Source organism: Agelaius tricolor, unplaced genomic scaffold, assembly GCF_023055355.1.
Source record: "Agelaius tricolor isolate 1412-34295 unplaced genomic scaffold, bAgeTri1.0.p SCAF_22, whole genome shotgun sequence".
NCBI classification, from domain to species: domain Eukaryota; kingdom Metazoa; phylum Chordata; class Aves; order Passeriformes; family Icteridae; genus Agelaius; species Agelaius tricolor.
In genome coordinates this window covers 3,674,657-4,251,372 of record NW_027269282.1, presented here as the reverse complement: position 1 = coordinate 4,251,372, position 576,716 = coordinate 3,674,657, and the positions used below count along the sequence as shown (strand labels likewise).

The following is a 576,716-nucleotide window of genomic DNA, read 5'->3' as shown; positions in this document are numbered from 1 at the left end:
CAGAGTTTTGTTTTCAGACAGATAATCAAAGGGGAACTTGGAGAGAAAGTCAATTGCAAAGAGACCTGGTGGTTTGAACGGTGTCCCAGTACAGTGTGCCTCTGCTGCAGCTGGAGGCACGTGGAATTGGAAAGTGCTGGTGGAGAGGAGGGAAACTTCTTGGGGATCCTGGTTGTGGTGGCATCTGTCAACCCCTCTGCTCCCATCCAGCCACAGGCCACAGCATCTGCTGGCAGGGCTTGGTGGAGTGAGGAGGAGAGGAGGGGATGTGCAGGGGATCCACCAGCCCTGGGTGCTTTTCCTTCTCCACATTCCTCTACTCATGCTGAGGGACCCTGGTCCTGCTGCAGCGTTTTCTGAGTGTGTCACAGAAACCCTTAAAGCTGCATGAAGTGACAGAGATGTCTCCAGCCTGATACATGGGTATCAGATGAAAGTGCCCAGGGGTACAATTAGATGCCAGCAGTGGCAGGGTGCTGCACAGCAGCTGATGTAGACATCTCACCTGGAAATCTATTACTGCTGAGGCTCAGTGTGTTGTTTTTACAGAGAGGTGGCATTTACTCGAAGGAAATGAAGAACAAAAGCAGGAATCTCAAGGTTTTTCATCTGCTGATGTTCATGCACCTGAAGGAAGGAGGCTGTGGCAACTGCTACCTGATTTCCTACCCAGCTTGGGAAGAATAGTCGAGGTGATTACCAAAGAAATGGTTCTCCTCAAGTCTCTTATGGACTCCTGCAAACAGTAGGGAAAGAGTGTTTCCCAGGCCAAACTCAGGGACAAACTCACTCTTGGGGACACCTCACTACTGGCTTCAGCTGCCTGACAGGAGTAGGGAAGGCAGAGACAGACTTTTCTCAGCAGTGAGAGAAGAGACTGGGAATAAAAGTTGCAGAAAGAGAGATACTCAGATTTTTTCCCCCCAGTGATAGTGGTCAAACATGGGAACAAGGGTCCAAGGAAGCTGTGAATTCTCCATGCTCAGAGGTACCCAGACCTTGACTAGACACAGCCCTGATCAACCAGGGCTGAGCTGGCCCCATCCTCTGCAGTGCTTTGGACTGGAGACCTCACAGCTGTCCTGCCATCGTGGAGAACAACATTAGGCTCCTAAATGTCTCAATTCAGGTGAAGTTTTGCAGTAAACAAGAATGACAACAGGATGGTTTTCCCTCCTCCAAACTACCTAGAGCCTGAAAAGGCCAGGCTCTACATGTAACCTTTTGGTTTTGATTCTGCAGAAGTCATAATTCTCCTTCGTTGCCTGTATACCATTGGTTTAATCTGTAGCTCCCTGGTGACCCTAACCCAAGTATGACCAGGTCAATCCTTGCTAAATTAACCAAAACAGATTCCATGACAAAATCATCACCAGAGCCTCCCTCCTCCAGGAGTTTTTCTGGTTGTTACCAGAGGGCTGATGCTCACCCACAGTCTGCAGAATCACCATGTTACTTAGTTACATTAAAGTAATCTTCTTAGAAAGGACTTACTGATGACTTATATTCAAATGTGCAAATAATATGCTTGTAGAACATTAAAATGGCTGTAATAGTGTGGTAATAAATTTCTTTTTTCAATATAGATGATTAGAAATTTCAGTAGTTAGAAGCTATTAATGGACTCACCATAAAGCATGAAAGTCCATCCTCATGAAACCCTAAATGACAGTACTGCCTATAAATTTTACTGGAGGTGGAAAGAGCAGTAATTATATGGCTGGCATTAGATGTATCTCTTTCTGCAGAGTGGCAGATCTTTTGCTCCTGTTGTTAAGCAATATTTTTGGTCATAGCCAGTAGCCAGGGTATACTGTAAATAATATTCTTTTCTGTGATGTATTTCTGTACAAACAGAAAGAAAGACACTTTTTATTAAAAGAAAAATTGGCAAACAGTCAAGTGTAGATGGCTTTGAGAGTGGCAATGCAATAAAGAGCACTGAGCATCTGGTTCAATGTTGTTTGACTGACCTATGTGAATGGTGATGACTGAAAAACCCATTAGCTGCTGGCAGAGAAATGTGTCTGGTACTATTACACAGGCACTAACATGAGTGTGTTACAAAATCACCAACTCCATTGGCATTCTCACTGGCAGGAGTCCTGGAGCAGTCAGGGAGGGGGTAGTCTTGTATGGAGACCAGTTTGTCCCCAAATAATTGTCTGAAACACCAGATAAATGGAAAAATATTTATTATTTTTTTCCCCTGCTTCTCCAGCTTGGGCAGTGAAATGAGAGGTAGGTAGAGCCAGGGTGGCTCCCTGCCTCCCATGCAGCAATTATTTGAGGTACCAATAGCACACACTTTCCTTCCCTACCAGCCCACTTTTGAGCCTCTCATCCAAACCAAATATTCAGTATCCAACCTTGTACTCAGTAAAACACTTCACAGAAGTATTTGTGTCCTTCCCCAGTTTTATGACTGCAGTGTACTTCTTTGACAAAACACCTTTTAACATTCAGTTCTTGAAAGAAGTTCATTGTGGCAGGACAAACTATTTTACTTAGCAGGATTCTTCAAGTAGCAGGATCTAATTCTCAGGCTGGCAAACTCAAGTGTTTGCAGCACAGATCATAATGGAAAGCATCTGGCTGGCAGTGCCTTCTGATTTCTCATTAAATAAATGAAAAATATTCAACGCAATGTCATATATTTCTGCTGGAGCTAAAAATACTTATGAAGATATGCCTCTTCTACCCCCAAGCTATCTCTCTGATAGCCTTTGATCATGTAAATGGAGAAAAACAAACAGAAAACAATCATTATCAGAAATACAAATAGTTGACCAATATGATATACAAAATAATTTGGTTTTTCTTATCAATCTTATAAACAGCAAGAGTACAAATCAGTCAGTTGGAAAATAGGTTTTAGGATAAATTTAACATGTGAAGATCATGGCAGGCTGGATTGAACTGTCTCTGCATATAATGTTGCTTAGTCTATATTATTTTTTTTTCATTAAATGTTGATCTCTAATTCAGCACAGAAGTCAGAGGAGCTGTTCTTGGGCATAGAAATTTTTGAGGAAAATGGAACAACATCTGCTAATGTTCAGAGCCTCTTGAAATCTTGCACTCCAAAACTTTCCCTGTGACATCATTATACCATCCAACCCCAGCAGTGAAACATTTGGAAGGACTGAGGTCTTTTGACAAAATGGAATGACACAAGGGAAACCTCAGTAATTTACACTTGAGAGGGTTTTTTTGCAGAAAGCATAGATGTGGGCATGGTTCATTAACCCAGTATATCTTTTCCTCTGTCTTCTACATCATCACTTCAATGGTCAAGTTATATGGTGCAGACCTCAGCAATAAAATTCTTCAAGCATTTAACAGAGGGAACGTGCAAAAAGTCAGCTCAAAGAAATTTGATTTAAGATTTTGATTTTCTGACTCTAGAAGTAAACCTCCTAGTAAGAACTGGGCAGATTTAGACAACAGATGAACTGACAGAGGTTTGGGGGATAAAACCTAAAGTCTTGAGATTTGATCAGAATTTAGAAACGTGTGAGGACCTGCTCAGTGTGAAGGAGGGGGTACTGATGCCTAAAGAGCCACAGGCTAGACACCTATTTGTGATTTATGATTTACATCTTCCTGGAAGTGTGGCTTGTGTGTTGCCCTACCCCTCAACAGCAAAAAGGCTCCTGTGAGGCTGCACATTTCTGTAAACTGGGGTGATAAGTGGTGGCACTGCATGACCCTTTCCTTCTGATAACCACTTTCCCTTATGATGAAAGGCCCTTCTCTCGGGCTGCTTCTGATGTGAAAAATACCACTCACATCAATTTCCAAGCTGAAAGTATCTTTTCTCTTCTTCTGGACCACTTTGTCCTTGCATGTCAGACACAGCCAAGACCAGATGCCTTTAAGAACATCTCAGAATATTTGGTGGACAAATGAGCAGCTGCTGCCAGTGACGTGAAGCTGCACAATCTCTGTGAACTCAGAGCCCTTTTCTCACCATATGTCACAAGAGTGCAACATTATTAAACACATTAGGCATTAGGCAACACACAGTGGTCTTAATTAAGGTAAAAAGAAAGCAACCACTCTTTTCAGAAAATTGATGCCTCTGAATATGTCACTTAGGGTCATGTTCAAAAGATCTGGTGCATCATCAGCCTTTGCAAGTACATTGATTTCATCCTGGCCAAAATTTAATAACATGGAAAGTGTCCTCTTACCACTTCACTGGGGATATCACAAGCTGTAATTAGTTAATGATCCTCATGTTTTGAGTCTCTTTGGATGAATAATTTTCTTGTTGAAAACTGAAACTTGATGTAAACCAAATTATTTCTATTTGGTTGAGGATTGTTTTGGGGAAAAAAGGAACAAAAACATTTGTATTGTTATGCACAGAAGGTATCAAATTTTCAATTTGATGGAAACAACCCTGACTGTGTTTAACTTAAAACCTAATAAAAATAAAACAAATAACATGAAACAAATTATTCATTATCTTGGTAAACAAAATATTGTACTTCACTAGACAGCTTGTGAAAAAAAACAATGTCTGGGATCAACCAAAGGAATATTCTGATTTTATTTTTCATTTTTAATGAAAAAAATTGCTCAGAAAGCTGTGGGTGCTGGGTCTTTAGAGAGTGCTTCTGACAGAGAAGAGAAGAACAGAGAAGAGCAGAACTTATTCCTCGTCTCCTTAGCTGGAATGCTGTGCAGGCTCCCTGACTGAGATCACTAGGAATGTTGAATGAAACACTCTCTCATAATGGAGCTGAGCATTTGCAGCTTTGCAGGTCTTTAGCAAATGTGAGGAACAGTGATGGGATTGATGTCAATTTTGTCTTCTATCCTTAACTATTAAAAAAGATTTCCTTTACAGTCAATAGAAATATTTCCAGTGAAGATTTATCTCATCCCAGGACAGACACCTAAAGGGGATTGGATTCCTCATGGACATCCCTTTCTGTATCTACTGTGTAAGGTGATGGAACACATCCTCTGGATGGGTTGAAATGCTTGAGATTAATCTCATTGTTATGCATTATTCCTTATGCCAGGGAAATTCTGTGCCAGGTATTTCTCCTCATTATTTCTAAGTAAAAATGAACACCATTAGCAACCTGACATTTTCACTGAGAGGATCTGGTTCTCTTTTTACTTACACAGATATAAAAAAAGGAGCATCTTCATTAAAGCCAACGGATTTTATCTAGTGTGCAGCTGGTGGAAGATAGTGAAGGTCTTTTATGTTCACTGTACATATGGTATGAAGAATGTCTCAGCACAGCCCTGGAAGGTGTTAAACATAAAAAGCAGTTCATCCAGATACCTTTGCAAGCTAGAGCAAGTAATTGTTTCCAGTCAATGCTTGAGTTAATTTTGCAAGTAGAAAGATTTAGTGAGTTGTGGGTTTGTTCTCATCTCTTACCATACATTGTGTGGTATATGCAGGGCAACTGCATCATTTTCTGACACCATAAGAATTAGAATTTTTTCCCAACAAAAAACTGAAGTTCTTGCTTTGAGAGATGGTTGAGAAGAAAGCAAGATGACACTGCACACTCCCTAAAGTTTTGAACATCTTAACATGATCTGGAGAAAAATTCCAAGATGTTTTCTACTGCACCTTGTCCTTAAAAAGTCATGATGGTGAATATGCAGCCACAAAAGTCATGGCACTTCAAGCACTCTGTTCCCTAACCATGAAGATCATAGAGCAATGTGTGAGTGATCCAGCTGTGTCTTTGTGAGGGAATAGTCTGTCTGCAGAGCCAAGAAAACACCAGTGTCAAGGTGAAGGGATCCACCAAGTCAGTCCCCCAAGTCAGGATGGGTAAGGCATATCTTTCCTTGCTTTTCTCTCCCCCCTCATCACTTCTGCTCCTTGGGAACAGGAGCTGTTCCAGGCGATTTGATTGTTACAACAAACAAATCTCAAATAATAATAATAATAATAATAATAATAATAATAATAATAATAATAATAATTCAGGGCAGAAATGGAAAATTAAAGCAATTGAGGACTGCATCACTGAAGGTTCATTTTTTGAGGGCCAGCCTTGCAGTCCTGCCCCCCAGATGGCTGGTCCCCACCTGTGTGTCACAGAGTCTTTGTGCAGTGATAAAAAGCTGAGGTGCACACTGAGATAATTATACTGTTGGTTGTGGTCCAGTGATGGCTTAAATTTGCAACTTGTTAGAGAGTTTATTGGATTGCCAACCCAAGCATTTCTTAGAATAAACAGTTTTCCCTTAGTTTTGCTGAAACTTCACATGCTTTTAATATGCTGGTTAAAGGCAATAAAATTTCAGCATGTTAAATATAATAAATTTTGGATGCTCAGTAAAGCAGAACTAATCTGGTTTTAAAGTAGAAGGCTTTCCTCTAACACACGGGGTTTGCTGAGGAAACCAGCCCTTAGTCCAGCTGGAGGCAGAAAGAGCAGGGTGGGTTTGGTTTTTGTGCAATTCCCAGATTGTGCTGGGGACCTTGGCACCTGGGCTGTGCCTGAGGACAACCCCTCTTCCTGCAGCAGCTCCTCTGCACTGACATTTGCAAGAGGAAAAAAAGCCAAGAAATGTGGAAACTTCTGCTCCTCCTGCATCTGAGACCTAGTTTGAACCTGGATTGGGTTCAAGCTTTGTTGGAAAGGAGGAGTCTGGAAATTGCCTGGAAATCTGTGAAGTTTTTTGCGTTTGCAGTGAGATTTCTAGCTGAGCAACAAGAATGAATTCTGATCCCATCTACATATCTACAGCTTTCTGTGGATGAGCAAGAAAAGTTTGGTCTGATTCTTGAAGGAGATTGAAAAATTGAGTTTCCCTTGAGGAATTTGATATTTAGACACTTGTTTTAATCACAAATTGAGATGAAAAATTAAAAGACCAAAACTTTTGGAAAACAAACATCTATTGATCTATAAATCAAGTTGCATTGTTTCCATACATTTTATTCTACGATGTTTTGACTGTCACTGACAGAATTTGTTTGAGTGCATTGCCACATTGGGATTTAGTTATTGGTACTCTCTGTGCCTGTGCTGGCACCATATTTTGTACTGTCAGCCCATGCTTACAGTACAAAAAAATTGTGCAAATCTTCATCTCAGTGCCTCATGGGTCTTGCAGTCCAATAAGGGCAAATACTCGGAAATGAATGATGAAAAAGTGATGGGGCTCACTCTGATCGCTCAGACAGATACAGAGTGTTAGAGTGACTTGGTGCAACCAAAAATTTTCCTTGTCTTTAAATATAATTATATAAAAATTATTTTTCTCCCAAAAATTTTGACTATGATGGGACTGGGTTTTCTGGTGTTAAAAGTTCAACAGGTTTTTCTTCAACAGTTCAACAGTGTTTACTGTTGAAGATTCTTATAGCTTTGCTCTGCAGTTACTCAGTTTTCAATGCAGCTTCACCTATCTATTTATTCTGTGTTTGTAAAAGTGAAATAATGCAGTCACTGTGCTGCTAAGATTGTTTTCTAGCTGGGATACAGTGAACTCATCTTTCATATTTTGCAGCAGATGTGGGTATAGCTTTTGCTTTAAACCCACTTTAGTCCTGTGACTTGCCTCCCTTTTAATCTATGTCAGGTTTACAGGATATATCAATGTACTGATATTGATATTTGTAACAGACTTGTAGAGGTACTGTGACCATGACAAGGATTGCAAGGGCAGGCCTTAACTTTTGGTATCCTAGATGATATGACTGGAGGAGCAGAGGAGGTTTTGACCTTCTCCCCCACAAGGCATGTTTGGTGTTTTTCAGCTCAATAAGTGGGTCAAATAAAAAGCCAATTTCTCTCCCTGTTCTCCCTGTACAAGGAATATGTATAAGGAAAGCAAGTCTTGTTTGTAGCCCCTTCAGTGTAACAGCAGATGCCATCCTGACTCATTGCAGGCTCTACAGCAAACATCATTATGGAAGTGTGAGATTTAGGTTATCCCCTTCTGTTGTCCCAGAATAAAAATGTCATCAACAAAATAAAATCCTTCTCTGAAGGAGACTGTGCTCTCATTTAGTTCCTACACCATTTTTGTCTTGTTTCCAAAAGCAGATCTGCCCTGATTGCTTAAGTTTGTCTCAGCCAGATTTCAGAGGCAATGAGGATATCAAGGTTTCACATTCTCAGCGAGGCACGTAGCTGAGCAGAGGGTCTGAAGAGCTCACCCATGGTAAGGAACTGTGCAGGAGAAAGGCAGCTCAAGAGCTGTGAGGTCCCTGCTCCCTGGCAGGCATTCCCAGTGCCCCCGGGGCTGGCTGGAAGCAGGGAGCTCTCAGCCCTGGGGATGGCCACCTTTGACTGTTCTGCAGCTCACACGAGTTGGCCTCTGGTGCTTGCAGTGCCCCTGGGGTCAGCTGGGCTGAGATATGTAAATATCAGGCAGATAACACGCAGAGAGAGAAAGCTTGCCCTTGTCAACAAAAATCAAGTCAGGCTTGAGCTTTCTGAAGAAGGAAACATTGGTCCCTTGTGTCTTTCACAGAACAGGGGATTTGCCCTCACCCTGGTGGTACTTGTTTGACCCCTCTCCAGGCCATCAGAATTTGGGCACTGTGCTGTGGCCAAGGCTGAATCATCACTCCTGGCTCTGCTCCTGCATCTTGATGCTCTGCACTTACTGTCACATTCTAGGGTACATTTCTTATTCAGAGTTAAAACTCTTGAGTATAAGTGATCAGTTCTTATTGATTTGAAAAGGCTGAACTTTAAATAGCTGTTGTTTAATATCCTGGAACATTAATATTAGATTAGAAAGATGTCCCTGACTTGGTGCCCTGAACATTAGGAAATGTATACATCGAACAATTCTGCTCTTTCAGGACCATTTGTGACAGTTTTTCCTGTAATAATGAGTTAACACTTGGGTCAGGGCTCCTTTTGCTGGGCTAGACAGAACTAGGGAGAACAATCTGACCATTCATGTCAGTTCTCTTCAATCTCAGGAAACTGTAGCAAAGACTGAAGCACCCACAAGAGCAAACATCCTGAGTCTTCAGCCTAACATACTCAGAAAATGTTTGTCAGCATCCCATGACAGGCTTAAGACCTTTCGGAAATATTAGACCAAAACCCTCAAAAACTCCTTTGCGTTGCAGAAGAGGGTAGTAAACATCATAAACTGTTGCTACAATTTGTTATTTTCCTTCTCTTAGCAGTTTTCTTAAATAAATCTGAACTACATGTTTATTATTATTACTATTTTTCTGGTCCAGGAAGTGCATATGTATGTACAATATATCTATAATCCATGCATGCACACTACCTCTGAGTGGCTCTGTATATGTGATTTATGTGGATGCATACTCCTATACCTTTTAGGTGCTCTCACTTTTCTGTTAAGACAAGTAATTTTTTTGTCAGTAAACTTTCAGATAGAAGGAGTGTGGCTTTTAGGTTTTATTGTCAAATGTTTTTAAATGGTTCCAAATCTCCATTTTCCACAGTCTCCCTGTTCAGATACTCTCTTCTGGCTTGTTTGGCAGGTTACCATTTTCAGAGCAATTTATTATACTACCTTTTAAAGCGGCAGGTAGTTGGAACCCTGGTTTGAGTTGTGTGTTGTCTTTGCACATGGCAAATTTGATGAAATTAGAGTTACTTCACTGTGTCTGTAGTTAACTTCCAGGTGCTTGAGGGCTTTAACGGTTCCAAATAAAGGTTATATTCATGTCTCATAGATGCAACCCCTTTTGAATTTTTCTTTTTCCATGGCATATTATTCCACTCACTAGATAGTAACTCTTCCTGTAGTCACCATATCTTACACAAATTATTTCTTTCTAAATGTCATAGGTGGCTGTAATGATAGAGTGAAAGAAAATTGTGCTACCGAAGGACTTTGTAATTAAAAAAGCATGACAACAAACACCTTCCAGCCAAGCAGAACAGCAAACAACTCATTATAATTATCAGCCTGTTTGAACCTGCCTTCCACTCATGCACCCAGGCAGAGCTGCAAGGCACTTCTTCTCCATCAGGTCTGAATCAGTCTTTTGCTCATTTCTCATAGCACAGTGTAGATAAGAGCTCTTCAGTGGTAATTTGCTGGAGTTCCTAATAAGTAGAGATTTCAGAAAGCAGAGACCAGTTCAGGCAATAAGCTGAATGTATCCATATCTGTAAGTAGGCAGATCAGTGCTGCTTCTCTCTCCCCTTTTCTTCCTTGTGCATTAGAAACTGAAGCAATTAAAGGGCTTGGGTGTGTTTTGTTTTGCTCTTGGCTCTTTAAGCTGTGTGTTCCTACAGTTAGCAAGATGCTCTTTTCATAGCTGTTCTCCTGGGCTGGTGGCTGTGAACCAGGTGGCACTGCAGGAGCTCGAGGCTGCATGGTGTGTGACACTGGGAGCTGTGCTGCTCTGAGGGACCTCAGTGCCTGACCCAGACAGAGCCCCCAAGAGCTTTTGAGGTATCACAGGAGGCTTGGCATGCAATCTGTGTTTGGAGGGTACAGATAGATTGTTTCATTGCACTGGAGTGCTATCCTCAACCTGAGCATGAGCTTTCCAGGGTGACCAGCAGGAGCTGCTCCAGTGGGGAGTTCCAGAATGAGCTCAAGGCTGGGTTAGAGAAAGAGATACTTTGAGGTGAAGATGATGAGTGATACCATGGTCAGCACTACCTCTTGTGGGTTAGGAGAGAGTTTAGGTATCAAGGAACTCACAAACAAATGAAAGGGGCAGTTTGAGGACAGCATCTTGACTACATTGCTGTGTTCACAAAAAGTCAGAAATCTGTGGTGTTACATCATGATAACGAAATGGGAAGGTGAGCCCAGTGTTGCTGAGGTGTGGTGGAGAGAGGTCTGCAGGATGCTTTGAGAACAGCACAAGAGGCAGTTTGACACTGACCTTTATGACAAGTCATAGCTAGGAATGAAAATATTTGGGGTAGACCTTCTTAAATGGAGGTTACCAAATTGTGGCAGTCAGGACACGCTGAGCAGCAGCTGAGCTGTTCTTGAAGTGGTGCCCATTTTACCAGGGAAGAATGGTCTGGGGGGCACATTCATGGCTGGGCTGAGAGGGCCAAGGGGGGAGATGGGTTTGTTTTGCAATGAGCTGTGCAGTGGGTAATGTGCATCCCTTTACTTGGAGACTCAGGTGAAACTAATCAAAAGGCCAGATAGGATCTATGCACCAATTGCATTCCACTCAAACCTTTGTGAACAGGAATGAATTTCACCTTGCCTGACCCACAAAGATGGGTGAATACTTATCTTCCTTTCTTTAAGCACTTATTTTTATAGTTTCAATTAGCTAATTTTTCCTTTTTCAAAAGTAACTTTCCTTGATGTACATCTGTCTCCAGTTTAATACTTACCAGTAACTTGACATGAATGGCAGAGATGTCTTTTGTTTGCAGTTTAATATGGAATCAACTGAAACATTTTAATTTATAAAGTGAAATCTATTTCTCCTCAAGTCTTTTGCAACAGAGGTAATGTTTGCAAAATGCTTTGAAGATGAAAGCACTACAGTATAAAAATATTAGGTATTATTTTTATATCTTCATCATCTATGCTTTTAAAATTAATACCAAAAAAACCTATTAATACCCAAATGCCCAGTAAAGTGCATATCCTTCTTCTAATCTTAATGCTTTATTTTCGTCTATGAATCCTCTTAATCTTTGAAATTAATTACCATGATTAAAAATGGGAGATGTTTTCCCAGAACAATCAAATTGTTCTGTAGCGAATTTTCAATTAGTTTTGCATCATTATTTTAATTTCTTTTTGGTATTAAAACACAGACACGCACACTCACATTCCTGGATACAGCATCTGCACTTTCACACGATTAGAGCAAGAGGAAGTCTTATTTTACTTGTTGCTGACCACAGCCAAAGGTGACCCCGTGCAGTGGTGACATGAGAAGGAGAAGGGGCGCTGCCTTTGCCATCCACCATCCAAGAGAATCAGCTTCCAAAACTGAGACCTTCAACAGACAGGGCATATTCACACTGCTGATGAGAACCTTCCACTGCCAGTGGAGGGGAATCAGTGCAGTCAGAGTTACCTATAAAAATGGCAATTTGAGTTGAGCAAGAAGCCGTGTTTCTTTTAGTCCTCATGAGCCATCTGATTTCTACACTGGTAAGAGAGAACCAAATGCAAGAGTAATTTATTGTGTTGGAGAAGCAAAATGGAACAATGATGGATACTTCAGTGCCTGAAGTGGTGAACAGGGCCAAAACTCATGTGTTTCCTGGCAATCAGAGCAAGAGAAAATTCTCCTTGCAGTTGAGTTCTGTCCCAGTCCTCTCCAGATATTGGTGATATTTGAATTCAGGCTTGTGTCTTGTTTTTGTTGAATGCTTAATGCAGGTTTGCACACCTGAGCCCTGTTCCCTATTAATTGTTTATAAGAAGAAGAGGGAAAATATCAAAGACCTTACATTGTCCAGATTCCCTGATCAGAACCAGTGGGAGAGAAGGGGAGAGGAAAATCTTTTAAAATATTAGTGTCAGTATATTTCAAAGGACCTCTATGTGCAGCACTCACAACCTGAGTCCTTAAGTAAGTCAATTGAATGGTTCCCTAGGAAGATCTTTCTTTGATATAACACAGAGAGTTCCTTTTGTTGCAAAAATGGCAAAAAAGAAAGGGGACAAAATCTGTGAGCTGAACAGGAAGAGGAACTGAAATAGAGTCACATCACAAGTGCTGAAAATAGATTTTTTTGTAGATCACAACAATACAGAATTTCTAATGCGGAAAGCACTTGAGAATAGAAAAGAATGCATCCAGTGTGCAAGAAAGGCACAAGAAGATATGTCTTTTATTGCCTTTTTATTTTTTTCTGCCCCTCTCATCAGAACAATGAGAAAGGTCAGGTATGAGCTGTGGAGATTATGGTGGCAATACAGACACAGTTGTGGTGATATGTGACAGACAAAGCAGGGAGATCATCCACATGGAGACCTCACTGAAGTAACTGTTGGTCCAGAAAATGGTGAGCTGGCTGTGAAAGAGCTGCATGTGTGTGGGGGAGAGAAAGGGAGACAGGGAGCAATCTGATCTTGCCACATTTTCCAAAGCAGGAAGTTCCAGGTTATCACTCAAATTGAAGTGACAAAGCAAGTGACTACAAAACTGCATCTTGACCTCCTTCCTCCCCTCCTCTCGGTGCAGAGAGGATTAGCTGTGAGCTCCATTCCATGGTCAGTGCCTGGGCTCCCTGCATTGCTTCCTCTGTTTCTTTCTGTGGTATGAAAAGTACAGAAAAGCTTTTATGTAATGAAAGCTAGACCAGGAAAAGGATCTGCTCTGATGAGATTCCCCAGAAGACAATACTGACTCTAATTCCTCCAGTTTAACTTTCTACTTCCGGAGGATTTGCTCAGGAAGGAATTTAATTTTTGCCCTAGACAAATGTATTTAATACTTAATAAAAAGTAAAGCCAGATGACGCTCCTAGAGAAAATAACGAATTTATGTAAATCTTTTGCTGTATTTGAACAGAACAAGATAAATTGAAGGGACTTAACTCAGATATTTTTTTCTTTTCTCAAAAAAGAATAACTACAAAATACCCAAAGGCTTCAACTTCAGAAAATGGGTTTCTATGTTACTCCATATCAACACATTGGTCTTAAAGAATGCATTACATCCTCTTTCCCAATGATGTGTTCTCCTGAATCTGACTTGCCTTCCTAGCCTGTTTTTGCACCCAGCACCAGGCACTGGCAGATGGCTTACCAAGAAGAAAATATTGAGCCAAAGGAGGTTTTTCCACCTCAGGTCATCTCCTCATACTCTGCCTAAGTTACTTAGCCATTCCTCAGCAATTTCACTCATGAATGTTTATTGTTTATTGCTTGAGTCCTTTTACAAGAGGGCCTATACAACTGTAGGCACACAGTGTGTGGTGATTGGGAGTGGGGCTGTGGCTGATCCCCATCCCCAGTGGACACAGCTGTGAGCAGCAGGTGAGCAGTATCAAAGATAATGAGCCACAGAGTGCCCAGGGGCGCTGACCAACCACCAAAGGGAGCAGAGGGCACACAGGTGCAGTGCATCAACACGAGGGTATAAAAGGTTGGGCTAAAGAACAAGAAGGGCAGATTCTTGCAGCCTTCTGGAGTGCTCTGGCGTTGCTCTGTGTGGGTTGAAGCCTTCTGGGCTTGCATGATGATACTCTGTGTATTGTGGCCATCTCAGCTACCACATACAACCTGTGTTATTTTTTTAAGTTGTCTGGAGTCTATAAGTTTGGTTGGCCTACAAAGAAAACCAGGAGTTCACCCCAAGAGAAGCAAAAATGAACTGTAACTCTTTCTGTGGGTGGGTAGTTCTGCCTGATTCCAATCAGTCCTTTAATTTTCCTTCAATAGCCAGTCAAGTATGAACTCCCTCTGGATGCTGGGGAGACACAGATGTCACTTTGACAATTGACAGGGATTGCAAAAGTCAAGGATGCCGTCCATGATTGCAACACCTCCTGCTTGGCACACTGAAGAAAGATTCAACTTTAGAGGGCTCTCACACCAACCTGTTTCACAGCTTTTCCCTTCCCTCTGCTTGCATGTACCCCATAGTGGTGACAGCACCAGTAAAAGACTGTTCAGAAAAAGAACATTTCCCTCCTTCCTCTCCATTTTGTTTGAAAGACTGCACAGGGACATTTACTAACTCTATTTTAGAAGGATATGTCAAGTCTCCTACCAGAACCCTGCACAGACTTTTTCAGTATCAATTCACTCTCCATTGCCAAGCTTTTAAACAAAAATAAACCAAGATAATGTCAATAAATCATCTTCCCTCCTTTCCAGAACAGCACCAGTGGAAGACTGTGGTAAGTTATCATATTTTTAACTATGAACCTGTCTGGCTCTTTGTCATTTATCTTGTGTCTCCCACTCTGGCCTGGCTCAAGGCTGAACATTAGCAAATGATGAATGCAGGGCTGTCTCTCCTGGTTTGTACTGGCATTATTAACCCATATTCTCCTGAATATTTCATACCACATACATTAATCATGAGTTGCTGGAGTCATGGCAATTGACTCTCAGGTTAGTTACTCTGTCTGTGAGGGCAGGACAGAAATGTTTGGTACTGAGTAATCCCTGTTTGGCATTATCAAGGATTTTCTTTAACCCTATGATGCTCATCATTGTAAAGCAAATTGGCTGGTGTGAATTGGCCATTCCATGTGTATGTATACCAGTATCTGTCCTAATGATGTTTTTTCAGGCTATAGCATCATGTTTTGATTTATTGTGAATCTAAGAATGCCAAGAATCAATTGTGTAATGTTGATTCAATAATGATCCATTGACTATTGTCCTTGTTTTCCTTTCTTCCTTATATATCTATTATTTTATTTTTTTTCACTTACTGTTCTTTTCTTTTTCACCTTGATTCATTGTCTCAGAAAACAGTTGATATACAGAGACAGGAGCAATAGAATAAGACAGATCTTGTGTTCCCCTCTGGACATGGCTAAGCTTGCATGATACAAAGCTCTGGAGGCCCAGAGTTCAGTAATTTGGTGGGGAGAATTGGACTGGGAAGGTGTGCTGGTTTCTTGTTGTGTATGCAGGAGACAAGGTCCTCAAATTCAGTCTGGAAGTAAAGAACCATCTTTGTGTCATACTCTGTTTTACTGTCTGTTTAGGTGTACATGACACAGAGAAATGGCTTTATGCCTGACTTTTCTCCAGGGAGCTCCTCCCTGAAAACAGTTCACAGTGAGTGTCAATTATATAAATATATATATATAGGCCTGGGTTTTCCTGGGAAACTGAGGCATCTCCCTGCTGATCTGACCATGAAGCAGTCTTCACTTTCAGATTGCCATACATGTGAGGTGGTAAGCAAACAGCTGGCACAGATTTCAGGATGTTTGGTTTGAGAACTACAACCTGACTTTTGCTTTTTTTAAAATTAAGTGGTGAACACTTTTGACCCCTTTAGCCAAAGAAATTCTCCACAGCTTGTCCTATTTCCTCCCCAGGCTTCTGTTCCAATCGTCCATATCACCCCTGTCTTCAGCCTGCAGAACTACTCAATTCCATGCTCCTGAAGGACAATTTTTAAATGCTCTAGTAGTAACTAAGGGAAGGACCATGAAACTGATATAAATAGATGAGGCAAAATTGGGAAACATGATTTCTGAGAAATGAAAAGATGGTCCAGCAACCCCAGCCACAGACTCCTTCCTCTTGCAAAACAGGTGGCTGCACTTCTGTTATCAAGGAAATACAACCATAAATGGATTATGTTGCCTGTGGCTGTTTGAAAATGTACAAAATTGTAACAAAGAGATAATCTCCAGGAGAGCTCAGGGTGATGGCTGGAGGAGCTGGGTTTTTCTGCAGAACATCTGCAGATACCCCTGCGGTGATGATTACCAAGCTATGTGTCATGTAATGAGGGGCTAAATATGGCTGAGACTACAGGCACTGTGGGGAGATGGTTAATGAGGTGCTGATTGGGTAAGAAAAATAAAAAACAGAGGAAATGAGTAGGGGGTTAGTGCATCTGATACAGAAGAGCTCTGGATGGGGTGTTATGCAGGATATTTTTGGTTCCAGCTCTTATTCCTTCGTTCTCACCTGTGTAGGAGATGAATTTTTCCCCTGACTCAGCTGAAGCCCTCCTTGTTCAGCATGGCCACTCTGCTGGTGCCCAGACACGGAGCTCATGCACCATTTCATCTGGTGGCAGCTCAGCTCTGCCAGCCCTGCCCACGCGGAGGGAGCAGGTGCTGGGGTGAAGGAGCTCCTGAGAGCTCCTCACTGATTCTGTGCTTGGAGTTCACTGCTGTGACTGACGCTCTTACAGCTGCCCAGAGGTCTTGGTGTCCTCCTGACTGTGGGCTTCAGTGCAGTCTGACATGATGTGAGGGTAGGGCTGGAGTGATGCAGGACCAGGGCTGTCAGAGCGGGAGCACTTGGAGCTGCAATCATGTGCATAAAAGGCTTCAGAGGTGAGCTAAAATTCGTCATTCCATCTTCCCTATTATCCAGCAGCCAACTGAGCATTGATTCTTGTCCATCACCATTTTGAGGACTACTGCAGAGAAGTCTCAGGCTCCCAGGGGAGGCACTGGAGGTGGCTTGAGCTGATGTGCAGCTCTGTTTGCTGCCACCTTTTCTCTCTGCCCAAGGCTCGTGCTGGTTTTTACCTATGCCCACTGCAGGAAAAGCCACAGACATTGTTTCTTTCTTCTGACCAAACATGGTCTCCCAAGGTCTAAATTGCCCAGTGATTCAATTATTGAGGGTCCCCCTGACCATCCCATTGCTTTCAGATAAGCATCTTCCCTTTTCCAGCTCTTGATGTGAAACATTCATCTTGCTTCTCTGTCTTCAGTACACCAGGGAATTGCACACATTTGGAAATACCCACTCATTTCCTCCTTTCTTCTCTGCTATGTTGTCATTTGATACTGATCTTTATGAAAACATTTCACTTGAACATCATACATTTTTATATTAAGACTTTAGAAACTGTATACTAGCAGCCTCAGTTTCTCAATATCATTAAATTAACTTTGAAATGTTTAATTTTTAAAAATATAACTGAGGAAAAACCCCTAAAAATTTAGATTTCATTCACAGCGCTGATTTAGACTTTTTATGTGCAATGAAACAGTTCCTGTGGTTTAGCTCTTTGTAGCAGAGTGTGTTATACCCTTGGTTGTTGCAGGGTAGGCAGTAAGATTATAGTAATCAATGATCATTCTTTCATTGAAGGAGCATGCCAGTTCACATGCAAAATGCTAGTGTTCCATGTATTCCTGGTGCCTATAATTTTTACCTGCCTTTCAGGCTGAATTGCACTGCATTGCTCAAAGCACATTTTGATCCTCAGGGTACAGCAGGATTTTCAAGGTCCACAGCCATGTGCAGTGAAAGATGTGATAAATGCTGAAGTGGTTTCCTAAGTGAAATGAAGAAAACTAAAATGATACCGGGTGCTGATGAAGGTGAGCAGCAAGCCTGAGATTTAAAGAGGGAAAATGACAGTATTATCAGTCAGGTATCATGGCAACAAAGGAGCCTAGATTTTGGTGTCAACTTTCCATTCATATTGTCTCTTTACTTGGCATGCCAAGGAACATTTTCCTTCAGAAAATTTAATCACCTCCACTGGAGGTCATTCAAATGTTTAAGGACCTGGCCTTGCTTGGGAATTTGAGGAATTTCAAATGGATACTTATGGATACTTGCATCCACCTATTTGTATAGGGAAAAATGGTCAGACAACCCTCCAGAAAAATCTGTGAAATCCAGGCAGAAAAACCACAGTTGTGTAAGACACTCTGTTTATTATTGCAACATCTTAGTTTATAGGAATTTTATGCTCAGTGTTATTCAGTGGCTGGCGTTAAAATTCTGTAAATCCAGGCCTTCTCTAGCGACAGCACAGCTCACTTTTTGCTCAGTGAGCTGAACCAAGCATGATAGCAAGGCCAGAGGTCTACCATGGAAACTTTGAGTGATGCACTTGTTGCAGACACACATATATATATTTATACATATGCTTATGTCTATGTTGCAGTCTGGAACAGGGAAACTGCAGAAGGCTTTAGAAGAACTGCAGTTTTAGAAGAACAGATTTAGTCAGGAAAATCTTGTCTTTGAGGCACAGAAATGAGATTGTGATGTAAAATAAATCAATGGCAGAATTAGAATGCAGAAAGTCTGAGGTCTGGAATGCTTAATCCTTGACCTGTTGCTCAAATGATGCCAAGAGCAATCAGGTTACGCAGGAATCCTCTTACTGGGGGTAATGTATTACTAAGTTATGAACACATAATGTATTCCTAAGTTATGAACTGCAGGGGATTTATTCAGACCTGATTTTCTTTGCTGTCTGAGGTAGGACCTGAGAACAACACCTGCAAGATATAAATGTAAGAAAATGGTTGATGCAGGTGAGGGTAGGACCCCTTCCTAGCACTGTTTCCTTCAAATCATGAAGGCATGCAGATTTTTTTATCCAATAAATATCAGTAACAGACCACACTATGATAAAAATGGCAATCTAGTGCTGTATAAAACAGGGATGTGATACTGTGCTCCTGCTTTTATGCAAAGCTTTTAAGCTTAACTGTATGGGCTAAGCACAACCTTCACTCTTTCATTTCTGAATTGAAATTTAATCAGATTGGAAGGCCTCAGCGTTTTATTCAGTTACTTGCTTGCTTTTAAAACCACCTAGAGGGTGGGTTAAACACTATTTAAAAACAAAACAAAAAACCCAAACAAAACTAAACATGTTTGAGGTATTGTTATTCAGAAAATCACATCAGTGTTTAAAGCCATATTGATAGTGGACACATTACTAGTCCAGTGGGAATCAATGAAATTTCTCACCCTGACACTAGAATTCACTGAATATGAGAGTCAGCAAGTGTCATTCAACCAGTACCATGCTGGGCTCCTTGTTTTTCCAGCAAGGTGGAGGCCTGGGACAGGACTTCAGAGCAAATCGTATGTCACCATGAGTGGTGTCTTATGGAAGCTCCCCAAAAGCCAAGCTCTGATGAGCAAAGTTGTAGGACACCTGGAGCAGTGGCTCTGTTAAGATTGCTGCAGTGTGACTAGGACTTGGAAATGCTCATCACAGCATCATCTTCTCTTTCCAAAGCCCCTCAGGGCTATAGTTATGGGACACAGGATTCCAGCTCCAGTTCAAGCAGAGAGGTTTTACTGCTGTTGAATTTCAGTGTCAGGGACCTGTGTGTAACCTGTGCTCAGCTGGGTTTGGAAGTCACCCAACATCACTGCATCTCTCCAGCACAGTGCTTCAGGTGCCTCTGAGTCTGGTTCTGGAGGTGCCTAGATGTGCTTTGTATTTAATCCTTCTAAACATGTCTCTGCACAGTATGATCTGAGACTTTAAAGATGGTTTGTGGTCCAAGGGCAGGAAGGCAAAAGCTGGAGGAGCTTGTTTATGCTGTGTATGTGACAGAAAGGGCTGGGAGTGGAGCTGTTTGGGAAGGAGAGAGGCATTATTGGCATGAGTGGCTGCAGACATAATAGTGCCTCAGGGCTATTTTAATTAGTGCAGAGGGTCTCAGAACCTTGCATCTGTTTAAGTGCCACTTCTTCCTCCACAGCTGTACTGTGGAGAGGGGTGTGTTTAGGGAAGAGGAAATTGGGAGCTTTGGTTGGTTGGTTTTCTTCCCATGAGGGAAATGCAAGCCTACTATTTATCAGCATTTAGAAGTCTCCTTAGAGCTGCTACAGTGACACAAACAGGACTTATGGAGATGAGCACACTTTGGCTCTTTTGGTCCCACAGAGATTGTGTAAATCTGGCCTCTGGGTGTTATATCCTTCCAGAAAAATAGTTGTCCCTTAGTCTGCATTTGACTTTTTGTACTCATCTTTATTCCAGGTTCTTTTGTTATAAGTTTATTGCTAGAAGTTATATGAAGGTCGATAAACACCTTTACGCATTAAACATAATTACCTCAAAGTCAAAAGTAAGAAAAAGCACTCTGCCTCCTATAAATGTGTTGTGAATTGTGCTAAAAGTTGGAATTAAATAGGGAGTATTGCACAACAATGTGTCATGTAAATTTGCTGTTTCACATGCACATTTTCTCTCCAAAATCTGAAAGCAAAGTACCTCTTCTCCCTGCCATCTCCTTGCTTCAAAACCCTCCCCAACCTGCAGTCTGTTCAATGCCACAACACTTGCTGGGGGATTAGTCAGGTCCATGCCTCAGTGAAACAAATTAAGAGCAGAGGAGACTTCTTGCAGGTATGAGAAATGCTGGGCTGAAATAATGTAACAGCAGACATTATGGAAGTAATTCTGCATCTCCCATTTTTTTTGGCTGGTAGAAAGCTGGAAGCTGCCAGACATAGAAAATGATTTTCTAATGTGATTGCTCTGAACCACCCTGCAGTTAAGAGGGCTTCCTTATTTTATTATTTATTTTTCCAAACATAGAGGCACTTTGCTACACTGGAAAATTAGAAGTATAGGAAAGTCTTTGCCCCAAGTTTGTGGCTGCTTTCTCTTGTGACTGATATTAACTGCATTAGTGAGGGATCATGTTTATGCAGTTCAGGAAATTAGGCTGTATCTCTTGGTGAGGGAGATGGGGGATGGATACTCCTTAGTTAAATATTTGACTGTGCTGTAGCCTTCACAGACTGGTGAACAGGGAATGAAGGAATGTGTCAGAAAGCCTCTGCATTTCTTGCAGAGAGGTTAGCAGAAGGTATTTTACTAGAAATTGATGCCATCAACTGCATTTTTCCTTGGAGCTCTTCAGAACCTCACACCAGAATTTTTGTACTGTACTGTTACTACTGCTGCTGGCACATGGTAATTTCTACTCATGGATGGCAACCTTAACATGCCAGGTGCTGTGCCAACACCAGCCATCACTAGATAGGGTTATAATTAAATATATTCCCACAGATCAGAAAACAAAACCTGAAGGGTTTTAAACCAGGCCTTCCATCCTGAAATATGAGTCTGACTCAGCACAAGAACTAACATGTCAAAAAGGAGCTGAAAGCAGGTGCTGCAGAGTGAGTTGTGCAGCTGAAGGAATGGCAGCTAAGCTGCAGCTGCACGCATCCCCCACAGAGATGTGTCCAACTCCATCACACTGGGGGAAATGGAATCACATCAGTTTGAAGATAAGGAGGCTGGTGTGCCTATTGCTGCCTCTATCCAGCTTCAGTTTCCATTTTGACTTCAGTGTTGCTGTCTGCACTAAGTAGAAGGCTGTAATTTATCTCCCTTGTGACTAGAAATTCACCTGCAGAATTGTTCTCACACTTGTTCTCCATCTCCTTTCCATTCTCCTTCTATTACTGCAGTCCTCCTTCCTTCATCCCACCCTGATGCATCCCATGATTGCTGTTGAAAGAAGAAAAATGATGTTATATTGTATAGATGGGCTCTGAGAACTACTGCCAACACAGTGTGTGTTTCCCTGCTTGGGACAGTCCTCTCCCTCTCCTCCTCCTGCCCTGGGGAGGTTGTAGCAAACAGAAAATGTTGTTTTGAGCTGTAGTGGTCTGAAAACACTTGGCATGTCCAGCCAGCAGTGACTGCAGGAGTGTGGTATGGGGTGCCAGGTGACAGCCAGTGAAGTCCTGCTGAAACCATGGAGGTTTCTGTCCTGGAGATCACCTCAAATAGGGATACCCCAGCTCCTGGGGCTGGGTAGCCCTGGAGCCTCTCTCCTCCTCTCACAGCATTTTTGCTGTGCTGGGGTCCCAGCAGGAGAGGTGTGGGGATTTTGCTGCTGTCATTTTAATCAGGGCTTGGTGGGCACTGACTGTCACCACTGCTACAAAGGCTGGTGTTTATCTCTATCTATAATCAGGTTGGATAGAGGCAGTTTCTGCTGCCTCTGCAGTCTGATGTCCTCTTTCAGGATGGGATGAGGATGAGTCAGCCTCTTTCTCTGCTGAATTTCTAAGAAGTCTGTAAACTAGCTTGAAAAGGGTTCCCAAATTCAGAGTTCATATAAGCTGAGCAGCATCCCCCTTTGGGAAGAACCTCACTGATGTACAGGCTGCTAATTTCCATAGAAGTGTCGGTGAACAAAATCTCCCCCAAGGTCCCTGCTTCTTTGTCAGCAAGCATCAGAAGCCTGTAGTCAAACCTTGTATTACTGAGATTTCATTACTTATACTAAATACACTCCAGAGCATTTATTAATGTACTGTAAAGCAAAAGGAAAAATTAAAAATAAACTATGCTTGTCAAAGAAATAAAGTGCCTCTTACACTGCATGATCCTAACTTTTTTTCTTGATAATTGCCCAGGTTCATTTGCCATTAATTCAGTGCATGAAAGAATTGCAGTAAGGTCTTCAAGATGTTAGAAGAGTTTAATGATGCTTTTCTTTAAAGAAAAGAGAACAGCACCTTCATTTACTGTAAATGGAGAGCCAAGGACAGAAGCCCTCAAGCCTTTTACATCAGGATTTCAATAGCTTAGGTGATTTCAAGAAAAGATTGTAAATGCTCTGTCCACTGCACACTCATCCAACTATTTGAATTAGAAGCAGGCTTCAAAAAATGTAGTGACCTCTCTCCAGGTCAACAGATGTTTTCTCTCATTGGTTAATCTTTTTTTGCTTCTGAAATGGAAGCTTCCAAAATTGTAACTTGTAGCCCAATTTTCAGATTCCTTCTTGGTAAAAAAATCTCTCATTCTGTCAAGAAAGAAACCAGAAGAAAATAAGGATAAGTTCAAACCTAACAGCTGGAGACTGTATTCAGAGATGGCTGTCTGCTTCCCTAACATAATGTCTTTAGATTTGAGCCTGTACAGAAACAAGAAATGCATTTTAAATTTAATCAAGCTATTATTGTCTCAAACTGTGGAACAGAGCTGCACTTGCTTATCTTTCCCTCAGTATCTCTATCTGATAGGAATGTAGGAAGAATTGCCTCCAATCTCATTAATGCACTAAGGCCCATTCAGGTGTATTGTTTTCCCAAAGGAAAATTGGGGAAATTAAAAAAAAAGTTATTATAGGAATGCTGCCAATACATGCAGATAGAATTCAAAAAAAAAAAAGCATCATCCTTACATAGTAGCTGTTGGGGTATTTTTGCTTTTGTTCAAAACAGACTTGCTTCTCTGTTCTGTACTCCAGGGAAAGAAGCATTTGCAACTAACGATGTTTGCAAGTAAAGAATAATTAGGAAGAACAACAGCATGTATGTCAGAACTAGCATTACATTTTGAGCTTTTTCTCTGTGGTTTTGGGTTCTTTTGTCCTGACCTAATGAGATGTGTTTCTCAGATGTAAATTATATGAAACAGAGGTTGTTTGTGGAGCAATTGCTTTCCAGAAGATGTTTGCATGCTAAAATGCTGCTCCACTGGCTGGCTTTAAACCATTAAGGAAAATAATAACTTATCCTATTCATAAAGATAAGCCTGAATGAAAATCTGTGAATCAAATAAACTGTCAACTCTATTTTTTTCTTCTGCCAGCTGAACTTGTATTGAAGTGAAAATGGTGTTTTATCCTGATTTTACATGGGTATCACTGGATAAACGTGGGGAAATCCTCATCCCTAATTTCTCCACCTGCATGATCATCCTCCATTTTTCAACCCTTTTCAGTACATTAAAATCACAGAATCACAGTATTACAAAACCATGTTTTCAAGAACAATGTTACCTCTATTTCTTATGGAAAAAATTTTCATCAGTGGTCATGAAAGTACTTAAATAACAGGGGAAAAATTATGTGGGAAAACTGATGTGGAGAAGGCATCCCCAGGTGATGCCAAGGCCAGAGACAGAAAATGAGCACATTTTAACACTGGAGACAGCCTTGGCCCTGTGAACCACCCTGTTGAGGTACAGCTTGATGTCAAGGAGAAAGTCACCCCTGTGGAGGCCCCTTCAGCCTCCCCCCCAAGGAGCAGGGCTGTTATTCCCAGTGGTCTGGTATCCCTGGATTGACAGAGAACACAATGGACAAACAGATGTTGTGGAGAAGGGAAATCAGTCACAGGGCTTCTCACCCTTGCCTTGACCGACTGACAGAGGAAGAATGCTCTCATCTTTTGGTCCTCAGGGGCCTTGGAGTCAGGGCTGAAAATTCCTGTTTTGACATCTAACTGCCCTTCCCCATGCCTCACCTTCCCTCTTATTTATTTTCCTCCTTCAACACGTTGCCTTTTGGAGACTCCTTTAACATAATTTGTTCTAGCAGAAACCTGCTCCATGTTTTTTGCACAGTACTCACATGGGGAGATCCTGAGGCAACTGCAGCTGATAAAAATAATAAAAGCCTTTGAGAAAGTGTAGAAAATTTGTTTCCATGCTACCAAGATGATTCTTGTTAAACCCTGAAATCTTTTTACCTATGGGTATGAATGAGATTTGGGATTTCTAGTCACAGCTTTTTTGGGAGAAATATGGGCAATAGCTATTGTAAAATACTGGCACCTCAACAACAGAGTAAGTTCAGTCCCTTTCCAGCCTTCTGTATTTTAAAAAAGAGTTCTGAGAGGTTAAAAGAGACTTATTTTCCTTCACAGAATTTCTTATGCATTTATTCTGTGATCTGACACTCCAGATGGGAACAGAGAGAATAGAAGGTCGGATAATCATGCTTGTATATTTAAGACAAAGTAATAGAATTTTAAAATGTTTTCTTTTCTGGTAAATCAAATACATTCATTTTATTTTGTTTTTCTAATTATGTTTGCTAGTTCAGCTGGAGAAAGTGGTCAGCGCTGGGTTACAATACAGGCAAAATAAACAGCTTTCCTACAGTGTGTATCCAAATATGATACTCCTGTTCCAAAGAGGGAAATTACTCTAAACCAAGGGGGAAATATGAACAATTAGACCTGATTAAGAAGAAACAGAATTTTCCTTGTCTTGATTTGAATCTGGGACCTGATTAAAACCAGATTAATTTTGGGAAGAGTTAAAAAGTTCCCACTGCCACATGCCAGGGTGCCACTGGAATGAGGTAATTTGGTTTCCAGGGAATTGGCTTTTTTCTCTGTGTTATGGATGCAGAACTGAGCCAGTCCACACAGGGGGTGTTGGAACCAAGCATGCACATGGTATGGTTCAACTCTTCACCTTAAGTGATTGATGGCCCCAGCTTGCTCACCTGTCTCCACTTCAGAAAGGAAAGGTTCTTTTTTTTTCTCCATTTGCAAAATTTTCCACAATTGTTTTTTGTTCAGGAAACAATCCTAAACTCACCCCTCAGTTTCTGGGGTAGGTGCAAGACAGGACACAGCAAGAAAGGAGCAGTGCAGTTTGTAGGCTGGTCCTGGTGGTTTGTGTCCCTCTTCAGAAGTAAATTGGTACTGATACAAGTTTCATACAACACTCACAGCTGTGTTGTGCACCTTTTCTGCCTCATTTAGCATGGATGTGATCTCATAGATGGAAACACCTGAACAGTTGCCACTCCCATTCCCAGATGTCTCAAGGGGCAGAGTGTTTCCAATCACGAGGCTGCACACAGGGACCTGGCTTTCCACAGGACCAGTGTCCCTCTCCCTGAGGGGTGTCTGGGTGTGGTGGTGTTATCTGGGGCTGGGGGTGTTGGGAAGCTGTGAAGGGCAGGAGGGAAGCTCTGGTTGCACATGGAGCACTGTGAGGAGGACACGGTGACTGTTTTCTACCCGAGGCGTGGGTCAGAACAGTGCTGAAGCTGCCTGGCTGATGTGCCACTGCCCTCTGGCAGCACTGAAAGCTGTGTCCCATGCTCTAGACAAGGAAAGGCTTTGCTTGTCAAATTTACCCTAATCCCATGTTACCACAGCCTGTATAAAATCTTGCTTCACATGAGTCTTTCTGGAAGAGCTTTATGATTTGCAAAGTTAATTTGTGGTTGGCAATTTAATAGTCTCACATGACTGCAAGCATATTCTTGATTTTCCTGCCTTAGAGTCAGGTTATGATTTTCACTACCTAAAGCAGAGCCAAAATTGTATGTCTTATGCTTTTTTGGGGTTGGATGCTGCCAAGATGCATATTTCCAAACTGATCTAGATCAGATTTTTTTCTTTTCAAACCAAAAAATTTCTCCCCACGTCCTTGCAAGGAGCTAGCACTAATAAACCCAAAACAAAAAAAAAAAAAAAGACTGAAACCAACAACACCATTTGCATTATGCCAATAAATCAGGCAGGCTGAAGCCATTTGTCAAAAAGATATTTGCTTGAATCCAATTCACTTTGTGTGCAGGGGATGGTTGGGAGTTTAGTACTTCCTAAATGATTAATCAGCCCATGATTTTTTAAAAATACAATGCAAAAACAACAAGCACAAAACGAGACTTTAAGCTAATGTGGCTTGAGCATTTGAAGAACATTTAATTATGTTATCCTTTGATCAACACAGTCAGCCTTTAAATATAGACAGAGAAAAAGAGTTTCAGTAGGGTGGTTAATAAACTCCTTATCTACTGATACACATTATTAAAAGAGGAAAAACCATACCAATTTCTGGCTTATTCTTTTCAGAATGGAAAGCATTGTCATTTCTTTGCCTCTTAAATCCCTTGATGGATCCAAATAATTCTTGTGGGCTTGGAAAGCCACGAGAAAACCAAAAGTGAGTGCAGTTTTGGCCTCTTCAGGGCCACTAACACCTGCCATCCTGCTGAGTGGCAGAAGCAGCCTCTGGGAGACCTGGTAGAGAGCACTTGGCATAACCATATCTTCCTTCTGGGAAGCTTAGGGTGTTTCATGGTCCCCTGGCTTATCTAGTTTGTCTAATGGTACAGTTTCCACAGAGCAAACTGGATCACTGGGAAGCTCGATGTTATTTCCAGTTTCAAATTACTGCTCCCAAGACAGACTCTCCTCTCAAAACAGCAGTTATTCTTTAAGGAAATAGCAGGGAATCCATCTTTGTAGCACCCATGGAGAACCCACTTGTGCCCATCTTTCTAGGTAAAAAGCAACATCTCCTGGCTAATACCAATTTGAGACACAATTATGAGTAAGGTGATACTTGTATTTATCGTTTAAATCAGATTTGAAGCAGATCTGTACATTCCCCCAGGCTTGTGGAGCTAGGGGATGAGTCCCTGTAGGAATGCCATTTGTTACCCCCATGAATGACTCAGTAGGTGAGGTGCTTCTTAAGCATATGGGCCTTGTCAGTACCCCAATAATTCTGCATCCCAGTAGTCTTGCTTCTTGTAGGATCTCTTTGCTTACCCTATGTGTCACATTCAGTACCCTGACAGAATTGACAACGAGAAGATTGCAACACTTTAAATTCAGTCCATAAGTATTTGGAGACTGGAGGCTGACAATGTTACAGGAAAGATTCATGGTTTTCTAGAAAGTGCTCACCTGAGAAATGAGAATGGTTGTATTTCACCTTGTCATCAGCAGGAACAGAATGCCTCTGCTGTTATGCTCAAGATGTCATGTCTAAGACTTACAGCCTGTGGTCTGATTGTATTTTCAGCTTTTTTGGTTTGTTTGTTTTTTATTTTATTTCAGGAGATTTTTCAATCTGAACCTATTTGGTAGGGTTACAAGCAAAATTTAGATTATTACTCTTTATGGACTGTTCCCAGGTGGTGTTGAGTATGGCACAAGATCTTTCACTACTTAAGAACACAGAACAGGGAGGTCCCCATGGGAACAAGGGTGGCATCTGAAACAGCCTCATATTTCAATATTTGCCATTTTTATGGTACTAAGTTCACAGAGAACATGATAAACACTTGCCACAGCCAGAGTCAATTCAGGACTTAGATGAAAAAATTCCTATGTCCATTTTATAGGAAGATAAAGTGAGTTTGAAAGAGGTTAAATAATCTGCCCAGAGCTTGAGAATAAATCAAGGGCAGAACCTGAGAGGAGGCCCTGGGGTGCTGACACCTATTCTCAAAAGACAAACATGCATTAAAAATAAGGAGCAGTAAATCAGGCAGTGCTTCCTGGTTCTCTTGATTAAGGAAACGATTTGTACAAGCCATCTTCTAGGAATTTATGGCTGATTCCTGCTTCCCCTAATGTGCATGGAAAAGTGAGTTCCACACTTAGTAGCAATTAAATGGCATGAAATATCAAAGTGTAAAAAGTCAGAGAGAATGCTTGATTTGATAAAAACCCCATGACTTCTTGGTATAATTAAGAATGTCATGAGGAGTATTCACTTGTGTATTGATTTTATTTTTTTAATTTTCAGAAGTATATTTTCATAAGCCCTTTGAGCTGCTCAGCATGCTGCGATTTTGGTTAATTTCCTCTTTACCAGGTTTATCAGCCTTAATTATAGCTGAAAGCGATCTTTGTCTCAAGAAGATGAAAACCCTTTGTGAAAATGCACTGATGCAGTTTGTTTCCAAACCTAGATATATTTCCTAATTAGTTCCTTGTTGTAATAGGTTGCATAATTAATGAAAACACAGGGAAATATTCAAAGTAGTAATTTTCTTTGAACAAATGTATATGAAAAGCAGAAAACTAAACTATTACTTTAATTAACCTGCTTTGAAAGGCACTGTCAATATCAAGCTGAGTGTTAGCCCTCTTGGGCTGTGTGGTATTTTATATCTTACCTGGCTGTTAATCTGTTTAGCCTAAAGACCTGACACCTCCCTCTTCTTTCATGAAGTTAAGCAGGGTCAAGCTTAATTAACACTACTTGGGTGGAAAATCTTCATGGGAAGTCCCACATTTCTGTTTGTTCTGATACCTCTGTGATGCCTGTTTCATGACTGGCTGTGATGACATGGGCCTGTGCCAGCAGGGATCCACAGGCTCCAGTGGCACCTTTCCACTCTTCCCTTGCAGCTGTCCTGGGTGCCACCAGCTCAGCAATCTGGCAGTGGAGAAACCTGAGAAATAAATGCATCACCTGGGTGATGGGGGTGACTTTGCAGTGACAGGGCTGGTCTCTTGCCATGTCACCCCTGGGACCACCTCTGCTGATCCTGGGCCACCCTCCAGGTGGGAGATGGCATCCACTGTTTGTCCCCTCAGACTGATTGATGTTCTGTGGGACAGAACAGGGATGTGTGCTGGTGGGATGACTGATCTTTTCTTGGTCAAGCTTCAATTCAGTTCCAAGGTCTCCCCTTGTTTGGAGTTTTCCTGGATGACATCGTTCCATCTCTCTCCGTTTTTTCAGATCTGCTGAGGCAGACTCCTGTACTTCAGGATTTGCTGCTGTCCATGGAGCACATGTTGTTTCAGGAGACAGATTGAGAGGGTGGTTAAAGCAAGCTCAGGGCTTTCAACCCTTTTGTCTGCCGGGGATGTGCTTGAACTGAGACCCCCCACCCCATTTCTAAGGTAGTCCCTTTTCTAGCATGTGCTCTAAAAACATCAGCCTGCTTCTCAGGGTTCCTTCAAGGCACTGCTTTTCTTATTGCAAAATGTCACAAGACTGATAAAAACAATGTCCAGCAAAAGCAGCTGAGTGACTTTAAGAGCTAAAACACAACAGCTGGAGACTCCTTCCTCCCTTTTGCAGCAAGGACAAACTTCTCCCTACTCAAGGGGGCAACTGGGCTGGTCCTTGGGAGAGGGGTGCTCTTGCCCCACATTGAGGGAGATCCTGAAGCTTCCTTGAGATCCAGCAAGGTTAAGCCATTCTAACCCCATGGTGTGCAAACATACTGGAAGTATCATGAGCTTTTCTTGAACATGGTATAGGGAATCTGGAGGGGAAAAAACCATCTGTGACTCCCTGCTCTTGATTCTTCGACCTCCAAAGGTCAGGGTTGACATTTGATTTAATGCCATGCCTTTGTGCTGCCTCTATTACATTTATATCTCTGAGGCACCATTCATGGGACAGCAGCTACACACATTAGCCAAGGTCTGCGAGTGACTGATAAATCTGTTCTGCTTTCAGGTAATGTAGCACCCCCCTGGTTTTGCACAAATGAGAAAAGGGAAAGGGATAGCACTGCTTATTTTGTCCTGGCCTGTGGTATAAAGCAGGCCTGCTCTCTGCCACACAAACATAAAGGACATTTGAAACAAAATAGAAAGGAAAATCTGGCCAGCAGCCTCCTTCCTTCCTCCACTACAAAAGACTTTTCCCTTCCCCAAAAACCAGGACACAGTTCTTGACTGATGACTAAATAAAGGAAGACTTGATAAGAAGTGACTTAAAGGTAGTCAACTTACTTGGAAGGTTTTGTATTGTAAGAATTTATGAGGAGTGGAAGGGAAATGAATGCATGGCTGCATTTAGATTCTGAATTCCCCGTTGTTATACTGACATTAAATTTTCAGGATGCTTTTGCGTACATAAAACACAACAGCTGTCCTATGGGAGGTATAATTACAATTAAAAAAAAGGAAAGAAAATAAGCTGTGAGCATACAATCAACTCTTGAGGGAGGGAGCCAATATCTCAGGCAAATTACAGAATCAAAGCTGCCTGAAATCTTTTAAGGCACAGCTCAGCAAGCTGTGTTAGGGAGGAAAGGCCAGAGCAGAAGTTTCCAAAACTAAAATGCTAGGAAGAAAAAGTAGTAGCACAAGTGGGTATAAATATCCAGAAAGGGCAGAGAGGGCTCTGGTGTTCACCCTCTACTTTCAAAGGGGCCAAAGACTGGAAGCCCAATCTCCCCACAGCAGGTGCAGCCAGATTTAAAATGAGCAGGAGGAGATGGTTCTTCACAGAATTTGTACTAGACCTGTTAAATTCATATCCTGGGGATAGTCTGGGTGCAGACATACAGAGGTTTAAAGGAAGACTAGAGAAATACTTGCAAAAGGGAAATCTTTGGACTTATTAAACAGACAGGCCATAGGAGGCTTAGAGAAAGCATCATATATAATTGTGCAGTTTTACTTTTCCCTAAGGACTTGTGTGTTCAGTAGTGTCAGATAGTGTGGCCATTCCTGTGTTTTTTTTGCTAAAGTTGATTGACCTTTAGCAGGATAAGAATCTGGAATTTGTGTTCATTGCCATTGTAGAGAAAAGAGCAAACACCTTTTCAAATATCAGCCCTTCCCATCATCCCAACGTTCCCAGTGCTAATAACATGGTACATACTATCTCCATTTGTGAAACTTCTGAAATTGATAGAATCAGTTAAAAAAAAAAAAACAAAACAAAACATTTTTCTCTTCCCCCTCTTTTTTCCTCTTTCAGTAAAATTGTTACCTCCTCTGAAAGGTCACTGCTTAGATGTGATAGCACAGCAGACAATAGATAATGTGCTTTTGCTAGGTGGTAGGACTGAAACAAAGCAGAGAAGGGCTGCAGGCAAGGCTGCAGGACAGGAGACAGGTATAATGGCTCTCAGTTCTCCATCCCCACATGGGATTAGGGACATACACCTTGAATGAGCATCTGAAATCCCCAAATTAGGAGTCTGGCAGTGTTTGGATCTCATTTTTGTGTCCTTCACAATCCTAAACAGACTCAAACATAGATGTAGAAAAAATGACTCAACCCACTTGGCAGCATCCCAAATTCATCAGGAAGAGCTAGACAGCACACATTAAAGCCCCAGTAAAGGCTGCTCTGCTGTCTGAGCAGCATTCACTTGCTTTGAGATTGTCTGATTTATGTCTCTGTTCCTGAGCAGGGATCATCCCCTCTGCGCTGTGCTCCCTGCTCTCTAGCCAGCCCTACAAGACAGCAGGATGGCTGCATCCTGACCTCTGGAAATCCAGAGAAGAGGATGGGTGGCCTTTGGCCAGTAGGTCCCTGAGCAGCAGAGATTCCTGGTTGGCTCTGCAGAGACCAACTTCTGTCCATCCAACTTTGTCACTGTTTTGGGTCCCTTCCTCCCAAAGTCCAAGTGTAGCCCCCTGGGGCCCTGGCCAGCCATCCTGTGTCTGTTGAAAAGTGAACTGTCTGGTGAATAGCTGCATCATCAGGGAAAGAGCTTTTGTGAAGCAGGATCCAGGCATGTCACACTGGCTGGCACCAGAGAGGACATCCCCTGGACCTGTCCCTCCCCTCTGGCCTGCTTCTCTCACTCTAAGCTGCAAACATTTCTCAGCAGAGACCATGGCTGGGCTGCGTGTTTGTAGATTGTCTGACTCAACGGGGCCCTCCCCTTGATGCATTCTTGCAAAGCAAGAAACAATAGTGGTGGCTTTGTTCTGGTATTTAATTAGATGGTGTCTTCCAATCCTTATTGTGACCTCCAGCTGTGTAGTGTGTAGGGCCAGGAGAGTTTATTAGATTATCTGGTTTAACCACCCATAAAACACAGGATGCAGAATTTCATTCTCCATCACAGCACAAATAATAAATAGAATAGTCCAAGACAAATTCTAATATCCAATTTTTAATATCAACTACAATATGCATGTAGAGGGAGACATTAAACAAACCCCTGTGTCTACCAATCTACAACCCCCTGGCAGTACTTACATATTTCTTATTGCTCACTGGCTTATTTACTGCCAAGGAACAAAGTTAATGCTGAGCTCTGAAGCATTTCTAATGTGAACCAATTTTGCCCTGCGGTTTCATAATGAGCTCCACCCTTCATCCACCTCTGCTCCCCCTTCTTTCTACTTTCCCTTATTTAATTTTAAAAAAAGTGAAAATATGCCCCTTCTAGGAAGCAAAATTCAGATTAATTTCCTTTAAGTGCTGTTTCATGCCCAGGGTAGGAGCTTGACGCCAGCCCTGTGAATCACAGGTTTGATTACTCTGATAGGGCAGGAAAGTGTCTTACTTAAGAGATAGCAACAAAAAAATATGTTAGCAGGATTTTTTTTTTTTTCTAGGAGGAAGAAGAAAGACAGAGCTTTATGGGGAAACTCTATTAAAGTCATCAACTTTCCTTTGCTTAAGGTCAAAAATTGTACAGTACCACTGGAATAATATAATTTTAGAAAATTTCTCTGTAGCCTTTTTGTTTTTCATTTTTTTTCTTCTTCTCTTTTTTCCCTTGTCATGTTTATGCCTGGGGGCTTTTTATTCGATCACTGTTCTAATAATGCCTTGAATCAATGAATGAGCAACTATCTACAAAGTAAAACAACAAGTAAAAAGGTGGGGAGGAGGAGCAAATAGATGATGTGGACAAGCCACATGCTGTGGGGAGCCACACTGACTCATGTGTGAGCCCTGGAGAGAGCTGGGCCAGGGACATGTGGTGAAATTACTGGGAATGGAGTAAGGCACGTGGGGAGATGGCATGTGGAGTTGTGTGGAGTTGTCAAATCAAAATCAAATCTGCCCTTCCCTTTTCCCAACATATTTTATTGCTTCAGTGTGTCATTTGCTGCCTGCAGATAATATATGCAAAGTGCTTTACCCTAAGGTTGGGATTTGCTGACAAGTGTCATGTTTTGCCAATCTGAAGAAACCTGGGTGTGATCAGGGCCTGAAAGAGCCCACCATGGGCACTGTGAGGTATCTGAGCTCGTTAGCTCTAGGACTAATGAGCCAGAGAGAATAAATTCAAATGCAAAGGAATTAAGTTAGTCATTACACTTACTACAGTGAGTTTAAAAATTTGTCCCTGGTCTGTCATTCACAGCAGCCCCCTAATTCTTGCATTCACATTGCTTTTCAGCAATGTCTCCTTCTGTATCTCAGGGAAACTCATTTCACATCCATTTCTCAGCTTTTCAATCTGTAAAATGGGAGGCAATGCTTATCTTGTTGCAGCTTAAATTCATAATTAGCACCTTAAAAGCCCTATGGAGGGTCTATGTATGATTTATTTTCAATAAAGGGTAATATAAAATGAGTTAGGGCTTGGTCTGAAATAGCCTCCCATTTTAAGCAATTTCATATGGAATGTAGCATTCTACACCAGCAGAACTGGATACTTCACATTCTACATGTGTAGATTTATATTTGCTTAAAAATGAAATTTTTTTTTTAAACAGCAAATCTTAGGGGATTAAGCAGGATTAGGCTTCCCTTTTGGTAGGTGTTATACAAGCAAATGACAGCGACCTCTTTTTGCTGGAGTTTACAATTTTGAACTTTGATCCCAGCAATTTTAGAAGTGCAGAGATAAGCATTAGTTTGAATACTTTCAATGCCATCATATTCAGGGGAATAACCATGGACCTAGCTTCCCATTGGTTATATAATCATAGGCTAATTTTTGCTGTTGCAAAAAACAGTTTCAGAGTCTCCTTCAGGGTATAAGGGTAGAAAGACTTCAAAACCTTGCTCATAACATGAAATTTGGAGTGAAAAACAAACTTCCAGCTGACCTGTGCTGATGGAGCTGATGAGAGGTAACCTTTTGACTTCTGTGTTTGGATGGTCAAGTCCCTACTTGCATGACCTTGAGGCCAGTTTGCATGTACTAAGTCCCTCAATCTGTTTCAGGATGCTTCACCTCTTGCTTCATTATAGAGAGAGCTTAAAAGTCACAGTTTCTGCCTTTGCTGTGAGGGGGAACAGGAGAAAAAGGATTTCCCCAAACTGAGAGCTGAATTTGCTGCAAGTGAATTTAATGCTTTGAGTAGTTCAGTGGTAGGAGGCAAGGAATGGAGGAGAAGAAAGGGAAAAATTGGTTAATATAATTTTTAAGCTCTTTGGCTGTAAAACAAATACTTGCAGAGCCTGAATGAGGGAAAAACCCCCACATAACTTGTTAATACAGAAAAAAACCCCAACATTTCTTTCCAATCACTTGCATACAATGTAGTACTTTCCACTACAGCTCCAGGATTAGCATCGATTACAAAGTGGCCAAGGCAGGACAATCAAGTCATTTAGGACTCTGTCCTCAGGGGTACTCAGATCTGTGTGATTGAACTTCTGACCTTTGCCTTTTCCCCCAGTATTCTGTTTCATTTTAAAGCTGTTTTCTTTTTTTTTATATTAAATTCAACAACACGAAAGTGTAACACAGAGGAACCACAGGCTCTGCACCCTTGGGGGCTGTGGGCTGCTGGGTGTTCATGCCTGGCCTCTGGGATCCTGGATGCTGACACCTGCTTGCTTAACTGGAAAGAGGAACTTTTCCAGGCTGGAGTGCACTAAATGCTGCTCTTCCACGGGGACAGATTATCCACTTTTTCTGGGAATAAAATGAATGCAAGATGCTACTTTTATGGGTACAATGCTCTCACTTTTCATGGGGAGAAAAGTGATTAAGGACAAAAATGATTAAGAAAAGGACAAAAATGATAAAAGTTTAATTTGGGGTAGAAAAGCGAAAGAAACCTTTTAGCTACAGGAGGTTACATTGTAGTGGGCTGGAGACTACCTCCATCAACTGTCAGGAAAAGTTTCTGGGTTTGGGTATTAGTAGAAAGAAAGGTTATCTGTGGAAATTCCTAACACGCTCCCTTGCCAGTCCCCTTTGCTCTTTTCCCAGCAGCACAGTGCAAGGTTCTCTCCCACCTCTCTCTCACAGTGCTAATCCCTGCCTGCCTTCAACACCCTGAACTCAACGCAATCTCAACCTTTGGGACCGGCATTCTTAGAAAGAACAGACGGGAAACTCAGGGACGACAGTCTCCCAGAGTCCCCTGTCAAGGTCTGTGCAAAGTCCTTGTGGCTCCTTCTTTAAATAGATGCTGGCAAATTACAGCAGTGTCATTTGGTCTCCTTAACAAGCTGCATTCACCGTTTCCTACTGTCAGCTCTATTTTCCCAGGGTTTGTCACTTGTCAGATATCTGCCAAAAGGAGCAGATGAAATCTCAGCCCTCAGGGGAGACGTTGCTCCCTCACTTCCCTTGAAATCCTTTCCCCCACTCAATTCTCTTTTTGGCCACTCTTTATTTATAAATCAAATTCAACTGAAATTGGGTTTGAGGAATTGGCCTTTTTCTTTGCTCGGGTTACGAATAAAGCAGAGCGCGGCCCTTTTGGTTTTGGATGCCTGTCATTTTTTTCTGCCGCATAAAAAATGGCTTCAAACTGGATTTAAAAGAAAAGAATCACTGATAAATCAGTGCTGGATAAGCAGCAGTAGTTATGGCTCTATTGATAAATGGTAATACACCAGCAGGTTGGCAAACACATGGTTAAAACACATCAGCTTGCTTGAGCATCATTATTATTTCATAAGAAGCTCTGGTTATTGAGACTGAGGTAATTAATAGGCCAAGCAGAGCCTGCAGAGTCAAGTCTGATGGATGGAACATGCAGGATACCTCTGAAAGCTTCTTCAGCCCCTAAATCCCTCTCAGGATTAGGGCAATTCCAAGCAGTAACTTTTCAATCTAGAATTTCTATAAATACTGGTTAATAAGATCTTCTGTGCCCCTGGAGGAGAGATTTTGAATCTTAAATAAATTAAAAGAAGGATATTTAATATCTAAAACTATTCTTAAGCATCAAAATTTGTAAGTGCCAGAAAATTAAGTATTATTAATTTAGATGAATTTGGACTGGTTTAGCTCATATTCACAGTTTGATTAAAAACTGTACATTATTTTCTTACATTATTTTCTTTGGAATCTGATCCTGTTTTCTGAGATTAGAGCAAAATATATTCTTGTAAATAAAGAGACAATATATTATTGTAAATAAAGAGCAAGGATTGAGGACATAGGCTATGACACAATGGTGAGTGAGTTAGAGTTAACTGGGATAAGGCCTGAAGTATAGTCACTGTTTTGACATAAGTCTTTGAAAGATGGAAAATATGGAGGCAAGGTTATCATTCCTGTGGAGAATGAGCAAATAGGAAATGGAAATCATTACATCTGTGGTGGTAGCAAGAATTCAGAACTCAATATGATTGAGCTTTGGGACATCTGGCACCCTCTCTCTTGGAGAAAAGAGGTTTTGGCACAGGAAATGCACTCATGGACTTGCAAAGGAAGAGAGGGTTCCAGTGCCAAGCAGGGAGCTACTGACACATGTGGTGCCCAAAAGAGGGTGGGCAGGGACAGGGAAGGGAGCAGGCAGCAGGGAGTAACTGACCTTGAAGATATGGAAAGCATTAGGGCAAATTTGAAGGAAGGAATAATTAAAAGATGTGGCCATGAATGTGAAAATATTACAAAAAGGTAACAGGTTTGCTGGAGGTGAATGTTGCAGAGTAGTGGGATCTATCTGTCCAGCCTGCTTTGGTTCCAAACCAGAGGAATTCAGTGGAACTAATCTACCTAAATTGCAGGAAAATGATGGGTTTGAGGCTGTGTGGGGCATGAGAAGGTAGGCCAGAGAGGATGAACAGGTGAATTACAGGTGGATAAAGTAACTGATGAGGCAAATCATGCTGGAAGAGGAGCTAATTGAGTTGGAATTAAGTTTTTTAAAGGATCATTCTGGGGACTGAACACATTTGATATTTTCCATAATGACCTTGGCATGAAGAGTGGGTCTTTGCTGGTGAAACACAGCTGAAAAGCTTTGCCAGTGTGGAGGAAGCCTGAATTGGTACTTTGGAACAATCAGACTAGAATAATATAATGGGATGAAATGCAATTGCCCAGATTGCCAGGTCATGTGTACAGGGACTAATGAAAGGTATTTCTTTCGATGGACCCATTGGGGAGGACACCAGCTGGAAATGAGAGGGAAAGAGAAAGGCATGGCTGTCTTAATTGCAGGACCTCTACGAGCCAGCAATGAGATGTGCCTATAAAAATGCAAATACAACCCTATCAGGCAAGATTTTCCCAAAACCTTTTCCAAATTATGTTTTGAGACAATTAGCAAACAACCCAATGAGGACCCTTATCTAGAGCATCCCAGGTGCTAAGGAGGAGAGAAGAACTCAAACAGATGAGTCTGCACAGGTGACCACAGGAACACAAACTGTTTCACAAAAGGAAAAGGAAGATTGTTGTGGTCTTAGCCTCAGAAAGTGAAAGATGTAAGATCAGACTCACTGCAGCTGTGATTTAAAAATATCCCACTCACATGAGCACTCCGAGTAATGGTCTATAAAATAAAATCACTGCTGTGAAAAGAATTGTCATATAACAGACATTGTTGTCCAAATCAAGTGAACGATGAGGTCTGTGTGTGTCAGACTAACACAGAGCAGTGCCCAGAACTGAACTGTGAGGAAATGTTAATGACCATGGGAGGTACCTGCTGGCTTTCCTTCAGGTAACTCAATCACAGTGATGAGAATAACCCCCTTGGTTGTTTCTGTTAAAAATGCAGCTGAATAAAGTAGCTGTGTATATGGTTTGAGATCTGCAGGGGAGATGCTTGCTGGGATTCTGGATCTATCGCTTCTCCCAGGAGTCTGACTCTTGGAAAAAATTCAAAACAAGGCAGTGAAAAGCTCCAGAATCAATACATTCTTGGCCTCAGAGGACTGTGTTCAATCTCTGGTTAAATATTATTAAAAAAAATACATCTACTCCTTTTTTAATGCACAAATCACAACCTAACCATGATTCTGGATCTGCAGCTGATGCCACCACTTATTGGGGAAGCCCCATACAATTTTCATGTCAGATCTAGCAAATCATAACTCCAAACCAGACCTAATTCCTTGCTTGTTCCCAGGCCTGTTTGTGAGGCAGCCAGGTGTCCAGGGTCTCATTGGCCACTGCCAATGTGCCAGCAAACTCTGTCTCCTGGGAAGGTGAATTGGAGTGGGAGACAGATTTATCCTTCTCAAGGGAACCTCCTCTGGTATTTTGTGGGCCCTCCCACAATTTTGTCCCATAGTAATTCCCAAACCAGTACAAAGCAAAAAGAAAATAATGGATCACTTGGGCCCAAACCAAGTGGAACCAAAAGGGATCATTTGGGCCCAAAAAGTAGTATGAGAAAAACCTTCCAGTATATATGCATATGAAAAAAGATATTATGACTACATTAATATTAATGTGAATTATTTGGTAGAGGTAAGATGAGCTAATTGAAAGGAATGTTCTGTTTAAACCAGAGGAAACTTCTTGCCACTGTCTCATTTCACATCTAATGATGTATTTTCTTTTGAATGTGCAAACCAAGTAGATTTTTAGGGAGTTCAGAATCTTTTTCCATGAAAAAAACACCTAGTCCTGTACCCAAACCTTGCCATCACTGTAGAAATACTAATGTGTCTCTGTGCATCCCCAGGGACAAATCTGTTTCTAGTTCCCCCCAAGGACACTCAGCTACGGATATTAAAAGTGTTTTTGTTAACCTTTCAAAGTGTATGAGAGAAAATTAATGAAAAAAAACATCTGAAGTTGTTTCCACTCAGAGCACATCTTCCATCTCCCCTCCCTTCTTACTCACAGGATTTTACGCCTCCTGCAGAAATTGGTTTCAGGTCTGTCTTGTACCTTGTATCTCATGCTGGGGTCCTGGTAGAGAGCAAAGAATTGGAACCCAAGATTGCCTTTCACGTAATTTAATCAGTCCAAATCATGTGTGTGAACAAGGACCCAAAGAGGGATCCACCAAACCCTTATTCTCAGCCTCTGCTATTATAAATCTGTCCTCCTATTTTGCTTTCCCATCATTCTTATGGATTAGTGCACTAGACACAAGGATTTTTTTTCTCTAACAACACATTTATTACTTCAAGTTAATTCATATTCTCCCCGTCTTTACTTTTACTGTTTGGCATTACATTTTAAACTAAGCACCTACCTTACTCATTTACAGCAGCAGAGACACAGCCAGCATTACTTTAGGTGCAATATTTTCAGTGCATCCCAGTGCAAGGGTGTTTATGAAGTCCCCATTTAATACTTCAACTCTCCTACTGTCCTTCCTCATCACTTAATTTCCATTTTTTTCCACCCAGTCTTTCTCCTTGAAACGCTTCTAGGTTTTGCAATGCTGGATACATGTACACATACACACATATATATATATACATATATAAACCCAGCCCAGTTACAAAAGTGAAAGATACTATTTAATTTCTTTCTTCAACTTATTTCACATCAGCTTTTCCAACTGCCTGAGAACTAGCACTGAAGATCTATTCTTGACATTTCTGGGTTTTAAACTTTTATCAGAGGTGTGTTTTGTATCTGTTACTATTTACTCCTGAAAGCCTTTTCAGTCTTTGTTGGGTATGCACAGGATAAAGGTGTTTCCCAACACAACTTAGGAAGTACAGTACATGATAAATTACCTGTTGGACACCTAAATTGGATGTTTAGGTAAAGATCTACAGAATATAAGATCCTGGTGCTCCTGAGAGCAGAGATCTTCTGCTCACTGCTGGATTGCATCATGCTCATCCAACATGCTTTCATCTACTAGCCACTGTTTCAATTCTCTTTTTAATTAGCTTATAATGTAGTCTCCCTCTCTATTCTTGGGTGTGGTTCCTGGGTATTTCCAGTCCTCAGATTGATGTTTGCATGTTGGAATAATTTTATTGGTGTGGGAGATTTCCCTGAAGAATCTTGGGAAGACAGAGATAAAGGGTATGGTGGAAATCAAAGTAGCACAATCCACAGACATGGTTGCTTCCACCAGCTGCAGTGGTGGGGGCTCCCCCCCAGTTCAGTCAGTATATCCCCACAATACACATTTGCTGTGATTTTCTCCAGCATCATTCTAAAAAGTGCCAAACAGTGTGTCAGCCTCTAATTGAAATTCTACAGTAATTTCCTTTGCAAGGTTGATGGACAGGGTGAAAAACGGATCAGTCCTCAAGTCCCAGAACTAAAGAATAATGGTTCATTTGATTAAATTAATGACTTGCAGGTTTCAAAGAATTAAAAAGTACTCAAGCTGAGAAATTCACTTCCCTAAGAGAGTCACTGAGTCAAATGCTGTTAGTAGGTTTTAGAAGGGATAGAGATAGTGTTACTCCCATTAGAAACAATCTGCTAAGGTTTACTTGGTGAGAATGATCAAATCTATTTTTTTTTTAAATGGTGAAATTCTGTTTTGCTGGAAGGGTTATTTTCCCCTCACCTCACGCCTTCAATGTCATTTACTGTGGGATTTGCTGGTCAAAATCTTACACTTTTTACACACTGGACTTTGCATAGGTCTCATAACGTGGCTCTCACTTGTGCCCTGACCCAGCCACTTCAAGCAGAACAGACCTGTGGCCATGATACCATGGCAGCAACCCTTGGGTTGTTTAAACATCTGGTAAGGGCTGGGCTACTCCACTGGATACCTCCAACAAATACCTCAGTGTCCTCTTGGCACAGGCAATAATGGCAGTTCTTGTCCTCTTCTTTTGCGTTCATCCTCCAGATAATCAAAGCTGTCCTGGTGAGGCAAGGTGGGCCCCCTACATCTTTTACCATCCCAAATGCTCCTTATGGACAGATTAGTCTATTTTCTTCTTCCCATGACTGCTTAGGGACATTATGACTGTTCTCCCTGATTTCAGCATCAGCTGTCCTCCTGAGAATCAGGGCAAGAGCCAATCCTAGTCAAGAAGCTGTTCTGACACCTTGCACATTCCTATCTTTGTGCCAGTTCCCAACTCCAATGGACATTTTGTGTGCACTTAGCCCCACTGCAGAGGACATCTCCTTGGCAGGATCTCCCCAGCCCCTCTGGAACACACTTGCACAAGGTGGAAAGGCTTCCACAACCCATGGAGTTCTGGCCCCATTTTTTCCTGACCATATTCCTGCCAGCAAATAACCTCATGTCCCATAGAAATGTCTTGCAGCTTGGATGAAAATCTATGAAATGATGTCACCTTAAACCATTTCAATACTAAATCTGTGTCATCCTCTGTTTATCCTTTGAGATTTGACTTTTTCTTATATAACAGATAGGGTTTTTTGATATATGGCCTTCAGATTAACTCAAAGGCAAAATAAATAATCTTTAGGCCAGAGAGAAAATAAGCATCTGCTTCATTGCAGCAAATGCATTCAGTGAGCTCAATAGAAATATCCCATGGAGATGTTTGAAATGACAGGGAAATCAGCTCTGTGAATCAATATGTTTGGTGAAAAAAAAGGCTCAGTCACATCTTGTTGGGCATAATGGAAATTGATTGTCAGTTATCTATTAGCAATAATTTCTGTTTGATGACTTGCCATATGTTATCAAGCTCGAAATCAGAAGGGACTGAATTAAATGAATAGATTCTGTCACAAAAAAAGCACAAGGCACCAGCAGCACAGCAGAAGATGTGTAGCATGCACAGCATCTTTCTAAGAGAAATAAATTCTTTAATCCACCCTAATTTTAAATATTCAGGGTCTGTGTAGACTGTCAGATTTACAGATTAGGGACTCGAAGGGACCCTTTCACTCAAATATTTTACTTGCTGCCTTTCAGTGACAGGCAATCAGTGAAATGTCTGTAGACCTTTCAAATCATCTTTCCTTTAAGATTCAATAGGACTTTACATCTACTGAGGCGAACCCATTAAAGGAGACTTTGTGATACAGTCCAGAGCTCTGCCTAAATGCTGCAAACTACACTGAGCTCAGTTCTATTTGTGGGAATGTCACTTGGGGAGGAGGGTCATCTGTAAAGCAGTTCCCACTGCCAATTATAATTACAGTGAGTTGAAGAACAGACCCTGAAACTCAGTGTAAAGAAATTATGAACCTCCAGTCAAGTAAAATACTGACATTCTGTTGAAGCCCCATTAATCCAATGTACCAATCTGGGCATGGAACATGAATTCAGTAGTGTGAAAGCTGCCTTATTTCATCTTCAGAAACTACCTCTGATACTGTTAAATTTTTGGTTCATTCTTCAGAGAAAAATACTGTCATGATTGCACAAAAGATGCTGTGCAATGCTTGTGAGCAAACACATCTTAAAGGAGCTCATTTCAGTGAGTGCTGACAGAAGTTTTAATGCCACTTGGGAAAATCTAAGTACCTGAATTATCCAGCTACCTGAATTACTCAGCCACCTGATTCCTTCTTATGGAAGGAAAAAGAGGAGATTGAAGATGCTGAGAGAGATATATCTCTTAACTGAGTCTCTCCCTCTGATAATTCTAACTGTGGCTTTATAACAATGCTGTGTGTGACACCAGTGCTTTGTCATGTAGAGGACCTTGTGAACACAAAGAGTAAAACACTACTTCCCTGCCATGTAGGATTATGTGGAGGTCTCTTCATTTATCACACGGTGCCTTTCTAGACTCTTAAATTTTCCTCTTTGGTTTTCTGTGTATTATTCTTGTAGAATTACTAATTTACTGCAAATTAGTGAAATTTAGCCCTGAATGGTTTCAGATTCAAATTTAAACCCGAGAGCCATAGGATTTTAGGGAAAGCTCTCCCTGCCCCCTTAGTCTCCAGTCCCTCTCTGGTGTGTCTAGGAGAGCTCTCTTCACCACTTCTCTGCTGACTCACCCAGCCTGACAGAAGCAGAAGCTCTAATGTGAAGGCTTGTGTTTTACCTCTGAGACAAAAAAATAAAAAGCACTTTCCATTTTAATTTGAAAACACAAGCCAAAAAAGAAAATGCTTCCATAATTTATTAAAAAAAAGAAAAAAAGCACAGCACCAGTCCAATGCTATATGCTATATTCCCAAATTTAATAAAAGAGGTTGTTAACTAAAACTACAATGTCTGGAATGACTATTGATTTACAAACGATTTCTCCCTGGTGGGAGGAGGAGAGAAAGGGCTTGACAGTTTCCACTGAACAGGGAGCTATGTAGCAAAAATTCAGATGAACCTGAGGGTGCTTTTCCTTCTTGCATTATTTGGGGCCTCATGCCGCAGTACAGTTTAGATATCCAAGGTTGTTCTGCCTGTCTGTGGCTGAAAGGCAATGATTAGCACAGTGTAGAAGAAAAATAGCCTCACTTAATCAGCATTACACCTTTTTGGAGATAACGATTTGCTAATTTTTTCAAAGAGTTGAGCTATATCTTGGCAAGGGGAGAGGAGTTTTTTAATCACTTAACACCAAATAGCTAATGACCAATAAATGCATGCCTAATGCTGCCTTCTGCCTTGATTCTGCAGAGAATCTCTGCAAAACTTCTGCTTATTCACTGCCAAAAGAAAGGTGTTATTTTAGCTCAAGGAAAATGTCACAGTTTGCAGTCTAAATGGGTGTGCATAAATGTGGGGCCAGAATTAGAGCCAAGCTACTATCCAGCAGAGCAATTTGCTTCTGGAAAAGCTTTCTGAGCAACACAAAGCATCCTTCCCTGTAGCCTGTTTCGAGAAACCCGTTATGCACCAGTAGGAATGCAGACACACCTGTGTGGAGGTGGGCAGCAAACCAGCTGTAATTGTGTTTGTGAAACAGTCATCTCTGTGCATGAAGCGCTTTGTGGTTCCAGCAGGAGTTCTCAGAGACAGCCACGCTGGTAGAGACTGAAGCTTTCAGGATTTAAATAGTTTTGGGTTAACTGCTTCCCACTCCTATTCATTTTCAGGCTGGAGTTGCCAACAGGAGGATTAGAAAATCCCATGTGAGATAACTCTCCAGAGACTGGCAATCCAATTTTGCATACTATAGAAACCTAGATAAGACTCCAGGCTTCTGGATGCTTTTGCTGCCCAAACCCTTTGACATTTATCAGGCTCACACCTTTGCAAGGTACTAAACACGGCAGAGAAAACTGATAGAATAAATCTTTGTGGTGTTTGATGCTCTTCTGATCTACTCCCAGTTGTTTAAAGACTTTAAAACGGAGGGGAGAGAAAACATGGCAGTGAAATAAAGAAAGAAAAGCTTGTTTAAGGCTAGTTACTGGGCAATTCAGGCTAAACACATCAGCTGACCTGCAGAACCAAAGAGCTGTAATCTCTTCACTGTGGGTTTTAAGGACTGCCTCTCATTGCTGTTACTGGTGAGTCTGCTGTCAGCTCAGCTTCCCTGAAGGTCGGTGCAGTGGATGTAAACTCAGGATGGGAGGGAACTCAGCACACTGCACCACTGTGGGAGGCAAGGGGGCTGCCACTGAGAGAGCTGCAGTCCTGAAAGTAACTCAGATCTGAAAAAACCCAGGAACAACTGATTTATTGCCCTAGATTCAGAAGGGACTTTCAGAAAAAATAATGAAGTTTGCACTTTGAGGCAGCTGTGTTAATAGGAAGAAAAATAGTCTGATGGCAGCTTTTTGTGCAGCTGGATTGTTTGCTCCTTTGGGCTCACATCTGCACCTGCAAACCATCAGCAATCTGCCAGCCTTTGCTTTGCCTCTCTGCATCTCCCCAGATGAAGCCACGGTCCCATCCAGGCCCCTTGGGAGTGAAGGATACCCTCTTCATGAAGGCTTCCCTTTGCACAGGATCCTGGCTCAAAAAGCCAAGTGCTTCCTTTACCTCTTAATGCTGCGTTTAGAAGTAAAAGATTTTTAATTATTCTGATGCTTTCTCTGGGCTTTTTACTTTTGCCTTTACACAACAGAGGGGACTGTCTGTGGAGCATGCTGCTGTGTGCACAGCTCCAGCAGAGGCTCTGAAAAGGCAGCTCTGGGGAAACCCTTGGAGCACAAGGGCTGTCAGGCCTGCCCTGGTGAGAACAGCACTCTGTGCCCCTGCTGGAGTATCTGGGGATAATCCAGGTGATACACGGAGTAAGATTTTGTTGTGCCTCAAGTTTTGCTAATGTTTCATTTAATAAAGCCCAAATTCTTTCCTACTGGTTAAACAGTAAATTCTGTATGGATAGAAAGCAGCAGACCACAGGCTGAGCTGTGTGCCCTCCTTTGCACAGAGACCCTGTTTGTTTGGCCTATAAAGAATAAACCAGCAAGCAGATCTCACCTGAGTAACCAAATTGACTGAGTCTGTAGATATGGACACTAAAATGACCCCACAGTCACTCCTGTACAAAACACCATTGCTGGATGTGAGCTTTCCTGAATTCTGTGAAAAACCAGAGCCAGCCAGGATTTAGGGTGTCAAGGAAGAGTGGGCCAGGGCATCAGAGCCCCAGCACTCTGCACTGCACCTGCCCACTGCATCCCTGACTCTCCCACGCCATCAACAGTGCTGAGCTAGTGCTACACAAGAAATAGGGCCAAATTCCATCTTTTAGATTCCACACAGGATAAGTGTTTGACAGAAGGATGTCATAATAGAAATCTTAACATTGTATTAAAAGCAGGGTAATTCATCTCGCTATGAAGACTTAAAGGGTTAGCATTCAATCTCTTCGTTTAATCCTCTAGATATTTTCAATGTAAGGTACTGGATTTGGAGGGAATTTGTTTTGGGGTTCAAAACAGTTAGGTAGAAACTATGTCAGTAATGTTTTGTCAGTACCAGAATCAGAGAAAATACTTTTCCACAGCATAAAAGGTCTTGGTACTGTGCCACTAGGAAGTTTAATTACTAGATGACTTTAAAACATGGTAATTTAGTCCCAATTAGTGTTATAATAATTTATTTATAAAATTCTACTATGAGTTGTTATGTTCCACAATCCATTTATTCTTGTAAGATGTGTGCCCCATTAGACAGTGAAGTAGAAGGTCATTAACCTGCATTTCTATTTCAGATTATGTTATTAGATTGAATTTAGTCTCTTCACTGATGGGTGCTGACATTTTAGAGTGCTTTCAGGATAATTTATCTATTGTCATTCTGTTCTTTTCAGCCATTCAGAAACATTGTAGATCTACAATAATGCAGGCCCGATGAAGATAGATTTCTTGATTAAATTTCAGCTGTGGCTTCTCTTTGTGCTTCTGATATTTTTCATGTTTGTTCTATGAAAGTGAGTTTATGGCACCACTGATGCAAAATATTAAAAAAATTATGAGTCATGTCCCATCAAAATCAGCAGCTATAACTTAAACTGATGAGTTTTAAATATAATCAATTCCAGCTCTTTTGTTCTGATGTTTTCTGTATTTATAGATTTAAGGATTCCCTTCAAGGCAGCATTTTTTTTGGTGGGTTTCTTCTCTCCACATCCACCTCTTCTCCATCCTTTGAATAAGCAGATGGAGAGGGCTGTCCTGTGACCCCAAGAATGAGGTGTGACCCAAGCACAAGCTTGGGCAAGTGAGACCTGGGAAGGGAAAAGCTCCAGATTTACAAGTGCCACTGCAAACAAACAATGACACCAAGTGAGGTTGTGCCTCCCTTGGTGCTTGCAAGCCCTTGGACCTTGCACAGGGCACAGGAGCTGCCAAAGGCTCTCCCAGCTGTAGAGAGGCACTTCAAGGATGGTCCAAAGTTGTGTCCCCTCTCTTCCCTTCACTGTTGGCTTGGCCACATTATGAATCCAGAAGAGGATGCAGCATTCCTGGTCCACAGCAGAGCTGCCATGTCTCCTCTGGTGTCCACAGTCCCTCTGGGCCTTGCTTTTGGTGGCCAGGCTTCAAGGAACAGGTGGTGTGAAAATGAGAAGTCCACTCTGGTTAAAAACAAACTAAAGAAAGGGACAGTGGAGGGGAAGGGTTTAAATATGTGGTGCTCCTTTTGGGTCTGTTGAGTAAATGTGCATTATTCAATTCCCAAACAAAACACAGGAAAAGCATTCAAAGGAGAATACCCTACTCTTGAGAGCTTGCAAAATCCCATTTCTTCCCATTGCTTTGCTCTGGCAGAACTTGCAGAGGCCTGTCTGCTCACAATGAGGATTTTTTCCCCAGCTACAAATCCTACCTAAGCTTTCAAGCTCTTCCTTTCCCAAGAAAACCTTTTGGGCAGCCATTTCAATTTCTTTTTAATAAATGGTCTTCTCTCAAATTGTCTCTGCTACAAGAGCAGTTCTGGGAAAACAGATGACTCTGCACACTCTTAAAAATCCCAGGCTCTCAAATGGCATGTGCAGATACCATACAACGATGCTAAAAGGGGTTTTGCAAATTGCTGAAAGGCAGAACCAGCAGCCACCTGGTTTGCAAGGAAAGCCTTGTCTTTGAGAAGATTAAAGAGAAGATTAAAAAGAATATATTCCTGTCTTGGTCAGAATTTTTTTTTGTTTGGTTGTTTTTTTTTTTTTTTTGTTTTTTAAACAGCTTTCAGTCTTACACCTCATGCCCTCCCCCCCCGCCCAAAAAAAAAACAAACAAAAGGAAACAAATAAAAACCAAAAAAACCACCCCACAACCAGAAAAAAACAAAAACCCCAAAAAATCCCCAAAAAACCAAACCACAAACAAACCATGATATGGCTGTGAGGGGAAAAATAGTCTCACCACCCATACCTGCTTTTAATGATCCTTTTACTGAAAAGACACCATTTCTTGTTTTATTTCTTTTGCAGCTCATAGATTTCCCTCCAGTATCCTGAGCACCAGGAAAGCAGTAGGGACCAAATAGAAACTTTTTGAAGGGTATAAGGGCTCCTCCCTAGCTCAGAAAAGAGCAGTGTGGGTCCCAGTGTTCATGGGATTGTGAGGTATGTACAGTACTTCCCATCCCACCACACTCTCCTGTTTGGCTGGGGCCTGATATCATCTCTTTCAGGCTTAGAGCTCCCTGAAACAGTGCTCTCCTGCCTGACTGATGTTGAATGCTTCAAAATCCCTTGTATCAGGAGCTCAGGCTAGGAAAAAGCTGTTCATCTCAGGAGAGGAATCTTGCAATCCCTTAAGCTGCTTTTAGGAAAGATGCTGGGAAACCTATTTCTCACTTTGCTTGCTTTTGCTACCTGCCCAAAGGCTGAGAGGGGGTGAAAGTGTCTCTGAGCCCCAGACACCCATTTGACTGTTTGTATACTTAAACTGTTCAGTTTAAGGTCAGTTCAGCACTTCAGGACTTGGAAATGCAACTTCTCAATTCAGTTTTCTCAGAAGAGCTGCTGGCAGGGATATTGTGGTGACTTGACCAGCAGATCTGCTTGCAAGAATATTGTGGAGATTTGAGCCTGGCTGGATGTATTCCAGTACTCCTTTTGTATAATTAACAATTTCAGCTTTGATTGTGAACCAAAAATAACAATAAAACACATGGGTGAGGTGAATAAATCTCAGCTAATCAACTGGACAGCACTGCACACAGAGGTGGGAAAGAGAGGATTACTAAGCAGTCCTATAGTTTCTATATAATTAGAAGCATAAATAAACCATGACATTTTATACTCATGCATTCATGTCCATTACAGGAAATAATGCAATTTTCACTGTTAACTACAGCTTTCCTGTCTGTTTGGGACAATACAAATTATTTTTGAACCGTTGACAGCAGAAGCACTATCAAACTTGTCAAAATCTTGTTCTGTGTTTCCTGCTAGGTGTTTGATCAATAACTGCTCTGATGGAAGTGGATTACACAGGCCCAGCCACACTGTAGGTGTCACACCCATCACTTTGTTCCACTGCCTTGCTGTTTGGATGCATTTATGGGCACAACAGGATGGCTGTGGATCATTTTGTCTCTTGATCCCTTGCTAAATTATAAACAGCTTCTTTGCTGTGCTAAGATGATAAGAAAAAATAATTGCTCAGGGGGTTTGCAAAAGAATCCATGCAGCAGTTGTGCTGTAGATGCTCATTAGCACTGCCTGGTGTGGCCTGTGCACTCAGACATGGGGAATCAGGCTGTCTTTTCTTCATAACATAGCCTGCCTAGATCCAGCCTCACACTGTACATCTAAAACTCATGGGGTAATCCAAATGCCACTAAATACCTCTGCAGGATTCCAATGGCTTGTCATTTTTTCAGACACGCTAATCTGATAGTGAGTGAATAATGTGGGTTATCATTGAATGGAAAAGAGTGGGATAGCCTTAACCCATCAGTTTAAGCCATGAGGGTAACTCTGAAAACTCCTCTGGAGAAATTCAGAAAAACTTCTCATATTGGAAACTCCTCATATTGGCCTGTGGTGAATGCCAGGTGAAGGCAGTGCTGAAACGATGGTGGAAAATGTGCTAAAGATGGAGAATGTGAGATTTGTTTTACCAGTGGGGAAATCCACAGAAGGAATATTTACAGGGTATGATAAATACTTCTGGAGTTCAGTTCATCATTAATTCATCATAGTCTTGAAGCAAATTCCAGCTCAGAAAGTCATGAAACTGAGGATTGCCAGAAGTTGGAAAAGGTTCTAAGGAAACAAAACCTTTTAACTTGTTTGATGCATGAGTTGCTGGATGTCTGCTGCTGGCTGGCACCCAGGGCAGGTCACTGGGCTGGGACACAGCCCTGGGGTCTCTGTGAGGCACCAGTGCCCACTGGACACACAAATCCCACAATCCCACACCCCACAAATGAGGCAGGGATTAGAATGCAATTGGGTTCCCTGGATCCTGACACTGCAATTAGCACTTCTGGCTGACTGAAGCAGGTGAAAAGGAGATTCACACAGTCACCCACAGCTTCCCTGACAAAAATCAGGCCAGCAGCTCCAGGCTCTGTCGAGTGTTCTGCTGGTGCCATAGATGCCTTCCCAGCAGGAGAAGCTCTCCAGCTGGCAGCATTCTGCAAGAGACACACAGAGCTTCAATGTGTCCAGGTGTAAGTATAGAAATAAAATTATTCAATTCCTCTTCTTCCCTTTACACTTTTCTGTTTCAACTCAGCATTGTCTCTGCTCAACAGCAAGAAAGTTTTTTTGCAGATTTTAAAGCACTAATCATAGGCAATTATTTCTAAAAAGATTTGCTTGCAGCAGGCAGAATTTTCTCTTAACTTGAAAGCCTTGCTTTTCTATTCTTCCTTCTGTTAAAAATTATAATCATTTTCTGCCTTGTGTTCTCTACCAGCTGAAATACCTCATCTTCTGACATAGTTTGAATCTAAGTAATCTTCAATTGGAAGTTTTTTTTTTAGAAAAAGAATCTACAGCAATAAAAGCTTTTCCAGCAAACACAGCAAAGCAAGCAGCTGAAGCTGTTTATGTGTATATCTTAAAATATAATTTTGGCCTTTACAAGTCAGCAGTCTTTATTTTCTAAGGTGGTCTTATAAAATGAAATTAATTTTCCACTCTTAGAATTTCAGAACAAACCAGAGAATGCAGATTTCATGGCACAGACACAAAGGACAAATTTATGTTGCTTTCCCACAGCTGTTTATGATTAGATAAAAACCCCAAGAATCCTAAAACCCATTTAAATCAATAGTTTCTTTCCAACACTTTTACATGAAATATTTCAAAATTTTGGTACAGGACTTATTTATTTTCCTATTTTCCTTTAAATTGTCAACACTGAAATTCAATATTTATTGGCTCAGGATGAACAGTTTAATTATGCCTTCAATAAAATGATTATACAGCTTTCAAAATTGTTCATTGATTTAAAATTCAATTCTTGGCCCATTTCTAAACAGAATATCAAAGTTCATTTCCCACCCTAACACTGTTTTTATATGAGCCCTGACCCTAGTTTCTCTGTGTTTCACCTACTGTCTCTTCATCACTTTCCTGTAGTTGTTCCCTGCTTTCCTTTCTAGGTATTTTTCATAATATATCATGATTTTAGATTATAATATTTTGGAGGCTGGCACTGATTCTTTTAATGAGCATGGATAACATCTCTTTTTAGAGGATCACAGCATCCAGCCATGATATATCCTATGGGATACATAAAGTGATGGGATCAGGATGCATTCTTTTCTGCAGCTTGGTGACCAGGGATGCATTTAGTTTTGTGGTGATTAAATGAAGGATAGAACTGTGGCTTCTCTATACAGGGAAGTTCAATAGAGATGAGGTACATATGTAAAAAGGGTCTCTTTGTACCCCCTTTTTAGCTCTTTTTATATTCTTTCATTAGCAGCACATTCCCTTTTCTGAGCATGGAATAAAGTCCCAACTTCTGCATATATTAAATTGCAGCTTCTACTTTTAACATCTCTCAATGCAAACCAAATTCATAATGAGGCCTGTGGTTTTTTCTTTCTTTTTTTTTTTTTTTTTTTTTCTCACGATAAACTTCCAGTGAAACAATTACTGCTGTCATGAACTGAAAATTCATCTGTAGAATCTGCTTCTGGGGATGCTTTTGGGGAACTCTTTCCTTCAATGTTCTCAGCTTTCCAATGAAGATAAGTACCCACATCTTGCAGCTGCAGTTTTTGACTGAGTGACAGGTTAAAAGAAGTTCTCTGTCAGCATTCATAACAGAAGAAGAAATTGTTCCAACAATTCTTAGCAAAATGGACAAGCCCTTTTTATACAAAACTATTTTGCTGTCCTACTGCTAAGTTGCAGCTCACTGAGGCCCTGCAGGTTCGTGTCTTATCACAAAAGAAAAGGAGTGACCTGAAGCCAGGGCTTCACACATGAAGTGTCTGCTTCCCCTGTTTTATCTGGATTAATTTTTAAGTCACAAATCCAAGTTGAGCATCCAAAAAGCTGGCAGGTGTAATCTCTCTTCTGGAGATCTCAGTTCCTCAGTTTCTGTACCTGAGGAAACTCCTTTACACCATGCACAAAACTGTACTTAGAGAAAGGAAGTTAAAGAGCAAATGGTTGCTGATCTCAACAGCCACTATCCAAAATCTGTGCACCAAAGAAGGCACTGAAACTGCAAGCTGTCCTGTGGAGACTACTGAGATGAAAAGCAAAGGTTTCCTGCTGAGTGTTCAGCTGTTTCTGGGGTGAGCTGTGTCTCAGCTGTTACCTGAGAAGGGCTCCAAAAGCTCCAGAATCAGGTGAGAAGCTCTGCCCCCATTTCAGAGCCATGCAGCCAAGATGGGAATGGAGAGCTTCTCATACTCTTCCATCAGAAGAAGGTTTGTGCAGATTGGATCCCTCTGATGGTAATCATGACACAACATTCAGAGGGTGGCACAGGCACCATGGTGAGAACTGACCCCAGAGAACACAGAGGTTTTGGGAGGGAGGGGCTGACCCAAACCAAACTCAATTTACCTTAGCCTTTCCCGAGTTTGGCTGGTGGTGAATTGTACCCCCAAACTGCCCTGAATTGCTCCCAAGTGCCCATGTCCTGTGACAGTCCTGCGTAGTGAGCACTGCAGGAAATAGAGGAGCATAATGTCTTGTGGGACTGGTTATAGGGAATGGTAAAGTTCTGCATGAATAAGAACAAGCAGAACTGGGGCTTGAATGAGGGTTGTGGGGTTTGTTTCTCTAAACAATGCTGATGAATACTGCTTCTGTAAGTATCAGTGGTTTACATCAAAAGGAAACTGCTCAACAAAATGTTTGTCCTGGAACTTTCACTGTTCAGGCTTGATTTTCTACCTTGAAGACAAGAGATTGCAAGGGGAGAAAAATGACAACCGAAAGTGTGCTTTGTGTGTGATACAAGCATGATCAGCAAAACATGCTGAGACACTTCTGGTTTTGCTGGTTCTAATAACACTGATAAAATTACTGCTGGTGGCTGTTCATGCTCAAGAAAGCTCAGGATGTGGCCAGAATAAGAGATGGCATTGGTGATTACAGCAGGAAGAGACCTGACACTTTTTGTACCTGGTTTAGCTACAAAACCTTTTTTCAAGTGCTGTCTGCTGCTTCAAAGGTGGTGGGGATCAAATACTCTGCTCTGCTAGCACTGCCCTGCTTCACAAGGGAGGTTCAGCACCTGAAAGGAAGGCAGCTTGGAAATGCAGCAGTACCTGGAAAAGAGGTCATGGAGGTATTTTCTTTGGGGATCCAGAAAACTTTTAGACACAGAGCTGCTCTCTGGACCATCACCTGTAATAGACTCTTGGGAGGGAAATTAAATTGGTGAGCAGTTGTGCAGATGAGAGAGCAGGATGAAGTGATGGGGAGAGGCAGTGGCTGCTATGGTCCAGTTACAGAGATAAGGGACTTGGAAATTGGATGCCAGGTCCTCGTAAAGGTGTTCAGAAAGTGGAGATGGAACAAAGCTGGGTCTGAATTCTTCCAGGGATCCAAGTTTCTTAACTTTGCTGCTTTACTCCCAGAGGAGTGCAACTGAAAACCAAAGAAATCCCAGAGAAGCCAGCTGCAGAGCTAGGCTTGACCAGCAGCCTGCCAGAGAGGGGAATCAAGGCAGGTCCACAGAGGCAGAAGATCGTCACTACTGCCTTTTTTTGGAGCTTTGAGAGTCTCCCAGGCTAATTATTTTCCCACTGTGGTAATGTCCCATGGGTGTTCTCAGTTCTGGGAGGAATGATGCCATCCTTCAGAGTGAAGATGCCAGTCAATGCTGAGAGATGATAATTATAGTTATGATTAGCTTTGAATTTCTCATTGAATGCCTGGAGACATACTGCTAATGAAAAGCTAAAGCAGTGCTTTTTTTTCCCTAAGGTAGTAGATCTTTTTCTTCCTGAAATTTGTAGGCATTTAAGTGTGTGGGAGATACTGCTTACAAATGAATCACTGACACCCTTTTTTGCCTCCATAGATGCAGGCATGTCCATCCTTACATCCATTCATTATCTCCAAAAAATACTCAGAGATGTATTCAATTAAAGAACATAGTTAAACACAAAAACGAAAAAAAAAAAGAAAAAAACAAAAAAAAAAGAAAAGAAAAGAGAGAGAGAGAGAGAAATGGAGACACTAAACACAGCTACTCTTACAGAATGATAGAATGATTGCATGATGAATTTTCCAAATGAGTTACCTGCCCTCTCTGTCCTGCTGAGCACCAGCCATGGTGCTAAGAAAAGTATATATTCATTCCTGCCAGCATGAAGATAACAGGTTGGAATTGGCAACAAAGCTTATTTTGGCAGTACTCTGAGTTCTATTGTCCATCCCAAAATGAGGCTGCTCAGATTTTACCAGGCAAAAAGAAAGTGAAAACAAAAGCACCGAAACCTGAAGTGGCATGGATCCAGACTGAAGTCCTGTTCCTTGTTTCTTGCTTCTGCTCACAATCCTGTTTCTGTGCCTATAGTCAGGGGAGGGAGGGCAATGTCCAGGCACTTTCATGCTGCTTCAGGAACATCTTTCTTTATGCTGAGAGGACATTTGGTGGGTTAAACTGGAGAAGACTCTGTTTGGCAGTGGTAATAGGCTAAGGCACCTGGTTCTCAAAGAATGTGGGTCACCAGGTTTCAGAAATCACCCAGTCCTGATCTGTATTACTTGTAGCAATAAGTGCTGCGAGTATTACTTGAGCTTAGACTCAAGACCTTATGAGACAAGACAGGAAGAAATGGGATGGGAGATTTTTCTACTTAGGGTTTGTTTCACTATTTGAAGATGGTAGCCAACCTGGATACCCAAGACCTCCTCTTTGAAGAACAAAAGTTCTGCTTTATTTTTACCAGACAGGGAACTTGCAGAAGTCAATGCTTATCCATGCAACCGAGGAGGACAGCTCAGATCAATCAATCCATTATGATGGGATTCAAGAAAGCACACAATCCCTATCTCATCCCAGGCAGCAACAGGCCCTGACATCTTAGAAACAAAATTTAGACATAATATAAAAGGAAAAAAGTCACAGACTGATGTTCAGGCTTCTCCAGCCTTTTTTCCTTTGTATTGCCAGTGTTAAGTTTCTTTCATATAAGTTTGTCTTTGATGTGAGGAAGTTTTATCAAAGGTTGTAAGGGTGGATGTTGTCCAAACTTTGCGTTGGTAGTTGGATGTTCCTCTTGTCTACTAGCAAGAGAAGTTGTAGAAAGTTATTTGCCATGCAGAAAATAAGGGAACTTACAGACTGAAATAGATTGAGATATCCCTAAATCCAGTTTGTATAAAGAGTATTTTTGATTTTGATATCCATAACTGAAGAATAGCCGCTGCTATAAATGTCAATGTCTCAAAACACAACCTGCCAACCAACCAAATTCCAAATTTCTCAAGCCCTTGGATGTTCATTCAATTGCTTAAGTTATCTATAAAAATTAAAATAACATAGAATATATCTTTATTCTTCAGGTAGTCCTTGGAGCAGTTCTAGGGTGGAGCAAACTAATGTTACTCATAGTGTTTGCTTTTCTGAAAGGTTATGTAAACAGATTTTTTTTTTAAATCACCAAAGTCACCTGGAAATATTTAGGCTCCAGGCTTATTTCTGAACACAACTTTATTGGTTTTTGCTGTAGTGTGAATCAGTAGAGCAAAATTCTCATGTTATCTGTCTCCAACAGATTTACAATATTGCAAGATTAATTATATTAGCTGCATTTCACGACTCAGTGCATTTGTATTACCATTTCAAAAGCACAATCATTTATCAACAGCAAACTTCGGGGCATTTACTTTCCATGCCCTGGCATTGCAAACTTCAAAATATGTGAGCTTACCTATGAGATGCATGTGAATGTGTGCTCCCTTTCCCAAAGCAGCTTCAATGGCTTCAGCCTCCTTTGTGAGTTGGACACGATTTCCCTAATTTAGGTATGATTGGTTGGGTCAGATTCTGATGCCCCTTTTCCACTCAGCTTTTGATACTGTATATTTTAAGTGATTACAATAAATAAATATAAAATAAAAAATAAAGAATGGCTGGCTAGATGTGATCTCTGGCTTCTTGTGGAGGTTGTCCTGAGTCACTTTATCTACCCCCCTCACACTACAAGATTGTTTTCTGCAGTCTGTTCTCTACATCTTAGCTCTAATCAGTTCCCAAACAATCCTTTCTGAAATGAGCATCACCTAAACTTAAGCCTGTTTGAAATGTATTACCTGCACTTCAACATATTGTATATTCCTCTTTCAAATTCAGATTTTTTTTTTCTTTCAGACTTGATCTCTTTCTGCACTCTGGACATACCAGCATTAGTTTTCAAGGTGCCAGAAGCATCCACACAGATACTGCTCTGATTTTACAGTAAGCTGCAGCTGAGCTCTGGACTGTCACTGTTACAGATGGCTGGTGATTTAAAGCTACCTCAGGTATGTCCATATTACAAGGATTCTTACCATGGCTGCAGCTAACCATGCCCTGAATTTTATCCAGTTTTCTCCTTAGCTGCTCCCACTTAAAAGCCTTTAAACATTTCCAGTCCTTTCTTTGGGACAGGGGGATGAGGCTGCTGTGTGTGCAATGCCACAGTGCTGGCTGACTGCTGGGAATGAGAGCTGGTGGGAGGCTGACAAATTGCACGTTGTGTTTCTGTGTGATTGGGTCTGGCAGGGTTTGCTGTGTCAATGGCAGTGCTGTGTAAATAACAACCTGGCTCTTCAACACCTGTGTGGGAATAAGAAACCTCAAAATGGAGATCTGCTATGGGAAATGCCAGAAACCCCAATTCACTTCCCCGGTTCCTCTGATCTCTTTGAGTCCTGTGGGAGTTAAAGTTGCCTTGTGGCTCTTTTTAGAAAGTTATGATTTCCTTTCACTTGTCACCTCCTTTTCTGGAGAAGGATTCATTCAAAGAGCAGACAGACATACACTGCCTTCGGATACAAACACATGGATTGCCCATCTGCCCACCAAGCAGTCACATGCCCAGCAATTCAAATAAAAGCCACCTGGTACTGCATAAAGTGACAATCCTATTCAACTGATAGTAGGCAGAAAAAGTACTGCCTTCCCTTCTATTTGCTACAACATTACGGTTTGCAAATTCCCATCATTCTGAACAATTCAACAACAAAAAGAAAGATCTGAAGCCGAAGTGGGCTGAATGCTTCAAAAACCACATAAATTAGTTCATGTTCATTTTGACAAAGAAAGTGGTTTGGGACTGCAGCGACTCATTTCTGTTGATGAAATTGGCTCACGAGAACCTCAGGCGTGTCATTTTACCTTGTAGAGCATCAGATTTCAATGTAAATAATCACAGTTTCATAGCACTTAACTCCTGAGGATAATGATACTAATTTAATGCTAAATCATTTTGAAACCCTGGGGAGGGACATGTGCTCTATAAATAAATACATATTGAAGGAAGAGGAAAGCTCAGGCCTGATCTCCTTTAATAGGTGTGACACCACAAATTCAATTTTTCTTCAATTTACATGGATGTTGACTATTTTATGAATACGGTTGTTCATATGTAATTTTCCCACACAAAGATTAAGAGACATGTATTTTGCCTATGAATGTCATCTTGGTGTCCTTGGGACAAAAGACATGACAGCTTCACAGCTGTGAGTGGTGCTACATCTCTAAGACCAGGCTCACCTCAGAACACAAATGTTTACTTGTAACAACTCATTAGGGTGTGGTGGTCAAGAGAGGTCCTGACCTGCCCATTGGTGCACTCTGTTTCTTATACAGAAATTCAGTTCAGACTCTGGGAAAAGCAACAAGATGCCGGTAAATGTTATCATCATGCAGGGTCCAAGGAACTAGTGATATGAGATTCCAGCTGTTCACCACCCTTGTTATTATTGCAGGAAAAACAGCTTGGATGACACACTTGAACAGTACAGAATAAAAAAAAAGTGTATATAAGGTTAACAACTTGTTCTGTTCAGTAAATCTCTCCTTGCAACTTTATATAAAGGAGGCATTTGAAATACCACTGAAATGTTTTCTAGTTTAGTCTTCTCTTCCTATTAATCTGTCTTTTTTTTCTTTTTTTTTTTTTGCCTATGATATGTGAGTGTCAACATAAGGGAGCACTATAAATCACAGTAAGAAATAAATAGTCCCATTTAATCTTGAGGGGATATTAAACTTTCACTAGCCCTAACTTCCTATTATTCCTTCACAGACCCATTCAATACTTCAGTAGCTTAATGCTGTGCAGGTCTAAAACTGGGACTAAGATGAGGCTTAGAAAAGCAGACCCAGATGTCTATTTTCTGTGTGCCCACTTTCAGTAACTCTCCCATCTGACTTTTACCAAGTCTTTCTAACACTAATGAAAAATTGTGTTACAGTTCAAGCGCGATGTGTTTCACTTCTGAGATCATCTCATAAAAGAGTGTATGTGCCATTCACTTGAGCTTGGAGGCAGCACACAGGAGCCTGTGCCACAGGTTGGGCAAGGGCAACCACAGAAGACTTCAAATGCACCTGCCACTCTTCCCTCTTACAGACCTTTCCAACTCTCCTGTTTTCATACTACATTTCCTGTTGGGCAGAGGTTAAAAACAAAGTCTGTCTCTGTGCTTTCAAGAAGCTCAAAACATGAATTTTTTGGACAGTGTAATAGCAGGAGAGAGCACCCCAGACTTCCTGCAGTCCCCAAGGTCAGCTGGAAGAGCATGCTACCTCCTTCAGGCTTCCTTTTAAGGAGTCAGGCTGGGGATGTCGGGAAAACAGTGAATGAAATTCTTTTTATCTTCCTTTTCTCCTTTTTTTCTCCCCCAAAATAGTGATCAGCTGAACACTGAAAGTACAAGTGTTATTACTGCTGGGTTTTGCAAAAGCAGAACAACTTCATAAACTGTACCTGAATTTGGACGCATGACCATACCTTGCACCCATGAAGCTGTGCTGAATCAAGTCAGGTTTTAGAAAAAAAAACCAAATTATTTTCCACTGTCTTTATTCTCTTGCAGGACCCATTACTGTGAGTGATTAATAAATTGTTGTTTATTAACAACAGTTAATAAAGAGGTTCTCTGGTGTCCTTGCTGTTGTCTTTAGATAACATCTAGGAGAACGAATCAAGCAATTAGCCAGTTAATGTGCTGTGTGTCAGTACTTCAGATGGAAGGTTGTTGTGCTCTTTCTTGCCCTGAATCACACTGGAGCCATTTCACTTATCAAGGGAGCAGAATTGCTCCCAGGAACAGCATCCTCATTCATTATTTATATACAGAGCATGCTCTTATATTACAGCAGGATTTGTCTGGATCCACTGTGTGTTGTAGATCTCCTCCTTGCTGGGAGGACAGAACAGTTTGATAGGGCAGTGGTTCTTTGATAGAGCAGTGAGAACTTCAAACACTAGGAAGAGAGAGGCTTTGGTCCCCTCATCAATGCAGAAGCTCCCACTGAGTGGGAAAAATTTAATAGACTACCCAGTTTGCATAGAAATCACAGTTTGTCTGTAGTTTGGATATACAAAGTTCACATCCATGGAAGCTCAGGGGCACGCAGGAGGTGCATTAGGTACAGGATTAAAACTCTGTATTGTAACTGGAGGTTGGAAGAAGAGAGTAGGGCTTTGGAGGGGAAGGGAGACGAGAGGAGGTAACCAGTGAAGCTCAGGCACCTTCTTGGAGCCCCTGGCCTTCTCCAGAATCCTGGCAGTTCAGCTAACACAATCCCTTCATTTCATGCTCTGGGCCTGTCCCCATTAGAGCCTTCCAGCAGAAGGGCACAAAGGGCAGCATTATGTCTGGGAAGTAAGGACAAAGGAAAGCACTTCCCAGGGACAAGGAGAGGCTTTGTGTCTCAGGAAGCTTCCCAGTCCACTAGCATCTGTGGAGGACAATGGCCTTGTGTGGAGGAGAACGTGGCCTTGCTGGTGGCCCTGTCCATCACTGGCTGGGGCACTGCTCTGACAGGACAGAGCCTGAACGGGCTGATTCATGGACAGACAGCCCCAGGACAAACAGCCCCAGGGTCCTGCTGGCAAGGACAGACCGTGGCAGGGGCTGGCAGCGCTGGGCTGATCCGGGATATCGAGCACCTTTCTGAGCCCCCCTAAAGTCTGTCCTTTCTGCTGGCAGGCAAACGAGGAAAGGCTTGTCCAAGGGAAGCACGAGAATGGTGGGAGTTCCCTCTGCAGCCTCTATCCTGGATAATGTCATGCTCAGTCAGGACAGGCACAACTGAGGTATCATCTTCATGGGCAGCTCCTGGGGAGGGTCAACAGGCACCTTTCTCCTGCACAACTTTATACACAGCCTCCAACAGACCTGAGTGAAAATAGGGTTTTCTTTTTTGAAAAAAAAGTGCCAGCATTTGCTGAACAAGAGTGGCACACACTTTGAAAGCATTGATAGTTTTCCTCCATTTGTGACAGTTTCAGTTAATTTGCTCATTCTGAAAGGCTTGGTTATGCTTTTAACAAAAACAGATGTTTGGTCCATTTTAAGACACACTGGAGTTTTCCCTTTTGAAGCAAATTTAATGCACTTTACCCTAAAATAGTTCATAGATTCCTCAAAATTCCACATTGCAATACAGTGTACAGTTTGTTTTTTCATCCATGAACCAGTTCCTCTGATCAAAAAGTTTGTTTCCCCTTTTGAAATGGTCAATTTATTTTGTGAAATCGTCACCACCACTGCACAAGACCAAAAGCTTTCAGCTTCTCTCTGGAGAGAGCTTTCTTTTGTGGAGCTCATGTTCTGTGGCCTTTTCTAAGCAGAACCCATGAAATAGGCTTTGATGTTGAAGAGGTTTTGTGGAGCAATACAAAATCCTTGTCAGAAACATGGAACAGATTTACCCAAGACCTGAAACAGAAAGTTTGTCTTTAGTTCTCCTTTTCAAGCACTTGAAAATGGGATGGACTTTAGTTTTATCAGGAAAATCTCCCTTTGAGAGATAAATGGATTTGTGATCTCAAATGGCCTTTACCATTTACAGGAGGTGAAAAGAAGTGTACTTTGTTAAGAAAGCATGAAGTCATGTTTACATTGCATCAGTAGGGGATCCACTGAGTGTTTGACATTAAGGAGCTGAAACACACACTAGCCCAGCCTCAGGTTCTGTGCAGGGAGAGCCCATTTGAGATTGGGGTACAGTAGGTGCCCCTTCCAGTTCTGCTTTCATGGAAGAAGCCCAGGGAAGCACAACAAATAGGTTCAGTTTACCTTCATACATCAGTTCTGATCTGACCCAATGCACTAGTTTAGCTGTGTCTGATCATAAAACACATCCATGTCCATATGCACACTGTCTTGGATTGTAAGGTGTTTTGTGGGGAAATAGAAATATTTTGTTCTTGGAGCCAGAGGGAGCAAAACTGTCTAGTCTCACCATCAACATGTTTTCTTAACTTTAAATAAGGTTAAGAAAGGGAGTAATTCAACCGTGGCAACTCTAATTGGCTACAAGTATAATCCAATAACCTAATTTCACCCATATTGTTAGTTGAGTTAATTGGACCTGCACAGCCACCAGCTAAATATATTGGTGTATGCAAATGGTGAAACTAATTTCCTTCATAAACCTTTCTACTGCCAAAGTAGCAATTAGGTAGAAGGGGTGGTGGGAAAGAAGGCTGTGCTGACGTTGTTGCTTCAAAAGATCAATTCTTTTCCAATTATTTGCTCTCTTTAGATAGGCAGGACAGAAAACATCATTAATTCCCTTAAATAGAGAGGGGGAAGGGAAGTAATTTCATTTCCACTTGAAGAGACTGCAGAGCAGAGGTGATTGAGCCTTTACCTTCTCAAATCCAAATGAAGCCTCACAGCCCTGGGTCAGGCTGCCCTGTTTTCAGGGTATTTTTATATATATATAATCAGGCAATATTTGGAATGAGGGAACCTGCACCCAAATGAGTTCCTGGGTACTACAAGGACTCGCATTTCCTGGAGGGAGAAGGGCAAGCTGATCTTCACTCTAACATTGCTTTCAGTAGGGTCTGTTGCAGTGGAGGCTTTGTAGTTTGTGCCATGCTGTGTATCAGCCAAATCTGTTTCCAGTGCTAGTTAAAGAGCTGTCCAAAACATCTCTTGGAGATGATGAGGAGGATGGACAGTCAGGCTGTGTGTCCAAGTGTCCATACACAGGGTAATGAGCCACATGATCTGGCTGAAGATGTCCCTGCTTGTTGCTGGGGATTGGACTAGATGACCTCAAAAGGTCCCTTCCAGCCCAAACCATTCTAGGATTCTATGATAATTTCTTTTTTGCCATCAAAATAGGGGACAGTGTTAGAAAGTGAAGGACTGATGTGAAGCCCAGTTACTCCAGCAGGCAAGGACCTGATGGCAGCAAGGTTCAGTAGCTCTAGAGCAAAGCTGACAGTGTGGAGGTGAGGACCAGCATCCACATCTGTAAATTTTGGCTTAAAAATGTTGGCTTAAATCTTCAGGATTCCCTAATTATTCAGCTGATGCTTTGCATTTTCTTTCTGCTGCTTTTCAGGATTCATGACTGTGTCTTTGCAGAACATCAGGTCCATGTACCCTCTCCATTACACTTGGCTATTAAATATTTTCTCTTGCAGATTGGAAGAGTTGTGGGTGGATCACCTCTGATGCTTCTGTACTTGCCTCATGCATGCCCCCACAAAGTTGGCTGCAGCCATGAGCATGATAGCAGCAGCAGCACATATTAATCTCAGCTTCCATCTCCCATAGGCAGTCCCAAATGAGAGGATGTGCACATCCTTGGGTGTCTTTCAACTGACTTTGGAGCAGGCCTGCTGTGAATTGGGACTTGCATTGTGTGGGGGAAGGAAGAGATGCTGCTTGTGATTACTATTTGAACCTGATAAGGGGATGAGAAGGAAAAGGAAAAAGGAGTTTTGAGGCAGTTAATGCTTTCCAATGTTACACTTGAATTTCAGCCCATGCTAATATTCCCAGGGAAATCACAACTCACATGCATACACACACACAGAGGTTTAATTTCAGCAGTAAATGAAGTCATAATGCAAACAGAAAGCTAACAGCAGGGAAGGCTATGCTTGGCCAGGTCTGCTCGTACTACAAGTAATACATATGCACCAGTGCAAAAAACTGGCCCCAGAGAGCAGTTAAGTCTTTCTAGCAGAAACACTCACTGAGAAGGCAAGCGTTACTTTTAACTACAGCTTCCTACAATAGAAAGTGCTGTGTTCTTCTCTGGGATCAGAAAGGGAAGTTATGAGGGAGGGCAAGATGTACAGAAATCAGGTTGCAAACCTCTCTGTTTTTAGGGAGCAGAGGCACTGGGGCAAGAAGACATTTGCAACAAAAATGTTAGATTTAACTAGTCTGAATTATGCACATGTTCGTTACCTGAATGTTGAAAACGGGGAAAATACTGCAGAGTGTTCAGCAGAGGGCTGGGTGGGGAAAGTGACAGGTGAGGAGGTCATAGCATCACCTCTGCCCATGAAAGCTGATGTTGAGCTGACACCTGGGAGCCACCAGCTGAAGCAAAGTGTTTATGGATTGGCATGGTCCAGCATGGGCTGGGCCAGGTCTTGCTCTGGAGAAGACAGCAGAGTTCCTGTGCTGCACACAACAAGGTTAGGCTTGTTTTTGTTTTGTGAACTTGGGAGCTGTGTGATTCAGGCATGACCTACATGAGAACAATGTGTGGCTGGAAATATGAGGGCTGGGCAGAGTGTGAGGGAGGCATCACCTGTTCCCTGTGGAGCAGCAGGGTTGCCCTGAGGTGTACTCAGCTGTGCCCTGTGTGCTGCAGGGCTGCCACAGTGCCCCAGCCAGGGAGGAGCAGATGGCACAGCCACCCCTTCCTGTAGCACGTGGCCCAGTGTCTTGCAGAAACTGATGCTGGATTGGGCTGTGGATCTGAAACCTGAGGTCTTTTTTTCCGAGCAATCCAGGCTGTGCCACGCTGTCAGATGTGGTGGGGCTGGTGACAGGATCTGAGAACACCTGGGCACATGTCCTGTGAGTTAAGTATGGTGTTGTGCTGGGTTTGGCTGGAGCAGAGTTAATTTTCTTCAGTGGTTGGCATGGGGATGTGTTTTGGATTTGTGCTGAACACAGGGTTGATAATATAGAGATGTTTTTGTTATTGCTGAATGGTGCTTACACAGACCCAAAGCCTTTTTTGCTTTTTGTATTGGCATGCAACTGACACTTCTTTAAAAATAAGGCTGAATTAAGAAAATAAAGATTATATGAAGTCGGGGTCTATGAAAAATTCTGATTTTATGGAAGAGTTTACTTTTTCCCCCACAAAAACCTAATACTTAACATGCATCATACCAGGATTGTAAACACTCAGAAAATGTTCCAGCAGCAAATCATTATCCATTAACAACAATGACATGTCAGGACAGCTTTGAATTTTTTTTCTTTTTTTCCACTTTTCTTACTCCAGTAGGAGAGCAAGCTCTCTTGTTGCAGTCTTAAGCAAATATTGGGAGACCCAAATGAGTAGATTAGCAGTGATGCCATCATTAACAGCAGCGACAAGAAAGTGTCAGGGTTGCAATTTTTATGTTTTTTAATTGGCCCTACATTTCTATTGTCAAAACATTTACCCAAGGGTGTGATTAATAATAATAGGTGACAGCTCCAATTATCCTCCAGCTTATTAGAAGATATCAGCAATCAGATATAATCTATAAAAGCACAGCTTAAGCTGCTTTTACAAGTTTACTGTGACAAGAATAAATACAGAGATAAAAATTTGAATTAAAACTCCTGCTTATTTTAATCAGAGTTTGTTTGTTTTTTACTTTAAGCATCATGGAATGTTTATGTATACACCAATACTTATCTGAGGATCACCAAACATTTTGCCTGCAGTTTTACTGAGCTCTTTAAATCAGTCCCTGACATGACCATGACATTGAGAAGCAAAGTCATCTGCTGCTGTGTTAGTCATATGCAGCCCATCAGAGTTTTTGAAGGATAAAAATAAAACTGCACAACCCCTAAATAAAATTGAGTGAAAACATGAGCTGTCTTACACATCTGAGTCAGAGATTTTCCTTTGCAACCAAATAAAAGCAAGCTTTGTGTCTCCATATGTTTCATTTCTTTCCATCTTTTCTCACGAGGTGCATGGTAGTACATTTATCTTTTTCCTGTTTGTTGTTTGCAGTGAGTTCATGGACCACCTTCTCTTCTCCAAAGGAAACGTAGCTGTTCTTGGCCCCAGGAAGAGGTGAGTTTAGTGGTTGTGGGATTGGCTTAGGAACGGATTTAGGAGAATGTTTGTCTCATCATTGACAAACCTTGTAGCACTGTGCAATGCAGGACATGTAGTGCAGGTACCAATGGCTACAAGACACCTTCCAGAGCCAATTGCTGCTCTTTATCCAGGACATTTTCCTAGTTCTTTACAGATGAAAAATCCATATCTCCACCCATCTTCCCTTGAAAACTTTTGAAGACTTTAATGATGTTATGAAAACAACCTTAATGTTAAACTTTTGAAACTTTTAAAAAATCTTGGTCTCAATCCTATCATTTAAACTAGAGAGCGACATGCATTTTGAAGGGATAATGACTAAATCAGGAAAAAAAAAAACCCTCCATAGTTTCTGGGCCCTAAAAAGTTAAAAAAACAGTTCTGAGACACCTAGAGTATTGCTGTGACAGGTGTGCTGTTGGCAAAGACAGGGGCTTTGTTTGATCCATAAATTATTGAAAGGATCCCAGATCCAAGTGCTCCATCTGTGTTATTTTTAATTGGGATATCTCACAGGAATAGTGACCATGCAAAAGTCATGAGCTTCCTTGAAAAAAGACAGCTGAAATCTCCTTACTTTAAGGGACCTTGGGCAGCACTTTGCTTAAGCATGTATTTGTCATTCACTGAGTGACAAGTTGTGCTGACATACAGGAGATTCCTAAGATACTGAGGGCTGGGGCAGTGTGCAAGTACTTTTGCCAGTTAAAGAGTTGGGTCATTAAAAATATCTTATCAATGAGCTGTGATTCAGGTTGGTTCTATTGGGCATTTATTTTGTGTGTGTGTTGGATATTTTGTCTCTGTGTATGTGGGTTTTCTTTTTTTTTTAAGAACCAGGTAAAGCTTCTCTAGAGGGAGGGAGGGAGCAGGGAAGGGAGAGAGGGAGGGGGAGATGTGTACGGTGGTGAGGTGTGTGAAAGGACTCTGAGCCCTAAAGTACTGCATCTAGCATCCCCCTGCTGCTTATTCTGCACTTTGATTATGTGAACATCCTGTTCCCCTTTCTAATCCCACTAAACTGTGCATCCCATTGATTTCCCATGCAGTAAAGTCAATATATGCTGCTTAAAGACTTACTACCTTTTATATATTGTTTTAATTTTGCTGCCAGTCATTTTCATTGACCATTGCTTTTGTACATGAGGCTGAAAGATGCAAAGCATGCAGTCTTCTGGGTTGTAAATCACTTATATATTTACTAATCCTTCTCTTTTCTGTCGTTTCTTAATTTTATTTTCATTTTGGAGGTTTTTTGTTTGCTTGTTTGTTTGTTTTTGGTTTTGTTTTTGGTGTTTTTTTTTTTTTTAATGTGCTCACAAGGGAAGGCTAATGGGACTTTGGCCATCCCCCTCTGCTGGGACAACACAGCTGACACTGCAGTGGCACTGCAGCCCACAGAGCTCCTCAGGGTGAGCTCCTCCACTTGCTCCACCAGCTTCCCATGGGTGGGAGGCAGTGACCTGGCTGCAGCAGAACAGGCAGCGTATCACACCCCACCCATAAAAATCCATTGGGTAAATGTTGTTACCTTCAAGACACTGTTTTGGGAGATGAATAGCTGAAAGATGAAAAAAAGCATCAAGATGCAAAAGGTGAAAATGAACTTTTGGATATTACAGAAATTAGGGAGAAAGAATAAGAATCTCTCTAGCTGAGAATCCTGGATGAGAATCTATCAGGCAGCTGCATTATCAATCTTATTATATTAAGCATAAGTGTAAACACTGAAAAATTCATGAAGCAGAATGAAACAGTAAAGCCTAGTTAAAACCCAGAGCTCTAGTTTGATATATGCTGTGCTGACAGGATAAAGTGAAAGGAAAGAAGGAGAAAGAGCAAGGGCAGTTTTACATGCTCTTTCCTTCACGGATTTCTTGAGATGATTTGCATTCATGGAGTTCAAGTGCTGTAAAGTCAATCTGTGCATACTGCACAGGGCACATCTCACTGATTCACCCTGGAAGTTCCTCTCCTCCCCTCTTGGCTGCAGGGAGTGTTTGCTTTGGTCAGACTGCTCAAAGTACAGTCTTGGATAGTGTAGACGAAGGCTGGGCTTACCAAAAGCTAGGAGTATGAGGAGAGAATTTAGACATTGGATGAGGGAGTCCGACTTGTCTGGGAACTCTTGGGAAAGAGGCCAGGAAAGTGTCAGAGTAGTGCCAGTGCTGGGAATTGAACTCCTCTGTCGCAATGGGCTCTACTGGACACGTGAAGGCATTTCCAACTCAGTATCTGCAGCAATTCCATGCTTTGTATCTTAATGTATATATTGTACCTACCTGTGATGGGCATCCTATGGATATTGCAGTGTCAGGGGTATTCCAGTGGATGGGATCTTGGATGGGCCATGGAGGATGACACCTCTGCAGGTCTAGGGGTGTGTGTTTGTGTGCGTGGGCACATCTACGTGCAAGAAGATTCATCTCCAGTTTCACTGAGTGCATTTGCTACTGGGATTCTGTAACAAAGGCTGATAAAAACTTCCCCCTCTCTGTGGCTGTGCAGAAAATACCAATTAGAAGGAGAGGGATCTGAGCTTTGACTCCATATGCACAAAGAAAGCATAGAGCTTTTTAATACTGAGGCTTTAAAGAAAGACCCTGCATATGAAAAGGAGGGGGAAGTAAAAAGAGAGAACCAGCAAGAGGTTGTGTGGAATGAGACAACACACTGATGAAAATTTATGGAAACCCCAGTGAATAAACCAGCTGGATATTATATATACAGGGAAGGAGAACAAATGCAAGTTACTGGTGCCAAAGAAGAGCTGAGTGTTCTGCTTATGAAGATACATGTGAGGTAAAAGGAATACCTCCTTGTAGTACAGGGGCAATTTCCTTGAGTTTGGGGTGTCCAAAGAACTAGATCTTTTTTTATGTCTCATTTTCCTTCATCTAATGTGGGCTGTTCTCTGATATTGCCCTTGAGGCCCCAATGGGCACAGCTCAGCAATCAGTTCTCTTTACTTTAGGTGGAGAGAAGGAAACCTCTGGAGGACTTTTGCCAGCCCTCCCCTCCTATCCCATCAGACAGGGCTCAATCTAGGCTGCATGAATATGGACAGAGAAATGTCCTCATGCCAGGGCTTTCTTTAGGCCACAAAATATTGGAACGAAGAGATTTGGGGAAATCTAGTCCCCAGGAATCTACTGAGGCATTGCCCTCCCATTGTCCAAATCCTCCATAAATACATAGTACTGGAGCAGTTTTCCTCCTCAAGCACTATGATGTTCTTCCTTCATCCCCAACTCTGCTGGCCAAAACAAACCTTGTGCACTCAAATCAATATGCCTTTCTTCTCTTAACTGCAGGACTAGGAAATGGGGCACAGAACATTGTCCTGCATATGGAGAAACACAACATAATTTTTTGCCTGGAGATGAAGAATACTTTTTCTTTCTTCCCGGTAAAAATAGAGTGCAAGGGTTTGGAGTCTGTATTTAAGTTATTTAGTGGTGTGGGTGTTGACATGGGATTTGTGGCATTCAGTTTCTAATTGCTGGGTCCTACCGATGTAAGACACTGAGGCCTGAGAAGTCATCTTTCTCATCTATCTTAAACCAAAATTTTTGGACTGCAAAGTGGAGGAGACTTGTTGAGGCAGGCAGTCTGTCAATCAATCAATCAATCAATCAACCAATCAGTCAAAGTACCTGTTGTGTGTAAGGATGTTTCTTTTGATCTACACAGAACTGGAATTGATCCAAACCCAGAGGCAACCATATATCAAGGCTCAAGAACAAAGTGAAAACCAGCAAAGGTTCTAAAACCTGAGCAAAGAATCAAACCAGTAGCTATCTTCTGATGACAGAATTTTAATGGGTGTGTATGTGTGATAAACACTGACATACACAGACACAGACACACAGTTATGCACAGTTTGTTTGAATAAACTCATTTATTCCTCTTATCTCAAAGACAATGTGAAAGCAAAAGCTGACTAAGTCCCTGGCAGATACCCCCTAGTTTAAGACTGATATTGATGCATTTTGATAATTTTTCTTTATAAGTGGCATGATAAAGTAATGGAACTATCAGAGGTTTCATCTGTTTTCTACCAGATGGACTTTTGCTGCATGGCTAAGCCCTAAATTCATCTACATAGTGAGAAGTAGCTATAACCTGTAGAGACTAAATAAGCAGGAGTTAAGCTTCATAACCTGAATTTAATCTGGAATAAAAAAGTTAGCAATACTGGTACCATTTTATTATAAAGAAGAGGACTTCTACTGTACATGTAGCTCTGCTTAGAAGTCTATACTAGCTCTGAAAATTCTGTGCATGTTTTTCAAGTAAAACATGAAATCTATTTGCATGCTATGACATCTTCATTTGCAACTCATCAAGAAATCCACTGATTTCAAGGCTGCAAATGTGAAATAATTGTCTCCTTAGCACCACTGACATTTGTAGACCTGTTTCAGCTTTCATTTGGCTGAGGCATAAGGCCATTTTGTAGGGTTAAAAACCTAATTAGATCCCTTTTGAAGTTCTTTCAAGTAGTAGGACCTGCTTTGATGAAATCTTTTAGTTATTACATTGACTACATTATGAACATACAGTCTCCAGTGACACTGTAGGCAGGAGCATCTCTGTTTTTCTCTTTTTTTTTTTTTTGTCCTTTGTCTAGAATTTTACACCTCATGTCAATTGTTTGAGTTGTTCAAAGGGACAGCCACTGACTTTATATAAAGGCATTTTGATAGTTTCACCATGGGAGCTTTCATCTTTACTCACATTCTTTAAAAATAACTCATTGTGGAGGAAGCCCCATGGTGAGAAAATTGTGCTATTTAATACTGAATAATTGCCACACATTTTTCTGTCCACATTTTTACACACTGACCTAGTCCTTGCACACACACGTGCTCTCATAGGTAAAGACATTTACTAAGTATTTTCAGACATCTGAACAAATAAATCAGAGACAAAATTCCAGCCTCCTTGATACTCATGAGAGACAGTGGAAATGTGTTCAGCCATCTCTCAGGCTGCAAAGATGAGGGAATCAAGACTCTGACCTGAGCTCCATCAGGCTATGGGGAGAGGCAGCGCATCCCTGACCTGCTTCAAGGAAGAAGGATATTTGCCAATGAACTATGCTCTTTATGAGAGACATTCAACATTCTTGTACTGTCTTCAAATGAGATTCAGAAAGGGGAGAACCCATAATTTTAGTAATCTCCAGTTTTTTTTTCATTTAATAGTCCTCTGGAATTCTTTCATTTTGGCTAGCATGAATAATTTTTAACTAACCTTTCCCTAAGAAATTGCCTTACAGTTCCAAAATCCTTGAGAAGATGTATGTTCTGGAAGTAGTGCCATGCTCTGTCTCCAGGCTCAGGAGTGTTGCAGTATGCACATCAATATGTGGGGTAATTGATATCTTTCCCAAGTGATGTGATGAGTCACTGCCCTCCCAGGGATTTCTGCATCCAGGCTTGGCACAGCAAGCAATTAAATTGAAGTTACCAACAAGAAAACATGCTGCACAATTTTGGTGCGTATTCCCTTACTTTTATACAATCTCAGGAGAAAAAACCCCAGCATTTTATTTGCCCTGTTATGACCTATTAAACCTTTGAAAGTTGCAAACTCTCCTTTTCCCAAAAATAGATGTAAAAGATGACTTATATATTATAAAATGTTTGGGATAAGGAATTTTGATGCTGCTATAAACAGAAACAAAGCAAATCCTTCAGTCCTGCCAAATTCCAAGTCATTGTATCAGTTCTGGTTTTACTCAGGCTAGTTCACCAATTATGGGGAGATAATGTGAAAGAAATTACATTGCTACTAGCCCTGGTTTTCCATTAGTCTGAAAATTGCAAACATTCTGATTTAGTAGCAGTTTGTATTCACTTTGTAGGAGTGTAACATTGCAGTCTCACTAGCTGGAAAGGAGATGAATTCATACCAGCCAAGAATCTGGCCCTTAATGTACTTAGATGTACTTTTGGTAATGAGCAAATTGATTCTGATAATAGCAGAATCAACCCAAATAGCACAGGAAGCTCTTAAGGCCAAGTCCTTGGTAAGATTCAGAAAGAAAGATTGGACATTTACGTGGATAATAAGTTTATATGGAGTCAGTCTGTCTCTTAACCTCTACCATGTCAAACTGACCCTTCTGTAGACTTTAGAGAGCTTTTCCCAACTCTGTTTTCCATTGAAAGCACCTGCTGGTATGAGATATTAAGAAATATGATTTGGAGTCCTTACGATTTGAGCACCATTCCAAGTGGATAAGGTGCACTGTGATGTCTTTGAACGTGACAAAGTCACCAAGCACAGCCCATGTATCAGAGACCAGCAGCTCAGGTGCTGAGTAGCCACCTCTGTGCCCCAGGCCTCTCTCAGTTTGGGTAAGTACATTTTTCCCACTGGATCTGAGAGATATTTCTCACTCTGGCAAGGACTTTGTTCCAAGGTGTTGCTGTTTCAAGAAGAGCTCAGTACTTTCCTCAGTACTCTTCCTGGAGACACTCTAGCTACCATAGGACTGGGTTCAAAGTCACTCAGGTGTGACTGCACTGAGTCAAAGCTCCATGAGAGAAAGCCAGAAAAAGGCAATTCTTGTATGTAGTATGGAGACAGTACAAAATGTGGTGCAGTAGAGGTTAACATATACTCTGTGAGGTGCCCATGAAATCTGATTTTATACTGGACTACATTCCAGTCTGTTACTACCTTGTTTGAGCAGGCATAAATCCCTTGTAAAGCCATTTTGATTTTTGCATCTGACAAGTTACTCTTGTATATCTGCTATTTTTCTGTTTCCATCCATATTTTCCTTACAATGATACCCATCATTTTATGATCATGCTGACAACTGCCAGTGCTTAAGTTGGGACGGAAATTACAACTGAACACAGCAATCCACCCTTCCATTTCAACCACGACTGGGAGTATGAGATTGCAGCATGACCTTCATTTCCCTTGTTAGAGCTGCAGCATTTGGGGCTGCTGAAGTTTGCAGTAAACCCGTCACAAAGGAACCTTCCCCAGCATATTACCCATCAAGGCACCATAATGAACATCTGGTGGGGATTGTGATCTGTATGCAGTGGGGCAGCAGCTGTTACACTGCTGGGCTGATGTGCACTGGGGTTCACTGTGCTTGGTGAGGGCAGCCATGAGAAGGCAGAATCAGGGTTTTGCTGAGCTTTTCCTCACACTCCTCCAGGACAGAGAGCCAGGCTGCTTGTGGGCCCAAAGGGCTCTGCAGGGTGCACTGAGAAAACACCACCTCAGCCTGCCAAGCTGCCCAGCAGTTGTACACCCTCTGCTGAATGTCTTGGAAAATAAGGGTCTAGGATGAAATAAGATCACAAACAGGACTCACTTTTACACTCTGCCATGGCAACCAATGCCAGCTGACTAGAGAAAAGCTGTTTCCTTCTGACTCCAAAACATGTAGCACAATTGACAGGTGAGCCTGGACTCAGAGATGCGTGGTGTTTTGTCACCCATTGCTACACTGACAATGACAGAGGATCTGCAGGGCACATAATGCCATAAGTTGGAGATGCACAGCTGCTCTGGCTTCCTGACAGCTTGAAAACACATAGATAATTTATGAACAACTTCAGAATATAGAAATGTCTGCACTGGGTAAAAAGAGAGTATGTGCTTTCAGGGTAAAATGTAAGAATAGTGAAATCTTTGCATGAGGGATTGGTCATTGTCATCTCTTTCTGAAGGATCTTCAAGAAAGGAGCAGAGTGAACATCTTTCAAAGCAGTCATGGAGTAATTAGTCTCTCTCTTAAGTGACTGAAGGAATGGAAAGCAATCTGTGATCAGCAGCCCATAGCTGTGGTCTGTACAGATTGAGGTAGTGAAAAGAAATGCTTCCTGCTACAATGAATAAAGAATACAAACAGACAGGGCAGCTACTCTAAATTCAAATAGACAACCAGACTCAAACTGTGTGTGTGGGTTGTTTGTTTGTCTGTCTGTTTTCAATTCATGATAGCAATGACCCAGACCTCAGCATTACCCAGACATCATGCAATACAAGCAATGTTGTAATATGGATAGACAGGGTCTCTTGGCTTTTTATTTCCTTGGCTGTAAAGCATCTGAATAGCAGCATAAGCAACTTGCCTGATATACTCAGAGGGAAGAAAAAGTTCATGCACTTGATGAACAAGTTCATGAGGTATCAATCCCTCTGTCCCCTTGCCAGGGATCTTGTTTCTCTTTAGTATTCAGTCTAATCGTACACAGATTCCTGCATTTCCTTTCCAAGACACATCCACACACCTTTCTGTCAAAGATCAGACATGTGGAGCTTTAAAACCTGGATTTTAAGGACTTTGTTTTCTTGAACTGTATAGGTTTAGGGATTTTCATAAGAACTGGAGAACTGAAACTGCCTCTGTAATGGAGATCATGGAGTCCAAAGAACTGTCAGTGCCAGACCTGGAAATATGATCTGTTCTTGATTAACAGCAGGGTGGAGGGAGCTGATTTTCAGTTTTTCTCCTTTGTAATGCATCTTACTGCTGTCATTTTAGGGTGTGAGGCACATTGCCAAATATCTGGGGTTTGAAAGGAAGGAGTCTGAGTTTCTTTTTATTTGCTAAAGTCTGTCTACTCCTAATCTAATAGAACACAGATATGTGATGGGATTTATACAGCTCCAATTTGTCTGATTTGCAGACAAAGCAGGAAACAGCTGGGATGAAAATGAGCTACAGGGAATTGTGAATTCCTCAGGGAAGATGCCTGGAGAAGAGTTTATCTTCAGGTGGAGGTAGGTTATCAGAAAGAGACTTTTTCATCAAAGATGGGGCAGGAAAGACTTCCCCTCTTACCCCAGGGCCTGGGGTTAGCTTCTAGATCAGAAACAATTTGCTGGGTTAAGGAAGGCTAACAGTGCTTGTTAGAGCATTTCACAAACCCTCAGAAAATGGGAACATTACCTTCAGTGCCACCCATAGGCAACACTGCTCAAACGACCTTTCCCACACAGTTTTCCCTGCTGAAAGGCCACTTCCCAGCAATTGCTGAATCATCAGCTCCAGTTTACTAGAAAAGCTGTTTGCTTAGCAGAAAATTCCCCGTGGCAATTTAAGTTCATGTCCTGAAAGGAGTTTTTATTCCCCCCTTTTCTCAGTTTTTTAAATAGACAGTGTTATGTCTCACATTCAAATTCTGGTAAACTGAGAGGTGGAATGGGTTTAAATGTGGGTTTATGCACGAATCTGGATGAGGCAGAACAATCCTCTCCATTATGCCAAGCATATGTGTGACCAAACTCTATCTCACCCAAAGACATTTCCTAGATGGGGAAATTCCAGAGGCTGACTCACAACAGCCCTTCACAAGAAAGATTTCTCCCTGGACCATGCCTCCATTCAACCCATGGCTGCATAAATGCACACCCTATTCTGAGTGCAGCCTCTATTTCCTTATGACACAAAGGAATTTATCCTCTTTATAGTCAGGCAAATAAAGGGGAAAATAAAACTTAATTGTTCCTCAGTGAATATCTGCCTCTGGTATTCAGTTGCAAGATCAGAGATAATATAATTAATGTAGGTAATGGATGGATCTGGAAAACAGACAGCTCTACAGACTCATTGTGTTGGTGGTCGCTAATCAGTACTGTAGATTATTTGTCTCCAAAGTGTCTCTCTCTTAATGAATGGCTCACTGAGGACCACTCTTCACTACAAAGTCAGGTTAGTTATTTACAGTGGCAAAGTTCTGGTAGTGGAGATAGAAATTGTGCAGCCAAAATTATTCTTTTCCTGGAAGTAAAACCGCTTCCCTAATTGACATAAGATCTACTGACAAAAGGGCTCTTTTGTGATAATGAGTTGCATCTGCACAGGGAGTTCAGACATTCAGACTGTACAAAGTTGAGTCATCCTGTTTTGACTATGAATGAACAGGGCATCTCTCAATGTCAGTGCAGGGGAATCCCAGTGGTACTTGTAATGCAGGAAATTTCAACTGTGAAGTTAAAGTGTCATTTTAAAACTCTCCTTTATCTGAGTGGAAATGTAATGATTCCTCCCTTCATGCTTTTCCCTTCCCCTTAAGGTATTTTTAGGGACCAGTGTGAAATGAGTTTCATTATCTCAACTGCTTTCTCCTTTTTGTCTGAACCAAAGCACCACTACAGAGGTGGCAGTGTCCTTTGGCCCACGGCTGTCATCATCTGCTGATTGTCTCTGGTCTGCTCTGTGCTGCCTGTGCAAGTTCCCTCATGACTGTGAAAGGGAAATTCTGCTCCTGAATTTGAGGGAATTAAGGAACAATACAGTTTGGTGGATCCCATTGATATGGTTCACTATTTCCATTGAGATGCTCGATTCTGTTTTCACAGAATCATAAAAGATTCTGAGAATTCAGGTCTTGGAATTTTTCTGGCCATACAGAAGTTTGAAGAAATTCTCCCTAATTTATATCTCTATGAGTCCTACCAGTGTAGAGTTCACAGGTGCATGGTGTCAGAATGGCTGAAGTAGATCTTAAACAGAGTTCATGCCTTAAAGTAAACTTGAACCAAACCCTACTCTAATTGCCAAGTTCTAAGTAGAGCATGATCTTTTGGCTGGTGGGACCAAAGGTGGACAGCTGGGATGCTCCTGTCACTGATTCAAGATGTGGCTGTTTCTTATCATTGTGTAGGAACAAAAGTCATGTAAACTTGGCTCTGAGGCAGCCACAGAGACAGCACTTACTGACCTGGTAGGATTGCCAAGATGCTGGAGTGGCTGGGAACAGGTCCAAGCTCTGCTGAGCCAAAGCCCAAAACATGCTCCTTTCCACCAGCCTTAACACTTGTAAATATCACAACATCTGCTGGATGAGGCACCTTGTACAGAAAACTAGTTAATTGTATGTAACCAATGAAGAGGTGTTACTGGCGAAATTGGTCCTTCATGTTTTATAATATCCACACCAAAGTTAATTTGGGTTATTATTTCTGTGTCAAAACCTTTCTTAGTTTTGTAGCTGTGTTCCACCAGCACTGTGCTTTCTGCAGGTGTAGCACAAGGACTCCAGGATATTTATACCTACAGTACTTGGAGGCAGTGGAGTATATTAAATTCCAACTCAGTGGAGATTTATTGTGTTCGAATGAACATTGCCTACAGTACAATAACTCCCAGAGATATGAGGAAACATGCTACAGGTACAAGAATTTGCATTTCATAGTTTAGGATTGTAACTGATATAGAAGGTGGTAGAAACCAGAGGCTCAGCTGTGGGACTCTGCTGAAGGTCATTTCTGCTTAGGATAGACACTGCCTGGATTGTGGAATAGCAGATCCAAGCTGGTGATGTCTGACTCAAAAGAAATGCAAACAGTTCAACTGTTTTCACAGTAAATATTTGCTAGAATACAAACCCTGAAATTTTGTCTTGTTCATGCTTATTTTTATTTGCTTTCTAGTAAATGACTGTGAGATGAGAACATGTATTAAATTAATGAATTTTAAACAGAGACCAAATAATACATGTCTTACGTGTAGTATAATGCATTACTTTAATACAAATAAACACAATACTTTAAAATATGAGGAATGGAAGCCTAGGAGGGATATTTGTAGACCCAGAGAATGGTGACAAATCCATGCAATTTGTCACAAAGCATACAAAGCAAGTCTCTGTGTGTCAAATGATGCATCCTATTAAGATAGCAAAGCAAATATCTCTTCCTCTTCAGTCAAAGGTTACATAAAGACAACCTCCCTCTCTGTGTCAAGGCATTACTCTCTTCTTGAGTCTTTAAGTTTGTAAAACACAAAGTAAGGAAAGATAGGCCTCTGAGAGCCAAGAAAGTCCATGACTTCTAGATAAAGATTATGTAAGTTTTCTTTTTCTGTTGGGAAACAAGAGTCACCGACCATTTCTGTGCCTTGGTCATCTCTCTGGATCCCCAACATCAGGCAAAAGCTGCCCTTCATTTTTCTAGTACTAATGTCAGTAGAGAAGCTCTCAAGGACTTGAAGCAGGATTTGGGCCTTTGCAAATGATCAATATATAGGTTTAGAAGGGACTATGCTGCATTCTAACTAGCATAGTATTTGTATTTATAAATATTGGTTATATGGGAAGATCTCATGCAAAGCAGGTCATTGGAAGTGGCAGGTGCTCACCTCACTGCAAACCCTCCTATGACTCTTACCCATACAGAAACACAGCAAAAAGCACCAATTTATTGGGAAAACCTCACCCCCCACCTCCTTGCCAGCCTCCTCTGCTAAGAGTAAAATAAAGAGTGGGAGACTTTGAGTAAGATTGAAAAAGAAGAAAAAATATGCTCCCAGCAGGCAAAATACTGCTGACATTCTTAATAATAATGAAACATAAGATCACAGTGGGGCAAAACTGAAATTCATTTTGCATGTCAAAGAATTGGTTGCATTTAATTTGTTTGGGATATTTTACTAGGCTTTGATTTCTTACCAGAATAAGTTCAAGGTTATGTAAAGTTTTGCTAGGACTAAACACTCATAAGGCTTTGAGACAAAGAGAATAAAGCAGAGGAAGGTCTTCCAATTCAGTTTTGATTGATGAAGTCTTTTGTGAAAAATCCTCTTTCTCCTTCTCAGTTTTGCTTTGAATTCATCCTTCAGAAACTAAGAAGGGGCAGTACAAAAAACGATACTGTGACAGCTATATTTTCTTTTCAGAGTCTTTATTCCAAACATCTTGAATGTCTCTAAATGGTTCCCAAATGCCATGGCAGGACATAATATCTGCAGTCTTGAGCAGAATTTGACTTTGCTTCTTGCTTAATTATTGCCTTGTAAGCTTTAAACAACCCGATTTTGGTCAAATCATTAAAAGAGCAGCTTCATTAGACTCTTGATATGAAAAATCAGTAACAGGGGAACTTCAAAAGCTTCAGAAAGGCCATGATAAACCTCTGAATGACGGGAGGGATTTCATGCAGGTTCTCACATTATGTCCATAGTTTGGAAAGAGAGGAATAAAGCAGCTCTGGGAAATGGGGCACAGAAATGTCTCCAGGCATGGGAGTGATTTTCCCTGTGCAGTCAGAGGTCTTGATATGCCTTGGGCTGGCTCTCAGCCCCACGGCAGTGAGGGTGTGGGGTGGCTGGGGGGAACCAAGCTGCATCAAGGGAAATATAGGTTGGATATTAGGAAAAAGTTTTTTACAGAAAGAGTGATAAAGTTCTGGAATGGCCGGCCCTGGGAGGTGGTGGAGTCACCATCCCTGGATGTGTTTAAAAAAGGATTGGATGTGGCACTCAGTGCCATGGTTTAGTTGAGGTGTTGGGGCATGGGTTGGACTCAATGATCTTTGAGATCTCTTGCAGCCCAGTGGTTCTGTGAATTCTGTGAATTCTGTGAACCACCATGGGTCCGTGTATGACGTGTCCTGGATGTGGCCCTCTGGATCTCCTGGATCTCCTGCAGTTTCTCCACTAAATGTCTGTGTGTCCTCTCCAGAGCTTCCAGCTGCAGCTGACAAAGTCTTGCCAAGCAACCCTTTCCCCTCAGTTTTGAAGGAAAAAAGTTCAAAACACTGTTCCCTTTCTTGGTGCAATTCTGGACTGACAACTGCTTTAGTTTTTGCTCAGAAAAAAACCAAAACCAAATAATTTCAGTTTCCCAAATTGTGAAGAGAGTGTTTCATGATGGGAACTTTCAACCTAAATGGTTTACATGACCCAGTTATTTCTCCACCCCCTTTTCTTTACCTAATTTATTTTTAAATTAGGAATTTAAAAATAAAACAGAACAATCAACCAACTGCTTTTCTGAAGATAAACAAGCAGCACAATAAACAAGAACCAAAGCCATAAGAGTTTGTGAGGAAACAGCCATGTTGAAATGCATGTTTCCCCTCAGACAGGACCCACAGGACTCTCTGGCAGTAAATACAGCCCTGGCTGGGCAGGACAGGATGGTGTGCAGGTTGCCATGAGGACCCTGTGCTTCCCTTTGCCTGCTGTCTGTGGTCCCATGGAAAACCAGAGGTTAATCACAGCTCATGGAAGTGGGATCATCCTCAGGCTGCCCCAGAGCTGTGTGGCTGGGCCTGTACAGCATCCTCACAGACTAAAGAAATTCAAATGACAAGTTTAGACTATTTTAGGTTCTCTAACTCATGCTTAGTCAGTGTACATTCAGCAGAAATTTATGAAGTTTTTATTTTCAAATGAGATGGGAGTGCAAAATTTACACTGGTATAACTCCAGGAGCATTAATCAAGGAAGAAATTAATCTTCTGATTCTTTTTTATATTTCTAATCGCGAAAGAAAATGAATGCAGGTAGATTTGATGATTTGCAAACATCTGTCTTTTCATTTAAATTGCATTCACACAACAGATACTAAAATGTTTAGATGTTTGTTTGTTTTTTTTTTGCTTTATTTAAAAAGCCTTACTGCATTGTGGATGATTTTTTAAAAAGCAGAAATAACAAATTTCATGAAAACTGTAAGTGTGAAAAACCAATGAACTGCCAAGTGCAATAAATCATTTCTCCAAAGAAGTTCACCTATTTCAATTTTGCTCTCTCTTATGCTGGCTGCAATGCTGAGTGTAACTACTGAGGAACAAAGTTTTTTCATAGGGTCTTTTATTAATAAGAACAGAATATGACCCACTAGCTAAACAGAAAAATATTGACATTTCTTTTATGATCTAAAGGAAATAATTTGGAAAATATAGTACATGACAGAGGTAATGTTTATATAAAGGTCAGAAATGCAGTTAATGAAATTCTCAGCTACTAAAACTTCTGAAGTAATACAACTATAATATTGTCTTTTTGAAAATAGAAACTGTGATTAAAGAGGAAATATTTTGGAAAATTAATTCCTAGAGTGTGAGGGATGGTGGAAGAGATTTCCTGGTTTTACCAAAGAGCTCAGTGAATAATGAAACAAAATTAATCTCTTGTTAATCAGTGTGAGAACTAAAAAGGGAGTGCCCAGATTAACTCACAACTCATTTTAAGTGTTGAAGACCTGAAGAGATGCTAGTCTGAGAGCAGGTATTTAGAGAAGAGAATTAATCTCTGCTCAAATCAATGAAAGTTTTGTCTTATCAAAGGCAGGAAGGACATTTTAATGTTAAGTGAGTAAAGAAGACATACACCCCCCACAAGTTCCAGAGGTGGAATTACATGCAGAAAATACGTAGCAAGTGGTTTTGAATAATGAATGCATTCAAGAAACTAATGATCCTTAATGGAACTAAGATTTCAACCATGGCATTCATGGGCATATTGGTGACATCAACATGTGGAGATCAATTGATGTCATTTGAATTTATTCGCCACTGTGTTCGTCACATCTTTTCTTTTAGGAAAGATGCTAAAAAAACCAATGACTGAAGATTTTAGTAAAAGAGGAAAAGAAAACCAAATCCAAAAGCATTGGTAATTCTCACTTAAGCATTTTTATTTTTTTGGAATTTGATCAAAATACATCAAAATTAAAGTGGTCGAAGGAAATTATTCAAATTAATAAAACTGAGCAGATAATAAGGTGCAGCTTAGTTTTGTCTATTAGAAATGGCAGTGAAATATTCATATCAAACAATGCTGTATGTCACTGAGCAGAGTAGGACCAGCGTGTATCTTCTGATGTTCATTTTTTTTGTTCGACGCATAATTCTTTTCACTGAATCTTTAGTAATCATCTCTTGCTACAGCCTGGAGACTCAAACACTTCCCAGATGATTTCTGCCCCCATATCCAAAATCTGATATGAGGAGAATACAGGTTAGTGCCAGAGTAAGTAAAATCCATGGGATCCACTCAGCAGGCAGACACAATTCTGTGCTTGGGTGGAGAGAAGCTCTGTGACTTCACCTGGGGATGCACAGGGCAGCCCTCACACCATGCCAGGACATCATTTGACAAAAAAAGCCAGAACCATTTTCTAATATCACAACTTTTTCAAGGATTCAAATGATTTTACTCTGGGTTTAGCAGCACTGGATGGAGGTGACCCATTGGACTGGAAGCTGGGGTTGGTCACAGAGCAGAGCTCTTGGCCGCTCACACCCACAGGAACAAACAGGAGGTGGAAGCAACAATTACACTTGCAAAGTGTAAACTTACACAGATAGGAGGCTGCAAAGAAAGCCCAGCTTCACCAGGTGAAAGGAAAATCATTAGCTGAAGCATTTGAAGAGGAAGGAATAGAAAGAAGAATGAGAAGGAAAATTGAAAGCTTTTTTAATTTTAGGAACCGACAAATCAGGAAAAACAATGACTTCGGCTAAAATCTCATTCTAGTTTAATGGGCAAGGGAGGCAGTTAATTTTTTTTTTCCAAAGCAATTTATAGTTAACATTGAAAAAGGGAAACAGATGGCAATCAATAACCCTGGGAAATTGTGATGTGCAAAAAAAGGTAACCGGAGGCTGCAAATATTAGAGAAAAATCTATGCTTGTAAGTCATACAGAATATTTCCTTGTCAGTTATATTAGGTATGAAAATCTCTGCAAAAGATATTACTCTTGTTGGTAGAGAGAGATAATGAAATGTTTTTTGGTGCAGAGAAAGCCAAATTTTTTCAAAGATAACTTTTGTCTGGTAGCTGGGAAAATGCAAGTGATGAGTTTATCACACAAAGATGAAGAACTTTCTAATCCATGAATAAAATGAAAATGTTAGGCAATTTCTTTTAGAGAATATTTTCTATCTGATAACAGAGTCTAGGAGTTGAAAAAAAAGAAAAAAAAATTATAACAGAGGAGCATCTGTCTACCTGATCTCAGTGTGTAATTAACTTCAGCTGGCTAGGGAAACTGCAGAAGGGAAAGACAGTGCTAGTGTTGGACTGATATTAAAAACACAACAAAACAACCCAAATATGATAAGCTGGGGGCTGAAATGAAATAGCAGCTCAAGATATTGGTCTGCTTAGCTAACCCCAGATGCCTCACAGGTGCACTGGTGGAAGGGCTATACTACATTTTCAGGCAATAAATACTGAAAAACCAGGGATATAATTGCCCACAATTAAAGTAGATTTTTGCTAAACTTTAGGGAGTTCATGATGGCATGACAAGAAATAATTTTGAAGTGAAAGAATCACGGAATAAAATCTAGCATTCTCTTTTTGAGTGTCATGAATAGAAATGCTTGCAAATGGGTGAGAAGTCTGACAACAAAGATGCCCCTTCATCACCCCAGACAAAGGTTAAGCAAGAACCAACATTGGAAAGTTTGAAGAAAACTTTAGAGAATGTAAAGCATATTTTATTTAGACACGAATATTGATGGTTTCAAATACTGAAAGTTGTGATTGGTATATCAGCAACTCTACTTGGAAAAGTGCAGTGAATTGTTTTGTAAAAAAAGAACAGAAAAGCTTGTGTGCTGCATGGATTTCAGCAAGGTGGATACAAGCTCCTGCTTATTAAAAGCTTTATCTGCTCACTTCCCTGTGCTCCTGAGTAGGTGGAAATTTGTTTGTGCTTTTTATAAACTGCATTTACATAGAGAAAAAAAATAGGAGATATCAAGAACCTCTTTTGCCTGAAGGAGAGATGCACCACAAGAAGCAAAGGCTGAACTTGAATTAAGACTCAAAAGAAGCTTTTCAGAATACATGGTAATGGTGATTAACTGCTGGAACAAAGTACAAGGAAAGGGATAGAGACAAAGTCTCTTCAGATTTTACAGCAAAGTCTGAGAGCTTTTATAGTAGACAAGCTTTAATCTGAGACAAAGAATGCTTTAGTTAAATACAAGTTATTGGACTCAGGGCTGGATAATTGGGTGGCCTGAGATATTTCAATAAGAAAACAGAGATGTCTTTGATCTTTTTCTTGTGAATCTGTAAGTTGGATTCTATGTGATTCCTATTGCAGAATGTCACCAATTTATTGCTATACCGAAACCAGTAAGACATTTTTTTTAAAATAAATTTTCAGTCAAGGGCTGTCTTTATTCAGAAAAACTTCATAAAATACAAACTAGTTAGGAGCTTGCTTTTTCTAGAATTTATCAGCTTATCATAAACTTCTTGTCATCAGTCCTTGTTAGACTGTCCTCTGGCTGGTAAAAAATGTCTTTATTATCCAGAAATACTCTTTGTGCTTCTCTGGAAGTATTTTGTCACTTTTACACTTCCCTTTTTCACAATTTTGGTGCATATTCATGGACATTCAAGTTACAAAATAGAACTTCTCAATGGGAGCAGGCATTTTGTCAGAGTATAGGTAACAAAAATAATTTCAGGGGGTGCAGACTGGGACTGAAGACAAGGTGAAGGATATAGGCTTATTCCTGTATTGAAAACTTTGCATCATGGGAAACTTTCCTATTGTTTAGCAAAAAAGCAAGAGGAAAGCTTTGAAATGTGTTAATTCCATCCCCACTGAGAGATGCAGCAGGGCTCCCATGGAAATGAAAGGAAGAGCTGGAGCAGGACACATCACAGCTTTATATTCCAAACTAAAACATTATCCTCCTTTTTTCACTTGCTTGGTGTCTTGTGTTCTCATTTGCATCAGTGCAGAGTGTAGTGTAGAAACAAAACAACATTAGGTCAGATTTTTCTACTCTTTTATATCAGCTTTAGCATCTGGCAACCTATTTATATTAGCTTTACATAGCACAAATGAGTGTGTTTATGCAACAGAAACTGCAGAGGGGCTCCCAATAAGCTTCTATTTCTTAAAAATATTCATAGAGTTCTCCTTAATATTATCCAGGTATGTTGAATTACCCCCTTAATGTTTTGCTGTAGAAAATATACAATGTAGTGGTTTCTATTATCTGTTGATGTAAAACAAAGTGATTGACTTTGCATCCTACACTCAATACTGTGAACATTCAGGTAGAGCTCATCTTCATCTCTTGTGACTTCACATCACCTCTATGGACTTTAGTGGATCCAGCAGTAGCATGATCTTGGAACTAGGTTCCTTATGGCCTCAGATATTTGGTATATTTACAACTGTAAATATACTGTTTCTACAGTACATGTTAACAGTACAATACAACTGTTTCTATGTTCCAGACATTTAGTATATATTTAAAAGATAATGAGGCAAAACAATTGTGCGATGTGCTATAATGAAGTACCCCCTCACTCTCATAGCCCACCCATCAGCTTGCTGTAAGCTTGATCAGTTCCTTAAGAATGATGAATAGTGATAAAATGTGCCATATTCCTTTCTGCCAGATGCTCTGAAAAGCCTGTTAAAAGTCTATAAAACAAGCAAAATAAGTTCAGTTACGCTCTGCACTTTTCGAGCACTGCTGCTAGCACAAAAATTGATTGATTGTGCTTTGTGCTGGTCTAAATCTAGCCTGTTCACCTGCAAAACACTGCTCTCTTGTACTTTTTTTTTTGTTACCCTCAGCAACATTTACGCAAAAAGCAGGGAAAGCTTTTCCTGGTACAGGGATTTCTCTGTAAGTCTGGTACTTTCCTGCCTCTTTTCTCCTCTTGTGCTAATCCCATTAAAAGATTCCCTCCTTGCCTTAGCGGCGTGTCCCCCAGCTGCCAGCCACGTCCTGCTGCTCCTCTGCCACCTTCCTGCACAAAGCTGGAACTTGTCACATCCCTCCTGGCCCAGGGGGTGCATGTACAGGGCCAGGGCTTTGATGGCTCCCTCCGAATTCAGCAGGAGCTCTCGCTGGCTGCATCAATGCACGGTGCTCAGGGCAGTGATGTCGGGAAATACAAGGGAAAAGCTTGGAGCAGAGGAGCAGCCTCATCTGGGGAGATCAAAGTCTTGCCCTGGTGGTTGGTAGAAAAATGAAGCAGCTGTGACTTTTTTTTTTTTTTTGGCAGGAAGGAATGTAAAGAATGCATTTGTCTCAGCTATAATTGCTACAAGGAGTAAGGCTTGTAAGCGTGTTGGAAATTTTGAGGACAAACAATTTTCAGGAAACATGTAATAGAGAAACATTAAACCCAAGAGTGGTTTGGGCTAATGTGAAACTAATGGGAAACCAAAGGTGGATCCTGCCATGGATGTGTCGACATTATGGAAACAACACTTTTGCATCACTGCTGAAAGATGAGTGAATATTCTAGATATCTGGAGGAAAAGGGAAAGAGAGATTATGGTTCAGTTGGAGTTCTGGACACCAGCCACAATGAGAAAATCAAGGTGAAGGACAACAGTCTAACTTCTGGTGAATGAGAGGAGTGGAAGCTGGGGGATAAGGAAAGGAGGAATCTAGTAGTCTGATAACAGGCAATTGAACAAAGTAAAGAGAGAGGAGAGGATTGAGTTAAGGTAAGAAATGTAAGGCATTAGAAGAACACAAAAATAAATTTAAATTAGTCTCTGCAAGAGAGCTGGTGGGGAGTGTTCAAGTTTAAGGTGTTGAGAGTGAAAAAGTGCAGGCAAACAGCTGAGCCCCAGTAAGCAAAGCTGCAGGTTTGATGACAGAAATGTGGTTCTGAAGAGCTTGTGGGGGCCTGAATGGTCCTGGGGAAGCAGAGGAGAGAAGTGTACCAGGTGCAAGAGAATAAACTTTAAAATTTAAAAGGTAATAAACAGCCTTTGGAAAAGAGGAAGGGTAATAGAGATTACAAAAGAGCCATGGAGATTTTGCAAGCAGACTGTGAGCATATGGTAAAGGCATAAACAAGGTGCTGAGCAAGATTAACCAACGTGAGCAAGTATTGCTTCCAAGAGACATGTCACATTCCTTGGAGCAGAAAACCCTGGAGGTGTTTTGCATGTCTGGGAAAATGTCTTGTGTGTGCCTGGCTGTGCAAACAGTAATTCAGCACAATCATAGAATACTTTGGGTTAGGAGGGACCTTTAAAGGCCATCTGGTCCAAGCCCCTTCCAATGAGCAGGAACATCAGTTATGTCAGGCTGCTCATCACAGCCTGATGTAACTGATGTCCAGCCTGACCTTGAGTGTTTCCTGCTGTTTTCCCAGAGAATTGTTCCCAGTGTGGGCTGAGGGGCAGTTTGGCACTGCCCTGCTCTCTCTTGGCCTCTGTACTGCAGCATGCAGCTGCTGGAGGATGGTTTGGTGTTTCCACCTCAGTTTCCACAGCCAAACCCATTTCTCTCGGCACCCCTGCCCCTGCAGGCTGCTGGTTACAGTTGTTTTTTCACAGCCTAATCCCAAGGGTTTTTGGTGGTGTCTGAGGAGGCTGAGGGTTGGCCTCAGGCAGAGAGCTGGTGTAGGTTCTCTTAAATGCTGTGAATAAAAGTAACACAGATGCCTCTCAAACAAGTGAGAGGCATTTGCCAACAATTAAAATGCCAGACAGGCGCTGCTGAGAACAATCTCAGTCACTCCCAGACCTCACAAAATGCCTGTGCACACCTGTAACAGTGCCAGGGTTGCCCCTACTATCAAATAGTCCATGGAGAATTACTCTTTCCAGCAAGGGAGTGTTACAGCTCAGTTTAATTTCCCTTCTCTAGCCTGAGTGAGGCTGAAGGGTGGTGAAATGCTTCCCAAGGGGGTCAGCAGCTTTCTGAAGACCGGAGGTAAAATGCTGCATCTTCAGCATGTGTTTTAACAAACAATGGAAGTTGAAATACCTTACCTTGTCAGTAAGGTATGGGAACCTTTTTGGCTGCTTGAATGTATTTGGTTATAGGCAGAATTCAGTCAGCCTTCCCTTTTTCTTCATCTGTCTCTCTCACTTGCACAAAAATGCAAAACCCACAAGACTGAAAATTATTTTGGCTGTAAAAATGCGTTTACATTTCTGTACCCTCACTTTCATTAGTTTTCCCAAGAATTCAAGAATTTTCACGTTACGTGCAGCAGTCACTGGGGACGTTTCAAGCTGTTAGTTAAGCAGAGGCTTGAGTTCTGTCAAGAGCAATCTATATGTTAAGCCTCTGGCATCATTTCTGCTCCAAATGAGAAATGCCCTTGAAGACCAAGGTTTGAGGTCAAAACTGCTGCTGCTTATACCTGATCTCACTCCTCCAGTGGTTTTGTCCTGTTGAGAAGCGGGGTATGAGAGAAGCCATGTGAGTTCTTCAGTGCTCCCTTGTCTTTCAGTGTCACCCCTTGGTGGGTGGGTGGTGCCTCTGGGGGCTTTGCCAGGTGGTTGCTCCCAGCAGTCCCAGGTCACTCTGCCAAGAACAGTTTTATGTGATAGCCTTGTCCCAAATACCCAGTGAGACTCAGTTATTTTTTTTGCTAAGCAGTCTTTTTGTCAGAAAGTTTCTGTCTGCATCCGAAGTTGAGCTTAACTTGTACTTAATAAAGAAATTATAGCAAGCATACTGATAATGGAAAGGTAATAATAAACACATTATTACAGTGTATTGTATGTATACTATAGAGATATAATTAAAAATTACAATAATAAATAGTGGTAGCATTCCCTGTTCCCCCTCAGACACTCCATTTACCACAGAGCTGCATTCTGCTCCCAAAAAATAGAGCCAGCTCTTCATCTCTCAACAATGGATACATGCTGACAGGTAAAAGAGGATTTTGGTTTTATCTAGATAGTGTGAGGTGTACAGCACAGAAAAGGAATCAGAGATTGATATCTGTACAAAGGCATTTTAAAAGGAAGAAAAGCAGGGCAATTATCCAGGATAAATATTTCACACACCCATGCCAAAGAAAGGGAATGTAAGCACACCATGAAAGACCCATCTAATGAGAACTTCTAACTCTCAGCTCTGGTGCAAAAATTACCTTGAATAAGAATCAAATGGATAAAGGAGTGGATCATTGATGCTTGTGATGAGAGACTGTTGTTGCAGAAAGCCTCCATCTAGATCAAAATGACATTATGATTTGTGCTGTCTTTCTGATGGTGTTCTCAGTAAATTTCAACTAAATACAGGGAAACAAACCCTTCCATCTGTCCCAGGCCATGAACTTGTCCCCATGGCTGCGAGGTTGGCAGAATTATTTTCAGTGCAAATTTTTTGGGGGGACATGGGTTGGGCAATTTATTTGTATATTTTTGTGGTTAAGGAATCCTAAACAGGGAAGGATTGCTTTGCTTTTCTCAGGGAATTGGATATGGAGTTAATGCCTAATCACACTTAGCAATTTGATACTCCTCAGTAATCAGTCTCCTGCTAATTTATGGAGACCTAATCCATCAGTCATTTTAAATCACTTTGCCTTCACATTAAAAGATAATATTAAAAAAATTAAATAGTTTTTACCTAATAGAAGACATTTCTCAGTGCCACAAGCAGATACTTATCAAATAAAATGCTAGACAATTATCACTTCTAGGTTTTTTTTCTATATGTAGCAACAAATTCTGGCCATGCTCTTATCTTATACGTCTGTCTTTTTTTCTAAGGCTGGATGATCAGACAGACCATGCAAAGCTGGAGGTTGGATCTGAGGAGGAATGGACCTTTGGAGGAATGTTAGAACTGATATTCTGCTTCCAGCCTTAATCAACATCCTCAAAGATTCAGCAGATAGTACAAAACCAGGGTTTGTATCTGCATCTTTCAGGAGCCTGTCCCAGTTCTGGCCTCTATGCTGTGAGCATCCTTAAAAGATACATCAAACAGCACAACATGAGTTCAAAGAACTTTGCTTGTAACTGCAATGAATCTGAAATGTACTGATGAAAGATTTATTAATGTCATGCAAGGTAGAGTGTCCTCCTGTTAGCAGAGACCTTCTGAATGGCTGAGTGAACAGGTCATCAGAGAGAAATCAGCAGGGTAATTGGAGCAGCATTCTTGAGCCTAATTGCAGCAGAGGTTAAGTCTGTGTGTGAGCAGAATGTTGGATAATGACAAGGACACAAATGAAGCAGTGGCAGTGGAGGCCACACCTCCCTTTCTGCTGCTGCAGGGAACGGGGATGTGTGGCTCAGGCTGAGGCATTGGCACCTCCCTGGAATTTTCATCCGCAGTGACTCCACTGGGCTCCAGCCAAGATGTGGGAACAAAACAATTTTCTCTGGGGAGATACAAACCGTGTATTTTTTGTGCTTTTGGAGGTGCTGGGACAGAAACAGTGAAAATTACGACTCAGAAAATGTATTGGGATACTTTTCTAGTGTGCAGAAACACCCAGCTGAACCTATAGGGTTCTGTAGACCTTGATCATGCTGTCCCTTGTGACATTAGAAGATATTTGGGGGTTGAGAGGGTGGGGATACCCACTAAAAATAATGAAAGCCACATACAGAACAATCCATTGCTTCTGGGGCACTCAGAAATATCCTGGGCTTTGACCCGCCACTACAGAATTTCTACAGCCTCAACTACTCAAAAGGTGATTTTTGCATTGCTATAGTACATGGACATAATTTCATTTAGCAGTTTGAAATTAATTTCTACTCTTATTTCTAAGTCTGAAAAGCAAGCTAATTGTATTGCCTAGCATTCAGGAGGGTGAAATACTTTGAAGTTTCTAACAATATTTTCTTCTGGCTGAAATTGTTCTGACCTTGCACCTCAGGTTTTGAAGCCTTTTTTTCTCAGGCTTTTGAAAAGTGTAATTTCATTCCACAAATTTTGTTTAGAGTAGCTAACTCATGTATTGTAACTGTACCACCTTTCCCAGGCATCATTTGTTTTCTGGCTTTTATCCCAAAGGCATGAGTCATGTCCATGGCCCAGCATCTGACCCTTGTCCATCTGATCCTGCCTCCACTCTGATCCATTGTTACATTTTCAAGAGCATATCTTCTCACTGTCTCCCAAGTTCTCACTTTCTCCTGAGTTCTCCTGGGTTTCTCCTCCCATTTTGGAGGATCATTGTGGTCACCCATGGGGCTTATTGAGGAGCTGGTGGAAAAGTCATTTTGTTGGACTTCAAATTTTTTATCCAATCTCATCTGTCACAATGGCCAAAACACTTAATATGAGGCCATTGATGGATTGATTTTACCACCTTTGGTAAAAGAGCAAGCTGACCTTGCACGTATTTTCTTTGTCTTTACTACACCCAACTCTGACAGGCTAATATTGAGGCACTTCTGCCTGCTACTATCAGCCACTGAAAATGCTTCATTGATTTGTAGAGCACGGGTTCTTGGTTCTGAATGTAAGCTTCAGCTGATAAAGGCTCTGGAAGTAGAGTGCTATTAGGCTATAAATGAAAGCTCATCACATGCTGACATTCATCCCTCTCTGTAGCTCAGATTGGCATGGTAACACAGCAGGTGTTCTTGTTTTGGATTCAAAGAAATCTAAAAACACAAAAGTAAAAATTAAAAACTCATGTATAAGAAATTAACAACAAAAACAAAAAAACACAGCAGTCAGGCATGATTTTTTCAGAGCACTGTTTGGTTAACCTCAGCTTTAAAAAATCATCAGTTTTTTTTACATGATAGAAAAATTCTCTGTGATGAATATTTTTACCAAAGGAAGTTGCAGACACTCACTATCCAAAGTCTCCTACCCTGTTGCTCCAGCAAAGTCTGTTAAGGGTAAAAGAAATACAAAATTGATAGATATTTTCTTACACTAGAAGGAATAAGTAAATTCAGCCTTCCTCCTTGATGGCATGGAGAGTTAAATGGCTCAAAGATCCTTACCCAGACACTATGGCTTGGGATAGTGCCCACAAGCGTGCATCAACCTTACTCCAGAATCCTACGAATTATAATTATTGTTGCCACCAAAGCTCTTGGTATAAAGAATTTGCAAGGTCCTTGTTTAATTCCTGTTTAACACTTTGTCCTTGTGTTTTTCCAGTTTTGCCCCAGGTGCCTTGTGGCTCACCCAGCTCACCATGCAGACACTTCCATGTGCAGGGGTGCCAGGCCATGGATAAAACAAGGGAGGGATGAGATGGCTGGAGAGGGGCTGTGCAGAAAGATGTGACATGATGTGAGTGCACCTGTCCCTGTTTACTCCAGTGGGGGAGAATGGGCCTGACAGCCACGTCCATCATCTGGAAAAACACTAATTAAGTTCAGCAATGCTATCTGTGTATGATGGGATATAGTGTAAGAAAATAAAGATAGTGCAGGAGGCAGTCTCACACCTGAGGAGTTGCAGCTGTAGTGATCACCAAAGATTAGGAACAGGCCTGCCCTTACCAGGCCACGGCTGTGTCCAATAAGAGGACAAGTGCTACAAAAGAGTGGGTTAGTGGAGTGAGGAGTGTGTTGGAGTTTGTTGGTTTGTGCTGTGGAGAGAGCTGGAGTTTTGTTGGTTGTGCTGTGAAGAAGAAGGAGTCAGTGCTGTGAGGAGCTGCACATGAGAAATCACCCAGAAGGTATGGAACTTTTGAAATAAGTTGACAACATCTGTGAACTTGGCATACTGCTTAAACTGCCACCAAATGGGGTATTGCAACTACCAAAAGCTCTCTCTAATCCATGTGGATTTAGATACAGCCACAGCAGCTGTAAATACCACGCAATGCTTCTTGCTCTCAGGGACTGCTTTGTTCTCCTTTTTGCTTCATTTGAATAAGCCAGTTTGTTTGCCTGCTGCAACATGGCTGAATCTTGGTTGCTGAATTTCTCTGGCGTGGCTTCATTACTTGCTTCTTTAGGAAGGTTTTCCAACAGCCCTAAGAATTCTGACTTAATAGGGCTGCCTCTCAAGCTACTTAAACATTTTTCTATCTATTTGCTGATCTCTTTTTTTCAGCAGTAACAGTGATATATCTAGAAAATATGATTTTGCTTAGAGGCTGTATTGCATAGCCTCTAAACAAAATTATACCTAGACATGATACTACTGAAACCAAAAGGAAGCTGGTAAAAAAAATCTGGACTGTCATAGCTCATATAATAGACAGTGAGACTTTGTTTTGAGACTAAACAGTATTCATAACACAAAAAAAAGCTATAATATTATTAAAATATAAAGATTCTATTCAATACAGAAAGAAAAACTCTAAATCATCAGCGGTGGTTTTGTCTAATTTCTACATCTGGCTGAAAATAACCCTCTTCATTTTCACCATTGAAGAAATATCTTCACTCCTTGTAATGCCTGACTTTTCTTCCTCTTTTTTGTCCTTTTGGGTGTGTGTGAAAGATTTGTCAATAGCAATTTAATTATGGAGAGAAGTTGTTTCTCCCTTTCCACGTGGATGCTCTCTTGACGGACTCCTGCACACTTTTCTCTGGACTCTCCTCATTGTGAGGCTGGGTGAGATCAGCCACAAGCAGGGAGAACATTTAGCCCATTCTACCACACCTCATGGAGCAGGGCTTCACTAGTAGAGCAGACTCTTCCCAGTGGCACTCGGATGGTATCCAAAATATGGTGATTTATACAGCTGGTGAAGCTCCCTGTGTTTCAGTCAATGTCTCAGAGTGAGAATACATCATTCAGAACATGCATGAAATATTAAGTTCTGAATTCTTGCAGATGTTAAAGACTTCAAAATATCTGCACACAGAAGTTAATGTTGCAGATTAAGTTTTGCTCTGTGAGCAGGATTCAGGATATGATAGAGTGTTTTCTCAGATTCTTCCCTCGCAGCTAAATATATAGTGCAAAATTCTTCTCCCTGTCCTAAAATGTTACTGCATCTGCTCAGAACAATTAAAGCAGCTATAATGTCCCTGCCCTTGATATAGATGCATTTAATGAGTGGAAGACTAATGCTACATATGCCCATTATTTTATATTTTTGGATAACAAGATTGATCAGTATTGATTATATGAGTGGCAACATGGAGATTTGTTATGCTGCAGAAGTGTTGTGGAAAAACCCAAGTTTTCCTTTAAGTGAGAAACAAGGAGGTGATGGATGCCTCAGCATGACCACAGTTAGAGGAAGTCATGATGACAGTGTTTCAAAGATTTCAAAAGCAGAACTGTCAGTCAGCATCCAATATTCATTCCTGACCTATGTGAAACCAAAAAAAAAAACAACCTAAATTACAATATGAATCTTTATTGAGCCTATGGAAAGATATCAGTGAGGAATAAAACTGGAGACCATGAGAACCAAGATACATCTGCAGCCAAAACCAGGTATTGGAGGATGATAAAAATCTTCCCAGAGTGGTGTTAGCTAATTACTGTCAGATTGTTCCAGAGAACTGTGCTAAGCTGGCAGAGCTTTTCTGAAGCAAGACATCTTGTCTTGAGAAAGATGAACTTATTGGCCTAACACAGTTAAAGGACTAATTGCACTGGGTTGCCCCTTATAAATGCAGTTTTCACCTTGCAGCAGACTGGAAAACAGTCTTGAATGGCCATAATTGGTCAAAAACAAGTAAAGTGCAGGGAGGAAATGGCTTTTCTTCCTCTAACTTGTGACATGTTTTGTCTTCCTGAGATCTGATGTGCTATTAATAAAAGGTGTTTTTCTGTGCTAGTTTCTAGCTGAGAAATCCTCCAAGAAAAACAGCTAGAAGAAAATATCTACAAATGAAGGATCCATCAGATTCCCCCCTGGGACAATTCTGTAGCTGCCTCTGCAATTACACCAGAGGTGAATTTGTTTAGGAGAGTCTGCAACTTGCTAACCCCAAAGTAAAACTCTTCAGGAATTATGGGTTCTTAGTGCAGCTGGTGAAATGATGGATGTAGAACGAAAACTGAGATATCCCCTCCATTATTTTTGATAAAAATGTTCCACTAAGTTGCTACCAGTACCCATATTCCTTTTTCTTTTCCAGAAAGTAGCATAATATGTATTATTCAGATTTTCTGTCTCATCCTGAGTGCTGTTTTATTATTGCACCCTTTGGAATAATAATAGGAAATGGACTAAATGGAAAATAGAGCGAAATCCCATAATAGCACTAACTAGCAATAACCTCTATAACCAGCCACCACAGGCACTGAAACCTTTTTAATTTCTAACTAGAAAAAGTAGCTTTGCCCTTGTGAATCAATGACATACTCATGCAGGGTGCCTGCAGTAGGGTACTTCATGTACTCTGAGAGAGGAGAATGAAAATTGAAAGTAGATGGAAAATCTGTTGACTGGTTTTGAAATATAGCTGCTCAACCATCTTCTTTTATTTAGGCAAAGCAACTTGTAAGTAGAATTCCCCTCACTGAGGTGTTATTGCTGCCAGCTAAAGCACTGCTCACTGCAGATGCACCTTCTGTGTGTTGCACTTCAAACCCTTTCAGCAAGGGCTGAACATTCTGTTGTCTTCTTTGTCTGAGAGATTTTCTGAAGGATTTTCTGCCAAAAAAGCATCCAAACAGCCCACCAAGGAGAAAAGCCCCAACTTCAAAATATTCCATGCTTTCCACTGTGTAACTTTCTGCTGTATAGAAGGATATAATCTGCCAGAAGGCACAAAGATGTTACAGAAAACAGGGGGAACACATTTTAAAAGAGTCCATTTAATATAACAGGCAACATTAGTTTTTTTTTGCCTGTAGAAGGTGTGAGGTGAAGGCGTTTGAAAGTTGGAGGCAGAAATGTGCATGGTTCAAAAAAGCTCATTTATGTTGGCAGATATCTGTGCAATTTTAATGAATCCTAACTAACTGTGGGTTATTTTCAACTCTAAACTTTAGAGCTAATATTGAGAAAGGTAGAATTGACCGTATGCCAAATAAATGATACACAATTTGTCTAAAAAGTGATTGGAGTAAATTTTACCTGCAAATATATTCATGTATTCATTCTTTTAATTATGTGATTTAAATTATTTCTACATTATTATATTGTGTTATTATGCTCACGATAAATGTTTATGTAATTTGGATGTTTTCAATAATGGCAGGAGGACTAAAGTATTAATGTAGTTTTCAATGTTGTTAGGTTGAAATACCCAAAAAAATTTGGATATAGAAGAAAGTTTGCACCCAATTTGGTGTTCAGACATCCTAGGTTACATTTATGGCTCAGCTAGTGGAAAAACCCACTGTCCTGTTAAATATTCTTTGCTATTTAATCTTTTGTAATCAACAGCTACTACAGAAACATTTAAGGCTGGATTTTCTAAGAGATAGAATCCCAAAGTTTCAAGACTTTAATCTTCTGCACCAGATATGACTTCTTTACACTTAGGTTAAAAATAGAAAGGAATTTCCAAACCAGCTTTTTTACATCATTGTACCTCTTTTTCTTAGTCAGCTCCTAAACTAATATTGCAGTAATTCCAGATTTAATGTACAGTCTAAAGAATGAAGAGACTTGATGGCAATTACTTAACTTGTCACTGATCAATTAAGGTTCCCCAAAGCAATGGCACTGTTCCCTGATGAGTCTAACATTGGGCAAGGACATGACAGAAATTCATGTTCTCTTTGCATCAAGTCTGGATCTGGCTGTGCATCAGTTTTTGTCTCCTACCTTGTTTATGTAAATGCAAGTATTTGCCTCTATAAATTTATACACATTTGAGAAAGGAAATATTTCTTGTATAAGGTCTGTTATCCCAAACAATTCACCTTTGTTGGAATTTTCAGCTGATATTATTCCAATTTTTTGGACAGTGTCAGAGTTGTGTATTCTGGAGCTGCTGCTCTTGGAAAGGAGATGAAGCCTTCTTTCCCAGCCTAATGGATTGAACTGTCTCTCAACCTTTTATATGATGTATCATTGCTAGCACTGTCTCCAAGACACTAGTAAAGAGAAGAGTCAATAGTATTGGCATGATAAAGTGAAAACTATTAATAAAGAAAAGCAAGTCCATCATACTCATTAAATTTAAGTGTAAGGGAAAGACTACAGTGCATGTGTGAGTGTGATGTGGCTGGGGAATTATATTACAAGGCAAATCAATTTCCTTGCAGAGTTTTTGTTGTTGCTGTTGTTAGTGAGTAATTAATATAAATAATGCTGACTGTTTTTAAATATTGAGGATACCAGGGAAAAAAGTGTAGAAGGTGGCAAGCAGATGGATCATTTAATTTATTCCCCAATTACAGCTGACATGTTGGGTATAGAAATCTGTGAGTCATCTATTATTTTTTATGGTCCATTTTACAGCTGTGTTTATTGTTATAATAAATAAACACATTATCTCATTAGACTGGTATTGTAGAAAGCTTGCACTATAACAAAGATCCTCCTCTTTTCAGCATTTCCCCCCTGTATCGGGGTCTTGCAGTCAAAGAGGAAGGATGTATTTATACCTTATTAAGAACTAGGTAGATCTCACACAGCTTGTAAAAGTACAGAGACATCCTGTGAAAACAGCTCTCTCAAGTCAAGGTAAATAAATCTGATTCTTTTTAGTGGAGGTAATGGGGAGAGTCCTGCTGTATCTTTTCCTTGTTTGACAGAGCAGAAAACACACCATGCGCCCTCGCTCTCCAGGCAGTAAATATACATTGCAGATAAATGTCAGATTGGCAATAAAGTTCATTGTATTTAAGTTTCAGACTATCCCATAAAATGGCAATTTGATGGGGAAAACCAACTGAGTCTTACAGTACTTAAAATTCAGAAGCTGTCTTTCTGAGACTGGCAATGGGAAGGGCTTGTGGCATTTAGCTGGATCTAGCAGGGGGTGGCACAGCCCCAGTGTGGGGCAGCTCTTTGGGGTGGCAGAGCAGCAGGACCTGGTGTCTTGTTCCTCTCTCTGACAGAGACTTGGGAGTTTGGTAATTGCTTTGGGGGAAGGGAGGGCAGTGGAAGCAAATGGATGCTGCCACTGTGCCCCAGCCTAATACAGAAATGCAAGTCTGACTCCCCAGGCCCAGTGACATGAGCCTTCCTCAATGCAAACCATCCCCAAGTCTGCCATCCTGTGGCAGGAGGAATTAGTCCTTGTTCAGCACTTGTGTTTTCAGGGGCCAGGATTCAGTTTTGTGCATCCTGCTGAGAGGGTTTTGTGCAAGTTCAGGATTTGGAGTGACCTGGGGCTCATAGGTGTCTTCTCCCTGTGCATGGCAGGAATCGCAGTATCCAAGCTGGAAAGTCATCAGTACAGATGTCAGAGCCCATGGAAGCCACTGCTGTTGCTGTGTGACTGTCCTCTCACTCTCTTAAAATCTATGGACAAGTTGTTCCCAGGCAGGCTGGCATCTTCTGCTGATGAGGTCCTCAGTGTTTAGGCAGGGAGGTGGCACAGCAAGCCTTCCAGCTGCTGCCAAAAACCCAGGATCAATAGTTCTAAGGGAGATGCCAACTGTCCTCGATCCAGCGCAACAGATCTGGCAACTTTATTAACTATTTCACTGACTTCAAGCTCTGAAAATGAGTAAACGTTAGCTCAAGCAACATTGGCATTTCAAATGGGCTGATCTTGCTTTCTGTGTGGAGTTAGGATCATTTTTACCACTAGGAAATGTAATCTATCAACACAATTTCTCACTGTTTATGCCAATGTATTTGTCACTTTGCTTTATCTACTGCCTTCCTTGGAACAATTGCCAAAAGAAAGTAATTCCTACCTTTCACTGTTTTAACAGAGGATGACTAGGTCCCTGCTCTTCCCTCCAGAACAAAGCATTCAGATATCCACTCAATGGTTATTTTCATTCTTTTGAGCCAGGTTAGGAAGTGTTTCTCTTAACTAATTCAAAGCTCCTTCTGCTGTAGAACCATAATTATACCAAATGCTCTATGCAGCACATTTGAAAGAGTGGGGATCTTTTCTTCTGCATGAGAAGCAGTTGTTCCAGAACACAAAGTTTTTGTTTTACAAGCTCATGAAAGTTCAGTGCTACAAGTTTTAAAAGCAACTGTGCTCATTGGTTGCACAGCAGAGCAGATAAGGCTGAGCTCTGTCTCTTGTGGCTGTGGTGAAAATCCAGCCTTCAATTGAATGGTTTTATGTGGGTGACCAAATCAAAAGCTGTATTATCAGCTGATATCCTGGGAATGTGCATCTGAGGACAGCAGTTTAGTCATCTGAAGAGAATGAGTGAGAGCACTGTTCTCCAAGAGCTGTATTTGTTTAACTGAGGGCTGGGGGAAGATGGCTCTGAGCAGTCCTGACACAGGAGAAATGACCCACCCAAGGCCACCAAGGAACAGGAGCTCTGGGTCTGAGACCCACATCAGTGCTCCTGCTCTGCTGAGGCAGGATGCCAGTCTCCAAGGATAATGAAAAACGGGCAGTAAGACAGATTTGTCAGCAGCTGTATTTCAGCCTAGAAATAAGCAGCTTCCCCCTCATCACTTCTCCCATTCTCTACAGACACAACTCTCCATGATGAAGCTGATACATGTGCTATTTGTGTTTGCACGTTCCATTTAGAGAGACAACAAGAGCTTGAACTTTGGATGAGAGGTCACCAGTCTGGGGAGAAAAAAAAAAAAACATGGAAAAAAGTTTCAGAAAGGCTCTTTTAAGCAGCATTAGTTCCTGGTTGCATAGCACACTCATCAGCTTAATCCCCTGAAGTGTCACAAGAACAGAGCTTTTCCAGCAAGCAGAAGAACAGCATGTACAAGCAATTTCACATTATGTTCCTTCCTGATGGCTCCACGGTCTCAGCCTCTTAGGTCTGCTGCTGATATACATCAAGCTTCCCATCTGATGTATTGCAGCTACCACTGAACTCCCCTCCAAAGGAGATTTCTTGTGGAAGAAGGACTGTATCTGTAGGAAATAAAAAGGAGGGTTATAATTTAAAATATACTTTCTAGAGTTCAGTCAGTGGAACACTGGGGCAGAGAACACAGGACAAATTTTCAGCCCCTGATCTTTGACATGATCATGTTTGTAATGCATATACAACCTCATCAGTTGAGGTGAGACCCTTCTCTAAAGAAGAGTAGGAAGAATGTATATCCACCAAAAATATGTTCTGCTAGTTATGTTCACACCATGCTATTCAAAGGAAGGATGCAGGAATACTGAATTATACCCACCTAGTGTGATCTGGGTAAAGAAAACAGACCTGTGGGCCACAAAGTAAATCAAATCTGGATTTCTGTTACTGTAGAAGCAAATATCTCAACTTTACTGTGTTCCCTACAGTCTGCTGAGGAGCTATTACCCATTCAGTTATCTATGGCTTCCTCCTGCTTGCTCCTATTGCTACTCACAGCTTAATAATTCTCCACATAGCCATTTGCCCTTAGTTGTTTCCAGCTATAATTAGACTACAGATTTAGCAATGCTTTTCCCCCTATTTACTTGTAAGATATGGATGAGGACTTGGTGTCTCTCTTAATCAATACCTCTACTCACAGCTGCTTTCACAGGCTTTTAAAGAACTGCCAGCTCAGGACAATGCTGATGTCTCCAGTGATGTGCAAACAGGGTGAGGAGTAAACAGAGAGCTGCTGCAGCAGTGCAGGTGCTTCTGCAGCAGGAACCTGGAGTAAACAGCCTTGCTTTCAGTGGACACCAGCACAGTAAGGCAGCCTTTTAGCCTGTGCAAGAATTTCTGAGGCAGCAGGAACCTGCACCCAGGTGCCTCCCTGTCCTTCATGCTGTGCTGAGCATCAGCATGCCTGGACCAACAGGCCACGTTTCTCCTGGAAAAGGCCATCAATATTTGTTTTTGTTTTAAATAGTGTTAAATGCTGTGGGTCAGAGTAGCAAAATAAAATCTGTTTTCCCTGTGCAGTCAAATGTCTTTAATAAGCTTTGGAGAAGTATGTATGTAATATATTTATAGATATGTAGAGTTTTAGTGTGGAATTATGTATTGCTCATTATTCTGTCTTCCTTGTGGGAACATTTGGCCTTTTACTTACATATAGGGTTTTATTAAATGAATTTACATATTTTTGGGTGTTGAAAATGAGATTAAGGAACATGCAAAAGTGAAATGTTGTCATACTATTAACAAGGATTCAAGAGGCTGTTCTAACAGAGACTCCTTTATGTTTGTTCAGGTCCTCAAAGGGGTCTTCAGACCCCAGGACAAAGCTTGTGAACGAGAAGGATTTCAGTTTGCAGGACTGGAACCAAACTTTGGTTTATTATCAATAGCAATTCATTCCCACAACTCCATTTCAGTTGGAGAGTGGCAGGTGTGGACCCTGTTTTGTCTCAGAATGCTGAGGAGCTGGGGAAGAGCTGGGTTTGCATTTTATCATGCCTCCTGCAGAAAGCTACATGGATAAAAGGGGGAAAAAAGCATCAGTCCCTGCCTTACTCTTCTCTCCCCAGAGATGGAATAGATTCAGAAGTTCAGCTTTCCTACTGCTACACCTTCGTTTAAGAGGAGTAGACCTTTGTCCCTCCCACCCTGGGAGCTGCCACTTGCTGTGTCATATTTGGTACCGACCTTTACACAAGGCATCTCTGCATTCAGCCAAATTGTTCTCCTGCTCCTCTTCCAGACTCCAGAGGCAAAGGCCATGTGGGGCAGGGGCTGCTGATCTCTGTTACTGGTGTCAGGAGGGAGCAGATCTGTTTTGCTCAGCCATGTTCTGCAACGTTTTGTTGCCAGGCTCAAACTCTGTGAACCTTTCAGGGATTAAAATTGATGAGATTCTCTGCTGCCACCAGGCTCTTCAGAATACATGATTTTCCTGAACTGCAGTCACTCAGAGTGGGAATTGCAGTCAGAAGGTCAGAAATCTGTTAAGAAAAGAAAGTCTATATTGCTGTTTTCTATTGTTTGAGGTATAGAACTGATACTAAACATTTTTTGGTTTGATAAAGACTTCCTCTACTCCAGCAGCTATGCGGACCATAGAATTTATCCAACAAATTTTTGTTATTGATATGTAAGAGAAGAAAAGGCTCTTCCAGTGATTGACTTTTTTAATGTTTATTGTAGAGAACTATACATTTAAGAAGCTTATGTTAAGATCCAGCATGTGATGTTTCTCACAGGCTTAAGCTGCACTGTGCTGATCAGTCAAGATGGAGATGCAGGATGAAACTCTGGTCTCAATAAACTTGTCTGATTAATTTCCCCTACTGGCATTAATATATCAGCTGCCTTATCTCTCTTTGAGAGGGATTTGCATCACAAAGGAATTATTTTATCTGGCCTGTAAAATTTGAAGTGCTGGTGGCTCACAAACATTTCCTGTCCGAGTTGTCGTCCTGGACTGTAACTTCACAGAAGAACAAGCTCCTGTCTCATTGTATCACTGTTATCTGCCTTAGTATTTCTATTTTTATTTATTTTTGTTCATGCAGCCCAGATTTGTTTCAAATCTGTAGTGAATACGATACTGATCTTTATCCTGCTGAGTTTACAGCCAAGAAAAGAAGTGAATTCCCCTGATATAATTTAGGAAGAGGAGGGAAAACAGAGCTTGCCTGCAGAGCCACCTTAACCCCTGCTTGTGATGAGATTCTACTTGTTTCCAATAAAGGTCTAAAAACCCAACCATGATGCAACAGAAAATTATGCAGAAAAATCAACAGCATATAAGAACTTTAACCAGTGAATTTATCAGCAACTGCTGCTCTTCACCTGGAAGCCCCAAACATTCCAATCTTTTCTTGTTTTTGCTACATACAATATGTATGTTTTGTCCTTTTGTGATCTGGGGCCTCAGGGGTGTTTTGTACAAGTAATTTGTGCTGTAAGTGAAGGAATTGGTGTTTCCTTTTAGTTTACTGTGAGAGAAGAAAGGGAAAGACATGTAGAGAAGATGCTCAGATATTGACTGCTCTGGGCAAAGTGTGAGAAAGAAGCAGAGAGGCAGCTCAGATGGGAAGAAAATTTAGGGTTGAAAAGCAGGTGGGGAAAAGGAAAAAGACAGCCTAGTCTGTATTATCTGAGTGTTCCTCTCTCCTGACATTTTTTACACTTAGAAAATCGAGCAAATTGGAGCATTTTTCCAGCCTGAACTCAGTCCGGCTGCCCTCCCTTTGGTGCTTTCAGTCTCACTTCTCCCTGGATGTGAGGTTACCCAAAGTAGACTGTGGATTTCCAAAAAGGCATTTTCAACACTTTCTCTCTTCATGCATAAAACATTCATTGCATATTTAATTTCCACTGAAATAAGGGTCACATGAGCAAGAGCTCATATAATGCCTTGCATCCCCTTCTCCTAATTTATTTCAGAGACCAAATACAGCTGCATTCTTTCATCTTGCCCTCTTCCTGGCCTCCAGGCCTGTTTTCTTTGTCAGCTCTCACTGGGCCCTGACTCTAGGCAATTTTTGTAAATATTTTTCCAATATAACTGCACTAATTTTACATGCTTCACAGCCCATTTGCAAGTAATTTAGCCACATACCTATTTTTTCTAACCAGGGATTTTCATGTCCTTTCTTTGGTTAAATGATACCCAGAATGTTGCAAAATGTGGCTGAGCAGAACATTTTGATATGTTTGTTTCTTCTAGTTAGTAGTTTCTGAGAAATATTTGTTTCTACTAGTTAATAATTTCTGTCCTTCTGAGAGTAAGTCTTTCATTTAAGAGCATCAGCAGAGGGAGACAGAATATGAAGGAGAAAACATTTTCCCATAGCATGGGGCAGTGAGCTCTTTGGAAAGAGTGAGGTATCATTCTCTATTCAGCCACTGAATAGAGTTGTGCTGAGATGCCCAAGTGTCAGCTAAGCTGAGGTGGATGAGAACAAACTAATTTCACACAGGTAGAGCATGAAAATAACCATTACACAATAGCCAGGTCAATAGGAACTGATGACCAATGTCCCTGAGGAGAATTTCTTTGGGCAGAGGAACCTTGGCCATGGTGGGGAGAGGGTTTGTCTGAGCTTTGCAGAAATGCATTTCCTATTTCTGCTTGCAATTTCTCAGCCATCTCTGCTCTAAATAAACACTGTTGCTTTTAGTGTTCTTATACAAGTCACACTAAACAGAAGTACCCTTTGGTTCATTGTTATGAGTGTTTTATAAGTGTTACAATGTTATTTTTATTCATTAATTGGGGGATTAAATGTCAGAATTTTTCACCAGTATTCAGTCTTTCACTCTGACAACAGCACAACATTTATTCCCTCCCCACTCCCTGTATAAAACACAAAACCTGCCATTTTTTATTGTTCACAGGAGAAAACCCAGGGAAGGGGCAGTGTTTGTGGGCCTGCTTTGTTTTGCTTTTTTTACTGCTAAATAGCTTTCTGTCTACACAAGTCCATTTTCTGTGTGTTAACAGAAAGGGTTTTCTTTCTCTGATATCTAAATAACTTGGCACTTGAAGATCAGCATTGCATAGCCCTCATTGTCAAAAAAGTTATTGAAATGAGAGGTGCAGTACAATGGTCATGGGGACATCAGGGCATAACTACCAGCATTACAGCAAGAATTCTGATTAACTTCAGACATTTGGTCAAATTTAATACTTGCATACCACAAGCTACTGAGATTCCAGTGAAATTTTTGATACATGTTTTCTCCCCTTCTGCTTTAAAGCCTGTGGTGAGAAGCTGCTTTGTATTATTTGCATTTTCATCTAGACTGGAAGAGTGCCTGTTGGATAGCATAGAAACAGCAGTGATTAAAAAGACCCAGCAACTGAACCCAAATCTAAGCTCTGACAGGCACAAGTCTCCCTTCAAAGACTGCCAACAACCCAGAACTAAAGTATTGTCTGAATAACTTGTGCTCAGAGCATTTGAGAACCTAATCTCAGCATACATTTTGTGGAAAGAACCAAGCACAAAAGAAAGAAAAAGACTTTTACATTTGAAGCTCACACAAATAGAGTAACAAAGAGAGTTTCTGTAAATAAAATTTTCATTGTGAAATCACAGGAATTTCTCACAGTCTAGACAGCCCCTAACAGAAACCCCCTGAGCTTCCCAGCCAGTCTTTCTGGGTGCTCTGAAATGTGCCTTCATGCTTAGCTCAACCTGCCCAAGAAAACAAGCTGATTTCACTTTTCTCCTATTTATAGGCTTTCTGCCTGTATTAACACCCTTCACTGAGTAATGTATTTCTTTTCCTCCTCTGGCTGCTGTATTAAAAAGAATAGCTGCTTGGTTTTGTGAGCCTGGGTAACAATGTTTTTGCCACACTGTTGCATGCACAGCGCCTCAGAAATAGCATGTATGACTTGGGGTGGCTTCCTGTGTTTGTGTTATTGCCATTCCCTAGATTTTGGCAGAAAAGCTTGGGCAAGTTGCAAAAAGATCTCCCCAGTGGCTGTTCCTGCACAAGGAGCTCACTGCAGAATTGGGAGCAAGTGATGCTGCTGGGGTTGTGAAGGAGATGGGGCAGTGCTGGGAGGGCACCCCTGGGTTTTGGTTATACCTGAGTGCTGTGAGGAGAGAGTCTGAAAACACTCTATATGTGAGTATGGCAGTAGGAACAAGAACTTAGAGTGGACTTAAATATCTGGTCATACAACATTCATTCCTCCACAGGCAAAGCAAACCTCGTCCTGCTGCTGGGGAGAATTATTGAGTGCCTTGGCAACCCCTTGCTCTCTCTGGTCTCATTTTCACTGTGGTTCCTGCCTCAGCAGCCACCTTTGCTATGCTAATAGCAGCAGGGACCCGTGACACACATGATTAGAAGGAGCATTTTGGTGTGTGCAGCTCCGCCGGCCGCCGCCTCAGCCCGAGCTCGGAGCATCGCGCGCCAGGCTGGGGCTGCTGCTCACTGAACGTGGAAAAGTTTAGCTGCAAGCCACTGGGAGGTTTATAATTGCTTATTGCATTAAGTCAGATGCCACCACAGAGCACGCTGTGTGTTACTCTGATTTTATTAAAATAGAAAAGATGAAATGACAAATTAAAGAAAAATGAAGGGGATTATCATGACTCCAGGTTAAACATAAACAGCAGGATTCAGAAAGCTCCTGGAGAACAGAGCTCCTCTTTCAATAAAATCTCTCCATTTATAAAACATTTAAAAAGAAAAGGGGGAAATATCTATATGCCATATTGGGAAAATTGCCTTTAAATGGTATGTTTCTCAAGAGTTTCTAGAAGGCATTAGTAGCTCCCTAAGAAAGAGCCATTATTTTCATGCTATTGGTAACTGAAATAAAAAGGGATGGAGGGAAAATGTAAAAATTTGGCTCTGCCATACAATCTGGGTTGGTTTGGAATAAGCATCTATTCTTTATTGAAAATTTTCCATTGGTTAGTGCCAACTCTTAAAAGGAAATATTTGTTTTTCTTTGTTACTTGATGAAAATTATTGCCAAATGCAGGAGCACTGTGAAAGGTGAAAGAATTGGTTTATTTCATTTTCCTCCTTTGATTTTTGTTGCTCTCTCTGTTCTCTCTCTAGGAACTTAAATAATTATAATAAACATAGGAAAACCCCCTCAGGTAGCCCAAATGAAATGTAGGACATGTGTTTTTATAAATGAGAGTGCAAATGTCACACTAGTAAAACTAGGAAGAAGATATGTCCTTAGCTCCCCTGAGCTGGAGGGGGAGGCTCAGAGGATTTGATTTCTGAGTACTGCCCAGAAAAAGAGCTACAATGGAAACCTCTTTTTTCTTTAAGAACACAAGCAAAACCCCCACCCCACTGAAACATTTCTCAAAACCTGGTTAGAAGCCTTAACTTTGACCCCTTTTTCATTTTTAATGCTCTTAGGAAAAGAATAAATAAAATGTATTTCAACTGAAAATCTCTGACATGGCCATGGCGGGCTACACTCTGCAAGCAAATGTCAGGTGAAATTGTTTGGTGGGAGCCAGCCCACTAGAACCAGGGAGCAAGAGAAATGGAGAGAAAGGAAATAAAATTATTCCTACAGATGCATAACAGTCTGGGGAAATGTTCAATGTTTAAATTTGTTCCCACTGAAGCACTTTCACCAAAGGCAGCCAAACTAGAAGGCTGATGTGATCTTCTCTCCTGTATAATCCCATGTTGCATGCAAGTTCATTTGGGGTCTGAGTCCATATCTAAAATGTGTTTTTATTACAGGAATTCCCCCTTTTTTATTGTAAAGGAAGATCCCAGTGCTCACTGGGATCTTTATCTGTTGAGTTATCTGTTCCAATAACTCATGTGTTCTCTGTGCTGTACCAGCTCTGGCTGGGGGTTAATAGACAGCTGCCTGGTGCAGAAGACTGCAGCACATGAGCCAGGCTCATATGCTGGAAAAGAGTATAAAATAAGAGCACTGGTCAAATATGTTTGTGCTTGAGGAAAAAAAAAATAGGAGAAAAAAGTGTATTTTGTTTGAGCCTATGCTCAAAACCTTGGGGAGCTTGGCAAGGAGTGTCCTTGGCAAAGTGTGATGCTGGTGGACTGAGGTATAGGGTGAGAGCTGTATCCACTGGTGTTTTTAACCACTACATTGCCCAAAATTTCACTTTGGTATCTTTCACTACAAGTTAATGAAGCATTTCTATGAGTTCTCTAAGATTTGTCATAGGATCATTTCCAGGAGTGGTTCCAGCTGCAAATTTAATAGTCTGCTCCTGTATCCTAATGCAAATGCTGAAAGCCTGTGGAGAAGGTGAGCTCATCATTTATCTGCAGAAAAGTTCACTTGCAGTCAATGTGCTTATAAATCTTCACCTCCTGAGCAGCTTTACAAGTGTTTCTGAAATATTCAAAACATTTTTATCCAGTATGTTTTTCTGCTGTGTTATTTAGATACCAGACTCATAGCAGTGGACCTGTCTCAGGTGACTATTTGTATTTTGCTTTCTATGCCTAGTATAAAACATTCACAGAGTTCATTAGAAGAAAATGCCAGATAATTTTCTTAAGATGGATATGCCAGGGTCTGGTAATAATTTCTCTGGATATGATCTGAATATTTGGAATCTGGGATTGACTTGGATAGATAAACAGCATTTTGAGCACCTTTCTGAACCATCTGAATTTTTAAGGCCCATTTTTAAACTGGAATGAGGTTCTTAAAATCCCTCATGAAACATCAGAGCAACCGCTGGATTTGAGAAACACAGGAGCACACAACAGCATGACAAGGGAATACCTCCCAATCCTGGTGAGCAGCTTGGCTCTCTCCCCACTTCTGTCAGAAAAGCTCTAAATAAGAGTGTTTGTCCAAAAAGCATTGAAAAATGTGCAAAGGAAGGCTCTTTTCTGAAGCCTGCTGTAACTAGGAAGGACTCTTGGGTGAGTCCTTGGAGAGGAAGGGGTTATGTTGAATTACTCAGAGCCAAGAGCTGTTGCTCACTTTGCAGTTCCAACACCTAGTTCTGAAGATGTAAATTCTTTGTGTCTGTCGTCAGCAGCTTTTGTTTGAACCCAGATGAAATATTGTAAAGTTTTCAAAACAAGTTTTGTATTTTATCTTGATAAAAGACATTCTCCCATCTTCACAAGTTCAGAAATAACCTCCCTTTTCCTGCTCAAAGCCATATGTTACTGACAGCCCTACCTGATTACGTGATTCTCCTTCTAGATTTTCTTCTTTTTGGAAATAAAAAGAAATTCCTTGACTGAAGTAAAAAATAGGTTATTTTTCCCATTAACAAAGAGAATACTTTGTCTGTAATACCAAAATAAACAGAAACCAATGTCAGATCTACACTCAGCATGCATTTCTACTCTCAACACACTAAAGATGGCTTTGCATTGAATTCTGATGAAGTTGACAGTAGAATAATTTCAACATTTGTAATTTTTCCAGGGCTTTTCAATGTGTTAGCAGTAATACTTCTTAGACTTCCTGGGAGTAATGATTTCTTATAAATGACCTCATTGAAGTAAGTATCTGTCCTGTCCTTTTAGCAAAGAGAAGATAAAATCCTGATGTCTGGATATGAATCAAAGCCCTTATGTAGACAGTGCAGGCTGCATATACATTTTTGGAGAGGTTTACTCTCCCTCTGTCTTTCTATCACCTGAAGATGTGAGCTTTGCATGTCTGTTCAAAGATGCAGTAAATCTCTTCTGTCCTTTTTCTCTACTTCTCTGCACTTCTGTGGACTTAAAAGATAAAATACCCCAAAACAATGGAGAAGTCTTTTGCCAGTATTTCTGATTTGGGTGGAATCAGAAACTACCTGCTGTTGTTGCAGTAAAACCTGGACTCCTTAGTTTTTCAGATTGCCAGGACTTTGCCTTGTCAGACTTCCAGATTAATTTCTATTACATTACAGCCAAACAAATGAGGAGAGTCTGCTTAGTAGGACAGCCAGAGAGTTAAAAGTATGGTTCCTTTCTGCACTGAAGAGAAGCACAAACTAGGTTTTTTTGTGAAATGGGAGCATTCCTCCAAGTGTTGGGGTTTTTTATTTGATGGGAAATGTAATTTGCCTTTATTATATTGCATTCGAAAAAAGCAATTTGTCTTACTGATACAAAATATTTTGACTGCCTCAGAATTGAATGCTTCAATAGCCTTTTGATTTTTTTGTTTTCCCCAAAAGTTTCAATGAAATGAACTTGTTCCTGACAGCCCCTCATGCTGAGTAGGCATTTTTTCCAGGGAAGCTCTTCTGTCAGGGTGATTCTGCTCAGCACTAAATTCCTTGTCAGATTTATTCCTGGTTGCTCCCAAAACAACTATACTCAGTCCAGGTCAGAGACTGCTTCCTCTTGATGCTTAAAATGCCTTTGGATACAGGATAACTTCTGACCTGCAGCTCCAGGGTGGGAGGAAGAAATGACAGTGAAAGAATAAGAAATTATTTTGTCAATACTTCATCTGGAATTTTGGACTATGAGTAATCTCACTGGAAAATCAGTGACCTGTGGGTCAATATCCATGGTTTTGGAGGTGCTCCCATGAAGTCATTAACTACCTTGACTGCAATGTCTTAATCATTGTGGCCAAATCCCTTTTCTCTAAGGTTTTTTGCCCATGGTTGTAATACACTATTTTCTGCCAGACAGATAATGATTTGTTTTCAGATAAACCCAGTACCAGCTGTATTTTTGCTGGAACAGTTCAAACCAGTTCTACCTTCTCCCTGTATATGTTTTGGAGCTACTCTTACATTGCCATAGCTTAGGTATAGTATTCAAATGATGGCTATTTAAGTGAAAAGTATTTTTCTAGCATTTTTCTATGCTCCAGACAGTGCTAAGTTCAGTGGAGCAGCAATAAAGGAATAAGAACAGGAAACTAAAATAATAGTGAAACTAAAATTGCAAATATGAAAATCCATATAACTTTAAAAATTCAGAAGGTCACCAATAAGTGAAAGATTATCCTAGTTTTGTAGTCAGTCATGAGTGAAGTGAGAAAATATGGTGAACATCAAAAAAGTTTAAAAAATTCTCAAACCAAACAAAATCCCAGCCTTCTCTGCCTGTTTATTTTCATGATGGGTTCTATCACAGGTAAATAAAAATTCCCATTTTCTATATCAATAATATGTTTTCCACCTCTGCAAGATGCCTTTAATATAAAAAAAAAATCTTTAACATTCTCCAAGAGAGAAAAAAATCTGCAAAAAGTACAGAAATTGCTCATGATGTCTTGTTCATTGTGAATTAAGTCCATGAATGAATAAAACAGACGGGACTTTGCTCAAGAATATCCATTAGTATCTATTTTGATGAGATGGTTTATGCCAGAAATATGAAGCTTTTCTTTCTTTAGGTCCTTCCAGAATGTTTGCTTTACAAAACTGTTGCATGAAAGATCTACTTTCTAACTGTTTTGAGTAAGTAATAACTCCATTGTGAAAAGAGATGGGGAAAAGTGTCTAAACCTTCCCAGGTGGAAATAATTCTAAATTGAATTTTAGTAGTCACTGCAGTTTTATTAACACAGATAAAATAAAATAAAATAAAATAAAATAAAATAAAATAAAATAAAATAAAATAAAATAATAAGTGAGCGAGAGAAGGAGGGAAAAAGAGAAAAAAATTCCAAATCCTATTTTTGTGAAGACTGTTTTGTGACTTGCATAAAACAAAATTAATCTTGTTTGGGAAAACAGGAAGTACATAATAGAAAATAAGGGTAAGATTGATCCTGAAGTTATCTTTGTTGCCAAGCTGTTTATACACAAAGGAGGGGAAAAATATTCAGCTCATCTCTGATAAATTATTAATCTTTCCTCTTTTCCTTTTTTTTTCTTTTTTTTACAGTATTGTTAATATTTGTGGCACAAAATAAAAAGATCAAAGCAAGTATGTGTTCAGCAGCACATGGTTGATAAAAAAGTCATCTGCCACTGGAATAAACATGCTTTTTTCTTTGAATTAGTAGTATATAATAGTATTCTATTATAAATGTTGTAAAAAGTTAGATTTATCCCTGATTTCCAGCTGAAGATTTCTGCACAAAATGTGTCAAAATATATTCTTAGCACAATCAAAAAGTCATCAGTTTGTTTTCAAGCTGATTGGAAAGAAGCTCTGTGTAATCAAGAGGAATTACAGCCTGGAACACAAAAATAATCGTTCTGGCACCAAGTGAAGATCCGAGTCTGGAGTCAGACGTGCAGCCTGAGGATCCCTTGTGTCCCTCAGAAGAGCAGCTATATAATTACTCACTTCAATGCAAGCACTAATGGTATTTTTCATGTTGGATGCAGCTGAATCCCGTGTCAGCTGCAAGGCCCAGTTTCCTATTTGGCATGGGCAGTTGTTTCATTAAGCTGTTTTGCTCCCCAGGAGCTTTGTTGACAGCTACTCCTCTCCTCCCATACTGACTCTGACAAGGAGTTCATCTTTCTCCTTCTCTCCTATTCAATATTTTCCCTGCTTGATGGACAGCTTGGCTTTCGAGGTCTGTAATGAGCAGTGGCACCCTTCAGCTGCAGGGGACTGGTATTGAACCTGCCCTGGGCTGGGAATATCTTAAGAGGCTCCATGCACTCTTTACCCTCTGAGGGCTCCTGGGTGACATCTCAGGTGTGAGTCCTACTCTTAATCACCACATCTTGGAACCTGACCTTACAGCTGATAGTAATCTCTATTGAAATGCTCAGCCAGAGGCTGGGAATTGGATGTGGAGGCTGAATTACCCTTTGCCTTGGCAGGAGGTGACTCAAAGCCTGTAGAGCTGCAGGGACATGGGGAGTGCAATGGGGGAACTTTGCAGCCTGCCTGGTCTTGCCTGGTGTACTGGGAGCTGCTATGGTCAGTATGTAAAAATGAAATGTTAAAGAAATGTTTAATTTTGCTTCCTTGCAGCTTACTTCATTCAGAAAGTGCGGTTATTCTCTGCTTTTGGCTGGGGTAAATTCAGTTTTTTGTAGGGTAGCTTGCATGGAGCAATGTTTTGGATTGTGACCAAAAGAGTGTTGATAACAAAGAGATAGTTTTGTTATGCTGAGCAGGGCTTGCACAGGCAACCCAGCCTTCTCTGCTTCTCACATCCCCCACAGGCGAGGAGGCTGGGGGTGCACAGGTAGCTGGGAGGGGTAGCTGGGACAGCAGGCTGCAAGGCACCAAAGGGATGTCCCACAACATGCACATCATGCTCAGAATAGAAAGACAGGGGGGAAAGGAGAAAGGTGGGGGAAAGTTTAGAATTATGGCATTTGTCTTCCCAAGTAACCACCGTGTGCCATGGAACCCTGCTGTCCTGGGGGTGGCTGAATGCTGGCCTGCTGATGGAAAGTAGGGATTGAATTCCTTATTTTGCTTTGCTTTGCCTATTAAACCATCTTTATTTCAATCTATAAGTTTTCTCACTTTTGCTCTTCAGATTCTCTCCCCAGTCCATTCTGGTGATGTTCTGTTTAACAATCTTGGTGGCTTGCCTTTGAAATATCATGTACCAGAAGTGACACAGAGACACAAAGACTCGTAAGGCATGAACCATAGCAGGTCATCTATGCCTCTTCAAGTTTTTTTGGAATGTAAGAATGGAGGAAACTTGGCTAATTCCAGAAAGGTAATGAGTGGAAGTTACAGAAAAAAGCCTTACAGACCATCAGAATCCCAGATATCCTTCTTCCAAACTGCTGTACACAATTTTTGTGCCTTTGGAAGCCATTCTGGCTTAAGGAGAAATCAGTCTTTCAGATGTACATGACTTTTGAGTGTTCTTTTGTTTAGCTGTCATAAAGAGGCTGTGTAGCTCTTTGAAATGATATTAGAAATCATTTTGCCTAAGTGACAATGACATCACTTTCTGTCTCTTTTATCTTGCAGTTCTCTGAAAGGTCACAGTGCAATTTATGAAAATCATGATTTTGTCCTTTTTTCTGATTGATTTTCCTACTGTAGATTTTTTCTCTATTAAATTATGTCACTTCTTTTATCTTTTGATTAATTTTCCTCCTTTTCACACCAAGTCTATTGTGGGAATTTAATTACAGCAGACTTGTAATTGCTGATTTGTTTTTAACTAGAAGTGTGTAATTGCTGCATTATCAAATAATTCAGTCACACTGTGTAAAACTCAACATATCAGATGCTAATCTGGCTTTGTTGGAGATGCCATTTTCCTTGTTTTGAAAGTGATTATTCCCTACCTCTTGAATGGTTTCCTTTTAATTCTTTCTTTATACAAGCTGTTGTTTTATCTATTTCTTTCTTTAGACTCAGATGATTTAAAGCTCTTTCTCTTTCCATGGCCAGACCATTTGGGAATCATCTTTTTGTTCCATTGCTTGTATCAAATGGAGTTCTTGCCCACCAGATTGTGCTGATATATATTGTTAAAATTTCAGAGGATGCCAAAAATTCTTTAAGGTCTTAACTAAGATTTCCAAAGCAGCAATGATCGTTCAGCTTATTTTATAATAAAAATCAAGCAGGCTAAACCAATGTCATGTGTTTAACTTCTTGAAATCAGTTTTATACAGTTTTTCTAGTTTATAATGTAAAAACCTTGTCCTTACAACCACCAGATACTTTAAAGTCTTCAGAAATGTTTTTTAGTTCTCCTGTGATGCTCTAACTATCCTTCCAGTCTACCATTCTTATCAACACTATTCAATATGTTCTGTGCCTGTGGACAGACCATAAATAGAACTGTGGCTAATCTCCAAACCAGAATTATATATTTTGTGCAGTCTTTCAGCAACTGCAATATAGGTTGTACACACCTGTCACTTAAGAGAAGATACATTGGAGCAGAAGTGATGCACGAGCAAAACCTACTTAAGAAGACAGCACAGAAGCAAATGCCACGTGGTGAGGTTGTGGTTCAATGAAAAACCCTTTTAAATCAATCTCTGCTTCACTTTTGCCAGTTTCTAATCTCAACATTACTGCTGGATTGCAACTTTATCATGTTAAATGGACATACCTTGATGCTATAAACTATGTGTAAATATGCATTAAGTAGTTACACATTTCCAAGTGCCTGAACCAAATGAGAGTTAATATAGATTTTTGTTTTCCATTCTGAATAGGTTTGAACCTTCATTAGTTTCAAATGTAAGATTGGGGTAAAACCTATAACAATTACTAAGTGAAAAGCAGTTGTCGAGACTTGCTCTCGTGTGGAGGTGGACACAGCTGGCAGAGCAGAGAGAGAGGAATATGGGAATAAAGGGAGTGTGGGTGACCCTGGGGAATGGCCCTGCTGTGGCTGCTGGAAGGAGCAGACCTGGGCAGTGCTCAGGGCTGGCAGGGTGATCCCTCTCAGCTTGAGGTGATAAACCACAGGAAGTAGGTGAGGCACTGAGAGAGGGGAGGGCTGGATGCAGGTGCCTGCTGAGCCTCAATTCTTCCTCCTTGACAAATTCTTTACTCTTTCTGGGTGGGATTCATCTCATCTAACTCTAGTGATCAAAAACAACTGCTTAGCTACTCATAGATTTACTGTTATGTGTGTGCTGAAGGGAAATGGGCACCAAAAGAGGACAAGGGTGGCTAGGAGAAAGTTGTTCTGTCAGGCTACACTGCTGGAGATAGAAGCAATAGCTGAATTGAAGATCTCTGGCACCAGCAGGGGTGCTTTTCATTTATTTTCATATATTTGCTGGGCTAAGACTGGAGGTCTTCAGCCCTGGGCACTTTCCTGTGCTTGGGAAATGGATTTTTATCTATGGGGCAAATCTGTCCAGGCAGCCCTTTCTTTTAGTTACCTAAAATAGATTCTTAGGGATAATTCCTGGAATGGCTTGCCTATCCTCTGCACTGCCTTGGAGGCTCAAAAAGAAGAGCTGTACCTGAAGGTTTCTTTTTCTCAGGAAGAGACTGCTTTGGCAGTCAGCAAAGAATTTTCCCAGCCATCCTTTTGGGAAATTAGTTTGCTTTCATTCCTGCCCAGCCCAGCAGGAGAGGTAGGGTGAACCACTGCCCAAAAGCATGATAGATATGGGTCAGGCCAGACCTGAGAAGCATCTCTCTAGACAAAGAGGTCCTTGGCTTGGTGACAGGTAGTGAAGAAAGCTGCCAAATTCAGCCACACTTTGGACTGTGATAATTAGTACTGTGATACATTTGTCAAGTCCTATAGAAACCAATATTGATGTCAGAAATTAATCCCAACTGAAAGCCAGTGGCCAGGTATTGCTTTGTGTTACTGAAGATGTAGATGCATGTTCATATGTGCCTCTGTGGTTATTTTAATGTATATTTATAGACACACATCTGGGAAATGACCTTTTACTAATGCAGTTTTGGCCCTGAGAATTAGGAGAAAATTTCCAAATAAGAGTATGAATTACTAAGCCTTTTTTTTTTTCTATTAAATAATTTGTTGTATTTCTAAAGGCATGTGAAACATTTTGTTCAATTTTATGGGAAAAAAGACCCACTGTATTTGTCAAGGCTGAAAAATTGCTTGGAAACCTTTTATCCAGGAGGGGATCTGCGTGTTGAGGGAAGTGTGGAAGCAGTAAGAGAGAGCAAAATAAAACAGATGGAATTGCAATCTGAAGAGAAATGTTTTGACAAAGACCTTTGAAAGGTTTTACCTTCACTTCGGTGCAGGATTAGAAAAGCTCTTAAACATGAAAAAAATACTTCAAAATGGACTAGTTATCCTGTAAGGATGATAAAGATTTTGGTGGATTTTCAGGTAAAGCATTTTATTGCAAAATGCTCTGATAATCTTAATTGCTAGTCAGCAGTTCAAGTTGGTGGCAGGTTAAATTTGCATGACACGAGATGGTGCTGGAAGATATGCATGTTTTGCACCAAGTGGAAAGATCATTGCCATGCCCAGCAATACTGTAGAAGCAGTTTGAGTTTACATGATTAATCTGGTCTTAGTGTTGGTTCTCACTTTTACAGCTACCTCAGGTTTCAGTTCACTGAATGGCATTTTGAGATCTGACATACCTTCAGACCTGGAACAAGCATATTGTTAATTGCTCTGTGGTTTGGGTTTGTGCCTTGTTTTTGTTTGGTGGGTTTTTTTTTTTTTTTTTGTTTTTTGATGTTGTTGTTTTGAGGTGGAGTGGGTTTTTTTGTGCTTTTTTGTTGTTTTATGGTTGTTGTGGCTGTTGATTTTGTGAACCAATATAAATCAGAGTATGTGGAGTGCTGCAGTACCAGGAGCTCCTGTTGTTCTGCATTCATGAGAACACAAGGTGGTTGCCCCACATGGAGGGGTCTGAGGGTTAAAAGCCCATCAGTGGTTATGGGGCCACTGGATGTGGGGTGGGACATCTGGGAGACCTGGGACAGCATTAGGAGTGTGGTGAACCATTTGAAAAGCAAACAAAAGGCAATGCTAAACTGGCAACTTGCCTCACAGAATGGATGTGGCCTTATCTTTCTCATCCCTGCAGCGTTTCAGCAAAAGCTAAATTGAAAAAATTTACCTTCCGTGTTTATGACTTTCACCAAGGTTTCCTAAATATTAGTGTGGGAGGTAGAAAAGCTAATTTTTTACCAACATTTTGTAATGATAGTTATTCCCTCCAGTACTTCTAAGGGAAGAAACAATTTTTCATCTCTATGCCCTTCTCCAAATTATCATACCAGGGATGAGTATTAAAAAACCACCTCTCTTATTCATGAAAAACAAATAAGACATTTTTCTAGTTCAATATTTAAAAAAGCAAAAGAAAGTGTTGTAGTGAACTGAAATAACAAATGAGAAATTTATCAGAAAGGCAATAATGTTGGGCAAAAATATTGTGTTTATGACCTATGTGGATGGATTTGTCTTACTAATAATGCAGCTGACATACTGAGTAGACCTTTTGGAAAAGGAATAATATTGGTTGCCACTGACAAATGCTTTGAACTTACTTGGAAGGGAAATGGAGAAGTATTCCAATTGCACACTGAAAGTATGTGGCCCCCTTCTGCCTTTGCTTGCAATTCCATCAAAGCTCTGGAAGTCAGGCAGAATGGAGCTGGTTCTCCACTTGGCTGGAGATCCTCTCTAGCATCAGATACTCACAAACTAATATAATGGAGGACTCAAATTAGTGAACTTCTAAATGTGACACATAAATGGGCCAACAGGCTGGACCCCTTCACAGGATTCTTTGGGATGGTGGTGGTTTGCTGGTGGTTTCAAAAGATGCTTGTTCTTTAACATAAATGACTCATGAGCATTTACCACAGATTCCATGTACCCCCAATTAGACTCTGGTTTGGTTTTGGATTTTTTTCTTGATGTTTTTGGGAACAGGCTGTTGTATCTACATCTTAATTCTTTGGAAATGGTGGGGGGTACGGGATGGCAATACCCACCTAAACTACTAAATGTATTTAAATAGAGTTTCTTTTACCTTGTGACATGGGAAATTTGTTGTACTTAGAAGGTGCCAAAGCCAGAGAGCTTTTGTGAAGAAATGTCCAGCCCCTGGGAACTTCAGGCTGAGTAGGAAGGTCAGCTCTTGGGCACTTAAGCTCAGAGAAATGGTCTAGAAAGCCTCCAATTCAGTGTATGTATGATGTTATGGCCTGGTTTGTCAGAGGCCTTAAGGGAAATAGCCTTGTCCCTCATCCCACTTTTCTCATCCCCTTTTCTTGTTCCCACTGAGACACTGCCAAAACACAGTACAGCAGTGAACACAGCTGCAGGTGAAGAATGCAGAGAGCTGCCTGTGCCACTTCCCCCACACTCATATGCTAAAATTAACAGTATTGACTCTGTTATACCTCATTTTAGGAAAAACATCCCACAATTATGGGCCTAATTTTGACTTGATACCAATCACAATAAGGGCAGCCAAGGTCAGGTCTTAATTTAGGCCAAGACTGGATATTCACCTGCAAAGTGTAGCAAAAGAAAGCCTGCTTGTCCTGGGGCAGAGGCTGATGTGGGGGGTAAGATCTGCTCTTGGGGAGAGCAGGCCATTCCCTGCAGGTTTTGTGCTCTTTTTTATCCTGTGGTGTCAACAGGTGCATGCAAGCCCAACTCTGAATTTCTCCTTTACACTTTTCATGGGAGCTGTGCCCTTCTCATGGCAGCTACAGCTCATCCATAGAGTGGTAAATTGAATTTTCATATGTTTCTGAGAAGTGTTGAGCCAGCTCTTGGGTGCATTAAGAGAGCTGGCCAAAATCCTATTGACATTACTGGGGATGCTTGATAACTTGTGCTGTGGTAAGTGCTTAAGCCCTGATGCTCTATAGATCTAGGCTTAAACTGATACCATTGCAAGACATTAATAACAAGGTTCTGTCTATTAAATCATTGATCAGCTCTTGGGCTGTCAAAGCCCACAGTATGGGAAAATTGCTGTCTGACAAATGAAAAAAAGTAGAGAAAGAAGTTGAGCAACTCAACAGCTCTTGAAATCATGAGATACATGGCTCAGCTGATACCTGGTGAAGATACAGCTTTTTTTTTTTTTTTTAAGGACAAGAAAAGGTTTTGTTAAAAATCTGTCTTTCAGGTAGAGTTTTATGGAATGACTGGATGGAAAATAAAACCCTCATCCTAATAAAAGGAAGTGTTAGTCGGCAACATAGTTATTATCTCCACCACAGATTACAGCTGTGGCTGAATTGCTGGAAGCCCACACCAGCTGTGTTTTCAGGCAGCTCTATCTCAATTGTTTGTCCCACCTCACAGTTCTGTCAATGACTTCTTGGAATGTTTTTTTCATGTTTTGCTTGCGAGGACTCTGCATCTAGAGCCAAGGGCACAGGTGTGGGTTAGAGGGTTCCTGTGGCTAACAAGCCCTCTGCTACTCCAACCAGTGTCTGGTGTGGCTTCCATCAAAGGTGACAGGACAATTCTTCCTTGCTGGCAGGCCAGCAGCCCTGGTACTGTCAAAGGCCAGCAATCTGTCTGTGAAAGACAGAGCAGGGGTGGCACCTGTTCTCTCTGCCTTTAAATTGCTACCTTCACAACTAGCCTGGACTGTGGAAATACTGGCCTTAAGTTTAACTTCAAAATCAGCAAAACCCAGCCCTTTTCTGTTTGCTGGGATGCACAATGAGGGATTTGAATACGTACAGAAATCACTCGTTGCTTTATGATGTGTGGATTAATGAACGTATTAAGCCATTCTAAATGATAGATAAGGAAATTATTTCCACTGTAGCTTGAAAGAAATAAAACTGACCAGTCTAAAATTTAGGAGGTTTAAAACTTTGCAAGCTCATCAAAAGTACATGGGCAACAAAGAGGGACAAGTTTACAACCACCTACGGCTCACCCTAAAGTTTTAACATTCATCATTTTTCTGCTTCATTACTGTTAGTGTTTCCCATAAGCTTTGAGAAACAAGCTAATTCTTCCAGAAAAGAAGAGTAAATACAGGTCAGGCTAATATGCTTTTATGGGCAGTGCTGGGATTTTCCCATTTTATTGCCATTTTGCACTATTAATTTTATATCATTGACATTGTTGTCTTCATTGCTCATGTCTCACAGCCTTGAAAAGGATTTACTGTGCTGAGAAATTCAAGCGTGAACTGAAATGGGATGAAATTCAAGTGTGGTTCAGTTGGACAGTACAAGTCCTATGATGTGACTATTTCTGGCTTTGTAAAAGGAGCAGAGTGTAGCTTTTTTGGTGTTTTCATGTGCAGCTGTGACTGCTTTTGACCATGGCTTGTGTGTGAAAATGTTTGCATCATAATATGTGCAGCCAGGTGTGTAGCTGCAGGTGAGTGTGACTCTCTTGTGCAGCTGTCTGTAGTCACAGGCAAATATTGTCTTGTGAATGTATGATCCTGACTCTTTCTGTATGCTTGCACCAGTGCTTTCATGGAAGTATGGTTTTATGTATTTTGACATAAAGAAGTGTGGATTCAAAAGAGGGAATGATGCTCTGTGCAGAGTGCCTGCAGAACTATTCATGCACACCCCGTGCAATAAAGGGTTTGCTTGAGCATGGTAATTGCCAATAGAGGTTCACACAATATTAAGTAGAACCAGATCATTAATCATTTGATTCAATCTTGAACACCTGGAAAATGAAAGACACGGGTCTGCTTATTGGTACCTGGAGTTTTTCTTGTGGCCTTGAAAATCAGTCATAAATAGGTAATAGGCTGCCCTTAACCCGATGTGCTGGATAATGGCTAGTAGAATATGCTCATTTATGGCATTTATGTAGAAAATAGAGAGCAGCTGGTTTAAAAAGAGGCTGTCAGGTCACATATGAGGAAAGAAGTCATGGCTTCTGTGGACAAATACAGGAATAGAACTTCAGGGCAAGGGAAGAGGAGCAAGAAGTCAAGGTTCTTTGTGTGAAAGCGATGAATACCTACCTCTGGTTTCCCAAGAAACAGTTTGTTCCCTCCTCAGCTACTTCCTGCCTTTCACAAAACCCTTGTGTAGTTTTCTGATGCTCTAATGAATCACTCCATCCTTTTCAAGCACCAGAAGCCTCTTGACCTCATAAATCCAAACTCAGAATTATAACTTTCTACTCTTCAAAGTACTAGTTATGTAAAGCTGAAGAGTTCTCTTCTGGACTGTGCAACCTCCTCATGTTGCCTGCTCTTGTGAATTTTTGTAATTCAAGACACGACTAAAATCAAAGCAGAAAAAAAAATAACTTCAGTTTTCAATTTCCATGCCCTTCAGAACACACACCACAGAATTCCACTCAGCAAACCTGCAGTCATGTCAGCATAATTGGCAATTATGAGTGGAGCTGCAGTGGCATCTTTCATACAACTAGAGTGACAAAAGGATTTCAAGTTGTGGCAAATCAAAGAATGGTCTGGGTTGGGAAGGACCTTACAGATCTTGTTCCAACCCCCCTGCCAAGGGCAGGGACACCTTCCACTAGACCAGGTTTCTCAGAGCCCTGTTCGACCTGGCCTTGGACACTTCTACATTATCTCTGAGCAACCAGCTCCAGTTGCTCACCACCCTCACAGTAAAGAATTTCTTCCTAATATCCAGTCTAAACATACCCTCTTTCACCTCAAAGCCATCCCCCTGTGTCCTATCCCTACATGCTCCTGCAAAAAGTCTCTCCCCAGACTTCCTTTAGGCCCCTTTTAGGTACTGGAAGGTGCCATAAAATCATTACAAAACCTTCTCTTCTCCAGGCTGAGCAGCCCCAACTCTCTGCTGTATCTCAGGGTATCAAGGATAGAGAAGATAAAAAAAAGAGGAATTAGACCTTTACAAACTGTGGTCAAGAAGAAAACTCTCCAGCTGTCTACTCCTTCCTGTAATATAAGGATTTATTGCTGTCACAGAGGTAGAATCCTCACTACCCAGCAGCAGTAGCATTACCAGGCCTTGACATTCAGGTGCATCAGAACTACATCAGTTTAAATTAATATTATTAATTAATATTAAAATTAATACACTCAGATCATTTTTAGCTGATTGATAATATTCTATTTCTGATCAATAGTTCAATTACCTTAATAGAATTTAATGTTTCTTGTTCTTTGCTGCATCTGTCTTAACCCTACCTAGCACAGGGTAAAACCATTAGAATATTACATAATACTGATGTCTGCAAAATGCTGCAGTTATCACAATGGTAGAGTCCCAAATCATGACATGCATGCTCTCCTGCCCCTCATTAACCACAACTCACCAGCTGATCTGACCTCTCCATATGCTGGGTCCTGTCCTTCACCTTCTGCTTCCCATTGTGGAGATTTCAGTTGATTTTCGTTTTAATTAATTTTATCTAAGGCTTTTCAGAGTCTTATCAGTAATTAATTAATAGGGGTGCTCTGCTCAGATTGTCTATCACAAGGCAGGCAGATTCTTAGTCTGGCCTGCTCACCCAGTTATATCAGCCTTCATTATTTTAGTGATCAGAGATCTCTTGAAGAAACCACATAGAGCTCATTAAGCAGATTGTAGCATCCAGTCTGCAGTGCCTGTTGAATGCCAGGGAAATAACTGAACGTGGTGTTGTCTTGATTAAATGATTATACATGAGATACTTCTTGAATGTTTTAAAAAATATTTATTTTCTTTTTAATAATTTAGATTCTCAAATTACTTATGGCTCTATCTTTGAAACCTGGTATGTTTAAAACTTTTCACAGGCAAATCTGATGTTAATTTACAGGATCCACTACTTATATGAAACGTGAACTGAAGTGGGAAATGGGTGTGGTGTGAATTTCTGCAGGGTAATCTGTGTGGAACACGGCATCTCTGAGAGGGGCACAGCTGTGAGGCAGCAGCAAAGCAGAGGTAGAAGCAACAAGTGTCATATTAAACTGTGCAGAGCAGTCATTGAGGAGCCATGATGAAGCTGCAGTTGCTTTTGGACTAAGAAAAAATACCTGCACTAAACCTCCTGCAAGAAAGGAAATATCAGTGACTTTATGGTAAAGCCCCTGTTGCAAAAAGATCTGAATACAAAACACCTTCTGTTCCATGCCAAATTCAAAATTAGGTAAAGTTGTTGTGGTTTTTTTTTTTTGTAAAAACAAGTTTCAATGGATGTGGTAAAGTCATGAATATAAATGTCGCTTATAACCAAAATACTTCAGTTCTAACAAAACTGAAGTACTCCAGCTATCTCTTCAGCTTTTAGAAATAAAATGAAAAGAAATTTTAAAAAATGCCGCTTAGAATAAGAGAAAAAAAGTGGTGTCTAAAAAAGTCAAACCATAGAAAATACAATTCGGAGTAATTCAGCAGGTACTTAGGGTGTTAACTAGATCATCACACACACTGTTTGGTTTTGTCAAACCTGGCATTGTGACCAAAAATAGTTTCAGTGTGATAACAACTTTGTCATCTCCAGTTTTCAGCAAAGCAAATATTTTTAGAAGCATAAGATCAGCTGGTTTAGAGGCAGAAGACAGCCTGTGTTCCTTCACCTCATCCTAATTTGTAACTAAGGCTGAGAGAGCTGCAGCCATGGACATAAAGTAAATTCTTTTACCATCAAGCTGGGCTCAAATGGGCAGAAGTTTGTTTCCTGCTCACATCACACCAGAGAGTGGTGGGGAACTTTTTAAGTGCTGCAACAATCCCTGGTCTCTCTACTTAATGCAGAAAGCAATTTTATGTCCCTTTACATGATATCATGTGCTCAGAATCAGCCCAACCTAGCTATATTTTATGAAGATGCTCTTTCCTGCACATTGGTCAGTAATTTTTTCTCCTTGGCTTGCCATTTCTGACTGGTCATTTGTTATGGGTCTTGAGCAAAATTCCTTCTCTGCCTGGAACAGAGAGTGAGGTATATATCTGCAATCTGGCTGGGAAATGATGTAGTGTGAAAATGAACCTATTATAAGGGGTATGCTGAGCCCAGGCTAAAATTATTTATGTGGCTGTGCTAGGTTCTTCCAAGTGCATTTGTTCTCTGACAGGGGTGTTCATATTTCCCAGCTGTGGGTACACAGTGAGAGTTTTCCAGGCATCTTCAGGTTACAGGGGTTATTGAGAAATAAGATCTGAAAGCAGCCAGCTTGTTTACTGAACCTGTGAGATGCCCCACAGGCAATGTCAGTTCTTGGTGTGTTTAGGAGTCCATGGGAGAACCTCCAGGTCATACAAACTACACTCACAGTGCCTCAATGGGCCCGATTTCCAAAATAAATGTCTTTGATGGATTTCTGGATACCAGTGGCTCACTATGGAGATCAAGGAAAACTAGAAAGAAACTAATGACATGTGTCTCAAGTTAACCATGCTCCAAGTCCCCAGGAGTGGTGCTTCCTAAGAGTACAAGACACCCCTAAGACTTTTAGTTTGGATCAGGACTAAGCTCTGAAAAACACCAAATCATCTCTCTTAGATCAAGCTTCTAACCTTATCCTCTATAATGTGGTGCTGTCTGCTCCTCACATTCTTTCTCCTCCATTGTCCATTCAGTAGCAGTACTCACATTTGACAAAGGGAAAGAATTCCATTTGGGATTCACTGGTTACTGCCACAGATCAGTGGCATTTACCCAGGGACATGTCAAGTGGTGTCATGGAGGTGGAAGAAGTGATTCTTAATTCATTGAGGTTAACTTGGGAAATTAGCTTAATTTGCAATTTATGGCCCTTGACCATCATGTATTGGCCTGTGTAAAAAAATTCTTGCTGCCAGCACGATAATTATAACTCTTCAATAATGTAAGAAGATTTTTTTCTGCTTATTCCAGCATGCTATGGCTTTCTTCCCATGCCAAGTGAAATTTAACCCTTTTTAGAGCATTCTTTATTAAGAATGGCTTTCCTCAAATCCTCCAAGGATATTAACTCAGATTTAATATTGTCATGCTAGGACTTGATCTTACATGCCTAGGATAGACACCTTTGCAACTCTGTACTGCAGATGCGGCTTAACAGCAAGCCTAGACAATTTCTGTAAGCTAAAATGAAACTAGGAGAAGTGCAGGTGCTAACTGGGGCTGTTGTTATGAGGGGGGAATTTAATTTCCAAACTAGATTCTTTGACACTTTGACAGGTCACTTAGTCACAGATGCAGATGAATGTAATTATACCCAGGAAGTGATTGCTGAAGTTCTTTTATTGATATGCATGCAGGAGCACCATTAAGATGGGTTCCTTTTTTCTTTTCCCTTAAAAAAATATTCCCTTAGGGATTTATATGCCTTGAGTCAACTTGTCAACGATTATAACAGGGATGCCATGGAATAACTAATGTGGAGGAGGTTTAGTTGACTGCAGGGAGATGTGGAGAATAATTTTGCTTATGAAAATAAGTCAGACAATGTTTCTTCTCTCTCTTTCATTCACGCCCTGAATGCCACCTTTGTGCAGAGTGGAGGTCCCACGTGCTGTCCCATTGCTACAAGCAGCAGGCCAAGGTCAGCTGAGGTGCTGATGGGATCTGGCAGTAAATATGTGACAGCTCTTATCCTCAGCTCCTCCTACACCAGACCCACAGGCAGTGTGACTCAGAACAGGCACAGCTAGAGATCTGTGTGTGACTAAGTATAGCAGCTCATCCCTTTGGCTCTGGGGCACTTTGCTGTCGTGTCCTGGCCGAAATAATTAAAGGCCACACAAGCCTTACTGGAATGGGGCATGGCTGCCTCTTTTAGAAGCATCACCAGATGTGTAGGAAGAGGAATGCATTAGAAGCATGAGACTGATGACCTGTAGGTCCAGAATGGGTGGGTGGCAGCTCAGAGAAGCCATAAGGAGGCTGGGAAAAGCACAGCTGAAATGGCAGGCAGTAAGCTGGGTCTGGGGAAACACATAGGTGTGAAAATGGATTACTACAGCATTGCTGATTGGTGTCCCACAGCTGAATTTAGCCTCCCTTCATTAACCCTAAAGGAGGTTCTGTGGTACAGCACCATCTGCCTATTCCTTATCCTTCAAAATCACTGCTGAGCCTAAAACACATGGTATTATCAAGGAAGCAAATTATAATAGTGCAGTTTGTTTATGGATGTCTGTAATTGAATTCAGCATTACCAAAGATAATAGACTGGAGTAAATGGCCCATCTGCCAAGGACAATGGAATAAAAATCATTCTAATCCAAACTGAAATAGCCTTCGTATCTTCATTGGCTGATATGAAGATGGCTGGTACATCTGCAATGCTATAAGGTGTTAATAATATCTATTTTGTTATCACTGGAAAATGAATTCACATAATTTGGTCTTGAGTCTTATAATGAGGTGATTCCAGGTAAAAATAATAAATAAAAAGAAAATGTCTTCCCTTGTTCTAAGTCAGGGCTCTTTTAAAGTCTTGTAAGAGCAAATCAAGCAAAGTACTTGGTAGCTCTCATTAATGGTGCTAACCACTTCTTACTAAATCAGAAATTCAATTGGGCTTTTCCAGCAGTTGAGGTTGTTCTCTGCTTCTCTGCTTGTAATTGCTTTTATAAAGAAGAATCAGCATATTGAAATGTGTTCAAGCCCACTTGTCAGCCTGTGAAGCAAAATGCCAAGGCAGTAAATCTTGATTGAAACTCTGACTTGATGCTCAGCCCTGACCTCCTTAATGCTGATGAAAAGATTGATTGTTGTGGCAGGACATGGTGCTCACTTTGCAGTGTGAGCACTGCAGGGTGACCCAGTTACTCTCAGCCCAAGCCCCACTCTGATGTGACATGGTCAGATAACCTCAGCTGTGGACAGGTTTAATTCTTTGCAAGTATAGAATTAAAAACAAAACAAAACAAAAAATCCTCCAAAAATAACCCCAACAAATAAAAATAAATGAATATACTTTGCATGAGGATGAGACCATGGTCAGTAATAGCTCTCAGAGGATGCTGACAACAGAAGAGAAGCTTGGTTGCATGGTCTGAAGGAAGATGTAGAGGCTAAATGTGCAGTTTTTCAAAGAAATTATTTTGGAGCTTTGCCTCATCCTCTGTGCACTGAAGCTAAATGTGACTTTCCCTGCTCCCTGTGCTTGAAGGGTGTCCACTGGCACTTTTTTACTCACCTCTGTAGCTTCAATTCATTTATTTCCATTACCCTCTGGCTTCATTCTTTTCCCTTCTGGAAACCAGGGACTGGAAGGGAGGCAGTCACATGCATCCTTCATCCTAAAGCTCAGGCCAAGTAAAGATGTCAGAGGGGAATCAGGGGTAAGCCAAGGCCATGATATAAAATGTGTTGACCTCTGGCAGTGCTGTCATTTAATTGGGACTGGAAAAACCCAATATAACATCTCAGGTAAATGGCTTTTTCATGTGCCTCCCCTTTGTGTCTACAGCTTATGTACTTGGCCTATAAAAATTATAAGCTTTGTGGAGATTTTCATGTGAATATTCATGGGTGAACACAACGGTTCTGTACAGTCCTTGCCTGATGTATGATGCTATTTGAAATGAGATAGAGCAAACTTTTTAATAGAAATGAAAGACAGTATGTCAAAGACTGTTGTGATTCATAATAATGGTGTGATTAATAGCAAAAGTGATAGCAATATCAATGACAGTAGTAGTGGAAAAAGATGAGGAATAAAGAGAAACCTCTCCCAGGATTCAAGTCCTCTCTGCTGTAATGCATAAATAATAGGAAGAGTCACACCAAGAGAAGCCAGTGCCTGCTTAGACCTTTATGTTGCTTTTGGCAGTAGTTACTAGCATATCTATCTCCATATATATATATATATATATATATATATATATATATATATATATAAAATAAGACCTTAAGAGAAGAAAAAATTATGCTGTGCTTTTCTTGTAGATGTTCCCAGACCCAGAGACTTGTGGTTTGGGAATTTCCTGAGATAGAGATGGCATCTGTGTTTAATAATTCTTTAAAGATTTTTTTTTTTCCCTCCAAATGTGAAGCAGTGTAACATTTTGGTGTGATCCATAGCCTGCAGAAAGGAGTTCCAAAGTTTAACTCAGAGTTATGTGATGAAGTTCTGGCTGCTCTGAACTCATTGCCTGGAAATTTCATGATTCCCTCTAACTCTTGCATTAGGAGAGGCAGAAACCAGGCATTCCTTATTTTGCTCTTTGGGTTTTTTGAAAGAATTTCCTTCACTCTGGCAATTCCAGAGCATCCATTTTTGAGGACTAACTGATGTTGTCAAGTAATCACTAGGGGAATTATAGTTAGAATAATATATATTTGCCATATCAACCAAGTAAGGCTCCTTCCTTCAAATGTTCAGTCTCAGAATCGGTGAATTATAACTAGGTCATGGTAACAAAAGTAAAAACAAATAAATAGATAAATAGATCAATAGCAATAAATCCTCCTACACCATCACCTTCCCCTCCTGTGCAGCACATCTAATGTTCCACAGCTGCTATTTTCTTTTGCTCTCTGGAATGAAATTGATGCATTCTGCTGTAATGTTGTACATTTCTTGCTCTGGGTATTTTTGTCTATTAGGTTATTGGTGATTTGGTAAAATTAAAAAATTAAAAAAACCAAAAAAGTGCTTTTAAGATCAACTTCTATTAAAGGATAGGTCCATTAAGTAAATCAGCAGTGCAGTCTTGGTGATGCATAAGGTACTGATCATTCCTTTTTGGAAAGGATAAGGATGACTTAAGAGGGCATTCAGAAAAGCAAAAGATTAAGCATGGGAAAAGACCTCCATGAAGCACTGTGAGAAGAATGTGATAGTTTAGAAAAGAAATGAGTAAAGGCAGCCAATATAAAAGATCAAATACTGAAACATTGTGGTGTGTTGACCCTGGCTGGACAGCCGTGCCCACCAAAGCTGGTGTGTGACTCCGCTGCTCAGCTGGACGGAGAACTAAAGATATAATGAAAGGCTCATGGGCTGGGGCAGAGATGGGAGGGATCACACACCAGTGACTCTCATGGGCAAAACAGATTCAATTCATGGCTGTCACATGGGAGACACGGAGCAGGAGATCTGATCTGGCCATCCAATCTACCATTTCAGGCTTGTTTCTATTGCAATGCCTGGGTTTCCAGTACAGAAAAGCTCTCAAATATGTTTAATAATGAGCCTGTGAGAAGTCTATGCAAATGAAGAAAATATTAAAGGATTAGCTTCATTTTTAGTGTATCTAAATCTAGTCCACTTCAGAATTGACAAATTTGTATTAAGCAAGCACTGATATAGGTCTCCAGCTTTAAGTACATGTTTATAATCCATTGAAGTGGATTGAGATCAATAGGTTTGAGGAATGTGCTTAAAATGAAGAGTATACTTGAGAGCTTGTAGAGTCAAGGCCCTGGTAAAGAGCTCATCAAAGGTTTTCCTAGATGCAAAGTTGCACTGATATAAATTTGAAAGTGATTTGGAATTGATTGGATTAAACTCGTCTGAAAGTTTGTTGAATGCATTTGAGAAGAGGGAAAGTATGAAGGTTGAGAGTCAAATATTATTAAATCTTGTCAGTTAACGGCACTGCCACTCTCCCACCTCTCTTTGCTCCTATCCTGAAGACCACTGCCCCCAGGACAGTACAGCAAACAGCCAGGGAGTCAGAGCATCTTCCTCTGCTCCCACTGTTTGGATCAGTGTGTTAAGGATGGAAATGAATCACTCAGTCTTGAATGTCTTAATGCAAAAGTGTTGACACTTTTGTATCTAATCAATTTAACAGGATTAGAAGTCTGCAATGACCCAAACCTCCCAAAGTTTCACCTGCAAGGCTGTTCTGGGGATGGGAAGTCACTCCTTTAATATTCTTTATTGAATTAATATTTGTCAGCCAAACTGCAAAAATAGTGTGTGTGTTTACAGCTCATAGCAAGGACAGTGTAAATCATGTTAAATTCACAGTTCATTGGAGAGCCATGTCTTTGAAGCATGCTCCCAGAGTTTAATAAAAACTCATAAAGCCTTTAACTCTTGTCCTTGCCTGCACATAGAGTATTAGCATACTTTATCATAGTTCTGAATAGGCATTGTAAGACATGGTGGATGTCAAAAGAGACCTCAGAAATTAGGATATGGTTCCAGAAATCCATGCCTGGGATGTTTGTGATTTCAGTGGCTTTCTATTCTTTTTCATGTGTTAGTATTTATCAGTCACTGAATTTCAGTCCTTATTCCCATTCTCATGCATTTTGTTCTCTTGAAACTTTTTTGTAAATGAAAATAGTACCTTAGAAATCTCTCTGTGTTCATTTCCTCCCTCTGTAGCTCCTGGCAACACAGTCTAGCTCAAATTGAGTTATTTTTATTAAGCCTTTGATTCTGGGGGAAAATAAGAACTTTTTTTCCCCCAATATTACCGGTATGAGATCCTCACATGTTCGAGTTCAATTCATTTCCCAGGAAACTCTTACACAGATGGTCAATAGTTCATGCAAGGAGGCAGCAGACCATGTAAACGAGCCTCTGGATTCAGGCATTTTTATTACCAGAGTAGCTTAGTATAAGGCCAAACCCTCTGAGAAATTGCTCATTGCTATTGCTAGCATTCAAGCCCAGTCTAATTTAGGATTTTCACAAAATCTAGAATAAACTGGATTGCTGGAAATATTATTTCTGCTGAAGTTTATATATGTATGTTGTAAAAGACAATCAGAATTAGTCTGATCTGAGTATATTTTAGTAATTTTCTAAATATTTTTTATGTCTCAGCTATTTTCAATAAGTTTTGAAGTAGGTGGGTTTTATTACTCCTAAAATATATGCATGCTATAAAGTGCAAGCAATAGGAGATAAATATGTAGTATGTAGACTCTAGGAGGAAAGACCAGACACAAGTAATAGACCCCCAGTTAATCATAAGGCAACTGCCCTTTCAGAAGAGGGATTATTTTATTTTTATTTTTGGCTCTGCCCACTTTTGATCCAGGATTTGAGCACAAGTTTCACTACTGGATTTTAAATCTCTCGGAATGTTGTGCACTGCTCTTTAGTCCAGCACTGACAGCTTCACAGCTCTGCAGTCTCATTTCTCTAAAAACTTTCCTCTAGTGAGATCTCCCTGGAGTCCTAAGGAACAACAGCACTGCTCTTACCTTATACCAGCATCTGGCAGTCAAAGCTTCCTATTCATCATGATTTAGTTTATTGCCTCTACAGAGAAATGCAGCCACACTGCCTGCACAAGCCATTGAGGTTCAGAGTGGGAAGAAGACCATCAAACTTTGTCAAAAGAGAAGGCAGAAAAAATGCAATGGTGCTGGAAACCAACTTCATTCACTCTAAGTGGGTTTTGGTAATGGTCTTTGACAAGATAAGGAGTCAGCTGGGTGAGTGAGTGGAAGTCACCTCAAGGCACATGTTGCTGCTCAGGCCTCTCAGAGAAGGTGCAGGGGTGAAGGGCTAATCCTGGTCCTTGGGGCAGAATCACTCTGTGAGGCAGAAAGTGGGGTGAAAAATGTGGCTCCAGTGCAGAGGACTTCTGCTCCCTTTTCCACTCTCCAGCTTGAGTTATCAAGAAAACAAAATAAGCCAAACTAATATCACTCTCAGAGAGAAATGTGGTTTTCTGCTCTGCTCTCTACTTAAAATTCTCTATGTCGCTGATAAACTTGAGATGCCCTGCTGTACCTCTTTCTTTTATTGAGTTGTGATGTGAAGTAATGGGAAAAATGCTCAACTGCAAACACTCTTGGGCTCTCTAATGGTTTAGGAGATATACTAGAAACTGTGGAGTTCCCCAAAAATGACATTGCACACTGTCTGAGGAGAGACCAACCACCAGACTGCACAAATGCATCTCTTAACAGACCTCAGCTTATGCACTGCCCACTGCAAGAGCACTGGAGGCAAGCTGTGAGCAGGTGAAGTTGGCTGACACATTCCCAGCAAACCAGAAATGGTCCTTCTGTGTATGCTGTGATATCCATCCAAACCCATTTCAGGAGTTTACAAATATAATCTCTCTTCCAAGAGATTCAGAAATGCAAGGGGCTATTTATAAAACAAGAATCCATTATGGGAGATTAACCCCAAAGACCTCAATTCTTGCTCTGGGAAGCTCTGATCCACAGATTTCTGGATCTGGAGGGCCATTTCTTGAGGATATAAATTCTGCTTGCCTTCTCACTTATGCATCTGCTGTGGGATGGAGCTAGGCACAGAACACCAAACTAAAAAGTCTCTTTTTTGATCCATCATGATTTTCTTAGAAACTAGCACTGATAAAAAGCAGGAGGGCTGTCTGTGATCCTGGTGATCCACAGTTAGCATTGAGTAAATACTAAGCAGCCCCAGGTGAGAGCAAGTGTTGGTATGGATTAAATGTCCTACAGCTAAGGAATAGGTTGGAAGGTTTGTATTTCTTGTGCAAACAAAGGACAACCTCTGTCCTAAACCACTCTTTGTGTCTGCTGTGACATTTTGGCTCTGTGTTATTTGTGTGTGTCATGGTTCTGAAAGATGATGGGCTATAGGGATTGAGTAGGAAGGGGAGAAGTTGCATCTTTACCTTATCAATGATGATCAAATCAATAGTTATTTCTGTGCCTGAAAACACAGTTGTCTCATTAAAATTTGAGTCATGGCTTGCATGTTCTTCTTCTTCCGTTCCTTCCCTGGTTTTAGGGCAATGTTCCCAAACTGTGTGCAGGAGGTTACTCCTTTCATTCAGGCAAAATATGCACTCCCCCCCCCCCCCCCCCCCCCGCCCCCATTTTCCACCTGCAATGTCTCCTTAAACACATAAGGATTTATATCTGTTAAAAATCTGTGTTTGGAAAGAAAAGAGAGAGCACTAACATTTAGAAAAGTGGGAGGATGAATCTTCACTGGAGATACACAGTCTATAAAGAGACTTGCAGTGACCTGAACGTAGGTCAAGTTAACCTATGTGAGAATAGAGAGACAAGAATGAAAGTAAAATAAGTTAGAGGAAAAGGCAGCAATAAAAATATGAGCTACAACCATTAGTTGTGGTGCTCTCAGTTCCTAAAAGTCCTGGGCAATCCTTTCCTTGTGTCCTGTGCCAGGGTGTGAAAGCACAGGACAGATTCATCCTGTGCACTTGTCTTGCAGCAAACAGAATAGGTCTGTTTTCCTGAGCAGGGAAACTGAGTTGTGAATCAGGAAAATGTGCTCCGCTGGGACATGAGCTAGAACATGTCTGGGGGTAGAACAAAGATCTCAGGAGCCTGGGGCTCTGTTTGGTTGCTGACCATTATGATGCCATTTCTCTCAGTGACCATAACACTTTGGATGGAGACCCTGATTCATTGTTTTATCTCATTACAGAAGCTCTGCATACAGATTGGTAAGGTAAGAGGCAGGGTTATAAAATAATCCAACTCTTTATGTCCTTCATTACCCATCAGCCTTTGTAATTCTTGGCTTATGTATTCCAGGCTGGCACACTTCTTACTAGGAACCATACAAGAGAATTTGGATGAACTGCAAAGTAGATGCAAGAATATTATACTTCCTTAGTTTTTACATCTGTCATGTCCAAGATGTCAGGAGGTGGTGGAAGAAATTGCTTTGCATGTGATATGGGGATGCTCATGGGGATTTTTCTTGCTCTGCAGAGGTGGCAAGGTATCAGCGGTTAGGGATACATAGGAATGTAATACTCAATTAATTTTGTGAAATTGCACTCTGAGGTTGTGTTTAGAAAATGAATTAATATTGGTGAAAAGCACTGATATCCTTGGATAAAGGGCAACAGAAAAGAACACATTGTTATTATTAAATTGTTGTAGAAATCCTCTCTTTTGCTTTGACTGAATTATTGCAGTGAGTTTCCTTGGTGATGTGACGTAGAATTTACTGGAGTGTTTGTGTTGTATAATTGAAAATGACACTACCTTTATTAAACTGTCTGTGGGACCCTTAACTCTTCTCTGTGCTGTAAACCAGCTTTGCCAGTGATTTTTATCAAGGGTCTTGAGCCAGTAAAGGGGAGGCTGTTCAGACAACCACAACAGAACATCTGAATTATGAGAAGGCTGAGTGAAAAAACACATGCCTTACTTGAGGCAAGTGAAATAATAGTAGATGGATAATGAATGAGGTGGAAGTCTCAATTAATCACTCTTTAAATTGTTGCCCACTGATAACAAAGAGAAGACTGCAATTGTTTGTCATCTCATTCTTTTCTCCCTCAAACTAAGAATGTTATGTTCAGGATGTAGAGACATCCTCTTCAGTCACTGGTTTGGAACCAGGTTTGTTGGCATTACCAACACTGGGTGTCACAAATGGCTGCTCATTTACTGAATAAATACAGTTAATGCTTCTAGTTCAGTTTTTCTTACATAGATGTCTGCATAGCAAATTTCATCTCAATCAACCCTAATTGCTGCTTCTAGCAGCAGCCTCCCAAGAGGGTGTTTAGGGAGTGAGCATGCTGTGGAGGTTAGATCTGGTCACATCACACACCTAGGGATCAGTGACAGGGCTTGCCTTTCAAAAGCTTGCATTAAACATGAGTATTGGAGACTAATACAGTGGTTTGAATTTTCCTCATGCCTGAGATGTTAGTGTGCTCAGAATAAAGGTGTCCAGCTTGTTAACTGTTAGTGCAAATCATTAAGCTCTCTTTTCAGCAGTGCTCTCTGTTCCTATGCAGCAGGGTGGCAATGTGCTTCACAGCTGAACTCCATCCTGCAGCAGCACTGATTTTATCACCCAGGGTGTAGTAGGACCCTTACATTTGAAGTGACTGCAATGCAGCAGTTTTTCTCTTTGGTAGTGGGGTTTACTGGTGTTGCACCACTGGTACACTGTGGGGTTTGTCAAAGGACTGAAAACCTAACTGTGTTTTCCAAGCATGCACTGATCTCAAAAAAAGAGATTACATCTTCATAAGAATATAATCACTCCCTTGTCAAATTAAATTGAGTAAATTTTCTCCTCTTAAATTAAGTTTGATTTTTGTAATGACTGCTTAGTCCTACCCATGTTGGTGTAAAGGAAATATAGATATACTTTGATTGAATATGGATCCCCTCCTGAATACACCAACTTGATTATATATCTCAGTGAATCCTAACTAGGAAGCTCTTGTTTCCTTGAATCAAAATGGTTGCTTCATTGCCACATCATTAAAAAAAATCCAGGAGCCTGATTAATAGCTGGGCTTCAGGCTTCTTTCACAAAGACAAGAGAAACTCTGCAGAGGAATCAACAGGAGCATTAAATATTGATATCTGTATGGCTCTGATGATTTGTAGGTTCTCATTCTGAGATGGGATAGAATAATAGATAATGGAAAGAATGAAAAATTATTGTACAATAAAAATATATATTTAATTAAAGAAATTTAAATTATTCCCCCATAAGAATCAGGAAATTGTGTTGCTATCAATCAGAGATGATCTCGGGTATTGGAAGTCTTAATTGTTTGATTAAACAAGAAGCAAATTTGTTCTGGATGTTCTTTCTGTGAGGTCTTAAAATGTGGCAGTTTTTTGTTTTATATTTCTCCATAAACTTCCCTTTGACACCCTGAAAATTAACAGCTTACTAGAATGCTTAACTTTACACATGTACAGAGCAGGCCAAATGAAGCAATTCATTGAACCCCACATCTATAAACCCAACTGCATTTATTGTCAGTCTGTCTGCCGTGGGTGAGTCCCTCTGCCTTTGAGCTTCAGTTTGTGAAGTTACTGAGGTGTCAGATTCAAACTGGCACAATCCACACCAGCACAGATGAGGGCAGAGTGGGAGCCAAAACATGATATTTTGTTAGTGATTTGTTTATCATTTGCATCTTCCCAGCCTCTCAGGGAATGCAGGCCTTGTAGAATGGAAGGAAGAGCAGCTGGATGAGTTGAGGTCAAGGGAGAAACCAAGACACCTTAGATCAAATTCTACAAATCTTTTGTCACTGGAATGTGATATATCTGCAAAATTAGGCCTTGTTGCTCAATCCAAGGAATTAAATTGTTTTATCTGCATAGCTGGAAGACTCAGGAGGGGACAAATCTGAGTTAAATTACTCACCACTGGGCCTATTCCCTTTGTGTCATCCAAGAGAGAAATAATGTGAAAGGACAATAGGGAAAACAACTGAATAATAAAATAACTGGGAGGGGGGGAGGGCAGTGGTCCCATTAAACTCTTGCCTTGGATTATTTGGAGTTTTACCCTGCAATCAGTGCTTGGGAAGATTACAAATGCCAAGAACTGCACACACCTTGTGTATCTACTCCATCTAATTGCAAGCCATGTACAGTTTGAGAGTGGAGGTATAACTGCTAATCCCTTCTGACTTCCAGATGAATTGAAATGTTCAATTGATACATAACAGGTCACAGGTTCCTCTCATTCACTGGGAAAAGTGAGTGCTTTCTGCAAACAGACCTGCTGCACAGTTGAGCCAGGACAGATTTGTTATTCCTTTTCTTCCATTGAGTTGTGGTGAATTGTTTCAGAGCCCAGTGGACTCCATCCAAAGCCTGCCTTTAGTTTCTGAGGTCCAGGATCATTATGGGAATTATCCATGGTTGCACCCAGGTAGCAGCTAAATGTCTTCTAGGAGCTGGATGAAAAATATGTCAAGACTCATTGAAAATCTTTTGGTTTAATTTGGGTTAACCCTCGGTGTTAATTACACTTTCAGGTCAGACTCTGTCTCCTGTTAGCTCATGAAATTGGCTTTGTGACACCAGCATTGCAGGAGACATTACATCAGTTCAATGTGGCTGGACTGCACTGACTTGCTCCTTCACATCTGCATATTTGTGCATAATCCTGGAGTGTGTTAAACATTTCTTTCCTCCTGGAAATGGCTCCAAAGCAATTCACCACGTTCTATCACCCCCACCATCTATGGATGTGCACAGCCTGCTTACCATTGCTTGGAACTAATGATTTCACATCCCAGTGTACAGTGCATTTAAACTGTGAACGTGTCTAAGAAGCTCTATTCCTTTTTGATGACTTATGCCCACAGGAAAGAATGAAAGGAAACATATGTGCATTTTTGAGAAGGAGCAAAAAAAAGGATTGCTCTCAGGAGACTTTCTCCTCAGATGCTGCGATGAGTAATGCTCCTGTCAATTATTGGGTTTTTCAGAAACAAGCTAAAAAAAATGCCTAATTTTAGCTTAATTTGCTTTCTTGGATTGATGTCATTCTTACTCCTGCAAAAATAGGTATTCCCTGTGGAAATGAACAGCTCTCAGCTGGACGAGAAATCAATGCCAATCAAGATCACAGACAAAATTAAGGACTTCCCATCCTATGCCTTCAACTTGAAATTTTATTAAGAATTGTGGAGAGACATATTGAAGCAGTTGTGAAGTTTTCCCCCACAATATTAGCTTTGGCACATTTTGTATAAGTCACAAAGTACTAAAATAATTAATTTTCTTCCTTTTAGCTGTGGTTTCTTAGCACAGTACTAGGGACTATAATGACTTGATGGATTGATATCCATGATTAAGCATTTTTTCTTGGGAAAGGGAGAGTATAGCATGCTTGTTGAGTGTTTATTCCTTTTAAAATTTATTTTAATTACTTGATAGTAATATGACTCTCTTTTTTTCAGTAAAATCCCTCTCACAGAATAAGAAGTCAGTGCAAGATGTAAAAAAATTGACAGTAATGCAGATTTATGTCTGTAACTTAAACAAACAAAAATATACGTCTCTAGAGCACGTTCATTAGCTAGGACCCTTTACTGCCCTATGAAAATTACATGCCTGTTCCATCCACCTATTTTATGTCCCTGTTTTAGAAGGGAATTTTGATGCCAGGTTAGAGATGTTGGATGCATAATTTTTATATGGTTTTATAGAGCTTCAGTGACGCATGAATCCTACCTTTGGTGTATTTAAGAAACCCATGTCTCTTCTCTAAAGAGCTGCAAGGGCTAGGAGTTAGCTACTCTGCTTTGGAGAACTTTGTCTTTTTGTCCTGAATTCCACTGCTTGACCCAATACTGTTGGGTGGACTTTGCAGTGATTCACCACAGAGGCATCTGCATTATTATTGTGGAGCAACTTGTTTAGGTCAGGTATTTAACAGACAGGTGGTCACAGGACATGGGGCTATTCCATGTAAGAGGATGGAATGCTACAAGTCTGCAGAAATTCATGCATGGCTATTATTTGCTCCTTTATTTGGTTTAAATTGCTGTTTTAATGAAAAGGCTCTGCTCCTGCAGCTGTACCTGGGTACAGCACAATGTCTTTCTTTGGGAGTAGGTGAAGCTTGCAAAAGTTACAACAGACAGCTAATTTCCTTCCATAGTTGATGGGGCTTATGCCCTTAAATCACCACAGACTTAGAGCAGATTCTCTTCTGTCAGTAAGGAGCTGTAGAGTCAAACAAAAACATTGCATTAAAGATACTTGCTGTTTCTAGTAGCTAAAAAATATCTTGTGGGCAGATGTAATATGGATAACTAAAAAAAAAAAACCTGAAAAAATTGGAAATTCTTCACAGAAGTACTGTAAGATTTTTTACCAACATGTCTTTACATCTCTGTTTTCTGAACCCTTGATAAAACTCAGTCACAGCACAAACAGGAAAATGTTGGTGAGATTTAAGAAAAAAAAGAAATTGAAAAAAATAATTTACCTAGAGGGAAGGTTTGAGAAAATGAAAAATAGGAAGGGAAAAAACAACCAAACAACTCACTAAGCTAATTTCACCCTCTGATGTGTTTGGTATTCACATTATCCAGCGCAATCTGGTACGCAGGCTAAGGACATAATTCTACATTGTAAACTTATTTAAAATTAATGAGACTGCCAGTTTACATTCCTCTGACAATACTTTATATGCTTAATTTTATGGGTTGATCTTGTGTACTTTTTGGGTTTTTTAGTCCAAGTATCCTTGTGATCATAAAAGGAGGAAAAGAAACCTAAGTGTCAAAGTTTACAGTTGACCCCTTCTTGCCTTGTGTGGCCTGCACTTTTACTCTCCCTTCACATAATTTCCAAAGTCTGTTTTCTTTCAGCTAATGCAGTAGGGCAATGGCTGGCCAAGAGATGTGAGAGCTAAGGCATGGATCTTCCTGTGCAGGCTAAAAGGTTTTTTTAACCTGAGCACAGAAAAGTTGTTTCAACAAGTTAAGTGTTGGGGAAAATAAAACAGAGAAGGTGGTTTCAGCCCTTGCCTGTATTGCAGATCTCTGAACAGCCACCATTTCTGCACTTATTGCAGAACCCCCAAGAGAGCCCTGCATTGTCAGAGAGAATAAATTACTTCCTCCCTTGTAGAAGTGGCCCCTAAAGTTCAGCATTAAGGAGCGAATGGGGAGGCATCACAGGAGAGATTTTGCTGCCTCTGTCTATAATAAGGTTAAAAGGTAACCTCATCACATTCTTTAACTATCTCCAGTGGGGATATCTAGTATAAGTGCAGGGATGGAAAAGTGCTCATTAATTTTAGACAAAATCATAACAAGAAACAGTAGCTGGAAACAGACACTACATGAATTAAAAATGAAAATAAGATTTTTTTCCTTAAATTTTGGATCCATTTATTTTCTTAACAGCAGAAGTAATTAACAACATTGGCTGACTGCTCAGAGGAAGAAGGTCTTCCATTGCCTGCAGTGTTTAAATTGCAAGGAGATTTCTTTCTAATTTCTTTCTTTTTAACCACTCCACAATTTACTGAGCTGAGTAGAGGAATTCCTAGGTGAAGTGTTGCCATTAATAATATCAAGACTTTGAGGCTGCAGGATCACCCTGGCTTTTTGACTTCCAGACTTTCCTTGCATTGTCCTCTCCCTGTAAATCTACTATCTATTTCAATGGCTTTTTCCCCTCTCCACAGGCTCCTATCTCTGGCCTCAGTGCAATGAAGATGTAAGTTATCTTCTTCCACACAAATCAGCTATCTTTACTCCACAGTATCTGCCAGTGAAGGTTCTGATGTGTAGAGCCTGGAGCTCTCTAGGGCAGGCAAAGGAGATGAGGTAGAACAAGGGATCTATTTAGCACCCATATCAGGAATAAACACTCATTTTCATCATGAATTTGCCTGTGTTTGTCATCACTGCAGCCTTTCATTAGGAGGATGACAGCTGAGATTCCTGCATCTGCCATTTCCATGGTACCCCCTGCAGTAGGTTGCTCAAGGAACGCTCTCTCACTTTAATCACTGCTGTGAAGGATTGGGCTGTGGGTGGAACTGGGGCTGTTTGTGGCGAGAGAAGGAAAGGGAGAGAATTAAAAGCAAGTTTTCTGTGCTAATGCTTGTCAGCTTAGCACTAATATATGTGTTCCTGAACTCTTGACTCACTTCTATATTGATTTGTTTGTATATGTGGAAGTTTGTGACGAAGGAATATCTTCCACCCTTCCTCCTGAAATATGGCTGCCTGCGTGGAGAGCGTGACTGGTATTTAATACCAACCTGACAACTTGCATTCCAGAAACAGAGAAGGGAAAAAGGACAGCTTTACCTGAACTAGAGGGGAAACTAAGGAAGCAAAATAATTCCTACACCATTTGGGAGCCCATCTAAACTGCATATCAGCGTGGTTCCTTCATGTGGCCCAGCAGGTTGTTTTATACCTCTCTCTAGCTTGCAGAAGTAGCAATCTGGGCTTTTTAGCCACACACTTGAAGATTTTGATTTACAAGGAAGAATTCCTTCAGAAAGGTGATGGGAGAGCCCACTAGACAAGGCTGTATTGGCAACCAGCTTGCCTGCCAGTGCTGTCCCTTGGCAGCAATGTGAAGGGACACAGAAGTGCAGCTGTATTCCATTTTGAGGAGATTTTTCTGATGAGTCTTCTATCATCTGTTTTGTAGCACAAGGTGTTAAGAGTTGAAAAAAGTGTTGGTTAAATGTAGATAGAAGCCTCTAGCAGTGGCTTGCACACAGTGTGGCTTGACTCGAGATAAAGAAGCACTGAGGCTCTGCTTTGCACATTTCAATTTTTCCTGCCTTTGCTGGCATAAGTACCAGGGGAGATCTCACATACGTTTGAGTCAGAGAAATGATTATCTGTTTATCTTGCTTTCCTTTCAGAGCAGCACAATGAAACCAGCAGAACTCTTGTCCCTTCCCCTCCTCCTCTCTTCCTACCAGATAAAGACTTGTTTGAGGAAAATTAGAACGCATTGTGGATAAAGGAAGGTGACCCTAGGTCTTGGATCTGTTTCCTTCATTAGCAGTGAATCGGCATGTAGTGATTGCTGCTGCTGGTGTCAATGCTGGACCGTTTAACCAGGCAGAAGAGTTTACAGATGCCAGAAGAGAAAGCCAGTGATGCACATAATATATCCATGGAATCATAAACAGCTCAGACAAGGGCTGGTTATTGCTTAGTTCAATATTGTTGTTTAATGGCAACTCTAAATATACTGTGCTGGGTTAAATATTGTACCATTAACTCCGGAGAGAATGATCTTCCCAGACTGAATGAGAGAAAATCATATTATTATGTGTTATGTTTCTTGGAGCTCCCCATATGTGAGCAGGGTAATTGAGGGGACTGGCAATTCTGTAAGCCATTTTGAGGGTCGGATCCTCTCATTGTACCTCCCTGCCCTTTCCTAGAGAGGGCAGAAGAACTTACTCTATGAATACAAAACATTAGATGAACCTGCTTTTTGCATATTTGTAAAGCACACATCAAACCATCATCTCAGCCTGTGGATATTATCAATCTCATAATTATAAGATATCCATTCCACAGCAGTAGCTTCAAAGCTAACAATTCATCCAGGCCTTTCCCTCACCCTTTCTAATAAGTAACTGAAGGAAAAAATGAGTTTTCTTCATGTTGATCTTTTTCTGTTCTGGCTCTCTGCACTAGAAGAAAAATGAAAAAGGACTCAGCAAAGAAAGGAACCCTGTTTCTGAAAGAACAGTAATGTCCCTGGAAAATGTCCCACCCTTAAACCCAGCTGAATAGTTCAATGAGAGCATAGATCACATAGACAGTTGGAGTGGAAGTTTTTATGATATTTTAAGAATACATCTTTAGCTGGCCAAACAAAAGCGAGATCTGGAGGATGAAAGAAATGCCTGCAGTTTACCTTAGCTTGCAGTGGCCTATTCACTTTACTTATATTGTGCTTTTGGTATCAGTGTCCCTCCTTTTCTATTTCTCATGTTCTCAGCTGCTATTTTGTCCAGTGCTGTATTTAAATGTTTCATTTAAAGGATTCAAAGTTATTGAGCAGAGGAAACAACACATTTATCTGTGTAAATATATACATCTATACATGTGCATGTGTGTATGTATATACACATATGAAGTTTTAGTATCATAGCCAAATTTTAGGTAAACTTTTCTGTTCCCTTCTGAGATTACTTTTTAAATTCAAAACCTTTAGAGAACAGGCTGGCATTGTCTAAATTCACAAAGTCTAGCAAAGGCTGGCATCAGCAAACAGGAGGCACTTGCACATCAGTTCTATTATATCTCTTCAAATGGCCATTTTAATTTGCATGACAGACGCTTCAGCTGTACAGAAACTCCACACAGGCATATTACAAGAGCACTGTGCTGATAAGTTACATGAACATTTTACAACATTCTGTTTTAAACCCTAGAGCTTTATGAATCTCTCCACATAAGCTGTTTGGTGCTTTCCGGGGAAAAAATGGTAAATCAGGAACTATCCAGCAAGGACTATAAACAGTTGTTTAAAGCTTAATTTATACTAATCTATCTGCAGAATTACCTCTGCAAGTCTTGCTTACTGGGGACATTCAGCACTTGCACTTATTCTCAGGTTTGGTTTCTTTTCACCCTTTGAAGGTCATCTTCAAGGCAGGTTATCTTTTAGGCCTCTTCCTTTGTGGAGATGAGGATTTATTTTTATTGCTTTTAGAAACAGGTTAGATGTCTCTGATTTGCTTGCTGGTATCTTTTTAATTTCATCATGGGAGCCTTGCCACTGGATTCACTGTGGTTTTGAGTCCTAATTTTATTTTCTAGGTAAAACAAAGGACAAATCTGAGATGTTCTCTACTTGAAGTGCCAGGATACTTTCTATTCACAAGCCTGTTGCTACCAGTGAAACTACTTGAAAAATAATTTCTACAAATTTCTATTGAGCATATGCAGATGTAGCTGTTTCGTCTGGAAATCTTCACATGATCATAAGCCATGGAATAATTCATGATACATTAGCAGAGACACACTAAAAGTGTAGGCTTGTTTTATCTGAATGAGAAGAGATTCCCTGTCCAAAATAAGTTGCTTCTTTGTTACCTTTGCAACGACTTATCGATTTTTATTGAGCTCCCATTGTTCCTGTAATATAGTTTGTATATATTGTAGTTTTTTGATTTGTCTTAATTCTCAGATTGAAAAATATCCATTGATTTGGGATTTTTGTTTATTCTATTGGATAAATATTCCATTGAATATAAATATGCTTTTTTCCCCTATGGAAGCTCTAATGTAGAATAATAGAACATAAAATAATGGAAATAAAGCATGAACAAAAATCTGCACTATTTTTTGATTACAATGTTTTTGAGAAAAAATTAAAGTACTCAGATCATTGCAGATTATATTCATTTGCACTAATTCAAGACTTTGTTATCTTTGTGTCTTCTTTGTTTTGATTTTTTTTTTCATTAGCAAATCTATCCTATTCTCCCAAAAGTAGAAAGAGATGAAAGTTCCACATGGCACTGTATTCCATTGCAGAAATCAGGGAGATATACTCCAAACCACTTCAATCCTCTTTCAAAATAAACAAGCAAACAAAAACCCCCAAACAACCAAACCCACCTTACTCTTTGTTGAATTACTATAATGTAGTGTAAATACAAGATCATAACATGAAGAGGCATCAAACGTCCTCATAATGGATAAAATAGAAATTATCAGAAGTTACTGAAATTTGTGTGGAATAGATATTCCTTTTTATGAATGGCATAGCCATTGACACTGAAAGAAATGTCTGGCTACCTGAACTGATCCACATTGTGTATAGAAGCTTGGAATATATTTAGAAGAAAAAACAAACAAATAAAGACCTGAATTTAAATAGCAATTGGGAAAACACAAAACCTGGGTTTGCTAAAATTTGGTTCATACTATGCAAATGTAATTTTTTTTTATATAAACATGCCTCTATACAAACAAAAAGTAGATCTAATTTTTCTTCTTCATTAAAGCATTTGGTGTAGGACTACATGAGGACTTACGTGTTAAAAAGAAGATAGTGTTGAAAAATGAAATAACTGGATAAAAGAGAATATTAAATGGAGAAGGTTTGGACTGGAAATAGGCTCCTAGCCAAGTTACCTAAAGACTGGTTTTACACTCAGCTTTGTGTAATATTTACATCAGGTGCTTTGGTGCTGTAGGAATTTGATGATGGTACAATATTTGGAGACAGCAGTAGAGAGAAGCATTGGGATATTTTTCAAATGAACCCAGTGACCTCCAGGGAGGTAACAGAAATGGAATGGAATTCAAGATGACAAACAGCAAGTTTTTACATTGTGGGACTAATCATAAGATTTTTCTCATTTATGTGGGAACCCTGCAGAGGAGATGAAAGAGGAGGAAAAGCAAACGGGTTAGTTGGGCATAGGATGACTCTGAGCCCTCACCTTGCAGAATTTCAGACAACACAAATAGGTTCCTTGAGCCTGTCAAGATACGTAATTTCCAATGAAGACAGAAAAAACTGAATTCTATGGCAGAAGGTAGTGACAAAAAGCAAACCACTGCAGTGTACAATGTTATGGTGAGATGTTATTTGGAATCCCATGGTGGAACCTAGTGGCTCCTTGAGGAGAAACACAGGGGCTTAAACAGCTGCAGGTAAGGTCTACCAGGAGGATAAGATAGGGCAAACTGACAGAGACAGGTTTGGCAGCCACAGTGAGGGCTGAGGAAGGAGGTCAGGGAAACTCATTTATGCAGAGAATTTTAGTATTCAGACCAATTAAAAAATTTGGAAGACATGACGAATAAACTGAGACTGGTGTATTCACTAAAAATTACATACAGCCCTGGCAAACTGGAATGATTGCACTGCTTTTCAAATGCAATGGGATTCCCAAAGCCTGGCAGGGAGTTTGATCATGAGGGATTCTGTATTTTTTCTTCTCCTGAAAAACTTGTGTGTCCTTTCTGTTGTTCTTAGTGAACAGCTTGGTGGTCTAATGCATGAAACAAATATGCGGACAGAGATCAAGCGTAAAAATCTATTTCGAAATCTGGGGTGTATCTCACTGACTATCATGCACCATGTGATAGCTAAATTAGGATGAAATACAGCTGAAAATATTTCAGGAAGGATAATTCTCTGATGAAATGAACAGATGTTCCCACTGTAGGTAACTCTCTTTCCAATAACTTGGTCTTTCAGAGAGCAGTAAATCCTTGGCGAGAGTCAAGGAAATGAAAACGCTGTGCACAAGCAGTGTATGCCTTAGTAGTTCACTGAATCAAGCCTTAAAGCTACCACAAAAGAATCCATAATGTAAGGAAAATGCCACTGTTATGATTGCTTGCTTTATTCTTGGAAAGCTTGTCTTCCCTAGAAATCTGTCACAATTTCATCATATCTGACTGCATATGGACAAAGATACAAACAAAGCATTTTTCTTCTACCAGGTGAAATTCCTTTTTAGCTTGGGAAAGACAAGTTAGCAGGTATGACAACTAACTGTGGACAAGGAATTCTGATGATGGTGTCTTCCTTATTGCAGAGCTTTTTTCTAATGGGCCTAGAAGATTTCTCATGATTAACTTGAGACAGTGACTAACTCCCGCAGGCTGCTTCCAATACATCCATCTGTTTTTCTAGGTGAGGATGCAAAGAATTTTTCTTCTTCCTGTTGCCTTTCTTCTGTATGGATGTATATTTGATATCTACAATGCTAAGTTCACTTGGGAAATTTGTAGAGTTACTCCAATCACATCCCAGCTTACAAATGGGTAGCTTGGCTCTGGCAGAGCCAGATACACACACAGTGTCTGCTCCTCTGTGTACTGCAGCATGCAGTGGCACACAGAGCCAGAGGGTTTGACCACCTACAAATTAGGTTTTTTTCCATTTTTCTGTAAGGAATGAGATGAAAGTGCCTGCCAGTGCTCGCACAAATGTTCAGAGAGGGTTGATATCAGCCTGTCAGGACACGTGGAGCAGAGCAGGAGGGCAAAGGTGGTGCCTTGTGGAATGACTCCCAAACAAAACAACTGGGCATCCAGACCAGCTGGAAAATGCTGACAAATCCTGAAGTCAACCTGATGATTTTGGTTCAGAAAAGGGGCTGATGAATGATGGATTTGAATCTGGACCTTCCCTTTGTTTCCCAATTCATCTTTACTGAAGCTAAAGAATGGTAATGAGCAACCAGGCAAAAGCTTCCTCCAGCTGTCTGGGGATTGTGTCATTAAGTCAGATGGCAGTAATTTAACTTTTCCCTCGCATAAGGCCAGTGTATACTGGCACAAATTTATTGTTTCTTCATTACTAAGGGTTTACTAGATGTTTTGTTGTTCTTGGGGGGAAAGGCAGTATTTCTTGCTTCCTAAATGTGACCTTTTATTTCTGGGTATCTTTCAACCATCTATATTTTACTTGAAGAAGATAAATGTGTGGAACATTACAGGGCAAAGTCTCAGTGGATGATTAAAAAGGATTGTCCAGCATGGTGAGGAATACTTAGCTGTATTATTACCTAAATCTTCACATAGAATACATTCACAGAGCTGTGATGCAGCACCATATGGCTGCGGAATATCACCAAATTCAGCCGGGGGGAGGGATGGTTAGAAAACAATGAATTTTTAGGAAAATATATACCAAATCCTTAATTATGCAATTAGTGATGCTTGCTTAGAGATAATGACACTTATATCCACAGAAGTTCTCACCACAGGCTCTGCATTCAGGGAGCCAGGGCTGTGAGAACACAGACCCCAGGATAACATGGAGCATGTACCAAGACCAGTTTGTTTGCAAGTGATGTGAGCACTTCTTGTTTTGCAAAAGGGAAAATCTGCTCTAGATTTGCTCTAATTAGTCTCCTGTCTCTATGGTTGCAACGGAATGATGTGGAGCTTTTTGTGCTGTAAATCTCTTTTTAGTCTGTGAAAAGTCTGTAATTTATTTTCAGAGCAGCTGTGTTTTTCTGATAGATAGAGAAACATCTGTTCTAGTTACTGTATCAGTACAACACATTCCTGATGGCTTTTCCACCACCTCACTATGCTCTGCTATCACATCTTTTCCTTGTGAGAGGAAGCAGGAGGGAAGGCACCTTTGATCTTTGGAACCTGTTAAGGTTAAGGATGCTACATGCATGGTGCCTATCTAATTAGGTGAAAACACAAATCACTCTTTTAAGAAACACTTTGAAATAATAGCTCTGCTCCCTGCAAACAAGCAGGCTCCTGATATATTTAAAAGAAGCAGGCTAGGAAAAATATTCCAAATGAAACTTATGCAAAGTGAATAAGTTACTTATTGGAAAATTGCTCTCATAGAGTACCTGCTAGTGGTACTCTGGTACTCTTCAAATTGGAAGAATGTGTTACACTGGGTGCACAGGGAGCTACCTTAGGACTGGTAGTGCTCATTACTTATCAGTAATTTATTAATAAATTAAAATAAATCATTATTTTATTAGTGTCTCTGTGACTTAGGCAGTATAGCTCACTTATACCAAACACAGAAAGTCTGCAGATGCCACAGACACTGAGAAGAATTCAAAATGAACTTCATGAATCATAGGAATTGTGTGCAAGAAAAAAGCCTGTGATTCAGCAAGAGCGAATGTAGCTATGACATAGGAGATGAAGATTATGGTCTGTGGTGTTACCAAACAACAGGAAGGAGTAATAAAGCAGTTCAGAAACCACAGAGATCTTTTTCCTAAATGCAGAGAAACTAATGTAGTGTATTAAAAACTCTCAGCTCCAATGCTTCCTTTGCTTGTAGTCTTCACATGTTGAGAAATATTAGGGAAAACTGAAAACAGTGTTAAGGGTGACCAAAGAAGTGATCCCAGCATCTAAAGAGACACAGACATATGAATTGTGGAAACTTCACTGGAGTTTGCAAGGACAGGGTTAGATTAAGTCCAGTAATTTTCCAATATGACTGGGGAATAGACCAACTGATACCTCAAAGTCATGTCCAGTCACAATGATTCCCTAATTTTGTTTCTTTTGTAAGCTGAATTCCCACCCCCCTAAGTGAGAATCAGGATAAGTTTTTCATGCCTGAATTTAGAGTAACATTGTGACTTCCTGAAAATGAATATTAGGGAACAACCCTGAAAGCTATTTTGATCCAAAAACTGGAGGAGATCCTCAGAGTATTTTTGGAAGTAATAGATAGAATTACACAGGATGAGAGTAATAGATAGAATTACAAAGGATGAGAGTGCCTGATATCCAAACTTAAGGAGTTAAAAAGTTAAAGTCAAACCACGTCCAATTTGCCCAATGATATTTGTAGCCCAGTAATACCAAGAAAATGAAGAAGATTCATGTCACTAAAACAGAAGGTACTGTATGAAGTTTTGAGTGAAGCCTCTTAGTTGGAGGATGAGGGAAGTGCAGAGTGAAGGAAGATGAGCCCTGATCCTTAGACCAGCAAGCTCAGCAGTGCAGAATGTTGTTGGGTGGGCTGGCCTCCCATTGCTGGAGCTTTCATTTTTATTTTGTATTTAGAGCAACATCTGCAGGTGAAGCTGCAGTGGCACTGACTGCCAGTCACACCCCAAAGCTGCTGCAAGTGCTCAGCACTGTCTCAGCTTCTGGGCTTTCCTAACATCTTACTGTGCTCTTGGAAAATGATGACAGGAGAAATTAAATTCCAGCCTATTCCTTGAACATCCATATTTTCTTAAATAACCTTTTTTTTCTGTCTGCAGCTGCTCTGCCTGCATCTACCTTTGGAAGCTTGTTATGGTTGTGATGCTGAGGCAATTTTGTGCCAGTCATCCCAGGAACTGCTTCACTCCTCTCATTACCAACTAAGCAGCATCTATTTTTCAGACATGAAGCCAAAAGAGAAATATATTCCTCTGCTTAGGTATCCTACAGCACCAAGATCAATTATACAAAATCCATGCTCTTGGGCTTTAACGACTGTAGATAGTGGGGATTTTGGAAATTAGATTGAAGTAGTTAAGTGTTGCAAATTTCCCCTCTTGAGCAGCTGTGGCTTGATATGGCTGCTTAAAGGATTCTTTGGCAAATAGATTGCATCTCCTAGTGGGATTTGTGCTGTGAATAAATAAATTTCTATAATCAACTACTGATACCTCTGCAGTCTTCGTAGCCTGCCTTTCAACTAAATAGACACATGTATAAAAATTTCTGTTCATTTGAAATTAAGTAAGGCATCAAATCGGAATGAAAACCCCATATCTAGCAAAAAAAATCATACGGCTTTTACTTTGCTTTGTAAATTCATGAATTTTGTCAGTGCCTTGGCCTATTTAATGCTAGCTAGGTGTCAATCAAATGCAAAGCTTGCTTGCCAGTGGGAGTGCCCTGGAAGTAAGAGGTAGCATCTTGGAACATCTTGCATTTAAAGAGTGATATGCCCTCAGCTTTCCAAAGATGTCTAATTTCCTTTTAAAGTGGTTCTGTCACAAGACCAATAGCTCTCTTGTTTCAAACAGAAGCAGAATTAGGCAATGTTAGTTGGGAGAAAAGGGAGCCTGAGGGGAGAAATTCCCCAGGCTAGACAATGAGAGATCTTTAGTCATTATATTTATGTTTAAGTTGATAGTTGAGCTTCCAGAATACTGATAGATTTGGCTGCAGTTTTGGCAGGTCTCACAGGGTTGGTTTTCGTTTGGTTTTGTTTCTTTTTGTGTGTGTCTGTTTTACTTTCTCTGACCTTTGGAAGGCCTTGACTCTTTATATGCACCCAAATAAAAAGGTATTAAAATCTGGCCACTTATTTCCTGAAATAGAAAGAAAGCTCTTCTGAAAATATTGTTTTCATAGTAGCAGCTGGTATCAGGCACAGGGCCGGGGAACCTCTGCAGTTACAATTTTGAGTCTTAATAGCTTCTGACATAAATAGGACTGGCTGTGAGAAATACTTCCATGGTTTGCATGTTGAATGCTGTTGATGATGCACAACATTGTGACTGCACCACTGTTTTTCCTTAAATAACTTCCTCACTTCTGTTTGAGTCTTGGTGTAGTGATGCCAGTGCTTCTGTCAACTTGGGGAGCTCAGTGCCAGCCAGTGTGAGATTATCTGTGAACTCATTAGTGCTAGCTCCTGAAACATCTTGCTCTTCATCTGCCAGCTGTTATAGCATCTGATCTATTTTCTTGACATAGCTAGACTAAATAAATAAATACCTCATGCTCACACTTGATATCCACTATTTCCCACAGAAACTTTTGTTCTTTGATTGCTCGTTTTTCTTCTTCTATATCCTCTCCCCAGTCCCTCCAAGTATTAACCTAACCTAGAAATGGAGCTTTCTAGAAATGTTTTCCCAGGCTTGTCTCCACCTTGGAGAAGTGAATGGTATTCTCTTCTCCCTTCAGAAAACAAAGCATCTCTTTTCAGTTGTGCCGCTGTGATGCTGAAACATCCAAGCTCGAAAGAAAACAAAGTAAGGGACACAGATGGGTCTGCCAGCTCAGAGCCCAGGAACAAGGCTGAAATTCAGTCCTAGTTCTGGCAAATAGACTGTTGCCATTTCTGATGGAAAAGAAAGCGTTTTAGTTTCATAGGAAAGCCATGTAATGGTGCAAAGAATAGAACTAAATTATCCTAAGTCATGTCTCCAGTGAATCTGGATTAGTAGAGTAGCTTTGTCTTGCTCTTTGGGTTGTTTTGGCAGCAAGGATCTCATTCTAAGTCCCTCAATATAATCACAATACTTCTGTTTCCCCAAATGATCTATTACATTAGCTGAAGATAACTACTCCTTTTTCATTAACTCCCTTAATATTGTACTTGATTAAACACGAAGGGCCTGGAGCTTACACACCCATAAATGTATATATAATCAGTCTGAGAAATCAGATCTTCACACATTTTCTACTTGTTTGCCTTTCATTGACTAGGACTGAGGCATTTTAAAAGGCAGGGAATTGTCAGCTGTCACTACTCTGTCACAGTAATTTGGAAGCCAGGCAGCAGAACTCAGGATTCCAATTGTGGTGATATGAAAGCTGTGTTACCAATTCCCAAGGTAAAATTTCAGTGGGGAAATGGTAGGAGAAGAGCCTCCTCTGCAGACAGGTTGCAACTAAGACAGAAGACTTTGAACAAGAAAGGAATATCTCAGTTCACTGTCTGAATCTGCTGACAAAGGGAATTACTGCCTTCCTTTTACAAGCCTTCTATTAATACAACTCCTTAATATCTCTTCTCTATGGCTTTCCATGGTAAAGCTCAAAGCTTCTTCCTGCTTTTATTCGAGTTCTTGCTTACATCTTGGGATGGTTGTCATCTTTAATGGATCCAGCTCTCATGATACTATCACAAGCCTGTAAAATTTGGAGCTCGTCTTAAATCCTCAGCTGGAGTCTGAGGCTGTGGAATCGATTTAAATTGTATAAAATGAGTGTTTCTAGCCCTACTCACAGTCTGGAGTTTGTGCAAAGTGTGCTGAGCAAAGAACACATTACTTTCCAGTGTTCCAACAACCTGGCAGTGACATCCTTTGAAAGATGGGTATAAGGTAGCTTGTCAAAGACAAATTCAAAAGTAGATATCTGTCTTCAAAAGATAACTGAGGGGTCTGAGTCCCATGGAGTATGATGGAAGCTTTCTCTGTCCTGCATCTGCTTATGAGAATCTCCCATCAAGTGCCTGCAGCAGATGAATGGTGCTCCCCAGTAAGTAGCAGTGATCTGAAAGGTGAGTTTCACACACCTGAGACACCCTGTGCCCTGGTGTGTACCCTGAGGAGTCACCAGCTCACCTTTCCTTTGCATAACAAGAGGGTTTGGGGTGGGTGTTCAGCTAATGCTGCCTGCAGATGGATCCCTGAACCCCACTTTGCAAGCAAGGTGTGATTAACTTGAGTCTCTGCTGGCACACCCAGCCAGCACACCTGTTTAAATCCAGCGTGCTTTGGCAGCAGCTGCTGGTGCCAGTGAGGTGCTGAAAGAAGCCTTGAGACTCAAAGATTAGTGGTGGAGGAAGAGCAGCAGGTGCCAGGAAAAATGAAAAAGAAAAAAGAAGAAAGAAACAATAGCATCCATGAATTTTTGATGGAAGTACTTTGTGTTCAGCAACTAATGCAGCAAGTACTGCCCAGCTGGCATGGACAGGAAGAAAGTCACAAATAACTCCCTTGACAAATTAAACTCAATTTTCTCTAGATATCTTTCCCCATTTACAGCCTCAGAAATTGTTCCCATGTGCGAGTAACATTTGTTTTTTAACAGTGTGGATTTGATCAGCATGTCTGCTCTTGAAGGATTGTTATTAGGGTTGGCTTTCCCATCCCAGCGAACCTGCAATTTCACAAATAACACCTATTGCAGCTTCATCTTCAGAGAGAAAAGAGAGAGAAAAAGCTGGAAAAGAGCAAGGGAGTAATTTCTATCAAACAAAGTTTGGGGCCAAATTTGTAGCTACTGAAGAACAGAGAAGCAGCCAAGGAATGGCACAATTCCCAGCTGTTTCTGTGTCTTTTTCCTCTACTCAGGCAACAGGTGCTATGATTTATCCAAACTGTAGACAATGACTCCAAAGTGGGGCTCAAGTGTTGGTCAGGAGTGCTTGAATTTGTCAGAAGAGATAATTCTTCATCCTTGGCTCATTTTGAGTTATTTAGCTATTTCTTCAGATAGAAAATTGAACTGCATTGTATATAATGAAGCATGTATTAATGCAAAGCTCTGTCTAGATGGTCATGAGGTGGAAAAAATGAATGTCTAACAAATGAATTCTCCCCAGCTTCATCTAACTGGAAGGGGGATCTGCTCAGAAAGGCCTTGGAGTGAAAGATTTTTCCTTTCTTTTGTTCACAATGCTGTCAGAGGATCAGCAGCATCCAGCTGCCACAGACACAGGAGGAGCATCTCTGAACCCAATCTTGTCTGTACAAGCCAAGCTGGGATGAAACAGTACAGGCACTCTCTGCAGTGTTACATTTGCTCTTCACACCTGTTTTTACAGTAGTTTTTGATGAAATTGACTTTACACCCTCAGGTAGTAGGATTAACTAATGCATAGTTGGGGTGGTTTTCTTTCTTTCCTTCCTCTTTATTGCCTCTGGGGTCTTACATACAGTATACACTCTATTTCTCAGTCATAATTTGAGCCTGTGTGTTGTTGTGACACTTCCCAGATGACTAAAGCTCATTAGAGTTGTAATATATGTTTATAATCACCTTAACTGGGTAAGAGGGATCTCAATATATCAATATATGTAATATATCCAGGCCCATTCCCTTGATATTTCTCTCAGCCTGATGGGCATATCCTGACCTCTTAGACAAATTCTTCTGAATCCCACTAAGTTTATAGAGAACAAGGTATTTCCATAGGAAGGTGTAAAACTAGGACCAGAAGAGACTTTTGGATTTCACAGGGATTCCACTTCCCTGGAATAACAAGCAGGCATATTGTTTAAATTCTTTCATAAACTTCTCAACATTTTTCATCTTGAAAGTAGCTTGGCCTTTCTGGGGAACCCAAAAGGGATTTGAAAGGGCAAAATATATCCAGAGCATTTGATGATGGTGACTGCACAGCCTTAGAATAGAAAGCTACATGCTGTATGATGTTTGGCTGTGCTCCTGCCTTGAATGCAGCTGGAAATCTTATAATTGGAAATTATAAAATAAGGACTCTACGGGGAAAACCCCCAACTTTTCAAAGGCATCATATCACTCCTTCCCTCTCCCAATGAATAGGGTTTTTCTTCCCAATGAAAGGTAACTTTTGATCTCTAGGAAAGGATCTCCAAAGTAGGATTTCTTTTTCTTTTCCATCCCCCACAAAGTTAAAATGTTATTTGTCAAAGAACAGTGAGTCCCAGATGTTGCTCCATCTTTTATTCTATTTTTGCTTGAAAGAAAGAGAGTGGAAAATGTTTACAAATTGTAATTCTGATTTTAAATATCTTGGAAGCCTGGGCTTTGCCTATGAGGGTGGGATGGAAGGGGAAGTTGTATGTGGTATATAAGAGTTTAAGAACACACAATCATCACTTAACAATCAGCGTCCACCTCCCATGCAGTCAGTCTAGCCATGGTTTTGTACGGAGACGAATTTGTGCTGAAGTCAGGCATGAACATTAAAAGAGGTCCCTCAGCTTGTTCTGTGAATGGGAGAGGTTTAGGTGGGTTAAAGGGATGCTTTCAGCTATTCCCTCTCCACTCTGTGCCTGCAGGAAGCAGCATATGGAAGATGTCTGCTGCGTCAGTGTTCAGCTGTTAGTGCACTTAGGAATTTTTGGTACCTTTTGCCTTTTTAGTTCCCCAGATGACTATAGTGCCTAACTCTTTAATTTCTATAAGGAATCAAATCCCAGGAATCCTAAAGAGGGGATGACAGGGAAAAGGGACTCGGTCCTTTCATTTGCTGCCATACAATTTTGAGAGAGTAGCCAGAGAAAACTAAATTCTGGCTTACCTGAGGGGAGCCCTTGAACTACTCTGCATGAGAATTTCCTGCTATAGTCAAAAAAAATTATCCTAAATGTTAGAATAGTAAAAAAAAAAAAAAAAAAAAAAAAAAAAAAAAAAAAAAAAAAAAAAGGCAAAAAAAGGCAAAAAAAAAAAAAAAAGCAGGTGTTTATGAGAATAATTGGTTACATTCTGGTCACATCTGCTCCCTTGGCAGACCTCATGAGATACCCTCTGGCTGGGAAACTTTGCAATTCAGATCTCCTTTGGACAATGTGTAGTCGTAGCAGTGAGAAATCTAACTCTGAAGAAGTTGAGGCTATTAAAGATACTACTGTGATTGAAAGTATTTACAAGCAAGCTTTTGATATGGTGGTTCACAACACAATGGGTTATAAATGTCTCTCTCTTTTTCCTCTGTCCTCTTCTACCCACGAGCTGGCATCTGCTGCCAAGTCCCAGACAGTATAGTCCCAACAGTATATTTTAGACTTTCTTTCTTTGTGAAAGGGAGTTTGCTTTTTTGTTGTTAGTATTTTTTTTTTCCAAGTGGAAAGACAACAAGCACTGGAACCTCTTCTGATAATAAGATCTTGGGAGCCAGTCCATCTGTTTCTGTTAATATGCTACCCCAAAAATGGTCAATTTTAACAACACTAACTGCCAGCAAGGTCCAGAAGTCCTTTTCAGTAATTACATACTTTTGGTCTTTAGAAAACACATTTGATAGCCTGCTGACCCTAGAGAAATACCATTTTATAGAGGGGATCTTTACTAGCAGTAATTGGCCAGCTGGAAATTTCCCTTAGGCAAGTTTAAAACACATCTTCTTTATCTACAATGGAAAAGAAGTTTATCCTATTATCCTCCCAGACATAAAGATGTACTTTAGCCTCACAGATAACTTTAAAAACATTCCCATTATCGAGAGCTCTGCTTATGGATGGGAGGGCTCAATATGTTTAATAATTATCACACAGGGTGCATTTGCAGAAAAATGAGAATTTTGTGGCTTGGCAGTTCATGTATTTCTCAGCCAGATCTGCCATTTGCTGTCACATCTCTAGACTCTTTGCAGCATTTTAGTAAATAATTAAAATACCAGGTCTGACTCTCCACTCCATTACCAGCTTTTATAGCAATGGAACTTCTTTGAGCATCTCACTTATGGATATTATCTGTCAGCTCCTGGAGGAAGATGTAAAGCACAGAAAGGCCCTGACTGGCAAATCAAACACTGTTAAAGAAACTTTCAGATAGGAATAATAATTTGAAGAGAAATACAGAGAAGAAGAAGGAAAAAATAATTTCCTCATCAGCTACAAGTCATCTCAAGGATAAATGATAATATCAGAAGAGAAACCAAGTTACTTGAATTTCAGCATAAGATTTTAATGAAAAGTGCATTCTTTCCCCTGGTATTATCACAATTAGTTTCTAGGAGGGTAATTGGAATCAAGCATGATTGATTTCATGCAGGAAAGCAAGCAGCAGGGATACATGAACTTCTGAGCCACAAAGCTCTTTTTTTTTCTTCTTTCTATTGTCATCAAGAATAGTAATTAAAAGGAGGAACACCTCACCTGCCTTCAAGATATGATATTTCAGCAGAAGTGTCGCTAAAATTAATGTTGTACAAGTTTTCTACCAAGTCTCAGCATCTATTTAACTTTTGATGTCTCTCTTTTGTGCTGGCAACCAAATGCACATTCCCTCCATTAACAGTAAGACCATTCATAAGAGAGATTGTCCACTGCCTGTGCTGAGGGGTGTGGGGAAGTCTGCTAGGACAGGGAGCATCCCTGCTGAGCTGCAGGTTCACTCATGGTGCTCATCCAAACACAGGTTTGGGGTCTGCCCTGATGCAGGGCTGGGATGGAGACACAGGTTTAACACGGAGAACCTGCCCCATAGGCTTTTCTCATGTCCCTTGGCAGACATAACACAATATTTTAGTCAGGAAGCCATTGACCACTTAAACACCCATGGGATGAAGGCTGCTCTTCCACTTTTTCAAGAAGGAGTTTTCATCAGCCACCATAATTCCAGCATTTTCACCCAAACACCTGCAAGAAACCCAACCTGATGTGTGCTTAGCTGCTGTGTGTTCAGAGCTGTTCTCTAGGCAGCTGAAACAAGGGTGGATCTGTAGAGTGAAATGTTGCTGAGGAGGTATGTAGAATTTGCAGGAATTTCAGGGAGCTTTACTTTGGATCAATTTAATGTTATCCCATAAGCTGAAAGCCTATTAGGAGCTGTAGTGGCTTGGTTTCATGCTAAAGGAATTGAATTCACATGTTCCAGGGCAATGCTGTGATGTAAATTAAAACTCTGGAAATGGGGTTGATCAAGCAATTAACTCTGTTTTAACAAGATGTTTTACTGCAGATGCAGTCTTAGATACTGCCTTCTAGCAGCAGACTTTTAATGTGGACACCTAGTCCTCTCTTCTCCTGTCTTAAAATACTCTACGTTGAAAATTCTGACCTTCCAGTTATACAGATCTTAGCAATAAAGGGTGTACTATCATGCTTTTATCATGGTCTTGCATTTGCCACATGGAAAGAAAAAATCCTCCCCTATTTAATGTTAATAGCAACTGTTGTTAGTGCAATGGCAATTGCTATGTGAACTACTACGAAAGAAGGAATATTCATTATTGTAATTGTTTAGAAAACTGCAACTTTTGTTAAATAAGTATGAAGGCAAGTTTGGAGAGTTTCATCTTGCTATTTTTTTATCTAAATAAGTGTAATTTTAAAATCCAAGAGACCAAAACCCCTATTATTAACTTCCAGAAACATAAATTGTTTTGTCAAGTTATTAGTGGAACTGACAATTTGACAGGTTTTTGTAAACGCTGACATGATGTATCCATACTTAAGTGGTTTTGCTCTGCAGGAAGTCGATTAATTCAGACTCCTTATTGCCCCACAAACTGTCATCTTAGGGAGATGGTTTATTAAATTTACCTGAACGTGAAATTAAAATGTGAGTAATGTCTTCTTATTTGATATGTATAATTTGTGATAATAGTGAGAGGTGTGTGTTTTGAACATTATGTACAATGAGAATTTGGCTGCAATTAAGGTAAATAGAGGAAGAGGAAGCAGTGGGTATGGAAGGCATTTCATGACAAATTAGCCCTTGTAGTCTCAGAAATGGTGAATAACCTGGGAGGATCTGAGATTTCTCTGGCTGTTGAGATTGAACTGTCCTTAGGGGAAGTAAGGAGGAGATTGTCCTTCAAGAGCAGTTTCTGAAGACATTGACTTTCTGCCATTTCTTCAGTGAAATCTCTTCCCATTTACAGTACTGACTTATGCTTTTATTGTCCTAAACATGTACTAGAAGAAAATTTTGATTGGAGCCCACCAGATCCTTCTAATATTATGGAGGTATTAGCAGTACTAGCCTGGTAATGTCCAGAAGCAGGGCCAATGACAGGGTAGTAAAATTCAGCTCTTCTGAACTAAAACTGATGATGCAGATTCATATCAGAATGAATCCTTGTACCAGTGCTTAAACACTTTAAGCACTGATGTCCCTTTCTTCTTGTATATAATGAAGCATGTCATTATGTCCCTTTCTTCTCCTTGATGGCTCAGAAGAGATTGTAAGTTACTACTCTGTTGTATGGAAGACATTTAAAATCTTCTAGACAGAGCTTTAAGGAAAAGGATTTAAATTTTGATATAAATGATAGAAATGAATTAATGATTTGGAAAACTTCTTAAAAGAGTTAATGCAAAAAACTTCCTGTAATGCAGTGTTCTGGCTAAAAATTAACGTGCAGAAATCCAAGACAATTTAAAATTATAGTTCCCATAGCTACTGTAACTCATCTAGAACCTGGTTAGGCAGTCCTTGATAAAAGTGCATCTGTCTGTGTCTAATTTGGAGTTTTGGAGATGGACATGTTAACTCCTTAGTGGGAAAAAGGCAGATAAGAACTTGGGATTTTAGTTGTCCTCATACTCCTTCAGTAAGCATGACATGACTCAGCTAAATTTTACTTTAAAGGTTAAACTCTATCATCACCTGGACACATTATTGCAGGAAGAAAAGGCTTCTCAATTCAAATGAAGGAATCAAATTGCCTGCAGGTGTCTTGTGGGGGGACAGCCCAGAGATGCCATGGGGATTTTCATGCTGCAAGTGGATGCATATTGTGAAGGAATTCTTGTCTGTCTGCTGCAAACCACAAACATCCTTTCTCTTGGGCAAGGTGATAACACAAGAATGAATAAACACCAGTTAACATTTCCCTGCCTATGATCAGAGGGCCATCAATCAAAACCTAACCAGCTGCACCAAAAAAAAAAAAAAAATTAACTGTTAGATGTGTGTTTTAAGCAAAAGCATCTTCTGTGCCTTTGGAGACAAAATAAATCTTAGTGTCCTGATGATAGTCTCTGAAAGTTGGTGGTCTAGATAGATCAGGGAAAATGGAATCTTCTATATTTGACAGCATAATTATTATGCTCTGTCAGATTTATACAGCTCTTTCATAAGGAACACTTAATACTTCATACGGATATTACTTTTCCCATCAAATATCACTTTAGAAAAAGTTAATAATTTAGGACCCTTTATATTAAAAAATGGCTAATTCAACAGATGCATATGATATCATAATCAGACATTGCATGAAGCCTCTAAAACTTTTCCCTTTTGCCTTGAAGCAAATCTGGTGTTTATACCAGACTCTCTCAAGCTTGCTGATCCTGAATTTAAGAATTTAAAGCTATCATACAGAGGATGGGTGGTTTCTCCCTTCAGTATCATTTTGTCCTGAGATGGCCAGCTTACTCTCTTTACACTTTCTTTGCTCTGACGTATCCCTGCCCTCATTAGAAAAAATCCCAAACTATTATTCTCTTTAAGCCTTGATTTTCAGGTTTATCCAAATTTCATTGGCACAAAAAAATCTCCTGTAATATGTACTATCAATATTACTTGGAATATTACTTTGAATATTACTACCCAATATTACTATAATATAGTTCTTAAAAGCAGTGTTGGTGCCATGTGAACATAAGAACGTTTTTTAACTAGTTCAAGCAGTGAGTGTTTTCCTGTTTTGGAAAACAAATAATTCAGGATATCTAATAGAAGATTTGTGGGAGGGGAAAAAATTAAAATCCATTAAGGTATAATTAATTCAATTTTTAAAAAATTCATAAATGCATGCTGAATAGAAGCCTGGATGGGACTCCACTGTTAGAAGCAAATATAAATTGAGATGCTTTTTTTTTAAACTCAGCATACATAAACACACATGTAATTACTTAATATTTATATAGATGTAAAAAGTATGTAAATGAGCTTCTTCTCTCCTAATTTGTCACTCTGAAGAAAACAAAGTGCTGTGAAGCCCTGTTGTTGGTAGAACCGGATTTGGAAGGAATAAATATCCAATGAGAAGTGTTTTAGGACATCACTTAGGCTCAAATCTCAGTCTGGGAAGTCAGAGGGAAATCTGGATAAGATTGAGTAAATAGAAGATTGTTTTTGAAGTGCCTTCCATGGGAGCTTAAATATTTCATCCTTGACATTACAAATGTTCTTGCTCCATCGGGGACACCATTGCCAAGTATCCTCATTGATTCTCAAGTAAGAGAGCTGTAGCATCACTTCATTTTTCACTAATCTGTGGAAGAGTACAGCACATTAAGTGGAATTAAGGGATGCATGTCTCATCTCCCCACAGCAACTCCTGAGACACCCATCAGTCTGTGCCTCCTGCTCTGCACAGCCCATGACAGATGATGCAATCCAGAGGCTGTGCTGTTGTCTAGCTCAAGCTGAATGTCACCAAGAGCCAAATGGACACATCTGATCAGCCTGGGATGAGGGTTGTTGTTAATTGTTGTTGCTTTTGAAAAGCTAATTTGCTTTGTATCTCAGGAGGAGGTGAAGTAAATCACACACCACACAAAAGGTGGGTAGGTAAAGCAGTGGAAAGTAGGAGATTTTGGTAGACAAGACTTGCTCCAAGAGACTTTTGAAAGTGTTTCTCTCCATTTACCAGGCTGGGAGCTTAGGCACTTACTTTCACAGCATTACCTTGCTCAGTACTTAAATTATGAATGACTTGAATTTTGTTGTGCTTTTTTAGGATCTATGAGTTGTATCAATAATGGAGTACAATACCTGAAATTTGTAGGGTTATGAATCATCTCTCTGGAGATGGCTCACTTGATTTGATTCAGAACTAAGGAATAACTTAAAATAAGGATCATGACTGCCTGTGGTAAGTGAAGTGACTTTCCCACTTCTGTCCTGTTTGCTGCTAGGCCATAAACCAGCCTGGAAATTTGAATTATGGTAGAAGCTGATAGGCAAGCAGAGATCTACATTCTTGGGAAATCTGGTTCCAGGTGAAGGGAAACTCCAGGAAAGAGGCAGGTAGTCAGCTCATGGGGGCAGCATTTGCCATTACTGTGGGCACACTCTCTGCTCTAACTTCCCATCCCACCCCACAATCACCACTGCTAATTTATGCCCTTCCAGCCACGTGCTGGGTCTTTCAGCATATTTCACTGCATTTTTCATTGCATTGCTTCACTCCAATCAGAGAAATGACAGTAGCTGTGTACAATCAGAAGCAGCTGCAAACATGAAGTTCAACCCCCAAGAGAAAATTGCTCACTGGAGTTGCAGTTGAGGGAGATGGCACTGACCTTGGTCTGTGTCCCTTCAAAGATGTGGAGTCATCAGATCTATTGGTTCACTTCAGATACCAGCAGCAAAAAAAAAAAAAGAGGCATTCTTCCAGAGCTATGAAACACATTTACTCAGAGACTAAGCAGCATATCAAGCCTTGAAATATGTGGTCTAGTGAGTTTCTTAAGGATATTTGGCCAGCACAGAAAACATTCAGTCATCCTAATCTTTAAGGATTGAGGAAAATGACTGTCAACATGTGGAGGAAAACTGCAGGGTGAATTGAGCCCATCCTTCCACCTCGTGCCTTAGCTGGACAGAAAACTGCTATTAAGAAGAGTCAGAGAGGCAACTGCTGATGCCAATAAGGGACCTTTGCCACTAAATCCATGCCTGGGATACATCTCTGCTAGGTGGTATTTTGCTTCACCAGGCCAAGGGTTAAATCCAAATCACTGATAATGAAAATATTTCTGTAAATATGCAGTGGTTATTGCTATGCTGACAACTTTTTTAATATCCTGCTATGATTAATTGACGTGCTTATCTCACACTTGCTATATTCTCATCTAAACATGTCAGGCCTTCACTTTATGTCTTTTTCTTGATCCTGTTATGCATGTGAGACAAATATGAAGAAAATTCGGTTATTCTGGAAATCAAAATCTTTCCCCTCTTCTTTTCCCCCTCTCTACCAAACCACAGCCGCATATGTAAAGGTTCTGAATGTGGGTGAGGAGGACTGGAAACCTTTGTGTGTTACTCCATGGTTGAAGAGTCTGTGTATCTATCTTCTATATGGAAAAAGCATATGTTGTGCCAAAAAAAGAGAGCTCCTTGGGAGCATGGCTGAATCATCAGTGAGTTTCAGGAGAGGAACAGCAGTTCCCACAGCCAGCAGTACCACGTGTGTCACAGAGACAACATGCCATGGGAGTGCTTCTGTGGCCCACCCTGACTGCCTGGGATTGCACTTCCCAGCAGGAAGAAAGGACAAAAGAAGTTACAGACAACAGTAGAAATGGAAAATTCGGGTTACAGGATTGACATTTTTGGAAATGAAGGGTGTAATGTACCTTTTTGCTATCAAGAAAGCAGCTTTTTATTGGATGGAAATTCACTAGAATTCAGCTACACCAGTTCAAATAAAAAAGAAATATTTATAACTTCTAGGAGAGGAAGAATAAGTGAGCTTTTGAGAAGTCGCAGTAAAATATTTTTTCTCCATCTTGATTGGTATACCATTTCGAATTTATGCTACAACTTTTTTATATTTTCATATTTTTATTATGATTTTCTTTATTGGGAGTATAAAAGGAGACTCATAAGGGTTTGGATGTCTTTGAACATAGGATTCATACTATTAGAGAAGGGGAGCTGGTATTTTTGTTTGTCTTTTTCTAGCTTCTGAACATACAGAATACACTGTTGTATTTCAATACATTGCAGTGTTATCTTGATATAAGACAGGCTGTGGTTGTGTTGACCTGCTTACACATTGCCTTCAAGCAATGGAGCAAACTCAGTGTGTTATACTTTTGTCAGGAAAAAAAAAAAAATCATAGTTGCATTTAGAATAATACCATGCTCTTTTCTAATAGACATGCTCTTTTCTGCTGTGTATTGGATCTGTATCCAAAAGCCTTCACTGTTTTTTGAATGTGGAGTACCATGTTGCACAGATAGTCCCAATTAAATGCAGGGATCAGATAGTTTTCCCTTGAGATGTGGTTCTGGCTCCTGCCATGGGATTGTTTGCTAAGGCTTCTGTGGCACTGTCCATTGAGTGGGTTTGTGCATTTAAGGGTTGTTTCCTTTAGGCTAAAGCAAATGTTTCAACAAAAGATGCCAGAGTGGTGGTGCAGTCTGAGCTGGAGCTGGTTTTCCTATAATTGCAAGTTACCAATTTGCTGCATCTGTGGATGTGAGCAGAGGCACAGTAACAGCCCCCAAGGATGCTCTCAGCACAGCCCAACTCAGCAAGTCAGTTCAAGCTCAGCTGCAGCAGACCTGTTTCCTCTCATAGCCAGGGTGAACCAGAACTCAGCATCCCAATTACTGGGTGCCAGTGGGAGGTGGGAACTCAAAGTGCAATAGGTCACTTACAAAAGTGTGAATAGGTTCTGTGGCTCCTTGAATCAGCTCGCTGAGAGCTGATGCCATGGCACAAAGGAAAGCAATGTCAGTCTGATACTGGCTTAACCTTTTCCTGGCTGCAGAACCAGGGGGTGGTATGAAAACATCAAGCAAATAACCATGCATAGCTATTGATTTCCTCTTTCTGATGTTCACTTTTCTTCCCCCCCTCTGTTCGATAGCTTCTTTGAATCTTCTTGGGGGCAGTATGACTTCATGGAGAAAGGGAACATGCCAAAAGAAAAGAAAACATGAAATGCTGCAGAGATCAGCGCAGACCTCCCTGGGGTTTTATTGACTGAGTAAATGACTTGAATGTCAGCAGCTAAAAGGTAAATCCTCAAGTCACAGATGATGAAAAAAAGAAAATAACAAACAAAAACCCTACCTCACATAGGAATGAATAATTGAAATCTTGCAACAGGCATATGAAAAACTGAATTCTAGATTAACTCCAATGGCTGCAGTTTGGAAAGCAGCTTAATATAGATAACAGCAGAATAAGAAGATGCAGCAATATGAAGGGAAAAACCAGGTACATTTCAGAAGAAAGGATGTTGAAAGCTGCATACTGAAAAGGGGAAGACTTGGGAGTTTAACTTAAGGGAAAAAGTAAAGTAAAAAAATAAAAATGCACCATGTATTCAGGTGCATTTCAGGATACCATAAGTATTCTAAGCAATCTTGTAAGAGAAATGTTGTATAAATCAAAGAAGGTAGTGTTATTACTAGAAGGCTTGGGGAACGAGGGCCATGCTCACAGCAGTGTTCAGGTTTGAGGAATAAAATTGAGAAAACATGTAATCACTGTTGAAGGGAAAGCAGTGCTGAGCAATCACAGATTAGTCCTGATTTCCAAGATTCAACTACACTAAAAAGAGTAAGAAAAGTCAGACTTATTTCTCCCTGATAAAGATAAGAGCTCCATGGGGACCTACACATTTCTGATAGAATCACCAAAGAAGCCTGAGAAAATGTGATCCAATTATATTATTTAAATAACCAGCAAGTGGGAATGTTTGGCTGGATGTGTGTCGAAAGGGAATTTCAAGTGAAGCCTTGGATTTCAGAATTAAATTGGCAAAATCAGAATATTACTTTTTGATGGGGAGGGTCAGAGAGAGAAAGAGAACTATGGAGCTGAAGAGTCAGAATGAATGAGTCTTCCTCAATCTAACAAAATTGTCCTTGTTGATCATAACATTAAACAACAGTGACCAGATGGTGACTCACAGGAAGTGTGAGTGTGGTTCATTGCACCTCTCCATTCACATCTTACTTTGCAATGTACTTTTTTTCCTTGGTGTGCCCAAATTCACCATCTACCTAAATGCTTCCTAAGAATCACAGTGTCCTTTATGGTGGAAACGTAGAGAAATCAATGTTTTATTTTGCACATAACTTCAAAGATGTGTGCAAAAAACATAATTGCTCTCTTTTGTTATTCCCTTTTGTTTTCCCCCTTTGTGTGTGTGAGAACCACTGCAGCTTGGTACAGGTGCAGAGGGAAAAGAGGATGGAAATGTACTCTGGAAGAAGCTGTGAGGGCATGAAGGACCTGGTGAGAAGTGCCTGGTATCATCTGTTGTTGTTGTTCCAAGCAGCCATAGCATAAGTGACATGTGTTTCTTTTAAAAAAGTTTCTCCTATCCCATCTGTTGGCCATATGGGTGAAAAACGTGGTTTTCAGCATGCCCACACCTACTCACTGGCCAACAATCTGTCCTGGCCTAAACATGGCTGCTGACTGTGCCATAGCAAATTGTTCTTCTTAGAAACAACCGAGGGAATCTCTGCCTGTGAGATGGGCTTCAGGAAAAATTTCAGAAAAATGAACATATGCAGCAATCTATTTTGAGCCAGTGGGATTCTTTAGCTTGCCTCGCTGCTCTTTCAAGGGATAGAGAGAGAAATTTTTCTGGATTTTCAGTCAACTGGATTAATTGAGATAGTTTTTTGAAAAGGGCCTGTGCAGAGAGTTGGTGTAAAGCCGGTTGGCCCCATTCCTGATTAGAAGAAACGAAAAATGGTTCATATCTTTAAGTCCATCTCAGATTTTATGCGGGATATGCGTTGATTTGTTGCACTGGAAAGGCTGCCCCAGTGGGAATTTGCCTTGCATTTTTATGCCTTTAATACACACTGGAGAGCAGTACTGGAGAGAGTGTTCCCAGAGCAGTATTCTTCTTGGTGGAGCCAGAGCGTGTGAAAAACACACTTGAGCACTGCCACAAGTCCCCACATTCCCGATGGATCCATGCTCTCCATCAGGCAGTTCTCTCCATATGCATGAGGTACATCTGGGAAAAGCAGCTGGCAGGAAATATCCCTGCAATGAGCACAATGCAGACTGCAGACCTAGCTCCACAACTATAATGGATTTTGTCAAATTAAACACTCCTCCTTCCCTCTTTCTGCTCCACCAGGTCATGGCATTTCTGCTGAGGCTGGGGCTTTCTGGAAGGGGGTGCAGCCATTCACATGGCACAGAGACAACCAAAAAACCCCTAATTGTGTGCCTAGCCAACGAATCTGGAGACCTGATCCAAAGACGATTAATATACTGGAAAAAAGCATTTAAAAATTCTACTGTTATGGTGGGGTTTTTTCTCTTGAGGTTTGAACCTTGACCTAATTTAGCAACTAATTTTGATACTCCTAAGTATCAAATAGTGCTTTTCACAGTTAATATTCTTTATGTGTTCCTTTCAGTCTGGAGAAAGTATATTCCCATTTGCAGGGTAAAGGTTTGTGTTAATCTAATAGTGACTTTTTGTAATTGTTATCTGTGGATGTAATGTCTTTAGATAAGTTGTTCTCCCAGTATGAAAATGTTATTGTGGTTTTCAAAAACATTACAATTTCAAATTTGTGGCTCAATAAATTATTTCAGTCTTTACATGCTGCAAGTCACTGGGCAAGAGATCTCTAATGTCTTGTGCATTCAAAAGCAAAGAGAACTGAGAACAGAGTCTAAAATCTACAACTTGATTAGGTTTGGAACATGGACAGCACTGCTTAAGGGTCCAGCAAACCTTGACCATAACGCTCTGAAGCTTATCTTGCTTCAAAAGCTGTAGCAATCAGGAAAGACTTGCACAATGAAAAGCAGTTAACAAGGGAGAAGCTTCTTCAGCTGATGCCCAATTTGAGAGTCTGAATCTACTAATCCTCTGCCTGACTACCTTCAGCTGTTTCACGCTGTATTTCAGAGGGTGGTTTCTGGCTGCATCCATCAGGTGTGCCCCTGCTTTTTTTCAAGAGAAGGAGAGTATCAGTCAGCCTTTGCAGAATGTTATGCTGTGAAGCTGTGCATTTCCATATGCAGGATTGTGAAGCCTCTGGATAGTAAGTAGTCTGAATTGCTCATTATTCTCTTAATCATAGATGCAAAGTACAGGCGCCTGAATTCAGCAAAAGATGCAATTGTGTGTGCTCAAAATACAGCTCTAAGTGGCTAGAAATTGTCAGTATTCCCTATCAAAGAAGCATGGAATAATATATGAAATGAAATAACACTTTGGTGTTTCTACTTATTTCTGGTCTTCAAGTGATAATTTTTTTTTCCAGGGTTACATGAAAATTATTGTGTGGTTAGGAATATATTATTGCTGTTGGAAGCAATAATTGCAGTTGGAAGCAAATTATCTCTCTCTACAGAGCCTGTACAAATGAAGTTGTTTTCCTCTCTGTTTTAAGGTGTGAAGAAGTCTGTTTTCCCAGAACAAAGGGAATGCTGGTTCTCTGCATTATTCCAAATAAATCCAGAGTCCCTGTTTTCTACCAGTCATCTTCCAGCACTATAGAGGTGTTATGATTCAGTTATTAAAATTATTAGAAATGCCTCTGCCCAATTCAAGGTGCAAATAAGACCATATGCCAAAGTTAATAGTATGGATTTTGTATAAAAGTAAATATGAGATGGAGAAAAAATTAGAAAAAGAGGTGGATGGAAAGAAAGAGAGTGACGGAGACAGATTAAATAGAAAATATCACCACTCTGTGAATCCCAGTGGTGTCCCATTGATCCTCTCCATCTGGTCTTGGTGGTGAGGGTCCCCAAAAGCACAGAGTCAAAGGGTTAATATACATTTGGGTCAGGTGGGAACACACAGGTACCTGTCCTGGTGGGGGACAAGTTTGGCACCATCTCTTGCAGCAGACTCTGCATCTGTTGCATCCCTTTGCATCATGTGCAGTGCTCTGCTGTGAGCCTCAGCAATGGGTCTGGGAGTACTTTGGGCTCTTTGATGGATTATGGCACCTCCTCAGCTGCCCCTGGTGGGAATGTCCTGTGGATGTGGCCTTCCCAGGGTGGGGGGGTGACAGCTGAGCCAGTTTGTGTGAGGGAGGATGGGTGCTCACTCCTCTGACCAGAGGTTATGCCATGCAACCAAAATTCTCCTCCTCCATTCTTGGCTGGTGAGGGGAAGTCTGTGCAAACCTGACCCCAGCAGAAAAACCTTTGGGCTATGGCCTCTCTGACCTCAAACCCAGTCAGGGATGATTTTCAGCACAGCTGCTGAGTCTGGATTTCATTTGGATGCATTCTTCTCCCTGAGCCTTATTTGCTTTTTTCTAGACCTGAGGTTTGAACAATAGCGTCACCTTTGCCTTCTCTCGAGTTCCCTTAGGCAGCTGAACTCACAGTCCAAGGTTCCACTCTGGCTATTCAGGGTGGGGTGGCTTTTGGTGTCACAACTTCTTTATACAGTTTTGCCATAATGAGCAAAAATCCTTCATAAAAACGTTTAAGCCAGGAATGGTAACATTGACAAGAGGTAGGCTGGTGCTTTGGATGTGCCTGATCCTTCCTTTTAGACAACAAGATATCTTGAAAATCCTAACTATCTAAAGTGGCTGAAAGAGGAGTGTTCTCAGGTAGCAGATGTAATATTCCCCTGCTAATGACTTTTGGGAGCTGTATCTTGGGAGTGTTGCATTGACCTTTTGTTATCTCCCCATAGAAGAGCAAATAAATTGCCCTTAAAGGTAAGCTTAGGAGGAAGCAAGGGAAGGGGTGAAATGGGCAGCACCACATCCTGTGTTCCTTCTTGGTCTGGATTTTTATATTCAAAACCAACAGGATACATTTTCTAAGAGAAAAAGCTATCAATGTCAGAATCCTAATGACCAAGAGGTCATAGCAAAAACTGGAATACAGATTTCAGTTTTGAAAAGGGATGAAACCAAAGGAAGGTTTGAAACAGATTAAACCTGTCAGGAAGCACAGGAGTTATTGCCAAAGGTCTCTTTCTTTTTTTTCCCCCCTGCCTCTGGTTACCTTGCAGACTGGGGCACCCTTCACAACATGGGAAACGTTTTTCCAGGTTGTTAACTAACATTATGAACATATTTCCTTCTGGTGGAATGTGAGATTTTATTGCTGTTACTCCCTGATGCACAAACAAGACTGTGAAGGAAAAAGAAATCCCATCATAATAAAACAGATTTATTAAATTGGGGCTATTTGCTTACAGACTGAAGCTGAAATTAGAAAAGGCCTCATTCCCTTGGATAACCTGGTTCTGGGACATGACTTTTATTAAAAACACTTACACAGTCCCCTCTTGCAGTACAGTTAGTAAAAAATAAAAACAAACAAAAAAAATCACCCAAAACAAAAAACCAAACAAGAAAAAAAAAAAAGCCAACCAAAGAAACTGTTCAGTGTGACAGGAACCATGCCTTGCACCCTAGCTAATCATACTGAGAGAAGGACTTTCATGGTTGAATAATCACTGATTCATCATCTTTGCTTACCTGTTCTTGTTGGTTCTTTGCAGTCCTGTTTCCTTGGGTGCTCTAATGTGTTTGTGATGTTCTGTGTGGTCATACTGAGATATATCCACTTAGGAAATATGTAGTCCTCAATTAAGAAAATACTAAAAGTCTGTAAGTTCTGTTCAAACACCTGGAAACCAGAGTTTTGGTATTGATACCCCTGCCAGTAATGGCTGTTAAATAATAGGAAGACTACTAAATACTGTGAGACCTCCTCAGTTCTCTCCTTAGTCCTGCTACTTCTGCATGATCCTCAGCAAAGGTGTCTGCATTTAAAAAGGTTTTGCAAAGCACTTTTCTTGCTTTATTTATCTCTTAGCTTATTTCATGCAATTTTTTTTCCTGGTGGTTACTTACCAAATTAGATATTAGATATTATATAAAATAAATACAATTTATTTTGATTTAGAAAGCTTTTGCACAATGAAAGCTTGAGACTTGTGTTGTGGGTGCTTCCCTGTGGCAGAGATGCCCTATGGGTGTGTTTGGAGAAAGATTTGGGATTTGTGAGTCCACTTTCATTCTTTATAACTGAACAAGGTGGCATTTAAAATGGGCTGCACAGGTGACAGCTGATGTGGCCTTGGTCCAAAGGAAATTTGTGTCCTTCTTATGCCTTTCTGCCCCTAAAATTCCATCAAAGCTGGAGGCAACTGTTGTAATATACTTTGGAGGCTTTTCAAATCTCTACCCAAACCACCTAATGGAAACACAGGTTATTGTATGCTCTTGTCTTCCCAAATCCAGATGCTTTCTGCTTGGGTTGCATGTGATTAACTATTTGGGTTATTTCTTGAGTGAATGAGATGTTGCAGAGCCCTATAGGATGGCAAAGGTGTCACCCAGGGGTGTTAAAGTGGCGTCTGCAGAGTAAGAGGCTGAGGCTCAAAGCTGTTGTCTTGTTTGGGGAATGTCAGGAATAAAGAGTACTTTGATTTAGGAGGGGGTAATGACCACAGGATTTGGAAAGGTTTGTGGTGCAGGTCAGTGATGAGAGTCAGCCCAAATTTGTCCTCTGTGAGTGTGAAGAATACCCTCTGTATGACACTGAATTGCCATTCAGAGAGGCACAAATTTACCTGTAGTTTCCCTTTGCCCTCCTGTTCCTCAAGAGCTGCATCCTCATCCTCCAATCTTAGCTGCATTTCATTTCTTCAGCTAGCTAAATGCTTTGGGTAACATATGTCTGAGTCAATGAAGGCTAACAGGATCAGATCCTCAGCTGGTGTCAAGAAGCATTGCTCCATTATCATTGAAGAAATGGCACCAATTTAGGTTTATTCTATTGTATTGCTCCTGAGGATTAGTATCAGTAATGGGTCTGTGCTCATTAAATGGTGTCTTCCTGACTCTGCTTTTCTCTGCTCCTGTGGAAATACATTTGTTTAAAAGTTCAGTTCCTGTAAAATAGAATGTGCAAGGCAGCTCTTTGAATGGAAAATGATCTGGTTTGTTACAGGAATGTATATGTAAATCACTGTTGGGGAACACTATGTTAAAACTTATTGTTACCAAATCCTCCACAGTCTGAATGGGAAACTTTGTTAACTGAGAAACTATTTTCCCTTGGCATTTTGGAAGAGGGTCCTAAAGACGTCAAGAGGAGGGAAGTGGGTGTTGATGAATTTTATAACAATGAGTCATTTTAGCTCTGGGATAATTTTTGATAGGCATGGATGGTTCTCTGCCATTCCAAGAGGAATTCAGACTTCATCTGAATCGGTTTTACCAGTGGCCAGGACAGACAGTTCCCTGCTTGGAGATCTCAGGCTCTGGGTCCCTGTGGTGGGAGGTGATGGCAGCCAGTGTGGTACAGACTGGATGTGGGAGGTGAGAGCTCAGCAAAGGAAAATGCAGGAAGAGCCAGGATGGTTTGCTGCTGCTGCTGCCATCTCACTCTGAGTAGCCAAGTGGCCTGGGTTTGGCTCAGCTCACACAGGAGTGTATGTTTTCTCTTAAAGCCCCTTACAAAGAGTCCCCTCCTGTCCTGAATGGCTCAGTGTTGCCCAGGGCATGAGCCACTCAGGAAGAGGTGTCCTCTCCTAGGTCTCTCCTGGAGATCACATGGTATTAATCTATGTTGGTGCCATGGGGAAACATAAGTTTCTCTTAAGGGCTCTGTTAAAATTCAAGAATCCTTGATTTAAGAGAAGTTAGTGGGTTAACCACCAGCTCAGCCAATGCTGCTACATGATCAAAGTAGGATTTAAATAGCACTTTGGTGTACCAAAACTAGGCCAAGATCAATGTATGGCATATATTAAACTCAGGGCAGAAATCACATTTTCTTTTCCTGCCCTTATCTTTGCACTTCTGACCACACTTTTCCCAGGCCTGGTAAAAGAAAGTTGTCTGCCCAGAAGATGAGAGCTCTCTCCAGGAGTAAATCTGAATTGTGCTGAGTGCCCTGCAGTGCTCTTGCACATATGTATCAACTCTGTGCCTCTCTTGTGCATAACAGAAAACTCTGGAGTTTAAATTAGGTGAACTATTTTTACTTTGCCATTTTAAATGTTTGATGGCATAGTGCTGCTTATTATATTTGTATCCTTTGCATTGTTGGGTTCCTGTGGCATTCAGATTTGTTTTTTAGTTTTCTAGGTTAATTTTTGGTTTGTGTTTTTCTCATGTGACTTCATCTCTCTTCCTGTGATGACATTTCAATTATTCACAATCACTGCTCTAACACAGGACATCTAATCAACCTGGATTCTTTTGACATTGTTTACACTATATATGCCTAAGTCTTTCTAGATGTTAATGTGAACAAGATCTGATATCACAGATTTTTCAGAGGCACAGAGCCTTCCTTGTTCCCATGATCTATTCTAAATTCAGATAATTTTAGGAAATTATATTTCACCTATTTTCACACTTAGTCACTGTGAACTCCTAAAATCTATTCTGGCTCACTTTCAAATTAAGAACTAAACACAATCATGATCTTCTAGGTGAAATCTCCTACTTGCCTTAAAGCAAAACCATGACAAACTTTGTCTTACTTTGAAGATGGGAACTGTCTCATAGTGCTCTTGACAGGTATTCACTCTCCACCTAAGAAAACAGACAGCAAGCTTCTTCATATATTCATGTGCTTTGCAATTCTAGTAGCACTTATCAGAAAACACTACACAGAAACCAGAAACAGGTGATGACAGCAGAAAAATCTCCCTGCTGACTTCAATACCTCCCCACCATCTGGAAAGGCACAGCAATAGCATGCCAATATTGAGTATGTGCTCCTGTGTGTTGTGCCATGGACACGGACATCAGGTCTCTTCCAAGGTGAGATTCTCTGCAGAAGTTCCCTAAATTTGAGGGAATTGTGCTCAGGTGAAAAAAGTCTGAGTACAGCACTGATGCAGGAATGTGCCAGCAGGCAGGATTTGTACTAAAAGGCTAACCCCAGAGCTGCTCCTCCTACCTGGATGGCCCTTTTTAATGACAGTGACTGACTTCTGCTGGTTTACACAGCAAGCAGCACCCATTATATTTATTTCTCTCCACTTGCATACTGTTGTACATCTGAGAAATAACAGTGACTGGGTGGATGCACCTCAGGGGAATGAAACATTGCCCCATCCTGCAGGAGCAGCTGAAAGGTGATCCCAGACTTCATGACAGGTTAGGAAGAAGAGACTTCCCCCTTAAACATCTGCAGAGGCAGGAGCACTGCTCAGCAGTGGGGACAGCTGGGCTTGGACACCCAGACAGAAGGGGAAATGTCCCAGGAAACAGGCAGGACTTCTATGAATTTATTGTGCCCCAAAGGGCCTCTGAGCTGACAGCAGCCAAACTGACAACAGGCTTTGTCCTTGTCCTCCACATCTGAAATGCTCCAGGCTGTAAAACTTCCTACCACTCCTTTCTTATCAAATCACTGTAAGTTTTCCCTTCTTTATAAAATTATTTTATCTAGTAAACCTTGGCTTTTTGCTTTAAAGGCATGCACAAGAACTTGCGAAGGAAACAATGAGGCTGATGGATGGGATGTTCTGTGGCTCTGCTTGGTACTGAGGGGGATTTGGGTAAGGGCAGTGAGCAGGAAGGAGAACTCAACATTTCACTGGGGGCTGCAGCTCTGCGTGGGCAAACCTCGGGATGCTGCTGCAGTCACGCGGAACCACAAGAGTTATTCAAAAACTTTCTCACATGGATGACTCCTGGCTGCTTTTCTTAAAGTGTGACTCATAAAGCCTTTCTTGAGATAGGTACCAGTCATCATAAACATTGTCAAGAGGGAGCAGGGAAATATTGAGATCACTAGAAAGTGGAAAAGCTTGGCTGTGTAAATCATACAGTCCTGCCTGTTCTCAGATCCAGGTGATTTTTATACAGTTAGAGGCAGGGGACGTGGGGAGAGAGCACTAAGAAGATTTTGGCATGAATTTCCATCATCTGTCTCTAGTTTCCAGCAGTGTGTTGTCACAGATGTAACTTTATAACACCTTTATAAGATGACACAAGGGCAGGTCTCCTTTCCTCCCTCTGTTCCCTTAAATTTCAGCGACAGTTGCTGTACTTAAATCCTGCTCCCATTTTTATAACAGTGAAACCTCCTTCCTCCTTCTGGCTAATTGGTGCTCTAGCAGCAGGAGATCGTGTGCCAAGGCAGCAGAATTCCCTGCCTGCTCAGCATCTGCAGGCTGCTCACACATGTAATGTCAATATCAAGTTTAAACATTATGAAAGTGAGCCTAGATAGTAATTGGTTGAAACACATACAGTGATATCAAAGCTTTTAGAGTTTCATGGTTTTGCTGAAAGTTGTCATCCTCTTAGAAACAATCACAAGATTATATTAAAACAATAGATTATATATTAAAATTTCAGAATTGGTAATTGTTGATACATTTCTGAGACAAACACAATGTTCTGAGAGGATATTTTTCCAAATGAAGTATCCTGTATTCCCACTTAAAAAAATGCATGTATGTATTCACATTGTCCAGAAGCTTTGTTTTAGTGTAGGTTCAAGATTTATTTTTTGTCATCTTTTCTGGATGATGTGCTCTCAGAATCCTCTAGACATTTTGGACTAACTAGGCAGGCCATCATAGCAGCCAAGGAATCTCTCTGCATTCTTCAGGCAACTGCTTCTCCCTGAGCCCCAGACTGTGAGTTGGATCCATGAGAAATCAGAGAATCCAGGGATTCAATCTCAAACCATAGCTCACCTCTGATCTGTAACCCCTTAGCTACATCCCCAGTGCACTGAAATCCATCAGGAACATCCTGCAGTCCCCTGTCACCTTTCATCCTGTTTATGGGGAGGGAGCCATGACAGGGGACAAAGTGAATTTGAAAGCTTTGCTTGTGGGAATGGTTTATAGACAAGAAGATGGATGTCATCTAATCAACCCACAATAAGTCCCCGCCTGCTTCACGCTGTGTTGTTCTTTTGCTGTCCTCTCTCGTTCATTCCATTATCACCCAGGGCATCCCTTTCCTCTTCTGCACTCCCAGCTCCTGAAAACCCAATCTGCATTTAGTAAATAAGGGACAAAATGAGTTCTCATTCACATGACTGACACTTTGGGTTTGAAATGAGAAAGCCTTTGTTGTTGATGCAGTGCCCAATTTAAAGCAATATCACCTGTCAGTTTGATAAAAGGCATGGAGAAAATATCCTGTCTCGGCCAAGGGGGGAAAAAGTGTCATCTAAAATAAATTCAAGCCTCAGAAAAAAAAAAAATATACACAAATAAATGGCTGGGGATTGTTTTTATGGTTCTGTTTGCTGGGGTGAGTCGTCAAAACATAAATTACTGCTTATTTGTGACAAACAGAATGGCCAGGGATGAAGGTTTCAGGACAGAAAAGATACAAACTTGCTTGTGGAGTTTTTTTTTCCCATATCCATTGAAATGTGCTGTGTGAAAAGTCTGCTTTCAGAACTTTGGGCTTGGCTTTCTTGGTGCTCTGATCTTTATTTCTGTTAAAAAATAAGTCAGTGTATTTATCTTTCACCTTTGTCCTCCTGAGCTTTTGCTCATGTTTCAGCTTATAGAAATGCAGTGTCCTGTCTGTTTGTTTTTTAAATAAGCATCTTGGTTAATGCTTTGGCTCTTTGTGTCACTGAATGTCAGTGCTGCAGAGAGCTGCTGCACAGAGAAGGGAGATGGCTCTGGAGCTGGTGCTGTTGGCTTATGAACACCCTTTTCACCTTCAGTTGCACACTATGACACAAAAGGCTTTACTACTTCAAGACCCCATTTGAAATGCATTCAGTCACCACCATCCAGCAGTGATTGCTGCCCTATGCCTAAAGTTTGGAGAGTTTTTTACCCAGATGAAATGCAGCACTTTCTCTGGGCAGCAAGCTGCAAGAAACTTGTCTATAGGTGGCAGAAGGGGGGTAAATGGTGGGGAATTTGATGTTGTGTAGCAGAATGCTCATCACAGAGGTGAATCCCCTCGTCTGGGCCCAACTGATCTGTCCATTTAGCCAGAGTAATTGGCCAAGGCAGAAGAAGCACAAAACCCACAAAAAGCTGGAGTTGACAGATGGCTCAGCCAGTTCTCCACTACTTGGCCAGGCTGTAATGCAATGGAAGACAAAATATCAGTTAGATATAGACACAGGTATGTGGTGTTCTGCAGTGTATGAAATCATCATCCAGGAAATCATCTCCCTTCATCTGGATACTAAGGAGGGGGGAAAATTTTCCTGTTAAAGAGATGTGGCAGCCTGAACACCTAAGAAACTTTGCAGGAAAACACTGTAAAGACATCTGTGAGATGCTAGGCAGTATATCAAGCAGCAGTAAAGCCCATATTAAGCTCAGTAACACCTGTGAAGACAGTCTGAAAGCCATGCAGCTCATGGGAATAACTCACATCAGGAGTTGCCAGATGTGGGGAGGAACATGTGGAACCTGTGAATCAAAGGGAGGTGTTAAATATAATCATGGCTCTCTCACCCTCAGGGTTTAAGTTTTGTTTCAAAGCCAGTTTGAATCTGATTTCAGAGGAAGGCTTTTACTCACTCTGTAATGCATTGCAATATCCAGCAGGTAGAACTCATTGAGGAAAATTGCTTCCCACAATGATATATAGGATCATTCAGTCACATCTCTGTGCTATTTAGGGGAAATTATCCATGGGATTGTGTCATTAGTTTAAAAGCTGCCTCGATTGTTTTTCTGTCAGGATAATTTTAAGCTGCGCAAGAGTATTAGTTGGAAAAACAAAAGGAGTCTATCTCCTTCCACATTGCTTAAATCTGGTTTTCAGTTAATATTTTCCTCTTCATTCCTAACAGCTCTGTTGAGGAGTGAAGAGTGAGTTGGCCAGTGCCTTTGTGAATACAGCTACCCTCTGTTAGTCAGGTGCTCAGCTTTCATGGGCTCGTACTTCAGCCACTGGCCTTGTCTGCCCTTGCTACATCAAAAGGAACACAGATTTGAAAATTTCCAACCACAGTTCTAACTAATGGCAAAATCCATGAAATGACAAAGTGTTGGCAAAGCAGAGACCCTATTCACATTAATCAGTAATGTGAGCTGTTTCCAGGGGAATTTGTTTAATCTAAAGTCTCTAGAGAGGGTCAGAAAGGAAATGTAGAATAAATGATGGAACTATTCAAAACTAGAGGTACTTAATTACAAATAGAATTGTTGGAGCATTGATGAGTTGAGAGCTGGTGGAAATCAACTTTCTCTTAGGGAAAAGTTCTGTACATCAAAGAGAAAAACTGAATTGATAATAATGGTAAATAGCAATGTAAGCTAAAGACTAAAAGAAGGACAATGAAGGCAGATATAAAGGCATGAAGGGAATTCCTGGGTGACCTTTGGCAAGTCACTTTAGCCTCTACTTACAGAATGAGGTATCACAGCCATGATGCTCAAATTTGGTGTAAGGGGAAAATCTGTGATGAGCTTGAAGGGTGTGAGTACTCTGACAGTAAGTGCTCTCTGCTGCACCTCAGAATGCAGCCTCTGTCTTCAGCTCAAGCCTGCTTACTGAGCTTTTCATAACTGGTTTCTCCCTTGAAATTTGGATGCATGTTACAATAACACAGCCAAGCATTCTGCCCCAGGATGGGTGACCTGGACTGGCAGCTGCTGTAAGAGCAGGCAGGCTGGGATGACAAAATCTTTGTGCTTTATTAGTCACAGTGATCTTGAGGCACATGGCAGGACCAACAGCCTTAGCAAAAATGCAATGTACTAAGTGCTGTAAGGGCAGATTTTGCAGAGGGATACCTCTATTTCAACCACAACAAAGCAGAATTGAACTTTACTTGTGATAGACCAGCTGCACTTGTTTGTTCTTTTATGAACAATGGTTCTTGACAAGCCTGAATGTCTCCAGATAAATAGACATAATTTAAACATTTCTAGTCCCAAAATTGCTTTCCCAGTTCAATTGTAAATTAGATTTTTCTGTTTGCAACCATAAAAATTATCCAAAGCGGGTTGATGCATGTTCAGTTAGCAAAAAGATGTAGCTAGAGGTATCATAGCCCACATGTGTCACTAAGAAAGGAGCAGAGCTTCTGAAGTTGCCTTGGGCTCACTTGCTTTCCACCTGATGGAAAATGTGACACTGTCATGCACTACCAGCATATGAATGCTTCTTGAATTAAGTCTGGGATAGAACAGCAGCACCAATGTATGGAGTTTGAAACACACACTAAGAGCAAGGAACTCTGATGGGAGGAGCATTTTCTTGTGTCTTTTTAATTTTTCAGCAAAAGATATTCAGTAGTTAGCAGAAAGGCTCCTCCTTTCTGTCCTCTAATGTAATCCCTCAGCATTCAGGAGGATCAAAAAGGCCCTAAAGGAAATGTCTCTCTGAAATGGATGTCATAAATCAGAGAAATATCCAATGACAAAACATTGAAAAGCATTAAATTTATATGACCAGAACAACACATTTATAGAACCACAGACAGAGTCAAATTTTCAGAGCTAACTCCAAGGTGTGCCTCAAACCACTGTGAGGTGCCAAACAAGTATTTGGATGTAAGTAGTGCTGAGGAATAGTTGGAACCTGAAAAGATTCTGGCACCAGAGACTGTGACATCTATTTCATTAAAGGACTTCTCCAAACTTTGGATTTTTTTGGATTTGGGTTAAATACAATTTTTGCAATGTAAAATGTTCTATTATTAGAAAAGATGGGATGTAAATTTTGTCTATTCAGAGTTTGGATTTTATGCAGCTGGAAATAAGGCAATCCAGGACTCTGTCTTCCCTAGACTTCACTCTCTGCTGTTGCCAGTTACCATTACAGTAACCTTAAAAAGGATTAATTGCTCAAACAAGTGTACTGTGCTTTTTGAGATGTCCTAGAAAATTCTCTATCCATAAGAACATGTCTAACAGGTGAGAAACTCATACCTGGCAGCCCTGTGCATGCTCCACTCACCAGCATTTGTGTACCTGACTTGACTTATCCTCTCTCTATGCACCGTTGAAATTAAATCCTGTTCCCCCATATTCTAAACCCACAGATCCTGACAAAAGCATGAATCCCTGTCCCCACAGCTGGTGGTGGCAATCAGTAAATAGCAAGCTCTTACAAGGAAAGAAGTTCTGCCCAAGGACAGAGGCATTACATACACTAAATCCAAATGTCCCCTAAACAGAAGCTCTGAGTGAAAATAGCAAAAATTGTCAAGACATACCCAGTTCTGTGTAAGCTGGATGTTACCAATTACATCAGAGTTCAGTTCAGCTCATCTAGGCTTTTTGGCAGACATGGGAAATTTCAACAGAATAGGAAAGCCCACAGAGAAGGCATCAAAGCAGAAAGCATATTTAGTGGAGCACACTTAAAAAAGAAATAGATGAACTTTATGCCTAGATAAGGGAAAAAAGAAAAGTCTTTGGAACAACAAAATTTTATCACGCGGATCAGAAATCATGCCTTATATTCCAGGATTTCATTGTATTCCCTGCAAATCAATCCTAGCTGTTTGTGTATGTGCTCCATCCTGGTCATGGTTATTGTAAAAAATTTCAATAGCAAATATCTATAGGAAGAACTATCCATGAGATAGCCATTTTTCAAGCCCCTTATTGGGAGAGACTGGGAAAGGCTGACTTTAATGAATATACTGTCTGTGAGCTCATCAAAGAATAGATATTGGGACCCTGAATAATGTATATTTCATGCACTGCAGATAGCCATCCACTGTAGATTTTACCACAAAACCTAAAACCCCACCATATATTATTTCTGTGTTAATCTAAAAAAGCTCTTTTTCTGTCTAAGCACCACTAAGTAGTGAATTGCCTAGTGATCTTGAATAGAAGGACATTTGGCATCTGGTTTTGATGGAAAACAAACCCCATCATCTGTCCATGCCTTGTAATTATCCTTTTTCAATGATTTTCCTGACTGCGTGACTGAAGAATTATCCACCTGCAGCTCAAAAAGACAATCTCCATTTCATCCTCCAGAGGTAAAACATTCCACAAAAGATCAGGACTGCATCCCAGGCAGGGTGCCTCTGCATTAGCAAAAGGTGTGTGTTTTACACGTCTGCCTGCTTTGCTGTATCTCAAAAGACACAAACATAAACTGTAATTACATGTATTCAGAGAGAAACAATATCCAGCATGAACGTGTTTATGAGAAAAGAAGACTCTCTGATTCAGAATTCACTCTCTGATTCAGAATATGAGCCTGACTAATTGAAATCCACGTGTTTCTAATGATCATGCATTCCCACTTCATGAAATCAGCATAGGAGTCTTTCATTCTTATTGTAAATCTAATTTGGCTCTTGTAAATAATGAAAGAATTCACGTGATGCTTTTTAAGTGACACTTGCTCAATGATCAGTCATGGGGGCCCCTTGGAATGAGAGGACAGCTTCTAAAATATGGGGTAGCTCACATGGAAGGCATTACCATAGGAAAAGCACCTCTGAGGAGGGCTTGACAGAGTGCATGTGACTTATCTATTTGGAAGATGCAAGATGTATAGCAGCTGACTCGGCGGGACCCAAGGAGAAATGTGATAAGTGAACACCAAATACCCAGAGATGCTACAAGTGCTGAGTGATAGCAACATTTCAGCATAATCCTTCTCGGGAATGGTGTCATATCCCCTGATATATACTGAGCTGGTGTCTGGCTTTGCTCTATAGCACAGAAAATATGCAGACAATAAGAGAAAATATTAGTGTGTGTGCATGCATGTGTGAGACAGAGCGAGCGGGGGAATACAAACCAGTGACCTTTAATGGAGGAGTCAGAAGCAATCAACTTCACATCATAAGATCAACTGAATGTCAGAAGCTTTTCAGAGTGGCAACACTGTTGGATATTCCCATTTAGCTTAAATTTTTGAGCTTTGTAAGTAGGGTGGTTCCACCAATATATTTTGCAAGTTCCTGTTGAAACAATGGCAAAGTTCCTAGACAATCGTGTCTTTTTAAAGATGCCTGCATCTGGTAAATTTACAAGTATCACCCTCATTTTAACAAAATGCTGATAGATTACTTTTTTTTTTTGGGGGGGGGGTTGCCTGGGGGGCATCACAATTCAAAGATCTTCTCCTCCCACCTTTGAGGAACAAGTTGTTCATATGTCACACTTACTTACCTTGTATTACAGCTAGCCTTGAGCAAATGTAGGGTGTTTTGTGTTATACACAACAGCAGTCTGTAAAACAAATGAAGATTTGTCTAGTCCTCTTTGTTTCATTTCAGTTTCTCCTGGGTTTTGAGGCTCTTGTGTTTCCAATTCTTCCAAGATATTTGCTCTGCAATGCATTTGCTTTTAAAGTCTCACTTTGTTTTTGTTAGTTTGTTTGGGGTTATTTTTCTCCATAGAAGTTGAACAAACTATTTGAAATTCTGGAGTAGGCAGTACCAAAGCAGAACAAAATGGTATCATCAGCTTTTCTCGCTCCAGGTTTTACAGGACTAAATATGCCTTTTTACCCTTTTCTCATCAAAATCATCTTCAGTTCCAGAAAAACTGCTGCTGTGGGACCAACCAGGTACTACTGAAATATTTTTCTAATGGAAAAGTTTTCTGTGAGGAAATGGGGATCTTACTAAGCTGCTGTATTTCACAGACAAGTCTTGATTACACAGCACAGGACTTTTCTGTGCTTCATTTCTGAGAAGATCAGGAGCAGTGCTTCAGTTTCACAATACAGTAATGTGCAATTCAGTTGGCTCAGTCTAATCCAATCCATTGCAAATGCTTTTACAAAGCATTTTGGCATTATCAAGAAATTTGTAACCTCTGGTTTCTGGAAAACCTCAAATCTTGAACCTTTTAGTCAACTCAGTTTGAAATTCTGAGTTTTAGTCAGTTGTAACATGGGTGGATAGATACTATGCTGAAGTTAAGTGAAATTGTGGTGCCTTTCCAGAAATTTTGAGTTTATTCGCAATCTGTTACTAATCCAGCACTGAATTTTAGAATCATAGAAATTGCCACTTAGATTGAAGGGAGCTATGCCCAGGTTTATGAGGAAAGCTTAAAAATTCTGAAAGAAAATAATGAAAAACCACGGTTAAGCTATAATGCACCACAGTCCATACAAACCTCTCCTATTTTGGTTGTCAGTTGCTTAGGTAATTTGCAGTTGAAGGAACCTGGGAGCTGTATCAATGTCTAATAAATACTTAAGGAATCCCAGCAGCACTCTAAGCTCTCTTGCTACTTTCTTGCATTTGCCTCAATTGCTGCTAACAATTATTGCTTGCAATTGCTCCATGGAGGGAGGAGGAATCAGTGCAAAAAGAGGTCAGAGAGCTGAGAACAGAGCTAATGTGCAAACAGGCTTGCGCTGTTGTACATGATGGTGTTGTGATCCTGTTAATATTTGTCAGCGCTGCAGTTCCTGTGCGTTGGTTTTGGTGATGCTATTGAAGCTGTAGAACAGTTTTAGAGGGAAAAAAAGGGCTTTTCCCTGTGTTAGTGTCTGCTCAGTGAATATCTTCTGGGGAACATAAAACCCCAGATGTCTGGAAGGTTTGTTCCTCATTTGAGCTGCAGATTTAAGATAGATGAAGATATTCTGTGAGTTTTCCAAGAGCATGATTCTGATCTTCCAATATACCTTGTTCATCTGTGTTTTTGGACTCAAGAAAGGTCTTGATTTCAATTGCTTCTATCCAAGCTGGGGTGTGCCCTGAACATGCACTGTCTCTCCAGACATGCTTGTGCATGGCATGCCAGTTTCTATGGGAAAGAAGCTGGCACAAGGGACCGGAATTATCTTCCATCACCTCCCCATCCCGAAGCATCAGGAAGCTACACTCCCAGTTTGTACCCAAGTTTACTTTTTATTTAGACACAGCTAGGATTTCTCAAAATTAATCCTTGAAAGTTTTGTTATAAACCATTAATTTTGAACAGAATCCTGTCATGATCACATGCACCAGTTTAATCATGCAATGGCTACATCTAAAATCTACAAAGACCTCAGCCTTCAAGTCTAAGTCTTCTATAAAGACATCAAAGTTGAGCACTATTTACATTGTACAACTTGCTCTTTCTCCACATTAGAGCTGGACTACTCCCTCCAGAAGTGTGCTAAATGCTCTTTGCAATAAAAAGCAGCTTCTGGCCAGAACATGTTCCTTTTTAACACTCAGGTCATAAAGTGCCTATTAAAATGACATTAAAGCCAAAGAAAATCTATCCAAAGCACTGGATAAGGCCCACGCTGGAGAATATGCTATATAAGCATGTTCATAAATCATTAAAATTAAGATTGGATCTATCATTAATAAGTAAAGTTCAAGGACAGCCTTTATCTTGTTAAATTATCCAAATTTTGCTGTCTATTAGCATACCATTTAGAATGTAAGAATGGCTGTAGGGTTTTTTCACCCTTCTTGGTAATGACACATTATGCAGAATAAAAAGCCTTAGCAACTGTTCTAAGATGCAATAATAATGCTGGAATTATTCTTTGGGGGAGGTTGTTGTATTAAGCAGCAAGTAATTAATGGTAAATTGCACTGGAAATTCTTGGAGAAAAGACAAATTACACATGCTTTTGTACTCATACCCAGCGAGTCCCATGTAATTAACAATATTAAGATAAATACGAGCAGAATTATTAATGATGAGATTAACTTCACATTGTAGTGCAAACAGATGTATTTCATCTATGTATGTGGTAGGAATTGAGATTTAGTTGTAATTACTAAAAATATCTGACATTATTTCTTGGTGGAAATTCACCACAGAGCTATCGATTATTATTCAGCCCCTGACATTTGTGCTGTGACTTCCGTCCCCACAGATCAGCTTTGCTGAGTGGATTGAGGGGTATTTTGTTGGAGCTGAAACTGCCTGAGAATATGAAACACTCACTCTAGATGATGGGGGTCAGACCCTCAGTAAGCACCAAGCTGCAGGGACCAGGCAATATATCATAAATTACTGTCAGAGAAGGGGCTGACCCACTTAGCACTCTATTCATTTCAGGTTCATGAGTTAACTCACCATTAAAAAATAAGAACAAGCAGGGAATTGCCAGAAATGAAAAGGCAGCACATAACAACAGAAGGCAACTATTTCAGCCAGGAAGGGAAGGTTGGTGTACCCAGACAAAATTACAAAGGCAAGAGGTGTAATTAGCTGAATAATTTCTCCATTGGAATTACTCTTCAATAGTGGAAATAACTGTTCTGTGCATCCTGGATATTCTAGACATAGGAGGAAATCTAAAGACTACTTTGGGATTCAGAAAAAAGTTTTCCATTTCTTGCTTTAGTTCAGTGTCTTTGCACCTCAGTTTCCCCACCTATACCAACTTGCAATGGGTTCTCAGGCATTCCAAAGTATCTTGACTGTATGAACTAAGTGAGGGCAGTTTTACTCCCATTTCCAGAGAGAATCATGTCTGCTAATATCAGCTGAAGGGTCACTGCCTTGAGGGAAGGTCCACACATCTCAAACCACTAAGACCATTTCTTCTATGACTTCCCCAACCACTGATTTTTCTGCCTCCTTAAGGAGCTCCTTGAATTCTGTTTAATTCTGGGATGTGACCAGCTATTACAATGGACTTTGCCAATGTTCACCTTGATGCAGGCCCTTCACATAGTTGCTTTGAATTTGGGGATGAACAGAACATCACTTTGGTGCCAACTGTGAGCATTTTGCTTAATGAAACCACAACCAGGAAGAAAGAGAGTTGTGTTTACATGAGCACAAAGGCATAGGGACAACTTATAAACCCTGCCTCATTCAACATCACTGGCACAGAAGAGCAAACACTGGACCTTTGAAGTTAATTAATCAAGGCTCTCAGAAATGCACATCCTTGTGGCTTCAGGTGCCTTTTACCTTTCTTGTAGCTCCTGGTCTGAACCCACCTCAAACTGGCAGGGTGGAGGGAAGTGAGTGACTTCTACCTGTTTTGTTCAGCAGTGGCAAGACCTGGGGACCTCAGCTGAGCCTCTGTGTCATTGGACACCGACAGGAGTCCTGTCAGAGCAGTAATTGGCCATCCCAGTGGGCAGGCTCAGGCTGAATGTGTGTTGGAGCACAAATAGGGGCTGGAGTCTGGTCAGGGCATGCTGCCCCATGCTCAGCTGGACACTGCAGTGTCACAATGTGCTTGGTACCTGCTCTCATCCTCACAAATTCCCTTTTTGAGAGAAAGGCGAATTAAAGGATTTCGTTTTCCCTGCCAATCAAGTAGAGTGGTGGCTCTCATGAGTATCACTCAAAGTCATTCAGCTTTTTGCTAGCCATAGGAATAATAGAAAAATTTTCTGCTCTTGAATTATGTTCCATTTATTTATTTATTTATAATATAAAGACACTTCTGTGGCTTTTTCAAGGTAAAATAATTATCTCCTGAATGTAGAGGTGGCAGACTGTGTGTCTCTTCAGGGACTTTTAAAGCTTTTCTGTGGAGTCTGTATTTTCTGATATATCTGTGCAGTGTCTGGCACAAAAGGATTCTACTTTTGGTTAGGGTCTGCAAATTGGTCCTTGAAGGGAACATGAGGGTACTGTATCATTATTAATACAATTTTATGTATTTTCATATGAGTGCACTGCAATTCTGACAAACTACATCCCTTTATTAGGATTTAAAAAATCTTTCTTCAGCCTGAGCCAAGGCAGACATAGAGCTAGGGGACTGTTAGAAGAAACAGTGAAGGCCACTGGAGACAGGAGGAAGCAAAACTATTGCAGAAGAGAGGACCTCTGGGATACATTTTCTGTTATTCTTCTTTTACAGTACTGAATTAAGTTGTTTAAACCTATAATTTGAAGGGTGTGTTGAGGAAAGCATGCTTCCTGAGATTGTTTAATGCACTTTTTAACCTGTTTTTTGTGGTAACAAGATGATTTTTTAGCTGTCTCTGGTGGTTACATCTCACATTTCTTTTCTGCCAAGATGGTGCTTCATTTTTTGTTAAACTGTGGGATTTCCACAGGTCTTTTTGGTTTCTAATGTGCCTGACAACACAAAAATGAAAGTACTTGGGAACCTACTCATAAATAATCTACCCTTTGCATTTTTTGAGGAACACAAAAGGTTTACACTTAAAAGCCCTCAGGAAAGGAAACATTACTCATGTATGACCTCCACGGTATGCTGCACTCTTGACTGAGCACATCCCTCAAGCCTGGCCTCATGTCCTCAGCAGTAATAATGACTAAGAAGACACCAAGACTAATGATTTTTTACTGTGTTCACAAAAGTGCTGCTTTAGCAACTGTAACTTCTGTTTTAAATGAGGATGTCATCAATGCAAAGGGCAGCTCTGTATTTTTCTGTGACTACAGCAGTACCATTACTGTTCAGAAAAATGACAGAGAAATGGATTTACTGTTTTAAGGGCTCCTCAATCAGTCACTGGATTCAGTGGAGAAGTGTTTGCCTAATTTATTGAGGAAGCAATCAGTCACCAGAAAATACATCCCATCCATTAAAGTAGGTCTTTGGGCCTCTGCCCAGTTCAACCAACTGACCTGACAGGTCTCTGTGAGGGTAGCCCAGACTGCTAGGCCCTGACATTTGGTGGTTTGGTTTTTTGTTTTTTTTTGGCTAGTGGCCTTGGAAGCAGTGTGGAAATGATAGCATGGGGAAGACACAAATCTTGAGAGCCATCTGGGAGATGCACAGAGAAAGGGGTCTGATCTTTCTCTGCTGTGGAGAGGATGAGGACTTGTGGGCTTACATTCCTGAGACAGAGATCCAAGTGAGGCTTTAGAAAAGAAATGCCTAACAGGAAGGATCCCTACAGGTTTTAAAGGTATTATCTAAGCATACTAAATACAGTTGAGTCAGTCAGCTTTCAGACCAGGCAGGATGTGGTATTCCTCTAGGCCATTATGGTAGCTTGAGATGGATTTCACTGTGCCAAGATTTTTATGCACCTTGAAAGAAACATTCAGAAAGCAGGAGGATGTTGAGGTTTACAAGTCTCATAATCAGCTCATGCTGGAGCCATCCCAGCTTTTGTGGCTTCAGGCCACTTGCCCAGCTGGGGGATAGAAGAGAAGGCAGCCCACAGCCAGAACCCCACATCCCTGGTCTCTACCAGTTGTCATCCCTCACAATTAAGGCCACACAGGGCATCCTGTGATCCCTGCAGGACTTGTTACTGAGGTTTAATTGCCTCTCACAACCACTTTGCAGATCCCTCTTCTGAGTGTCAGCATCTCTCCATCCTTCATTTGCCATTAGGGGTCAGTTCCAGGAACCAGAAATGCTCTGTGCCATTTCCAATCTCTTCTGGAGGCCAGGATTTGGCTATAGGTAATAGACAGTGAATTCAACCACAGGAAATGGAAAAAGCCAATGCACACTGACCTGATCCTCCTCTGCTGTTCTTTCCCAGTGATACATCAGACCATCATAGAAATTTTCTCCTTGCCCATGACTTGAGGGGAGAAAACCCAACAGCTCTTAGCAGTGTCTGGTGAAAAGCACTGACCTGCAATCCCACAGCATCTTCAGGAATAAATATATTTTACTGCAAAGTGATCTGCTCTACAGTGATCATTTTGTAGGTGACTGCTTTGCTTTGGAGAGTCATTTACTTCTCCTTCAGAAAAGGGCTAACAGCAGCAGAATAAATAATAGGTTAATAGCCATATAAGCTATAATAACAGTCTAATGAAAACAATTTCCAAGGTTGAACACTACTGTTTCATATGTGCCTTTTTGATTGAATGTCCTGAATTCGTACTCTCATGGACAATAGTAAAAGAGGAAAGAATAGAGTAATAGATATTTGGTATTGCAAACCTAACGTATTTCACTTCACTGATTTTGTTATTTTTCTTAAGTCATCCCTGAAATATTGTTATGACTAACATCAACTTTCATTAGAAAGAGAAGTTGGTTTTGACCCCTCATAGTCATATAAAAAAGTGAACTTGTGAGATGTGAGCAAAGAGCTACAAGGCACATTCTTCTTAAAAAAAAACCCAAAAAGAAACAAAACAAAAACCACCAATACCCAAAATGCGCCTGAAATGCCGAAGTGCAAAACAGATTTCTCTTCAACTTTTCTCCTTTTAAACTCATGTCATGATTTTGAGGCACATGACTCTTGGTAGCTGAAATCATTAGATTAAAAATACCGTGGATGTCAGCAGGCAAAGAGATATCACTTCTAACAGGCAGGTCCGTTCTGCAGCGCTGTTGTCATACTATTGATTTCTTTTGAAGTCTGCATCTTTACTATTGACTTTCCCAGCAGTGGAGATATTTCCTGTATTTTTTTGTATCAGTCCTGATGGGATCTAGAGCTGAAGCATAGTCCTTGCCCTTTTTATTTGTATTTCAAGTGTTCTATGGGACCCATATAGTTGATCAAAGGATTCCTGTAAAAACTGAAGAGAAAGGTCATTTTTAAACTAAATCCTCAGTTTTGAGTTAAATTCTACATTTGTGTCAGAAAATGTGTCTGTTGAGATTTTTTTTTTTCCAAAACATTTCAAGTTCAAAATCTTACATAGTTACACCAGGAAACTTTTGCCCTGAGTGAAGACCCTCCAGGCTTTTTCCTCTGGGGTACATCTCCAACACTTACTGCATCTCCAGAGATGGTTTCTAGTCTCATAAGCCCCAAACATATAATTTTCTTTTCCCAGAAGCACTGGAGGTGCATCCTATAATGTGTTATTCTCAAGATGCTGCTTTTACAAAGGCATTTGAGGCATTTCAGCTACAGGTCCCATGAGGTACAGTGAAAGAGCTCAATATCCTCCCCAGTACTTTCTGTCATGGTTCCACTGTGTACACTAATCCTTCCAAGTAGGTGACTTCAGTCCTGGGATTTTATTTCTCATTCTATTGATCTGACAAAAGTTATTTTTTAAGCTCCTTGACATATTGTAAACCTTATCTACTCATTCAGGCTTTTGCTGGAGGCCAGGAGTTGGAGAGGGTTGAATTTGATTTTGCAGGTGTGAGGGAATTCATTCGAGCTGGTTCTTAGTCAAATTTGTGTCTTTTTAATTGATGCTTTATCAGTCTTATACATGAATCCAGAAGGAATCTGCACTGGGTCATTTTTTATGGTGTGAAAAATAAATAAAATTACATAGTTTCCCTTCATCCCATGCATGCCTTTCACCTATGGAGTCTTTTGTAGAAAATAGTGTGGATTCTTCTGGGGTCACTAATTGTCCCAGAGGTGGAGATCCCAGAAGAGAGTTCACCTCCTTAGCTACATCAGGTGTTAGCCTGCCCCTGGGCACATCCCCTATGTATAGAGATGAACTTGCCATATTTGACATTTTCTGATGCCCTCTCTGGTGTGCAGATGCAGAACTGTGAGGGAGAGTCCAAAAACATTTTCCTTGAAAATGGAACGGTGTCATTTCACATGATGGATTCTGTGGGACCTCTCTAAAGAAACTTATTGTTTTCCTTTAAAAAAAACAAACTAGTGAAAGAGAGCATAAAGTTGGTTAAAGAGCATATGCTTAGCCATATTTGAAATTTCTGTTCATGAATGGTGGCAGTAGTGCTGCAAAGCTATGGGTTTGCTATAGCCAGATAGTTTAATTAGCAGGACTTTATTGTGAGCTGAATCTAGCAATCATAAAAGAGACAGGGCTCCATAAAAATGGTTTAAAAAACTAACCAACTTCCTGATAGAAGCAAGTGTCTGCCAGACACAATCTCCATCCTCCGTTCAGCTCATATCATGTAGGTAACTGTTGAGATACCTCTTGAGGATTTTAAGGGCAAAGAGACCATTACAATCAATGATTTATTGTGTCAGCAAGCGTATGTATTTCAGTAGGCTCACCACATCCTTTCAGAAACATTTCAGATAATTGCTCCTTATTATGGGTTATTTTTTGCTGTTACTGAACCAGTTATAATGTGGGGGTGAGTAGGAACTTAGTACAGACCTTTTCCTTGAAAGCTTTTCTTAAGGTATCATTCTCAGCGTGTGCATATGGAATCATTTGGCCAAGGATCAGTTAAAGTTGATGTTAAACTCCAGGACTCTTTCTAAGTAGCTGGCTGAGAAAGAAGTTTTACATGAATTTTGCAGGTGTCTGGGATTTTTATTTCTGCTGAATGTTTTCTCCATTTTCAACTTTTTTTCTGGTTTATTTACCAAAACATATTGGTCTAGACAAATCCCAGACTGAGAATGGAAGGCTCTTGCTGAATTTCCAAAGAGCTGATGGGTGTGAGGATGATGTTGTTTGAATAAGCACTATATGTAAAATCAAAAGTACAAAATTTGTACTTTTTCCTTTGTGATTCCAGTTCATATGACCAGCACAGCCTCATATTGTGCACATTGTGAATATTTCTGAGAATTTTTGCAAAAATACTCCGAATGTATCCAGGGCTCATCATTTTTTGATCTATTTCTCATTTTCCTCTAACTTGTTTCTGTCTTCTTATTTCATTCTCCAAGTTCTGTGCTTTCTCTTCCATGTTGATAAAGGCTCTTTATGAATTTCTATTTCTTTTACATTCCTTCCTTTCCCCTGAGTTCCTTTTTTCCTCTTTAGTTCTTTGATTGCTGCTGGGGGCTAAGGTTATAATTTAGTCAGCCTGTTCTGCTCTGCTGCATAAAAAAATCCTCTCTTTTCCTGGACAGTAAACAATCCTTGAGCCTGCCTGCCTGTCTTTTAGCCTACTCTTTTTAAAAAGTATTATTATTCTGGAGTCTTGTTCAGCTGCTTCAGTGTCCTCTCATCATGCAGTGGAAGTGTCCTCCTTTCTCTGACCTCCCTGCCTTCCCTGCTTCATGCCTTACACTGGTGGGCTGCATGTGACACAATAGAGTGGAAAGTGTATTGTTAGAGATTGTGAAGAGATGATCAACCCCAGGGCCATCTCTCCAACAGCTATACAGACAGGGATACCTTCTCCTCTTTCACTGTGCCTCTAGCTGGAATTTGAAAGTCTGAATTCTCAGTTGAAAACTCCAGCCCTTGCAGAAGGATAGCTGCAGTGGAGCAGATGTCAGTTTGTTTCAGTGAAATCTGAATGAGAACCAGCAAACACAGGAGACAGAATGAGCATCAGCAGTGAAGGACCATCTGAGCAGGGGGCCTGGGCCACCTAAAACACTTTTGCAGTTACAGGTTGATTAAGCCTTCAGTCATGCACCTTAATGAACATTTTTATGGTGAATCACCACTCATTAAGTTTGTTTCCAGGATGGCCATTAAAGAGACATTTTGCACTTTTGCAACCAAGGGTAACAGATCAGTGATCAAATCCTGACTTGCTGATGCTCAGGAACTCATTTAAAATCTTTGGAACCTTAGTTCTGTAAAGTGGCAATGGCAATAACCTTTTAGCAGTCCTTGCTAATTTAAGATTATGAAGTTTAGGACCTGTCTGACTGAACAGCACCCAGACAGGCACTAGAGCTCATGATGCAGAAACCACACAAAAACTTGAATTCGCAGTCCAATGATTCTCTAGGTTTGTGACCTCGTAGGGTAATGTATCAAAGCCTCTAGTTCTACATTAGAGGTCTTCAAACTCTGTAGTTTAGCAGGAACTCAGATTAGGATTTTAGTCTTGAAATTGAGACTCATCTGAAGTCCTTATGGCACAAGTAACTTCACTGATATATACAAGAAAAAGTTGTGGAACAAGTACTTTAGAGCAAATGTGAAAAATTAGTCCAGGATATGAAAACCAGGAAGCAATTTTGTATACTTACAATTCAAAGACACACTTTCTATCCCCATTTGTGCCTCTATGCCTTTGCTTACTGTCCTAAGCAGAGACACTGCTCCTACATTAATAAAAGTACCTTAGCCTGGAAGAAATAAGGAAACTAAAATGGAAAGAAAATATCAATGCACATCACAGGGAGCACATTAAGATTCAGCAACTCGGAAGTTACACGATTTGCAGAAAGAGCAGATATTAATTAGGAGGGGGCAGTGTTTCCCTCTTAGAAACAAGTTTGGGGGTCTCAGGAGCACTTTTAATATCAAGAGACTCATTTTTGCAGAAGGGTGCCTGGCACTAGATGGATGGCTGGTTGCCACAACTGTAAGAGCAAACTCCAAAAGTGTGAAGCACAAACACAGGCGTAGCCTGGGGAAACAGATTGACTTGAACAATGTAGACAGTCTGGTCCTCTCTCACATTTTACTTTATTTGACCTAATTACAGCTGCATTTCATTCAACAACGTGCAGCAGAAGTGCAAAGGGTTTTTTTCAACCAAGCTTACAGCAAAAAATCTGTACCCTCTCCAACTTCAGGGAATAAAAAACATTGTATAATTCCCAATTTTTAGTGAGGGTAAGTACTACCTCTAGCTATCAGTCCTTATTCTTTATGCAGCTAAAAATTACCAATTCACTGTAGTTATCCCAACCTTATTAGGACATCACCCTGACTCCTTGTCTACTGATATTTAGGAAAAACAATCTTACTCTTGCAAATCTCTGGGACAGAATTCTAGTATTTCCTAACTAACCTTCAAGCCTTTGTATGAGGAAATCTCAACTCATACAGAAATAAAATATATTTCCCACATTTATGTAACCCACTGACAATGTATATGAGATTTATCCTGGTATTACCTGTTTTTATAGTACTGAGTCCAGTGTCTGGTTTTTGCTATTGAGTACTGTGCTTCTGGACCTTGAAGGTGTTTGATTTTTTTTTATCTGCATCAGATGGAGCCATCACAGATTTATGCACACACATTTCTATTTGCATGCATGTACATAACTTTTTCTCTTGCATAAGGTACACCAGTGAATAAAGAATATATTAAGGTGTACGCCCTCCTTTTGCATACATACTCAGTCACAGCCTCTCACATGTACACTCTCCTATTGTTAATGTGTGTAAGAAAGCATCTTTGTGCTATTCATTATTATTTAGTATCTCTTGATAGTTTTTAGTCTTTAGAAAGATCCTCAGATCCTCAAATACAAAAAAGATCTCACATGAAAAAGTGTAGAGATAAAAGTTTTTCTTTTAAGATGATAATAAAAAGCAGAAGGGACTGGAAAATTGTACCATTACTATTTCTCATTTCTTCATCTCATTTTATTTGCAAGATTCATTCAAAACTGAATAGTTGATGGGTAAGTTAACATGGGTAGAAATAGATTTTAAAATGGATTAAATACCAATTTGAAGTTAACAACCTAAGAATAGGCCAAATCCACAGAGAATACTGAAACAAACATCAAAAGACACATTTCAGGGCAGACAGTGCTAGGAATTAAAAAGGAAATTTGCTATTGATTCTGGGCTGCCTTCTGTGGCAGTCCCATTATGGCTCAAGTCCAAGCATCTTGAAATTTTCCTCCCACTACTTTTCTTCTGTGTTGTGTCTTCATGGTCCCCTTACTGCTCCTGCCTACCTTTAAAAAAAAAAAAAAAACTATTGCTGTTTTCCAGTGCTAGACTTGAGTGGAGAATTTCTATGAACCCTTCAACATAAATAGCCTAAATTTACCTGCAAAAAATATAAATCCAAGTCAACAGTGTCTAGGAATTTTTCCTAGATGAGATAGGAAAGACTTCCACTTGATGGAGTATGGAAACCAAGGTGTTCATGATCTTGTCTTCAATGCAGACAGAATAAATTCAAAATAATTTGTATTTTTACCTCATGCTTTAAAAAGGTCAGATTTTCAGAGACAGAAAAAATTATGAGCTAAATTTGCAAAGATAAAACATTATAAATTGGAAAATGCAAAGGATATTTGTGACTTGTTTACGAACATCTCACTAATTGTGCCAAAATGTCACAATCACATACTTAAAGGAAAACACTATTCTGCTTAAAAAAAATCCAAATCTACTCTGAATGAAAGAGAAAGCATCCAAATTTGAACTTATATATATATAAATGCATATGCAAGTTAAATGGAAGCCAAGAGACACATGCAGAAATTTGTAGTCAGCAGACATACAGTTAACAGCAAAATTATTTTTTAAAAATATGTCAAAATCATGAGAAACATAATAGCATATTAAATTACTGGGAATTCTGAAAATTACTGAAATAAAATTTTCTCCATATTACTAAAGTAAAGTTTTCTGTCCCAGATTTCAGAGTCCATGAATATTAACATCAGATGTGTGCTGGTTTTGGTCAGGGCTGAATAAATTTTCTTCATAGTGGCTGCTATGGGGCTGGGTTTAGGCTGGGGTTAAACCATGATCATGATGAAGAAATCATTGCAAGTACAGCCTGGGATAGTGTCAAAGAGAACCTTTAAAATCAGCAGATTTTAAGAGAGCTTACAGCTAAGGAAAAGAAAAGTGACGATCAACGACAATCAATACTGATTGATTCTAGGAAGGCAGGGAATATCCCAGAGAACTTGAATAAAATCACAACAGTACCAATACTTCAAAAAAGACAACAGGCTGATTTAGGTAATTACAAGTTTGTCAGTCCACCATCAGTTCTGGAAGTAACAGCATGTTTGATATATAACTATAGAAATAAGAGTTAATGAGGGGGCAATAACAAATGCCAATCAACACATTTTTATGAAAAGGGTATTGTTTAATTGAATTTATGCTATTATTTAAAATGAAATTTTATATCTGTTTCATCACTGTAATATTGTTGCTGTAATAGACTTTCAGACATTTGGAATGATACATGGTGTATTTGTAAGCCAGAGTGATATAAAATCAATGGGGCACATATTGAATGCATTGAGACCTAGTTCTCAAAATCTAATTACAAAAAGAGAATTTTTTCAAATGTCTGTGTTTCCCACAAGAATCTGCTCAGAGAAACACTATTCAACAAATATATCCACAACTTGGAAATAAAAACCAGAATGTAATTATGGATTAAGTCTATAAATAACATGAGCTTGGGGGAGCATGGAAGGGAACAGATTGCAGAGTGATCTGGCTGTTTGAAGATATCAAGCAAATAGCATGTGCTTCAGCTGAGCCAAATCGAAGTTTATATGTCTGAAAAATAATAATATAGGTTATACACAGAGCATGGATGACTTTTGAAGGCAGTGTCAGGAAAGAAGTCATGGGGACCATAGTCTTCATGGTTACTGAGCATGGTTCAAAAAGCTCGTGTAACCTTTGAGCATTTAAATGTGAGAGAACTCAGCAGGGATAGTGAGGTTAAATTAAGTCTACATTTGGCACTGGTGAGATTGCTACTGGAATACTATTTGGTTCTGGTGTCTACACTTCAGATGGATATTGATGAATTGGAAGGCATTCAGAGAAGGACCGCATGAATGCTTACAGGCTTGGGAAATGTGCCTTGTTGTGAAATACTCAAGCAACTCTATTAGTTATCAAAGAAGGCTTAGAGAATGGCCTGATTGCAGTCTAAATATATCCACAAGGGGAAGGGAAGGGGCAGAAGGAATAAATTTGATAAGGCCCCGCAGTGTAACAAACTAAGGTGAAACAATGACTGGTAGTTCAAACAAAATAAATTCCGACTAAAAACAAAGTGTGAATTTGCATAGTGAGCAAACTAACCTCTGGAACAACTTGCTAAAGGCTGCAGTAGATTTCCTACCATTGGAAGTTTTAAATTCAACATTGGATTTATCTCTTCTGAAAGGAAAAAAAAAAAAGACAGGAAAAAACATTATGGTTCTTGGATATGGAATCAAAATGAGTAGTGTGAATGCCTTGTGTTAGACATGTCATGCTAGACAATCACTGGGGTCCTTTCTGCCCTTAAAAAACCCATGAATCTTTTTCTCCACACTGACTTCAGGGAATGAAATTGAGCCAAGAGAAATAGAGCCAGAATAGAAAGTAACACCCTCTAGCAGTGACTTCCATTTATTTCTGGGATGATGTCCCAAGATGAGAAGGGGGGAGGCCTTACTAGGTTATTTAAAAGAAAGGTATCAACTATAAAGGCAGAAATATCTCAACACTGAGATGGCAACCAGGGAAAAAAAATCTCAGACACCTTTTGTGATCCTGGTTTTTCATACTGATGATTTAATGGAGCCACAGTTGGAAGTCAAACAACACATCTTCAAAATATGGTTTATTCCCCAAAGCTGTCAGTCCCAGATATTTGCCTGCAAGGAAAAAGTTAATCCACCTTGCCAGTGGTGACCACTGTTCCCATCACTGCTTTATAGATTAAACTGAGAACTGAAAGGTGGAGTTGGCCAAATACCTCCCCAGCAGATACATGGAAGAGACATGAGGGTACTAAGAGTGTTTCTCTGCCCTGTGTTGACTGTAGGTTTGTTTGAAACCTGTCCCTCTCATTATTCTCCCAGTAATTATTCATCTCCCACCCTGCTCCAGCCTGTTTCTTTAGCATCCTTTCACCATGAGCTGATATCTGAGGGCACTCTGTCTTTTAGTGGGACATGAAAGCAATGTATCAAAAATCAAGGTTTACCCTTGATGAACGTCTGGAATGCATTGCTGTCAGTTTACATCTCAATGTGTAAACGTGGAGGAAGACAGGCTATTTCAGCTGAAAGTAAATATTCCCACAAAAAGAAATGGGTATAAATTTTCTACAGCCAGCTTTCTGCAGTGTTCTAGGGAAAAGCCTAAATAGCTTAAAGACAGATTCTGATATTCTTACTGTGATTACCTGCAGCATCAAAGAACTGATGTGGCTGAGGTTCTTTCAGGTTGTGTTTCTGTGAGACAGACTTCCATTTCTAACTTTACATTACATATTCCTCTACTTTGGGAGGTCTCTGGTGGCTGTGTAGTTCTTATGCAGTATAGACCCATATGCCTAATGCAGTCTGTCGTATTTAGAAACTCACTGCTCCTGTATTCATGACATGCAAGCATCTGTCACTTAAACCTGCTCATAAATCTAAATTCACTAATAGGACTTCTACATGTCCCTATTTATCAAAGAGTAGAGTGGTGACCCTGAATAAATGGCAGCAATGATGTAGTTGCAGCTTATAAAGTGGCAAAAATTCTGTTGCACCAGAAAGCTGAAAAACCAAATTAATATAAAACTCCCCAAACTCTGCATGTTAGCAGTGAGAGGAAAATTAATTGAAAAAGGAAAAAAAAATAAGAAAATATATCACTTTTTCCAAACCCAGATTGTGACCATCAAGCCTGAAAACATGTTCAGTTTTTATGTTTCCCACAATATAAATTGCCAGACCTTTCAGATTCTGTCTGCTTGATTTTCTCTTGGAGGAGAAAGAAAAAATAGAACAAAATTATGTGCGAGACTAAAATGTTATTTTTCTCTAAAAAACATAAAGTAAAAAATAGTGTTGCCATAATCCATATTAAGGCTGTGACAGGTGTCTGAATTTTAGGCATTCTGAGTGTTGGTGGCTCCCTTCAAAAGCAATGGGACACTGGTGAGCAGGGACTTGGGATTTTACCTGGGACTGAGATTTCCTAAAGGAGAGTATTTAAGGAAGTGCTGAGCAATATTCACAGATACTGGTATCCTTTAACCCTGCTCTCTTGAGCTCACTAAGCTCTGCTGGCTTGTGCTCCAGGCAAAGTTACAGAGGTTTTGGTGGTGCAGATAATTAACTGAGGCTACAGCATTAACTTGCTGTTGATGAGGTCTAATTGCAAGTGCAGAGTTTGCTGCATTAACATCATTTTCTGAGCGTAAGCTGAGTGCTCCCCACAGCTGACTGCACCGTGGGCTAATGCCAGCTCCTCTTCATCCCAAGCTAAAATAACATGAAACTGCAAGAAAACTTTTGTCTTTGTGTGTGTGAATGATTTTTGTTGCTTTCAGAGCATGTTGAAGACACTTCAGTGTGGCAGTTTGGTGGGTCACTTTGTCCAGTAGATCCCAGCATTAGGACTGAGTTTAACTCAGCTGGATCTAACTCCAGCTGAGCATCAGTGTAACCCAATACCCATCTGACACTGGTGGCACTTAGATGTGGTCTTGAATATTTTCTCATATCTTTTCTGGGCAAGAGTGAGGATTTAGATGCCAACAAGTCTGTAACCATCAGCTCAGGTGCAGACACTCTGGTGTCAAGCTCCCTGTGCAGGAATTCTGTTCTGTGGGCATGGCCTGGGTTTCCTGCATGGTAGCTCAGGAGCTTTTTCCCATGCACTTAAAATGTATGTGGTTTATATCATCTCACCAAGGGCTGGGGCTCCTCAGGGAGTAGGATGTTGCAATGTGAAGTGCAGCAATGCCAAAATATTTTAGAAGTCTGAGCTTTAGCCAATTAATTTTCAAGGACAGGGTATTCTCAACTCGATCCCAGTGTCTCTGCAGCAAGCACATCTCTGACTCATCAAAATCTTCCCAAAGCCAAATTGATTTCTTCTTTCTTGCTTTTTTTTTTCCTTTCACTTTGGCTACCAAAGTCAACAGAACAACCATGATTTCCCATCTCAGTAGAGAGTTTATGCTGTGGCAGCACTATTGTTTGGGAGGGGAGCTTTCCTCTAAGGTGGATTTCTCCAAATGCCAGGGAGCAGCTTTGCAGAGCTTCCCCAGGGCACCAGGACAGGTAGAGCAGAACCAGGAAGGATTCCCCTTAATCACTCAGCTCAGGTGAGTGTTGCTAGGGTTGCACCACAAGAGTGTTGCTAAATTTTTTGTGCAATGCAAAATCCTCCTGAGTCTTGGCCCTTGTGTCCTGGCATCCCCGGTGATGTTTTGGGTGTGGATTTAAATGTTGCCCTCTCAGCCTTAATCCTCATGTTTTCTGGAGTGATACAGTGAAAAACTGACAGCTGCTGGTAAGCTGTACTCTATTTTTTCACTCTTCTTTACTGCAAAGAACAGGAAATTAAGGAGTTGTCACATCAGAATTCCCCAAAACTTGGGGAGAAATAGAGAGATATCCCTGAAGATAAGCAATGCTTGCAAAAAGTGTAGAAAACATTTGCTATTAGACTTGATATTTTGGAAGCTATTCTATGGCTCTGACTGAACCTTGAGCATGGTGAGAGCAGGATCCTATCACAAGCCTTAGAGCTGGAGTCTAAAGCTTGTACGTAAGAAAATTATGTCCCTGTATGAGCCCAGTTCCAAGGATGCAGGACACTTTCAAAGCCTGCACTACATTTTGATTCATATTTAACATACCCCAAAAGGTTAGTTTACTAAATATTTTCCTTTATACTTAGTCTCTATGCACTAAAAATAGTAAAAAGACTGATTAATATTTTACAATTCTATTTTTAGCTCAGGAAACCTTATGCTTCTATTTTCCCTGATTATGCCAGCACTGATCACAAATCTGCTTAAAGTGAAACTGTGCTCCAGTTTCTGGCCAGTAAGAAAATGCTTACAGCTTTAATGCTTCAGAGAGCAGAACATGGGAAGGATTGTGAAGACAAAGATGGGAAAATAAGGACAAGGATAGGTAGAGTATAAAGTAAACATTTTTATGGTAGTCCTAAAGAGTATGTCCTTCTAAACAAGAGGGAAGGAACCTGGTGGAACCTGTTCTCCCTTCTTCTGTTTGCCAGACAGACGATTGATAGAGATTTGCATTCTCCAGATGCAAATCTGAAGTCATGTCCTAGTGCATGCTCAGACAAAAATCACTTAAAAAGAAAATAATAATCCTATTTGCTGGATAATTAACAGTGAGCAATATCATTCTGTGCTTTATATTTTCATTGAAATTCTTTATCTCATAGAAATATGGACAAAATATATTTCAATTATACAGCTATGCATGTCTTTATATTAGGTGGAAATGTTTTAATAGATGTTTCAGTTATCCATTTATTGATCTTAATGTATTTTTAATATGCAGGCACCAGTCTCTGCTAACTGAGCTATATCTGCTTCTCCCTAGTTGAGTTTCACAAATTAAAAATAATTCTTTCTGTCTTTCAATAAATAGTATATAGTGGGCTTCTGTCTTGTGGGCAATACGTGCTGTGAGCTGCCTTTCAATTTATGAGATTAATCTGTGCTCACAAGAGGGGATCTGAATGTGAGCAGCAAAAGTTGGCTACAGACTGCAAGAGAAACAAGATCAGAGAGATATGTTGACCTAGGACTTTTTTTTCTCTTTCACACAACATTTGAGCCCTTCTTTTGGCAGAAAGAAGTCCAAAGCTGTAAACCATCTGTTTAAATAACTGTTTAAATAACAGTGTTGTTCCTTACTTCTGCCTCAAAAAGAGATTTCCCAGAAAATTTTAAGAATTAACAAACTAAAAAATACTAAATTCAGCTTTGAGGATCTGGGTGCAAGAGAATCTCCTCTTTTGTGACCTATATAGGAGGTCACTATTCTCTACAGGATCTCTAAGGCTGTACCTGAAGATTGTCACTTGGGAATTGTGACATCCTATGCTTAGGCTATTGTGCATAAAATAACATTTTGCAGTGTTTGCAATTACACATATTTAGTTTAGGCAGATGAATGTGGGAGGATTTGTTTTCATCCATTCCAGCTGTGTTTTTGCCAGCCACGGGGCTCACTGGTTCCTGATTACAAGTGTTTTGCATCCCAGTAATTACACAGGGATGACCTCTGTACCAAATTACACTTGCTACAAAGCTGAGCAGGCTACAAGCATTTCTTGCTCCCTGTTTGATTCAAAAGTTGAGTGAATTTCTAGTCCCTTGATTCAAAATCAGTGAGGAACTTTCTCTTAGCCTTTTGATGTGGGTGAAGGGTGACAAGCACTACATTCCAAATTATTTTTCAATGCAGTTGTTCTGGTCATTTGAAGACAGGGATAACTGTGAACCTTTTTCCTGTGGTGATCTGGCTTACTCCAGCAGTGCCTTTGCATGTTGTGTCTCATTCTTTGTTGGTCAAAGGGAGTAATAATTCCTATTTTGTAGAAAAGGCTATGGATTGATTGTGGTTATTTCCAATGCTAGGGGTCTCAAAGGAAATATCCCTTGTCTTTGTGAAGCTGGGATCTGATTGTGTTGAAATATCTTTGAAAATATAATCTCTTATAGTAAGGGTAAGGACATATTGCCAAGAGTCCCAACACAGGACATCAGCAATGAAAACAAAAATGTTATGAGATTTGATGTACAAAGGCAAAACACAACAAAAAAAGCACCCAAAAAAGGTATTAACTTATACATAAGGCAGGAATCCAAGGAAAAGTAGCAGTAGAGAAAAGTGAAAGGAAAATGGCTGTGTGTCTTCCAACTTGGCCGACAGTGAACAATGAGGAGAAAAAAGGAAGAAATTAAACTTGTAAGTGTAAATGACAAAGTCAGTGTAGAAAAAATATTGGATATACTAGAAGTGCTGAGCATGAAGCTGGGGGTGATAAAACCTGACCCTGAGATTAGCTCAGCTGGTTAAAACATGGTGTTAATAGCACCAACACTGTGGGTTCAATGCCTGGATGGGCCATTTACTTAAGAATTGGACTCAATGATCCTTGCAGGTGCCTTCCAACTCAGAATGATGTGTGGCTCTGTGAAAAGACATGAAAAGTTAGTAGCAACCAGCTCAGTAGTAAATGTGACAGATTTTTTAGTGCAGTGAATTTGATTAGGTAGATGAAGATGCCATTTCTTGTTATTACTTTTCGACCCCTTCTCTTCACTTTCCAGAATAACGAGGAGAAAAAATTGGGAAGAAAAAAAAACTTTTTGTCATGGAGAAAAGAATGTCCCTCGTGCAACATCTTTTACCTGCTCAGCTGTAGCCTGGAGGTTATGTCAAGTATTTTTGGTTTCTACTCATGCATCTTTAAACAGGTGATTCATCAGGGGAGCAGGGTGGCTGCACACCCTGTATCAGCCCAGTGGATTGCCACCCTGCCCCTGTCCATCATTAGGGGCAGCTGCCTCCCCAGAGGGGCTCCAGGGAAGTGAGGAACATCTTCCACCTGCAACCCAAAGCAGAACTGCATGTTTTTCTCTCCCACCAACTCCGTTCTGTTGAGTTGATACACCTGTCATCTATCCTAGCAGGAATGTGCTGCAGCCAGCTTTTTCCTAAGCCTGTCCTGCTTTATTGCAGTTGTATGCTGAGAATTATGTAGGGCAAAGTTTATTCTTCCCCATGCTGAGGGAGCTCACAGAGCATTGCTGCCCACAAGACAGAAGCCCACCCTCTGCTATTTATTGTAAGGAGAGTATTTTATCATATATTACAGAGCATTGATTTCCACCTCCGTGCAAGACTGGCTCATGAGGCAGGGAGCTAATATTTTCATTCATACTTGCATGAAGTTGAGGATACATTTCTCTTCACAGAAATATGCCAGCAGGCTGTAAAAAAGGTAGTTTTCCTACAGAATATAAAAATCATCTTTCATTGGTCTGTGAACCCAGGATATTCCATGCAGAATGCATGAGTGTGTTCCTGAAAATTGAAAAAAACCCCAAACCCGGGCTCTCATCTCAAACTAGGAAGAATTAAGAGCCTGTGCCCTTTTTATAATTAGTTGACCCATGCATGGAAGACAAAAGGTGGGAGACCAGAACATGCATCTATAAAATATCCTGTTTTATTAGTGAACTTTCATAGGACGGGTCATAAAGATGCTTAAAGAAGGGAAACAGGATATTTCACTTGGTACTACACTAAATGAAAAACTGTGAAACATGAAATCCATTCCCAGCTTTTTCAATTTGTGTGTCTTTGGCAAATTTGCTTCCTTTTTTTTAACCTGTGTCCTTCTGCCTTGGCAAGTTCCTTTATAATCTCCAGGTTCACTAAACACATCACAAAAAAGATGCAATTCCATGGATGAACTCTACATTATGCTATGCTATATGTAAAAATGCAACTGAAAGGATAATTGTGCCTTTGTGTTAATCCACTTGTAAGAAAAACCTGTAATCTGCCAGAACAGAATGTATAGGTTATTAACTTGTGTCTACACCAGACTTTTGACAGCAGGCCATGAAGCATTAATAAATAGATATATTTCTCATGGGTTTGTAATTCATTTTCCCAAACTTATTAAAAAAACATGTGTCTGCAGGAGCAGAGGTGAAAGTTTGAAAACAATAAAACTTTCAGATCTATAAAAATGACATACTTATAATAGAATATTTCTAGGGCACTTCTCCTTTATTATGTAGGTATTATAAAGATGACATGACATAATGTCTGTAGATAGTGGGAGAAGCATTTGTGTGTGTGTCTGTGTGAGGGTGGCAACACTGGGCCATTAGCTCTCCAGCAATTAGCAAGGGAAGGAGCCCCTAAGATTATGGCAGTGATTCACACAGAGAAGCAAAATCAGGAGAATTTAGAATTTTTGTCATTTTTTATGAGCTGTTCAGGGAGAAAAGAAATAAATACAAGTGAGAACACTTCACCTTCTGCAAAGTTATGGACTTGCTTTGTATTTTGACAAAACTATTAATGTCACTCTCTGTGTTTTGACTATCAGCCATTCACTGTGAGTTCATCTTAACATCATTTCCACTTCTGCCAGCACCTCCTCACCATTGGGAGAGTTCTGGGAACCAAATTGCTACTGTTAGCACTTCTTTCAGAAGACTAGACTCTTTCCCTTGAATAGGAAATAAGTGTCTGTATATCCCCTTCCAAGACAGATGTACGTCACACTGCAACCTAAGAAAGAAATCCATCAGATTCTTACCTAAACCCATGCCTTTGCAGCTAATGATGTTTGGGGGAATGTCACCTTGCTAGAATTGGTGCTGTGTTGACTTTTTCCTTTCTTTCAGGAATGGGCTGTATTCTAATATAAATCTCTATAATTTCCTAAGCTGTCTTCTCAAATGGTCTCTTTTAAATGCTACAATCAATGTGACCCTCCTATTTTCAATAAAGGATGCTCTGAGCTCAGGTATGCTGGCTGGAATGGATGAGGAGAAAATCATAAAGCACTGGAAAAAACCCCAAACAAGTACACAAAGCAAAAAGCAAAGGTAAAGCCCATGTTGTTATACAGCTGCAGTAATCCATGGCATGTGTGGTCTCTTCTAATTACTGAGAAGCTGGTTTATGGATGGACTGAAGGCAGCAATTGCTTGCTGTCAATGCCTTAGCAATTGTAAAACTAATTATAGCCCGCCTTAAATGCAAATAATTAACAACAAGTGTCTTTTCAGCCTTTTATTCTTCTGTTTATCATTTTGGAAATGCTTTATCTGGGAATGGGCACATCTGAGCAGGAAAACCAGGCAATAATTACAGAAATCACAGATGTTCCAGACAGTCTGCACCAGTGGAATTTCTCTCCAGAAGTCTGCAGAGGTTTTGCCCCTGTTTTTCACAGCATCTGTTAGAACAGTTGGATTAATGATGCCTATTTACAGGCATAATGCCCGTTGTAACATCTCTGGAAGCATTATGCTCCTGGAACAGGATTCAGTCAGAAATTCACTTATGTGTCTGCATTCAGTGTCACTGGGTGCCTCTGCAGCTGGGAGATGTGGTCACAGCAGTGAGTGGAGTCCAGAGAACCTCTCAGTTCTGTGGACACAGGGAGCTGAGCAGCTTTCCATTTCCATTCCAGCTCACAGGAATTCACAGCTGCATATTCCTAGGGCAGGGGGAGGTTTGGGTGGTTGCAGATGAGCAGTTTGCCACAGTGGGCAAAGTCCTTCAGTGATCTCAGCAATGTTTGAGCCACTAACCATTAACACCTCAGTCTCTGAGTACCAATTTCAACACTAGTCTGGAACTGAGCATCTCATCTAGGGTTTTACCACCCTGGCCTTGGTGATGGTCCTTAGCTCAAAACACTTTAAATAGTCATCCTAAATATGTACACTGTAGGTATATAGGCAGCCTTCTAAAGTGGGTGTCCTCTGCTCCTTCTGGAGTCCAGGGACACAACACTTTGTGAACATGTGTTATACATCATATGGTGAAGAAATATTTTAAAATTAAATAGATCATAATCTGTAAGTACCTGCTTCACTCTAGGCATTATAAACAGCTTCAGTTTGAAACCCAAGATGATTTTCATTGCACCAGCTTAATGAAGCATTGATAACTGCACCCAGTCTAGGCTGCCATTAAAGCAGAGTCACTCCTCTAAGACCAGTCAGTCATGTGTGATCCATCAATTCATCCACAAATTTAGAGAGGTAAGCACTCAGGATACAGCAAATAATTTCCCAAACTCCAGGGGTGATAGGTTTCATTGGTTACAAAAGAAGGAGAAGGTTTCCCCTATTGTACAAATTGTGCTGAGTCTTACGAATTTTGTTATACAACATCCTCTTGAGCAATTAATTTAGTTTCAGGTAATAAGAAGCTTTAATGCTCTGAAGCAGGTGTTAGGGGCCTAAAATACTCTGTACTGTGGAGAGTTGAAGGTTGCTTCTCCAGTCTCTGTCCTTAATCAACCCTTAATCTCAAGCCTTAAAATGCTAAGGCTTAGAGAATGAACCCCATAACTTAAATAAAACACTGGGGCTTATATTTGGTATGAGGAAAATGTTCAGGTCCCTATCTATCCAGTAAAAAATATATATGTTATCTTTCCTTCTTCTTTGTTTAGATTTTTACTTTTGGGTTTTCTGTTTGTTTGTGGGTTTTGCTTGTTTGTTTTCATTGTGGGGGTTTTTTGTGAGTTTGTTTGTTTGGTCTTTGGAGGAGTTTTGAATTTTTCAGATCAAATACTCTTTGGAATCAGAGGTTTCAGACAGGCACCAAATTGAAAAACCACAGTTCATTAACCTTTTACTCAAGTCACCTAGATTGCAAGAGATTTCCACCGTGCATTTTCTTGTGGAGGAACAAACAAACAAACATTTGTGGAAGCATTTTTTGTGCTTCATCAGGCTGAGCACTGTTAGATGATTAGGTTTGCATTTCAAGGAGTAATGCCTGCCTGAGTGGGTCATTACAAGCAGCTCATACAGGAGCATAGGGAGGATTTTTTAAAGAGGGAGGGCTGTCTATGATTCTTATGAAGAAAAAGGGAAGGGTTGGATGAGAAGGTTCTGCTGGATCTCTCCTGTAGTTTTTGGATTGCATGGATGATTTTCCAGTTTGTTGAGAGGCAGCCCACACCTGACTGGGATCACCAAAGACAGAATCCTGCAGTGAGAAACTGCATAGGATGTCTCTGGAGTGGCTCTAAGGTGCTTGCAGCTGCAGGAGCTCGTGGAGAATCCTCTGAAGTCAGAGAGTTTCTCTCCCTTTCTGTCCCCACACTGCTTTTGCCTACTGGAAACAAACAAGCCCAGCAGTATGGGCCAGGGAGCAGCAGGAATGTCACCATCTGCCTCTGGGAAAGGGAGCAAGAATGGCTTGGAAATCTTTTCTAACAGGACACTGGGGACAGAGACAGCACAGTAAAAACCACTGGGTTTTAGGGGGAGTTTTGGGAGGGGAATGGAAAAATAACTGGTTTTTTTTTTTTTTTTTTTTTTTTTTTTTTTTTTTTTTTTTTTTTTTTTCTCATGAGCTGACCATTTGTCCCATGAAAAGATCTGATCTTCATCTTCTAAACACATGCTCCAGTTGGTGACATGTGCTTGGACAATTTGTTCTGAAAAGCAGGAAGTATCATGTGCAATAGTAAATTGCAATCATGATCCTTGCAAATTAAAGTGACTCAGAATTCATCAGGTGGCCCTCAGTGATAGGTACCAATTCCATCCAGTCCTGGAGACAGTGTTGTGTCATTTTTTTCTTGTCCTGTTAATTTAGATTAATGGCTTTTATTGTTGGTTGTCATATTTGACTGATTGAACAGTAAAGTTACATTTCATTTCCTCTCTTTCATTATGACACTTGATGAGGAAAAATACAAATGAATTCACATTTAATTGTAGCATAGAAATTTTTTTTCCTCTGGTTTCAAGAACAAGCACAAAGAGCTGTGCAAAAGCAATGTCTAGGTTGGTGATTGCATTAGTGTAAATTCTCTAAATGTTTGTTCGTTCTGTCTGTGGTGAGTACTTGAGACAGAAGTTGTTTTTCATTGCCAGTTAATCACTTTCTGTGATTCTGAAAATATCTACAGAAAGAACTGTCATAGCCCTGCAAAGAGATTTTTTTCACTGCTTCACTTCTCTCTGTGGTTTAATTTCCTCCTTCTGTATAATCTTAATCTCACTTTCTCTGACCTACCCACAGAGAAGGGAAGAAAACCTTAGAAAGAGGGCAGGTGTTAGAAGTCAGTGCATGTACCAATTTAATTGGATACACAGAAAAATGTCAGTCCTAGAAGCTGATCAATCAATCAGTGCTAGTAAGTACCCTCATGGACGACTCTTACAAAAGATGAAAAATGGAAAGAACAGAAATGTCCTTACTGGGCTTTTTCTGAGCAGCAAAATGGTTTCATTCTTCTCTCTTGTATCTCAAAAATGTTGGCCAATGTTCCAGTGCTGGAGGACACCAGTGGTGTGGCTTTGAGCTGGTCAGTCACAGGCTCCTGGATGTTATGGGGAGCTGAGTTCTGTGGAAAAGCCACTTAAACTGCTTGAAGCAGAGAAGGAGCTTCCAACCCTGAAACCACCACCCATGGCACTGGGCTGTAGGTAAAGCAGAATAAGTTAATTGAAGTGTATGTTCTGCAGAGAAAGTGGAGGAGATATTTCAGATCTGCAGGCTGTAGGGCTTGGGAAAAGAGGGAAGCTAAGAGGAGGTCTAGTAAGGGGACAATAATAAGAAACTTGTGGGGTGAAATAAAACCATGAAGTGACAGAATTTCTGATTCCTGTCAGTGATTTTTGTCCAAGGACACTACTTATTTTGATTTATTGCTGCACTGCTCAGGAAAAACAGGGCCTGGGTATGTGAGTTTTAAACATAGAGGAGTATACACTGAAGGGATTACCAGTCTCATATCACTGGTGATTTTATTTTTCTCACAGCGTACATGAACTTCCAGGACACTAGATAATGGATCACAGTCCAAAACACAAGGAAAATAGATCTTCTAAGTTAAGTAGATTCTTTAAAAATAAAGCTATTTTTTCAAGATGTCAAACACTTTCAAAAGGAGCCAATTCCCTGATCTTCTTGTGCTACTTAAGGCCAGGTTTTATATCTCTGCTGAACTAACCTAAGCAATCCTAAATCACATTTGTAAAAGTCTTTTTTGTTTAAAGAAAAATATATTTTGTGTATATATAATTTTCAGAAAAACTCACTGGACATTGTGTCCAACTTGTGTCCAACAAGTGTGTCCATTGTGCCTGACCATTTTTGGACACACTTCTGATCACTGCCTACTCTACACTCCTTGAAAGCCCTCAGGTTAGCAGCCACTACCCCTGCCTGAAATGCTAAGTGATCAGACTCTCTCATTTCATGGTAATCTGCTTTCTCTTAAGTCCTTACATTTGTTTCATTTTTCCCTGGAATAAATTCAGTGCTGGTAAACATGGCTGTAACAGACCAAAAGACAAAATGCAGATGTTTTGTTGTGCCTATCCCCATGAGAGGTTCTGCTGTGCAGTGATTGTAGAAACAGGTGTAAGGGCAGGCTTAGAGGTTGTTGAGTGTGGAAACAAGGGAAGTGATGAGCCTGTGAGTGCTGTCCAACAGGGCAGGTAACAGGACATGTCATGGTGTGGGATATGCTCCTTCCTCTTCCAGGGTCTGAAGAGCTAAGGGTGATTCCAAAGAATTAAAATTTCTTCTTTCCTTGCTCTAAAAGTGCAGAAAAATCTATGGCAGCCCTTAAAGGAAAAGCAACATACTTGCATCTACTTCAACCAATGGATGAGGAGTAAGCAGGACAGAGAGGGATATGTCCAGGAGGAGTTAATAGTCCCAACTACTTTCTCCACTGCATTTTTAGAATGTCTTTAGAAGAAAGTTTCTTAGTTGCTCCGGAATGTTTTTCTGTGCAATCAGGTCATTTTTGTCCCTGGTCAATGAGTTTTGTCACTGGAATGTAAGCCATCAGACCTGTCTGGTCTCTTTTTTTCCATAAAAATTGAGCCTGTGGTTTTCAAAGTGCAAACCATCAGCCTTAAATCAGTACTTTGCTAAAAAGCCACTGGCAAGAGCATTCTGGAAAGTTTAGGGGTGAAAATAGCACTTACCTGTAAAGTTATTTTGTGAGCTCAAGTTGATATAAGGCAAATAATTCAGGAAAGGATTAGGCACTTACATGAATATGAATAACACCAGCAGTTGCACAGGGAAAGAGAAAATTTACAAGGGTTATCAATCCTTACACTTCAGAGCATGGGACCATTTCTGGGAAGAAATATTTTTCTGCATATACAGCCCTTAATCCTCAGAGGCCTCAGTGTTGGATATCAGCCTTCAAAGCATCTCTGAATGACTTGGAATGAGGGTCACAACAAAACTCAGGGCAAGGTGTATGAGTTTCTTTAGGAGGTTAGAAAGGCAGAAGGGCTGGCAAATCCCATGGATCCCTGCTAGTCCTGATGTAGGGGCTTAACAATTCAGATGTTTTTCTAGGAAACTATTTTTGTTGCCTACTGGAGGGCAATAATGCTTTAAGTATGTTGAGGGTCACTGACATGTTTCCCTCAGAGTTAAATGCAGTGCGATCTTCCCCACCTTTGGCCTGGCAAGAATTTTACTGAGTTACCACTAAATCATAAAGCATTGGGAGAAAAGATCTTCCTTGACCCCACAGTACACACTGCCACCTAAATTATGAGTTCCACATCCAGATGTGGAAAGCTCATGCTGTCCTCACTTTCCCCCTCAAATTTACACTCCCTGGGGACACAGAGAGTCACTAACAGTTTGCACAGCTGCGGTGTTAAATTGCTACAGCAAAATGTATGGAAAGACCAAGAGAAGTAAGTTTGTGCTGTAATGACACTCTAAATAGTCATTTTCTGTTGCCTTTCTCAGAAGGCAGAGAAGAGAGATTTATCATGAGTGCAACTCTGCCAAACTATGTAGAACTGCACGGGGAGAGTTGTCCCTTGTGACGTTGTCTTGACTGAGGGGAGAGGGTCTTACCTTGAATTGCTTCAAGTGCTTGTTCCCCAGCCCAGATGATAAAATGGAGCTTAAGGCTCTGGATGTCCTCCAGGGTTTCCAGTAGGAGTATTTCATTGCCAAAAATACACCACGACCTCATGCTTGCCAGCCCTCATTTGCCTTGATGTCTGGAAGGCAATATCCTGGATTTCATCAGGAGATACCGATCCGATATAGGGAGACAGTGAAGCCAAGGGAATTATTTTGAATTCAAACCCTCTTAAGCACAGCATCATGTCATGGTGAAACCACCAGCTGAAATGAAGACTGACAGTTTAATTTCTTGAAGTACTGGAAAAGAAAAGACATCTGCCATGATGGCTACTGGCTTCCACAAGTGGATGGTAATAGACTGTGAGGTCCTTTTCAGCTGAAGAAATTAATCCTTTTTTCCCCCTAATATACCTGTCATTTTCTATATGAGTAAGTATGTTTTTTAGAATCTACAGCATGGCTATTTTGTCTCCCTATTTCTTCTCTGTCTGCCTGTAACCTCTGCTCTGCTTGGACTTAACAAATTCACCAATGTAGACTACCTTGTCATGAGACAGAAGTGAGTTTTGTTCTGGTTTGGTTTGGTTTTGTTTTAAATAACCATGTCTTAGTTGAAAATGAACAGGAGGCTTAAAAATAATAAAATATTAGTACTACTAGTAATATTAGTAAAACCCAAACAGTAATAGTCCTTCTCCACGTGGCGTGGCATTGCATTTAGTAAATGTCTATCTTCTTCCTTGAATCAACGAAAATTTCCAGTATCTTGAATCTATGAAAATTTCTTCAAAGGAAAAAAATAAAATAAAATTTGAGATCAGGAAAATGAACTGTGAAATTCACAAGCAGCAGAGCCAGAGCAGGCAGGCCGTGTGTGCACTTGTAGCTGTTGCCTCTCCCAGCAGAACAGCAGCAGCTCCCTCTACTCTCCCCAGTCCTCTGTGTGCCTGTGGCTTCCTTGGAGCCCTGCCCGTGCTGGTGTGCAGCAGCTGAGGCTCTGTGCCCCTCACTGATGGATCCAGCCCCTCCTGGCTCACTCCTTTATCCTGGCAGTTCAGTGAGACTTGCAAGACGTCACTGTTCCTGGGACTTATCTCCCTTTCAAATGTGTTTGAAATTGGCAAGTGTGTTCAAAAGTAATTAAGGGAGGAATGACAGACAGTTTGACAAAGTATCCTATTTCCTTAGGAAATCAGGCTAAATAAAGGGGATTGTCATGCAAAATCATAAATTTTCCCCAAACAAAAACTTCTTTTGTTCCCTTGGGCATCAAAGATTAGCAAAACCCGGAAGAATTTGAAACTGCAATTTAAACTTCAGAGCTTGCACTAGCAGTTTACTATTGGATTGTCAATTATCTTGGTCTTTTTAATTAACTCTGCTTTTAGGCTCTGGTACAATATTTATTTATTCTGTTTTTAAAGCAAAAAAATGGAACATCAGACTTAATGGAAATAAAACTAGCTTTCCATGGAGGGAAAAAACCCATAAACATAATTTCATCCAACATTTGAAGTTTTTCTTTAAGGTTTTCCATTAGTGTGGTCTGGCAAATGGTGAGAAAGTGATTATTTTCTAATATATGCTCTGGTTCCTTCCTGATCAATGCTTTGTTTGTAGGCTTTTCTACTGGGCTCATTTATATGGAGTTTTTAATTTTGGTGGAGAACTGAAGGTGCTGTGAGACAGCCCATGGTGTGTGTGTGTGTGTAATTCCTCAGAGAGATGTAGCATTTGAAAGCAAAGTCACAATTGATGTCAAACAAAGGAAAATAAAAAGGACTTTTCTGCCTAAAGTTGTGACCACAGTCCAGAAGATGTCAGGATCACAGTGCATCAAGTGTAACAAACACAGAGGAATTCCCACATACCCTGTCCAAGTAAATGCAGAAGTTGGAGGCTGCAATTTGGTCGTGAAGATCAATTGAGAGCAAGAGAAACGGGATAAAGGAGATCTCTCCTTTGGCTTGAGCCTCAGTTTTCAGGATCATCCTTCCTGCAGCACTTCTGTACCTCAGACTGTGCTGGCACTTGCCTCCCATGCTGGGAATTGGCTGGAGAGCTCCAGGTCCACAGTCTGAGCTGAGGCAGAGCAGCCACGTATTGAGGCTGTAACCTCTCGTGTTCTTTATGGCTCGAGAGATGAGAATTTTCATGAAGGCTTTTACTGCAGAATGCTTAAGCAGAGGCAGACTGAGACCAGTACTGCCTGCAATTTGCACAGATAAAATTGGACTTTATGTAGGAGCCTAAGTGTCTGAGATTTTTTTCCCCCATGCCAAAACAAGTGAAGGCTTGCCTGGAGAAAGAAGATGTCTCTCAGGAATTCCTCGTGATCTTTCTGACATACTAAGACAGAATTTCCTAAAAACTAAAAACTAGTGGTGATATGAGATCTTTTCAGAATCAGAGCCAGCAAAACCAACCTTTTTTTTTTTTTGGTGTGTGTGGCACAGGACCTTTGAGATGTTTTATTTAATAATTCAGTGAAACTGGATGTCTAAGATATATTTATTTTTCTCTCTCTTTGTATGAGTTTCAAAACTTTTGACCACTTCTTCATTTTAGGACTATTTTTTGAATATTGTTCATTTTAAAGTTCCCAGGGATGAAAAAAGAGCAAACAATAGCTTGAACTATTTTAATAATGTCTGACTGATGACTAGACACATAGATCATTTTGTAGCTCTTTAATAGAATTTTTTTTTAATTAGACCATGTCTTCGAACAAGATCCCAAATTACAGTTTTAATCTTTACCAAGAGACAATTTCCTCTCCTTGCACTGTGTTGGTGCCTCACTGTTACTAGCAATAAAGGAATAAATAGCAGCAACCTGATTTTTTATTATGTTGCAGTGGTACTCTGAAATCAGAACATTCTAGGAGCATGAAAATAACTGAGTTAATCAATGGGCATTTGCAGAGGGCTGTCAGGTTCCAGCATTTTCTTCTGTGCTTCTTTCCCTCCATATGGAAATTTACTTATAATCAAGCTGACTCCAACATAGTTTTGTGAGGAAACAGGTAAATCAAACCCATGTGTGCAGGATAGAAAATATGATGTGCCTGCTGGGACTCCTGTTTCAAAGAAGGAGAAAGGAGAAACTCTTATCTTTTTCTTTCATAATGAATCCTTATTGGATCAGAAGCAAAATTGAATTAATGTTCTTCAACTACAGAATTAGAGGAGTCATTATTAAAGTGCAAACAACTGTACATTCACACATATGTCTTGTATAGAGTAATGTTTGGGAAGGTGAAATGCCTTATATTCAAAAATACCCATTTTCACAACTCCTGAGTGCTGTTACCAGAAAAAATAGAGGTAACATTGAAAAATCAGAGAAGCAGGGGAGCCAATAACATATACTTTATATATCAACATGCACAGTTGATATGCATGTTGTACTTCCATCTATACATATCCTAAATGTGTGGGGTTTATATGCATATATATATATCCATATATATATGCACACACAATGCTCAAAAAAGTAATGTAGATATTCTGCTATGGAAATGTTGGATGCTGGGAGTGATTTATAACTTCACATGAACTTAAAGTATTTTCCTGTTCATTCTACATCTGTAGAACTGGGCTGCTGCTGGATTGCATCAAAATGTGTTTTCTTATGAGCTGGTGAAAAATTGTGGCCTATGTGGAAATGCTAACAGCACACATGTGATGCACAGCACTGGAGATAAAATCAGGGCAGAGAGGACCTTAAAAGCCAGGGTGGAATAGGGTGAGGGAGAGGAAGCACAATAGATTTCAGAGTTGAAATATCTTTGAAAGGTGAAACAGGGAGAGAGAACAGGGTCACCAGAGTGAACCATGAAAGGATCTGTGCTTTTCATTGCATCCACAGATGCTCCTTCAGTTTATATCTGAAATCTTCACCCACTCTGAACTGAGTGGTAAAACAAAGTTAATTGCTCAAGCCTCCTTGTAGAACAGTAAAAAGCCTGAGAGTGTTTCTGTCCTCAGAAAGCAAAGAGTAGAAATGTCTTAGAGTAAGAATTGCTTGCAGTCAGTAGAGTTTGATGTTGAGCTGCAATAATTGCAAAAGCTTTCATGGGAACAGCTGGGTGTTAAATATTTGTCTGTGCTGCTTTCAGAGGCTCTTTTGACCATCTTTGGAACTAAATGCCTACATATTGGGTTCAAGTGCTTTGGTAGCCATTTGGGACTGGATCCAGCTACCCTGCTTCAGGATGTCCAAACTCATCTTTTAGATAGAAAGAACATTTATTACAGTGATCTTCAACATTTTCCTTGAGAAAACTATTTTCTTGTCCATACTCGGAATTGCTGAGCTTCCAAGTCCCCCCATGTTCACCCCATCAAGCTGGGAGCAATATGAGATTGCTGCAGCTGTTCCTGGCCACTGTCAATGAACCAAAGACCAAGCAAACTTCATCTTCCTTACAGCTGCTTTTACTGTCTCCATTTTCAGATAAATAGCAGTGATGGAAGGGACTGCAGTGGCAGGAGAAGGATGGTTTTGAGAAGCAGTTGACTAAGGGTTTAAATATTTGCCTGCTCCATGTCCCAGGATATGATCTGTACACTTTCTCCCTGTCCTTACTCAGATTTGCAATGTTCTTGTAGCAGGTGAAGTGCTGCTTTGTGGGCTGCCAGTCCCTGAAACGGCTAAATCAAAGTGCTCTGCTGCATTGAATTCTGGCATTATTATTCAGTAAATTGTGTCTCTTCTCCTCATCTGCTCCCTCTTGATACTTCTTGTTATTTACCAGCCGCTGCCTCTAACTCCAGAGGAACGCAGCCCCGATATCCAAGCGGAGAGAAGCACGCTGGGGGACAGAGGTGACCCCTGAGGCATCTCTCACCCAGCACATCTCCAGACACATTAACAATGCTGCATCCAGAGCTGTTTAGCAAGTGCCACAAGCAGCTCCTCAAGTGCTGTTGGATGTACTTCTAACTCTGCTAGACTGTAAAGTAGAGACGGAGCCAAATCCCAGCAGCTGTAGTGGGCTGGGAGAGCAAAGGCAGCACAGGCTAGAGATTAAATCCAGTAGCTATAAACCCAGCCAAAAATCCCCTTAGCTTTCCAGTGAATAATCCTCTGGTCTGCAATATTAATTCACCAGTTTGGAGATATTTCCCCAACCAACAAAGTTCATTCAATCTACTTACATGTTTCTCCAAAGCTTGGATCTGATTTGGGGTTGGGGCATTGCTAGCTTCCTGTAACAAATCCATGGTATTTATAGAATTATTCCATTTCAACTGGGTCAACCTCTGCTATGCCCTGAGAGGTCCTCTTACCTGGCAGAAGAAATACTTCATTCTTTAATATTTTTCAGAAAGGAAGGACCTAGTCTGAACCCAAAGGCTGGTCAGTCAGTTTGGGCTGTTTTACTCTATTTCTTTTGATAGTTAACTCAGTTCTGCAATGTCTTTTTGATCTGCAACCCAAAGGATTATTAGCTTAGGAGCTGTGGCTGTATTACCCTTTCAGGGCAAGCTATGATGCTTGTGAAAGCTTTTCAATCATGCTCCAAAGTCCTCTAGGACAGGTAACATGCATTTATTTAACACTTTCCTGAGAATTACTTGATTTTTACACATTTGTGACTAGGAACACACTTTGATGAGACTGATATTGGCGTTACTAGGGAAAGGCCCGTACTCAGTGGCTGCATTCAGTGATTATCTGACAACACAGCTCTTGGAGAGCTATTAATTCTCTGTCAATATTTTTGACATTGCAACCTTCTGGCTGCCTTCCCTTTTAGCCTGGTCAGTCACCTCAGCCTAGCTGAGGTGGATTTGGAAAACCCTTCCCCAGACAGAATAAAAGACTTAAATAAGGGAGGAGGGGAAAAAAGGGAGGAGGGGGAAAGAATGCAGACAAAAATGGACAAATATTTAACCTGAACTCAGGATTTTAAAATCACCTCCTTACTTTCCATCTTGGGATGCTGAGCACCAAGTGGACACCTTCTGGCATATCCCTGTGAAGGGCTGAGGGTTAAGTGTCTGTATGGTTTGTTCCAGAGCTCAGAGAAAAGCCTGTGCAGAAACTCCCATTGACTTTTCTAAGCTAAGAATTATGCCTCTGCTGGGATAACTGTATTACAGCAATTTGCCTGTTGGCACTTGGGGAACGTGGAGCCAGGACAATTTGGCCAATTTTAAAAATAAAAAGTCTGTTTGTTGTTTTGCAATTGCTTCTGGCAAATGTGGACTAGTTGATGGGATTAGTGGGATGGTTTTGGCAAGGTAGCTTGTTTCTTCAGGTTCTCCCACCCCTCATCTGTCCATTTTAGCAAGTTTTGCTAAATTGGCAGCATCTAAAAAATAATTAAAATGGGGGGGAATCACATATTTAGAGGCAGAGAAGCCAAAGGCTGAAATGCAGTGGCTTTTACTTTTTTTGTCAAATATAATATCTACTATCAAGAGTAAAAACTGCAAAAATGACTGCAACAAAAAAGGGAAGAAAAATAAATAGAAGTTTTCCTCATCTTAAGTGTGTCTGTGTCAGTCTTCTAACCTGCAAAACCAAAGGTTAAACTGTGACTTGGGAATAGAAAAACAGGCCATTGAAAGATAAATTATTTGGAAAACGTTTTGCATTGATTCAGAAGGATAAGGCATTGATTTGGAAAGATACAGGGGTATGGGAGATGCTGCTTTAAGGCATATGGGCAATTTCCTGGTCAGTGTCTCCAGGTGCTGTAAGGCTGAGTGGTCTATGGCCTCCCTTTGCCTCTCCAGTGTCTCTTGGAATAAAAGCAGGAAGCTTTTGCTCAGAAGCCTCGTGCTGTTTAACTGGTGTACAACCCTAAAAGGGATTTTGTGAGGTCTGCAGCCCACCCTCCCCTCCTGCAGGTGCAGCAGGCTGTGTTTGACACAGGTGCTGCTCTGGAGCAGTGAGATCTGATGGAACTGGTGCTGAAATAAGTGGTGGATCCTATATCAAGTCCTGTAGTCAAAGCCAGTAATGCACAGTATGAGTATAACCCTAGCCCAAAAGTGGCTTTGGGTTCATATTCAGAAGAACCAACTTGCAGATAAACAGATGAGGGACGTCATTCAGCCTGATGGTGCAGGTTCACAGGGGGAACTGGGCACCACCAGTATAAAACCTGGGCTTTAGTGTAAAACTCCAGCCTGATTTCACTGCCTCGCTTCTCGTTCCATCCTGATACCTGGCATATATTCAATTTCTTTACAATAATAGACAGTTTCTTCATCTGCTGCCCTTTCAGTGTGTGACGGCTATAAACCACTGGTTACAAAGCTTGAGTGTTTCAGAATCTACTGACATTTAAGGAAAAAGATTACCAAGCCCTTGAAAGGAGCACAGCACTGAAATACACAAAGAAGCAAGTGCAACTTCCTTGCTGTTAAAGCGATAAAGAAATTAATGGCACACCAGGTTCCAAAATCCCACTGCTGTTTGGAGATATCGCCTTTTTCCTCTCTTTTTTTTTTAAAAAAAACCCTCTTTTCTCCCTCCACAATGTATGAAGGCAGCTGCAGTTAAAGGGATGGCAAGGCACAGAAAAGATATTGCTTCCCGTGAGTTTTATGAAGCTGATATCAATCTTTTTTTTTTTTTTTTCATAAACTTCAGTCCTGTTATTACCCTAAAAGCGTGTTCCACAGCATTTAATGTGACACTGATGAGAATACAAATAAGGGGAGGTGAGGGAGATGGAGGACAGAGAGAGAAGAATCAAATGATGTTAAATGCAAGGACCTGAACAGCACTTCCACACCCGTTGCCATTGAGGAGAGTTTAAAGGGACCAGGAAAGCGTGGAGCATCTGAATTGTGTTTGGGGCAGTAAATCAATTTGAGCTTCAACAGTGAGGTAAGAAATATCATCTGAGGAAGGTGAGAAAAGAAATTTAGGTTATGGAGGCATGAAGGCTTGCATGTGAGCTAATGAAGCATGCTTTAGCTAAGTGTTGTGTAGAAAGACAGGGTACAGATGTCCTTGAAATTGGGATGATATGGGGTGGAAAACAAATGCTGTGGATTTTTCTAAACTTCCACCTGGAAGTGTATGAAATGCTGATTAATTTGATGTCACATTTAGCCAGTGCTTGGCTAGATTCTAGTAGATGTGAATAACTTTTCATAGAGAAATGTTCTTGTTCCTGAATAGTAAGACAAGGTTGGGCCACTTGTTCTGTCCCTTATATGTGAATAGTCAGAAACTGGCATGTCCAAGAGAAGAGGTAATTTTTCATACAGGATGTAGTTATGAAATTCCTTGCTTCATGACACTGGGGATATGTAGTTTGCTGATTCAAGCAGTGGCTGGACAAATTAATGGAGTAAAATCTACTCAGAATTACTTTACATCTATGAATAATCCAATAATGTTTGGTTTGGGCAGTCTGACTGTCCAAGGCTTATCTTCCTTCCTTGGCATCTGCAGTGCCACAGGGTAACTAACAAGGTCAGCATTCATCCAGCTCATCAAGTCCCTTCTTTGCCCAGCCCACATCCTCAAACTTTATTGCTGTGAGGAAGTGGACAGGACAGTAGAAAACAGAAGAAAGTAACAAATTCGATCTTGGAAATGAACCTGGAGGGGAAGTGGTGGAGTGTGAGCTGGACATGAACTTGAGTGCAGTCAGAGCAATGACACCTTTCTGTTCCTCACCTTTCTCCAGTGTGGTGCACTGTCGGCCCTTGAGACAGCAGCTGAGGAATCCAAGAAGGCAGACAGCAGAGTTTTTGAGAATTCTGTGTTAGCACTTTCAAGGAGCATTGCTGTGAACAGGATGTAAATGAAATGGTGACAAATTACCTGATATGGTCATAGCAACAGGGCAGGCATTCTCTTGACAGCTTTTTCAGGCTCTCTAAACTCTCCATAAATATATTAATATTTTGAATGACTTCTACCATATGAGATATATATTGTCAGTTCATAATTTCAGTTCAGGTGCTCTGTGCCTAATTTGCATACATGAGCAAATGAGGGAAATTTATCTCATTTTCAGGTTATTATTCCAACTGAGGATTCAGAGTGTGCACATGAAGACTGTATATAATTTTCTAAAAGCATGAAACTTTTCCTATAACTCAATATGCATTTTGAGTAAAGAAAAAAACTATTTTAACATCTCAATGTTTGTCAAAACCACTATAATACTGTTAAGAAATAATAAAATAGTGAGACAGATTGCAGCAGTCAGAGTATCTGTCCTTTGAGTTTTGATGAGATGTAAAATCGGTTGAAGTTATTTCAGATTTCTGCAAAAGAAGTCTGCTTTGAAATGTCACTATTTCATGAGAGTTTTCAATGGCTCTTCAAGTGACACAAAGTACTCTCATGTCACTGTTAGAAACCCTAACCTATGCAGCTGTTCTTACATAAGAAATTTACTTTGCAAAGGTAATTCATAGCTGAGGACCAAAACAGTTCTTCAGGGCTCATGGAAAGAGAACCAAGCTCCAGGAGAGAGTGCAAATCTTCAAAGCAACACCTTTCTCAGGTGTTTTACTGTCTAAATGCTCAGTGGAGGAAGAGGGGATATCTGTTGACATGTTTTGAAGGCAACCAACACGAACAGTGTAATCTGTAGGCTTAATCCTGCAATTTTTTGGTGTGAAGCTTTGTTCCAGCCATGTAATTTGCACTGATTTAGTGTTGGACAGCTTTCAACTCCTCTGTGTACAAGCTAAATTCTCTTAAAACTTGGATAACTTGGACTGTAACTTTTTATAGGAAGAGACTGTGGTCTTTGTTCAATATTCTGTTTGGGGTTCCTTAAGAATTTCAAGAAGCATGATAATAAATTGAAAAAAAATGGTACTTTGTGATGCTCAGGCACACTGTTAGTTTTATGGGGATCTATCCCTGAGAAGTGGAATAGTTGGTGCCAAAGTTCTATGTGGGCAGCAAAGGAGTTTCTTACAGATGTGTGATTATTTGTGGCTTTGGTATAGCACACACAGAAGAAAAATCTTCCTATATATCTATGCACTCATATTTAATTCTGTTCTTAAAGTGTAATGATTTTGACAGCAAAAACCATCAATTCGTGAATAAAAAGAACCACCCCAACACCATCAAATTGTTTCCCAAATACCTCAGTTTTTTTGGGGTATTTTTTGGTTTGGTTTTTTGGTTCTTTGGATTTTTGCTTTGTTTTTGTTTGTTTGGTTGGTTGGTTGGTTTGGTTTTGGGGTTTTTTTGTGTTTGTTTTTTTTTTGTTTGTTTGTTTGCTTTGGTTTTTGTTTTTTTTTTTTTTCCTCCAGAAAAAGCACTCCAACACTGGAAAAGCACCAAAGAATTCCTTCTTTTTTTCCTCTTCAAAGTCAGGAAGAAATCATCCTGAAATCCTCTACAAAAGCAGGGTTTTTGTCCATTTCAAGCGAGGCAGGAGGATCACAGAGGTGTCCTGGCTGTATAAAGAGAAGCTCTGATGCTGGTGTCACCAGGTCACTGCCTGTCTTTCTGCAATGGCCCCATGGGACCCTGGTGCCATGAAACCCCCCCAGCCTTTGTCACAAGTCTTTTTTCCCAAGCTTCTTATGACTATTTTCAGCACTTTATGAACAGAGGGAGTCTGTGCTCTGCTTCTCTCTCCTCTTGTGGATGATGTTTCCATTTGCCTGATGAATTTCCCCCTTTCCTTATCTAGACTTTGTCCCCTTGTGTGGTAATGAGGACCAGACCTATTTTCCTTAGAGCTGATGATGAACTGCAAGCAGGACAGGAGGAAACAGACCAGGTCATGATGTGATTACACCTGTCCTCATAAGAGCAGGGGTTGATTATGCCTTCAAAGCTAATTAAAAAACCCCTACTTACTTGTGGGATGATTCTGCTGGCACCCAAGAGGTGGAAAAGCAATTTCCACCCAATTGAAACTTTATGTTTAAAAAAGGTTTTTCAGGAAACAGAAACTACATTTTATTTTATTTTATTTTATTTTATTTTATTTTATTTTATTTTATTTTATTTATTTTTTTTTATCTCTTAAAACTTGATTCTGCTGAATATTAAGAGACCTATCTAATAGCAACACATTTTTAAAGTAATGAAATATTTACAGCTGGAGCCTTCAACAGAGAAACAGTAGAGTGTGTTTATTTTGCAGCTCAGTAAATTATATATATACACCAAGAATCAAATGGATGTTTTCAGTTGATCATGCTAATCCAAACAAGCTTTCTTTATGGTTTTTAATCTGGAGAATTTGTTTTCCACTCCCATGCAAGTAATTATCAAAGCATCTATTAAACACTATAAATAAATCCAGGCCCTAAAATTTGTCTCCAGACTCTAAACACACAGTATGGCTGCGGGGCAAATCATCCCTCAGCAAAAGCTGGTGGTTTTGTCGCTCTCCCTGGGCCCTTCCTACACCCTTAAAGGAAAACTACAGTGATAGCTAAACAAACATTTGCTAAATAAGACCATATATATTGAAATTTATGCAAAACTGTTCAGAAATATCTGGCAAAATTTCTGTCTCACTATAGTAGTAATGCATGCTTGTAGTTTTTCCAAATGCTTTGCCAAGTCCAAGCTGAATTCTGTTTTAGCACTTTTTTCCACAACCAGGTAAAGTCCCAGTATGAACTGTCTGCAGCCAGATTCCCTGGAGCATTTGGGAAAAAAGGAACAAATTACATGGAAATACAGCATATGCTGTTGGCCAGACGACCTCTGCTGTTGCTTAAACTCAGTAGAATTCACCCCTGCAAAAGTTAATAATTTGAAAAGGGCAACCTGCAAGAGAGCAAGATAAAAATTCAGGAAGCATAGAAAACTTGAAAACTCAGATAGAACCTCAGAAACCTGTTTAAAAAGCAAGGATCTCAATTTATGCAGATGCCTGTTGACCCGTGTTTGCACGTGTTTACACAGAAAGTGGTAATTTCCCTGCTTCCAGTCTGCTTCCCTGTTATCAGTGCTCCTTGCTTTGGGTGCATAACTTGAGTTACAGCTTCCAGTGGAGAGCCAGTGGTGTGGCCCTGAGCTGCTGTTGGGTTTGTGGTGGAGGCTGCTCCTGGTCACAGCATTCAGCTGCACTCAGTGGCCACTAAAGGGGACTTAAGGGGCTGGATGTGATAATGTCATTTTTACTCATTGTTTACTATTGAATCTGGTGAGCCTTGAGTAGGCCAAGCCATGCACACTATACCAGACAGAATAAAACAGAGAAGTGGAAATAAAAGGGTGACTCAGCCAAAATCAGATTAGAACTCATCACCAGTCTCACCAGAAACCCAGATCTGCTCTGAGTTTCATAGAAAAGCTTCCTTATCATGAATACTGCATTCAGATGGTTTGTCTCACACGTTTCTCCAGTACTGGAGCAGGGTCAGCCTTTATTAGATGGGCATGCCTTCTGATTCAGCAGGAACAGTTGGATTTGTACCATAGTTATTCCATAGCCACGCCACTGGAGCCCACAAAAAGTTAATCCCCATTAGCCAAAGAAGTGGCCTAAATTGTTATTAGGGTCTTTCTTTTTTAAGAAGTTAAATGAGAAAAATATCACTAGAAAAAGTGCAAAAAGCAAAAAGCTTGGAATTGCTTAGCTGGTTCTTTCCAGCTGGATTGTTCTCTAATGATGAACGTTAATTGGAAAATAACAGCATTCCTGCCTGCTTTTAGAAAATCAATATGCGTGGTTTTTTGTCCCCCCTCCCCCTGTTCAGGTTAATTCATTACCAGGATATTTTTAGATTACTGAATAAATAAAAAACAGCCCTTTTCCAGTCAAAAGCTAATAACCATAACCAGCCAGAAAGATCTCCTGAGTGGAGTCCTCTCCCTTCCTTCAGTGCTGCTCACTGATGTCCGTGCCAGCCGCCTGCCCCAAATCACTTGTCAGCCCTTCCACAAAGCTGGATATGCATGCTATGCTCCTTTGAACTGGCACAAGCTGGAGGATCAATGGCTCTGTTTGGCAGGGGCTGAGCTGCTGGACATTTTCTAGCAGCAGCAGCTTGGCAGGGTTGGCTCAGTGTAAGGATGTTAATGCCAGTTCACCACTCCCTGTGAACCAAGGGAAAGAGCAAGGCAGGAGAAGAGAGGGCAGAACTGGAAATGCAAAGAGGCAACATCATATTTTACAGAGGATGCCTCACAACATAAAAAACAATAATTCTAGCAACGTTGTTTTGCATTTTTTTTAATACATAGTCCTGCTTAAATCCCCCTGGATCTAATTAAAACTTTGTTGGCCACCCACCAATCACGATAATTATGTTGTCTGGCAAAAACAACAACAAAGACTCAATAAGATTGTGCAGAATGATGCACCTACCTGACAAAACAAAACAAAAAAACAATCCAGGGCCCATGTCTTGTTTTTTTAATTTTTTACCTCTTTTGGAATGTGAAAAAAGAACCAAACTATAAAAGATGCAGTTTGAACCTCAAAGAGTCAACAGATGCTGAAAACACTAAAACACCCAGTGTGTCAATGAGTATTTGAAATCATGGGAAGGAAATCTTGCAGAAGACAGAGGCTTCATAAAAAATACTAAAATGAGCTGACTACTGGGAGAGCCTGAGTGAGAAAAGAAGCTTTTATTGCAGTTAAAGGGCAGACACTCAAGATGTGTTATTTAGGGCAGTCACCACTAATAAAGCAGGACTTGCTTAGGTTCCTCCCAAGCAAGATCAGAGACTCTGAATTTATTCCTTGTTCTCTCAAGTTCCCTGGATGCTGCTGCCCTGAGATCTGGCTTATTCCATGACAGCAAACATATCTGTTATTCTGCAAATGAACTTGATCCCAATTCCATGGAAATCAATGATGAGACTCCCACTGATTGCAATCAGGCATAAGGGAACCAAAATGCACACGGAGACTTGGTCAGACTGGAAAATTGAAGCCATTTTAAAACAGAATATCCAGGAGTCTGGATAAAAATGTTCAAATCTAGTCTGGATTGAATGAAGACAAAAGAGAAGCACACTTCATATCTTTTGAACAAACATTGTTTCAAACAGAGGGGAAAATCAGAGTGATTCAGACTTGGACTAATACATGCTGCAAACACTGGCAAGCACGGTTTTGGCATAAGAAAGGCACAAACCCTGAATTATTATTAATTACATGAAAGTAAATGCAAATGGAGATTTTCCCCTAAGCTTTCTCGATGTGAGAATAGATATTAAACACACAGAGCTTTCCAAGCAACAAGACTCACAAAAATAAATATAATCTCAGGGAATGCTTGCAATGAAATCAGCAGAAGCATTGCTTATGAGTTCCTTCCATTACTTGGGCTATTTATTGACCTTTGTGTGTGTATACATGTATTAAACTGACAGAGTTATTGTTTTTTCATCATCCTTATTTAATAAATCTCATTTTTCTAGATGAAAGGGTTTTTTACTGATGAGGAGGGGATTTCTTTCTCTTTTTTGTTCAAGGTTTTGATAAAAATCTGACATAATTTTTAACTATTTTGAAATTATTTTATAGAGTTCATTTATACCTAATATCAAGTTTAACCCTAAAATTACATTATCAGTGCCCTGTTTACCAGAAGCAAATATTTGTATATGAGCTTTAATCTTTCAGGTGCTGCACCCACAGATGTCACAGATAAATTGCTAAGAGCTGTGAGCAAAAAAGAATCTAGTACCAAAAATATGGAAATAAATTATTTTTACATTGCAAGGTGTCCTGGAAAACATCTCGATTAATTTAAATCACACAAATAACTGATTTTTTTTTAATTCCATGCCAAATGGAGTTTAAGAAGGGGACCAAAGAGATTCAGAAAACTAATATTAATTTCAAGGTGATTGTAACAGATTGTCCAGATTAAAAAAAAAAAATTGTTTCCCTTTTATGTATCTACAGATAAACTTGTTTTAAATATTTTTAAAAAATATACTTTGTGGCTGGCAAAAATAGCTCCAGGGACTATTTTTAAAGGGAAAAAAAAAAAGAAAGAGAAACCCTTTTTTAAATGCTCAAATGGAATATTTTCATTTTACTGCTTTGGCTTTGTTTTTTGTGTTGGAACACTTCAGATTAGATTTAGAGCAAATAGGAGCTTTGTCTTCATACCGTTCTCCACAGTTAAGAAGACTAGTTATTTTTTCTTACTTTTAAAAAGAAATGAAAGAAAACAAAGGAAGAATATTTATAATCTACATAAACCCATGACATCAGGAGCCTGAAATTCACTACACGATTCTTGATGAAAAGATTGACAAGAAAGAAATACATATTTTCTTTGCATTTTCTCCTGATATTCCCCTACCCATTCCAACTCCTTCCTTCTGGAAATTTCTCACCAAAGGTAGGACTGACAGGCTGTCTCAGGACTGTTTCCTCTTCCCTCCTTAGAGGTGTATCTCTCCCTGTCCCACCAAGCTACAAAATCAGAGCTGGATGCCACAGATCTGAGAAGCTGCTGACGGAGCTGCCAGGCTGGAGGGAGACAAGGTGAGAGGAAGATTCCCTTTCTTCATCTGCCTTGGATTCTGGCCAGACAGATCCTCTTAACACTAACTCTCCAAACAGATGCCCCAGTTGGGAAGGTGTCTCTGACTGTGCACTGTGCTGCTCAGATGTGGATGTCTGCCCTGGTTATCACCTAGCAGCAAAATTCATGTGAATATCCTCCACCTTGTTCTAGGCAGAAATGGCTGAATTAATGAGAGCAGGTTTAACTGATGGCCCGATCCTTCTCTCCTGATTGTGTACCATGTGTATGGAAAGCTCTGCTGGTTGACCTGTGAGTGATGTAACTGTCTCCAGAAAAGGATTTCTGACCATGACTTAAGAAACAATGCATCAGTGAAGCAGGACAGAGTTGCCTCACAGAAATTTTTTTCTGGTCGTTTTTTCAGTTCTGAAATAAAGTACTGTCAATGGGCAAGCTCACATCTTCCATCAGCCTCAAGGGTTCTCATTTTTTTCTTATATTTTTTACTTTTCTTGCAGTAAAAAGGTAGTTTAAAGTAAAAAGGTTTCTTTCTTCTATTAGGAATTTTATCTTTAGTTGTACTTTGAACTTCTACTTCATCAACACTTGTGGCTAAGAGAAATCAAGCAAGGTGCACAAGCAAGAAAACACCATCTGTAATGATGACAAACTATAAACACCATTCACAGGCCATTAAGTTTGTAATATTTTTCTCTTCATCATTATTCTCTTACCTCCATTAAATTCTTCCACAACCAAGTGCAGAAGCCAAGGGTGATGGCAGTAGAGTGATAGACAAGAATTTTTATTGTCCTGTCAATGCAGATAAACCCAGAGTTGAGAGAATGTCAGGTGAACTTCCCCAGTGACAACGGAAGTTCAGTATTCTCTGAAAAAGAAAGAACATACAAATGATTTTTATGCCTTTTAGGCTTTTAAGATTTATGTTACAGAAGTATCCTGACTCTGTGGAAGGCTAGTCAGGCTCTGACTGATATTTATTGTTCACAGGAAACTATTATCTGCACTTGATCAGTCTGCTTCAAATTGCAGATTTGCAAGGTTGCAAAGACAATCAGAGGCATCCAGCAGCCATGAGTCTCCTGAGGAACTGGAAAGGAATAGAAGATGATGGAATGAAAATGACTCAGTGGACACAGGTAAGCCACTTGCAAATGATTGTGAATAGCTGCAAAGATCCTCTGTTGGTCAGGGAAAGAAAAGTTTGCAGTTTTGTATCTCCACACAGCAAAAAGAAGAGAAAGGAACTTGCTGAGAGTCAGATATAGAATAGATACACTCCCACAGGAACAACAGAGAGAGTCAGGTAATGGCCAGTTTTTCTAGTATGGCCAAATTTAGGATGGTATAGCACAACAGTCTCCAATTTTTGTTTGGAAGTGTGTGCCATCACTGGTAGTAGCATTACATTAGAATATGCAGTTTGCCTTATTTGCAAAGAGAAACCCCAATGAAAACCCCAGATGTTTTCTAGCCAGTTGATTCTCAGTTGCTGGCACTTGCAATGCAACCAAATTCCACAGCTCTGTCAATTGCTAAAACCTGCCATAAGCCTCAGTTTACCATGAGACTGTGCTGGAGCCAGTGTTAAAATAGCCAGTGTTAAAATAGTCAGCTGTTTAGTAGCTGAAGACCTTCAGGTTGGTCAAGCATGACTTTCTAAATTCATTCTCATTTTTCCTGGTTGCATTCTTGCCTTTCATGTGGTTGGAAGTGTTCACACCATACATTTTAGTTATTGATGGCAAAAACCTTCTGGGTATTATGGGGTTGCTTTAAAACAGTCAGGATGAAATGCGACAATTGCTGGGTCATCCCTGTGGTTATCATTCATATTGGCAGTGGTGAATGAGTTGACTACAAGATACACCTCAGGCTTCCTCCTTTTGCCAATGTTTACTAGTTTCAAAGTTGTTATAATACAGCTCATTCTATCTGTGAGCTCCAGCTCAGTTTTCTCCTCAGCTGCAAGCTCAGAGCACCAGCTGAGTATGTGCAGTCCTGATGTAAGTGCAGTTCTTGCAATTCTACTTTACACTCGACCAACTATGAAACCCAGCAGAATCTAAGACCAGCTCTTCAGGGCAGCTTTCCAGGTTTCTTAGGCTGCAAAAGCTGATCAAGAGAGAATGTCAGCTGGGAATTTCAAGCAGCAGATTTTCTCATCCACTGTCTTCTGCGGCCTGTGGGGTTTTTTCGCTCCTAAATCCATGGTAATTCTTGACAGGGGAGTAAAACTCAGGAGCACAGGGTGGCAATGGATTGATGCTTCCAGCTCACAAGGGGAGAGGATCACTGCAACAGTGAAATTCAAGACCAGCACAGAGGAGCAGATGTCACACAAGAAGAAACAGGATTCAGTCCCAGGATTCTGGCAAAGAGTGCTGGATTCAGCACCAGCACAGATATGGCAGTTGTGCAGCCACATGAGTATTGCTTCAGCACCTGACTGGGAGCAGGAGCTTCTCTGGAGAGGGTAACTCCCTTCCAATGCTCCCTTCCTCCTATGGCAAATCCACCCTTGGTTTATCACCCAGGCACAGCTGGCCCAGGGAATGTCTGCAGCTGTAAAAGCAGGAAGGAGGTCTGAACCCAGAGAGTAAAAACAGACCCTGCACCATGAGCGTGGGGCTTGCTGTCCCATTTGTGGTTGGTTGGATGGTGTAAAAACACTCAGGATCCAGAAATGGAAGCGAAACAGGAATTACACAACACAACTTCCAGAGGAGAAAATACAGACAAGTCCTACTGTCCTCAGAGGGACCTGCTGGCTAATAAGCATGACTAGATATTTCAACATAAACAGGATTTGAGGAAAACTGCAACCAGGTATTGGTGCTGAGCACCTTCCTGTACTTGGAGGCAATCCCACTGACTGAATCTGCTCAGCCCCCAACCTCATTGCCAGATACATGAATGTATGAACTCCCCATCTGAGGATTTAGCAAAGCAAAATGGCTCGAAGTTATAAAATATCAAATTCTTGCACTTTTCTTGAGATAACTTTAAACCTCAGTCTTTGCAACAGGCTGCAGCAAGAGGGAGTACAAGAACAAAAAGCCCTTGCTGTTAATATTTATGGCAACTAAAGCAAAATTGCAACACATTTGCAGATGAATAGGAGCCCTTGTTAAAGGCTGCACCAGCCTGATTTTAGGACAGCACTGGTTTGGCATTTGATTGTGTGGAATAAAAAAGGATAGATTTCATGTTAATTAATTTAGAGGAATTATTAGTGTCAAAAATAAATAGTTCAATCACCTTTCCAAAAATAGCCTGAGGAAGGGAAATGAAACTCAGCAGAAAGAAGATAGAGGTTTTCTTTCAGTAACAGATTTTTTTCAAATATTTTGGTCACTTTTTGTCAAATGCATTGCCCCAGTATAAGTAACAGGATTGATTTATAATAACACCTATGTAACAATTGTTATTGCTATAAACGTATTGCTGCAAAATAAGCCATATGGCTAAATAATTTCCATTTGTTCAGTAAAACAAGAAGCACTAGGAAGTAGTTGGTTTGATATATATATATATATATATATATATATACACATATAATTACTCCCTATTTTATTTAAAGAATGAAGCATCCAAACCCTATTTAGAAAACAAAACAAAACAAACACTCAACTTTTTGTGATATTTACAGCTGAAAGTACTTTTTTCCCCCCCAAGGGAAACTGCAACAAGACCTGTTGTATCCTGATTTGTTTGTTTGTTTGTTTTTTAACAGAGATTCTGTTTGGGGGAATTATGTGTAATGTCAAACTACAGTATTCATCACTCACCATGGCTTGATAGGAATCAATGGAGCAGTGTTCTTCTTGGTCTCCCTTCATTACACAGTCTTCTCTGAGAAAAGTCATTATTTAAAATGAGTGTAGATTAAAAAAATCCTGATTATACAAATATTTACTAGGGAAAGATTATACTCCTTTGCCTAAAAGACATTCAGATTCACAAAAGGCCAGGCTATATTATCCCCCTGCTTTATACTAGAAACTCAGCTGGTTAAGCCCACCCAATTCTGTTTCCTTCTCTGTATCCTCTTTCATTCCTTTTTCTCCCTTCCTTCCATCACAGTACAGGCAGTGTTGGCATAGTCCCTGAGGTGTTTCCATCACACAGGGTGCATCGTCTAGCATGTTTCAGGAGACAGGAATGCTGTGGAGCCAGGAAGTCTCTCAGGAGCACATTTTTCACAAAAGTAGTCTCTGATTGCGAGTATGAAACACTCCAGGGGAAAGGATTCCTGCAGATGGCAGATTATTGCAATCACTGTCATAAGGATTTATGTCCTTGACCAAGCCCATCTTTCCACCTGTCTCAGAACCTGCCCAGTCCCAAGTGAAGATTTGTGTACTCATCCATGTTTCAAGCTGTTCCTGGTTCTCTTCTCAAGGCTATATAAATCCTCAGGAAAATGCTTGCTTCCACTGCAACATATACCTAGAAATGGCATCTGCTCCCTTCCCTAGATACCAGTTTATTCTTCCTGAACCCAGAAGCAAGAAACTCCCCCAGATGTGCAGATATCTGGCTTTGAGGTAGTTCCTCCAGGTGCAGATGAAAACCCACAGCCACTGCTCATCCTGGCAAAGGCAGAGGCTGAAGAGGCCAGCTAAAACCTGCAATTTTAATTTGCTCTCATGGTATCATGTTTTATACCTGCCTCCTGTTCCATGGCTCCCCTGGCTTGCTCATATCCCCTCTCCTCAGGCAATACTGGACATGTGAAACAGAACAGTCTCCTGACCAGGTAGTGTGGCAGCTCTCATGGAAAATATCACCAGATGCTGGAGCTGCACGGGTGGTACTGAAATATCAGATCAGGTGGGGCCTCGGGTCTGGGTACCAATGAAAGCAGCTTTTCCTTTCTCTGGGCACAGCCGTGGAGTTCAGTCACATCACACCAGCTTCTTTTTGCCTGAGTACAGGAACTCGGTGCCTGCTCCCAACTGAGAAAGCTATCCCTTACATCAAAGGACAGCAGATTATTCTTTTGTGCCAAAGACTCCGCTTTCTTATCTCTGATGGCTCAATCATCACATCATCTGTGGCAAAAGATGGCTGGCAGCAAGATTAGATTACAGCGATTTAAAATGTCTCTCTCAGATAAGAGCAGACCACGAGTATTCAAAAGTACACATAATCAGATTGTAAGATTGACTATCACAGCTTGTCTCAGACACCAACAGTATAAATACAGATTAGACAAATTTTGGGAAGACAGGTCCATTAAAAGTCCCACTACATTATTACCTATTAAAAGTAAGGGATCAAGTGCAGTTTCTGCTGTTGTTACAATCTCCCAAACTGATAATTCCTGAAAACAGGGCTCAGGGGAAGGCTCATATTGTAGGTGTCTGTCCTGTGTCCACCCACAACAAGGTCTATGCTGGAAAACCTGTCTGTGGTCCTTAGGATGGATCCAGTATTTTCTCTCCATGACTGATTGTTGTGCATTTGCTGAAGAGCTCTGTGGTGTAGTGTGTTCACAGTGCAGAAGGTGTGCTCCTTCCCTATCACTCGATGGCCACTCATCACAATGCAGAGATAATCACCTGCCTAAATGAGACAGCTATATTGTTTCTCTCCTTAGCCTTAGCCACTCATTGACATGCAAACCTCTATAACAATCCCAAGAGAAATTTCCTCTGACCTCTTAGTAATTTCCTTCTTCCAAGTTCTTTTTCTGTCTCACCTACTCATCCCTGAATTTCATTCCTTTAGATTAAAGCCTCCTTAAGAGACTTGTGCTGGGAAGGTGACACTTTTTAGTTGATCCTCTGGGATAGATCCACCTGCTCAATCTGTTGAACAGAAGATAAAGGATTGGGCTGACAACAAGGTAGCTCCACCTCCAATCATTACTACTGTGCTGATCATGCTTTGACTCAGTTTCCTCCAAAAGTGGCCTTTGTGAGGAGTTTGGGGCTTAGTAAAGGAAAGGAGCTGTTTAAGCGTGAGTGTTAATTATTGTTATTACCCGACAGGCTGTAGCTAATAGTAACCATTTAGCTGGGAGATGTGGAAACAGGTATGCAGTTAATTGCAAGATTTAGCTGAGGTCAGGTGGTTACACTGCAGACAATCCATCATTGTTGTAAGCAGCATGAAGTTATGCCCAGCCTGAATTACTGCGAGTCTCCCTTCACCTCTGGTCCTGTGCTAATATCCCAAGACGTGTCACTAGTGAGCATTTGAGTGAAATCTCTAGAAGAATGTGGAACAAATCTGTAAATCGTTTTCTGAAATGCCCTGCCAAAAAAAAAAAAAAGAAAAGAAAATCAATAAGGTCTTCTGTGTCAGGAAGGAAATGTTAAAAATATTAATTAAAAAATAAACTCGCGCGTAAATCAAATGGGAATGAGTGGGAGCAGGCAGACGGGGATGGAATAAAATTCCAGTGGAACAGCTTTCAATTCCCTCCAGTTTTCATGGCTGTGGGCATTGGGAAGTGCCTGTCACAGCTCAGAGCCCTGTCCTGCTCTGCAGGCAGTGACCAGCAGTGCTGTCTGTGGTCAGGACCAGCAGCTCCCGGGGCCAGCAGGCACCAGGCTCTGCAGGCAGCCCCTGGTGATCTCCTCCGGCCACCGCTGTCACTGCTCCCCCTGCGGGGAGGACATCTATGAGAGAGGAGCACAGCTCCTGCGGGGGAAATTGCTGGTCCTAAAAGCCTGAGAGACAGCTAAAGCCACCAGGGTTGTTTGTTTTTTTATTTTCTGCTGATAAACCACTGGAGGGGAATCTCCCTCTCCACCAAGTGCTGTCATTTCATTTCCAAAAGCTTGTCCCTGTCTCCATCAGCATTTATGTGGGTACATCTCTGCCGTGCATGAGTGATTTATTTAAGCATCGGCAGCTACTGTGCACGACAGTACAGTGAAGCACAGGCGGGGGAGGGAACAGAGGGCAGAAATGCGACTTTCCCTCTGTAAAAGCAAGCACAGGTGCCTATTCTGAGCAACTCCAGTGCACTTACACCAATCACGGGAGGAGGGAGAAAGAAAGGGTTATTTCAGAGCCTGCTCAGACCTTTAAGGCCACTTAATTATTCGAATTAAAACATTTCCTCTGGGCAGACTGTACACACACGCATGTACTGTTCCATCACTTTGCACATCTGCTTCCAGTCGCTGTGCGGAGGTTTCAGCATGCTGCGGAGCAGGCTTTAGGGGTTGGAGCTGACGGGAAGCACAAGGGAGGAAGGGATCGGATGATACGAGTTTGAAAGTTGGGGTAAGTCCGTCGTCGGAGTGTGTGCGAGAGAGGGGGAGTGAGCAACCAGCCACTGACGGCACACGGGGCGGCCTGGCTGCGGGAGGAGTGTGATGCACAAGCGGCGAAGTGAGAGGGAGCGCAGAGAGAGCGAGCGGGAGAGGAGCGAGCTGAGACTTCCACAGAGGCAGCCGGGAGAAATCACCAGCCAGGATTCGCTCCTCTCACTCTCCCTCTCTCTCTGATTTCAAATCAGCTCCTCCCCCGTGTGGTTGTGGCTTTGCCTTCCATCACAAGCCTCATCAGCAACACCAGTCTTGGGAAAAAAAAAAAAAAAAAAAAAGAAAAAGAAAAAGAAAAGGAAAGAAGAGAGGGGAAAAAGACACGAAAGGAAAAAGTGCAAAAGAAGATAAAGGATACAAGAGGGGGAAGAAAGAGGTGGGAAGAAAGTAATCTCCTCTACCCCTCGGCTACATCTAGCACGGAAGAGTCTGAAACTTTACGTGGAGTTCTCGCCGTGTTTACCCCGCGGCGGCTGAATCGGCAGCGCCGGCTCCCTCGCTCCTGCGCTCTCCTTCTTGCTCTTTCACCCTCGCACTCATCAGCAGTCGGCAGCGATGGAAAAAGTTGCTGGCTGGTACCCAGCCTGGCACGTTGCTCTCCTGTACTGGACATGGCTTTTCCTCTTCACTTATGGCTTTACCGGTGCAGAAATAACTTGCAGATCCTGCCGTTCCCAGGTGCAGCCGCAGCAGCAGCCGCAGCAGGGATTACTGATGCACTTGAGGACCGACAGAGGAGAAGAGGAGCAAAGGAGGTTCCTCGGGGAGAAGGGAGGTGAGAGAGGGCAAGAGGCCGGCACGGAGGATGCCGGGCTGCAGGCGACCCTCGCCCCTGCTCCCGCGGGGATGCAATCCAGCGGCTGGGAGACACGGCGAGTGCCGAGGGAGCCAGAGAAAGTGGCCGGGGAGCGCCGTCCCCGAGCGGCAGCGGCGGCTCCGGCCGAGGACCGACCGCTCCAGGGCCCCCCCAGGCCGGGCGGCCCCGGGCCGGGCTCGGTGCGGCGGCGCTGGGGCCGCAGCCCGCGGGGCTCGGCGGGGCCGGGGCCGGGGCCGGGCGGCGCCGCGGGGCGGGAGCCGGGGGACGGCGGCGCCGCCCGCTTCGGGCTGGAGGAGCTGCGGCTGGCCAGCACCACCTTCGCCCTGGCCGGAGACTCGGCGCACAACCAGGCCATGGTGCACTGGTCCGGCCACAACAGCAGCGTGAGTACCGCGGGCGGGGGCGGCTCCTCCGTGCTTCCCTTATTTCTCCCCCTCTCCCCTTCTTTTTCTTCCCCCCCCCGCTCCCCCGTGTGTGTGTAATCGGGGGTGGGGGGTGCTGGGTTTTTCTTCTTCGAAGGGGATTTTGCGCCTCCGGGCGCCGGGGATTGGCTTCGCTTAGCAGTGTGCAGTGGGGCAGAAGGGCTTCAAAAGGGCCATTCTTGTGGAGTAGAAAAAGTTTCCGCTCCCCGCCCGCCCGCTGAGCGCATCCCCCTCCCGGCCCCCGTGTCCCCCGGCCCGGAGCAGAGCGGCATCCAGCGCTGCCCCCGCCCGCGGCGGACGGGAAGGGTCTCCTTAGGGGGATGCTCCTGGATGCATCCAGCCTTCTCCCCAGGATAACCCACACGGGCAGCCTGGCAGGCCCAGCTGGAAGGATGCCCAGGGAAAGCCCCTCTGCTGCTGCTTCTCCTCCTGCCAGCTGTGGGGGCCCACATCAGCCCAAGGGCTCATCCCCAGGCCCTGCTGATGCAGAGATGCTGGAGGGCTTCAGGACTTTGCCTCCGAGGTGTCTCTGTGTAGGGGATAAAGCTGCTTTTTGCCTCTTGCCACCAAGGTGTTAAACAGGGGAGTTTTGTTTCTTCCTCATAACCTGCATGTGTCTCAGGAATAGCATCAGAACAGCTCTGACTTGAGCCAAGCAGAACAAAACTGGCCAGAGAAGTAGGGAACTGATTTCCAGGCTGGAGCCATAGTCATGACATCAAAGTTACCAGGTTAACTTGGGCACTGTATCCCTCCAGCCTCTGCTGCTGTCATACCTGGAGCTGAGGGCTGAGGCTCAGGGAAGGCAAGGGTAAATAGCTTGGAGGGCTCTGTGCCTGCCCTTAACTCTGCTTGTGGACCAGCAGAAGTGGAGGGATCTGTCTGTCGGGATTCTCCAACTTTGCCTCTTAGAGACACCGAGCAGAATGCTAATGAGGGAGAAAGGGATGCCACCACTCCGTGACTGTTGCCCATGCAAGTTCCCAGGAGAAACAGGGACTCAGGCTCTCCTCTAAGGTGTCTGCAGCTGTAATGCCAGGAGGTTTCTGGCTGCTTGGCAGAAATCTTTGGCCTCCCTCTCAGCTTTCAGTACTAGGAGACTGATAACATTTTGAAATTATAGTCTAGTCATTATGAATTCCTTTTGGTATAGATCGTACTGAGCTACTCAATTTAAATTGCAGCGGATGTCGTAAGGACTTCACTGTGGGGTTCAGCCCTAGTTAATTGGGACATGGTTTTATGGTCTCATCAGGAAGTTTTTAATCAATTAATTGACAAGGGAATAGTTGTCATTCCCATTTTGAAGGACTTTCCCCTTTCTTCACAACTCAGCTAGACTATTCTTAAATAGTTGTGTGAACAGAAGCTGCCTTGTAGGAACTCAGGTCTGTTCATACAAATTGAATTGAGACTGACACTGGTTTCAAGTGACCCATTTGCTAAAGAAAAAAGATTCTGATATAAAAAGCCATCCAGCAGGCAGCAGTTTCTCTGCTCTATCACTGACATTATGTTTCACCTGAATATTTTTCAAGACACATCTATTGTTACCTATGTGTTTAGGTACACATATATTTGTTTATGTATTTCTGCCCACTGTGGTAGTAGTGTGGACTGCTGTTGTCAGAGACTGATTTACTTTCTGCGTGTGTTGGTGTACAAATGTTTTCAGGGGGAAACATTTTGTGACTGTCCTTCCCAAAGAGCTGCAGGTTGCATCATGTACAGGGATATTATGCTCCCCCTTCACTGTGGGGGCTCTGGCAGTGCTGTTCTGTTTTGTGTTCTGCTTGCAGCCCCCTCTCAACACAGAGTGAAGCTGGGTCCCAGCAGGACTTGGATGCACAACAGGCTTGTCCAGGCTCAGCTGAAGCAATGGTGTGTTCAGAGGGAGCCCAAAGTGGCACCGACCCATTGTCACTGTGTGGAGGTTCTGGGTTCCCATCAGTGCTGGAGCTGGGGGTGGGATGGGCTTGGGGTGAAATGCTTCCTTTAGGGTACAGAATATGTAGTTTTGCCTGCATGGAAGTTGCAGAGGATCCCAGTGTGCTGCTTGTGAGGATGCTGTGTAACCCCAGTGCCCTGCACTCCAACAGCTGCAGCTGCTGGCTTCCTGCTGGAGTTTCCATGCTGTGGCACAGGGATGCAACACACCTCTGCTCGTTTTCATTCTTGTGTGCTCTGGAAGTGCTGCTGTCAAACAACTTTTGCCTTTGCCCAGGCAGAGGGACAGTGTGAAGATCATAGTTTGCAGTATCTGTGTGAGGACAGGAAAAACAAAAATAAAGCTCAAAATATTTGAAATCCTGTTAAGTGGAAAAACTGGAAAATTAAAGCATTGTCATCATCAAGTTTTTTGTATTGCAGTGTACATTATCCTGTCGGCCTCACTGTGGTTTCTTGTATCCTTATTTTGGTAGTGGTGTGGATATAATTGCAATACTGCTGTGGAAGAGAAAGGACTCCTGAATTCTGTATGGGATTCTTCTGGGCATTTGCAGCTTCTCTCAGGCTAGGCTGTGATTTTATATTAAGTGTGTGCACCACTGAACTGATGGCATTTTGCTCTGAATTTGCTGTATGCTAAGCCACAAGTACAGTAAGAATAAGAAATAATAGTACAAGTTGTCCAAGTCTAACTCCATCAACATAAATTTTTTTAGATCAGTGCTTATTTTGGCTCATCAGTGATTTTAGGTATTCCCTGGACAGCTTGCTCTCCAGATCCACATTTACATCCAGACACTTGGAGCATGCTCTGCTCATCTTTAGTGACACATTTCACATATTCTCTAATCTCTCCTCTGTACCTTGTTTCACTGATGGAGTCAGCAGGAGTTGCCCAGAGGAGAGCATAGGTGTAGCAAGACTGGCTTCTCAAATGATTGATGTGGATGAAATCAGGAGCGTATCCAGTGTTATGTTAAAATACAGGTGGGCCTCAGGCTTTTTCTGACTCCAGTGCAGGTGAGTGAGGCCACACAAAGCTGTCCTGCATCTCCACAATCCTGAGCTCTTTCAGTCTGCAAGACAAAGAAGAGCAGCTGCAGCAAAAGTGGGTGAAAAGGGTCCCTGGTTGCATTGAGTGCTGGACTGGCTGGGATCATCCAAGGAGGTGTCAACTGGCCCAAGCCAGCACCTTGCCTGAAATCATTCTGACAATATAATAAGAGCCTAGACTATTGAGTCTGTAAATGGGTCCTGGCAGCACTTACCTGCATTGATGCATCCTGAGCATCTTTCCATTGGCCCCTATAAAACTGGAGTAAAAGTTCATATGACCTGAAATCTTTCTCAAATCTCTGCTGCAAGATACACAAGTGACATCTCCTCCTTATTGCACCACTGAGAAATGTCATCAGTGGTGTTGAAGTTGGCAGGTTCCCTAGCTCATGGAGATCCCAAGTGTGTTGCTGATGCAGTGTGTCCTGACACTGTAGGTTTGGAGTCTCTATAGCTCCTTTAATGCCATGCTATAGACTAGGGAAAAAGAGCTAGCAGAGATTTATGTGTGGAGCTAAAGGAGAGACCTGGCTTTAATGGAGAGAAGCAAGACTCTAGGTGATGTCCATAATGAGCTTTTGGGATAGAGATGCTTTGCAGGGCTTACAAAAAATGAAGATTGCTTCTATCCTAAGCTGGCTTGGAGCAAGATCAGTGCCTTCTTTGTTAATTTGAAAGTATTCTGGAGAAAGAAAAAAAAAATTGCAGGAGGTTGAAAGGTAAAGGAGATTGAGTGAGTGCCTTGGTGCTAGAGCTGGTGCTATAATGAGGTGCTGTGAAAGAAAGCAACATGGGTTTCACAGTGTCAGTTATTATCATAGCAGTTTGCTGTTGCCTTGCACTGGACAAAGTGCTTTCCTGGGCTGGATGTTGGTGTAGATCTCAAATTGTGTGGCAGAGAATTTGAGCATGTACTTGGCCTTGTACCTGGGGATTGGCTTTTATGTGAGCACGATACCTTTAAACAGCTGGTTCGAGCTTCTGTGATTTACATGGTGGGAAAGACAAAGCTGAGCTTCTCAGAGGTCCTCTACAGCAGCAGATGCTCATCAGACTCATGGAGACACAGAGGGGTCTCAAAACAACCATGGCCAGACAGGTTTTATATTCCATCCACAGCAGAAATTGATACAGCTGAAGGGTCCAGTGCAGGATGAAGCCTGCAAGGTCATCATTGCTCTTGTCAGGTTATTACAACAGGGGAAGAGTTAGGTCTCATATGGGAGAGCTTTTAGGCAAGATGAAACTCTGCATTAGGTATTGCTTGCAGGATGTTACTTAATGTTACTGACAGGACAAAGTGGGCACAGGTAAGGCAGAATAATAGTGCACCTATGTATTTCCAATGCACTGTATTTCATCCTGGACAAAGCAATTGTGAAGAAACTCTTGTTGGATTTTCAGCTGAAGTGTTCAGACCTACTTTGTAAAAATGAGGAATTTCAAGAATGGCACATAGTACTGCATCCAACAGCTATGACTGATCAAACTAAAACATGTACAAACAACCATGACTGATCAAACATGTACATGTACATCCTTCCATTCTTCACCCTTCTATTTCCTTCTTCCTTTTTAGGTAGCTGTTCCAAGCCTTTTTTCTGACTGTTGGAAACTACTCTGATTTCTGTTCTAATGTTGCCATTGGGCAATTTAGATTAATTTTTTTTTCATTTGTGTGTGTTCCTTTTAATTGAAGTTATTTTCCCTCCCTGGCACTTACATTCCCTGGAATTATTTTACAGGCAGTGATGATACTCCCTTTCAGCCTCTGGTTTGCTAAATCAAGCAAGCACTCTTCTTTCTGTATCAGCTTGTACAACAGGTTTTGGACAGTGAACTCTGAATTTCTAGAGTCAGGTTCCCAAGAACTCGAATTTGAATCTGATTTTTTTTTTGATGAATGAAGATGATAACAAATATATTGTTTTTTTACAAGTAAGGCAATAAAGGCATGGCCCTAAAGTACCTTAAATTGCCAGTGTTCTGTTCAGTCTAGAATGGGGGACCATAATCAAAATGTTTTTTTTCACATCTCACTTGGAGACTTTGCCCAAATGTCATATTCATGCAAGAGGACATAGTTGATAGCCTCTGCCTTTCTCTTGTTGGCAGAGCTGTGGCTCCAAAGTAAAACTAACAGGGGGCCAGCATCATCCCAGGAGTGACCAGCATTTTATTGCCTGATGCTGTGATACCCTGTGACAATTGAATCATTATAAAGGAGGAATTTTAAGGTAATGAGTGTGGATGTGGAGCCCAGAGCCAGATGCTCAGTGAGACCCACGGTGAGGAATGACCCCAGTGTCAGTTTCTTCATATTGGGATTGATTCCTAGGGTGCTGAAAAGAGCTGCCAGAAAAGATTCATGCAAGGAGGATGTTGGCATTAATATAATTCAGTGAGACGGAGTCTGTATTATGTGCAAATTACAAGAATATATAATAGTATTAAGAGTATAATGCACTGGATGCTGTGACTGTTTCAGGCTAATCTCTTGCTAGAGCTACCAAGAATATATTTTGGAAGGGCTGAATAAAACGTGAGGAAACAAAAATGGGAATTTAAACCAGAGGAAAAAATCAAATCAAATTAAAATATTGCTAAAAGTCCCTTGTTTCAAATTTTTGTCTTGATTATATTGAGTACTGTTGGATAATAAAATACTTCATATCCAATCTAGATATAAAACTTCCTCTAAATTTCCTGTAACTGTGTAGGACTTTATTCCTTTAACCAGAGGTCTTGAGGATTTTTTGTATTTATTTTCTTGTGTGTGTGTGTGTGTGTTTGAATTTTCAAAAAAATGACTCAACAGGCATAGTATTTCTTTCTTCTGTGTTGCAATCCATCTCTAGATATATTTCTTGACTGGATAAAACACAGGCTTTTCATATACAGAATATGAAATAGGATACATGGGAAATTGTTAATAAGAAGAGCCGTGCTCTGAGAGAAAGCAGTAAGTGAAAGAGAATCTGTGAGGACTGGAAGAAAGGCTTGTCATTGTGTGATGCTGGTCTCTGTGAAAGAGTTTGGGAGATGGTGAGGAGCTTCTGCCACTGACAGGTGGGATATGCAAATCCCATCACAAGGGGAGATTAAGGAGAATAATGGAAGAGCTCTGACACTTGCAACTGGCATTCATGCAATATAGAGAGGCTATAAACTGTGTAAAGCAATCGGGTTATAGCTTTCAATCTTCTTAATACACTACTTTATAATAGAAAATGGGTTTCTCCCTTTCCTCCTGGCTTCAGATAAGATGTTTGTATTTCCCTAACCTGGCGGCCACGGCGAAGTCAGTCCAGAGGGGGAAGCCAGGAGGTCAGAAGTCCTTAATTCATTCTGGAGGGGTTAGAGACCCAGTCAGCTGTGACACAGCTTTACATGTGAAGGGCTGCAAGGTCAGCATTGGCCTTGGACAATCTCACATCCCCTGGGCCTTTCATACCACGTCAGAGTGAATACAGCCCTCACGTTGTGCAGAGCTCCAGCCAGGGGAACGAAACTGCCCCATTAAAGACTGCTTTCTCTGGAAAGTGCTCTTGTAGCTTGGCCAGAGCATCTGGTAGGTTCACATTGATTTTCCTTTGATTCCAAGGCTCCTGAGAAATAGCCCTCAACAAGCCCAAGTTGTGAAAGTTTAAATGCAACATTTTCTTGTTTTGAATCAGGCAGCATTTTTGGAATGGATTTCCAGTTCTTATATTCTACATTTTAAAATGATCCAGTGATACAAAAACCTTGACTCAGTGTGCTGGACACCTGAGATGGCATTACCCCTGACTGCTGCTTCACAGAGTGAGGGCATCCTGTGGGAACTGTGTCCCACCTGATGTCCAGGTATGGGAATGCACAGCATCTCAAACTGGTTTTGCCTATATTTAGGTAACTGCTGTTATCTTAAAAGCTGTGTGTACTAGATCCTGTTCATCCAGATGCAAAGCTGCATTCAGGTTTACATTTCCAAGGAGGAAAAAAAAATTAAGACTGACACAAGGTGCTTTTTTTCGTCAATTATTTTTTTATACCTGGCCAGCAAACCAAAAAATCAATGACTCCCAGAGCTCTAATTGACATTTCTGTGTTAAATGAAAATGGACCTTGATTCCAATTCAAATAGCAGCACTGGGTGATAAAGTAATTATTTTGGAATTTTAAATGCATATGAAAGTTGATGCAGTAAAATGATTTTTGTGCCACTTGGAGTTTTTTTTGGCTGTATCTTAAATCAAACAACAGTTAATGTAAGAGCCCTTAATCCCTAATTCTCAGTGCTGGTAACACAATAACACTTTTACTTAGTCCTGTACTTTCTCTCCTTGGGGAACATAAAAGTACTTTCAGAAGGAACAGGATATTTTAGGATATGCCCTAAAACGTAATTCCTTCCTTTTAAAGGGCCTGTAAGAACTTAATTTAACCTCCCATCGTGTCCCTCAGTGCTGGAGTGTTCTCTTGTGACTGCACGCCGGCTGCTGGAGCTGCCTATGGCAGGCACAAGCCCAGGGCAGCTGTGCTGGGGTGCCCCTGATGTGGGGTGAGTGGGGAGCAGGAGATGGAGGAAACAGGTGGAGATTTAGGTGGAAGAAGGAGGGAAGTTGCAGCTCTCCAGCAGCTCTGGGGGATGTCAATGCCAAGCATCTCCAACAGGAGCAGCCCAAGCCAGGACAGAGCCTCCCATGTGCTCTCCCTATGCTGTATTTGGGACAGAACTGCTTCTGCAGGGGCAGGAAGGTCAAGAGAGTCAAGGACCTCAGGATTTTTCTTTTCCTGTTGGGAAAATTCCAGAGATAACCCCCTCATCTCATCTGGGCTTTTGGGGTGGAAGCTGTTTACCTACAAATGGGAAGCTTTTGATGACTTACACCACCAGATCCCAGCCCAGTGTCAATATTCACATCCCAAGTGTATGAGGTTGAGGTCACCTTTGCTGGTGATTGTGTAAAGACAGCAGTGCCATGAGCTCCTGCAGATAATTTTCATGCACTTCTTCAGGAGGAAGTGAAAAGCTCCTTGGAAAAGTCTCAGGCTATATAGGTAACCCAACAGAGATACCCCATGTCATTTCTCAAATGTTTCTCTTCTTCCCCCCATTCTCACCTCCCCCACTAAATTTAAGGTGGGGGAAAAATAATTCAAGGGAAATATTTTATATAACAAATGTAGGCATGTTTTTATCTCCATAAATTTTCCCTGCTCAATATGTGATTTTCTCAGGTGCACTTTTTTTATAGAAGGGGTGAAGTAATCATAATGTTCCTAATTCAGAGAACACTGAGAAATTCCTCAATAATGTGGAAATGGACACAGTTTAATCATTTGGACTTTGCCTGGAAAACTTTTCTTTTAACTGCAAAGTATAATTTCAGTAGATGAAAGAGGTCATATGCTCCCTTTCTGTGTGTGTCACTGGGTCAGTTTAAATTCTTAGAAACAGCTTAATGTGCCCTGTCTTGGTCAAAAATGGTGCCAGTATCTTTCACTGAATATTCTCTGAAAACAAACGTAGGAAAAGTGAATTCCATTGACTATTCAAATGAGTATTTGAGGACCTTATTAAGTATTTACTTATAGGTAAGTGTAAATATATTTTTCTGATGTAAAAAGAATACTTGTGCTGAAAATCAAGCTCTGTAAGCCAAAGAGCATTATATAGAAAATTAGTTTGCTTTCCGTTGCTTTCAATTCAGTTTTCCAGGAAAAAAATACATTCCTGTAGATGAAAGATAAAATCTTTAAATGAATCATTATTGGAATCATATCAAATCAAATTTTGGAAATGGGTATCTGCAAATAAAAGTGAAATCTTACTTTGATTGAAACTTTAGAGTAGTTTGGTTTTGTTTTTTATAGGGCAGTCTAAACAGCTTATTAAGAGACACAGAAGCAAAGCAGGAGATACATTAAACTTAATTTCAAAATGCATACATCCTTGGTGAAATGCCACCATGTTAGAGAATGCTGGGGAGTGATTATTCCCTGAGATGTTACTCTGGCTGAGGATTGAACCATGGGGAGGGACTGCACTGCACCTTCTCCACTTCATTTGTGTTCATGTTTCCACACATCCCCTCAATATATTGAGAGTGACAGAGCCTGGGCTAGAGATGAGATGAGAAGAGAATAGATCTGGCCTACATAGATCTGGACTTAGCCTGGATCCAGTGACCTCGTGTCACTACAGATGAGCTGATGAAGTTTAGTAGTAAATATTTAGGCTATTGTAACTGAAGGATGCTTTGATGCAGATCTGTGTGTTTGTTTCAATAACAAATGACTGTTTAGTTGTGTATCCTTGAAAACAACAAAAAAAAATAAACAAAAATAAATGAAAATATTCTCCAGCTCATCTTTTGGACAAAAAGCTTCCAGTTTGGTGTTGCCTTCCATTTTATTCTCAACTTTTGTAAGATGACACGTGATCTTTCTTTTTTCTCCAGAAACTTGTCATCCACTCCAAAAGAACTCATTTTAAAGTTGTTAAAGGAGTGAATGTGGTTGATTCCAGCTGTCTGATACCCCAGTCTGTGCCCATGGCCATGGCCAGGGCATGATGGCAGTGCCCTGCTATCCTGCCTGTGATGGAGGGAGTTGGACCATGGACCCCTACGAGAGCTGAGAACACCCAGCTCTGCACTCCTGTGCCATGCACCAGGCTCCTGGCATCTTTTTTCCCCTCCCAAACACTGGGTTCAGCAAAGGCTGAAATCCCTGTTACTTTCATGATGCTGCAGGCTGGGATCCCATCAGATAGAGACTCAGCAGCTCCCATAGCTCCCTCTCCCATGGGAACGTGAGTTCTTCCTCCCTGCCAATGTGTGCTGCATCCTCCTCCTCCTCCTCATCAGCCACCCACAGCCCTGTCTGTTGATGCTGTTGCCTGGCGACCGCCCTGTGATGGACAGCTTGGAGGGGAGCGATGATTAAACAACCTGAACTGGCTTCTGAAAGCAGAGATCTCATTGTAATGTGACAGGCAGTGACAGCTCAGACAGCAACACATTCTGAGTGTGATTCCTGAAAAAAAAAAAAAAGGATAAACAGTAAACACACGAGGAGAGAGCCACACACACCGGTGTGTAGGTGTGCGAGCGCTGATGCTTTCCCTTGATGCAGAAGGGCTGGGAAGGCAAGTGTTTCTGTATTAATGGAGGGTGAACATAACCCTAATAAGTGTCACAATGAGCAGGTCAGCCCAGGGGCCAGGGCAGCCTGCACTGATGCTGTCAAACATGAGCTCCTTGGGCAGCAATTAAATGGGATCCTGCAGGTGCTGGAAGCAGGGGCTGCACAGCCAGCAGGAATAATGCTCCTTCCAGAGGGGAGCACCTGGAGGCTTCAGCATGAAGGTGGGGCTCCTGCTATGGCCACCTGCCACATCCCTTCCTGCCTGCCAGCTGGACAGGACAAGTACAGGCACAAGGATAGAGGCTGTCATTGCAGTGTAAAAGTTTGTCTGTACACAAGGTATAGATACACACAGAATGCAGTGAAGCAATTAACGTTCATAGTGATGGTTTGTGTGATCTGTGCATGGATTCAGAGAGAGAAAATGAATGTTTCTGTTGCTTCTCACTTGCTTCTCAAGCTCTCCTTTTAGTTTTGTCCCACGTAGAATTGCTTTGTGCTGCTGTTCTGTCCTGTTTTGGTGTTGGTCCCTTCCAGCCCTCCTCGGGAAGCAGCTCTGTCTTGGCAGTTCTATTGCACCTGTGTTTTCACCATGGCAAACAGGGGAGGTGAAATACTGCTGTAGTGCAAATGAACATCACATTGCTCTTAAAGCAGAGTTAACCAAAGACATTCTGATGTTTCCTAGAACTTCTAAGGTGACGTTAAGTGTAACAAGTATTTCCAGGAAATGTTTGTGCTCTGGATTATCTGCCTGTGTTTTGAAGGCTGTGCATGTCCTTTTTAAATTGCTGTCAGTGTCTGTCCTGGGTACAGCAGCACCAATTTTCTTCAGTGCTATTCAGTTCTTAAGGCAGGCTTATCAGTGAGGCATCTGAGGGATGGCTTTGAAGTGAAATAAGAAAACAAACCCCAAACTACTTTCCAAAGGTCCTTCCAAAAAGAGTTGAGAGATCACCAGTGTTCCTGTCAGACTGAAAGAGAAATGCATACACAAAGAGAAGAAAATTTCATTGCCTGCCTTTCTCTATCCTTCCATATCTCCTATCTCCATTGCATCTGGCACCCTCTCAGGATGAAGTAGTTGAGGAGAAATGTGGAGTCTGTGCCTTTTCCACTCACATAAATCAGTATCCATCTAAGCCAAGAACTGCTTTGAGGCAAGCAGAAGAAGAATCCATCTCTATTCCTTTCTGACACTGAGGTATTGAAAGGCCAGGCAGAAAGAGTAATTTCTGAGAAATCTTACATTTGGCAAGGTGAATTTTGGTGTGAACAAACCTTTATGAGCAAGTAGGGGGAAAGAAATACTTTGAGAAATTTTATGAGGAGCAGAGAATATTGTACAAAAGAATCAGCATCTCATTAAAAAATGTTACTCAGGAAACCTGCACTTAATCCTTCATATAGAAATCGTTTTGTTTAAATAAGGACATATGTGGAGATGGTTGCTGGAGAGAGTTCAAAGAAGAGAAAAGATGTCTGTAATTTTGGGCTTCTGCTTAAATATATGGCATTGTGTGGTTGATGTCTGAACTGGGATGACACAAGACAAATTAAATTTTAACTCATTAGTAAATTTTCCTCCTAACAAGCTACTCAGATGATCCAGAAATACATTATGCAGTAGCAGCTGCTAGGAGATGAAAATATTTCATTGTAGCAATACATGGTATAATGAAGGATGGGGAATGAATGCAGTAGTGCAATAAGGACAGAAGAAGAAGGATGACACATAGTCTTAAATATTCACCCTCTGTGTTGAGTTTACATAGGACAGATGACGTCAGTAAATTGACAACACCACTGAGACACATAAGTCATTAAATATTAATATTAGAGCCACTTGGGGAAAGAAAGTTGTCAGGGGGAAGAACGTTGTCAGAAGAATTTTCAGTTAGAAAATACAGTTAGTCAAAATCAGAAAATTTCTTGGAGGTATGTCATTTTCAGTGACATTTTCTACACTAAAATATCAACCAAAATTGTCTGCATTCTGAAAGTGTCAAAGGCTGTGATGAGAACCTTGCCAACTGACTTGCTCTGGCACCAAGACAATGACAACATGGTGGACACATATTCTACACCAAATATAAAAGAATAAGTGGAAAAGTTCCTTGTTCCTCTGTCCTCCTTGACCCTCACTTCTGGTAATGGGCCCTGTGCATTCTTGGGCCCTGTGTGTTCAAAACTGTATTTTTCTGTCCTGGAGAGATTGAGGTTCCATCTTTCTCCTCTTTGCTAAGTCTCCTCAGATGCATGGAGGGCATCACCATAGGATTTCTGCTGAAGTTCTTTGGGCATTGAAGGTGCTGCAGGGAGGCAAGTCAGAGGGTAGTCTCAAAGGCTCAAATATTTTCCTTTCAGAGCCAGTTATGCGGATTTTATCACTGATAATCATTGAAGTGTCCAGAGCCACATTTCTATATGTGTTTGAAATTAATCTTTGATGTTCTGACATTATAGAGAGGAAACGCTTTGGGGTTATTGATTAGCAGGTGAAAAATATTTACTGATACTCATGGGAAATTTAATGATCTTGCCTTTCCCTTTTGGGACTGAAACTAAGCATTAGCCTGTCTGAATTCCTCAGAACAGAAATGCTGGCTTCTGACACATTCAGATGGAGAATGTAGCTAGGAAGGTGGTTTTAAAATTAATCTTGGCAATATTTTGCCATGAGATGATCTTTATTGGCTGCTATAAAGTTATGGTGTAGGGAACTTGAATATCAGATATTGCTTTTTGTTCCTGAAACTGTCTTAGCTTTTACTGAGGACAGCTCTGTGGAAAATCAGAAGCGTGGCAGCTTCACCACTTGTTAAGTAGAACGGAAACTCAAGGGGAGAATGAATTGCAAGAGAAACATTTCTGAAAGCCCAAATAGCTGTTTTTTCACCGTTCTGACCCCTTCCCCTGCTGAGCAGATTGACAGCCGAGATCCCAAGGTGCGCAATTTCCACTCAAGCAGGAGCCTCCTGAAGGTGTTAATCGCTGACAGCGTTTGTGTGGAACAAGGAGGTGTCTCCTCCCCGTTAATTGCCATTGATGTACGACGTTTCTCTTTCAAGCACTGAAATGCTTTAAAGACAAATGTTTGATTCTTGGTTTAAAGAGCTGTTCCAGCCATGATCCAGGAGGCAGATGCAGATGCCTCAGTGCAGAAGGTGTCCCAAGGAATGCTCTGGAGTGCTTTAGGTAGGAGTAGGTAACTCCATTGCAGTGGTCCCACTCAGGGATAAGGTAGGGTGGATGTTTGCTGCTGCTTTAAGTGTTTGAACAGGCAATAAGGAGCAGCAGAAACCAGGGGGTTTACAGGTCCATTGATTATGCCATCACTCCATTCAGCCAAGTTTTTTGTGATTTAGACAATTAACTTCGGAAAGGGAAGAAAAAAAAACGATGAAGAAGATACAGATGGGCACAAACACAGGAGATGAGCATTGATTTTAGGGTATGGGGAGAAGCAGAAGAAGGTAATTTGAAGGAAGATGAGGGAAGCTCTCAGGGTGTCAACAGGCCCTTGAAAGGGACCCATCTGTCTGTAATTTCCCGCCTTCTCAGGTGGAAGGAATGATTAATGACCAGGAAGAGATATGAGGGATAAATGTAGAAAGTTGAGGGTCTTTTGTAGAAGTTTGTGAAGCTATAAGTAGCCTGTTGAGGAAGAGTTTCTTCTAGCACAGAAATTGAGCCATGGTTGTTGGTAAGCTTTGAAAAGCTGATGTTATTGCAATTGAAAGAAAACCCACTGTGGTTTGAAATGTTTTCTACCACTGAAGAACCAGTGCTGGGGGAGAAATGTGTTCTGACCAGGTAGGAAACCTTTCTGTTTGTGAAGTGGAGAATGACAGAAGACCAAGTAAAACTGGGGGAGGGTAAGGCTGGAAAATTGTGTGCTGAGATGTTGCTTGGAAAATACAGGGATGGGGCAACAAATGGAAGATGCTGTTGGAGCAGAATAATGTGATTGTGTTAGAAAGCTAAGTTTTTGGGACATGGCCTAGAGAAATGAAAGAGCAGGCAGGGGGAAATTAGGGAGATGGCAAGGTTTGTGCATTGAGATAATGCAATTAGAATAATAAGTTTTAACAGTGGTTTAAGCTCCAGAATTGGCTAAAAAGACACTCTAGAAGAAAAAGAACATTTCACTGTTTTAGATGCAGATTGCTGGATTGATTTCATGCAAAGAGAAAAGCATGAGCTTTTTGAGAAAGAATAAAGGTTTTTTTTCTATTGGGGATTTTGGACTTTGGTGATGTAGAAGCACTGGCTGGTAACAAAAGACACAGACAGAGGATCCTAAGAGCCATGATAAAAGTAAAAAAGCCTGATTATGTCTTGGTAAAAGAGCTTGGTGGAGGTGATAAGGGAACACACTGTCAGATATTAACATTGTTAGACAAAATTTTGTACTCCATGGGTAGAGATGCTGCTGGAGGGTGAGGTATAGATGAAAGCATTTACCTTTAGTTTTCCATGCTGTGACTTTCCCTGCATACACTGTACTATTTTTTCTCAGCGTGTCTGAATGAGAGTCACCTTTCTTAGCCACCGCCTGTGGAGGTTTGACAGGAACCAGCCAGTCAGTTGTGTCTGATGCATCTGGTTTAATTGTATTTCAAGGCTTAGAGTCAGAGCTGTATGCACACGAGGCCCTCTTCAGAGATGTGGGCAATTACACAAATTGGTGTGGAGACATTTTGCCAGAAGAGATGTATTTTGTTTACCTTCTTGAATTTGGCAGGAAATTGCCTTGCTACTTGGAGAGGTACAAGCTCTTACAGCAAGAGAGATGCTGTCTCTGGGCTCAGAAAGAAGTGAAATACTTGAGGACAACAAAAGTCTGTAGACGTAGCTTTTGTTTTCAGAAGGATGATGTAGGGAAAACCAAAAGCCTTAAGGCCCTCCTGTATCTTTGTGATAAAAGTTAATATGGGTAAGGGATCACCCTGTGCAGAGTGGGGAAATCCAGTGGTGCATTTTTTTCCTTTTGAGCATGGAGACTTGGGAAGAGCTCTCCTGTGGCTGACAATGCAATCAGAGCAGAATGTTTGCAGCCTGGCTTGGGTTTGAGACTCAGAGGTGCACTGGGCTGTCACTGCTGAGCTAAGGAGGAGCAATGTCATAGCTACTCTTGGTTTGCAGAAGGTTACCTGAAGTACTTGTGGTTACCTTACCTTAGCTTATGCATTTCAAGTGTATTTTCTACTTCAGGATGAAGAGCACTCAAGTGGACAGTTACTATAGGTGGGCTAATGTTTGCTACTCTTTAAATTGGGTTAGTGTGAGATGTTTCACTTAAACTCTTCAGATTTTTTTTTCCAGAAGAAGCTTTTGCATGCCTGCCCTGCAGAATCTTGCACAATGGCATTTGCTTCTTTGTCGGTTTTTTTTTTTTTTTTCTTTTTAAGCTGGTGTTGGCAGCTGGTGGCAAAGGGATGATTTTAAATGGGCTGATGTGTTATAAAAGGCATAAAGAGGCAGCCTCTAGCATCTCATATCGTGCACTTACTATCTCAAGGGAGCTGGGAGTCTCTGGGATGACCAAGAATTACAACAGCACTTATCAGTGGCTGACTCTTGGCTTCTTTCAGAGGTGATTTCTCCCATTCCAATTGATTGATTTTTTTTTTTTTATGTTCCTCCCCCTCCTTTCCCCCATTCATTCCAACTTCTTTAACTTGTGAAAGTGAAACACAGCTTGGCTTGCTTCTTGTGAAGATCTGCCAACACCCACATTAACCCACAAGTACCTTCTTTCTAGCCAGTATTTTGGCAGGAGACCTTCTGTCTTCATAGTGCATGGTTCCCTCTGTAGAGTAGAACTTGCACTGCTGTTCACAGTTCTACTTGAAAGGTTTTCAAATGTGTGCCTTGAGGTCAAAAGGGCTTTTTGGATTTTCTGCATGATTGGCTGTGAGATGTGAAAGGAAACCTGCCCTCAGAGCCACCACTCTTTCTGGCAGTTTCACTGAGGATGTGTTTGACTCACCCTGGTTATGAGTGAGATCCAGTCCTGGTGTGTGAGCAGTGCAGCAGTGAGGGTGGTCCTGCTGTTGGTGAGGGATGGGAGAGCATCCCAGCTGCCCCTTGCCCTCCTGTAGGTGCCACAGGACAAAGGATAACACCAACCTTTGTGTAAGGAAAGGCCAGACAGAGCCTTCCCAGAAGGTGAAGGTGCTGGAGCTGTCACTCTAGCAAGGTTGAAGCATAGCAGCTGCATGGGATGGCATCTTCTGCTGCATTCCTGCTGGGATACCAGCTTTCCTTGTGATTCTCCCCAGGTTGGTGCTGTCTTGTTCAAGACAGGGCTTGGAACTTGTCCTGCCTTTTAATCCACTTCAGCATCCCCCTAACTTTCTAAATTAATTTGAAGTGTTCACTTTGGAATAGAAAAACAATATTTTAAGGTATGTGGGAGAACTGCTTATTCTCAGCTCAGCCTTATCAGAAACAAAATGTTCCATCATTCCCATCCATTATGTAAAGGGGAAACATGAGGGGAGCTATGTGGAAATCTTGACAAGAATTTTCCAGTTGATGGTATCCATTGCCCCTGAACAGTGTTTGCCTTGGTGTGTCCTTAAGCAGAATGTGGGTCTGTCCACACAGCCACAGCTACCTGCAACCTGCTTTTGACACCACTCCTGTTCCCTCACACAGAAGGTAAATTGTAGCCAGGATGAAATATTTTTGCTAATTATAAAACATTAAATGATCCTCATCTGCCTTCTCCCCAATGAACAATGCAATTGAATTATCATTAGAGCTTGTACAGAACCTTTGATAACAATGGAGCCATTTGTATTAAATTCAGGCTTAGTTTTCTTATTCCATGAAGTCCCATCATTGTGCTGATTGTACTTTGAAGTCATAGCAGGCTTCCCTCTCCTGCTATTCACCTAATTTATTTCAGCCCCAACACACAGCTCCTAAATTCTTGTTAAATTTGTTTCTGAACAAAAGGACTAAAACTCAGCGTGTCTTAAATGAAAGACATGAGGCAGTTATGGTTCCATTCATTTCCTCATATCTGTTTGCTGTATCTAGAGAGCTATTGTCATGTGTGCTCTACTGGGAAATAATAATACTAATAAAAATAATAATTCTCCTAGGATTTGCTGTCAATAGAAACAGTCCATAGAGAACGTAAACCTAGAGAGTGAGTGATTAAAGTTTAACAGCGGAACTGAGAAATACTTTTTGAATGCAGAAAGAAGCTAAAGAAGACAGGAGCTGGAGTTATCTGCTTGGTGTCTGAAGCCAGTGTGAGTTCAAAAGCTGCTCTGAAGGGATGGGAGCTTATGTGAGAACTCTGCCTCCTCATGGCTCTCCCGTCTTTCTCCTCCTACCCCAGGAAACCTTTTCTGGCTTGGGGACATGCAACAGTTGAAATTTTGTCTCTTCCTTAAGCAGGGCTGGAGGAGCAATTTAAGAGCTTAGAGAGAAGCTTGGGTGAACTCATGTGTGTGAAAGGATTTATAAAGCTGCTTGCCTGTGACTCTGGGCACTGTGTGTGGATGATACTGAATGTACAGCAGGTTGTTACTGCTGCCTTTATTCTTCCCAGATATCACAGATTTAACTGGCTTCTGAGAACTGACCTTCCCCAAAGAAAAAAAATTAAAAGTCTTGTAGGCACCCAATTTGAGACAGATCAGGGTAAGCACTGTACTTGGCCTTGTAGGAATTGTGCTTGTCTGGGTGAAGTGAGAAAATTTTTTTCAACACAGATGAGTGAAAACCTACAGGTTCACCACCGAAGCCTGGTTATTTAAATAGTTCTGTCTTTGTTGGTCTCCTCTCAGAGTGCAAAAGAGCTGGTAAAGTGGGATTAGTTTCCTTTCTCTGATAAAAGCAGATTAATTTTAACACTGGCTAAAATTGCACCCATTTTCTCTTGGTAAATGAACCATAAGACACACTGTCAAAAGAGAGCCTTCCATAATGACTGTGATTAATATTTCAGAGCTTAAACTCAAGCATGAGAGAATCAGCAATATATGCTGTACATTAGCTTGATTTCTATTCACTTGCAGCTCAAGAGTATTCTTCTCTTCCCTCATGCTAATTTCAGAGTTCTATAGAGGAAGGCATTTGCATCTGATTTTTTACTCAGGTATGTATGTATTTCTTATTGGGAAAGCTGCACTGTAGGCAGAAGTGAGGCAGGATAGTTTATGTGCTTGTGGTTCTAAGTGGGTGCTCAGGAAACCTCAGTTACCTGCTCTCCTGCAGAGTTCCTGTGCTTAGCAGAGAATCCCTGAGCCACGCGGCAATTCAGTTCCTTGAATCTTAGAGTGAACATGAAAATCCTTTCCTTGCTTCTCATGGAATCCATCAGTTCTTGGGTCCTGCAGAGGTTGTGGTGCACTAAAATACCCTCTTAAGATCCAAAGTTAGATTGGGAATATCTGGGACTCACAGGTTGAGCTGTGCAAATCCAGATTCCTGTGTTATGAGGAGTACCACATGTACCGAGGCACGTGCCCTGTCTGGGTCTGCTGGTCTTCCTTTTTTCCCCTTACTGTATTTGTGCTCAGCACATTCATGTGGGGCAGTGAAGATCTGCTGCCTGTGAATCTCAAGACTGCTCCTTCGTGAGGTTTCAGGCAAAGGGGTGACTGTAGTGTCACCCTTTGCTCCCTTGCTGTCTGTTTTGTGCAGAGGCTCTCTGGCCAGGTTCTCGGGTGCTGTCTGGGAGCGCTGCTTCCTCTGCAGGGAACGTGCTGGGCTGGATGCAGCTTTCATTTGCTCTGTGTTCCACAGGGATGTTTTCTGCCTGATTCCTACTCTCACTTTCCTGGAAGAAAACATTAAATTTCAGACCATGGCACCTCTGCTGTTAAAACCACATCCATGCCCAACTGCCTGAGTCTCCCATTACTTTCTAGTCCTAATGCATAAACCAGTGCAGCCAAGTAAACTACATAGTGCTTAAAAATTACTTGACCTTGTCTTTCTTCCTTATCATCTGCTTTCAGCACTGCTTGGGATCTGGAATATCTGAGTGGCCCTTTTGGCTGACAAAGCCAGAAGTGAGAAAATACGGCAGGACTGTTACAGTTTTAGGCACTTGGGAATGTAGATTGAGGCAAATTATACAGAGCATGTAGGATAATGGTCTAGCCTAGGATGAGAAGTTGTAGGACAAAATGCAACAGCTCTGGTGTGCTAATAACAAAAATAAGATGGTTGTATGCAGCCAAGGTGATAGTTTTCCTAAGAGCTCTTGAAACAACTGAAATTGTTAACATTGCAATTATTCTCAATAGTTTTATATAATGATAATTTTAATTATTCGCAGTAATTTTATTCTACTTAAAAATTCTGTTTTCTTGCTTTTTATATTTTTTGTGCCAATTACAGAAGTGAATTTCTTTCTCAGTTACCCAGTTCTCAAGCCCTGATGTAGATTTCTAACACTTTGAGGCATATTTAAGCAGATCTTTGTTTATGCATTTGGAGGAAAAACAAACAAGGAAATTTGGAAAGTGATTTTAACATCAACAGTCCTTTGTGAAAACATGCTGTTGATTGATAACTGTAATTCTGAGCAACTGTTGTTTCTAGAACTTCGGTGTTGTATTCATTCCAGAGGAGTGACAGAAGATGGAAGCTGCTATTCCTATTCCCAGTGTTTTGCCTTGATAAGCCAAGTTCACTTTTCCTCAAAAGCCTTTACCAGTTTCACACTTTTCATCCTTACTCACACGAGGAAAAGGGTGCTGCAAAGACTCAGGAAAGGTTTCAGGAACTTAACACTTACAGGAAAGAGATTAGAAAGCAGGAGTAGCACGGCTGGGGTGAGCCAGGATTCGCATTTCACATCTTTATTATGGGAATCCCTAGGGGTCCTTCTGGGACTCTGTGCTTTGCTTTCTCTGCCCCATTTCACAGCTCTCACTGCAGCATTGCCGTGAAAGAAACTCACCTTTTTATTTATGAATATCTGAGAGAGAAATTATTAGCACCATCTATTGGAGAAATAGAGATACTGGTTTCTTCCCAGGTCTGAATATGCAGTGAGAATGTGCCTAGGCAACCTGCTTGTCTTTTAACTTACAGCAGCCTGGAGTCTCTGCTTGCGAGACTGTGCCTCGTATCAAAATGTACCTTAAAGAAATGCAGTGAACCATTTAAAAGAGGGCAAGCAGACAAAGATTCAAATGTCAAAATGGTACCTTGGCTGTGGCAGGTTCTGTCACATTGATAGGACAAGGGCATTAGCTGAGAAACAATTTGCAGCTGAGGAGGTAGGCCTGTCTAGAGCCTAGAGTCAATCTGGGCTAGCATGTCTGAGAAATTTGGGTGAAGAATGGGATATTTGACCTTCTTGATCTTTATAGGACGAGGAAGACTCGTATCACGTGAAGAAAAAGCAGAGGAAGTACTGTTATTAACAGAAGACTGGCTTCAAGGCACGTCTCCAAGTTGGAGAGTATTCATGATCTGGAGTAGTTTCAGGACAAACATGGTTTGATGACTGTGACTCCTGACCAGAGTAGTGTCCTCTGTCACATGTTTCAGGTCATTTGCACGTGTAGAGCCTATTGAACTCACTATGGACCTCTCTCTGTTTCTCGAGTGCTCTTCCCTGTTGAATTTTTGTGCTGTTCCTGTAGCTTTGGTCTTCCCTGGCTCCTCTTTCAGTAACAACTGATGTCTTGATGGGAGCACCATGCTGGCAGGCCAAGGCTCAAATCCCACTGTTGATAAGCAATGACACTGCAAGAACAGAACAGGTAATGTTCTCTTAAGTCAGAAAGGTCTGATGTGTGCTGCTGTGGGAAACATGTAGCCCTGCACTGATAGACCAAGACCTGGCATACTGCTGCTTCTAAATTGTTTGCGCTACCATGTTTGTTGGAGAGTACTTGAAGTCTCTGATGTCTCTGTTGAAGAATGTTTCCTTAATACTCAGTGTAATTATATTAAGATCTTGTTTATCCATTTGCTGTTCTCACAGCACAATCTTTTAATTTTCACTCTGTGGTATTTGCACAGTAGAAACAAAAGCCCTATTGTTTTGTATCTGCACAGTAGAAACAAAAGCCCTATTGTTTTGTATCCTCTGTTCTGCTTGGTAAACAAGCAAAGGTCTTTTATGTCATGTTCACATGATAACAGCTAATAATTTTGATGTTTTTAAGAAGCTGTGGTCTAGCAGGTAACTCAGTAAAATTTAGCTTTCAAAGACTTGGACAATTATTATTTCTGACTCTCTGAATAGCTGTTGGAGGAGACCTCAGTACTTTCTATCAAAAATTCGTATTTCACTAGCTCGCTCTATCAGTGCTAGCTGATAAGGTAGCTAGATTTCAGATAATTAAGACCCTAAAATTCAATGACTTAGCTAGATGAATGCTATTCTGAGAGTATGGGAGGATTAAATACAAGAGAAGGGGAGAGAGAGCTCTGAAAGGGTTGTTCCATCTTGGGAGGTGGTGTAAGCTGGGCAGTTTCAGCCTTGATCCCATTGGCTACAGGGAATTGCAGTGCTCCTGAAATGCATACTGCAGAATTGCTTATGCAGGGACAACCTCAGAGCTCCTTCACTCCAGTTTTAAGTGATCCTAGTGACAGGTTTCCCTGCATGCTTCCCTTGAGAGCTGTGTGCTTGGTCTAATTGATTGACCCATTAGCAAAGCAAATTTCTCTTGCTATTCAGCCAGAATTTTCCTTCTGCCTAATTTCAGCCCATCACTCCTAGTTATGCCCTTGCAAAACTTGCCTGAACTGCCTTTGCCACACTATAGCTTTATTGATCCTGGTTCTATGTAAGTAATTCTTAACTGACTGAACTTATTATTGGCAGTACCAGGGCAGTGAAGGCACTGATGAGAGCCTGTTTTCTTATCTGTGAGGCTGGAAGAGAGGAATGCAGGGAAGGAGTTTGGTGGTGTTCACTGAACTTTCTGAATGGCTGCTTGGAGTGGTGAGAAGTGGTTTCTGAGTTTTCCCCAAGTTTGCAAATATTTGAGTTTGCACTCTGTGGGTGTGTGATGTGTGTGGATATCCAGGCCACTGCGTGTCACAGCAGGCAGTCTTGAAATGAGGAGTTAACTCATGGGTGTTTGGCCTCTGGGAGGTTTTTCAAGGGTGATTTTGGATTACTGGATTCCTGTCAAGCAATGTGTGAATGTGTGTTGTGGGGACAGGAGACAGATAATCTCTGAGGGAAATTCTTTCCTGAACGTGTTTGACTGAGGAAACCTGTTGTGTGATAGGCGTCATGAGAGCTGACTCCCAAACTTCATATCCTGTGATTGATTTCAATGTCTGTTCTAGGTTATATACTCCAGAAGCATTGAGCATGCTAAAATACCCACAAATTGAGGGGGATAATCACCCTGTGACTTACTCAAACAATGTTTAGAACTGCCTAGATAGACCTGCATCTCATTGTGAGGTTTGTGCTGTTGGGTTTATTCTGTCTCTAGGGTGTTGCTCATCTGAGTGGCCCATCAGGAAAATTCTCCTTGATTCTCAAATTTCCGTGCCCTTACCTCTTCTGTGCCCCAGTTTACTCCTGGATGCAGCAAGATCTCTTTCCCAAGCGTACTGAGTGGGAAGGGGAAGAATGGTATCTCTTCTGTTGGGATTTAACATGAAGACCATTTGCAAGACATTTTGGGCAGCCTGCTCGTGCTATTGTGGAAGCTATTGGTATGTGTTTCTCTGAGCTTCCAGATCAACAGGATAGTTAGAGGGGCACTATTAATAAGAATTTTAAAGCCACTGATTGTTTCCTGTATAGGGGAAAGTAGAGAGGCATGTGTGGGGCAGCAGGTGGTGGGAACACAGGCTGTGGATAAAACAGCAAGTGCTCAACTGTACTGCTCCTGCTCCCGTAGAGTTCAACACAAGCACAAAATTGTAGTTATCAAGCTTTAGGCACTACACAGTATTTACAAGCTGAGGTATCAAACTCCTTGTTTTAGGCTACTGGGCCCCTATTAGCGCAAGAAGAGCTAAGCACAGGAAATTGCTGCAGCCTGCTGCTGGGATGCCAGCGGACACTGAGCCTCCCACGTTCTGCTGTGTGTTCCTGGAGGCTGGTTCTGCAAAAGTGATTAATAAATGGGAGCTGTGCACCTTTCTGCTGTGGCTGCAGAAGCAAAGCCAAGCCAATTATTTGCCCATCAGAGCTGGGTTACGGTGTTCCTCCTCCCATCTTCTCTATCCACTCTCTTGTTTTTGTATTGTTTTGCTGAGAGTGTAAATGCAGAGATGATTAATTGCCTTGCTGACCTGATTCTGTCGCTACATGGGATCTGCTTATATCAAAATGTTTCAGCCCAAATGACTAGAGTATGCCAAAGTTAGGTGATTAAAGAATTATAAAATACTTTCTGAATGCCCCATTCTCAACTCATTGGGACTTTGGACAGAAGCCCAGACAAGAGGGAGAGAGAAGGGTGAAAAGTAAATAATAAAAATAGTAAATTCAGTGAGAGAGACTTCTGCAATATTTTGCTCTCATTTTATTGAGAAGATTGATAACAAACATTAGCGAGGCAAAATTACAGTGATTTGTATAGATTCCCAGGTGAACAAGTTTAACATTAATAAAATATTATAGCCTTCTCTATCATAGAACTATTGTACTGATCATAAAATGAAAGGGCTTTATATATATATATATATATATGTAGGCAGGGGAGTGTGTGTGTGCTCTTACAGCATGGATGGAGGCATCTCATTTTCAACTAATAGACTAAAATCTGTGCTGGGCTGGAATAGTGAAGTGTTTAACTCTGCTAATGCTATGGGTGATTACTGCTCTGGGAGAGGATGCACCTGGCAAACTCCTACTTCAGATGGCAAAGCAAACCCAGTGGATCTTGCTGAAATGCCCCTTAAGCCACCAGTGCCTAAAAGCCCAGCTCAGGTGCCCTGTTAGTTTCTGTTGGGGTTGGCAGCAAGCTGAGCACCCCGTGGCTCTCGTAGGTGTGAGTGTGGCACAGCACATCAGGGTTGACAGTTAAAGTGCTTTCTCCCTGCTGCTCTAGAGTTTGTGGCAGGAGCTGAGCAAATCTGAAAGACATCTCAATAGAAATAAACACTTCAGGATGAGAATTTTTTATGTGGTGTTTTTGAGATAAGTGGTTTTGGAGTTTCTCTGTTGCTTGGTTTTATTTTATTACAGAGGATGCTGAGGGATAGGTGGGGTAGCCCTGCCTTGTGCTGGCTTCTCACCAGCAGTCACTGATTTCAGCTGTGTTCCCTCCCAGTCCTGGGGCTGGTGTTCCCTCCCAGTCCTGGGGCATTTTTCTGGTGATTGCTCTGGCTTACAACAAATACCTTCTGGTTTTGTGGCCCTAAAATGGTAGGGAAATAGATGAATTTCACCATGATGCAACACCATCACCTGCCATTCTGAAGTGAATCTACTTCCATGCCCTCCTGTGTGCTCCTTAAATATACTAAGTTGAGGAGATTAACTTACTACCAAGGTAAAAGAGGACACAAATTTGTGGTGATAATACTTATACAATAAATTCCTATTTGCTTCATTGGAGCAGTGGCCGGTGAAAAGTGAAACGCCCAGGCTAGATAAGTGTCCAGCCAACCTCCAGCCAGTAAGGCACTTCCCCAACCCGGAGTCAGGGCTTTGTGCCCAAGGCGATGTCAGGCCTTGCGGACGTGTGGCCGCAGTAAAGAGCTCCGAAGTCGCAGGATGAAATGAAGAGGCGACCCTCAGTTTCTTCGGGGGGGTGGTTTTATTGGTAGGGAAACGTGCAGGTTCGGTGGAAGAAGCTGAGAGCCCCGAGGCAGGGAAAAAGCCTCGGTTTTACAGAGGGTGGGAGGGGTGAAAGATAGCAAATCAGAGAGGGATACATTAAGGATTGGCATGATCGGAGAACCCATCAAACACAGTTGCGGGAGGGACCCTGGCCCCTAACCCAATCACTCGACACCCTGGCCCGAACTCTCTAGAAAAAGAGGCAGGGGTGTCGAGTGACAGGCAGGCTGCCAGGGGTGGGGAACAAGAAAGATACATTTGGTATCCAAGACAACTGGGGAGGGGTTTGGGGATTGACACAAACTGGTAACAGGACAGGACTTTCTGAGAGAACAATGGAGGGAAAACTGAACAAGCATAAAACACACCACAACACTTCATGTTTCACTTTTCAATGTGATAAACTAATGTGGCATAGTGGACATCTGCTTTCCTTTAAACCATGCAGAACTGATGAATTGTTGTTTTAATTATTTCTAGGGTTTTAAAGAAGATGGAATTATTTTTTTCTTCAGTATAAAATATTTCAAATATTTCAATATAATATTCTTTGGCAGTGAAGATAACATGTACTGCAAAAATGTGTTTGCTTTTTCAGCATTGTTTGTTATAGCCAAATAAAATGAAGGAAATAGTGTTTAACTGTTTTTTTCATTTCACATGACTAAAACTCCTGGTTCCAATAGGCTCCAAGGTCAAAGCAAAACTCAGTCTCAAAAGCAAATCAAAATTCAATCCAGAAATTTCACTGTTTTCAGAGAGGATTCTTTTTCTCTGATGTGTTTTCTTGCAAAAGAAAACCATAGGTTTTCTGAACAACTCTTTTTACTAATAACAAAGGAATTATCAGAAAGATAACTTGTCCCTTAAACTAGACTTTACAGATGACTGTGTTCTCTTTTGCTTTAATATATGGGTGTCTTTTGCCATGTAACAAAGAAGGTCAGCTGAGAAAGGACATTGGAGGATTGTGTGTATTTGTACACTTGCAGCTTTTCCTGAGTGTGAGCTGGGGGTTGCAGTGTTTGCAGAGTGGAAAGGGATGTTCTGTCCTGCCCATGCCCAGGGTTGGACAGGGTCTAAGAAACTACTGAAGAAAACCTCAGTAGCAGGAGAAAATCTGCATGACATTCGGATTGAAAAAAATCTGAATTACACCTTTCAGTTTTTTTACCTACCAGGTAATTTATATTCTATCAGATGAAGTGATTGTGGATTTCAGATGCCTGTATGCTGGGGAGCTGATCCATCTTGAATGGAAGCCAACCCCATCTTGAATTGGGGTACCTGCTTGGGTTCATAGTTTGTTAACCCTGATGGGCAGCCTTCATCAAATTGTTCCACTGGTGTCTATTTGCAATGCCAGTTCTTTGAGGCAGCAACTGTCCATGGGATGAGGTTTCTGTCAGAGTCTCTGAGTCAGTGTTCTGCATGCCCTGCTGATCAGTAGGCAAAAATGCAGAGCATGTAATACTCTGATTGGGTGAGTCTTTTCCTTCCTCCCAAGGAAGGCATGACAGCTTCATACACCCTTAGTCTAGTGTACCAGTCTCCAGGAACCAGAAGCTGGGTACCACTGCTTTAGATGCTGCTGTTAGACACCTGTCATCCCCAGTTTTAGGACGACTATCCATGTACTTCCTTTAAGAAGAGGGGCTGTGGGGGGAGATGAGCTCTGTAAAATTATTATTTCCCCCTGGAAGTAAAGATGATTTTTTCTGCATAGCCTGTGTTATTATTTAGAAAGTTTTAGAACAGCTGTGCTAAAAGTGAAGCAATGGGTTGTCATTTCTAAACTGCTGGTGCTGTAAAGACAAGGACAGAAAGGAATGGCAGATGTTTATCTCCATGTTTATACCAAGTTTTAGTGCATCAATCACTCAGTGCTATCTAAGACTTGTTGAGGAGAGATAATAAGATTTATTGGTGGCTGTTGGGATAACCCACGCAGTGCATAAATATGTTAGTAAAACTCCAGGGAGTCTTGGTCTATCAAAAGGAAATAGGCAGGGAGGAGCACGGGCCTCCCAGCTATGGAGCAGCTGAGCTCTTGGTGGGAGGTCAGTTCTTCACAATCAACATGAATTGCACAAAGCTTCTGATGGCTTTTTGTGCTTTGTTTTGGTTGTTTATTTATTTATTACCCCTTGCAACATTCAGTGGAAGACTGAGAAATGGGAATCAGGAAAGCAGACACTTGCAGTGGAGAAGGAGTAAGAGGCAAGGAAAAAGATAGTTTTCCATCCTCCTGCATGAAGTCATCAGTGTGACCATGATGGCTGGACTTGCCACAGATTGCTTGGTTGTGACACAGAAAAGACTCAAATGAAGAACTGTGTTAATTAATGAGCAGTTAAGTTGCAAGGAAAAAATGTGACTCTGATTATTTATTACTCTAATGCTTACTCCTGCCCTCTAGTATGCATGGGATACCTGCCCTAGTGCCAGCTACACTGAAATGGGAAAAAGCCATAAATGGAATTACTTCCCCTCCTGCTGTGTGGGTACAAATGCACGCATGACACATGTTCAGGCAAAGGAAGCTGCATCCCAGAAATCCATGAGTTAAGCCACCAGTCTGCATGTACAGTCCTCAGAGAAACCCCTGGGGTTTTGTATTTGTGCTCACACATCTGAACATGGACACCCTGAATGGGAGAGAACTCAGGGCATCTCTATTACAATCTCCTGCTCAAAGCAGGATAGTTTGAGGTCCAGTCAGGTGGATAAGAGCTGCTTGAGCTATTCCCTCGTGGATCTCCCAAGCTTGCTCAGGTGGAGGCTGTGTGACCTCTCCTTGCATCCACGCTGAGGCTCTTGTGTTTCAACTTGCACCTGTTCTCTCATTCCCCACTGTGACAAGCCTGCCTCTTCTTGATGGGCTTGTTGGCAGCTCTGGAGCCCCTCAAAGCCATCTCCTCTTGAGGCTGAGCAGAGCCTGCTGGTGCTGGCTTTCTGCAGAGGTGTTCCCCACTGTGCAGACACTGCTGCCCCGAGCAAGCTCCACTTTATTCAAGGCTCTCTGCACTGGGAGTGCAGGAAACTGTAGATGATGTCCAACAAGTGCTGAGGAGAGGGAGTAATCCCTTCCCTTGGTCGCTGGTTGGGCTCATGTTCCTGCTGCCTGCAAGGCTGCCAGCGCCTTTGTTGCCAGGGTGCAGGGCTGGCTTGTGCTCTGCTCGCTGCCTGCCAGGAGCCCTGTGCCCCTCAGAGAGCTGCTCCCAGCCTGGCAGACCCCTGCCCCTGATGAGAGTTTTGGCTCTTGTTACAAGGAGCAGAACATAAGCAGGGAATAGCTCCTGCACTTGCCTGTGTTACACTTGTTGGAAGATGAGTTTGCCTTCAGGCATCCTGATGAAGATGATTATTTTCTCTGAGCACTTAGCAGCTTGCCATTGTTTTGAAGTATAAGCATGGTTTAATAAAAGACAAAAAACACCCTTAAAACATTTTACTCAGGGCTGTTATGCTCAGAGTAAGTTCCAGTCTAGGGAGTTTTCTGTTTACCCCTTTTCCTTCCCTTGAACAGGATGCCTTTTAGAACATGTTTGATAATCCAGGAGATGTCTTAGAGTTCTAAACAGCAGCTGCACAATGTGGTTGTGTCTTTCCTTCAGCATAATAAGAAATTCTCCTTTGCATCCACCAGTTACTGACATTGCTTGGAAGTAACACAGTGTGTGCTTCCTTCCTTTTATCTGTTAGACTTTTACAGTCTTGGAGAAGTTACAAAACAATCTTCCATTTAACTTCTGAATGACTGAGCTAGATAAGGATTAGCTGCAGAGAAATCAGCATTCCTTCAGTTTAATTGAACTGGTGTGTCAGACTGAACAAATTCCACTTCAGTAATGTTAAAGTGTCATAGGTGTGTTAACTAGTGCTTATCCAACTGGGGGTTTATTACTTTGCAATTAAATATTAGTAATGCTTTAATTAAAATAAATTACCATACAAAGCTGAGAATAGATTTAATGTGTTTTGGGTTTTTTTAAACACTGGCACACTGCAGTTGCCCTGCTGCATCATTAGTGATGGGCTTTTCCCATCAGAAGAGTCCTGCAGACTGTCACAGGACCAGATAATGAATCTGTTGTGCTGTATCTTTGGGTGAGTGGGCACATCTCTAGCTCCAGGCCTGTGTGCAGGGTGGGAGCCCAGCAGTTAATTTCTCTGTGGGGTGTAGGGGCTGTATGGCCTCACAGAGCACAAATATGTAAATAGCTCAACAAGAGCCTGTTTTCTGATGTCAGTCATCCCATAGTTTGCCTGGTCCAACTGTAGATGATTGTTTTTAGTGACAAATTTATGCGGTCTAATAGAATCAAAATATATTTTTCCACTTATCTTTTTTGTTCTGTTTAATCTTTATAATTTGTCATACTCAAATATTTTACTCCATTCACACAGACTCTTTCTTTTCTTTGATTTAATCCCTCTGCTATTTGTATCCCATGCTGTTTTATTTGCTAAAACCATATTTAGCAATAATGATATTACAATGGTAGTGTTTTAATGAATGATAGATTTCATAGCTGGAGTTTGTCATTCCATGGCTCTGATTTCTCACAGGAACTGAAATTATTCCATGCAAGATACTTCTGATGTCTTTAGTCACCAAAATACAGCTCTCCAGCTGCTGGAAGAAGCAGATTGTGATGAACATTTAATATGTTTTATAGCAATAAGAGATGTAAAGTTAGGAATGTGAGGATCTGTTTTATTTTTTCATAGCCTTATATTTTAATATGTGGTCTCAGAGGGGCTATCTGCCTACCTCTGAGCTGGGAAGCAGTGCTCTGGCTTTGGCTAAATCTCAGCTTTGAGTCCTTTGGCCCTCAAGAAAATCCCAAGGTTAAAAGCTGGGGGAAAAAACCAGCCCCCAGATTGGCAATAAATACACCTGATATGATGGAATTACTTAAAGCAAAAATTAAATCTTAATTATTATGGACAGCTGATGGAAACATGGACAAGGTTTTATTACCACTGTCCTGGGCATCTGCAGGAGGAGCTCCATCTGCTCTGAGTTTTGGGAGTGCATCCAAGGCCAGGCTGGCTGCCCATGGGCACAGGGAGTGGAGAGGGCTGGGCCTGCAGGGAGGTTTCCAGAGCCTGTGCCCAGGATGGCTGGGGGATAGAACATAAGAAAATAAAGGTAGTGTAGAAAGTAATTGGCCCAGCTGGAACTCCTTAGGGGTAAGATTATCGAAGATCAGGAACAGTCCTGACTTTACCAGGCTATAGCTGTAACCAATGAGAAGAAGAGTGCTATAAAAGAGTGGGGGTGGCTGGTTGAGAGGGAACTGGAGTCAGTTGGCTGCTTTGTGAAGAAGAGAGAGTCAGTGCTCTGAGGAGCTGCCCATGAGAAACACCAAGCAGGTATGGAACTCCTGTGATAAGGAGATAATAGTATGGAACCCCTGCAATAAGATAACAATGCCAGGCAAAGGTTTCACAGGCTCAGGTAGGAGCTGCTTGTTGCTGAGCATTCACAGCTGCTCTTGCACCAGCTCTGAGGCCTCTCCTAGACATGGCTGTGGTTCTTGGTGCAAATCAGAGCAGAGGTACAGCTGAGCAAATCTGCTGAGAGCTGTGGCAGTGTTTAGGCTGGGCTGAGTGGGAAGAGGCTCAGGAGAAGTCAGGATTTGCAGTTCATGGCAGCGTTCTGGCCTCCTGTGCAGGAGGGGCTGCCTGGGTCTTGTGTTGTGGGGCTGCTGCAAAGACCTGCAAATGTGAATCATGGTGAGTGCCTTTATTAGTTCGAGAAAAAGACCAGAAAGGCAGGACTCGTGGGTTCCTGTGTGGTCAGGGGGAACTCAATTAACTGCTCTGTGCTTCAGTGCAAGCCATTGGTAACATAAGCATCATGACACTTACCTGCCTCTGAGGGCCATTTACTTAATTAAATTGCTGAGATCTTCAAATAAGAGATGCTTTAAATAAGTAGTTCTGTGTGGGGTAGAAGTAATGGAGCTTGGTTTCCAATGGCTTTGTCTTGTGGTTCATTGCCAGCTCTGATTGAAACTTTCCCCTGGGCCAAGGCTTCATCAGGTTGGGTTTTTTCTTTTTTTTTTTTTTCCCTAATTCACTCTCCAGGCTTCACAGGTGTTCAGTGAGATGTAATCTTGGCCTTTCCTGTAGAATGAGCATTCCCAGGGGATGTTTCTTGGATGTCTCTTTTCTGCCCAGCTGCCTGGCTTGTTTCTAGGTTTTTCTGTGTCACAGCAGCTGTAAACATTGGTCCAGGTCAGCCAGGAGTTTCAGGGAGTGCAGCTGGAGGTGAGACCTGCAGGCACATCCTCCTGCAGCACACAGGGCAGCTTGCAAAAGCCTGGCTTGCTCTGGAAATCGTGTGGAAGCCAGAGCATGACAGTGTGAACCTGAGAAATGATGGAGGAACTGAAGGAGGAAGTGGGGTTCAAGTGTTTCACATGGGCACTGTAGGAGGAGGAGTTATGGTCAAGGCTCCTAAATCACTTGGACACTTGGCTTACCTGCTCTAGTGTGATGCTATCCTAAAGATGTCCACATCCCTTTCTTCTTTTTGCTTGTTTCTTTTGCATCTGGGCATGTAAGGAAAGTGTGGTTTATGGATTTTCCTCTGTGCTTAAGGCCAAGGAGAGCCTGTCAAAACCAGTTAGCTGATCCCCAATCTCCTGTGTTGATAGCTCTGTGGCAGCTCCCCTTGCTGTAATTCATTCCTGCTGACAGGCTGTCCAGTTGGGAAGAGTTTTGTAGGATTTTTCAGCTGTTCCAGTTTTTGTGCACCCTGCCTTCTGTGTCTCCCACAAACAGACCAGAGAAAGGGCAGGTACCCCTTGGCACCCCACTTTGAATTAGACTGGTGACTATATTGCAAGTTTAGGAGAGCAGATGTGGAATTGCTCATGACAAAGAAGGGTGCCAAAGAAATTGTTGATTTTGGGGTTCAGGGAATGGGGCATGCAGCTGGTGACCTCTGTTGGAATGTGAGTGTGTGTGAATAAATGCAATACATCTGCACCTCCTGGGCAGTGCTCCTGCTGGGGTTGTAACCAACTCAGCTCAGGAGTTCACACTTTCTCCCTGTTATTCTGGGTGAAGTACAGAGAGAAACTCTCTCCTCTGAGCTGCTTTTCTGCTTCCTTGTGTTCTGCTTGGCTGGAGCTGGGAATGAACTGGCTGAATAAAGGGTGTAAATGCAGAGAAACATCACTCACTGGTGGAGGAATCTGTGGGTGCAGGAATTGCACTGCAGACAAAGTCAGGCTCTTGGGCCTGCAGCTGCAGAGAACATGAGCAGTGAATAGGCACTGAATTGAAAGCTAAAGTAGCTGTTTACTGGCAGTATAGTCTTGCCTTTTCTCCTCTGTTTAATTTGTGTGAGATCACTCAAAATCAGTGTCTTTGACCCAACTTGTTTCCAGTATTTATTTTTTTTCCCTTTTCCAGCTGAATTTATATGCCAAGCTTTTTATCCTTTCTTCCTCTTTTTCTTTCTTTTTTTTTTTCTGTGTTGCCAGCCTGTTGTATTTTTGATCCTCACTGTTAAACTGCTGCTATGCATCAGTTGGAAAACTGATTCTCTCACTGAGCCAGTTAAATTCTGCTGATCTTCACTCAGCAAGTAATTGGAACTTTGGAGAATAGGGATGCAAGAAGGACTCCTTGGATAAAGAAGGGTTTACGGGTCTGGGAAAAAGGAGTTTTAAGATTCTTTTGGGATACATAGAGTAAACGTTGAGTCAGGAAAAGAGGTAAATATTTGTGGGTTCTCATTGATTGAATGAGGCTGTTTAAGTCTGGCTTAAATTCTTTGCAGGGCTGAGGGATTCATTCCTTGCAAGAATAATGTGGTTAATAATAATGCTCCTACTGGGTGAGTTGCTGGCTGGTAGTTTGTACCTGCTCAGCTTTTTTCTGTTTAAATACACTGTCTTATGAATATGTAGTGTCAATACTTTAATTTAGAAAATCACATTGGTCAAAAGTGTAGCACAGTAAAGCATTTTACTGAGAAGATTAGGTTTTCTCATGTGGGAGATTATAGAAAATAGCATAATAACCCTTCTGTATTCTGATGTTATAGCTGCTGATGGTCTCTGACTCTAAGAGCTCCCTACAAGCTAATGTAAAATGTGGTTACCAAGCACAATCCCTGGCAATTGGTTGGTTTGTGGATATAGTAGTGACAATATTCTAAACAAAGACAAGATAGGAACTGCTTGGAATTAGTTGTCATTAGAGCTGGCTGGCATTGTTTCATTAATATTAAAATAATTAGGAGTATGTGAAAACATTTGGGTTTTTGTTTTTTTCCAAAGGGTTTAAAAAACTTGTGGAGAACTGGAATGAAATACAACTCTCTTGCTGCTTACTTAGATGCTTCATGCCCCATTCCCAATCTGTTCACAGACAGAAATGTGAGGCCAGGAAGAGCTTTCCAGCCCAGTTGCCAGAAATGGAGGCAGTCAGGGCCATCTCCACAGAGATCTATGAGTACACTTAAAAGTAAAGGAGGTTGTATAGCTGAGAAGGAGAAATTGGGGCATTCTACTTCCATCAGTCTGCTTGGATGTCACTTGTCAGATTCAGTAGGCAGGTATTAGTTTGATTTTTTTTTTTTTCCCCCTCCCCTCTCCACTGGTTCAAAATCCCTTTTAGATGCAGAAGGGAGAGAAGAAAGAGGATCTGAAAATAATCTATAGAAAATTCATTTTAAGAGTCTTTCTACCTGCAAATTATTCTGACAAAAATTTCCCACTTAGTCATTTTCTTCAAATATTTGAAGAGCAGTCAATCACAAAAAAGTGTCTTATGAAAGGATTTGGCTTTATTATATTTAATGAAGCTGAAAGTACACTACTTAATATCTGGGCACCATGCTAATGAACACTTAGAGATACCAAAAGCACAGCACAGACAGGCATTGGTATTTATATTGAAGAAGTGTCCAGGAGTTAGCCCAAAGGACCCAGTGTGGGAGGTGCTGGACGAGGGATTTTACTTGGGAGGTGCACCTGAGTAAAGCCATGCAGGATGTGAAGGGAAGTGAGCTGGGGGCTGGTGTGGGCAGGATGATCAAGATGTGCTGGGAGCATGGACCTGGCTGGTGAGCCTCAGGAATCCTGAGTGATGCAGGGTAAAATCCCAAGGTAAGTGGAGAGGTGAGGCAGTGTTAAAATGCTCAAAATCAGTGGAAACCTGACAGCAAACCAAGACAGAGATGGGCTATTTAGAGTAGTTCTAAAAGTGGATCCAGAGATTTTTATGGCATCAATTTCCTTGCTTGGAAACACTGGTTTTTAATACCTTAGCTTTGTGTAATATATGCAGTTACGTCTCCAGGGAATTAAAGCAGCAAGAATTATTTGAATTGTCTGCATATATTTGTATTGTTGCTCAGAAGCTGAATCTCCTTTTGTTTGTGTTTTCATTAGTTTCCTGGATTGAAGCTGCACATGGAAAAATGCTTCAAACCATTTAAGGGGCAGGATTTTATTTGGTTATGAGTATTTTGCAAGTGGTTATTAAATCCCTTTGCAGTCTTAGAACTGAGCCTCCCTTTGGCTCTGCAGGCTGAGCAGCTGGATTGGAGGGTGCCAGATTGCCCATGAGTGTGGCCCATCAGATGTTCAACCACAGAGATGGTCCTTGCAAGGAGGGCAAAAGGAAAAGGAGTTTCAGGAAGCATTGTTTTGGACCATGAGGGCAGGAGCCAGAGACCTGACCCTGTGCAGAGCTCTGCTGGGAGGTGGCTGTGGGAACCATCACTGAGTGGGAAATGCTGCATCATCTGTGCCTCTCTCTGGGAAGCCATGCAAGGTTAATAGCAGTGCTGACCAGCTCTAGCCTAAAGAACTACAATTTGGGGGTTTGGCTTGAAAATCTGCCCATATCTTCTTCAGTTCCAGTTCTTCCAAATCAAAACCTTGCTTGTTCAAACTAAACCTTCCAATTGTAGATTGTCAGCTGCTACAAATTCCCCCTTTACTAGTGGGGGATCTGGCTCAGCTCTGGCAGGTTTGGCCTTAGTTTTGGATTGTGTTCACACATGTGCAGCATTAACAGCTCCAATCAATGGAGTAGCTGAGAGCAAAGATTACCATTTCAGCTGCCTTGCAAATCCCATATCCAAAGCATGAAATGTGGTGTTACAGCAGCTTTTGTGCATGGTTGGATTTTTCACCTGGAAAGCGCAGCCTACTTCACAAAATGTTACCAACAAAACAGCTGCTTAGAAAATTGGCCTTTAAGTTCCACCTACTGAGTGTGACAAGGGACATCTGGGTCCTGTCTGCCATATCTGCACTTCTCCTGCAAAGAATGCGACCTCAGCTGGCTGCAGGTGAGCTACTGAAGTCCTTTAAGAGGGGGTCATGGCTGTGTTCCCACTGTACAGACAATTCCTGCTCTATTAACAATCTCCACTGGTACAGCTGCTCACAGAGAGCCCCCAGAATAAAGTTTGGAGCTGAAGGGAGGAGACAAAGGGATTGCCAAGGGGACATGTCCAGAGGGCAGTCAGAAGAGAGAAGAGGATATTTGGGCAGAGGTCTGGAAAAATGAGAAAAATGGGTGAAAGCTCAAATAAAATCAGGGATCCAAACCATGGAATTTCTATGGATTAATGAAAGATAGTTTGTGCTATACTTCAAGGATTTGCTTTGAACTCCTTGGGGGGAGCCAGAGCAGACAACTGGAACAATTCCTTTAGGTGATAAAAATCCACAGACCAGACAATGTGTCCCAGAGGGGTTATATCCAGCTGAGATCAAGAGCAGTGCAGTGTGGGGTGAGTGATGCACCCAGCTTACCAGCAGAGCTGGGAACAGTCCCTTCCTCCCTGGCTCTCTCATTCTGCACACAGTCCAGACAATTGTTTGAATTCACCACTTCACTGAATGCTCTTCCTGAACTTTGGCAAAACAAAGCTAAAAAAAAAAGTTGTCTATTTTGCCATTTAAAAAGAAAATAACAATCATGCTTCTGAGTGTCTTCACATTTATTTTCCAAAATACCAGGGGCCTGTTTGAAAACAGAATGACCCCCCCACCTCCCCCATTTTCTTCTTTTTTAAAGGTAAACCAAATAGCAGTGCAATACAAATCCAGGAGCAGTTCACAGTAAGGAAAGGCAGCTCAGCATGAGGTGCTGAATAACACTAAAGCTGCAAATAAGTGAACTGATAACAGTAAACCCAGAGAATGCATTGCATGTTGGACTCTCATACTGGAGAAGGAATGATTATGTGGGGAAATGTGCAAAAAAGATATTTGTGCCTATTTCAGAAGTGCCCCTCAGGTCTGCTCAATATTGGAACTGGAGGGAACTAAGTACAGTGATGAAGGGACCCTGAATGGATGTTTGACAAAGCAATTTTAAATGACGTTTTGTTCTTCTAGTATGTGTGAAAAGCACTAACTTTCCAAAGGAAAAATGTAGTGCTTAATGAAAGAATCCAAGAAAACAAAGGAGGGGGAAAGCCCCAAAACATAACTATGGATAAATGTTATCAGCATTCTAATTTTTTAAAATTTTCTTTCAATTATATAGACCACCAATGTCTTGTGATATTTGTTCTTGTGCCTTAATGTCTCTTTATTTTGCCATCCCCCGTGAGCTGGGCTGTGTCCATGTTGAATTCTACATAACTCCACCACCTTCCATCCACCACTGTAACATGCCACTCCTCTCTATGGCACTTGACTACTCCACCCTATGGAGGGACCAGCATTTTTAAAGTCAGTTATTTCTTTTGCCACAATACTTACGTCAAGCATTACATGCAGTTGTTTTTCCACAAGGTATCTGAAGCTGGACTGAGTAACAAACACCCTTTGAAATCCAGTACTCACTGAAGACCATGAGCCTTACTGTTGATGCTAATGGGGAGATGTTTTCCCCTTGCTAGTCTGAAAGTATGGCACAAAAAGAACTTACTGCTTTCTCAACGAGCCTGATGCAAAGCTCTCAGACATTTTGGAACCGTTCTTGTCTCCTAATGATCCTGTAGATTGGGCCTTCATTAGTTTAAGAGGGTGAAGGAAACATTGCTGAGTCTTCTTTTCAATTGAAACTCTGTTTTGAAATACAACAGAAAGTTCCTCAAATTCTATTTGTTGAAAAGATAGACCCAATGCAGGCAACTTCCTGAAATTTATCACTGGCATTGCATGCTAAGTTCTTGGTGGAATGGCTAAATTACCTTTGGTTACAGTAAAGTTTTTTTCAGATTTAATCAAATATAAATGGAAGGTCTTTCTTTGTAATTATTCCTGGGGAAAACTATTTTAGAGTAGATACATGTAGTAAAAAATTTTTCTAAGGAGTTCAGTCTTGGCAGAGACAGGAGGTATGGGAGCAAAGTGGGACAAAAAGTAATTTTATCACTTGATAATAAAAAATTGTGTGTAATTTTTAGAGTTAAGCTTACATTGTTACTATCTGCTGCTGAACTCAGTGTTGCTGAATGAAATATTCAAACAAAGGTCTTGGGTTTTGGAAGCTTCTTTGTAAATTCTGCTACACAACTTTCTAGTTGGTATCACTGTGCAGTTATGTGCTGAAGTAAAAGTTTACCTTGTAAGAGAAGTTTTGTGCTAAAGTCAGTGGGAATTGGGAATTTTTCTTTAACTTAGCTTCTGTATGTTGACATTTCATTGGCACTACGCTTGCTGCAGTGTTGATATTGCTGACTTGTCCATGAGAAAGGCGAGAATCAAATCTAGCAGAGTTTGTTTTCTTGTCTTGTGCTGGTATCTTGCTCTTTCATGGGCTAAAAAAGTTTTATTGATCTTCAGGTTCTGTACTAGGCCAAGTTGTATATTTAAGCTGCTACATTTCTACAATACAGAAACCTGTCAAGCATTAACTATTAAGTTACATATCCAGCAATGGCTCTGCAATGCAAGAGAGCTAATGTTTTTTGGTCAGAAGTATTTCATTCCAGTCTGTGTTTAACTGTGGATGTCAGTTTTGGCTAGCAGCAGGTTGGACCTGGAGCCTGTTCCCAATCCTATGCCAGCAGACATGCAAGGTCCCCCTCTGGAGCTGCTCATCTTAAACCAGGAATAACGAGGGTCTGTGAGCTCAGTCTGGACAATGAGTATTAGAAAACTAGAATGATCTCCAATTCTGTCTTAAGTAACAAGTAGCATCTACTGTGGACAATGAACAATGATTTCTATGCTCCAAGTGACCCAAGATTCCTTGGAGACTGTATCCACACAGATCTTCCTGAACTGCCAACACGGCCCTTGGTGACAGACCATCATGAGCGACTCTGTTAACCCTGAGTTTTTATATGCTCCTTTTTTAAACTTGTTCCTGAATTTAAAGGGTCAGGAAGGCTTCTTTCTTCAGATCTGCAGGTACAATTTCCCTCATGCAGATAGTATTTTTCTGTGCAGCAGTTTGATCTGGAAGCCGATGATAATGTTTTCATGCTTGCACAAAGAGCTCATGAACACTTAAAAGCCAGTGCAGTCTGCAGACCTATTCTTGCCACATCTTTCTTGACAGGTGAGATGTACTTCCTTTTGGACCAACTGTTTCAAAGGCTTTTATTCATGTGGTGGATAGCTGAGGAACATCAACTGCTTAAAAGACAGAGTTTGACTTCCCTCTTTGATCAGGAAGAGAAAGGGCCATTCCATCACCATCTTATCCGGATCTTAGGAGATCTTTCTGTATTACAGTCCAACTTAAATCACTCACTTGTGAGCATAGTTGGAGAGAGGGGTCATCAAAGATCTACCACATTACTGGGGTTTTCTGCTCTGACTCTCATTATTGAGGTTGAGAGCAGTCCAGAAGCAGGCTATACATCTTCAGGGTAAGGATGCTACTTTTCTATCATGTCACAATACTACCACATAAAGGTAATTATTAGGATGTTTAAACTAGATCTGGTACTTGTTATGACTAAGCAGTTCAGCTATTTTTTTAAAAGCAAATCCGTGTTTGACCAGACCTCTGAAAGACTTATTTGATATTGCATAAAAAAAATTCTCCCCCCGATAAGCTAAAACTGTCCTGAACCTTCCCACAAGTGTCAAAGACTTAGAAGTCACAAACTTGCTGCAATAACCTTGCTGATTACGCTGATAATTGCTATCTGAAACATGTAAATGTATACTTGTAAAAATGAACTTATCAATGCCATCTTCTCTTTAAATACCTTTTTATTTAAATCAACCCTGCAGTTGCTGCCTGAAATAAAAATACTGTATCTGCTAATTAAGACTTACATGGTAAATTAAAACTGGCATTGAGTAAGAAACACCATCCTGGACTGGTAAATATTTCAAATTAAGTTTCTTTATTTCTAAATAGAATAATAAGAAGGCATCTGTTCTAGAGTAGCATAGAGTAGAATGAGTTATACAAGTAAAATATATCATTATGCTGAGTTGTAATGACATCCATGGGGAGTTTTGCTTTTGGGTTTATTGATATACAAGCAGAATTATAATGAAATAAGATGTGTAGAGGAGACTATGGAGTTGTTTCTGTAGCTCTGGACACATACCACAGGACACACCTGTCCAGTCAAAACAACTCTGGCTGATTATTTTATATAAATCACATGGCTGCAATTTTCAGATGAAGGACATGTGCCCACTTGGTGAATGCATTGCAAACTCTCTGAAAAGCTAGTCAGCTGAAATTGTGGGTGGAGGTCACCTTGGGGAAGGCACATGGCAAGTGTTTTGCCTGGAAATACTTGATGTGCCAACTGGGTGCTCTTGTCTCCAGCATTGCTCTTTCTCCTCATCTCCAAAGCAGAGAGATAAGTACCCTGGAAGAGCTTTCAGCACTGGCAGGGGAACTGTTTTAAGCAAAGCAGTATCTTTTTCCCTGCATGTCAGCCTCAATTCAGTTTGAGTACTTTGAAGAACAAATTAAATTCCCCCTCGCTAAATTCTCCTGTAGTAAGGGTCAGTAAGAGTTTGGGGGCTTCATGTGTTTGTGTTCATTGCCACAATGTATTTTGTGCAAGTCTGGCTGTGGGAGGTAGGGAAAAAGCGGAACAGGTGGTAATGTCTGTGTCAATTGAAGCCCACAGTGTCACTTGTACTGTCACAGCCAAAAGTTAAATGAAAAACTCATCATCACCTATGTGCTATTTCAACTTATTTTCTGAACCTTCAGATTTTCTCTGATACATGGAACACTACCTCCCTTTCCCTGCTCCAGTGAAAACATAATTGTGGCAAAACCAGACGTCTTTGCATTGTGCTCACAAATGTGTTTCTTTTCATATGACTGTTGAGAACTGATAGTTTTCCTGCTCTCCTTGGACCAGGAATAGCACAACTTTTCCTCCTCTATTGACCTCAGAGTAATTGCTTTGATTAAGAAATTCTCTTGAATGTGCAGAAGAGGGCTTGGAAAAAGGGGACATTGTTTTGAGAAATTGTAGCTGTTCTTTTTCAAGGTATCACCAAAACAGGGAAGTTGATGTTTGTAATTCCTACTGAAAATTTTGCCTTCAGTTGCTAAGGGTTTTTTTTTCATATATGTTTTTAACAGACCTCTCTGAACCCTCTGCTGCTGGTTTAACCCCTGCTCCAAAGCCTTGTTTGCTGAGGTGGCAGGCCAATAGGAAATCACATGGATTATGGGAGGAGCGTTTCAGGGCATTCTCAGTTGGAGATAAGGAGGAAATATATCTGGAGTATGCTTCACATTTTCATTGATTAGTTTTGTTGGTTTCAGAGGCAGGTAGGAACAGCAAAGAATTGCTGTATATGAAAATGCCTGTGGCACTGTTGGACTTTTTGTCAGTAGTGAGGCGCAGCCTTTGTTTTGTAGGCTGGTTTAGAATGTCTCTTTTGCAAAATGCCTCGTGCCAACAAAATGTTTACCAGCCACAGAAATGCTGGGGGAAAATACTTTTCCATTGTGATTTAAAATGTTTTAGCTGTAATTTAAATTTTTAAAGGCCAAGACTGGAAGCAGAGTAGCAATATCTTGAAGCCATGTGACTTTGAGGGAGTAAGGGCATCTGCCCTATGCAGGCCTAGCTCTTCTCAGGACTTAATGAGGTGGGTAACCAGAATCACTGAAGAATCCTAAATCTGTGAGTCTTGAATTATGCTAATGTGGATCCTGTGGTACTGAGGAGCTTAGGTGACCACTCCAGCACCTGGGTTGTTGTTTTTTTGTTTTTTAGTAAAAGTTAAAAGGTTAAATCAGTTCTGTTCGTCTGAAATGAGGCAATGGTGCTGAAGACATTTAAGAGGGTGTTCTCTTCTTGGAGTACAGGGTCTGAATTCATACCAGATAGCAGCAGTATCTTTTTGATTACATGAAGCTAGACCCTGGAGCTCTTGAGATTCCAAAGGTTTGACCAGAAGAGTTGAAGGGAGGAGGGATAATGTGTCTGATATACAAGGATTTGAATCAAAGTTCTTTATAATTAGAATTTCCAGTGTGAAACATAAAAAGGTTTTCATAAAAGTAATAGATCCCAATGTATTTGTTATGAGAGGCAAGCTACAATATATCACTCTTTTTGTGAGATCCTGTTAGTCTGATCTTAGTGTGTCTGTGTCTTTTTTCCCAATCATCTTTGTCTCTCCCTGTTTTTTTTCTCAGCTGACAGTTCTGTCCACCAATTCAGTAATTACTGTCTATCATTTTAAGTGATGTGCTAAGGGCCAGTATTTAAGGTCAGGGCCATGAACATCTGACTTCCCTTGAGAGTAGAACTGGTTGAGTAGGAAGAATATTGATTCACTGAATAGATCAACCGAAAAGAAGGAAATTTTTCAAATGCTTTTGACCTAATAGCATTCAACCTTCTCTACTTGAGGCAAGTTAATGAAGGGGTAAATCAAATATTGTATGAATCATGTATCAAAATACAAAATGAGAAACAGTGAAAAAAAGCAGCCCAGAGGCTTGCTGCTGATAGCTGGGAATGTGTAATAGGCAGGGTTTGGAACAGAGTCCTAAATTTCTAGGTTTATAGAAAATGCAGAAATGGGTCAATCTGACCCCTAACTGAGGGTGCAAACTAATTTACCTCTGTGGCTACTTCAGTGGATTTGCATCTTAAATAGGAACATGGAAGCAATAGCAGATTTCACTGTTTTACCTAAAAATGTATGAGGTAATTCACAGAGGGGGTGAACCCATAACTTACTGTTCCCTCAAATGGTGTCTTTTAATTTAGGAAGAAAGTTGTCCTAGTTCAATTCCATTTCTTTCTTTCCCCCATATGTGTAACCCTGAGCGATTATACTTTTTAATATTGGGTAATGGCATCAATTACAGAGCATTAAGAACTTCCCAGGCTACTCAATGAGCACTGCAGATGATGAAAGAACACTCCTAAAACACAAACCCAAAGACAGTTCCATCATGGCTTGTATGACTGGCATTGAAAGAAGGTTCTGAGTTCAGGTGCCCATTTCCCATTTGGTGCAAGTCATAGTTTGGAATCTGTGGTGGTTGATAATCTGAAACCCCTGAATTCTGTATTTTGTGCTTCTGGTCTGAATTAATGATGTGGAAATATCAAAGAAGCTTTTTGTATGATGCACAGTAATAGGGAGAGAAGCAAAATAGTGATCCAAAAAGACCTTTAGATGTCTTGGCTGAGTTTAACTTTCTTGGCAAAATTGAGCTACAAATAACAGAAACAGCTTGTCCTGCAGAAGGAGAAAAGTGCCATGCAAGAAATGTCCTAATCTTCTGGGTTATCCACTCCAATACTTTTATCCTTGAACATGAATAATTTATGCTCAGGAAGTTGGTTTCACTGTGACAGACAAGCATTTGTTGAGAAATCTCAGTGTTGGTCTTTCAGAGCTATCCGTGTGCTTCCTGTTGCCCTTTTAGAGAAGGCATAGATGGAAAATGGAGAAAAGATCAGGCTTTTCTTGGAAGGGAGTCTAACAGAAGTGCTCCTACTTTCTTTGTTTTTATTTTAAACTCTGTTAGGAAGCACATGAAATGCTGCTGAGTAGCAGAATGTTATTGCTGTCCATGATTAACCATTGCAAGACCAGTGAGCAAAAAAGTGTTAATCCTGGAAGGGTTAGAAATACACATTGGTCTTGTTAATTGCATAAACTGAGTGTTTTTATCACTTTCAGTTTTATCTCTTAGCAGCTCTTTATCTGTTTCTTACATTCACAGAACACCAACTTTTTAATGAGCTCATGTGGAGCAGGCAGAGGGGCCCAAGGCCAAACCTTAGACTTCATCTTGGTTGGAAAAGGGAATAATTAAATCCTGAAAGGGTGAAGCAGTCAGGTACACTGTAAATAAGGGCAAACGGCTAATGAATCAAAGTGAGGGCACTTTTGACAAACCTCCTCAGAAGCTTGTGACAGTCCAAACCACTTTTCAATGTGGCACAGCCTGGCTGTGCTTTTACCCACCACAAACTGAGGGGAATGCTCAAAAAAATCTTGAGTGAGGCTACATCCAGTTTTCTTTGTCAGCTCAGGTTGGATGGTGCATGGAGAGAAAGGGACTCTTAAAGGCAATGTATAAAATGCTGTTTTTCTGCCTCATGAAGGCAGAAGTGTTAATGAATTTTGTAGTTTATTTCACTCATGATCCTGGAGGATGTGAGTGACATATAATATTTGTACAGTGAATGGCTTCTTTTATATGGCCATACAGTGCAGTAAACCATGAGCAGGTGGAGTTTTCAGCAGCTGTGTGTAGGGGAAAACAGAAGTAGGATGTGACAAAAAAACTGTTGGAGATAACACTTCCCAAATGATACCAGATTTGGGGTCCTAGTCAGTAAACAGCACAAGGGCAGGGCTGCCATTCAGAAGGACCTAAACAGTTCTGGGCCTGGGGTGAAATAAGCCCCAGGGAACAGCCTGAGTGGGGAGCAGGTCTGCAGAGGGAGCACCTTGGTGGGCTGCAGGTAAGCCAAGCATGTGCATGGCAGTGAGGATGGCTCACAGTATCCTGGGCTGTATTAACAGGAGCAGATCCAGGGAATTGGGTACCCTCCTCTATTCAGAAATCAGATACTGAAGTCAGATGGGCTTCTTGGAGGGAAGGACCCAGAGGAAGAGCTCACAAGTGATACATTTTAAATATTCAGCCTTGATCTTCATGAAGAGCTATCTCAAAGTACTTTGGTAGTGGAAATGGAGATAAAGAATAGGTGTAAGATTGGATGCAGCTGGCAAAGAGCATCCTAGATCCTCAGGATGAAGGATAAACTGCTGGCTGTGATGTGAGCCATCAAGGGGAAGAGGAGCTGTAACAGGAGGGATCAGGCACTTGAATTAAGAGAATCAATCAGTGGTTGGTAACTGGCCATGGTAGACACCTGGCAGTGTGACTGTACCAGCTGTGACCTTTGCATCTGGATATGCAGAGATGGACCCCTGCAGCATCCACACTGGAGACACTTACATGGGTCTGTGTCCAAAGCAGGAGTTCCAGCAGAAATCTGAATTCAAGTGCAAAGTCATTCCTCTCTGATTATGTGTGCACAGGGAGTCCAGGGTGCACTAGAGCAGAGCTACCCCCTTGCTGTCTGTTCTGGCACTTTTGGGACCACACTGGCCAAGGGAGCAAGCCTGGGGATGCCATCAGGCTGGGGATGCATCTGGCATGGTGGAGGTGGATTTGACTCTAGACCTGACACCTGTCCCCACTCCTTGGTGATGAGCAGTGACAAAGCCATGGCTTTGCCTGTGGACATAAGATTTGTGGCTTTCCAACCTTCCTTTGCCTGCCTTTAGAAGAAAGACATGAGATGATTCTTGTTCTAAAATTAAATAGCTTTGTTCCATTGCCAGTGAAGAAAAAAGAGAAAAAAGCAAGACTTCATTTTTTTTCATCTCCCTTAAAGGATGCCAAACATGGACTGAATTCCTCAGGGCATCTCTAGCATTGCCACTCTGTCTTCTTGTTACTTTGACCATCTTCATCACCACATTTGATGTGCAAATGTGGAGAGCAAGGCTTGGTTTGTAATGACTGTTTGCTGACTCTTTTTAACTGCTCTGCTCTATTGGAAAGGGGAAAACATGTTGGCGAGTTGGTTTTTTTCCTTCCTGAGCTTCTCACAAAGTGGAGTCAGACACCTCCTGGTCATACACCTCACAGAGATGATTGAGCAAATGTCAAAAGAGCTGTACATACTGACTAGGGCAAAGAAAATCAGCTTGAGCTGCTTCTTGGGCCTGTCCTTATTTGAGGGCTGTCTGTACTCCAGTATTAATGATGCACAATGTTTTGGGCAGCAGAGGGATGCTGAGAAGAAAGGACACAATCATACACATGCTTGAAGGAGCTTGTATCTCTAGGGGAATTCAGGAGAGATGTTGAAGGGAGATGCCCAACTTCTGAAAAAGTGGAAGAGTTTAGACCAGCTGGATTAAGACACATCAGTGTTCCCAACCAACCAAAGGACCCCAGTCTTGCAGGCACTTGCTAATCAGTTATTTCTGATTCAGTGAGATGAAAAAAATCAGGTTATAGGGAAATGTATTGGTTAGCTTTTGTCATAACTAGTATTAAGTAAAATTAACCTCCTTTGATCAAAATAAAGATGCTATAACAACCCATTTTGCATCATAGTATACCCATTAACAACCATTTTGTGTCATCCATGTGAATGTAAGTGCTAAAAATGAAACTAGCCAAAGCCCCAGTCACATAGGTCTTAAAAAAATTAATCTTTAACAACAAAATGGAGAAGGAGTAGCAATAAGCATGGAAAATAATTTTTTGAGGAGGATTTACAATTTGCCAGCATCAGTATGTTCTAGACATGACTCTGGTAGAGGCACAGCTGTCCAGCTTCCAAGGTCTGCCCACTGCAGCACCAGGCAGAGGGACCTGCAGGTAATGTGCCCTTTGTAGCAAGGGGCTCAAATTACACTAATTATTCCTGTTTCTTGAAAGGCTAATTAGCTGAAGAGCAGAGTCCTGCAGAAGGGCCACCTGCCTTCCAGGGGCCTCCTCAGTGACCTTGGCTTCACCTGAGGCCATTTGGACATAATGGCTAATTCAAGCAGAGTGGATTCAGTATCATCGTGCTTTGCCCTTAGCAATTGTCAACTTTCAGAAAAAGAACAAACAACAAGTAATTGGCTTTACTTTTTTACAGATTTATTTTGCTGGCTGTTACTGGCTGTTGTTCTAAGGGACATAAGCAGAATGATTTCTTTAAATTCAGGATGGACAGCTGCATCTGCTGGTTAATTCTCACCTAGAAGTGTCCAGCAAGCACCTGTCTTTGCTCATATTGCATATTTCTTAGTAATTAATTTTGCATTAATTTTTTTGGTGGTTGTATTCTGCAAACTGGTATATGTTTTCTTGGGAAAAGCAAAAAACATATTGCCCATTTAGGTGGTTAAATCAGAAAGTTTAACAGTATGGCTGAGGAAGAATTGCTGTGGTGGACTCCTCCTCATGGATAACTCTTCTTGAGCCTACTGCTGTTGCTGTCTACATCATTGTCATGATATTGCAGTTTGATAACGTGTGTGATTGTGGAAGTGGAAAAGTGTGACCTTGAGAAGGATACAGTAAGATAGGGAAAGAAATATGGAGTTGAGGGGACGATAAAGAATTGTGAGTAAATCTGAATCTTCAAAATGATACATTTTCTGCCTTCAGATTCTATATGTACTTGCACTGTACATCTAGCTGGTCTTTATTTGTTTGTTTTTTTGCTTGTTTGGGTTTTTTTTTGCTGTCTTATGGGCATCAGATAGTGATTCTCAAGAGAAATAACTGGTTGGAGCCAAATTGCTGGTCTTTGAGCTTCAGGACTGATAAATAGTGAATAGTTATTTCATTCCATATTTTTGTTACGTGGTTTTTAATCTCTTAAAACCTTACTTTGTGCTTTAAATGACGGGGGGAAAAATCAGTTATTTGGGCTGATGTTTTCCTGTAGCTTCTGATTTGGTGTATTAACCAGAGGCAAAAATGTTATGTTGTGCAAAACACTAAAAAAATCAAAAAAGAGGAACCTATTTGTTATGTATAGTTGAACTAGGACAAGTACAAATATTTTCATGAATGGAAACAGTGAAGAGCTCAGTCCTTTGAAAAAGATATGCTAATTTGAAACTTTTAAATTTCTGATATTAAAATTATTATTAAAATTTTTTAAAAGTGCAGTTGTAGAAAAGTAGAGCTGGAAGACATGAGAGCTCATATAGCTCATTCCTTCCCTGTGGCAAGAGCAACTCAACCTGAACTATTTTGGACAGAAATGTATCCAGCCTGTGCTTCAGAAGGTCTGGGCTACTGAGAATAGAAAATTTCACTAACCTGTTCTCATACACATCATTGCTGTCAGGAAATTTTCTCTTAATACCCAGTTTGCATTTTCTTTGTAGGTATTGCAGGTTTTGATGCCTCTCCTGCCCACAACAAACCTGAAAAGAAATTTGTTCTCTTTTTGAAACAGCCCTGTTCAAACCTGTCCCAAATTAGGATAATATATTAGGATGATTTTAAGCATTTGAAACAATTTTAAATTTTTTTTTTTTTTTGGTAATCTTTTTTTGAGGGCTGAATTCTCTTTAAGAAGCCTTCAGAAGAATCAGTGTGGGAAAGGAAAGAGAAACACCAAGAACTGAGCAGGCTTATATAGCTCAACAAAGCCAAAAGCAGAGAAAAGCCTTCTTAACTCCAGATTTGATTCCTGGTTTCTTACACAGACCATCTTCCTTACCTAAAAAGTACTGAGATTCACACAAGGGACGTCTGTCATTGAAAGCAGCATATTTTAGGGACATTGGTCAGTTTTGAATCCAGCTGCTAGTGATTCTGTGTGAGCTGGGTTCCGTGAGATTGGATCAAGGCTCTTTGCAGTGTCTCTGGTAGATGGGATATGCAAAGGGGCACATGGTTGATATATGGTGAAGAGAAGTACTGAAAAGAGATGCTGCTAAAACCCTAAAAGCTGTCTCTGAAATTCCATCTTTTTTTACTGCATAATTAAGCACTATTGCTGACACATCCTCCCTTATGATTCCCTTTAAGTTGGAGCATCTGGCCGGGTGTTGCACAAGAGCCCTGTTTTCTTCTCCCTATACAACGGAGTTTTGATTAATTAATCATTGCTTCTGTTTGAATAATACATTAAAGATGCACTTGAATGTTCTAGGAAAAAAGTAAAATAAAAAAAAAAGCACACAAAGGGAAATACTGCTCTGGCTTGTGAAATGACATGTTGTCTTCAAATGGCAGGACTGTTCTAAATGTGTTACTGGACTGTCTGTATTTCTTTTCCTGCTTGTTTATTTTCATGTCCATTTCACATGGTGATAGTCACTTGGCTTAGCAGACTTTTAAGTCACAAAAATGTTGAATTTTAACATGATATGGAAGAATGATACAGTTATGATGAATATGCTTTTTTGAGCCAATGTTTTGCTATATTAAAAACCAAGGAATTATGAAGCTTTCATATTGTTGGCTGCTGTCCATTTTTATTTGTGACTTCACCGTAGCAGCTTCGTGCTCAAATGACCAGAGTAAGTTGAGTAGCTGTATTTCTACACATTTTGCTATGGTTCCAAAAGTGCAGGGTATGTGTTTGTCAGCGCTGAACCTGCCACTTCACAGGAGCTATTGCTGCTCCTGGGTTTGTGTAAGGACCTTAATTCTACTTTGTGCATGTCCTCCACAGTCTGGAAGCAGTGAGACAAGATCCAAAACCACAGAGAACAACCTGTTTTGTATCCAAAGGCTGTCCTGGTGCTGTGGTTTTCCTCAGTATCTCACTGTTGTCAGGATTTCCAAAGGAGGACATCACCCTGCACTTGCTCTCATTCTGAGTGCAGTCTTGAACATTGTGAATACTTATTTCCTGAAAACTGGATGCCAGCTTTTGGTCTGAGATTAAAGCAAAAATACTGAGGGTTGGACTAAGCTTGCCTTCATATAATTTGAGCTTTTTGGAGTTGCTCAGTGTTTCCTGTGCATGCTGATGAATTGACATGCTGATGTTGGATCATGCATGTTCAGTGTGTCTGGTAAAAGGAACTCTTTGCAATCCTGTTCTATTGAAACTTTTAAAAAAGGTCTTATTAGCACTGACAGAAGAGATAACATAGTGCTGTGTGCTGAAATGAGAGTGAGTGCCTGGGTAATTTTTACTGCTGAAGAGCTGGGGTGTGAGAGGAGCTCACTGCTGAAATCCTGGCTATGCAAAGCTAAGGCAGCTTCTGTCCCTGGCCTGAAGATACAAAGTGCTGCCTTTTCCCTAAATAAACCATGGGGAAATCAAGATTTGATGCAAACTATTAATGCAATTGTTTCTGTGTCTCTCAATGGTGACAGCAGTAAGGTACAGGGTGCACCTGCAGCCTCCTTTGGGTCTGCCTTCCTAGGTGACTGAGCAGGAGAACTTTCTGCTCTTTGTAGGGACCCACTCCTGCTGTCACATGTGACACTTGGCCAAAAGCCCCTACTCTGAAAACTTAACAAAGTGAAGCCCAAATGACTGCTGAGATCTCACTAGATGGAGCAGGGAGGCACTGCTGCATTTTATCCATGGAGCCTCTTGTAAGAGAGCTTTTCTCCCCCTCTGCCCCCTTTAATCCATTTTCAAGCCTAGCAATGCCTCATGTTTACCCAGCAGGCCCACATGAAAAGGTCAGTTCTATTTCTTTGACCTTTTTCAGCTCAGTAAACATTGGCAGCTGGAAATCCTTTCTGTAGACATGTCAGCTGCAGTGAAATGGTGTTGCAGGTAATGACATGCATACAGAGCATCTCTGACCTCTGATGATGTTTTCCCATCAACACAGAAGTCACAGAGTCTAAAATTCCCAAAATCTTAGTCCTTGTGACACCATTTGCTCTCAGGGAACTTGGGGATGGATTTTCTTTCCCATTTCCCTTGGCATTGTTTGGGTGCTCCCCTTATTTTGAATTGAGATAATAAATATTTGCAATCTTAAATTTATAAATGTGCTGGTTATCACTAACGTGCGGTCTAGGGGTTTTATATCCCTCAGGTGTTAGTACCAGTTTGTTGGGATAGGAGGAAATTTTTTTCTTGACAGTTTCTTTCCTAAATTTTTCTCTGAACTGGGAGACCATGTCCAAGACCTGGATGAACTAGTTTTGGTGAGGATGAAGGGGATGATGGGCTGAATCTTGGATTGTGACCTTATACCAGCCATCCACCACAACCAACTACTGAAATTAATGCTCCTGCTGTGGAAGTACAGCCACAGTGTGAGCAGCATCAGTATGTAGAGCTTTTTCCTGTTTTGGTTTAAGAAGTTAGGTTCTAGAATCTCTAGTCCAGCTTTGGACATTCTTTCTAAGACAGGAGTTAAACTATGATGTGTCTCTCCAATACCAACCTTAAGCCATGGCCAGGTGTTACCATCAGCCCCTGCTGCAAATCCTGTAGTTTCATCAGCCTCATGGGAAGTGATGAAAAGCAAGTTGTCATGTTGTGTTCAAATTGTAAGTGCTTTTAGGGGAGTGATAGCTACACAATTCCCATTAGACAGGTGATGTTTTTCTGCACATCCTGTGCAAAGCTGAACCTCATTTCATACCTTTTATTTCTGATGAACATGACTGTCTTTACTGACTGAATTATACCCAGCATTCCATCTGCAGAGTGTTTTTCATCTTCTGGAATATAGTAAAGAATTTGTCTTCATAAATTTTGATAAAATTTTGACAAATTTTATAGCTAGATTAGTGCCACTCAAAAACTAGGACTGTTTTTGGGTGGAAGTTTCTGCTCTGTGTCAAATTAATGATCTGTTACAAAACCTTCAAAAAGCACAATAACCATAAAAATAATTTCTGGGTAATGATAGGAACATCACTGGGGACTCTGTTAGTCCTTTTGTCCCTTGCTAATACCTCATTTTGATGGTTGCATTTTTAATACTTGGATTAAGACAGTGACATGTTCTGATCATTTCTGTTGAATGCATGAACATCTGGTTTTTGTTGTGTTTTAGTGTTGTTTGCTGTTGGCTAGGGATGAAAGGAGAGATCAGATGGTTTGAAGTTGACTTTTTTGTTTTTCAAAGTTGCCTTTGTTCATAAGCAGCAATCCAGGAGCTGAGCAACGATTCTAATTGTGACTGACAAGCAATGATGGGAAGGAGCAAAATGGGAGTGATGATATATTGGCTGTGCTAGCTCAGCAGTGAGAGAAAAAAATCTGAGAATTGCTCCTTAAAATTGTCCATGCTTTGCCTGAAGGAGAGATGAGGTTGCAAAATGAAGGTACTTTATTATGCATTGAGGAGTCTTGAGTATGCCATGTGCAGATTCAAGACCTGCTGCTTGCCCAGAAAATAAAAAGTATTTGGCACCTGCAGCCTTGTGACCCAAGAAGGGAGGGCATGGGCTCTCTGACCTGTGCCAGCTTAAAGGGGTAAGAAGTGAACCCCCAGTGCCTATGGATTATTGGAACCTGAACAGAAGCCAACACCCCATTAACAGGTCACAGTTTATAGGTTTACCCCCTTGTCCCTTCCCTCTATTTTGAATATTTTGGGATTTCATGCAGTAACTTGATGGCTATTACCTTGTGCCATTAAACAATAATGTCAAAGAAAGGATGTTCCATGATGTGTATTTAATGATGTATAATTCATGATAGGAATGATGTATAATGACGGTAGGAATATTGTTTCATGCAGTGTGCTGCATGCAGCTGGCTACGGGTTTCTTTAAATAGTTCCCACATCTCTCATGTTTGTTGGAGGGACTGTGCTGTCAGCTCTGAAGAATGGAGAGATTAATTTCTGCTACGCTTGCTCAGGACAAATACCTTTTTAAATTAAAACACCTCTTCTGTGTTTAAAGTTAGGCAAGAAAAGAACTGCTCTACTGTAAAAACTAGTGCCTGAGCTCCTGCTAGGAGATGATGCAACTTGCAAAGGATGAGCCAGAAAATGTCTTTAATGTTTCTTTAAAGACTTTTCCCTCTAGGAGTGCCTCACCATTGTCCTGGTCATGTCAACATGACCAGGTTTAATCCCTGAAGTTTAACTTAATTTCCAAGAGGTGAAATCTACCTTAGTGAATAACAATCTTCCTGAACATGAAATAATTTCAATTAAAAATGAGGCTGCAGGAGGGGAGGTGTAAGTGTACCATCTCCCTGAATCTTGAAGCTGGGGTTTGGTGCCAGAGTCCTGGATGCTGCAGTGTGGTGTCTGCACACTCCAGTGCCACTCACTCCTCAGCAAGGATTTGTCTTCTGTGCTCTCTCTGGTAAAAGTCTCATTGGTCTCAGGGTTGGGTTTTTTTCCTTCTTGTGCTTGGGGAGATTCTGACTTAACGTTGCATAATGTGTGTTTGCTTCGGCTTACTTAGGAGATTCTTAGCACTTGGAGGATATTCAGTCTAGTGTTGACAAAACCCCTCTTTCCACTCTGCATGTGGCATTACACCATCCCCTGCTGAAATGACACAGGATAGTGCTGCTGCTAAAAGAGACATGAGCACACCACGTTCCCAATAGAGCAAGCACAGAACCTGGGGGAAGAACAGGATAAACATGCTGCTGGTGTTACATAGGGGTGATTTTTGTCTGCTTGGGCCCTATTGAAACAAAAGGAGGAATTTGCAGAGGCAAGTAGCAATTATCTCTGTGGGAATATGGCCAGGGCATCAGGATTAACATTAATGAAAAAATGCAGTAGGAGTGATCTTTAATGATTCTTGGGATTAGGGCATTGGCTTGACTTTACAGCTGATCTGAAAGGGAACAATTCCCGAAGCATAGCACAAGATGGCTTGGTTCAGTATTGGATGAAAAAAATGATGTTCTGTTATTTTGTAAATAAAAATTAAAAAAATTCAGCTGACTGTCCTTACACTGCAGAGTACTGGAAAGAAACACCAAGTGAAGTACTGGTGTGCCTTTTTTGATGTGTTCCATCCCAGCTGGCAGCTGGACATGCACAGTGCCTTTGCTCTGTCCTGCTCTTGCAGTTGCACTGTGTTCTTATGGACATGTTTCTAAATACCACAACATGTCTGAAGCTGGTCACACTTGTCCTTGCAGGTGTGCCCAGTGGCTGTAGTGGTGACTTTCCTGTCATCTTTGTAAATACAAATTTGCTCCTCCCATCTGTGGGTTAGAGATGTACCTGTTATGTGACACTGGAGTATACTGGAATCACGCTACTCAAAGTTTGCAGCCCTCTCTGGGGAAAACCAAACTTGCTGAGCAGCTTATTTTCACACAGGGAAGTTCCCAGTTAACATCCTTAAGGTAATGTTTAGAAGAGCCTCAGCATCTCTAAGTATTGGGCTGCAAAACCTCAAACCTCATCCATTGAGAGCTTCCTTGGACTCGATCAATTCATTTGTAACCACTCTAAGCATGAATATAAATGTTGCTCACCTGATTAGCCTGTTTTATAGCACTTCAAAAGCCTTGATAAAACTGGTCAATATAATAAATACCTAATGAGTGCTGAGCCTCCTTCCTTGCAAATAAATAAATAAAGTATAGCACAAACTCTAGGTAATGCTTTCAATCAATCAGCATAAATCCGTCTTTGGCTGCAAAGATGAAGCCTGGGATGATAAAATGTAGTTGCTTTGGATGTGCTACATTGATTATATTATTTTTTTCTCCCTCACAGTAATAAGGACAAACACAAGTCTCTTTTCTCTTCCAGATTAAATGCAGTTTGCTGGTAGTTTCACATCCTCTTCTAGTCTTGTAGTACTTGCAGCATTGCTATTTTAATATCTTGAAGGAGTGTGGCCTGCTGGTACTGAGTTTACTGGTGTGTATTGCTTTTACAAGGTACAGTCAGTAGTGGGTATGTTGGGACTCCAGAATGGAAAGCTTTTCTTTCCAGGTGATCCTGTTGCCATTCTTTAACCCTCACACCCCCACAGCCTCTCACTCACAGGAATATCCTGTTGGTACTAGCAGGTTTGTTTCTGGAATGCATATTTAGAGCTGTGATAAAACATGACAGCAGAGGATGCTGTCTTGATAATTGCTGTAGGAAAATACTTGGGAGAGTGCTGGAGTCATACACGACACTTTAATGTTCATCCCTCTGATCTCTTCTTATTATGGCTAAGAAAGACCATCAGGGTGCAGGTACTCTAAAAGCCAAAAAAGTGTTCTCAGCAGGGCTCATGATGGCTGATGGTCCCCACTGCCTTTGGCTCCTCGTTTTGACCTTTCTTGGGCACTACACTGTGCATTGACACATTTTGTTCTTTCTTGGCAGCTCGGGTTTGCAGATTATCTACTGAAATCCTGTGCATGTTCCAATTAAACCACACAAAAAGTGTCTGTGACCATTCCTGCTGGGGGTCTGAAAGATTTGCTGAATTGATCTAGGACTCTAACAGTGAGGATAAAATAAAAGCACTTGTTTTTAAGCAGAGTGATTTATATCCATGCTTGATTTGATTCTGTTTCTCTAAACTTTTATTTTGGTAGCACTGTAACACGCTGGCTCGCTCCAGTTGTACCAATAACAAAATGGGGAAGATTTTGAACAAATCTCAGGTCAGAGTGCAGGCTCAGCCCGTTCCTCTATAGCCACCTGTACACCCAGAGTGGCACAAGCAGCACTAAAAACACTGCACTTGTACTGAATGTGATTGAATCAGATCTTTGTGAAATACCTGGATTTTTTGATGCCTAATGATGACTGTGAACTGCTAGTTTTTCATAAGCACAGAGTTTGGCCCTTTTCTCTCATCTTCAGATCTTACTGAAAATTTGCTTCCAACATCCTTCTTCCCTTGGCTAGATTTAGCATAAATTAACAATATTTTTTCTCCTTTTTCAGGTATAGGAGCCTGTTAAAGATAGCAGGTATTGTCTTGAGTTTTACTCAGCTTCATAATATACGGGATATGAATGTCAGATTCTTCAAATCTTAGTACCTATGTGTAATTTCAGTAGTAAAATTGCAAGTCTTTTTATGACAGCTTTTAGGTGATTCCATGAGTAATCCAACCTTCTGCAATATGAGTAATTAAAAAATGAAGCAGCAGACTTCCAAGCTGGAAGGAAGTATTCATTTTTTCCTGGCTTTTTCTACCAAGAATAGTTTTTGTCTGGCAACTCCCATGGTTTCTCAAGTTAATTAAGGTTTCAACAAATTGTTATAAATCTCTCCACACCAGCAAAACAAAAAAGTTTTATCTTTAAAACTCCAAAAAAGAATTATCACTGCAATGCTGGCAGGGAAGTGAATTGTTTCAGATGGGCAAATTAATTTTTTTTTCCATGAACATTCTGCCTCAGTAAAATAGATTAAAAACATAGGAGGAATGTTAGCGGGGTTTGCATTGATTTAACAAGTCTTTTTTTCACACACAACTATAGATTTATATAAATGTTTTTGCATGCATGCACACATGTGCACAAGTGTCTAGAAAAGTTAGCAATTTTGCAGGTCAAGAGTCAAGCATATTTGTCTCTAAGGAAATGATTTTTGCATGGGTTGGCTTGGGTTATTCATTGCACTGAAACTAGTAGTAGGAAACGTGTTCTTTTTTTAAAGAAAAAAGTGTTTGTTTGTGTGTGTGCTTTGCCCTTTTCCTGGGAAACCATCCTGGTTAATAGCCTGCCTTTAGGTGGGATGAAACCTAAGCACAGAAATGTTCTTTGGCTAAGGGAGAATGTAAAGGGAAAATAAAACCCTGTCACATTGGTTGTGATCTAATGCTGAAGTTGATTCTATTTACAGTGCAACAGCTGCTCTCTCTTCTGGCAGAAGCTGTACCTTTAGGCAACCTTTCCTGTAACTGGGACAATCTGCTTGTCTGGGTGCAAAGACTGTCACTGTTTGTCCTGACTGTTCTCATGCTATCCTTAAAATGCTTTGAAATTACCATCCTGATCTTTAAGACAGCAGTAGAGACAGAAAACTTAGTTTTTAAAGAATTTCTTTTTATGCATTGGTGTCTTTTTGTTTAGTTTTTGTCCTGAAATGGTATTTCTGAATCCTCTGGCATGGGTTCAGGGATGTTTACAGATACTTATTTCTAGTAAACAAGCAGGTCACCAGAAGATGTTGTGGTCTGCCCTTGCCAGCTGATACCCAGCAGCCCAGCATCAGCAAAGCAGGGCTGCTCCTACAGTAGTTAGGAACTAAAATGTTAGTATACACATAGGGATAATTTGCATCAAAGGTTTGAAGAATTGAACATCTTGGGGGCAGAGTAAATAAGGAAAAAGCCAACCTGATGGAAGCCTCCCTGCTGGGGCTCAGTCTGATGTCTGACAGAAGGCATGAGGGTGTCTGCACTGTGACACCCACTGAAAGGGTTAATGAACTGCAGGATCTCTTGCTGGAGGATAACTTAAGGACTGGTGTACCTGTGATGTCCACACTAATAAATCAGGTTTGAGCTGCCATTGCAGTTGTCTGTGCTGTCCTTGGAAGAGGCTGCCATACAGATGCTTAGGAGGGAGTGTGATGTTTTGTGACTTCAACACCTGCAGTTCTCTCATGGAAGGAGTCCCCAGGAGATCCTAATCATACAAAGCTAGTATTGCTTAGCCACTGATAATAGCAAGCTGCCAAGCTGAGTTACGTGGATGGCTGTGGCAAGTGCCTGGCTGAATAATTTTCATTTAATGTAAATAGAAATGGTGTCAAGGATATATTGTGTAAACAAGAGATGTCTTTACACATGAAGGCATTAGTGGTGGCCTGATGAGCTGAGATGGCGTGACCACCACATCCCTTGGTCACATCTGACACAATTGCTGAGGTAAGGAAATGGAAAGCAGTGACAAAAGGGTGTGAGGTGGGGTTCCTGAGGCTGGTGGAAAAAGCTTGGTGGCAGAGTCAGCACTGCAGGCTCTGATTTCTAGTGATTCTGGAAAGCACTGTGGGCAGTTTTTATGCCATCCAACCCTATAAAAGAAAATTTTATGCCATCCAACCCTACTTTAACCCATGAGGGAGTTGAGACAAGCTGAAGGGAAGATGAGACTGTGAAGGGAGAAGGGTGGGAAGCATGGTATGGAACAACTTTAAGGTCCCTTCCAAACCAACAATTCTTTGTGTTTATGGGAGTTAATTCTCCTACTGAATTAACCCATCAGCTAACTTACTTCCTTTAAGCCCAGGGTGCAGAGAGAAACAATTAGGTGCAGGTTAATATTGCTGATAAAATCAGCTAACAAAGTGCTCCTATTGCTGTGGCAGGGAAACTGGGCTTATTTATGATGTACCCTCCCCCTGCCCCCCTGAAGAGCAAAAAAATCCAAATATAAATGTAAATTAGGTGAATCTCTTAATCTCCTGTCAGGTTGCCAGTTCAAACCTACTTACTGCAGGCAGATCTCTCTTTATCATCAGAACCTGGTTGCTCTCTTTGGACCCAGTCCACAAACTTTGCTTTTTGCCTTTTAGGCTATGCATGCACAGTTAATCACCTTACAGCCAATAAATGACTCCAAGCTGCAGTAGGTCATTAGATATATTTTTTTAAGTAGGTCGTTACTCTTTTCTTCTTTCTTCAGAGCATTCTGAGGGAAACGCTGGTGTGAATATTCATGAGAATACTAAAAGTAGGCAAGTGAGGAGATGGACATGTTATTTATGTTTGAGAGCCTTGCTTTCATCATATTGACTTCTGATAATTTGCATACTGAACTGAAAGAATTTAATTAGGTGGGTTATAGGAAGCAAAGGATGGCTTGCTGGCTAGAGTTATGAGTGCTCTGTTCTGTGCCATACACCTTGTTTGACCTGGGCAAATCAGTCTCCTTTAGTTTTCCCACTTGTGCTAAATGGGGGTGGTAATTACCCACTTCACTGAGGAGGGCATGTGGCTGAAATTAATTAATGTTTATAATGTACTTGGTTTTCCTGATGAGGTTTGTAGCTGTGTTGCTGAGTACAGTCATTTCTGGGTTTTGGCTTGTGTGTGTGCATGTGTGGCTCCAGCAGAAAGGGTAGTAAAATACAGTCTTGAGAATAAAATTTCTTGGCACTTATATAAATGCAATTAATTCCTAAAGATTTTAAAGCATGAATGCAGCTGGTACTGGCTTTCCTACTGAAGTGTGGAAAGCAAGAAGGTAAATAACAAGGCAGAAAGCTTATGGTGTTTTTTAATGGGAGCCATAAAAATACCGGACCTCAAGGATAGCCCTTGGAGAAAACAATTCTTCAGGACACTGAACATAGCTCACCTGAGTTCTTGTGGGCTTGTGAAAAATCCAATCACTGCAACTTCCTGGGAAGAAACTGAAATCCTGATTGAGCCTGAAATGCTTATTTTACAGTATGGTAGTAAGTGGAAGATGTTATCAATCATATCAATAGATAGACAACAAATACTTAACACATATGTAATGGTCCCAGGATTTTTTTTTGTTTGATGGATTTCTGTATGATCTGTAATCTCTACCATGATAGTTTCTATTGATTATATAAATCCAGTGGTACCAAATAAAATCTCCAGCCTTCCAAATGTTTGCTAGAAAGCAAATGTATGCAAATCTGTTCAAGTGAGAGATCTTGGTGAAGAACATATTGCAGTGAATGAGCTGCTCCATGATGTTAACAAAAATTCTCAGTTTGAGGTGCCCACTGACAAGCTGCAGATGCAGTTGGGCATTGAAACTAGCAATACTGAGATTTAGCAGCAGGTCAGGTTAAGCAGAGGCATAATGCAAGGGAAATCATCCTTGGAATTAAGAATATTTTTATGCAGTTCTTTGGATTGGGATGATATCAAGGAGATGTTCATTGTAAAGGATGTGCTTAAGTGCTTTTCTGAATCCAGGCCATAATGGCCAAGCTCTTCACCTTTCTTTGATATGATGGGTAGCATCTAATGGGTGAATCACTCCTCTGCTTGAAACACAGCTTTTGAGCCAGCCTTAACTGTAGCAGAGATTTTCAGATGGATGCTGCAGCCCTTTCCAGAGTCCCTTTGATGCTGTCAGTGAATCCTGAGTAATTCATCAACCCAAGGAGGGCTCCACAGAACCCTTGTTTTGTCATCCTGGAGTGGGTCTTTATTTTGTAATAACTTCTCTCTGCATTTTGACTCTGATTAGCAGTGTGCCTGCATTTTAATAAATTATCTCCAAGAGCTCCCTTCCGTCTTCCCCCAGCACTTAATTAGGATGTGTAAATATGCACACAGCCCCATTACTGGTGTTAATCCCAGCGCTGATAAAGCGAGTAGGAGCCAATAGAAATGAATTGGAATAGGGATAAGCACAGGTCTTTCATTAGCCCAACTAAAAGTAATCACAGATCTCTTGCTGGTAATATACATCTTCCAGATAGAGTACTAATTACTTCTGGCAGTGCTGTGCTCTATCTCAGAGATAGCTTTATTGTAATCCTGCAGTGATCTATGCTTTCACATACCAGTTACTGCCTTTCCCCTCTTTCTCTCCTTGATAAAGTGACCTTAGAGATTTTGAACATTCAAACTACACCTTGTAGTGTCAAGGCTGAATAAATCTGATGATTTTTTAAATTTTTTTTGGGGGGGGGGGGGGAGTGTTTGATTTGTCTCTTTTTTTCTTTTTCCTTTCAAAGTTTTCCTCTAGTGCTTGCCATAAAGTACAGTTGTACAGAATTCAGGGAAATAAACTTGTACATTACATGTGCCCAGGGTAATGTTTTATGCAGCCTCCAGTGTGGTTGCAAATGTGTCACTGATAGATAAATCAGCTGCTTCTTTCTGCTCCAGCAACCTGAAGTGCTTCCACATACGTTTTGTGTTATCTGTATATTATGGGCAGTCTTTCCAAACCTAAAACTAAGTTGTTCATTGTTAGGGTCAGACTTGCATCCTCTGAGTTCTTTTTAACAGATACTAAATTCCATAAATAAAACTTATTTATGTACTTCTAATTAGTACATTAAGTTTCTGCTTGAAATGATTGAGAAGGTTTCTGGGACATGGCCCATAGGAACATATGGAAGTTGTCTGGGTTTTTTGGTGCATTGGTGTTGTTTCGGTGTTTCTTTGTTGTTTGTTTGTTTTGTATGTGTGTTTGTTTTTTTATGTTGTTTTTTTTAAATCAGTGGGAGCTCTACTTAGAAGTGCAGCTCCATGGAGAACTGATGTTTTTGTTCAGTCACTTCAAAGGCAAACAGCAGGGAGAAGAGGTTTGTATGGGTTGACTGAAAAAGACTTTTAGGGACATTAAAAGTCTGTAATGTCCTTCCCTCAAAATGATTGCTATCCAGTCCAATTCTTTTGCTTGAATTGGACCACCAGATTCAGCATGAAATAATCATTATTAACATGTTGATTAGCAAAACTAAAAGAGCTTTCAAGCCAAAGCAGTAGTTTTTATTGCAAAACACCATTCAATTTATACCATTTACATGGAATCCCACCTGTGTTTTTGGTCCTTTCTTGAATCCAAAATGAGCAAACAGTTCCACTGACAATGGATAAATTACATAACTTCTTGCCACTCCATGTTTAGTCAGAAAACATTGCCAATGACAAGTTTACCAGCTTGTACTCATCCAGCTCAGAGTTCTTTAAAATGCATCTCTTGGGCAGCACTAGTTTAGAGATGCCAGAGGTGACCAGGTGAACAAGTGGAGCTGTGTGATGCTCTCATCCTGGCACTGTGTTGTGGTTGTCTCCATCCCCTTTTCCCCAGCTGCTCACCTTCACACCACACCAGTTTCTGACTAAGTGAGGAAGTATTTTGGAATTGGAGAGTCTGAATGGTCCTTTTGGCTTTGAGCATGTTGTACTGTGTGATGTGCCAAATCCCGTCAGCTCAGTTTTACCGCTTTCCTCCTGGGGAATACTTGAGATCATATCACTTATCCCTCTCAAGATGTTCGTTCCCACCTCTGCTGCTGCTGTGCTGTTGCTGAGGAATGCTGTCATTTGGAGGAACATATTTTTGCCTGCAGACTCAAGTCCTTTCTGTGAATTTGCGTGAATGATTTCTGTGCGTGTGCAGATGAAGAAGGTTGCCAGAACAGGAGGCTGAAGAATCTGTGCTGAGACGTTGTGTATGAAAAATCTCCCAGAGATTGACAAGTCTGGAGATATGGCCCCTCCATATTGACATACTTAGATGTTATTAAAAGACATTGAAATAAATGCTGATTGTGATTTGATGCCCCAGCTTGATGCTGTATTGGGAGAAAAACAATTTTATTTATAAACCGATTCATTTGTTTTTAAACAATTTTTTTGAATGTCCATGACCTGTTTTGTATTTCTTCCCGGATGTTGTCTCATGTGCTTGCTTTTAGACTCCTACTGTTTTGTGGACCTGTCTTCCTTTCCTGGCTGCAACAAAAAAATCTTTCTTGGGATTTCCTGAAAGCACAGCAGGGCTTGGTTGTATGGCTGCTCCTTCAGCACAGCATCACACTGAGACTTGGCTGTTTGCTTTAAATAAAATAGTGCCAGATATTTCATTCTTGCTCCAAATAAATATTTTGAAGGAATTTGTGTTTAGTTTGTAAACAGTTTACTTCAATTACAGTTTATAACATGATTTACAAAACACGCACACTGGAATGCAATTTGCTGAATTATTAAAGACATCAGTCTTACTCTTTGATAAATTGAACCTGTAAGTATCAAGAATTGTAAATAAAATAAAAGAGGATGATTTGTGTTTTAAATAATACCAGAAATTTTGTCCATGCACTTGGGTTTGGTAGAGTGGTTGTAGACTCAGTCCAGAGGAAACATTTCTGAAATTGTATGAGATTTTGAACTAGCTTATTTACATAGCACTATATTAAAATTTCTGGAAATTGTCCATTTCAATTCTTATGCAATGCTTCTGGACTTTTTGGCTATATCACTTGAAAACTGTTGCTTCTTTTTGGCAAGGGCAGCAATAATAACATCAGTAGGGAAGGTGTGAGGTTGTGAAGAAACAGATGCGCAGAGAATAAAAACCTGGTTACTAAGATACACCTGTTCAACAGAGCTGTGCAATTACAGAAGTGTTTCTGCTGTGAGACCTGTGGATGATTTGTCTGTGATGCAGTGGGGGTTGGAACATCTGGTCTGAGATTTGCAGTTCACAGTGAAGCTTCTGATCTCCTTGTTATGGGCACGTCAGTTGTGCCCAGTGACTCAGGGTAGTTTGATGCTGGGCTGCCTTGCACTGTGGGGTTTGAAACAAACCCAGGAGCAGATGGCAGATGCACATCTGTCTGGCAAGCACTGGGCTGGTTATGCAGCTCTGTGACATCCCATCCTGCATTTTTTCACGGCAGGCAGCACCCCAAACCAGCACAGCTTCCACACCCCTTTTACGTGAAATAGCTCAAGGTTGTAGGTTTCCTGCTGCTTAGTGGGGGTAAAACCACAGCTCAGGAAGCAGAGCCCAAGCTAAAGCATGTGAAAATGTCTGTATCAATGGTACAGACATGTCTGTCTGTCTTCAAGGCTGTTTAAGTACAAGGCCTCTTCTGAGAGCCATAGGCTTGGTTCTTAACCACTGCTGCATTTGAAACTAAGGATTCAGCAGAATCTCCCCCGTGAGACTTGTAATGCTTTCCTGGCTAATGGAAATAATTCATCTTATCCAACTTAATGTGCAAATGATGGGGCTCAGGTAATGACAACATCCTATTAAGGGAGGATGATAGAAACTGGGGATTTGAAATGCACGCTTATGGTGCTGGCAATTGATTTTGTATTGCTGATTTTTATTTCCATTGCTTGGATTTTCAGACTATATGGCTGGCTAAATTTGGCATTCTTGTGTTAATCTAATGATGAATGATTCTGCAAATTTGGAGATAACTTGCTTCCTACTGCATTCAGCTCCATTCTCAAAACTTGCCTTTGGGAAAAGAGGGGTTCTGGCACTGCTATATAGATTCTGAGGTGATTTCAGTCTAAACCACAGAGAAAAATTACTTTTGATATCTGATTTTAGAGCAGTGGTAAGTCTTGTGTTCGTTTTACAAGCCAAGAGCTAATAAATGTCAGTGTTCTAGCCAGTGAAAATATCATGGCATGAAACACAAAGAAACAGTCCACAAATACAGTTTAATTTTCTGTTTGATCTTGCTGCCCCCTGTTTTCCTTGAACACCAGCATTCAGAAGCTCCTCGTCTTGCCTTATCTTTTGCATGAAGCTTGAAGAATTTGAAGTTACCTAGGGATTGTGATATGCTGAGTTCTTTATATTTTTACATGGGCATCTCCATCCTTTTCTTTACAGGTACCTAAACTATATTCCTTCAAAAAAGGGAGAGAGGAAAGACTGCTTGGCTAGATTATTTTTTTTCAAAAGAGATTTCTGGGATATCATTTTTTCATTCCCTGGGAAAGACAGAGAACAGCTGCCAATAGAAGGTGACTCATAAGTACAAATGGCAAGCTTGCAGAAGCTAGATTTGGACAGAAAAAAAATTACACCATGTTATAGTCAGAATGAAAGGTGAATCTATTTTTTTTTTTTCACGTAGCTCCCTTTATTTCTTTAGCACCCTGAGTAAAATGAGATGATTTGTTCCCTAAGTGGAAAGCAAAGGAGAATTGTGTCATTTCTGATTTAAAGTGTTAGGGAGGGGTGGAAAGCCTCAGTTCTTCAGTCACGAATGTTTTTAGTTGCCTAATTCACTCGTGAGAATGAGGGACTGAAATCCTGCCGAGGGACTGGATCTGTGTTGCTCTGGTGTCTGGAATAACTGGCACCACCTTGGAACAGATGACTGTTTGAAATGCTAAGAATTAGACATCTCACAGTAGAACTGATTGTGAGCCCCTTGCTGCAGGGGATTTTGCTGTGTGTTTTCATGTTTTGTTGGTTTGGGGTTTTATCTGGAGGCAGGGGAGGGAAGGATATAATAGTTCTAAAGAAAACAGCTAAGTGGAGAAAACAGCTGTTTGGAGATTTTTTTTTTAATCTATTGAATAATTCAATTTGATTTTCTTTGGGAATAGTGAACGAGACTGTGCTTTTAAAATATAAATATAGACAAGTTCAGTTGAGAATGAACAGTGCACTTGTAGGGTGTTTAGATTGCTTTTTTCTATTCTAGCTAAATCACCAGCATTTAAAAGCAATTTAAGAACCTGAAGTCATAATAGTCTATTTACATAAGAAGAAGAAAAATAAAAAAAAGAAACAAAATATGACATTTTGTTTGGTAAGTAGAAAGTATTTTATTTAACTGCAGAGCAGTTGCCCTCAATCTAGAGACTACTGATAATGCACTCACATAACTGAGGCTGTAAGTCTGTGCTAAAAGTGCTTTGCATACGTGGAGATGTTTATGTATTGTGCTGGTAAGGTGCTCTCTAAACACATTTGGCTGTGTTGAGGTAACAGGGATTTGTACTGCTGTGCTGGAAGCAGCCTTGCTGTCCTTTGACCAGGTTTGACCACCACAAGCAGTGTAGCTGTTCAGTGCTTCCCTGGGGACACCTGTCCATGCAGGGTCACATCCCAGGTTAGTATGGGCAGCCAAGCAGAAAGATAAACATACCTGACACCCTGGGTTGGATCTTAAAATAAATGGAGAAAAATAATGTGGGTTTTTTTACTACTGTTTTTTCTATCAAAATTCAAAAATATAAGGCTTGATTTTTGAAAGCTTTTCTTCTGTCTTTTGTAGGCACTGGGCGGTATGTGATTTTTTATTCCATTTTATTCTGTCTTCTTTTCTACCAAGTAAGACAGGAAAGGGTTTTAGAATTACAAAGCATTGTGCATAGCATTTTTCTGTTACCTGTAAATGGTGAGATTCGTTTGATACCAAATACAGATTTTGTTTCATTTCATCTTGACCTTCCCAACCCATCCCTTCCAAGAGGAAAAAAAAAACCCAAGACCCAAACAATCTTTACTGCGAATAGTTGGTTGTATATTATGGAAGGAGGGACTGAATTAGTCAGCTTTGCTACTCATCTAGAATTGAAGCAGTAATTTGCTCCTGTACTAATGCAAAGTGCTTGTCACCATAATGCTGTATCCCCTTTATCCCCTTGCTATATATACACTATTTTTTTTTTCCCAAATACTTAAAGGCATAAAACATTATTTTGTTCCTCAGGAAGTGAAAAAGAAGAAAGTGAATTTGTTATTCAGCAAAACAGAAGTGTCTCTATGAAATGAATATACATCTCTAGAAAAAAAAAATGTTGTCTACTACTCTTCCTGCTTACTAGTGTCTCAATATCAGCCACTAAAAGCTTTAGGGTCAATTTAGAAAAACAGTAATAATTGGAAATGCAGATTACTGCATAAACAATGTGTTCATGCAGTGCTGTGTCTAATTTGTGCAGGGAATTAGTGTAATTGCCAGTGCAAGCTGGGTAATTGGGTGTGGAAATGATGACCATGATTTCCGCATCCGCACAAGCTGCAGTTGTGCTTTATTTACCGAGTGGCCTTTTCCAAATTAGCTCATCTTTTGGTGAGGATGAACTTGGTGGAATGGATCACTCTTCCCTGTGGTAGTGTGCAATTTCAGAAATTTAAGATAGTGAGCACAGTGGGTCTGGAAAAGACAACTGAGTAGGAGAGTTTTGTCCTAAACAGTCAGTGCTGTTTGACCAGGAGCTGCTCTATTCCCTCCTGAGTTTTGGCACACATCCTCACAATTGAGAGAAAGTAGCCCCAGCTTGTGTAACTTCTCACTTGTGAATGATGTTGGAATTTAAATCACAGAATCTGCTGAGTTGGAAGGGACCCACAGGGATCATTGAGTCCAACTCCTGGCCCTGCACTGGAGTTGGACTCACACCCTGTGCCTGAGAGCATTGTCCAAACACTTCCTGAACTCTGTCAGGCTTGGTGATGTGGCCATTGCCCTGGGGAGCCTGTTCCAGTGCCCAGCCACCCTCTGGGGGACAAACCTTTTTCTCATGTCCAACCTGAACCTCCCCTGACACAAATTCCTTCTTATTCCTTCAGGTCCTGTCACTGCCACCACAGAGCAGAGATCAGTGTCTGTCCCTGCTCTTCCCCTCACAAGGAGGTTGTAACTGCAGTGAGGTCTCCCCTCTGTCTCATCTTCAGGCTGAACAGACCAGGTCACCTCAGATGCTCCTCATAGGACTTCCCCTCAGGGCCCTTCATCATTTTTGTTGCCCTCCTTTGGACACTCAAGTGTTTCCCACTGAACAAAGATGAGGACAGGCATTGGTGTGGTGCAGCTCTTACCTCAGTTCTCACAGGAGCTGATCCTCTGGGCAGCACAGCAGTGGTCTGGGTGGGCTCTGGGGGTGGTAGTGGGGGTTTCTGGGTGCAGCTCTACAGATGTACTTGAGACAACCTAAAATAAAAGTCAGCATCAGGCTTCTGCTCATGCCATCCTGTGTTTCAGTGCTGCTGCATCCAGCTGGGCTGAGCTGTGCTTTGTGCAGCTGATGGCAAGGATTGCATTCACTTTGTGCCTTTCTCTCTGCCAGGCACAGAGTTTCTTGTCACTGTACTGGTGTGACACGAGCAATCACTTTGCTTTCTGCATACAGAGGGAGGAAGGAATAGGAGAAGCTGGGAGGAAACAACAAAAAACTCTTTAGCTCTGTCTCTGACTCCAAGTTGTCTGCCTTTCCCTAGCAAGATTGGTGTTGGTGAATCAGAGTTACTGCCTCTTCATCTGTTTCTTTTCCAGCAAAATGTTCTGGTTCATTTTGTGCTGATATTTGCAGCACCTTTTCAAATTTAACATGGAGATAACACTAAATAACATATTTTCTCTGTGTAGGAAATTAAAGCCAGAGGACCCGAGTTCTTTCTTTGGGAAACAATGTGACATTTTTATTTTTCAGCCTGGTTTTGCTTTAATCATCTTCTAAAATGCTTAACATTCTTTTTCCTATTGAAGAAGAAACTGGCTTAAAAAGGAAAAGACAGTTTTTATGGAAAGATTTTACTGGTTTAATGACATGTCAGTGAGTTTCAGCTGAGTAGTGTTTAATCTTTAGATGCATTCGTACAGTGATAAACCTTTTAAAGTGATGGGAAGCTCATTACTCAGAACTGAATTTTGGTTTTGGTTGTCACAACTAAATCTGTAGAGCTGATACCTTTTCACACTGGTTGTAACTTACCCCATTAAAAAGAGAAGCCACTGTCTGATAATGCTGTGTCTTGGTATTACATCTTCACTGTTGAAGAAAATCATAATGACAGGTTATGATGAAACTTTTTCCAGATGGAAGGTGTACATGCTTTTCTTTTAATAGTTTCAGATTTTTTTTTACAAAAATGGGAAAGCAAATTTTTTGTTATTTCATAAAATTGTACATAACCCCTCCTGTAGCATCAGGTACCCCTGTAGTACAGCAGATGTTGCAAGGCCAGTGATAAAACTGAGGGAGCTTTTTCACAGTGAAGGGTAACGTGCAGCATTGCTGACCCAGTCACCCTCTGCTCTCAGGTATGTGGTTTTTTTGTGAACATGGTGCAAATAGCATCAGGTCCTTTTCAAATTGGGAAGTGGCTTTCATTAATTTTCCCGAAAGGTTTAATTTTACTAAGTTCAGTACTAACAGAATGTGTTTCAGTTTAGGGGGTAGCCTTCAAATGTATGCATGAAAGTGTCTCTCTGCAGTAAAAAAAGAATAAGGCAAAGCCCTTGGAGAGCTGAGCTTCCTGCAGCTTATAAAGTTCTTTTTCAGGGCTCCTTAGCTTAGTGCAAATGGGGGAGAGTTGCAGCCCTTGCTTACTTACGTCATTTTTGGTTTGGGTTTTCTCAGCTGTGTTTATTTCCTAGTGAAGCAAATCTTTCATTAGAGGAAGCTGGAGGCAATAATTCCTCATATTCTTCTGCTTTCCTCTGGCTGAAGAGCTGGTCCTTGGAGTGCACTATTCCCATTGTAAGAATTCCTGAGAATGTCTTGTCTTCCCTGAATGGTATCCCCCAACTGATTGAAATTACTTGGTGCTCCACTAGAAACACATTGAGTGATACCAGGTTATTTCTTCCCTCTTTAATCTTTTTGGGGACTATAAAGTGCTAGTGGTGCTCATGGTGCAACACTGAGCTGCTTGATTAATGGCAAGCCAAGGGTAAAGGCTAATAATCTACTTTCTTTACTGATCTGCATGGAACAAGCAGCTGAGGATAAAGGTGGTAGGTGAAATTATGAGAATATTTTTCTTATATAAGGCCTATTCATTCAGTTGCTTGTGTGGCTTAAAGGCAGAAATACAGAAATATCATTCTCCTTGAGGACAGGTGTTGAACAAGCAGAAGAGATGGTGGGGAAAAAATGGTATGTGCTCCCCTGGAGGCACATGTGTCAAATGTAAAATATAAGTCAAAAGGAATGGTATATAAAGCTTCATTTCATACCTGTCTTGATAAATGGCTGACTGTAAGTGTAAGACAAATTTGGATGGGTCAGTGAACTGGTGACAGGGCTGAAAGTTTCCTTTAGAAATAATTTAGGGGGAGTCTCTGCTATAACAAATGAATCCATGCTATTTCTCTAGTGTGTTGTGGGGGTAATGGCATGCAGGTGAGAGAGATATGGAAGCAGCGTCCAGCTTTGGGGCAAAATTCAGGTCTTTAAAACCCTTCTTCATCAAGGGCAAGAGCAGATTGGTTTGCTGTTGGAGGAAGCTGAGTAGGGCTGAGTGAAAAGATCAGTGGACTAAAATTTGGGAATGCAATGCTGAAAGAGCAGAAATGTCTAAGTGGGAGAGGTGCTTATTTTGCTGCAGGTTTGCACTCAGAAATGAAGTGGATTTTTTTGAAGAAAAGGAGTACCTGAGAGTAGATATATAATATTCAAGCTGTTGAGCAGTTTTGAAATTAAGTTTCTAAGCCAATGCTCTCTAGTGCTCCCAGATTATCTGGGACTTGCCAGAGCTTCAGGTGTTTGAATCCCTTGTTAGACTTTCAGGGATGACTCTTGCCTATGGAGTCTGGGAATCACTACTTCTGTATCTGTAGGATATTATTTGTGTAATGTTAACAAACTGTGGAAAAATACCCAGAAATCCTGAAACTCTAACGTTTTCAGTCTAAAAGATTTTTATTAGAGTCTGAAATTCTGAGAAGAGCTCAAAATATGTTTCCTCCAGCTTTCATTTTGCATTGATACAGCTGATAAAAGAATACATTTCTCTGCAGTGTGTTGAGAGGAATGGGCCATTTTTCAGTGCTACACACTTCAGGCAGGGTAGTTAGTTTTGTTGGTAGGCACTAATGGAAATTTTTGTCAAGTTATAGGAATTTTGAAAATGACCGTCAATGCATTGCTTTTCATTCTTAACAAGCTTAAATAAGGGGTATATGGCAAAACCATCAGGGAGATTGGGGCGTGTGTGGGTAAGTTCTGGGGTTGAGATGATACCTGATAAAGAGATCCTCTGCTCCCATGTTGGTATGCTTTTGTTTAATGTAAGAGAATTTAGAGTTTTTTAGATATCAAAGATACTCTCACTAGAGGGGATGACCAAACCAGTGCTGTTTTCTTGCAGTGTCTGAAGTCTAAAGGACATCTGCTTCCACATTTTAATCATCACAGTTGAACATGGATGATAACACTGGTCAGATATTATAAAAATAGGTCAGTGGTTTGGGTGTTGCAGTTTTGCTAATGGGCTTCTACCCAGTAGCCTTTTGTCCTTTGGTTTTTGCCCTGTGCTGAGAGAGGAAGTCAAAAAATGACTTGGCTTTTTCATTCCCAAAGCACCACATGAAAATCCCAAACTTAGGTAGTTTATATATAGAAAAATAAGAATATCTCCTCCTACATCTCATTTGACATTGAGTGAGGAGGAGGAAAAACGAAGTTCACCAGTCACTTGGGATGTGCCTTTCCTGTGTGTTCTGCCAAAGCCTTGAGGATATAGGCAGAAGGCAGCTTAATTTTTTTATCCTTCAGATAATAGGATCTTAGTCACACATCTTAGTGGGTTAATAAGACTTTTGTGTGTTGGCTTGTAATATCCTTTGACTTTCCCCTCCTTTTGAGGTAGCTTCTTGATAAAATATCTTTTTTCCAGGGGAAAAAAGAGATGTGAGGTGCAAGTTACTGTCCTACCCCCTAACTTTTAAGAGATGAACCCTCTGCAGCAGACAGACATGTGCCTTTCTTTTTATTTTATAAGTAAAAGGCAGTGAACATGCTTAAAAACTATAGCAAAGGAAATATAAGACTGAAGTTTGAAGAGGAGGAGATGTAGACAGCAATAAAGGACTATGTGTTATCTTATATATATAATTATAAATAGTATGGCAGATTACAAGATGGAATAATTAACTTCTGTTGGACATTGTCATGATAGCCACAATTTCACTTTTTCTGTGGGAGTGTGAACATGCAGCCTGAAGGTCTGTGTGATCTCCTTCTTGAAGAAGTTTGCATCAGTGCTGCAGGTCAGTAGATGTTCCCAGTTTCTCAAAGTGTTGTTTTGCCACAGCAAATTCCATGGGATCCTAGGTGGGAATGCAGCAACAGATGGGTGCAGCTTTTCCCGGTGAAAACCTCTTGCATTGTTATATTGGTGGTGCTTGTGCTTGTTGGTAGCCCTGCCCTGGCTTGCTGTCAGAGTTGATGACATCTGTGGGAGTCATAAATAAATAACCTGTAATTCATGTTTTGATGACAGGATTTTGTGTGTCTGGTTGTTTTGTTTATTTTTATCCCCCAAAGAACTGGGGAATCTTACTTTGTATATATCTTCATTTAACAACTTGTTTTGACTAAATCCTCTTCTCTTCGCTAAAATGCAACAGTTTTCATTCTGACAGCATCAACCTGTTTTACAGAATATAGAGTCCCAGTGAGAATAGACCTTTAACAGCAATTTATATCCCAAGTCTGAAATGTGCACTTTATGTCTGTTATGATCCCTGGGTGCCTGTTATGGGATTACTCACATCTTACCATTCTAAGTTTCTTTCCATAAACTAATGGAAACCCTTGAGTCTGAGGTTCAAGGAATACACTCAGATGAAGCATGGTTTAACAGCTCCTTGGGGAGAAAGAAATAAGGTGGGAAAGTGAAGAATTGATGATCTATTAACTGTTTAAATTTCCCACCTTGAATTATTGACAACATGCGACATTACAGCTTTACAAATTACTGTCTATAAACAGCTTGGAAAATATGACCTTTGCCTTATAATTGGTCTCAAGATGCCTTCCAGCTTCGTATAAACAGCTGCTGATGGCATATTTTGTTGCAGCTGGAGTGGGTGGAAGAATGCAGGAAGAATTTTCTTGTCTAATCAGGCATATATTATAATTTGTCAAATGACAAAATGTACTCTGTGATGGTTGAAATGTCTCTGTTTGAGACTGGGCTCATTCCTCTGGAGTTTTGCAGTGGTCTAATTTTCAGTAACAAAGACATCTAATTAGTTAAGGTTAGCTGTCTTCTACCTTCTGCTCTGTCTCTTTCTAGAGCAAGGAGACACTAGAAAGGCCTGTGTTACTCTAATTCCTCCTGTTTCCTGGCCTGTGGAGACCAGTGAGTCCAAGCTGAATGGATGGTTTGTCCTGTTTGTTCATGGCAAACCAAGTGCACTAAATTCTTGCTTTGTGGTGTTGTTCATGTGATTAACACACAAAGTAAGTATTGTGCTGAATTTGGCCCTGAGATTTTTGCTGATCTGAGAGAAGCTGAGAACACAAGGACTTGATTTTTCATCTTCTCTTATCAGTATTTAGGAGTAACAAGTCACCAGGTTAGTATTGGCAGACAGCTCATAGGGCACTTTCTGAACCTCAGGCCTCAGCCAAATTAATTTCTATTTTAACTACATTAATATGGGGTTGCCCTAAGATGAGACCTACCAAGTTTGTCAATGGACTGATGCATGTTATTATCATTTGTTAGTGTAAGATGCATAGGGAATCACAGAGAGTGTTTTTGGATGAAAAGGTGATTGGAAGAATAGATGTCCCCAACACAGTGCAGCAAAAGACTGTGCAAAATAAAAATCATCTCTACACCAGACATGCTTGTTCTCCCAGTTTCTGGGAAACATACCTTGTGTCTTTTAAGGTAGTGTTGTTCATCACTGACTGAAGATCAGTCCAAAAAGTCTATTTTCCCATCTGTGGGATGCAAAGTTCTGTAGGATTGCAAAAAGAGGAGTAGAAAGCTTTGGCTCAGATCTTTTTAGAGCTAGACAAGGGTGGAAATTGTGACTCAACAGAGCAGGTCAGGACCTTTTGAAGCCACCTCTTCCTCTGTTAGAGGACAGGGAAGAATGATTTCAAGAGTGAAGACCAAGGGGCTCATCAGGATAAATGTTCCCATCTTGCCTCCTGCAACAAATTCCCCTGAACTCTGCATGCTTGATGTTCGTAATAAAACCAACTTACAGCACAGAGCTCTTGTAAGGAGTGATCAATTAATGTTTTCAGGGCACTTTTGGGACCTAAAGGCAAAAGGCACCTTATGGTCTTAAATTTCACTACCCCTGCTGCCCCAGGATGAGAGTTTTACCTTCCTGGAGTGGGAGGGAGGCAGTCTATTATTCAAGGATATCATCCTTATCTTTGTTGTAGTTGCCTTGTGGCCATGCAACATCACTCAATAATACTGTCAAGTATTATCTTTTGCTTGTGCCAGAGTGCTAAGCAGTGATTTATTGCTTGAATACACATTGCTTTCATGAAAGTGATTTGTTGAAACAATGGTAAAGTGCTAAATAAATTATTCATTGCATGCTAATTTTTCACTTTTATATTCTGTAGTGAGCTCCAGAATAAACAATCTGGGTGTTGTTTATAAAGGTTTTTGATTGTGTGCATCCCCCACCCCCAGTCTTTCCCCCAGGACATGGTTGTTTTCCCAAGGATGAGGATCTTCAGCCTTTCTCACCTTGGTTGCCCTTTGGGCTGCTTTTCCTCTACCTGCTTTCTTCAGGTAGAGTTGGGTGAATTATGTTCAAGTAGAGGCTTGGATTACTGGTTTGGGAAAAGCTGTGTGACTGGAGTTCACGGGTATTTCTAAATCCTTTAGGAGCTTCTGGGTCTTAACCAGAAAGGCACCACCATAAACAGAGCTCACAAAGCAGGATCCTAGTGGCTGACTGGCATGTTTTCAAAAGTCTTTTCTGGCATATTCCCTCTTTCTCTGAGTGTGGTGTGCTGAAGTATTTAGCTGCCACTGGCTATGCTGTAAGTCCTAGTTTGCACATGAGATCAGGTGTCTGAGAAACCCCTCAGAAGCAAATTTTTACTTGTAGATCTGATGGCATCTCTACTTTCCTTCAGAAATGGTTTCTCAGCACTTGAAATCGTTGTCCCTTGGCAAAGCCGGGAGCCTCTGGAATGTGTCTGAGTGTTTCAGGAGCAGGCCAGGCACAGAACAGCAAAGTGCTTTTCTCCACTTGACCCTTCCACCCTTTCTGGGTGCCCACTCCAAATCACTGCCAGTGACTGCGTGTTTAAGCACAAGCTGCTGACTGCCAGTGGATATAATGGGGTGTAAGAGAAGAATTTTCTTTCCAAGTAGTTTAGGGCTTTTCCCTCCTCTGGTCTTAATTCTGAAATAATCCCCTAAAGACCTATGTGGGTATTTGGTGAAATGAATAAACAGAAGACTACATTTCCCTCTTGAAACATGCACAGAGCTCTCATGCTAATGGCTTTTAAGCATCAATGCAATTATAGTGTGTAATCGATTCTCTCTATACCAGCTTTTGTCTTCTGAAATGAAACCCTGTCTCTTTCATAATTATTTGCCTTTGTATTAAAACTTTTCAAGATGACAGGATGTCTATTCCATTGTTTCTGTCCTCCTTCCCATCTTTCCTGCCTGATTCTGCCACTGGAAGAAATTTGGTTATTATATTTTCTTAGAAACCTGAGTATCTCTGTTTTTTTACTACAATAATTTACTTGCTAGATTTTCCTTTTACTCCCTTTAATTTATTGGGTTTGTGTTTGGTTCTTCGGTTTAGTTAATCATGTTTGGAGCTGCTAAGAAATATTTCCATGAAGCAGATTCTTATTGAATGAAAGAGGAATTAGTGAAAAGGGGTTTCAGTGTGGGAAAAAAAGGACTCAGAGCAGGGAATTAATTCCACTTTAGAAGTTAATCAGCATGTCAGTGGCCAAGGTGTTTTTCTGGAATGTGATAGGCCTAGGTTTGGGTCCTTTTCAAAGCCAGGAAAAGCAGTAACTCAGTGTCTTGACCTTTGGGCTTTAGCTATTACAGTGTCCTTCTCTTTGCTTTGGTGGTAATATTTTAAATTCTTTTCAGACTATAACAAATTTCTTTTTCATCCTGATGACAAGCATGAAGACTGGGGCTATCTTTAAAAGGTTTGAGGGAGAAAGATGCTGCATTTAGCCTCTCTTTATAATAATTTGTGTTGCTGTCTATACTAAAAGCTGTCACCATGCCAGGGACCCCTGCAAGCTGAGTGTAATAGAAACTGCCAAACATCTTGCTCTACTGATTGAATTACACAAGATTAAGAAAGGAAATACTGGTATCTGTATTTGGCAAACATTGAATTTCTGGCCTACAGGTGGTTTTTGTAGGTGCCAAAAATAGGAATAGCTATGACAAATTTATATAAGTTCAGGAGTCCTAAAGCTACCTATGATAGCTATAAGAACAAAAGAATTTGCCATGTTCTCTCTTTAAATGTGGCTAAAATTGTATACCTGGGAAAACTTGCACAAATATTGCTACATATAGTTTTATTTAATTGACCTCAATGCACATTTTTTCCCTCAACTTCTGTCTCCCCTTGAGCTTATAGTAAATTTTTGGTATGCACAAAATACAGTGGGAAGGAACATCCGTACTTATATATATGTAATATTTTTAACCTTCTCAGTTTGCTTGGTCCTGTATGCTGAAAAGTATTGAATAATAAATTCAGTACACTTGTGACTTTACAGATGTCTTTCATATCTCCTTTGTCTCTTTCTTGGATTGATAGTTGGAGTAATTTCTCACTAAAAAAAGGTCATTCCACATCTTTGATCATCCTTGATTGCTCTCTCTGATCCTTTTATTATTAGGCACAATAGTCACAATAGTTTTTGAATTAGGAAGAGTTTAATCTGCTGACTTATGGAAGTTATTAAAGGGAAGAGCCACCCCCTACATGGACAATTTTTAATGCTTTCCCTCTAAACTTCAATCTCTTGTGCAATTATTTTTGGTGGGATAGTGGGCAATATCAGGCCTTTTTTCTGTTCATTGATGGCTGCAGAAAAATGAAGGAATTTTACCTTGTGGTTTCTTTGTTACAGAGGTTGGTGAAATGGAGATTTGGTAGTTTAGCTGTATAACTCTGTGGTTGTCCTCCTCTGTCATTGCACCCCTGTTGATCTGCAGTCCATGTGGAAAGCAAATCACAAAAGTCTTCATGACTCCATAGTTCTTGCTACTTGAGTGCTTGGTAGAGTCCCTGATACTGCTGGCTGGTATAAAATTGCTAAAAATAATATGAAGAACAAGATCGGTATAAATAATTTGCCCCAAATAATGAGTTCTCTCAAATTTGATTTTTTTTTTTTTTCATGAGCAGCCAGTAAAATTCTCAGTGAATTATTCAGGTTTATTTGTGAATTTATTTGGAAACATTTCCTCACATAGCTGTCTCACCAAACAGCTCATTGAGAATATTCCTGTGTTCTGGTTGTGTTATTTACAGTCCCAGGGTTCTGGGTGATATTGGGAAAGCAGAGATGAAAGGAACAGATAGGTGCCCAATTATTTCCAATTTTTGCATGTGCAAACTCTCAAACATGACAGCCTGAGAATGATGGTTTATTGACTCATAATGCATAGAAAAGCTTCAGGTCCTTTAGTTTCCCACTCAATTACAGCAGACCAGCAAGCTCGTGAAAACTTCATTTAGCTCTTCTTTGTTATTGACTTACGTTCCTGTTAAGCAGGCGATGGAAGGGATCTCTGGAGTTTAATAAGGGACTCATGGATCACTGCACATTGAGGTGTACTTAAACTGTCTTGATTGTGCCTGGATATTTGTTTCTCTCTTCCCCAATTAGAAGGCAGCGTGACTCTTTCATCAGGAGAGTCATGCAAATATAGTTACACCATTAAATCCAGCTGCCATTTTTGACACAGCTGTGTGTGAAATGTTACAATGCTTTATTAACCATTAGTCACACTGCAGGCTGCCTGTCTCTGTGTGAGGCAGTGCCTGTGACTGAACCTTTTCAGCTGCAGGTGGGCTGTGCTGGGGTCCAGCAGCTCTGCGTGTGTTCCCTGCTCCTTGCATGGGTGGGAAGCACCACAGGAGAAGAAAACTGTGGCAGCTGCTCCTTCCTCAAGCTGTGGCACATCCTGAGGATCAGCTCATAGTGCAGAGTGTGGAGCTGGCACATGACTGAGAGTAGATGCTTTCTGCTGTGTTACGAGTTCTGGTACAGAACCAAGGCTGGAGTTCATGGAGACCCAGCTCAATTCTCTTATGCTGGAAACTAGTATGCTCTCAAGATTGATTAACAAAATATGGGTTTTCTGAAAATGTTCTTTTGGTTTGAAGAAAACCATGATGGTGTCCAAGGTGTGAATGTCTTGTCTTTCCCAGAATAGCCACTGGGAACTGATTTCCTTCTAGAGATGGTGAGCCAGGTTTAAGCACCTCTTTTGTCACTCTGTCTTCCCAGGTGTCTGTTTCTTGCACTTTATCTGAGTAACTAAACCCATTTTTAGTGCTCTATCTCTTGGTAGGTGCACTCACTTTGGGATGTAGTAAACCCAGGATCAGATATCTTTTGCTCTGAGCTGTCAGTGCAGAAGTGATAAAGTTTTGTTTCTCCTTCTCTTTCCCACCTGCTATGGCAGAATAATCCACTTCAAGTGCTGGTCCTAATGAATAACAGACTTTCTGAAACCTTGTATTTCTATGCAAGAGGAAGGGTTATCTGTATTCACAGCAGAGCTGGAATAAAACTGGATTTTGAGTTCCTTTTCACTCTATTTCTAGTTTGCTTGCTTTTTTTTTCTTCTTGCTCTTGTTAGCTTGCATTGATTGGTAAGTGGTAAAAAAAGAAGAAAAACACACAGCCCCAGAAAGTAAAAACAAAGCAAAAAAACGAAGAAAAGGTGAGAGACCATTTTCATTTCATTTCTGTGCTTCTTCACAGCCCCTATTCTGACATTTAGAGCAACATAATACGCATGTCTCTGTTCATTAGGTTCCTCAGTACTACACAGTGACAGCCACAGAGGGTGGGGAAAAAAAGAAACAATCTTAAACATGAACTAACCTTTGCAGGCTAAATAACAAAGAAATGAGAACAGCAAAGAAGAAAAATGGTTTCTGAAAAAGTAAATATATCTGAAATCATGGCCTTGCATAGGTTACTCAACTATCATTACAAAGGGGGGAAAGAATAGTGACCTCTAGGGCAGAAATAACTAATTTTCTGCCCAGTGATTTGTTTGCTTTGCACATATATGTTTGAACAGATCTATTACTGGTATTTGAACCACAGTAAATGACACAAGGAGACTGCTGAAACTGTGGATAATCTTAAAGACATTTGGGAGCTGGTACAGATTCTCAAAAATTAAAATAATAGAAAAAGCTCTTATGTATTTTTGAAGTATTGTACCTATTCAAAGGATAATAGTTCCTGCACCAAGTGGAGATATCAAAGCTGTTAATCCAGAACCTGGTGCATGTGTCTGCCACAGCATGGTGTCAAATACAAATCTTGGGAATGTTAAATGCTAACATTTTCTCCTAAATATACTAGGAAGTCAGGATATAGCAATATTGCTTAGGGTTCTTGATGTAGCTAGTCAGGAGCTGCCATGCAGGTTTGGATGGGTCCAGGGATGCCTCTGCAGAAGGATTTTTAGAGCTCTATCAAAAAGAGTTGTGATGGAATGCAGCTGGCTTTCTTCCCCCATCAGTTCCAACTGCAGAACTTTAAGATTGTCTGGGTTTTACTGAAATTTATCAAGGAAAAAAAAAGAACAAAAGAGACATTCCAGCCCTCTGGAGGGGAAATATTTTGATTTCTTCTACTGGCACTTTAATTTTTTTTTTTCATTTCATATTCTTTTTGGGTTGTCAATTACAATGTTTCTCCCCTCAAATGATGAGATTAAAATTCTCAATGGAGTTTTCTTTCATGGCTGTTTTAAGATTTGTAAATTTTCCTCACTTGGGAAAAAGGAAAAATCGGAGTATTTTATGAAAAATAATTCTCAGTCTATTTAGCACCAGTAATTACACACTCCTGATCTTAGTATTCCATAAAATTAGCCTGATTCTAATTCTGGGATTTTACAGTTTCTTGATTCTTGTATGATCTTCCCCAAGAGTACATCAGCCAGTGGCAAGGAACAGGGATTAAAAAAAAAAAAATCACACTGCTTTTCCTGTTTCTTCTTCCAAATTTCTATGCCTGCTTTCTTCTGGTCTGCTTCTAAACTACCAGATGTCAAAATACTAATTGGGGGAAACATTCATTAGTCATTTATGTCTCTGGTACCTCTGGCAAGCAGAGCAGGAGAGGGAGAAGGGGAGAAAGCAGGACTTGGAAGGAGATATGAGGAGCTGTGCAGCTGCTTTGCAGGTCCCAGGGAGGCTCAAAGCTGAGGGTGTGTGCAGCTCCCACATGATGTCCCCAAACAGGAGTGGACTTCACAGCTACCTTTCATTGGGTTGGGATTCAGAAAGGCTTTAGGTGCACATCCCATCCCCTGCTGTGGTCTCACCCCCTTGGTTTTTATTCACTTGCTAAGGAGGGGATTTGGGGTGGCAGTGACACAGCTCAGGATCTGGAGCTGACAGCTGCTCTGCTGTCATTGATAAGCATTCCTGGCAGGGTGGAGATGGAAATTCAGGATTTACAAAGCCCTGACTGGAGTTAGCCTTGGTGAAGAATTTGTGCCCACCCCAGCTCTGGATTCTGCCTTGGCTGGGGCTTCCCACCTTGGCTCCCTTTGCAAAGAGGGACCTGCCAGGAGAGAGGGAAGCTCCTCCCTGCCAGCACTGGGGTTTTGGGGAGCACAGGGGATGTCCAAGTCAGGGTGCCCTGGGGAGCACAGGGGGATTGTGGCTGCTGTGTGAGTTTCCCCATGAGCTGCACTGTAGCCATGATATTTTCTGAAAAATCCTTTCCTTAGGATTTTTTCTCCTGAGAAGCTGAGAGGCCTCAGGAACAAAATATAAACAATGGTTATCTGCTGCTGTGGAATGCAACAGGTGGATCTGTGATTGGCCCCATGTGGTTGTTTCTAATTAATGGCCAATCACAGTCCAGCTGTCTCAGACTGTCTCAGTCAGTCACAAGCCTTTGTTATCATTCTTTGCTATTCTATTCTTAGCCAGCCTTCTGATGAAATCCTTTCTTCTATACTTTTAGTATAGTTTTAATGTAATATATATCATAAAAGAATAAATCAGCCTTCTGAAACATGGAGTCAGATCCTCATCTCTTCCCTCATCCTAAGATCCCTGTGAACACTGTCACACTGCACATGACTTGTGTTCATACAGACAGGAAATGCTTTGGCCAGCCTTTCTCATGCTGGGAGTGATTTAGGAGCTGTGCTGTAGAAAGAGATGTCAGAGGTGTGTTCTCTGCCCCCTGTGCTGCTCTTTCTGCTGTCTCCTGTGCTGCTGTGTGTATTGGAAGGAGATAATTACTATTGTGCATTTTCAGGGTGTGTGAGAGGTAGATGGGCTTTGCCTTTGGAAAAGGCAGTGGTGAGGTCTGTTCCTCCCCATGTGCAATCCTGTGCCATGCTGGTGCCAGCTGGCATTGGGCTGATGGGCTCTGAACTTCCTGCAGTCCTTTGCTGCTCAGCCAAATGGGTTGAAGTTAACAATCTTATCAAGGGACCAGGGGGACTGTGTGTCTGTGAGCCTCATTTCTTAGGAACCCAGGCTGAAAATAAGAGGTATATAGATCAGAGGTTTTGTCAGATAAGAGCTGGGGCTCTAATTTACTGTGGTTTTAATGGGCTAGGGAGGAGGATAAGATACACGGTGAGCTGGCAGGGAGACATGCAAAATAAATTAGTAGCAATAATAATGGTCTGGTAGTTTGTCCCAAATGTAGATCTTGTTAAAGAAGCCCATCATCTTAAAAGTCAGAAATAAGTTCTTAAAGACACTAACAAAAGAGCAGGCTGAAATCTTTTGCTGCAAATTCTTTTTGCTAAAATTGCTTTCCTCTCCCTGGTAAGATAATTTTATTCTAGAAGTGCCTGCTTTGGCAGGAGGGAAAAACTCTTTATCAAAAGAGGTAATAAAAGTCATAAACTTGGAAACCCTTCCATTCTGGCTAAACCTAAAACTTTTCAGTGAAGTTATAGAAACATTGATTGTTAGAGATATTTGAAGGTCCTCAGTTCAACCTCTTACTCAAAGCAGTGTTATCACCAGCTATAGATCAGGTCAGCCATGACTTTGTCTAGCCAGGTGTTCAAAAACTCCAAGGATGGACGTTTACAGATGTTCTGGGTAGTCTGCCCAGGTGTTGAACTAAAACCCTTATTGAGATTTTTCCTGATGTCCAGCCAGTCCAGTGGTGATCATTTGCTTGTGTCAAATCATCTGGTGCAACCAGAAAGTGTTTGACTGCAGACAGGCCAGTGGGTTATCTGTGCACCACAGCTATGAAAAGCTCAGTGTCTGTGAAAGAGAGCAGAAAATAGTCACTATTTCTACTGCATGCAAGATCTCATCTTGTATCCTGAAACTCTGTCCAGAACTGAACTCATTCCCACTGCACTCTGTCTCCTGGGGTTAAGGGAAAAACCTGTTGGTGATGTCATGCAGAGGAACTGAACAAACAAAAGGGCCAAAAAAAGGCTCAACAGATATCTCTGCAAATTCTTTCCGTGTCAGTTTAGGCAATTGCTTTTAACAATTCATTCAATTAGGTTAAGCACCCATTAAAGGAATCCTAAGCCCTCCCTGGGGTCATTTCAGTTCTGTGAGATTGTAATTGTTTGAGACTAACCATGATTTCTTCTTTTGCCTTTAGGTGATACTAATTCTGACAAAGCTGTATGACTACAACCTGGGAAGCATCACAGAGAGCTCTCTTTGGAGGTATGGAGATAAATTGAGTTAATAATTACCACCTTATATAAATAGGAAAAGCCTGATACAGTTCTTTTATTGAATTTAATTGGATTTCTTTAAAAGTACTGGAAGGTTTCTAGCTAAACTTTCTCTCACTCCTGTCCTTTCATACTCAAGGACAAAAAGGCTGAAGTCTCATTGTCTTGTTTCAGCCAGATAAGGTACTTCTCAGATATTCTGTCTTTTGATTTCACCTTTCCCATCTTATTCAGATTGAAATCAACCAATTGGTTTACTTTTGGGTCAACTGGAGAGCCAAACGTCTTTGTTTACAATGAAGGATCTCGAGGCTGGTCTGCCCAAATGATCCCTATGAAAAGCCAGAGTTGCTGAGGCTGGGGGAACACCTATGAGCCAGTGTTCAACATCTGTTGATTAGAACTGATGGGATTAGCACTAGATAATTGATTTCCACTCGTGTGAGCTTGACTGCTGGACCAATTTATAGGGAGTGTTTTGAGATTTTCATGATTTAAAAGCATATCATGCACTGTGTGAACCAAAGGGAAGAGCTGGGCCATGAACAATTTCTTATGGCAGTTATTCGGATTCAATGCGAGCATATGGTGCCTGGAATTCTTTCCCTGAAAAATTAACCCAGGAGCTGTTTCCTCTTTCCTGTGTCCCTGGTACTACTTCCATGAGCTGAGAGGGTGGTTTTCTCATAGTTTCATCTGTGAAACTCTGGTGGGAAGCTTAGGAGTCTGCTATGCAGGTCACTAAGGAAGGTGGATAGACTGCTGGCACCATAGAAGAAAACTTTGGGTATTTAAAACTAAAACCTCTTGTTAGAATGAACTTGTTTTAATAAACTTATAGAGGTTTTCTTTTGTAAGGGAGAATTTTAGGACAGAAGTAGAACAAATAAACTTTTTGCTCGGAAGCTGAGTGGGTTTTAATAAAATGATAGAGGAGGGAATTGGCATGAAGTACATTCTGAACTTGGGCTATTGCTTCACCCACTGGCCTGAAAATCTAAAACTAAAACCAAGCAGACTAAAACCTAAAGAAACACAGAACTTGTAGGACTTATTCTGAGTAGTAATAGGAATGCTCAAAAGTGCGAGTAATTGGTGGGGTTTAAGAAATGGTTTTTCATACCATTATGGGGGGTTAATCAGTCTTTTCACACACCTTGCTGCCATGGCTTTCTATTCCTTTGTCTTTAATATGGTATATGCACACCTAAAGGGTCTTTCAGGACTGTGGCTTTGGCAATGTTTTTCTACATGAAGTTCGTGCTAGATTGTTTAATTTTTCAATGGTTTTGAAAAAGAATATTCAAAAATACAAAAAACATTTTCATTTTCTCTGACTACCCTAAGTGATTTCACCATGAGAAGTACTCATGTCTCCTTTGTCAGCCACTGCAGAAGTTATGGCATTTCAGCATGCACAGGCACCTCCTTCCCCATTGCTGACAGTGCTGAAGATCTGCTTCTGTCACGCAGGATTGTGTTGAGGTACTATTTTCTGACTGAAACTAGGACAGCCACATCAGAGTGGAAGGCACAGTTCCTGATGAGATGTATGAATGCAGCACAAAACTGTGCTGATGGCCTTATGCTCTTTCCTGTTTCTGGTTTCTGTGGAGCATTCCACAATGGCACAAAATTTTGCCCTGATGAAGAAGGGAGGGGCTGTGTGGCTGTCACTGGAGGATGTAACACAGAGCTGGGACCCCAGCAGTGCTGCAGCCCTAGAGTGAATGCAGGGCACCTTTCCTGACCTCAGTCCTAATCTCAGAATGTAATTAACAACATAAAAATAGCATGCTTGTTTCCCCTACTCTGGAATTCTGTTACTAAAAACTGTCTGATGAAAAGTAAAAATCGGAGTATTTTATGAAAAATAATTCTCAGTCTATTTAGCACCAGTAATTACACACTCCTGATCTTAGTATTCCATAAAATTAGCCTGATTCTAATTCTGGGATTTTACAGTTTCTTGATTCTTGTATGATCTTCCCCAAGAGTACATCAGCCAGTGGCAAGGAACAGGGATAAAAAAAATCACACTGCTTTTCCTGTTTCTTCTTCCAAATTTCTATGCCTGCTTCTTCTAGTCTGCTTCTAAGACTACCAGATGTCAAAATATTAATTGGGGGAAACATTCATTAGTCATTTATGTCTCTGGTACCTCTGGCAAGCAGAGCAGGAGAGGGACAAGGGGAGAAAGCAGGACTTGGAAGGAGATATGAGGAGCTGTGCAGCTGCTTTGCAGGTCCCAGGGAGGCTCAAAGCTGAGGGTGTGTGCAGCTCCCACATGATGTCCAAAGCTCACACATGTGCCAAACAGGCTGGCACCAAGACCATATGAAATTGATTATCATGTCTGACCTTCCTTCTAGTATTATACTTGCATTCTTTCTTATGGTTTAAGTCACCCTCAGCCTTCAGGGTAAGGTGTATGAGGAGCTGAATAATTTTCTTTTTGTTTTAGTATATACCAGAAGATTACTATTCCATGAGCTGACCTTCTCAGTATCTTTTGGAGTGTGTTAAAATTTTTAGTACCTGTGACATCTTAGAACAAGGAATTCCATAAATTATTTGAGGAACCACTTGTCTTTCTTTGAACCCCTCAGCTTCACTTGGCACATGTCACTTATCAGGACTTGATTGCATTTGTATGGCCAACCATCCAGAATCCCTGGGAAATGCTTTGAACTGGGAAGTGCTGGAGAACCACAATCAACCCACTGGTCTTTGCAATGCTCCATTATTTGTGATTGGCCCTTAAGTGCTCATGGCTGCTCTGGAAGCTGCCAGTTCATTTCCTTGGATTTTCCTCTCTCCTGTTACCTTAAGCAAGCCTGTGCTGGTTCATTGTGCTCTGTCCTGATCTGGCTCTGCTGTTAAAACCCCCCTCAGCATGCAGCCATGCCCTCAGATCACTGGTAAATATGCCTGTGAAGATCCCAGGACAGCTTCTCTGTTCCTAGTGTGATGGAAAGAAATGGCAAGGTGGGCATATCTTATTATTCTATGTACCTCAAAGAGGTTATTAGCTGTTGCTCCTCCTGGCTGCTTAAGTGACACGTTAATTTAAATCTCTCTGCTTCTTTGAAAAGGATAGAACAAAAATAGGTTTGAGAGAAGGGGTGAAACATACCTTGCAATTTATTTCATACCTCTTAGTTTCATTCTGGGGAATGGAAGAGAGCATCATCTCATGTCTGGTTTGCTTTCTGATATCAGGAGTTCTGTTTCTGAAGGATAGAAGGGAAAGGTAGTTCTGCAGGTACCTACAACTGAAGAGGAATCTGTCTTGAATACATGGCAAAGAAATCCCACTTCTGCCTCCTGTGCTGAGTGCACTTTTCAAAGGTTGATGAGTGATGAGGGGCTGTAGAAGCATGTTACTGACACGAGTAATTTGTGCAATAGCTGGTTATAAGCACATCTGTCATTCCAAAGTGTATTTGGGTGATTTAAGCATTTTTACTGATGGGACTGTAACCACCTATAACCCAGCTATGCCATTGCCTACAGGATACGAATCCATCCTCTTTATAAACACATTCCTTCCTGCTAGGATTACGTTTCTTTATTTCTCAGCCAGTTTACTGTAGCTGGCTGCTGCACTAATGGATGGAGATCATCCTTCTAAAACTACTGACGAGTTAAAAGGCCACTGGTGACAGACATGAAGGGATGAAATACAGTAGGAGAAAAGAGACAGGAAGACTCTGTATAATCTTCTAGATTGTTAAGGCTCTGTGTGCACTGAGCTTTGGATGGCAAGTGAGCTGCTGCTACTGTACATGATAAATGAAATTTTGCATCAGGCTGGGCCTGACTTTAATTATACCGTTATCCTCTCAGCAGACTTTTTCCACAATTTTAGTTGAGTACTTTTTATTTACTTTTTGTTATTCTTTTTGCAGAAGAGAAAGAAAATGGAGAAGGAAAGATTATCTGTCACTGAGCAATTAACTGAGTGTATTGGATTTATTTCTCTTCCTCCCATAGATATCTCTCAGATCAAAAAGAGGATTAAGCTGTGAGAGTTAGGAGAAGATGTTTTTACCACTGGAGTAAGATAAGCTTGCATTTCAAATAAATAAAAATGTCAGAATTGTGTGCATGGTATCCATGAGCTGTAGACAGCTGTGGGAGGACTCATCTTTTCCTGTTTGTGTAAATATGATGCTCTGGAAAGATGTGCATGAGTGACACTTTCCCTCAGGATCTTGAGAGGCTCTCAAGCCACAAGTGCTGCCATTCACCTCTTTGCCTTCTTATTGCTCTGTATTTGGTCAGAAATGAGGCATTTCCTGGAACTTTGTATAAAAATAACAGTAATTAAACTTTCATTTTCAGCCAGGAATTAGGAAGATGTAGAGTTTGCATAGTGTGAGAATATTTTAAATCATGATCTGTTGCTGTGTTAGTTCTGGAAGCTTCTGATGATAATCTTGGCACTTCAACATTTTGCCTGAGCTCTGAACTCCTCAGTTCAGGAGTGATTATCACTTCCAACCTGCCCTCCACTGCTTCTAGTTTCTGCATTAAGGAAGCTTCAGCACAAATGCCGTAAAGAAATCTCAAGGATGCTGATAAATACTTATGTCTCATGTAGATCTAGATTTAATTTTCCATATGTAAAGTGGGGGTTGTTTATAGTTGCTATTTTTTTTTTTTTTTATTCTTGGAAAGCTAAAAATGGATCTGTTTCTAGCTCAGTTTCTAGCTTTTACATGGCCTTTTTATTTAACCTTTAGCTGCTATTTTAACTCCTCCATCAATTTACTTATCCATTCCTTCCACCACCACCACTGCACATCATGCTGCAAGTCTGTCCTTTCAAGACGGGAATTTGGGTTGTAATCCAGAGAAGAGTCAGAGCTGACCCCAGCCCTGTGACTAGAAATACTACAGGTGTTTTGAAGCCTCCCATGTTGCTGTTTCTGCATTCAGGCTCCTTTCCCTCTCTGCAGATGAAAACCATAGACACCCAGAACTGTCGATGTGTTTGTGGAGATTTTTCTTTGACTGTTTTTAGAGATTTTTTCTTCTGGACTAGAGTTTTTGGAACAGGAGACTTGAAAGTTTGTCTGTATTTGCTTTATGGGGAATTTCTAGGTTATGTCTGTTATTGTATTCATTCTCCTGGACCTTTTATGCAGGTTCTTTACTTCTGTTTTGCAGATTGACTGTTTTCAACTCACATTTATCTTCTACCTGCTAAGCCACACTAATAAGGTCACAATGTGTGGCTTAGTGACACAGTGTGCTCTGCAACAGCAGATTAGGGCCTTTTAGCTGAAGTAGGAGGTAGGAGAAGAAAATACATATGAGAGGAACTGAAAAAGTGAGGGGAAGGAAAGTCTCATTAAGCACATTTTAGCCAGCAGTTTTGTGGAAAGAGGAACTTGAAAAGGACTATTTAAAAGGCTTTTATCTATAAATACAGTGCCCCAGCTGCCCAGTGTAAGTCACTTTTCTTAAATGAATATCAGAGCTTGATAAATGCTGCTACATTATCTCCCATGGGCCTTTAGTGACATTGCAACAATGACATTTCCTTGTGTCTTTGGTTTAATCCTTTTTTTCATTTTCTGCCCTGCAAATGCAGGAGCCTCTGGCTGGTCTGTGTATAGATGCTGGAGGGTTTCTGGGAGAGGGAGGAATGGGTTTGCACACTCAGCTATTCATGTAGGAAGCAGCAGCTTTTTATGGTTTGATCACAGTGGCAGATCTGCCTGCGCTGCAAGTGGGCTGGGAGCGTGGATCTTGGTGCCCTGAGTGTGGAGCTCAGTGCAGCCTCTCTGCTGTGTGTGGGGACACTGTTCAGCCATCAGGAGCCCACAGGACCCAACACTTTATAGAGAGACCAGTTTTTGTACCTAAGAGGGCTCATTTGACCTGGTGACTAACAGTAATAACAACTTCTAGCACAGTCAACTCTTCTACTTGGCTGCCAAAGTTTCCTTGGGTGTTCTTTTTGTTATCAAAACCAGCTCCAATAAAGGTGAAGGGTGGGGAGGGGCAACTACCAACCAAACAAAAAAAAAGTGCACCCAAAACCCCCCCAAATGACCAACCTAGGAAACAACCCACAGCAGAAGCTTAGTTTGGCAGGAAACTTAAGTTTTTTTAAAATTTTGCCAATTTTGTGTTCCCTAAAGAATAAGGACCAGTAAAACCATTGAATTTTGTGGTGGCATATCATATGTTTGCCTTATCTATCTCATGTAAATTCTGCCTTGACTTATCTTGAAGAGGCATATCCTGATATTATGAAGGATCAGATTCGGTTGAGGATTTAGTGATGTGCTTCTCACTCCCTGGTTTGTGAGGATAAAATATTCAGCACTAATGATGATGTAAATTTATTAAGCCTATTAAAAATTTGTTCTCTGTTGCAGCCAGTCATGAAATGTAGGAGTGTTATCAAGTAAATCAGAGAGAATCCAAATCCATTTTATGCATGAAAGAAACATGTAAATCAAGATAATGAATATTAATGCTGACATATATTAGCAATTTACTGTAAATAAAAAATGCACCACATTCATGCCTCTTAAAAGGCATACAGTGTTTCCACGTACTTTGTCACTCTTACTCTGCAAATTAGATGATGAACTTCCATATCTGTTTCTGAGGCTGTACCTGTTTGCTCAAATGATGTTGGTAAAACATAACAGAAATATCTCTGGTTCTGGTCCACAGGGTTCATCCGTCTGCTGTGGCTGTGTAATAACTGCAGACAAGCTAGACTGGAGCTGATGTCTAGGGGGAAAGACAAACCACACAGTGCTCACCAGTTCATAAACAGAAAGTAAAACACCCTTTGTGTTCTGGTATTTCATTCCTGTCATGCATTCATTTTGCAGAGCTGGGTGGGTAAAATTGTACTCATCTTTTCAGAGGGGTATATCCACTTCTAATCACCAAAAGGAAGGAGTGTATTTGGGGCTGAGCTTGGGTTAACAGGGAGATACTTCAGTTGAAAGCATTATTTAAGCTTGAGATCTGAACTCTAAGGTTTTCAGATCCAGGTCCAAATATTTTTGCATCTGAACCTCAGGAATTATCCAAACAAACAGTCAAAGCTTATTGTTACTGCAGAAAGAGCCAGGCATATGTCATTAGGTCTTTCTTGGAGGACTTAGTGAAGCATCTGGGAAAGATGTGCTGTAAAATTGTATATTTAAATATGTATCAATGGTATGTTTGTTGTGCAGCATAAACTGACTGTCATTTACCCTGAAACATAGTGGCTTGTTTGGAACTATCCTTTTTTTTCTGATTTCTCTAACCTACCAAATAAATAATTGGTCAAAATGGAAAAGGACAAATAAAGCTCACAATTAATCAATTAGTGCCTTCAATAATGGTAGCAAAGCTGGCTTTTGAGTGTGATGCTGCCAGTGGCTGCTGTGCTTGTGGAGTGGGGTTTGTGTCAAAGGACATCAAGGCATGAGCTGTTTGGCAGGAAGGCACAGAGCCCTTGAGGAAGGCCGAAGCTGCTGCTTGGGACTCAGTTCTGTGTGTGCACAGAATTGTTGGTGGATATTGTGCAGGTCACTGGGCCAGCTAGGGCAAGGAAGGGTCACTTTGCCCTTGTCATTAGGATGTACCATTTGAGGGCCTGTGTGTACTCAGCACTGGGAAAGTTTGTCCTTGTGTGACAGGAACAACCTGGGGGAGACTCAGTTCCTGGTGAGCAAGGAATTAATTTGCAGCTCGAGTTCCCCTTATGTAGGAGGAGGCATGGGGGAATTCTGGAACTTTTCTCTCCTGGCTGGCAGCTCCCTGCTGCTATTATGCCAAGTCATTTCACTGGTGAGATGCATTAAGAGGCAGAGGAAGATGTATCCTCCTGATTATGAACATCACTTGAAATGTGCTCTGAACTGATACTGTTCTTTGCTAGTGGGAGGTAAAAAGCCATTTCTTTTCACCCATTTCCCCCTATCCCCCAAATGAGTTTGTTCTGCTAGGAAGTTGTGTGAATTTCCCTAGCATCCACTGTAGTGTGTGCTGTGTAGTTGGGTGTGAAGATAAAATCTTTTTTCAATGATTCTGCAATCTAGATAGGTGGGAGTATCTATGAGAGTTGCTGAGTTGAAAAGGAATCGAAATTCAGAAACACCACATGTATTGTGCATTAAATGACTTCATGAGGAGATAGATCAGATATCAGTCTCTTTCTCCAAGGCAGATTTTTTGCAGAAAGAGTGTTATTCATTCTACTAATGTACTTTTACTGCTGCATTTTATGGCTATGTACGTATCTGTGTAGGTGTTCCATTAATTTTCTTCTGGTTTTCCTTCAAGCCTGAGCTGCTGGAGTTGGGTGGTTGCTCAGAATCTCAGCTTTTCTGTGGTAGGAGAAAGCCCCACTCCCTGCTTTTCACACAGTGAAGAGAGAATTGAATAGCTTCAATTGCTGTACAGACGGGAAAGCCCAAACACAGACTCTTCACACTTAGTTCCTTAGAGCTTTTTTCTTAATTGCTTGAAGTATCTTAGCTGTGAAGACAAATCAGGATAGGATGGAAGTGGAGTAAAAATGCAGTGGGTTCCTCAATGAACTGAGCATGTTGGTACCTCTGTCATACCAAAGGCTCTGGTCAGACCAAGCAGAACCTTGGACCTGCTTTCCTGAAAACCAGCTGAATGCTGGCCATTGGCTTTTATGATTACACTGTCCAGCATTAAAAAGAAACTCCAAACAGTTATTTTGGACTTCTGTTGGGCTTACTTTTGATAAAATTAGAGGGTTTTTCCTCTTTCATAGTTACAGTGCTGCAAAGGTGCTCTCTCTTCTATGGTAGAAGAGGAACAAATGAGACACCACCTCAGAGTTAAGGGGGAACTGTGTATTTCCTATATATTTAGGGGGAAACAAAGCTGGGTGGAAAGGACACAGAGACTGAAAAGATGGCAGATTCCTTGTCACTTATTAAAAGTCAGGCCCAGCAGGCCCTGACTGTCTGTCTTGAGCTGCTGAGAGATTTTTGTTAAGCTGCTGGCTTTATAATCTGCACAGCACTCAGCTGCCAGTCTGATGGCCCTGTAACCTCAGGGGAAAAAGGGATGCAGTCAAAATCAGGCCAACATTGGCTTTTTGTATTTGAATAGAAAACCTTTTTCAAACAACCTGAAAGGGAAATAGGAGGCCAGAACAACTGTCTGTTTAATTACCCTTCTGTAATACAGTAAGATAAAAGGAATTTTTAGGCAGCTCTAAGCTCCCATTCTGCTTTACCAACAAGTCACTGTTTTCTTACTGATAGTTCAAGTGTTTACATTGTCAGCTCCAAAAGATCAATGTAGGAGGCTGAAAATGCCACATTTTTAGTCTCCTTTATTTCTCCAGTGTTTAGAGCTGTGGAATGAGAAGGACAGCTCTGGGTCCTGGCCTTCCTACATCCAGCTTTAGGCAAGCTCCTTCACTGCTGCATGTGTGGGTAATAAGGTTACCTGCCCATCTACGTGAGCTGAGGGTTTTGGATTAAACTGGTTAATGAAATCCAGTCTTGGAAGAGTGGGAGTGGAGAAACCTACATAAACCTACAGTCTCTATCCATGGCTGAAGCCTAACAGAGATTTGATCAATGCTTTAACAACATGTCTGATATATTCTCTTCCCCTGCCTAACAGAACTATGAGAAACTCTTTTATGTCTTTGCAGGCAGACTGGATTGTCATCTTTGGGTCAATGTGTGATGTTGTTAGTTTGGATTTTGCCTCAACAGAGGCTAATGCCTGCAAAAGAATAAGAAATGAGAACCAAACCCATTCCTTTTAAACTCCTTCCAAGGGGTTTAAACACCACAAGTGTTTTTTGACCACAGACTGTATGCCAATGCTGGGAAAAACACTAGAGGTAGCAGCAACATGAAATTTTATTTTCTTTATGAAGAGATGAAAACAGCTTTTTTTTTTTTTCCCTAATTGTGTTTGTAACTTTTCAGTTCTTCTGTTTTCTGTGAGGTGAGGGAGGCAGAACTAGAGCCTTTCTTTTCCTCCTTGGTGGAGCTGCCTAAGTGAAAGCAATGCCATTCTGTGGAGCAGGTAAGAATGTGAAGGTTTTGTACAGTTCTTCCTCAAAATGAGCTTTCCTTGCTGGAGTTTTCAAGAGGGACTCTGATTTTTTTCTCTAGCCTGCCTCCAGCAGTGCCCAATAAACGACAGCTATTAGCAGTGTTAAACTTTCAATAAGAAACCTACTACCTTTGAGATAACTTTTCTTTCTTGCCCTGCTGCAGCAATCAGCTTATGCCCCAAAACATGAGCTTTGATGACTTGCCATATGACATTATTATTTAGTTAAAAATGTAAGTTATCTCAATTATAGACTGTTGGCCCTTTCCAGTGAGCACATCTGTGGCTTGCAGGGACTCTGGCCTCCTTTGGCTGTGAGCAGTGTGCACTGACTACAGGCATTGTGGAAATATAATTTCTCTTCACTTCCCTGCCAATGCTCGATGTGCTCCCTTGTTATGAGGCAGCATAAAATTTAGAGGCTAGTCACGGGGAAGGTAGTAAGAAAGAAACCCAGAGACCTCAGTAAATTTTCCTTCTAAGTGTTCCCTTTTCAAAGGTAAATGGTCTTATTCTTTGTAATCTCTCCCTGTATGTTAACAGCTTTCACAATGCTAACTCTTTTGTAAGAAAAGCACATTACAATCCCAGACTTTATCTCTGGTAAGGGAGCCAAAGAAGGAAGAAGCCAATACTCTTTTTAAAAATTTTTTTCTTTACACTCCACCAGCTACTCAGCACACATATATTGTAAATTTAAGATGTGGATGTTACTCAAAGAAGCAACTGTGATGTCACGAGTGTTTTAATAGCCTATGATTTATTTCCCTAAGTGCTTTATTAAGATGATGCACAACAGCATTTGGAAGCCAAATGCTGCCTTAAGAGAGACTTGGAGGAGTTATTTTCAATCTCCTGACTTTTCTTCCTCGACACAGTAATTTGTTTGATTGGAGCAAAGGGGCCCTGGATTCAGAACAGGGATTCTACTTCTTATTTAGCGTTTCTTTGTGCGTTAATCAGCCCAGTTTGTGATCTGAGAGAGCAGGAGTATGAATGAACTTATTGTGATATGAGAGAGCTGCATGATTCAGGGAACAGGATACTGTCTGGGCTTTGGAGATTGGAGTTCTGTTGCTGTATGGGTTTGTGGCTGTTTGATAGTGAAATGTTTGGCTAGGCATAATCAAGAATCAGCAAATTCATGAGAACCAGAAGTCATGTGCAAGGAATCCTCTCCTGGCAAGGTATTTCTAATGACATTCAGGAAGGTTAGCTGTAGGTGCAGTGATATAGGGCCTCTTTGCCATTAGTCTGGTGATAAATCTGGTATAATTTCCAAGTTTTGAGACAGGTAAGGTAGTGAATCAAAATGAGACCCAAGGCAGTCACAGTGGGCAAATGGATGGCTTAGTGAGCTGAGATCACTTGAAAAAATGTATTTCAGTTCAACAAAGAATAATAGTAGGACAGGGGCTGAAGGCTGAACTTTCAGGACTATGAAATATTTACTTAGAGCATGGAGAAACAGACTGTCCAGTCTAATAGGGAACAAACTGGACTTCATGTCCCACTGTGAAAAGACTGAAATGCATTGATCTGATCAATGGCTCTATAAGCTAAGGAGCCAGGAGCTGAATTTTTGAAGAAATTAGAACTTTGAAATGTTTAAGATACTGACTTGGCATGTAAAGATTTTTAAGACAGCATGCAAATTGCAATAAAACTCTTCCCAAAACGGGATTTCTGGGCAAAAATTAAAGTGACTAACTGAAATGTTGATTTGAATTAAAGAATAGGTATAAAATTAAACAGACCAGAAACATTCTCCTAAGGTCATGGATAAAGCAAAGGCATAAAATTGCAACTGAACCAAGTTTGTTGTCTGTTTATTAGAATAGTGACTTTGGAGGTATAACAAAGGGAAGAAGACATGAATGGTGGAATAAGGTGGCCAGGTGATTATGCAGGATAGGTAAAGGATGACAAATACCGATGAGAGATGGGGTGGAAAGCTGATTTTTGGAGCAAAGAGGATTAGACATGGTTAAGATGAGAAGGGTTGTGTGAGAGCTCAGCCCTTCTGCTTGTAGAAGCTGGTGTTAATTCACTGAGCTGAGTCAAACAGCACCACTTCCCACAAGCTGCAGAAATTACTTCTGTCCTGTGATGTAAAAGCAGCATCACCCTCCCTGTTAGGCTTTTCCCCTTACTATTGATGCTACTTTGATGGCTACTATTACCACTTAGCTTTTTAACATCATTAAAATACAAAATAAACAGAAAAGGTGGGTAGAAATAGAGTTAATGTAGCTGTAAAATCTATTCAATCTATGTCCCATTAGAAAATAATGGTCAGTATTGTAATAAGTATAAATTCATTCTTCAGGCCCTCTATTAGTATAATTATGAAAACACTGGGCTTGGCAGCTGGCTTCTCCTACATTCAGTTGCTATTTTTTGTTTCAAAAGAAACATGCTGAGTGAATTGGTTTAGAAAGAAGATGTAATAAAGCTCTGAGTAAACAGGGCTTGTTAATTTGCAGAATTTCTATTGAAATTGCATGAACAGAACATGTATAGAGATATAATAGCCTCATTTATATTTGTGGATTATCTCTAAGGCACAGTAACTCCTGAAATGCTGATCAGTGCTCTACAAAAAAGGGGAAAAAAGTGGTTTTCAGTTTAGTTTTGAAAAAAATGAAAGATCTAGAGTTTTTATGCAGAGAAGCTGTATATTGCAGTTTACCCCCAAACCAAATCCATAATCCAAGTGTGTCTCATTTAACTGAGGGAATGTGTGAGGCTATTTACTCCTGTTATAATAACTATCAGTCTAGCCTTTTTTTATTATAAATAATTCCATCAAGTCATTAAGAATTGATCTCTGAACAAGGGGGATCCACTGCAATTGTACTGAGGGCTGTTTTGGATTGAATCAAAGATCCACTTGATCCAGGATCTTCACTGTGAACCTGCAGCAGATAAAGATGACAAGGGTGTAAGAACAAGGCCCAACCATGTGTGTTACTTTTTCGATGTAGCCTTTCAGCTTATACTGACTCCTGCCTCCACCACTTTTTAAAACACCAGAAGTGTTTAGTGGAGGTATTCAGTAGCCCTTGGTGGGTGCATCTGTGAGGTTTATTTGTTTTTCTCAGAATGTATCCACCATTTGAACGGATACAATCTTTTAGTGTCCAGGAGGATGGGCAGCTGAAAAGCACCCGGTGGTTGTTGGCCTCTGTCAGCTGCAGAGACCTGAATTAGTGCTTGAGAAGGTAGAGTTTTTTCTGTGCCTTTAGCCATCCAGTTTCTTTTTCCTACACCTCTTTATATTTTTCAAATCTTACTGTGTGAGGAAGGCAAACTCACCCAGCTCTTTTTAGTCTTTTAAATGAACTGGCCATTCAGCATGTTGGAGAGTGAAAGTGGCAAAGTAGTAAATGACATAAAATTTCACTTGTGTGTAGCCTTTAGGGCAAGGAGCCTCATATAGCAGCTGGAGAACAGAGTGTTCTTGAGTTCTATTGATTGCTCTTTAAACACTGCTTTATCCTTTCAATGAATAAAGAAAGTAAAAAGGGAAACTTCACAAAGCTCCAATCTGTAGTTAAGAAAAATTCTGGCCCCTCCATAAACTCGTCCTGTTGTATGTTTGTATCAAGCTGCTTACTAGAGAATGGAAAAATGGAAGACTAAAGGAGTGATGGTTTTGGATGATCTTCACCTCTGTATTGCTGCAGGCTGGACAGATTGTCTCTACCACCTCTGAAATATTTTTCTTTTCAGAGAAGTGGCAACAACCTTGACTCTTAAGACCCAGTTGCTTGGAACATGATGAAAAACATTAGTTACTTGTTTAATTTGTGGGCCTGAACCTACAGTGGGGCATTATTAGCTTCTTAGCTGAATTTTCTGAAAGAATTTGGTGGCTTCTCTGCCTTCTTCTGGTTGAACATGATGTAGAGAATTGCATCTAGCTTCAAGATAGAATGAGCCACTCCAAAAGTACCTGTAGAAATCTTGGTCAGAAAGGAAAAAGCAGAGGAGACTAAAATTCTAGTAAGCTGTTTCTTCTCTGTTGTGAGAATGAAATCTGAAAGGCAGCATTATCTTCTGTAGGGTCTGGAAGTTCACTATCTGATGGGATGAGTCAGCCTCTATCGGCTGCAAAATAGCTTTTCACTGCTGGAAAGCTGGGGGAAAGGAAAATCATGTGGTTACTGCCAGCATTGTTCTCAGTGGCTGCAGGTAATGCCTTGCATGGGATGGTACCAACACCCACCCTGTCCATCTGCCCTTCTGCAGAAATTCCCCTTCTCCCTCAAAGACTGACCTCTGACACCTGTGTTAGCAACTTTGGGGCTCTGAGTTTGGTGGTGGGCTTTTTCTTAATTTGGAAAACTTTACAAAGAGGCCATACCTCAGTTTGGCACATAGAGAAGGTACACACGGTCTAAATCTGCCTGCATAATTCCATTCATTTTGGCACCCAATTTATTTCTCATAGGAGCTGATCCCTTCCAGCTGCACCTAATGAGCTCAAATTCATCCAGGAAGGGGTAGAGGATGCTGAGTGAATCAGCAACATCTCAGATTGCTCAGACCCTTAATTTACATGTGTATTTGGCCTACAATTGACAGTGATCATGTGCATGCCTTAATATCCCACTGGGCATTGTCATCCTGTTCTCCCACATGCTGTCCCTTCCTTTCCTTTCTAAAATGTTACTTCTCTGGCCTCCCTGCTTCTGATGTTTTCTTTGTTAGTTTTAAGAAGCTTTAAAGATGCTCTGAAAGCTAAGTAATATATTTATATTTTTTTCTGGAACATCACATGACAGTCCAGAACTTTCCTGAATGCAGATGTCATAAACATTTGTCTTCTCAATCACTAAAGCTCTAGCAGGCTTTTATGTAATTATATAGGGTAATTATACAGACTGTCCTGCAAACTATCATTAAGTCTGTGGAAAGGCTTGTGCAGATTTCAGTAAGCTTTAGGTCAGGCTCATTACCTAGCCAAAAATACAGAATTTTTGTTGTCTGGTTTGTTTTGTCTTTACTGTCCATAAGAACACAAAGTTCTTTTAAATCAGGATTTGTAAAATGGCTCCTTTCTGTTTCTTTTGTGCACCAGCCAGTAAGGTACCACCCTTGAGCACAGCCCTTGCACTGTGGCTGCTCCAGCTGAGTATCCTGGGATTTGGGTGGATACAGCACATGGGTGAGCCCAGGGCAGCAGGGAAGGAATTGTTGCTGGCACATCAGGCAGTGGCTCTCAGGTTGCTGTCCAAATTCTTGGAGGAATTTACACTTTCTGGTGTTGGCATCCTATTTCTAGGAGAGATTTGCAGTGTGAGTTGGTGCTAAAGTTAATAACAGAGATTACTGAACTTAGAGGGCTCTATGAAGAATCCAACTCAGTTGCCTCAACATTATGAACAGGGTTATCATCCATGGAATCAGAGATGCTAAGGCAGAGATAAATTTTAAGGAAGAATTTGTCTGAGGATCAAATAGGTGGGGGTGGGTAAGTTTGATCAATGACCAGCTAAGGCTGTTGTCCTTGTTATCTGTTATTGGGGTCACTGTGCTCTCTCTGGGAGACAAAACAGGAAAAAAAATTGTTAGGCACCCCACAGGAGCTGTTAGAGTTTCCTGGCCAAGCTCAGCTCCTGTTTCTCTGCAGCAGGGTGCCACAGCCTCTGCTGCTCTGCGGCTCTGTGGAGTGGGTGCAGGTGGTTGCCCTGTTCTGCAGGCTCCAGCTGTGCCCAGTGTGTGCCTCTGACAGTGCTGTACAGCTGTGGCAGGGACCTGTGGCAGACACATCTCATCTGCTCAGATCATGAGCTGGCAGTAGCCCTGCCAGAAGGCCCAAGCTTGCTGCTCCCGATTTACAGAGCTCACAGGACAGTCTGTTCAGAACCTCAGCTATATCTGAAAATATCACTCTGTAATCTCTAAATGCCAAAGGGAAAAAAAAAAAAAACTGCCAAGAGGCCTAGATTCTTTGAAGGAGCAGGGCTGGCAGCATAACTCTTCTACAGACAGAGTCCTGCAAAAATGAGGTGGTTGCACTCAAGGAGCTGAACTTACCAGCCTGTAAATAGGACAGGACTTGTCAGCACTATCAGCTGAGTTAATGCCCAGTGGTACAGTGAGGAAGATCCACTGTTACTGTTGCCTTTCTGTCAGAGCCATAGAGTAGACAAGTAATAATGTCTTCATTCAGTATAAAAAGACTGTTCCATTAATTGAAATAATAGACTAGGACTGGGTTTGTCTGGAGGTGGAGAACAGAGATCTAGACCCAGTCCTCAGGCAGGGGTAGATGTGATTTACTTACTGTTTGTGTTCCAGTGCTGTCATTTGCTGCACTCTGGGCTGACTGGCTGGGATTAATTTATGATGCTTTCTTACTAGTGCTTCCCCTAAAGTAGACTACTGCTCCCTTGCCCACCAGCACTGCAGATCAGATGATCTATCAATTGCCACAAGAATCACTTCTTGTGTGTTTTACCTGATTTCACTCCTGATTCTCTAAAGCAAACTTTACTTTTAGCTGCTGCTTCATCTCCTCCATCTTTTTTGCTCTGTCAGCCAAAGACTTCTCTTCCAGCACGTCCCAAAGGTGTGCTTTCTTAATTCCCTGGTAAATTTTGAAATGATTCCCAGCTGGTACCAATCACTGGGCTGAATGTAGGTGTGCTGATTAGCTGCTGTGACAACTCTGTCTAATTAGCTGAGTTGGTTTCTCCTTCTCAGAGTACCCAAAGGAGATGTTTGGTTCAAGGTTTTATTAAGGTGAGCTAGGAGTTAATAATGATGCACAAGGGGTTGAAGACTGATCAGCCTCTGATCTAGCTCAACAGCTTTAATTAATGGAGGCAGTAGAGGCCTCATGTTTCAGGAGTGACAGTACAATCACTAGAGTTGTCCACTTGTCCCTCTCTATTTCCCTGTAGAATAAGATTCCTTTACCTGCTGACCTTTGCACAGCCCTCAGAAAATACATTTGAGCTTGATCAGTTCATGCTCAGACAAAAAAAGTGACAACAGGCATTTTATTTACCTTGGCTGTCCATTTTTTTCTTGGATAGTTGAGCAACATCATATTTGGGAATGAAGGCTTCAGTTAAACATCTCCTTCCTTGGGAAGAGAAACTTACTAAAGAACTGGGTTTTAATCCACAGAAAATCCCCAAAGAACTGTAAATACCTGGAATGTGAAAGTGGGACTACAAGTGTTTCACAGTGCTAAGATTAGCCTTATCTCCCCTTCCTGGCCAGTAAGAACTCCCAGCACTGGTGGTGGTTCCATCTGTTCTGCAGGATTTGGTTATGTTCCTGAGCCAGGCCCTCAATGCAGTTGCTGTTCTTCCATGCTTTTCAACAGGGCTGGAGAAATTTGGTAACATGTGCTCTTTTCTTTTGGTGTCTGTGCACCACTGGGAAGAAAAGTGGCTCTGGCACATGCAAAGGCAGAAGAGTTCAGGGTGATTTTCTTCTTTTGGTAGCAAGGGATTCAGTGTCTGGTGTTGCCACAAGGAATTTTGGACTGTGCAGTTTCTCTCCCACCCTCAGCTTCCCTCTTCTGTCCTTGCATTCAAGCCAGTCTTGGAGCACCAGTACCTTCTTTTCTGGCTACCTGTTTGCAGGGTTTGGGACTGTTTGTCCCACTTGGGTGCCTTACTGATGGATTTTCTGGGTGGTTTGAACTAGTTTGGGTTGTAACACATTTCTTCTGCAGACACAATTGCTTCCCCTCCTGCAGGTTAAAGCCCTTCCTCTGCCTCATTCTGTCTATGTCCCTTAATGGTCCTTAAGGGCCATTTAAGAGGTAGCTTTTCCTGAGCCAAGTTTTCTTGTTTCCTCCATTCTCTTCAGGAGCAGCTTCTCCCATCTATCTCATCTTTTACACCATTTTGAAATGTCCTGTATCAAAACTGTCAGCAGCTCAGGAATCCAATAAAACATAGTTTTTTAACAGTTAATAACTTCAGGATTTTTCCCATTAAGTTTTAACATGAAGTAAGATGCTAAATAAAATCAAAGGAGTTTTATTTCATTCTCTTCAACAGTTCTGCTCTACTCTCATAAATAAAACATTCTCAAGAAAAGACACTTATTTTAATATATTCTCACACTGCCACCCAGGCTGAGTTCCTTGACTCTCAGCAACCTCACACAGTGTTGATAACTTTGTGGGACCACTGCTGTGCTGTGTGTGGATGAGTCAGCTTTCCATTTTCACAGTAGCTTTAGTTTTTCTTGCAAACAGACATTTCTCCTAAAAAACTCTGGCTTACTTTCTGAGGTTTGTCATGGTCCTCCCTCACAGTTGTCTCCATTGCTGTGAGGATCCCTGTCACATTCAAACACTGCTTACAATCACCTGAAATAACTGGTTCTAGGTGCAAGGGCTTTCCTTGCAGAACCTCCTTCTTTGCACATTTTCTTTGCTTATTGTCTATAATGAAATTAAAAGAGCCAATCCAGTCTCAGCTGCACCCTACACCTGATTATTCTTGCTGATAGTTGAGATTATCCAAGTTATTCCTTTTTCTTCCCCCTTTTGAACCAGTAAATTTTGCTACACTGGAAATGTGCAGAATTTCATTTTCGTTTTAATGAACTGCTGCTGGGAGAGTCTCTCCTTTTTTGAACCCAATCACTTTGTCAGCTTGATTAGTCAAATTGCTGGTGAATCTATTACTCTTCTCCATAATCATGAGTGTGGTTGTATTATTAAATATCTTTCTCTGTCCTACACACAAGCAGAGTTCAAAGGGGTGAAGGAGAGCACTACCCCATAATAATTAGTAGTACAGTGGCTGAGTGAGCTCTCTTCAGATGGAGGATGCTCCTAAATTGAAATTTTGTATTATTTGAGAAAGGCTGCATCTCAATGTTTGCCTTGCTGTAAAGGAGGATTTGCTTGGAAGTAATTTCAGTGTATTGGTGGTTGCTGCAGTAACAGCCCCAGCTGTTGTTCTTGTGCTTAGACAGCTACAGATGCATCAGTGCTTTTGCTGACTGTTCTGCTGAGTGCTGTCCTCTCTTCTCAACAAAACCTGGACCTCTCACATCTCAGAACTAAAAAAAATCTGCTCCTTCTGATGTTATGCAAGGAAATTCTATTCGGGAAAAGGTTTGCTTTGGCAGGTTGGCATTTTCTAAAGTGAAAACATGTCTGAAACATTTCCAGGTGAACCTGAAAATGACTGGCTTAAATTTCAGTTTTATCCCTGAATTTTCAAACACTGTGCTTGTGTGTATGTGGCTTTGTATTTTTGTTTTATTGTGGTTTTATTGGTTTTTGTTTGGTTTGTTGTTTGGTTTTTTTTTCCCCAACCACTCTTTCTAGGCAGAAGCACAAATCTGTGAAGTAATGAAGATTGTTCAGGAAGTGTGACAGCACAAATGTCAAAAATACTCTTGGAGGCTTCTTCAGGATTCCTGAAGAACTTGAGAGTTGTCAGGGGAAATTTACACCAAGATGAACTTACTTAGCTGTCTGGACAAACTTACTTGGCTGTCTAGACAAACAGAATTTCTGTTTTATGAGTAATTTTGCATTTTTGAAACTAGTAAAACCTGATAGTAAAACAGACAGTGAAACCTGTCACTAAATGGATGCTGTCATTCAGCCAGGTGCTAGAAAGGCTGGACAGGTCCCTGGAGGATATTTTGATTTTATTCAGAAACTGTCACCTGATTGAGAACATCCTTAGAGAAAATTTATTTTCAATGAAAAAGATCCACTAGGACATGTTCCATTCTTGTATGGGTGCCACAGGAACAGGAGGTCACAGGCTCTGCTTTGCTGTTGACAGTGAAAGGCTCATCAGCAATGTGGGGGGACCACAAGATCTGATGTCCCTGTGCTCTCTGGAGGTTCTGGGTCAGGGATTCACATGCCACCAGCACAAGCTTATTTCTTGCCTTTCATTTGTGATGGTTCCAGCTGTCACCAGCTGCAGTGTGCAGGGGATTGGGCTACTGCTGAGAGTGCCCTGAGACAGCAGGACAGGTATTGCCCCTCTGCTCTTTGTGCTGCTCCCCTGGAAAGCCCAAACGTCCCTGGCAGGCACAGCACCAATAAGAGATCCTCGTGGGGTGCACACCCAATAACCCCTCTCTCACACTGAAAGCTGCTCCCACTGCATTCCTGTTGCTGCAGCAATTAGAAATAAGAAATCTGACTTGTCAGGGGCTCGGCCAAACTGTCCCAGCTCTGCCTTCCCTGCTTTCTGTGGGATAGTCTGCCCCAGATCTTGAACACTGGGGCAGGAATATTTCAGTTTTGCCCACGTTTCTGAGCAGTCCTTGGGCTGGCTGAACCTTCTCTCTTGGGTGCCTGACACTTTTCTCTTTTGCTTGACATGCCTCTCTTGAAGCCAGCCTGGAAAGTGTTTGCAGTTGAAGCAAGTGGAGCAAATTCTAATTTGTCTGGAATGGGCCCTCCTGTTAAATGTTAAACTGACCTTTTCAAGAGAAATTTACTTGATAGTTCTAAGTGAAGCCCTGCTTTAAGCTAAACCTGTCACTACAACATGATTAAAATCACTTAAATGTACATCAGTTGCACATATTATTAATGGAAATTGAAATCAGCCTAAATGGTAGCCATAAATTTTAAAACAGGGGGAAGAGGATGGAGACAGAAAAACCCATACATGAAGTGAAGGTTAAGGTGCCTTATTCACCCAAAAATTAGATGAGCTGAACAGGGAACTTTATTCTGTGGCAGTGAAAAATCACAGATGCTTTTTTCATGTATTTACAGTCCTCCAATTCTCATCTACTGAAAAGGGAAATTCAGTGCATTTTTGGCAGGAATTTGACCTGTGAAGACATAGAAGGATTGGTCACAGTTGTCTGGTCTTGTTTCACCTGCCACAGGACCTTTACCCAACAAATGATGAGATTTCTGGGGCTGTGACAGGTGATGAAAGGTGTGTGTGTGTGTGTGTGTAGATGGTGCTGGAAGGGGGCTTGGGGCACACCTGAGATCCATGGATGTCTGCTCCCACTTGAACTGCACATTTAAAATCTTGCACCTGTTCTTGCCTCCTTCCCTTCCCCTCCACCCAGGGGCACAGCTCCAGTGTTTGGCTACCACAGCAACTGTTCCATAAAGTGTCTGTTCTAATTGGACACAAATAAATCAAAAATGAATTGAAGACCTTCCACTTAACAGTCATTTTTCAGTGACTTTCTATCACACAGCAGGATAGGACTTGGCAACCATCTCCCAGAGAAATGTCCAGGGACTTATGAAGGTCCTTTTTGAGGGTATAATTGTTATGTAGCTGTGTGACCTTTGCCATTCCAAGTGCAAATTGAACCTTTTGTAATTAATAACTCTTTTCTACCAGCCTTGGCTTTCACACAGGTGAAATTAGCATGGCTTTTTCCAGCTGTTTTGGGACATTGGGGGTTTCTAGGGCTTTTGTGGTCAAGTGTGGAATTTGGTTAGCAAAGCTGTAATTTTTTGAGCATGTTAGAAGACACACCTTTATTAAGGGTGTTGGTGGTGGCTGAGGATGACAGCTCTGTTATAAGAAGGTGGAAAGAATTTTAAGGTACTTGGCTGAGCTCCTGTTGGTAGCATGATTTTAATGACTAGATTGTATAATTAATGTCATTATACACCCACATCTTTGGAAAAACCTTCCTTATAATTTTAATTCCAAATAAATTAGAAACAGATGGCTTTGGGGTAAATAAGTCTTCTGGTCAATTTTTTTTAGGATGTTTAGGAATGTGGGTTGTGAGTAGTGGATGAATATGGCCCATCAGTAAGGATTTTAGTGTCAGGGACTCTTTTAAAGATGTTTCAATCTGCAGTCCTTATATTCTCACAAACAGGAAACTTCTTTAAAATAAGATGTTGTTGCAATGCAGGGCAAAATAGTAACCTGATTTTGTGCTAAATGTTTCTTATGTGGAATTTACAGCCAAGCTTTAACTTACTTTTATCTTTTACCACTAACATAAAAGCAAATCCCATTTTATCTGTAGCTGGTGCTGACTTAAAGATGACTTTGAAAATCAAAGAACCCGAAGAGCTGAGCTCATTTCTAGACTGTCAGCCTGCAATTCCTCTCTGCCCAGATGCCAGTGTATCAGTTTGCTAATAGACTGTTTGAACACCTCACCTTGACCACAGCTTGCTCTGTTCTTAACACACAGCACAAGCTCCTGACCATTTTTCCTGCAGAGTGATAGGGAGCATGCATTCTCTGCAGGCCTGGAAAACAGTATTAATCTTCTGCTGTGTACTTTCATTTCATTTCCTGTAAAAATCCATCTTCTGCTTCTGGAGTTGACCTAAGGTTAGATGTCAGAGGAACAAATTGCTGTCACCTGCTCCATACCCCAAGAGTGGCTATAAATAGCAAGCTTTATAACCCCACTGATCCTTGAGGTACAGAGTGATAAATATTCTTCTACCAACCAAGACGAAAAAAGTAAAGCTGCGTGGCTCTGGGTGTTGTCTATTATTTGCAGCTGACACAAGTGGTAGAGCTGCATCACTCAAATTGTTTTAAAATGAAAAACAGCAACTCTCATTGTATTTGTCTGCTTAAAAGCATTAATTAGTGATTCTTGAGGAGAGTAGTCCAGGAGCACAGCTTTTACATGCAGCAACAACAAATTCTTTCTTAGGTCCTGTGGTGTGCTACGAGTTGAGCTAGCAGCTCAGTGTGTTCACTGCTTGGACTCAGAGAATGAATTGAAAACCTTTCCAGTAGAACAATTTTCTTCAGGGAAATGCAGCATTATTCAGATAAATCTTCTGCAATATTTTAAAAATGAAATCTTGACAGAAAATGTGGGAATAATCTGAAACTGAAAGTGTGTTTCATTTGGATTTTTCTCCTTGTTTCATTGGAGCTTTTTTTCCTGTAGGATGACAGCCGGACTGTGTTATAAAATATTCAATGGAATGGATAATGATAACGCTGGTACAAGTGAAATGAAACACTCTGAATTACTATTTTTTAAATTTAATCTCTTTCCCTCCTGTATTCTTACTTCATCCAGTTTTTTTGGGAATAATGATATTTTAAAGCAAGGCAAAAAAAAAAAAAAAGTAGTATTGGCTAAGGGATTGCATCTTCCCACTAACTTTAGTATGAATTAATGCATGAAGCACATTTTTAGCTGGTTTTAAAATGCTACTGGTCCTTGGGAGTTACTCCATTATAACAACTAAGGGGCTTGGACAGTGATTTTGACAATAATGTCTTGGGCTGTCTGGATCTTTTAAGCTTTCTAGCTGTTGATTTGCACTGGCAGGATAGAATGAAGATTGCATATTGTGTTGCAAATGCCTGGATGGTGCTAGCCAGAAAATCTTTTCTCTGGCTTTTAGTACATACCCTGCAGAAGACCTGCAATGCATTTATGGCACAGTAAAACTGCTCCTTACTCTTAATTGGAGGTGGGATAAAGTGGCTTTCTGGATGTATAATGTGGCTGTGGATGCTAAGGCAGCTCTGCTGAACAAGTGTATCAAACTTTCCAACTGAGCTCAGCCTGCTGAGAGGGTTTTTTTAGGGAAGCTGCAATGACCTCAGTGTTATGATGGGGTGGGAAGTGTAGGACATGTATGGTTGTCTCCTCTCCCTGATTAATGGAAAAGCTTCCTGTTGTTCTGCCCTCAAGCTACAAAATCCATTAACCACCCCTTGGGGTGCCTGAAATTTATTCTGGCCATTACCATCAATTAGAAAGTTAATAGTGTGATGATTGCTGGGCTCCAGTCCCTGCTATTTGTGTGATTTACACCAGACTGGGGTGAGAATGGGAAGAATCAACACTCAAGGAACCGCTTTATGAGCAAGAATTTGGCATTAAGGGTGTGCTGATGTCAGTATGCCCCTGTAAACATATGGCAAGAAGAATCATAAGTCATTCTCAATCCTAATTTAAAAGGCAGTTTTTGATTTAAACATATGGAAGAATGACTTTAATATCCAGCACAGCTAGGCTGAGATTTGTTTTGTTGATGACCATAGGCCTTGAGAGAGACTGGGCCTGTGGGAATGGCTGCATTCTGAGTTGCAGTGTTGCAGAGTGTTCATGCCTCTGATGAAGGAAGGAAGGAAGGGCAGCAATTTGCATCCTACCCTGCTTGCTTGCTTGTTTTGGCAAATGAGTCAGGTGGACAAGGTTTTGCAGACTGGTGCTCTTCCACTTATATTCCACTGATCCCTCAAAATTCCCTTAGGGTGACAAGGAAAAAGCCTGTTGTCAGTAAACTTTCATTCCTTTCTTGGGGGTCTCTCACTGAAAATAATGTTGTAATGGCAAATGGAAAAGTGTTGAAAAACACTACTATGGACTTAGGGACAGAGAAAATGCTTGGATCATACACACCATCAGATGAGTGAGCATCAATAACCTGTCAGCTTTTGGTATGTTTGGTATTATATTTGTGGTATATATTAATTAGCTGCCAAAAATTAGTGGAGTTACTGGTCCTTCCCTCGTGCACCCAGATGCTGTGGCACAAAATGACTCCTAAGAAGAGCAGGAGAGATGGCTCTGGTGTTTCAGCCAGAGCACCACTCGAGCCAGCCTCTTGAGCCTTTCACTGAGAGGGTCAAGTGGAGGTCTTGCTTTGATGGCTGCTCCTTTGTTTCTCACTGCTGGCTTTCACCCAGCGCCGGATTAGAGCAGCAGCTAAAGGGGCTGTGGCTGCCAGCCTCCCTACCCTGCTCTTGACTTCTGCTCTTCACTCACTGAGGGACTGGAGATGAGTCTTTGAGGCCACATGGAGGTGAGGAGCTGAAAGTGAATTTGGGGGGGAAAGTTCTGGAAAGTCACCCTCTTTTCTGCTCAGGCAATGGAGAGGGAACACCCAGCTCCTTCCCCTTGCTCAGTGGCAAACACCAGCCTTGCTGGGAGTCTGGTAACCAGGCAAAATAGGTGGTAACTCCACAAAAATTTTATTTTCCACAAAAAAGTTATTTTTCCCAAGTCCTCTGCTCTTGACATCCCATCCCCTTTTCCAGAGCTAATCATGCAAGTGGTCACTTAGCACAGAGGGGTTCCAGAATGTAGCTGACCCCCAAAATGGGGTTGCCCATAGCAAATAGTGAATTTACAGTCCACTGCTGTGAAACAGTGCCTTGGAAACACTTCCAGAACAGAGTCCAGTCCAATCTCAGTGCATTATTTTTCCCACAAAAGCTCCGTAATTGTACACTTGAAATAAAAATCTCTGTGTCTTGCATTCTGACAGCAAAATCCTTCTGATTCCCTGGAAGCAACTGCTTCCAAGCAAGAGCAAATTGATCATTGAAGCTATCCAGTTCCATGTTTGTGATGGTGCACCTACACAGTAATTAGTTTGGATTTACATGAGAGTGTGATCAGGATCTGATCTCTGATCAGCAGGCAGAGGAGTGGGGAATCTGAATATGGATTTTATCAACTGCCAGAATCTTCTGTTCTTAGCCTGCTGACATGGGAAACCATTACACTGTGCAGTTAAAGGCTGGGGGGTTCACTGATCTAACAAGATGAGACGGACGTCTAAAATTAGAGAAACTGTAAAAGGGAGGAGGGGAAAAGTGCATCATTCCCATCTAATCCAAATTTGATCTTTTTTCAGGCTAAAATATTTGATGTTGCTCTTTTCTTTGGGTATCCAACCTTTATGCAGCAATGTCTCTGAAGCCTGAAGATAAAAAGCCCTTCTCCACAATAGAGTGGAATGTTACTTCTGCTATAAAAGGCAGTGGCATCAGAAACTGATGTTTAAAAAGTTGTTTAATGACATCTTACAAGCTTGGAACTCTCTGTATTATTTCACATGGAAGTTTGTTCTGAGTTATGCTGTTTGTTCTGAGTTATGCTATGGCTAGTTTGGTAAGATAGGAGGATTTGAAGAGGAATTAGGCAATGGAATACACATGTCACCAGAGTTAAAACAGATACAGCTACATTGGTGTTTTAGCCTTACCTCATTATATTTTTGATTCTGTACTATTGATTTTGTGTGCCATCGACTATTTCCTCTCTAGGTTTTATTTTCCAGTGAATTTACCAGGTGTCTCTGAGAAGAAGCTGAGTGAACAACATGGATTAGTTTGTTCTAAGGGTTGTTCACTATGGCTTGTACAGCTGTGATTGATCTCTGCAAAGAATGCTATGCTTTAGCAGAATAGATATCAGCCAGTCTTTAGCAGTTCAGAGAGACAAGGTTTGCATCACAGCAAGAGCAGTGCAGATCAATTCAGGTGGATAATTCTGATCTCAGGACAAGAGTACTTAAGCCTATTCAGCACCATTGTCCAAGCTTTCAGGTGATAAAAAAGCACTTACAAGACTTAGAGCCTCATGCTTGGGCAATTGCAGAGACTTTATGTCAACTTTCAGTCCTGCCAGCTAGGTGGTGTGGTTTAACCCCAGCTGCTCTCTCACTCTCCCCCACCCCAGCAGGATATGGAGGAGAATCAGAAATAAAACTCCCAAACTCATCCCTTGAGACAAGAAAAGTTATTGAAACAAGGTAAAATATAGCAATTAAAGGGAGGGAGAGAGAGAGGTAACCCCGAAGAAAAACAAATGATGCACAATACCATTGATCACCACCTGCTAACACACACCAAATTGTTCTCAAACTGAGATTGGCCTTTCTTCCAAGTAACTCCCCCAGTTTATATAAACCTGGAATGATGGTTAAAATATCCCTTTGGCCAGTTTGGGTCAGCTGTCCTGGCTGTGCTTCCTCTTAGCTTTTTGTGCACTTTCTTACTGACACTAACCAGTCCTTGACTTAGCATAGGCCCCACTCAGCAACAGCCAAAACATTTGTGTGTTCCTAACATTATTCTCATGCTGAATCCAAAGCAGAACACTGGACCAGCTGCTAAGGAGAAATGAGCTCTGTCCCAGCCAACCCAGGATAATGGTTTTCATTGTGTGCTGCCCTGATTATTAAGAGAATTCTTCTTTTCCCTGTGCTTGCATTTAACAGTCATAAGTCTTGCTGCTGTCTAATGCTGTGCATTATGGGATGAGTGGATTTGCTCTTCTGTCTTGTCCAACTGGGAACTCTTACATGTACATCATTACTGACCATTTCTTTCGCTTTTCATCTGACACAGATAAGAGTAAGAAATAACCGCACCCTGATTGCACAATTTCCTTTCATCCCATAGAAGCTGTCTTGTCTCCTGTTGGAATATTCCCACTGTCATCATCCCATGACTTCTGAAGCAATTGACCAAATTCTTGTTGACCTTGACAGAGGAACAAATATTCTCTGCTTCCCTGAGTTGGTAACCCTGAGTTACTGACTCTCCACTGGATCAGCATGGAAAGCAAATCTGGCAAATTTCTTTTTCTTGAACCATTACTTGAAGGAGAAAGGAAGCTCATCTGTGTCACCTACAAATGACAACTCATGGCCCTCCAACTCCCCTATATTCTTTCTTTCTGAATTTGGTTGCATTTTGAAAAAATATCCAATGCAATAGTTAGAATGGGGATTGGATGATAAAATATGAGCTGCTTCTCCTGCTTGTCACATCTTTAAATTATTTATAGCAATAATCAGCTGAACTATATTAAGCCAAAAATTACAAGAAATTTGAGTGTGTAGGTTTCTGTTCATTTACATTACTCCAAATAAAAGTTGATTGAAAATGAAAAGAAGAAAATTGAATTACTTTAATTGATTATGCAGAGAAATGTCAATTTAATAGTTTGCTATTGTTTCTATGTAATTTTTTTGTTCCCTCTCCAAGTCCTTTTGGTGGCTTCTGCAGGTGGGAAATTTTATGATGAGAAAATTCTTCCTGTGAGTGGAAAAAAAAAATGCACATTTCATTAAACCCATACAAATTTATGACTTAATTTCGTGTAAAACCTACATCACAGCTCAGACTGGAAGAAAATATTTTCAAAATGGAGGCTTGAATCTGTTCTAAAATGCCTATTTAAACTGTTCTTAATTTTGTACTTCTTCAGTTTGCCATTGATAGCAAGGCTTCTTCCAGTCCTTATTTGCACTCACAAAACCCCAGAAAATTTTAAACTGTCAGGATGGAATGGGAAGATGGTGGAGCCTGAGGGGACTTGAATTTGGCTCTGTCACAGACTTCCTTCAAGTGTAGGATTAGTTATCTAGTCTTTCCCTCTGTTTGCCCACCTAGGCAGGGGGAACAGTATTATTTGCCAGCCTGCTGAGAGCCTCATGAGAAAAAAGTAATCAGAAATGTGTTCACTTAGGGAGTGAGGCATGTGGGTCCCTTGAGTTTTGAAATACCTTATTTTTCTTTAGGCTGGAGATGTCAAAAATTTTAATTTCAACCTGCCTGGATAAATTTGAAGTGTTTTAATGTTGTGACATGTGAAGTGCTGTTACAGATGTTTAAAGAAATGCTGACCAATTGTTTGGCTTGGCACTGCTGTCACACCACTGCCCTCTTGAACCAGTCTTACAATACTCTTATGAAGCTCTTTTCTACATGGAAATTTTGTCCAAGGACAGAGGACTTACTGTGTTTATATCTTGCAATTGCTTTTCCAGGTGGAATTGTATAACTCAATTCAAAATGTGTCAGTCTCCATGAGCTAAGCAAACAGATCCCATTAGAAATGTGAAAAGCCTTGGGGAATTATTTATACAATGAATTAACATGACAGACAGTGGTGAGAAGTGTCTGGGTGAAGCAAGGTAATTTGCAAAGTACAAGTAACTTTATATGAAAATAAATAATTTTACTTGTTAAAAAATAAAAGTTTCACCCTGAGAAACTTAGATCAGGCATCATTACTTTCTGGAAAAAAATAGCAGGGTTGCACATGAAGGAGTTAAATCAAAAGAGGCATTAGACCAGAAATGGTATCTATCAATGCCTTGTGAAGGGCTTAACAGGAGGAACATGTGAACATAAATGGCCAGCTGTTGAAGAAGACTTTGACATTACTAGCTTTTGTGAAACATGGTGGTGTGGCAAAAATCAATGGGAAGCTTTACTACCTGGCTATGAAACCAAAGTAAAGAGTTTCAATTTAAGGGATGAAGGAATAGCACCTCAACCTCAAAGTCTCCCCAGAAAAAAAAGAGTGCAAAAGTCAACAACTCTACAGCAGAGATTACAAACAGGCCTAAACCACTGCATACAGGAATTTGCTCCAGAATTACCAGTTCCAGTATTTTTTGCATTCAGACATGAAAGATAATTTTTAATGTCTTAATTATCCCTTTATTAAAAAACGTGTTAATTTGAAAGCCTTTTATTAGTGCAGCCTGTGGCTCTGCAGTTCTGCAATCTGAAAGGCTTCTTTCCAAAAATCTGCTCTTGCAGAGATTAATACGATAGCAACTGGCAAATCTTGAGCTCACCTGGCCATTCCCTTTGGAGGCAAACCAGGTGGCAAACTCAGTTATGTGTCAGGTTGGAACACAAGATCTAATAGTCATTGCTTAACTTTAAAATGCCTGGCTTGTGCCAGGGGTGAATTCATGTGCAGAAGGTGCAAAAGGCCAGAGCCCACCTCTGTCACTGCCCCTGGTCAGGACGGGCTGCCCTGCCCTGCCCTGCCCTGCTGCTCACAGACCACGCCACAGGTGCTGCTGGTCCTGGCTGCCACTTGGACCACGGTTAGAGCAGCAAATTAAACTGTGGAGGAAGGAGAGGGATAAGGACATGAGATGCAGGGTTCTCTTGGTGGAGCTGGGGGAAGCTGTCAAGGTAATATGTGTAAACCAGGTGTAACTGGTGGGAAAAGAAAAAAAAAAGGCAAATGGTGCCAATTAAAGTGATTGCTTCTTAATGATGTGTGTTATAACAAGTAACTTAATCTGTTAACATGGGAAGAAAGCTGTACTTAATAAGCAGGAGACATGAGACAGCTTAAAGTCTCCAAGTAATGGTTTTATTTTTTTTTCTCACAGAGTGTTCTGGGAAGATCTTGATGCAAAAAAAAAAGGCCTCCTGACCAAATAATCAACTGTTCAGTTCTTCAAGTCTTCAGCACCTAATGTGAAATAACTATGGGCAACCTTAAATTTGTAACAAAGGAGAAAACAACAACTTGCTAGGGAATTTATTTAATCTATATATTCAAACTGACAGTACTCTGAAGTCAGTCTGTGCTCCTTGACAAAGAAGGAAATTTCCATAGGGTTCATGTTGCTGGTTGATTCAGAATGCCTATTATAATTGTGAAATATTGGTAGGAATGGATTGAGATATATTCATGACAGTAGGTGGACTAATGGAATTCAGTGACTTTATTTAAAATGTGCAGGAGTTTATTATAATACTGTAATAGAAATGTCATTTACCCTGACGGGAGGAGAGGGAAAAGCCCTGCCAATGAATAATAATGAAGTTATTAAATGTCAGCTTTCTTGCAAATAGTTTGCAAAACAGAAATTATTCTATATGTTTCTAGTTTTGTTTTAATTTATTACTGGGAAGGCCAGAGCTTCAATCCCACAATTCTGGTACATTTTTATACTGTGAAATGAGCTAGTAATCATGAAAATGTTTATCTTCTTGCATTGTCTTCCGCTTTACTGGAAAAACAGGGAGTTGGATTTTAAACAGCTACTGGTAAAATTTGGGATTTAATGATAGCAATTACAACTAATACGGTGGGACAGGTTTGAAGTTCAGAATTGAAGATAAATACTTTAATTTTCTGAATGTTATTCTTCTACTGTCATCTGCCTTTCAGTGACATCCACAATGTACCACTCACATCCCCCTTCTCCCCCCAAACAATTTGAGACACCGTTGCAACACACGTCTGCTCAAGACACAATAAAGGAAGGTTTACTGTTGACTCATTTACATATAGTTATTCCATTAGCTGTAGCTATTTAGAGGGCATAGTTTATTTTTGTGTTTTCAGCTCTGCAAGTCCTGGGTTTAGTGCTTTACAATGACTTCTCCACGCATTTGCTTGCTCATGTTATACAGATGGACTAAAACTGATTTCTCTCTGTAGAACTTCAGAGGAGCAGCCTTCCACACAAAATGTGGAGATGTTGATTGCTGCATATGCTTTCCCCTTCAGATAACTGGGATTGAATTTGTTGATCCTACCCTGTCATTAATGCCTGCACCCTGCTGAGGTGCATCTGTTTTTTGCAGCTCTTCCAGGTTAGGCTGGCTGGGCCATCCAATGGCTGATGTGTTTTTATGGGTTAGGAGTCTCATGCTGCTTTATACACCCATTTAATAAGATAAAGAAAGCTCGTTATCTGGGCTGCTAATCAGTGCCTACTTGTATACATATATACATATATATATAATTTATATATATATAAGAAATAAGACAAATGCAGGTTGGTGATATGCCTGGGTTAGATCCCAACAGAGACTTCCCATGTAGGCAGGGACTATTCCCATGTATGGTTCCTTTGATATAATTATTTTTTCCCATTGCTCTGCAAATGTTTATATTACCATTTCTTTGTGTTAAAACACTTATGGATGCCTATCTGCTCTTGTATATATAACATTTTCTCCCCCCCCCGCCCTTGCCCCTGTTAAAATTAAGGGTAATTGTAAAGTGGGACAAAAGAAAAAACTGGTAAATGGGAAGGTAGAAGGACTAGCTATTGTCAGTTTAGAACACAATAATGAGAGTAAGATCTAATAGTAGATCCTTTGATTGCTTGTGAATTCGTTCGTCTGGAAAAAAATTATGTTGTTCTAAGCTTTTAAATCTTTCGGTTTCTTTTATGGATGTTGACAGAAGCACACGCTTCCATCTGTATAGAGTGTTACCTGTAAATAAAGCTGTGAATGCAAAACAATTGCCTAGAGACTTGAAGTAAGAAGTGGCTGGCAATTCTGAGATTACTATTTGCAATAGGCTGTTGACATAATTTTGCTGTGTTGTGGCAGGGGTACTGGCTGCCTTTCTTGAACAATTTCAAAGCAAGCTTTATGTCTCAGATTTTCTTTGCTCCTATCCCCTTTTGAAGGATCCCATTTTGAATTCATTGTCACTGGTATAAGAAAAAACAGCATTATTTCATTAATATATTTTTCCTAACTCAGCAGGTCAAATTTACTCCTTACTCTCTTTGCATGTCTTTGTCAGCTGAAACCTCACAAAGGGTAGCTTTTGGGGTTTAGGCAGAGCAGCAGAAATATTCATTTCTGATAGGAGTGGGTGGTGAGGTGGGGTGAGGTAACAAAGGGAAGCTGCAGTCCTTGGCCAGGCTGTGTTCAGCACCCTGCTGTGGATCCCCTCACCTGGATTCTGCAGCATCTCTGAAATATTCAGTAAAAGAAACAACCAGCCCAGAATCCTGCTCCTCAATCCTCTGAGGAAATAGTTCAGTTAGTTTATATGTGCTCCTGAGAGAGATGACCTTATAAAGGGAAAGATCAGTCAGCAGCTGAGAATTTGACGTTAATGCTCTAAACACCAAAGGTCATACATGCACACAGGAGGGCGTGTGTTTATTGGAGGGAAGGAGAAATCTATAGACATAAATCATAGGGCAGTTGTTATATGAGCAGGCAGATATCTGCAAAGGCTTCTATAAAGTTCCTAAATAGAAAGACTCAACTTTAATGCAGATTCACGTTTTAGTGCAATTCATCTTTCATGGATAAAACCCTAAGCTGCTGCTTTCTTGTTTTATTCATGTACTGATTACAAAATCTGAAATCCCAGAAGCTATTATATGAATGTAGGTATGGTACTTGATTCAGAAATGTTCCACCCTCCATATTCCACCAAAAAAAAAAGAAAAAGTAAGCATTAAAGGCCTTAAATGCCTTTGTGAATTTAGCCACTCTTGCCCTGATAGGAGAGAACCTGCAAATAATGAGTGCCAAGATTTTACTTCAGAATGTCTGGTTTTGGAGTGCTTAGCAAAAGGGAAAATTCATGTTACTGCTTGCATGTGAAGTTCTACATAGGCTCACTCTTACATGTTACAGATGAGATACAGGAGTTTGTTATGCTTTTGAATGTCTGTTACCCAGATACATGTCCCTTTCTGCAATTTATGGATGCCAACTCTACTGGGCTGGGCTGATTATCTAAATCCCTGAGATAGTGGGACAGAATTCAGGAAAGCATGAGCTGCAAAATGAATAAAAGCTCTGCTGATGATTGATCTTGGTTCCAGTCACATGTTAAGAGTAACTCCTACAGGGATACTGGAGAGTCTTATTTGTTCACTGTCTTTGTTCTTCTCCAAGATATGTAGTCAGTGTTTTTCTGAGCAACCCTAATTTCAGAAATATTTTATTTTCTCTACTGAATGGTGGTTTTTAAAGCAAGAATAAAGCATATTCCATCCTTTCTGCTAGTCAGTGTTAGAGAAGCTACTTTGGAATATGCTGAGATGAACCATCTTAACAAAATCAGTCCAAGCTTGGAGTATATGATGAATTGATAACCTGCTGTCTGCTATTTGGCATTTCTGGCAATCATTATCTTCTGTATGCAGAATGTAGTATTTATTATTGGGCATGTTTAAGATGCTTTGGGAAGATGCTGGTTGAATTTTTCCTAATCTAATTTAAATGCAAATGATAAACATGCACATGATGCTGTGTGTATATAATTAAGTATCATTATATACTACATGAATCATTGAAAAAGCTCTGGAGAGCCATTCTGCTATTTAAAGCATGACTTATATTGAAAAGCTGCCAAGTGACTTGTAGTTTTGTGATTAAGTGTTTGTACTTACAAGAATCTCTCTTGAATTGTAGGTCAACAGATTATGGGACAACATATGAGAAACTGAATGATAAAGTTGGTCTGAAGACTATTTTGAGCTACTTGTATGTTTGCCCAACAAACAAACGTAAGGTAGGTGACAATGTGTTGGCTCATTTTACCTTTATGATGCCATTTCTGCCCTAGAGGTCCCTCCTAATTTCCTCAATATCTGTTACTGTTTAAGTAGCAGGAATCTCTCTGTAGCTCTTCCCTTGGAAAAAATGTGTTACTTTATCAAAATATAACCCAAATTGTACCACCTATACCACTTACCAGTAATACTTGAGGGAAGGATGGCTGGCTATTAAATGGAGGTATCATGCATGTGATTGTTTGCTTACCTTCTGGATGGTGTTGATTTTGTTCTCTGGAAGAGAGAGAGACTTGTTAAAATGGCAGAAATGCATCTAACAGTGACCAGATTGTATGTAACATTATTTGTCTTCTAAGTGCTCCCAAAGGTGAACTGAACAGGATTTGACAAATTCCTGCAGAGAAAATGCCTTCAAAGCCCAGAAGGTTTTAATCATTCAGACACCCTAGTGACTAACACTTTACTATGAATTTATAATGCTGACATATTCATGAAAGGAATCTGGATGCCTTCTTTGAGATGTTTTTGACAAAATTTTTCATTTTCTACTCTTTGTTTCTTAGTCCTTGAGTCACTACAGGCAAAGCTGAATTGCACTGGCAGAAAATGTTAGTAGACTCACCTAGGTGTAGAATCTGGGTGTATTTGGGCAGCTGAGATCACTATAATGCTGTTCTTGCTACACTGAAACAATTATGTGTTCTTTAAGACAGACTGTGAAAGGAAGAGGGAGCTGTCCTAACCAGAAAGGACAATGCTTAGCAGTTTAAATTGCAATTAATGGTTCCAAATTAATGGAGAGATGTCATCTCATTGATCCTGACCCTCAAGAAGATATGAAGCTCCTCTCTAGGAGCTGAAGAATGAAATGATCAGATCACTTAAATGTCCTTCAGCCAACGTGCAGGCTGGCATTGAAAAACCTTCATCACCTCTGGCTGCATCCTGCACCCTCCCACTCCCTGCCCTTCTCTGCCACCCTTGTTTGTGTGGCCATCTGGTGAGCTGGATCCAGGACTGACCTGCCTGAAAACTGTTCCCTTTCCAGCTCAAAAACTAAGTAGATGGAAGAGAAAAGCTTCCAGGCAGAAGTGTGGAACTATCTTTTCTGGCAGAAGTCTGCTGTAAAGTTGGCCTGTAGTCAATATGATCCAGTGCCAGAGGAAAGCTGCAACACCTGGGATGAGAGGACCTAGGTAATGGTCTGGTGGAAAGATTGAATTTTTCAACGTTTATTTTAGCAGGAGCAGAGTTAGGCTTGCAGAGAGAATTTCTGAAGGCCCTCCTTATGCTGTTTCTGTAGAACATCAGGCCATTCTGCTAATAAACATTTAATTTTAGACACCCAAATAGTCCCCTGAGGCTAGAGGGCATGGCATGTGTCCACACTAAGAATACTTCTACAGGGAAAGCAAAAATACTGAAGCTTAAGGTCTTTATTACACCTGCTGTGGAATGAAAAGCTGAAAGAAACATTTTAAAAAATTGCCACCAAGGAAGAATCTGTGGCTTCTAAGACCTGATCCCCTCTCCTCCCTTGAAACTCTGATAACAATTTCAGAACCTCTGATCACTTTGAAAGTTGCATCTTGTTTCACTGATGTGGGCTGGGTGGATAGCTGCAGAAATACTTTTAAAATTTAGGACTCAACTACTCTAAAGTCCATGAATTTTATAGAACTTGTACCCTTAATGTGGAGGGTTTATGCACTGCTGCAGTTAGTGTTGGGAAAATGCTCACAGTGTGTTTTCCCTAAATATTAGTTGTATGTGCTGATTTCTACCACTACAGCTGCAGCCTTCAATATCCTTTGTTCCACAAGGCCTTCCTTGGCAGAGAGAAACGGCTTCTTCAGTAGTGGAAAAGAAAATTTTTCATCTTGAAGTTATTAGATGAGAGACCTTGCTACAGCAGTGATCCGTAAGGGGGGTCAGCATGTACCTCACTTAGTGAAGTTGCCTTGTTTTGGAAAAAAAAATAATTCTTTTGGCACACATTTAACTTTTAGGAGTAGTTCCATTGAAACAGAAGGTAAATTTTGAACTTAGCTGACTCAGGACTGATTGCTTGTGATGAAAGAAAGCAAGTGTACCATTTATGTAAGTCTTGTCTCTTTGCAAAGCAGAGCACTTAGAACAGTGAACAGTAGAATGCATGTAATTGGATTTATTAAAATAATTGATAGATTTGTTCATGAATTTCTGATTATTTTCACATTCTGGAAATGAACAAACAACATCATGTTGAATAAATTGTTTGTTGTAATTTATTTGCTCTTCTCCATCTAGAAAAAAAATGGGTCTATAAATACCCAGTATTTGCAGAGCTTCCCACAGCCCATGCATGCCAATTTATTTCTAAAAGCTTTTGACTTCCAATTCATGTCTCTTTATTGAACAAAATTAAATCCTTTAACCAGACATCACAGGCAATGTCATATTCCAAAAAGATGCTTGGGAAAAAAAAAAAAATTAGAACAAAGTCAATCATTATTTACAATTTAAACTGACGACCTATTGCTGTTGCTTGGCATTTTTCTGAATTGCAATATTTTCCAAAGGAAATGACAGAAAGTGGTTACTAACATAGTGATGTATAAGTCCTGGCAAAGAGAAGTGGAAACATTTTTTAGTTTTCTTTTCTTTTACTGAATTACTGTGCTACCTGGTCATATGACAGATGACACAGATCAGGGGGTAAAAAATGTACCACATGGATCTTGCCAAAGACACAGAGCCTGTTTGAGTATTTGTCAACAAGTCTCCAGAAGAGACATGTGCAATGTGCAATAAATCCCTAGGCTTAGGTATGTCAACATTGGTTTATTTGTTAGGTTCATAGAGCCTTCTGTGATGAGAAAGAAAATTATTTGAATGCTTCTACATGAAGAAATAGTGTTTGGGAATAATGCTGATGGGTTACAAATTAAGATAAAATATAAATCCAAGTGGATACCTTGAAATTCTGTTTTCACAGAAGTGTGTTGTTCATTTTCCTAGAAAGTCACATGAACTAAGCTTTGCAGTCTTTCTTTATAAAAGCCTTTCAGACAGGTTGTTTTTACTCATTGCATGGAAAATCATAGACATACACACATAAAAAGTGAATGGGTCTTGGTGGGAACCCCAGAATTTACCTGGAGGTTTTCTCTGACTCAGGCAGTGCCGCTGGCTGATTTAGATGCTGTATCCTTGTAGGAAGCACAGTGCTCTCTGCAAAGAGCCAGTTTGTGCAGCCCATTTGTTCTTTCCACTTTCAAGCCCCCTGTATCTGTGAATCTTCAGTTAATTAACAAATGTTGGGTGATAGTATCTGCCAGTGACTCTTATGCTATTAATAGGACTAGTGCATCAGATATTTCCTGTGGGTTTGCATTTTTGATTTTTGTTGTAGTGTTTGTTTGTTTGTTTCATTTTATTCTCTCCCTTTCCACAGGCCTGCCTTGATTTTTTTTTTTTTTTTTTGCTTTATTCCTCCAACTGTTCAGATTTTAATTGCCGTGTGGAATAGTGTTACCTTTTTTTTTCTCTTTAAAGATGAATGGACTACAGATGCCTTCTTCTTCCTTGATATTCACTGCTTGTGTTTATCACCTTTATCACAGTGTGTTAAGCATTGTCCTGGTGAGTGTGTAGCACCAAGATAGCAGATATTTATTGTAAATAGAATTGTTTGGGTTTCAATGCTGGCTAGGTTCCCACTACTTCAAATTTATTTATATTAATGAGTTTTAAATGAAAGAAAATTAAAGGAATGGCAGCCTAGCCTTCTGTTCTTTCTAGCATTGGCTGGTGGTTCACACGGAATAATTGGCAGAAGTTTCTATTTGTCAAGACAGTGGAAAATTTACCCTTATTAGCTGAAATGGGAATGATTGATTGCTACTTTCTATCCTGCGGTATTGGGCCAGTTGATTTGCTTTAGAGAAGTTCTGTTTGTGAAATGTAAACTGCCCCTTTGTATAAAGGTTAGGACCTGGAGCTGTGTGCTTTACACTTGCCTGTGTACCCACTCTTCTAAGGGTTGTGGAAAATGTCCACAGAGGTGAACAGTTCCACCTGGCATTGTGGAGCCTCTCAGGCATCTGCTTATCTTCACTTGCTAAAATCAGTTTGGGAACACTTCTAAAAATTCTATTTCTGACCTGCCTCGCTATGGAAACTTTCAGAACTCTGATGTGCGGGCAGGTGTTGATTTTTTCAGTCAAGGAAATACAGTTATTTCCGGCCGTGTCCTCCTTGTAGCCTCTGTAAATCTTGGTGTGAAGGCTTTCAGTTTGTGTTGGAGAGGTTAGAGCTCAGCAGAGCTCTGAGCACACCTCACTGTGGACTAAGTCAGTCCTGTGGTGGTCAAGGGATGGCATCCTTAGCAAATTAGGCACAGTGGGAAACCAGCCTCCGTCAGTCGTGCACATTGTGTGATTGCAGTCCACTCTTGCTGAGATAAAAGCAATTATTTTCTTGTTCTTCTCTTTTTATTTGGAAGGAAAGGTCCTTGTTAGCTGCAGGCTGTGAGTCAGGCTTTCAAAGAGACAGTCATAAGAGACCAAAAAGGCATATGTGAATGGTTGGAATTGTTTAGGGGTTTGGGTTGGTGTTTTTTTGCATTTGGGTTTTTTGGGTTGTATTTTTGGGGGGGGAGGGGGTTGTCTTTTTCTCTTTTTTTTTTTTTTTAAAATGTTGCAGTGAACAGAAGATTTCAAGGAGATGTTCTCTGAGAATGTTTTTATCCCTTTTAAAGGGAGGAGCCACCTTGTCCTGTACCGTTTTGGAGATCAAAATATAAATTTGTTCAAATGGAAACTTCTGTTTGGATTAAATGCTCTATAACAGAGGATGGTGAATGAAATGTCTCCTATGCTATGACCACAATTAATGATTCTTTATAGCCTCATAATTTGCTTCAGAGAATTTTTTCTCTAAATACAGTGGCCTAAATCTGTTTCATTCAGCAGTTTGAGCTAAAGATTACACCTCATCTGAAAAGGGTTGAAAACCTACAAGGGATTATCTTGGGCTGCAGGGGTGGTTCAATGGATAGCACTGTACACATGCAAACAGTTCCCTACCCATGGGAAGAGGGATGTGTCACACTGAGAATTAAGAAGTCTTTAATTTTCTGCAGTTCAGCAATAATGATGGATTAAGTCAACTGCTTTACAAGCCTCTGGTGGTGGTAACTGGAAAATCTGATAATCTTGAGATGTCCTTGGGTTAATGTAATTACAGTTTTCACTTTTGCTTGTAATACCTTTAGATTCAAGAGTAATGCTAGCTGTGAACCAGATAAACAAGTATAGACTGTCTTTTCTGCCTCCCATCTCACACACAAACAAGGATAACTTTTTACTAGTTTAGAAAGGTGGATTGTTGCTCACATCTGTTGGATGTGATCTGGCAGTTGGGTAGTTTCTCTGGAGACAGTGAAGATGTGTCACTGTAAAGCTGGTGCTGTCTTTAATACCGAGTTTGAGGGAAAACAAATAATTAACAATAATTTGGTCCATGTTAACAAACTGAAGGCAGAGCCTCATCTTTCAAAGTGAATATTTTTACTTTTGAAGTGTCTGGCAGCATCTGCTACCAAACTTTCTGATTCATGGCTGCAGTACATGACAGCTCTCACAACAGCCATTACACACAAAGCCCTTGCCATTACTCTACATCCATATCTCTTCTTGGATATGAAGTGAAATCAAAGCCCATTTATTCCACTTCTGCCCTTGTAAGCCTATCAAATATAGTGGCAGTTTTGACATTTCCTCACTCAGAGTAGCACCACAGTCTGCCTTTGTATCTCACAGAAGTCTCCAAGGGCACACTGGGTGTTGAAACCAATGATAGGGAGGTACAAGCCATGAAATCCAACTTTAGAGTTTCAAAAGTGTTCTTTCCCTTCTGAGTCTGTTCCCTGTTTTCTGCAAACTGGACAATTAAAATTTATGCAAGATAATCTCTTGTTGAATGTCCTTCAATTCTTTTATCCCTTTTTAATTCCTCTGTGATATACCAAGTACTCTGGAACAGATGATATCCCTTTTGGCAAGGAAGGATACATGCCAGCAGCTTAGAGAGCACTGGAGCAATGTTAGTTGCAGGCCATAAACAGGCAGCTAGGATTGATGGCAGAGCAAGAACAGACCTGTCATAGCTTCAAACTTGTAGCTCCATCCATTTCCATAAGTAAGACAGGCTGTTCAAACCAGGAAGAAGGCCAGTTGCCATAATATTGATTTTTTTTTCCCTCTGAAAAACTGGTCCCAAGCAGTTGAAAATCAGTTTGTTCAGTGTCCCATAAAGTTGGGCTAAAAATACGTACAGCAGGGTTTTTTTCAGTTACCTTCTGGGTTTTGAGGTATTAAAGATACATAACTACATCTCTTTTATCTCCTTTCCCTGTTGTGCCATGGTAGGAACATACTTTTTGGTCATGAAATTCGGAAGTTGTCTTCATACTATATATCTTTGGAAGTTCACCTTCAAGGGAAAAAGAACATGGTACTGTGACATAACCCAATAATGGCTGTTTTGTGGCACTTTGGAAATGATAATGTAAAAAAACCTGAAATGTTGTTTGAATATTGACCACTCAACCCTCCCTTGCTAGGCCTGCAGCAAAATTCTATCTGTTCATTAGCAGATTGTGTAATCTGTAGGGCATGTTTGCCAGCAGATTGCAACTGCTCACTCCTTCTGCAGTCTAGATATGTTGCTATGCAGAAATGAATGATGAAATTAAAGGATACTCGAGGGTTTTGCCTTCTATCTAGCTGTGCTCGGAGTACAGGGAGAAGCAAGTGAAGAAAATAAAGAAGAAAAATATTCTTGATTATTAAACTTCTGATTGATAAGAGCTAGTAAATGCAGAGAGAGGGGAGTGATGGCAAAGATTAATGGATGCAATTAGAAAGCCATCTACTGCTAAGAAAATTTGGAATTTGACTTGTATGCAAATAGCATGAGAACTAGAGACCAACAAGTGATGACTCATATTTCAAATTGAGAATAAGAGGTCCTTGAGGAGACAGCCAAGCTTTGTGGAGAAAATGGAAATAATTAAGTGTCTGGTCTGAAAAAGATATTGCAAAAACCATAAATGGCCTTTTTCTTTTGGTGCTACTAAGTGAAAGGCTTTGGCACTACTAAGTGAAAGGCTTAGGTTTCTTGTTAGAAGGACAAAGAGAGGTTTTCCAGAGCCAGAATAATAATGATAATAATAAAAAAAGAGTCAAATTTAACACCAAACAGAGAATTCAAGGATCAGAACTGACTGAAAATAAGGCACTGTAATCTGTATCTTTTCTATTGTGTTTTTTTGATTCCCATCTCTCCACCTCTTTCTCAATAGCAGTCAAAAAAGGAATTAAAACATCTAGGAAAGGCATATAACTTGGGGAGCAAGGAAAATACAATGCTTATCACACAGCTGTGAGAGTAATGGCATAGGCAGGCTGTGGGTGGGAATAAACAGAATTAATTCTATTTCCGTCTGCCACGACGTGGCTTTCAGATGGGCATGGGTCTCCCACAAATTTGCACAAACTCAGTTTTTCTGTGGAGCAATCTCTTCCACCACATTCAGAAGGACTGAAATGCAGCCAGTGTTTCTGTAAAGGTAAATATTTTAGGGATAAGTGAGAGCAAAAGAGAGAAAGCTGTTGAGGAAGCAGAGCAATGACGATGGCAATTGTTGGAGGCAGTGCTGAGGGTGGTGTTGAGGTTGACATTAACCAAAACACATTCACAAAGAACTATCAGAGGAGTTCTTGCTATGTATTCTAAATCAATGGATCAAACCCTAGACCACTGTTTCATAAGCATTTTTTCACGGATAGGGGAGTGAAATCATACCATGGTGAATGCTTCAGGTCACACTTGTACCTTCACAGTGTTTCTGTGCACATTTGCTGAGAAGAACATGTGAGGATTTGAGAGAAATACTTGGTAGTAAATTTTGAGTGTGGCCAACTGTTACCATGAATCTGTCAGCCAACACACTTTTGTTGCTTTTTCTTAAACTGACACTGCAGTTAAAAAGCTGGTGAAATATTTTCAAAAGATAATGTTTTACAGAAACATTTAAATTAACACAGTATTTGACGAGCAAAAATCAAATTTGCAGTTTTGTATTGCATATAGAACGTTATGAATAATGGATTTTGTTATTTAGAGAAAGAAAAAAGATCATATTAATTGAAACACTTATTCCTAGTCAAAACAGTATTTTTTTTTCTGCTGAGGTCATCTAAGACTTTTCTGTCTTGAAGAGATTGATGTTAGAATAACAATGTTTTGGGTGCAAAAAGCTAAAGCCATTTTGTTTTGAAATGTTTCCTTTTAAAAATCTTTAGAGATTTACCAAGATAAATTCTACTGAAAACAGTAGAACATAATAATAATACTTAAATTACATTTTTAATCACTTTGCTGATTCTATTGTTGTTAAAAGTCTGCTCTGAACAGCTTCAATTCAAAACACTGAATTCTCCACTGCACATAAGCATTTGGGTATCTCTGCCTCTGTGTAAATATAAAATCTCTTCAGTCTCCAGTCCCATGTACCTAATTCCTTCATTAGAGGTAATAAGGAGAATTAGAAGGGAACTGGGATCTGGTCCTTGCATTACAAATTCTTTGTGTGCAGGCATTTCTCAGGGCTTTGTCTCTCTTGTGGAGTGATGAGATACTTATGTGTTTGCTCAGTATCTTCTTCCACACAGACCAAAGACAGACAGAAAGCTGTGGAATAAGTTCTCCATGCAACTGCACAGTTACCAACAAAACCTTAATCTATGATGCCCAATCACAATGCAGAATTAGAAGATCTATCTTCATCAGATATGGTTGAAAAATAAATCACCTTTCCCTGGTTTAGGGCTCCATTGCACAGAGTTTGAATATTATTTTTTTGTGGGTTTTGGTTGGTTTTTTTCAGACAGAAAATGTTTTAGAGGATTTAGCCTTGTGTTGCTGATCTCTCTTTGTTTCCTCATAGCCAATTTCTGTGAACTCTGCTCTCGAGCATGTTGTGTGCTCTGGATGTAGCTTTCTGGTGAAGACAATCCATTAGAAGTAATTCCTTGATAATAAGCATGGCAATGGCCTCACAGCTGTTCCTGGACATTATGCAGCCCTGAAAACACAAAATCATATTACTGTGACTCACCCTTCTGCATCAAGACCAAGATTCTTCTGTCCTATTTATAAGTTAAGAATTTATAGGAAGAGATTTTTTTTTTCTCTGTGTTTGAACAGAATCTGTTCCTTTGGGTTCTGGTGTACAACTTGTCTTCCATTTATTCCTAATGGTAAACAATCAGTGTAATAGCTTAGCAAATCTGAATGACAGCAGTTTGTGCTTAGCTTTTGGCATGAAGAGAGAAACACAAACACATCCATATGTCCTCCCGAATGCCATGTTGCTCAGCTCCCAGAAAGTAAAGAACAATTGCAGATGAACCCAGTTAGTATCAACTGGGGAAGAAAGTGTGGCAGTTTCTCTGTTTCTCTGCTTCTACTTGAGTCCTTTGCTCATTTATGGTTTTGGGTTTTTTTGTTAATAGGTAGTTCAGGAGAATTATTGTCAGTCCTATTTTATGAATGAGATAAAATTTATGTTTTTCTAAGGTCAAAAAATAATCAGCTGCTGAGAGAAACTGAACACAGGATTTTGGTTGAAATCCTAGCCACAAAATCATCTTTTCTCCTAATTCTTGTGATCTTGGAAGATCACAATCTTCCAGATCTCCTTTTATACCATTTCTTTTTGAGAGGGAATCACAAACTGCACAATTCACCTGTGCAAGTTTGTGCCCTTCATTTGTATTGCTTAAAAATATAAACAAACCCTTTCACAAGAAAAAAAAAAAAAGGTGCAGAAAGGAAGACATCAATAATTTGACCCTGTTTGGCAGAGTGGCACTAGGTTGTAGAGGAATAGAGGAAGCTTAAGTCAGCATTCAATGGTTCAGTGTAGCAGCGGACAAATCATTTCTGCTCCAAACTGCTGGCATGGCAATATTCGTTTTTAAACTTAAATAAATTTCTCTAATGAAAATATGTCTTGACATTTCAAACCTTGGAGCTGAGAGCTGTCTCCCAGGTCACATTCCTTGTTCAAGTGTTTCACTGTTGTCTTTCTGTGCTACCTCCACCAGCAAAACTTTTCCATGTGCTCCAGGATGCCAAACCTTTTCTGATGCTGCTGTTTCAAGTGTGTTGCTGCCATTTGCAAGCTCTCACAGGAGCATTCAGTCAATTACCACCAAAGGCTCCAATTGTTGCAGAGACTGACTTTCCCCCCTTGGGCACCAATTAAAATCTATTACTCTTCCCATCGTACTTGCTGTAATTGGAGCTCTGGCTCTTTGCCTGGTTGAACTTGTTGGGTTTTCCTCTCCTTTTCATTATTACTGAAACTTTTCTAAAGATGGCAGGAGTGAAAATTCCAAACCACATCTGCATATACCTTGGGGACAACAACATTTTAATGAGACTTTTAGTTTAATCTCTCTCTCACTTGTCATCAGGAATATAAGAAAAATCCAAGTGAAGAATAGATATGTTTTGTATGGTCATATGGCTTATTTCCTTCCTCTTTTTGTTCTCTTCCTTCAGCTAATGTGCCCCAATTATTTTACAGAAAAGGTTTTCCAGCAACTGTAGGAGAAACATGCTGTGGGCCTTGCTAGTAAAAATCCTGTGCTCTGAAAGTTGAGGGGAGCAAGGGCTCTGTAGCTGACAACTCTCTTCAGCCTCAGATCCTGTCCTTTCTTGTATGCCAATGCACTGGATAGGTATTCCTTTCTTCCTAGAGTATGCCTGCAGCTCATCTCTAAATAAACAGTAAAATAATATTGATAAAAGCATTTTTCTCTCCTGGTGGTTGATAATGATCAAGCAGTCTATCTTAACTGGCTAGCAGCAAGTGCTGTGCTTGTCACAGCATTCCTGTGACGTTGGAGCCACTGAAATCATGCTGTGTACAGCTGCTCTTATGTAAGTGTGGCTGCCACCTCAGTGTCTTTCAAGAGTGAATTTAAGCCTACCCTGAAGGTGAGATTTGCAAACATGCCAAGCCTGTGCTAAAAGGAAATTCAGGGAGGGAAAAAAACCCCAAACCCTTGCTTCTTGGTGCTTTGGGATTCCCTTGCTTTCAGTGAGGATAATCTAAGCTAAAAGTATGTGATTGATACTCACCAAATGGTTGATGTGGATCAGAAATGTCAGCCATGAAGTGGCTCTTTGAGGGTGTTTCTGGTGTTTGCAGCCAGGCAGGACCTGCAGGCAGTCTGAGTTTAGTTGTTTTTTCCACCATTTGGACAACAGATGTACCATAACAAGTTTGCATGTTTAGCAATGTAGCCTTGTGGGGCTAAGTCAGGAGAAATTGAAGTTTAAATTCTTTCTTTAGCTAGGTCCCTGAATGCACTGTAGACACAGCCAAATCTGTAACTAGTTTTATTTTGTTTGGGCACCTCCATGACAAAACCACCCCTGGGTTGATGAGGAGGATCCCAGAGTGACTAAACCTAGGCTGGCACAGCCCAGGGTATCCTTCAGCTGATTCAGTCACCACCAAAAGGGGCACAGACTTCAATGCAGGTCACAGCAGCCTGTCAGGAACTTGGAGTGCTCCTTGTGTGACTGCAACCTGTGTCACTGTGTCTCCACAGATGTCAGTACTCAAGTTAACTGAGTTATTTTCATATCTGTGGGAGTGGAGAGGTGACTTTAACAAATGTAAAAAAAAAGAATAATCTATAACTTTTTATTTTTTTACCTGCTTTCTCATTTAACACATAACTTTGAAAAAGCTGCATTGAAGCTTTGCACTTGGAGATGGTAGCTTCTGACTTCAGCAAAACAGAAATGTATTTCACTGAGAAAATCTCACTGAGTTTTTTGGGGTGAGGTGCTGTATAAGTGCAAACAGTTTTTATTAATAGTCAATTCATGTGCATAATAAAAAGTATGTTCCCACTATAAAGAAGGTTAATATTGTTCAATATATCTACATTACAGCCATACTAAAGCTGTGTGTATATGTTCTGTTTGGAATTACATGAATAGGTGCTACATTATACTATACACATCTTTGTATTACTGCTGTGTGAGAGATATATGGTCTCTACCTCTTGAGCTAGAAAAAACATGTCTTTCAGTAAAAAGATATTTCCTATGCTTGCTGCACCAATATTTAATGAAACTGTAAATAAGTGAAGCAGATTCATCAAAAGAAAACAACATTATTTTTGTTGGGGAGGGAGGGAGAGAGTTTAAAAATAAAAACCCTCTCTCTCTCTCTCTCTCTCGAAGTTTGTCTGCTTTCAAAATCCAAGCAATGGAAATGCTGTTCTCTCCTTAAAATGCAAAACCTCAGAAGAAATAAATGCCTCATCCTTCTGAAAAATCCATCCCTAAATGTCATAAAATATTACTCGGTAATCTGTCAAATCATTCACACTGCAGGCTGCTGTGGTCCAGCTTGAGTTTAATCTAAAGTGAAATTAGTCCATGTTTCTCCCCCCTGGGTCAGACTTTGATGGCAGGTGGGTTCTTTGCTGGGGCTCTCCAGGGGCAGCGTGGCTGTGACCACGGGCAGAGTTAATGGTGGTGGAAGGAGTGATCCTCACAGAGGGTCAGGCAGCTACCCAGCTCTCAGCCAGCACCTTCAGTGGATATTCTTCACATGAAAGTCTCCTTCTTAATGTGTTTCAATCCAGAAAAAAATATTCCACCTCACTGATTTGTGGAGAGTAGGAAAAATAAGTTTTTCCCTTCTTTGAGTACGTGGAAGGGCTCTGCAAACAAGCACACACAAATGCAAAAACACCTGGTAGCCTGTCTCAGCTGGCATAAGCTAACATTTCTAAGAAGCAGTGAAATAAACAAAAAAATCTCCATTTCCTTTCTCTATTGTACCTGAAATATCTCTTCTTCTGGGTCAGAATGTATTTGGACCTCTCTAACAGCAGGTATGGAAGCTGCAGAAAGTATTTGTGTGGAAAGGAAGAAGGAAACCATCTCTTTCCTAAGCTGCAGGGGAAATTTAGGCAGAGAGAATGTAATTAGCCAACCTAAAAAATGCCTGAGAGAACAGAAATTGGCAGCATTGTTCCTGCACAGAGTTTTGAGAACTTTAATAAATTCAAGTGATCAGCAAAGTAATTTTAAGTGTAGTCTGGAGGTCTGCAGTAAAAAAACACAACAAGCAGACCCAATAACTACAGCAAAATTAGAGGTATTTTTTCCAAGAGGATACTTAACTTAGTTATGTTAATATTTGTCATAAATGTGTAATCCACAGCAAGGATATTTGGAAAGGGTAGTATATTTTATGGTCATTAAAAGGCAAATTCGCTTACACTTCAGTGTTCAGTTAGTAAAAGCATTTATTGACTCTTAAAAGCTGCATTTAGACAGGACTTTACATTTGAGAAAGAAACTACTTTCATGTGGCCACCAATGTTCTAATTCAAGAACATAAAGGAAGTGGAGGCTTCATCTCTGCTACCCCAGCACCCTGAGGTGACATTGCTTCTTGCAGTGTTGAGAATATGCCCATTTAAAACCTGTTGCATGTCTCTGAAAGGTGCCTGTTCTGTGTAGTAGTATAAGTTAAAATAGCTGCAATAAATGATAGTAAAGCAGAAACCCAGAAGTTTTCTATGCAATGAAATCTAATTATTAGACTGTAGCCATGTTAAGCTGAGTAATAATCAGAATAATTAATATGTTTTGCTCTGATTTTAGTTGTGATTATAGCTGGAGTAATTTGAAAAATAAATGTTTAATTTTTATGTTAAACAAGATTTTTTTACCCTTCTTAAATCAGAGTTACTAATGTAGTGCATTATCGTAGTCTTTGGTGAAAATAAGAACAAGGTCCATTATAAATTAAAAATATGGATACACAGCGAAGATTACTAAGTGGATTAGAAGGAAAACTTGGGAAAAAAGAATCCAAGCCTGTCTTGGGAATGGTTTACAAGCTTTTAAATGCAAATTTATCAAAGCTTTTTGTAAGTCATGGATCTCATTTTTAATCGGTATTCCACGGTTTGAAAATCAGCCACACAGGCTCTCACTTGGTTAACATTCATTTTACTAGTCTCAGATCTTGATCCAAAATCCACTGAAGTCACTAAAAAGACTCATTTTGAATGCAAAATTAAATTATTCTTCTTAGCATGTCAGAAAAGGTTCCTCTTGCAGTCTCCTGCCATTGCAGCACAGAAAACCAGAGTAAAATATTTGGCAAGAAGGTAAAAGTTTCTGAGCTTGTGGATTGAGCCTGAGCTTACAGAAAACATACTGGACTTCAGATCCTAATGCATCATTTCAGTAAGTGTTAGGACCTGTATACCTTTGAGGTGCTACAGAGGTTACCCTGATAAATACAATTTTTTGTATTTCATACAGATTTTTACTCAAGCTCCATATATAACCCCACATAATTAACATTTATTGGTTTCATATGCTACTCAGATGTCATTAGGTGTATGATGTCTTGTGTATGTTCTACTGTATTCAAGACAGTTAAAAGAAATAGATACAAAATCTTGCAGTTTTGTACACAGCTATGTACACACATTGGCAAACTAATACTTCAAGACCAGACAACTGATGGGAAGACAAAAAAGGTCTAAAACCATTAAATAATTTGTCTAGATCTCTACAACCGCTGGTAAAATGGGAATCTGAGTCCCAGTGTAAATCCTAGCATTTTGTCCTGTGAATTTGACAATGCTTTTTCCTCAGAAGGTTCCAAACTTAGTTAAAATACTGCTGAGAACATGTGCACTTGCTAAATCAGTGGAAAGTCAGCAGAATATACAAGATTTATGGGGCCAAACAAAACAGAGAATCACTTGTGATAAGGTTGAATCACATGTGACTCTGATTCCTGGTGCTTGATTTTTCAATCATTAAAAATGATAAATTATCCTTTATCAAACTCAGCTGGAGGGAGTATTTGTGAATGATGTCTTTGAACAGTTATTGGCATGACTTGCAACAGTGGTAGCATGAGTTTTTAGCATAAATAATTTAGCCAGTGCATTCTAGAGATGTAAGTGCAGTGTGATACTGATGGAATACGCACACATGTGTGTAATCATACATATTACTGATAGAGATAGAGCAAAGAGGGAAGGGTGGACTTGTAGAGACCAACTGTCCCACCCCCTGGAATGCTCATCCCACACACATTGCACAACAGGGGACAGGGAGGCTGGGAGATGCTTTATCAGCTGGGAGTTTGGAGATGGCTCCCCAGCATTGCAAGATAGACCTGACAGGCTCTATAACAGCACAGATCTGTTTTTAGAGAAATCTCTTCTTGCTTATTTCCTCCTAGTCAGGGTTTGGGCTGCCCACTGGACCATGAAGCAGTGTAACATCAGTTTTGGCTGCGTGCTGCAGGATTTCTTGCAGTTGAATTTTGTGTCAGAGTTTGGGTATCATAGGTCTACTGGGTGATATTCTGACCTGCAGATGAAGAGATCCAGCTGTTTGATCCTGCCCAATACTGCTTTACTTTATCATTGACTTCAGCTGGGCTTTTTCTGAAGTCCCTGATGGCAGGATCTGTGAAGGTTTATATGTGTCTAGCTTCCCTGGCTTCTCAAGAGTTAAACAGAAGATGTGTTCCTTCTCTACTGAGTGAACCAAAGTCTGCTGGCCTAAATTTCTGACAAGTGGGGAGACACAGATGGTGGATGCTCTGATGGTCTCCTCATTTCTTTTCCCTTGTCAGGATTTGGGAACTGTAACTTTTCTCATCAGAGCTGTGTTGCTAAGTATAGCTACACACTACAGCTACAGCAGTTACTCAGGTACTGCTGTAATGAATAGATCCATTTATAGATCCTGTATTCTTTACTATAAATTTAGTAGGTGTTTGCCTGAACTCACCCACACTTAGGTAGGCACTGGATCCTGCTCCCTTCGAGCTTTCCCTTCATTGCTGTGCAGTGAAACACATCCCTGATGTTCTGAACCAGCAAAACTCAGTGTCTGCCTTGCTCACTTCCAATAACTCACTGCATGAGCCTGTCTGTGGGGACATTGAGTCCTTTTCTGTGAATCAGGATTTATTTGCTTTTGAAATGTTAATGCTAGAGACCAGGAGCAGGAGATGTCTTCCTGAGCTGCCTTAAAGATGCTATTTTAGTGTGTTGCTGTGGATTAAGAGGACTACTGAAGGGCAGCATGGCAGCTCCTCTTTGATCCAGATGACTGGCTCTGTAGGTGGTGGCCATTAGGAAGGAGGAGCAGCTCCATCCATCCTATGGCTCCAGCTGTAGGGAGCTATAAAGCTGGTTTGTATCAGGCCAGGTTTTCTGTGCAAGTTGTGTCAAAGCCCAGTGACTTTTTTTTTTTTTTTGCACTTCTGTTTCTAACATGCCACCTTTCCCAGCTGGCTGCAGGGCTAACGCTCCTGTCCAGGCCTTCAGCACCTCCTGTCTCAGCTGTTAAAATGCCCTGACCCCACAAATGTGGCCATCTCTGATTCACACAGAATGCAGCTGCAGAAATCAGACACCTTGATCTACCCACAGGACACAACTCTTTGGAATGCTCTGCAGCTTTTACACTAAAAGTAAAGCTGCAGATCCTCACTTCCCAGACTTTGCTGCCTTTTTCATACCTCCCTGCTTGTTAGGAGGTCAGTTGCTGCCTGTGGCTCTGGTACCCACTTCTGCTTTCAGCCTTTTCAATTAAGTGTCTGTGTATGCTTCTCAGTGTGCCCATCGTGCATAGGAGGAGATGGTTTCTAAGGAGCATCCACTGCTCCACTGCCACATGCCAATACTTAAATAATTCAAGGTTTTTTCCTCTTTTTTTTTCTCTCATTCTGGGTTTTTTGGTTTTGGTTTGTTGTTTTTTTTTCCCCTGTCATTCATGACAGAAAAAACCTTGGGCATAGTTGGGTTTCAGCTTACTTTTGGCTGTCTTTAGTTTATGCCTTTGCAGATACTGTACGTTGTAGTTCTCTGCAGCAACTGCTTTATCAATATTTGTATGAATGGGAGCACCAGACTCCTGGACTATGATTGGACTTCTGTGATGCTGAGTTAATACAAGTAATAATTAAGTAGTTGGAAAGAGGTGTGAAAAATAATGAACCAGAGGAGGAGCAAGCAGTCATCTGCCTCGTGGAATAGAAAGAAAGGAGAGAAAAAACAAAAGAGGAGGAATCAGAGATAAAAGAAAAGAAAGGATGGAGTCAAGGTGGGGAGGAATTGAGAGGATTAAGAGGAGGGACTTAACAGAATCATAGGTAGGGTGTTCAATAATCAAGTTGATTATTTTCTTTGTTTGATGGGTGCACAATGCATTAAAACATTTGCATGGGATTCCCAGGCCCTCCAGCTTAGATTTACAGTTCTGAATCATCCTTTGTTTGAGGGGGATTAAACTCTCTGAAGAATTCAGGGCCAAATCTACAAGGAGGTTAGTACCCATTCTTTTCCTCTTTTCTCTATGCTTGGAGGTGCACACCTAATTAGGACTTAAATATTTAGCCTTCTGTATAATTAGGACTTTGTTATTTTTTATTTTATTTATAAAAAGTTGATATTTCATTTTCCTGAAATAGAAGAGACAGAGGAATGTTTCCTCCTGTTAACTTAGGGTCAAAAATTTGTTTGATTTCCTCCTATGTGTTACTTCTGTGGAGACTTAAATATTTGATCATCAATTTTTATTAAATTTCCAAAATTTGCAAAACAAAGCAATGTTTTGTGACACATCTTTAAACATGTTATTTTTGAAGTAGATAAAACATTTAGGCTTTCCTCATGTTTTTCTTTTCTTTTTCCCTGAAGATATTTCAGATTAAACTGGTTTTTATGAGATTTCAAAGATATGTGACTTTACAGTTGTTCTCTGAAACACACAAAATAATTGCAACAAAAATATGTATTTCTGCTTGTTAGAAACTGGAGCTGTTTATCAGCCAGCATAGTCATAAAATGTGGGCTTTTCCTTGGTTGTTCTGAACAAACTGTGCCCTGCATGTGACTTTTTAAGAATCTGTCACTTCACTTGTTTTCTTCCTGTTCTTGATTTAGATATGTGGCATTATCCCTGTTCTCTTGAGCAATTTTTACAGTAAGAAAACAGGGAATTTACTATAAAACTAGTAAGTCAGGAGGTCAGTATGAATAAAATCTCTCTTACCACTGTAGTATTTAAATTTTTTTGTTTGTTTTCCAGCTGTCCTTGCTTGTATACCTGCTATTATCTGTAGGAGCAGTCAGGGCCTTGCTGTAGTTGAAGGCCCATATCTGGTTCATCGTGTCAAGTGACACAGGAATTTTCTTGTCTCAGGAGGTTTGTGCACTCTCAGCTTCTCATCCCCTATATATCCATGTTGGGTTCATCCACATCCAGCTGGTTTTTGTGTGAAAAGATAAGAAAAGCAAACACAAACAAAACTTGCAACTCCCTCAAATGTTCTTAAAAGGAACTCCAGGGAAAACCCAATGAAACATTATCTGCTAAGCCAAAGCAGCTCTAAATTCTGTCCGAGAGCTGATTATTGCTGGGTCTTTCAAATCCTGTCTGTGTAATCCTTCCTCTGCTCTGGATTCTCTGCTAATCCTGCACCTGCTCTTCCTAATTCCAGCCTATTTAGGAATATAGGCAATAAATTCTGTTTACTGGTTCATTAATATGTCTGGACATGGGCTTCCAAACCTGGACAGGGTGTGTAGGATTTCTCTGAGGATACAGATGAAATCTGCTGAAGTTGTATTGGAGGAAAAACAAATTAAAATCAACTTCTAAAATGCAGCTTCATCATTCAAAGTTCTGTATAGTGCTGGCCTTGCTCATTTTTAGGCAGTGTTGGAGGAATTTGTCAGAGGAATTTTATTTCATGTCTTTGAATATTACTTATAACGATTAACTGTTTCTTCAGTGGCTGAGTCCTCAGGGAAATGCCTTGGTGCTGCAAATAGTGCCTGCTTTTGGAGGGTTTCTTTTCATTAACACTGAAAATCTTGTATTTTTCCCCTTAAAAAAAAAAAAAAAGAAAAGAAAAAAGGAAAGAGTGCACATGCCCTGAAGCCATTTATACTGATTGTAAATTTACTCAGGTGAATCAAGTAAGACCATCTGACATATTAAAATGTTGACCAAATTGTAAAACAAACCTTTCCTTCTTAAAATGCTGTGTTTGCACACAAATATCTATATGCGGATTTGCACACACACATAGTTCTAAATATGGGAATATCTATTATGTGAGACTTTTCCTAGTGTAACCAAGATCAAAACTTGGTGATGATTCTTAAAAATACCATGAAAATGTGATTAGATTTTGTGAGGTATTGCTTTTTATGTAACTAGTTATCCTTGAGAATGAACCACTAAAATGAGGTAGAGTATAAAATTTTACCGTTTCAGGATAGCAGAATTTGAGGATCTCGTATCTCATGATTTGTAGGGGATGGGGTGGAAACTGAAGCTGGATGAGAAATAGGAAGCAAGAGGCCTGAATATAATATTAAGAGTATGAAACAGAATATCTGACAGTTTCTCACTTCTGCAGTCTTGACTCTTGCATAGCATCGTTGGTCTCTTTGTTGTCATCTCTTGTTGTAGTAATAATTTAAGATCTCTGGGACAAGTACTTCCCATTTTATTTGTAACTGCAGTGCCTCTGAGGCTGTATAAATAGTGCTCTGATTGGAAAGTAAGAGAATTCCATGCTTTCAAAGATACAAAATGTACTTGTGGGCTGGATGCCCTTTGAGGTATCAAGTCCCATATCTGCCACTAGCCCTTTGATCAGCTCTTCTTTTTTGGCACTGTTCAAGAGCTTAATTTCTGGGGCTTTCTGATATTAAAGACTCTCATCTCTGGTATCAAAAAAAGAGTTTGAGTGGAAAAAAAAAAGGTTAGATTGTAAAGCCCCTAATTCTGATCTGCAGAAGAGCTAATTCTTCTGGGTCTGAAAAAGAATTTGGGGAGATTAGGCAGTATTGATGCAACCTGGCATGATGATTTGCTTCCAAATAAAACCTTACTCTGACACAAATCCAGCCAGCCATTACCCTTCCAAGTAAGGGACAAAACAGTCTTACAAAGAGGGTTCACCTTGTCTTGTGTAGGCCTGTTATTAAGAGTGCAAAGCCATGAGCTTATCATTCTTGACCTGTTCTTGTCATCAACATCATGGACTTGTCAGGAGGAGAGTCCAGCAGTCAAACAAGAAACAAGTCAAACTTGTTCCACTGCAGCAGTCTGTGTCAGGATTGAGTCTCCCTTCACGCCCTACTCAGTGGTTGTGTTCCCCAGTTGATTTAAGGCTGTGTTCCCTGCAATGGTCAGGTCACTGAACCAGTTGGCAGATGGAGTTGAATGAGTGCCAATGATAACCCAAGAAGAAGGGCAGGAAAATCTGCAGCTAGAAGGGAAGGAGACAGGAGGATCTCAACCCCTGTGACCTGGGATCCTAATTTCTGCTGTGGAACTTGATTTTCTGAAGCAGCATCTTTAAAAACCTGTTTTTCTCTGCTGGCCCAGAGGGTCCAGAGCTATGTGTATGACATGTCTGATGAGAGGCAATGTTCTCTTCTCTCATCATCTCCCATCTGAGAAACAGGTGATGAAGGTATAATAAACTCAGAACTCAAGATTCTTTATTCTTCCATACCTGTTTTGTCCTGTTAGTTGATGTCAGTGCTGTGAGGGGAAGCAGTGTGTCAATATGGACAGGATACACTGAGCTGTAGTTCCTTAATTAGCCTTCTGCCAGCTCCATGAAAGACCCTGGAGGGAAGAACATGTCTAGTGACCATGTTCACAGAGTCCAGTGCTGTTTTTCAGTGCCTCTTAGAAAATTCACAGCTAATTGTGAAAACCGGCACCGTTCTCATGCTTGGATTTTGATCTGGCTCTTCTCAAAGTATGGAAGTATATACTACTCAGAGTACAAGAAGGTTGTTTGCAGAGTATAAGAAGGTTGAAATCAGTGAATTTTCTGGAGCTCTGCCATTTTACTTGCTATCTAAATTGTTCCAGTGACTTTATTATGCAGGAGAACATGGACAAGGCAGATCTGAGCATAATAAAAAGGAGAAAGCTGTGCCAAATCAGCACCTGAATCAATGAATTTAGTCATCTGACATCTGTTTCGCTTGTCAGGTAAAGAAAATTTATGCAATTAGCTGAGATACATGCCTGCAAAAAAATGCAAATGTTTTAGTAGGATTGCAAAGCTGGAAAGCTATAAACTTTGTGTTTTTCTGTGCAAGTGCTCTGCAGCTAGGGGGGGAATGTACATGCTCACAACTGCTGAACAAATGTTTATAACTTAAATATTTGTTTGAGAGAGGGTATGTAATCACATAGCAAACTTCCTAGAGAGCTGGTTAGCACACAAATTGGACTTTTTTTATAAAGGTTTTTAAAATTCATTTTAATGGGTGAGAAAAGCTGGCTGACGTTTCAGAACCGAGTGCTGATATAAAAACTCTCTCATTCACGGCCCATGGGAATGTGAACATTCACTGGAGTTTAAATCTCTGGTGAATTTTCTGCTATAGCTATCTAGCAGCCTAATATTCCTGTCAGAACAGATTTGCAAATGACCCATAAACCAAAGAAGAAACTAAAGCTGAAAGGATGCTCTGGGCAATATAATTTTCTTTACTGACTTTTTGTCTCAGTCTGAGTCATTGATAACAATTTCTGAATGCAACTTCTATTCAAGGTTAATAACGAAATTGGGATATGTGGAGAAGAAAATGTTGGCTTATTAAAAAAAGCAGGTAATTGTTATCACATAGTAATGGGATTTCATTGGTTTCCATGACATTTGGTCTAGGATGTGGAGGGAATCTCACTAAAGAGGGATGTCCAGTGTACCATAGGACATACTCTGTGTTGCATCCTGGCTATGCAGAGTAAGCAGCCAGCTCTAGAGGGACAAATGTCATTATTCATAAAAATTTACATGCATTGGTCAGTGGTCTTAGCTGAAAATTATAGAATCATCTTGGCTGGAAAAGACTTTAAGGTCCTTGAGTTCAACTGTTGACTAGTCCAAGTCAACAGAAGCCTTGTCCCTAAGGGCCACATCTGTGTTGTTCAGATATCTCCAGGGATGGTAGTTCAGCACTTCCTCAGCCTCCTGTTCCAATGCTTGACAACCCTGCTGGTGGTGAAATTTTTCTGAATATTAGTCCTCTCTCCTGGGGAGGTGAGGCAGTCAAAAGGAGATTCATGTGCTGTGTGGAGTAGGAACTTGTCCCAGTTGCCCCTGTACCTTAACTGTCCCTCTGCACTCCCTTCAGGTTCCCCCAGTTTGGGAAACCTCCCTGTGCCTGATGGTGCCAGCACTGGAGCTGCTCGCTTCGGTGTCCAAGGGTTTCACTGGCTAAAAACTGCATGCATGGCTGAAATCCAGTCTGTCTGCATCCATACTGCAGGCACTGGAACTGAGGCAAGGGGATACCCATTTACTCCTTTGTGTTCTGTGAGCTAACAAAAAACTTCAGGCTTCCACTAGCTTGACTCCTCAGGAGAGGCTTCTCTTGACTCCAGGGAGCTTTGGAACAAACATCAGAGAAAGTGCAGCATTGTTTGGCAGTTTTTCATAAAGCAGTTGAGAAAGACTTTGTGCCAGTCAGTTTAGGAAGCTATTTCTCAGTGACAGTGTATGAAAAGTTGCAGTAAAGATCCCTCTTATTCAGGAACTTTGGAAGTTAACGAAAAAAGTATACAAAATATATTAAATATTCTTTAAAAACAGAGCAGCGCAGCTGGTGACCTGGAAGGAACCCTTCTACCTCCAACTTCCAGTAATGTAATCTCTGCCTCAGATATTTTCTCAGACTGAGTCATTCAGCTGGATGGATTCTAACTTTATTTCTAAAAGGAGAGAATCACTGTATTCAAAGCTATTCAGAAACTGGGACTGAAATGTCACAAAGTTCGTGTTTGACAACAACACTTTTCTTTGTTGACAGTGTGTCTATGGCCTGATTGTCTCCCAGAGAGGAAGCTTGGCCCAGAAATATGTGATAGGAAGAAGGAAAGTCTTCTGTTTGAGATATTGCACTTGAGCATTTGAGCCTTGGCACGGGCTTTCTCAAGTCTTTTAATGAATGTGCTGTTTAATTGCTTTATGCCTTATCTTTCCATGATTAAAAGTGAAGGTGAGAATTTCTGCTGTACTTTTGATATTCAAAGGATAACTCAATGAATACATGAGGGAATCAAATTTTCTGAGGATCATTTGCCCCACAGAAATCAATGTTAGATAAATGTAATTATCATTATGAGATTGATGTAAATTTGATACCAATTATTTCTAAATTAAAAATCCCTAAAATTCACAAATCATTTATACAAATGCTAATAATTTCTCTGCTTTTGAATGTTAACAATTGAGTACATCATTATCCATTAGAATTTGGGAAAATGAGGAAAAAGACATCTCTGACATTTTTTTGATGGAACAGGTACAATAGAATAATATAATGAGAACTTATTAAGGAAATACTTTCCAAATAATTTTTCAATAAAAAGTCCTAGCAAAGTCTGCTATTTGTCATGTTCCTAGCTCTTATTCAATGAATTCTGTTTTATAAAGTGACAGTTCAGCTGATGAGAATGGCAAATACCTTGAAAGACTCAAGAAGATTAAGTAATTATGTGAAAAAGGATGTCTTCACCACATCCAATAATTATTACAAAATCACACCACTTGTAATCCTGAGCACCATTTGATGACCCACTGTAGTCAGTAAGAACATATTTAAGTTTATTGACATGACAATATCAATCCATCCTCTCTTCCTTGGACCTGGGCGTTAAGCGTACACTACTGGATCCTCAAGGATTTTATTCCCCTAGAACATACGAGGTCTCCAGAGGAGGATTCTCCTGCTGCTAGACTGAGGGAAGCAGAAAATCCAGCATGAACTCTGTCTCTCTGTGTGATTTGGTCTTATTTGCAGCCAAAGTATTCTTTTAGCAGGGTTAGTTCCTCATTGAGAGAAGACACATTTTTGTTTTGAATGCTCCGTTTATCTGTAATGACTGGGCTTAATGACATATTCATAAGGAGGGGTTGTGGTTAGAATTCATTGCCAAGACCATGAACACGCTTGATTTTTTTGCCTCTGTTTTTTTCTGACTGCCAGTCCCTGATTGTTTTCTGCTTCTGGTTGTTATGTCTCCGTAACAAATGACTGTCAAGCACCTTGGGCTGTCAATTTCCAACATGTTAACTACTGCCTACTAACTGTCCACATGCTCCCTCCAACAGTGTGATAAATTTGGTGGTGCTTAAGCCTTAGTGAGAGTGAGGGGCACCTAATGTACAATAAATAAGACAGTTATATTGCCTGTGGGAATTGACTTGTATAGCCATAGTTTTTTCTTTTCTAGCCTTCTCATTGCAGACAGTTTTTTAATTCACCCACACACATGCAGTGAAATTAAACTGGTGTCTTTCACTGGTGTGATCCCCGTGTTTTGGGGTTGTTAATACTTGCAGTACACAAACAAAATATAATTGACGCTTTTATGACTCCAGCTGACTATGACAGCAAAGATTCAGAAAAGTAGGGACTTCACAGTGTTCTTTGGCTTCACCTCTGTTCTCTCTGTTTTTCATACCAATCATATTTGTTGTGAAAGTTTTTTCACTTATCTAAACCCTTTCTGTCGTCACATTGTTAGAATCTATTTCCTCAGCTTTCCACTTTTTGTCATGCTAGTGTGATTTCTCTGCAATGTGTCTAGAGCATGTTCTTTCAATCACTAGCTTACCAAATTATGCTTTCTTTATGAAATGAACTGCCACCTGAAATTGTATGTTGGGGGCACTGTTTAAATTTATGCACAAAAGAGCTTAGAGGAATCAGTTGCACTGTATTATGCCGTTTCCCCCTACGGCAGTGGGGATAGTTTTTCCAGGGGTCAAAATGGTCTGTTATTTGGTTTTTGCTTGTGAGGTGAATGTGGCTGGAGAGAAAGCTTAAACAACCAGAGATGTTGAGTGCAGATGTAGAAATACTGCTGGGAGCATCCAATCAAACACCCTCATCTGTATCACTGAGCAGCTGACAGACCTGGACCTTAATATCTGTCTGTATATGGAGTCCACCCTCCAGGAGGTTGTGTGAGAAAATGCTGGTAATGGATGATCCTGTTTGACACTGCCTGAATGGTAAAAAATAGTAGCTTTGTTCTCCCCTTGTATCCACTAGGCATTAATAGAAAAAACAAACCATTAGTAGGTAACTCAGGAGTTCTACAGCATAGTAGCTATAAACACCTAGGCATTGTGATCCTTGGAGTCTTTTATGAGGAGTTGGATAATGCAGAAACAACTGGAATTGCATATTAAGCAGCATGTGGAATAGCAAGAAATAGGCAGCACTGGAATTTGCCGTGGCTGACAATCTGATCATTCCTAACTTATTTTCCTTTTCATCAGAAGCAGCCCCATTACAGTCAGAATTGCATCATTGGAAATACTATTGATCAAGTTCTCATTAGCAGTCATTGACACTCAACGGCCATTGTGGTATGTGTTATCAGTGCTGATAACACTGAAGCTGATACTGATCACTGGCTCCTGATAAAGAAATACAACTCGGTCTTTGGGTCTTTGAAGCCAGCCAGCTGATTGAGTTAAATTGCTTCCATACTCTCCGTAATTAGGAGTGAGCTATCAAACGGTTTAACATCCAGCTCTGAGAAGCCATTAAAGCATTACAGGCTTAGTCCAAGTTTCCTTTGTCATCGCATGAGTAATAGCTCTGCTGGAAGTCGTTAGTGCCTCGGCCTCTCAAACATTCCTTGATGTTTGGTGAGCAGACACCCAAATACCTGACATGAAGTATGACACAGAAGGACAGTTCATGCTCTCACAGAACATTGCTAAGGGTAGAAGCAGATCTTTGACTCCATGGTGTCAAGTCACTAAAAATACCATAGATTCTATAGTCTTAAAACTGCTGCTAAGTATGATTCCTCTCTTTGCTAGAGGATTGCTTCTATGCAGGTTTGGCAATTAGTCTAATAATGAGCAGGATTCTGATTTGGCAAGATCAGCTACACAGCTAGGAAGGTCACTTTAAAGTACCCAACATCTTTCATTCCTTTAAAAATAAAACCTAAAATGAGTAGGTTTTAATGCTCCTCCTTTTATGCTCCATTTTAGGCAGAAAGATAAGTTCTGTTATAGCAATATTCATTAAAAAATCCAGCAATGCTTTGTCCTGGTTTGGTTTTAATAACTAAAATGTCTATTGTGCAAGAAAGCCTTCTTGCAAGTTCTACCACTGTCTGACTGCTAAAAGCTTTAGTCACCTTATTAAAAAGCCAAGGAGGGTTATGGATTGAACTTTCCATCAGCATGTCACAGACAGGTGGCATTCAGCCTTAAAGAAGGCTCTATTTGGAGATGATAACATGAAAACGTACACCTTGCTGTAGTATTTTTGTAAAACCTGTGTTCTTGAAAAAAGTGGATTTCTCTTGGTGATTTAGTTGGTGAAATTATGCACTGGGTGATGAAGACAGAAAGGTGTAGCTTCAGTTGGCTCAACCGTTAATAATGCCATTAACTCCTAATTATGCTCTGTTAACTTCAATAGGCTTTTGTACCAACTGAAGTTCTGTTTTAAAAATTTGTTTTCTGTGTGTATCGAACTAATTGATCATGCCTGCTGTGATGGTATATGAAGACAAACCAAGAATGCTGATCCTTTGCTTTAGATATTGTAAAGGTAGATTAGATCATGAACTGAAGGTGGGGTAGTAACAAAATCTCAGCAGATTGATGTATCATTTTCTTTTTGCTACCCTTATTTTAAAATTTGGGGGAAATGACTGATTTTAGAAGGAGGAAAGCTGCGTGGAAAGAAAGGGAAGAATGGGAGGTCAAGGAGAAGAAGCATTGACAACTCTGAAATGGAGTAGTAAAAGGGGAAGAGCACTGAATTTTCTGCATTGTCATTCTCCTTGGATGTCTCGTGGTATGTCCAAGGAGGGAAATGAGGCATGGGGCATCATTTCTTCATTAATATTTTAGCCCTCATGCTCTTGTAACATCTCAGTGTGGCCCAGAACAGCTTCCATATCCCTGTATCTGAATAGGCTCAGGAGGTCACCTCTGTGAAAAACAGCTGTGCTGGGTCTGAACAGCTCTGCCCTTGCTTCATGTGAGCTCAGTGCTCGCTTTGAACTTGCTTGGATGCCAGGGGTGGTCTTTGACACTGTGGTTCCATTTGAGAGCCTGAATTGTGGCAAGCACAGAATGACAATAGAATTGAAAAAGTCAGCATAGTAGCATCTAGGAGCAAAGACTATCAGTGACTGTGACAGTGACTCTACATAGCAATCAACTGTTACACCAAAACTGATAAGGAAAAACACTGTTTTATTCTGTTGCATAACTGCACTGAATTCCCTTAACAAAAACCAATACAGAAAGTAAAGAGAATTATTTATTGTTGGAGGTGGAATTCTTTTCAGGCACGTTCAGTATGGATAATTTGAGTTCATCAACTGCAACAACAAAAATGAAAAGCCAAGCTAACAATTTGCAAACAGATGCTAATTCCCCAATTGTTCATGCAACATGGAACATAATTTGAAGTGATTATGAAATTAATGCATTAATACAAAAAATGCTTTGGAGAGAAGCAAATCAGATAAATGTACATAAAAAGAATTAGCTGTAGACATAATTAGTGAAGCTCTGCTTTATTCACAATCAGAAGGAAAAATTAAAACTAAACTAAGTGGAAATTTTAGAGAACATTTGAGAATTAGCATGTAAGAAGCCAAAATGAAATAAAACATGGAGCTTCAGCAAAGCTAACACATAGACACATGCTTTGGAATTAAAAGGTACAAAAAGTGTATGTCATCTATTTGGGAAAGGCACAGTTACTTGTGTAAGGGAGAATTTCCAGCTGTATGAGCACGTATCCTGGTTACAGATGACTCAAAGCCTGGAAGCAGGTCGATGGTAGAACACAACTGTGTGCCATGAATCTAGAGACCTTATACTGTATGGTGAGAAGTGCAAAATTAACAGACCAGACCAGAAGATTCTGTGCTGTGTTTGCTGCTTTCTCCTCTGAGTCCATGCTTGTTTTCATGACTGTCATAGGGTAGGAAAATTGACCCGATTCACACCTGCAAGAAAGAGACTTCTTTCATGTTCTGTTCTGGTCCCTGAACTCATTTTTTTCCCCATCTTCATGTCTAAAAAACAAGAAGTAGCAGAACCAGGTGTACCATGACAAAGTTGATGTTAATCCAGTGATGTATGCTCAGCTGTTACCATCATCTGTTGTGTAGATGTGTGGTGGTAGATAATTACTTGAGAGTGATTCCATTTAAATCTAATAAGAAAATATCACTAAGAACTATTAGATTGCATAGACATCTCCCAAGAGAAAAGAATTGTAACTCAGTGAAGAAATTGTGGTGCCAACTCTGATGATTATGTTGGGTGTCTTATAATATGTAACTTTTCTAAAGTTGTCAGCTGGTAGAATCAGTTTTAATTGGATAGAATTTAAATCTTTGTTGAAATATTAAAATAAAGCTTCTAGACTTGAGATGTCCACAGAAAAGCTTTTAAATGAGTAAACAGGAACTAATAATTTCCTTTCCTCATCCTAAAACTATCAAAAAGGTAAACAAAAATCCTACATGAAATGTGGATCCTGCATTAATGACTCTTTGAAACTGGATCCTTATTTTTCAGGTAGTTAAATTTTAAAATACCAAGTCTTTAGAAAAAATGTGAGCAAAGTAAATGGAAAAAATTCTTCCACTATGTGAAAAATAGCCTGTATTATTGCAGACAATTTAGTAAACTTCCTGCCCTTTTTTTTTGCTGTGTATAGGTGTTCATTTTCTTTTGCATAGATTCTATATAATTTCAAGGAAAAAAAAAAAAAAGAAAAGTCTGGAATGTGAATTACTCTTTTTCCAAAACTTTGATAATTATCCTGAAAAACTGTACTTTTACTTTTTTTTCTCCCATTTCTACCTCCCAGAACATTTATTTTGGATAGCAACTGAATACTCTGATTTCTGTCTTGTTGCACTTTCATTTAAGATTCTCACTTTCAGAACACGTAGCAGCAGATGCCAAAGGATCTATCTGATATTTGCCTCAGACAGGTACAGGGCCACCAGCTGAAATGAAGTCAGTCCCAGGCATTTTGCCAGTAAAGGGAAAACAGATGAAGGAAAATTAGCAGTTTCTTACTAACCCTATCTGGTTTAAGCAGCTTCTATTCAAAGTTATTACTGGGTTCCACGGGTTGATGAGGATTCTTCTTGCTGGAAGCACCAGTCCCCCTCCTGAGAAGTGATGGACTAGTTTAAGCACTTTGGATAATGTCAGCCATGTTCATGGAACAGTTTCAGCTGCTGGGCTTTAGGTGAAATAAGTTGAGAACATCTGTAAGACATGGAGGGATAAGAACATGGTGCAGAGAGATGGAAGTGAGCAGGTATGGATATTAATGTCCAATGTCCTTGGTACCAGCAGGACACCTCTGCCCAGTCTGAGGTGCATTTGCTTTGTGATGTTCCCTCCCCTTTGTTTCTTCCCTTTGGGTGTGCTGTAAAGCATAGGCAAGAGTTAGAACCCTGAAATATTAAACAGCACAGTGTCACACAGGTGCCATGGCTGGCCAGAGGCAAGTGGCATGGCTTGAAACAGTTGGCTATGAAACCAAGTGTTCAGTGAATTGACCATCTGCCCAGGCATAGCCCATGTACAGAATCACAGAACGGTTTGGGTTGGAAGGGACCTTAATGATCTTCTCATTCCAGCTCCCCTGCCATGACCAGGGACACCTTCCACCAGACCAGATAGCTCAGCACCCATCCAGCCAGGACTGGAGCCCTGCCAGGGCTCAGCATGTGAATTGTGCATTTATCACTTACCCTCCAGGGAAAAATTGCTCCCTTGGTACCCCTGTTTTCCCTATCCCTTTTGTCACTCTGCTTGGGTTACCACACTTTTAGGCCACAAGTTTCCTCTTGCTTTCATTAGGATTAACAACCCTTAGAGCCCAGTATTTGGGGCTGGGAAATGCTATTGTTTATAATACGCTTACAGTGCAAGTGGCTTCTTTCTTTTTGTGCCATTGATTGATTAGTGGAGTTTGTCCAAGTAATTTTCCCTCTTGATATGTGCGCTTTACTTCTCTAGCACAAAGTTGGTGTGAAGATTAACTAATTAATCTCATGAGATTCTTTACTGAAAGGAATGCCTTACTGAGCAACAGAACAAAGTAGGGACAATATGGATGAACGCAGCTCATTCCAGATGTCTACAAAGCTGAGGATCTTTTTCTCCCCTAAGCAAGTAAGACTGTAAGAATGTCTCGGCTTATTTTTTTTTTTTCTTTGTTCAGTACAATGCAGAGCATCTGTTGCAAAAGAATGGATAATTAATAATTGAAACTAGATTGCACTGTCCAAAATAAAGTGCCTATAGTACTTGTGGATTTCCTGAGTTTTTTTGCCTTTGTCTTTATTTCTTCTCGAAGTATAATAATCAGTCATTGTTATGAATTAGATTTTATTTCGGAATGGAGGTTTCTGCTGTGTTTTACTTATGTTTTGAGTAATATATTTTCAAGTTGGTTGTGGTGATAAAGCTTTTTATGTCAAATGTAAAGGAAGAGAAGGCAGAGTGTGGTAATAAGGAAACAGAAAAAAGAAATTTTCATTTCATGTCAGCTTACTAAATTAGACCCATTCTGTGAAATGAAGAGATAAAAACCTAGAATTTGATTTGAGGGAGATTTGGAAAACCAAGAAGCTTAATCTTTTCATGTTCCTTCCCCCAGAACTGATTGCTCCAGAGCTCATGTTTATGCCTGTGATTAGGAGCTGAGCCTGACGAGTTCTATTTTCAGCACTGCTATGGGATCCCAGCGGTGAAACTAACCTTGGTGCTTTGGGCTCAAACAGCACTTCCAGCTTCCACAGCTCTTGATACGTTGAGATAGACATCCAAGATAAAAAGAATGTAAAATTGAAGGTGTTTTCGTTTATTCTAGAACTGCCATAATATAATCCTAGGTATTTAAAATTAACACTGAATGAAAACTAAACAGCACCAGATTGGATAGGCCCAAAGAGTTTGTGGAATCTCCATCCTTGAAGGTATTTAAATATTGACAGGACAAGGTCCTGAGAACTTAACTGTACCTTTGAAGCTGGCTCAGTGTGAAGAAGGAGTTAGATATAAATGACCTCTAGAGGTGTCTTTACGTACCCGAATTAAATAATTTAAATTGTAAATCACTGTATAGCTCTAGCAAAAGTAACTCAGAAACATCCTGCAGTAATCTATTGAGTTACATTAATGAGTAGATTTCTTTATTGTTTTTAGCATTACATTTCTATTTTTTGGTAAGGATGATGCAAAGAAGATATTGTGCCCTTTTTTACAGTCCTCATTAAAACACTAGGTGCACTAAGGTAAGGACAAAATGTAGAATCTTTATTTTCATTTAATTCTGGCTTAACGGAAATGGAATCTGGACTTTAAAAACCTGAGATTTAAAAAGTGACACTAATCTTCAGTGACTCTTTTCTCCCCATCTCATCTTTTTTCATCCTTTGATTAATTATTACCTCAAAGCAGAAGTATATATTTTGGCAATTCGCCCTGGCTTCTGGGATTGCAGGTTACTCTTGAGCAGGTGAAGGTCGGTGCTTCTCTCTGTGCACAGCCCAGCCCACAAGCAGTGACTCAGCAGCTCTCAAAAACCCTGAGATGCTGCAACTTCTTCAGCTTTAATGGAAAAAAAAAGAAGTAGCTGAATCTATTCGTGTCCGGTCCAAGGTGAGGCACTTTTAAAAACGGGGCTCCTGCCGGAGCTCAGCTACCAAGAGAAGAGGCTGTGGGTGGGAACTCGTCCCTGGATGGATGTCCCGATCTGAGTCAAGGAAGGGCTGCTGGGGGTGCACTGCCCTCTCTTGGATTTTGGTGGGAACAGGAGCAGTCCCATCCCGAGTGCTGCTTTCCGAGGTGTGCTCAGGTGACGTTCAGAGTAGGGAGGGATTGTTTTTGGACGCTGTTTTCTCTTAGGAGAACTCTTCTCCCTACACCTCTGGACTTTCTGTGTACCGCCATTCATATCAAGTAGGATTAACGGAGAGAAGAACTGAATCACATCTGCACAGGTGTCCCAGCCTCATGTTTGCTTTTCTTGAGTCTTTATTGCACTGACCCAACCTATACCTGGGACTTCAGTGATATACAGTACGCACCACCACATAAAATATTTGCAAGTTATTGTTCATACATACACTCACTCTTTCCATCTAGTAAAGCAACCACAGATGATTCCCACAGATAATAAAAAATACAGCTTTTATGGCTGCTTTATTCTGCAGTCACTTTTGTCCTGTTATGAACATCTTGAATAATACAGAACAGATAAATGGATTTTTTTTTTCCATCCACTAGCCAGCTTTTTATATCAAACAACATTCATCAAGATGCCAAATGCAATTCTCAACAATTCTTTTATTAGGAATACTGTGCAATCTCAGCTTTCAAAAATATTGGCAGATGATAATTTTTCTCTCTTAAAAGATAGTCCTTTGTCATCTAGTATTCTGGTGACAAGAGATTGTCTTATCACTCAATGAGCACTGAATCTTTCATGGGTGCAAACAGAATGAATTCACTGTCTGAACCTTTTGCCACATCATTTCTCTTACATTTAAACATCCAAAATTTGAGGAAGATGATTGTATCCTACCAGCTATGGACCTCCTGTGGGTTCTTGGGGGAAGTGAGGATAGTTTCCACCCTCTGGATCTGGATTCAGTCTGAATCTGACTTACACTGTCTAGTCATCACAACTATGGTTTTCTTTCGGGGCAGTTTGAAGTGTGTTACCCTCCATGTCAGCAAAGTGCCAGCTGATTTAATCAGTTTGGGTTATGAGTCTTTGTATGAATAAGAACTTCTTTCTTCTTAAGTCACTGAATAACACTTGCAAAGCAACTCGTTCCAGGCCTTTTCCTTGCATTAAAGAGGTCATTTCCACTTACTTCTGATCCAGGTCATCATTCAAAGGCAATCTTCTTTTTTTCTTCAGTGTTAGAAGTGTAATTCTGTCACTGGAGTCTTTTCTTTCCTTACAAAATTGCTGCACTTTCTGAGTTAACAAGAACTTTTGGCAATGAAATACTCCACAGTGCCTCAATTGAATTATTGGTGTATTATTTTAATGGTGTCCTAATGAAATTGCTTAGCAACTAACCTTGTCTTTTAGCTGGCATTAGAGACAGCTTCAAAACTGTCAGCTCTAGCTCATTTCATGTTTTCATCTAGGTGCTCATACTGTTACCCAATTTATTTGAAGCAGAAACTTGGGCCAAATTTTTAGTGGCATTACCCATGTGCACAGTTCTACAGCAGCTGATGTTACCTGATGTTCCCATGAGGAAAGATTTTTAAAATTTCATGGAGGCTTCAGTCTCCTCTTTTCCTATTAATATCCAACTAAATGCTTACTTTATTTCTTCTGTAGCTTTGTATTTAATTTGTTTGCTCTTGCAAACATGTACTGCTTCCAGCAACTCAGTCCCGTAAAAGAAATAGATCTAATTTCCTTTACAGTAGCATTGAATTTATTTCAAAATTTCACAACCAAAGTTCCTTCCTTTAGATTGTTTCACTTTATATCTTATTCTAGGTCTTAAGAAAGTTTAAGCAATGAATGAGTTCAATTAATTAAAAGCAGAGCACGTTTCTTTGAATGCATGTGTGGAGTGCTGAATCTGGAGGACCAGATTCTCTCTTTACTCACACACAGTTGTACAGACAAACTTTCACACTCACACTCTTACACACTCTTGCACACGTTTACACTGTGTAAACATCTCACAGTTAGCAATCTGACTTTTACTCATGCACACTCACACTCACTTGAAAAAGGCAATCCAAATTCAGAAGTGATCTGTAAAGTGGCAGAAATGACATTTCACTATCTAGGGATTCCCCAGCACTGATTCTCTTGCTATCAGTCACCATGTGAAAAAAACCAAACCCCACGACCCTCTAAAGTCATGCAAGTGACAAGCAGAGAAGTGGGAAAAATATGAAGCTCTTTAGAGAATTTAAGTAGGGAATGCCCTGCTTTTGTTAGGAGTAGGACATTCCTGGTTTCTGTTGCTGATTCCTATTTTGCTGTGTCTTGTGAGAAATATTGCTTGTTCTGTGTGGGTCACCAGGGTTGAGTCTATGCATGAAGATTGTGATAGGTAAGGAAAGTGAAGGATTTGACCTGATTTGCATTTTATCTCTATTTCTGGTCATTTGATACATCAGAAGTGAATGAAAAATGTGTGACTCCATGAAATAGATTTGTTGGGATTTGTTTCCATGCTGTTCTATTTCACTTGTACTATGCTCTTTCCTAAGAAGTATTAGCAAAAAGCTGGTCCAAGGGGAGATATGAGTGGCCAAAATAAAAGCCTGAGAGCAATTCTGGACTTTTTTTACTAAGCCACTAAATCTAGCATTCACAGCAGGTTTCTAGGGCTCACAATTCCATCTCTAGAAGCATAACTAGAGTCCCCTTGCTAAGAATTCCTGGGTCTCTTTGTGATGACAGCAATAATACATGTAATTGTCAAAGGCAATGTCATCAGCAGAGTTACCACTGAAGGAGGGGTGAAAAAAGTGTGGACTGTCTTAATGTCTACAAATTATGTTTGGTTTCCATTTGTCATTTCTATGGAAAGCAAATCACGTTTCTCCCTTTTTAGAGAGGGATGATTAATGAATGCCTTGCATTTGGTTGCAAAAGCTTGTGTCAACTGTATTGGCTTTTTTTTTAACAGAGGAAAAAAACCCCATCCATCTGGAGCAATAGGAAGTGCAGTGTGTGCTTGCTCTGCCTGGTGTGAATAAGCAGATTCTGATCATTGCTGAACACTGATCTGAGCAGAGAGTAATTACTCTTGCTGGAGAGAAGCAGTCTTTGCTCCTACTCACTCTTCACTTTTGTTTAAGACAACAATAAACCAGACCAGAGGCACTCTGAGGTTGGTCTCCCACCTCAAAGGGCTTTTAGTGGAAGTGAGAGGCAGATGAAAATAGCTCTTCTTACTCCTGTGTTAATAACTTAATTTTGTAGTGGTGGAATCAGAGGTAGTTTAAAAGCTGTCAACCTGAAAATCATGGGCCCTAGTCTTCACATCCAGCCCAAGCAAGCTGATAATGTTATTGTTGTGCATATAGGGTGGGGTTGGTAATTTCTGTCAGGTAACAAGCAATAGGATGAGGGAAAATGGCCTCAAGTTGCTCCACAGGAGGTTTAGATTATAAACTAGGAAAAATTTTTTCACTGAGAGGGTGGTCAAGCATTGGAACAGGTTGCCCAGGGAAGTGGTGGAGTCACCATCTCTGGAAGTGTTTGAAAAGTGTGTAGATGTGGTGATTTAGGAGTGGACTTGGTAGTGTTAGACTAATGCTTGGACTTGATGATCTTAGAAGTATTTTCCAGCCTTTTATCCCACGGCAATTTCCACATCCTTTGGCAAGGAAATGCTTCAAAAATCTTATTTGACTTCATGAGCTAGGCGCCCTATCCCTACAGGCTCTAAGGACCTGGATAAATTTAAAGTGAGATTTTCATATGCAAAAGTCATGTTGATTTTTCTGTGATGTTTGGAATAAACTCATCCAAAAAACAGTGTTAGTTGGGAAAGCAGCAATCTGCTGTATTAGGCACTGTAAAAGCAGAGCAAGATGTTTGATGGAGTAGCTCCCATTTCAGGAAATCCAGCATGCTTTCTACCGTGAAGCCCAAAATGATAAAAATAGTTTCTTTTTAATCTCTTTATCTTAGGTATTCTTAGCTATTAAAGTTTATGGCAGCTAAACTTATATTAATATTTGTTACTGTTTCGGGTTTTGGTTTTCATGCTTTTCTTGTTCAACACATTTGTGTCCGGTTGTATTTTCTGTATAATCAGTTGCGTAAAGTCAATGGGTAATAGACTACTTCAAAGCAGAAATTGGGTTAATTTATTTAAAAGGAAGTTCTAAAGAGTATTTACTCTGTATTTCATGTGCTGCAACAAAAAAAAAAGCATTAAAATGAATTGTACTTTCCCTCCTTTTTCATTTATATTCCAGGCAACTTAGGCAATAAAACTAAACTAATGTGACTGAAACTATATTAACATGTAGTGCAGCTCAGTGAAAGTGTGTTTGTAGAATGAAATGGTTGATGTTGAGATGACATCTGCACTATGGGCATTTTGGAGGTAGAGAGTCTGACTTCAGAGTAGTGCTAAGGTGATAGTGTGATCTGAATGCCCAGAACAGTGGTTGGAAAACATTAGATGCACTCCTGAGGTGTATCACAGAATCATTGAATGGTTTGTGTTGGAAGGAACCTTAAAAATTATTTAGTTCCAGCCCCCTGCCATGGACAGGGGCTGTTCTGGTTTAGTTTCCTTGAAAAGGAATGCATTTCTTGTGCTCTGAGATCACTGTGGCCTGAGTCAGAACACAGGAACTTGTTACAGAGGTTTCCCCAAAATTTTGTAGGGCTAATTTCAGAAACACACTCCTGGTGTGCTCTGAAAGGTTTATATAAATTTGCACAGCCTTTTCCTCTTGTTTTGATTTACTTTTCATACAGGTATCAATTTATTCTACTTATCCAATAAGTGCTATCTTTTGGGCTTGTAACTCTGATTATTTACACACAGATATGTTGTAATGAAATTTGCTTTTCTAATCTTATAAAAAACCTGGTGCTGCAGCTGTGATGCGAGTAGTGACTGATAGTCAGCTCTAACTTGTTTTGCTTTATGACACCTGTGCAGAGTGATTAACAATACAAGGTACAACAGTGCAGCAGATAATGCTGAAAGCTGGTCTCATAGTTAGCAATCTGACTGGTGGATAGAGTCATCCATCAGCTCCCTGCTCTGTCTCCCACTCTCTGTGCCCTTGCATAAATTCACAGCAGTGGCACAGCTCTGCCACGTCTGAGGTGCTGTTGGCATACAAACAAAACTGGTGTGTCCTGGGGCATTTTACCTGCAGAATGGCTGGTTATCACAATGCAAAGCCAAGGCTTTTGGAGAGCAGAGAAAACAAAGTGCTCATAGCCCAGGGTGGTAGTTAGCAGATTAAAACCAAAGTCAGCAGTGTCTGAAAATCTGTTTAGGCACTTAACTTTTATTGATTGGGTGAAGTATTAGGTGCTTCAGTGCCTCAACAGTTTCTCCCTCCTTTCCCTTTTTAAGAAATGCAGATAAGAGCACTTTCACACTTCAGAGGAGTGGCCTAACACAAAATGTGTTAAGGCAGTGATGTGCTTGGATGTGACAGTGATGAGGTCAGATGAGTTCCTTGCCCAGGCAGGAGGAAATATGTAAGACTAGAGTGGGTCTTGATTAACAGCTTGCCTTAGAGGCACAGTCCAAAGCCAGTGACAAGACTCTTATTAACTTCAGGGAGCTCGGATCAAGCCCATTGATTTGTGCTTATTTCTGCTCTAGTTGCTCTAGTCCAAATTAATGCTGTGCTGTGATATTTCCAAATAGCAACATAAACAAAATCCACTCAAGAAGGTAGTCATAAAAATAGGAAGATCATAATGCTTGAATCACAGTATTGAATCAATAAACATTAAACATAGGAACCTGGCCCCAGAAATTAGTGTGATAAGAAAAAGGAACCAACTGATAAACATCATGATTTTTGGCTTCAGAAGCTGGATAGACTCCTTAGTGAAAGTATCTTATATTTTTATATATTGATATTTTGATTATTAATCCTTTCTGTGTAACTTCTATCATCTCTCAATCTTTATTTTGGAAATCACATCAATTATATGCTTGCAATATTTGAAAGTGTTAAATGAAAACAAAAATGTTTAAAAATTCTCATTTTCATTACTAATTTCTAAAGTAAACAGATATAATAGGAGATTCTACCTTTATGCTACAATGGAAACATTACCCTATTTTATGTTAGGGATACAGTGGGGCTGGGTAACTGGTCTGAGATTATTCAGGATCTGAAAGTTCAGGGGTTTTGAAGAACCCCAAACTTTTAAGTCAAAGTCCAAATAGTTGTGCTACCAAGGAGCTTTCTAGAGACAGAAAAAAAGATTTTGCAGCTGCTCAATTATGAAAGACATATTCTGTGTAGATTATATGTGTATTTACACCTTCACATACAATAGCTCTTTAGCATCTGGTGTCTCACAGACACCAGATGCTATGCTTCCTTATAATTCCTAGGTAGCAAGTTAAGTTGTGTCTAACTCTCCCTGCCTAAATTAAAGAGAAGGAAATGAAGTGTGCAGTGCTCAAACCCAGACAGGAATTTTTTCTGAGAAATTCCAGGTGTGGATATTTTCATTTCAGGCTTGTCTAAAAACAGATCAGTGTTTGCCATTTGCAAAGCAACTTAGAAAAAAATAAAATAAAAATGCTAATGATTCAAGCCTTTAATACCTTTCAAAGGCAAATATTCTTTAAAATTGTTCATGTTTTTCAGTCATTATGCTTTATTCCCATTCCTTAGGGTTATTACTCTGTTGCTTGCTGAAATACTGGAACAATGTATATTTACTGCTCAGACCTGTATATTCCCTCATGCAGAGACACATGAAAGGAGTACCTCATTATTGCCACTGGTTCATCAGCAATGCAGACCAATTAATACCACAGCTAATGGGGTGAAGTAGCTACTACAACTCTCAGTCGTGTATCTTTTGTCACTCCTAAACTAGCACTCCTGGACAAAGCTAGAAAGCAAATTTACTATGCAGAGATTATTTTTGATACACTACCAAATCGATAATTCAAAGCACCGTAGAAACTGGAGGTGGAAAGAACCCAGCACGTTCTCAAATGTGTTCTCATGCCAAAGCAAGACTGCTTGTTGCAGACAGCCAGGTAATATTTTAGGCAGTCAAGCTGCCTTCTCTGAAATTTCTGCCAGAATCTAACAAAACCCACCATTAGAGATCAGCCTCACTCCTCTCTCTGTGTTTTGGGTTTCTTTTCTTAACACCTGACTTTTTGTTTGCCACTCCAATAGACCATTCTTGAAAACCCTAGCAGTCCACTGTGCCTGCCTGGTAATTTTTGTGCTCTAGTGTTAAAAATTTCACGTTTAATTTTTCAAATAAGCTACAGCTTCATTTAGGTCTGGTTTAACTAGTGGTAAAGTAATTCTGCCTATTTGATCATATGTTGTGTGTTTATATACATAGCTGAAACATGCTGTTTTCATTACTGAAAAATTGGCTATAGTGGTTTTGACATTACATTGAAGCATTTTGTAATGGTCAATATATATAATAAGCTTCTCTGAAGTTCCTAGCTGCTTGCTTCGTTTTCCATCTGACTCCCCTTAACCACTGTATTTTCACTCTCCCTTCCATATAGATTATGCTGCTGACTGATCCAGAAGTTGAAAGCAGCTTATTAATCAGTTCTGATGAAGGAGCCACCTATCAAAAATACCGTCTGAACTTCTACATCCACAGTCTGCTCTTCCATCCCAAACAGGAGGATTGGATCTTAGCCTACAGCCAAGATCAGAAGGTAAGAGTCGTGGCTTGGTTTGCCTGGGAGAACCCAGAGCTCCCCCATCTCTCTGTGCAACTGCTGCAGAGCATTCAGGACAGTCTTCGGGGTGACCCCAGGACAGCCTCTGGAAATTCCAGTTTGGTATTTCCAAGCAGGAAACATTGACCAAGCCTCAATGTAAAGGTCAAAGTAAAGGACGTGGGCATCTGCTGTGTTCCTGGGGCCTAGCCCTCTATTACTGATCTGGCAGTCTGTGTTTATTCATCCATCCTTTTGGCAATATTGTGTGACAGGCAATGGGCAGAGAAGACAGCTAGGATCCTTCACAAACCTCTAATGAGGCTTTTGGCCTCTTACTCGACAATTCTTTTGCTCCAGTTTAGTATCAGCTCCAAGAACAGTATAAGACACTCCTTGTTCCTCTCTGGTTGGCGTATTTTCAAGTCGTTTTTGATTTTCTAAGAGGAAAAGTAGCACTGAATCAGTTTCCTTTGAAGTCCAGTTCCCTCAGTATGGGTAATCCATCAGCCAAATAAATATGCTGTGAGATTTGCCTTCATTTTTTGCTGCCCAACCTAACACAACAACACAGGACTTTTTTTGTGGAGAACTCATTGTTGGAATTTTTTGAGAATCAGACACATCAATACAAGTCAGTTTTCTTACGGCAAAGGATTTGATAGACCTCAATCTGTTTAGTTCAACAAAAAAGCAGATTGAAGGAAAACTATATTGTTGCACATAAATGTTTCTATGGGGGAAGACAAATCATAGGAGAAACCATTTCAATTTAGTGATAAAAACTTCTAACAAAAATTGATGGTTAGGAGTCAGTGGCAGATAAACTCAGCTGTAAAGTAACTAGCCTTTGGAGCAAACTGCTCAGAGAAATTGCTGATTTCACATCCTGACGTTTTAAAGTTTTATGAATAAACCTGGAAAAAGACCAAAAGAGTTTGTTGAGCTCCCAGCCAGGGTAAAACAGTGAAATACCTTGACATTTAGCACATAGGCCTTTACACAAAGTAATTTAGTGGTCTCCTTTTTGTTTTGTGTATGCTGTAAGAATAGAATCTGTGAATATAATTGATAAGCTAACTATTGGCTGACTTGTTCAGGTTATACATTAATGTAAGGATCAACATAAAAGTTTGACATCTGTGATATTTTCTATCTGTGTAGGTAAATTAATTGTAAAATAATTAAACTACTAATTTTCATTTTGCATAAATTAGGCTTGGTATTACAGTAAGCCTGAGAAAACAAAGGCATAAGGAAACTGAGCAAGTAGGTAAGGTTGCAAAATGATTGTATTGAAATTTTTGGAATATTTTCTTCCTTCACTTTACACTCAAACCCAGAATCCTTCCAGGACTGTAGCTTAATACCCTTTGCAACTGAGAAATGCATCTTGCCTACTAATTCTTTCTGTACAGTCAGTTGCATGCATTACTTTTCACTCACCCCTCTCACAGCATTTTGTAGAGTGTACTATGGTTATACTCATTTCAGAGGAATGTGCAGATTAAATTATTTCTCTGTGTTCAGTGTGTAATTAGACAAGGCTAAAATGTTTCCTTTCCCTTGTAGCTGCTGAGTTCTCTGGACTGATATGAAACAGACAGAAGCTGGTCTCTGATGTCTTTTTAGGACCATTGGAATGAAACTTACAGTGTTTAATAACAGGAAATTTATTACATGAAAATCAATGAAACTTTCAGAGGGAGCTTTGTCAAATAAAAGTAGCATATAGTAGAAAATTCATTTCAATTGCTAGGGTATTCAGTCTGGTCAGGAAATATTTCTGAATTAGAGACCATACAGCTAAGGCTTATTTAATTCATGATTGCTGGCTACCAAGCAGTAGCTTGGTATTTCATAGGAAATGCCCACTCTTCCACAGAATCCTTAAAGACAATCTGGATATAAGAACACAGGGTCTGTTTGTGTGTTAACATGAATTTATGGGGGTGGTGTTGGAGTTGTGTGTATGGGATGTGTGTGAGGTGTTTGGGGAGAAAGGATGTAGGCTGTATTATAAATTTTTTTTGTTATGGAATTGATTAGCAAATTGAATAACTGTTGGTAATTCAATACTGTAGTTACAAGACAAAAATCAGGTAGCACAAAGTCTGTAGATCTGTACCAATTAAGTCCAAAATAGAATTTTAAAAGTACACTGAATGGGTATGAGTCACAGACCTGGTTTCTACTTTAAAGCCTAATGAACACATTTTCTGACTTCGACAAGCTTTGCCCAAGAACTGTAGAGGGTAACCAGCAGGCAGAGAGCATTAATCAGCTTGGACTAAATTAAATGTAACTCGAACTAAGGGTCAAGTTCAGCCTATGGCTAAGTGTAAATGACTCCCATTGGTTTCGTGTTTGTGTATCCAAAGGCAGAATTTTCTCAGAGTAATTAAGAAGTCCTGCAGGTATTTAGATAATTGCAATGGGAGCTGAGGGGTGCTTTGCAACAAATGACACTGCTGTTAGCTATTTCCTGATCCTGTATTTAAGGGAAGAGGGTCCATTACTCCTTGGATTCCAGGCACTGTGTACATACTGACTTGAGAGTCACTCAAGGAGGCAAGGGAAACGTATCTGCATGGTCAGGAAACTTACATTTTGGTGCCACTAACTTGGATGCTGCTGACTGAAGAGGTTGTGAGGGTTTTCTTGATGACGACTTGGAAGAGTAAATTGTATTTTGACCAGTTAGGATTGGTGCAGTCATTTAATTTTGCTGTTGACAGGAGGGAGGTGATAATCAACTAGAAAACACTTTTACATCCTTCTAGGGAGCCATTTGATTGTTGTCATCCATTTGCATTGTGTCCTTGCAGCAAATGGGATGGGGAAAATGAGGTGGTGAATAGAGCAAGAGCTGGAGAGGCAGGAATCACATTGGGTCTGGACTGTTTTGGTTCTCAGGAGTTGTCCATCCAATTAAGGATTGATGAGGGCAAAGCCAGCAGTGGAGGAGGCTTCTCATTGCTCAGTTGTAATAAACAGTAAGTGGGTCACACAGAATCATCCCTCAATCTCTTCACAGCCCACTGAATCTATCACTATGATCAGACCTTTTCTTGTTTGTTTGAATAGGGGTTTACTCAATGGCAGGGAAATCTGTTTTAGCTGAAGTAATTTTATGTCCCAGTTTCTTGGGTGTTGATTGTGAGTGAATGTGGTTAATTACTGGGGTTCAGCTGATGAACAATAACTCATTAAGCTTCAGTGGCTCAGTTGCTTTTGTTCACATATCTTTCTCCTGTCTCTGCCTTGGGCAGTGGACTTGAATTACCACTGCTGATAGACCAGTCCCTAATTCAGTCATGGCTTTTTCCTGCCAGTCTTGAGAAAAAAAAAGAGCAGCAAACCATCTGCTGCCTGCACTAATTGCTTCATGATTGCATTAATTGTTCTGGCTGAAAGTACAGTTGTTACTTGGCTGATTCTTACCACATAATTGCAGAACTACTGCATGCTTCTCCATTTTCTGCATAAAGGAGTTACAAATCAGAAGGAAACTCCAGACACAGTAAAGCAGTGCTTGTGAGGCAAAGGCTTTTTGGAGGTCTTGTATATGTAAGCTCTCATGAGTTTAATCAGCTTGCTTGTAGAATGAGGGGCTGTATTTTATGGGAGTATTACTTATGTATTACTGTGTAATCTTCAAAAGTGGTTTGCTGTGTAATCAGACCGTGGAATATAAGAGCCTCTAGTTCTTGTGGAAACATCTTCTGCTATTCAGATGGGTCAGGCACACAGAGGAGTGGTTAGTAATCAGCCAGGAATAACATAGCTATTTGGAGAGATGAAATAAAGGTGAAATTGGGAAACACAAGTCAGACAGGCAAAATGCAGAGTTGTAATTGCCCAGCTCGGGAATAAATGCACAAAGGCACTCAAGTACTGAAAGGCAGCAACAGAGGCTGAAAAGCAGGTTTAAAACTGAGTTATTGTTGTTGCTTCTTCACTCCCATTTTAAAGTAACTCTTGAAAAGCAAGGCACCCCAAATAAAAGGAGCCCTGTCAGCACAGCACTAGTAAATGAAGAGGTTTATATTTTGGGGTTTTTTTCTTTCTTTATTCATTTTGGTCTTTTCCAAATGTCTGGTTCCATCTGCCTACCTTTATTTACTGTGTGTATCATGCTGAGGATGAATATTAGGGACTGATACTTGTCTGTATTTCTAAAGTGTTGAAATTTGGCAAATCAGAATACTGATACTTTTGGGACAGCGTGTCTTCTGACATCAAACCATATCATCTTCTTCATTTTTCTACATTAAAGGATGTCCACTCCTCATGCATGTAAGTGGAAAAGAAAGGTATTCTTATATCTGGGATGACAGAGAAACCACTTAGAGAAGAGATACAGATTCATATGGCCACAGGATGTCTGTGAGAGAGCAGGCCAACACTTAAAAGTACCTTCAGCCCCATCTATCCCTGTGTTTTGGTCTAATACTTGTGTCTGACAGTAGAGTATCTGCAATAGGTGTAGCCAGAATTCACTCTTCAAGATGTGATGGGCTACTCTGATTGCACTCTGTAATTTTAAAACCTTTCATTCCACTGCATTAGGATCTTTTTAGGGGGTATCTGCTTGGAAAAGGATCACACACAGAACTTCTAGGAGTTCCTTTCAACATAAATTATTCTTTTTCTATTTACACACTCTCCGTTTCAATGGTAACAGTAATTTCTTACTTAGACTAGAGAAGGGACAATGAAATCCAGATTAATTTTCTCAGAAATTGCATCATAGGTAAAAAACAAAAGCAAAAAAAAAACCAAACCAAACAAACCAAGTGAACCAACAAAACAACAACAAACAAAAACTACTGAAACAAACAAACAACCCCCCCCAAAAAAAAAAACAACAAAACCAAAAAATCCCATCCCAAAACCCAACAAAAAACCCCAAAAACCTGTTACCATCGAGTGACCTCCTTTTGGTATGGTGTTTTGTTTTTTTTCTTTTGCTACACTGCTGACAGCAGTAGTGACAACAATTCAGAGGACTATTCACTTGGGCTAACGTTAGCTGAGGGAGGCTAATCCCATCTAAAATTAATGGAGAGGAAAAAAAGCTTCTCTAGAGTGGTAAGCATTAGCCACTTTGAATCATCCTCTGGAAAAGTCTATCTCTTTTGACAGACTGTGGGCACAACCAGGGAACTAGTTTGCATAAAGCTAACATTAGCCAGTGTGAATAACTCCCCCTTTCCCTGTGGCACCACTCCTGCAACAGTCTGCACTTTTTGTGTTAATATTTGGGACACCACCAATAATCCAAGCCAGTTTTTCAGCAGACCTGGTACTCTTTGATGCACATGGTTGAAGACGGAAAGGGTAACAAGTAATTTCCATATTAAAAGTTGTTTGCCCCAGCTTTTGCAGCGTTGCACTTCCTGCTTGATCTTAGATATCTCTTCTGGGTTATCAGCACTTGTGTCAGGGATGCACAGAGCTTTCCTCAGGAAAGAAAGCCTTGTGGCTGCTGCTCCCTGCTTTTAAAGCATTCCATGTGGTTATGTTTTTAAGCACGTGATGCACACAAATCCCCTCATGTGTAGCTAGGGCTGTGTGTGAGGACTGGAAGCACAGATACCTGTTAGGCTTCATGGGTGGCAGCACATCTTGCACACAACCCTTTGCAAATATCCCTTGCTGTCTCTAAGCAAATTGAAAAGCCAGCATTCTGAAAATAAGCAAGAAAGGGACATCAAAAGAAGAATAATGATGCCAGGTGGTATCTTCTTTTTTTTTCCCCCTTTCCTTTTTAAATTGGCCATAAGCCAGTGTAGAAAGTGTACTGAAAAATATAGTTTCCTAGAGTACCCATCTGTCTTTTACAGACCTCACTAAGCATAACGTGCTGGGGTAACAATTTAAAATAAAGAATGGAATTAAAAGTGATAGGAATCTCTAATGTTGTTTCCTACACTAATAATAAAGACAAAAAAATAATATAATCAACTAGCAGAGCCCAGTGGAAGTTAGATTTCTAGGCCAGGAGTGTGATCAGTGAATCAGAAGGAAAGACTTTCAAGCAGTAATCACTGTGCTCTTCACCACTGACTCACTCATCTTTAGGCAAATCAATATATCCTTGCTTATCCATCTGTATAAACATCAGCCCTCTGTACCCTTAGAGGACTTGTTCTTTTTCTGGTTTTGGATCCTGGATACATACTTTAGTTAAGGGTAGATCTGTTATTTCTCTGCAAGATTTTCTGTGTTCTATATAACTCCACTTTTCCTACTTCTATGAAAAAAAAAAAAATACTTTTTCCATTCCATCAGAGTTGGATGGTTCACTGGATTAGGAATAAAGACAAGTACTCCATTTTGCTGGGTGTGCTGCTGAACTCTGTGGTGTTGAGCAGCTTCTGTACATGAGTCACCTCTGTCTTCTCTTTCTCTGTCTCTGTCATTTGGTTGAGTGTAATCTCCAAAATGTCTCCAGTTTCCTATTATACAAAGTGCCTGTCAACACTACATTCACTCGAAGCCGTAGGTTTTAATCTAATGCAAATGATGAACAATAATTTATTTTTAAATTTAAAGCTGTGCATGTGTGCATGAAAATTCTGACACTTTGCCCTAAATTCTCCTGTAGTAAGCCTTTTCTCTTCTGTTCTCATTCAAATACGGTGCACTTTTTAAACAAAAATGTGCTTATTTATTGCAGTTATCTAAGCAATTATGAATCTACTTAGTAAATTTACAACACAGCAGAAAGCAACTGCTGGGTACCCTGTTGCTTGTAACAGAGATAGTATTTCTTAGTAGAGAAGGGATTTAACCTTGAGGACAACATATTAAGTGGAGTGGTAAATTCATCATCCCTTGGACTTGAGATTGGGTGTCTTTCCAAATGATACAATCTAGTTCAGCCATCAGTTGTTGGCCTGAATAATTCTCTCTACTGCTTGAGTTACTGGTAAAGATGGTGCAGCATCTGTTGGGAGGAGAACACACTGATGATGTTAGAGGCTCCTTCTGTCTTTAAAATATATATGCCAGTCGAGTCCTTTAAATACCTCCTGGTAAAAAATGTGTTTCCTGTTGCTTTTTTAGCATGTGAGCTGAATGAAATGGGGACATCATCCTAATGCAGTTGCTTGCAAACTGCCACAAAATCAGAATACTGGCTGACGTGGCTCATAGCTGACAGTCTGTGAGGAGTTATTGAGGGACAGGTGGGAAGAAAGCTGAGGGTCATCTTCAGGATGCTTTGATGTGCTGAAGATTCACAAAAGCAATTGTTGTGTTAGGACCAGACCAAACATCTCTGCATGGCAGTAGCATGTGGTTCATCAGCAAAAGCAGCTGCAGAGCTACAGCCATCACTGGTGTTTGAAGCAGGTATCTGACAGCTTTATCACTCTGATGTGTTTCCATCAGCATTCAATAAGCACCAATTATTGGGTAACCTTATTGATGGTTCTGCGTGTGTGATTAATGCATTGCCTGCAACTTAAAATGTTCAAAGTCTATGCAGCATCCTGTGAACTTTATTGCTTCAAGGATAGTTAAGCTTCTTAACAGTGGAACTTAGAAATAGATCAGAGATCAGGGTATCAGCCTGATCATGAGTATCAGCCCTGCAGCACATTTCTGTATGTTTTATTTTAGGAAAGAAATAGCATGCATGATTTCAGGTTCTTTTTTATACAAAACATACTGTTCTTTTAAATGCAGTTTAGAAGAGAAGAACCTGGTCCATTGTCTGATTCGGGGAATAGCAGCATGCCTCCCAACCTTTGGCTGCTCTGAAGAAGAAATGTCCTGTGCAGCAATTTCTTTAAATGCAGTGTACTTTGTTTGATACCCAAGTAAGCTTCACTGGATGCATGTGGGGAGCATGTGTCCATCCAAATCCCTGTTCATTCAATTTCATTCCTATTTTGAGATGTCTCTTTTGCCACTCTAGAAACTTCTCTCCCACTGTGATAATTTTTCACCCAACAGATAGAGTCAGGGGCAGAGGGGTGTAAAAGACCATGCCTATATAAACATATTCAATCTGAAGTCCTTCTCTGATGCACTAACCCCTTTTTTTCTGCAGACTGTATAGAAAGCAAAAGAAATGCAAGAGAGATTTAAATTGGAGAAGTGCATCACCAAATTGCAGCAATCCACATGATGCCTTCCCTACTGCTCTTTGCTTTCCTGAAATTTTAGATCAGTTGAAAATATGGTGTTTCACAGTTTAATAAAACTTGAAAAATGCTCTTATGAACAATGAGAACGATGACTGAAACCTTGTAGAAAACTAGAATTTCTTCAAATGCACCTGCATTTTTAGTAGTAGTAAAAGTAGTAGTGGTACAGTACAATTTATCAGCAATATAAAATTTAATCTGCATAAATGAATGAGAAGGACTTGCTGACATGTATTTCAAATAGTGTTGTTGCATCTTCAGAAAAAAAAAAATTATCCAGTTGGACTCTGTTATGTTTATAGTTAAAGCTAAACTGCTTTTGGGATGTTGCATTCCCTGGTGAATTTGAAATTTGAGGAAAAGAAAGATCTCTCAAAATATTTATATGGTTCACCAACGTGTGGCTAAGGTGCACTGGTGTTTGGAGGATTTTTGTATGTGAATAAACGGTGTGTGAAGGGGTAAGGGGGAAACAGCATGAATAACATTAATCATCCCATAGAAACACAAGGAAGTGTAAGAGTCAGGAAGTCAGCATAGGTGAAGAAAGTACCAGGAGCCGTGACTAGTAGAAACCTTCTCATGGAATTAGAGGTGAATTTGAATCAAACCCAGTGCTTTCAAAGCTGTTCTGAGCTAGTTTTCCATTTGAATCTGTTATTTTTTTAGGTCAATAATGTAGTGTAGATTGATATTTTTTGCTCTGATTTGTGTCCAGGGAGAATGAGTTGAGAGTGCACAGAAACTGGAGATGAGAGAAAGAGCCTTTTTGTTTTTGAACGTTAGACCAAAATTGGTAAACCCAGTCAACTCAGACTCCATGCTGTATTCCATTATAAAATGTTCAGGGGAAATCTCTAAAGTAAAAGAGAAATAATAGGAACTACTGATTTTCTCAAAGTATTTCCCTAATGTCACTTCCAACACACAATTTAAATCATCCTTTATTTAGCCAGGTTTTGAATTTCTATGTGCATATTTTTTCTTGCATGAGATTAAATCATTGTCTAAAATTTAATATCCTCATCAGCATAGGAAGCACATGGAACTGCCACATGATTCAAAATCTGTATGTGGAGGAGCATCAGAATCAAATATTTATTCCAATTATTTTAAATGCTGAATGATGAAACATCATGGACACTCAGGGTCAGTTGTGTCTGCATCAATCTGTAAAGGCACTAAAGTGAAGATGGAGGCACAAGACATTTCTCACATAACAGCTTTGGCTAGGAAAAGTAATCTGTTGAAAACATTAAGGGTGATGGTAGGTCTTGACTGGCATAATGACCCTTTAGATGGTGTTATATCAGAATGGGTGGGTCAAATAAAACTCAGTTATTCTTAATGGAAAATTTTGGAAACAAAACACGTTTTCTCCTTATATTTTATAGAATTTACTTGGGTTTTTTTATACTGTGAAATGCAAAATAAAAAATTAGTCAAGTCTGAAGTTGGTGCTGGAAAGATTGGGAAATGAGAAGGGGAAAAGAATAATACATGGCAACTGTATGCTGCTGTTACCTGGATATCCCATAGCATTTCAAGGTGAAGCTTACACTATCCCTATAAAATACATGAGCAGCTCTTGGGCTTCTCATACAGGCTGGGAAACAAAAAAGAGGGAGGGGGAGCATCATATCATGCCTGGTGTAGAGAAGGAAAGAAGTTCAGTTGTCAGATGTCAGCTTTCCCTACTCCCAGAGACAGTGGGGTCGTGTTGTGAGAGGGCTGGGGAATTGTCTCACCATTCAAAGGGTTTATTTGAATCCCTGCTCAGCCTCAGAAGGTGTTTGTAACCTCAGAACAGCCTTTTCTTTTCTTTTCCTTTGCATTTCTTTTCTCTTATATAAATGAGGTAGGTGGTAGGTTTCTACATCATGGAATATTAAGATTTAAAAAAGCAAAACAAAGCAAACCCACACTATTTAATGGTTGTTACACAATCTGCATATTACACAGAAAAATAAATGTAGAGGAGAAGAAGCAAGAAGAGAATTATTCCCTGATGAACAAAAGTCAAATCTGAGAGATCAATACAAGATTTGTACTTCATAACAGTTTTGTCTCCATGAAAACAGAAATGTCAGCTTGGCCCTCAGATGAAAAGATACAATAAAATTGTAATAGGTTCGTTTTCTATCTGTGCTTGAAAAATAAGTGCAGCAAAAAACATTCTCTGACTTCATTCTAATAATGCAAATTGTCATCAGACAGCAGTGCTTGCCAAAGAAAACAAAATGTCATCTTTGAAGGGACTGCATGCACAAGGCTATCACAAGAAGTCCCAGGAGAGAGAGGGATTTTGTAACAAGAGCAAAATGCCATGCTGGGTTTAAAAAATATCCATTCAAACACTACAGTTGCTAAAAGGGGAAAAGTAATCCCAGCTGGATCATAACCGATACTTGACAGAAACATAGCCTTCAAAGACTTCTTTTTTTCCAGTACAACTGAATTAACTAGGTTTAAAAATTAATGATACTTAGAATAAAATATCTAAAAAAATCCTTACTGTAATTTTTTTGGGAGGGAGGTGGGGTGGTCATCCATAAGGTGGGGAATTCCCTCTTTGCTAAAGATACATTAGTGCTGCTCGTGCTGCTGTGAGTCAGTAAAGGCCAAAGCTGGTGCTGAGATAATGGCAGAGGATGAAAACCCTTCTTATGTCTGGTTATAAAAGTGTCTTATCAAAGACAATGAGAGCTTTGGATATGGGCTCCCAGGGAGCTGATGTTTCCCTTTGAGAGCTGTTGCCTTTTCTCACATGCTGACTCCAGCTCACTGGGCACTGGCTTCTAATTTAAACAGTCCAGCCCTGACAGTAGAATTGCTGGATCCGTTTCCTACCTTTGAAGAAGACTGAGCAACTGTTGCATTTCTCCAAATTTTTGCCTGAATCATGTGCCCTGAATCTCGGGGCACAGATCAGGAGAAAGCAGGGCTGTCTGGGTGCTCTGCAGCATCACAGCCTCTGTTCTCGTCGGGGAGTTGGAGGATGCTCCAGGCAAAGACCCCTCTGGAGGAAGAGCTGTGCCAGAGGAGCCAGAGGGAAGCTGTGGCACCAGGGCTGTCAAGCAGTGGGACTGCAGGAGGGGAGGAAGGTGCAACACCAGCACAGAGAAAGAGGGAGGGGGAGTATCACATCAGGCTGTGATTAATTCATTCTGAGCACCGTTACTGTCACCAGCAAATTCAGAGAGGGAATAACCTGCTTATTAGGGAATAACAACTTACTAGTTGTGTTCAGGGAAACCAAAGAGGAGTAAGAGGGAGAGATAAAAAGTGGGAAAGCAAGATTCAATAAAATGACTTCAGCTGTGGGAACATCAGTGTCCCTGGAAAGCTTGCATCCTGTTTATCCCTGGTCTGGAAATACAGAGGTATTTGCTGAGTTTGGATTGTTCCCTGTTCTTAATTAAAGGATCAGATGAGCTTTATTGAAACTTAAATTACTGTATGTCAAAGACAGTACTTAGCACAGAAGAAACTACCATGAAAAGAAAAACTTTGACATCAACGAGATAATAGATAATAGCAATTGTTGTCATGTTTATATTTGCTGCAATTATAAAAAAAGGTCTAGAAATGGATTTTGAGTGTGAGGGAGGGAAAATGCTTCCTGTAGTGGTAAAGTTCTTGAATAGAGGACCTTAAATCACTCCAAAAAGTGGTTGTTCAATGTTCTAAAAGATTTTATATAATTTCCAAAAAGAAAGGTGTTCCTTTGTTATAGTTAGTGTTTCCTAAAGTTTCAAATAAAAATGGATCTATAATCTTCTACTTAAGGAAAAATAAGACTCACTGAAATTTTAAAATTGGATGCTCTTCTAGCCACAGAACTAAACTGTTGTTCCCTCTTCTTACTCTTGTTATCTTCTGTCCCCTCCACCTTCTTCCCTCTCTCTTCTTTGACAGTGTTCAAGAGAAGGGGAGAGGAAAGAGGTGAATTTTTAGCGTTAATATTTCAAAGTAAATTTTAATAAATGCCAGTCTACTCTTTACTTGAAAGCTATTTCAATTAGTTTCTCCATGTTAAAAGTTTTTAACATAGGAAAGGTATGGATATTGGAATCAATATCCAAATAAGTAGACCTCAATTTTTTTTAATATCCCAGTCTCATAATTCTTAAAATACATTCAAATCATCTTTTTGATGAACACAAAGCTTTTAATTCATCATTTTTTCTTCGAGTAATCTCAAAGACATCTGTCTTTCCTACTAATCCACAGCCACTTCATGTTCCAAAAAAATTTGACATAAAGATTCAGATCATCTGCATTTTATGCAAAGTCCTTTAAGAGATGTCATGAAAAGAGAGAAAATAGTTCAAAAAACAATGTTCAACATCTGCCTTGCCAGAAAAGGGGACTGACGAAGTCTACCAAGCAAAGAAAGGAAGGGAAACAGGATGAATCTACAAGAAAAGTGTAGGGCTGACTGCCTCTCAGTCCTTCCACATGATAAATTTGAAGCTAAATTAAGCAAAAGAAATAACAGAACCCAAGTGATCCTTCCCTCTACTGGCCTTCTGAGAATTACTTGATGGCAGCACTTAGGGAGAGCAGCTGTTGGTAAGTGCTCTGTAACAGTAACATTTGTATATCATTCCACAAAGATATGACAGAGGCTTTATAATACCTGTAACGTGCCTTTTTTGCTGACCTTTCTCAGGCTGGTTTGGTATTTCTCATTGGAAGATTTCCTGAAATGATTGATGTATTTGGGTATTGTTTGCGTAACCAGACAAGGAGAAGGTGTCACGGTGTTGGCAGGAGAAGGACAAGAGCAGAGGGAGGATCACACACTATTTCTTTGGAACAAGTAACTTGTTCTGTTTCAACTCATCCAGTCCTGCAAGGGAGGTCCAGACATGTTAGAACATTTTTTGGTGCCAGATTGACAAAACTTCCTAAGGATGGCACTGCAAATGGAAAAACAATGTTCTTCTGAACATAATATTGAGGAAGGCAACTGGATGATGAATTTTCATTCAGGGCAGGTTGCTGGGTTTACCTATAAAGTGATCCCTCAGGTAATACCAGTTGTGTCCCATATCACACATCCCAGTATTCTCTGTGCCAATAAAAGGTATCACAGACGTGTTTCAGCTCTCCCAGGTGTGTCTCTTCAAGACTGAGATGAATAGAAGTCCAAGTCACTGTCTCAGAAGTGGTAAAGGGTTTTTCAGGTTAATTTCTCTGGTATCTTTGTGTTTCACTGTGATTCATGACTGTTTGTTTTGTCCACAGTTATTCAGTTCTGTGGAGTTTGGCAGAAGATGGCTGCTTCTTCATGAGGGAGTTACACCCAACAGGTTCTACTGGTAAGAGCAAAACCCTCTTCCTGATTCCCTTGACACAACTTCCCCACACACACAGAGGTGCTGGAATGAAGTCTTGACGGCAATGTGACTGAATACAGTCTGCACTGCTGATTTGTTGAGATTAATTTAGAACTGGTATGAAAGGGGCATTATGTGTTTAAACAACATTGGAATAGTGGGTCTTTGATCTAAGAGTCATGCAGAACTGAAATATGCTGAATAATAGTCTGAACAAAGCATTGATTTGGGTGGGAGAATGAGTTCAGTTCTCCCATCCCAAATCAGTTCATTCTGGTCCTGCTACATTTAAGGGACAAAGCCTGAAGTCTTGGAGGACACCAGCATTTCTGCCACAGACAGACCTGCTCTAGTGGCTGGTGTTGTGTTTTTAATTACTGTTAGACCTGCTTAGCCCTTGAAAGTGAGCCTGTATCCTCTAGACTGAAATCAGTGTAACTTTGACTCACATGCAAAAGAAAGCTGAGAGATGAAGAAGACACCGAACTTTTTTTGCCCCTGCAAACATGGTTGTATAGTCCAAATCAAATCAAAGGTTTTCTTGTGTTTTGGTGTAAATCTGTGGGGCTTCTTGTCAATTCCTTATGGAGGCATTAGTCTGCCTGTGAGCAGAAATGGCCTTGTGTCCTGTGAATATGCCTTTAGAAGAGAAGCTTTTGGTAAAATAGAAATCTTGAAATTGGGAGGAGCTGAACCAATGATTAAAATGAGACGGTCATGGTAGTTTCTAAACTATAAATTTATGTCAAACCCACAGTTTTTGAACATAGCAAGATTCATGAGTGGTTCAGTCAAATATTTTCTTTTAATTTATAAAAGAAGGAAGAGCTCTAGGTCAAATTTACTTCTTAAGTTGAATTCATATTTGGACTGCAAAGGATAGACCAGAGATTTTGTTTGCTGCTTCTGCTTTTTAATCCTTTCTCAGAACCTGTGTTAGCTGAAACTAATGCAAGCTAAATTCCATTTTTAACTTAAATGCATTGCTGTGGGAGTGTCTGTATAGATAGTCACAAGTGTGTTTGTATCAATATTTCTTTCCTGCAGGACTCCTAACAGGGTCTCAAAATGTCAGATGCAAACACAGAGCTCTATTAATCTTCTGTTTTTTTCTGGGCTAATAAAAGCAGAAAGTCATAGAAATCTGGATACCTTGTCATTGAGACATCCAACAAAATTGTAATTGCTCAAGTGGCTCAGAGGAATGGACTGAAAGGACTGTCCCTGTTCCTGGACCCCCATGTCCTGTATAGTACTCCAAGCCTTTTGAGGTTTCCTGTCATTGTTTACAGTTCTGTTTTTTTGTGAAATGAGCTAATGGATGCCTGCAATAAGAAAAATGAAGAAGTTATAATTTTCCCTTTCTGTGGAGCTCAAATTTGAGGGCCTCTTAGAACCTAACAAATAAGAGAACCTAGGCTTGGAGCTTCAAAGACAAACAGCAAGTTAAAAGATGAAAAAATGTTCCAACCACCCATCCAATTTCCCTACAGCCATTCACAAAGCATGAAAATGCAAGCCTGTATTTTCACCTTGAACAGAATGCCCCTTGCATAACACACCTCAGTGTAAGCTAGACTGCACTTTTGCTGTCAAAAGTGAGAATAATAAAACTTGTGGAGACACTGTTGCATCTCATTCTGGCATAATAATGACAATCATAATGACCCTAGGACAAAAGAATAATTTCAGCTGCAATTCTATGGACAATGTCAGTCTTCAGACACATCCACAGCAGAAGGCAGCTGTGCCTGTGTGATTGAGAGCACCACAGAGAGCAGCACTGAGCTTTAATATGTGTTTCCATTCAGCCAGGTATTGAGGATCCAGCAGCACTGAAATGCTGAATCAGAAGGGAAGCCCTTTGCACTCCAGGCTTGGTCACAGTTGGCAAAAGGGAACTGGGGCCTAAGAGAATGCCTGAAGTACAGTTGAAATCCAGATTTCTGCAGCACCATCTCTGTAGCCAGTGCTGGTATACAAGTTGGGTAAAGCCTTGCTCAGTGCCCTGCGATTTGTTGTTGGCTGGGCTGTTTTAATTTATTATTGTGTATTTTGGCTTGTATGTAGAGTGTAATCAACCTGAAAAGTGAGAAGACTGACTTCACTTATTCTTACGAGCAGAAATAAATAGTGAAGTAAAATGTCCTGAAGTCACAACTTAAAGCAGAGTGTGGGGATACTCTCTCCTGTTCCTGGTGCTTTATCGAAATCAAATGGCTTTGAAGGGATCAACCAGGACACAGCTGTACTGGGCAGAGAATGAGGGAAATATTCTGATATCTGAGGAAGGCTGAGGAGTTACTTTTGTACAGATTACTTCCAGTACTCTCTAAACTAGGACTTCTCTAAAATTGGAAGACACAAAGCAAGGCCTCTGGCATCAGGCCTTCCTGAGGCTGCGTTTAGTTACGCTGCTTGTTTTGACAGGGAAGGTGCACCTGGAAGACTTTAAAGACTTTTACATGGGTTTGAATGGTTGATGAAAGGAAAAAAATGCATTTTCCTCATTGCTCACTGATATTTTCATTGCCATTTTAGCTTGTCATGTTGTCTTGTAAATAGCTTTTGGGTCACTCAAAAGTCCTGTGAATAAACTCCACTGAGATTGCTAGTTTTAGTCTTGAGAAGGCTCTACCTGCAAACACTGCCAGAGAAGCTATAGTGTCTTTTACAGCTGCATTTCTTGTATCTGTTGCCAAGAGAATTTTCTTCTTTATTTGCTTATTTTTGGCTGCTTTGTGAAACACCCCTTCCTCCTACCACTCCAGAGAAATTTAAACCCCTGAAGAAAAACAGTCTGATGATGCTTACTACATAACTCTGAGCAAACACTCTGTAGACACAACTCAGTTCCTTATAGGCCACATGTACTTTTTATTCTTTCATCCTCTGTTTCATAAAGAGGAGACATTAATATGAAAATAGAATGTGTTTTATTCAAAGCTCTTCTGTTCCTCCTTTTCATTCTTCCACCTGGAGCTCCAAGTGATGCCCTGACATCCACATGTGTGATGAAAGAGGTGTAGTGCCACTCTGTGAAAGGAGATGTCAGGTAGGAGATGAGAAAATGAAGTCAAACCTTTAAAATGAGAGGTGACTGGAGACTTCTTGGCTTAAAAACGTCCGTCAAAAACCAAAATAAAACAAATGTTGGAAAAAGAGATCTGTAATTTTCTACCTCATTAAAATATTGTTAGGACACACTTGTGGCTGGGCAGGCTTTAGTGATGGGCTGCTTTGACTGGCACCTCTGATAATTTCTGTAATTTGGGTATCTCACATATCTGTTTGCATAATCTAGGGATGTGGAAATGGTGTACTGAAGAAAACGTACTCCCCTCAGAGAGTCAACCACATATGGTGTGTCAGGTGGAGACTTGGAAGAATCCACACTGCATACAGGCAGTGCATGCAGTGACACAGCAGTTCTGTACTCTATCAACAATTTTCATGTTTGTTATTATTTTTCCAATAGCTTCTTGAGATTTTGCTGTTCAATGTACTGTGACAGAAAAATGCATGGAAGTTATCAAAGTACTTTGTAATTCTGGAACTGTGTGCTCTGTGAAAATACCCTAATTACTAGGAAGGAGTATTCTAAGCAATATTAATTCAGCAGTGTAATACAGAAACAAGTTGATATACATGGATTATTGCTGATAGCACAGTGTTTACCAATGTAGTTGGCATTAGGGAAAGAGAATGCAGTAGATCCTGGTTAAAAGAGTTGGCTAAAAATGCTTTATTTAAATACTTCTGAGTTTATTTTTGTGATACTTGGTGATTTTTGGTATACACTCCTATTGTGAAAATTTTGCTGGTGTAGATGCTGATTTGTAGTGAATATAAATGTGAACACAATTGGTGAACCAGTTGCACTGGGTTGCTTTTTTCTTCCTTTTTTAGAGTGGTTCAGTCATCTAGTCAAAGTTCAGTAGTGATACTTTGTGACTTGCAAATCCAAACATCCATGGCCAGTAGTTGCAGTAAAACTGCTCAAAGTGCATATAGTTCTATATGGCCAAAATATAAATTTGTTGGTCATTAAAAGCCAGGTTTTTATTCTGGTCCTCAGATCAAGTCATGCCTTCCACCAGAAATTATTTCCTTAAAGTCAGTAAGTCATTAGAGCTGGGCCAAAAAAAAAAAAAAAAAGTAAAAAAAAAGTAAAAAAATCATTAAAATTTGTCAAAATGTAATAGTTTTTAACAAAATGAGATGTTTTTCTGAAAAGATTCTCATCTAATTCTAATCAAAACTTAACCTTGAGAAACTTGGAGGGGGAGGAAAGAAATAAAATCAAATAATAAAAGTGTCCTATAAACTAACATAAAATGAACAATAGAAAAGCCCAACCGGTAAATTAGGTCATCAGATTACAATCATTATCTCTACCAGTGGTATTGATTTTATTTTCTACTTGAGTGTTGCACCCAGACAAGCAAGTAGGAGAAATACAAAAATAATAGCACTCCTTACTTCAAGAAGATTGGAAGGCTGTAATAACAGGAGGGCTGGAGCACCTCTCCTGTGAGGCTGAGAGACCTGGAGATGTTCAGTCTGGAGACCAGAAGGCTCTGGGGAGACCTTAGAGCACCTTCCAGTGCCTGAAAAGGGCTACAAGAGAGCTGGAGAGGGTCTTTTGCCAAGGGCATGGAGTGATAAAACAGGGTAATGGCTTCAAGCTGAAAAAGAGCAGGTCTAGATTAAATATTGGGAGGAAATTCTTTATTTTTGGGGTGGTGGGGCATTGGCGCAGGTTGCCCAGAGACGCTGTGGAAGTTGGAAGTGTTGAGGGCCAAGCTGGATGGGGCTTTGAGCAGCCTGATTTGTGGAGGGTGTCCCTGCCTAGAGATGATCTTTAGGATCCACTCCAACCCACATGATTTATGATTTCCAGTAGCATCACATGTCCACAATGTTAATGATTCCTTGAAGAAATGAAAGGAGATATGTCAGTTTGGTAAGAGGTGTTGCTAGGTCTCCTCTTATGTTTTTCTGAGTATGAGCAGAAGAAAATGGAGGCAAACACTGTAAAATAGTAAGCCAACTAAACCTTTCCATCAAATAATACAAAATATGCACACACACTGAAGGGGAGAAAAGCCTGTAAGCAGCTGGGAGGACAGATAAGTAGATAGGGCTATATTTGTGTTTCTTTTATGAGTACTAGCAAAGAAAGTTCATCTTCACAGTATAATTATAGAGTATATATATTTTCTTTTTCAGAGGAGGCTGGAGACTGTATTTTAAAGGCTCTGACTGTGTTCACTGGAGCAGCTGAAAGAGCTGAAAATCAAGGGGATGAGGTGTCAAAGCCCTGTTAAAAACTTCATTATATTCAAGCACTTGGAGCAAGCTGGGTGCACTGTCCCAGTGTTTCTGTCAGTGCTTGGCTTGGTGGGATTTGCACGCCCACCCAGGTGGGCTGAGGCAATTTAAATGCCTCAGTGCCGGGGCTGTTTACAAATGATGCTGTGTATGGCTGAACAAGACCTTTTAATCACTGCAGGGCAACTGCTGGAAGCGGATGGGAAAGATGCCAATCAAAGTGCATTGTGACAGCCTGTCCAGAAAATCATCCACTTGATCTAACACACAAGCCTTATTCAGTGAGTTGAAGGGAAGAAATTTAATTTAAAATGTTTTTTCATAGCTTAAATATGGTGGTTATGGGAACATGCCAGAGAAACCCACGACAGTTTTCAGCAGGTGTGAATGAAGTAAATGCTCATCTGATTAAGCCTTTTGGGACCCAGTCTGGTTGATGCATCTGGTTGGTGTGTTTTAGTTTTCCCAATTCAGCAGCTATTTCTTAAAAATCATCCAGAGATACTTTATAAAGGAGTACAGACTCCCATGAGCTTCAGCTTTTCTACATCATCCACTTTCCCTCATTAATGTTCTGCAGAAGCAGGCAGGCATCCATTCACCATGTTCAAAATCTCGATTTGGGGGCTGACCAGTGACAGGAGCCTGCAGTGCTGTGCAGGACCCTGGAACCTGCCAGTCTCCAGCAGGCATTGGAATAAGCAGCTGCTTTCTCTGTAAAGGACAGACCTTGAGAAGGTGAAGCAGTGCACAGGTAAATCAGGTGTGGATTTGTCTAGCTCTGTGTCAGGAAGGTTGCACTGCTGTGTTCTCTTGTATGTTTAATGAGCAGCACACTGTGTTACTTTCCCCTCCTGCTCTACACGACTTGCTGGCCTCCTCCAGAGCTGCCTGACTGGGCCACAACACTACAAGGTGGGAGAGACATGGTCTTAACACAGTAGGAAATTGTGATCCTATTAGCTGTACCAGCAGAGAAGCTGTAAATCAGGTAGGTTCATGATAACAAGGAGGGAAGCTCAGAGGCTGTAACTAGAGGGTAGTTTCCTCCTCCTTTCACTTCAAACCAGCTTGAAGTCTTAAGTTTCCTGCATTATATGAAAAAGAGAGGATTGAAGGGCTATGTTAAAATCAGGATCTAGTCCTGGTTAACTGAATTTTATCCACTTAGTTTAGATCCTCATTTTAAGACATTCCTCCCACCCTATGTTACCAGCAATAGGCAGCTGCCTCCTGAGAATTTGCATCCATCTATTTCAGAGTTTTAGCTAAGTTTCCTCTCTGGAGCATCCCACAGAGAGCTGTCACAGCAGCAGGGGAGAAGGCTTCCTTTGGTGCTGCCCTCAAAGCTGTGGGGTGTGTAGACAGCAGAGTGTGGAAGGGTGTGGGTCATTATGCACTAGGGCTCTAAAAATGGGGGATGGTGAGAGTAAAAGTGACTCCCCACAGCCTGAAAGTCTCATCACTACCCCCAGTTACCTACTCACCTATTTCAGTGTTAGCAGCAACAGCCACCTGCTTTTCTGGGTCAGTGCTGTGAGGTGGCACAATTAGGAGAAGTTGGGCTTTTCTCACTGCACTGCTGTTTTCTATCGCTTCTAAAGAAAGGGTGACAAACTGACTAAAGCAAACCATAGCACGGATTCGGCCCAGTGGCTGCCAGTTGAATTGCACCAAATTGTATCATTTCATGTGATTGTACTATGTGGGAAAGAATAGAGGTGTAGCAGGGAAAAACTAATTAAATTATGGTCAGGGGAGATTTATTAGCCAGATGTAAAGAAATGAATTGCTGATTTATGCCTATCTGGAATCTGTCCATGTTTCTAAAACATGTCAGGAGGATGTGGTTAGGAGATGTTAGAGCTGAAAAGCAGTCTTTAAAGTATGTTCCAGGAATAGTAAAATCTGTGAAATTTCACATAATAGGGACTGAACTAAAGAAACCACAAGAATTACCTCCCACACTAAGCTCCCTGGGGCAGATTCACTGACCTCTGCAAGCAAAAAAAGGAACAGAGAGTATCTGCAAAGTCCTCATGGAGTCAATATAGTAGTAAAAGAAAAAGGAGCCTGGAGGACTCTCAGGCTCTATTTTTGTCTCTGCCACATAGCAACTCTGTGATCTTGGTCAAATCAATGAGGCCCCTGTGCTCTTGACTAATCAGTGAAGTTTATCTATAAAGCTGAGAACAAAAATTTTCCTCAGCCCCTATTTCTAACTTGGTCTTCTTGTCTTGTACTTTTCCATAGGTCTTGAACAAATCAGTACCATGCAGGGAAGGTTACTTAAAGGTTGATTGTCAAGTGCTTTTGTATCTTTGGACAAAAAACTCCCTGTTCAGAGCTACATGTTACTATTTTTATGAATGGCAATTAGAATTTAGTGTTACAGAAACATCAGTGGGACCAAAAAATTGATGCTGCCGTGGACAACATGAGCATCATCCACTGTTATTGTTGTTTTCATTCTGTCCTTTAAAACAAAACCAAAAACCTGCCATTCAGTGAGCTGGAGGAAGGTGTCAATTTTTTAACATGAAGTGACAGGATATGTCCAGAGGCAGTGGAGGAGCTGGTTTTGCATTGGCAAGATTTACGATAAGGGATTCGCATGAGTGCTGAGGCTAAAGGAAGATAAATCCCTAAAGGCAAATTCTACCAATAATTGAATTACAAAGCCATTATCATGTGCTGAACAAAGCAACTTTATGGCTTTATTGTGACAGGATAAAGCTTGTTAGAATATTTATGCTCATAGGACAACTTTGGCATAAGGATCTCTAGGAGTGCATTCCCTCTCCCACATGACTGTTGCAGCTAGTTAGTCTTTCTGTGTAATGCAGTGTATGTGGAGATGGGGATTTGCTGAAATTGGGACTAGAGAGGAATTGCTGAGGGTCAGGAGGCATCTTAGATATACAGCCTGTTAAGAACAAAGCCATCTGTGGAATGCAGCTGAGGCACATGAGCATTTTTCATGCTGAGTAGTCAAACTGGATTTTCCAAGCAGTGCCACTTTTCTGTTTGTCATTGCACTGCAGCCACATCTGAGCTACTCCCACTCAGCCCTGATAATCTCAAAATGGCCAGAACTGTCTGGATCTCATTCCATCCACCTCAGTGGAAACAGGCTGTTATGTCATTTGTCTGCCAGCCTTTCCTGCATGAACAAGTCATACCTGCTTACCCCCAAAGCAGGTGAGGTATGCTCACAGGAGTCCCAATTCTGCATTTGGTCACTTCCTCTGAGACATGGTAAAGCTGCATAAAGCCTCTGTGTCCATATAAAGAATGAGGGACATTCTCACTGGTTCTGTCTGTGAAAAGGACATGGTAGCATTTGGCATTCTGGGCCATTTGCATCAAAGATTTTGTAAAATAACAATGTCTGCTACTGCCTGTCTTAAAAGATGTTTGATCTTGGCTGCTGTGAGCATGTATGATACAAGAAATACATAAGAAAAGATTGCCATTGAGTTTCTTGTGTATATAGTCCCAGATACAGTGTGTCTGTGTCTGAAGTCAAGCATCCAAAACCAAAGGCACCCAAAGCTGCTTTCCAGAATGCACAAATCCTTGAGATGCAGCCCTTAGCCCTTATTGTCTGGTATTTTGAGTTCATTGTTTATGAAAAAATGGTAGTTTGAAATTAGGTGCAGCAAGTAGAAGCTTTTGCTTTCTTCACAATGATGCCTTTTTGCAGTTCTGAGTGGTCTGACTGCATTGCAAGCCTCATCAGTTCCCAGCATCCATAAACAATTGCTTTTGTCCCTAGAAGTGAAAAAAGATAGAAGAGGTGGAAACCCCAGGATAACAGGGTCTCTATTGAATTTTCTTGGCTCAGAGGAGCTGACGGGCCAAGGAAGCCAAGGTTTTAGAAATGTTTCAGACAGAGAAGATGGCAAGGGGTTGGTCACTACAGAAATATGCCAACTAGCATTTACTGTGCAATGGGCAGTGCCAGGCTGCTTTTGTTTAGTTCAGCCTAGTTCCAAACCAGGGGATGATTTGGGGTCTTTTCTCTGTGCCGCTTCTCACGGTGGATGTAGAATCTGCATTCAGAGCAATTACTGTGCTGCAGCCAGTGGTATCGATTTGTGAGGCTCTCAAGTGCAGATAACTACTTAGCAGGCTTGATAGTGATTAAAATTTTAGGAAGCAACTTTGTAATAGGACCGTGGGGGTCCTAAATTTTTCAAAATGTAAGCATCTTCAGTGTAAAGGCAGTGGGGTTACTGCCTTGCACTCTCTTTGGCTTTTCTAAATCCTCCTTTTCCCAAAAGATTTTTTTTTTCTTTTTCTTTTCCTTTTTCTTTTTTCAAAACATCCAGACAATTATACCCACAAAACACTTAAAGTTAATCACAAAAATACAATAGGCACCATTCAACAGAAAGCGTTGCAAGGATATCCCTGGTGTCCTTAAGTTTCTGGGAGTATTACAGAAAGCCTGAGATTAAAGGGACGGACAAAGGACATGCTGGCATTTTACCACAAAGTGAAAACATAGACTGAGGCAAGAAGAAAAGTTTGTGGGTATATGAGTGTTTGGTCTTTGAGAGTAGATGCTGAAAGGGAAGAATGGATTTGAGAAATATGAGAAGAAAGCACTGCCAGCATAGAGAACAGAAGTTGCTCAGAATAGGGAATGGGACATTTGGGACTATTGTTTATTCTTAGAGAGATTTCTGAGAGAAGTCAGTAGCAGAGGGGGTGGGTCCCAGAATGTTGTTGATCTGTTCTTTGTAGGGTGCTTGGTTTATCAGCTGTTGAGCACACAGCACTGTTCCAAGTCTACCTTGGGAAGCAATGCATTGCCCATGTTGCATTGACTGTGTGCACACAAGATAATGAGGTACAGTGGGCACTTGCATTAAGTTACAAACACTGAGTTGGAGGCTTTGGTGCTCTCTTGGGCCCGTCCAGCATGTAGTTTCCTTCTTCCACATGTGAAGCTTGGTTTTTTTTGATCACTCTAGCTTTGGTTTAAGAACCTTCCAGTCTGGTCAGAAATGGAATTTCTTTGTAATCAGTTATTCATTCTTTTTCATATTGACACCATGGGTTTAAAACTGTTACTTAATTCTCAGTCTTGCAGAAGTACATTGACTTTCTCAGCTTCCAAGGATAATGCTTTTGGTTTTTTCCCCGGCCATGAAGGAGACAAGAAAACCCAGTGATAGAATAGCTGGATGTTTGTGTAGTGTTGTGATTGATTTGGTTGGCATACTAAAAATTCAAGAATTCTGATATACATCCTACAGTTCCTAGCACCTTTTTTCCAGTAGATGTTTAGGAACAGATTGTCCTATGGATGTGAAAGGATATGTCTGTCTTCCTAGAGAGAGCGTGTTCTCAGGGGCTGTACAACCAAAAGCACAATATTTATCTCCTGTACATGCTCACTGTGGTCAATATTACATTTCTGAATGTCTCCTAGGGTTTTATATGTCCTAGAGTAAATAATAAGGCTGATGTAAGCTATATAAAACATTTCTCAGAAAGAGGACTGCTCAGGGCATTCAATTACCCCTTTAATTGCAATCCATATTTCATCTGTAATTTGTGTTTTTAAAATTAGATATTAAACATATTTCAGGTCTGTTGTGTTTCCTACTTTGGGACCTTTATGTGATCACATGTGGGTGTCTGTAGTGTGGGTGTCCAGACATGTTAAATTCAATGGAGAGAAACAGGCCTTTCTAGGATGAATTATCACAAAGTCATATCTAACACTGTTCAGCTGATCCAGAGTGAAAACTGCCTATTTCATCTCTCTGCCTGCAAAGAGAGCTGGGTGTGATTAGTTCAGAGTTAAGTATCTGTGATGTACAGCTGGGTAAGATGAATATTACTTTATGTGGCTTTTCAGGTGGTATGGAGAGATGTATAAAGAAATATCCTAGGGCTTCCATGGAACAAGATAGCTTGATCCAAAAAAATGTGACATTACAAAAATGCTGGTCAGCAAGCTCTCAGCAGAATCCAGATGGAAGTGATATGTTTCTGGCTGTCAGCTCTGTTCAGTTAATAATGATTTGAGCAGATGTGTATTTGTATTTTTCTTGTTCTTTACAACTGATTTTTCATGTTGGCATTTAATATTATGGGCCTGACCACGGCCTTGTGCTGTCACAAATAAAGTCAGTTGTATATCAAAGCAATGAAATGTGTGTTTACTAATGGAGGGAGAAAGATCTGATAGATAGGAAGTCATGGATATGGCTCTTGACTATACCTCAGATGTCCTATTTGACTTTAGGAATTTCCTCCTCTGGACCCTACTTTTCATTTTTGTCATCACATTTCTAAGTTGCAGGGGTTAGGAGACATCAGAAGAAGGAAGTCCTGGAGGTTTGTCACCAGCTGTGTTTCAGCTGGCCTTGTTCTGTACCCCCTTGGGACAATTGCTGGCTTAATTCTACCTTGAATTGAAGCTCCTTCAGTCCCAATACTGGCTGAGACTAAGTAATATGCAGGTGAATACTTTCAGGGCTTGAGGGGTCCAGATCTTTATATGCTGCTCTTAAGGCACCTAAAAGTTTGATGTAAATTGTGGCTCATGAAATTGGCTGTCTTTGCCTGAGAAGATGCAAAAGGTGTTTCTCTTGGGGTTAGAATAACACTGTGAGGAGGAAATTCACAAAACACCTGAGTGTAGACTCAAGTGCTTTGCTGGATGAGCACCATTGTTGCACTCTTGAGAGACAAAATATTCAAATTTGTGGATTCTATTCCTTGTTTCTTTGGAGAGGTCACATCCCCATGGAGGTGTGTGAGATCAGGAGGAGGAATGGACTGACAGAGCTGTACTATGTCTTCTGCAATAGCCCAGTTCCAGGTGGGCTATTCCAATATTCCAGTTCCAGTATTTAAATCCCACTTAAATAAACAAAAATAAAAAGAAGTTATGCTAGCTTTGTCCTTCTGCAGATTTTTTAGAGCTGTTTGTCACTGGCATCTGTCTCTCTTGAACTGAATTGTAATGAGCAGGCCCCACATTTTGGCCCTAAATCTGCTGATCATAGCAGGCCTAATAAAAATTCCGTAAGAGAGTCCTTCCTTCCCCCCTCACTTGGTACCAATTATCAGGAAGCAGAGATTTTAAGTGGAAGTTGAATGTTTAAGGAAGTAACACCTTGCCATAAACTTTATTAAAAATGGAGAAGAGGTAAAAGCAATGCTGGTTCAGAGTATTTTCTGAACTTCAGTCCCCAGCAAAGGAGAACAAAACCTTTTCTAGCTAGTGAGTTGCTATATATTTTGTCAAGCAAAGGTAAGGATTAATCAGGACACAGCCTTGTTAACATTTTTATAATAGTTATTAGTTAAATCACATGATGATTAAGTACTGGAGGTGCCTCTGATTGCAGTCAGTGGGAACTGAATTAAGGTCTAAATCACTGTTTGAATCTCTCTTCTGATTTCCTGAAAAATAATGAGGGTTTGAAGAGAACATCTAATTTTTCTATCACTGGAAATGAATGTGTGTCTTCCCTCATGCTTCTATTAACCAGGAGGTCAGGCAGCTGACAAGAAACTGGTTGTTTAACCCTCAGCTTTAATCCAGGATTGTGCCTTGGGTGATAGGATTGAGACCAGAAACAAGGCAGATTGTCAGAGATGGTGCTGAGCAGCTCTACAGTGGGATTGGCACATAGAGCAGTTGTGCATCTTTCAGGCTGTCCATCAAACCTCTGCCCCTTTGGAATCTTCCAGGGAATTGATGAGGCCACCAGTGCCAGTCCAGGGGAACCTCAACAATGATTTTTAATTCCATAAACTCCTTACCTGCAGTGCTCAATGTCTTTACTTTGTTACTTGTTAATTCAGAGGGAACAAACAGTGATTTTCAATGTGACACTTTTATTAATGGAATACTGTTTTTATTAGATCAGAAGTGATAAAATGTCTCAGGATAAAATGAGGTTTTAAAACTTCTTAATTAATGAGGGAACATTGATCATTAAGAGTGTCAATTAAGCAAATGTGCATAAAATGTCCAATATAAAGGAACAGCTATAATTAGTATGCTGGCAAATACTATTATCCCATCAATTAAAGTCTTCTGTATTCCACCCTGAACTGAAATGCATCCTTCTGACCAAACAAGGAGGAACATCAAAATTTCAAGTGCCAACGAGAACAGGAATGGGTCTCCAGGTGGAAAGAAGTGAAGGGGTTAGAAATAAACGACTCATAAGTACAATGGCATTTATTAGATAAAATATTTTATCTAATAAATATTTAAGCTCATTTTAGGGAAAACTCCAAAATTCTTTCAAAATTATCAGTTCTTATTTGTGAGTATGATTTTTACTCCTTTGAAAGCAATATCTCAGCCTTTCATGGTATATGTTGTTTTCAATGCCTTTGTCTCCATCTGCCTTTTACAGGTCTATGATGGGGAATGGCAGAGAGCCTGACCTGGTGCACCTGGAGGCAAGGACAGTGGATGGTCGTAAGTACATCAGCTTCTAAATATTGTGGTGTTCTGGGCTCTCCTCATATTCTTGTAACCACACAATACAACAGTAGAAATCTCACTTCTTTTAGTGATTCACTTATGTAGTACAAGGAGTTTGGCTGTTCCAATTTAGGTCTGTCAGAAGAGAAGCCTTTCCAGCAAGGCAAAAAGTTGGGTTAACCAGGCTGTGAAAGGAACTGAGGCCATGGTAAGGAGGAATAGGTGATAAGCAGTAACTCGAGTTACTACACACAACACCTTTATTTCTTCTTACATGGTTTTTATTGATGGGAACATGACACTGGAGAGAAGTTCCTGGGTCATGAAGTCTAGCTGCTGTTTGTTCACACAGTACATAGCATTACCTTGTCCATAGCTTCATAGTTTTAGCAGACCTGGGATACTCTACCTTTGAAATGACCCAATTAGAAACCTTTTAATGACCAGTCTGAGTGTGCTCTTCACTGTTACTGCATGTCCTGTCATTGTCCTTCACTTTCATCAGCTCCTTTCCCTCCCTGCTTTGCCTCTTGAGGTGTTTTTTGTTGGTTTTTTTTTGATTTTTTTTTTTCCATATTCCAGGAGCCTCCTTTACCTGCAACTCCAAAATATTTTCCTAATTGGCTGTAAATTCTCTCAGGCACACTCAGCCCCCTGCTGGCCTTTTCTCCTCCCATCCAGGCTTTCTCAGGTTTATCTTTGAGCTCCACTGCCTTTGCAGATCTTTCTCCGTGGATTTCTTTTCCACAACATTGAATTGCCTCAGGCAGGCGTCACAGTGAATGCCCAGCTGCCAGAGATCCAGTCATTTTAATTCCATATTGTTTCCTCAGTAAATAGCAGTTTTCCTGCAACATAACAGGAAGGTTTATACTATTTGCAGTACAGAAGTATTTATAATGCCTTCAATTACTTACTTTTTAAATTGATAAGGTTCCCCCTTGAATTGTACCCTCAGATGCAGTGGTGCTACTTAAAATGTGCATTTTGTCATTGGAAAATTAAAAAAATATCTGAAAATTTAATTGTAAGGTATTCTGCTTTGTAACTTAGGAAATTTAACTTGAAAGAGAACTTTTTGGATTATGACTTTTGATAGTTGCAATAGAAACCATAAAGTTTTAAAGGTCTTTTCATTTCAAGATATGTAGGATTAGTGACAGTGAAAGAATGTATTATCTCTATTTCTTATAATTTGTGATCTATGATTATTATTTCTCCTCTCAATTTCTTTTACTTGATGTGGCAGCAAGGCTGGGAACATGAAGCTTTCTATTTCTTGGGGCATGCTAAAAGGAAATATTCCAACAGGGCAGTGCCCATTTCAACACAAAACACTGCTGTTAAAGTCATTAAAAACTTGAGGTCATTGAGATGAAGCACTACACATGATGTTTAGGGAGTTGTATTCTGGTGATGTATTTGAGGGATATTCATCTCCCAGTGGGCAGAGAACAACCTGAGTACAGGGCTCTCCTTGCTAGAGCACCAGTAACTCTCTGTCTGCTCTCTGATTATGGTCTGTCAGAGCACTTAATTTATTGTGCTTATGTAGATAATGTAAAATGTTTGCAAGGACCAAAACAAGAGTTCCTCAGCAGGCATAAACCAGTACAACTTCAGTGGCATTGATTTACAGCTGCTGAGGATCTGGCTAGCAACCTTGTTCTTGAGTGCGCCTTCTACCTACTTTTTTCTTTCTTTGTTCTTCCTCTTGGGATCCAGAAAAAATGTGGACTCCTGAACACATTGTGTCTCATCAAAGTAGGGTGCAGGTAATGATGAGCAAGCTGAGTACAGCCTGCTCAATTTATTTCTATTTGTGGAGACAGATCTGCAGGGCTAATTGCTGCCTTTTATGGTTTTCATCCTGTTGTGTAAGTTATGGAGAGCACCATGCAAATTTTCATCTTGTGGAATGTGATGCTATTGTTTGTTTTTCAAAGGCTTCAGGCCCAATCCATATCAATCTGGGGCTGAAAGCATGGTGGTAAAACTGATTTTTCTGGTTGGAAGAAGTTCATGTGAATGTTATCTCACATTTCCATTTGTACGCTTGGGTGTCCCTGGTGTTTCGCTTTGATTTTGGAACATGATCAAAGACAAGCCAGCAAAGTCAGCAGGAACTGTGATTTTTTTTCTTTCTTTTTTTTTGGTCTGGCTTCAGGGCAATACCCCAGTAAGACAATTAATCCCCTCTGGTTCTTAATCACACGATAAGCTTCTCTTTGTTACATTCAGCACCACAACCAGCGGGCAGGGTGATGGTGGAAGTTAAATCTAGGTTTGCTCAAATGCAACCTAAAGTGCTTTCAGAAGGTATAAACTTAATGACACATAGGGGTTCAGGTTTGTGAAGAATACACAAGATCCTAAAATTAACAGGCTTATCTGATTTGAGCTTGGTAGGGTTATCCCAGTAAGGCCTGATTCCAGCTAATTAAATGGGAGGTAATTTTTATTCAGGTAGTGCCTACTGAGAAATCCAGACTGTTGGTGCAAATTAGAAAGATGGATTCCTACAAGGCATTTGGAGACTAACTGGGTACCCACTGGCCCTCCAGAGAATGGCAAAACTGACTCAGGGGATGTCTGAATGACAGTTTCTATAGACAGTAAAACAGTAAAACAACTATTACATTTATGAGGCATGCCTTTGCTTTTGTAGATAAGAGACCAATTTATTTAAAGTTTTTAATTTTTTTTAAAGTGTGGATGAAAGAAGCTAAGGGGTTTTCTAATGTGCTGGCAAAGATTTAGAGAGCTCCTGATATTTAAAAAGTAGTTTTGTTTCCTTTGCTTTTCTTCTGCTGTCCTGATTTACATAGCAGCTTTTCCTACTGAAAGATAATTTAGGTGCTGCTGTGATGCAGGTTAAGACCAAAGTCTCACCTGGGGCCAGCAGGCGTGTTCTGCTTGCTGATCCACAGGAACTGAGCATCTGGCCAAAAGTGCCTGAATCACAAACTTGCACTAGTACTTTAATTTCTGTTTTCACAGGAAATTGCTGGGAAGAATAAAACAATCACTGTTGTGGAAAAAATGAGTAGGCAGCCTAGCCTGGCAGTCTTTTCCTAATGTAGCTACAGTGGTGAATTAATTCCTGTAGTGCCCTAAACCTGTGCTGTGATTTTTTTTTTCCTTTCCTGGTTGTGATTAGTTTTTTTCCTGATCATGATTAGTATTTGTCCTGGAGAATGACATCTGTTAGTTTCTTTCATTATAGTTTTATGCCAGAAATGGTGGAGGATATACTTTCCTGTGTAAAGAAAGATTTCTGATGCTGACGTGCAATGAAGAAAGAGTAGCAGCAGGATAAAACCAGATTTGTGAGTAGTTAGTAAATGGGATGGTTTCATTTCACTGATCTTCATTACTGGTTAATTGCTTTGCAGTTGCTGAGTCCTGGAGAGTTGTGAGCATATTCCCATACCATGCATGTTTCACAAATCAACATTCAGACCAGATGGAAGTGGATAAAGAACAGTCATTTCTTGTGTTTCTCAAAAAAAAAAAAAAAAAATAAAGTACAGGAGAACATATATTTAAACTGTGGAATTCATTGCCATGGAGGTTGTGAATGCTGAAGATGTACCTGCACTGCTAAGGCAACCTAGGCTTGTTTTATAAGTCACTGAGGGAGAGGGGTTACAGGCCTGGGTCTTTCAGTGACATAAGTCACTACCATGTTCTTATGGGTCATTAGTTACAGGATGCCAGTCATGCTTCAAAAGCAGAAACTGTCCCTAATGTCTGAGTTGCTCAGTAATGAGCTGGGATGCTCCACAGAAAATCTGTGAGAAAAACACATCATTTACTACATTGTATAAAACTCCTGATTTGTCCCCAGTGGGTTAATTGATAGAGGAAAAGACACATTCCTCAGTGAACTAAAGACAAGAAAAATATAAGTTATGCATTTGCAGAGTAGAGTGACCATTTTCTCTGACTCTCCCTGTGATCTGAAAGGGTTTTGAGAAGACATAACTGCAAGCTTACACTAGGAAGCAGTGGATGTCAGGGTTTGATATTTAATCCAAAAAAAGCACTTGTCAACAAAATATCCTGAAGAAAGTCACACTGCTTTAGGAAGGGATCTAAAACTCTCCTGTTTACTTTTTCAGAGGCCAACCAGCCTCCAGTAACCACCAATAACCTTCCTTCTCCACCAGCTGAGCCGAGAAATGTCTCTGGGACTGGTTGGATCCGTTTACGTTGAGAACATACGCACATGGTGCTCAAGATAAATGGAAAAAACTAAAATATTTCATGACACAGCGTCCCCCTGGCTCTTAACATTTTCTGTGTTAGCTTTTGCAATTCTCTTTCACCACTGAAACAGATCAATTTTGTCAGAGATTTCCCTTACAAGATGTCTCTTCCGTTGTGTTCTGTGACTTTTCTTGCTTCCTCTTTAGAAATAGCTGCTGTTCCCTGAGAAGATTCCTACTCTGGGTGTCTAAACCTGTCAAAAATGAATGCATCTGGGGGTGTAAGAGCTGGGAGTTGCTATGTTCTTCTCTCCAGGCACAGTGTGACTTTGTTGTTGTATATTAAAAACAGCAGCTGTTGTTGGAGGTGAGGGTTCTGGAAATGAAAAGCATAATGTCCTAATTACCTATGGCAGGGAAAACATCTGTGCGAGAAAACTAATGAAATTAATTCCAGAGCTTAGCAACTGAATACATTAATTGACATTAATTAATGCTAAATTACAAACCTCTGCCAATGAAGTCACATGAAATGTCCGCGAGAATGAAATGGAAAAAATCCTTGAGTTAATGTGAACACAGAAAATCTTCCCCTAGGAAAAAAAGTGAGAACCAGGCACTGCAAGAAGCCTGCTTTTCCTTCTTCCTGTCTCCTGTAGCAAAAGGAGCTTTTCCTGTTGTGCACATCTCAGTGTTTGGCTGTTTGGGAGATTAGCTTAAGCAATTTCAGTGCTCTGCCCTTTAGTAGTTATTACTGGCATTTTAGAATTGAAGCCATGGAGAATTGCACTGTAAAAGTTCACAGGAATTGCCTTGGTAAATCTTCATCAATGATACAATCACTGCTGCACAGACTCCTGTGATCACAGCAGAAATAGGGATAGTCCCCATTCCTCCATTAAAGCACAATCCAAAAAACCTCAGTCTCCTCTAATGGATGTCAACCTGGCGTGCTCTTTAAAATCTCTTGTGGAGGAGATTCCTTAATCCCCCAGACTTTTTACAGCTCAGGTGGCAGTATAGGACCATTTCAACTGAGGCTGCTTTGCTGAAGCCCAGGATTGGCACATATTTCACCCAGGAACTTTGTTGTGGCCGAGTGGGAGACCCCTCCTGGAGTTCTGTGTGCAGCTCTGGAGCCCTCAGCACAGTAGAGCCATGGAACTGTTGGAGCAAGTCCAGAGGAGGCCACAAAGATGATCAAGGGCTGAAACATGTCTGCATGTGGAGGCTGACACAGCTGGGCTTGCTCAGCCTGGAGAAGAGAAGGGTCCAAGGAGACCTTATTGTGACCTTTCAGCACTGTTAGGACAAGGAGGGGACGTGCTGACCACACAGCACTCTTGGGTGGTATGTGTCCCCCTGTCCCCCTTTTCCTGGCTGCAGAGGAGCAGAGGGCTGAAAGGCTCTGAAAGGGAACTTTTCTGAGCTCACAAGAATGAGCAGGCTGGGAATTATGTCGTTCCCTGCCCTCTCGTGGCTAATGTGGAAAAAATCATGTCCCTCTGAAGGGAAATACATTTCGATCATGCTGCCCAGGCTGTGCTCATTAATGCTTTGCAGTGAGCTGCAAAAGCATAAAATGTTATAAACAGCAGCAACTAATAATACATAGCACTTAGTATATTCCAAGAACCCTGCAAATGCCGGAGAAAAAGAATCATCCTTCATTGAACTTTCCTGAAGGTTCGTTACCCTGCGTGTCAGTTTCCAACAGAAGTCAACAGCCCTTAGAAGCAAGGAAAGAAATGTCAGCTGATAGATTTTAATTAAAACCAAGATTAAATACAAGATGGTAAAATTCCAGCCATTTCTATTTCAGTGTAAAATGCTATTTCTCTGATCTCAAGGTGGTAATTATATCAAAGAAGGGGTCTCTCCAAGGAAAATGATTAGAAGTACTTCTAACATTAAATGCAATGTAGTGTTTCTATCATGTAAGTACTAATGTTAAAAAGCCAAAATTGTTCTTTGTGTTGATCAGGTTTGTCATAAAACAAAGTGCAAATTCTTAATGAATCTGGAAGAGTATTGAGAATCTGGTTCTGTATTCTAGGGTAAATTGTCCCCATGAAGAAATTCAAATTGTTTTTCCTCAGGTGACAGATTATGAGATTGGCACCTTGCAGTGCTTCAGAAGAGGAGGTGGGGACATCCCACATAGTGACAGTGGATGAGATGGCTGGCATGGCTGTGAAATGGATGGCTGCATTTAGCCATTTAATTTGAAGCTGCTAAGACTTCTAGTTACAAGAGAGTGTGGAATGATTGCTCAGGTCTGCCAGAGTGCATCTACCTATGCTGTCACCAGCAAAGTAGGTAAAAGCCCTGAACAGGTGTTGGTCTTAGGTACTTTCCAAGTTGATCTGAATACTCTACAGAGTGTAAGTGCTGTAGGAAATACAGAGATGCATCATAGAAGGTTCTCCCTTGGTAAAAATGCATGGCTCTGACATCTGATCTAGGGCAGAATGAAAGAAATAATGGGAGGTTGAGGCAGGTAAAGAAGGAAGGCTATTAAAGGAAGAAAGTAATCAAGGATTTATGAAGGATGTAGGGGAAAGAAGGGTTGTGTGGTGTTGAATGGATGGTGTCAATTCACTTCACATGGATCTGGGAAGCAAAAGTGCCACCTCAGCAAACAGGTTTGTGACAGTAGGAAGAATCTGCAATCAGGGTCTCAAGTGTATCATTTTTGTTCTTTTCCTTTCAGATGCTCAGTACATCACCTGCAAGATGCAGAACTGCAGTGAAGCCACTCGCAGCAAACCCTTTCCAGGCTACATTGACCATAACTCCCTGATCGTCCAGGGTGATTATGTCTTTGTTCAGGTGCAGAACACCCTCCTCTCTTATGTATTCTACTACTTTATATTATATTATTCTGTCTTCTATTAGTTTTTCTTGCATTCCTTTGCATGTGTGTGCATGTGTGTTAGTTTGCAACTGCTCAGACAACACTGGATCCATAAAGGCCCTGAGTGGGTTGGAGGAGTTTGTTACAATGCTAACTGTGTTCCTTTAAGCTCTAGTTTCCTGTTGCTGTAGGGCTGCAGAGTTCCTGCCTGAAGTATGTTCTCTGTGTGCTGGAGTGCTCTGTGCCACTCCTTGCAATCTCATCAGCACTCTGGAATTACAGCTTTTACCCCCCAGCTGGAAGTGTGTGTCACTCACCTGCTATTACAGGGGAGTAGACCAAAGCTTTTTGAGTGTAAGAGGGAAATAAGAAAGAAGGGAGGGAGTCAGGGAAAGCACCAAAGGAGTAATCAGGCTTTATTGTTATGCCTCAGTTGTGATTATAGTGAAATGGCAGAAGATGGGATGTGCTCAGCCAGGCTGTGTTCCAGGTGAGAGCTGGTGAATAGATTTGAACCACCGTGGGTTTCATTAGGCTGCTGCCAGTGTCCATTTAATATCAGCTGAAGAGGAGAAAAATAACAACAGAATTGTAGGGAATGTGGAGGTGAGCTGGAGATCACTAGCACTAAGCTGGGCTTCCAGGCAGTTTGTATTTTAGCATGCTTGTGAGTGGAGGGAAGAGAGAGAATTTATATTTTACATTGGGTTAGTTGATTGCTAATTGGCTTCAGTTAATGAACTCAGTCTTAAACAACAGTCTAAATAATCCACAAATAAATCTGGCATGTATGCTTCAGAACAGCTTTTGTGCCTAGTGTGTCTGAGGCAAAAGGGAAATGTTTATGAGGCAGGGAAAACAGGGGTGTGTTTCACTGTTCAGCCACACTCTCTCACTCCAGAGTGGCTCTGTGTTTGTGCCTTGACTGACACAGGAGCTGGAGTGTTTCTCTTTAGCCCTCCTGGCTGATGCTGGAGCTGGTGTTACTTTTCTGTTCTTCAAAGGAGGAATGACCCTATGCCAGGCTGTGTATGCTTGGAGGAATGGATGAACACCCTCCTTCTGGCCTTCCCTTCTTTCCTTGATCTCCATCTGGCTTTTCTGCAACTAAGCCATTTGGAATTAATTAGTAGGCTTAAAAGCAGTAGGATAAAGGAATGGGAGTTTATTTTCCCACTAAACTTGTTCTATTTACAAACTCACACTCTCTCATTAAAAAATATTTCTGGCCTTCCTTCCCCTAACTTTTGCCCAGTTCCCTTAAAAAAAATGTTGAAGAGCTTTAAAATGAGAAATAGTCCTTATTTTACTTAATCTGGTATGAACCTGGCCTCTGTGTATCTTGCATTTTAAACTACTGCAGTGCATTTTAAAACACTTACTACTAAAGAAAAGTCTTGATAAGCTCAGGTATCAAGCAATTAAAGCAAAGTTCTGCACGGAGAATCCCTTGGAATATTTGTTCTTCAGTATCTTTCATCCAAGGATTTCAAAGTACTTTACAAACATTGATTATACTTCAGCAGCACTGGAAGCCAGAAAAAATTGACAGCTTTTTTCTTTCTTTTTTCCCTCCTTTAATAGGTGGTAGAAAATGATACCTCACATTGCTCTAACCCAGCATTTTCAAGATCTGCCATCAGTATTTATGCACTTAAATATATGACCAGATTCACAAAAATACCAAATCGACCGAGCTTCTCCTGCCCTCCCTACCTGTGAATATTCAGCTGGTCTCGTAGCAGATACCTATGATGGCTTGTCCAGGGCCACACAGGAACCAAAGCTGGAAGCAGAAATAAAAGTCAAGCCTCATGTCTGCCAATCTGCTGGTGTAATCAACAGCCTACAGATAGCAAAGAACAGACAGAGAGCGTTCTGTAAGGCACAGGAGAGCTCTGCTATCAGGAGGTGACACAATGGCCCAGCTGAAGTCAAGACTTCACTATTCACAAGTTTTCACACAAGATTCTAGCCTTTGTTTCTCTTTGCTGAAAATGGGATTCCTCTTGCTTTCTTTTTCAGCCCCTGTCAGATGGATCAATGTTTATTCCTCAGCTGTAACAGCGCTGCAGTTTAAGCTATTGCCACCACACAGTGGTATTTCTCTTAACAGCTTTTGTTTGATATTCTTTCTGGTAAAAACCAAAACAAAACAAAAACAACAAACAAACAAAGAAAGAAAAAAAAAACCAAAAAAAAAAAACCAACCTGATGATAACTTTCCTGCTTCTCTCATAGCTGACATCAGGAGGAAGACCACATTATTACGTTTCTTATAGGAGAAGCCCGTTTGCACAGATGAAGCTGCCAAAGTACTCCCTGCCCAAGGTAAGTTGCTGCTGCTAGAGTCCCCATATGAGCCTACAGGTATTTGGGTTGCACAGAAGATCCTGAGTCCAACACAAGTAACTGCAAGATGACATGCAGTGAGTGAAAACAGTGTTCTTCCTTAACAGAACTTTTGCAAGCAAGAAAGGATTAAAACCAAAAGTCAGCGCTTTGGCTAGTCAAGGACATGAGCATGAAATGTAGACAGATACCACAGCCCACATCAATTACCATTTCTATATGTCTTTATGCTTAATTAATTAAGTTTTGGAGGGGATTCTCTCTCTCTCTTTTTGTTTTTTTTTTTTGGTCTTAAAATTCCCCTCTCCTGTCACTGTCTTGTATGGGTTGCTTTTTGTGCCTTGCCTCATTAGTAGATTTTAATGGGAACCAAGCAGAAAGATGTCTCTGTGTGCCTGCTCTGTCTCCAGACTAATTAACAATGGTGAATTAGCATTGGAGATTGAAAGGGTATTTCTGCCTTCTAAAGCTGAATTTTTTGAAAGACCTGTATAAAATGTTAGCTTCATTTTGAAGAAACCACCAATTTGCAGCTGGTATCCTAATGGGCTCTTAACAAAGACAGAGGACTTTTTTTTTGGCCTTTTCATTCTTGATATAGTCTGTCTTAAATGAGATTTAAGCTGAAAGGTAGCAAATGATCTTATGGATTCTATATGAGGTCTAACATCAGAAGACAAATGCATTCCCAGAAACTAAGCAGGGATTGTCAAAAGAAAAAAGAAAAGAAAAAGCAAGGTCAGATTTTGTGGTAGAAATGTTCAAAGGGATAACTTGGCTAATTTCATGACTGGCTGTCTTTGATTCCTCAACCCAACAGACTTGTTTATAGTGGATTTCCTGGGTGGCCTTCATTTAAACAGACTGCAGTTCAAACCCAGCCCTTTGGTGCCTCAGCTTCCCTAGGCTGCTCTTGGAGCCTTTGCTCCTGTTCACAGCACTGGAAACCAGCTTGAAGGACAGTGAGGACCTCACCAGAAGCCATGAGATCTTAGCTCTTGCACAAGAGATCTGTGGTCTGTCTCAAAATTTTCAGCCACATTTTAAGATACTTTGAAACTTCCTGCCCAAGCAAGTGAAAATACTCTGTAAATTCACATCAGATTTAAATAGGTGTCATTTGAAAGAGCTCTTAGCAACAGAGTTGCATTTTAGCATGATTATTGTAAAAGCCAAATAAAAATTTTTATTTACAGCCAATTCAGACCATCTGTAGAGACACTGTTTTTTTTAAACTTATTTTTTCCTTTAGCCCACACTTAAGTTTTGTTCACCTTCTCAAAGACTTCACTGGAAACCCAGGGAAAATGTGCTAGAGTTAAATTACAATGTGTTCCAGAGAACAGGAATTGGAGCAATATATTCATGTTATTTGACCCAAAGAAAGATGCTTTGTCACAATCTCAGAATATCTTCAAAGTCTGGAGAGCTGTATTTGGCTTGGAAGGAGCTGCAGTGGAACTGTGGCTGTCTAGGAAGCTGCCATCAAAGCAAAATAGTCACTTCTATGAAAAATGCACAGAGAGTTATATTATTCAAGGAATTGGAACATACAGCTTCTTTTATGCCCAAATTCTCTTTCATCTCCTTCAGCCTAAGAAAGAGGGGCCAAGTATGGTAAACAGTACTAAGTGACTTCTGGAATTGAAGATGGAAATATCAAGCTTTTTGTGTCTGTGTGTCACTCCTCCTGAGCTGGAGGCAGGCAGCCTTGGCAGGTGATGCTGCTGCTCAGGCAGGATGGCCTACAGCAAATCAAACTAAAATATTATTCTTGTTGACATTAGCAGCCTTGTAGCTACTTTGATTAAAAGCCTAAATAAATAAACTTGAAAATCTGTTCCATTCAAGCAGATGCCTGCATATGTGCATACAGGTTGTGTTAATCCTGTAAATAGCCTTTATTGAGACCTCTTAATTGCTGCAGTGATGTTGATCTGTGATGCTGCCTGTTCTGTACCACAGCACTACAATATGGGCTGTGTCACACACTGTAGTGCACACAGGGTGCATTTACTCCAGTTTATACCAATGCACTGGGCAGACATTTGAGAATATTGAAGCAAGTCAAGCAGTTTCTCTTTTAAAACACCTGTCTTAACTGGTATTGGGTTGCATAGTGATGGAATGGGTGCATCTGATACCTCTGTTTTAAATTCATCTCCTGCTTTCAACCTCAGGATGTACATCCTGATGGAAGAAGAAATAACAGAAATGAATAAATAAGAATACAGACCTTAAATATAGACCTTAAAAGAGCTGACAGCCCCAGTAATTTTACAGAAGGCAGAGGCAAGAGCCAGCATCTTCACAGACATTTCACAGAATATTCTGAGTTGGAGGGGACCCACAAGGATTATCAAGTCCAGCTCTTAAGTAAAGGACCCACTGGGGAGTGATCCCACAACCTTGTTGTTATTATCCCTATGCTCTGACCAACTGAGCTGGCAGAATAAAACTGGCATTACACATCCCTACTTACCATGCCAGGAAAAAAAGTTCCCTGACCAAGTGCAAAAGGGGCAATTGTTCAGTAATTCAGAAAGCCTTGGCTTTCAGTCATTTGAGGAGACACCTGATCAAACCCATGCACAGCATCATGTGTTACTTTTGTCTTTGAAAAGGCAAAAGGGACAGATAGTAGAACTGCATATTAATGTACTTCCAGTATGTTCTGGAACATAGAGAAAAAAGCTCAGGCTCCCAGTAGACAAATGCAAGGGGGCCCCTAAAGGTGATGATGACTGTTTGAGACAGGTGTCTTGCTTCACATTCCTGTCCTCTTCCATCTCTGTAAGGAGCTTGTGCTATATCAAGATGAAGGCTGTCTTATTATTATTCCTTATTTTATTATTATTCCTTATAATATTATTATTCCTCCCCCCCAAGAAATTAATCCCCATCCTGAAAAAAACCATACATAATACGATATGCTGATTAATTTTAATTTTCCCAGTGTGGAAATGAAGAAATTCCAGATGCTGGTCCAAGATCTGTTTGATGCCCATTTACTAATCCTTTTCTATCAAAGCTGTGCATCATTGCTGCATCTATTGGACAAGGCCATATTAAGAGGAATAGTTAATTTATCCCCAAAGGCACACAGTTGGAATGCTATCTTTTTTGACTTTCTGCATTACGTATATTATGCCAATTCTATCTCAGTCTCTGCTTCCCTAGGCTTAAATTACTTAAGCCTTACTGGAATCTTCTTTAGACTTCCATCTTACAGCATGCTCTGATCAAATGCAGGAAGCATCTATTGAATAAATTAACTCATTTGCTTCTTCAGCACTTGTAAAATTGTCTTTAGTTTTCTCTGGTGTTGATTAAAGTATCTTTTTACCCATCTCCCCCAGTTTTTACAAAACTATTGAATGAAGTGGTAAGGTAATGAAAAAGTACATTCACCAGGCAAAGCAAGTTTTAGTTTCTGTCTATGTTTAAATGCAGAAGCCTGCCCATGTGTACCCATATGCAGAAATTAACACTTGTGATTAGAGCTGTGCTAGCCAATGTTGCCTGGAGCACACTGGGAACACCTGCTGGTGTAGATCTACCAGCAGATTGAACCAGGGTGACAGTCTGAAAAGAGGAGCCACAGACAAACAGCTGTGGCTGTAACTCCTCCTGGCACAGCTGGAGCTCAGAGGATGTCTGTTCACCACCAAAATTAGTAGGACTCAGTGGGACTTACATTACTTTTCCTATTGCCTCGGGAATTAAGCCAATCTGTTCCTTCACAAATCGAGCCCATCTTCTGGGACATGATTTTCTCCAGTGCAAAGAAGAAAGTAAATCAAGTGCATATTCATCCACTCTGTATTCAGATCTGGATCTGGATGAACAAGCAACTGTTGTGAATCGTTACTCCATGGTGAATCCACTTTCAAATTTATAGATCAAATTTCTTCATTATATTACTTTTTTATTTTTAAATTACAAGACTTCATCTGGAAGTATTAATCCTCCCTAAAAAGCCACCAGACACTCAATTTTCAAAGACTATTATTAGCAGAAGGGAGAAGGAGCATCTGCTTCCAAAGAGTATATTTTCTGATAAAGTTCTCGGTTTTGCATATAGAAAGTCCTGGCTGAGATTCATGGAAGCAGAATAACTTTGGGATATCTGCCCAAAACAGACTGAACAGCTGAGTCTTCTGGGAATCACCTGGTGCTCAGAAATCTTCATTTCTTTTCCTACCTCTACAGATTTTAATGGCACCAAAGAACTCAGGGTGCCCGTGCTGGGCAGATAGAGCCTGGGAATTTCATTATAACGATCTCTCTCTTGGTGGCTTTTTCCATTGTAATGGAAAATAAAATAAAATGGGTAATAATTTCTCCAGGCATTGAAAGATGAGATCAGGTTCAATAGTTCCTGGTTTTTCTTCACTTATGCAACCTTATCATTGCTTCCTGCCTGCTGTAACACAGAGAAGCAGAGTAGAACAAAACCTCACTCATAGTGCTAGTGATCTAACTACATATCTGTTCTCTATATCTAGTGAGGATTAAGGTTGTTTTTTTGTTTTATTTCTTGGGGTGTGCTGTTTAGTATAGTGGTCCAGGGCCTTGGCTCCAGCCCACATTGTCATTAGAAACAGTAGATAGCAGCAGATGTTCCCTCATTAGCTCCTACTTGTATCAGGTCCTGAGCATATTTGCCTTCTGAATGCTGGGCAAGAAACAGATGTTTCAGATGGTCATTTTTTTTTCTTCTTCTTCTTTTTTTAAACTCCTACATTATTATTATTATCTGTGATTCCATACTCATGAGTGGAATCACTCAGATGCTAAACAGAAAAAAACCCAACAAATAAACAACCCCTCCTATTCCCTAGACAAAATATTCATTAAAATGAAGGTGTTGGTAAGGGGAGTGAAAGTGCTGCTGTTTAATGCTGTAGTGCCAATGTAAATGTTCAATTAACACCTCAACTACTTTGAAAATTGGCAGAAGAGAGCTGGTGTAAAATATTCATGGATGGAATTACTTGCTTACAGTGGCTGTGGACAAGAAAACAGTAAAATGCCACAGTAAAATGCCATACTGAGTTCCCCATTAAACTCCAGCCTAAATATATCCCTTGCTCCTCCCCAATTTCTTTGGTGCCATTGGAAATGGCAGCACAGAGCTCCCCCAAGTAACATGCCTCTCTTTTCTTTCCCCAGGACATGCATGTTATCAGCACAGATGAGAATCAGGTGTTTGCAGCTGTTCAAGAGTGGAACCAGAACGACACGTACAATCTGTACATCTCCGACACCCGAGGGGTCTACTTCACCCTGGCCTTGGAAAATGTCAAGAGTAGTCAAGGGCTGGAGGGGAATGTGATGATTGACCTCTATGAGGTATGTCATAACTCCAAATATCTCACTGCTATCTCAGGAGCTCACAAGATGCCAATTCCCTCCTTGCACATCAGTATCATAAAATGCATATGAACAGCAAAGTCAACAAATGACTAAATACAGAGTTTTACCCCTCCTAGATTTACTGCTGTATTCACCAGTGGGTTCTCAGGTGAGGAACAGCTCATGGCTCTTTGATGCATAGGAAAAAGTTGTGGAATAGTTCATTCAGTTGCTGAGAGGAACTCTTTTTGTCAGCCAAAATCCTGCTTGGACCCATGTTGGCTCTATGGCTCTGAAAGCTCCCAACAGTCTCAATAGTATCATTCTCCAATATTTGCTGCATTTCTGGCAACCTAATCTCTTGTTTTAGAAGAGACTGCTGTTTTCAGCTGTCCTGGTCACCCTTCTCAGCTTGGACTATTCTGGGAACTTAAGTGGTTATAGATATGCCCTCTTGGGCTATCCCATGTGCATGGAAACTCTCATACCTCATTTGATCCCCTCTTTACCCTGAGCCTTTTTCTGAACAAGTGTGCTTTGCTTAAGCTCACGGTAAAAAGGCCAATTTGCCTTGGCATCTATGACAATTGATCTTAACAGTAGGACTTCTAATGCGCCCTTGTCCATCTCTTGCTCTCCTGCCTGTTTTCCCTCTGGAACAAGCACTCAGCTGAGGAGAAATTCAATTCTCAGCTGCCATTCTGAGGGTCAGGTTCTGTTTTCAGGTCTCCTCCAGGGTATTTTCTGACCATTTAGAATAAAGGTCATAAAGTGGATCTGAGTGCCTTTGAAGATGAAGATGCTTCTTGCACTTCCCCATCAGTGTCTCAGTATTAGCTCTGCTCTGTAGCTTTCCTTCAGCTGCCCTCTACTTGGAAACCACCTTGAATTGTCCAGAGATCTCAAGAGTTAGTGCAGTGGACTGGAGGAGGATGGGCACTGCCATTTCAGTCATTTGGACATTTTTTACCATTAATCTCTCTGCAGTGCTGGCAGCCCATGGAAAAACTGTTGCCTCTTATTACTGTCAGCTGGGGAAGCAGCTTTACTGCATTATGTAAAGGTGTCCTACACCCCAGGGGTAAAGAAAATCTTTTGTTTTGTTTTATTCATCTGACACCACACAGCAACCTGGATTGAAATTGATGGAATCACACTTACAGCATCATATCTGCTGAGTATCTAGATAGAGGGAATATTGGCTGACATGGAACCTGGCACAAACCTTCCTTTCAGTTTGATGTTCTTGCTGGAAGAGAACAGAGAGCCAGCCAGCATGGTTCTCTGAGTCAGATTGTTATAGTGATCTAGGGGAAAATGGAGAGGAAGGCAAGAGAAGGAGAAAAATCCATAGATAAATTAAAAGTGGAGAGATTGCCAAATGAGTCCTTCTCTGGTGGCAGCACTATATTTAAAAAAGCATCATCATTAGAGAAGATGACAGAGAAAGGCCTGTTTAAGGTGCAGGTGTCTGTGTGCATGTTTGAAGTTCTGGTTGCAGTGTACATGTTTGTGTGTGTAATTCCTAAGTTGATTCTAAATCAAGAATAAATCTGCTCAATGCTGTGAAGCAGGGAATTGGACTGGGTACAAAGAAATAAAAATTCTTTCATAGTGTCTCCTTGAGTTCACAAAAAGGCTGTCCTAGTGACCACATCCTAAAGTGAGGAAAGAGCTAAATCACTGACCACTGTGTCTGAGTGCCCTTTCTAGTGCCTGTGTGTGCCCAGGCTGTGTTGGAATGGTCCACAGCAATACAGTCCTGCCTGTGACAATCCATGACTGAGGTGATAACAGACTGTGAGGAGGTGTGTCTATAGCTATGGTATATGTGCCTGTCACTCTGGAACTTACTTTTTCTAGCAGCATGAATGTTGGCTGAGATGTTCAATGTATGAAGGTGGTAATGGGGAGTGAAAAATGTCTTAAGAGTTGTGTGCCCAAGTGTCTTGTATGGATCTTTCTGAAGCTGTAGAGCAGCATTAGAATCACAATGCATTCAGGGTGGTGAGGATTCTGCAATTCCTGTGGGGAAGCTGATGGAGTGCTTTTCTCTCTGTCCACTGGTAGTCATGCACTTGCTTGCCTGGGTGTTTCTCTGCAATGACTGTGTGAGCAGCAGGGCTGAACAGCTCCCTATGTGTGCCAGGGTTGTGTATGGGCAATTGGTCTGTCTCTTCCTTCTGAGAGTACCCAAGCATGTGTGTGCAGTCTTTTTTTTTAAGATAAAGCTGTCCAAGACTGACAGAATAACTTTGCTTTCTCAAGAAAGGATTTTGAGTCCCAGCGCATGACTAGAATCATAAAAAGATAAAAAAAACCAACAGGATTTCAGAGCACTTTTATTGCTCAATATATAAAGTGTTCTTTAATCATTTATGGCCAGCATTTCACAGGGACTATATAATAGAACAATTTTGGGACAGCAGCAAAGCAAAGTACAACTGCAACTATAGGCTCTAGCCTCTGGTAGTAAAGGCAGAAATATGTTATTTTTCCATCCGTGTCTATTCATACAATGTCACAGTGAGACAGGAGTACCCTTGTCTTTTCAGGGTGCCTTTCTACTAAAACAAAGAAATTCTGAATACTTAGTTGGATGGGATCAAACAATCCAGCTGAGAAATTGAAAAGGTTATCTTTTTTCTGCTTATATCAACAATGAATTAGTTAACTATTTAATTTAAAGACTATTGCCCTTTATAGCCAGCCATATCAAAGTCTTTGTGAACTTCAAATGAAATTCAGGAAGGTGCTATTTGAATGACTGAGTACATCACTGTGCTGTACCAAAGCACTGTACATAAGTAGTTTCACAGCATGTGATTTAAAGTGCAATAAGGTCCTGTTCACTGGTAGCTGTAGCATCCAAATCCAGCCACATAATTAAATGGGTTGAGCTGTAAAAAGCTCTGAATCTGCTGTGTAACTGTTTGCCATGCTATGTCATTTAATCTCTGTGAATAAAAACTCTCAATGAATGATTCTGTCTGCTAATTCTACATCATGAGCAGAGGTGAGGTGGATGACTGAACAGACTTGCTGGAAACCAAAAAGTTTCTCATTTATCCCCTCCTTCTCCTGATTTCACTTCCCTTTTTATTGCAGCACTCAGATTGCAGAATGACAGCCTAACAAATTCATTCTCAAGCTGCAGCAGCTATTGGGCTATTGATTTTCAGTGTGCTGAGAAGATGGGAACATTCTGCAGTGTGAGTTGTGGTTTGAGGTTGACTCTTTTTTCTCCTCACTAAGATACTTTTAGGCTTGGTTCCAGTGTGAATCTGTTAGCATCATGTCTTTGAAAAATCCTCCTGCAGGTCTGTGGATTTAAACTGTTGGGTAAAACACCAGGAAAAAGTGAAAGGATGAAGACCTCATTGCCAGCTCTGTAACTGGCATTCTGTACGGCCTTGATTGAGTCCCCAGTGCTTTTGTTTCCTCAAAACACAAAATTGTAACAAAAATACCTCTGTGCCCCAAGTTATCCCATTGAAACACTGATAATTATTGTTTTGAAACACATTGAGATCCTTAGATGAAATGTCTGAAGAAGGCTGGATGAGAATAGAAACATTGAAATGCAAGTTTATGTGTGTGTGTTGCTGTTTTCTTCACAAGGCCAAAATTGCTGCTGTTTCCTGCTGCTGCTGCTGTGCAAGAGAAAAATAATTGCCTGTGCATGTTTCATCTTTCAGGGGGAAGGATGTCTACACAGTTGAGAGGTTGTGACTTTACAGATAATACTACTGACATCTTGCCATGTTCCCATGATGATTCTGAAATAGTATTTCTTTCCCATTTGTCATCTTTGCACCTATGAGGGCTCTGTCTCTTCCCCAGCACTCCAGCTTGCCTTTGATGTACACTGGCAATTCTGGCCCTGACACTGACCACACTGACAGAGCCATCAGAGCCCTGGTGGGTTTGACAGAGAAAAAAGGACATGCACAGAACCTGCATGGACTTGATCTATTTTTCAGCCATGTCAATTTTTCCTAGGTAGCAGGGATAAAGGGAATGTTCTTGGCTAACAAGAAGATTGACAACCAAGTGAAAACTTTCATCACCTACAATAAAGGGAGAGACTGGAGTTTGTTGCAGGCTCCGCACACGGATCTGAGGGGAAATCCCATTCACTGTCTCCTAGTAAGTACCTGATGGGGGAATTTGGGGGTTGGTAATACCCCAGAACAATCCTTTTTCTACCAGGTAACACAACACAGGGCAGCTCCCCTCTCTATGCAGTGTATCTCATGGAGTGCAGTGCTTCAGGCTTGGGCTGCCAGGGGTTGTTGCATTGTAATTTAGGTTAATTTAATTTAATTTCTGGAAGAAATTGTGGATCAGCTGCCTTCTGCAGAAGTGCTGTGTCCCTGGAAGAGCAGGGGAAGCTGGATGCTGTGTCTGGCAGTCGGTTCTCTGGACACTAGATGGGAGGCAAGAGCTGCTGTAGCTCAGAACTCTGAGGCACAGTAACTGGAAACAGGCTGAAAGGAAAAGAGAGCTGGGATTGCTTTCAGGCTGCTCGCTTGGCATTAATATTTATTAATATTCATCATTTTCTCTTTGAGCTCATAAGTGAGAATCGACACATTCATCCAAATATATGTACAGCTTTGTGTTGGTGTAAATTGTATCCATCTCTGTACTTACTGATATAGATCCACATATAGCTATGTTTTTAATCATCATTATATGCAAACAGTTTCCAAGAGGGAGAGTGAAATATAAATAATGTGAATAGAATTGGAGACCTCTATGAAGTTAGAGAGCCTAAACTGATCTTGACATATTTTTCAGCTGATGCAATCTATTCACAGTAGTGGGATAATACTCAGAACCCCTGTATTCGGGATTCTCAATAACTTTCATATTATACTAATTCTAATATGGTTCCGGGCAGAATCAGGGACACTATTTAGATTGATCTTACTGCTCCTGTCCTGTACTTGCATGTTGTTCTGCATCTAAAAAAAAAAAAGTTTTCTCATTTTGAGGCATTAGAATCTGAATCAGCATTATATTTTGTAGCTGAATGCTACACTAATCTCTTAACTGAATGTCATGCACTATTGAAAGAGCAAAGAATAAATATTTGAAGCTGCTCAAATAATTGATTTTTTTGATTCAGCCAAAATGAAAGTCCTTCATTTTCTGTCCAATTTGGAAAAAATGAATAGGAAAGACTGGGGGTAAGACAGAAGAGTTATTTCAGAGCATTACTAAATTCTTTTGGGTTTGTTTTCTTCTTTCAAATTTTTAAATATTGTAACTAAGTGAATTTTTATTAGATGTTTCCATGTGGTGAAAACCAAAAAAGATGGCATCCAAAAAACTTTGCAGACATATCTTTGGAAGGGACTAGGTAAAGAAGCCTTTGTGTTTCAAATAGATTGTATAATCTAGTTTTAACTGAAGTGAACATATTCAGTTAAAAAAGGTCAACATTTTGGCCTCAAATTATAACCAATTTAATCAGAAACTAAGATTTTTATTATATGATATGATAGTATAATATCCTCGGGGACTAGCAAGGAAGAAGAACAAAAAAAACAACACATAGGCAAGTAAAATAATAAAACTAGACTTTATTTTTTTTTCCCATAAATTTGAAGTTAGAGTTCGGAAACTGCTTTCCTGGTATTTTTGTGCAGGGATCATGCAAAGTCTGACTTGCCACTCTGGTTATAAGTGAGCCTCTAAGTGCAGGAATTGGATATTTTATATACAAGGCTACACCTGCCATTGTAGTTGCCCATTTTATAATGGAAGGGGTCATATATCTGTGTGTGAAGTAGAAATGGATGGTTCTTATGGGGGGAGAGAGAGTTTTGGTCCCTTTAAGCCTCCCCTTCCATACTGGATCTGCTACTATATCCATGGGCAGAAAATAAAGTAAACTTCATTTAAAATTAGACCAGATATACCTGAACAAGCTGGGTTCCTTTGAGGGAGATAAATCTGAACAAGCCAGGCAAAGGGTCAAGAGGAGGAGCAGAAGGTGTGGGCACTTGTAGGGACACAAATCAGTGAGAACTGACCTAGAGAAGCTCATGGTTCTCTGGGGATTGCATTTCCATCCTGGGAGCTCCACTGTGCACAAACCACTATTTAAATTTAGTTTGTTTTTATTTTGTACTCTGTGCAACCATGTACTTGCTCTGAGAATTACTTCCACCTGGGTAAGCTCAGTAGATGTTTGTCATGCTGTTTACATTTCTTAAGTGCTCTGTGACTTGAGCTGGAGTGTAGGAATTGTTCTGTGATTTCAGGGTGCTGAGGGGCAAATCCTCAATGCACTTTAACCTCGTATCTCAGTCTTTGTCCTTTCAGGAGAATGGAAAGTATTTTATCAGCACTGCCCTGTGATAAGGCCAGAATAATATTTAGCCATGTTGATTTTTCCTCTTCCCCTAACATTGGGTAAAACAGGCAAGAGGCCTCTTTCATTGTGTGAGCACTCCTCCATGGTTAGGTTTCACCAGCTTTTGGAATGGCAGAGGGGCAGGAAACTTTAGCTGAGCATGCAGAGTCTCTGGTGGTCAACTTGCAAATTTGAAAGAAAGCAAATAGCTGCAATCTGAATTAAACTTACTCCTTAGGTTTTACAGGAACAGACAGTCTGCCTGCCATAGAAAGGGATTGATAGAAGTCAGAAAATATACCAAACCACAAAGTGAAATAGCAATTCTGCAAGAGAGACAAGCTATTTAAAAATCCCATCAGAGGTTCATGCCTAATGGTGGGGAGGATGAAGGCAGAATATGGAATGAAAGAATTCTAGAAATTTTAGAGAATAAACCACAGAAGTTTGGAGTGGTAGGAAAGTTTTTGAAGCACAAGCACTCTAAGTTTACATTCCTGGAAATGTCAGGGATCCAAGGGTTTTCTACTGAGGAAAAATGAGGAGAAAAGGAATTTTCCCCTGCTCTGAGGCAATTCTGTTCCTTGTCAGTGTGACACAGCTTAGCATTTAAAACACTTCACAAACTCCACTCACCTCTTCAGCCACCCCTGCATCACTAGTTTTACCTCCTTATGTCAATTGCTCCTTTTCCTTCTAGACATAACTGTTCCTGACACAATCCTGCTTTTCCTTATGGCACAGATAAGTGAATTCTTCATAGTCCATTGTACATGTAGTGTAGCTCCCATCCTTGCTGCACAGCAGATACTAATGCTTTCCCACTGCTGCTTCTCAGCATAAATGTCTCCAGCAGTAGCTCAGGACTCAGCAATGATGTATGTTCCAGCTCATTGGCAAAATGGGATCTGCTATTTCCCAGAGCGACAGCACAGTCCCCAGCCTGTGAGTGCAGTGCTGTGTGCTCTGTGCATTGGGTCTTTAAACCTAAACTAAGTGAGAATTAATACAGAAGTACACAGCAGCTAAGTTGTGGGCTAAGGAGGTTAGGAAGGAATCTGGTTGAAGCACAGGGTGAGCCAGACAAAACCATCCCTCTACTGACAGTACACTCCAGGTGGTTTTTCAAAAGGACTCCAAATTTCTTCGCATTTTTTGTGAGGCAGCTGTAAATAATGAGGAGGGAGGAAAGCAATGAAATTCCATCTAATCCCAGGGTTTTGTTTTTCTTGTTTATACCACTTGCATTCTAAGATGAATGTACTTAATCTTCATGAAATAGCTGCCAAGGTATTTTATTCCAAAGATGCTGTTTAGTTCAATACTTACCATATGTTGTGAAGTGGTTAACTGAGGAGTAGTTCTGTCTGGCAAGAGATGAGCCTGGGAGAGTTAATTAATTAGCTTTCAGGGATGGACTTGTGGTTCAAACACAGGGCTGAATCTCAGGAGAATCTTGATTCAATTTTTGGGTCTATCTCCAATTTCCTATGTGACTTGGGCAAGTCATGTATTTCCTCTGTGCCTTGCTTCCCCAGACATCTGTTTATTCCCTCCCACATTTTGGTTGCCTTTTCCATAGGAATTTATTAGGATTTCAGGACAAAGACCTTCTTCTCATAAAGGGAGACTCTATGCCATCTGCTACAGAGTATTTTAAGCATCTAAGTGAGGTGTTTTGAATATCTCTCTTGGAAGTGTTTATCTCTTTTCATTCTTCCTTGCTATTGCAGATGAGCAAATACTGCAACTACCCTTAGGTTTGTGAATGGTGGCCAGCATCATCTTTGTGTTATATTTAATACTTTCTCCCACTTCTGATGAGGGACAGCCACTAATAGCTGGTTTGTATCGTGTCCTGCCATTGGAGACAGTTCAGGTGGGCTTTGCAGAACAGCCAAAAGTGGATTTGTGGATGTTCATGAAAAATTTTACTAAGGACTGATGAGTTTCCTGAGGGGGGGCCATAAGGGTGTTGGCTTGAAAATATTAGGAAGCAAGTAATGAACTCCAGCATAACTGTAAAAACTGTGGCAGTGGGCAGAGAAAGGGGCTTTATCACCTGTGCTTTATCTTCTGTCTAGAGTTTAAATGCTCCATTATATTGTTGCCTGTCCCTTGGTGGCTGTGCAACAGTTAGCACAGATGGGAACAAGGCAATGACAAGGAAACCCAAACCTGTGATTCTGGTGATAATAATGATTTTAGTGGCCTGTTGATAATAAAAAAAAGGACAGAGAAAATTGATGAAAATTCTGAAAACCAGTGAGATGTCTGTATGTGCATTAAGCTCTGGGAGCTGGAGGAGGAACACAGAAGGACCAGCAGAACACAAAACAGCTGGAAAAATATCTGTTGATGAACTGTATAAGGACAGAGATGGAGAAGGTGTACAGGGGAATGAGGGAAAGAATGCTAACACAGTCAGGATGTGGGGTGGCCATGGGCAGTAACTTCATGTGTTTGGCTAAGAGTGGAAAGGTTGGCTTTCACACCATAGCCAGATGTCAGTAGAGACTCTAAGCATTACTGCACTCCAACCAGGAAGAAGTCATGCCACTAAAAAGACCATCTGTCTGCTTAGACAGATGGCCTGGCTTTTAATATTGGAGAGATATATTCCATTTCTATATGCTATATCTGTGAAATGAGATAAATTTGAAAGGAAACCTCTGGTACCACAAAGATTGAATCTTAACAAGGTCTCATCTGAATTGGGAATTGGCTGAGTTGCCATTAAGTTCTGTCTTCAGAATCCTGAAGTGGGCTTGCAGTATGTTAGTTTTAAAAATATGTTTTCTATTTAGCCTTCTCACAACCTACCAAAATGTAAAAGGAAAGAGTTCATGCTCTCGCAGTGCTTTTCCACTTCCTGCATTCATGTCAGCTCAATTTGTTTTCCACTCCCTCCCGGCGCCCCGGGCTGCTCCCGCGGCTGCCCTCGCAAGGCTGTCACTTGGAGTTAGGCTGCTCAGTACATTCCACTTGGCAGCTTGTGCTCCCTGCTGCACACCCACGTCCCCCTTTCCTGTCTCACATAAGTGAGAGCTCCCATCTCTCCTCAGCACCCTCATTTGCCTTTGCCAGAAGAACCCTGCCTTTCTCCACAGGGGAGTTGTCATTTCAGTCATATTCACCTGCTTTGAGATGGGATGGATAAGTGGCCCTCCTCCAGTGACCTATGGGACTAGCTCTCCTACAGAGGAGACCTGCCAGGCTCTTGGGGCCACAGATCTAGCCTTTAGGTAGCTGGGGTATTCAGGAAAACCTGCCTCCTTTGAGCCTGAAGGTCCCTCTGCATAGCCCCTCTTTCTCTGACAGAGCTGGGCAAGCTGAAGCATGGGCTTTGCTCCACTTCTGTTCCTGTGTCATGTCCACCTTGATTGGGTCAGTTTGCTTCAGGTTTTCTTGCCAGTATTTTTCCCCTGCTCCTCCTCCCTGAGCCTGTTTCATGAAGGGCTCTTCATGAGGTTTGAAAGAAAAAAAAATTCTGGAAAAAAACCCGAGTGAAGGAAATAGCATTCAGAAATGTTCAGAAAATATCACATTACAGATTTGGAGGGAATTGTAATGGCAGCCTTGAAAATCTGCTCATCTGTCTTACTTTCTAGCTCAGCTGATTTATTCTGTACCACTTGTGTCTTACTTGAGTACCCAGCATACGAAATCAATAGCAAGTAGGTAAGGTTTCCGTGGATGTATTTGTATTGAAAACTTAAAGGTCACATCCAGATGGGCAATGAAGCTTTGCTTTAAACTTGAAACTAACACTTTCTAGTCGTGGTACTTCTTTGTATTTATTGCAGTGCACTTCAGAACAGTCATATGTCAAAAAGAGTTAAGAAATGGTATGAAATAAGTTTTTTTTCTTGGCTAATTAGCAGTGATGCAGCACCACACCAGTAGGGTTAAATTGCTTCTTGTTTCAGAGATAGTTTGGGTAGTGCTGCTCAGAGTCATTTCATATCTGCATCAATCTGCATGATTTCTTCTCACAGAGTAGGAGCCAGGAGCCTCAGGTAATCCTTACCATCATCTGCCTGTGCAAGCCTGGTCCTCTCCTTTCAGGTGCAGCCTCAAAGATGTGGTCCTTTGAAGAGGGTTTCAGCCTGGTTTCAGCCTGGTGCATCAGATTCCCACTGGGAATGGGCTGTGTCAGAAAATGATGGCAAAGTGGCTGTGCCCATCTAAGGGATTAGGAGGAAATACAGAAAGACACTGTACATTTCTAGGCCTGTAGAAACAGGAGCATACATTGTCGTGTCTGCTTTTTACTTTTATTTCCCCTTTCTCCATAGCCCTATTGCTCCCTTCATCTTCACCTGAAGGTCTCAGATAACCCCTATACCTCAGGAAACATCGCCAGCCGAGACACTGCCCCCAGTATTATTGTAGCTTCAGGTATGAAACATTTAAAAATTCCCTGTGTTGGATGTGCAAACCTGGATAAATTCTGGAGTTTGTGTTGGGTGGCTCTGGGGTGTCACACCACCACTACTGGGAAAGAAGGCAGGCTGTCAAATGAAAATCCTTATGGGCCTTCAGCTTGTCATATGCTTTTTATGGAAACTGGCTTCCAAGATAGAGGTGGTCATGTCTAGCCCTCTACTCCTGTGAACATAAGATCAAATCAGGGCATTTCCTTTGCATGTAGAGGTGTGTAGAGTTGTAGATATTGGGTCTTTTATATATTTTTTTCAAACTGAAACGCCTTCCCTTTTTCCCCTTCCCTCTCATTTTCCTCCCAAACCCAGAAGTAATAAATAAATAAGTTTACTCCCCTGATCTGCTTATTGTGCTGTTTCTGAGAGGGTTCCTTCACTAACCAGTGCTCATCTTACAGGTAATATAGGCACTGAGCTATCAGACAATGACATCAGCATGTTTGTGACTTCTGATGCTGGGAACACTTGGAGGCAGGTAAATAACACAGAATCACTGGTTTAAACACAAATCAGGAAATGTCATAAAAGTAGATTCAATCTGTCACTTACTTTTTGTTTCATTTGGTTCAGGGTAGCTTTTTGCAAACCTTTTATGAAAGAGTAAACTTCCTTCTCAAAGGTACAGAGATGTTCAAAGAGAAAGACTGAATATGCTGTTAGACTTCATATTACAGAAAATTATTTTTATTATTCTACTCAGTTTGACTTCAGTTTAACCCCATAGAAAATAGAACAGAATAAATTATGAATAATAAGGGGAGAGAAAGGTTTACCTTTTACTGTTGTAAATCCCTCATGCTAACCAAACTATTTTTCTTTTTGTCCATGACTATACTGACCCAAAAATCAGCAGTTTCACTGGTCTATTTTTTCTCACTTCAGCTGAGACTCGCTTCACCTAAGCTTGAGTTGTCCAGGGTTTGTTGTCCATATAAATGGATTATTTTGCAGGAAAAGTCAAAAATCAGAAAAAGGCAAAATTCAGTTTGCCTTGTTCCAAAGTTACCTACCGGTGGAAAGAGACTGGATGATGAAATTGTATCTAGTTCCTAATATTTAGTGGAGTCTCACCTGTTAAGAAATACCCTCTAATGTGTTTGTCTTCAGATCAGAAAATTCTGTTGTTCCTATTTTCTGAATGGGATATCAAGTCATGGAGAGAAAGAGTAACTTTCTCAGACTAACAAATGCTGCTGTATAGACTGTAGAGCAGATGTTTGCAGAAAGTTAATATAAAAAAGACACAGGCAGAGAAAATATTTTCCAACATTTGATAATCCAAGAATCTAATTATTTTGCAGTGTTTGACCAGCCTCATTTTTCTGCCTAAATCAATTATTTGAGATGGGGCCAGACATGTGCAAACACATGAAATTCTTCTTTAAACAAAAATTTGTCATTGAAAGGAGGGAAATTGTTGATCCTTGCAAAGAAATCATATTTCTAACTTTCTGCCCAGCAAGGGAAGAATGAATTTTCCATGGACCTGGAAAAACTGTGGGGAAAAAATGCCCAAACAATAAAAAAAACTAGTCCAGGAAATATATCTATAATTTCCTCTACTTTATAATTTTCCTAGCATATAACTGTCCTGTGTCATGATCCTACTTAAAGAACTGTGACATTTTCTTGATACTTATGGTAATAGGTTTGAATAAACACCTTTCTTTTTTCTTTTTTTTTTTTTTTCCAGATCTTTGAGGAAGAGCACAGTGTTCTGTACCTGGATCAAGGTGGAGTACTTGTTGCCATGAAACACACATCTCTGCCTATCAGACACCTCTGGTAATGACTCCATTTGTGCTAAATGGCTGCTGTCCCTCTTTCCAGATGCCAGGAAGTAGGCACTTAGTATGCATCCAGTCTTCTGCAGCTCTAATCTAGAAAGTATTAGTTAAGATACTGGCAAACATTAGGTCAGATAAAGCTAAGAAATCCTGGAAATTACAGTTTACATAATTTTGGCTTGGCCAGATCTGAGATATTATCAGTGTAATTCCACAACACTCCTGATTTACCACAGCTTGGCTTTTTACATTTGTTTGTTTATAATACATATATATATATATATATATATATGTGTGTGTGTGTGTATTGTTTATGCTTTTGTCTCTCATTAAGTTACCAAAACAGTCCTAATTTTCAAAATTATTGATGAACTTGCCTTCTGTGTGGCAGGCAGCACTTATGAACCAGAATTTTGCTGAATAGTTTCAGAGTTGTGTAACTGATAATGTAAAAGTGCAGTTAGCACTCCTGAGTGAGGAGGCAGAGTACAGCTTTGTGCTGTTCTGTATTATTTACTTCCACCACAGTTGGTGTCATATCAGAATCTCAAATACTAAGACCCAAGTCTTAAGAAATTATGAGTGGTTCCAGGCTTTCACTTACACTCCCCACAGGGGGGACTGCTGGTCTGAAGAAACTCATCCTCCAGAAAACTAACCTCAAAATGTTTTATACTGGGGACTCAAAAACCAGATGTTCAAAATCACTTGTTTATTTTTTTTTAAATCTTATGCTTAGACTGCATTTTGCCCTTTGAGCATCAATCTTTAACATAAATTCTAGTTTCTACCACTTAAATATTGGCCATGGGTTAGTGGTATGATGCCAGACAAGCTTGATCAATGCTCTGATTTATGATGCTTGCCCAAAAAATAGTTATTAAAAGGACCAAAAAATCAGAATCCAATAAGAGAAGCTGATTTCCACTTCTCCATAGCAGCTGCAGTGGACTAGAGAATCCCTTTGAGTAAAAGAGGAGAGTAAGGAAAGAAGACACTAATTCTGCTTTCTCCTCTAGGTTAAGTTTTGATGAAGGGAGATCTTGGAGCAAGTACAGTTTCACATCCCTCCCACTGTTTGTAGATGGAGTTTTAGGGGAGCCTGGCGAGGAAACCCTCATCATGACGTAAGTGAGCATGCCACAATGCTGCTGTGCAGGTGAACCACACATTGTATTTTGGAACAGGGGCATTTCTGGTTGGGGACCAAACCAAGTACAATCTGCAGCCAAGAGTGTGCAATCTTCTGTTGCTAAATCATCAGTTTATTTGTGATATGGCTGAGGGATTAGCAACATGGTTCTTTGCAAGCTGCAAACACATTATCACTTAGCTCATCAGCATGAAACCTGACTTCTCAAATTGAATGTGATATAAAGCAGAATTACTGTTAACAGATTAATATTTGAAAGAAAAATTGAGGTATTTTTTATAACTGTGGTTTTGCTGCTGCAGTCTTTTTTTAAAATGAGACATAGATAAGTGAAGACATTCTTTTGTAAAAATGAATGACAAAATGTTGCCTTGAGGCTGACTCATGAAAAATTATGTTTAGTTTCAATGTGCTATACTGAGTTCTGCATGATGCATAAATCTGGACTCAGTGTGGTAGAAACTGTGATATTTTATCTGAAATCAGACTGTAAAAACAAGAAGTATTTCTGACTGACCTGTAATAAGCAGAATTGGCTTGGAAACTAACCTGAGCTAATAAAGATGCATGAAAAATGTTCCTTCAGGTTCTGATTTTAATTTGCTTGGAAGGGATTCCCAAAGCTTAAAATTCTGATAAAACTCTTGAAGGTATTACTGTCTCCAGCCCCACATCAAATCTTCTCTTGACTCTTCAAGTTGAGTAATTTTGGATATTGTCGTAAATGGGAGGGTCTTAGTGAACAGAATGAAAGCTCCATGCAATTTTTCAGTTTCTAATAGGGTTACAGATATTTATCAGGCCAAGTTTCACTTTGTCAGTCCAGTGAAAATGAGTAGGACTCTCATTCTTAAAGCAATTATGTCTGTTGGAAATTGTGATGACTGTCCCTCTGTAACTACCAGACTCCTTTTACTGTGTGTTCCTGCTGCTGCATTTGCAGAGTGTTTGGACACTTCAGCCACCGCTCAGAGTGGCAGCTGGTGAAAGTAGACTACAAATCCATCTTTGATCGGAGATGTGAGGAAGAGGACTACAGGCCTTGGCAACTCCATAGCCAGGTGAGAAGTGAGGATGCTGGGATGTGACCTGCAGTAGCTAATGATCCTACAGTTCAAGATCAGCACAATCTAGTATCTTTTCCTAACAATTTGGTGTCAACTCATCCCTTACTGGGTGGGTCTGTTCTCTTGCACTGGTGTGTTGGCCTCAGATTGGGACTCTGATCCCTGAAGGATGAACAGCTGCATTTTGGGTGTCATCCTGCACACAGACAATTACCTCAGACTTATGCAGACTTGAACAATACAACAGCAGGAGAACTGCCACTGAGGCCTGAACTCCTTCACTCTTACACATCCCATCCAATTTCCCCATCCTTAACCTCCTTTCTCTCCTTCGTCATTCTGTGTCCTCAGAGCCAGTGTCTTAAGACCATTCTAGTTGTTTTGCATTTGTTTCTCCCATTTCTGGCCCTCTCCCATTTCTTGCTCACTTGGTTTCATTCCTGTTCTGTGTCTCTCTGCTGTGGGAGTTGGGCACTTTAATCCCCAGTTTATTGGCCCCCATGCCCTGCCCTGTGCATGCAGGATGCAGCTGCTGCATCACTCTCTGAACCATGGAATTCATGCCCAGCAAGGGGAGCTGCTCTGCACCTGCCTTGAGGCATCTTCCCAGCTCTGTCAAGACACAACAGCCTATGTTTCATCAGGTTAGAATGAAATATGGCCCAAATTCTGTGGTTATATAAACACCACAGGCTCCACTGAAGTCTAGAGCAAAGCACACATTTATATCATCAAACGTTGTCTTTCTGTATATATCTTGCTGGGCAAGAATTTATTAATGAATATGAAATGAAAGTATCTTGACTCAGACTAGCTGCTCACACAAGGCACCACTCTACACTAAAAATACCAGTTATTACTTAGATCTTTAGATGCTGAAAATCAGTACAGCATTGAATTCCAAGGAAGCACACTATTTTAGACCAGTTGCTATTCAGGCCCTTCTGTTTCATGCCATCAAAGCATCAAATCAAAGCCATGAAAAAATTTTCCATGACAATTTTAACAGCATAAAAGGTAATAAGTGAGAGTCCACTGTATTTTTTCTTTACTTTCTTGTGCTTGCATAAGCAAAAATACCAAGGATTTTGCAGTATTTCTTTGAGAATATTGGCTTTGGAGCTTGCAGAACTATTTTTAGGAAGGTTTCTGTGTACTCTTGCCTTTTTAATTCCTTTCCACTGAGATTGCAAGGCTGAGCCTTGTTCCCTAGATAGAAATATTAAGCAGGGTGCTGAAGATGGGAAGTTTTAGCATCTACATAAGTCAAAGCCCCTAAAACCAAACTCAGCCATGGGAAGTATTTACATAAACACACATTACAAGTTTCTACTGAATGAAAATATTCCCAAAGAGGTCAGACCCAAGAAGTCAACCTGCTGTGTGGCTCAGATTGCAGAGGAATCAGACCATGTTTTCAGTTGCTGTGAAATGGGTCTGTATCAAATGCTTATGGGCCCTGGAATAAATGCAGAGCTGAGTAAGATATATAAGTAATCTCAGATAATTTCTTAGTGTGTATTGGGAAAGTTGATTTAGTTTCAGTTAGAGCTCCAGTAGCTTTAATTAACTGCAGTGTTCTGAGATGGCATTTGGCTCCCCATCCCTTTCCCTCGAGTAACACCTCCCATTCCACAGGCTTGGGAACACCAGGTGACACAAATAGCCTGGTGGGCATCACAGAAATGTTTCTGGCTTTGTTTCCAGGGAGAAGCCTGCATCATGGGAGCAAAGAGGATCTACAGGAAGCGCAAGTCAGAGAAGAAATGCATGCAAGGGAAATATGCTGGGGCCATGACCTCGGAGCCCTGCGTGTGCACAGAGGCAGACTTTGACTGGTGAGCACTGGGCAGGACTGGGTGCTCTCACACAGCACCATGGGCATCCCTAGAGAGGCTGTAGACTCACAGAGAGCAGAAATTAATAAATGTGTAGGTATTGAAATAGGCTGCTCCCTGATCATGCAGGTGTGGTAAAAGAAGGAAAGGTGGAATAGGGATCTGTAATCTCCTAAAGCTCCCACAAAATCAGTGCTGAGCATTTTCCAGGTCACAACTCTGTGCAGTAAGGTAACAGGTCAATTTAGCACATCTAACCTTAGCAATGAACAAGGGTGGCTGAGAGTAGTCTGAAGACATATAACAGCATTGTGTAAAAAGTAAATAAATTCTTAACACATACACCCATATGTGTATATAAGTAAAAGTAAATATATGTATATGCAAAGTATGCCTTCAGCTTCTAGAATCAGGTATCTAGGAAATAAATTCCTGGGCCATTTGTTGCATCTGGACCATCACGTTTGACAGTATGCAGCAGATATTACCTTCATGATTTGAGTTAATCTCCTTCTGAAGCCTTTTCTTCTCTGATGTTTGCTATAGGAAATAGAGTCCATTGGTGAGTTATGCATGGTGTGATAAAATCTTCAGCTGGTGGTTTCATTCCAGTATTACTGCTGACTCACAGCAATTTGCACAAAAAAGGCAGGGAACCACTTTATTGAAATCTCTTTCTTACCTTTTTTCTCCAAGTCTGCAAGTTCCTTAGTATCTTGGATGAGAGAAATGTTGGCTGCTTGGCAGTGCTGATAAACTCCCTTTGTGCCTCACCCACCCAGATCTATGTCATGTTACTAATTAAACCCAGAATCTGCTGTGTGAATCCTGAAAAGGTTCATCCCATCAATATTTCATATGGAATTTTATAGTGTTTCCCTTCTCACTCCTACATAAACATAGGATATTTTTTCTGTATAAAATCACAGAATCACAGGAGGCTTTTATATTTTGTCAAAAAAAAGTCAATTCTCTTGCTCCAAACAATACAATTATGAGCATATTTTGGCACAGATTCTGTCAGTATGGTTCCTTTTTTCCTCATATTCCATTTAGTTCTTTTCTAGGGAGGTCTGTGTGTAGTTCATCATTTAGATGTCCAAAGCTCCTGGTTTTCAATCATTTAATATTTCTCTAGTAATGTAAAAAAGATAAGAGCCAAACCAAAAACCCCAAACCATCATTAAAATCAAGGAAATTCCCTAAAGATTTTGACCCTCTTATAGGGCATGCAGTGCAATGCTGAGCCAACCTCATGGCCTTATAAAATAGTTGATGCAATTGATTCACAGTCAGTCCATTAGTGTTTAAATCCCTGGCACTTGTAAGGGACACACATACCTGAAACTTCTGATAAAAATATGCTTTCCTTCCAGCACTTCTCTCTGAGAATGAATATATTTATTTTATTAAAATTGACTTTTGGTGCCTTGCCACCATAAAAATTTGCTGCTAGGTACAGAACAAAAGTACCACAGTGACATTTGCTAGTGGAAATTTTTATTTCTTTAATGTTCACCTCAAGGAACTTTCTCCAAAGGCTCTGCTGGGCTGTGGGAGAATCTCTAAGAGAAAGCTTGGATGATTGGGCATGTACAACAGGCACTCACAGTTCACGTGCATGAGCAAGACTCCTCAAATATGTTTCAAGAGGCAGAATTAGGATCTTTCTGACCCAGAAGGACATTCTCCTTCTCATGGAATCACTTTTGGTTTAGACCAGACTGCCGTGATCCCCTCCAGTTCTCCCTGAGCTCAAGTTCTTCCTACAGTCTCCAGACTTGGATTTCAACTTTATCCATTTCAGCTTCCTTCCCTACTGCCTCTGATGAAAAAAGATTGAAATGCTACTTTAAGCATCCAGTTCAGAAACATTTACCAACAATATTCATCAGGAGCATAATTTTACATAGGTATGCCAGAGCAGGACAGAAAAGGAGACAAGAAAATTATGAGAAAAAAAGCAATTATGTGTGCTAAGAAAGGCAAAGCTGCTGCTGCACCACTGTAACTTCCAGTGCCTGCCTTGTTGAACTCTGCATGAGGCTTCACTGCCAATTCACCCTGCCGAAGTTGGAGGGCTGGAGGGAGGTTTGGAGGAAGTCAGGGAATGAATTCTCACTGTGGAAGAGTGCCCTCTGTGGAGTTCTTTCCTTTTCAGGAAGAAAAAAAGCACTTTCATCATCCTCACTCATGACATTTCAGTACTTTCAAATGATTTTTTTTTTCTTTTTTTTTTTTTTTTTGTGCTGGGCAGGGCTCTTAATTGAAGGAGATTGAAAGGGACATGTATCCCCTGGATAGGGAGAAGCTCTTCAGCTGCCCACACTTGATTTTTGAATCTTGAAATAAGTTGGACATCTTTTTATATTGTCAGTGTTTACAGAACACGTTTGTATACAGAATTGAAGAAAACAACACTCCCTGTCATTATGCTGTCATTGCTGTTTAAACACTTAATTTATATGGAGAAAAATTTATTATCTCGGCTTGTCAGAGACTGGAGTAAAAATGTATCTCTCTGGTCAGGTAAAGTGAAAAAAAAGTGTTATTGCTGTTAATACTGCAAGTGCTTTTTTATCAGTTCAGGGGAAAAAATACCAGGTATAAAAGACAAAGATTTTCTAATGTTTGTTTCTCTCTTGTAATATCACAGAGGTCCAGATTAATTTCAAATCTGTATGCAGCCCATTGGTGCTCTTTTCTCAGGGAAAAGGGCACATTTGTTTATTGTTTTGTTCAGCGAGAAAACCGAGTGCCATTAGAAGTGACTGCAGTTCCTCCAGCCTTGGAAGCGGGATTTCTCTGCCAGCAGAGAGCTTTTATTTATCTTTTATTTATCCTAGGCTGGGAGCTGGAGGGGCTGGGCCAGGCTGAGCCATCCCTGGCTCTCCGTGCAGGGAATGAGGCTCAGCCAGGCCAGGCTAGGCCATCCCTGGCTCTCCATGCAGGGAATGAGGCTCGGCCAGGCCAGGCTAGGCCGTCCCTGGCTCTCCATGCAGGGAATGAGGCTCAGCCAGGCCAGGCTAGGCCATCCCTGGCTCTCCATGCAGGGAATGAGGCTCGGCCAGGCCAGGCTAGGCCGTCCCTGGCTCTCCATGCAGGGAATGAAGCTCGGCCAGGCCAGGCTAGGCCGTCCCTGGCTCTCCATGCAGGGAATGAGGCTGGGCCGGGGCCATCCCTGACTCTCCATGCAGGGAATGGGGCTCAGCCAGGGCCATTCCCGGCTCTCCGTGCATGGAATGAGGCTCGGCCAGGCCAGGCTAGGCCGTCCCTGGCTCTCCGTGCAGGGAATGAGGCTCGGCCAGGCCAGGCTAGGCCGTCCCTGGCTCTCCGTGCAGGGAATGAGGCTCGGCCGGGCCAGGCTAGGCCATCCCTGGCTCTCCGTGCAGGGAATGAGGCTCAGCTGGGCCAGGCCAGGCCATCCCTGGCTCTCCATGCAGGGAATGAGGCTCAGCCAGGGCCATCCCTGGCTCTCCATGCAGGGAATGAATGAAGCTCGGCCGGGGCCATCCCTGGCTCTCCGTGCAGGGAATGAGGCTCAGCCAGGGCCATTCCCGGCTCTCCGTGCAGGGAGTGAGGCTCAGCCAGGGCCATTCCCGGCTCTCCGTGCAGGGAATGAGGCTCAGCCAGGGCCATTCCCGGCTCTCCGTGCAGGGAATGAGGCTCAGCCAGGGCCATTCCCGGCTCTCCGTGCAGGGAATGAGGCTCGCAGCCAGAGGGCAACAGCGCCTCAGGAATGGGGACCTGGATGCGCTGGAGCCCTCGGCAAGTCTGTCCTAGCAACAGCCTAGAAACGAGAATCTCCCTCTTCCTTTAATTGATTTGGGTAAATGGATGGCACCGTTACTTGGGCGTTATTAAAGCATTAATTTACCCGGTTTCCTCACATTGTGTTCCTTCCTGCCTTCTGAGCATTATTGCAGCGATATCTCTTCAGCAGGAACACATCCTAGACACAGATGGAAACCTTTGGTGGAGTTCATCCTTCAGCCACCTGTCTCCCAGGTCCTTTATTAGGAACTTTGAGTGAAGTGTCCCACTGTTAGTCCTCCCTCTGAACTTGCTGTCATTAATACTGACAGCTTCTTCTGTCAGCATTCCCATCTCTCACACCTTCATGGGAAGTATGAGCCTGTTGATAGTGGTGCTAGTGGTTTTGGATAGCCAGAGAGGCACAAAGGTGCCTTGGTACAACTGGGAATCAGGTCTGCTTATTTCACATATGATATCAGCAAGGATCTGGCTGGCTCTTTTTGTATTCTCTGGCACTTAAATTACAGCCCTGCCTGCTGGGGTGAGTTCCTATGCTAAAACATCAGAGTCCTGCATCAGGAGGAAGTGTTCTGACAAACCCCAGGGAGGCAGGGATAGACACTGTGTGTGGTTAGATTCTGCTGGCTTTGTGTGTCACCAGCCATCACTTCAGTTCGTGCAGGTGCCAGCTTTGAAATACATCTACATTTGCCCCCTTTGGTTATGGGCTTGGTTAACTAACAAATAGTAATTTAGAATGAATTTTTAGTTCATTTTGAGTGCTTGTGGAAAATGCAGATTCACTAATGCAAAATCTACAGTGCATCTCTGCATCTTTAAGGGCCTGGATACCTACTGGGCATGGATTTACTGGAAAGGTTCTGGGGATTTTAGGTTCCATATTAACATAAGCTGGTATAGCTCGACTCCAAATACTGCAGTGCAATTATAATTGTACACCTTTGTAGATCCACAGTTCAGACTGTAGCTGAATCCATCCTTGTCTGAATAAAATCCCATGTCAGGTCCTGTAGAACTGGGGAACAAGCACAGCTCCCCTTTAATACACATCTACACTTGAACCATGGTTAAATATTAGAAAATGGTATTAAGTGAATAAAAAGGTAGTGAGACTTTTCCACTGCTGTGGCCACAGTTATTTCTTCTCACCAGGGCTTTTGGAAACTACAGAAAAAGGTGACTCTTTTCAGAGATAGCTCAATTCCATCCCATTTAATGTCCAAAAATGTTTGGAAAGCTCAGTATGCAAAAGCACAAGGAGCATTGTCAGCTTCTGGCATAGCTGACCTTAAGGTGAAGCTGTTAATCTTAAGGAATTTCTATGATTACATGCTAAGTCATATATTGATTTTTAGAAGCTATAAACATGGAAATCACTCATCTGAATTAACTGGTTATTTCTATATCTTAGAGTAGTAGGATTTTAATAATTCCATGTGAATTAACAGTTCTACCAAACTATGTTTGTCAGGTCTCTTTTCAAATTACAAACTTCCTTAGGGTATTTCTTTCCTTTGATTATTACCTATGGTGAAAATAACATTAGATAAAGGAATTTATCATGAGCATTGAGCAGAGATACAAAATGTCTGGAATGAATTTGTATCTAATTACAGAAAAGAACTTGCAGTTCTAATTGACTAAGACAAATAGGATTCCAGTTTAAACCAGTAAAAGGGTAAAACCATAATCAATGAGAGCCACAAGACAGGCTGCTTCCTACTGATAAAGCAATCCCTGATGGCAAACGCTCCCCTCCTTTTTAGGAGATACATTATCTGTGTCACCCGAGTTCCTTTCAGGCAGGCACAAAATATCATCAATATATGCAAATTCCAATTCCCAGCTCCCAGGCAATGACTCAGGGAGCTGATTGCAGGCTGAGGCTGATGCCTTCTCCATCTCCAGACTTTGCTGTACTGGCTCATGCTATGGACATCCAATTGATGGTAATGCTTCTTGATTGCTACAAAGCCTGTTGTGCCAAATTGTAGGCAGCAATTTGTTGTCAGCATCAGTGTTCTGCGTGCACCAGCCTGTAGCCAAGGAATTCATTAGATTCCAAGACTGCAGAGGTGAATGGGTGGCTGCTGCATCTGTGGAGGGATATGGAGCAGCAATTCATGTCATTTGCTGGGATGATATTTCTGTAGGGCCTTAATGAGCCAGATGATTTGCAAGCCTGAAAACAACACTGTGCAACTTCTGTGCTTATAGCTATTTCTGCTGTGGAAAATCCTGGGATTTCTTTCTCTTGACTTTGAAAAATATGATCCACGTACAGTCTAAACTAGTTAAGTCCAGCTTGGCTTGACCAGATTTACAGGTAGGAATAGGAACCAAAATAGTAGCTTCAATGTAGACATGTGCATAGTAAGAAAGCCCAGACTGCTGCATCAAATTGGATTGTGAGTACTGATCCCCTCTGAGGCAGATTTCACTGTATTAGTTTGTTTTGTTTTCACCTGATTACAGAACACTGTCTGAGTGTACAGTGTTACAGCTTTTTAATTAGAGTCACAAACGATAACTTAGGAATACAGTGCTGCAGAGTATTTACAAATGAATTACAAAAATACAGGAGTCCCATTTGTATGTAAATATTTGTTTTCTCCAAGCAAATCAGAATGGTGTTATTCTTCATTACAAAGTGTATTCTGCAGCTATAGTGTTCTTATTCCAACAAGGATGATTATAGAAGCACATGGCAGTGGAGAATTGGCTGGCTGATGCTTCCAAAGCAATTAAGCAGCACTGAGTTGGAACCATCTGAGTAAATAGATTGATGAAAATTCAGTCAAAAAAAATGAGGAAAAGACCATTTAGGTCATCTACTTTATTGCTGTTTCCTAAAGTATGTTCTCAATTACTTGTTGTAGATACCCAAAGCGCCACAGCTGCCAAAATGTTCCTTTGGAATAGTCATGCAGTCCAATATATGTTTAGTAGTTTTCTTAAGTGATAAGCAGCATTAATTTCCTTTTGCTAATGCCATCTTTTTAATTTTGTCATTTTAAGATTGCCTCAAAACAATTCTTTCTTTATCCAGAAGAAAAAAGTTAAGCAGAATTAAAATGTGGTGACTGAGTTATTTTCTATGTCTTTTCTTGATAACCACTACAAAGTACTTAACAAAGATAAGTCAAAACATTTTCTCCTTTTTTCCTTCTTTGTCTTGTATCTTAGACTGGTAGCAAGTTTCTTAACATTGTTTACTAGTCACTCACTGCATTTTATTTTTAAGTCATTATACTTTTTCAAGACACGTGAACAAAGTCTTCATTAAGTTAAACACTCTTCTTATTGTTAATATTTTTATATAAATATCTCTCTTATTGATGATCTTGTAGGTCTCACCCTGGCCATGGACTGATGGCTCTTTGTGGCAGCTCTGGCAGGAGGTGGAGCAGGGGCTCCACTAACTCTGATCAGGTTGATGGGGATTCTTCCATCTCCTGTTTTTTCTCTGTGCTTCTTTACATACATATACAAATATGAACCCTTAATCACATAATCTAACACTGCCCTACTCCTCTTCTCTTGGAAAATCAGGCTACTTGGTACCAAGGCATTAAAGATAATAAGTAAAAAATACTTTGCAGAAAAGTGCCATTTTAAGATCAAGGATTGTGTTGCAACTGGAATATTGGAATGGATTTTGTGGACTCTGTATAGCAGTTCTCAGAAACAACATCCCATTACTGCTCCATTATGAACTATGGAGAAGGCTTAGTGAAAGGAATAAGAATGATTATCCAACCAAGCATTCCTCATTACTCAACAGCTGGAAAGTAAACCCACATGTGAATGGAATACTGATAAAAGATTTTCTGTTAGTTGGATTTTTTTTTTCCCTGCAATAACATTTTTTATAGAGTCTTTGTTTATTTGGAATCAGGAACAATTTGAAATGTTTTTAGTGAAACCAAAGCAAATTTAGTCATAGCTAAGCTCAAATTGTGACAAAAGATTAAAGTTTGACTCGTTGTTTCTAACGTGATTTTTTTAGTAGCATTTCCTCGTCCAAACAAAAAGAAAATCGAAGATCACAAAATTCCTTCCCATTACCAAATATGCTGTTAATGTCTTCAGGCAAGAGCTCTCTCAGAGCTGTAAATTTTCCTCTGCATCCTGTGTGATATTGTTTCCAAATGCAATTAGCTTTTTAGCCCTTTACTTTTCTAAGACATGACTGAGACAGTGGTGATTTAACTTAGCTTAGATTTCTGGGGTTTTGGGGGGGGGGGAGTTGTTTGTTTGTTGGGGGTTTGTTTGTTTGGTTTGGTTTTAGTTTTTTTATATTTGAGCCTAGATTTGATTCTGAGAGGTACTGTTAGTCTGTGAAGAGAGAACAGTTGATGCAATACTCTTAAATTACCTGCTCTGGTTCTTCTTTTTTATACTGGGATTTATGCAAGATAACCACCCCAATTAAAAACTGAAGTGGAATGAAGAGTCTGTTCTGTCAGTGAAAATAAAATCAGAAATCCTAGTAAACAGACAGGGGAAAATCAAAACTTATATTAACAGTAGAGAGCATGAGCTAATACCGTGTTTGTTCTTTTGGGGCTTTATATGATGGTTTCTTTTAATGTCACAACAGTGATTATGGATATGAACGCCACAGCAATGGCCAATGTTTACCAGCATTCTGGTATAACCCATCTTCCTTGTCAAAAGACTGCAGCCTTGGACAGAGTTACCTCAACAGCACTGGGTAAGTGGCTCACCAGGCTTTACTTAGCTAGAGCACCCATATGGATTTATTCCAATGACAACTACAGATTATACCTGTAGATGTGCCAAAGCTGGCTGAAGCCCTTAGGACACTTTCATCACCACCTTTGCTGGGTTGCACATCTGTCACTCCAGATCTCCATCATGTATGGCCCAGGTTTTTCTCTGGAAGATGATGCCTTAAAATAAAAAACTGGGGGGAGACTGTAAGGTCAAATCATTAATGTTTCTGGAAAGACTTCCCTTAAAATCCTGTGAGATCAGAGAGAGAGAAAGTCATGTCCATGTGAAGTGAAGTAATAGATGGGCAGCTAGCCTGAATGCTGACTGTTCTTTGGCCCTCTAGGGAGGCAATGGAAGATGTAGTTTAAGTTAAGATCCTGGCAGACTTCATTTATGATACAAGTGATTAAAGCAAACAAAGCAATCCAAGCTGTGTTTGGAGGGTTTGTACACTGTACATTGTACCCAAAACCTAAATTTCCCACCTAAGTGATACACCTACACTACTCTCTACAATCTACTTCACACTCTAGTGGATTCTAGTCTGTCTTGAAGCTTAGGAAACTTTCTCCATGAGTGAGGGTCAAAGTCAGTGTTCCCCTGGGGGTCAGGGCACGGCAGAGCAGACAGGGAAATATTCCCTGGGTTCCCACACTCTGTCTCCCTTGGCAGGTACCGGAAGGTTGTTTCCAACAACTGCACGGACGGGGTGCGGGAGCGCTACACGGCCAAGCCCCAGCAGTGCCCGGGCAAACCTCCGCAGGGGCTGCGCATCCTCACGGCCGACGGCCGCCTCACGGCCCAGCAGGGCCACAACGTCACCTTCCTGGTGCAGCTGGAGGAGGTGGGATCCGTGGGACATTCACCCTGGGTGTATCTGAGTGGGAATCACGCCAGGAGAAGTTTGCAAAGAGGGTGGTATAAAAACGTTTGCAAGGCAGGATGGTATGAAGTCAGTCACGGCCGGGATGTAGCTGGGTGGAGTTTGCTCCAAAATATATGGAGATGAAAGGGGTGTCATTGTGGTGCCCAGGGTAATGTCTGGGAGAAGTTGATAAAACCTGGGAATGGGTTTAGTTTGGGAATTTCACAGGAGAGCTGAAGACTGCAGGTTTGAATTCTGATCCCCCATCCTTAATTGTGTTTTTTGCTTCCTGCTGGTTTTTGAAACTGAATTTACATATTTGTTTTCCACTGGCTTTAAACCAAAGATGACAAATAGTACATGTGCAGCTGGGTCCCCATCACACAAATCGGTACATATTGTTTAGGCATTTATGGGTGAAATCTCAAGATGTCCTCAGCAGGTTTAAGTCTGAAATTCATTGCTATTGTGAAGCTGATTTGGGCTCTGATCTGTGTTTTTATTATATCTGTAACTTAACTTGGTATTTCATTGTTCCGCTCTCTCCATTCCTGAATCCATAGAAAAAGGTATTTAAATCTTTTCAACTCTTTCTTCTTTTCAGCACTTCTCTGTCTGTGTTTAATTGCAGGTGCACAAGCAGGAACATTCACAAAGAAGTTTTCTCTTTTTCCATAATCTAATTTGATTTCTTTAAACTTCTACCCCTTTTCCTCTCTTACTGGCCAATAAATCCTAAAACAAGTATGCTTTAATACCAAGGGACAATGTACATCCCTTTATAGTTTAGAGTATTCAAGGGACAATGTGCATCCCTTTTTAGTTTAGTGTATAATTTGGAGTATTCAAGGAAATTACTTCTCACCCTCTCCATAGTAAATGTCATGTCTGAGGAAAGAAATTTTTTTACATCTCTATTATTGATGCTTTCCCCAGCAAACTGATGTTGTGATTTGTAAAGGCAATACCATATGATACATCATACCTAACCCAAAGCAGTTTTTGACCTGAATGTTTATTTTCTCCAAAATATGGTCACTCTGTTTCAGTACTGACAGTCATACAGCATTGCTACTCTTGTGCTGTTACAGTGTGAACATATAATTTCATCTGGTTAAGTTATTGATTTCTGCATTTAAAGATGAAAAGGAAAGGGTCTAAAACAAGAGTCAGTCTCCAGGCTTTAAAAAAAAAAAGAGGAAAAAAGTGCACTTTCCATCACCCTTCTCTTCTGAGCAAAGTTTTAAAACAGACTGGGAGAAGGAGATGGATAATCTGAATAGTCAGTCACAAAACTATCAAAGAGTTATGCCAATAGTCAGAGGGAGAGACAATTACCCACAGTGTGGGAGACTCAGGACAAATGTCCTGCTCTTTCTTCTGTGAGTGCTTCAGCTCACATATCATGTAAAAGAACTTTGACCACTCTGTCATACAGGGAGCTGCTGTGCATTGTTCTCTCTCTTTTGTTCATTCTGATCTTTTCTGGCAGCTCTGCTTCAGTGTGCACCAGAGTCTGGAAGGAACACCTTCTCCAGCATGAGATGGTGCCTCTCTCATGCTGGGTGTCAAGGAGTACAGAACAGATGTTTTGATAAGTGAGTGAGTCAGTTCTGAGGAGATCTAAAGGGAGCTCTTCTTCCAGTGCATCTGATAAGGAAGAGGTTAGGAATTGCTCTGAGGGCTGAAACAGTATTGATCAGCCTCCAGCCTTTCCAATTACTCTTCCTGTTAGATGAATCTTGACCTCCTGCTCCTAGATTTGTCAACTTAAAGAGCAACCAACAAAACCTTTGGGCAAATTTTACCCTGTCTAGCAATGACTTTATGTGGGTGTTACAACAAAAGAAGTATTCAACAAACAGGAATATTTGCCCACTTATGTGCAAGCTGTAGGGGAATAAAATGTAGTTGAAGCAACAGAACTGTGTGTAGACTAAACCATTCACCAATTTAACTGTTTCAGTGACAAAAAATCCACCACTCACTAGGAAAGTTAAACAGCCCATCAAAAGAACAAGTATCCTTTTATAAAATGGATATTGATTTCACAGAATAATTGAGGTTGAAAGGGATCTCTGGAGGTTGTTTAATCCAACCCTGCTTCTCAAAGGGAAGTTCCTTTCCCTTGCATACAAGGCAGAAGTATCACAAGACAAGTATTTGCCAATTTCTATTCAGTTCTGCCCTGCACAGGTGCATAGCACAGTACAATCCAGGATGATCAGTATCCAAAAAATCTGTGCCACTCCATTTTTGCTGAGGGGAAGAGATCAGGAAAGTTAAAAAGGGCTGGATATGTCACCTAGACCATATTTTCCTGCAACAGCATGTGAAAAAAGTGTGTTCTATTCAACCCTTGCCCCCTGGAGTGGTGGGCAGTATTTTAGAGTGCTACACCCTGGTGAGGACTCCTCCTTTAGTGTGAGTGACAGCTGATATCTTTCAGAGTGTAAAAAAGCAATGGCCTTTTCTTTTGCATCTTAACATCTCCTGTATCCCTCTGAGACAGTTTGTTTGAAGCCTTCAAATCTGCAGAGCTGTTTCATACACTGCAGCCTCCTGGCTCTCTTTTTTCATGTCCATGTTCCACTTGATCTGCAGGAAAAGGGGAAAAAATAAAGAAAAGAGAAGCTGGTGAGCCAAGGTACAAGAGTCTGTTTGAGATTTGTACTCTTGTTATCTTTCTAGGGCTTTCTGCTCCATCTAGGAATCCACATGGGTTTCAAAAGAAGACAAACTACAGAAGCAGGTTCACTGGAGGCCCTGAAAATTCACTGTGTCTCTGTAGTGGAGCAGATTGCTAAGAGGGCAGGGAGAGACAAATGGCAGCAGTAAAAAGCTGATGTTTTCACTCAGGTGTGGGATTCAGGGGCAGGAACCACAGCACAGTGGTTCCTTGTAGAGCCTGGTTGTGCCTGTGGTGATGCTGAGAGCCACGACTGTGCATTCTGACAAAAACATAATGTGAGCAAAAGATGCCTCAAGAGAAGCAAGGACAAGGTGTTCAGAAGTGTTCTGCTATTGAAGAAGACACAAAAATCATCACTGAAGTCTGTGCAAGTGGAGGGAGGGCAGGAACCAAACCCAAGAACACACTGAGCATTGCTGATTTCTGAGCTGGGATTCTGGCCCATTTTCTCTAACCCTCACTCACATGACATTTTCCTGTGAAGCATTTATATCTGGCAGCATATAAATAACATTAAAAGTGAACCCAACCAACAGGTCATATTTAAATCATCTGAAGATGATTTAAAGAATTCTTTCAAAAGTGATCTAAGTCACCTGTCACCTTTTAGAATTACTAAATTGCTTGCAAGGTCACCTTGCACTTAATATTTATGGTCCCATTATTGGAAAGGTTTGGCCAAGTTATTTGTCCAGTTAATCTGGGTATAATCATCATGGTATTTTTAGTGGGTGACAATAGCCAGGAATCATCAATATTGCCTTTACTAACTATCAGGTATTGCATTTTATGAAGTATTTTGGAAGTGTTTAATAAGCAAGGCATCATACTTAAGCTGGGAATTTTGTTCTTACATTTCCATGAGATAAGCAGAATACCAACAGCATTTTTGTCATTGTGTGACAGCACATGAGACAATTAGCTATGCTTAAAAGCAAATTTTTCATTGCCTAAACATGCTGCCAGTTTAAAGGTAAATCCTTTTCCCTGGCCTGGGCTACATGCAGAGGCTCAGGGCTGGTACCTCTCACACTGCAGCATTCAACAAGAGTTGTTTATCTCCCTAAAAGGCTGAATCCTTGCTTTGTTTTTGGACAGCAACCAAAGAAATCCAAACTGCGAAGTTACAAAGGCACTTTTCCTACTTAACTTGTTCAACCCAATATCCTTGACATGTTTTGCTTCTCTGTTGTAGAAAACAGAGGGATTTTATTAAGTGTGTGTTGTTTCTGTGTGCCTTCCTGATCACATGGTGATGTAGGTCTCTTGCCTGTCACAACCACAATTGTTATTTGTGTGCTGGAGTTATGTGTGTGAACATCAGACACTTGTGCTGCTGTGCTGCTTCAGCAGAGACCCTGAAAGCTGCAGCCTCCAGAGCAATGCTGCTCAGCACAATGCCTTTCAAACTTGTTTCATCCCATTGCTCACACATCTTTGCTGAGGAAATGGATGGTAAAGACATTCAGGACAGGAAGGTTCAGGGCTTTGACTGTTTCATTACAGATAATTCACAGAGAAACTGCCTCCTCTAATTTATTTTTTATCTTGATAAAATGACAGCAAAAAATCTTTGACATTCCAGTCTGCCTCAGTTCTCACTTGGCAAAGTCACTCCACTGGGAGTAGGTTTTGGCTTGCTTTTAACTGCTTGCTGCTGCTGTGTGATGTTTGGATTAGACTAATGTGTGGGGAAAGCTAATTTGTTCCTACACTTCAGGCCACAGGCTACAATTCAGGCAATCTGAACTCATTCCTGAACCGCACTCTGAGCTCCTTCTGCATGACCTTGAGCAAGAAACTTAAACTTTCTGATGTTTTATTCCCTTCTGCCTCATACCCCTCATGCCTTGCATTTGTGTAGTGATTGCTCATGAATCCAGAGGACTCTCTCCTACCATGTGAACATACAAATGAAGCCCTGAATTTCCTAAAGAGTGCTGTGGCTCTCTGTAATGACAATGTTGATACATGGCTGTACAAGGTACACTGTGCCTTGGGTACATTTAATGAGCTTGGGGATCCTGCTGGGGGCACAGTGCCATTAACATTTCCCACCTCAGCACTATTGTTTGGTGCAATTCAGTATTCACCTCAGCTGAAGTATCTGGAGATGAGCTTAGCATTAGGATTGTTTCGATTGTTGATGTACTCAAATTAAAGATGCAAAGCTTGTAGTAATTAAAAGCATAGTCTGTATTTTTTTTTTTGATGGTATCCCACTGTGTTCCCTCTTTTGATATCACAAGTTTGTTAGCAATGATTACAGCAATATGAAACCTTCATCCTAACTTTCAATGCACATGCTGAATCACGGCTGTTTATCTTAAGATAGCGATACGTTTATCGTATCGTTATTACTCCTGTAATAACACACAAATAACACAGAATGTACCCTCCCCTGTACCACTGTCATCTGAATTATAATTGCATTTTCTGATGAGGACAAGCTGGTTGGGAGAAATCAGAGCCTTTCATGCATTTTTAAATTCATTGTTGAAATTCCATGAAAATGTATGAAAGTGGACCTTGCCTTCCTAATGACACGCAGCACTACAGTCTTGTAATGCACTTCCAGTCCCTCAAGTTGAATTATTCTGCATAATCCTGAGAAGCTGTTATTGATTCCTGTGGGGCACAGAAGATCTAGTACTGTAAAAAGAGCTCATAGCTGAGTTGAGCTGCCACAACTGGCAGTCAGGATGAATTATGTGATCAGTACAATTCACTATTTGGTATTGAAAAAGAAGTACATGTGAAAAGTATCAAGCTATTTGCCCTACTAAAAGGCACCTTTCTGTTCGGTTTCTGATTTGAAAAATTAAAGCCATCTCTCTGAAAGCAGGGATTTGCACAGGAAAGCATGTTTTTAAGTTCTTGATCAAATTGGATCTGAGTATCTGCTAAAAATTAAGAATATACTTTAAACAGATCTAGATTAAATGTATGCCATGTGTAGATATTTAGTTCCAGTAAAAATATCCTTGATAAATGATTTCTTTTGGTGACAGGAACATGCCAAAGAGGGAAAGGGGTTAATCTAAAGAAAGCACAATGAATTAATCCATGAAAACCTCCAACAGCAGCCGTATCTGTTTCTTGCAAAGGATAATTAAATCTATTGTCAACATCTCTAAGGAAGACACAGAAGTCGGTGCATAATTAAAGACTTAAAAATGAAATCTGAAACATGGGAACCAAAATTATACATCTTGAGCTTTGTTCCATTTTTTAATATTTAGATACAAATACTCAAAGTCAATAAGGAAAATGCATTATTACAACTTTCAGGGCAAGATTACAGTGGTGTGTTTGAGAGAATCCTGCTAGGTGGGTCTCCTATTTCACATCCACCAAAATATTGAGAGATGCATAAAAGTAATCAAAATATAAAAATTTTATTGCAAACTGTATGGGATGTTTCTTGATATACCCTGAGGCAGGAAGCTTCCCAGAGTTTTTTGGTAATGTCCAGGTCTTGTGTACACTCAAGATGCAGGAAAAAGGTGCACTTGGCTTAGGAGGCAGGACCAGGAAGGAGGGAGAGAAGAATATTTTGTATATGCTTGAAAAAAAAACCTGGACATTTAATGAGAAATACCTTAGAAAATAGTCAATTTCTGATTTACATTTTAGTAACTAATGTTGTCTAGGTAGGTAAAGGGTTTAATATGGGGCCTTGGCAAACTTGTTTTTAGTTATGAGGGCTTCTTTTCAGGCTAAAAGTTCTTAAAGCTCAGCATATGTTTAAACCTTTAGCTGCACAAAAGCCTTTATCAAGACTGCAGAGAAAGGGGTTAATCTAAAGAAGACACAATTAATTAATCCATGAAAACACTCCAGCAGCAGCAGTGTCTGTCTCCTGCAAGTAATGCAGGGAGTTTTGCATCTGCCTAATTTGGGCTAAAAGCTTCAGAAAAATCCTATTGTGGAGTACTGAGCTTGACAAAATAAAAAGGAGAAGCCGAAAAAAGCAACAGGAGGAGTTTTTGCAAGATGTATGGATAGGCATCAAATTGTTGCAGAACAAAACTTCTCTTGTTAAAGCAAGCTCTTGCCAGTGGCTCTGGAGAGATGCTGGAGACAAGAGACAGTGACAGTTGGGTTGGTTTAAATCAGGTGTGGGCTATGTGGGAAATGTTTGGATTTTGGCTCATCTGCTTTCTCTTCCTGTCTTACTCTGCCTGTGCTCTTACCTGGCACAGATAAAATATTAGAACAAGTCAAAACACAGTCTCTTTGTTTTCCTGACTTTTCTCTCCCATTTCCTAAGCTAGAATTTTTAATGTCAGATTTCCAAAATGTGGCATTTTCAGAGGAGTCCTGCAGTCTGGATCTTACTGACTGGAAAATGTGTTTCCAGTTCAAAGGGTTTTAAAACAGGAAAGGCCAAAACAAATAAAAAAAGACTGGGGGAACAGCAGCTGAAGTTTTTCTCTAATTAAATTTTCAGTTGTTTCTGTCAGCATCTTCTCTACCTAGGAATTGAAATCTAAATCTTGCACACCTTAGAAATGGCTCCTTTCCCTGGATACACCTGTAGGCAGCATGAGTTTCATGGCTATGGACAAAATAAAGACAAGAGGAGAAAAAGTTTCATTAGAACAAAATTTTGACAGTTGCAGAAATGAGGCTATTCTGTCACCCTTTTCATCTTCTGCTGCTACCTCAGATATGTGGAGGAATATTCCACAGCCTGAAACAACGTTCAACTGCACGGCCTTGAATATCCTCAGAGCTGGTAAATCCAGCAGAGTCGCTATGGTGGCACAGTTTTAACCATGTGAAAAGCTTTTCAAAGACATATTCATAGACATCATCTCCTTTTGAGTAAGAAAAGACAACTAAAACCCTAATAATGATGGACCTGGAGGCATTGGAGAGCATTGAAGGGTACTTCAGAGATCTCTGTATTTGGTCTGAGTCCTGCACTGGACTTGAGATAATAGTCCTCCTCTGAAAGATGTTCAGAGGTCATGTGTGTTCACTTCTGGCTGTGGAAGCAAATCCCATTTGGTAGCTTCTGTTGGCTCAGTCAAACAGACACGAGTGCCCAGAGCACTGCATCATGTTTGAATCTGCACATCTTTCTAATAACTCAACTAAACAAAGGACAGAACTCTGTTCTTCACACCATTTCCCCTGCCACAACTTCAGTTTGGGATTCTCCACAACAGAGCAACAGAGTTATTTTTGTCTCATCTATTTGGAAGCAACAGAGCTTCCAGCAGGGTGCCAGGGCAGTGTAAAAACAACTTTAGTCTATTAAAAGAAAGCATCTGGGAAAATTTGTTGCTCTTGCCACCATCAGGTATAGCTCTGCTCTTTTTGCTTTCCATTCAGGCAAGCCTCCACTATTTCTGCCTTCACAACAAGTTATAAAAAGACTGAGGGAACATGAGGAATAGAAAAGTTCTGTTACAATTTCCTCTTATAGTCACATACACTCACTTCTCTTTCTGTTGTGGATACCTGCCTGATGCCATCCATTCACACAGGTACCTTTCATTCCAGAAGGGAAATTGGGCATCCAGAGGACTGTCTCTCTGTCAAAAGAAAAAAGGGAGAAAAAGGAAGAAAGAAAAGGAAGAGGAAACAAACCCAAAGTAAATGAAATGTCCTTTCAGCCAATTTTTTGAAAGGTTATTAATGATCAGCTATTAATTTTCCATCATTCCAGGTAGTGCCCATTGCTTCAGTGCACCCGGCTGGAGAGGTGCTCCACAGCAGTAGCCAGCAAGGGTGAGCACAGGCAGCATGAGCACCATGCAGAGCCACAGGGGGATTTCCTGGGGGGTGAGGATGTTCAAAGGTAAGGCAAGATGCTGCATCTCACATGAAAGGGAGGGATCTTTAGCAGCCATGGCTGTTTGACAGGTCAGTGCAGGCTGTTCCTCTGGTACATCCGACCTCGTTAGTATTTTCTGGTTGCTCTCACTCACCCCACTGATCCCGTCTCTCAAAAGCAACACAGAGTCTGTTTTGATCCTTTCTCTTCCACCACAGGGAGACCTCCAGAGATCCCTCATCCAGGTGGATTTTGGAGATGGCATCGCTGTGTCATATGCCAACCTCAGCTCTACAGAGGATGGGATCAAGCACATCTACCAGAATGTGGGCATATTCCGGGTGACCGTGCTGGTGGAAAACAGCCTGGGCTCTGACAGCGCTGTCCTCTACCTTCATGTAACATGTATGTATCTTCATGCCTCTTGATAGCTGCTGGTTTTCTTTTAGAATTAATTTTTGGAGCTAGAGGTGACGTTTGGAATTTGGCAGCTGGGTCCAGAGTGGTGGGAAATGATGAGCGTTCACGTGTCCTCCGACAGACTGTTGATTCCAGACTGAGAGGAAACATTGATTCGTTAAGGTTGGAAAAGACCGCTAAGATTATTGAATCTAATCAATAACTTTTGCTTTTTTAATCATGTTTTACCTCTAGTTTTGGATAGTCTAATTTGGGACACCTCAAAGGACTGTCCAGCCCTTTCTGAAATGCACTTTCATTATCAAGCTTACACTTCCAGAACAACAAAGACACCCAGGGATCTTTATAATGACTTTTAAAAGCTTTGAATTTTACTTTGAGCATGTTTTGCTCTCTAATGAAACACACCCACCTCTGGGATGGAAACCAGTGCTTTTCAGTGTTTCTGTTGTCATAGGAACCAAAATCTTTGTATTAAATAGTACTGCCAAAAAAAAAAAAATATCCTCACGTTGCTTTTCTGCTATCCTTTTTAACCTTTTCATACTTCATATGTGTCTGATTTACAACTGAAATGTATCCCAAGTTCTTGGATAAAAGGAACATTGTATCCTTTCATATTTATTCTAGCACATGGTTATGAACCTATGAACCCAAAGAGTCAATCTATTTATCAAAATTTTGTAACATTCTTAACGGATTTTGTTTGGGGCCATAATTTTCTTTATACAGTGGGGTTTTTTGTTTGTTATTTATGTTTTCACTGTGTGCCTCTGTGCCAGATTTACTAAGAAAAAAAGGAAATTCCAAAACCTGAAGTTACATTTACAGAAATGTTATTTGCCACCTACCAAACTTACTCCACATATTGTGTAGATGATTTGGCACATTCCGTACACTTACCTCTAGTTTTGGGGTTCACACAGCATGAAAGCAGCTACCTTTTCAGGGTAGGAGAGCAGCTCTTTAATGGAGAACCATTGTGTCTACAGATGGGAACAGTGGGAGGCAGGAGTGTAGGAGATGGGATTTTTATGAAGGAGGACTAGAGCAGGAACAAATATCCCCCTGAATGTCCCCCTTCAAAAACACCTTTGGTTGGCAGGTGTCCAGCCTTCACTCACTCATAGTGTCCTTCTGGTCTACAGCTGCTCTAAATCATTCTCTTGAGACACTGAAGGTGTATGAACCATTTTGATTGTTTAAGCTGTACAAGAAATAAACAATATTTGGATTTGTTTGTATGACTTAGCAGCTGATAGTGTACATTTCTGTATTTTACATAGATAATGCCAGCACAGGATTTAAACACTGAGTGATCATTGCAGCCAGGCCCAGATTATGTGTGTCAGAGTCCCTGGAGAAGTGACAGCTTTAAGGGACATGTCTCACCTTTCTCTACATGACAAGAATTTGAGGCTGCAAAACAGGTTAAAAATGAGCATGCTGCCATTCAGGCTAGCAAGAGACTTGCTGAGGACAGGGATGTACAGTTGATCCAGCCCCCTCCAGAGTCTAACAGCCTGATCCACAAAAGCTTCTAAATCCTATTTCAAAGCTTGCATTGTCACTCAGCCCTCTGCTGAATATTCTCCTTGGGGTGTTTGAACTTGGCCTTTGGGGAGTTTTGCAAAAATACCTGTCCTTAAAATAGACATACATGCTGTATTGTAAGATCCACAGATAAGCAATGTGCAGCCTGAACATCCGGAGTTTTAGGAACAGCTACAAACTGGGTGATCCCTGGGTACAGGGTTAATACATGAGTGTCTGCAGCTAGGGCTGGGCCTTCCAGCTCCTTCCTTACCTGTGGCCAGCACTCCTCCTGCTGGAAAAAGCTGCAGGCACTGAACCTTGGTGCTTGTGGTGTCAAAGATAAAAGTAAAGCCTTCATCCCATGCTCTCCTCATCCTCCTGCAGTGCCTTTCCTGCAGTTGCTCCAGGGATCCAGAAATGCAGGTTACTGTGAGGCAGGAGCATTTTGAGTTGGATGGAACAATAGAAACTGTTGTATGTAAAATGCTCAAGCCAAGAGCCTGTCTCTTGGCTGTCATGTCAAAATTTTCTCTTGGAAAGTTAGTTATGGAATTGCCTGGATGCTTCAGAATAACATCACCTGTGCAAGTGAGCCTTTTGAGAAGTTTCTCCCTTTCAGCTTTCTGGAGCTTGTACAGTACTTTTTCCTGGGACAGATGAAGGCCATAGCCTCCATAGCCCTGCATGAAGCTCAGAAATTAATGTTCTTGAATCCTCTTCAAGCTTACCTGGGAGAAACAGTCTCCTACCAGGAGGGCCTATCCAGAGTGAGCTATCCCCATCTGCTGGCCAGATACTAGCTCAGCGTTTCAGCCTCCTTGACCCAGCTGTGCTGGAAAATGCTCAGGCAGAATTGGGTTGCTTGAGCCATTCTTTCATATGCCTTCCTAGCCACTCTGTGGGGAAGGTCCACGGAGGTGCTGGGCACTCTCTGCCATGCAGGATCATCTGACATCTGTTCAGAGCAGTGATGCAGTAATGTTGGAGAGTATCAGACTCTTCATGGGCTCCATCATTCCAGTTGTCACTGCATTTAGCTGGGGAAATTGCCATTTTTCAGGCCTTAGGGTCTTGCTGAAAACAGGAACAGTGTCGTGGTGGAAATGGATCTGAGAAGGAGGATGCCATTAAAATCACAAGGGTGAAATTGTGTCATCTCGTGAATTTCCAAGAGTGTTGACTGCTGCTTATACAAGGCAAAACAAGCCATTGTCTCATGCATAGCAGGCTTTGGTTAATATGATCATGGATAACTCTTAATTGGGCTGCTTCAGCTTAAGCAGTGGCTGTGTCTACAATCCAGGGAACAATGCATTTCGGTAATAAATCAGGAACACTGGTCCTTATTCTGGCATTGTTTATGCAGTCTGATTTGGGAGAGGTTTTTTTCCTCACTCTGCCTATTGTGTTATACAGGATGCTTTCTCCTGTATGATGTTCATTTAGGCTGAAAAGCAAGGTCTAAGTGGTGATTCATGCATGGGGTGTATCCTGAAAGATCCTCCCTGGAAATACATCTAGCAGTGCATCTCCACTCCATATGAACAATGCAATGCTGTGGTTCTCATCACTGGGGAGCTCACTGATAGAGGATGTGTAGATGTGGCCTTATTTGTTTAAGGAACCCATGTCCTCGTGTGACCTGAGGTTTCTTTATGTTTCTTTCCCTGTCACTCAGGACAGTGGCTTTGTTCTCTTAGTGAACAGTCAGAACACATTTTAAAAATAATCTATAGAACAAGATTTAACAACAAAGGCCCATCTGTTTCCAGAAGATGGGAAATGTGTAACCCTGGGCATAATGTCACTTGTCGTATGAATTATGTTCTGTTTATACTGAAGAAATAAAAGAGTTTATTGATGAAAAGGAGGGAGTATAAGGTAACAATAAAATGCAGGCACTCAGTGAATAGCTGCCTTCAGAAAGAGTTTCTGCTGAAGTTCACCAAATCATAGCAGTTTTCCAGCAAAGATGCTTCACATCTGCTGAAGCCCTTTGTCCTGCACATTCTTATGTCTTCCCAGTGAAGGCCACACTCACACAACAGGGCTCTGTCCCTATTGTAAAAGTCATATAAGCTCCTGATTTTATGACATTCATGCAGTAGAGAGTCCAAGTTTTTCAGCTCCAGGTACAGGGGTGGTTCCTGTTCTCTGAGGAGCAGATTTAAGCCTTCCTCTCTAGAGGAAAACAAAGCCCAAACATTCTGCCATGTCCCATAGTGATTTAGGGAAGACTTTTCTTCCCTAAACCAATGGATATCCCACCCAGGTTGACTTTTCAGATGGAGAGAGGGCTCACTTGCTGCTTCTGTTTCTGCAGGCCCCTTGGAACACGTTCACTTATCTCTGCCCTTTGTCACCACGAAGAACAAGGAGATCAACGCCACAGCAGTGCTGTGGCCAAGCCAAGTGGGAACACTCACTTATGTCTGGTGGTTTGGGAACAACACAGAGGTTTGTATTCCTGATGGACTGAGGTCAAAATAACCCTGGAGAAGCACTCTGACAGAAGAGGGAGGGAGAGAGGGATCTGGGAATGCTTCTACGTAGTCACATATGCAAGAAAATTATAAATCAAATACTGAGATACTAATGGGCCTTGGAGGTAATGACATGGAAATGTGAGTAGTGCTTTGTGTTTGTGGCTGTGACTTAGCTGCAGGGTTTATGTCTATTTCATGCAAGGTGCCAATAGCTTTCTTCCTTAATTCCATCCAAGGTGAGCAAGTTAACCAAAATCTGGAAGAGTTTCTACTGTTTCTCTTCGCCCTCCTTTCTTCAGTAACAAGAAGAAAAAAAGTAGGGGCTTTTGGAAGTCTTTTTTAGGAAAACAACCTTTCAAGCTGAAGCTGTTTTTATATCTGGAACTGACCTATGCTGAGCCCAAGCACCCTATGCTAAACCACATGTGCAAAAGGACCTTATTATCATGTGCTACGGGTATGAAATGGTTCCCAACACACCTCCCTGCCCCAGGGCTCTGCTCAGATATGAGAGTATCATCCATCACATTCTGCTGCCTCTGTGCTTGCAGTCCTGGTAAATCTGCATAGACATTAGAACTGTTACTTCACATATAATTGTGGCTAAAGTACCCAGAAACCCTAATTAGTTTCTGAGGGGAGAGGTTGTCATGGATTTTGTAGAGCCAAGAGGGACTTTCATAATCACACATTGTTCTCTTCTGTATAATTCAGATTGGAAAGTTTGATCAGTACCTTCTCCATTATTTAACTTTTTGTGACCGGGGCAGGACCTGACTTTTTGTTGTTGTTGTTGTTGTTGTTTTGCATTAATAATTTTCCTCAGATGATAGAAAATGCACTGCTTGTCCTTCTGACCATCTCCTTCAACTATTTCCCCACAGCTAATTATTCTGAGCTTTGAACTCATGCACCGTGTTTGTAGTCTGAATTTATCTAGTCTGGGATTCAAGCTGTTGGATCTTGTTATGCCTTTTTGTGTAGATTAAAGAACTCTCTGTTCTATCAGCAATCATCTCCCCCTAGAGGTACTTAGAGGCTGTGATTGTCACCTTTTAACCTTCCCTCTGATCTCCTAAGCTCCTAAGTGATCAGGGTTGGTCTAATTCTGTTCTCATTGAAGCGTGAGTTTCACTATAGACTACAATGGCAACAGTTTGACTTAATACTGGGTGCTTTGAAGATCTCATCCAGAAGTCATTAACAAGTGAAAAGAGAAGTTAAGGCAGAGTCTGCTGGAGGACACAACTCATTGATGAACTTGTTCACAGCTGAAGGGATCTCTGTCCTCTCAAGCATTAGCAATTAACAAAAACGATGTGTCTCTATCTAAGGATAACATGGGACAGCAAATGTGAAATCTTAATTTGGCTGGTTTTGTGACAACCCCCTTGAGTCACCTTAAATAAAGCACTTACAGTAGATTTAGGAAAGGAGGCTGCTACCTGAGCAGTAAGTGTTGTAGGACTTTATATCAGGATCTGGGCCCCTCTGGGGAGTGAGAAAAGGTGGGCATTTTAACACGGGATCCAGAGCAACCAACATGCCAAGTGGAAAGGAAGCACTGGAATCTTACATAGCTCCTATGGAAATGATAGGTACCTTACTCTGAGCTTCAGGAGAACATCCCTGTCTGGGATTTGTGTGCCCTCCCTAGGAAATTAGCTGCCATGTCACAGGGCCCTTCCTGAGTCTGAAATTTCCAATCTGGAACTAACTCCTCAAACCATCCCAATAGGTTAGAGAGCCAAACTCATTTTTGCTTTTCCTTTCCAGCCAAATTAACTGAATTTTTCCTTTTATGATGTATTTGCAGCCACTGATCACATTGGAAGGGAGCATCACATTCACATTTTCTGTGGAAGGGATGAACACCATCACTGTTCAGGTCTCAGCAGGAAACACCATTCTTCAGGACACAAAGACTATTGCAGTGTATGGTGAGTTCTTCCGCTTTTATTTCACACAGGATTCTCCATACTCAACATTTAGAGAGCCAGGATAGTTGGCAGCAACAAGAGGTCTTTATTCCAGAATGCTTTGAGTGAGATTATAAATTGAATTCCAGTGTTACCAGTCCAGCGTAGTATCTCTGAAGGCCACTGATTGACATTAGTGCAGACTGACATGATTGCAGAACATTGATCTCCTTCCCAGAGCCCTCTGCATGTGCTCCATCACTCTTTGATCATCCTACATGATTGTCAAAATGTTAGTTTATTTTGTAAGCTGGTTTTCCCCCTTCTTGGCCAGCAGAGGCCTCTTAACTCACACAAAAGCTGCTCAGCTTGAAAGATAAATCAATGCTGTGTGCTGCAGTTCTGCACAGAAATCTGCACTAATTTGACATTGTTCTCACGTGTCAGAAGCAGTTAGGGCACAGAAATACCATAGAGTGTAGATGGAGCCTAAAACCCACTGGGAATCCCAGTTTTAGCTGATAGTGATCAACGTGGGCAGCTCTGTTAACAGCAACAGAGATTAGGTACATTTTCCAAGGCTAGTCCTCTCCCCATATTTATCCCTGTTCCCTTCCAATTAAGATCTCTAAGGTTTGGGGCACATCTGTGAGAGCCCAATCACAGCTTCCTACACAGGGTGTGCCTGCTCCAGAAGTCAAATTGAAGGTAACAATTTACATTCCCAACACAGCTCCCTTTGCAGTGCTATTCATCCACTCAAGTAAGGACTGATCACTTTTTCCCTTCCAAGGCGCTCAAGTGATGAATCTCTGAGATTCTCCACATCTCTCACTGAGTCTCTCAGGTGCACTGCTGGATTTCCTCACAGTCTGTGCACCATCTGCAAATTGATTAGGCAAAACACGAACTGCACCAGGTTTCACAAGGTTCTGCCCTCTCATTTGGCATTAAGGCATTTCAGTCTGTACTCACCACTCTGCCACTGTATCTGCAGAGAAATTTCAGTCCCTGAGGTTATCGTTCTCTCCAAACCTGGATGACTACAACCCAGATATCCCAGAGTGGAGAAGGGACATCAGCAGAGTAGTCAAGAGAGCTCTGGTGGAGGTAAGCTCTGTGCATAGCCTGTTTTACAAGGGTTCTGGTTCCTGATTTGTCCCTTCATTAGCTCTGGATCAGCTGTTATCTCAAGATGTCTCTTTGTTTCCATCACCCAGAAATGGAGAATTGACAGTGTTTGAGGCCAGCATCCTAAATTCTAGACAGGTGAAATGATCTCATCCTAAGACAATCTGGTGCCCAGAGTCAGCCTTCAGTGTAAAGCAGCACTCTTCTAATGGAATTGCAAATATGCTGTAGAAAACTTGTGAAACTAAAAATTAAACAGTTATTGCTACACAGAACACCACAGCAAGTACTTTAAGTCCTTCATATAGCATGAATCTCACAGGGCAGGATTGGATGCTGGTTTTCTCTGAAGTTCCTTCTTTAACCATGGAACACAATGTCACAAAAATATTCCAGTGTAGCTGAAGATTTGCATTTGAAATTGAGGATGTAATAAGAGTTAGAAGAGATAGCTGGGGTTTCTCAGCTCAGTAGAAAAATAGTGCGAGGAATTGTTTGAAATAGTGTTTCTGTTTTTTTTTTAAATAAAGATTCTCAGATTTTGAAAGGACAAAAGTCTTGCTGATGTTATTAGCAAGCTTAAGTGTTATTTGTGGCATCATCTGTGCAAAAACTCTACAAAAACTGTACTAATCAGGTGCACAAAACTGTCTGGATTGTTTCTGAGATTTTTTTCTGAAATTTTGTTAAAAGACATGAGGAAAGGGAAAAAAAGAGCATTTTTCTGGAGCTTTATCTTCTGACGTATTTATGTCTGTATGAAGTATTCAAGGATCCATTTATCTTCAGGATGAATTTTCAGAATATAAACATCTCAATAAAGCAAAACCAAACCATAAAAAAAGAAGAATTGTAAAACCACAGTACCAAGGCTACATTCCAAAAGCAGAGCAGTGAAAACACAGAGTCTTTTTGTTATTTGATTGAAAAAATAAAAATTGATAGCTAATTATCCATCTTTATATAGCTAAATGATTCACCTTAAACAAGCCTTTGTGAGAAGTTCCTGTAAAAATTAAAGATAAACCCAGCAGATTTCTACAGCAATTAAGTAAAAGGTATAAAAATGAGTCAAATAACTAAATAATTCAATAGGAAATTATAGCTGTGCTATAGAATTTTTATGAACTTTAATAAAAGTATTGTATTCTTATTACAGAATATCATCAGACCAGGATGAAATTCTGCCTACAAAATTATAGTTCTGTACTAAAATCTGATCTTCATTCTGAGTAGGGATAATTTCACATTATCATAAAATATCCTATTTCTTGTTTTGATCATAATTATTTGCTTGCATCATTGGTTTTCTGATTACTGTCTCCCACTTCTGAAAAAAAAAATATTGTTCCCAGCCTCTGAAAATGAAGGCAATACTGTGTCTTTCTTGACACCTTAAAGCAACATGTTAGGCAAGCACAAATAATGTAAGCCCTGGCTTCACTGAATACTTGTAAAGAATGTAAGAAACCTTTCTATATTTATAAGGGTTTTTCCTAAATCCACTTTACAAAACAAAGCAAAATAAAAAAAAAGGGAACAAAGCCAGATGCTTTTCCTTGGTGTATGGTGGAGGGGACTCCACAGGGTTTTCCCCAGACTGTCAGCAGTCACACTCAGGTTATCCATAGGACAGGCTCAGCAAATGGTGATTTATGATCAGTTTTGCTGACCCTTTGTCCTGCATCCACCATTTCCTCCAATGAGCTACTCCTCCATGTCTTTGCTCCTGGAGCACCATGGAGAAGAATTCCTGAGATTTAGGTCCAGTTAATGTCTGAGAGGCTTCCAAGTCCTTACTGCAAGGGAATCTCTGTGGTGCATCTGTGATCTGTCCTTGTATCTGAAGGCACTTTTTCCCCACCTCTTTAAAAGTGACCAACTAATTTCAGCACTTGAAAACTTCAGGTTAAATCAAAACTTTGAGATTTAAGTGCCTTTGGTGGATAACTCACGACAGAAAGGCAATGGAGGAAGATTCATCAAATTATGTTTCTCCTTCCTTTGGCTAACAAAACTTCCTGAGGGCCAAAGTAGGTCCTTTTCTGGATAATAACTCAGCAATCTGGTTGTGTAGCATCAGCTGAAACATGAGATTGGAGATGACCCTAGTATTAATGCCTTTAGGGTACTTTTTTTTCTGAATTTTGTCTAATGTGTCAAAATCAGGGATAATAAAGTCCTAACTTAAAAATTTCAGCCAACAAGATGTACGAGATACACCCTACATAGTAAAAGTACTGTGATGCCTTAATGAAGAGGTTCTCAGCATTCAGTGCCATCCACACTGTTTCTGTCTCCATTATTTCTCTGTATCAGGCTACAGGTATTTCCAGCAAGCACGTTCTGGTTGCAGTGCTCCCTGGCCTGCCCACGTCTGCTGAACTCTTCATTTTACCATATCAAGATGCCACAGGAGAAAAAAAAAGAACAGCAGCAAACCTAGAGCAGGTATCGTGTCCATTACTTGGAGAACTGTATGTGCATGCATTTCTGTGTCTGTGTATGTATATGAGATATATATATCTGTATCTATATGGGATTTGTGTATGGTTAAAACTGAAAATTATGGTAGGAATGCATCTGATTCACTGGGGTACATGTACCCGTTGCATCCTCTTTAGGTTTTTTTTTATGTTTCTACTTTTGGGGGGGGGTTGGTTGTTTGGTTTGGGCAGGGTTTTTGGTTTTTTCTTTCCCAAGCATTGGAAACAGGCTTTGGAGCTGTCTTTAGGAGTTTAGATGCCCATTTGTGTTCCCTTCAAAGTCTTGTTTACTACATGGAAGCAGGAAGAAGGATTTAGGGGATGACTCCTGCCAACAGGAACTGTGGAGCAAAGTTTCTGACACTGTCAAGAGTCTAGAAAGCACTGGAGGACAAAGCTGCCTGGTAAACCTGGGCAGTTCATTGGTTTAAGGCACAGGCATGGGATTGGACAATCTGCCTGCCTTCTTCAGGGTGCTGGAAGTGGGGCTGAGCCACTGTGCATTGTTTTCTCTGTGAACAGCTGAAATAGGTTGTGATGACTGAAGGATTCTGTCTCTCTGCAGACCCAAAAGGTCCTGCCAACTAGATGGGCCTAGCAGGATTATAATTAAAAGATAAAACATTATGCTGGGCAAAAATCCTGAAATGACATAGAATTATAGAGTTGTTAAGGTTGGAAAACACCTCTAATGCCATCGAGTTCAATTGATAACCTAACACTCCCATGTGCATCCTCTTGTCCCATAGCTCCTTTGCTGCCTCTCAGCTTATTAGCTCAGATTCCAGGGGCAAAGATAATTTTGGCCCTGAGGGAAGCACCACTGTAGCTCTGCCTTGCACATTCCATGTCCATGGCTCAAGCCATGTTAACTTAGCCTCACACCTCCAGGTCACCCATATTCTGAAGCTTTCCCTTGCTCAGCATTTCTAGCTGTCATCTTTTCTTTTGACAAATGACCTTCTTAAATTTTCACCTCCCAAGTAATAAACAAAAAATATGGAGATTTACTGCTCTGAAAAATCTTTCCTTCCTTTTCTCCTTCATTTCCCCTTCTCCTAACTTCCTTCATAAATTGGCAAGGAAGCCAGTCCATAAACTTTCAAATTTACATCTGACCCAGCTCCCTTTGGGCACTCAGCAGCTTCTCTTTCTCCCTCTTTTTATGCCTCTCTTCTTCTCTCCTGTAAAAACAGAGTCTTTGTGACTGTGGGAAAGGAAGCCCTGGCAATGCTCTCATGGCCCTTTTTATGGACAAGAAGAAATGTCATTTTCAGTGTAACTCCATCAGCATCTCTGGCATCCTGCGGGGTCCAAATGGTAACCTTTGGAGGAGAGATAAACTGTTTGCCATTTGCAGCCAGCTCTCTTCTTTGAAAAAACCCAGGATGGTCAGAATGCTTTTGTTTCTGGTCTGTGGGTGCTGCATTCCTCTTCCTAGTAACTCCAGTAGAAAATGGTGGGGTTTTCTGTGAGAACTGCCCAAGGGCCACAAAGGGAGTCTCTGCCCTCTGCTCTGAAGCATATTCTGATACTTCTCCTGTTTTGTCATCTGTTTTGCCTGTGATCCTTCACTATGCCTTGCCCAAAGTGTCTCAGAGCTCATTCCACAGCCTCTCCCCATGTTTGAGGTTGCTGGGATGAGTATTGGGAGCAGATGTTTTTGATGGCTACAGCTTAAGAAGCTTAAGTTGCTTCTGAGGTACTTCTAATGCATTTGCTCTTTTCTGGTAGGAATAGAAGTCTGTTTTGTAGTTGTGGGCTAAGGAATAAGCTATTCAAAGGCACGTATGTGAGCTTGCCAGCTTGCAGGTGCAGACCCAAAGGAGTTACAGTTCTGAATTATGTTTTCTAATTTAGAAGAGGAACTTCCAAGTGTGCAGGGAATAAAATGGGAATAGTTTACACAAGTAGTGCAATGAAAAAAGGTTCCTTAAGGAAGCACTTCATTACAGAGGTTCCTTTCTTCATCACCTGAGCTAGACCACTGCTCTGCCATGGGTAACCATGAGGGGTGTATGTGGTTTCATGGACTTTCACATTTACCAGTAAATCTCATTCATATTTAATAACCATGGGAGGCTTACATTTTGCTGTTTCCCCTTGAGGTGGATTAAGCTGTTCTGTTTTTATCTAATACATACTTATTTGGCTTTGTAAACATACTTTTAGGTCCCTTTGTCCAGCCACTTGTCTCTAGGTACATAATTCCCATTGATTTCAGAGGCACTTAGATGTCCACAATGCCTTGACAGTCTAGGTCTTGGTTTCCCATTTATCAAAGTCAATAACACTCCTTTGTGCCACTCATGTTTTATGAGTCTGAACACAGTAGGCCAGTAGTAGTGGGACTGCAGTAGTGCCTCACTTGACAAATGTACATTTCCATGCAGTTTTCCATGAGGGTAGTGCATTTATGTCTCATCTGTCTTTTAGACTGTGGTTAGATGGTAAATATCATTTTCTTCCTCACTTGATGCATCACTTCAATTGTCCCATATTATTTTTTTATGTATACATAGAATCAATTATTGTCATATCTGTTTCCATTTAGAAATGTGAACTCTGCATTCCTAATATTTTCCATTGGAGACTAAAGTACCTTTAAAAGGTTTGACTGCTGTTGACAGCCAAAAAAAACTGCTACATCTGAGTCTGGGGAAGTTTCTCAATGTGCAACATAGGACAACTTCACCTAATACATAAATACAAAAAAAGTGCTTGATCCACTCCACTTTCTGTGGAGTCAGTGCAAAGTTATTCTTCACAGTTTCCTAAAAAATCAAAAGGCCTTTTCATCCTGCAGAATCCCAAAACATATTTGCAAAATCTTGTATTTATCACAGGAATATTGTGTCCTTTTTTCCCCCCCTTTTTTTTCTTTTTTAATTGGGTCATTTGATTGCTCTGCTTCATTGGTAGTCTGTCAGTAGCTGAGGACAGACTACCACCCTGCTTAAAAATATAGAAATAATTGGCAGTTGTCAAACACTGGTCTTTGATTTGCATGCTATGATTGCAACAACACTGAAATATCCCAAATCTTGCAAAAACAGCCACCCAGAATTGCCACTAGCCACTTGGGCTGGAATGCAGTTGTCACACCATCTTCATGGATGGGCTTGGTGAATTTGATGATTACAAAATTCAGATCTGCTAAATCTGAAATAAACACAAATTTCTTCAGTGAAGGACAAATCTCTAATAGTAACATTTCAATGAATTGAGTTATTTTTAGCACAAATACAGTTCAAAATGAATGTTCAGTAGGAAAATATTGTAATCAAAATTCAGTGGAGGGCAGTTGCGATTACTCTTCATTTCAGTGTATGGTTTTACTCAGTAGGAGGATTCTGAGGGGTTACCTTTTATTTATGCATTTCACAAATTATCTTCTTTCCATGTTGTTTCCTAGTGGGGGATTTTTCTCAAACATAAAAAAATGCATTTTATTTTAGTAAAATGAAATGTAAGCAGAAGGTACATGATAATTCTGAAGTGATGCTTTCATATCAAGAAAAGGTTTCAGTGTTATCCTGAATTTCTCTTTACTTCTCCATTTGGGTGCTTTTCACTGGCCTATTCAAAATTACTGTAAAAGTATGCAAAACAGGGGTAGGAGCAAATAGTTAATGACATTTGAGGCCATTAATATTTTCTCTGAGAAAAGCTCTCAGCAAAATAGCACGATGGAGACTTTGGCAAATGGTAACATCAGCTGGTTGGTAGCCAACTGTACTCAATGTGTTGCAGCTGTGGCCAGTGTCTGTATCCAGCCAAAGAGATGGGAAATGACATGGATGACTGATTATCAAATGGACAGTGATGAACTGCAGAGATTAAATACCTCTTGTGAATTTGAAACATTGACAGTGGCATTCAGGAAGGCTGTAAGGATTTACCTCCTGGGATTCTTTCCTTAAAGCAGATTTAGTTTTGCATCTGCTTCTTTGCAGCTGATGGAGCTTCTATCTTATTTTAGAGTTTGGGGTTTTCTTTTGTCCACCCCCCTCAGCTTTAGTGTTTCAGTGTACTTGCTTTCAGTACTTTTCTTTCCTCTAATGTATTTCAGATGTGCCCATCACCAAAATACTTTTAGCAACAAGATCATGACAGTGAATGTCTTCAAATCTTACAGAAAATTGTGCCAATCAGTCCTGGAAATTAAATTCCAGGTAGAGGTTGATATATAGGGTAAATCATCTAATGTTTACGAGGAGAGATTTTTTTCAACATCTGTGCCTTTAAACGAAGATCAAGTCTTCCACTGGTACTTAGGGGAGGTTGGACAAGTATTAAGTAGAGGCAGATGAGGAGAGGATGGAATAATGTGAACCAAAAGACCTTGTACCAGGGGCTTTTTTCTTTAGCCAGCTTTTCTTAGTAGCTGCTTGTGTGCTATAGGAGAGGCTGTGTAAATCTCGTCTTAATACCTTTGAGTTAACTCCTGCCACGTGACTATCAGCCCTCTCTCCCTCATCTTTTGCTCAGTGTACAGAGCAGCCCTTGATTCTCAAGGCTGTTTTTGGTTGCCTTTGTTCATCAAAAGTAGATCCTAGCTTTTATGTCCAGGTCTCTGGGTTCATATCTGCTGTTCCATTCTTGTCCCAGAGTAACCACAGGAATATCCTCTACCTCGTGCTCTCACAGTGTCCCTGGATACTCCCAGCAGCTTGAATTTAGCATCTTCCATTAAAGATGTGCAGAAATTCCTGCTGGAGCCAGGAAGTCAGTGCCTGTGCTCTTTTCAGTGCTAAGGCAAGCAAGCTTTAGAGGCCCCATGTGAAGTGTCCAAGGTTATCCAGGGCAAGTGGCACAGTTTAAAGTAATCCACATTGGCCCCACTTCACTTTCCCAATGCTGGTTCAAGTTTCTTCCTACTAAATCAATGTGCCTAATTCTTTCCTTAGTTGTTTATTGATTTGCTCAATGAATTGAAGTGTAGCACTCATTAGTTGAGATCTTTACACAGTATCTATAAAATTATCAAGATTCTTAGCTAGTGCATACTGGCACAGTTGAATCACATTCAATTAGTCTAAAATAATTTACACCAGGGGTTTCAAAAGTCAATAAAGGTATGGGAAAATGCCCTTCTCAGTGATAATTCTACTTCTTGGTTCACATAGTTGTTTTAGAGTCCTAAATCTGACAAAATGCTAAGAGCAGCCAAATTAATTTTTGTTTTGTTCCATTTTTAAATTGGAATCTCTTTTTTTTTTCATTCACAAATTGTCTGTTATTATTATTCATTATGTGTCCTTTGATGAAAAATGATACATGAAGAATAGTTCCTATTACTGAATTATTTTTGCACATCATGCTTAATTCTGCAAATGAAGCAGATAAAGTCAATGAGGCTCAGTTAAGGACCAAAACTAATTTTGAAAGCTAATTATTTTCACAAGAGAGACTCTTGAAGACTATAAATTAAGAGGTTGCTATTCTAAGAAGTTTTGTCTTCAGCTAAGTTAGTTGCATCTCCGGGAGGGAGAGATGAAGAGGGGGAGGCCTGAGGCCAACCTGTTCTTCAGATGAAGGTCTGGCTGTTCAACTGGAGTTGTGTTGCTATTTTTGAAATGGGTCAAAGTACTTTGATGTTTCCTTTTCTGCTTTTTAAACCAAAATGCATCCATGGTATCACTTTGAGTGCAGAAGTAAAGGGAAGCGCAAACCCCAAAATGTTCACCATTGAAACCTTTTTATTACCTCAACAACTGAGATCAGCCTTTTTGTGGAAATTTAATTCAGAGGCATTATATTAATACTGCAAACAAGTCAAGTCAGAACCACTCCTAGAATAAAGTCTGATAACTGAGATAGAAATAGGCTTGAAGGCAGAGGAGTTTCCAATCTCCAATCTCAAAGCAAATGTCCTGATTGACCTCTCAGCGCATCCTTGGGACCATGTGAGGACCACAAACTTTGCCAGGTCCAGCTTTGGACGGCAGTGTCCAATCCCAATGTAAAATTTGATCCTTGAGGTTTATGCAAGCTGCTCACTGACCTTAAATACTGCCTTTTTTAGGCCATTATGTATGGTTTCTATTTCAGATAATTTTTAGGAGTACAGAAATGCATTTTCTCTCTGTGTATCTGTTTTGAAGAGAATGTTGTTTCCTACATAAAGAAAAATGAAAATATTATACCAAACAAGCAAAGATTTTAAAAACACATCTGAATGCATCTGTTCTTCTCTCAGACGTGTGTGTCAGGAATCTCCAGAGCTGCCTGAGGAAGGAAGATGTCTGATTCTTACTAGAATTCCTGGCACTTTTGAAGATCTTAGGCTGTTACTCACTTTTTTAACTGGTTCAGATTCCATAAAGACCAAGGCAAAAAAAAAAAAAAAAAAAGCTGTACACAAAAAGCCACTGGGAGAACATGTAATTAATCAAGCTGAGGAAATATGCTTTATACTCTGCACAGAATGAACAGTGTTGCTGCCAGTTTTGACACTTTGTGTATAGTCCTGGAACAGTTACTGCTGTTTCAAGCCTCTGCTGAGACACTGATGGTCTCAGGCAAAAATTATTTTAGTCTGAGATGAATTTGTACAGGATGTTATACAATGAAGCCCTCATTCATAATCAAGTAAGAAAGCAATACAGTAATAATAAATTCGAGTTGTGGCTCTTTCTTTCTTTTCCTTACTACTTTACCCTTACTTCCTCTCTCCTTCCTGTTTTTCCTTTCCTTTGGCCATCCAGACAGGAATACCTGTTGATTTTTCTCTCACACATCAGCCACAGCACCTCTCAGCTGCAGTTTTGCCTCTTCACTCAGTGCCCCAGGAGCCTGCAGGCAGGCCAGGGGAGATCTCACTGCCCTCACCAGTGCCCAGCCAAATCTCTTGTACCTTCTCATGCTGACTTTCTCCAGATTCTCCCATTCTTCCATTTTTTGCCCAAATCCTTGAGGAAGCCATTCTCCAGTGCCACATACAACGTTTGCTAGCTGCAGACTCAGTTACATCCCACTGTAAGCCTCTGCTGTATAGAAGGCATCATGTTTGTTTTCTACCTCTGCTCTTTCCCTGCCATGTTGTGCAGGTATCACAATGTGTTGAAGAGGAATGACACACACTGTGGTTGTCTCCTTTCTTTAGTTTACTGTCTCATATTTGCCTTTTTTTTTCCTCCCAGAGGCTCAGCTGCCCCAGCAGCATCAGGATCTCAGAGCAGAAAGGAAAATTCCTGCAGGGTTATGGGAGAGAGCTGTTAGGTTTTATGTAGGACTGGATACAGCCAGGATGACACTTTCCCCATTAGTTCCATGAGCCATTAAGGTACCTGGCTTACACCATATCAATCTGCATCTGTTGCTCTAGTTTTAGAGATTAAAAACTTTTTATAGTTGCCAATCTTGGTTATTAATATGCTCAAATCCTTAAAGAGGGCTATAATTTGCTTCCCAGGCATTCTTCATGTACTGCACATCTTTGTGTCACCATCCCTGCTGCTCTGAGCTCAACAGATGGCTCTTTGAATGCAGGTGGTATTTTTTTCTTGCTATTGGAAGAAATATATTTATTGCTCATTCTGGCACCCATGAAATAAATTGTAACTTTAAAGAGATATATTTAAAAATATAAATAAAATGCCAGTAAGAGTTATTGCCAAATTGATATTGGACCAAAGGCACATATTCAAGTGATCAGCAGCCAGAAATGAAGTGTATGAGCCAAGAGTATTGAAAGAACCATTAAGAATGTTAAAAAAATAAAAGAAGCAGATAAATCTCATACTGTGATGAATGATAGCCAAAGAACATCTAATCATATCTGGGTAGAATTTACTGAAATAGCTCAACCAGGCAAAAATGAAGAACATGAAAAAGATGGTGTAAAAATTATTGGAATGTTCTTTTTTCTGACAATTTTTCATTAATCTTCAAGAAGGAATAAGGATTTATTTAAAACAAATTGAATTAAGTGGTGAGCACTAGAATACGATTCCACTTGATCTTGGTATGATTATAAAAACACATTCTCATCAACTGCATAGTATAGGTTATGGCAGATGTTGTGTTTCCAGTTTTCCAACCACCTCTCCCTAAATAAGCCAACCTGGAGAACTGTGACTGTTCAATTGGAAAATTGATCTCTGCTGTAAGAAAATGTGAGATACATGAAACGTCAGGCAAATGAACGTACAAAAGACACACAGCAAACTGTCAACACCATGTCTGTAGGCTTCCATTCCTTGATTAATCTATCTAGATTTTTTGTTTTTAATGCAACAAGCCTGAAACTTCTTGCATGTAATAATGTGTGATGTGGAAAAAAGTGGATCTGTGCTCATTGCAACAAACTGACTTTAAAAAAAGGCATGTTTGGCAACAGATTGGACCACGGTTTGGCTCCTTTACTGTACAAATACAGATTTCACGGGGTCTTATCTCAGCAAATGCTCATCTTTTCTGTTGTGTCCTTAAAGGAGGAATAATCTGCTTCATTTCTGCTCTGTTGATGTCACCAGTTATGGAAAGATAATCTGGTGATCTGAATGCTCTGTGGAATATCTCCCCCATGAAAGAGAGTGGGTTATGAATGTAACCCAGAAGAATAGATGGAACATGCATTTTGTTTAAGCCACATTCTGTAGTCAGTTAACACTTCCAGATTCAAGCTGGTTCTGGTACATATTTAAGGATTAGGGAGCAGCTGTCTTAAATCTCAGAGCTGGATGAAATGAAATTTGCTTTTAGAACTTGAAAATTAACTGCAAGCTGTGGCAAGGATCTAAACCATTCATTTTTATTCAGGTGTATCACATGTTATGAACATCCTCTAAGAGCATGGAACTAAGCAGTTATTTATTAGGAGCAGTTAATAAATAACTAAGCAGTTAATAAATAACTAAGCAGTTATTTATTAGGAGCAAGTGTTCATTAACAACTGAAAAGTTCCTTTTCCCTTGAAGAGTGAATGAATTCACTGATGTGATGTTTCTGGCTGGTCCTGTGGCCACTTTCACATGAGGGTGGAACGTTCCCTTGGTGCCCAATTCCCTTTTGCTGCTGGGCTGCTCTCACAGAGGTGTGACTGGGCACCTTGTTGCTCAGTCAGTGCTGACCATACACAAACCACTCTGTCCAAAATCCTTCATTGTGAGGTGATAGGAATCTGTGCTTGGAAAGTCTGCAAAATCTTTCCTTTGCCAGCAGAAACAAATTAACAAATACCGTTTTTTGGGGTTATTTTTTTGGGTTTTTTTTGTTTGTTTGTTTGTTTGTTTTGTTTTTTTTGGTTTTTGGTGGTTTTTTGGGTTTTTGTTTGTTTGGTTGGGTTTTTTTTTTGTTGGTTGGTTTTTTCCCTTCCCAGGTTTCAGAAACACTGATCCAGAAACTGAACCAAAACCTGGTCCATTTTGAGTTGAAGCCAGGAGTTCGAATCCTTGTCCATGCTGCCCATTTAACAGCAGGTGAGTATCCTCTCTCTGTGTGTGCCTTCTGTGTTCCTCTATATCACAGCAAGCAATATATCAATGGTAGTAGTGTGCTATCAGCTGTATTCTAAACATTTCTTATTTTTATATCACAATAACAACACAGTATATGAGCAGACATTAAAATGTCTGCTCTACCTCACCTTTCTATATCATGCCAGAAAGATATAATGGCTTTTTGCATTTACAGCTAATCCTTTTGTTTTCCTAGGTGCAAGAATTTACTGTTTTTTTGGAAAAGTGGTATAAGTAGCAGCAGAAGTGTGCATTTCTTGGTTATCTCTGAAATATTCAATAGCTAAGCAGCACCACGGCATTTTCAGCCTGGGTCCCACAGTGCTAAAGTTACCTGCTAGCCTTGGATATGTTCAGATATTCTAGAGTCAGCAAAACAAACATTCAAAGCAACTAAACACTGCTCAAGGGTTGTTCAGTATGAAAGACTAGAATCAATATAGATATGCACAAAAATAAGATCAGGCAGTTTGGGCCTTAACTAATCCTATTTCAAAATAAGTCATCTCCAAAGTCCTGATATTTAATTGCATATGTCACTGTCTATTCTGCATGCTAAAAACTCATTTCACAGCACAGGTCCTACTGAACAAGAGATGGACACCCCAATCCACACTCTTAGGAGTTCATTTTCCCCAGGCACTGCTGATAATTCTGATCAGTTGGTACCAGATTCTTTTGATAACTTGCAAACTTAAACCCTCAGTTCATTTGTACCAGCAAACTGCTCTCCAAAAACTTTTTGTGGTATGAATGGATTTTCCCAACCAGATGTCAGTCCATGTGCTGCCTTGTAAGCAGTAAGAAAAGAGAGACTATTAAAAAAAGGGTGTAATGTGACTGCATTTAAATTCCCCCAAAGGCCTGGGGTTTCCAATATTTCATTTTTCCTAAGCAGAGCTTTATAGTATCTGTCCTGAGAATATTGCTGTATGTTTCTGCTTTCCACTAGCTGTGGAGCAGATGGGCAGATGCTTATTTTTAGACAAGTTAGAACCAAAAGCATATAATGTCAGCCTCAAAAATAGAGTTATGTGCAATTGTTCATAATTTTCACCAAAAATGCATGTTTTTGTTTGTATTTACACACAGACACCAAGAAGGAGTACTTTTTGTCCATAACAGATGCAAACACTATTTTTTTCTGTAAGGCAGGCTTTGTTGTACTTTCTCAAAGCCACTGGTGAGTGATTGCTGTAACTGGACTCACAATGTCCTATAGGAACCCTATAGGATTTTTTCTCTTGCAGAAACAGGATTCAGTGAGAATGCAAAATGAGCTTGGATGGCCAAACTATGTATTAAAAACCCAGAGAACATCCACTGTGAGGTCTTTGAGGGATTATGTCTCCTTAACAAGCTGCAGAGGTCATGTTCTCCATCTAAGCAAAAGGCCCAATATCATGACACCAAAACTTGTGAATAGTTCAAAATTTGACAAAGAGCCACGAGAGACTTACTTCTCTGCTGAAAGCTATTGTTTTGGTTGTTAGAAAATAAGAACTGGCCTTTGGAAATCCAAGCTTTTATAAAAAATTAAATAATATGAACCAGGGAAACTTGGAACACAGCACAATGCCAGAAGCAACCCTTGGAAAACACATTCCCAGGGGATGCACGTGCCCAAAGGTGCTGCTCTGGGCTATGTTATCCCTTCTTTCCCAGCCTTTTCACTGATTTTGTTCTGGACTCTGGTAGCTATGGGCTGTAGTTGGCTGAACCACAAAGCTCAATGTGTTTTTGGAAGTGTACACACAGATACCTGTGTACAGCTACATTTATGATGCATGCCTAGATGCACATTTATGTTCCCCTCTGTGTGTGCCTGCCCATGCACAGCAATATTTTCTGCAGCAGAGGAGACCTGCAGGGAGCAAAAGTGCAGGTATCTAAAGTAGCTTGGAGTGGACATTCAAGCAGAGCCTGTAGAAATTACTCTGTCTGTGTGTGTGTGAGTGTGAGTGTGTGCATTCCCTGGAGCACAGAGAATGACAAGCGTTGGCCTCAGCACATTCCAGACTTCTTTCTTCTTTGTTCAGACCACACTGGAGGAAGGATTAATTTATGGCAATTATAGACAACAGATTGTGATTCATTCATCATGTTCATTCCTTCTTCTCATGAGATAAGAAAACAAACCAATGTCCCCAACCCAACAGACAGCAACTTCAACTCTAAGGCAGAGGAAAACATGCCAATATTCCTCACAAAGCAGTTAAATTGCTGTTTATTACTAGGCTCTCAGTGCAGCATTAGAGAGGAACATTGAGTGATGCTGAATCTGAATAGGCTGGAGAGCCACTTTGTCATCCCACAGAGCTGCAGAGACCCACAAAACACAGGTGGAGAGGGGACAGAGTAGAGATGTGTGAGGAATTCATAATAATGGATCCTTTCATTCTGGATCCTGCTAGATGTGGGAAGGGGAAGATTTTTCACTTCTCTTTGTAAGTTTTGGGTTTATCAGTCTGGATGTGAAGCTGAAAATACATGTGCATGTGTTGTGTGTGCCTTTGCTTGTGTGAGCCTGTTGCCTTGTGTCTTCTGGCTCTGGTTTAGGAGGGGTCTGTTCAGTGCATGTGAAGAGGTGCAAGAGGGGGAGGATGTGTTTGGCAGCAGTTCAAGTTGAGTTTGACTGCTTTACAGAGGAGGGCACTACCTGGGCCATGTTCTGTGTGTGAGGATGTGTTTGCTCCTTGTTGGGGCACAGCTGGAGCTCTGTCTGTCTGCAGTACAGAGTCTGCAGGAACAACTGACTCCTCTGCTCCTAGATGTGAAACTGCTTGGAGGCTCACTGCCTTCCTGTGTATGTGTGTGAGAGTGATGGAAACTCTGTTTAATGCCATTCACTTTGTATTTTTGGGAAATCCATGCTTCTGGATGGGTTGGGTGGCCCTGTTTTGGGAGGGGTTATGGCAAGATGGTGAGCAAAACTCTGAGGAGAAATACAGAGAGGCTCTTTAATTAAGATTGGTTTTGATGTGTTCACGGTTTTTCCTTGAATCTGAAAGAAAGTCCTCTAAAGGGAAAGCTGTGGAACTTCACATAAAGGGGTATGTTGAGCACCACAGGTGATCTGAACTTGGGTTTCTTCCCAGGTGCATTAAAAAGGGAGAGAAGCCCAGGAGATATGCAGACCTGCTACAAGTGCAGTAAGAGGGGAGAATGAGCTGTATTTCTGGAGGGAGCAGCTTTCACTTCAGGCTGGAGGTGGCTCTAACCCTCTCCTCTCTTGCAGCTCCCCTGGTGGACCTCACTCCCAGTCACAGTGGGTCAGCCATGCTGATGCTCCTCTCTGTTGTTTTTGTGGGACTAGCTGTGTTCATCATCTACAAGTTCAAAAGGTATGACCTCCCCTGAGCCACCTCCTTCTCTCCCTTGCTGCCTTTTGCTGAGGTGTTTGGGGTTTGTTTGCTGGGTTTTCTTTTTCTGAGAGAGTTGTTTTTTGGTTTGTAAAAGCTGATACTACATCATCTGCCAGAGTACCACACAATGATGGTTTCTGTTAATGTTTTAGGAAGATTCCTGGCCTTAATATATATGCACAGATGCAGAATGAAAAAGATCAAGAGATGGTCAGTCCAGTCAGTCAGAGGGAAAGCATACCTAATGTCCCTCAAAGTGAGCTGATGAGCCCTGAGCAACTAGTAGATGAGAAGTTGGAAGTCCACCCCATAGGTAAATAACTTGCAGCATCCTGCAGCTGGTCAGACTCCGACTTATAATTGGCTAACCTTTTTCTCAGCCTCCCCTCTTCCCATATTCCTGCACAATCCTCCTCCCATTCTCTTCTGCTGCAACGTTAGTTTTGCTACAGGAAACCTTCTAACTCTTCCCTCTCCCTCACTGCCATGTGATGAAAGGGAGGGGAACAACTTTAGGCTTTTTCTCTCTCCTAGTTGCTCTACGTAGATCCCCTCCCCTTCTCAAAAAAATCCTGCTGGCAATGTAATTTATTTTGCTGGGGCTGATATAGTTGTGGGGCTAAGCCCCATAGCCAGAAGAACTGATGAAGCTCACCTGGAACATGGAGGTGAGCAGGTGATTAGGTAAGTAATATCTAAAAGCTAAATATCTGCTGATGTTTTGACTCTGTGCTGTGCCAGACTCTGCTGCCAGTAGCAGTGTTAGTCTGGCTGATTCCCAAATAAACTGAGTAAAACCTGGGATCTCAGTATTGGACAGCTGGGTTTATCCTCAGGCTGACTTCTCTCACAGGCCTATGTGTTTGATTATTTCCAAAAGCAGGCTTTTTTAGGACCTAAAGTGAATAGATTTGGGCAGGGCATTCTGGGATCAGTCTGTTTTCTGTTACCCTGGCTACAGTAGAAGTACTGGGACAGAGCAGGGAGGTTTCAGTCTGGAGACATATTCTGCTAAAGCCAGGACTGCTTAGGCAATGCTCAGCTTCATTCATGAGGTGACAGTTCTGCAGGTCCAGACTGGAGGTACCCCTGCAAATAAGGACATGCACCTATTTTAGAGGAATTAAAGAGAAAAGGCTGCCCAGGGATGTTGTGGACTGTCCTTCTCTGGAGATACTCAGAACTCTCCTGGACATAATCCTGTGCAACCTACTCTAGGTGAAATTGTTTTAGCAGGGGGGTTGGACTAGATGTTCTCCAGAGGTCCCTTCCAACCTCAACTATTTTGTGATCTGTGACTTAGGCAGGAGTGAAGCACAGTTGCAACTGAGATTCCTTATTTGCACAGTTTCATCAGCCTAAACAAACCTTAGATCTCACATGAGGATGTTCCTAAAATCTATTGGAGTGTTTGCTAAAGCAGGCTTGCAGTCATGGCTGCTGCAAGAGAGGAAACAAGGAAAAGGACAATTAAAAGGGGGAGTGTGATGTGCTAAGATTGCAGCCTGTGAAATAACCTGGGAGGAAAAAGGAGAAAGGCTCTTGATGAAACTGATGTCTAAACTGGAAGCACCACTGCAGTCAATGCTGATCTCTCCTAACCTGTTCACTAGGGAGATATTTTAGCTATTAAAAGCTTTTAAGCAGCTATTCATCAGCAGACCTGGACACTCCTGCATAGCAGGACACAGGATGGAGTGAGGGGACCAACCTTCCAATGTGGTATTCCCCATACAGAGCAACCTCAGGCCACAGTCCAGAGCCCAAGGAAAGGAAATGCAACCAAGGTAGTCTGGACAGAGGACTTCCAAAAAGCTTGTGGATCACCAAGAGGTTTCAAGCCAAGACCCAGAGCGGTGGGTCCTAAACTTTAACAATTTTTTTTTATGTTTGGTTTTCTTGTTCTTGTTGGTTTTTTTCCCCCCTAAAAAACCTCCAAGGCAAAATTGCTGTAAGATGCTAAGAGAGAAACACCCAGTTTCAAGTCAGGAACTCTCTTTCTGGAATTGGGTGAGCTTTGGGCTTTGAGCTTCCCCTTTCTAAAAGAATGCAGTGGTGGTGGTTCATGTTTTCACAGGTGCAAACTGCAGTTTCAGACTGCAGTGGCAAGGGTCAGTCACTGCTGGCTCTATGCAAGGTACCTTCAAAACTGCTCTTGCTGGTGATGGAAACTTAAACCCTAGAAGGCTCCAGGATAAGAGAAATCAAAAGCAAATTTTGGGGGTAGGTTTTCATTTGGTGCATCTATAGCATTTTTGTCTTTCTATAACAGCCGGAATTTTATATATTTTTCAGTAGCTGTGCTGCATTACACCAGAAATTGGCCCTTTACAACTCCTTGGTTTGCACCTGTGACTGCACGATCGAGCGCTAAAGTTAAATGTGTGAGATACACAGACTCAATTATGTATCAAAAGGAATCAGTCCAACAAATTTCCAAAGAGTGTTTTTCCATCCTGTCAGTGAGATGAATGAGAAAACTGAATCAGAGCTCATTGACAAAATGAGAAGGTCTGGATCTAGATGTGAACAGAATAGAAAGTGCAAAGGTACTCTCCTATACAACCACCTCATCTGTTTCTGGAAATCAGCAATTTCTTTTTTAATGAGTTTTCTTTCTTTTGGGAAAACAAAGCAAGACTGTAATTGGGTGTTTCTCTTTTGTATGCTTGTTCAGAAACCTTTTTTTTTTTCATCACCTTTGACTAACATTCAGGGATCCTGCCTTGGAGGAATCAGAATTAATGTCCCTGCATCATTTAATTTTCTCTCCAAACTCTGGCAACAAAACCTCACTTTCCTATTTTCTGGATGAGTGTGGTTTAGGCACTTCTTTTGCAAATGCAAAGGTTAAGGTTATTTATGAAATCTCCAACACCTTATCATTGCAAATGAGTTACACATTTCCTCTGAGGACCTCAACCCCTCCTTTCCTCCACCCCTCTGCTCCTGCCTTTCCCTCTACCATGGGTGAATCATCTTCATTAGCAAAAGAACAGGACATCATCTTCAGTGTTTGAATGACAAGAAAATATTTCTGGAAAGAATGTGTCAGTCTGGAACAGCTGAATCCCAAAGGCAATCAAGGTGATACCTGCAAGCATCTTCCTTGACTAAATATGCATGTTACTTACTGACTTTTATTTTGTTTTTGCCACAGGAAGTATTTCCACAGCTGCTGAGCCCCAGAGCACAAAAGAAATCCCTACCTATGTAAATGGTTGAATTGAGGACACCAACATCTGTATCTAAAAAAAGGAGGAGATCTCACTGCATTTGGACTTTTTAATTCTTCAGATGACAAAGGGTTTTTAGCTTTAAGCCTGTGCATGTGGACATTATACTGAGACCATAGTGGAACTGCATTGTACAGGTGTTCAATTTTAGTGGGGGTGGGGGGAGAGGAATTGGTACCACTATTCACCCCTGAGGCCCTTCCCCTCACCCTTTCACTCTCTTTTTTCTGATCTGTCTCTAATTTGTAGAAAATTCATAATGATATAGGCCAAGAATATGCATGGGGGAGGGGGGTCTCTTCTTTAGGGAGAGGGGTGGGCTGGGATGTGGGGGGAGAAGGGCTGGGGCAGTGGGAGGTGGGAGGGAGTGTTTAGGGTTCTTGGCTTTAGGTTTAACTGCTCTTTTAGCACTTTGGGCTGCGGGAGGGGTAACCGCTCCAGCAGACTTCTGTAGGACTCACACACACACAGAAAAATATCACACTGGAGTTTTAAGGCACTGAAAATATTCTTGGTCAGTCTGGTTTATCTCTCTGTTTGGACTCTGCCCTTCGTTCCTCTAGCTGCAGCTGCTGCCCGTGCCCCACCCTGCGAGGAGGCTGAGTGTGAGTGTGGGTGATGCCAACTGCGAGGCCAGGCTCCTTCCTGAAGAGCTTTCTTAGCTGCTCTCACCAAGGCAGTGCCATGGGAGGGTAATGTTCCCTCCTAACCCCGAACAGAACAGATCAAGCATGCATTACAGGCAGGAGGTTATTGCCAGCAAGAACTTACTGAACTTTGTGCCAGCCTTACACCTTCAGTTTTGGCTGAGAGAAAGCAACACCCTCAGCTCTGTGTAGTGCTGATGGCTGAATTTGTCTGGGGAAGCCCCAGGAGATCTCTGCCTTTTCAAAGTCACCCAAAGGCCTGTCAGGCTTTTGAAATGCACCTTTTCCACAGAATAGGGAGCAAGGAAAGGTCTGTGCACAGTTTTCCAATGGCTTTCTTTGGCACCCCATTGGTTGCAGATCTGTAAGCTCCTGCCACTGTGGGCAGAGAAGGGAGAATTTGGCTTGAGGTTGTTGCCGTGCATTTTGAGCCTCAGTACCACAGGACCACTCTTACACAAGATTTGAATTCTTATAAATAACTTAAGCTTGTATTTTACCCTGCAAGTGGAAATGAGGCCTGTAGGACACATTCACACTGGCTGTGCAAGGGAACAGCAGGAAAGTAGGATTAGCACATCTCAAACAAGTGCTCCAAAGACACTGGTTAGCTGTGTGAAGCCTAGCCCATGGTCATTACAACTGTTGATTTCCAACCCAACTCAGGTAATTAAACCTAGCACCAGGATTTTGGTTTGGAGTGTAAAGACAGAAATACTGTAACCAGTGTACACTTGACTAACTATATTAGGTGGAGAAAAGTAGAGGCCAGCTCATAATCAGTGAGGCACTTTGTAGGAGGCACCCTGATTGCTGACATAGGTGGGTTTTGTTCAGTAGACATTGCCCATGGCAGCCTGAGTCAAGACCAGGAGAAATCAGCATGGTAAGTGTGGCCCAGAGTCCCAGGGCAGGGATTTGGTGGTGGTGGCTTTGAATTTCTCAGTCACAAACTGGGCACAGACCTAAATCAACCCACTTGCTGGCAAAAAAAAAAATTATACCAAGGACATTAGGCCCGTAGTAGTTATAGGATAATCACAGTACAGAGTCCTCTGCCTCCTTCTGCAGTTTCTCTGAGGACTGGTAGAAACACAGCAGTTTGTATGGCTTTGCTATTATGTTTGCAACTACAGCTTTAAGAAAGATGGGAAAGTTTTGGCTGCAACTGTATAATAGTCCCCACTGAAGTCCAACATTAGCCAACTTATTTTTATAGTAAGCCAATCAAAAAGTTTTCTTATAGTGTTGGAACTATTTCTAATTTTAAAATTACTTTTTTTGATGTACTTTTTCATCTTCTTTTTCCCTTTAGTTAAATACAATGTAGCGTAATGTATAATTGCTATTGTTTATTGCTTTTACAGTCATATTTATTAAACAGATTATGTCTCTAAATGAAGGCCTATGTTTTTTTTTGCTCATTCTAGCCTCTATCCCTGATAGGTATCAATAACAGTATTAAAACAGGAGGTAGTTGATAACCTAAAGAAGATATAGATATTCACAAATGGGGCAAAATACAGTTCCTAGAAGCAAGATGCCAATATAAAGGTAACTTTCTCAGTCCCCGATTTTTATGCTTTCCAAACAAGCAATGGCTCTGAGAAGTTCCCTGGAACTCCAGCTTCATTTCCTGTCCATGCTTATCCTTCCCCATACAATCTCTGTTAAATGTTCCTTTAAAATATATTTTTTTGGCTCTGCTTCTGCCAGCACTGATGAAGGAAAGTCTGAATTATTAGCATTACTGATTAATTTACATGTGAATAAAATGAAGCCTAGGAAGTTTCTGTCAGCTTGCCATATGGTACTGGATGCTTATTCCTGAGAAAAAAAGGAAGAACACAGAACTCAGGATGCAGCCACCTCTTATAACAGGTTCAGTGCTCTTTTTTGTACCTCAGGATCTGAATTTATGTGTGCACATAAGTGGGGTTTGGGTATCCTCAACAACCAAGGCTATGTTATGGCACAATACCAGTCCAGGAGTCCTGGGTTTTCTCATTGGAGGAGGGAGTAGTTTTCAGTCCTGGGCAGACCCCAGTGCAATTAACAATTATTAGCCTAGAGTGTTCAAGTGGACACTGCAGCCTTCTCCATTCAGGCTGGAATGGCCACAGTGCAGGTGACTCACTGAGGTGTGTGAAGCCTTAATCTGCTTTAATAGTTTAAGTACCCACCTGAATTAGCAGGCATCTGTTCTGGCCATAAACAGTAAGTCTGATTTGGCAAGCATCTCTACAGCATTTTCAGATCATTCTCTTCAGCTTGTTGTGTGTCCTGAGGCAGAGACTGATTGTTATTTGTAGTTGTTTTCTGGTTTGTGTAACAACACAGTAATTCACTGCTAATGGATGAACACTGTGAGAGTAAACAAAGAATACAAAATACTTACAAAATCCAATATGAATTTTCTCTGAGGATGTTGTCTTCACTTGAGGGAACAAAAAAGTTCATCATTCTTTGTCAGAAGGACTAGAGAGTTAAAATATGATTAAAAAGTCAAATAAAGTATTTTCCTGATTTGATGTTGATTCTCTACTGCCATCTTAACATACAGATGAGACAGACATTGTGGCTTCAGAGAAATTTATACTTCTCCACCTAGAAGGACATTTGAGCAAAGCTGCTGGATTGCTTTTCCTGAAAATCAGTAGTTATTGGTGTTCAAATACTTTTGGGGATTTGGGCCTCAAACAATTGCTTGCTCTTAATATGTGACTATTTGATTGCTTAAACTCTTTCTGAAAAGCAGGACTCTTGAAGTACTTGCTAAAGTGCTTATGTAAATGAAGCAGGAATTTCCAGTGACCCTGAATGAACCCTGTCTTGGTCCTGTCAACTTCTGCTAAGACTTTCTGACAATTGCATTTAGTGTGGTACCCAGAGCTGATAACAAGGGATTAGTATTTTATCTGTGTGCTGTCACCTCTCATTGAATGCATGACAAATTTCCTTGTCACATTATATCTCTAGGTACATTCAGTGTTTTAAACATTACCCCTGATTGCAGAGCTACCATGTTCATGGTGTTGAAAAAGAAAACTTTATTTTCCTTCAGTGAATGAGATGCTGTCCCTGCATTTCTCCATGAAACAGAATCATAAAGCATGGGAATAAATAATACTTGAGCTAAAACAGATCCTTTTATTTTGAGTGTTGCTATGATCTTGGCCATAATACCCAGAAGAAAAGACTGAAGTCAGATTGTTTTCTAATTGATAAGATCAAAGTGCTATCATGTACCAAGTCATTAGCCTAAGAGATATATTTCATCTGCAGTTTTAACTTTAGCTTTTTCCTTTCCCTTTTTTCCTACTGGAGAATATGGCTTTCTCTTGCTGTGCTGAAAGAGGGATGGAAATGAGATCTGTGTTGTATTTTTCTCAGTGTGAGGATTTCAAGATGTATTCCTTCCTGTTTGCATCCACCCTGTGCTAGGTGCTGCGTGCACCTTGGCAGCAATTGCAGGTTGGGTCTCACATTGTCATCTTGGGGCATTTTGGTGAGTGGACCTCAACCAGACCTTCTCTACACTAGAGAAAATAAACAAGAATCTCAAAGTTTTGACTTTTTTTGATGGAGAAGCCCTGAGAGACAAAGGTTCAAGAGAAGGACTGTAGCAAAACCCTTGAGAAGAGAGGCACGATTGCCTGCCTTTGATACAGCACAGATGCAAGAAAAAACCTTCCCTTTATGAAACAAATTCCTCCTCCAGCCTTTCCTAACCAAAGCTTGGTGTGGTGACATTTCTGGGGCTGCAGCTACCCCTGCAAATAATTGCTCCCCAGCCCAAGAGCATGGGCCACTGGTCCCATGGACCTCGTCATTCCTTTTTGTGCCCCCCATGAGGCAGCTGTAGGGCAGAGCTCTGAAACAAGAATTGGACTGACAGCTGCCTCTGCTCTGACTGCTTGCTGCTATGAGATGAATAATGCATGCAGCACATTTAAATGTAATGTCACTGAGTGTTTGCGGGGAGAAAACCTTCACTGTTAACCCTGCCTGCATGAGAGGAGCATCCTTGTTGGATTCCCTGCAGTGAGGGGCTGAACCTTTGTCTCCACCCCAGAATGGTCTGCAGCACGTCCCCATGGTCCCCATTGTGGGCTGCACTCCAGGCTGAGGGTCCCCCCTGGGACTGAGGCAGTTTCAGTGCAGAGTCCTGCTCTTGACATTTTGGCTGGAGCTGAAACTTCCTTCACCTGTGAAGCAGACTGCTCCCTTGGAGTGATCCCTGCCTGATGTCACATGAGGTGAGTGGATGGGATTCAGCACTGTTGAGAACTGGATGGTGTATGCCATGTGGAATATTTACTCCAGATATTTCACAGCAAGTAACTTTTTCCCACATTCCACACTTGCCTAGTCCCACACAGAGTGTGAGATTCAAACTGTAATCATCCTTCATGCTACCCTGAAGCTATAACATGTCTAGAGCAAAAACCTGAGGTTTCTTCCATTCCTTCTGTGGCCTTATGAGTGAGGTGAAGCTGTTTGGTCAAAGCTGCAATGCCCTGAACAGCTGTGCTTAATGTCTGTCTTTGGAAAGTGCTTTCTCCAGAGGTCCAGAAGAAGCCATAATAAACCTAGAGCCAAAATCTTCCCTCAGCCCCTGCTGTAGAGTCACAGGACTGGACAGACTGGCCTCTGAGACACTGAGACACTGATTTCTCACATGAAACCTTGCAGTGGGCTGTTCATGGAGTAGGTTCTCCCCTGTAGTTGCACTGGCTTGTGCAGATAAATTTTTTTTTCCACTATTGATGAACTTGAAGGACTACCATCTGGTCAATTATTGGTGTTCCATTAGTGACTAGAGGCCCTGGCACTCCTGACTGTCCCTGGATGAAAGACAGTTTGATTCCAAAATAATCTACAGCTCAGGAAGGAAATTTTCAAAGCCACAGAAAGCAATTAGGATGTTTACCCTCTGAAAAACATTTCTTTAATGGACAAGAGAGAGTCCCTGGGTGAGTCCAGAGGCTTTTCTTCCCAAAATCAGCAGTTGGGTTATGATTCTCGCTTGTCATCACATTTCTCTAGGTCTGGAGCAGGGCCAGAGCCAGCAGGGTGTCTGAGCCTGGATGTGGCTGCAGAGAAAAGCTCCATGGTCAGTGTGCCAGCACTGCTCCATCAGAGGGGCTGACCTGCCCATCCACATGGACTCATTTGTTATTTCTGGGTTATTTTTTCCCTGTGTTTTCACACCACATTGACCTGAAAGCTCAGCACACTGCCTGCTGCTTCCTCTCATTCCGTGAGGGTGCCCAAAGAGCCCCCAGCTCTCACATGGCTGTGGTGTTTATCTGTAAAACACAAGCACTTCCTTCATTTACAGCAGTTTTTAAGGTTCCTTGGCCCTTTGATGCAGTTGCAAGAAGAGTTGTTTCTTCTCAGGCACTGTCAGGGTTACTGGACTTAACTTCAGGGGAAAATAAACACTGGGTTATTTTCAGCAACACTTTGCTGCTTGAAGTCCCCAAGCACTCAGTGTATGCTATGATATAGGAGGATTACATTTAGCAGCTCTTATCAAAAAAGAAATTATGATCCATCCATAAGAATCTATTTTGTCTCTAAACTTTTTTATTAATTAAAAGCAATGATTCCTTTCCCATTAATTATTACACCTTTTTTTTTTTTCCTAATTTCAAAGTTCTGGTTTCAGGGAGAGGAAATTTACCTTTCCATCCTTTGTTTTACTTGAACTTTTCCTTCATCTCTATAATATGTCTTCTAATTATCCTTTTTAATTATGATGATAGTGAAGAAGGTGGACAACATTACTTTTTGACTTGTTTGAACTAGATGCAAAAGATAGAATATATTGGCTCCCTTTTGATATTCTGATTTCTACATTGTGTGTATCAACATACTAACATGCAATTTTCCAAAACTTGCAGAAAAAGACAACCTTTACTCCTCAGGAAAAAAAAATAGATAGCAAGGAGAAATTATGAATATTTTTAACTCTGAGGTTGGATGCCATTTTCAGATCTTGGTTTTCACTCATATTAAGAAAAAACATACAAAAATTCTGGGTAAGCTAGGACTTGAACACCTGGGGAAATAATAATATAATTCTTAATATATTATTATTAATAATAATAAACAAAATGGAATAATAATAATTTTTAAAGCTTCCCTTTTTATCCTTTTTTTTATTTTCTTACTAGATGATGTCTGAGAAAGCATTAACATCATGTCTGCAGAGAATCTCCACCAGCTATCTATAGACACCTGCTGGTTGGATTTACTGGACACTAGGCTGCCTTTGATTTTGGCATCTTTGAATATCTGAGTGCTTTTTTTGAAGAATACTGCAAAGTGCACAGTTGAAACAGACTTTTATACACATACAAAGCACTCCGTGTGTGAATTCTGGTAATAATTTCCTAAAAGCTAAAAAGGCTTTATTTTCCTTGAAGAACAGGAGTTTAAAAGATTTGTTACAGGCCCAGCTTTGAGAGTCCATCAGAGTCATCAAGGCCTATTCTCATACAGAATTTGGCATCAGATCTGAAAGATGAAATTCTTTCCTTCTTGGGCATTTCCCCTTGCATGAAGTGAAGGTAGTGGTTTATGTACCCATTGCCACGAATCAAACCCTGAAAGTGCAGCCTGGACTCCAACACCTCTCTCAGCTGCCAGCACCTCCTATCAGCCAATAAATGGGGGCAATGATTTCCACAGTGCCACAAAGTCTCCTCCACAGGACTGTTCCCAAAGGCTCCTGCCAAGAAGCTCCTCCCCAGTCTTTGACCCTCATTTAGGGACCCCTTTGCTGGTTAATTGCTGGACAGCAATGCTGAGGAGTGTCATGCAACACTGTCTCCTCACACGTTGGAAACTCCTCACTGCTGTGTTTGGAACACCAGATTTTTTTTTCCAATTATGAAGAGACATTGGAGAAATGTCACAAACCCCAAACAAACCCCCCAAAATTCTCTTACATTATTTTACTAAAAATAATGCCATTTTATTAAGAAAACAAAACTGTTGTTCTTTTTAATCAAACAGTTCCAATTGTAATTTTTTTCTATGACAGCCTTTTAGAAGACATTTACAAAAAGAGGAAAAATAAAAGCCCATTTCCCTTTATCAGAAGATTCTACTGATAAAGTTTGCCAGACTTCCCCCCCTTCCGAGTCTTGTTCAATCCTAAAACACCAGCATATTAAGAGTTTGTAAATTTGAGACAAGTAATACCGTCACTATAAATAATATTTATAATTGTAGCCAGAAGGTTCCCTCAAGAAGAAAAGCCTGTGAAGCATGTTGATGATTATTACCTTTTTGTTGTTGTTGTTTGATTACAGTTCTCAGTGGCTGCAAATATGGTCCTGATTATCATATTAACCAGAAGACATAGTAAAGAATCCCACTCTTAATTAACTTCACTGGAATATTTCCTTAGCCTGAAGACTCATAAGTAGATCTTGTTTGTAAAATCCCTTTCAGCCAAATAACCACTTAACTAATTTAAAATTAACTATCTTGGTGAGGATATTTCTCAGGGAATCACATTTGAATATTACTATGATATCATCTAGGGAAATGTTTTCTTCCCAGCTATTAAAAAAAAAATAAAAATAAATAAAACATTTTTCTCAATTGGAGGAATTTTTTTTAAGATAATTCAGTCGTTGGCCACCTCAAAAACCAGAATCCTTCATTTGCCCACTGGCTGTAAGGACTAAACCCTGTTCCCATCACTACATCAGCGTATCCTGGACAGTCAGAACGTGAGGCAGGAGCTGTCCAAGCTGTGCCCTTTCCCAGCCTGCTCCTAATTTCAGCAGAGAGAGAGTGGAGTGATTGGATTGAGCACTAAAAAACATAAACACAAAAATTCCAGTACAGCAGCTATTGCTTTGAGCTTGGTGGTGTTCACGTGAGCTGGGATATTTCCTTTGAAAAGGCATCTATTCTAAATTAAAGCACTTATGCTTTTTTGGGGTAAAGATTCATTTTCAGAAGAAAGCAAATCATGTCAGAAAATAAAAAGTATCATACAGGGTGCTTTGGAGGTTTCTCATGACTGTAGCCCCATTTAGTAACCTGATAAAGCAGCTGTGCCCAAAAGATAAGTCCCTGGAGGAGGTTTGGAAACCACCAGGATGTGTCTGAGTTTGAACAGAAATGTCCTACCATTTTTCTCCAATTAATCTCATGATAGGGTAGAAAAACAAATCAGTGGAAGAGCAAATTGGAAGCTAAGTATTCACTTCCTGAAGGAGTCTGTCAGTCTGAATCCATTTGTTTCTAGGGTTGGGCACTGTTTAAAGATCCTGTTTTTGTAAAAAAAAAAAAAAAATCTAAGATATAAGCCAGGAAAAATAAATTGTTGCTTATGAAGGCCATTTCCCTGCTTTTTGAGCAATACCATGTAATCTCTTGTGAGCTGGGCACTGGGAAGGAAAAGGCTAAAATAATCACTACAAATTCTGCATCCTCAGGCAGACAACCTACTGATAGGTTCCAGAAATTAGCTGTAGAAATCCTTTCTTCTGGGGGTTGGTCAGTAAGTGGTGTGAGAAAAGCACTGCTCAGGTAACAGGGGGTGAGCACTGAAGGTCCAGCTCATGCTTGCACAGTGGCTTTTCACCCCATTTTCGTGCCTCCGTGTCATACTCACTCTGGCAATTACCTGCTCATCAGAACAGGCAGTTCAGCTCCCAGCCCAAAGCTCCCTATTTATCTATCTCTGAGTGACTCTGAGGGTGAAGCACTGCTTCACTGCACTTTTCCTGGTATTTATTGTGCTCTTCCAGATCAGAATTACCATGCTGCTATTTTTTTTTTTTTAATCCTTTAATCAAGTCATCAGGAAGAAATTTTAGCAAGACAAAGGGAGAGCAGACAAAATGGCTCCATTATGAAATGAGAACAGACCTCACCCTGCCAAATTTCCAGCACAGTGGGGCTCTGCCCTTGCTTTGGAGGAAGCTGAGAGGGCTGCAGTGATACGTTCAGGCAAACAGGAACTCTCTGGGGTGATATTGCTTTAATCACGTCAGTGAGTAAGAAAATCAGCTTCACTAAATTGTCATGTAAGGAACTCATGAATAAAAACCAGTGAAGCAAAACCTGCTATATGGGGCGACTTTGTTACTTTCTGTAAGTCCTTTCAAACTTAGTGCTGGGGGTGTTAGCTGAGTTTGGATATAATTACATAACTTAGTCATGACCAAAAAAAAAAAAAAAAGAAGAAAAAAGAAAGATAAGAAAGTAACTTGTCCCAGAATTTCAGGCTTGTGTCCATCCCATGGGAGAGAGATTTTCAGCTGTGACCAGATGTCTCTTGCCAGCTGGGAAAAGATTAAGCAATTTCTGGTCTTTCAGATTAAGAAACTTTTTTTTGTAAGTTCTCAGTTCCACGAGGTGTTTTTAGTGGGACATGACAAGCAACTGCTTATCAGAGTGATGGGATTTCCTAATTGCTTCTGCTCCAACAGACAGGTTGTGGATGAGCCTTCTCTCCAGCTCAGTGAGAGGAGCTGCTAATTCTAGCCTGGGTGTTAAAGCAACCTTTGGCATAGCGCAGGAGTGCTTTAATGAGGGTGCTCCCAGACCTTCTGTTTGTGCTCTCGGTACAAATTCCTGCTTGGTCTGTGCTGCTGCCTGGAGTGAGCGGCCGAGGTGCAGCCACAGGGCCTGGCCAGGCACAGCTCCAGCAAAGAGTTCATGAGCCAGGGAGACACCAAGTGCAGTGGCAGAGAGCGAGGAACAGGTGAAAATCCTGCCTCTGCGGCTGCCATGGGGAGATTGATTGGGTTGTGCTCCAATTCATCATCCCTATTATCATTGAGAGAGCATCTAATGGCTGCTCAGACAGGATATTTTAGCTGTCCACACATTGCAATTGACCTAGAAAAGGTCAATTGATGGCTTAGTGAAATCAGCAGGAGCTGATTAAACATGCAGAAATTGTGGTGAATGGTATTGGGTGGGAGAATCCAATGTCATTCCACTGACAACTTCACTAGAAACCTGCCAATTTCCAGCTGAAATCATCCAAATGCTCTTGAAATGCACTGGAATTATACCACTACCTTCTGTGGGTTCTAATCAGAGAACACAACTGTGTAAGGCATAAAAATTAGTATGTTAGTCTTCAAACATGGGAAAAAATTATATCAGAAATGTATTTTGTTTCCCTTAGGCAGATGTGATTCCTCAGTTCTACCACCCTTCCCTCCATTTGTCCTCATGTCTTTCACTATCAGAATAGTAATGTAATAAAGTTAAGCTGCTTTGTTGTAGTAGAAAAATTACACCTGAATGCTTCCAAAAATAATCCCTACTTTGGCAAAGGTAGAGATTAAAATAAAACAAAAACTAAACCCCAGAAAAATAAGAAAAATTACTTAGTTTAAGCGTACAAAAAAAAATATTGAGAGAAGAATTTTATATATTTTCTTGATAGTTGCAACTGTCAGTTTCAGGAACAGTGTCAGAAAAAACAAATTATGTTTTGCTTTGTGTTTGCAAGGCTAGATGTGAAAGGAAAGGGGAAATAACACTATGAAATGCTTTAATTTTCTTGATTTAGATGAATACGCCCAAAGTACTTGGAGTGATGAATATTACCAAGAGATGGCAGCAGTTCATGCACTATTCATTTACTTAGTTTGCAACATTATTTTCTTCCTATAAGGTTCAAGGAAATTAAGTTGTATTTAGTTTATCATGCAAATTGTTTCCATTGTAATTAAAGGGAAAGGAGGGGCAGAGACAAAGGAGAGAGGGTGGAATAGTCTGATGAAGGGATGTGGAAATTTGTTTTAGGCATACATCTAAGGTTTCTTTTTGGAAAGAAATTGCATCAGTTTGCTGTGTAAAAGAGCTAAAATCCAACTCCAGTCAGAAATCTCTTAAGGGTGTACATCCCGTACAGCTACACTGCCAGAGGGTGAAAAACATTTCCTGTGATCCACTGTGGTTTTAGGACCAAAAATCTCCATCCCATTTTCACAGGCAAGGATAACTGCTGCCATCTGGAGAACTTACATTTGCTTTGAAGTTGGGATGCTCCAAATGATGCTGCAATGAGCACCTTCAACTTGGCTCCTCCAAGGAGGTGAACTGGTTCAAGCTCAGAAATGATGTGCTAAAGAGAGGACCACAAAGTTCATGTTTGCCTACAAAAATACACTAAAATAGAAACCTCCCTGTACACTGAAACGCTGATTTTGTCTCAATTAGCATACTCAAAGGCACCACTTTCTTCAGCCCTGCAAATTGTAGGGTCTAAATGTCTTCCAGTGGCTTCCACCTTTTTTTATCTATGAAAATGTGACACCTGTAAGATCTTACAGCATTTTTGGACAGGCAATAGACTTTAAAAAACCAAAATGACCTCATTTGGGAGGGTAGATTACATCAAAGAGAATATGGAGTGGATGAGGCATTGCTGCAACAGTCAAAGGAAAGATCTGCAATTAATCACATAAAGGACTGAGCAGAGCAACAAAGACACACTCCAACCCCCTGATTAATTCAAGGAGGAAAATTTTGCATTAAGATACTGATTTAAAACATCTTGAGGGATTCAGTACGTGTTTGGTGACTTGGGAAAAGATTATTACATCAATAAATACTTAGATCATAGCTCAGTATTTCAAATAAACACAGATAATCATAGACTAGTTTGTGTCAGGTACATACCTAGATAAATATTCAGAAAACCCTGAGTAATCATTGGACTAAATGCCTTGCCATTGTGATCAGGCAGTTCTACCATCAGTCTTTCACAATGTTAACAAGTTGTTTTGTTCCCTTCCCCTGAGACAGAGGGACAGACATGACAAAATTCAGAATGCAGATATTCCATCTAAAGTGGCTTTAGGTGTGTTTAACCCCAATCTGTGGTCTGGATGGATGAATGATAAGTATTATCCAGGTACCACAGTTAAACTGACACTAATAATGGTTTCAGGGACTTCATTCACATGCTCTCATAGAGTGACATAGCATGACATGAGACACTCATCTCTTCATGTGCAACTAAAGAAAGAAGTAAGGCATGGGAATTGGAATTATACTATATTTATATAAAATTTATTTCTCAAACAAATTCCAATGCCATTTAAACATAAAAAAAAATCTGAGCATGTAAAGATTTATATTGTGAATTAATGTGCATTAAAAAATGGTGCCAAATTAGCACTTCAAAATTAATTTAATGAGCAAGGCTCTGCAAGATTGTTTGAAAAATATTTGTGTCATGATAATGAATTTACTTCCTAAGTAATGTAGTACCCTTAGATGCTGGCTTACAGGCAATAGCTATTGTCAAGTTGCAATTATTTTCAAAATTATCATGGCCCATAAATCTTTAACTTATTATAAGAGATCCTATTCACTTTTTTTCAGTCTTCCACATCTTTGGTTTTATGCTAATCTGATGCCATTGATTCTGTTAGGTGCAAAAGGGTGTGAAACTTGTTGAAGGGAGTTTGAAAAGGAATTTCTTTAACAAGCACTACTGCCCTAAATGGCAGCTTCACTTTTTGTAGTCCAGAGCCCCTCTAGGGATCCGGGCCTGGAGCCACCAGCTTGTCCAGCCAAGGATGGATACCCACTGTGCCAGGAGCAGCGTGGGCCACTGGTCCTGCCTGTACCTTTTGCTGATGTCTCTAATGCCATGAAATACCTGAAGAGATTTGGGCCCCTGGAACTGAAACACTTTCTAGCTGCATGGCTGGATTCAGCTCAGGGAGAGCCTGGCAATAACATTTTCATGCCTGCATGATGTCCTTACAATGCTCTGAGTAGAAGAATTGTCCCATGGACCTTTATTGCAGCAATGAGCCCTCTCATTAGAGCTCCCCAGCTTTCTGAGATATCTCTTGTAGGACTGAGCATTATCACCTTAAAGTTGCCTCAGTCCATCCAGGCAGTGAAAAGATGCTTAGAAATACTGGACATGAGCAAAGCATTCATGGGAAGACCTCAAATAAATTTTATGTGAAAAAGGCAAAGCAGGACTGTAACAGTTGGTGGAAAATGCAGATAGCATAGAAAAAAGAATAAAAGGTAGGCTGGGAGAGCTGCAATTTATGAGGAGGTCTTTTCATGTAGTCAAATCTGTCTTAGTGCCAGCAATGTAGGAAGTCAGTGGGTGTCTGATTATCATCTCTTGAAGACAGAAAAATTGCCATTGTAACATTTTTTTTTTTTAAACAGATGAATTTTAAAATTATAATTGAGTGTATATATAGCAGCATTCTTTGCCTTTTTTTTTTTTTTTATTATTTCCTTCCACCTTGCTTTCTCATTCAAAAGTTTCCCCTTCTCATATCATTGGCAGCTTGGAATAGGAATAATGTATTTTTTCTTCAGCTTAAGTTCAGTATGTGTTTCTGAACTACTTGGCAGGGAGTGAGGGGAATCCCTTTGTAATAGCTTCTAAATAAATTCAGTATCAATTTAAACTATTAGAGGAAGTTAAATAAAAATAATTAGGATATTAAAATACTTTGAGCATTTCCAATCACTCTTTTATTGCAGATCTGGATCTTTTCCAAGAAACAATAATAGAGTGAATACATTGGAATGTTTCCTTCCACTTAATATGAGACCATTTGCTCATGGAAAGATGATTGATAACTTGCATTAAACACAAAACCAGACTGATTTGCAGACAAGTATGAGGAGAGGCTGGAATAAATGTCACATTAACAAAACATTACACAGATGCACATTCACAGACAGTAAGTGTATTAAGCAAATAAAAAAGAAAACAACATAAAAGCTTTCATAGCACCTCTTCTCATTAGAAAAATATTCTAACCCTGTGCAACGTAACTGCTAAATACACCCTGGCATGGGGAAAGAGAGAGAGATTTGGAGATTCTGATTGCTCTAAACAAGCTCAGAAAAAAGCAAGGGTAGGGTACTGGGGAGATAAATGTAAGCTGATTGCAGTGTTGAGTCATTGGCTCTGTCTTTTTGTCTGATTCCTCTACCATCCTTCCTCACAACATCAAGAATAATGTCTTCGAAACTCTGTGGCCTGCTGGCACTAGGGAGCATAAATAAGCTGGCACTGTGCAAGTGTCAGTCTGGGGGAGCTTCCACGCTCTTCTCTCTGCCACAGAAAGGCTCTGTCCTCTGTCTCTGGCAGCTGCCACACTCACTGTGGGGCAGACTCAGGTGTGCTGCCTTACAGGGCTTGGTTTCAAGCCCTGCTGCAGGGCCAGCATGGCAAGGTTACACACAGGGCTGTGCCTGGCCAGGGCCCTGCCAGCTGCACTCAAAGCCTGGCCTAGTCTTGAGCAAAACACCTTGCTTGGGAGTAATTTTTTTTGCTCCCTCTTTCTCCTCCTTGAATAAAATGAGAATTGCTCAGAATTGCTCATCTCAGAATATCTCAGACAGTATCCATTTACAGATTCTCAGGGAAGAATACAAGGAACAACATAAACATTTAGCTTCCTGTGGTACAATCCTTCACCTTTCTGAAGCAAGAAAAAATAGAAAACCCCTCTTCTCTTCAGTGGAGTCACTGCTTGGGTGATCAGATGTTCACAAACTTGCACTATCGCCCAATGTAGACACCACATAGGATTCTAGTTTCTGCTGTAAAGATGCCTGCACCTTAACCCCCTAAGGAAATAAATCTGGGTGCAAACAATGTATGCCAGCAGAGACAGAAGGGGAATGAGAAGTGCTAGACATAGCTACAGCCTACATGAATGAGGAAGAGAAGTATTCTTCTGTAGTGAATCTGAAACAACGATAAGCATTTTCGAATCAAGTGAACATGATGCTGCCAACAAAAGACTCCAGGGAAAAATGTGTATTACAGAACAAACAAGAGAATTCTGAGTAGAGATCAAGATGCTGGATTTACTTGGTGTTTCACAGTGCTGTAATTGTAGCAGGAATATTAGGTCCAAGTCTGGCATTTGCAATTCAGGAAGGATATTGCACATCACTCTAGAAAGAAGAATGACTGAATCACTAAAAAACATGTCCCAAAGACAAATATTTAAAGAATTAAGTCTAATAGTTTTTAAAAGAGATGGAGTAGCTTCATTCCATTTCATATGGATTTCAGTGGGGAGAATGAGTTTATTACTCAACCACAAGCTGATGAAGCTGCAGTAAACCCAGGGATTAGAATCCAAAGCTGAACAAACAGTGTGTGATAAGATATACATTTTTAATAGGGAAGATATTAATCATTACAATAGCAAAACAAGAACTTCCAGTGTATCACTGAGCAATTTTAGATTAGCATCAAATGCTTATAGATTTTGCTTGTCTTTGATTTCTTTCTAAAAATATTCTTTAACAAGAAACTTAAACAGCATGTAGTTCAAACTAGTTGCAATATCCCCATTATACAAGTAATCCCTTAGAAGTGCACTTTGGATCCCTTTTGGGTTGTATAATGTATAAGCTGATGACTCCCGAAATACTTAAGGATGTTCAGCTGCAGCTGGTGGAGCACAACTCTATCTCTGCAAACATATTTCCCTGCCATGGCAAACAAAACCATACCTGATGCAGTGGGCCATTGATATTTGAAAGTAATTCCCTTGGTTTTTAATTTATATGCCCTAAGATCCCTGTTTAAAAATGTGTTTCCTTTCTGGAAAGTCACCGCATAACTCCCTACTAATCCCCCTCATTTACATTGAGCATTAGCTTTATAGAGAATGGTACTAATTAATCCTGCATAACTGTAATTTAGTGGCTGGGCTGCACAACAGCATGAGAATTAGCATGGTACTGGGTGCTGGGTTATCAGATCCATTTTCTGGGTAAGTCCTATTATGTTCTGTAGGACAGGCAGGCACACAACGAATTTAATTACACAGCCTTTCAATCAGCTTGCTTGTAAGCCTGGGAACTATCTTCTAGCTCTTGCACTTCACAGAAAGCAGTGCTTTTTCTGAAGCTACTCTTGTGCTGTACTTGCCTGCAAGGTCATATTCCTAGATGACACCAGAGTTTATAAACATTCTCTCAAATTGGTAATGATCAGGAGTAAAGATTATGATTTACGGCAAGCAGCCCACTTTCTGAATGAAATATAAATAAACATATTGCAATAAAAATAATTTATACTAATTAACAGTATAGATAAAAAAGTAAAGTAGAAAAAATAAATAGAAAAATAAGCAAATATAGTCTCAATCTCACTGACTGATGGAGTGTGATGTTGTCATACATAATTTTCCCCAAAGGGACATTAACCATTAAACATTGTCCATTAAAAGACCTGGCTTATACTCCTGGGTCTGGCAGCGACCTACCTTAATGGATCCCTCATTTCTCTGCCTGATCCTCTACTGCTCTTCTTTCCTGGTTTTGTTCAGTTTCCTGACACCAACAGAAACCCATCCCATGGAGCTGACTCAGATTAGCTCAGTACTGTCAGTGGATATAAAGGGCAATTTGAAGCAGTACCTCAAATCTACAGCAGATTGAAGCAGCCTCTGGAAGTTCTTCTCTAGGATATCCAGTAATGAGGCTCCTAGTTTTGATGGCTGGGTTAAGTACTTCAAGTTCATTAAATGATCCATACTCAGGCCTGCTTATTTCTCTTCTCTGTCACATAAGAAAAAAGGGATGGCATAAGAAAGTGGCTTTTAGGGTAAAATGTTTGGATTATAAAGATATATCACTGTATTTCACCAAGAAAGGAAAAAGCCAGCCCAAGCGAATGAAGAGTCAGCTGTGAGAAAAGCAGCACAGGACTACAAAGGGAATGTTGAAGATTCTCCTTGTTTCATTATTTATATTTCCCCACAGTGGCAAAAAAACACATTCCTATATTCCATATAAAATATAATGCACTTAATTGATCTAAGTAATTTCAAGGCTGCTGAATAGCAGAAGCCTTCTGAGTGGAATATTCTGACTTAATGATCACATAAAATTGCTCGAAGTGTTTTTAATGTCATTGTAATTTCTGAGTTTATTTAATAGTTGAGGGGGAGAGAGGGTAACATTAAGAGTCATCTGCATGGCTGGCATGGCTGTATATAACAAATGAGACATGCCCATGCCACAAGAACCATTATTTGAAAATGGCTGCAGTAAAATGCAGTTATACTGAGCATTTGCTTTAGGCCATGACATGGTTTAATGAGAATGATATTGCATTAGGATTCAGGACACCTCAGATTTGTTTCTAAGTGTTTGACCTTTTAACTGTCAGATCTCTTTTTGATTCCACTGATTTCTTGCTGTTTCTTTCCCAACCTCAGCCATCCAGTTCATAAAAACTTCATCTAAGAGTTGTACAGTTGTAATCCACTTTACACCTGCAGAGTATATGGTAAAGAAACTTCTGTGTATATATATATATATTTAATACAGAATCAAAGAATGGTCTGAGTTGGAAGTGATCCTAAAGATTACCTAGTTCAGCCCCTGTGCCATGGACAGAGACACCTTCCACCAGACCACGTTGCTCAGAGCCCCATGCAGCCTGGGGCTGAACACTTCCAGGGCTGGAGCATCCACAGCTGCTCTGGGAGACCTGGGCCAGTGCCTCACCACCCTCACAGTAAAGAATTTCTTCCTAATATCTAATCTAACTTTCAGCTTAAGGCCACTTCCCTCTGTCCTAGCATTACATGCTCTGGCAAAGGGTCCCTCTCCAGCTCTCTTGTAGCTCCTTTAGGTACTGCAAGGTGCTCTGAGGTCTCCCCAAAGCCTTTTCTTCTTCAGACTGAAAATCCCCAGCTCTCTCAGCCTGCCTTTATAGGAGAGGTGTTCCAGAATCATCTCCCTCACATGTTGCCAACAGCTGCCTTTCATCCAGAATCATCAAAACCATGGTAAGGTTCCAACACTTTTTTTTTCACTGGCCTGAGGCCAGACTCCCTTGCAGAAGAGGATCAAGACATTGACAAGCCAAAAGTGCAAAGCCACTCTGGGTGTGGTTTGAAGCCCAGGTGGGTGTGAGGTAGGCAGCCTGCCTGGGCACTTCTTTCAAAACAATGAGAACTGCAGCAGCAGCAGCAGCAGCACATCTTGCTGGGTGCCTTTATTTTCCCCAGACTTGTGTTTGCCTGCTGTTGAAGTCTTTTCCCCAATTTCTACCAACACTGTTCAGAATTATTTTGCAATATTAAAAACAAGAATTAAGATTTTAAATCTAATTCCACATTCTTCTCTATTCCTACCCCTCTGGTCTGTTTGAAGTTATTTTAATCTCCTCTCAACCTCCCGTTTTTTTTCCTATTGGACTTGTCTAATTTGCCTCATTTCTAAGTCATGATGATATCCTCAAGACACCAATTCATAACTTCCTCCTGTTGAAATTGTTCATTAAAATCTAATTTTTACCACCTAATTCTGACTTTTGAGCTAATGAAATCAGAGTAATTATAAACATCCATCTTGCAACATTGCACATTGACATTTGAATAGAAAGACTCAGAATGGAAGAAAAACATCACTGGAGAACTTCTTTCCTCTATCTGCAAAAGAAATCATCTCAATCATAAATATATAGATTGAAACTCTCTCTTCTAAGTTCATCTCAATATTAACTTTATACTGCCATTAAAGTTTGTCTGAACATCAACCATAAGGGACCATATCTAATTTCACATGAGATGTGTTTGGTTTGCTCAGATCCATTATTTAACAAAGAGAACTGAAATATGTAGAAAGAAAGGTACATCTCTTGCTGTATTTGATCCAGAATTCACCAGGAGTTTTAACATCTTCAAAAAATATTAGAATATATTGAAGGAAGCAATCACTCAGGAGAACTTTTAGTACTTTTTTTTCTAGTCTCATTATAGTTGATGATTCCAGATTAGATTAATGGGTGAATTTTACAGGCTCACACTATACTAAGACTCCCTGTGACACAAAAAAACCTATTCACAGTCTTATAAGGTTATAAGAAGAATTTATATATTTTTTTAATTTTTTTTCAACCTTCACTAAAAATTAGAGACTGATGAATGTTAATATATTGCTGCAACAGTCTGACAAATGTAAGGATGGGGAAGGACAGTCAGACTTGTTATAGGCTAAGGAGTTATCACCACAAGGTGGGGTTCTGGTCCTGGATGCAATTCTGCAGTTACAAGTCATTTCAAAAAAGTGTAGTTTGGAAAGAAGAATGGCAATTCTGCAGATACACCATTTAAAATAAGCTTTGCAAAATCAGATGTATATTGATATCAGAAAAAAAAAGAAAAGATTATTGACAATTGTTTATGTAATGTGATCTGTTTGTGTAACATTTCTGTTGTTCCCTGCCTGGTTTCTTGCCAAACTGCTTTGTGAAGTGTGGGGATGCTCTCTTCTCATCTGGGCTCCAGTGAGGCAGCCAAAGCTCAGATTGCCTTGCAAATGGGCCCTGCTGGGCTTCCAGGTCCTGCCCACAGAGCCAAGAGTCTGGATGAGCTGAAAGCCACAGCCCAAAACAAAGTTCATGTCCTGACTATAATCTGCAATTTGAGAAGCAAGGTTTGAACTCCACTGCAACTGGGAGTTGACTAAAGATGATAGTAAGAGGAGAAATTTAACTGTTTGTGGTTTTGGAGGCTTTTTTGGTTTTTTTTGTCTTTGTTTTTGTTGGGGTTTTTTTTGAGGTTTTTTAATCTAAGAGTTTAGATTTAGATTAGGCTTTAGATTAGACTTTATTCTAATTTTTCAGCATTATAAAAAGTGATAATTTGATGTTCTGTAGCCTTCTTTTTATTATTTATTCTATTTTTTCAAAAGAAGCAGTAGATATAGTCATAAGGAGAGAATTCCTGGGAAGAGCAAAGATGCCAGACAGATATTCTTCACTCAAGGGTGCCTCAGCCACAACAGGCATTGCTCTCTCACTCCATATTTTATACAACAGCTGAGAGGTTTGTGGAGTGAGGGCAGCTAAACTCATTATTGCCAGTCCCCACAACATACAATTACTTTGATTCATGCAATCTGCCTCTGTGATGAGATGTCTCACAGTAAATACACCATAACTACCAAGACAACTATTTAGTTATTATGGCTAGATGATTCTAAATTCATTTGAATCAAAAGCTTCAGGATTGGCTGGTTTGATATCTATTGGCAAAAATACTCCTGGCAATGAACCAGTGGATTCACAGAACAAACACACAAGGTGCTTCCTTCAGACCCAACATCAGACAAAGGAAAATATTCTTCATGGACATTCAGTGCACAGGGAATGGATGGATCATGTAAGACTGCTGTGTTTGAGACCTTTTCTGTACATGTTAATACTCAATTTTGGCAATTTCCGGAGCCTCCAGAGGGAATGGAGGATGGTGTGGTTCTGCAGCAGAGATGAGAGAGTCCTGCAGGTAAGAGCAGGTTCAGGAAAGTGTCCCCTGAGGATAAGCACAGGCTGATCCTCCAGAAATTTGCAGCTGTAATTTTTCAAGCCAGAATTGTGAGCCTGGGTCTGCAGCTTTTGCATAGTAGCTCTTGATGAGCTAGATGGTGGGATGCTGACATTGGCTGGCACCCAGGGTTGCAATGACTCTGGATTTACCATTCATTTGCTCTTGTGAAAACAACACAAGAATTTCATCTTGTGGCAGTCAAAAGAGAATGAACCTGACACTTCCTTCTACCCAAATGTTTGTCCTGTTTCAAAGCAGGGAATGTCAAGCCTCTATGGCAGCCTGCTGGCTCTGATTTTACTTGGAATAATGCATAATAAGGGTTACTCTGAAGCCAACTTTTTTTTTATGAAATGAAAAGGCTCTGGAAATTGCCAAAATTGAGTGTTAACATGTAGAGAAAAAGTCTCAAACGCAGTAGTCTTACAAGATCTATCATTTACTTCTGTGCAGTTTAATGCACAGTGCTTCAGAGGTGCTGGCACATAGCTTTTCAAAAGATGTAAACAACAGAATGAATATTTTCAAAGCACTGAACTGGGAGAATAGCACTTACAATGTTTTCAGCAAAGCTAATGGAGAGAGAATATGGAAAAATTATCCAGACCTTGGAATGTCTTTGCCTTCAATTAAGTGCTTAGTCAAGAAGATTTTGTACCAGAAAGGACCAAGTCAGGGATTTCCAGGGCAGTTAAGCCAAATCAGGTCCCCACTGCAGCCTAGAGCCAAGCAAAGAGCTGGTATAATTGTCTAATGTCCTCCTCTGGCACTGAGATCCCCAGCAAAAATGCTCAGATGCCCATGGTGGCTTGTCTGTCCCACTGCAAAACCCTAAAGATGGGTTAATACTATTCTTACAGGATCAAACAGGCAGCAGAACTAAATGGAATTGATCCTCAAGTGCACTCAAGCCTGTTTCATAATTTTCTTTTGCATGATTATCTGAGCCACTGTCTTTTGGTCCCACATACCCATGCCAGCAGCCTGAGTGCTATTGCCAGCAATTTGTGTAATTCATCAAGAAACCATGACAGGGTTTATGGCATTTATCCTTCCATTCCATGACCTAGGATGCAATTCTCCATATAATACTATAAAAAAACCACCCCTGCTCACCAGGCTTTTCCCCAAGCTCAGACACCACAAGCATGAAGAGGCCATGAAGCAAAAGAACATAGCTGGACTTTTGAAAAGGTCTTGGCTGGCATCATGTCACCTAAGCAGAAAGTCTGATTAGGGAGTCTGGTCACCTTTGTCACCTCCTGTCTTCAGAGAAGAAACAGGCATTGATCTGAAGAGATATTTTGATCTCAGGTGCAGCTTCTCCTGTCAAGGCTCTTTTCTCCATCTCTTGCAGTGCAAGTGCAAGACATCTGGGCACCTGACTTGAAAACCTCTTTTTTATTTTTTTTTTCCCCACTGGGTGTGAACTGACAGTCCATGGTTTTACATTATTCCCATTCTCTAGTGTATTATCCTTATTTCTCTCCCTGTGAATCCTCAAATTCTTCCTCTACTTTTAGCTTATTTCCATCTCCCACTTGGTCTGTTTGCAGAATTTCTTCCCTTTGATTCCTCCCTTCTTGCCCATTGTACACTCAGCAGTTCAGTTCCTTTCTCTCTGATCAAGCATTTTACGTTGAAGTGGATGATCATTTACCAGTCAGTTTCCCAAAACTGGGTTTGAAGAAAGTAAAAACTGGGCCGGAACTTAGCTACTAATATTAATTTGATTAATACTGTTAACTAAAAAGAAAACATTTTGAAAAAAAATATAAAATATAAATTTTATATTTGAACTGGTTTTTTTTGTCAAAGGTTGTAAACAAACAGTTTAAAAGCTAAAAATATTTTCCCTTGAAAAGAGATTTTTAAATTGTTATGTGACAGTAAAAGAACACAAGAAAAAAGGAAAAATCTCAGAACTATTAATTTCAAGTTAAAAAAATACCTCAGTGAGGTTTAAAATGAGCATTTTACTGTTTTTTAGAATTTTTGTTTGTGCTTTTAAAAGTTTTTTTGCCATTAAACTGTGAGCAATTTTTTAAATCTTTGGTCTCCCACAGAAATGAAAGATCTATTAGTCACTAAATTTTGTCTTCAGTTCCTCCTTTCCCTTCTATTTTTGAATTGTCAATTCTCTCTTTGTCTGGCTGCCATTGATATTATATTGTCTCTAGATGATCTAGTCCAACCTCTCCCACAACAGCACTCCCTGGTCTATAAACACTAACAAATTAATGCTGCATTCCACGGAATGAAGCACTGCTGCTGACAGAGATTGAGGGCTAGCAATAGAGAAATCATAGATGAATTTGCAGTGTGAGAGCAGGAAAAGGAAGGGGATGCAATCTTAGGCTGCAGTCAGAGAGACATTACATTATGGAGAAAAAAAAAAAAAGCCAATAATTTTCCTCTGTACAGCCTGGCTGTGGCTGCACCTGGACTATTATATTCCTTCCAGGGCACTGGAAGAGATATTGACAAAGGGCTTTTCAGAGAGAAGGGCTGCAGCAATTGCAGAAAGTTTAAATGAGATAAATAAGACAGCTGTGCTGCTCTGGGCAGCATAGCACAAACAGGAGCATAGCTGGGAGCCAAGTGCATGCTGCCAGGGGGATTGGGGTGTGGAACAGGCTTCCAGGCAAGGGCAGAGCATCCCTGATCTGCATCTGCTCTGCAGCTACACCTAGAGCTACAGCCACAACAACATCCTTCCTATTCCTGCAGGATAAAACCTTCTGGAACTGCTTTCTCACAACCAAGCTGCATTAGCAACTTCCTCCTTGTCTGTGGGCAGAATTTTGCCCCTCAGAAGAGTAAAACTCCAGGTCAGCTGCCAGAGCTTGGTGGTCTCTGCCCAGTTGCAGGGGCTGGACCTTTGGGAACAGCTCAGCCCTCTCTTCTCCTGGGGGAGACAAACACCACAAATGGGTGAGCTCAAATATCTGCCCTAGTTTCACTTCCCACTTTCACATCAAAACTTGGCACAAGATACTTGAAGAATGGGCTACAACAAACAGGATTAATAATGGAATAGTACAAGATCCAGCCAAGATGAAGGTCCTGATATTCTTTGGTTGTTTAAATATGTACTGTGGAAAGCTTTGAAATATCAAGCATTTAAGCAAACATCCTGTGACAGCATTTAATATGTTTGTACCAGATTATGCAGAACATTTGCTTTTCCTGATACTTTGAGATCTGCACTGCTCATGACCAAGCTGTAAATTGTATTTCTGCAAGCAATTTGCCCCCACCAAAGACACACAGCAGGCTACTGCCCTAGCCCCAGAGAGCTCCTCTCCTGGCTTTTGTGGCACGTGTGAGGAAGAAAAGGTTTCATGCAGCAGCTGCAAGGATCTGTGAGTTTTGGGTAGGTATAGGAGCTAAATTTCCATGTTGATCATGGGAAGAACTTGGTTTTCCAGAGCTGGGTACTTCTGGTGCAATGCAGGGAGAGCTGCCATAAAGACAGGAAACACATCCCCCTAAGTAGGTGGGAAAAGGACCTGTTCAAGGACTTACCAGCACCTGGCTGCTTTCTGGAAGATTCCACCCTCCAGTGTCCTCAGTGCTGCATTTCTTAGCTCTGTTAAGGCCTTATTCTCTGCCTTAATTTCCTTTGTTGTGCACTGTGTGTCTGAAGACACACACTTGAGAAGCCAGGTGAAGCTGGAGAGGTGTGGGGCAGTGAAAGGCTGGCTCTGGAGGCCACATCTGCAGGGAGAGCCCATCTGGGAGGTCAGAGCATGGTCCTGTGATCTGCAAGAGCACAGAAGAGACATGAAGGCATGGAGGATTTAATTGGAGGATTTAATTGGATGTAACTGACCTGAAAAAAGCCCCCACTCAGCTGAACATTCTCAGTGGAGGTGTGTGGTGACAGCAGAAATACTGACTTAAATGCTACAGAAAGAAAATAAATCTGTTGTCCTTTTATAGGTAGGAGATGCATGTAGGAGATTTTATTAGGATAAACAGGAAAAAATCAAAGTCTAGTGCATACACCCAGGAGGCATTTGAAGCTAAGAATTAGTTCTGCAGTAAGAAGTAGAACTTGCTAACTGGCTCAAGTATCATTTAGGAATCCACAGTGAAATGGCTAATTTATTATACAAATTAGACCAAGGCAGAATAAGGCATTCTGTTTAATCATAAAGATTTGGGGGTGGAAGTCTTTTATTTTTGAGCAACACTGAATATTCTATAAAGTCAAATCTTCTCACTTAAATGAAGGTATTAAAATAGAGGGCAGAAAGTGAAAGAAGCCATGCTGTTTCATCGGGATTACTTTCAAATAGTTAGTCTTTAAGTCATTGGGTTTTTCATGAGGAAAAATGTCTCAGGTTTCTCAAGCTAACTTAGATGCTATATGGTGTGAGAAGTGGCTAGTTAAGTGACTTAAATAAACGAAGAAAGGTCAGGATTTCCTGCCAATGTTTCTGCCTGGGGAATAAATATGTTTTCTTTTTCTCTGCCCTCAGAATGTAATATGCCTCCTACTAACTTTAGCAATAAGTTGAATATATGCTTGATTTGCCAATTGGTTCAGAAGTGCAGATAATTCTTATCTTCACAGTCAGGAACAGTGCCTGCCAGGAGGGAAACCTGCAGCACGTTTCAAGCGTTTATCACAAAAAGCTGAAGTGTGTGCAGTACTGTTTCCTTCAAGGAGTTCTGTGTGTTAATCTGGTTAGTGGCCAAATTTGTGAGGATTATGTTAAAACTGTAGTCCTCTAGTCAGTAAGGTACCTAAATCTCTCCACATCCTAACCCCTTCCATGTTTTACCTGGCCTGGGATTGCTTTCTCAACTGGGGGGGAGGATGCAAAGGTAATGTGCTTCCTTGAACTCCTCAGGTCATCCTGACCTCCAGTGCTTCTAGAAATGGAAATAGATGGAGTGAAAGCAATATCAGCCACCTGAGTCTGCTTCTCTCCTTATTCCAAGCAGCTTGAGAGGGGAAGGTATGGAGCAGGTGAGATGAATGCTGCTTTGTCACTGGGAAGGCAGCAGTGAGGTTGGCTTCAGACCTGTTTTTTCCTTTTGTTGTCAGGAGAATTCAGCATGTGACATAATGCATAATAAGATCTGGGCATGCTTTGACTTTAAATGCCTGGTCCAAACATTGATGAAGTGAAGACAAACTATCCATTGAGTCCATAGGCTTAGGAATTGGCTTTAAAAGATCCAGACTCTCATCCAAAAGTTCCTGAATTTTAGAGATACTTCTGTAAAGAGTTCCTTGGGGAAGTGTAATTATTTTTAATCAATTTTTGGGATTCACAAAGTAAGCTGCTGATGATTACATGATTTATACATGCTCTCCACAGACTTGGTGGGGCTTCATGCATCATTTTACAGTGATTTTTGCTTATTATGGGAACTGCATGGTAATAGTTGTTTCAATTACAAGCCTATTAGGCAGGTAATTGACAACACAAGTATACTATAAAGTTAGACTCTGCTTGCTCCAATACAAGTGCTGCATTGTGGTTTTAGGCAGGCAGTGCTGATAATCAGTGAATAAATTAGTACCTAATTAACTACTTCTGTCAGAATCCCAGCTTCACTCGATAAGTAAGTTGGCCAAGGGTTTGTTTGTCTCTTTGCTTTCCCCCTCCTCTTTATCATCTCCCATGATGAGAAACTGTTCATCTGGATAAGAGTCTTGCCCAGACCCTGGCAGCAAATGCATACTGTCAGCTGTAATGTCAACAATCCGACCTCCAAATCAGACCTAATCAGATCTCTCACAGCTGCAGAAGGTCCCTGAGAACAAAAGAGTGACAATGCCTGAAAGTGGATTCCAATTAATTGGATCCCTGAGAGAGGTTTCTAAAGGAGTCAAGGGTATTCAGTTCAGCCTAAACACCCCCAGAGATTTCTTGGAAGAGTTGCAAATGAGATCTCAAATGCCTTATGAGTTTTAACTCATTTTCCTAATGTATAAAAAAAGTCAATAGTGATTAAATCCTGTGTGAAAGGATACACACCAATCCAATTATTTTTTAAGTGAGGAAAATATCAGGGTCAGAATCCAGGTGTTCCTTATGTTTTCCTTGTTTCAGTCAGGAGAATGTACAAGTTTTAAAAAGCTTTCCCCTATGAAAGACTGAACATGAAAGAAAAGCAAGAACTGTCCTCTCTGAAAACTTTTAACCAGCCTTTTGAGAAACTACTCTATTGAGAAACTGATCTATTTATGTTATCTCTGAAACTTTCATTATTTGTCAGCTGTGATAGAGTTATGGTGGAGATAATAAATAAGATTCTCAGATCTCTTAATTATTCTTAAACATTCAGGCTTTCCTAGACAGCTACATAAGATAGAAGCTGAACTTGTGTCTCTCAAAGAAATTATTACATGTACTTTCATCAAATCTTTCCTTAGTACACTCATGACCAACTCAGAGTGCCCTTATGAGCTCCTGCTTGGAGATGAATTTCCCATCTCCCAAGGTGAGATATCATAGATTCATTCTCCATTCAAATGTCTGAACTGTGTGCTGTGGAGTTGTAAATAGTGTCCTACCAGTTCAGAGAATTAGCAAATCATAAGTTTTGTCTGGTTTCTGCTGCTCTTGTTGCTTTCATCAGCAAAGATCACTGTGAATCTCCAACATGTCGTGTGTTCTATATCATTTCACTCCATTTTACTCCTTTAGTGTGCCCTCCAGCTTTTCCAGGACAGGAGGTACATGAAAAGTCTCCTCTTACAGTAACGATTTCTCTTTAATCTCTGAATCTCTGAGTGTAAACTGACTTCTAACTAGCAGCTTGATCCATTTTGTTCAGAGAGATTCTAGTAAGACATATAAGGAAATGAAATTTGTTTCATCTTCTCCTTCAAAATATTGCTTCTCTTGTAGCAGCTCAGAAGCAGAAGAAAAAAAGAAACAAGTTCTACTTTGATACTGCCAAGGTCCAGGGAATATGGGAATGTTGTTGGGTAACAGGCACAGTAAAAGAAGACAAAAGACAAAAAACTGCAATCCTTGTTCCTGACTGCGTGCAAGTGAATTTCACTGCCTGCTTCCCTTCCCTCCAACACCACCCTGTTTGGGCTGCAGAATTGGTGGGACCTTCTCACCCAGCCTCTGCTCCTCTCTAAGGGCCAAAGGACAGCAATTTAAGAGTTCTGCTTGTAGAAAACAGGCCTAACTCACAGGAGTCGTGTGTGATGGACAGGTGATTATCTGCATTAGCCACAATTCACAGCTGTCTGTTTTCACTGCTCAAGCTTTCTAGGTGCAGTCATCATTCCTGACAAAGCAAGCACTGTGGCACTATAAAATGCAAGTTCAGCTGCAGTCCCAGTTATCCTGCTGATCCTAATCCCACCAATCTTGTAATGGCATGTGATTGACAACCAAAAATCAGCAGAATATTGGATTTCCTACAGTTCAGTAGGCTGCCAAGAAACTTGTTTCAACTTTTCATGATAAAAAACCAATTTCATTTATGAGGCTCTCCTCAAGATCTCAGTCTTTCAGGGGGGTATGTATGCAGCACTCTGTCTATAAGCATTTCTGACTGAAAAAGTCCTTGAATGAGAGGTTCCTTTTCTCAGGTGTTTTGAACATTCCTAGCACACTGAAGACCTTACTGCAAACAATTTTATTATTTTTTATTATTTAAAATATTTATATTTATTATAAATTACATTGTTTATATATAATATATATAATAGATAATATATATTTATATTTATTATAAATTATATTTTTATTATTTAAAATATTTATTTATTTATTATAAATGATATTGTTATATTATTTTAATTTATTATTTATTTGCTTTACCTGAGTTGTTTATTTAATCTTAAATTTCAAGGTGCAAGCTCCAAGTTTATCTTTCAGTTTAATATTTAATTCTTAGATGCTGAAATAATGCAGGGTTTTTTTGTTTGTTTGTTTTTTGTTGCTTTTTTTTTCCTGTTTGTTTTGGTTTTTTTAACTTTAGTTCATAGGATTAGATCCACAGCCCATTTCAGATATTTCTGTCTGGGACAAAAAAACCCAATGAATGAGGGAAGATGACACTCAATATTAAAATTATAAATATTTATCAAAAAATAGGAGGTTCAGGCAGAAACATTTAGGAAAAGAAACCTGGTTATTTCATGTCATCTGCTTAGAATGACAATGTTTCAGTTTATGTGAGAACTGAAATTAAGATTTCAATTGCTTCTAAATTAGTACACATATGCACAGAAATTAATAAAACCCAGAAACAGAAAGGACAACAACAATGGGATGCAGAGGGGTTTTGATTATTTCAGCATGTGGCCTAAAACGTGGCAGATTCAGCAAGATGCAGATTTGCATAATGTAATGAGACTGGAACCAAAGTATCAGGAAGACAGACCGAGTGCTAATTAACTAGACACTGCAGTAAAAACACCAGCATGGCAGGAGAGTGCAGTGCAGGAAAGCATTCCAGGACAAATGGATAGCAGTGTTAATTGCATTACAAAAAACCCCAAGCCCTACTGGCTAAAATCCTCTGGAGCTACTGCTGCAAACTTCAGCCCAGCGTTTGAGAAGTTTGGTGTTAGCTGGAAGTTGTTTGGAGCTGCAGATCCCTGACAATTGCGGGACTGGCAAAGACCCTGATCAGTCATTGTCTGAATGGAGCCAGCCCAAAATTACAGAGAGAATAACAGCATTGAGATGGACAGCAAGAAGTAAATCCTCCATCCCCTCTGGAAATGCCTGCTGTTTGTAGCTTGCTTTGGTTTTAATCTGTGTGTGCAGAACACTGGGGATACTCTGCAAAGGACTCCATGCCCTCTTTGCTTGGTGTCTGGCAGCCTGCCATGCCTGCCAAGGAATAGTTTGTCCCTCCTTCCTTATTCTGAGGACTGAAATTTGAGACTGGGATTACTCTCTGGTGCATAAGGCATCCCTAATCACCCAGAAAATCCTAATGGTTTCATATGCCTTCTTCTTGCCTCCAGGATTCTATAACCAGAGCTAAATTGATAAAAAGCTTTTTTAATAAAAGAATCATTAATATTTAACCGCTGGCATTAAACTTAGAAATGTATGTGTGTCTATTTTACACAAATGCCTGCAATCACCTATCAATAATTTAGGCATGTGAGTTTCTATAGACACCTCCAGCAGCTGTATTAACCCAGTCCTCTCTCTCTTTCTTTCTTTCTTTTTTTCTGAGGGCTGAGCAGCTGTGGATGTGTGGATAACTGTAAGAGGGAAGAGAATTCTGCAGGAGCACTATGCCCCCATGTACCACGGTCATGGAGAGGAAGAGGAGCAGAAAATGCTTCCCAAGCCTGAGGCCAGCTGCAGAAGCATCTCATCAACTCAAGCAGCAGTAGTTTGTGATTTTAACTCTGACTTGCTCCTCTACAGCCTGACAGCTAAAGCACGACCTTCATGGTGGTGCAATCTTCTTTTCTCCAGGGAAAGCCTGGTTCTCCCTTAGCCTGCTCAGAGGGAGCAAAGCTCACTCAGAAGCCTCAAGGTGAGGCCATTTTCTGGGAAGAGGTCCAGTAAAACTTCAAGAAACTTGCTTTTTGCTTTCATTAGATACATGCTTCTTCAAAGATTGTGTTAGTTAAGCAGGAAAGATTTTCAAATCCTGCTTAGCAGCTAGAAACACTGACATGTTCATTAGATATGTTAAATTATTGCTCCAGGTACTGCCACCTGACTGCAGAACTGTTCCAGCAGTGAAAAGCCTTATTTACAAATGAAATTCTGAAAACTGAAAATAAGTAATCATAGGCAATAGATAGGACAAAAACATTTTGACAATCTTCTTTGATAAAAGGAAAAAAATGAGTCACAAATAATTTATGCAGTAGGTGAGACATATTAGTTGAGCAGGCTAGCCAAAATCTTTTGCTGGCTTGCTGTGAATGACCACACTCCACGTACCTAACTCCATGTGAGGATATTCCTCTTTCATAATTTTCAGTGGAATACCTTGACTTACTGCAGCTGGCTCTTACACATGGAATTTAGACACCTTTGAAGATCAATTAGAGGAGGACTAGAACAGGTGTTCCTCAATCAGATAAGGAAAGAAATTAATCCCAGTCTTGAATGTTTTAGTCAAAAGGTAGAGTGAAAAATCATTGTTCTGTTTGATTATTAAAAAACACCCAAAACTCAGCCCAGATGCTTACATTTCATGTTTCTGAGATGTGAACACTGAAGCAGCCTTTTCTGTTCATTAGTTGTGGACTGGTGAGGCAATCAGCACCATGGGAAACAAAAAATATTGTCATCAACTGCCTTCTGGAATATTGTTTAGTAGAGAGCCAGGTTCATCTGCAGATAGACAAATAAGGATGCTGAGATGAAAAGGCCATAAAAGGAAATCATGTTGAGATGGGAAGAGGTAGGGCAAGGGCACCTCTTTTTCTCTCCTCTTCTTTCCCTTCTTTTCAAGCTCATTAATGTTAATATACATTGAGCCTTCCCAGCAGAATTAGAGCTGCTTGTTTTGTATAATGTGATCCACTGCATCCATAGCCACTGCCCCCCAGGAAAAGAGGGAAGGTCAGAGGTTTCTGTATACCTGACAAAAAAATCTATCAGCTCCATTTGCATTTGCTACCAGTGAGAGGTTGGACCTGACACTTCTTCTAATTTCACATCAGTATTTTCAGTCAGAAGATACATGTCCTGCCCTGTTCCCATTTCTCCCTAGTGCTGCCACATTCCAGGTACATCTTCCTTCTCGGGGGTGCCAATGACTTTTCCAGAGGTGAAAGCTCTGAAGGTGTGAAGGGAGTTTGTACCCATGAGCAGTGCCCACCTCCTCGGAGATGGGTTCACCTAGTTAGCCAGAACTAACTGTGTCCCTGAACTATTGCAGCAGGCACGAGGGAAAAATAAATGTTTTCTGACAACATGGATGAATGCACATCGTGCTCTTAAATTATTTTGACAGTTTCCTCTGGGCTCCTACTTCAACTTACAAGGCCCTTCACTGGTAGAGATCCTTCAGACAGTAAAGTATTGCCCATGGCCACACATTACCTGCAGTATTTATCATATATACTTGAATCCATCCCCACAAATCTCAGGACTAACACAGCCCTCAATCATGCAGGTGACACATGCAGAAAATAGAAAACAGCATGGGGCTGCCTCCTTGGGAAAAATCTCAATATATCAGTGCATAGATATTAACTTCAGGTATATTAACTTAAGGTATATGTCATGATCACAGCCACACTGTGGGACTAGCAGTGTTCACTGATCTCCCAAGGAAACTCAGCAAATTATTGATTTTAAATATCAGATGCTGAAATCCTAAAAAAACTATATATTTGGATTCCATCCCCAATTATTTTTATTTTAATGTTATGCAGTGAGAAAAAAAGAACATGAAAAAGATGTCAGTCAAATGACAGCTATAATTATGTCTAGAGAAATAGATTTTTGTCCTTCCTTTTGTGGGGGTGTATCTTTAACCCACTTCTTGCTTCTCTTTGAATTACATTCCTGGTAATTTTCAGAGGATATATTTTAAACATATTTTGAAAATGTATTTATTTGTTTGATAATGTTTGACTAAATTGGTTTGATTTTTCAGGCATTGGGGTTTTTTAGTTTTTTGTTGGTTTTTTTACTTCTATTATCTGAAAGGTTTTGCTCATTATCCCTTGGTATCATCAATTCAACCAACCTAAACCTGTAACTTAAAAAGAAATATTTTCTGGAAAAACAATAACAAAAATTTCCACATCAGCACCACATGTTCTCTTTCAGTCAAGTCTGATATCATATTTGTACAAAAGATGTTACAAATCTTCCTCTCCCACTGTCCAAGTAAATTCTACATTCACATGGAAAAATAATCATTACATTATACAGCAAATTAGATTAACACCCTAAAAAGTCCAAAGCCCAGCAGACAATTAGCTCTTTCTGATACAAGATCATTCCAGTTTGCTCCCAGGCATTTCTCACCCAGCAGGAAATTCAAGGAAAATGCCAGTAACATTTGATATTTTGAGATGTAGCTGACAGGATAATTCTGGCCCACCTGGTTGTGGGCCAGAATATTTTTTGTATTGCAATTCACTGTTAAAAAAAAAAAGAAATAAAAAATAAAAATGGCCGAGTGCCATCAGTCAAAGTTTTAATACAATAAGAATAATTATGTTCCCAGTCCATTAAACTTGTGACACATACCCTATAAATGCTCTAGGGATAAGATGCAATATTGTGATGGTAAAACCTGTGTCTGCTGAAGGGAAGAGTGCCACTAAAATAAAGAGAAACATTGTAAAGAAATGGGGATTTTATGAGGTCAGGTATGGCAGGTAAGCACGATGAAATGCTAATTTATATCCTTCACAGGGCAGAAGGATATAAAGGAGCCATTCTGCTGTCAGTGGAGAAGAGCCAGTGTTGGAGACAGACAGCACAACAGAGATGGACAGAGCTCTCTTAGAGGTGTTCTGAGCAGCCCATGCCTCTGCATCACAAAGTTCTCAGCTCCTTTCTCCCCGGGTTCTTATCCTGGCATGGTGCAATGATTTCCACAGACCTGAAAATTCTTCCCAGCTCCCTGCAAGATCAGATTCTCAGTGAGAGGAGAAAGTTAGATAGCACAGAGCAGCAGATTCCTGGTTTGGAGCTGTTGGAAGTGGCGCTTTGAGGAGTCCTAGGACCCGCTGAGGCAGGCCAGGCAAGCTGGGCAGGACAAGGGCAGATTCCCTGACAGGTGATGGATGCTGCACTGCCCCTCCTGCAGCTCTCCTCTCCATCAGCATTGTGTCTGCACCCAGCCCTGCTGCCGCTGGAGGATGGCTTTGCTTTTAATTTTCAGGCATGATTTTGTGTTGAGAACCAGTCCATATACTTTAGCTATTTTCACACCCGGGCATTTAGATTGGGTAAAGCCAGACCACCTCACACCAGTGCTCTCTAAATGAAGCATTTAGACTCTTTTTTTCAAAATGGCATGCTCAATTCCAGAAAATGTCTCTTTTTGAGAACAGAGTCTTTTCATTAATAGCAGCAGTTTTTCAGTCTGGCAATGAACCAACTCCCTTCATTCTTCACTCAACTTCAGCCTTTTGCAAACACACTGGAATAGCACACAATAGGATCTAGGACATATCCTTTCTACCTGTCCAGTCGGCTGTCTGTCTGTCTCTGCCCAGACAGGGGTAGGGTGGTTCTGGGGCGGCCCGCGCTTCAAAGGACGAGTCTGGGCTCTTCAGTTTCTCAGTCTTCAGATTGTTTATTATTTCCTATCTACAGAATTTTCTTTCTGCCCAGCAGAGGTCTGACCTGCAAGGCAGCCAAGGGCACTCTGACCACCCACGGGGCGGTCGTGTCTTTTTATACTAAAAACTACGTATATCATATTTACCTTTATTTCCCAATACCTTTCACCCATATTAGCAAGTGCACCTTCACCATGGACCAATCCCCAAGTGCCAACATCACCACAGAGAATGGATGACAAGAAGAAGAAAGAAGAAGGACAAAACACGCCCTGATCCCTCCATCTTGTCTCCATAACCCCCCTGTACCAAAAACCCTAAAATCTATATTTCACCCTGTACTTATATCTTTTTTGCACCCTTCACTCCCAAGTGACTCTCATGTCCTCAAACAGGTGTCACCTCCTTAGAAGGATCAAAATCAAGCCACCAGACGCTCCTGGCAACATTCCAGGATTTCCAAGCCCCCCAAGGGTTCTCTCGGTAACTCTGGACATCCGAGTGATGTGCTGAGTTCCCACACTACCCACACGGGAAATGGCTTCTGGACATTTTCTATCACTTAGATTGCTTCTTCAGTCTAGAGAGAACTTTTCTACTATTATACCCTTCACACCAGAGCAAAGTGAGAGGGCAGTTGCTTCCAGTGTGCAGTTAACAAGAAGAAAATAATGGAAGCTTGACTGTATTATGGAATAACAAGATTCTATCTTTCCTCCCTTCCTTCTTTTTATTAATTCTGTTGTCAACTTAATATCCATGAGACAGAAAACTTGGGCAGTTTGGAACAAGATAAGAAGGGCAAGATTAAAAATAGAGCCTTAAATGCTGTTCAGTAGTTTGGGAGCATTCTTCATTATAACCTATGGAGGAATTCAAATAGAAAAGCACAGCTGCTTTAGATTCCTGTCCAGAGAAACTGCACAAGCACAGCTTGCATAAAAATAAATGCTTTGCATACTAAGGAAATGGCCTGTTATTTGCCATTGAAACATTCTAATCTTATTCCTCCTTTTTTTAAAACCATCTATTATAGAGCCTCAGAGTAGTTCATTCATATTTTTGTTGGGATAATTTTCATGCCTTTGACCAGTGAATGATTGTGTCCTAGCCAGGACACAGATAGAAGAACATCAGCCCTACAGGTTAATGCTTTTGGTCATCTACTAATAACTAACAACTAATCCCAGAAGTTAAAAGATCAAATAGTGTCTAAAAACCTCTTGAACAAACAATTCCCTTAGTAACAATTAGGTGCTCCCCTACCAATTTCACACTCTGCTATATCAACCTCAAACTTTACTGGATTGTATGAAGAATATCTAATGTCAATCTGATATATTTAATATTCATCTTACTACACAGTCCTTAACAGAACATGTTGTATTGTTAAGCAGGTTGCATGAACCATAACATTTTCAAAGTTAAATGAGGCATCTAGGACATTCAGTATTATTACTTTGATCAAAAACTGATTACTGGGGAAAATACTATGATTCCTCAGCAATTCAGATCTTTATATCACAGTGAAACATTCTTGACATGTGTTCTTCTAGGCCAAGTGTAAATTTTTAAGCAAGAATCATCAGGTGATGTTCTATGGGTTGTGCCACTTAGGAGACCAGCAAGGACAAACTCAAAATCTGTGTTTCTATAGATCACAGAGTTAACTAGCATTTATAGAGGGCGAACAATTCTTGTGCTTTGATGAAAGAAAATTGCTGGAAACTTGAGAAACACTTGACAAGGTTAAAGAAAATGGGCAGTATAATATCAGTGCAAACAAACACTAATGACTGTGAAACCCAGTAGTGACATATAACAAATTCTGTCTCTATAACACTGAACCCCAGAGGACCTTAGCTGTTCTTTACTGTGAACACCACATTCCTCAGCACAACCTTAGAATCTCTACTTCAATCCTCTGTGTCAGCCAAAAAGGCAAATGTCATAACTGAAGAGTGCAAGGAATTGCTTCTACACTTTGCTGAGTTTTAATTTCACTGCAAATAAAAGCAAAACAAAATAAAGAGTTAGCACCACAGAATACTAAATGTGTTCCTAAAATTCTGGGATCCAGATGTAGGCTGAATTAATTTATGTAGATGAAAGCATGGAAATGAGCAAGATGTCTCTGCAGACTGTGGGATATGACACAAGCTCTCTTAAAAAAAAAAATTCCCAAGATTTTCTTCCCTCAGCCTTTTTCCTCCTTCCCAGGCGTGTTCTTTGTGTACTACTCTTATTGAATCACATCTCACCAGTTGGGAAAATGCTGCTGGAGATCTTTAGGAGTAGAGGACATTGGTGGATGCAGTTGGGAAGGGGTGGCCAGCACAGGGTAGAATCACAAGCTGAATCAAAACCCAATCTTTTCAGGGTTTCTCTGTGCTCAGACACCATGTGCTCCACTCTCAGTGGCTTTGAATCCTGTAATGTTGCACATGATACACCCTCAAGTTGAATAACTACCAATATCTCCATTTTGGTGCTAATGAAGCAGGTGATGATCTCTTCTCTGTGGTGACAGTGACAGGACCCAAGGGAAAGGCCTGAAGCTGTCTCAGGACAGGTTTAGGTTGGATATTAGAAAAAAATTCCTCCACCCACAGGCTGGTTGGACTCTGGGACATGATGTGACTCTTGGGAATATCATGTGCAGAGTAAGGAGTTGACCCATCAATGATCCTTATGGGTCCCTTCCAATTCAGCATATTCTGTGATTCTGTCATTCTGTGAATTAAAGGCTGATCTTGTGATTGACACCAGCAATTTATTCACAGATGCAAACAGGACGGGGCTGCTATGAAGAGTGTCTCGAGCTGTTTATTTTTCAGCATGAATCTCATTACATGATTATGATAATGGAAAGATGCTAACAGCTCACAGTCCAGGCAGCAGGCCAGAAAACTTAATGTTACAGCATACTTTACAACCTTCTAGACCAATCACATGAAGCAAAAGCATATTGAGAGTAGTTCTATCCAATCACCATAAGCACACGTAGCTTTGGTTAAAACAATGTTTGCTTATTTCAAATACAATACCCGTTCATAAGAGACAATGCACTGAGCTCCACTCATAAGCTTAACCTTCCTAATATCTTGCTAGATAAACTTTCTGCAACTTAGAAAGCTAGACAAGCACTAATACACACTTTTATTGTTCTATTTGCCCATATCTTTTCTACAGCTTAAATAATTTTTCTGCTGACTTATCTCATGACTGTTGCTTTTAGCTCTAGTGACAATTCTGCTGCATCTAAGGCCTGCCTTCTGCAGTTTTCCTAAAACCCTCTGATTTTATAGATTCCCAAAGTGATGAAGGAAAGAGAGAGGCATTTAATTCTTATCCTCTTGGAAAACTATCTATTCACCTTTCAAATCTGGGTAATTTAGGCAGACACGGGATGTATGATACAATGCTCTGTAACAAGTAAATGGCAGAGGAGATTTAAAACATTTAATTCTAAGTCATTCATTCAGCTCTTCTGAAGGAACAGACTGCAGATCAATCTTTAAGAAGTCATTGATTTGAGCAACATTTTCTTACCTTCACAACACTGAATTTGAGAGTAACTGAAATTGAAGGTGTAAATATTTTTCTCTGTATCTACCCGCTCCACAAGATCTCCTAGTAATACACATCTTTCTGTCACAATAGTAAGTGTAGTATTGAGGCCTCAAAAAACCCCCATCTCTAGTAATGGAGCATGACAGAGTATGGCTGTTGTAGCAGGAGGACTGAAACTGCTCCAAAAATAAACTTTAGCTTTGGTGATCAGAGATAACCTGAACCATACCTGTGTGCTGGGTACCCTTTCTAATCTCTCTGCTGAAATGATGTTAGCTGAGACAAACAAAAATATAATGACTATTTATCCAAGACAACTTTTACCATTTCCTAACATCTTCCAAACAGTTCTATTTTAGAAACAGGACCTACTTTCTGTCCTTTACTGGCTTTGCTTTTGGTAGCAGGGCCACTGAAGACCTCATGGACATGTGCATTGGTGTGTGATATGCAAGTGTTAAAGCTAGAAATAACCCACACCATACCACTGCCTAATATTACTCAGGGGTACAGACCTCATCCCAGAGAAGTACAGGGTTCCTTGCATGATGCTGTCTCTGAAATATTCTGTTCTGTTTCTGCAGAAGGCTAATTAGTCCCACTTCCCTAACCAGACTGTGATCTCCTGTGCCACTGTTACCCTTAGATCATCTCTCATTGCCTGGAGCATACATGGCCTAATTCAGGTAAGATAAAGTTATCTCAAGGGAGAAAGGGCTAATGCAAAGCCTTTTAATGTCTGTTCACTTCAATGAACCTTGTGCCCTAATAACAGGAACAGATATCCATCTGAGGGAGATCTGGAAAGAAGTAGAGTGATCCAAACAGAAAAAGATACCCTTTTTATAAGAATCATTTGGAATATGGATGTGAATATAAATGTGAATATTACTGTGAGCCTTTAGGATAAAGATATGTATGTGAAAGAAGAATATCTCTGAAAACATCTCCAGGAGACTGGCAGAGGAGGGGATTTCTCTGGAATTAAATGGAATTTCATTGCAGTAAAATGGTGAAAAACCTGAAAACAGTTCAACAGCAGCTTGGTGGTGTACCTGTAACTTCTTCTCACCCAGCCATAATCTGGGCATAGAGCATTTTAATTTACAGGAGGGATTTTCCACAGGAGAAATTACTGCCACACAATTTGGGGCAGCAAGATAGAACAGTGTGCCAGACACTTATCATTGTGTAAATCTGATAGTGTATTCTTGTCTCAGCTTAAATGTAGCCTTCATCAGCTTTTAAAGAATATTATAGCATTTTAAAATGTACTATATCTACTTAGCAAAATGTATGAAAACCCCACAATTGTTTATTTAAACACTGTTGTATCATTAAGGCCTGTGAACTACCATAACCACCCTGCATTGCAGATGAAGTCTGAGGGCAGCAATTGATCAAGAGCATTAAAAATATGTTGATGCCTGTAGTTATCAATTTATCATATCTACCCCCCGCTCTTTTTTGCAGTGAAATGAATGATGAATCTATTCCGAATCATCAATTCCCATAAAATGTAGAACTCCAAACAGGAACATGCTAAAGAATTTATAAAGAGCACAGCAGGCTTGTATACATTATCTTGTTTGACATTGCTTATACAAGAAACCTGAAATACACAAACTGATTGATTTGTGTATTTCATCAAAGCTTGATTTAATTTATCAAGGGGACAATGCCAATTTGCATTCATCAACAGATAAAGTCAGGCTAGACTCAAGCTGCTGGCTCAAACCCTCTTTTCATATTGCCTTTATTATACTCCCTACTCTGTTTAGTTTTAAAGCCACTGTAGTGAGACCCCTCTTTTTTATTTTTTAATGTTTTCTAAAATGTTTAGGAGAATGAGACAGTAATAACACCAAATCTGTGTTCAGGACTTGTTCAACTGCTGGACATGAAGGTTGGAAAAGGTTTTGACCTCCCTGCTGTAGTACTGACCTTTTCACAACCCTAGAGAAGTCTGCCTAGCATGTCTGCAAGCTGAATTAAGGTGGAATTTGTGGGGTTTTATAGCAGATAGGAGAGATAATTCCTGTGCCATCTCTCAGTTGTGCACACAGCCTGAGATATTCAGCCCACAACAAAAATACTTCTGCATCTAAATTCTATACTTAGCTTTAAAAGTTTATGTTACTTTTATTCCTGTCCCTTCTTTCTACTGGTATTTGTCCCCTTCATTTGTCCTCCAAATCCCTCTGTTCTTTAGGGCAGGAACTCTTTCTACCAGCATCCCATGAAATCCTTCCTAATTCCAAAGGATTCACGAAATCCTCTGCATTGAGCCTGAGCCTTTGTCAGCTCAGGAGCAGCTCAGGAAATCCTTGCTGTAGGAAGGGACCAGTCCTTACTCATCTCTCTGACTATCAGATGAGGGTGATGGTTTTTTCTGACATCTCTCAGATGAAAGCCTCATGCAGCTCATGGGGGTTATTCTCTGATCTGGCTCCCACTCACAAAGACAGGTCAGTGTTCATGCTCACCTGCAGAATAAAATGTCCAAATTCAAGACAGGCCTCCAAGTCAGCTTAGTTTTACCACCTGAGTTTTCCACTGATTTTAATGAAACTTCAAAAGTTACTATGCTCTTACAAATTTCATTCCACTTTCCATTAAGTGTCTCCATAAGTGAGAAGTTGCATAATTCTGAGCCTAATTTCAGGTTAATTTAAAAATGCGATTCTGCTCTTATTGGCAAAATACCTTTTTGAGCTGTGTTCTCTTGCTTTTTCATATATAATTAATTACAACAGAGGCTTATTACTTAGAGGATAAGATACTCTAGTGTAAAGATGTCACATCTGTTAGATAAGGGGACAGTGAAATCAGAAGCATTACCTAGGGTCGAGCTGAATGCCAATATTCAGTGGCTCTGATGTAATTAAACAGTACATTGCTCAATCTAGTCAGGAACACAGGAACAGAGAAACACTATTTAGAAGAGACTGTAATGTTATTATGGAGCCTGATTCAACAAAGCACTTGAACATGAGCTTCAGATTAAGCACACATTTAATTCTTCTTCCACTGCAAAACAAGTTAAAATGAGCATATGCACAGCTGCCCTGCAGAATATATTAAGAGAAGAAACTTGCAGGGGCCACTTCACTGAGACCATCTCATAATCTCTAATGCATCTATCTATACTGAGAATCCTTCTGTGACTATAAAACCTGCTATTATAAAAACAAAAAAATACAAACAAGAAGCTGAAGGACTGGAGAAAAAAGACTAAGCCCATGAAATTATTTAGCCCCTAAATACCAAAATTATTTTGGTAATATGAAGGCACCCTCGTACACTTGTAAAATTTTGTAAGTACACTAAATTATTTTAGCAAATATGGGCCAAAAAGTCATAATCCTGAAAAGTGCCTTGTGATCTTTTGGGATCCCAGTCATCCCAATAGCAGATTCATGGCAAAGCAGCTGAGTTTCCCTCTTCAAACAAATATGAAGTGAAAATTAAATTCACATTTCCTGATGCAGAGGGGGACACTATAACCATGCACCTGATATAGCCATGTTTACCAAGGTTATGGTAAACAAAACACTCTTAACATCTGAATTTTGGGGTTTGAGTATCGCCAAGGTTCACAGACCATCAAGTGCTTAAATCTCAGTCTGAATAATTTGGTCCAGAAAAATACACCAAGTGAAATTATAACAGATTCACTCATCACATTGCCAAAGTATCTCAAAGTCCACTTAAACATGCACAGTTGGCTTGTTTCATTAAAAGGAAAAGAGAATTAAAACATCTAGAAGCTTTGTTTAAAAATGCAGTACTATGACTGAAGAGCCAGTATTTTTCTCTAGAGCTGAAGAAATTTAACAAGATGAAAAATTAGTCAGGGAGAGTTTCAAAAGTACACTGATACCACAGTGGAAATGGATAGGAAAAAAAATGGAGGTAAAACATTGAGTTGATTAATATGCTAAACTCCTAAATGAGATGAGTCTTGTTAATGAATTAATTCCAAAATTCCACTTGCTTAAATCTTGTTAAAATTCCCTTATATGAATCATTTTTCTGCAGTAGTTGAAATCAATCAAAGTTTCAGAGATGAAATGGCTGAAAATTCTTAGGGATTTACTTTAAATGCATCATTACAACAGGGCACTTTCCAATTTCATTCTTAGTTCCAAGAAACCTGCCAGAGGGCAGGAAAATGCCTGTGACTTCCATTAGCCTTTTCAACAGGACTGTCATAAATTTCTTCCCTATCCAAGGATACATCAACAGGAAGACAGACCACTGTATGCACAAAGTAAAACTATCAGTTACACAGAAGAAAGGTGATTTGGTACCAGTTCATCATCTGTGTTCATAATTCATTATATTATATGATGTGTTTGGCATGAAGAAAGAGGGAAAGAGTTGAATAAAAATAATATCAAACTTGTTCTAAAAGCTAAAAGTTTTCATTTCCTAATGAGATCATCTATTCCAGGTAGATGACTCTGCTCTTTGATAAAACAATTGAAAAATAAATTGCATTTGCAAAGCCAGCTTGTGCAAATCCACATAGAAGGGGATTATATTCCAATGAAAATATGTGAAGCATATAACTGCAATGACAAGAACACAATAAAGCAAAATAATGGGAGTAAATACAAAAAGCTTTGTGATGAAACACTGAAGAATGACCTCAATGGCTATCTCCAGGGTTACTTTGACTACATGAAGCTGATTTTAGGACTGAGAAATACTTAGTTGCAGATTATACCTTCTAGCATTGTTAAAAACTGAGACAGCAGCAAAAGGATTAAAACATAACACACGAATTGTATGGCTAAACAAGCAGAGACACTTGATGCAGTCCTTTTAGTTATTATTATTATTATTATTACGACTATGACAATACTTGTAGAGCCTGTCATCTAAGTGTTGTGATTAGATTGGTTCTGCTCAAGAAACCATGGATGAAATAAAGTAGGAATTGCAAAATGTAGTTTTGTAGAAATAGAATTTATATCTGCTCGGAATTACCTCATGCCCTGTTCAGCTGAGATTTCACTGGGGAAGGTTTGGTAATATGTAATGGAAATGTGTGACAAAGCTTCTTTGATTTTTCATTTGAGACTGAATTCTAGGCATATATTCTGCAAATTTTAAATGTAACATTGAATGCTGAAATAACTTGTGGTTTTTTCTTTGCATTTTTAAATCCATCCAAGCATAACACAATTTTCCTCCTTTGTCCCCAGGGTTTTCCGGTTTTAGCCTTGATTAGAAGAAAACTAAATGTTGCTCCCTTAAAACCCTACTTCCTGACATGTTTGTGACAGGGCTGCTCCGTCCTTCCCTTGGGAGGATTAGGCAGAGGTATGGTCTGGGTGAGGATGGGTTACATGTGCACCCTGTGGGTCAACAGCAGAAGCAGGACCAGAACTCAAAAAGCCAGTGGTATTTATTTATTTTTGTGTTCAAACACACAGGGACAGACTGCTAATCTAAATACACATTGAAAACAATACCTTGCACTGCATCCAAACAAAAGAAAGCATCCATCTTTTATGGAACTATGTTGATGTGCGTGATGAAAAGTAGAGCAATACCTGTTTTTTTAGTGTTAAACCAAGTGTAACTCTTGGCTATTAAAAGCACCTGAACCCCCATTAAAAATACTAAAAATATTATGTGTATTCCCTGATTTAAAAAAAATTGAAAAGCATCCAAAAATTCAGTATTCAACAACAGCCTCATATGTCAATTTTAATAGTCTTGCAATTAAAATAAATAAACAAAAAATAACATCACCCCCCCCACCCCCCCCCAAAAAAAAACCCTAAAAAAACACCAAATTTATTAGAATGGCTAAGAAAAAGAAAAACAGATGTAAATTTCAGTGAGCTAAGGGATGGTCAATGGGATGGAATGGAATACCATTTCAAGGACAAGCTCAAAATTGCTGCCAGTCCTCCTGGACACCTTAGCATCAAGAGTCACTGTGCTCCCACCTGAATCCATGCCAAAAAGACCATCAGTAAGACTGTCAGTAAGGCAGAATGCAGCTGGGAATAGCTAATAGGGCAAGAAGCTCTTTACCCAAGACAGAAGCTCTCCCTGTGAGCACTTGAGCTCGGCTGCTGAGGAGTTGCTATGTGCTCAGGGAAATAAGGCTTCCTGAAATAAGGCTTCAGGGTGCCTTATTCAGGCTCACCTGTGTGCTATTTCCCTAAAGCTGGTGCTGATTTGCACTGCTTTTCTAGGTATTTAGAGCATAGACAGAGAAGGCATCTGTCTGGGATAAAAACCCAAACAAAACAGGCAGGGGATCCTTAAAAGCGACCATAACCCCAGCTGCTTGAGTAGGAACTACTGGAATGGCAGAAAATCCTGTCCTTGCACTGTACCAAGGATCAGTAAACGACTGGGGTTTTGTGTTCCCTGCAGCTTAAAGTGAAAGAATCTCACTGGAAATTAAAGCAGAGTCAGATGAAAACCTAACTGATATCAGCAGGGGAACCCAAACAAAGGCAAGGCAATAGTTCTGTTTGTTTAAAGGCTGTAGGGATGCAAGAGGAAATCCATTTGTCCCAAGGCAGGTCAAGAACTTTAAAAGAGTATTTACACTTTTCCTTTGTGTGTAACTTGGTACAAGTAAGAAGAAAGAAAAATTCAAAGAATTCTTTGTTGCCAAATTTTTGAACTGGTTCAAAGCACTAAAACTGGTACTTATTATACAGATGCACACAGATACATTTCCCAAAGCTTAGTGGGCTGGGCAGCAGACACAGTTGCTGCCTTTCTGTGATGGTTTTGTACTGTGGAGTTATTCAGCCTCATGCTGGGCTGCAAGTTCAATGTTGAGCACAGCATCTTGGCTGTCACCCTGTGCATCCCAGGCTGGGGCAGGAGGCTCAGGTTTTCAGGAGTGTTGCTGGGACCTGTGCACATGGAAGCTTTTTGGTAGTGTTTTGTGAGCTAAACAATTTCAAATAAATGTGACTGTACTGATGTTACCTGTCTATACAGGGATGCCCCACCCCTGGAAATGTTCAAGGCCAGGTTGGATGGGGTTTTGAGCAATCTGGTCCAGTGGAAGCTGTCCCTGTCCATGGCTGGGAGTGGGAACCAGATGATTTTTGCAGTTGCTTCCAACCCAAAACATTCTATGATTCTATACTTAAGGCACTATAACCAGTGCTGTTGACTCTAATAAATTATGAAGTTATGAAGGGTATCTTCTTGCTTTCCATGCCTTTCATGGAAAAAAAAGTGGTGTAGGGCTAATTAGCATAAGAGAATTTTGAGAGCAGCCTGGATCATGGGAAGGACCACCACAAGTGAAGATTTAACAGTGAGACCAAGGGCTGAACTGCCTGTTAAACCCTCACTGACTGCAAATATATGCTCTTAGCAAGAAGGTGAGCACATCCATGGCCAGATGGACCATCCACCACCATCTGAAACCTTACATAATTGTCTCCCTCAAACAACATGTATGCAGTGCAACCCAGACCTGATCACTGCCTTCTCTGTTTCAGGCTTTACTTTCTTCCCTGAGGTATCCAAAGAGGAATTCGAAGAAGACAAGGCAAATAAGGAACCCTCTTGATCAATCAATAGGAGTTTTTCTATCAAATTATGCTGAACACTTATTATTTTCCTCCAGGAGCCCTAAAGAACTTTGATGTGACATGGCAAAACTGTTAGTTATGAGCTAACAAATACCAGTTATGTCAGGCAATTTGATGAGAGAAACAGCACCTATGGATTAAATGCAGAGAGTAGAGGCCATTTCTCTCTGTCCAAGTCACAAACAATTCCCCTTTCCCCATTCTGAGAATAAGCAGCTTTCAAGTTTGCCACATGGTCAGAAAAGAATTAACTAGGTAAAATCAACTGGTTGACCTGGTCACCATAGTTACAAGGACAAAAAATTGCTGAATGTCTCCAAGGTGAGACAGATGATTGGGATATCAGATCATGAGAAAAATCTATCTTGTGAAAAGGACCCTTCAAGTTACATTTCCAAAGTTGGAAACAACAAAAATCTAGAAAGTCCTTAAATGCAGAAGTTGGTACAAAAATGAGCTACTTACATACACTTAATTCTGTTCTTTCAGAAAGATTTTGTTAAAATATTCAGTGGCTTCCACTCCAGAGATGGCTGCATTTCACAGGTGAGTGAAACCATCACTGCAGGCAATATCTGTAGAGCACTTGCTGAATTTTTGTCAGCTTTATTATTACTGATTCAATCTGTGTAAGAGGAAAAAGGGCATCCAAATGGCACTTAAGATGGAATAAGGAGCCCTTCATAAAGCTATTAAGAAATTAATAATTACAGGAAGACAGATGTAATTACATCCAGAAGATCAATGCAACTTTTAATGAAGAAGAATTTCAGGACCCTAAATACAAATTGAGATAAGAAACTTCTGAGGCTCTCCCACACACCCCTGCTAGATAAATGGGACCAAGGAACAAAGGAATCACAATGCTGTTATGCAAAACCAAAGCATTCTGGAATCCTACTGAAAACCTTGAGGAAGCTGGTTTGAGCAGTGAAACCATGTCTTTGATATATGATTTCTGGTAGATGTTTACAAATGGTCCTAGTACAGAAATGTTCAGTGTGTTCACTAGAAATGATGTGAAGAGCAGATGACGTGAAGAGCTGCCCCCTGTTAGAACACTTGTGTTCTCAATGGATATGGAAAACCTTAAGACTCCCACAGACCTAAGTAGCCATAAATACCCTTCTCTCCCCCCCTGCAGAAATCTCTAAGCACTGGAATGGTGGACAAGTCTTCATCCTCCCTTGCTTGTGGTTGAGGCCAGGAGGCTTGGCAGGACACCTGCACGTGGAGGGTCTGTGTTAGGGCTCTAGTTTGGCCAAGGAAGAGCAGGGAGAATGCCATGGATCCTCCGCCTCCTTCATCTGAATTCTTTAGGTTCAGAATGGACTAACAAAACACGATGGAAAGAGCAATTCCATTGAACTTTGCCTCCTGTCTGCTGTGATGAAAATAGACAAAGGGGAACAGTAATACCTGACTCCTGTAGTGACGAATTATATGGGAAATAAGCACAGGGGAAAACAAACCAAATTAGCAAGTCCACGCATCATTTAAAATAAGCCTACAAACCCCAGCCTCTCCATGTACATTCAGCTATAAAGCAGATGCCTTTCACACAAGCAAATATACACTGCACCAAATGGAGTGCTTTTTTGAAAACACCATAGAAATAAAAAGAAGTCCCCAAACATACCCAAAGCATCCTAAATACAGAGCAAGGGGAATAAGCTACTGCTAAAATCCAGGTGCCCTAAGAGCTGAAAATGGTGTTACATGGAAAGAACATAAGCATCAGCTTTCACAAAAAGGTAAACACAAAAATAAAATGGTTTTGCCAATAAACTCTGGTAAGGAATTTCTGCCTTGATCTTCTCTGTTTTTTCTGAGGCATGTCAATATATCTCTGTGCTGTGCTTTCCTTATGACTGCCTCCAAATTCCACACATTTGGACCTCATCAGGAGAAATAAACAATGCTCCTCTTGCTACATATCTCGAGTAGATACCAAACTTAATTAGAAGCAACTTTGTCTGATCAGTGGGGGAGTTGGAGGAAAACAATATCCAACAAACTAGTCTTACCACAAAATGGAGCTTGAAGAACAAAACATTGCAGAACACGCTGTGGAGAACAATTCTTCATTCACTAGGAGCTAGTTCTGCTCCAGATTTGCAGCTGTTACACCTCTGCAAGCTTTGCAGGAATCCTTTCCATTTGTACCAGCCAAAGATGCAGCTCAGAGTGAAGCATATTTGAAAGAATTTCCTGGTCAATACCTGTCTGGAGTTTGTTTCCAGCACTTATCAGAAAAGTTCATTATGATGGCAAAAATAAAATACTCTTATGAAGAGAAAGAAAATCCTCAATTATCAAACTACTGGCTTCAGCACTATTTTTTGAGAGAGAAGGTAAAAAGGACAAAGTCACAAGAGATTTTGAGGATTAGTGGGGATTTAATAGGAAATGCACTGCAGACAGCAACTTTTGTCAGTAATTTTGAAGACCTGGATGGTCTGATTCAACAGGATGGAAAAGTTGAAAATTTGACACTGAAAAGTTTACCAACAACTGAATAGCAACATTATGAAACAAGCCCCAACTCCTTTCATAGTCAGTACATAGTATCTTTCTCAATCAGCTTCAAATCACAGCTACAATATTAATTCTGAGTGTGCATTTTTCAATGGATAAATATTACAGATATAACATGTGGAATTAGTTATGATAAGCTGAGTACCTGGCTATGGGGTTGAGCTTTGAAAAACTCACTGTTCTTAAAGTGGAATAGACTTGAAAATCAAAAACAGCCACTGGAAATGAAGAGAAGGATTGCTAAACACCCAACCATATGTAGCCACAAGGAAAGGGGAAAGATGTACCAGTGCCTACCGACAAAAAGGATGTCTGGGATCTTGTCTAGTCCCACAAAAGGTCTTGAAAAGTAAAGGTCTAGCCCTCAAAAGCTAATTTACACAAGATAGTCATTGGTAACAATTTGAAATGTACAGTTGCAAAGACACTAGGGACATAGAAGACATAGCAATTTAGTGACATCATTTTCAATCCATCTAAATCAGTTTCCTCTTATCAGTGAGCTCTTCCCCTTTTATTTTGCCGGGCCATGGGTGTTCAAATAGGGCACAGAAACAGCTTGTCTGATAAATAAAATGTTATCAGATTTGATATCTCCTGTCTGTAATATTCCCAGGTAGTGATGGGCAAGGATTAAGCCTGGGAATAGATCTTACAATGTGACTGTAGTAACCACGGGGTTATCAGGTCAGAGAATTCCAATGGATTATTAATACACAAAAAATTACTTTAGCTTTTTTTACAAGCAGAGGATAAGAAAGTGATATGTCTTACAAAATGTTTTCTTCAATCTGAAACTGAAATGGTTTTCTGTTTGTTTCAGTAATAAGCCTCCCCATTTTAATGTTATCAGAACTGATTTTCCTTTTGATTTGTTGTTGTGTGTATAGGATAAAAAATCAATTAGTCATTTCAGCATACAAGCATCTTCAGCACTTTTTGTAGGATAATGAATGTACTTAGAAAGATATGAACTTCAGTGGCAAGATAGTTGCGGTGGTTTTGGGTTTTTTTTAAGTTTGGGGTTTTTTCCCATAATTTATTTAAACACCTATGATGTATGAGGCTTAGGAGAAACATAAGCATCTCAGCCTGCTGCACACCTTGCTATCAGAAACATGCCTGATGTGTTCCTGAGAAGCAGTTGGAAAAATCCCTCTAAATTGCTTTGATTTCCATTCTAATTTTCCTCTTTTTGAGGAGAAGGGCCTAAAATAGAAGGAAAATAAAAAAGGGACCAGTGCTGTTTGAGTAGCACTCATGCAAAACTTGGACCAAGGTTTTTCACCAACAGTGAAGTGTTCTGCACTTGAGCAGCCTCACCCACACAAAATTTGGAGAAAGGGGTAGGAAAAAACTGGCCAGGTATCTCCAGTGCTCTGAGTTATGGGGCAAACAGAACAAAGGAATCCGGCAAATCCAGTTCAACTTTGGAACTGCCATATGTTGATCTCTGTTATGATGGAGGCCAAAGAAGCCTATCTGTTCTGTGGGCAGAGCTGGACAGGTATTTCATGCAGGTCCACTTTGTTCTATTTGCAGCTTAAAAAGCAATGCCCTGAAGTGGCTGAAACCATTTTGAGAAGCACTGGAGCTTGTTAGAGACAGGGTCCTGGGAGCTCAGTTTATGCCACTGGAACAGGATTTAAACACATGAATCGTGGCTGGCAGTGAAGAGGGAATTCTGCCCTTACTTTTAGTGTTAAAAAGATTACTCTTCACTGCTCAGAAAACCTTCATATATAGGAGAAGACATCTTATTGGCATGTATTATTAGCCATGCACAAGCCTAAAATATTAAACTGGTTAAGCAGCTGGAGTTGACCAATGAAAATTATGTTTTTACCACTCAGATCATCTCTTTGCTTTTTCCCTCCACCAGACTCTTCAGGACCTCTTAAAATTTCTCTTGCCTCATTTCCAAAGCAGTAATATGTTAGTTCCCACAAGGTAGCTTAAATGTGTACATCTCATGGAACATAAACCCATTTTGATTCCTCATTTGCTTACATTTCCTTTCTCCCTCTTCCTCCAATGTCCCCCTCTCACTCCCTGCTCCCTTCAACATTGGGAGCACTTTAAAAACAGAATTAATTAATCAAGGCAGCTACTCCAGCTTCATAACTCATTCCCCTTGTTATTCACTATTGAGTCATGAGGTAGGTGTCTTGATCTTGAAGGTAGGACAAAGATACAAAATATTTCCATCAGGTGCTGGAAGAAAGGTTACAACCTGCTTCATACAGAATTCAATTAGGAATCACAGACAGGGGAAGCAAGTTTGTATTAATTCCTACAGATGCCAGAATGCTTTCAATCTGTTTATGTTTCAATTCTTTCTTCTAAAAGATTTTTAACTAATCACAGCATTAGATTAGTTCTTTTAAAACAGTAGGTGATCAACTGAATTTCAATGCCCTAGGAAAGAAATTTAAAGATTCCCAGATGTTTCATGGAAATCATCAAAAAAGATTTAATTGAGAAGCAATTCTGACACTGACTGAATTATCTACCCAAGTATTTCTATTGCACTGCTATCAGGGTATTTTTGTGTCATGAGGCTTTTTAAAATGTTCACTAGGAAATGGGGATAGACTCAAACAGGCAGGGTTTCACCTGTCTGTGTAAATGAAGGGCTAAAACAAATTAGTTTGGCATATTCCGTGTGGCTTTCATTTCTAAATGTCTGAAGGAAAGACCTTACCAAAAAAAAGTTTGATACCTTTTGTCTTTATGTCAGTGAATTCTAGGAGGAAAATTAGGTGATCTTCTGTTGGAAATTATCAATTTCTTCCATAGAGGAGGGCCAGATGCTGATCTAATGCTATGTTAAAGCAGAAACTGATTTTTTTCTTCCTGGAAACATTCTGAACTGTCACCATTTTATTTCCTCTAATCTTTGAAACATGTAGGAATAAGATTTTTCTTCTTCTCTGTGTGCATGTATATGTGTGTGAGTATAAACACTAAAGAATCTGTACAAAGCTGATAAATATATATTTATAAAAGGTATGTTTGGAAATGACAAACCAGTTCCATATCATCTTGGAGTGGTAGCCTGATTTTCTGATACCACCATTTTTCCTGATGAGTCAGGATCCATCTGGGAGAAAATCCATATTTTGATGCTTGAAAATAATTTCTTGAGATTGGATTTGTACTGTGTATTTATGTTAATGTAACCAGATCCTTCAGTTGTTTTCCATAAGGTTCAGGTTCCAGAAGTTCATAAGGGGCATGGCTGAATAATTGAACCCATGGCCTCCTTGTGTCAGTCAACAATGTTTTTGCTCTAGCTTCATATTCATTGCTGCTGTAAGGAGAGTTAATGAGAAAATAAAGTTGAGGCCTCATCCTCTGTGCAGATGGCATGTATTTGATGGGACAGGTTCTCTTGCATGAGATGTTATTGCTCTACTCATTTCATCTACTGTCTGAGTCACATCATTATTCTAAAGTGCAAGATCTTCACTTAGGAGCTATTTAAACTGCTTGGAAAGGGACGGGCTCATGATAAATACTCTCAATAAATTAGATATTTGTTTCCCTCCTACTATTTCTCAGATTACTGAGAGAACAGCAATGAATTCAAATGCCCTGTTTGGTGGGTGTGTGAATAGACACAAGCAGGTGACCAGAACAACCACAAAACTATGGCTGAAATGCAAAGAGTAAATTTATTTACTCTTGCAAAGAGAATGATCCTGAAACAACACCCAGGCAGCAGAGACACACAAGTGGGAACATTTGCACTGTCAGAAATTCTACTTCTCAAAATGGACAGGGGATAAACAGCAATCAGCAGGCATAATACAGGGTTTCCCACACTGATATTCTCCAGTAGGAGAGAAAATATGCAAAGCCACGTGAGGGAATCTACCCCTTCTCACCAATCTTCAGCTTTTAACCCTCTCCTCCCAACAGTGGGTGTCTTTGAGAACTGTGTTGTAGATTGTAATCTCAGAGGAGCCTTCTCAGCCAGCAGTTGTCACGCTGCCTCCCAAGGACCACTTCATAAACCTGAGGTCAAGCTCCAGAGAGGAGGATGCAGATGGTTTAAGAAAGCAGTGAGAGAAATTCCCTGCAATGACTTGACCAAAAATCTTTTGTAGAGTATCCGATGCAGATTTGAACTCAGACTTGCAATTTCTGGCAGCTGGTGCAGAAACAATGCACGAGAGAAGTGCAGCTAACTGCTGCCCACTCAATTCCATCCAAATTCCACCCAATTTCACCACCCTCTTTGCAGAGGCAGCAGAATGAATGATGTGTCCAGCTCTGAGCCAGTGCAATTCAAAGCTTGCTGTTCTCTGGGGCCACCTGGAGAGGTGCCCAAATTTGCCATCCATCCCTCCAATGGACAGTGCAGGGTTCACAAAGCCAGCTCATGTTTTCTCAGCAGTGGAAGCAAAAGCAAATGTCACCCTTCTAAGCTAAAAACTGATGTCCCTGCTGTGGTGAGAAGCCAGGCTCAGCACACATACGGGTCTGTGTGCCCCAGTCCTGCCCAGCTCCCAGGAGCAAGCACCTCATAATTGTTGTATGCTCTTATGTATAGATATCAGATGGTTGGAAAGATTCATAGAACACATTCCATCAAAGTCTTTACACCCATGTCCATGCACTAACACGAGAAAATCAATTGCTGCTCTGTTTTGCATGTCTCACATGTTGAACATCAGCTAACAAATTGCTCAGTGCAAGAGACATAGCATGAGATTGCTTACTTAGCCAACAACCTAGTTGATTCAATTGCTTCAAGGCTGCCCCTGAAGCAGCTTGAGGCAGAAGGAAGGCTGCTGTGAACCTCCTTCCAAAATCCCAATTCTTAAAGTTACCATCACAGTCAGGTCTCTATTGTTCAAGGGGTCTCTTTTCTCTACATTTATGTTCTGCAGAACTGCATGCACAGCCTCCCCAACAGCCCACCCTGCCTGTACCTCTGGAGCCCCTGCCTGCTGCCACCAGCTGGTCCCCCATGCTGTGTTTTTAGGGATTGCCACACTAGAGCCAGCCCTCAAGTGATGCTGCTAGAGTGATAACCGAGGCAGCAGGAGCCCAGCAGAAAGCAGCTACCAAAATCCTCATCTTTCTCCTCTAAGCTGTGTGGGGCTGCATTTGGCCTGGGTGCATCAGAACTCCCTGCTGAGACTGCAGGCAGAGGAAGAGAGGGGAATTTAGCCCCTTTGATTAGGAGATGTAAATTAATATAATCCTTAGCTTGTTCAAGGTGGAGGTATATATGTTCCTAGGCAACCATGTCTTTTGGGGGAATTTTGAAATTCTCTTGATTATCTCTCCTAAGGCATAGACTCACACCTGATCATTTCAGTTTTCTACTGAATATTTATTACTGTTTTCTATATGGTGAGGTCTAGAGCTCAGTACAACTGGTTCTGAGTTCAACAAGGAGCTTTATGTAGAACCACTAATGCAATCTATGCCTTAGCAATACTAATGATGGATTCACCCTGATAGAAAATGGATATTTCCAGCTAAATCATAAGAAATTCATTAAACCTAAACCTGGATAATCTACCATGCATTCAATTAGAATGCTTGCCTGCCATGAAAAGCAGAAATATGAAAACCTGCTTATTAAAAACACCCACCCACCCCCCAAAAAAAAGAACCCAAGCTGTCCTAAGGAGGTTGCTCCTTCTTTCTGCCTCCCCCACTGTCAGTACTAGCCCAAGAGCAGAGAGCATGCATAAGAATTCCTTGGAGGGACGCAAAGGACAATCCAATGAATAATGCTGTGGGAGTGATTTGTAGCTTTCCCCAAAGCATGAGCTGATTTGTTATGAATAGAACACAGCCTGCTGCTCTGTTGAAAGCCAAATCTATGTGACTGATTTTCTTTTAATGCATTTATGGTAAAGAATGATCCTGCATTTGATTGCGTGACCGATCACCCCGACACATGCGGCTGATATTCTACCTGTGCAATCATAATTCTACACATACCCACAAAAGAAAAAGCAGAAAAAGAGATGTGTTTTAGCTGACTGCCTCACTTTCTCATTCCACTAGCGCAAAGGCCACCTGATTTAAATTCTTCAAAGACACATCAGTTGGAAAGAAGCATTTCAGGTTATCACGTTATGATTGTATTTGCAGTGAGGTTTAAAAGGACAACATATGTGGATTTTGACTGGGGAGACCATTCATTGGAAAAGTAAAACTTGACAAAAATGTGTGGGATTACATAATTGATTTTTGGATATTCTTGCTAATTAATGAAGTTTGAAAAAGCTTGTAATTTACCTTGAGTAAGCGGATATAAACAAGATCTACCTTTGAGGGCAGAAAGTTATTGTTCCTGTAGGACTAGGGGAATTAAATCTTTATTCAGAGTGCTTAAACACAGCCATATCTCAGGAACTGAATGGAAATTATTTGGTATAATGTACTGAATATAAACCTTATATTGTCCTTGCCTGTGCTGTCCTGCACAGTAGAAGACTGTTTTATAATAGAAAGAGCCCACAAACAAGGAATGTTGGCAAGCCTCCATTTTGCAGGGGGATATCAAAGTTATTTCATAATAACTTTTCTGTATCCTCTGGAGAATGGGAGAAAACCCACTGGAAATTGCTTGTGCCTTTAGACACTTGAGAGGAATGAGATTGGATAACTCCCCCAGAGGCTGATCCAGGGCTGGAAGAGGGAGGTCTTTAAACAGATGAAAATGACAATGGCTAGAGAGTAAAGCATAATATCTTTGCCTCCTACTTTCTATTCATTAAACTGAGATATTGTTTTGCTTTTCTTTTCTGAAGAATATCATTACCCTGTTCCATGCCATCACTTTCCCAAACCAGAGATAAAACTGGGAAAAACGTAACCTCCAAAACTGGCCAGAAGAGACCAGTGACAAATCTGAGCAATGTTGGGTCCATATACTCATGCTCAGAGAAAAATCAAAGTCTGCCAGCACATGAAGTACTTCTTTGTACATTTTTGTTCTATTTTCTGCATCACTACTATCTGAATACACTATCCATCACACTCAAAAGATACTACTCCCCACTCATCATCTTTTGTACAAACTACTTTGCTATCAGTCATTTCAGACACAGAGTCTCATCTGACAATGTTATTTTAATGATGTTGTTTCTGATTTTTAACAAGGGATGATAACATCATTATCATGAGCAAAATGTAAGCATTACATTAAAACAGACAGTGATGGCTTCAACTGTGGTTCTGCAGCAAATCTAGAAAGAAGAGCAGCATGAAGAGAAGCATGAAGTTATAGTGACCTGTCAACAAAGGCTCTGATTGTAATTTTCCAAGGATTTATTTACAATGGCACAAAGGTGTGAGCAAAGCACTTAAGTAAAACCCAAGGTACCTGACAGCAAATTACCACTGCTACAACTACTGCCAACAATATCATGGGGAGTGGATTTTACATGACATCACATTGCTTCTGGCTGTGAACTCAGACTGTTCACCCACACCCAAATCTGCTATCAAATTCATACTTTAGACAAATATTACCCATTAATTTCAAAGGCATAATAAGACATTAAAAAAATTCTGTAGGTTCTGACCTATAAATGATTTTGTAGGAGATGAAGCTAAATTGAATGTGACTCTTTCTCTCAGGTAGCCATTTCCCTGCCAAGCACAGAAATGGTTAATTGGTGATAAATGGGTCAGGTGTAATAAGAAAGATGCAATTGACACTTGCAAATGTTCTTTTTAGGGGGAAAAATCCTTTGGCATTAATTCTCATGATTCCTAAGAAATGGGGACAGGCTGGCAAAGTTTAAATGACTTTAAATGATGCCCATGGCCTTCTGCAAAATCTGATTTCAACTCCAATGATTGATGGGTTGCCATTAGTAGAAGAAAAAAAAGTTCAGAAATTGAGCCAAGTAAATCAAGAAAGACCTTTTGAGTTTACAATGAACACTTCAACATGATTCAAAAAGTGTTTTAACCAAGATTTCATTTTCTGTAAATATATGTTGCCTTCAGAATATGAACTATTCATTTCCATGAGTCTCTTTTGAGCCAGACTTTCATTTGGCCTGAAAAGATGCCCAGCTTTCCCTGCCAGCTTTTCAAGGCTTTATTTGATTTACTTCAATGACATTGGGGGACTTCAGCCCCTGCATGAGCTCTGGCAGAAACTCTCTTCTTTTTAGATATAGGTGACTCACATATTTGAAACTTTGAAGTTCTCACTACACATTTGTTGAATTCCTTTTCTTCATAGCAGAAATAATTTTATTTTTAGTTAAAAAAAAAAGGAACTACTTTCAGTTTAATGAAAATGCACCACAAATACAAATTCCTGTTAGGACTGGCTAACTCACTCCACTGCAAGATACAAAACAAACTGAAAAATAACTGAAAATGAAAATGCTCCAACTTTATAAATAATGAAGTAAAAGGTGTGACTGGTTTACTGTCTCAATGGAACGAAAAAACTGCTTTAATATTAGGACAATATTTTATTTTTTTAAATCAGAAATTTAAAAACAGGGGTTTTTATTTTATCCCAAGTAAATATTTCCTTTTGATTTTAACCTTTCAAATATGGAACATTTATTTTTATTTTTTCTTTAGAATGGAGCACGTTTCAAAAAAATTTAGTCTTCCGATTCAAAAATGTACTCATTTTATTTGACAAGAAAAATACTTTTGTTTACAGAGAGAAGAGGGACATACTAGCAATTGCACTACCCAAGAGAGAAATGGTCTCAGGCAAAATTACAGCTCATCTGTGAATTTTTCTCCTAGCCTCAAACCAAGACACAGCTGTCCCATTTTGGATTTTCTTGTAACACCAGCCTCTCATAACTTCTCTCAAGAGCTCCAAACTGAACCCTCTGCTCTGACACAGAGTCCCTGTGCAAACCAGGGCCAATTCTGGTGGTTTTTGGTTTGGTTTTTTTTTTCCCCACTTCAGAAGAAATTCTCTGCAATTTGCAAACCTTATCCTCAGAGTTACACTGAATGCCACTTCCTTGGAGTTTTTCACCTGAGATCAGAAAACTTTCTACCATGAGTGCTTTGCTGATGACCAGAACTGCTGTGAGGTAGCAGAGAGAAGATCAAAACAGCTCTCAACTTGACTCTACTTGAATCTACTCTACTCTACTGCCAAAGCCTAGACAATGTTGTTGCCATTTTTACCGTGGAATATGTGTCCATACATGAAAAAAGTCTTGAAAGTACACGTATCATAACTAAGGTAGCATTTGAAAAATTTTAAATGAGACCAAATCATGTGAAACAAACAGAAGAGCAACAGACAACCTCTTCATTTACTAGGCCTCCCAGAGAGCTCTGTGACATAAACAAATGAGTTGTGGTTAAGCTGATTTCAGTTTGGCTTTGCTCATACAGGGTAATGTAGTTTTTTTGTTAATTAAGAAACAGAGCATAACCTGACACTATTTGAGGAATAGGATTATAAAGATGTAACTTTATGTTAGACTGCTGTGTAAATAGGCTCATTCCCAAAATTGTTAGAGCAGTGAGCATTTTGATAAGATACCTGGAAAGCCTGACTATATTAACCTTCATAATTATGTTATTGTTGAGCAATAGCAACATAAGTGAATACACAATGGATCAAAAGAAATGGCAGATACAGAAGTGCACATAAGCATAAAGATTGAGCATCTAAGTAGTATCCCTTGCAACTCTGTACACAAGGCCTTGTGATATTCTTGCCCAGTAAAATAAACATGGGTTTATGATCAAAAAAGGAATGGCCCATTCCAGAGATATTTAAAGGCTGTTGTGAGCCCCCTTCACTTTGCATGTTCACAGCATACTGTAAATCCCTCTCTTGCCCAAAGTGTATCATCCCCAGTTGATGCTTTTAAACAATTCTTCTTCATCAGGATGATGGCCCAGGCCTGACATGGCACCAAAACCAAATTCCACGTGGCGCCCCTTCCCTGTCTTCCTCCCAGTGCTTCACACCTAGACCATCCTTTGCTGCATTTCTGGCAAGGATTCAAAGTGGTGTTCACAGGCTCACAGCAATTTGCTCACTCACTCCTGCAGAAGGGCCCCTGGGCATGGGGACTCCCTTCTCCATGAGCTGTCTCCTCCTGCCAGGAAGCCACCAGAGGGTGCAACGCCATCAGCGCTGCCCGTCCAACAAACCTATTTAGGATTGCTGGAGCAGCTCCGTGTCAGCTCACTGGAAGATAAGTGCTGCTTGTTGAGTGCTATTTTTAATTAAGCAAAGATAGCACTCCAGCAGTCATGGGACTGATGATGCAGCTTCATTATAACTGAAAACACATTCCTAGGTCTGTCCTGGATTGCTCTTCCAGCACCTGTGTACCAGCATCAGCCCCCCCTCATTTCCAAGGAGACTGGGATTCAATTCTCTTTTGACCCACACAAGTGCTGGTGCAAGAAGCTGCAGCACACTCAGGCCTGGTGTTTTCTGGACTGTCACCACAGACTTTTGCAACAATTTATTTTACAGGGCATTTTAGAGCACCCCACTGTGGCACTCACTGCTCAGCTGAGGCTTGCTTGCTCCTGCCGTGCTGCTGCAGTGCAATTGTCCCTGCAGTGGGGACAATTGTCACAGAGCAGAGTGTGCCACAGGCAGTGGAGCTGGCAGCTCACAGCAGCAGGAGCCAAGCACTGGTCCTGATGCTGCTGCTAATCTCCAACACAAACCTGGCAGAGCCCTGCATCTCCCCTTCTCCTTCAGTGAGGTGGCTGCAGCAACTGCACTTGCCTCCTTTATGGGCTGTTTTGGAAGATTCTGAAGGAATTGTACTACAGCCAAATATGACATTTTCCCACACTATTTCTGCTCAAAATTGCCCTCCCTACACTACATGTAAATACAACTCCAATTTGTATTTAATGCAAGTGCTTTCTCCTCTCCTAGCATAAGGGATTCCATCAATTGAAGAAAAAATTAGGGCATTTGGGATTAGGACTTTAAAGAAGCTCCACTATTTAGATAACCCATCCCCCATCTCTTTTAATTTAAAACCTGCTTAAAACCCATTTTCAAGTTTCCAAAGCAGCTACAAGGTGCTTTAACACACATGAAGCAAATGAAATTATTTTGTAATGAAAGTCTTGTCATACATCATTAGGATCTTCCTCCTACCTATAGGGCCATTTAGGAAGCTGAATAAATCTACCCAGCTTTATAGCTGTAAGAGATGGTACATTAAGCTTGCTGGCCCCAGAGTGCCTGAAGAAATCCAAACACCAGTATTCTTCAAGTCCAGGAGATTTTATATTCCTGCTTCCAAATGCTGTTTGGCAGAGGTCTCCAACAGCAAATCCTCACTTGGCAGCTCTGAACAGAGGTCTACAAGCTTTAAAGAGACATATTTATCACAAAGCACACCAAGAGGTGTGAGCACCATATTTCTGGCAAACAATAACCTACTGCCTCCTCACATCTGTGTTGTTGGTCTTTTCCAGGCACAGGGACCTGGTGTTCTGGACCCTTATTCAGTCACCATCTCCTGCAAACTGCAGCAGCTCCACTCGGCTCTCACAGCCTGGGACTGGGGACCCCTGTCACTGTGGCCAGGGGAGTGACACCCCAGCATTTACTGTCCCACCACCCCTCCCAGGGCTGCAGCAGCCACAGCTGGGCCACTGAATTGCTCCTAATTAAGGGGCTGGCAATGGCATCCAGGCAAGCACATATAAATAAATATTAGAGCTTTTGGACACACAGATTTTAAGTGAAAAATCATAGAAAACAGACATTTAATAAAAAATATGCATTATAAAAGTCCTTTTTCTTTCACCCATTGGAGTTAGTTTCTAGCATTCTCAGCTGTATCTTAATTTGAACCAGAACTAAATTATTTTCATTCCTGCTATGCTAGTATAATTTTCTATTATCCCAGTGGAAAATATGTAATCAAACTAATGCATTTATCCATTTTGATGTGGGTTCTGTGACATTTTGATTTTTGCTCTGCTGGAAAACTAACAGTTGCTTGGTTTCCATTTGTGTTTCTACTACAGCTGGATGAATAATACTTTTTTTTTTTTTCAGAACAATCTGACTCTTTTTGTAAGGATAGTGGGGGAAAGGAGGATTTCAGGTGGAGCAAGTTTTGTTTCCTTTTTGTAGCTGATAAAAAAACCCAACAAATAAGTGACCCATTCTTTGCAGTCAATTGAAATGGATGGGTTGCCTGCCCTGGTATGTGGTGTCTGTGTGGGGGCCAAAACCAGAAGCTGGCTCAGTTTTAAAGTACAGGGGGACACTGATCAAAGACCACCACTTTTAGGGAGATTGGAAGCAGAAGTAATATTAATTATGTTTCCATTTATGATTTCCATCTAGCATTCATTGCACCTTTTCCTCACATCTAACTTTAGTGTCTGGTGACTTGTATGAATGCAGGCTGTCTAATAAACACTAGAGCAAAATCAAGAAAAAGGCTCATTTCAAGAGTGGATTCCACCATAAGCTTTTTTTGCTGTTCTAAACTATTCCATCCTTTTCTTTGTGTGTGTTGTATAAGGCTTACTCCAATATGTTTGCTAAGTCACTAACACGCAAAAAAACCAAGAAAAATTTGAAAAATGGAGGTTTTAAGCTTTTTTTCACTCCTGACCATGGTAATCAATCTAGCTGTCTTTTTATCTCAGCTCTGGAGATGAAATCAGATTTAAACACCATTGATAAACAGCTACAAACACATGGTCATTAAACTCTGAGGGATCTCTGTTGCTAAGCCCTGCCGGATGAAGGTCTGGATGCTACAAAAAGAAAATATTCCCTTTTTCCAAAGTCAGCTGCAGGGGAACCTGATCAGAAGCTACTTGACAAAAGAGGAAGTAGAAACTTCCCAAATTCATCTGTTACTATGTCACCTCTCTCTGCTGCATTTTATGTTTGTTTTCCATTAACAAACACCGTGTAAAGCAAACCTCCCCAAAGATCACACTACAGAAATAATTGCAAAGCTCTCACATGAGAGACCACTAATAAAGGCTAAATTTGCCTTTAAAATATGAAACTGGTACTATTCTCCCATTCCCTGCCTGTTAAATATCTATTAAATTGGCCAGCAGCTACTTCAGAAGTGGCTGCTAGACATTTATTGCATGTTACACACTGTTGCTCAATTTTATGTGCCCTGGTAGGGGGAACACACGCACTTGAAATGCACTTAATGTGCAGAGGGGGCAGAGTGAAAGCCCCAGGGCTGCAGTTACCTAATGGAGCGTTGTATGTTCTAGTGGACTGGAGAAATGCAAATGCTCCCTCTGACCACCTTGTGAATGTCTCTGGACAACCCTGGCAGCTTGACTTGGGGTTTAAAAGCCTCCTTCAATTCTGAAAATATCAGGTAACACTCCCCTCTAAACAAACTATAGAAACCCCTGCAAATTAAAGCAATCTGCATTACAACCACTAATGGATGAAAGCCCAGGGAAAGCATAAGCTTTGAAAATACATAAAGTGGAACACACAGTCCAAGCTCCTGCTGTTACATCCCCTGCCTTTCCACAATTGACACCACTGTGCTGAGCAGTCTCTGAGATGGAGCAGCAGCAGAAAGCACCTGCCCCAAAGGCAAACCAGCAGAAACAACCAGTGCTGGGAATACAGGACAAGAATTTAGAAACACTTCATCATAATCAATACCTGAATTTCTATAAAGCCTAAAGAACTGCAAAAGTTTGTCTCTTTTTCTCAAATATACCAGCTAGTTTTCTAGCTACTTCTTTTTATCAACAGACTTTTATTGCCTGTACCATCACATGATCTTGGCTACAATAACACCACTATTTAGGCTCCTAGAATATTTATGTTTACCTCAAATTATTCTAAGTTAAGCAAATCTTGAGAAGGAAAATACTCTTGAGAAGAAAAAGATTGTCTCATCACAAAACAGAAAGTCTCAGATACAAGTACAGTATAGCTGAAAAAATGGTCAAAGCAAGGACAAAGAAGAGTTAAAGCTCATTTAAAGGTTACATTGAAAATTTGCATAGGTTTTTCTGAGTCTTGGTATTGTATTAGTTGAATAAAAGGCAACCATCATCACCTTGCCCTCCAGAGAGGTAATAGATTTACTTTGCCTGAGTGCTGCCTTTGAAATCTTATCATTTATTGTTTTAAAAAAACCACAGTATTTAAAGCATTAAGCCTTAGAATAATCCAGTTCAAAGAGTTATAATAGTGACACAAATAAAGAGGACTCTTTTCCAGCAGGGCAGCCTTAAAGAAATACAGGAAATGGAAAAAGAGAACATACCTTTCTTGTCACACCCAAATGACACGTGGGGGTAAAGTAATTGAAGTCCTTAACTGAAAAAAAAACCCAGCCAACAAACAAACCAAGTCCACCAAGCTCCCAAAATTAAATGTAGCAGAATACCTAGAGGAAGGCTCAGCCTCACAGGGAGCAAGAGTATGAGAGGAGCTCAGAGAGCCCCAAAACAAAACAGGAAAACCAGCGCCCTTTTCCTAGTTTTTATAGAAACCTTCCACAACAGGTGCTTGTAGCCAAGCTAATAAAATGAGAGACAGGTGCAGGTAGAGTGGAATAAACGGTGCTCAAGTGTTTTAGAGCAGCTCTGGTACAAAAACACTATCTGTAAATCAAGAGCCACTGTGATATACTAAAACAGGCTTCTTATGAAATACTGAGAACTAAATCTTTTTTATTCTTGTTGTTTAAAAACCAAGAAGAAATGATTAGGAAAGAGCCTGGGGAAGGTTAACAACACAGTTTTGCAAATGTTTATTAGGAGCTCCTCACAAGCAAAATGAAAGAAGGACTATATCTGTTTGATTATCAAACAAGTCTGCAGCTGCAGCACATTAGGCTTTTATCCAGCTAGCCCATGGTAACAGATGAGAAACCTTCATCCAGAATGAGGACTGCATAACAGCTTATTGCTTACCTGGTAGTCAAAAATATCTTTTTCTCAAACACTTGGTATGTTTAATTTTTAGTGTCTATCCTTATCAAGCCCCTTGCTAGGGGCTGAAGCTCCCTGTTATCATTCTGGCACACAAATCCATTGCCTTAGTGATGCTTTTTCCCAACACACACCTGTGGAACTGTTTAATGTAGCTGCAAAATGCTTAATGTCTGCATAGGATTGTACCCACCCCTTACAATGTTGGTTTACCATGGTCAGCATTCCAAGAGAAGAGCTGGTGTGTTAAATTTACTGAAACAGGCCATAATTAAAGTTTATTTCCCATGGTACCAGAGAAATCGCTCAGAAAAGCAGGCCACAGGGTTATGGGGAATTCTGAGCATTAAATATTGGCTGGCAGCTCCAGCAGCAATGAAAAGTTGGAAATGAATCAACATTTACTCAACTCCTTCCGCTTTTATTGGGACCTGTGCGAAGTTTCCTTACTCTGAGCTGTGCAAAGGACACAAGATGATATGAAAAGGTTCTGCTGGTGGGCAGGGCTCCCTTGGGTGGGGAGGAAAAAGAGGAATAAAGACAAACCAGCTGCTCCCCTGTTCTCTTGGGAAAAGTCAGCAATGTCACATTATGATATTGGTCAACATAGCTAAGGTGAAAGGCTGAGCCTTCACAAGGTCACTGGTACCCTCTGATTGTCTCAGGGCTGCAGAGGTAACGTGGTTCCCAAGCCCAGATGTAACCTTGCCAAGGAATTGCAGGAAGCCTAGAGCCACTGACAGGTGCATGAAAGACAAATGAGCCTAATAAAATACTAAGAGAATTAGTGCTAGGCTATTAAACCCAGGTCCCTGCTGGTATCCAGGTATTTAAAAATCAGAGGGAATTAGGAGTCTAAATATATGTGCAGCTTTGCTCCTACAGATTAGATTGTTATATGGCAAGTTTCAAAGCCATCAGATGGGCTCTGGATTTCCCATGGAAAATCAAATGAGAAAATAAAAACTGGAAATCTTTAGAGCTTTTCTTGCTGCAGAAGCCTCCCTTTGCCTTGGTAATAAAACTTTCACAACTGTCTTTCTGCTCTGAGATTCCAGTCATCCCAAATACCAGAAATTCCAGGCTTCATCCTTTTCTAGAATGGTACCAAATTTTCTGACCTGGTACTTTACTTTCTATCCAGATTTTGGCTATTCAGAGGAACAGTAAGAAAAACCTATTAGTACCTCATGAAGAATTTGGAATTTCACCTATTCAGATCAACAAAATTTCAGAAAATGTCTCTAGACATTTCTGTGGTCCTACCAGAGGAATGGTTGGAGAAAAGATTATGTAAATAACAAAAAATAATAATAAAGAAAACCAGCTAGGTGACCCAGGTCAAGTCTATTTCCTTATTTATTTCCCTGTATTGTGCTAGTGTTTATTCCAGGAGAGAGAAAAATAAAGGGAGAGGGGGAGAGATAGAATAAACAGGAGTAGTTTATAAAAATGTTGTAAGAATAATGCTGTTCCCATTATATCACAGAGCACATCTGTCAACTCTATCCATTTCTTCTAGATGAGGTGGGGAGACCTCTGACATTTCAAATGCATCACCCTAATCAAATCCCTCTCCTCTGAAATGTTTTCTGAGGCTGCATTATAGGTCTGTAGAAAGCAATGAATGAATAATACTTTGGAGAACAATAAGTTAAGTAGCAGAAACAGAGCTGAAATAACTGGGTTCACCAGCATTAAAAAGTAAGGGAACCATTAATCCCTGAAGAAAAAGCATTTTCAGCTCTACACCACTGAGACCTGCAGGGCTCTGGGGAGAAGCTGCTCAGTGAGTTCCATTGACCAGGGGGAGCAGGGATTTTATCAGCACTTCTCACTCTGCTGCACTGCTTGGCTGCAGAGCCAGGCTCTGAGCTCCACCAAGGGATGGGGGCCTTTAAACACAGTTGTCAGTCTCAGGATTTTAGCCAGAGGATTTATCTCTTTTCTCAAAGCCCTCAGTGGCCACTTTTCAACCTCAATCATAAAGTGTCTCCTGTCCTCAGGCAGCATTGCTGAAAAAAGGTGTAAGATGATGTAAGTCATGGTCTGGTGGCTAAAACTATTTAAAAGTTACATTTTTTGGTTCAGTTACAAGCAATGTAACTGGCTTGTGTGATTTTGTATTTCTCTTCAGCCATCAAAACTGGGAATACCTAGTCTGAACCAGAGACCTGGGCTTCTACAGGCAATGAGAAGAGGGAAGCAGAAGGCAATTTTTCCTCTTCTAGGACTCAAAACAAAGTCATTTGACATTTATTCCCTTCCTTTGTCCCCACCATTAACTACAGAGAGAGTGCAGAGGATCAGTCTAGGATCAGTGGAGATTAGTTTCATCTAAACATTTGTGTCTAGAAGTTAAACACCAGTACTCCCCAGACAGTCAGAGTTGTAGATATCCCTACAGGGTATTTTTTTCTTTCTTAAACAAGGGCCTTATGGAGGAACAAGGCACATAAGGACGCCCTTGTTTCTGTCTGTTAACCTTTGAGGGAGTTCAGAAATGGGTTTCATGACAATAATTTTTGTGTGTTTACCACGCAGGGACCTTATATTTCTGTTATAATCAATATCAGTTATATATGGAATAATATCAAGAAATGAAAGAAGCAAGGTAGGAAAGAAAAAAAAAAAAGAAATATGACGTTAAAAGGAAACCAAAAGTAGTAAAACTACCAAAAAAAAATCTCAACTCACAGAGCTCTGAGAGGACATTCAGTCCATCCTCAAGATCAAACCTTGATGCATTAGAAGCAGTTCTGTAGCCATGAGGAATGTGGCTTTGCTCAGCACAAGCATTGCAATGCTATTATCCAGCTGCTTAGATCCTTGGCATCTGGGACAAGAGTACTCCAGACTTCAAATACAAGCAGAAAGAGATAAGAGGGAGGATCCCAGCAAATGCTTTCATGCTCTGTGGACACATTGCTTTCATCTGCAGCACTATCAGGGGACCAAGGATTTAGGACAAATACACTGAATTATTCTGGTCAATGTGCTTACTTAATGCTATTGTTTCTGGAAAAGAACAACAAGTGAAAACAAATTTCTGCAAAGAATTTAAAGCAAGAAGTATCATGTATGACAGCAGGACCAAGCTCATGTGGTACACTTGGATTCATTAGCAGAATCCCAGCTGGAGTTACACAGATTTATTCAGGATTGGTTCAAAATAAGTTTCCTAAATAAGTAGTGTCAGAGCAAAACTAGAATGCAACCTTCCCCAAGAAGAACCTGCAGCTGATTTGCAACCTTACAGCTGCTGAGCAAGGCTTAGGTAAAAGTTTAAATCATGAGCTTGAGCAATGGAACCTGCTGGAAAATTTGAGACACAATAAATTTTGATGGAAGAAGTTGTATGAGTAAGCAATTTCCTACAGAAAATTGTTTACTTATTTTTTTAAACTTAATCTACTAAACAAAATTAATGTATTTTCAGACTTCTCAGAGGGTAATATTTTGATTAGCTGAAAGGTACTGACACACTAAGTACAGTTTCCAATCAAGAAAAGGCAATCTAGAAAACCCCAAGGCCCCATAAGAGTCATAGTCCTGTATCAAATCAAATTCTTTCCAAGAGGGAGATTTTACCACCTGAACTATATCTACCACAAAATGCAGCTTCTCTCCTGACTGTTTTGCAGTGTGGTATTCACATGGTTGCAACTCTCCCCACCACCAAAACCTTGTCATACAAACCCAATAAAACACTGAATTCCTCATTATAGCTAGGGAACACCAAAGGGCTAAAACTCTCTATTTCTCAAATACTAATAAAATAGAAGTTTATAGATCAAGAAATGTTTCACTAGGAAAAGGAAATTTGGTTTTCTTACCTCTAGACACCTAATCTGTTCTCAGACATTCTTTGTTCTTTATGGCAAATGTACTTTCCTGAGACCAGAGTGGTGAAAGGAGCCTGATCGAACTCTCAATGTGACTCCTCAGCTGTGACATTTCTTTTGCTAATTCTCTGGGAGAACAACCCTGCAGCTCCTGACAATAATTAAACAGAACCCTGAAAAAATTCCTGCTGTGAAAACAGGATCAGACTCTACTCTTCACACTGCTAAGAAGAGTATTACAATCTCTTGTCTTTGTTTTTTTTGATGCATTTATTTAAAGGTTGTCAGTTAGCTGTGATGTGAATATTGCCTCCCTTGAATTCTCACTGCATGCTGAGAAAAATGGTGGCTGTCCTAATTATAAAGTATTACTTTGCACATGGAGAACTGATAGTTTTAGAAGTGGCTCAACCCTCCTACTTTCTCCTTTTTCCTGGGAAAAATTGCTCTTGTCTTTTCTGCTCTCTCTGGACCTTAGGTGAGGCACTGGAAAGCTGGCAGACAGGTCACAGGGGCTTAGGCAGTGTCTGCTGTATTCTGCAAAAACTCTTGGTCTTGGTTTCCCTGGATTGAGCTCCAGTGGTCCAGGACACGGAAAGTTTGTGTTAGAAAGTTGATTAGAGGGAACCCTGAGCCATGAACACCATGAACTCCTGAGCTCCTCTCTGTGACTCTCCCACCCTCAGTTCTGTGAGAAAGCACAAGAGGAGGGAGCTCCATCCCCTGGAGGACCCGTTTTGTTCCAGATCTGGCTGTTGAATATTTCTTCATGCACAGCCTGCTGGTTCTCCTGCCATGAAATATTCTCATTTGAGAACTCTTCACAGGCATGACTAGCTTTGCTTTCATTTCTGCTTATAGTCACTGATACTAAAAGGGGAGGAAAATGCTGTCAGAATGTAAATTTTTCATGTCTCAAATGTTTTTGACTCAAAGAGGAAAAGGCAAACCAAAATTCCACCAATCATGAAACTTCAAAAGTCAAAGAAAGAGCAAGAAACATAAATAGAAATGTCCCAGCAACATGGTTGAGCTGGAAGACTCCAGTGCTCTTGGGTTACCTGTCTCTGTCACAGTATGTCAGATTTCCTCACAATCAAAATTCAGGTTTTTGAGGTGGTGCTGGTTTGCTGCTATGAGAAAGAGCCTTCAAGCCAAGCACTGTGACCTGGTGAGGTGTAATGAGAGAGGAGTATTTTCCTTGCCACCCCCTTCTGCATATCTGAGAGTTCAGCATCAACATCACCTCTTGTGGTGCTACTTTTGCTTCAGGACCTTGGAGTTCATTTGACATCACATGCTGCACTGCTTCCATCCTCTGTTGAGCAAGAGGAAAACAAAAGATTTTGCACAGAATTTCAAAGATTTCCAGTGAAACAGTGAGGTGATCCCTTGTCACAGGATAAGTCGGGTCACTCTCACAATAACTAGCCCAACTCCTCTAGTCCAGGGTCAGACCAAAGCTGGACCTCTTTTAGATATTGTGGAAAGCCAGTTTATTTTACCACGGAACAGAGAAGCAGCAGAGCTCCAGCTCTGCTCCAGAGTCCTGTGACTGTAGCAGTTTGTGCTGTGGGTGAGGACAGAATTACACATCATACCCCTCTTTACAGCCCTCACTGACCCCTCACATACACCTACCCATGCCATTGCTTCCAAGCCCAGAACTGGCTCTGGTTTGCATTCCTTGCTTTGAGAGTGTGCAGAAAATCCTCTGATGATCTGTTCATCCTTTGTATGGTCTGTACTGGAGATATCAGTCACCTGTTCTCCAGGACAGAAGGATTCAGGGCAAAAAGCATTGTAGGAAACCCAGGTCACCAAGACAAAAGTACTCTGGCATTGCTGAGGTGGAGAGAAAGCATCACTGAAAGGAATGCATGGGACTAAAAGCATCTAGCCTATGCTCTTATGAAAGGTTTTGGCATTTCACAAGATCCCAACAAAAACCCCAGCTGGACAGAGAGGAATTACTTCAAGTGTCCTTGGCATCTGAGCTATTTCTTTAAGTATTGTTCCTTGGTTTCCTCCTTAAAGTGGGTGTATAGTTGTATTGCAAGGCTTTATCAGGCCATAAACAGGCCAGAGAAACCTGAACAAAAAGGAGATTGTAGGAATGTAGGCACCTCCAATTTTAGGCTGAAGATTGTGATTTCCTTTTCTGCCTTTCTTCTTAGAACTTTTTAATATAAATTTAAGGAGGGATTATACTGTAATAAAGAGGTTATTCCGTGGAATTAATGGCTAGGAAATTTAGAAAAGACTAACAGGAGAGCCTTGCTGTGCCATGTGTCATTGGATTGTGTAATAATTCGCTGTTGTCTCACAGGAGGTCAGCTAGTCAAACACAGCAGCTAAAAGCTGGGAGGGGACTAATAATCTATCACCCTAACCACAGTTTACAGCCATGCAGGCTTTGAGCATGAGCAATCAATTTTCATACTTTGGAGAAAAACCTGCCATGGTAAAGAGGAAGCATTTGGGACTGCCTCCTCTGTGCTTGGAGCAGGGTGGAGTCACCCTTCCACTTGTTGAGCAGTACCCCAGCCATGACCCAGCCCTTCACAAAGCCTCCAAAAGGGTGTGTTTTGTGACTGCAGTCACAAGGGTTTTCAGGATGAAGAAGAGATGAGAATGTTGATTCTATGATCAGAAGGTTTGATTTATTATTTTATGATATACGTTACATTAAGACTATACTAAAAAGAGAATAGAAAGGAAAAGGTTTCTTCAGAAGCTAGCTAAGCTAAGAATAGACAAGAATGAAATAACAAAGATCTGTGTCTCAGACAGAGCAAGAGCCAGCTCTGCCATGAGTGGTCAAGAAATCTAAACACCCACAGGAGACCAATCACGGGTCTACCTGTTGCATTCCACAGCAGCAGATAACCATTGTTTACTTTTGGTTGCTGAAACTGCAGCTTCTCACAAGGAAAAATCCTAAGAAAAGATTTTTCATGAAAGATGTCTGCGACAGTGTTTCATTTTCCTCAAGCAGAAAGTCCTCTCACACATGCACATATTTCCTTCAGGTGCTCAAAGGGTGAGGGTGATGCCAAAGAGGAGGACAGAGTGAGAGAGAAGGAAAGGCCAATCTTTACTGTTTTGCCTCCTTAGGCAAAGGCACCTGTAAATGGCAAGAAATCAGACTTGATAAGCAGCTACTGCTGGTCCAATTTCCATAATTTCCATGGAAACCTGTCAGACTGTACATGCCAGAGAGCATGGAAGCAGTGTATGAGAAAGGAATAATGCAGCAATCTCTTTTCCTAAGCTCTGCAGGGGCTTGCTAGGCCCCTTACCAGCCACTCAAACCTGCATCCCAACTACACCGCCAGCCAGCCAGCAAACTCTAATGGCAATGAGAGGTGAAGCAAGGCAAAGACTTCACAAAAACCATGGGAGATGGAAGTATATATTAGACCAGTTCATTATCTGAGAGCTGCACACACAAAATGCATCTGGGGCTGAGCCAGCACTGTGTGCCATACACGTACATTTAGGTGAGCTGAGGCACCTCCTTTTCCTCAAGTGACAGAGCCCTGGAAGGAAGGTCAAATTTATAAATTTCCAAGCTGGGAGGCTGCTTGCTGATGGTTTAGTTGTCATTTCTAGAATTAAAAACCTCTGTGTGAAAGTTTTGGACATTGAAACAGGTAGAGAAAGTACAAATCCAATCTGTATGGGGTATAATTATTGTATTTTGACCCAGATTTTGAGTCATTGCTGGAACAACAGAAAAAAGGCAATGAGGTAAGGAACTGCAGTTGTTGGAACAGAGCAGCTCAAACCTGGTAGGGGAAATCAGGCAGTTTGCAAGGCTGGCAGATACTCAGCCAGTGAATGGGCTCTTATGGCAACAAATCCCAAGCAGTGACTGAATTCAGCACAGGATTTCTTTCTCACTTTTGAGTCCTAGTTTATAGACCTCAGGACAAGGTTTGTTAAATTAGGCTATAATTCCTCCATTATAAAATGACATCTTAATGGTTCTGATCTTTTGGAAGACTTTTAGCAGATTAGGAGTTGATGGGATAGGGGAAAAGATTTATTGCAAGCTCAAAGCCATGTGGTAATCCAAAGGGATTTATAGACAGTACTCTTCACTACTTGTGCTGAACAAGGATGTGAATTATTTGATTCTGATAACATGAGAATCCTCTTACAATACAGTATGAGCTTGACAAAATGTGAATAATGCTAAAAAAACATTCAGAAGTAGATTTTTCTCCTTCCCCCTTTAGTTATCTTTAAAGGAGTAAAACCCTGCATTTGTACAATTTTTAAGTCCCCTTAGATAGAAGCCCTGAAGAAAAAGTAAGTTCAGTGTCTATGGATACAGCTAGTTGAAAACTCCATCAGAAATATTTTTTTTAGCACTGGAGTGTGCAAAGTCACAGAAGTTAAAACTTTGTGCAAGGTTATTACCAGTTTAAACATGCAGGTTTGTTGGATTTGGGAGAGAATTTTGAGTCAGAATAGGGGAAATCCAAATTCCTGGCCTAGTTCAGGCTAGGTCAGTCAGGACATTGGGCTGGGGGGTGCCCTCAGACATCCTGTCCAACTGCATCTGAGCTGCTTTATTTGGAAGCTCTCCAGTTGCTTTCCACAGATAATCCATTGCAAAGGGAAAAGTATCCTTTGCAAGACTTGTCAGTCAAACTGCATGTGTAGCCAATAGTTACACCAATTTCATCAGACTTATCAAGACTGTGAACAGACTGCAGTTTAAAGAGCTTGCACATAATGTTGTGTATACAATAATAGCTACTCGTTCATTTGAATCTGAAATATTCATGCATCTCTGATTAGATTCCCTTATGAGCCTCATTAATATATAGCTCTGGATTAATTACAGAAATGTTTTCACTTCAACTTTAGGATGTAGTGGAAAATTATGGTCTCCACACAGCAGAGGAGACAAAGGATATTTACAGGCATGATCAATCCAAGGTTATAGATTATATCTGTAGGAGATCCAGTAAGAGAAGAGCTAAACCCCAATGCTTCATGCTTGCTTCAGTCTCCACACTTTGAAAATTTTTCTTTCAAGAATTTGAAAAGAATTAAGAGAAGAATTGATGTTCTTTGCTGGTACAATTGATATTCTTAGCTGTAACAATTGATATTCTCAGCTGGAACAGTAGAGACATCCCATAGCAGAGATAGGAGCACAAGAACAAGTTCAATTGGGAAACAAACAGTTGTTAGTTCAAGAATAATGTAATAGGAATATTATTTCCCTTGATTAAATCCCAAGTTTAGTTCCAAAGGGGTTTGCTCTTCAGACTGATCTGAACTGCAAGTCCTCCCTTAAACCTCCTTAATGTTTGTCTGGTTTAGGTGCATCTGGGTGCTAGATCACACAGTAAGTGCCAAAGAAGCTGGGCCACATACAGAGATTATATTTCTCATACCTGAGAGAATTCTAAGATACCCTGGAAGAAGCAGAACAAAAGTTGGAAACTGGCAGTGAAAGCCTGACTAATTCACTCTCATAACAGACCTTGATTTTTTTAACGGACATGATAACTAATCATTTGCACAATTTACCATGGAACAAAGCAGATACTCCATCACTTGAAAATTTTAAATTAAATGGAGTGTTTTTTCAATGAGATATATTTATTAAGTTGGCAGCACTATGCTTCAGCTGGGCGGGAGAGCAGAGAAAATGCCAGATGAAATTTGTTACTTTGCATCATGAAGGGAGGTCATATAGGAGATTCTGCTACCTATCAGACCAAACATCTTTCTTTAGTGGTATGCAGTGACAGAATTTCATTGTTAAAATCTAAATTAACCCATTTTGTGTTTTTGCAGAAAGGTAGGAAAGCACCCCAAAGAAGTAAATATGGAAAATTTGATGAAATTGCTCAGGTGAACATTTTTGTGAACCACAGAAGGCAGAAGAGTGCTTATGCTGCTTTCTGCTTTTTCTCAGAGCTACATCTTTGCAAATAGTTATATGTGTCCATCACAGCTGACAGCTGCTACATCTTTTGTGATTTAACACAATTCTATACCAAAGGACTTCATTTGATGTCTTTATTCTTTTTTTGCCCCTCTGTGTTCTCCCAGTTGGAATCCAATTTGTGATGATAATTGAAAGCCAGTGCTATTTCAACAGGGCAAGATTCCTGCCCTTCTAAAATATGTGTGTTTATTTCCTTCAGATGTACAATTAGTTTTCTAACACAATAGTTGCCACAGAGCATAAAATTACTCCAATGCCAAGTTTAGCATTTAGAGTTACATCCTTGTTGTAATGCTTTAATTAGCCATTACTCATTGGAATGGAAACTTGTTTAATAGTTCTTTCACTTGATGAGGCTGATTTTCACTGGAAGAAAAAGCAGCTGTCTCTAACCCTGCTAAAATTGAGACTATGATGAGCCATGGGGTTGTGTCCAGGACACCCAGAATGCTTTACCTCACTGTGCTGGGCAAGAGCCAGTGCTCCAGACTGAGCTGTATGAGTGCTCTGGAATCTGTCTGGGGAGTCCCTCACAATCTGCAGTGACTCAAAACGAGAGCCTCCTTAGCATGGCAGCTTTAAGATCAAGTTTAGGAAATTCAACAGGCTCAAAAAATAAGAGACACTCGCCTCCACGCAATAATAGTGTCAAGTCTCTTTACACTTCCACCTTATGGGCTGAATTGAATTTTTAGGAAGGGGTGCAGTGTAACATTGTCACTCTCCAGTGAGGATCTGAGCTCTGCACACCAACTGAGCAAGTTGCTGGCTGTTATTTGACTGGCTCGGGCCAAATGTGTGCCAGACAGCACATCTGGGAATGGCAGGTGCTCTCCTGTGCCTTCAGTCCCTGTTTTTGGGCTCGTATCAATGAGTTTCACAGATCCCAAGCAGGGGTGATGGAGCAGTGACATCAGTGTCCAGAGTGAAGGGATTGCAGTGCAGCTGCTGCCATGCCCAGCAATGCCCTGGTCACAGCTCTGCCTGTGGCAATGGCCACACACTCCCTGTCCCCTGTCAGGCACCATGCTGGGCTGGCTGCTCCTGCCTTGCTTTCTGGTCTCTGAATCCCCTGCTCACATATCCCCTTCCTGCTGAGGCAAACCCCCCTTCCTGCCCTGCTGCTGTGGGTGTTCTGCAGTCTGGGCAGGGCAGGGAGCTCAGGGGGACAGGCTGGGGCTGTTGGCATTAGGTCACCACCATCTCTGCCCCCTCTCACCCCAAAACCCAGCAGCAGCACTTCACCACTGGCAGAGTGACTTACTCTTCATTTATTTCTGCTTTTCTGTTTTTGCAGATATGCAGAAGACACCTTAGATTTATTCAAGTCCACCATAGGTCAGGAAGGAAATAGGACACTGGAAGATTTGTTCATGTCAAGGTGACTGTCCACAGTCAAATATACAAGACTGAGCTGTAAAAGCAAAATGCTCTTCCATCACTTTTTTCTTCCCTCACACAAATGTTCCCACAGCACTGGGTTACTGTTGGTTCCCTGAAATATGATGTTTGCATCTGTACACAATAAACAAATGCAACCCTATAAAACAAGAGAGATCCCTGTCTCACCCTATTCCAAGCACCTTAGGATGCAATGCATTAGGCAGTGGTGGCTCAACAGCTGTCTAGTTACACAAAATGTCCATCAGTCTCTCTGCAATTGGAGCTCATGCAGTTTCCAGCCCGTTTTGCTGAGCAAGGAACCCTGTCTCAATGACATTTGTTTCAGCCTTATTTTGATTTACAGTTCTGCTCTACACTTTGGTATTTCATGGTGAGTAATGTGTACATTCTGCAAGACTGTGGATAATCCTGTCTTGTTGGATTAGAAATTTTTCACCCAAAATCTGTTTCTATTTCACTTGCCCAAACCTGATAAGGGTTATGAAATTAATAAGATTATGTGACAGAGCACCTGTTTCTGCTGCTCCTACCTAAGTTTTGTTCAACTGGCCAATTTCACCTTAATTTGATGAGACATAGGAGGCCTACACTCAGCCCTCCTGCAGGGTGCAGGTCAGGAATGCCCTCAAGGGAAAATTTTGTGGGCCCTGAACTTCCCCTAAAAATCTATTTGGTACAGGTAGGTTTTTTCATATCAAGTAGGGAAAGCAAGGGCATTCAAGTAGTCTTAGAGGAGATAAAGTCACTGGCTTGGGGAGGATGTGGGGTTGTAGAGGAGGTAGGAGGGGATCCAGTGTAATACAGTCAAATATAAAAAAAACAGACCTTTTTCAATATTTTTTAAATATAAAAAAACCAGACCTTTTTAGGCCTACAGCTTATAGGAGCAACTTGTTCACTACAAATGTTGGATCCTGCAAAATTGCTGTTTAATTTCAGGCAATCTTTTTATAGATACAACTATTCTTAATTTTCCCCTTGGGCAGGAGAGCTAAATGGAAGCAAAACATTTTTTTGTTTGGGGTAAATATGCCCAAACTAATGGAACCTGTATTACACATAAATGCTTCTCACGTTCTCCTTCATGCAGCTGATTTTATGGCCATGTTACCTGTCTCATGAACAATCCCTGCTGCTGAGATTTCCCCACACACTGTAGTTTTATAAATAAGAAAATTCAATTTTCAACTTCAACTAAAAATTACACATTTTTAAACGGAATTATGCTCCAAAAAATTTTGTTGCAGGAAAGAAATTCTATGCTTTGTCATTTCTACCCAATTAGGATCAAGCATGAATCAAAATATTAGAATTTTATATGGAAGAAGAAATCCAATTTATGAATTAGAATAACTGTAATTCTGTAGTTACTTAAAAATCCCATCTTTGTATCTGCCTATCAATAATTTCACAATCTACATCACCCTCTTCAAATAAATCTACTGATAACAATTAGTGAGTGATGTTATCTTACAAGTAAGGAAAGATCAAGAAATATGTTTCTCATGCAAACTCATTGAAATATTTGGAAATTCTCTTTGACTTCAATGGCCTTTGGATCAGATCCCTGGTGTGTTTATCTTTCTTGAAATGTTCCCAAGGTTGTGCTGCTGTGAATGAGAAATAAAGTAATTCAATTCTAGATATTAGCTTAGCAGAAGAGGAAAAAAAATTGAGGTCATAGTGGGGTTATGAATTTTTTGTTCTTTCTTTGCTGCTTTTTCTCAGTGTGGAAGTAGGTAAAGCTTTCATCTCTTCTGGGCAGCAGTTATGAGGATTAGGAAACAGGAAGAATTTAATTTAATCAGTTCAATGAATTTTGCCTCATTAGGAATTCAAGCAAATTCTCAAGTTCTAAGCCCTCCCAAGATTGCCCTGGTTTGTTTATTTATTTATTTATTTAGAGAAGTGCATAGAAAGGTTTTATCCATGGACTGTTGGGTTCAACTAATTACATTAAGAGCTAATACGATTTCCTTGTTTATGCTGTTTGTACAGGAAGATGATTGTCTAATCCTTTAAGCAGTACATTTAATTTTGGTTTCTATTTCAAGTCTTTAAATAGTGTTAACTACTTCTGGTTCTCAAGGTAAACGTAGCCTAAATCTTAAATGCTTACTTCTGAGTAGCTTCAAGGATGAAGCTGCTCTGGTTTCATTTCAGACAGGAGCATCATTTCATGCCCATTGGTTCTAAGCTGCAGGGCAATGGTGGAAGAGGGGAGAGGGAGCAAGAAAACTCCTTTTCTAAAGCAAGTTCAGGACTTAATCTGCACCATTGTCACACAGTGGGTGGCTAAAGTGTTCATTGCTACACTGCAGTCATTATTACTAATTATTACTCTAATGTATGTCTAATCTGATCATCCATCTCTATCTAAGTATTCTAAATCTACACATGGATGCAGAATGAAGGTATACTTGGACTAGAAAATCTGTGTACATTAATTACATTTCCTCTCTTTCGAAGTTATATTTCTGTTGTGTTTCTGAAATAATATAGAAAGGAAAAAAGAGTCAAAAAAAGTCTGGAGAAAAAGACAAATAAATGCCTAAAAATTGTATGCAGAAATGATGGTTAGTCTTCTCTCTGTATTTCCAGTGTTTACTAAAAATCAAAATTAATTAAAATTTGGGATTCTGACAATTGTCAGTATTGAAGATCTGGAGCTTTGATGGGAGCTTTCCACCTCTTGCTGTATTTCACCATTGACTCTTTTCAGATTCTATGCACAGATTATAAAATTTTGTGCTGCCATAGAGCCAAGTTTGATGTCCCAAGATATCAGCACCAAGGAGCAGTAATGCTCCATTCTCTTTGACATTTGCTATAGGTCTTCTCTAGAAAAATTTTCAGCCTGTGATCTATTACTTCTAGCCACTTTTTGAAAGGTGATCTTAAAAAAAGTCCTTATAATTTCTCCAGAAGTCAGCCTAGAAGAAGGTGCTCAGAAATCTGAATCTCCCCGGGAAAATTTGCAGGAAGAGTCTGTAAAACTCCCCACCCTGAGGTGCAATAGTTTTTACTGCTGCCTAAGCATGAGTCTCAAGTGCAGGTGTACCCACCACACACTAGAAAATGAACCAAATCCAGGTATGGGTAATGGAAACATCTACACCTGAACTAGCTGAGAATATACTTTTAGGACATGCTGTAAGGATAGAGACATGTAAACAGAGAAATTAGTCTTGAGCTATTTGTTGTGTCTTAGATGAATTAGTTGAAATCCCTCCCTTTATTTCTATTTCTACAAAAGAGAAATGGTGATGCTTCTTGCATTCATCTTGAACTCCTATTTAGGTGACAGACTCTTAATAACAAAGACATTCTTGTTTGGACATGAATTCTTTATCTGAGTTACAATTGGAATTATAGAATAACTCAAGTTAGAAAGGATCCATAAAGATTATGAAGTCCACGATGCATTGAGCCTATCCAGCGCATATTCCTTCTTCATTATGACTACAGGAAACACCCTGAAGGTCATATCCCTGGTGGCTTAAATTAAGATCTTCAGTCCTCTACAAATTATTAAATTCTCTTGTACTAATTAAGAGAAGATTTGAGTGAATAAATATTATGCTAATTTTTGAAGGAGAGTGCAGAAGTTACCATGGAATTCTCATCAGAATCTATACTGGGACTTTTATTGTGTAACAAGTGATCTGGAAAACTGAGTGACTAATGTAGGGGAAAAGTTTGCTGACAATGCAAAATTAGGACTGACAAAATTAAGGCAGGTACAACTGGAGCAGAGCACAAGGAAATATTGAGTATCTCCTGATACCAAGTAAGACAATGATAAAACATCCAGTGAAAGCCAACAGAAAGTAATGCAACTGGGCACACTAATTCTAGCTGTATTATTTGGAGATTGGCCCAGCAGGAGGCTTCTAACAAATTATCTTGGCTATTGCAAATCTGAGTGCCTTAAGCTTGTCTCAGCTCAACACATCCACCTCCTCATTTCTGTCAGTCTAAAAAAGCCCCTCTTTTCTTGTGTGATGATAGATGGTTTGTGACATTTTTCTACCTTCCCAGTATTCCACAGACCTGGGTCAGAGTACAGAAAGAATAATTAAGGTGGCAAAACCAGCAGGAGGTAATTTCTAATAGGGAGGAATCAAAGAGCTTACAAGGGGGTCATGACAGGAGCAACAAGACGGATTTGCCAAAGTGAAAATTGTTCACAATTCAGCAAAAAAAATTGTGGAGTCTGTGTGGACATTTCCCTAAACTAAACAGAAACCCCCATTAAGCCAGGGTGTGCAGCTATGGTGCATCATCACCCTGACTCCTGAGAGGAGCTTTTCTCATTCTGTGCCAAAAAGGGCCCATTGAGAAGGGCATGGAACAGAGTGACAGCCTAATCAGGAGAGCTGGAGTGACAGCTGTGCAAGGAGGCAGGAAAGAGCCTGAACATTCTTGGCTTCCAGATGACAGGGACTGTGAGCATACAGACAGTTCTCAAAAATCACATATTATGTAGAGAGAGTGAAAAAGGGATGATGAGTTGCTGCTTTGCACAGTCTAGGAGCAGAGGACACAGAGTATTATTATTGGGTGTCAGAACGTGTAAAACTCAGAAGAGAAAAACAATTCTCAGGAAGACATAACTAAATTGTGGACCTTGTTGACATAGTATTTTATAGATGTTTAAAAGTATTGATGGATTAAAATAGAAGTTAAATATGACATAGACTTCCTGGTATCTGTTAAACTCCTTAATGGGGATGTAACCTCCATTTCAGTGTTTTCAGAAAATAGAGGCATATAACACAAATATTTTCAAAAACATCCATCATCACCTGGATCAATAAATATCCTCATTTCTGTCAGTCTAAAAATCACCCATAATTTTTTAGTTTTGATTTTTTTTTAACTTCCATGTTAACCTGATCACTTCCATTACAGTGATGGACAGAAGAAAACTGAGTCAACAGAAATATTCTCATCTTCACAGAGCATCAGCCTGCCTGAGGTCAGGCCCAGGATTTCCTGATAGACTGCAGAGCAGATAAAGGAGGCCTCTGGCTCATTCTTGCTTGTGATAGCTCACCAGAAGGGGAGAGGTGACTTTCAACCTCCTGCCTCTTCCTCTGCTAATCAAGTTATAAAATCAGAATTTTGATGAGCCACAGTTTGCTGCAAAAGGCAACATAGGCAATTCACATCTTTGTAAACTCCTAAGGACACAGTGTAACGCAGCTGAAATGCTGCAACCAACATTAAAAGGCAGAATAAGTGATGCAGGAGGTTACCTGGGGTTTTACAGGTACAATATGTTTTATCAAGGACACTACCTTTAACCCAATATTCACCTTTATTTCCAAACTGTTTTGGACATGCAAATTAAAAATAATATCTTAATCTGGTCTTGAAGCTCAGATCAAACAGTTCATTTGGATTTTATCAACACATTTATATTTCATATTCTTTTTAAATGGGAAAAAATATCCCATCATTTACAAGGAAGTATTGCCTTGTAAACTATTGATAAGATTTTTCACTTTAGTGTTTATATTACCAAAAAATTGCATTGCATTTGTATGTAAATCATAAATTTGTAGCTGAAAAGTATGGTGCCTAGTTTGCAAATTCAGGTCAATAACTGTTTAAATTCAATTAAATAAAGCTGTACTTTAAGCTGGTGCTTTCTCTTTACTACCTACATCTCTACTGTGGGTATTGATGCAGAAAGGAAATTCCTTAGAACTGCTTGTGTAATTTTTGTGACTTTTTCATTATTAACATTATCTCCAAAGAATTTTTTATTATCAACAATCTCTGAAGACATTTTGTTTCACATAAAGATTGAGTCTGGGATGAAGGGAAGGACAGGACTTGTTGTGAGGGTTTTGATTGAAACTAGAAAAGTTCTAGCTAAGATTTGATTTATTGGAAAAGCAATAATCTGTTTTGTTTAAAAGACATTTTCTTCAAAATCATTATGCCTTTATTGATTTGCTTCCATGGTTACATACCATATTTCAATCCAGGGAAATGGACTCTATAACACATCATTACTTCAGGCATATGATATCTCTTTTGAACACAGGAATAGATTGATAAGATTAGCCCCTCACATTTCAGTGATTAACAAAGCTTTTGGCAACCTTCCCCAATATCTTCAGGACAAAATAAATAAATAAAATAAAAATTAAGGGCCAGGCAGAATTCATGTCTGGATTGAAGATTGCTGATGAAAAAAGACTTGTGCTGCATTTGAACACATTTTCCTTGCAAACCTGTCCCTTAGTAGCAGTGCTGTCTTAGTGTAAATTTAGAAGGTTATCATTTTCAAGGCAAATTAGACTGCATATCTACTCTAAATGTTAGGATTTTGCACATGTGCTTAAATAAAATATATTATACTTGTCACCTTGAAAAAGCTGTAGAACTGCAGCAGTCAGGGAGTTATCTATCCAGCTGAATTCCTTAAATAAATAAATTATCTGACCATAAAGAAATTGTTGGTTTCTCAACTGGATGCACCAAAATTATAAATAATTTTAGCTTTATTTGCAGGAGCATTCCTGTGATTTCCAAAGGACTCATTCCCTCAGCTGGTAAGTACTACATGTATGTTCTGATTGTGGCCTCCTGTTCAGGGTAAGATGTTTCCCAGAACTGGGCACACCAGTGCCCTTAGGTTGAAAGGGGTTCTCTGATAAGGTTAGCCCCTCAGAAATGAAATCACAGCCCCCACAGCACAACCAAGCCAACTGTGATTTAGCTGCCCACAGACAGCAGCTTTTTCAACACCAGGAGGAATTTCTCTTGTGCAGAAGTGTAAAGGATAAATTCTCTCTTGTCAGACTGGGTGTCTCTCTGAAAGCCCAATTATTTTCAAATGCCTGTGAATGCTGGTCAGGCAGAGATGTCCATGGGATGTGCATTCCTCAGCTGTGGCAAGCATCAGATCTCTGGCCTTGGTCCTCAGGAGCCACAAAAGCTTTGTGGTCCCACTGAGTAAGGACACAGAAATGCACTGTTATCCTGGGAAGTGGCAAGGGCTAAAGTTTTCTCTCAAAGAAGTGAGTGACCTGATGAAAGCAGTGTTAAGATTAAAAGAAGTCCAGCCTGCCCTGCCAGGGCTCTGCTCTCTGTGAGCTGCTCATTGCTGGGAAGCGCCAGGACTGACCTCGGCAGATTTGTGCTTCCCCACATCAGAGAACATGGCAGAGCCACGACCCTTCCTGGGGAGGAGCAGCTGCATAAAATGGGGATCAGGCAGCACAAATCCCAGCCCAGACCTGGGGTGGGTAGGAAGGAGAGATGTACTTTTCCCATAGAGCTATTCAGGCAGCCTCCAGCCTTGGTCTCAGGGCAGAGTGGCTGCCTGGTTCATCCTCGTAAACTGTGGATGAAGGCAGTCCTGGAAAAAGCTCAGATTCAGACAATCAGGAGTTCCAAATTCCCTGGATCCTCTCACAATTGCAATTAAAGTTACCAATTAAACAGTGCTGAAGCCTCAAATCCTCTTTCTACCCACTGAGCCATGTCCAACAGCACTGCTACTAGCTTCTACCTGACACAGCGTATTCAAGAACCAGTTTAACTGAGACCTTCTCAAAACATTCATTTGTTTTCTGGAAGAGGATTAAAAGCCCACAGGCTTTCAAAGAACCTTGTGGAAAACACTGTATAAAAAACACTATATTAAAAATACCACTGTTCATAGTAGGCAACAGTCTCTATCCTACAAGTGTAAATAAAGATGGGAATATATATATCTATATCTATATCTATATATATCTATCTATATGTATATATATATCCATAAACACACACACATATGGATCTACCTACACACAAATGGATACACAGCCACCATGCACAGATGTACACCCAGGACATTTGCTTGATAATTGAGAAATTGGTGAGCTGGGGAACCATGACTAACCCAAATCTGCAGAGATAGGCAGGAACCACACCTTTCTCCGAGGCCCTGAGCTGTTGAGCCATGAAATGATTCAGAGAGGTCACTCCCCAGGGAGCTGATGTAAGATGGGCTGCAGTTTCCAGTGAGACCTCACCATGCATTTGTCCATCCTGCCTCCCTACTCCTTTGGGAACAGCCATCCCACACAGCAGCTGAACTATCTCCCCTGGCTGTCAGTTTTGTGCATCCTGGCATTTATTTTCTTTTTTTTTCTGATCACCACAGAAAATACAACATCAAATCAGCATCAGCTGTAGAGTTTCACATTCTGGCACACCCTGGTGTGCCAAGAGTTGCAGTCTGAGCCCCATGCATCAGCATGTCTTTCAGAATAGCTAAATCATTCCTGACAAATAGATGCCTGCAGTAGCTGATGAAAAATGGATGGGCTTGCTTGAGAGGCTTTTGGAGAAGTATCTTGCTGTCTGGCTTGCAGAATTCTCTCTTGGTTGAGGAGTCCCTGGTTCAGTATATTAGTGTTGAGTTCTCCACTCATCACCCTACTGGTTTCCTTATACAACTTTATTCATTTTCCCCACTCTCTCCTTTCTCCTTCACCTTCCTGCCATCTTCATTTTCTGGGTTCAGAATGGCTGAGGGTTAAAATTCAGTTTTTCCTTCTGTCTATCAAGTCTTCAGGACAGTGAGACCTGTTCATCAAGAATATTTTCAAAATACACCAGTGCCAACAAATCTTAACGAAATGCATTCCTCCCTGACTGTGCTGCAAGTAACTTCCTCTCTCCCCTGTTTTGTGTGATTTTCATGAAAATCATCAGCAAGAGCTATTTGAAAAGGTCATTTTTCCACTTGGAATGAAGCAAAAATTAGGTGACTGGAGAGAGGCAAAGTAGTGCTCATGAATGCAAACTTCCCCTTCTGTCTGAAAATAACACCACCAGCCACAACCATAGGTACCAGAAACTCCACGATTTCCCTCCTCTTGTGAAGGCATCACATAATGTTTGTTGATTTGATTGAATGACAGTCAAATAAAACATTCTCTATTCTGCTGAGCTCAAGTGGACAAAAAAAACCCCAACAAAACAAAACAAATTCACCAGCAAAGTCTGACATGAAGCGAGCTTAAATTCTTTGTTCTGTAGCTGCTTTGACTTTAGATTTTCCACAGGAAATGTCATTATCATACACTGTCCTTTGACAAACATCATCACAGCTGAATCCATAGGGAAAAATGTCCCTTTTAGGAAGCGTAGTGCCCAGTTTGATTATTTCCACACCTGCAGAGAATAGTTACAATTTTCTTTGTAGTGCCTTTTTTATGATATAGATGACAAGAAAGACCACTGATTTTGAGTGGTGCTTGCAGGCAGTCAAAACTAGTGATGAAGCCTTTGAAAATCAGGTCCCCTGCTTGTACCACTGAGCTACAGTCTTTAGGAAATTAATGGCCTTTTTACACTCAAGTCTGAGAAAACAGGGGTCCACTTCTGCCCACTGCAAAGTAAAAAGAAGAAAAATAAAACCCAGCCCACAAATCATGATTTTTTATAAAAGCAGACTTATAAGAGGAAGCACTGTCCCATGGTTTGAGCAGAAGCCTGGTTTCTTGAGACAAACACTAACTTTCCTAACTGATCCATGATCTTAAGAGATTAGGAATGTCCTGGTCATGATATTTCGGGGATGTTCACATTGTCAAATTATGGCATCCTTGATTTAGCCCCATGTGCTCTTCCCTGAAATGCTCACCCTGCACAGGGGTTTGATCATCTCTTTCAAAGACAGCCCCCAAAGCACCCTGTGGTTCTCGGTCTACTTGCTGCTGGGAAAGGAAAGGCAGCAAATGTGTTTTTGTGTTTTGGTCAGGCAGGAGAAATGAAATGCTCTCAGGACATATGAGAGGGAAGAGCTGGCGGTGGCCATGGGAAGAGCGTGGTGCTCTGGATTCCACTGAGGCAGTTTTCATCAGGAAATGCCAGCCTGGATGTGCAGAGTGATAAAGAAAGTGAGAAGAAAAGGCAGGAAGATGTCAGACTGTCAAAATGGGGCAGGTCTTGGAGCTCAGTAGCCCCATGACTTAGCAAGGTCTCAGAAGCAACGTCTTGGATGTGTTACTTCTGTCTGACTGAAAAGGGTTCTATGAAAACAGATGCATCTTAAGGGTGCCAATGTACACTCCCAGAAGACATATATATATATTTATATACACACACATTTGTTTCCTTGTTTGAAAGGAGAGTGTTATAATTCTCCAGAGAGATGCATTTTTTCAAAAACTCTTTCTAAGCAGTAAGGGAGAGGAGACTAATACTGCATGATAAGGAAGTTTCTGAGTGATAATTTAAAGATAATCTTTTAAGATTTGGAGCAACCTCATTATGCACACTTCTAAGTGACTTAGATACAAGTTTTAATTATTCCTATCTCTATCTTGCAGTTCCCTGAGAAGCCTTTAAAAAAAAGCATATAGCTCGTAGCTGAACTGGGGCCCTGCAATTCATAAACTGTACTTTAACTTTAGTTGACTGGAAATGGGTCTAATCCAATTGCATTCCAACCTTCAATGGAATAATAATACTGAACAAATAACCCCACAGGCAGTAGGACATTGCTTTTCCTGCCAATCTCAATTTTAACTTGATTGTTTCTTAATGCCATAGGCGATGTCAGGGTGACTCAGGACAATATGTTGTTGAAGAAGAATAGTCTGAAATATTACTCTTAATCCCATTTTATAGGTACCTGTAAATGTTAGTGGTAAACCATAGCCAGATACCTGTGGGGAGATTTAATAACAGGGCATTATAGCCAGAGGAAAAAAAGTGGCAGCCAGGACCTTCTATTTTCTGCTCCTCTGAGGATTTCTCACTTGTAGGAGTGAATTATATCATACAAGGTGATAAAGTTTAACTTAACACCAAAAACTTTAAACAATCCTTTTCCCTCACAGGGCCAGCAGTTGTGAATTCAGCTGTGAGGGAGGCAGCCCCATTTCACTTGTTGAGTCACAGAAGGAGAGAAGGAAAAAAAGCCCCCCTTTATTTTTTAGTCTACCTTTATATTGCGCAGGCAGAAAAAGGAAAACTTTGTCAACTGCTCTTATTGCCTGGACTAGAGAGCAGTCTCTGGATAACAGCACTGAAACTTAGCTTGATACTTCCTAGGATTGTGTTTGACTTTTTAATGTGTGCCACCACTTTGGTGAACAGCCATACTCAATTTTTGAGTGCATCCTTATTCTTCTTGTGCTGTTTCCAGCTGACAAACTCAATTATTTTTGTCATTCTTAGTCTCTAAACACACATGCACACACACACACACACACACACACACATATATACACACACATATTTAATGCATTTTGTATTCTCAATTTCCATCCCAACATCAAGATCCTAGCCAATAAATCTTTCTGTAGGGTAACCTGACCCTCTGTGTTAACAATGATTTCCATCTTCATTTCATCAGCTAATTGGCCTAAGAAGCAGGAGTGTGTTAATACAAGCTTATTATTGAAAATACTGGGTACAATCAATTCCAAAATGTGGCCTTTATGAACTGCATTAGTTATGTTTTTCAAGCTTCATATGCCTCCTTTCAACACTGCTTGCTATCATCTTCTTTTTTTATTCCTTATTTTATAAGTTATCATTCTTCCATTGTACTAATTTTCTGATCCTCCAATTTTCTTTTCCTTCTCTATTTTTTTCCCCAGTTTGTAACTTACAAAATGCTTTTTTAAAGGCAAGAAAACCTACCTTTGTTGTAAGGGAAATTCCCTTATCAAATGCAGTTATTGTGTGATATATTTTCTAAAGGCCATATTTTACTTGATCCCATTTTTCAGTTACTTTGACATGAATTTCTCTTTCTATCAAGCTGTTTTAAACATTTGAAGGCTACAAAGAACAAAAAATGGGCCTGCATCATCATTTTCCACTTCTTAAATAACTATGTGCTATTTGTTCTTCTTCAGTCTTGCACTACCATTTCCTAACAAAATAGTCTAAGGAAAATAATTCTCTATAAATTCAATTTTTTTGGAAAAATTATTCTCATTTATGGCCACTTCCATGAGAAATTATACAGTGATTTTCCCCCATTTTGAAGCCAATTAGAGGGCACTTATCCCAAAAAGAATGATCAAACAAGAAATTTTGCATCAAAATAACCAAATTTTCATATTTTGTTTTTAACTAATGGATTAGACAGTCAAAATAAATCTTCTTAAAAGTACTAGAGAGCTTGAGGTATTATTGAATTAACCTGAGAAAAGGAACAAGTATGATGTGCACTATGCAATGTCTTTCAACCTCATTGCCTGCCTATTAGGCTGCAAGAAAAGAATATTTAAGTGTCTGTTTATTAACTGATTGTCAAAGAAACCTGATTATTTCCAGGATATAATTCAGCACAAGAAAGAGTAAGATGAACTGAAGAGGAACAAAATGATTGATTCATTTCCTTTGGGGGAGGGGAGGGTATGAAGTAAAATAATGAAACATAAATGTGTCAGATCCATTTATACAGGATTGATATTTAATTTAGTTCCCTTTGAAGTTGAAATTAAATTTCTTAAGAGGTATTATTAAAAGGGAGATGGAATGTAACCTTCCATCAAGCTACCATTATTTTAATACATCTTTAAAAAATGAAAAAAAAAAATCTTTTTTCCTGAAGTGTGCTGGTAAATTGATTTATGCAGTTCTGAGCAGTAATTATGAAATGTGCTTATCTAGACACCTTCTGTTGCTATTGATCCTACACATTATTCTGATGAAAAGCTCATAATTCATAGCATTCTCCATGTTTAGACTTGTTGGAATTATTTATAACTTGTAGTCCAAAGGTGCAGCTAGTGAAATGGGGTTTGAGGCTGATTTGCAATGCACCAAATTGTCTGTTTTCAGGCCCTGAGCACAGATAGTTACAGCACTCTGCTTTGCAACCCACAAATGGAGAGTGCAGCACCACTGGGGATGGAGAGAGATCACTGGAGGGTAGGGAAGTGAGTGTCTTTCCAAGAGTTTCAGAAATGGAAAATGGCTAAAGCAGGAAATTAAGAAACTTGCAGAACTGCTGCAATAGACAAAACAAGTGTTTTGGTGGGTGCTGGGAAAAGAAATGATTAAATCTACCCTAATGTTCATTTGGTAGTTGCAGTTACCTCCTTCAACAACCTGTGATGTTTGTTTTCTTCTGAGATTCCCAATGAGCCAAACCATCTGTTGAAGTCGTAACAGATAGTTGAAGTTACAACTAGATATTGTTGGGAGGAAAAAATAAAAGCCTGTCCTTCTCAGAGCAGCAAGGACTAAACCAAGGGCCTCCAGTCCTTATCACAAGATTTGCTTCAAAATTACCCCCTCGTGCAGTCAGTGTAGGAGAAATGTCATGTGTCAGAGCTGAGAGTTTTTCCTACTGCTCTGCTGTGACCTGAAACCTACAGAGGAGCTTTTGCAGAGGAAGCAGCTGCCCTCTGTGAGTTTGCTGTGAGGAAAGGGGAAAGAAGACAAAAACTGAGAGGACAGGTAATTTAGTGAGCAGCTGATACAGCTCCAGCCACAGCCTGCTCTGGGGGTGTGTGAAACAGGGGTGGAATGTCACAGCATTTTGCTGTTCTTGGTGGTGCTGCTGGGATTTTATTGTCCCTGCCTGTGCTTTTCATGGGGATAAACACCAATATTTGTGGCCTTGCTCTGCCAGCATTGACTTCAGGAGCTACCTGGGTTTTCTTCATCCTTTAACCCCATCAGGGACAAATCTTACCAGAGACTTTTTGGACACTCTCTC

General features: G+C 40.6%; 1 protein-coding gene and 1 long non-coding RNA gene across 4 annotated transcripts; one reads left to right on the top strand and one right to left on the bottom strand.

Annotated features, from left to right (window-relative positions):
- Nucleotides 1-219,117: 219,117 nt before the first annotated feature.
- Nucleotides 219,118-231,338, bottom strand: LOC139599215 (uncharacterized). Its single transcript, XR_011682191.1, has 4 exons — nucleotides 231,205-231,338; nucleotides 227,269-229,741; nucleotides 224,191-224,345; nucleotides 219,118-219,651 (listed from the first exon to the last, which is right to left on the bottom strand). It is a non-coding gene; the product is annotated as an uncharacterized lncRNA (long non-coding RNA).
- Nucleotides 230,441-490,997, top strand: SORCS1 (sortilin related VPS10 domain containing receptor 1). Of its 3 annotated transcripts, XM_071446300.1 has the most exons (28): nucleotides 230,444-231,963; nucleotides 312,731-312,798; nucleotides 346,568-346,667; nucleotides 386,140-386,298; nucleotides 399,717-399,790; nucleotides 413,542-413,606; nucleotides 420,537-420,655; nucleotides 422,922-423,011; nucleotides 428,208-428,387; nucleotides 432,393-432,539; nucleotides 439,056-439,158; nucleotides 439,601-439,677; nucleotides 440,896-440,987; nucleotides 442,009-442,116; nucleotides 443,086-443,203; nucleotides 444,917-445,047; nucleotides 453,428-453,541; nucleotides 454,237-454,408; nucleotides 463,128-463,314; nucleotides 467,189-467,322; nucleotides 469,168-469,291; nucleotides 470,268-470,380; nucleotides 472,721-472,852; nucleotides 482,213-482,312; nucleotides 485,590-485,695; nucleotides 485,869-486,029; nucleotides 487,454-487,572; nucleotides 488,877-490,997. In XM_071446300.1, exons 1-28 carry the CDS (start codon nucleotides 231,319-231,321, stop codon nucleotides 488,931-488,933), a joined length of 3,795 nt encoding a protein of 1,264 aa, XP_071302401.1. In that variant the 5' UTR covers nucleotides 230,444-231,318; the 3' UTR covers nucleotides 488,934-490,997. The 3 variants fall into 3 exon arrangements, with proteins under 3 accessions (XP_071302403.1, XP_071302401.1, XP_071302402.1); XM_071446302.1 differs by lacking the exon at nucleotides 487,454-487,572 and having other exon boundaries at nucleotides 230,441-231,963; XM_071446301.1 differs by lacking the exon at nucleotides 485,869-486,029 and having other exon boundaries at nucleotides 230,448-231,963.
- The last annotated feature ends 85,719 nt before the right edge of the window (nucleotides 490,998-576,716 follow it).

Excerpts from the sequence above, each read along its gene's own strand:
- SORCS1 (XM_071446300.1), top strand. The coding sequence starts at position 231,319 with ATGGAAAAAGTTGCTGGCTGGTACCCAGCCTGGCACGTTGCTCTCCTG. Across the intron at positions 439,159-439,600 it reads CAGTATTATTGTAGCTTCAG|GTAATATAGGCACTGAGCTA; the intron begins GTATGAAACATT and ends CTCATCTTACAG. Across the intron at positions 440,988-442,008 it reads CTGCCTATCAGACACCTCTG|GTTAAGTTTTGATGAAGGGA; the intron begins GTAATGACTCCA and ends TTTCTCCTCTAG.